The sequence below is a fragment of the Mastigoproctus giganteus genome, chromosome 10, assembly GCF_048544385.1.
Source record: "Mastigoproctus giganteus isolate SK-2022 chromosome 10, ASM4854438v1, whole genome shotgun sequence".
NCBI classification, from domain to species: Eukaryota; Metazoa; Arthropoda; class Arachnida; order Uropygi; family Thelyphonidae; genus Mastigoproctus; species Mastigoproctus giganteus.
In genome coordinates, this window is record NC_143584.1 from 181,371,461 (window position 1) to 181,837,035 (window position 465,575).

Genomic DNA, 465,575 nt, shown 5'->3' on the forward strand with positions numbered 1-465,575 from the left:
TTTTGGAAATACCACGTATCATGCAGGCACGACATTAGGGGTTTTTGGCACTCTAAGCAGAGATGTATTTGGCGCCTTTGAGATACTTTTATTTAATATTATAATAAAAAATTTTAATTTCGGCAGCCCCAGACTTTTTCGCCCCTATGCTCTGCTTACCATGTTCCGCCGGCTCTGGTATCATGAATAATACTCGTACATGAGAAAGGCAGTACATAAGATCAGGTAGTGTCCCATGTTTTTCTAAAGGAGAAGGCTAAATCGCTTTCTCGGGATTCAAGTTTTCTATAGAGGAGAGGAGGGACTAAAGCAATATTCGAGGGAACATTAAGATTTAATAATCATGTTGCAGTAAAAAATCCACATTATTTTTATTATAAGAGGGAAAGCTTTAGCCCCTACCAGGGACTGTCACTGCGTAAGGTGACTCTCACAAAGTAGTAACAAACGTATAGTATTTTACTACTCTGTGGTGACACTGTAACAGGACTTTAGTAGAAATTTCATAAGCAGTGGCACGTTATCCTATAGGCAAAAAGACATCTTCCTAGGGCCCCATCAGAGAGGGCCACAAAATCACTATTTCAAAAACTCATTGGTGTTTTTTATTAATATTTTTAAGTGATTTTTTATCGGAACTGAACTTTCTATCTGCCAAGGTCAATGAAAAATTTAACCCCAGGGGTTCACATCTGGTGAGTATGGGCTTGGCGCACCCAGGGGTCCTGAGCTGGATATCATCATTCTTCTCTTTCTTAGTGATTTCCTTCTACTTATGTCTCTCTCTCTCTCTCTCTCTCTCTCTCTCTCTGGGTAACTCGGGAATTTTTTGTGGCTGGTGCAGCATAAGCCACAGGCTTCCTTGCACCATATAGCTAATAATAATAATAATAATAATAATAATAATAATAATAATAATAATAATAATAATAATAATAACTTTAGTGTAGATTAATTTGAAAATTACGTTTTTTTCAAAAATGGTTTTACCAATTTTGATTAAATTTTATATTTAGTTCTTATGTCATAAATTTGTTTGTTTTGTTGTCACAATAAAATGAAATTGAAAATGTTCTTTATTAGTTTTTCTTTAGATGGGAACCCCAAAATGGAGGTAATTAAACAGTCAGACATGAAATTCTAACGGAGTAGACATTCTGCCAGTCAAGCTCATAGGGTTTTGTCAATGATACACTGAAACTTTGCTAACAGAGAAAGGTTATCCCTTTGTATACAGCCATGGTTAGGTCGCATTTTGAGTACTGTATGCAGATCAGGAGGCCACGCTTTAGAAATTATTTAGATCTGCTGGAATAGGTGAAGAGGAGGGCAACCAGACAGGTGAAAGGATCAAAAGGGTGCTTTTAACTATAAAGAGTTCAGTTCTGAAAATTGCAGCATCTGGAAAATAGGCACCTGCAAGAACATCTGATTGAGTTGTTTAAATCCTTGAAAGGATTGAGTAAGCTGAATGTTAATGGTATTCTTCTACTTGCTGAGACTACACACATGAGTGGAGAGAAATTCAAGTTGAAGAGGAACAGTTGCAGGTAGATATGCGGAAGTTTGCTTTCAGCAAGCTGGTGGTTGATTATTAGAACAGGTTTCCATCTGTTGTTGTGGAAGTAGATGGGTTGAGCAAATTCAAAGGAGAAATAGTCATATTCTTGGAGGATACGGATAGGTGAACTATGTATATACACTGGTGTTCAAAGAAAGCGAATCACCTCTTAAAATTGTAATTATCCTCCGAATAATGCAAGTACATGGCAATATTTCTTACAGATTGCATCATATAAGATTGCCACGCGTAGATGATGATGTATTATTGCATCAGCTGTTACATTCAGTAATAAAAGCACGCTCTGCAAGAGTTGCAGAGCGTGCTTTTATAGCTGTTGCGCATTATAGCCTTAGTTGCTAATGCGCCAATAAAAATCAACCAACCAGCAAGAGTTGCAGTCATTCCTTGTTTGTGTCAGGATGGATAGTTACTTGCAGTTGATGCCACGAAGAAAGAGTGCTATTGTTGCTTTACGTAAAAAAGGATTTTCATCCCGCCATATCGCTTATAGAGTGCCTTGTAATCAGTCGATAGTGAGTAGATTTCGTTCCAAACTCAAGAATTACAGGTTCTGCTGATAAGAAAATAGGAACCGGACGCAAGCGAGACTCTACGCCAAAACAGGACCGCGTTTTGAAGCGCTTTTGCCTTAAAAACCATAAAGATTCTTCGTCTCAGCTGAAAAGAGAATGGGAAGAACATACAGGAGTGGTAGCAAATGCAGTAACAGTCAGGAAGACGACTCTTCAAAAATGGACTTGTAGCCCGTCGTCCTAAGATAAAGCCCGTCCTCACACAAAAATTGAAAAAGGCCGATTAATTTGGTGTAAGGAGCGTGTCAAATGGACCCTCGAGCAGTGGGAGTCAGTTATTTTCTCGAATGAGAATAAATTCAACCTGCATGGCTCTGATGGGAGACAAACGATTCGCCGTAGACGTTGTGAAGAATGCCATCCAGACTGTATAGTGCTACAGTGAAATTCCCTACCAGCCAAATGATATAGGGGTGCATTTCGTATCGCGGAGGTGGGTCACCTGCAGTTTATAAAAGATTCCGTCTGGCTTCCAATGGATACCTGGCTATATTGGAAGGCAAATTGCTACCGACCATTAGAAATCATTTCAACCTCCCAAGAAAACTGCATCTTTCAAGACGACTCTACTTCTAGTCAACGGGCAAAAAGTATAAGTATGCACTTCCGTAGTTACTTTAGCTTCATTTCTGCATTAGAGGTTCGACATTAATGTGTTTACGTGTGTTACAGCTGAAAAAAATGGTCGGAAGATTGGTCCATTACAACTGTTAGCTGGCCAGGAAACAGCGAGGATCTGAATCCTGTAGAGAACTGTTGGCATCGTGTGGAATCTGCATTTACCAGAAATAAACCAAAGACCCTTCGTGAACTTCAGGAAGCCATAATTCGTGTGGGAACCACGAACAATCAGTTGATTATCTTCAGAAATTGATCTTGTTAATGCCTCGACGGTGTGCTGCTGTCATCAGGGCCAGAGCCGGTTCAACTAAATATTAGTTTCCATCTGGTGAAATTCGAAATTTGTTTTCCATTTAAAATGATAAACTGAAGCAAACTAAGGGCTTCGGATAACATTTCAGCCATAATTGTCGTGTTACGAAAAAGGTTGTATAAAGGTTGCAAATGCTCATTTTGGAATATTTTGAGAGCACCTGTCAAATATTTCTTAGCTTTAAAAATTAATAAATATCTTTCGTTTATACAGGAACTTCCAGACGTACGGAAAGTCGACTTTACGTAAGTTTCTGCAGGCCGGTGCAAACGTATTTTGTATCCTGTAGGAAAAAATGGAGGTATCGTGATGTGATAACCCAATAACACATTGCATTTTTTCTTTTTTTTTCTTTTTTTTGTAATTCGTTCCAAGTCCTTGAAGTTGAAAATTTCGCTATATTACTAAGCTATTTATCTCTCTAAAGATCATATTTATAATGGAAATTGCAGTTCCCTTTCACCGTTATCATATGTTCCCGTTATAAGAATATATTTTGAACGTCTTTGTGATATTTTTCTAAAGCATAGAGATAATGACAAAAAACAATAAGAACAATCTGCACTTTCAGTTTATTGGGCTTTTCTGTTACTGCATCTAATTATAAACCGGTAGTAAAATCGATCGTATTGCATTTGCGATAATACTGATAACTGAAATTGTGTGGGTTTTAAGTTATTATGGTTAAATGAGTTCTCCTTCACTGAAATCTTCAATCATATAAAAAACAAAATTTTCAGAAACTTCTCTTCGTTCCTATTTGCGTATTAGAATGATGAAGGGAAAGCAACAAGCAACTAACAAAAAGTGCAAGTGGTGGTAGTGGCAGGAAACGAAACAAAATTGATTTAGAAATGAAGATGAAAATGATTAAGAAGTACGAAGAAGGACAAAGTTTGTCATCAATTTCACGAGAATTAGGTCTCGCTGATTCAACAGTGAATGTTATTTTAAAGGACAATGCGTGTATAAAAGAACATCTCAAAGGATCAATCCGCTTAAGATCATCTAGACAAGACTGCAGCAATAATTCAAACACAGCATGGGTTTGTTAAGGGAAAGTCTTGTCTGACAAATTTGATTGGTTATTATGATGTGGTCACAAAGGAACTGGATGCAAAAAATAATTTTGATACCATATACTTGGATTTCAGGAAAGCTTTTGACACTGTTGCGCATGGAAGACTACTGTACAAATTGGAGCAGAATGGTATTAAGGGAAAGTTGCTACAATGGATAAAAGGATGGTTAAGTGGGAGAAGACAGAGGGTGGTAATCAATGGGTGCTGCTCTTCGTGGACTAATGTTATTAGTGGAGTCCCACAGGGTTCGGTGTTGGGTCCACTGTTGTTTTGTGTATTTATCAATGATATTGATGAAGGTATATCAGGCTTAATGTCGAAGTTTGCAGATGACACAAAGGTTGGCAGGGTTGTTAATGACAGTAATGGCAGTGTGCTACTGCAAAAGGATCTAGATAATTTGGGCAGATGGGCTAAGAAGTGGCAACTGAAGTTCAACCTTGACAAATGCAAAGTACTACATATGGGTAGAAGTAACCCCAGAGAAACGTACCAACTGTGTGGTACTACACTTAAGGTGGTAGAAAATGGAAAAGACCTGGGAGTAATTGTGCAGTCAGATATGAACTTTTCTGAGCAATGCAGACAGGCTGCTAGGGCAGGTCAAGGGGTTTTGTCAATGATATATAGGAATTTTGCTAGCAGGGAAAAGGAGGTGATTGTCCCTCTGTATAAGGCAATGGTCAGGCCACGCCTTGAGTACTGCGTACAGGTCTGGAGGCCTCATTTTAGGAAGGATGTAGATTTACTTGAGCGTGTACAGAGAAGAGCAACACGATTGGTGAGGGGAATGAAGGGATTCTCTTACCAAGAGAGGCTTAAGTTCTGCAAATTGCAGTGGCTGGAGACTAGGCACCTGCGCGGTGATCTGATTGAGGTCTATAAGGCCTTGAATGGGTTGAGCACGCTGAATTCTGATGGGATCCTTCCACTTGTTCAGATTACGAACCTACGGGGACATAAGTTCAAATTAAGAAAGGACAGATGTAGAATAGATGTGCGGAAATTTGCCTTTAGCCAGTGGGTGGTTAATTGCTGGAACAAACTTCCATCTGTCGTTGTGGAAGTTGATAGGTTGAATAAATTTAAGGAGGAACTGGACAGGCATTTGGAGGGAATGGTGTGATTTTTTTTTTTTTTTTTTGGCTGATGCTGCATAAGCTCCTACACTTGCTTTCTTGCATCATGTGCCACTACTACTACTACTACTACTATATCAACAGTAATCACAAAACAGCGTTCAGATGCTATATCGAAGATGGAACAGCAGTTAATAATCTGGATGAAATATCAGATTCAGAAGCGAGTCTAATGACATTTCAAACAAAAGCAACATGTATTCATAAAGATATTAAGGATAAGTACGGCGAACCCCAAGCGAAGTTCGTGACAAGCAAATGGTGGTTTAATAGGTTCAACCATCGCGCTGGTTTCCATAACGTTAAAGTATGCGGTGAAGTCGCCAGTGCCGATTCTGCAGCTGCAGAGAAATTTTACGATGTGTTGGAAAAAATTATTGATGAAAGCGGCTATTTAACGCAGCAGATTTTTAATGGTGACGAGGCTGCTCTGTATTGAAAAAAAAGGCCGGATCGAATAAGTATTGCCAAAGAGGAAAAGACAATGCCAGGTTCCACGGCTTCAAAAGATAGGGCCACACTTTTGCTTAGAACTAATGCAGCAGGAGACTACAGATTAAAACCACTGCCTGTGTAAAATTCTGAAAATCCTCGTGCATTTAAGGCCATCAATAAAGCCACACTACCCGTCATTTCCGATCGAACCAGTGAGCATGGATAAAAATATCTCTCAGTTTGAGGATTGGATTAAATGGTGTTTCATTCCCGAAGTTGAAAATTACAGTATTGTAAAGAAAACGACGTTCCTTTCAAGATTTTGCTTCTATTAGATAATGCTCGTGGACATCCTACGTATCTAGATGATTTCAATTCGAAAGTGAGAGTCATATTTCTACCGCGAAACACGACTTCACTTATCCAACATATGGATCAGGGTGTTATTTAGAATTTAAAAGCATACTATTTACTTACAACATTTGCTCAGGCATTGTCTGCAATAGACGATGAGAAAATGTTTACGTAAAGAGACTTTTGGAAATCTTACAATATTTACCACGCCATCATAAAGATTAATAAGGCCTGGTAGAAATTAATAAAAGTTGTTTAAATGGCACATGGAAGAAAATATGCCCACCGCATGTAAAAGGCTTCGAAGGATTTGAAAAAGACGAATTATATGAAGACGTTACAGATAAGACTGTAAAGGTTGTAGAGCTACTTCAGTTGGAGGTTGTTGCAAAAGACGTGGAGGAGTTAAAAGAGAAAGTAGAAAAGGAATTATCTAAGGAAGAACTTATTGACTTGCAGGCAGCGATACTGAAAGAAGAAAATGCTGATGAAGCTCAAGATGAACCAAATGAGCAGCCGAGACGTATCATCACCAGTCGGCAATGGCACGGTTTGAGAAGATGGATCCTCACATCGAACGATTTTTAAAAGTTAACAGAGAGGCCAATGATATGCTTGTTTGCTACAAAGAAATCTACGATAAAAAGAAAAAAGCCCCCGTCCAGTCATCCATTAATATGTTCATAAGGTTGCGAGGCCGACCCCTTCTAAATCTCCACAGCCCTCAACCTCTGCAGAGGCATACTGATCAGCTGAAGACGTCGATTCTGGCAACGATTCTCGAGAGGTAAAACTTACTGACGTTATGCCTGTCTCCTCTCTGTTTTGTAATTTTATAATTTTGAAATTTTTTAAATTGTAAGCATTTCTAATTTTTCTTGCACATGAAATAAAAAAAATTTAATAAATACAATAAATGATTCTATTTGTGTTCGTCGAACATTTATTTATTCATTCAATCACTTCAGCGACCTCAGTTGCGAGTGCTGCACCAGAATGGAGGAAATTCCGATTTACGTAGAGTTCCGCGGAACTCAACCCTTTGGTAAGTGGTGAAGTTCCTGTATTTCTATTTGTGTCGTTAATGTAACATACCGTTTGATTGGATATTATGATGTGGTTACAAAGGAACTGGATGTAAAAAATAATTTTGATATCATATACTTGGATTTCAGGAAAACTTTTGACACTGTTGCGCATGGAAGACTACTGCACAAATTGGAGAAGAATTGTATTAAGGGTAAGTTGCTACAATGGATAAAAGGATGGTTGAGTGGGAGAAGACAGAGGGTGGTAATCAATGGGTGCTCTTCGTGGATTAATGTTATTAGTGGAGTCCCACAGGGTTCGGTGTTGGGTCCACTGTTGTTTTGTATTGGTGAAGGTATATCACGCTTAGTGTCGAAGTTTGCAGATGATACAAAGGTTGGCAGGGTTGTTAATGACAGTAATGGTAGTGTGCTACTGCAACAGGATCTAGAAAATTTAGTAGATGGGCTAAGAAGTGGCAACTGAAGTTTAACATTGACAAATGCAAAGTACTGCACATGGGCCGCCGTAGCCTAGTGATCAGGCGTGCGGGTGCATAAGTACACGTGCCTTGAGTGAGCGGGGTTCAAGCCCATGATTGCTGAATACGGTGCTGTTTCTTGTATTCTGTCTACTTTGTGAACTCCTCTGACCCTTTGGTCGTCCGGAATATAAACAGAAAATTTTATTTTATTTATTCAACCACAGAGAAACGTACCAAGTGTGTGGTACTACACTTAAGGTGGTAGAAAATGAAAAAGACCTGGGAGTAATTCTGCAGTGACATATAAATTTTCTGAACAATGCTGCCAGGGCAGGTCATGGGATTTTGTCAATAATATACAGGAATTTTGCTAGCAGGGAAAAAGAGATGATTATCCCTCTGTATAAGGCAATAATGGTCAGGCCACACCATGAGGCCTCATTTTAGGAAGGATGTAGATTTGCTTGAGCGTGTACAGAGAAGGGCAACAAGATTGATGAGGGGAATGAAGGGATTCTTTTACCAAGAATGGCTTAAATTCTACAAATTGCAGCGGCTGGAGACTAGGCACCTGCGAGGTGATCTGATTGAGGTGTATAAGGCTTACTTGGGTTAATGGGCTGAACACGATGAATTCTGATGGGATTCTTCCACGTCCAGATTATGAACGTAAGGGGCATAAATTTAAATTGAGGAAAGACATTTCTAGCATAGATTGTGCGGAAATTTGCCTTTAGCCAGCGGGTGGTTAATTGCTGGAACAAACTTCCATCTGTCGTTGTTGAAGTTGATAGGTTAAATAAATTTAAGGAGGAACTGGACAAACATTTAGAGGAAATTGTTTTGTAAATTTTTTTTTTGGCTGGTGCTGCATAAGCTCATCACATGCCACTACTACTATTACTGCCATCGCGAAAAAGTGTTAGAAATGTGAAATTCCTAGGTGATGCTCTATTTTTGAACACTAGTGTATATATGTATATATATACACACCCTAGTGTTGAAATATATATATATATTTTATTTATTTATTTATTTTTTTTATTTTGCTATTAGAGCCCATTAAAGTTCCTCGCGTAATCCACGGGCTTTTCGATTCCGGGCCTTTTCCACCCGGTGTGGAGAGGACTGTGTCGATACCACTGTGCTACTTCTAATTATGCTGTGTAAGCTTGATTTCTTGCATCCTTTGTCATTACTATCTACCATCACTACTGCTAAACTAAAAAAAAAAAAAAAAAAAAACTATTTTGTTAGTGTCACCTATAAATTTAATTTCAACTATCCATGCGTATTGTGTGTAAAAATTTCATGTGTTCTGTGGGCGATTTGTCTGCTTTTCTGTTCGAAAATCGCTAGCTTTTCCGGGGGTTGGGAACCTTGCTCTCTACAGCTGAGGGTTTTAGACTACTACTACTACAACTACATCAAGAGCCCTTTACCAGCTATAAGCTTCAGAGATACGCTGTGGAAAAGGCAGAGTGGAATGTGTTTGAGAAAGCGATCATTACAAACCCACAGAGACTGTCGACTGAGTACTACCAGACCCAAACCCCTGGCCTCCAACAGCGTGCAGTCACCAATGCAATTGTAGACGCAGCAAACTAGGCCATCAAAAGAAAATCCCCACGACCAGGGGCCGTTCCCTGGTGGTCTAGGGAACTGGATGCCCTGTGCAGAGAACTCAATCAAAAGGGACGAGCATTCCAAACAGCCAGGCGTTCGTGCCCCCCCCCTTGTGGAGTCCGTCAGGGAACAATACCGGGAAATCAGAAATGACTATACTGCAATGATCAGTCAGCGGAAAAAGCTGCCCTCGGAGCACCTGGTCTCCAGGGTGGGAAACTCGGACCCCTTCGGCATAGTCTATAAAATCACAATGAACGAACTGCCCAGAGGCGAGGTGACACCCTATACCAGGACGCCCCATGGAAGCATGACGAAAAATTGGAATGAATCGGTTAACTATATCCTAACACCATATTCAAAACTCTGGACAGCCAAAACTCCCATGAGCAAGAGAAAATCTGCCAGGAGAATGACACATGTCACACCATCCTCACAGAAGCATCCTTCACGCAGCTTGACCTAATATCCGCAGTCGGCAAACTAAGAAACAAGAAATCTCCACGAATGGATATGATAGAACCTGAAATAGTCAAAACGGTGGCAGAGTTTGCCCCAAATCTTCTCCTGGTCCTATACAACCATTGTCTCCAAAGCGGCCACTTTCCCACAGACTGGAAAACTGCCAACATTAAACTGATTCTGAAAAGCCCAACCAAGCCACAACACATGCCTGATTCAATCAGCCCAATCGCTCTTCTCTCTATACTAAGCAATGTCTTTGAGCAACTCCTTCATCAAAGGATAGAAACCTACTACAACTGAGCACAGATTCCTGCACAGATCCAATTTGGATTTAGGAGAGACCGATCCATCACTGATGCACTTGAAAGAATCATCACTGCAGCTGAAAACTGCCAAAGAAAATACCTCCTCGTCATCTCAGTCGATTTTGCATGGGCGTTGCACACCCTCTGGTGGCCGAGCGTCCTTGCGCGACTGAGGTGCTCAAATCTTCCCATGAACGTGTACAACCGCAGCTTTCTGCACAGACCCAATTTTGATTTAGGAGAGACCGATCCACCACTGACGCACTTGAAAGAATCATCACTACAGCTGAAAACTGCCAAAGAAAATGCCTCCTCGTCATCTCAGTCGATTTTGCGTGGGCCTTCCACAACCTCTGGTGGCCGAGCATCCTTGCGCGACTGAAGTGCTCAAACCTTCCCATAAACTGTACAACTGCCTGCAGAGCTATATCACCGAGAGAAGAGTGGTGATCCAGGCACCTTACCATAGTGTTGAAATACAGACTTACGGAGGATGTCTGCAGGGCTCTTTGCTTGGACCGCTCCTTTGGAACTATGTATTGGATGAATTCCTCTCCATGGACCTTGTAGACACTCGGACGCTGGCCTTTGCGGACGATCTAACTCTGATCTTGGAAGCTGACTCAAGGGCTCAGAGGGAAACAATAGCAAATGGAGCCCTATCCATCTTTCAGAAATGGACCAGAAAGCACAACTTGCAAATATCTCCAACCCAAGACTCAATCCATTCTCCTCAAAGTAGACCTAACACCCACAAGGCCTACAAAAATTAAAATTAACAAAACCATAAAACTGGTCATGGAACTAAAACACCTGGGAATCATTCTCGACAGTAAACTATCTTTCCTACCACATCTGAACTACATCCAAACAAAGATGAAGAAACATGCAGCAATGGTGGCAAGGATCGTCCGCCGGGAATGGGGCTTAAACTGGTGCACACTCGCCCTCCTCTACAAAACAGTCTTCTTTCCAGCAGCTACATAAGCCTCAGGTGTGTGGTTTAACAAGGCTACAAAAGCGGCAAATAGCAGGAAACTCAATATTATTCACCGACCAGTTCTTCTTACCATGACGCGTGCCTGTAACACCGTCTCCACCCTCGCCCTACAGTTATCACGGGGGCAATGTGATCAACTTCCCCCGTGATCAACTTGCCTCTTGACCTGGAGGTGATACGCTCAGGCATGCTATACCAGCTTGGACGAGGAAAGAGCACGACATACAGGGACCACATCACGGACCCCGCTGGGAATCGATCTGCAGAAAAGAAACGAATACAAAACTATCTCCAATCCGTATGGCAGCAATGTTGGATGGAGTCCACAAAAAGGGAGATAACTCGCAAGTTCATTCCAGATGTAGAAACAAGGTATCCAAAATCGCCTTCGTGGTTCTCCCCGGGATTCTATTGCACTTACCTATTAACAGGACCGGGTGCTATACGCAGCAAGCTAACAACACTGGAAATAGCCAGCAATCCATTTTGTGCATGTGGATCACAGGAGAGCTGGGATCACCTGATGTATGACTGCCGACTCTATGAGGACCTCCCGGGTCTATTCTTCACTGAGCTACAGTTTATCCCTAAAGACAGAGAGCACCACATCCTAGAGAGTGACATCACCTGCACAGCATTCTCCAAATATGCCCAAAGTCTCTTCACAAGAAGGCCGACCCTGCCGCAACTACCAAACCCACTTGACTAGACAGCAACCCGCTACCATGAAAACTACAGTGCAACCAACCCAAGCAGCAATGACTTGTTGCCTGGACAGAAGCACTTGACCACAATAGGATAGGATGACGCTCTCACGAAAATCAGAGCAAACCAGATTAAGACACCTATTCCCGGATGTGATTCAAATTCGGAGGAGACTGACTACAGAACGCAACGAAGCCTGGAGATACCTCCACTTTCCCGACGAATCATCATGAAATGCGACTAACTGAAACGCGACTACTGAATGACCAAAAGATCCGGCCAGTAATCTCCACTTCTCTGACAAGAGTGATGAAAACGCGACAAACACTGGACTTGACTACCAATTGCAAAGACTACAATCAAGACAGAATGGGCGCGACCTGAATCTCATGAACTACAACTACCTGATCAGACCTCTGTGGAGGCTAGACGGATACCACTGTACTTGACAGTGCAGCTCTGCTGCAAAGCGCCTTATTGGCAATTTAAATCGAGCTCCCTCTCTCGATTTACTTTATACCCCCTCCTCAGCGGGGGAGTCACGGTTCTCCATCTCCTCCCTTCCCTGCAACCCCTCCTTTCCTCTGGTGGGGCCTGGGCAGGCCCTACTGACCACTGGGGTCGTCTTCTCTATCGTCCAAGTCTTCAGTCTCCCCCCCCACTCTACCCATACACCAGAGTACATCCGAAACATCAAAATTGAACCTCGCACGACTTTTGGTTACCAATTCTAGCGTTTCCCCCCCCCCTTTTTATTTTTTTTATTTTATTTTATATTTTTTTATTTTATTTTATATTTTTTTATTTTATTTTATATATTATTTTATTTTATTTTATATATTTCTTTATTTTCTTTTATTTTATTATTTTTTTTAAGGTCCTAGCCGCTGATATTTAAGGAAACTAGGTAGCAGGACCTGCCAGAGTAAATAATATCTAAACTACTGAGTACCTAGTCTGACTCCACGGGGTAGAGTGTGGACAACGTTGGGTCCCATTAGGGACCCAGCGGCTAAATGACCAGAGGAACAACTGTACACGACACTACACATATACATAATCCATACACATTTAAACCTCTGGCATTGACAGTATTCTGTTTCACACCCACAATGGAAATGGGGGAACCCCCAGGTGCCGTTTGACACTAAACACACTCTACACTTTACTACTACTATAGATTCTGCTCGGTAGCACAGTGATATCGCCACCGTCCTCCACACACCGAGTGGAAAAGGACCGGGGTCAAACTAGAAACTGGGGTTTTTCGTTCAGCAAAACTGGTAAATCGACCAGAGAGCCCACGCAATTTACAGACATAATAAATAAACGCGTATATGCAAGAAATTACAGATGGCCCTAATATAATAATTTGATATATATATATTTTACTACTATTATAGATTCCTACACACACACACACACACACACACTTCTGGCCATTAACAGAGCTCTGTATTCATCACAATGTACCAAGGATGAGTTTAACTGACGTTCAGGTGCCATGCTACATAAGATACCATACACATCTACTACTAAACCAAAACTAAATTATTATTTTACGGTCAGCCGGTAATTTCTGATATAGAGTATACCCATATATTCGGCTCTGGAAAGATTGCGCAAGGCTCAAGGGGTAGAATTTTTTTTCAGCCTGGACTGTACTTGTTAACAGGAGAGATTGCTTCTACAGGGATGGGATACACTTAAATAGAAAGGGTGCAAGAATATTTGCTGATGCTATCGAGGCAGTGTTAGGTGGGTCGGAAAACTGCTAGCTTGGGGGGAGACAAAGACGAATAGATTAACAGTAGCCACTGGCAGAGGTGAAAGAGATTCTTGCACTGCTTCTATTGGAATGAGCAGAAGCCTGAAAAACAAGATGCAGGATATTTCAGAGACTGCCGGGAGTCATTGCGGTACAAGTAAACACATGGGTTGTGTTAGGGTAGCTAAGAATAGAAATAGGTGCATGTATACTTGCGTGTACGCCAATGCTAGGAGTTTAGTAAATACATTTGATGAATTTGAGGTATTGCTCAAAACATCAAAGGCAGATATTGTTGGGATATCAGAGACATGGTGTCACACAGATATAAGGAATGCAGAACTGGAATTTGGGGAGTACAACGTCTACAGAAAGGATAGACTGGATAGGAAGGGAGGAGGGGTTATGCTATTAGTTAAGAAATACATAAAATCCACGGAAGTGAAGCCAGTGAACATCGCTGGACAGTGCAGTGCCGAGTCAGTTTGGTGTGACATAAACATTGGGAGATCAAAATTGAGAGTAGGAGTGTGCTATAGGCCTAATGAGTATAATAAGATACTGTACAGGGAAATAGAGTGGGCCAGTAAATCAGAGAGTCTTATAATGGGAGATTTTAATTTCCCAGATATTGACTGGAATTTGGGGGCTGGTCACTCACACACTAGCAAGGCTTTTGTGGATTTATTGGATGATTGTTTTCTACATCAGCATGTTCAGGAGGCAACTAGAGGGAAGAATACTTTTGATTTGATTATCAGCAGTGATTCTTCATGCATTAAGAATCTGCAGATAAATGAACCACTAGGTGGGAGTGATCACAGTGTGCTGAAGTGGGATTTACTCAAAGAGGTAACTACCATTAGGGGTAAAGGGAAGGGTTATTGCTTTCGTAAAGGCGACTACGATGGACTGAGACAGTATTTAAATTCTATACAGTGGGACCAACTGATGATGTTACCAACAGCAAATGCAAAATGGGAAGCATTCAAAGAATTAATCTTGGAAGCTACTAGGCTTTACATACCAACTAAGAAATATTGTTCAAGGTTTAGGCCAAAATGGATGTCAGATGAACTGATGAGGCATATGGCAGAGAAGAAATATGCATGGGATACATACAAATTAACACATGACACAGAAGCCTATGATAGATACAAGTTGATCTGTAACCAAATTACAAAGGAGGTTAGGCAGGCGAAGGCAGATTACTACAAATCTTTGGCAAGGGATGCAAAGAAAAACAGCAAAGAGTTCTTTACTTATGTAAACTCTAGAAGGAAGGGGATGAATCAGATTGGTCCACTTGATATCGATGGGTCAACTCTTGATGATCCTGCTCAGGTAGCTAACAAACTAAATGAATATTTTGCATCGACATTCACACATGAGGAGTTATTTAGTGAGGGGAAAGCCAGAGGTGTATTCAACTCTAGCAGTAAGCTAGAGAATCTTGTAATAACTGAGAGTAAAGTGGAGGAGAAATTTTTGAAGATAAACACAAGAAAGGCACCCGGGGTGGATGGGATCTATCCAGTTATATTAAAGGAGGCAGCAAAGGAAGTAAGCAAACCCTTAGCCATAATTATGAGAGCTTCCTTAGACTCAGGGGAGGTACCACAGACTGGAGATGTGCAAATGTCACCCCAATTCACAAAGGAGGATCAAAGGCTGATACAAGTAATTATAGACCTGTGAGTTTAACTTCTGTTCCAGGAAAATTAATGGAGGCACTAGTTAAAGAAGCACTGCAGGATCATTTAGACAAGACTTCAGCTATAGCTCGGACACAGCATGGTTTTGTTAAGGGGAAGTTTTCCCTGACCAATTTGATTGGATACTATGATGCAGTCACAAAAGAACTGGATGCAGGGAATAACTTTGATATTATATACTTGGATCTCAGAAAGGCTTTTGATACTGTTGCACATGGAAGACTGCTGCACAAATTGGAGCAGTGTGGCATTGGAGGCATATTGCTGCTGTGGATAAAGGGGTGGCTGAGGGGGAGAAGACAGGGGGTAGTAATCAATGGACACTGCTCGTCGTGGACTAATGTTATTATTGGAGTCCCTCAGGGCTCAGTGTTGGGTCCATTATTGTTTTCTGTATTCATAAACGATATTGATGAGGGTATATCAACCTTAATGTCGAAGTTTGCAGACGATACAAAGGTAGGCAGGGTTGTCAAGGACACCACTGACGCTATGCTGCTGCAACAGGATCTGGAAAGGTTGAGCAGATGGGCTGAGAGGTGGCAAATGGAGTTTAACATTGGCAAATGTAAAGTACTACACATGGGAATCAACAACCCCAGAGCAACGTATCAACTCTGTGGTACTACACTGACAGTGGTAGAGAATGAAAGGGACTTGGGGGTGGTTGTGCAGGCAAATATGAAGTTCTCTGAGCAGTGCAGACGGGCTGCAAGAGTAGCTCACGGTGTATTGTCAATGATATATAGCAATTTTTCTAGCAGGGATAAGGAGGTGATTATTCCCTTGTATAAGGCAATGGTCAGGCCACACCTAGAGTACTGTATACAGGTCTGGAGGCCTCATTTCAAGAAGGATGTAGAGCTGCTGGAACGGGCACAGAGAAGGGCAACAAGATTAGTGAATGGAACAAAGGGGTGCTCTTACGAAGAAAGGCTTACGTTTTGCAAATTACAGCGTCTGGAGACTAGGCACCAGCGAGGTGATCTGATAGATGTGTATAAAGTGTTGAATGGTTTGAGCATGCTCAATGCTGATGGGATTCTTACTCTCGCTCAGAATAATCACCTGAGAGGGCATAAATTCAAATTGAGGAAAGACAGATGTAGGGTAGACGTGCGGAAATTTGCCTTTAGCCAGCGGGTGGTTGGTTGGTGGAACAGACTTCCATCCCTTGTCGTGGAAGTTGATAGCCTAAATAAGTTTAAGGCTCAGCTGGACAGATATTTTGCACGAATAGAGGGGTGAAGTGGAAGTGGTTTTTTTTTTTTTTTTGACTGATGCTGCATAAGCTTGCTTTCTTGCATCAAATGCCTCTACTAATGCTAATGCTAATGCTAATGCTAATATGTATTATGTTTGTAAATTGCTGGATTATGCTTGTAAATTTGTAAATTCATATTATTCGTGCATATAAAACGATGGGCTTGCATCGCATCACTTCATTCCCATTTTTTGGCTTGCTAAGTGGGACAGCCACATATCCAGTACTCAGGATGGCAAGTCATCGTCGTTTAAATGATTCTATAGGGTGGCGGGCCGTTCGAAAATTTGAAGCCAGGCGGTCGCAGGCGGAAGTGGCACGTTGGTTTAAAGGTTCTATGGAAGCAGTTTCAGTAGTATGAAACTGCTTCCATACTTCGATACTATGGAAGCAGTTTCAGTATACAGGAACCATTAAAAAAAAAAGAGCTGACCAAGGCCGCTAGGGTCTAAGTCAACGAGAATAGCTCTGTGTCTGGCTCTAATAGCAGTAAGGAACCTTACGATGTCCTGTCATCCAATGTCTCTTGAGGTTGCTGCGGCCACAGGCAAAACATTCCAACCACAATGTGTCCAGAAGGCTCAATTCAAGTGGTCTCTACTCAAGGAAACCGGTTGTTTTCATCCCATTAACACCAAATCACCGTTATCTCATCAAAACTGGTACCATGAACATGTCTCTCATGAGTCACGTTTTAGTCTGCAAACAGATTCTAGATGTCATTTCATCTGAAGACAATGAGGAATGCGGTACCATCTCTTCAACATCAGAGAAAGGGACTTACGGTGGAGATGATGTTCTGGTGTGGGGCAGAATAACGATTATTGCCGCACTTCTCTTCATATTTTTGGTAGGGGCACCTGAGCAGAAGTACCCAGAACACTATGTGCGACTTTTTATGTGTGCGGGTGGCCCAGATTTTCTTTTCATGCGTGACGACACCACTGCACATAGAGTTCAGGTGTTGGATGAATTTCTTGAAACCGATGGTATCCAACGACTGCTGGTCAGCACGATCACCAGACTTAAATCCGATCGAACACGTGTGGAACGCTCTTGGGCGTCACATTGCACGCAGACATCCAACTCTTCGGTTACTTGATTAGCTCACGTCTCTGCTCGTGGAAGAATGGGATTCGTTGCCACAGACTCTGTACGATTCTGTGTAACACAAATGCATTCTTATGTGGAGCATGGTTCACCGCTGTCTGGCCTGCTTAGCCGTTGGAGGGGATCATTCGCCGTATTGATGTCATGTGATCATATTTCCGAGCATCTTGTATCGACTTCTGTAGTATAATCTTTTGGTAATTCTTATACACCCTTATAAATGTCCCTTATACCTGTCCGAAGTTTCTCCCTTTATCCTCCTTTCAGTGTTATTATATGGTACACCACCACTTCACCTAATTTTGTCTCGTTTCATCACAAGCGACACGAGTGACATCACGTTTTATACGTGTTCTGTTAATTTTATCAAGCAGTGTATCACTGAATAAATGGCAGCTAAAGTTTTATGGTACCAATTTATTTGAAACCAGTACAGAGAAGGGCAACGAGATTGGTGATGGAAACAAAGGCTTGGTGTTACCAAGAAAGGCTTATTTTTATGCAAATTGCAGCTTCTGAAGATTATGCACCTGCGAGTTGATCTAATTGAGGTGTACAAGGAATTGGATGGATTGAGCAAGCTCAATGCTAATTGAATTCTTCCTCTGTCACAGATTACTCACCTGAGGGTGCATAAATTCAAATTGAGGAAAGACAATTGTAGAATAGATGTGCGGAAATTCGCCTTTAGCCAGCCGGTAGAACAAACTTCCTTCTGTTGTAGTGGAGGTCAGCAACTTAAATAAGTTCAAGGCAGAACTAGACAAACATTTGGATTGAATGGATGGGTGAAATGGGAAGGGTGTTTTTTTTTTTTTGTTTTTTTGACTGATGCTATATAAGCTTGCTTTCTTGCATCATATGCCCTACTAATGCTAAACTTGTCATTAAAATTAAATCAATATTAAATTAATAGCACAATAAGATATACTCGACACAGATGGTCAATTTTTCTTCCATCTAGTCTTTTTCCGCTCCAGATTCTTCTCACAACCCAGTGTATTTAGTCGCTGTCCTCCCTACAAAATGACTGAAAAAAGGCCTGGTTCGGATCCCGACAATGAACCGAGGAATATTTTTGGGCGTTCTGCACAACGTGGCTGAGCTAGTCTGATTCAATCGAGGGTTGCATAGTTTTGTTTCCCGAACCTCAGGTTTTTCGTTAAGCAAGCTGGCAAATAAACCACTGAATACGCACAGTTTGCAGACACAATATACTGACGCCTCGTTGCCTTAGTTGCTTTACTGGTTCACCCATGCACATACAGTACTAAGTTTTGATCGCACAAAGGCTTCATTACATAGCCTCAAGCCGACCGGGCTAGCCGGGTGGGTAAAGCGCCTGCCTGGCAACCCAAAGGTCGCGGGTTCGAATCCCGCCTCGGGCTTGGATCAAAGTACTGCAAAAAACCTTGGGAGGTGCACTATGGCCACAGAAGCCGATGCGCCAATAACTACCAAAAAAAAAAAAAAACATAGCCTCAACTTATCTATAAAATTAATTACTAATTTTAGTAATGAGAAATTTATGCTTTAGGGGGAGCTCTCTCTTAGTCACATTGCGTACATTGATTCACATTGGAGAAGTTGTCAGTAATTTTATTGCGATATGATGTCGAATTGTTTAGGATTGTGATTCTAATTATAATGTTGTTATATTGTATGAAGTTCTTTTTGTCGTCGATTGTGGATTTCGGAGTATGAGAAATTTTAATAGTGATCAGTAAGTTTCTTTCTTTTCTTAATCAAAAAGGAACTGAAAATTTGCTGTCAAGTCCAGTTGGAGGAATGCGAAATGTCTTGAGGAGTCTTGGGGAGAAATACAGTGAAAACTTCAGTTCCATTTTTTGTTTTCTTTATTTATAAGGATTTTCACGAGGCAGAATATATATCTAAATATATTTCATTACGTTTATTACTATTGCTTTCCTCAATCCGGATTTGTAATAGCGGAATGTGTACAGAAAAAGATCTTTTTATTGTAAAATTTGACAAAAAACGCAGTCATTTCTGGACTGCAGTATGTCAAACCCTACTCTGATTATGTAGATGTATGTACGGTAATGTATAACTAAGTATGCATACCAAAAGGAAAGTTTTATCTCTTAACGAAAAACTTCATATTTTAAACATTGTTAGAAAAAACCCGAATGTGAAACGAGTGGATATAGCAAAGACTTTAAATCTTGCACCATCAACTTTAAATACTATTGTAGCAAGTAGTAAGTCAATCGAAGAAAATGCAGCAAAGTGTGGATTTAGTGCTAAAATCCGTAAAGTTGCTAAGTCATCCCCCTATGAGGAAATGGAAAGGGCATTACTGTTGTGGTTCAAGCAAGCAAAAGGCTCAAACATTCCTGTAAATGGAACAATATTGCGAGAAAAAGCTATCTTCATTGCGACTCAGCTCGGAATAAATAACTTTGTAGCATCAAATGGATGGATAAATAGATTTAAAAATCGCCATGGTGTTGTGTACAAACAAAGCTATGTAGATCCAGTAAGTGTGGAGCACTGGAAAACAGAACAGTTACCACCATTGTTGGAAGGGTATGAGCCAAAAAATATTTTCAGTGTGGATGAGACTGGGTTATTTTTTAACTTGCTACCTGACAAAGTTGTTTCATTCCGCAGTGAACCATGCCTTGGAGGTGAAAGAAGTGAGGAAAGGCTAACTATTCTGTTGGGAGCAAATTCAGATGGAAGTGAAAAATTACCACCTCTTGTTATTGGGAAGCACAAACAACCAGAGTGTTTCAGAAATGTAAACACCCTTCCATATAAATATGCTAATAACCCCCAATCGTGGATTACCCCTGAAATTTTCAAAAGCTATTTGCAGTGGTTGGATGATAAAATGAAGCAAGAAAATCGTATAGTTCTTCTGTTTGTTGATAATTGTACAGCACACCTTGCAGATATGTCTTATTTAAAAAACATCAAAGTGCATTTTTTCCCTCCCAGTTGTACCAGTGAACTTCAGCCACTTGATCTTGGTATTGTTCGTACCTTTAAGTTTATGTATCGTAAGCAGCTTCTTCAGAAAGCTCTCTCAGATATGGAAAATAGCAAATCATTAGAACTGAATGTTTTGGATGCAGTGCATTTTATATCATCAGCATGGAATGGAGTCAAACAAGAAACAATCAAACACTGCTTCAAGAAAGCTGCATTTACCACACAAATTGATGCTATCCTTGAAATTGATGGTCCTGAAAATGACACACTAAATAATTGGGAAGCCATGAATACTGACCATGAAATTTCATTTGAAGATTTTGTTGAATGTGATAGCAATCTGGCCACATGTGGTGTTCAGAGTGTTGAAGAAATTTGTGCCAAAGTTACAGGTTTACAGCCACCCAAAATTGATAACAATAAGAATAGCAAGAGCGAATTTGACATTGAGAAATTGTCAACCCCAGATTTCCATTCTGCTTTACTTGGATTTGAGGCATATAAACGTTATGTGTGCAGTTTCAGTGTTGATGAAACTATTCAGAATTGTATTGCAGCAATGGAACATGCATTATATGAAGTGCATAGTCAGGACAGTTGTCTGAAAAGAAACTGGGATAAGTTCTTTAAGAAACATTAATTCAGACTTTATTTTTTTATTTATTATATTTTTATTTTAAATGAAGATATGCTTGTTTCCTTAAATGTCCTCCATATTTTTGCATTTATTCTGTTTATTTTTAGATGATGAACTTTATTCCTCTAATGCTTATGTATGAAGTGGATATAAAACATTACATTGCATTTCAAAAAAAAATTTTTCATCTTTTTTATATCCACTTTATTAACTGTACCTGCCAATTTTGTTATACAATGAAAGGTTTAGACTTTTGAGTATTTTCATCTCTTATTTTGAAAACTAACTACCAATACAAAGTCAGCAAATGCTTTATCTGTATCGAAAATAATCATTTAAATACATTTTATGTTTAAAGAAAACTATTATTTTTTATGTGTTTCTCAGGAATTTATTGAATGTTTATGTGTATTAGATAAAGTGCAAATTATATTAGATCTGTATACCAATATTTTACATTATTTCAATGAATGTATGAAAAAGATAATTTTTACCATATTGTTATGAATATGTTATATTGTTCAGTTTCTTAAAAATAAACTTGTAAGAAACAAAAAATAAAATAGTTGAATCAAAACTTTGTGTGAACGAAATGTAATCTTTGTGGATATTTGGAAAATGTGTGTGTTGGTTGGTGGTAAGGAGGAATGGAAATAGTACTTAGTGAGAGAGTTCCTGTGACAGTAGAGTAGAACTTCACTAATTTGGACTAAACAGTTAGGAAGGGTAGGCTAAATTACTGAAAAGTTCAAATTATAGAATATAATTATATGTAAATATTTACAAGTCATAGATCATAAAAAAAAGAAAAGGAAATTTATTCACAGTCCAACAAATGTGTTAATTTAAATTGTATTAGGACACAAATATGATAAAAAAAGAAAACAGTTATGAAACTGTTTATATTTAAAACAAAATGGAATACAAAGAGATCAAATCAAGTAGAACACAATGATTTTTAGACAGTAAACTATTTATTTTTTTTAGGAAAACTCCAAACATGAAAGGTATTAGTAACTAACAATAGGCACTTAGTACCATGCATGAGTAGTACTGTGCAAGGTTGAAAAGACAGAAGATACTTGTTAACATTTAACTGGAATTTCTGTAGATCATAATGTTTTCCGAAATAAATGTGACGGAAGGCTGTTCCAGAGAATGGAGGGGTAAATCAGGAAGAGAAAGTTCTGTATGTTTGTAGTTGGATGGTGAATGGATGTTGACTGGTTGGAGCACGTGTTTAGAGTGGTTTCGAAGACTGATGGAATTACAGATGCCGATTCAGAAGAACAGTACTTATGGAAGTTTCTATAAAAAAGGCACAGCAGAAACTGAATGCCTATGAAACAAAGTGCAGAAACTTTGGAAAACATAGGCCATTTAATATTCTGACTGCCTTATTTTGAATAGAGTCTAGAATCTAGACTGTTCAAAAGAAGAGAAGAGATTGAATTCAATTTCAATCTTCTAGACTAGAAGATTAAAGAAATTTTTGGGGCAACATCCCCAGATGTGAGAACTACATTGCATTAGTGTGGATTTGGAATTTGTACATGGTTAGTAGTTGTTTAGAAGAAAAGTAATGCCTAGGGGGAAAAAAAGGAAACAGTTTTTTGGTTCTGGGTAAACAACATTTGTAATTTGCTTATGCCAAGAGTGATTAGAAGTCAGTGTTATCCCTGATAGAGATATGTGATCTTGTCTAGAAATCTCATTATCATTGAAGATGAGCATAGGGGACAGTACATTCTTTCTTGCAAGAAATGAGGTAGGACTGAGTTTAGAAGAATTGAAGTTAACTAAGTTTTCTTTGCCCCATTGGTGAATTATCTGTAGATTGTCATTTAAGAAATTGATGTTGGATATTCAAAAAGTTTAGCAGTGTGTGCCTATCACGGTTTCTCAAATTGGAAGGTGGAATGTATTGTGCTATCATCAACAAAATTATGGATAGCATTTCCGATCAGCAGAAGAGGGTCGTTAATAATATACAAGAGGAAAAGAGCAGGAGAAAGAACTGAATATTGGGGAATACCAACATAGTGGAAAAGTTAGACGACAGAAAGCCATCTATCATCCGCAGTGAGCAATCAAAGAGAAAACTGGAGAGCCAATTGCAAAACACAGTTGGTAATCCATAAGATGAGAGCTACAGTACCTCTTTAAAATTATAATTTTTTTATTGTAGAGACTTCATTCTTGTTTTGTGTTACTGATTGCAACAATGATTTCTTTTGAAATAATTATTAACTACCATGTTTGATGCAGCATTACAGTGCAGTCTCATAATAAGGTACTTTGTCATTCTGGCAAACTTTATTATACTGCTGTGATAAGTGCCATCTCATTCAATGAAAGCAACATTGCAAATCTCTCATAGTTATTGTGGAGTACTATGCATTTTGGATGACTTGCTATTCTAGTTATAACCTGAAAGCCTGAACAACAAAACCCATGAGTTCTTGAATTTAGAATAGATTATGCATTTCAATTTATCAGCAATGATTGTAATGAAGTTTTTATGGCAGGATTCCTTTCCTAATAACAAAACCTTATAGTTATCCCTGCTAATTGGAAAATAGCTGGAAAAAATTTGTCAGGGACAAATGCAGTATGGTACCCTTAACTTAAGTTGGCCATGATTCTTTGTTTTTTCACCTAATCCACTGATTGCTATATTTGTTTTTCTGTATAATTTCCCAAATAACAAAAAAGTGACTGGACTTGGCTTTTGTTTTCAGAATCTTCCTGATGTGATGATGGAATCTTTTAAACGTGGTACAAAACAGTTTCGTAACTCTCCCAAAAAAGTGCAAAATAAAGCTGTCAAAAGGATAACTCAATCGAAAAAAAAACCAAAAACAGTAAGTTAACAGTAAATTTTATTAAATCTTTACAAGAACTTATATTATCTAGTTTTTTTTTGTTGTTGTTTTTTAAATTATTAGTCTGCTTTATTGCTTAAATGAAATTATATTTTTCCCCAAATTCAGAATTTCTTATTAAATTTTATTTCTGTAATCTTTATTTATTTGTACAAAACTGGTGTTATTTCAGGTAAAATCATTTTAGAAGTTCAGCTTTATTTTTTTAGCCATAACACAAAAATCATACAGATTTAAATGATATCTTAAGTATTGCCAGAATCATATATCTGTTGGCATATTATTGAACAGTGATACTTGTTTCTGTTTAACTGGCATTATAAATATTTTATATCAAAAAAGGAAGAATCTGAAAATTTATAATTCTTTACAGATAATAGAAAATATGCAATGTGTAACACATCTGATGTTATACACTGCATAGCACATACGACACTGCTTAATTTTTCTCATATAGCATACAAGGGGAACATAAATTTAAATTGTAAAAGAATGGTTGCAGGATAGATGTGTGAAAATTTACTTTCAGCCTTATTTGTTGGAACAAACTTATGTCTGTTGTTGTGGAAGTGAGGATGTATATAAATTTAAGGAAGAAATGGACAAATTATATAGACAAATGAAGTGAAATGAACATGTCCCAACATGAATACACAACAGTTAATGAGCCTTCAGAAATTCTGGAAAGACAACAACGTCATTCAGGAAGCAGATAAAGGTGACACCAGACCTCATTAGCTATAGTAAAACTTGAATTAAAAAAGAGCCAGACCTCATTAACTATAGTAAAATATAAAACATATTTTTAATATTAATTTATTTAACATCTCATTTATTTTTGTGCTTAGTGTTTATTTCTTTAAAGAAGTCTGTACACCATACAAGGTAACAGTAAATCCAACATAGTTCCTTCCTGAATTACATTACATAAGGCACTATTTATCAAAAATTAAATGCTTAAACACGTGTTTAAACTTATTTAATTAACTTGCTAAAACATGTTTATTAACATACAAGTAATGCAAATGCATAATTTTTGTATATAGTCATAATGCAAACTGGAATTTATATTGAAAAGCATTATATATCTCGCCGACCGGGCTAGCTGGATGGGTAAAGTGCCTGCCTGGCAACCCAAAGGTCGCGGGTTTGATTCCCGCCTCGGGCTTGGATCAAAGTACTGCAAAAAACCTTGGGAGGTGCATTATGGCCACAGAAGCCTATGCACCAACAACTACCAAAAAAAAAAAAAAAATTATATATCTCATATTGTAAAGCAATCATGAACTGTCATAATTATGCCCATGCTCGACAAATTCTTCATTCCTGTTTATTTTCAGTGAGAATACCATTACCTAGATTGGCCATCAGAATTATTAATTTCCCTTCATCAGTAGATACCTAGACATAATGTTCTCAGTGAGTGTTGAATTCAGAAAGGGAACCACCCTCCCCTATGAATGAATATTTCACTATCTGCAGTGGCATTTTATGGTTCTCAGAATTATTGAATTTGTAATCTCTTGAGCGCTATAGTTTATTTATCTACAAAATTAAGGAACAGAAACCCAATGAAATTAAATTCATGACCAATTAATATATAAAAATAAATAAATAAATCTTCTGTTTATACTCCGGGATGACCAAATGGTCAGAGGAGTTCACAAGGTAGAGAAAATACAATAAACAGCACCGTATTCAGCAATCACGGGCTTGAACCCGAGTCACTCAAGGCACGTGTACTTATGCACTTGCGCGCCTGACCATTCGGCTACGGCGGCATTTATATGTTTAAGTAATGTTATGTATATGCTAGTAATATTTGTATGTAAATGGGTGACAAGTTTGGGTGAACAGATCAAGAAATGGCTAACAAAAACTCTGAATATTGCTCCAGTAACCTAATCATGGAAGATCTGAAAATTACTGATAAATTAAACATATATGCTTAATCTTTCATTTACAGTGAACTGCCTATGGACACAGGTCACAGGCATAAAAGGTTCTGCAAGCATTTAGTAACACAAATAGTTAAACTGAAAATTTAATTATCTGTCAGCATGTAACCATTATCATTCAGATAATGGCTCCATGCACATATCCTGCATCAGTTATTGGCATAGATATATGCCAATTAGTATAAATAAATAAATCAGGAGGTTTATAACTTTGATCCAGTCAATAGTTACAGCTAAAGCTGATGATCAGGAAGAATGTCATAAATGCCTATTTTCATATTATTTGAAAAAAAAAATAAAAGTCTGTTTTTTTGTTTTTTTTTTTTTGTCTTAAAGTGTTTTTCTCATCGATATGTGAGAAATAATGTATGGGTTTTTCAGTAAAACCTCAAAGCAGTAATACAAATAGAAAATTTATACACAAGATGGACAATTCCATTCATAAAATGAAAATATACATGTCTATTTTGAGTTCTTATTTTGCCTGCCTGTTTTATAGCTCTTTAGTGTCCAAACATCTGGGCTTTAGTTGTTTTAACCACCAAAGAAGTTTCACACACAGGGAATCCTGCTTTTAGATTTGTTAACAAACACATGGCTTATTGGTAATTACATGATTGCTATGATGAAGTAATATTTGACAGTATGTTGCAAACAAACCAGGTAGAGTTGTTATTATTCTGATGATTCAAGAATTGAATTACAAATGCTCGTTATCAGAATAGAAAATTTCAGATTCACATGTTTATAAAGATTATAACCAAGTGATGCTATAAGTCAAATGAAGGGAATTGATGAGAGAGAAAAAGAGAGCAAGAACAAATAGCAAAAATAGGTCATATTCAAAGCTAGAATTAAAACAGGGCTTCTACCACAAAGGAAGGAATATATGCAGTACCATATTTATCACCAAACATTTGTTGACCTGCAAACCAAACAAGTAGTGTGTGTTATGGATGTTTAGTGACACATAAGCTGCAGTGGCTATAGTGTGCTTGCCAAACAAGTATCCAGAAGGTAAATAATTTCCTAGTGTTAGATGGGGTGAAGTAGTAAAAGTTCTCAAGCATTAAGCTTCCTGTAATCTGAAAAGTTTAGCAAAATGTTTAGCAAAAAGATTTATCTCATAGATACCAAATGGGCAAGATTGCAAGAGTAGGCATTTTATATTCTTCACATTAAAAAAAAATAATAATAATTGTATCAAAGTATTAAAATAATAAGTAGCCAGATAAATTAACCAGAACTTCACTATTGAAAATATCCATAACTAAAATGTTGCTGCAACAGCACTATATTTTAATTTAAACATTTGGTTTGTAAAATTCTGTTTATAAACCAAATTTACAATACTTTGGGGGTTGGAGAGAGTGAGAGTACACCCATTATTTCATTCCGCCATCTTGAAACAAGTTTGCTTGAACTGCAGGTGCAATCTTCGAAACTTATATACAGTCTGATTGAAACAAAATTTATAGTACTTGATTTACAATACAAATTTGTCTAGTTGCACTAAAAATCATCTTTGTTGTCATCTTCTTCAGAATTGTTTTTAGCCAGTTTTTGTTATGAAAATGATTGTAATATAAAAGCAACACTATGATAATTACTCTTGGAAGAAAGGCTAAAACACACACAAAAGCAAACGTCCCAGTGCTAACCAAAGAAATCTTCACTTGTGCATTCATGTGAAAAGTAGAGCATGTGTTGATATTGAGTTTATGAAAGTAGAACTATCTAGTGTACAGTAACAAATTATGATTTTTAGAAAACACATCATTATTTCATGGGTAAATCACATAATGCTATGACAGTTTAATGACTGTGTCCATATAAAAACTGAACATTGAATCTTGTGGTGCACATGCTGTATTATGGGCAGAACAATTTTAGATTGGCACATTTGTATACTATAGCTGCTGGCTTGAAGCATTGTTTATTAAGGTAATGCCAAGAAACATTGCACAAGGCAAAATGGCTAAGGTAAAGAAAGCCAACACAAGAACTACCACAAACTTCGGGAAACTTACCCGGAGAAACTGGTTTGCCGCTACCACAATCTCAGTAAACAAACAGTGTGTGTTATGGTAGTGGAAGTAAAAGTCAATAACAGTGTATTGATTAGTTTTTTCTCGTTATTAAAAGCAGATTATTGGGGTTCATGAGTGTTTTCGTGGCTGAAATTTACTTATGGGTACACCCTCCCGACTGCCCCAGTCTTAGGATGTTTATCCTCCCCCTTCCCGCTGTTTTAAAATAGGAAAAAATGACTTTTACTGCCACTACCAATAACACGCACAGTCTGTTTGCTGAGAATGCAGGGAAAAACTGTGGGTAAGTTTCCCAAAGTTTGCCGTAGTTCTCATGTTGGCTTTCTCTACCTTTGCCTGCAAAACTAGAGAATGCACATCCATCCAGTTTTGGAGTGATGCTGCAGAGAATCCACAAGTTTGTCCCTGCAATATTCCCCCCCCCCTCCACTCCCTGATAATGATGCATTCTATTCCTGGCCTGTTGCAGCCTTATTTTATTTATTCATCTACCTTTTTTATAGAACAGGCAAAAATGACAGTCTACTATATATGTAAAATGTTGATCTCTCAAATTCTGAAGCTGTCACCAAAAAGTAACACTTTTTGGTGACAAAAAGATAAGTAACACTTTAAAGAGGGAAGTATAATGTTACTTATTAGTAATGTGGTGTCTTCCCTTGCCACAGACTGCTGTTTTGGTACTTATTGGCATCATCACTGGGTTATCAGATGCTGTATGAGGTGCCTACCTTCCTGCTGATGAGGTCCCAGTTGCTGAAATAGCTGTTTGGTGGCACCACATTACTAACAGTTGTAGTTATATATAATAATTACTGTCAAGGGCAAAGAGATAGGATTTTGCTTTCATAAAGGTTATTGCAATGCTCTTGAACATCTTAAACAAACGTTCTTTTCAATGGAGCAGCTAATGTTAACAAATGCAAGTGATAAGTTTTCTGGAAATTAGTCATAGAAGCTATTAAGCTTTTTATTCATTTGTTCAAGGTGCAGACCTAAATGGATGTCAGACAAACAGATGAGACTAGTGGTAGAGAAGAAAATGCATAGAATTATTACAAATTATCAGGGAAAACAGAAGCCTACAGTAAGTATAAACTAGTCTGCAATCAATTTACTAAGCCACATTTAAGTATGAAGTAAGCATGCCAAGGCAGATTACAAGAAGTCTTTGGTTAAGAATGGAAAAAGTAGCAAAGAATTCTTTGCTTTATGTTAATGCTATAAAGAAAGGGATGAACTACATCAGGCCACTGGTTATGAATGGAATAACTATTGATTATCCTGTTCAAGTTGTTGACAAAGAAAAAATATTTTGCCTCTACATTCACACTAAGAAGTTTCTAGGGTTTGGGATGCCAGGAGTATACCTAATCCTAACTGAGAGATAAAAGATTTTATAACTCAGAGGAAGGTGGAAGAGAAATTTTTGAAGCTAAAAATAAATAAGGCAGCCATGGCTAGCAGAATCTTGAATTATATTAAAAGAAGCAGCAAATGAAGTAAGCACACTTTAGACGTAATTATGAGAGCAGCATTCAGGGGAGATCCCTACTGACTGGAGCTGTGCAGATGTCTCTCCTATTTGCAAAGGGGGATCAGCGGGTGAAATGTATAATTACAAACCAGTAAGTTTGACTTTGTGCTAAGGAAAATAATGGAATCAGTGGTTAAAGGAATAATTCAAGATCATCGTGACAGGAATGCAATTATACAGCAATCACATCATCTGATAATTTTGACAGCATATACTTATATTTCAGTAAAGCTTTTGATACTGTTCCATGTGAACAACTGCTGTACAAACTGGAGCAGTGTTGACATTAGGTGTAAGTTACTGCTATTGATAAAGGGATGGTTGAGTGGGAGAAGACAGAGATTGGTATTAATGGACATTACTCTTTTTCATGGACATGTTATTAGTGAAATCTTTCAGGGTTAGGTGCTTGTCTTTTTACTGTTTTTAATATTTATTAAAAATATTGAGAAGGCATGTTGTGTTTAATTCCTAAATTTGCTGATGATACAAAGGTGGGCAGGCTGGTTAATGACAGTAATCAGGGTGTGCTACTCTGAGAAGACCTGGATGAATTAGGTAGATGGGCTGAGACGTGTTTAAAATTAATGAATGCAAAGTATACTTGGTAGCTGTGATACCAGATATACATATCAACTGGGTGTTACCATACTCAATATCATGAAAAGTGAAAAAAACCTGGGGTACTTTGTACAGTCAGACATGTTTTCTATGGTCTGTAAGCAGGCTGCTACAACAGCCTGTGGGATTTTGTTATTGTTAATGATAAACTGGAATTTTGCCAGCATGGATAAGAAGGTGGTTATTACTCTATAAGACAATAGGCTACATCTTGAGTACTGTATAGATCTGGAAGTCTCATTTTTGGCATGTGGATCTATTGGAATGGATGCAGAGAAGAACAAAAAGATTAGTCAAGGACACACGAGGTACTCTTACAACGTTCAGTTCTGTAATTACAGCATCTGGAAACAGATACTTAGACTTATTCTTTCTCAGATGATGCACACACACACACAAAAGAACATCAATTTAAATTGGAAAGATGTGTGAAAATTTATTTTCAACCAGAGAGTAATTGATTACAGCAAAAAACTTCCATCTGATATTGTGGAAGTGGGTAGTTTGAACCAATTTAAAGGCAGAATTGGCATATGAACTGGGGGGTAGTGTGTGTTTTTTTGGCGATGCTGTATAAGCTTGCTTCCTTGCATCTTTTTTCTACTTAATACCACTTACTACTTTTTTTTTTTTTTTTTATGTAAACTCCAAACACGAGAAGTATTAGAACCTATAGTACTTAGTACCATACTTGGGTTGAATGTTGAGAAGACGAAAGAAGATATTTGTTGACATTGGACTTGAACTTCTGTAGACTGTAATTTTCAGGAAATATGTATGAAGGAAGGTTGTTGCAGAAAACGGCAGTTGAATGAATAAACGAGGAAGATGAAAAGTTGGTTCTGTGAGTTTGAAGTTGGACAGTAAATGGATGTTGGCTGGTGGCGGCATGTGTTCGGACTGTTTTGAAAGAGAGAGAGAGCTGGAATTATAGAAGCCAATTCAGAAGAACAGTGCCCATGGAAGTATCTGTAGAAGAGGCATGCAGCAGAAACAGTACGTCTATGAGACAGCGAGTGGAGAGACTCTGTTAGAGATGAATCATTAATTAACCTAACTGCTCTCTTCTGAATGGAATCAAGCAGCCTGAGAGAGGTTTTGGGGGCACCACCCCAGATGTGGGAACAATATTCCATGGCAGGGCGGATTTGCAATTTATACGGAGTGAGCAGCTGTTTGGAAGAAAAGTAATTCCGAGAGCGAAAGAGAAAAACCAAGTTTTTTAGATGCAGAAGAAGCAATATTTGTAATGTGCTTGTGCCAAGAGAGATTAGAAGTCAGGGTAATCCCCAAAAGAGATATATCATTTTGCCTAGAAATCGGAGTGTCACCAAGATAAGCATAGGAGCAGAAGAATCCTTTTTGCGAGATATAAGACAAGACTGAGTTTTAGAAGGGTTGAAATCAACTAAGTTGACTTTGCCCCACTGGAGAATTGCCTGAAGATCGGCATTTAAGGAATTGGTAGCAGATTTTCGAGAAGTTGAAGCTGATTGAGCAGGACAAGGTTTCTCAAAATGGAAAGTGGAATGCAATGTGCTATCATCTGCAGAACTATGGATAGGATTTCCAGTCAATGGAAGCAGGTCATTAATATACAAAAGGAAAAGAGTGGGGGAAAGAACTGAACCTTGGGGGACAATGCCATTAGTGGAGAAGTTAGAAGACAGAGAGCCATCTACCATCACTCTCACTGAGCGATCAGAGAGAAAACTGGATAACCAATTACTAAAAACAGTTGGCAAACCATAAGATGGAAGCTTGTTTAGAAGACCTTTATGCCAAAAACGATCGAAAGCCCTTTGAGATGTCAAGAGCAACTACTTGTGTTTCACCAAACCTTTCCATTGAATTAGTCCATAAATGGGTAACACAAGCCAGAATATCACCAGTGGATCGACACTGATGGAACCCATACTGGCGATCGTTGATCAGATGGAAGGTTTCTAGGTAGTTTAAGAGTTGGCGGTTAATTGATTTCTCCATTGATTTAGATGTTTGTTGTTGTTATTTGGTTTTTAGGAGCATTAGCAACAATTGATTTAGAAAGAGTAGAAGTAATTACAATGGGACGATAATTGAATGGGTGGGATTTGTCACCCTTTTTAGGAACTGGCTGGATATGAGCAAATTTCCAGGTAGAAGGAAAAACACCTTTAGAATAAGAAAGTGAAAAAAGGCGGCAAAGAATAGGAGTAAGTTCAGGAGCACAGGTTTTGAGAACAAGTGGAGAAATACCATTGGGACCTGGAGCTTTCTTAGCATCAAGATTCATCAAAATCCTTCTGACATCCTTTTGATGAAGACTACAGGAGGCATTGAATGGAGCATGTTGGTAATGGTGGGAGGTGTTTTACCAAGATCATTAATATATGAGTTGGAAGAAAAATGGAATGCTAGCAGGTCAGCTTTATCCTTGGCTGAAGTGACGACAGAACCATCTGGTTTGGACAGAGGTGGGAGCAGAGATGGGCAAAAGTTGCGGCCAATAGATTTGGCAAGAGACCAGAATGCTCGGCTACCATTAGGGCAAGAAGCAAGTTTTATACTCTTAGCCTGTTCAAACTCTAGTTTGGACTGATTAATAACTGCTTTACAATTGTTGCGAGCTTTGGTGTAGGCAGAAAATGAAACTGAAGAATTAGAAACAAGCCAATTACGATATGCAACATTCTTCTCTTGAACACCCTTAGCACATTTATTGGAAAACCAAGGTTTATTTAAAGGATGAGATTTTAAAGTGGAGTGTGGGATAAAGGATTCCATTCCTGCAAGAATAATTTCACTGACAAGATCTGAGCAAACGTTGACATCAGAAGTTTTGAAACAGTAATCCGACCAAGGAAAAGAAGAAAAGAAGTCTCGCAGGTCATCCCATTTTGCATTCTTGTAATGCCAAACAACACGAGGTTGGGAATAGCCATAAGATAAAGGTTCCATTGGAGAAGAGACAGTCACGAAGTTGTGATCTAAAGGACCCCTCACTTCGACCTTGTACTTAGAAGGGTTGTTTGTGGAAAAAGATCAAGCGTATTGGCTGTATGATTAGGATTGTCCAGTATTCTTGTAGGTAAATGAACAATCTGTGCAAGGTCATTAGTAATTGCAAAAGCCTCAGCATCTCGACCAGCTGGAGTTGTGAACATTAAAATCACCAAGGAAAATTACCTCACTGTGAGGAAAGTGATTAGAGCTCAAAGTGATTAGTGGAATTGGGAGAACGGTAGAGACAACAGATGAATTTGACACAATGAGGTAGAGAGATTTTAAGCTAGAGAAGATCGAAGAGAGGAGATTCCAAATTGCCAAGTCTCTGACAGAGAATATCAGAACGGACATATGCACAAGTACCACCTTTGAGGCGAAAAGAATCATACAGTGAATAATTTGGTCATCTGAGATGAGCAGTAGTTCAATCAGCCGATAATATTGAGATTCTGTCAGAAAAAGTACATGGGGTTTGGCAGACTGCAAGTGGAAATGGACATCGTTGAGATTAGAATTGAGACCACGTATATTTGTGAAATGAATTAGGAAGTGCTTGGGAGATTTAGATCTTTTTGCAGATAAGCTTTCTCTATTAGTTTGACAATTCATGGTGTATTCAACAGTAAGAAAAAGTGGGTGGGACATGCTGTATGAAGTAATGAAATTTTTGGATACGGCATACAAACGGTAAGAATATACCCAAATCCTTGACATAAAGTGGCCTCGACAATGCTCTCCGCATACACACTACTCGGACTCCCTCCAGTCACCATCTGGCAGAGTAGAGGTAGCAATATTATACACTAGCTGATCCGGAAGCCTCCTAGAGAGTTACCAGTAGGTTTGGTCTGGTGTACTAACTAGCGGCCGGCCTGTGAACACCGTTTTAGAGCTGTACCCTCGAAATGTAAGGAATATTGTATCTCGCCACGATGTTCATCATAACCTCAAAAGTCATCAATCATACTGCATGATGGAAGAGATAGGGAAGGGTTGACCGGAACTTAGCTCTAGAGACTAAACATGGGTTCCACCACTTCAAGCCTCCAATAATGAATGTGGTGGTATTGCACCGGTTGATGAGAGTCATCTACCTAGTACTGCCTGGTGACATAGAGGGGCGGCATTCCTCCATGTGGTGTGGGTGCCACACCTCAACCCCTGCTTACGTTGGTTCACACCTGGGTGGTCACCCACCATGTACTTGTGCATGGAGGTTATACCCAGGATTACTAACAGTCCCACCATCGTGAAGGTGCAAGCAGAGGATTTGGCTGTCACAGACCGTCCGGACTTTGCCGAAATTGGATCCGCTTGACTTGAGTGTCACCTGAATATCAGTTCCATCAGCGTTTTAGACTCCCAGGCAGCAAGTACAGCTTGTCTGGCATATCTGAGAGAATGTCTGTGACAACTTCAAGGACCAATTATTACATTATAACACATTATATTTTTTTGCTGCTGTATCTGTTTATCTGTTTTTGATATTACAGGCTATTATTACAAACTTGATAATGAAGTGATGTAATAATGGTAAGCAATAAATATATTTTCTTATAATTCCTAAACTATAGCTAAATGCTGGTGGCACTTTACTCTTTCTCAGATGATATGCACAAAGGGACATAAATATAAATTGAACAAGTATGGTTACAGAATGGATGTACACAAATTTGCTTTCAGCCAAAGAGTAATTGATTGTTTGAGTAAACTTCCAACTAGTATAGTGGAAGTGGATAGTTTGAATAAATTTAAAAGTTTGGACAAATTATTGGCAGAAATGGGCAAATAAAGTGAATAAATCTTTTTGGCTGGCTGTATAAGCTTTACTTTCTTGTATCATGTTGCCAAAACTAATACTATGATAGAATGATAGGTAAGTAACTTAAAATGACAATAATATTAAAATATTTTATTGCTATGGTCTAAAACATTGTATAGTTTATTTTTTTAAAATATTTTATTGTATCAAAATTTAAATAAAATTGACATTAAAACTATTAATGTTATCAATATTGATAATCATCTAGTACTGAAACAATTCCTGTGTGGATGCAACAACACATGACGAAGTGATTTTTTTTTTTAATACAAAACTTTCAGAAAGTTCCCAAATTTTGAACAATTTTATTGTATTACTAAACCTTGAATTTTATTGCATTCTTATTCAGGCAAAAGATGTCAGAAAACTTCAGTTGATGGAAGCAAATGAAGAAGATGACAGAGCAATAAGACGATTAGAAAAAAATTTAAGATTGAACCGCAGGAAGAATAAGAAAATTTCAAAGGGCTTTGTTGATGCAGGGTTAGACTGTATCCTTAAACATTTGAAATTTGAGTAATCTCAAGGTATTATATAGGGCATCCCAGCCAAAACTGAACCTTTATCCTATGTCATGCATAGATTTAATTTGCTTGTAATTTTTATAATGAATTGCATATTTCCTTGTGAAATAGTAAATGCTGAAATTAGTTTCCTTGATTATCCAGATACTTTTGGATAATCAAGGCAATCAGTTTTGGCATTTACTGTTTTATTATCCAGAAGTGTCCAGATATTTTGGATAATTTTGGGCCTGCCTCACTTGGGTATCATGACATGTTAAGTTACACAGACTAGATATTGGTAATTCTGCTACAGGCAGCCCTTTCACTTATAAGACAGTTGAATCCTGTAAATTGCATCTTAAGTCGAAGCAGGTTTTCACATAAGAGCATTGTTTAAAACTAGTCCCTCCCAGTTAACTTTTTATGCTTCTGCAGAAGATAGTTCTGCATTACAATGGGAATTGCGGACAACTGACATGAAAAAGACAGCACAAAAGTCTGAATTTCATATACCGCATGTCCAAAACGTTTCTCCTGATTTTGGTACAAATTATTAACCAATCGGTAGAATAAAAACCAAATTATGAACTATATTTTTATCATTATTACTATTATTTTAGTACAATTGGAATGCAAAAAGAACAATAATTTAATTTTCCAAATCAATGAATTAATCAAACTGTTCAAATTGTTCTTCATGATTAGTGCACTTTTGTAATTGTCCTGCTACACTGTGACATACCTTTTGACACAGCTCATCATCAATAGTGGCAAAGTTCTTGTACTTAGGCAAAAATAAGCATAAACGTAACTTATTAAAGCCCTTCTTAATGATAATAATCAAGACAAGAAACCATTTTGTTTGAAACATAAAATTAACCATCTTTCAAAAAACATGTTTTTTTACATTCAGCTGGAACTGAAGATAGCAACACAAAACAGAAGACAAAAATAATAACATATGGTGGGACTTTATCTATCAGTGCTCTTTATGCTATAATTCCAACTGAACAATTAAAAAACACTTCACAAACTGGTCAAGTAAGACTGTGAATGTACAATATTTAGGAATGTAGAAATAGAGCCAACAATCTCAAAGGTGCAATATAGCCGAAGCTGCTCTTGCACCATTAAACCCCAAACAACAACAACCAACAATCTCAAATTGGCAATTAATATGGAGTAGGTATTTGACTAGTGGGTTAATAAGACAATGACTAAAAAGGGGTTTAGGGCTGAAAGCCTCAGACTATGGGAAGTTTACTAGATGAATAAGTTAGTGCAAAGCATCATTTTAGCTCATAGCAAACCACCAAAGTAGGTGAAATGATTTCACCAACTTGTTTGTCAAGATACTGACTTCACTGAAGTCATGTTAAATTTAATTATATCATGCATTATGTGCCATATGCATTGTGACCAGCCATGCATCATGAGTAGATCAGTTCCCTTAACTCCAGAGCATGTTCCTAAAAAGAATTAAATGATTCATTCCATTGTTATGAATAGAGCATCATAAGTTGAAGACATTGTATTTTTGCTGTTGGAGATTGTGCAGGTTGTTGGAAAAAATTATCAGTTTCAATTTTCTCCAAAGAAGTTGTAGATTATAGTCTTAAATTTATGAAAATAGTTCTACCTTCAATAAAAACTTTTGATTTCTGTTCGAAGATGTTCTGACTATGTGGGTATAACTGTGATGATAACCTCATGTTATGAATGATGTGCTATTACATGCCAGTGCCAGCAACTATGCAAATGATAATACCATCCTATTAAGGGCACACATAATTTCTCTCCTCTTTATTAAATACTCTGAAATTAAAAATGTTTTGGGTAATGTTGTCTCTGGAAAAAATAAGTCCAGTGGTGCATAATTAGGATTCCAGACATCCCAATGTATATGAAATTGCTACTTTTTTCACAGGCTTGTCCCAAGAAAGGTCTTGACTCATTCAAATCCCATATCTTAATTAACTTGAACAAAAAGAAATCTAAAATAATAAAAGAATAGCACTTAATTTCAATTTCATCAACAAAATACAGATGACTCTTTAACAAATTCAAAGGTAAATCCACAGTGTTGGAAAGGTAATTCATAACCTTTCAAACACCTTACCTTTCAGTTGAACAAATTTTGTGCAGGCCACCAATATTTTTAACACCTTTTGATTTTATTAAATAATGAAAATGATTTAATTTATTACTATGGAAGTATTATGCTTGAATTTGGACAGATATTGGCACAGGAAACATGTTTGTTTCAAAATAAATAAAATTAACCTTATTTTCTGATCTTTGATCAGTGTACATCTGTTAAGTGCTCAAAAGCAGTGGTTTTGGATCCACAGGTTTACCCAGAAGTAGTGCCACCCAGAATTGTAACACACATAATAACATGGAACCTGACAATCCCACCAATTTCTTTTTTAAAAGAGTTTTTGGTTTTTAAAATTGTGCTTGCAGCATACTGATCTTGCCATTCATCCAATTAATTGAAATACTTATTAATGTAATTATTTATTTTTTAGTGAAAACTTTAAATTTAAAAATATTGTATTTTTTACACTTATTTACAAAAAATCAAAATTTTTATCAATTCTTTTGGGATCAAGTATTTAAAAAACTTCAAGCATAAAATATAACATTTTTATAGTCATTTATTGTGAAATAATTAGCTTCAAACTAGAAATTTCTGGCCACTGGTGTCTTTAAGGAAGTTGTTAATGTTCACAGTCTTTGAATCATTTCACTAACTCAAATATTGTTAAAATAAAATTTAAATGAAAACTCAAACAACTCTCAGGAGTTGCACTAATGAACATTGGCATTTTATGCCCAGGACGCATGAATAAAAAGTTATTTCTTCCTTCATTTCTCTATACTTTCTGTGCCTAAAATGTTGAGCTTTTACACTGTTAGAGCAACCCAAGGGCTGGGAATGATTCCCAGCCTTTGAACTATTTGCCATAATGGGTACCAGTACAAGTTTTCTCTGTACGATAAAGATTTTTTATTACTTCTCTTATCCTCCCTATTTTAACCTTGTGGGAATTATATGCCATAATCATTTCATCTTTTTTCAGTTTATCTGAATCATATTGAAATATCAGTACAGTCCAGTATTATGAAAACATTAGGTCATGTTCTTCAAATACCAAATCAGAAAATGGCTTTAGCATTTAGTCATTCTCTGGAGGTAGTACAGTCATGATAAAAAGGAATGGTATGTCCTTAAGGACTAGTTCTTATTTGTTCACTTTTTCATGTTTAAGATTTTAATTTTATTACTAAGTTGAGTAATACTTCCCAGTGATGATCCACTGGTTAGTGTGCATGATTACAAGATGGGAGTTTGGGGTTCAAGCCTGCAAAAAATTGTGTGACCCATTGTGACTGTGTCACTGAAAATCTAATGTCATTAATAATTTAATACATATACAGTCATGAGGAATTTGTGACCTCTTCTGGCATTAGCTGTTCTATAGAATAAACGGATTTTTATTTATTTTTTATTCCTTATAGTTCAAGCTTTTTCTTTAATAATGATGATTATGAGTATTGCTGTGACATGGTTGAACTTTTCTGATGTATTTTTGCCAGTTATCATTAGGCAATGGACCATAACACTATCTAGCATAATGCACAAAGAACAGTATGATTATTTATCACCTATTAAGTATCACATGTTAATTATCATCTTTGGGATTCTTAGCAAAGCCTATTATCTTAGTACTACGATAATAAGTTTTGCTGAGAATCTTAATAGATAATCAACAGTACTTCAAGCTTTCAGCTGTAAAATTAGTCATTATCATCTTTGGTTAAAGTGGAATCTGTATTAGCATGAAACAGTTTTTCCAACGTTATGGAATAATGGAGAACCAATAAAGTAATGGGGTTTCACATTACTCTCAACCAGCTGTTTGCTATGAACACAACTAGATATCCAAACCAACAGAATTCCATGAGAAGGGTTTGTGATTGGGAAATCATTAAATTTGGAAATTTTTAGTTAATCATTTTGAAAATTAGCTATGACAGGAATTTTGTACCTACACATGTGGAAGTGTATGATGTTTCTCAGCAATCACTGTTAGTATTAGAATGGCCAGATAATGTAAGGAATCATTTTCTTCACTTCTATGTATATAAAGTGCTTAGCATCATAATACACAGCCATTTCTGAATAAACAGAAAATTTTTAAGGTGGCATCGTTTTAGGTTATATCTCATATTGTGAATACCTTCACAACGAGTTGCCATGATATTGCACTATTTCGAATAAGTAACGCTTCACCTAAGGAGAAGACTTATGTTACTTATTCTCAGATAGGTACCACCACGCAGACAGCACCGTTTCAGGCTATTTGGCCCTTCTTCAGTGAGAGGGTAGATACCCAAGTGATGCAATAATGGCAAAAACAGTTCACTTCTTAAAAAAATAAAAAAAAAAAACTTTCAAAACCACTCATATGTTTTCTATCATAAAAAAGTGATCATCCAATTCTGCCTCAAGCTTTACCAAACTCTCTGCCACATTCTCTTTTGGAGGTAATTTATCGGCACCTTCTAAATCATTCCTTGTAGAGACAATAATCAGTGCTCCTCACCAATCTTATTATCCTTCTTTCTTTAGGTTGATATGCTCTGCCCAAGCTTGAAGGGTGGAGATGGCCTGGTTGGCAGTTGCTTCTAGTTGGGTTCTGTTATTGGCAGAGATCTCCCCAGAGAAAACCAATTCGATCCTATTAAAAGGCACCCTTGATTTGAGAAGACCACCCCAAATCAAGGTCAATGGTGTTACAGTAAAACTAAAAACAGAGCTTAAATATCTAGGTTTGATCTTAGACAAAAACCTTTCCTTCACTCCTCATCTAGACCAACTCAGGATTAAGATCAGGAAGTATGCTGCCCAAGTCTCAAGAGTTGCCCGGAAGGACTGGGGCTTAAAGAAGAGAACGCTGTCACTCTTCTCTAAGGCAGTTTTCATCCCGGTTGTCACCTATGCTTCTGGAGTCTGGTACAAGAAGGCCAATACCGTAGTAAACAGATTGCGCCTAGGAACTATCCAGCGCTCTCTTCTCCTTCTGTCCTCGCGTGCCTGTCGCACTGTCAGCACCCATGCGCTCCAGGTCCTCACTGGATCTCTTCCACTGGACCTGGAGATTGTTCGTCATGGGTTGCTCTACCAAATAGCCAAAGGAAGAGCAGTTACTTGTGCAGGTTTCACCACTGACCCAGCAAATAATAGAAACGCTGAAAAGAAGAGACTTAATGAACATCTAAGAGACACCTGGCAAGAAAGATGGCAGGCATCAACTAAAGGCGCTGTCACCAAAAGATTCCTCCCTGATGTCAGGGCCTCCTACCCCCTCACACCTGTCTGGTTTTCACCAGGACTCTATGCTACCTACCTCCTCACTGGACATGGCTCCTTCCAGAAAAAACTACATGACTTCAGAATTTCAGACTCACCCCGCTGCCACTGTGGAGAGGATCAGACGTGGGAGCACCTTGCCCACAGCTGTGAAATCTACGAGGACTTCAGGAGGATTCTAATAACAAAACTACGCTTCAACTACCAAAATCAAGAACACCTCACCCTACGGAATGAAGAAACTTACCGAGCTCTGACTCAATTTGCAATGGACTTATTTACCAAGCAGAAAGCGCTACCACCACCTTAGTATCCGAATCAATAGGTCATAACAACCATGACTGCCAATTGTTGCTACGCATCAATGAGCCATGGATGCTAACGCCTTGGACCAACTTGCACAAGACTTGACCAGCAGTGCAATAAAAGACAGGGTCCGCACATACCTTGACAAATTCCTCATCATTGATTTCTGGACAAACTTCTCTCGACCAGATGTGACACATTTCATCAAGAAGAGGCCTAGCTTCGATCCCTGGACTTGACCATCAATCTTGGACTCCCGGTTTTGACCACCCCCACTGTTCGTTCTGATGGACTACTGGACCAGCCTTCAGTCTGGATGCAACACAGACTCACCAAATGGAGTCCCAATGACGGCACCTGAACTAGACCTTACTGAACATGACCCATCCACCATAGCAGCACTCACACTGCTGGATTTCCAGCAAGTTGTCGGCTCCAACTGACTGGCCGTGCTAGCTGTACCTACCCTGAACTTGCGGAGTATATCTCTCTCTCATTTTTTTTTTTTTTTTTTTTTTTCGGCTTCTTTCTTCTGTTTCCTGCCATCCGTTCTTTTACTCCACCCCCCCCCCCCTATTTTTCTCTTACAGAATGATTTTTTTTTTTTTTTTTTTTTGTGGGGTGGTGGTTTTCGTCCACCCGCCACTCCACTCCTCTCTCTGGTGAGGCACTGGGCATGCCACACTGTCATCAGGGGCCATCTTCCCTATTGGCCCCTTTCTTCTGTTTCCTACCCTCCAGTCTTCTGCCTTCCTCCCTTACTTTTCTCTTGCACAACGTTTTTTTATTTTATTTTTTTTTATTTAGTTTATATATATATATATATATATGTGTGTGCGTGTGTGTGTATATACATATATTTATATATACACACACACGCATTCCCCACAGGTCTAAATCTAAAAACATCAAAATTACTGCCCGACCTATTTGGCCCTAGAACAAGTTATCAGCGAACAACCCTACGCTCTGTTAAAATTACAACCGTTGCTCAAGAAACAGCGATCATCTCATTCTCAAATCTGGTCCTAGCCACTGAAATCCCAGGAAAGTAGGTGGCAGGACCCGCCAGAGTACTCTAGCTACAGTGGTACACCCGGTCAGCCTCCCCGTGGCATGGTGTGGTAACGTCGGGTCCCACTAGGGGCTCGGCGGCTAATAGACCGGAGGAACAAAGGGCACAACACAATATACAGCACATGACCCCCACACACTTCAAATCTCTGGCCCCGATACAATGTACACCCGCGGAGATGGGAGAAATCCCAGGAGCCGTTAGACACTAACATACCTTATACCTTATCCTTCTTTCTTTGAACTGTCTCTTTTTAGGTTTGGCCTTCAGTCCTGAATACAATATTCCAAGTGTGGTCATACCATTGCAATTGACAGGATGATGTGCTTCCTTGATCATCAATTTATACTGTACAGTAAACTTTATTTTTCGTTGTATTGTAGCCCCTGCTAAGTCTTTTTCATCCCAAATCCTCTTTAATCCCTAACCTCCACAGTTTGTAAGTTACTTCTGGCTTTCTGTTCCCGAGATGCAAGACTTCAGTTTAGTAGCATATTGTTATAAAAATTATTGTACTTACCTTAATTATGATTATGTTAATTTTTGCTGGCATATTAGAAGTTAAGGCTTTTTACAATTTCATAATTTTAACAGGGCTTTCAGTTAATATTAATAACATTTAAAACATTAATCATAATATTAGTATTAGTGCTCAATGAATAGCAGTTTCTTTTTTGGCAAGTTCAGACTTTTGCTGAACTTGCCAAAAAAGAAAAGAAAAAGTAAATAAGCAAATACAAATTATGCACTTCCCTCCACGTCAACCACATAGGTAACTATGTGGTTGACGTTTGAATTTCTTCAAACTGTCAGCCTCATCTACCTGCAGAGGTAACTTGTTCCAGTAATCAATGACTCACTGGCTAAAAGAAAATATCCTACAATCTGGTCTAAAGCTTTTTCCCCCTATAATTTGAATTTATGGACCCTAGTTCAGGAATTCTTTATAACAGTGAAAATACTGCCTTCATTCATTTTATTGACCCCTCTCAGAGCATTATAAGCTTCAATCAGGCCCCCCCTCTAAGTGCCCAGTTGCCAAGCTCTGTAGCCCACATAATCAGTCTTTCCTCATAGAGTTGCCCTTATACTGATTTCATCATGCAAGTTTCCTCTCTTTAGACCCTTTCAAGAAGTTCAATATCTTATTTTAGATGAGGTCATACTTGGACAGTATTCCATATATGGTAATACAATTGCCTTGTACAGTGGGATTATGACTCTATCTCTACACGATATTGTTCTATAAATCATTAATGGGACACCATGGACTTTCCTGGCTGTTTGTTTACACTGCTCAGAAAACTTCATATCTGACTATTATCTCCAAAATCGTTTTCTTCCTCTACTTATTTCAACCCCAACAAGTGTATGTTATTTTGGAGTTGCTATTCTCCAAGTGTAAAACGTTACAGTATGGGTGGTATATTTTCTACGTACCAGCCATACTATAAAATTTTATGAAGTTGCATTAACTTTCAATATGAAATCTTGAATATGTCTTTATTTATTTATACTGCTGTTTTAATACATTGACAGAAGATATAACAATTGTAAAATTTTAATAAAATTTCTATAAAATATAATAAGTTTTGCCTAGGCTTTGTTAACCTTTAATTTAAACAAAACAGATATATTAGAAGTTCTTGAAAGCGATAATGATGAAAAGGATCAAAAAATTGATGCTGATGGTGAAGAACTTGAGGAGGATAATGAAGACAATGAAGGAAATAATATTGAACAAGATAATACAGATGAATGTGCTAGTGATGAGGACATCTCAGAGAAGCCTGAATTCTGGGAAGATATCTACGGTAGACTTAGGGACAAAAAAGGAAATGTAGTCAAAATTGATCAGTCTGGTAATTCAGAAAGTGAAAAATATTTTCCTCCTGCTAAAAAGTGTCTTTTGGACACAGCAGATGTTAACAAAAGTGAAGAATTAGCAACAGTTAAAAGACATTTGAAAGGTCTTCTTAACAGGTGTGTTGCATTTTTGTAATTTATAGTAGCTTTTTTATTTTGTTGAAGAAAATCCAAGAAACACAACCACCAGCACTTAACATGAAATGTGTTTGCCTTTCTTTGATTTTGCATGCTCTAGTGAAGTAGCATGTCATTTGTAACTCATTGATTGGCTTATGATTTTCACATGCAAGATCAACAGTTAATTATGTGTATCCTTCATGACTTTTTCTGAATATTGCCATATATTTATTAAGTAAATCCTCAGATCTCCTGCACTTAATTTCATTAGTACCAATGTGTACAATACAATTATGTCACATATTCATTTTTTCTTTATACACACATATTCACTTCTTTAATGTGACTGGAAGTTGCTAACTATCAAAACTATAGCCATATAGTTTTTAATTTAAAAAATTTCCCTATTAAATATTCAATCAAGTAATATCCTTTGAATAGCAAAAAGAATACTCAAAAATGCAGTCATTTGTATATTATTGAGAATTTGATGATAAGTTCAATAAACTTTTATTTTATTTTGGGTATTAATTAATTAATTTATTTTTTTAAATTAAATATAATGCCAATGGCATGTAAATTTCCATTTACCTTTGAATATCACAAGCCATCCAGTGATAAGCAAATAAGATTGTTTGTTTAGCAACTGGCAGATGAATAAAGAACAAGAGCATCCTTCTGCAATTATATTGCAGGCTGCCTTTTTGTTTTTAAACTTTTTAACCTATAATTGAAAATGATTTTTAAATTACAGTATATTCTTAATTATCCAGACTGTTGATGAGAAAAGGAAGCACATACAAACAACAAACATAAAAACAACCTCCATAATTTATGTCCACGAATAAAGTATATATAAATAACTGTTGAGTGTTAAATTCTCAATATAAAAATTAGACATATTAGATTAGCATTCTAATGATATAAGTTAATGAAACCATGACATTCAAATGCATTGTTTCTTCTCTCCTGGAATGTGATGGGAGAATTTATAAAAAAATTTAAAAATCCATAAAAAATTTTAGTATAAGGGTCTTCATCTTTACAATTTTTAAAAAATATTACTTTTATCTTTTCCTGTATTTGTTAGGCCAGTGATTTGTTTAGCTTCGTTATGTGAGTTTCTAACTTTAATATTTTAATTTTTTTATATATACATTTTTCTTTTTAAGGTTAAGTGAATCAAATATGCAGTCCATTTCCAACCAAGTTGAAGATTTCTATCGGAAATACAGTAGAAATGGTAAGTTTAAAAGTAATAAAACAGAGCAACATATAAAATATTATTTGAATTTTTAGTTGTGTCTTTCATAAATGAGGAATCACAAACTATAGTTAATGAAGAATCAGTTGGTAGACAGAATACAGAATCTGTATATGTGGTAAACAAGGGATAAATATGACTCATCATAGTACTGTGACAGCGTGATGAACATAATTCTTAGAATGCTGGAAAGATAATGTAGAAATGTCACCAATAGTACGTTTCTTGCAAAAAAAATATTACAACAGCCTAAATGCCATCATATGTTTCTTAATTGATTTGCTTCCATCTTTGTCAATGAATAGAAGATGTAACTGTTAAGTTTGAATGACAAACTTACAGGTAAACTAAAAATTGGTTGTGATGTCATATGTTAGGGCAAGCTCTAAGTAGTAGTGAAGAGAGAGGTAGCAGTATATATCAAACAGTTGAAATAACATAAGAACAGAGAAGCTGTAGAAAGTAGTTAGAGCTGGCCACTGTGATATTATGCAGTGCCAGCTCTGAGTGATCTTGTATAGCTTCGAGTGTGGCCTTTGAACTGAATGTGGGTAGAGAAATAGGCATTTGATTGTTCTACAGAAACTAAAATAGGGATAAGAAGAAAGTGTGAACTAGTAATGAACTTGGAATCAAAATGTACTGGATTAGATTGAATGAGTCTATATTTGAATTAATTCACATGTAGCCAATGTTGATACTTGTACTTTGTTAACTTGATGTAGAAAGCTTCTTTAAAATTACATATACTTTGAGAGATGTTGTTGGACAAATGTTTCTGATCCAGATGGAAGGTTGTTTATCCTCTTCCCACCCTTGTCTAGTTGGCTCTAGTGTAGTTACTCCTTCAGGCTTTGGATTACTTTGTTGTTGTTTTTTTTTTTTTTTTTTTTTTTTTTGGATAATTGAATCTCCAAAGAAACTGGACTAGATGTCATTATGATTCCAGATTTCCCAAAACTGACAGATTCTTTTGATACTGATTTATAGAGACTGAAATGTCTGTATTCAGATTCTGGAGTCGTCCAGTTACAGTCTTAAAGGTAGTAATTTTATCTTTAACTTAAATACACTTATAAATGTATAAAAACCTTCTCATATAGGAAAATCGATAAAAATGGAATTTTGGTAATCTTTTGCTTCCAGAATAAATTTGATTATAGTAAAGGATGTTTACTTAACTTTTATATAACTGAATACAGTAAATGAAAAAAAAAAAAAAAAAGTGTTTTTATTATTTTTCATTTTCCTTTCTTCTTTTTCTTGTGTTAAATTTCTAGATATGAATAACATTCTTACATCGCTTATATTTGACTCTGTAATTGGATCATGCATTACTCCTGAAAGACTTGTAATGGAACATGCAATGCTATTGGCACTGCTGCATGGAAATATTGGTACTGAAGTAGGTAAGTTAAAAAAAAAATCATAAAATTTGCCTTATTTGTTATAAAAGGTTGTCTTTAACAAGTTGGGCACCAAAAAAATGGCCATTGTGGTCATATTTTGGCTGCCTTGTTATATATGATCTTGAGGATAACTCTGACTCATTAAAGACTAACTTGCACCTATATTTTGAAATGAATAACATTTCAAAATATAGGTGCAAATATGAATAACATGTTTTGAAACTATATGATGCAATGAAACTATACCCATGCATAATCTATTGGCAACTGACTCTCACTACTGGTGAATTCGTTCATCTCATATCACAGATAATGATATGAATGAAAGAAAAGTTAGGAGACAACTTCACAACAACTTCATCACAGGCATCTGCCACTGTTATGCAATCTCCAGTGACAGAAAAATTAAACTAAAAAATGCATGCTTAAATATGATCAGCACCCTCAAGTTCATTTCATAAATGATATTGATGAAACAATACAGGAAATGATGTCAAAATTTGCAGATGATATAATGTCAGGAGTGTAATTAATCACCACTATCAAACATTGCTTCTTCAGAACAACTTAGATTTAGACTTAGATTTAGGAATGGTCAGAAAAGTGACAGCTATGTTTTAATGCTGCAAAATGCAAAATTGTATACACTTTAGCATTAGTAGAGGCATATGATGCAAGAAAGCAAGCTTATGCAGCATCAGCCAAAAAAAAACACTCCCATATCACTCCTCTGTTTGTTCGAAATACCTGTCCAGCTGAGCCTTAAATTTATTTAGACTATCAACTTCCACAACAAGGGATGGACGTCTGTTCTACCAACCAATTACCCACTGGCTAAAGGCAAATTTCTGCACATCTATCCTACATCTGTCTTTCCTCAATTTGAATTTATGCCCTCTCAGGTGATTATTCTGAGCAAGAGGAAGAATCCCATCGGCATTGAGCATGCTCAAACCGTTCAAGACTTTATACACCTCTATCTGATCACCTCATCGGTGCCTAGTCTCCAGACACTGTAATTTGCAAAATTTAAGCCTTTCTTCGTAAGAGCAACCCTTTGTTCCATTCACTAATCTTGTTGCCCTTCTCTGTACTCGTTCCAGCAGCTCTACATCCTTCTTGAAATGAGACCTCCAGACCTGTATACAATACTCAAGGTGTGGCCTGACCATTGCCTTATACAAGGGAATAATCACCTCCTTATCCCTGCTAGAAAAATTCCTGTATATCATTGACAAGCCACCATGAGCTACTCTTGCAGCCCATCTGCACTGCTCAGAGAACTTCATATCTGCCTGCACAATTACCCCCAGGTCCTTTTCATTCTCTACCACTGTCAGTGTAGTACCACAGAGTTGATACATTGCTCTGGGGTTGCTGTTTCCCATATGTAGTACTTTACATTTGTCAATGTTAAACTTCATTTGCCACCTCTCAGCCCATCTGCTCAACCTTTCCAGATCCTGTTGCAGCAGCATAGCGTCAGTAGTGTCCTTAACAACCCTGCCAACCTTTGTATCATCTGCAAACTTGGACATTAAGCTTGATGTACCATCATCAATATCATTTATAAATACAGAAAACAATAATGGACCCAACTTGGGAAATAACAACCCCAATAATACTGGAGTCCTTTCCACAGACCACCAGTACAACAGAAGAAACTTTGTAAGGAACCGTTCTTTATAAAAATGTTTGAGGCCACTTCTGTAAACAGAAAACAAGGGGTTAAATTTAACCAACAATACTTTAATATATTTAAAAACATAATAGAGAGACCTGAAGAAACATGAAAGGAAAAAAACTAACTCCAAATACTGGAAGAAAAGCCTAACCTCAACCCCCCCCCCCAACACCACCACCTCTGGAAATAGGCAACATAACAAATCACAGTGGATTTGAGGATGGTGGAGTTTGGGTCCGTCCACTTTGAGGCTATAATTCACCAAAACTATTGAACCTGGATCCCATCTTACTGTTGGACAATTAATTAGAAACCTAATGTATAAATAAACTGTTGACAGCACTTCTTGCCAGAACATGCAGTTGGAATTGAGACATTCAGCAAGCAGGAGGCTGGCAACAGATAAGAAATTCTGATTAACTTTAATTTCAATTTATTTTATTTATCCTGGTAATTATACTACTCAAATTGAATGGAATTGGTAAAAACTAATAATATATAATGTACTATACATAAATTGTATACAGTAATTATCCACTAGAAGTTTTATATATGTAATATTAATTTTAACATAATAGTAATTTGATTTATTCTTTATTTCTTTCTGTCCTTAAAAACAGCCTATATGGTCTGAGATGGATTCTGGCACGTTCCCAAAACATTATATTAATGTATAGTGATTTAATTAAAGCTAAATAAACTATCTTAATGTTCATATGGTATAAAAATGGTCACTATAGAAATATAGAGGCGCCTCCGTAGCCAGGTGGGAAGGAGCAGCAGTGTACAGCACACGCTTCTTGATTAGACCGGGGTTCAAACCCGTCACCACCAAATGCGAAGGATGCGGAAAGGTCAGGGAATGACCACCGCATATCCCTGAGCAATATGGCCTTAGTTGCTAATGCTCCTAAATAACAAACAAACAAACAGAAATATAGATGGAAGTTTGTTCCAACAATCGACCACCCCATTGGCTGAAGGCAAACTTCCACACATCTATCTTGCAACCATCCTTCCTCAATTTGAATTTTTGCTCTCTCGTGTGTAGTCTGGGCAAAAGGAGGAATCCCGTCAGCACTTAAGTCTCAATCCATTAAAAACCTTAAACACCCCAATCAGATCACCTCAGGTGCCTAGATGCTGCAGTTTGCAGAAATGAAGTCTTTCTTGGTAAGACCACCCTTTTGTTTCCTTCACCAGTCTCAGTGCCCTTCTTTGCATTAATTCCAGCAGATCTATATCCTTCCTAAAGGAGGTGTTTTTAAATTAAAGAAATTATATGAATTAGGTAAGAACACTAGTTGCATAAATTAATTAATTGCATAAATAATTTAATTAATAAATTAATTAAAACAAATTGAGTAGCTACTATTGTAATATGATACTAATGCTAATATCATATTAGCATTAGTATTAACCATATAGTGCAAGAAAGCCTCAGACTTTTGTTGCACCAACCAAAAAATAAATAAATATAAAAAAAAATTTGCACTTCCTTCCTCACATTGTAACTATTCAGTTGACATTTGAATTTCTTCAAACTGTCAGTCTCAACTACCTGCAGAGGTAACTTGTTCCAGTAATCAACAACTCACTGGATAAAAGAAAACTTCCTACAATCTAGTCTAAACCTCTTTTTGTGTAATTTGAATTTATAGGCCCTGATTCTGGAATTCTTTATGACAGTGAAAATTCCACTTTCATTCATTTTACTAACCCCTCTCAGAGCCTTATAAATTTTATTCAGGGCTCCCCTCTAAGGTGCCTGTTTGCCAAGCTCTGTAGCCCACATAATCAAAGTCTTTCCTCGTATGGTTGCTCTTTTGTCGATCTCACCATGCAACTTTCCATTCTTTGGATTCATTCAAGAAGCTCAATGTCTTTTTTCATATGAAGTCTGCACTACTTGGACATGGTATTCCTAATGCAGTCTTACAATTGCCTTGTACAGTGAGATTATGACTTCCCTATCTCTACAGGATATTGTTTGATAAATCATCGACAGGACCATGGGCTTTCCTGGCTTCCTGTTTACACTGCTCAGAAAGCTTCATATCTGCCCATATCATAACTCCCAGATCTCTTTCTTCCTCTATCTACTATTTTTAATTTGACCCAACCAATTGTATAAGTTATTTTAGGGTTTCTATTTCCAAGTATAAGATCTTGCATTTTTCTGCATTAAAACATAGCTGCCACTTTTCTGACTAGTCTTGAAGCTTGTTCAAGTCATCCTGAAGGAGCGCTACTTGGCACTGCTTGTTAACAACTCTTCCAACCTTTACATCATCTGCCAATTTTGACATCTTTTCTTTATCGATGTTGTTTATGAAAATCAGAAACAACATTGGTCCAAGAACCAATCTTTGGGGAACCCCACTTCCCACATTACACCACTCTGAAAAATATCCATTAATTACAACCTTCTGCCTTGCAATCTTCTTACAATCTTCTGCCTTGCAGCCATCCTGCAATCCCTCTTAGAATTGCTCCAGTAATCCCAACATGTTCTAGCTTATACAGTAACCTCTCATGTTGTGTGTCCTTTAGAATGCCACATCTATCTAAATGTATCTGTAATGCAGTCTTGATCATTACCTGTAAGATTTTTCCCACCACTGAAATCAGACTAATTATGAAATTATAGATGACTGTGTTTCTAATAAATAGTCATCTGTAATTTCAAAATCACTAATTTTGTATGGCTCAGCCTCACTCACACATCCTCTCCTCAGCTTAAAGGATCTTTCATCAGTAAAGACTGATGTGAAGTACCTATTCATTTCATCAGCAACATCAGCTGGGTTATCTAAGACTTTCCCACACCCAGTGCACAAATTTCCAATACAGTTTGCTCTCTTCTTTGTATTCACATACATGAAAAACTCCATGTCCTCATTCTTTGCTTTCGTAGCTAATGCTTTCTCATACTCAGCCTTGGCCTTCCTAATCTTATCTGTGATACTATTATGGATCAATTTGTAGCTTTTGTAGGAACTTTTCATCACTCTGTAATTTTCTCACGTTCTTTTTCTTCTCAAATACTATATTAATACAACGTTAATATAATATTGTTATAATTACAATAGTAGAAACTTTTTCCCACCTAATCCATGTAATTTGTTTTAATTAATTTAAAAATAATTTAAAAATAAAAATAACAGTTTTCTTACAACTAATGTTCTTGCCTAGTTCATTTCTTTAATTCAAAATAAAAAAACAGTGTGACATTTGTTTTAACTAGTTCCCATATCAGTTTGGTTTTCTAGACTGTAATGACAACTTTGTAATTATCATATAATTAATTAAAAATAGCACATCACTTTTTCATAACTGGTGTTTTCACCTAATTGACATAATTTCTTTAATTTAAAAATAGTGAGGAATTTGATATAATCAGTTCTTACAATCTTATTCTTTCCTTCCTTTAGACTTGACAGTAATATCTACAAGGATTTTGAAATGTTTTCTGTAAAGTTTTCTTTCCAGCTGATTTCTATAAACTTGACCATTTTGGGCCTATAAAAATTTTATGTGGAGTGGAGTGGAGTGTTTAATCTGTTATTAGAATTACCATAATTATTCCTCCCAACACACACACACACACACACACACACACACACACACACACACACACACACACACACACACACACACACACACACACACACACACACACACACACACACACACACAGAGTTGCCCTTGATTTCAAATATGAATCAAACTTTTGTTGAGAGTACTGTCTGACAGCACTGTCAACATAACGTGAAAACAATGCAGTCATAATAATTCATAGCAACAAGGAGTAATAGTGAACAGTAACTGTTATGTATTACTGCTCATTTCAGAAAATTGCCATTGTACATCATTTTAAAAAAATGAAGATACTATCTGGACTTTGTGTGCTATTGTTTGGGGGCAAAGGATATTTTGATGAATTTGGCATTTGTATTATTTTTGAGTAATTCTATACGTAACTTGTAATACTATATGGAACCCGAAGCAAAAGGCCTTTTCCTAAAATTTTAATACTATTTATCTAATCCTAACAAAGAGTTCTAGAATCCAAATAAAAATATCTAAATATATATAAAATTAATTACCCATTTCAGATGATTGAGACATAGGAATTTCTACATTTTGATTCACAAATAGATTAGATAAAAGCATGTATGAATTATTAAAGCATTACTGAAATATCTTCAGTTACTCTATTTGCTTATGCTTAAGAGTTATGTGCTTAAACGTTTAGTAACTTATTTTTAATGTCACTCATATTTGAAATGTATTTGTGGCAGTAAACAAATTCTTAAAAGGCTGCCAGACTTTGTTTTTGATAACATTGTTTCAGTTTTACGAATTTATTTGAGAATATCATTCTGGTCAGATTTTGAAAACTAACTATGATTAATTAACTCACTAACTATGATTTTGAATTTAAAACTTGTCCCCTAGGAGCCCATTTTCTACAAGCAATAGCATTAAAATTCGATGCCCTGCAGAAACAAGATAATTATGGAAGTGGAAAAGAATGTGATAACCTTCTCATGCTGTTGGCATACCTGTACAGTTTCAAAGTAAGGCTATATGTAATTAAGTTATATTTATTTAAGTAGAAGTTATAATTTGATTTAAGACAAATTGTTGTTGCATGCTAAACATCTTATAACAGGAAGGGTAGGAAGCCATTTCAACAAATTCATTGAGAGAAAATGTGAAATTAGCCAAATGGCAAATTTAGCCGTTTATAAAATAGTTTTTAAAGCATTCAAATAGTTAAAATAGTTTCTGTAGAGTTCAGGACTTAAAAAGGATTGAGAGTTTTAAGAAAATTACATGGAACTAATGAATGGAAGCAATATCGGGAGAAATACAAGGGTAACTCCAAAAGTTTTTGCAATCATATAATTTTATTAAAGTTACATACTTCAAATTTTTAGTTTCTCAAAGTATTTACCCTTAGCATCTCTGCAAGTTTTCATGCTTCTAAAACAACTATCAATCCAGTTTTACCAGTCTTCTTTAGAGATCATATTTATTCCATCGATGAAGGCCTGAAAAGCTTCTTCATCCCTTTCAATTTTTTTCCCTTTGAGTAGAATTTTGACTTTTGGGAATAAAAAGAAATCACAAGGTGCTAAGTCTGGAGAATAAGGTGGATGGGTGACTAATAGTAATAGAGGTATGTGATGCAAGAAAGCAAGCATATGAGCTTATATAGCATCAACCAAAAAAAAAAATTCACACAACCATTCCCTCTAAATGTTTGTCCAGTTCCTCCTTGAATTTATTTCAGCTATCAACTTCCACAACGACAGATAAAAGTTTGTTGCAGCAATTAACCACCCACTGGCTAAAGGCAAATTTCCGCACATCTGTTCTACAACTGTCTTTCCTCGATTTGAATTTATGTCCCCTTAGGTTCATAATCTGAACAAGTGGAAGAATCCCATCAGAATTCAGCATGCTCAACCCATTCAAGTCCTTATACACCTCAATCAGATCACCTCACAGGTGCCTAGTCTCCAGCCCCTGAACAACTTGCAGAACTTAAGCCTCTCTTGGTAAGAGGATCCCTTCATTCCCCTCACCAATCTTGTTGCCCTTCTCTGTGCACACTCAAGCAAATCTACATCCTTCCTAAAATGAGGCCTCCAGACCTGTACGCAGTACTCAAGGTGTGGCCTGACCATTGCCTTACACAAAGGGATAATCACCTCCTTTTCCCTGCTAGCAAAATTCCTGTATATCATTGACAAAACTGCACTTTTGCAGCCTGTCTGAATTGCTCAGAAAACTTCATATCTGACTGCACAATTACTCCCAGGTCTTTTTCATTTTCTACCACCCTAAGTGTAGTTCTACCCAGTTGGAACGTTCCTCTGGTGTTACTTCTAGCCGTATGCAAGTACTTTACATTTGTCAATGTTAAACTTCAGTTGCCACTTCTCAGCCCATCTGCCCAAATTTTCTATATCCTGTTGCAGTAGCACACTGCCATTACTGTCATTAACAACCCTGCCAACCTTTGTATCATCTGCAAACTTCGAAACTAAGCCTGATATACCTTCATCATATCATTGATAAATATACAAAACGACAGTGGGCCCAACACCGAACCATGTGGAACTCCACTAATAACATTAGTCTACGAAGAGCAGCGTCCATTGATTACCACCCTGTCTTCTCCCACTCAACCACCCTTTTATCCATTGTAGCAACTTACCCTTAATACCATTCTGCTCCAATTTGTACAGTAGTCTTTCATGTGCAACAGTGTCAAAAGCTTTCCTGAAATCCAAGTATATGGTATCAAAATTATTTTTTGCATCCAGTTCCTTTGTAACCACATCATAGTATCCAATCAAATTTGTCAGACAAGACTTTCCCTTAACAGTTCCATGCTGTGTCTGAATTATTGCTACAATCTTGTCTAGATGATCCTGCTATCCATCTTTAACCAGTGACTCCATTATTTTACCCGGAACAGAAGTTAAACTAACTGATTTGTAATTCCTTGTGTCACCCTTCGATCCCCCTTTGTGAATTGGGGATACATTTGCACATCTCCAGTCCGTGGGATCCTCCCCTGAGTCCAAAGATGCTCTCATAATTATGGCTAAGGGTTTGCTTAGTTCCTTTGCAGCCTCCTTTAATATAACTGGATAGATCCCATCCACCCCAGGTGCCTTTCTTATGTTTAACTTCAATTTCTCCTCCACTTTTCTCTCAGTTATTACAAAATAAGCGCCCTCTTACAATTCGATAACCTTCTGGCATTTTCCTTTCTTAATAACTCCTCATGTGTGAATGTAGATGCAAAATACTCATTCAGTTTGTTTGCTATCTAAGCAGGATCATCAACAGTTGAACCATCAATATCAAGTGGACCAATCTGATTTATCCCCTTCCTTTTAGAGTTTATATAAGTAAAGAAATCCTCGCTGTTTTTCTTAGCATCCTTTGCCAAAGATTTCTTGTAATCTGCCTTTGCTTGCCTAATCTCCTTTGTGACTTGATTACAGACTAGCTTATATCTGCCATAGGCTTGTGGTGTTCTAATTGAACACCACAAGTGGCTAAAAAGAAATGTCAGGGTTGAAGTGTGAACTCTCATGTTGTCATGGTGAAGCAAGATGATCCCTTTAAGTTGTTTTTTGGATCTGTTTTGAATGAGTTTTTCAAACACTTTAGGAAGACAGTGAGTAGTCTACCACTCACTGTTGACAGTCTTTTGATCTTCTAGCTTTACAATTTCTAAAATACACTTTTTCTGGAGAAACAAGCGACCATTTTTTTTAACAACACTTCTGGCTCAGCAAACTAATGAATGGGAGCACCAAGTGGTTGATTGTTGCCTTGTTTGTGGATCAAAATTATATATCCAAGTTTCATCACCTGTAACAATATCCTAAACAGCCTTGGATTTGTCTCAAAATGTGTCATGCTTAAAAGTTCAAACTCTTTTTTAAGTATCAATGGCACCATTTGACATGTGTAACTCTTTGATCATCATTCAAACTGTGAGGCACCCATCTACTAACAAGCTTCCTGTACTTTAAACAATCACTAATGATGGTATTAATTGCTGCTGATCCAGTGGTCACATTGTTCTCTAACTGGCAATGCATAATTCACATCTCTCAATAAAAATCTTACCAGCTCAATTTTTTTAGGTATGACAGTGCTGATGGCCTCCCTGAGCAAGGTTCATCTTCAAAATTGGTTTTTCCAAATTTTAATTCATTGAACCAATTAAAAACTGTTCTAATTGATGATGCTTGATCCCCTAAAGCATTTCATGGAATTCTTTAGCAGTTAGATTTGATTTAAAATCATGGCACATAAGCTTTAATTGATCTCCATTTTGGTTTACGCAATCTTTAAAAAAAAAAAAAGCACTTTGTCAACAAAATTGCGCCCTCCAGTGGTAACTATTTGAAGGATTTTGATGAAACTTGGCATTTAGGGTAAATTTTTTTTACATAGATTTTCGTAGTGCTGTTTATTTTTATTATTTAGCATTGATTGCAAAAAGTTTTGGAGTCACCCTGTACAAGAGGAAATAAGAAAGAAAAAATATTGAGGTAACTAATTAAATGAAGCAAACTTAAAGTAGCATCATCATATAAAAGGATAGGAGAAAGAAAATTAACAAATCAAATATTCAAAGCAAAACTAAACAGTAAAAGAGGAAATTCAGACGAAGAGAAAGGTGAATTAATATCAAGCATTACAGAAAAGGAGGACTTACTCTAGCATGGCTAAAAATCTAATGAAAAAATAGGATAGCATGGAAGAAAATAATGAATAGAAGTCTGATAGCCTAGGACTGATTTATACTATTGTAGCAGTTGTTACACCCACTGGATATAACAGATTTTAATGATTATCATCATCATAATCATATTCCCTTATTTAATGGAGATTAATTTTATTTATTTATTCTTTTTTTTTTTGTGAACTAGTTAAGAAATCCATTGGCATCAGATCAGGCAATCTGGTGGTGGGCAAACCATTTTTTTTTTTTTTACTGGATTAATCCATTATCCAGTTTGTTTTTAATTCAGAAAACTGTTTACAGATTTGTGTTAGTGTGGTGAACTCCATCCTGTTGAAAAGCAACTGTGTAATTGTTCATCACTTTACTAAAATCATTCTCAGACTGAGGCATTAACCACATTTCTAATGTGTGAAATAGATAATTCTAGTTTACTTTTTTTGCAGTGAAGAAAATAGGCCTCTACATGTAAAATTTTAGGTTTGCACAGAAAATCTTTGCAAACTTATATGTTGAATAAGTTTTCAGAGATTTTCAATGTCTCATATCATAATTTTGTGATAGTTTAGATTTGTGTGGATCTTTGGAAAGTAGCCTCATCATAAAAAAAGGCATCAAATAGAATGTCTGTGATTTGAAATTTGGTCTGTGAAAGCACAACAAGATGTGAACTCTTTTCTTTTCTTTATCTTCTTTTTCTACTTCGTGGTATTTTGAAGCAGTCATAATGTGTAAGGTCTCATTTATAAGCATTTCCATAAAATTTTCCACTCTGTGTGCAGTGTTATTCACTCTTACTAGCTTTCTTTTTGATTTTTGAGAACTTTTTAGATAAGCCATATGATGTACTTACTCGAACTCTTATGCAATTAGCCAGTCTCTACAAGCAGTTTATGATGTACATAAATGCTTCTTCTGGTTTGGGGACTCTTTATGAAACTTGTGATGTGGCTGATTTGGCATCATTGAACCAGACAGCATATTACACCTTTTCCACTCGACTCTAATGAGTACAAGATGTACAATATAGTTGTTAGCATTAGCAGAGCATATGATGCAAGAAAGCAAGCTTATGCAGCATCAGCCAAAAAAAAACAAAAACACTCCCATTTCACCCCCTCCATTCGTTCCAAATACCTGTCCAGCTCAGCCTTAAATTTATTTAGGCTATCAACTTCCAAACAAAAGATAGAAGTCTGTTCCACCAACAACTACCCGCTGGCTAAAGGCAAACTTCCACACATCTATCCTACAACTGTCTTTCCTCAATTTGAATTTATGCCCTCTCAGGTGATTATTCTGAGCAAGAGGAAGAATCCCATCAACATCGAGCATGCTCAAGCCATTCAAGGCTTTATACACCTCAATCAGATCACCTTGCAGGTGCCTAGTCTCCAGACACTGCAATCTGCAAAAATTAAGGTGCCTCCGTAGCCAGGTGGGAAGGAGCAGCAGTGCGTAGCACACGCTTCTTGATTAGACCGGGGTTCGTGCCCATCACCACCAAATACGGAGGATGCGGAAAGGTCATGGAATGACCACCGCATATTCCCGGAGCAATATGGCCTTAGTTGCTAATGCTTCTAAAAACCAAATAACAAACATAACAACAAACTGCAAAAATTAAGCCTTTCTTCGTAAAGCAACCCTTTGTTCCATTCACTAATCTTGTTGCTCTTCTCTGTACTCATTTCAACAGCTCTACATCCTTCTTAAAATGAGTCCTCCAGACCTGTATACAGTACTCAAGGTGTGGCCTGACCATTGCCTTATACAAGGGGATAATCAGCTCCTTATCCCTGCTAGAAAAATTCCTGTATATCATTGACAAGACACCATGAGCTACTCTTGCAGATCGTCCGCACTGCTCAGAAAACTTCATATCTGCCTGCACAATTACCCCCCAGGTCCTTTTCATTCTCTACCACTGTCAGTGTAATACGACAGGGTTGATACATTACTCGGGTTACTGCTTCCTATATGTAGTACTTTACATTTGTCAATGTTAAACTTCATTTGCCACGTCTCAGCCCATCTGCTCAACTTTTCTAGATCCTGTTGCAGCAGTGTACTGTCATTAGTGTCCTTAACAACCCTGCCAACCTTTGTATCATCTGCAAACTTGGACATTAAGCTTGATATACCATCATCAGTATCATTTATAAATACAGAAAACAACAATGGACCCATTACTGAACCCTGAGGGACTCCACTAATAACATTAGTCCACAATGAGCAGTGTCCATTGATTATCACTCTCTGTCTTCTCCCACTCAACCATCCCTTTATCCATAGCAGCAATTTGCCTCCTATGCCACACTGCTCCAATTTGTTCAGCAGTCTTCAATGTTCAACAGTATCAAAAGCCTTTCTAAGATCCAAATATATGATATCAAAGTTATTCCCTGCATCCAGTTCTTTTGTGACCACATCATAGTATCCAATCAAATTGGTGAGGCAAGACTTTCCTTTAACAAAACCATGCTGTGTCCAAGCTATAACTGAAGTCTTGTCTAGATCAGGGGTGGCCAAAAGGTCGATCGCGGCTTTAATTTCAATTGATCACAATGAATTTTAAATATATATATAAAGATAGATTAGTCAAAATCTAAATGTTATTATTATTATGCGCCCCACTGCATACGCTTATTAAAAATCCGTTGAACCACGTGACTACTCTTGCCACCGCACAGCCACTAGGCTTGTCTAGTGAAAATTCACGCAGTTACATTGTGGAAAGCATCATGTATGTGTCAAATTCTTATTCAGCTTACTTAATATTAATAACTGGACAGTACTTATACGTTAATTTAATACCCTTTGATTTAAAATGAATTCTACAAAAAAGAGTAAAACGTATCATTTTCATCAAGAGTTGAAACTAGAATACTTTTTTGTAATGATAAAAGAAAAATGTTGTTTGATTTGCAATGTTTCCGTGGTTATACCCAAAAAAGGAAATTTAGAAAGGCACTTCAATGCAGTCTATGGTAAATACCAATTGGATTTTCCACATAATAGTGACCTTAGAAAAAATAAAATTACCACCATTTAAGCTCGTATCAGTAACAACCGATGGAGCTAAAGCAATGACGGGGCATCTTAACGGATTCATTGCATCGTGCCAGAAGGATGATGAATTCCCAGATTTTTTGAGTTACCGCTGTATCATCCACCAACAAGTGTTAGCCAGCAAAAGATTAAATACTAAAAGTGTTATGGACATATCTTTCAAAATCATGAATTCCATCAGAGGACAATCTCTTCATAGGAGACTTTTCAAAATGCAACTCGAAGAAAATGAACCAGATCTGATATCACACACAAATGTGAGATGGATGAGTCGGAGTAAGTTTCTACAGAGATTTTAAAATTTGCTGACTGAAATTAAAAAATTTGTTGATCAAAGGGTGATGATTATGAGCAACTACAAGATATGGAGTGGTTACATGATCTGGCTTTTTCGCAGATTTTACCAGTAAATTAAGTGATCTGAATTTGGAATTACAAGGAAAAAATAAAAATGTGGGTGACATGATTAGTAGTATTTCTTCATATAGATATCAATTTTTAGCAAATGACTAAGGATTTCAAAGAAGAAGAAAAAATCGATCATTTTGCAAATATGCAAGATCATTTGCAAAAATATCCCGTTTTTGAATTTAATAGTGAGAAATATGTTTCTCAAATTGAGAAAGTTGTGGATGATTTTGAAACCAGATTCAGTGATTTTAAAACAATTGAAGACATTGTTCAATATATTTAATGTCGACTTAGATATGAAACAAATTGCAGAAAATATTACTTGAAAATGAAATTATTACATTGCAAAATGATATCTTCCTAAAAGTCAGATCATCAGAAAAAGACTTTTAACAATATGTTTGCCGAGAAAAGTACCCAAATGTAAAAAAATGCAGTGAACTTTTAAATTCCTGTTTTGGTACCACATATCTATGTGAATTGGTCTTTTCGTATTTGAAACAAAGAAAGACGAAGAATTGTTCTACTCTTACGGGCTTGCATACAGAAGATTCTTTACAGTTGGCCTTATCACAGTATATCCCCGTTTTAAAAGTTTGGAAGATGACATGAAGTCACAAACTTCACATAAATTAAAAATTTAAATACATATGAATTTAAATTAAAATTCTTAATAGTATTTAATTTTAAAATTTATAAACAACATATTTCAATATGTGTTGATTAACTTTTTTAACCATGTGCAATGAAATTCTTGAGATGGTAGATCGCATTACAAATTAAGTTGGCCACCCCTGGTCTAGATGATCCTGCAGTGCTTCTTTAACCTGTGCCCCCATTAATTTTCCTGGAACAGAAGTTAAACTAACAGGTTTATAATTACTTGTGTCGCCCTTTGATCCTCCTTTGTGAATTGGGGTGACATTTGCACATCTCCAGTCCATGGGTACCTCCCCTAAGTTCAAGGAAGCTCTCTAATTATGGCTAAGGGTTTGCTTACTTCCTTTGCTGCCTCCTTTAATATAACTGGATAGATCCCATCCACCCCGGGTGCCTTTTGTATGTTTATCTTTAACAATTTCTCCTCCACTTTCCCCTCAGTTATTACAAAATCATCTAGCTCGCTGCCAGAGTTTAATTCACCTCTGGCATTCCCCTCCCTGAATAATGCCTCATGTGTGAATGTAGATGCAAAATACTCATTTAGTTTGTTAGCCACCTGAGCAGGATCATCAACAGTTGAACCATTAATATCCAGTGGACCAATCTGATTCATCCCTTTCCTTCTAGAGTTTACATAAGTAAAGAGCTCTTTGCTGTTTTTCTTTGCATCCTTTGCCAAAGATTTCTCATAATCTGCCTTTGCCTGCCTAATCTCCTTTGTGACTTGGTTACAGACCAGCTTATATCTGTCATAGGCTTTCATATCACCCATTAATTTATGTATCCCATGCATTTTTCTTCTCTGCCATATGTCTCATTAGTTCATCTGACATCCATTTAGGCCTAAACCTTAAACAATATTTCTTAGTTGGTATGTAAAGCCTAGTAGCGTCCAAGATAAATTCTTTGAATGCCTCTCATTTTGAATTTGCTGTTGGTAACATCATCAGTTGTTCCCACCATATGGAATTTAAGTACTGTCTCAGACAACCACAGTCGCCTTTACGAAAGCAAAAACCCTTCCCTTTACCCCTGATGGTAGTTACCTCTTTGAGTAAATCCCACTTCAGCACAGGCGCCTCCATTGCCAGGTGAGAAGGAGCAGCAGTGCTACGCACTGCTGCTCCTTCTCACACTTCTTAATTAGCACACACTTCTTAATTAGACCGGGGTTCGAGCCTGTCACCACCGAATGCGGAAAGGTCAGGGAATGACCATCCCATATTCCGGAGCAATATGGCCTTAGTTGCTAATGCTCCTAAAAACCAAATAACAAAAAAAAAAAAAAACAAAAAAAACCACTTCAGCACACTGTGATCACTGCCACCTAGTGGTTCCTTTATCTGCAGATTCCTAATGCATGAAGAATCACTACTGATAATCAGATCAAGAGTATTACTCCCCCTAGTTGCCTCCCAAACATGCTGCTGTAGAAAACAATCATCCAATAATCCACAAAAGCCTTGCTAGTGTGTGAGTGACCAACCCACAAATTCCAGTCAATATCTGGGAAATTAAAATCCCTCATTATAAGACTCTGATTTACTGGCCCACTCTATTTCCCTGTACAGTTTCTTATTATACTCATCAGAGTCATTAGGCCTATAACACACTCCTACTCTCAATTTTGATCTCCCAATGCTTATGTCACAACAAACTGACTCGACACTGCACTGTCCAGCAATGTCGACTGGCTGCACTTCCTTGGATTTTATGTGTTTCTTAACTAATAGCATAACCCCTCCTCCCTTCCTATCCTGTCTATCCTTCCTGTACACATTGTACTCTCCAAATTCCAGTTCTGCATTCCTTATATCTGTGTGACACCACGTCTCTGATATCCCAACAATATCTGCCTTTGATGTTTTGAGCAATGCCTTAAATTGTTGTTTACCTTGTGTTAGAATTGTTGTCATGTGACAACTTGATTAAATAATCTTTATATAAAAATAAACATAGTAAAATGCTATTTCTGCTCACATTATTATTACTTTTTATTAGATATAGTTGAGCACATATTTTTTGTATTGTATAAATAATAATTGTAAAAATTATATTAAAAATATTTGCATTTTTTTTCCCTTTCGTGTTTTCTTTTAGTTTTTGACATTCTTCAGTATTTTTCTAGAGGTTTCAGTATAATTTTGTTTGTTTTAGGTTGCAGCTTCTCTTTTAATATATGATGTACTTCAATGCTTAGTAGAAAAGTTCCAGGAAAAGGATGTAGAATTAATTCTGCTGCTATTCAGAAGTAAGATCTTGTGTGTGAATTTTCCTGTTGGGGGGGGTGAATTTTCCTGTTGGGTGTGTGTGTGTGTGTGTGTGTGTGTGTGTGTGTGTGTGTGTGTGTGTGTGTGTGTGTGTATGTGTGTGTGTGTGTGTGTGTGTGTGTGTGTGGAAAGATTTTTTTTTTTTGTTCTATTAAACTTTGGTTAAGTTTTATTTTTTTATTTTATTTTATTTTTTTTTTTGACAATATATGGACTGATTCAAAAAGTAAATATTTTGAAGTGTTCAGGAAACATTCACTGTATATATACAATAAAATTTTAAATACCAAACAACAGATGAACTCTGCTTCTTTTTTTTTTTTTTTTTTTTTTTTCTTCTTTCATGGCATAAAGTATTTTGTATCATCCAGTTTGTAATGAAAATTGAGAGCATGTAACATGTATGAAGGTCAAGTTACAAATGATATAAGCAATTTAAAAGTAAAGAATGTATCTTCAAGAGAAGTGTCTGAGTTGTCCCTGTGCCACTGACAAAATGGTGCAACATGTAAGGGAAGTCTTCTAGCAAAACCTGCAAAAGTCCACTTATGGATGTAGCATGATTTGAATATGCCTCAAATAACAGTCTGAGATTTTTTTTTTACTCAAGAGGAAAAGTCACCTGCCACAACATTCAAGAACGGGACACCGAAAATCCTTGTCAATTCATCAAGCACGAATGGAATTCCCGTAAAAATTTTTGGCTTTTCATTTTTATGCAAAAGACAATCAATGAAAACATTTACCTGAACACGTTGAATAATTGGCCAAAACTGCATGAAGGTTTACTGATTTTATCTTCCTGCAAGACAGTATGCGTCTTCACTTTCACTTTCTCAACATACTGCCTCATTGATCAACAGTACAATGTAACAAAGGTGACGTGGTTCTCCTGTCTTCCTCTCTCCCAACACATGTACAAAAGTCCCCAGACCTAATACCATACAACTTCTGTTTGTTCCACCATTGCTAACAGAGATTCTTGAACTGGAGCACAGGATCACTGAGGCAGCAACATCAATTACTGCAGACATACTGTCAGTGATCTGGGAAAAAGAAGATTAACAAGTCAGTGTCTATCATGTGACTTATGAGTCTCATATTGAGCACCTGTAGGGTCCATATAGAAAACTTTCACTGATTCTTTCTCCATCTTTGTATGTTCCAACAATAATAAAAGATAATTTTTATTTCTATAATTTTTTTAACTGTTTTTTACTCTTTATAAAATTGTATAGTTATGCCCTGTACACCGATGAGCCAGAACATTATGACCACCTACCTAATATGACTTTGGTCCTCCATGTACAGCCAAAACATCTCGTACCTGGCAAGGCATGGATGCTACAAGATTTCTAAATGTCGTGGTATCTTGTACCAACACGTAACGAGCAGATCCTTTAACTCTTGTAAGTTCCGTGGTTGAGACGCTGCAGATCGGAGTTGCTGTTCCAACACAAACCACAGATGCTCGATGGGATTGATGTCTGTGGAATTTGGAGGCCAGGGCAATACCTGGAAGTCTTCCTCATGTTCCTCGAACCAGTCTTGAACAATCCGGGCAGTATGGCATGGCGCATTATCCTGCTGAAAGACGACACTGCCAGAGGGGAAGACCATTGCCATGAAAGGGTATACCTGGTCAGCAATGATGTTTAGGTAGGTAGTAGATGTCAGAGTGCCTGGCACATGGATGACTGGACCCAGGGTAGCCCAGCAGAACATCGCCCCAAGCATGACACCGCTGCCACCGGCTTGTTTTTGTCCCACGGTGCATCCAGGAGCCATCACTTCCCCAGGTAAACGACGCACACGTACCCGGCTGTCCACATGGTGCAACAGGAAACGTGATCATCGGACCAGACAACCTTCTTCCAATCACTCAAGGTCCAGTTTCTATGCTTGTGTGCCCGTTGTATGTGCTGTCGCCAGTGAACCGTTGTTAGCACGGGTACTCGGAGCATCCTGCGGCTATGCAGGCCCATTTTCAGCAAGGTTCGACGTACTGTGTGTTGTGACACATTACTCCCATCACCAGCATTCCAATTACTGGCAAGTTGCGGCACAGTCGCCCCTTCTGTTGCTACGTACCATCTGGGAGAGCGTTTGCTCACCTCAAGCATCAATGAGCCGTTGTTGTTGTTGTTGTTGTTTGGTTTTTAGGAGCATTAGCAACTAAGGCCATATTGCTCCAGGATATGCGGTGGTCATTCCTTAACCTTTCCGCATCCTCCGTATTTGGTGGTGACGGGCTCGAACCCCGGTCTAATCAAGGAGCGTGTGCTACGCACTGCTGCTCCTTCCCACCTGGCTACGGAGGCGCCATCAATGAGCCGTGGTCGTCTAACACCTCGCCAGCAGTTTGTGGGTTTTCCCTCCTCAGACCACTTTCAGTAGGTACTAACCACGGCTGACCATGAGCACCCCACCAGCCGTGCCGTTTCGGATATGCTCTGACCCAGTCATCTGGCCATTACAATTTGGCCTTTGTCAAACTCGCTTAAGTCCGCTGCCTTTCCCATCTGAAGAACAAGAGTAACACTGATTAACGGAGCTCAGTATCAGGTGTTTTTTATACCGTGTCCTGACCTGTGCAAACACTGTAGTTCACCTGCAGTTGCTTTTATTTGCATAACAACTCGCTGGTCATAATGTTTTGGCTCATCGGTGTATAGTTATGTCTTTCAGGTGCCAACATGAAAAGTCTGTTGTTGTGCTATTAATCATGATGGCATAATGTTTTCTTATTATAATAGTCTTCTGCAGTGGACCATTACTGTTGATTATGATAGTTTAAAATCAAAACTTGTAGAAAATTCACCTCTATTTCCAATTTATATGCTATTGGAAATAGAGGTGAATTTGATATTGTGATATTTTTCTAAAGCACATTTCTAGAGGTCACAACTATAAAACAATAAAAACAATTTGCAGTTTTTGGTTTATTGGGCTTTTTTGTTTGTACAATCTGTTATAAATGGGTAGTAAACTCGATCTTATTGCATTTGTGATAATACCGATAGCTGGAATTCTGTGTGTTTTTCATTATTATGGTGAAATGTGTTTCCCCTTCACTAAAGTCTTCAGTCATATAAAAAGTATAAATAAATTTTTAGAATCTGCTCTTTGTTCCTATATCTAAACTTCGTAAACTTTTTACTCTGTATCTCACTTGCGCGTGTCGCGTTAGTTCCAATGACATGTGCTTTGTTATTGATTGACACTTATTTTTTTTACTGTGTTTTAAATTTTACTACCCAAAAAAAAAAATATCAGTGAACAGAAAGAGAGAGTGAATTTGAGTTAAAAGATAAGTTACAAATTATAGAAACATATGACAAATTAAACTTAAGCAGTATGTTCTTGTTTATAATCCAGGACAACCACCAGATCAGTGGAATCTGCAATAAATCAATACAAATGTTAATCATATTTAGCAGTCACGAGCTTCAACCCTGGTTCATTCGAAGAGCGTGTGCTACTGCACTCCTGACCATGCGGCTCAAAGGGAATCAGCAGTAAAATAAGAAGTGCCTCAGTCATCTTTATCAAAATTATTAAAATCATGTCACACATTAAACACTAATGTGATTAGTGAAACCAGAAAAAGGAAACGTGAAGGGAAATGCCAAACAGTAGATGAAGCTCTGTTTGTTTGGTTCAAACCGGTCAGCTCATTTAATGCACCAATCAGTCATAACATTCTACTTCAAAGAGCTAATGATTTTGCTGAAAAACTACACGAAAAGTTTAAGGTGACGGATGGATGGCTGACAAGATGGAAGGAGAGGCATGATATTTTTTCCAAAAAACTTCATGGAAAAAACAGGATTCCTATGGTTCTGCAGCTGACAACTGGTTGAAAACCTCTTGACAAACCATGTTAAACACTTATATAATTCTGAAGACATTTTTAATATAGGTGAAACAGGGTTGTACTACAGGGCTATCCCAGACCATTGCATGATTTTTAAAACTTCCTCTGCATCTGCAGTAAAGAAGATCAAAGGCAGGATTATAGTTCTTTTAACATGCAATGTAACCGAGTCAGGAGCAAGGGTGCAGTAGCACGTGCTCTTTAAGTGGACTGAGGTTAAGCCTGTGACTGCTAAATACAATTAATGTTTGTATGGATGATTTATTGTAAACTCTACTGACCTGGTGGTTGTGCCGGAATATAAACAAGGACCTGGCAGGAACAATCAAGATGAAGCCATTATTTATAGGCAAGAATAAATCACCTAGATGTTTTAAAGGAGTAAAACAATTGCCTATTGAATATGTCAATAACGCCTAACGCTTGGATGACAGCTTCTTTATTTGAAGATTGTCTTCGTAAATGGGATTTGCATTGGTTTTGGACAACTGCCCAACTCATCCAAAGTTTGCTTTCAAAAACATTGAATTAGTTTCTCTACCTTCGAATACTGCATCACTGATCACCTGATCACCTCTCGACCAGAGAATAATAAAAACCTTTAAGACCTTTAAAACCAGAAACCAGACCTTTAAGACCAGGGAATAATAAAAACCTTTAAAACCTTTTATAGATTGGATATGAAGTGAGGAATCATCCAGTCTATAGATGATGGTTTGGGAACATCATCCAGTATCTCAAAGCAGATAACTGTTCTAGATGCATTTCATATGACAACGAGTGCCTGGAATGAAGTTTCCAAAATCTGCATTAGCAACTATTTTAAAAAAATGTGGATTAATTATTCATGGTGGTCAACTAAATCATGATTCTGATCACGTTGAAAAGCCTGTAGACATGGGTGAACAGGAGTTTAATGATTGGGTGGACATAGATGGTGAGCTACAATTTAATACAGCTTTAACAGATGAAGAAATTGCCCAGTCTGTTACTGATAATTTCGCCAAGGAGGAGGAAAATGAAGGTGAACCCAAATCAATTCCAGTTACAAAATGGCAAACTCATGAAGCTAAAGCCATCCCCTGAGGAGAGCGCTGGAAATAATTGATGCAAGTGATCGTGAATACTGTTATGCAATATTAAAAAATCTATAAATAGACTTTATAGTGATAATTTAAAGCAATCTAAAATAAATGACTACATATTTTAAATTATAATCATATTACAAAGTGTTATGTTTATTAATTAAGCTATGTATGTAAGTATATATTTATTTTTATAACCTGTGGATAATATTCTTCCAATTTTCACATATCATTTAATTGGTAATAAACTTTTGGTAATAAAGTGAAAATTTGTGCTTTGTCTTTATTTTTATAGCTAGTGAATATTATTTGTCAGTTTTCGCTTATTAGAATCAAAATTCAATTTGCAAATGCAATCACTATAACCGGCACTTACTGTAGTTGTTTTCTGTTTTGTTGTTTAAAACTTAATTGTATCAATTCTAACATAACTATAATATGCAGCTCAAAACAGTGACAAAATTTTGTTTTGTCACTGTTTTGAGCTGCATATTATAGTTATGTTAGAATTGAGTGAGCTGTTTTGAGTAAGGCTAAGTTTAAATTTAGCTTTTGAATAATATGGGGCCAATTTCTTCCACAGTATATAGCAGGAAACTATTTTTTTGATGCTGCATGCAAACTGAGGCTAGGCCCTGCTCATACAGTAATGTTTTATAGCTCCAGCATCAATTAGGTGTTTTGCTCCAAATTCATTCAGCTTTTAAAATTTTCAGATATTTTTCATCACCAAGTCATCAGGTTGTTCACTCATAGTACTTATCCTACCACCCCAAATGAGAATCCCAATAAGGTTCAAAGCTGCAGGAAATAAACAGTAGCAGTGTCCAGCGGAGCAGTGCTTTCTAAAGTATGTAGGGCAGTACAAAAGCAACTTGTAGTGAAGTTAACTGAGAAAATGCCCTACCTGTACAATAATGCTTTACAGCTTGAGAAGCACAAAGCAATTTGTCCTAAATTTGTTGAGTTCCATTACAAATAATTTTTATCTTACGATATCTGTACAGAAATGTTTTTGACAGAGATATGATGTTCTGTAATTAAAATAATCTTTAAAGAGTATTGATAGTATTAAGAGATTTTAATTGATATATGATATTAAATATTTAATTATTTATGGATGATAAATAATTAATTGCAAATTTAGGTTATGTTATTAATATACTATCACTAGAGTAGTAAAAATCAACTCTTATTTGCTTAAGTAAATTTAAATTTAAAATCATTCCTCTTTCTCCAGATGTAGGATTTATTTTAAGAAAAGATGATCCTGTAACTTTGAAAGAATTAATTCTGGAAATACAAAATAAAGCTGCTACTGCTTCAGTTTGTCAAGATCAGTAAGTTTTTGTTATTAGTTCCTGCTACTCTCATTTTAAAAATATTAGGTGTATTATAATAGCACCAGTATAAATATATAAAACGTTATCTTTATCATAATGATTTACTTTCATCCCAAATTTTTTTACTGAATATACAGAAAATTAAGTCTCCTATATGTTAAAAGTAAATATACTTGTTTTACTCCAAAGATTTTTGCTGCAATATATTGCAATTTGTTATTATATAGTTAACTGTGTATCAGTGCAGATACACCATATTTTACCCATAAATTTAAACTACATATGTAGTGTAAAAGGCATAGTTTTTATTTGTATCTCATATTGTGGCTGCCTTCACAACGAGATACCAGGTATTGCACTACTTTGAATAAGTAGCACTTCTCTAGTAGAGAAGACTACTGTTATATATTCTCACTGGATACCACCACCCAAACGGCACCATTTCAAAGCTAGGAAATGTTGGCCTATCATCGGTGGGTGTGCAGGTGCCCTGGTAATTCAGCATGCCACCAATGAGAATAAATAACAGTAGTCTTCTCTACTAGAGAAGTGTTACTTATTCAAAGTAGTGCAATTCCTGGTATCTTGTTGTGAAGGCAGCCACAATACGAGATACAAATAAAAATTATGCCTTTTACACTACATACATAGTTTAAATTTATGGGTAAACTATGGTGTATCCACACCAGTATTATATAGTTAATTACTTAAAACCCATATATAATTATGCCTTGTGCATTTCATCTTTAAATATATTATATAGTTAAGTAATATTTGTTTGCTATATTCATCAAAAATGAATGCACTTTTTTATGGATACCATCAATATGTCTTGTTATAGTGCCTTGTTCTAAGTCTAATAGGTTTTCTGTTGTAAATCGAGTTGCTTTCAAATAGCAACTTTTAATTATTAAAAGACAGATATGCATATTTAGGAACTTGCATTTCTTTATTTGTCTCTTCAAAGCCCTTGTACTACCAATTGCTGAATTTGCTTCTGTTTTTTTTTGGAATCCATCCAGTAGTCACTTGAAAAATCAACTTGATGAAGTTCAGAAACATGACTGGAAAATGTCTACTACAATTAATTTTGCTATAATTTCAGATTATAATCATCAGAAGTGTTTACTCAATCCCAGTCTGCTCCATAAAATTTTCCATGGACAGATTCTGGCATTCTCCTTCAACAGATATATATATTTTTTTATTATTTTTTTTTTTTTTCCCATATTACAGTTGATACAAGACCTTTCCATGTCACTTAACACCAATTCATGACACCCTTTTGGTGCAGGTGACTTTGCTTGCCAATATATCCAAGTTGGGTTTAACTGAAATTTACAAAGAATTTATTCAGACTGCTGACAAGCTTATAGAAGCTCAGATAATGTTCAGTTGATACATGATTATAAATAGGGGAACTTCATCTCAACTTTATTGACCTTCTGGTTTCTCAAGAGAACCATTGGACTGAATTTTCGTTTTTTCTCAAAAGCAATTTTGATGGTCTGTTTCTGTCTTCCCCTTCACAAACTAAATCTGTTTGCTGCACAGTTGGGTTTAACCATTTTAATTCATTTCCACTAGTTGTCAGTTGGCCTGTAATTTTAACTGACAAATAGTGCTTTTGAATAAGTATAGTGTAAACAAGAATATATACCTTTTCTTGTGGTATTTTACTGGTGTCATATTGTCACCTTGAACTACATTGTTATTGAGTGTTTTTTTTTTGTGTGTGTTATATATTTTGTTTTTATTTTTTTTATGTATTTTTAGATTGTTTTCTTTGCCTCATTTTGCACTATTAACCTTCCAGTTGTAACTGATGGCATTTATAACCCTTGTAAACCTTTGTAACTTTCCTGAATTTTTATTTGAAATTCGAAATGCACAAGGCATAATCCTTATAGGTTTTGGTAATTAACTATATAATATCGGTGTAGATACACCATAGTTAACCCATAAATTTGAACTACGTAAGTAGTGTAAAAGGCATCGTTTTAACTGTATCTCATATTGTGGGTGCCTTCACAACGAGATAGCTGGTATTGCACTACTTCAAATAAATAACACTTCTCTTGTAGAGAAGACTACTGTTATTTATATTCAGAGGATACCACCACCCAGACAATCGTTTCGAAGTTATTGGGCTTCATTGTTGCATTACCAGGGTACCTGCCTGCCCACTGATAATACAATTAAAACGATGCCTTTTACACTACTTGCATAGTTCAAATTTATGAGTTAACTATGGTGTATCTACACCGATATTATATAGTTAATTACCAAAACCCATAAGGATTATGCCTTGTACATTTCGTATTTCAAATACATTATTACCACACCCTTTGGCATCTCTCATATTGTGGATATAACTTCAACTGTGATGGCTTGTTGCATTAGGAGAGGCCGCCGTAGCCTAGTGGTCAGGTGTGTGGGTGCATAAGCACATGTGCCTTGAGTGACCGAGGTTCAAGCCCATGATTGCTGAATACGGTGCTGGTTCTTGTATTCTGTCTATCTTGTGAACTCCTCTGACCGTTTGGTCATCCCGGAGTATAAACAGAAAATTTATTTTTATTACCAGGGTACTTGCCTGCCCACTAATGATGAAGCCCAATAGCTTTGAAACGATCGTCTGGGTGGTGGTATCCTCTGAAAATAAATAACAGTAGTCTTCTCTACTAGAGAAGTGTTATTTATTTGAAGTAGTGCAATACCAGCTATTTCATTGTGAAGGCACCCACATTATGAGATACAATTAAAACGATGCCCTTTACACTACTTACATAGTTCAAATTTATGGGTTAACTATGGTGTATCTACACTGGTATTATATATTGAATTTTTATTTATATTTTATATTTCTTTTTATGTGCTGTACACAGTAAACATTTTTTTATTTTGTATAAAAAGAAAAAAGGTAAACTGCAGACATTATCAATCCACTGCAGGATTGAAGCCTTGTCAACGATTCATGTCGAGGGAAATGAACCATAATTCATAGACCATGATTCATGTTGAGGGAAATGGACCATAACCCGCACTGGTCCAGTGCGGGTTAGCAGATCGACTGTATTTAGCAGTTAGGGGCTTGAACTCCGGTCTACTCAAAGAGCACATGCTACTGCACTCCCGCTCCTGACCAATCGGTTATGGCGACCACTTGTATACTCTATATTTCCCTTTTTAATAAAAACAGATTTTCCATGTAGTTGAAATTGGTTTTCACCTAAATTAGTTTCCTTCTGAACTTCAACATCATATTAATTCATGATCAGAGCCAGCATGGGAAATCATAAGGCCTGCTACAAAGCAAGAGTGTGATGTTCTCTCTCTCTCTCTCATTCCCCCCCCCCTTCTGTTCCATCTGATTTTGTCACAAAAGCAGTTATGAGTAAGGAAACAATATTTGCTATCTTTTCATTTCGTCCCACTCTACCTCATAATGGATGACTAGTCCAATATGGGAAGCATATTTGCACCCAGAATTCTTCTGGCCATTGACAGGACTTGAACCCCTGACCTCTTCAAACAAGTGAGAAGTGGTGAAACAAGAATACAGTCATAGAAGACAGGAAGTCCTCTTAGAACCCAAAAATTTTTAACAGTAAATTTTGAACCATCAAGCAAGCCCTCTATACAGTATAGTTTTATGATTATGTTTATTAATAATTTAGGCATAATTTCACATGTGTAGTGATACTAGTGAGTTATGCATTTATTTATTGAATAAAACAATCTGTTCAACCAATTCATTAATATTTTCCTTTTAAAGGGCTCGAGTGAAATTTATGTTGGAAACATTAGCAGCAATTCGTAATAATAATTTTTATAAAATACCAAACTATGATCCTACCCTAGTTGAACACATGAGGAAACTCTTGAGAGGTTTCTTGCAGAAAGGTAAGCTTATTTTATTTTTTTCAGAAATTGTTATTGGTACATGTTTTAATTATTTAATATTTAAGAAGCTCCTCAGTTTAGGTGCAGTGACTGAATTTATGTAGCATGAACATTAATTGGCAATATGATTCACCCCTATTGAAAATGTATTATAAAGTTTGTTCTTTATTGTACTGAAGAAATGATAAAAAAAAAGAAAAAAGGAAATTGATATAAATATTTTCAAGTAGAGTCTTCTGTTCATCTTTCCTAATTTTATAGCCCCAAGTTTTGCAATTTTCATATTCATTTTATTATTGTAAAGTTTCATTTCTCCACTAGCATTGTTGCTGTTTTCTTCTGGACTAAACTATCAGAAATCTTGTGCAGTATATATAGATTACTTTGTATACTATAGGCAAAGTTTTGACTTAACAGTTCTTATAGAATTGAGGAATTAAACTGCTAAAACCTTAAAGAGTATTTTGACCAATATTTTCTAACGTATTGATGTTTACACATTTTTGCTGTTAACTCTACAAATTTCTTGCAGTAACATTAATGCAATTGTTCGTGTTCTCTGTGACATATAGAGAGTTCACTACTTGTCACTAATGATAAAGTCTGGGTTCAAATTCCACTAGAAATTCCTTTAAATGCCTCTTAAAAACCCACAATGATCTGTTTTGAATGTTTCAGTTTACATAATATGCAGATCAGCCCATGAGCAGCTGATCCCACCTTCCCAAACCAGTTATGTTTCTTTTATCTTATTCAGATATTTCAAAATTTAAAAAGACAATCACTATAGGGATACACAAAACGATCATATCTTCAGCATGAGACTTAGGTAATTTGTCTTTAATTAGGTAACTAAAATTAGTCCTGAAAATCAGAAACACAACTACACTGGTGTTCCAAGAAAGTGCATCACGTCTTAAAATTGTAATTGTCGTCCGAATAACGTAAGTATATGGCAATATTTCTTACAGATTGCATCAGATAATATTGACACGAGTAGGTGATGACATAATATTGCATCAGCTGTTAATGGGAAGAACATACAGGAGTGGTAGCAAGTGTAATGATAGTCAGAAGAAGCCCTCCTCACACAAAAAATGAAAAAGGCCTGATCAATTTGGTGTAAGGAGCATGTCAAATGGACCCCCTAGCAGTGGAAGTCAGTTATTTTCTTGGATGAGAAGAAATTCAACCTGCATGGCTCTGATGGCAGACAAATAATTCGCCGTAGACGTGGTGAAGAATGCTATCCAGACTGTATGGTGTCTATAGTGAAATTCCTTACCAGCCAAATGATATGGGGGTGCATTTCGTATTGTGGAATAGGTCACCTGCAATTTATAAAAGGTTCCGTAAATGTCAATGGATACCTGGCTATATTGGAAGGCAAATTGCTGCCAACCATTAGAGACCATTTCCACCTGCCAAGTAACTGCATCTTTCAGGACGACTCTACTCCTTGTCATCAGGCAAAAAGTGTAAGTAGGCACTTCCGTAGTTACTTTAGCTTCATTTCTTCAGTAGAGGTTTGACAGTAATGTGTTTACATTTGTTACAGGTGGAAGAATGGTCCATTACAACTCTTATCTGGCCAGGAAACAGACCTGAATCCTATAGAGAACTGTTGGCATCGTGTGGAATCTGCAGTTGCCAGAAAGAAACCAAAGACCCTTTGTGAACTTCAGAAGTCATAATTTGTGTTTGGAACCACGAACTATCAGTTGATTATCTTCAGAAATTGATCTTGTCAATGCCTCGACAGTGTGCTGCTGTCATCAGGGCCAGAGGCGGTTCAACTAAATATTAGTTTGCACCTGGTGAACTTTTCATTTTGTTTTCCATTTAAAATGATAAACTGAAGCAAATTAAGGGCTTCTGATAACATTTCAGCCATAATTGCCATGTTTACCAAAACTGTTATATAATGGTTGCAAATGCTCATTTTGGAATATTTTGAGAGCACCTGTCAAATATTACTTAGCTTTGCCTTAACTATTAATAAATATCTTTTGTTTATATTTCTATTTGTGATGCTAGTCATCAATGTAACATACCATCGCAAAAAAGGGTTAGAAATGTGAAATTCCTAGGTGATGCACTTTCTTTGAACACCAGTGTATTTTTCATTATATTTCATCCCTGTATTTCTTTTTATAATACTGATGGCTAATTGGCACTCTGCAAAATGAAAGCGAAATGGAACTCCTCTGCACAAAAATGAGAATCAGGACATTAAATTGATTTTTCCATTTTATGTTGTTTCAAAGCGATGCTTCCAGCAAATGTGTCAATCTTTTCTTTATAGTCTGTTTAAGCCTTTTTCTAAGGCCTTTAATAATGTTCTTGTTTATACTCTGGCGCGACCACCAGGTCAATGGAGTTTACAATAAATTAATCAATATAAATGTTAATCATATTTAGCAGCCATGGTCTTTGAACCCTGGTCCACTCAAAGAGTGTGCTACTGCACTTGCGCTGCTGATCACTCAACTACGTCAGGACTGTTAAACTTAATCTTTCCCTTGTTTTTATATAGGTATATGATGTTCTAAAAGCAGGTTTACGGCAGATTTAGCAATCTTTAGTTTCTCTTTGACAATGATTGCCAGGTGGGCAGGAGCAGCAGTGCGTAGCACACGTTTCTTGATTAGACCAGGGTTTGAGCCCATGACCACCAAATACAGAGGATGCAGAAAGGTCAGGGAATGACCACTGCATATCCCCAGAGCAATATGGCCTTAGTTGCTAATGCTCCTAAAAAAAAAAAAAAAACTAAATAACAAATAATAACAGTGATTGCCAATCTACCTTTGCTTCTACATTATTATTAATTCTTAATAGTGAAAAAATAAATATTTTCTTTTGTTTTGTATAATTTGTAATCATCTTAAAACTGCCATGGCTTTCAAGAGTTGATCTCCTTTCGTGTGTAATAAGCAAAGAACTATTGTAACTATTTTGAAGCTTTTGTTTAGAAACTGCACTTTCCTAATTTCATTTAAAACGGTATCACTGTTGTTTGTAAGTCATACAAATAACAACAATGAACACTCTCCATAACCTTGAATCAGTACACTGCTAGCATGTTATTTTTAGATTTCTGTAGAATCATTGAGCTTCCAGGAGTCTCTCATATTAATGACTCCACTTCTTCCAGTTTTAAAAATATCAAACATATTGGGCTCCTGGTTTTTCATTCAATAAAATATAATAAAAAGTCTTAGTTTCAGCTGCTTATAACACAGACAAAATATCCATAATTGAAATACATACACCTATTTAATAATATACAGACTGCCCTCCTGGACAAAACATCTTGATCTACCATGGCATGGATTTTGTGAAAATGCAACACTACCTAAGATTTGTATATTTGAGAAATTTGAGTTTTACACTGTATTCCAAATTTCTGTCTATACTGCTGGGGGACCATGTTGCCCCCTCCTGTATTGACAGAGATTGGGCTTAGGCTCTTTAGAAACAACTGTTTTATCCATGAGTTGACCTAAAGTAACTAATATAATATAACTAAAAGTAACTGAATATAGTTTTTAATTGAATAATGTCACTCAGTAGATGAACCTTTTATTCATTAAAACTTAAGAGCACTGTGTTGTGACCAGGTTTGGAATTATTTGGCTCCATCATCAGACAACAGGTAGCCTCAATTAGCGACCTTGTCCTGAGCAGTGAATAAATATATCGAATCTAAATAAGCAATCAAGTGGTATTTGGAAGAAATACTTCCAATTAAAGAAACTCTCCATAAAAAGAAGCTTATGTTTAGAAACTGCACTTTGCTAACTTTTGTATGTGATAATAAAACCCCTCTGTTGGTGGGCATTGCCCAACGCATTAATGAAATAAAGAAGCAGGGCACTATTTCAGTGCAGGTATTGAAATTGTTTGAGAAATAATATTCACACTGCATTCTGAATCTCTGTCTATACTGCCGGGGAACCATGTTGATCCTCCTGGCAGAGAAGTTAGCAAAGTGCAGTTTCTAAACGTAAGCTTCTTTTTATGGAGAGTTTCTTTAATTGGAAGTATTTCTTCCAAATACCACTTGGTTGCATATTTTGATTCGATATATTCAATGCTCAGCACAAGGTTGCTAATTGAGACTACCTGTTGTCTGATGATGGAACCAAATAATTCCAAAACTGGTCAGGCTTAGGCTTCTATTGGAAAGTTACATTTCAGCTGGAAGTTTACCTTCCAAGCATTGGCTGCTTGTTTAGATTTGATACATTAACTTATTGCCCAGCACAAAGGTTGCTAATTGAGACTAGCTGTTTTTGGATGATGGAATCAATTAGTTTGAAGGTAGCCATAACAGTGCCCTCAAGGTTTTAATGAATAATAGATTCACCTACTGGGTGCTATTATTCAATTAAAAATTATATTAGTTACTTTAGGTGGACTCATGGATAACATAGTCATTTTTAAACAGCCTAACCCAATCTGTGTTGCTGTCAAAGGAGCAACATGGCCCCTCGGCAGTATAAAGAGAAACTTGGAATTCAGTGTGAGTGTTATTTCTCAAACTATTTCAGTACCTGCATTGAAATAGCACTCTGCTTTTTTTTTTCTTTTTTTTTTACTTGATATGTATACAGTCAACTTTTCTGGAAGATATCTGGTATTCCTTTATCTTTTACAGGTTTTTTAGCAAGTTTGTTTATTCCGAATTAAAGTTTTGTTTTTCATTTATTTCTGTTACACTTTATCTATGAGTATTTGAACTTAAAAACTACCATTAGATAATTCTGCTCATATTTAACATGGAGAATATCAGTTGTGTGCTCAGTATATGCAAAGCAAGAGTGTGATACTTTGCATATATCTTTTCTCATTTTTTGGACAGTAATAATGGTGTCAACAGACTTTCTGTGATTTGCTCACTTGTAAATGGTTAATTCTGTTAGTATTGTTTTGTTTTCTCTGGATACTTCAGCTATTATACCTACTGCAGTGGGAAAAATTATAAAATTCTTCCATTTTATAGATGGAGAAAGTATTATTTAATTCAAAGCATTCTTCAACATTTGAGGTCTTGCAAATCGTTCATTATCAGGTGATATTTGTTTTTGTGCTTGTGAATAGCTATGTTAACAATATTTGACTTGTGTAAAGTATGTGATAGCCTTACTTATTCCTTCATGTGTGTGAGAGAGAGAGAGAGTGAGTGAATATCTAGTCCATTATAAAACTTAAAAATTGTGTTTCTTTAAAATCTAAAAGCATTTCGATTTGATTTTAAAAATGTGCATATACTATTAGTGTTTGGATAAGCTATGATAATATTAATCAGTTTACTAACACTGGTTTAATTTTGTCAGCCTTTAATACACGAACAAATATCAGAAATTAAATTAATTATAGTTCTGATTGTTTTTGAATTTCTCTATTAATGTAATTACACAAACTGACAGTTAAGCCTAACTTACACTAAAATGTATATTGCAATTCTTGTTAAAATGCTTTTTGCAATTCTTGTTAAAATGCTTTCTGGTTTGTCCATGCTGAAAGCCAATCTATTTTTAAAACATTCTGGTTTCCAATTTCTAAAAGTTAATAGGCGTGGGTATAACCTCCCATAATGCTTATAGAACATCTCATAACTTTGGTACAGTGCATGGTGGCAGATCCATGCCTCACATATTCCTTTTAATTTCATCCGGTAAATATTTGATGAGTTTGAGATCCTGGGAGTTGGCTTTCTAAGAAAGGAAGGAAGAAACACAGTGTTTCAAATGCTTCTCAAACCATGTCTGCACATTTCTAGCCTAGTGGACAAGGCATAGTATTGGACTAGAAAATGTGCAAAAATATCCCTATGTTTCCTAGGAAAAGTCAAGGGAGGGATTCTCTTGCGGCCATCCAGGCAAACAATATAATGCAGAAACCACATTATATTGTTTGAGTTCTCCCACTTTCATTCTCCTGTCAGTCCAATCTGCACATTCTGCTTCTCTCATTCAATGGAATAACCTTACATTCAGCACCATACCACTTCTAAATAGGATTTGTTTTATAGTTAGTTTGTCATCCTTATAGACTTGCAGAAGCTGTGCAGGAGAAACAGTCCACTTCTCATACTGTTTTAGTGACCACAGGTATATGACCTATAGTCACTATGAGAAGCTATATTGGCTGTGTTTTGTGCAAGCAGGAATCGTCTTGAAGGTGTGTTTCAAGGTTTGTTCTGAAACCTTGAATTTTTCATTGGAAGAACAACTAGCAGTCATATTTCTGTTTGCAAACAGCAGAAAAGCCTGTGACATCCATTGTAAGCTCACCACAATTTGTGGTGACGACACTTTCTGATAATATGATTCGCAAGTGGGTTCATGTTAAAGATGGAAAATGGACCATATAAAGATAAATGAATCTGACAGACATTGTTCATCACAAATGCTGAAACATTGCTTGTGTAGAAACTGATCAAAGCAGACAAGATGATACACTTGAGATCAGGGCGCCTCCGTAGCCAGGTGGGAAGGAGCAGTAGTGCGTATCACATGCTTCTTGGTTAGACCGGGGTTCGAGCCCGTCACCACCAAATACGGAAGATGTGGAAAGGTCAGGGAATGACCACCGCATATCCCGGAGCAATATGGCCTTAGTTGCTAATGCTCCTAAAAACCAAAACAACAACAACACTTGAGATAAAAGGGTGTGTGTGTGTGCACACTGAATTCTAAAGCAGTTGGACACTGAAAAAAAAAGCAGGCCTGGTTGGACTCAGGTCAAGCCCTGTTGACACATCATGTAGCAGATCCAGAGAATTCTCTTTAAAGTGTAGTCACCATAGATGAGTCCTTTGTCCTTTTGTACAATCCGAGGACAAAAGAAATCCAAAAAATGGAAGTGTGAGTCTCTGCCACTAAAAAAATTTCAGATGGCAAGGTTCTGTATGCAACTTTTGGATAAGGAAGGGCTGATCCTGGAACATGCTGTTCCAAGAGGTGTCACAATAACTGGGTGGTAAGATCTGCAAAACCACTTTTGCCTATGGTTGAGTAGACTATGCAATTTCATTTTGCACCAAGATAATGCCCTTCCTCACAATGCCAATGTTTTCATGGAATTTCTACACAAAATGGGGAAATTGAAATGTTTCCACAACTCCCATATTTCCAGATGTCTTTGTTGGACTTCTGCCTGTTTAACAAACTGAAAAATTACTTGTGTGGAATTCAGTAATCCAGAAATGCAGTGGAAACAGCATTATACCGTACAAGACTTTGTTGTTATAATAACTGGATACACAGAGGAAGACTATATAGAAAAGTAGAATGCATTAGCAAAGCATTATGCTATTGAAATAAACTGAGATTATATCTAGACTGCACGTATGTGCATGTCAGTTAATGCAATAAGTATTTTATTACATAAAAACCTGACACCTCCGTAGCCAGGTGGGCAGGAGCAGCAGTGCGTAGCACATGCTTCTTGATTAAACCGGGGTTCGAGCCCGTGACCACCAAATACGAAGGATGCGGAAAGGTCAGGGAATGACCACTGCATATCCCCGGAGCAATATGGCCTTATTTGCTAATGCTCCTAAAAACCAAATAACAACAACAACATAAAAACCAAAATTTGAAATTAAAAAATGTCAACTTTTTGTGAAATGCTGTAATTTTATAAAACTTTGCATTCTCAAATTATTAATACAGTAACATAACCTAACCAATAAATATATGCAACAGTTTGTATTAGATACACAAAGTCAATATCGTATACAGTCAATACTCTACAAGTGTGATTTTAAAAATACATTAGGCCTTTTCTTTAACAATATATTCTATTAATTCCTAACATAATTTTTAACAGGACACTCCCTTCAAGAGTTAAGAATTTCATTGAGAGACTTATTGAATGCAGATAAAAAAGGAAGATGGTGGATTGTTGGGTCAGCTTGGACATCTGATCAGCTTCAATCAGGTTTCTATTTATTTGCTATAATAGTAACAGTGTGTTTGTCACTTACTTAATGATAATATTTGATTATTCACAATGCATAAAAGTGTAATATAATGGCATTTAAGATTTTAATAACAATGCATTGTTAAAATGGGATTATATTATAATATATTAAATATTATTTAGCTCCCAGCAGTGACAACAACAATCCAAATAAAGCCATGCCGATTTCTGATATGAACGAAAAAATTCTGGAATTAGCTAGGAAACAGCGTATGAATACAGATATTAGAAAACACATCTTCTGCATCCTTATGACTGCTGAAGTAAGTATGATATTGACAGAGATCTTAATGTGATAAATTAAAATAATCTTTTTCTTTTCTTTTTTTTTTTTCAGATCTGATTTTTTGATATCTGTAAAAGTGTTACAGAATGTTCATGCCTCTGTTTGTTATTCGGTTTTTTAGGAGCATTAGCAACTAAGGCCATATTGCTCCGGGGATATGCAGTGGTCATTCCCTGACCATTCCGCATCCTCCGTATTTGGTGGTCACGGGCTCGAACCCTGGTCTAATCAAGAAGCGTGTGCTACGCACTGCTGCTCCTGCCCACCTGGCTACGGAGGCACTGTTCATGCCTCTGCCTTTCACTCCAGTAGTATAACCAGTATAACCTAAGATATTTTGCTATATCCCTGTTTTTTAAGACTGCTTTCAGGGAAGCATGATTTAGCTTTTGATCTTCCAAAATCATATGAGTTAAGCAGTTAAATGGAGCCTCAAAACATAAATGAAATTATTTACGTTTCTCCAACTTTTTAATTTCTGAATAAGAAAAGAAAATGCATCAAGAAAAATATCAACACAGAAATTCCTGTAGCTTTGCTCAATGTTTTTGAGAAAAGCAGTTCAAGGTCTTTTTTCTGTATGACATCATAAAAAAATTATCAGCATAAATGTGATTAATTATTATATCTCTTCCACATATTAGAAAGTCTGCTCTACAGAATAGTTGTTTTAAAATGAAACAGAATGCTGACATTTTGTAGCAAATGAATGTGCATCAAGATCAGTAAGCTTTGTTTTTTTATCAGAATTGTTCAAAAATGTAAAAGTAGAAAGAGAAACACTATTCCTCTCTTGTTAATTTTCCAAGTTTTAAATAGGGTTAATAAAACAGCTGTAATGCTCAGTGCATTCTAAGTTGTATGTTAATCTCTATAAAGAATTTATAGAAATTTACCTCAATGTTTTTCGCAGAACACTTCTGCGTGACACTCTTGAATTAGAGTGTTGCACTGAAGTGTTCTATGAAAAATATTTCTCTGAACTTTTTTTTTAGATTAACGTACAACTTAGAACACATTGAGCTTTACAGCTCTTTTATTAACCATATTCAATATTCTGAAAGCCCTTGTTGGCTATTTCATTAACTTCATTCCCTCTCTTAATATATCTTTTTGATTCAAGAGAGTGTTGCACTGAAGTGTTCTGCAAAAAATATTGAGGTAAATTTCTCTAAATTTTTTTATAGAATTTTAAATATATATATATATTTTTATTTTACAGTTTAGGCATCCTTTCTACTCAATTTTCTTACACTTCACCTCCTTACAAGGCTGTTCAATTGCAGGCCGTTGGACCATGCACAGCCCTTGACATGGATTTGCATAGTCCTCAAGAGTTTCTATAAACATTTTTTTCCCTTTTTTGCAATAATTTCTATGAAATGTTGAATTCAACTCACTGTTTTACTTTTAATAACATAAATTCTGTTACTGTGATATTTACAGAAATTTATATGATTTTTGTGATTAACAACATAAAAATAGAATATTTTTGGATGTTATTAAAGGTGGGAGCATATGTACATTATTATTATTATTATTATTACTCTTATATTATTTCTCCCTGATTGAGGGTTCCACCTTGTGACGGGCAGGTATTGCTACCAAATACACAGGGTGGTTGTTGTTATGTTTGGTGTTACTGTTGGTCGAGGAACTTTCTGACTATCCTACAGGTGTTCAGGATTGCGACTTTCAGGAGTTCTTTGTAGGTGTTCCTGGGAGACCAGTCCTGCTAGTCTGTTATGTAAGGTCTTTGGCACCATACCTGTGGTTGACACGATGATCGCGATGGTTGTTACTTGTTGCATATGCCATATCTCTTTGATCTCCCGTCTTAGATTCGTGTACTTCCTGATTTTTTCCCCATGGGTTTTCTGCAGGCTGCCAGTGTTGGGTACTGCTATGTCAATCAGATAGGTAGCCTTTTCCTTCTTGTCCACAAGGGTTTTGTCCGGTCTGTTGTGCGGGATTGTCCTATCTGTTATTATGGCTTGGTCCCAGTAGAGCTTGTGGGTTGGGGTCTCTAGTACTGCCTGGGGTTCGTACTTTTAGTATGGTACACTTTCTTCGATCAACTGGTATTTCCTTGCTAACTTCTGATGTATTATCCTGGCTACCTGGTCACGTCTATGAGTGTACTCAGTCTGGGTGATCACCTTGCATCCCATGGTGGTGGTGATATGTTGGATCGTTTCTAAAGCCAGTTGGCATCGTCGACATGTGTCATCGAACACTCCGGGCTCCTTGGCGATGTATTTTCTATAGTTCCTGGTGTCGATTACCTGGTCTTGGATGGCAAGCATGAATCCTTCAGTCTCGGAGAAGAGCGTCCCACCCGTGAGCCATGCATTGGAAGAAATTTTATCTATGTGATCTTGATGGAAATCATTGTAGTGTCTGCCATGGAGTGTCTTCTCTGCCCATCTTTCTAGCTTTGTTTGTACCTCCTCCTGGTTGGGGGGACTCCTCGCTTAAGTTGAGTGGGATATACCGTTTGTCTATCTTCCTTATGGCCTGTTGGAGTGCTGCTGTGTGTTTCTGGAAGTAATCCTTCAGGTTAACTATCGCTATCTTCTGTTGCTCAATGAGGTCTATCAGGCCCCTTCCTCCTTCCCGGGCAATTGTCAGTCTCTCCACAGCAGATTTCGGATGTTGGCAGCTCTTGGTCATCATTGTTCTTGTCTTTCTCATGATATCCTCCAGCTCGGTGTTAGTCCGATCTATGACCCCGAAGGAGTATGTTAGCACTGGGACTGCATAGGTGTTTATGGCTTACAACTGTGTTCCCTCCATTCAGCTTTGCTTTCAGCAGGCTTCTGAGTCTCTGATGGTATTTTTCAGTCAGGCAGGCCTTAATTTCCTTGTGCTGTAACTGCTGAGCCTACATCATCCCCAAGTATTTGTAGGCCTCTCCCTCTGCCATGGCTTTGATCTCTTTACCAGTCTGCAGCTGGTAGTTTCGGTTGGCTCATTTTCCCTGGTGCAGTCTGTGGGTCTTGCATTTGTCTTGACCAAATTCCATCCTAATATCATTGCTGAATTCTTCGGTGTGATCTGGAGTAGTTGCTGGAGGTGCTTCTCGGTTCCTGCGTAGAGCTTGATGTCATCCATGTACATCAAGTGGGTGAGGGTGTACGGGTTCTTCCTTCCTTCCTTCTTTGAGGTTATATCCGTACTTGCTACTGTTGAGAATGGTGGATAGTGGGTTAAGTGCTAGACAGAACCACAATGGACTCAGGGCATCTCCCTGAAAGATTCCTCTCCTGATGGGGATTGGCCTGGTTGTGATGTTTTTGACCTTAATGGTGGTACTCCATTTCGCCATCGTTTCTCCTAGGAAGTTTGTCACTATCAGATTGACTTTGTAGATGTTCAGTGCCTCTATCAGCTATGAGGCATGGAGTCGAAGGCCTTGCGGTAATTGATGTAGGCTGTGTACATGTTGTGGCACTTCTTGTAGGCTTGCTCCATAACTGTGGCATCTATGGTTAATTGTTCTTTGCATCCTTTCTGCTGTTCAGCCATTGTGTTCTGGCTCTCCAAGTGGTCTGATATCTTCCTGGTTATGCAGCTGGTCAGGATCGTGTACATTGTTGGGAGGCAGGTGATTGGCCTATACTTCACCGGGTTTCTTGTATCTTTGTCTTTAGGCTTCAGATATGTGATTCCTTGGGTGAGAAACTTCGTGATTGTCTCTGGGTGCCTTATCATTCATTTGAAATGCTCTGCCAGGTGCTTGTGTGTGAGCACAAGCCCCATGAGCTTCTTGTACCAGTAGTTGTGGACGTTATCTATTCCTGGAGTTCGCTAGTTGTGAGAGTTCATCGTCTATTTTACTTCTTCTTCCTGAATCTCCTACCCTCTCATTTCTTGTATGTCCTTGGTTTTCTTGCGTTCTAGTTCTATCCAGGTGGCTCGGCTATTATGTCTTACTTCCCTGCTCCATATGTTTCCCCAGAACTCCTCGATCGTCTTCTTCTCAGGTCCATTCCCTTCTTTCCTGTCTTCTCCGAGATTCCTGTAGAAGCCTCGTTGGTCCTCATCAAAGATTTGGTTGTTTATTTTCCTCTGGGAGCTCTCTTTGTATTGGCATAGTCTCTTGTTGAGTGCAAGGAGGTTCTGCTTCAATGTGTCCAAGTACTCTTCTGTTCTCCGATTTTTTCTCTCTTGTTTGCTGTGGATGCTGTCTCTCTTGAGGGTGCTCTTCACTTTTCCAATTAATTTCTTACTCCTGTTGCCCCATTGGTACTGTGTCAATTGGCCTATCTTGATTCTTGATTCTTCTATCTTCTGCTGAAGTCTTCTTTCCCAAGCTGGTGGTTCCTTCTGTTTTCGGTTCTTTTGCTGCTGGTCTCTCACTTCTCTTGCATTAATCCTCGTGGCTGCTACCGCAGCACAATACACGGCTGTGTGGATGGCCTCCAGTGTTCCACCATTGGTGTCGAGGTAATGCGGTATTATGTGCCGATTCAGGTGGTCTGTGACTCTCCACAAGGTTCTGTTTGGCCTCTGCTTCGGTATCACGTGAGTCTTTGTGGGGTCCATTCCTTCGAATTCTGTTAGGGCCTTCTTCCACTTGTCCTCTATTCTGGATATCATGACCTCGTCTGTTTCCACTTCAGCTGCTATGGGTTGTATTTCTTCTTGCTCTTCCTCCTCTGGTTCGGTTGTGGTATATTCTTCCTCCTCCGGTTCCATATTCTTCATCCTTTGTATTTGATCGCTCACGTCCTGCTTGATATTTTCCAAGATTGCAGGAGCTATCAGGTTCTTCATGACGATGGTCCTTCTCTGGTCCGCTATTCACTGTTTGGTGACCTGAATATCCGGGAATCATTCCAGCCACTTGGTATGTAGTCTCGCCTTGTAAGTTGTCATGTCGGTCTCCAGCTTCGTTATTTTGTAGTATGCTTGCATGATGTACGTATTCGTTTCAATGTTCCACTTCATGCGTTGGTATTTTCTCTCTCTTCCTGGCTGGTCACTAGCGCAGTTGTGCAAGAAGCACTTCCAGTTGGTGGGGCTGGATGGTCTTGCCCTTCTCTTGTGGTAGCCATACAGGGGACAATGCCACTTGCTCCACTGTCTTCCTCGGGAGACCATCTCTGATTTTGCAAACTGATCCCTCTGCCTAAAGCCTGAACGCAAGTGACTTTATCCTGCACCACACTCGATGCAGTATGATTAATATTTCTCTGCAACATCATAACATCATCCATTATTGGAGGTGGACCTGTTTAGCTTTGGCTTATGTCCAGTGGTAGTTCTCAGGAGTGATGCCAGATGGTGCCACAATCTGCCTTAGCCACCACTCGGACCTTGGGTAGGTAGGTCCCTTGGAGCAACTTTCACAATGTTTATTTATTTATTACTATTAATTTATTTATTATTATTATTGTAATTTATTACTATTATTATACCAGTCTCCCAACATGATGGAGCCGCGTTCACATCAGCCAAGGCAGTACTCAAACCCAGGCCCATCAGGCTGGTAGTCTGGTGTCATAACCACTGGGCCATCTGATCCCGTGATGATGATGATTATTATTATTATTAATATTAATAATAATAATAAATTAGTTTATTGTTTTTGAGAATTGCATCAGATCAGCCTGGTTGAAAAGGTAGATCATACATATACAGAGAAGTACCATTTGAGGAAATTGAGAATTTTAAATATTTTGGCAATGATAGTTTTAATTTTAAATACAGCCCAGTTTTGATATAACACATCTGTCAGAGGATAATTTGCATTATAAGGTGGTAGATGACTCTCATCAACCGGTGCAATACCACCACTTTGCTTATTTGGAAGCTTAAAGTGGTGAAACCCATGTTTAATCTCTAGAGCAAAGTTTCCGGCATCCCCCTTCCCCCATACTTCTCCCTCAATCCATGTACGGTACTAAGTACTATAGGTTTTGATACCTTTCGTGTTTGGGGATTTCATAAAAAAAAAAAAAAAAAAACCAGGTTATAGCTAAAAATAAAATTTACCTATTTTTTCCTCAATTTTTTGATATGAATACATGATGGCTGACTGGCACAAACTATATTAAGCAAACATTTTTATTGTAAGCATTTTTAAGTTTTACAAAGCTATGTAAAATTCAACCAGTGATTGCAATATATGTACACTTTTCACTGGTAAAACTACAAAGGAATGAAATCCTTTATTCTATATTCCACTCTATCCTTTATCCAAACCTTAGATTTTCAATAAATTTGCTAAAGCTGTTCAAGTTGCGAATGTAGCATGTTGCAATTGGCTTGTATCCAAAACTGTAGCATGTTGCAATTGGCTTGTATCCAAAACTAAGAATAGAAAACTTGCTTATTGTCCAAATAGTAGTCAAATTTTTGATCTCTTGCCAAAGCCATTGGCTTCAACTTCTGTTCATCTATACTCCTATTTCTGTTAAAACTTGGTGGTTCTATTGCATCCTCAGCTAGAAACAAAGCTGACTCAATACCCATCCTATTTTTCTTCTGACTCTTGTATTGATAATCTTGGTAAACCACCTCCTGTATGCCCAGCACACTTCACTCAGTGCTCCCATAGTCTTCTGACAGAAGGATGTTAGAAGAATTCTGAATAATCTTGATATGAAAAAAGCTCCAGGTATTTCTCCACTTCTTAAATCTGTCATCTTCTGCTTGGGAATGTGCTCATAACTACCCATTTCCTAAAAAAAGGGTGACAAATACCTCCCTTGCAGTTGTCATCCTATTGCACTTATCTACATATCTAAAGTAATGTAGAAATCTATCACCCACCAACTCATAAACTATTTTGAAACTTTCCACCTGATCAGTGATCAGCAATATGGATTCCATCAGTGTTGATCCACTGGTGATATATTGGTTTATGTTACTCCTCTTTGGACAAAAATCATTGGGAAAATTTGGTGAAGCTCAAACAGTTGCTTTTGACATTTCTAAGGCTTTTGATTGTACTTGGCATAAAAGTCTTAAACAAGCTCCCATTAGGGCCTGCCAACTGTTGTTGGCTTTTTTTTTTTGCCATTAATGCTTGTGTTCCGCAAGGTTCAGTTCATTCAACCACTCATTTCTTTTGTATATATTAATGATCTTCTTCCACTAACTGAAAATGCTCTCCATAGTTTTGCTGTTGGCAACACACTACATTCCACCTTCCAGTTCAAGAATCTTGCTGTACACAAACAGCTTTTACTTTTCAAATATCAATCACTAATTCCTTAAATGGTGATCTGCAGGTAATTCACCAGTGGGGCAAAGAAAATTTAATAAACTTCGGTCCTTCTAAAACTCAGTCCTGTCTCTTTTTTTTTTGCAAAAACGAGCTTATTGCTCCTGTACTGAACTTTGATGACAGATTTCTAGACAGTCATATCTTTCTATTAGAAATTACCCTGACTTCTAATGTTCCTTGGCATACACACATCACAAGTATTGCTTCCTCGACACCAAGAATCATAAAGAGAAAAACTGGGGTTTCTTTTTTGCTATTGGTGTTGCCATTCTTCTAAACAACTACTCAGTCTTTACAAATCTCAAATTCACCCTTCCTTGGAATATGGTTCCCACTCTGGGTTGGTCCTCCAAAACCTTTATCATGCTTCTAGATTCTATTCATAATGGAGCAGTATGGTTAATTAATGACCAGTCTCTTAAAAAGTCTCTCCACTTGCTATCATAGATATTTAGTTTCTGCCATATGCTTTGTCTGTAAATTCTTCCATGGGAACTATTCTTCTGAATTGACATCTGTAATTCACCAGTCTGAACACATGCTGAAACCAGTCATCATCCATTCACTGACTAAATCCAAACTCACAGAACCAACTTTCCTCCTTTATCCCTTCTACTTCTTTTTTCTGGGGTAACTTTCCTTCACATGTATTTCCTGAAAATTATAATCTACAAAAATTCAGGTTTAATGTCAACAAGTATTTTCTGTCTTCTTAGTCTTCACCCCATAGTATTTAGTACTATAGTTTTAATACCCTTTATGATTGGAATTTTCATTTTAAAAAAAACATGGTAGCACACAACCTTTAAATAGTCCTCATGTTTCTGTTTATTGCTGGTGTGGATATAAAATTGATTTTTTGATGGGGAAAGGGATTTCCTGGACATCTTATTTAATTATCTGAATATCTACTATTTTGAACTTAGAAAATTATTGTGTTGAGTTGCTGGAGCTGAAGGGCAGATTGCTGAGGCACATCATTCAGCCAACTTTTGTCTAATGCTCTAAAATGCATCATACGTCTTATTTTTAACCTTTTTAAAGAATTGAAGATGAGGGAATCTTAGATTCTCATCCAAAGTTATACTGGGATCTGTATGGGAAATAAATATGATCAGGAATCCATTAAGATTAAGCTGGCAGTCCTATATTACATGATATCACTTGTAATAAATTTATTCTTATCAACAACAGTGAGTTTTTTTGGATTCAGACATCAGGAAACATTTATTTTTATCCAGTAACTTAATTATGGGATTAAAGAAATTGTTAAATAAGATTTATATAAGTTTTTCATAATTAAAAAAAGTTGATATTTTTATGTTAAATATTTTTATGTTTTTATGTTTAACTGAAACACCCGACCTATCAAGACATGATAGGTCGGGTGTTTCAGTTAAACGTTTCAGAACTTCTAAGAGGGGTAGGGTACATCCTGACAACTCGAAATCATATAGCAATGTGGGGTCAGAAATGCTTTCCTGAAGCGGTGTTGTACACAGAAGCACCATAAAGAAAAGAGACCGTAAGTGTGAAATCGTTTTAATAATACATGAAAAGAAGCAAAAGGTACATGGATTAAAGTAAGTGTTCGAAGTTTCTTCCACGGGCTACAATGCACGCCTCACATCTCCGACGCATGGACATCCGAACATTCTGGAATACTCCAGGCGAATTTCGAATTTCTTCGGCAGCTACTGCGATTCTTGCAACCAGCTCCTCAGCATTGTCAACAGGGGTGTCATAAACTAGCGATTTCATATGACCCCAGAAATAAAAATCAAGACATGATAGGTCGGGTGACCGAGCAGGCCAACGCACGGGACCACCACGTCCGATCCACTGTTGACCAAATGTGACATCCAGGTAGTTACGAACATCTCCGCTATAATGGGCAGGGGCTCCATCGTGTTAGAACCACATTGTCTGTTGCGTTGATGCAGAAATCTGTTCATCTCTCAAAAGTTGTAGCAATACTTGCTGCAGAAAGATCAAGTAGATAGGTCCGGTTAGACGACACGGTAACAGGTAAGGTCCGATGAGGTGATCTCCCATAATACCGGCCCATACATTGACCGAAAATCGAATCTGTGCTGCACGACGTCGCACGACGACTTCTGTGTACAATACCGCTTCAGGAAAGCATTTCCGACCCCACATTGCTATATGATTTCGAGTTGTCAGGATGTACCCTACCCCTCTTAGAAGTTCTGAAACGTTTAACTGAAACACCCTGTATATATAGCGTTTATAAGTCATTTGTCATATATAGTCCCTTATTTTTTATTTATGCTATAACAAAAACCAAAATTTTTCGTTACCAACCCCTGCCTAGCATTACTTCATTAACACAGTATCATTCATGTTATGTGCCCACATGGTATTTGCTTTCATCTTTGATCATTTATATAAAACAAGTTCAGAAAGGAAGGCCTTTTACAAAAGTTCCTTATCAATTAGTATTGAAAACTGATATTTTAATAACCACTCATATTGTGATTTTAATTCACTTATGATACGCTATGATCTGTAAAATATAAAGAGTATAGTCTGTATATTTTACTATAGTTTATCATAATTTAGTCAGTATTATTAGTGTTAAAGTTTTTTTTTATATATTATTGATAGGTTTTTATTTCTGCTTAAAATTTGTTGGTACAAAAAACTTTAATGGCCAAAATTCACAACATGAGATTTTTTTTTTTTTTTTAAAATCTTTTTTGAAATTTTGAATTGCATGATATCGTCTTTGTTACTATTTATTTTTTTTTAAATAATCAGAGCTTATTAAGGCATTATCAGTCTAAGATGGGATTTTAAATTTAACCCTGTATTACCATAAGTGTCATCTTTTTTTTTTTTTTTTTTTTTGACTTTTCTGTTGTTTCTCTAAATTTAGGAGTGAGATTTTCTTTCCCCTCATACCTTTCATTACCAGTTTTCTCTAAATGATGATGCAGTATTTTTGTTTTGACTTACATAGATTACTAGAGGATAATAATTTAGTTGATACCAAGTGAGCATTTGTTCTAATTTTTTGAGTACCTCGCTCTACCTTATATTTTTTTGCCACAGTAGCATATGCTTTCCAGATATTTCTCCATTGCTACTTAGCTGATTTGTATGCTAGTCAGATCACATGACTTTATATCACTTTTTTTGTGCCTGCACACCATGTGACCTTTCTGATTTACAAATTTTTGCATAGATTGTTGCATATGGTTCTAATAGGAAGTATACTGTATATTGTCTATTAGGATCATATGTGACATATAAATTATAAAAAAGTGAAATTTAGACAATATTTGAATGGCATTAGTGAATGGTTCGATAAGAATGTACATGATCTCAGTTTTTGATTTAAGATAGAAAACAGTGGTTACCTTTAGCTTTTTTTTTGTTTGTTAAGAAAAAGGTTTTTTTAGTTTTCATCAATTGGCTAATCAGCTGGTTTTACATTTTTGAAATACTGTAAATGTTGCTTTTTTGTGTTAAAAATAAAATAATGAAAACCGATGTCTTGTTCTCTAGGACTATATGGATGCTTTTGAAAAGCTACTTCACCTGAACCTCAAGAATCGGCAAGAACAAGAAATAATTCATGTCATCCTTCACTGTTGTTTGCAAGAAAAAAGGTTTAATCCATATTATGGTTATTTATCACAAAAGTTTTGCAGTTTTGATAGAAAGTTTCAGGTAAATATTTGTTTTCTCTAGATTTACAATACAGAAATATATCTGAAAGCCTAAATATATAAAAAAAATTATAAGTACATGAGGAATACTTCGAAAGTTGTATTTTGAGTGTAAAAGATTGTATGCATCAAAATATGCCATTGATTGTTGCAGTTGAATTACTTTGTTCATGTATCAATATTCAAAGCAGCTCTTACAAACTCCATCACACTGCCTATATAAAGGAAAGCATATGGAAATCATAAAATTTGATGCACAGTCCTAAGATCTGTGTTACCTTCACATAAAATCTAAAGTGAATGTCATAATTCCTTAGTTATAAAATATAGGCATTTGTATTTTAACATGAATAGTCCTAAATATATATAACGAGTATACAGTATGAATAGTGAAACTCAAACAGTTGCTCTTGATATTTCTAAGACTTTCGATTGCATTTAGAATGAAGATCTCGTAAACACTCTCCTATATGATCTGCCAACTGTGTTTTGCAAATGGATATCCAATTTTCTTTCTGAATGCTCACTGTAGGCGATGGTAGAAAATGCACCCTGTCTTTTAACTTCTTTGCTAATGCTGGTGTTCCCTCAAAGTTCAGTTCTTTTTCCCTCTCTTTTCTTCTTGTATATTTATTGAGACTTTTTCTACTGAGTGAAAATTGTATCCATGGTTTTTGCTGATGATAGCACATTTCTTTCCACCATCTAGATTCAGGAACCACCACCAATTCCCTAAATACTGATGTCCAAGTAATTCTCCATTGGTGGGGGGTAAAGAAAACTTAGTTAACTTCAAGCCTTCTAAAATTCAGTCTTATCTTATTTCTCAAAAAAAAAGAACCTGCTGCTCCTATGCTCAGATTTCTAGACAAGGTCGCATATCTCTGTTTGGATTACACTAACATATAATCTCTCTTGGGATAAGCACATCACAAATATTGTTTACTCTGCATCAAAATAAAAACAGGTTTTATTTTTTTGCTCTCAGCATTACTTTTCTTCTAAATGACTACTCACTCTGTACAAATATCACATCTACCATAACTCATGGCAGTCAAGTTAATTGATGATCCATCTCTTACAAAGTCACTCCACTCTCTGTTTCATAGACATTCAGTTTCTGCTGCACCTTTTCTATAGGGGGCGCCTCCGTAGCCAGGTGGGAAGGAGCAGCAGTGCGTAGCACACGCTTCTTGATTAGACTGGGGTTCGAGCCCATCACCACCAAATACAGAGGATGTGGAAAGGTCAGGGAATGACCACCGCATATTCCCGGAGCAATATGGCCTTAGTTGTTAATGCTCCTAAAACCCAAAATAACTAACTAACTAACCTTTTCTATAGATACCTTCATTGGCATCTGTAATTCCTCTACTCTCTTCCAAACACAAGCTCCAAGCAGTCAGCAACCATTCACTGTACAGCTACAACCTCATGGAACTAACTTTTGTTTTCTGGAACAACCTTACTTTACCTGTATAGTATTTCCCAAAAATTACAGCCTACCAAAATTCAAGTGTAATGTGAATGAGTATCTTCTGTCTTGTCAGCTTCAACTCATGTGCAATACTAAGTACATAGGTTCTAATACCTTTCATGCTTGATGCTTTCATAAAAAAAAATAATACAATAATAACTGCATTACAGAAGCATTGACAGTACAGTAATACCCCGACTTACGCGAACTCGGAGTTACGCGGTTCTTGATTTTTTCGTTTGGCAACGCTGCCGCCCACTATCTTCAAGGTCGTTTTTCATATGTTATCGATATACGGTGCGATGGCGGAGAATGAGAGCGAAAGATGAACAAAATTCAACTTTGCTGCTTTGTTTTTTATATCAGTGAAGGGGAAACACATTTCACCATAATAACGTAAAAACCAACACAATTCCAGCTATCGGTATAATCGCAAATGCAATTAGATCGAGTTTACTACCAGTTTATAACAGATTTCACTAGCAGAAACGCAACTGGATTTTTATTGTTTTATGGTAGTAACCCCTAGAAATGTGAGGTGTTAATAGTGTATCTCTGCCTTTATGGTGTTGTTTATTCAGTTGCTACATGCGTGCAGCTTTGTTTATGCGTATCAAGCGTGCCTCGTCGTTTTGTAATTGCGCTTTATTCCCTAAAAATGAGTAAAATACTTAATTAAAAGGTGTGAAAAGGAAGCGTCCTGGTGAAGACTGCAGATTCAGAGAGAAAAAGAAAAGCAATTATCGATAAACAGAGGCGGACTGGATCAAAAATTCTTACCCGGAAAAATTTATAGTGGCCTCATACTATGGTTTATGGCCAAAATCACACTGGCTCACCGGGGTTTCCCCGGTAAGGCTTATGGCCAGTCCGCCTCTGTCGATAGAGAAAAAATATAAAATTGTGAAACGCTTTGAGCGAAATGAAAGACCATGTGATATTGCACGTGCTACAGGCCTAAACGAAGCAACGGCGAAAAGCACATGACAATTGCAAACTTGACAGGTTGAAAATTGAAAAGGGCTCAATTGTAAAGGGCTTAAAAATTTTAGAAAACATAGACTCCAACGAAGAACGCGTTATAGCTACAAAGCAAGGAATAAAAAAATTATTAGCTTGCTACGAAGAAATTCTGTGTGAAAAAAAAGAACGCGCTGTGTCGTCAGACGAATTTGTTAGATTTTATGAAGCCATCGACATCGAAATAACTTTTTAACGTAAGTCATTTGTTTTTTAATACATATTTTGTATTAATATGCATAAAGAACTGCAATTTTATTAATATTTTTCTTCTAAACTAGTGTTTTTGTTAGTCCTTGGTCCCAATTAAGCAAAATTTATATGTATTTATATGCAAAGTTGTACCCCGACTTACGCGATTTTCGTCGGACCCACCTATCGCGTAACTTCGGGGTATTACTGTATACTATGCTTGTTTAATTTATTAAATCACAGAGCCCTAAAATAACTGTTGCATTTCATGCACTGTTAATTATACAATATTTAAATGTGGAGTGAATGTGAGGTATGTGCAGTGAAGTAAAAAAAATTACTTAACTTTTATTACATATTATTAGTTAATTAATTGTAAGAAGATATTTATTTACTTTTTAATTTAAGAAATAAAATAATATTAAGAAACCATAAAACAATTAAATAACTTTTTGTGTATAGAATTCGTATTTGTAAACTTTCAGAAATATATGTTCATGCTTTTTTTAATGAATAGTAAATTATTACTATAAAATCTTGACTGTCGAAATATTTCACTGAAAATTAAATTGTCTGGTGTATTTGTACTTTTTTTTTTTAGATGGCAATGCAGTATGCATTATGGGATAAATTTAAAGAGATAAACAGTTTGAAGCCTAGGATTATGACTAACCTTGCTCATTTGTTAATCCAGCTCTTCACAGCAGGTGCTTTGCCGATCTCAGTACTTAAGGTAAATTTAACATGGTTTCTTGAAATTCAAAAAAAGTTATACTTTTAAATGGTTTAGCATAATAAACTTGACAAGCAATTTGTCTAGTACAATTTATAAAACTAGTTACAGGAACAAGGTCAATTTATACCATCTCATTTTGTTTAGTAGTAATAACTATAGACATAATTTGTGGTGTCACACAGATATAAGGGATGCGGAACTGCAATTTGGGGAGTACAACGTCTACAGAAAGGATAGACAGGATAGGAAGGGGGGAGGTGTTATGCTATTAGTTAAGAAACACATAAAAACCAAGGAAGTGAAGCCAGTCGACATCGCTGGACAGTGCAGTGTGGAGTCAGTTTGGTGTGACATAAACATTGGGAGATCAAAATTGAGAGTAGGAGTGTGCTATAGGCCTAATGACTCTGATGAGTATAATAAGGAACTGTACAGGGAAATAGAATGGGCCAGTAAATCAGAGTGTCTTATAATGGGAGATTTTAATTTCCCAGATATTGACTGGAATTTGGGGGCTGGATACTCACACACTAGCAGGGCTTTTGTGGATTTATTGGATGATTGTTTTCTACATCAGCATGTTCGGGAGGCAACTAGAGGGAGCAATACTCTTGATTTGATTATCAGCAGTGATTCTTCATGCATTAAGAATCTGCAGATAAATGAACCACTAGGTGGCAGTGATCACAGTGTGCTGAAGTGGGATTTACTCAAAGAGGTAACTACCATTAGGGGTAAAGGGAAGGGTTATTGCTTCCGTAAAGGCGACTACGATGGACTGAGACAGTATTTAAATTCTATACAGTGGGACCAACTGATGATGTTACCAACAGCAAATTCAAAATGGGAAGCATTCAAAGAACTTATCTTGGAAGCTACTAGGCTTTACATACCAACTAAGAAATATTGTTCAAGGTTTAGGCCAAAATGGATGTCAGATGAACTAATGAGGCATATGGCAGAGAAGAAAAATGCATGGGATACTTACAAATTAACACATGACACAGAAGCCTATGATAGATACAAGTTGATATGCAACCAAGTTACAAAGGAGGTTAGGCAGGCGAAGGCAGATTACGAGAAATCCTTGGCAAGGGATGCAAAGAAAAACAGCAAAGAGTTCTTTACTTATGTAAACTCTAGAAGGAGAGAGATGAATCAGATTGGTCCTCTTGATATTGATGGGTCAAGTGTTGATGATCCTGCTCAGGTAGCTAACAAACTAAATGAATATTTTGCATCGACATTCACACATGAGGAGTTATTCAGCGAGGGGAATGCCAGAGGTGTATTCAACTCTAGCAGTAAGTTACAGAATCTTGAACTGGGAGTAAAGTGGAGGAGAAACTGTTGAAGATAAACACAAGAAAGGCACCCGGGGTGGATGGGATCTATCCAGTTATATTAAAGGAGGCAGCAAAGGAAGTAAGCAAACCCTTAGCCATAATTATGAGAGCTTCCTTGGACTCAGGGGAGGTACCCATAGACTGGAAATGTGCAAATGTGACCCCAATTCACAAAGGAGGATCAAAGGCTGACACAAGTAATTATAGACCTGTGAGCTTAACTTCTGTTCCAGGAAAATTAATGGAGGCACTGGTTAAAGAAGCACTGCAGGATCATTTAGACAAGACTTCAGTTATAGCTCAGACACAGCATGGTTTTGTTAAGGGGAAGTCTTGCCTGACCAACTTGATTGGATACTATGATGCAGTCACAAAAGAACTGGATGCAGGGAATAACTTTGATATTATATACTTGGATCTTAGAAAGGCTTTTGATACTGTTGCACATGGAAGACTGCTACACAAATTGGAGCAGTGTGACATTGGAGGCAAATTGCTGCTATGGATAAAGGGGTGGTTGAGGGGGAGAAGACAGAGAGTGGTAATCAATGGACACTGCTCATCGTGGACTGATGTTATTAGTGGAGTCCCTCAGAGCTCAGTGTTGGGTCCATTATTGTTTTCTGTATTTATAAATGATATTGATGATGGTATATCGGGCTTAATGTCCAAGTTTGCAGACGATACAAAGGTTGGCAGGGTTGTCAAGGACACTACTGACACTATGCTGCTGCAACAGGATCTGGAAAGGTTGAGCAGATGGGCTGAGAGGTGGCAAATGAAGTTTAACATTGATAAATGTAAAGTACTACACATGGGAAACAGCAACCCCAGAGCAACGTATCAACTCTGTGGTACTACACTGACAGTGGTAGAGAATGAAAGGGACTTGGGGGTGGTTGTGCAGGCAGATATGAAGTTCTCTGAGCAGTGCAGACGGGCTGCAAGAGTAGCTCATGGAGTATTGTCAATGATATACAGGAATTTTTCCAGCAGGGATAAGGAGGTGATTATTCCATTGTATAAGGCGATGGTCAGGCCACACCTAGAGTACTGTATACAGGTCTGGAGACCTCATTTCAAGAAGGATGTAGAGCTGCTGGAACGAGTACAGAGAAGGGCAACAAGATTAGTGAATGGAACAAAGGGGTGCTCTTACGAAGAAAGGCTTAAGTTTTGCAAATTACAGTGTCTGGAGACTAGGCACCAGCGAGGTGATCTGATAGAGGTGTATAAAGCCTTGAATGGTTTAAGCATGCTCAATGCTGGTGGGATTCTTCCTCTAGCTCAGAAAAATCACCTGAGAGGGCATAAATTCAAATTGAGGAAAGACAGATGTAGGATAGACGTGCGGAAATTTGCCTTTAGCCAGCGGGTGGTTGGTTGGTGGAACAGACTTCCATCCCTTGTGGTGGAGGTTGATAGCCTAAATAAGTTTAAGGCTCAGCTGGACAGGTATTTTGAATGAACAGAGGGGTGAAGTGGAAGTGGTTTTTTTTTTTTTTTTTTTTGGCTGATGCTGCATAAGCTTGCTTTCTTGCATCAAATGCCTCTACTAATGCTAATGCTAATAAGATTATGGCTGTAGCAAGCATGTCACAGCTCATCACGTCTATCAGGATTGAGATTAGAATTTCCACAAAGAGTGTTCAAAACTTTCTACAGGGCTAGCAACTGTTCAAATAGAATATATAATTGATTAAAGGGAACAAATAAAAGGGCTCAGAGAGAGAGAGCACGTGACTGAAATGTGCCACATCTCTTAAATTTGTGTCCAAATTGCTGTTTAAAGCAGTCTAGGCTCAGAGACTTATGTACAGGAGCATAATGGCAGAGTTGAACATACAGTCCAGGTGCCTCCTTACCTTAGACACACATATACAATTGCATTGGCCACTTCAACTAAGTGCGAAATCATTGCCATCAAGAAATATGACAGCTGAATACTGGACAATAATTATCAGTTCCTGCTCATTCAATTACTTAAGTTGGAAAGTTTGCAACTGTTGAAAAATGAATAAAAATCAGCTGAAAGCCTTGACAACTTAATAATTTCTGTAAAATCCATAGTTAAAATTTAGAGGGGCATAGTTATGAGATTAATTCCCTGCAATGACATGGATTATTTAAATGCGAATTTTATATTTCTTGAATGACTGACTTTCTCATTAATTTGTGATTTGAGTTTAAAGGGAGTGAAAATAATTGATTAATAATTTAAATTCAAAATATTAAAACATACTCTACCAAATTACCAAAACATATTTTTCATTTGCATAAATATGTTAAGTTAATTTTGAATTCAAAAGAGAAAATATGAATGTCACTGCTAGCTTCTAACACTGGGATGCACTGCCAGACGTAACATTTTTATTATTACCTTTGGGGGAAAAAAAACACATGCTTGTAAGCCATATAAATAAATATATGATCACTGATCATTTAATTCTTGCAGCTAACTTACACTTCATTATGTGGATTCTTTGTTTCCTTTTTGAAATGATAACATGAAACTGGATACACATGTGTCATGCCATACTCAACTGACAAGTCTCTGAAAACATTTTTTTGGCACATTTGCATATATATATATATGCAAATGTGCCAAAAAATGTTTTCAGAGACTTGTCAGTTGAGTATGTGTGTGTGTGCGTATGTATATATATATATACATACACCAACATAGATAGCACTAAAAAAGCCAATTACTTGGATATCAGCATACAATTGCACAATAATAATCAGTTAAATACCTCCGTATATGACAAACGAAATACGTTTGGCTTTAACACCATCAGCCTTACTAACTGGCACTCAAACATCTCCATAAGAATCCAAAAAAATTTAATATTATCCCAGAGTATTAGATTAGTTAAAATATGCAACAACGCAGACAACATAATTAGAGCTCTTACAGTCTTTAAGCATAAGTTATCTGAGAATGGATTCCCAATACGCTTCACAAATATAAACCTACATACGGCCATGCAAATAGCCTTAAAAAAATACCATAATAACATCGACCACCATCATATTATAACTGCTGTTTTGAGGAAGTAAATCTTCCACCACGGGATTATATTATCTTGACGGTTTTACAGAGCCTGTAAATATGTATATAACTAGGCACTGCCTTAGGAGCATATTTAATACAGCTTACACTCATTGAAAAAGTTGTACCTGTATTTGCTTCTAAGGCAGTAATCAATTCTTAGCTTCTTTCTTGCCTTACTCTTCCTTCATTTTTCAGGAGAACCATCTACCACCTGCCTAGCTTACCGTTGGCTCGCAGGCCATCTTGGTTTAAGCTATAAATTATTTTCGCATCCAACTACTTGCCAGTAAGAGGGCGCTGGCATCATATACAATACCTATATATTTTAACACGCATGCCACAACGTGGTTTTTTTCCCGCGTCGTAGCTTTGTGGTAAGTCTGCTTTACTAGTTACACATTGCTGTAAGTAATCAGGAACTAGCCATTCTTTTCTTCATTCAATAATTTATATTATTATGTTATTTTATTTGATTTTATTTTATATTATTTTATGCTTTCCAAATTTTGGCTATACAACTCTACTGCAATACCAGGTTCTCTTACTACAAGAGACGGGAAGTTATGCTCCCGGTATTTTCCGAAGTAATTGCTTTACCACTCTTCCTTCACTTTAACTATACACTATCTTTTTCTACATTTCATACCTCAAGAACTATTAGAGCAATTCGAGGGGGATTGAGGTACTATCACCTTCCTATAACCTTGTTTCCGTTCTCCTTTCTTTAGCATAGCTGACTATCTTTTATCATCAAATAACAAGTTTATAAAGCATTATTGGTTCTCTACTATCACCATTATTTGGTTTTTACATTGTTTTCATGGTCTGGGCTATCGGTCGGGCTAAAGTCATCTAGCTTGTTAACCACCTTAAAATTGTTTCCCCCCCACCTTATCTAAATATCTCATACTATAATCTAGTATATCTTAACGAATTATATATCCTTATGATACCTTATGATTCATCGGGTATAACAAGCAGAGGACAACAGAAACTGATAGCTCGCTAATTGTAGGTAAACACATTGCAAGGGTTAGCCCTCGATAAAGTCCTTTGTAATGTGAATCCACCAATCTATACTGCAATTGGCTTGACATGGGAATTTAGTAATTATCCTTATTTATTTGTTTTATTTTGCCTATAACAATTATATGTTTCCCTACTAGGTTATATCATGGACCAAAGTCAGCTAGGATTGATATCACATCCCTTAGTTACCACCTACTCGTTCATACTATGTTCATCGTTATTAAGACTGATGTAATGTTTTATCTAGACATTGATGGCATTAATCAGCTCTTCTCACCTTTATTAGGTCTTTGATTTTTTAGTTTTTGCTATAGTTTTCACTGTTTGCATCACCTTCACAATTGAATATTTTACCTTTCAACTGTTAACTATTTGCCATATCTACTGTATATATATATATATATATATGGATGAGCCAAAATATTGACTACGTACCTAATATGATGTTGGTCCTCCACGTGCAGCCAAAACAACTTGTACCCGGCGAGGCATGGACGCTACAAGATATCTAAATGTGGCTTGTGGTATCTGGTACCAACACGTAACCAGCAGATCCTTTGACTCCTGTCTCTGGTTGAGATGCCACAGAACGGAATTGCTGTTCCAACACAAACCACAGATGATTGATGTCTGGAGAATTTGGAGGCCAGGGCAATACCTGGAAGTCTTCCTCATGTTCGGCGAACCAGTCTCGAACAATCCGGGCAGTGTGGCATGGCGCATTATCCTGCTGAAAGATGGCACCACCGGAGGGGAAGATCGTTGCCACGAAAGGGTGGACCTGGTCAGCAATGATGTTTAGGTAGGTGGTAGAAGTCAGAGTGCCTGGCACATGGATGACTGGACCTAGGGTATCCCAGCAGAACATTGCCCAAAGCATGACACTGCCACCAACGACTTATTTTCGTCCCGCAATGCATCCAGGCGGCATCATTTCCCCAGGTAAATGACACACACGTACCCGGCCGTCCACATGGGGCAACAGGAAACGTGATTCATCGGACCAGACAACCTTCTTCCAATCACTCAAGGTCCAGTTTTGATGCTCGCATGCCCATTGTAGGTGTTGTCGCCAGTGAAGCATGGTTAGCATGGGCACTTGGAGCGGCCTGCGGCTACGCAGCCCCATTTTCAGCAGGGTTCGACGTACTGTGTGTTGTCGCCAGCATCCCAATTACTGGCAAGTTGCACCACAGTTGCCCTTCTGTTGCCATGTGCCATCTGGAAGAGCATCAATGATCCGTGGTCAACCAACACCTCACCGGCAATTCATGGGTTCCCCCCCTCCTCAGACCACTTTCGGTAGGTACTAACCACGGCTGACCGCAAGCACCCCACCAGCCATGCCATTTTGGATATGGTCTGACCCAATCGTCTGGCCATTACAATCTGGCCTTTGTCAAACTCGCTTAAGTCCGCTGCATTTTCCCATCTGAAGAACAAGAGTAACACTGATTAACGGAGCTCAGTAGTATCAGTTTTTTATGCCGTGTCCCAACCTGCCCACACGCTGTAGTTCACCTGCAATTGCTTCGATTTGCATAACGACTCGCTGGGCATATTGTTTTGGCTCATCAATGTATAGTTGTCTTTCAGGTGCCAATATGAAAAGTCTGTTGTTGTGCTATTAATCATGATGGCATAATGTTTTCTTATTATAATAGTCTTCTGCAGTGGACCATTACTGTTGATTATGATAGTATACCGTGTCTGGACCTGCAGTTGCTTCAATTTGCATAACGACTCGCTGGTCATAACGTTTTGGCTCATCAGTGTATACACATACATATATCCATTGCCTTCACCACATCCATCTGCATGTAACAACTCAACTCTCCTTGGATGGATTTTAAAGAAATTTTATGTTCTGTCCTTTAAAAAAATTTGTAGACCATTCCAAATTTCATTAAAATTAGATAAATAGAAGTTTGCAATTATATAATTTGTATGTAAAAAAAAAGTTTCTTTTTTTTACATATGTTACGTAACAATGTGTATTGTTATGTGTAACAATTTGTATTGTTGCATAAGACTCATGATTCTTGTATCACTTGTGAAGAAATGTGTATACAGAGAAATTAACTTAAAAAAGTATATTTGAGAAGAATAATAAATATACAGGTAAACTGAATGGCTAAGATTAGAGAATGACAACTATAGTTTTAAGTGTTCTATCAAGTTATAATCTTAGTAATTAATTATGTTTACTTTTCACTTCCATTAATCACAGAAAAAGAAAACATGCATTTAATTTAAGGGAGGAAAAATAGAATGCACCTGGAATGTAATGTGTACATTAACTTGTTTGATGTACCTTTTAGTAGCATTGCAATTGTGTTGACTTGAGTTTTTCTTATCAGGAAGAAGAAAAAAAATCATGTAGGGAGAGGTTGATGGGGCAGCAGCATGTGATATGGTATTGTCAGGATCCTACAACTTTTTTTATAATTATCAAAGCTCGGATGTCTTTTGTAAATTACATGACAGTTCCTTCTGTAGATGTGTGCTTCCATTTGCAAGGTTGTATCATATGGTATGATGAGAATACTTTTGCAATTAAACAGAAATGTTTATTTCATAGCCAAAAAAAAAAAAAAAAGGTTTTTTTTTTGGGGGGGGGGGTGTTAAGTGAATCTGAATGTTTCCACTCACCCAATTTCTGGATCATATAATGGAAAATACAGTCTCTCCAAGAAATCTTTGACCTTCTCATATTCCATTGTAATGAAATCCAGCGAGCACGTTTACTATCCCAGAAAATTACAATTTCACATTGTAATTTTCTCTAGGATAGTAAAAGTCCTCCTGATCTTTAGGGTGCAAGTTATCAGTCAGATTTCATCCTTTTTTGAAATACACAGCTCTCTTTAAACATAATAGTAGCTTATATACTTTTAATCTGTAAAGCCTTTCATGATAGGGAAAAAAAAATATTTAAATGAATGACAACATTGGATTTCATTGATACTTCCAGACACCCAACAAGTCAGAGTATGCAGCAGCCTGAAGGTATTCTTAGACATACATTTCATTGAACACTTTAACCAACACTTATACTGGAGAACATTAGCACTATCTACAAATTAAATAATTACCAACAGAAAATTCTTGTTAAATAGTTTGTGAAATTAATTTTAACCTTTCATTTAACATTACCTTCTATGGCAAAAGCAGACACTATATTAGCAGATAAAATATATTAAAAAGATTCTGTTTAAAAAAACTAATGACAAGGAATATTTTCAGTTATTTTTCTTTCCATCCATAACGAACTTTTATTTTCTTACAGGTGATCCATTTTGCTGATATGAACAAACAGTTGGTCCACTTCTTAACCCAAATTCTCCTTGCCATTCTCCTTCACAATTCTGAAGTAGTTTGTAGAAATGTGTTCTTACGTATTTCAAATGGTCCTAAACTGGAACATTTAAGAGCAGGGCTAAGGTTATTTATTTATCACTTTCTCTTACCACGAAAAGAAAAGTTGTGTAATACTGAAGATGGACAGATGCTAGTGCTCAGGGTCAAAATTGCAGAAGAGGCTTTAAATTCTGGAAAAAAAACTTCTTTGCTATAACAGATTTTCAGAGTGCATTTGTAATATAAGGACTAAGGTAACCTTAATATGTTATTGAAATTAAGGTAAAGAGAGGCTAAAAGGATATTGTACATCATGCACAATAAGATTTACATTTATCAAATGATTCCTGTTATGTTCACATAGGAATTGTAAATAGTTACATACAAAAATGAAAGGTAATATAATTGAAAATACCCATAAAGTCTTATTCCCTTTGACATTAATTTTATTTCAATAATATAATTTCTGAAATTATGTAAGTGCATTGATTTGGTGATTATAAATTTCATCACTCTACACCACATTTGTATAGTGTGACAAACTTTATTTTGACCAATAGTACTTTGGCCTGACAAAGTACTATTGGTCAAGAGCAGCTGAAAGCAACCTTTCACTACTGGTAGCTCAATGGGTGCGGCCATTGATCATTAACAGAACACATAGAAAATGTGGTGTAACTCGTGCAGCTTGCAGTGGAGCAGGACAAACTTTGGTATGGTGTGCCATAAAATAACAATGAAATGAGAAGACAGCAAGAAACTTTGGACAGGTATAAGGGACATTTATAGGGATTGTATAAGAATTACCAAAAAGGTCACATTACAGAAGTTGATACAAGATGCTTGAAAACATAGTCACACAACATCAGTCAGTACAGTGTATAATCCCCCTCCAACAGCTAAACAGGCCTGACAGTGGAGAAATATGTTTGATATAAGGATGTCTATAAAACTATGGGGCAACAAATCCCATTCTTAAAAAAAAAAGCAGACCTTAGCTCACTCAGTGACCAAGGAGTTAGGTGTCAGCATGCAATGCAACACTCAAGGGCATCCCACATGTTCAATAGTGTCAAGTCTGGTGATTGTTCTGGCCACAGCAGTCATTGGCTATCTTCAATTTTAAGATATTCCTCCACCACTTGAGCTCTATGTGCAGTGGCATTGTCATGCATGAAAAGAAAATCTGAGCCAAGTACACCCCTAAAGAGTCACACAGAGGGTCTGTTCTTGGTACCTCAGTGAAATTATAGTATCCCTATCAAAAACGTGAAGGGATGCAGCCATTGATCATTATTCTGCCCCACACAAGAACACTGCCTATATTGTAACTGTCTCTGGTGTTGGAGGGATTGTATTGCATTCCTTGTCTCTTCATAAAATAACATCTAGAATCTGTTTGTAGGCTAGAAAGGGACTTGCCAGAGAACAGAACTGTGCCCCATTTGTCAGGGCTCCAAGTCACATGTTCATGGCACCAATTTTGACAAGCTTTGCAGTGATTTGGGGTTAATGGGATACAAACCACTGGCTTCTTTGCATAGAGTCCACTTGAATCAAACCTTCTTAACACAGTCTGGTTGGAAATGTTTTCACCTGTGGCCACAACAACCTCAAAAGACAGTTGATGATAGGGCATTGTAGGGTTCTGTCTTGCTGGTAGAGCCAGATAGTAGTTTGTTCTGGTTGCCATAGCCCTCAGACAACCTTGATAGCTCTTCTTTAATGATTCCTGTCTCCTAAAACTGCTTTGCTTTCATAGTGCTGAGACAACATTTCATGATACATTAAGCCAATGTGCCACCTCCAGCTGCAAGCATCAAGTCATCCAACAGCCTCAAAGAATCATCTAAACAAAGATGACTTACCATCCTGAGTGCTGGAGGTGTGGTTATCCCACTGAGTGAGCCAAAAAAATGGGAATGGAGTGATGCCAGCCCATGTTTTTATGGGCAAGAATAATTTATTCTCTGTTAAGGTGATAGATTGCTATTGGATACTCAGAATTTGCATAAAATACATTTTTTTTTTTTTTAAAGCACAGTTCACACAAAAGCTACACTAACTGCCAGAACAGCTTCTATAGTGCATTAAGGTTTTATGTGAACACTCTGCTGCAGGTGGGATTGAATACTCTCAATCATTTCCCCATTAAATTTAAAAATCCTATTTGAATTGAGAATTTTAATATATGCCTAACATTATTTTCAGTTTTCATATACATCAATTATTTTAAGTGGACAAGCATAATAAATTAGCATTGTACGGAATACACTTGAAACCACAATAAATCCAACAAATTAATGATGTTAATAGGGTTAGAGATAAATGTAAGAACCTTGCTTTACATATAGTCCTATTAACAGCATTAATTTTGTTGGATTTATTTCATGGTTAAAGTGTTCCTTATTTTCAATAGCTTTTGTTTGCACTCCATACTAAATGTTAATTTAAAATGTGTAATTTTCCTGTAGATTTTTTGGTTTCTTTAACCTCCTTCCCCTCTCCCTGCACTATTGTGCAGTGGCAGTGAAGTATTCAAGAAATAAAAAAAAAAATCTGGTGTGGCTGTGGTGGGGTTTTACATGAATAGGTCATGACAGCAGATTATATATGTGTTGGGAAGTGTAAATAAATGAAAACAAGTTTAATGATAGTCATTTACATCCATGGGTTTGTGCACCGCCGCTGCCGAAGTTCTAGTGCTGTCAGCCGCGCCACTTATTTTCACTCCTGATACGTCCTTATTCATTCCGACCCAGACATTGGGGTATTATTGGAAAGCTGACAAGCTGCTCTTTCCAGTCTTATGCATTTGATATATTTCTGGCTCGCTTTCCGGCAAGTATAGACAGACATTGTGAAATTTCTAAAATTCTTCAACTTCAATCCACATTGTCTTCACCAACACTATTGAAATTTAATTATTTCGCATTAAACCGATAGATAGACGAGAGCTATTGATTGACACTAAAATGAGCGTCGTACTGCGACCGAGTGCAAAGTTATACTGGGTGGAAGTTTCCGAAGCACTGCAGATCATACAGAAAATGGCTGTCCACCACTGCCACCCGTGTCATGCGGTGTGCTATCTGAAGGTCACTGACCAATCTTTATTCCCTCAACTTAATGATATCTGTTTGGTTTGGCTACCTTTAATACTTTAGAAATTAAGCCAAACCTTATCAAACGATTTCATTACTCACCTTTTTCGTCCCGTACCCCCCCCAGTACTGTTTTGAATTTAAAGATGCATTCACATCAAAAAATTGGATCTGTGTCTAAAGTTTTGTTCTTATTATCCAATAATGTCAGAATAAAGAATATAATTTTAAAAGTACACCATTTTAAACTTCCCCCTCCTCACTTGTAGAGTTAAGCCTATTATTTTTAACTTCGTTTACTGCCTAGAGTTTATTCACACATGCAATGTTGCAATTACAAAATTAATTGCAGAGAACAGATTATGCACACCAGTATAAGGCACAGATGCTAGTTCATGGAAATTTCCACAAAAGGAAAAATATGGAAAATTTCTATTATGATGAACCATGTTGGGGTTGATTTTTTTTATTATTGAATTAATGCTGGGGCAGCTCAGTATATACTCTAACTTGCATTCTTTCTATAGGTCTTGTTTTCCCCCTTTTATCTTCTTTTGCAGAATGAAAACCTGAATTACCCAGGTGCATGATTCCCCATCTGGGAATCGTGCAACTTGGCCCTGAGACAAACTCAGCCATGGTGTGAAGAAAAGCTGTTAAAGTTTCCTATTTTGAGAGATTATCACTTAATACCATTTTCTATTTTAAGATATTCATTAATTGAATTAAGTTGAAGGCGTGGCCATTAAATAATGAGACTGATGTCGCAAAGGTGCTTTACTGAAAAAGATTTTGAGTAGTTTCCGTGAGCAGTTACATAGCACTTCATGCATTTGAATATCTAAGTTATTTTTTGTGAGCATTTTGAGAAAAAAAAATTTTTATTTTTTTTTATTTTTTTATTTCTTCATTCTGTTGGACCTGGTTAAATTTTTCAAATTTGAGTTGGAAAAAAAATTACATGGATTAAGACCAGGTGAATACAAAGCATGTTCATGAATCAAACTGTTAAATCAATATTGCACTGAGCACAGGCAAGTCTTACTACTGACCCATATTTCACCAAAAAAAAAAATTTTTTTTTTTTTAAATCAACATCTGAGTGTAATATTGCTGATTCACCATGTGACCAGCTGGCAAAAATCATGATTATTCCTTTCACGTACAATTAAATAAGCATTGTGATCTTCAGTTTTGACATTGCTGCTTTCTTTGGTCTTGGAGAGTAAAGCATCTTTCAATATACATTGTTGTTGGCTCTTCCAATATGACCTGGAAGCCAAAGTCTCAGCACTTGACCAAAGCTTGCATCTCTGAATTTTTCAAAATGTTAGTTCATAACTGGAAGAATCCCATCAGCAAGCTCAATGCTGATGGAATTTTCTCTTGCTCAGATCATACACACGAGGACACAAATTCAAATTGAGGAAGGATGATTGCAGAGTGGATGCATGGAAGTTTGCCTTCAGCCAGTGAATGGTTAATTGCTGGAACAAGCTTTTGTCTGTTGTTGTGGAGGTTGATAGTTTGAATAAATTCAAGGAAGAACTAGACATACTATCAGGGGGATGAACAGGTGAAATGGAAGGCAGTTTTTTTATTTTTTAGACTGATGCTGTATAAGCTTGCTTTCTTGCATCATTTGCCACTGCTAACTGTATGCAGTCTTATTTAATGGCTACACCTTGTATTTCACTTTTCTAATGTACATAAGTAGTAATTTTTCCTTTGTTGTACTTGATATTGTGGTAAAAGAATATGTACTGTGAAAGTAAAAATTTCTAAAGAGGATCAATCTTAAATGTATATGTTATTTGTAATAATTGCAGTATACAGTAGAACCTCATAAACCCAGCACTTTTTATCAATATTTCTCTCAGGTTAGTCAATCAACAAGGATAGAGAGGAAACAGACTAGCCAGACAAATGAAAGTTGGTGCCTCCGTAGCCAGGTGGGAAGGAGCAGCAGTGCGTAGCACACGCTTCTTGATTAGACCAGGGTTCGAGCCCGTCACCACCAAATATGGAGGATGCAGAAAGGTCGGGGAATGACCACCGCATATCCTGGAGCAATATGGCCTTAGTTGCTAATGCTCCTAAAAAAAAAACCAAATAACAAATAAATGAAAGCACCTACATACTACCAGTACTTATTTATTAATAATTGCTAAACCAATTTCTGCTTTACATATTTCCTATACTCTGTTATTGTTACTATGCATTTGAAATTATAAGATCATTCATATTGAAAGATATTCAGTATTAGTTCACAGTACAGGTAGTTCCTAACTTTACGAGTTAATTCATTCCTAGTGCATGCTCGTAAAGCTGGAATTTATTTCCCATAGATGTAATGTTAAAAACAAGGTTACGTTCTCAATGAAATTTGACCATAGTAATGTTAAATAAAGGTTAACAAAACAATAGTTTATACTTAAACAATGATTTATTTATCAAAATAAATGAAAACAGTCTTTAAAATAAAGCAAATTATAATAATAAAAAAATTATTTATGCCATACAAATGTTAGTGTTTATTCTTCATCATCATTGTTGGAAGCACAAGGAATAGTCTTCATCAGAAATGCTTCAAGATTAGTTTGTTTTCAAGACAATCCTTTTTCTTTATAAATTTCACGATAGTATGCATAAGCATTTTTAAATCTGTAGCAAATTTTCTAGTGTGCTCGAAATTTGAATCTTGTGACTTGAAGATCAATTGGTTTTTCTGTGTGTTGAAAAGCTTCGTCAAGCCCCTTCGAAAGTGAAGGAAGGAACAGGAGTTTCAGCTGTCAATTCTTCTTCTCCCTCAGCTTCTTCACATTTTGCCATTTCAAGTTGGTCTTCATTTGTGATCTCTCCATTGTGTGCTTGAAGCAGATCAGTGATGTCAATTGTAGAAACCTCAAGCTGCAATTCATTAGCAATATTAATGATCACTGCTGTTTACTTATGACCTCATATTTTGTTTCCATTGAAATAAGACAAGACAGCAAAAATGAAGAACACAACCACTTTGTAACGTCAGCATGGTAATTGCTTTATTAATGCAAGTCAGTGAAATGCTCTCATCTGCCTGAACGCACAGTAACTATATTGTACAGCTATGCACGTGGTTTAAAATACCGTATTTATAAATGTTTAGCATTTATTTATTGCAATTAATGTTCATGTTTTTGATTTTGTTGATACTTGAAAAAAAAAAGAACTCTTAAAGCAGGAACTGCCTGTATAGTACTTAGTTTTTAAGGCAATTCAATTACTGAATCATATTTCACTATTTTTAACTCATTAAAAATATTGGATAATCACAACACGTATACTTGAGGCAGCATTAGAACCCATGACTATTATACAAGTTATTATTTTGGCTTCATGCTCGCAACTATTGCAGAGATTATAAAATAAAAATAACACCTTATCTCAAAACTCCAGCATGTGCTGGATTCTGAGTATGCCAGATTTTATGAAGTTCCACTATAGAATAAAAGTTGAATAATCCAAAAATTCAATATTTTTGGTTGTATATAAAATACAGTACAATTTTGCATTAAAAATTGTACTGATGCATTTTAAAATTTGATATTTAACACATTAATACAAAAATCCAATAGCAATGCAATCAAAGATTTAATATTTAAATTGTATTGAAATTAAATCACTAATTTTTACAAACAAGTGAACCACATATAGGAATGTTTCTAGAGAAAACAAGGCTTTATTGCAACAAAGTACCCTCTTTTTTTTTTTTTAGTGTACCTGCTTGTTTATTTTTAAAAAAATTGAATGCATTAAAAAATGCATTCATAAAAATTAAAAAATCAATTCAGGTAAGTTCATAATGCAAAACATTTTGTGGTATTAAATATTTCTCTGAATCTTTTAGCAGCACTTCTCTTCTTGTGTAAACTTAACCTTTTTATAAATACTTAGAGATCTATATTTTTTGTGTGGGTTCTGGTGGGAAGAGAGGAGCATTTACACAGATCTACATTAAGTAGATTTAAAATGTGTTCACTTTTAAATGAATCACTAATTTTTACAAACATCTTGAAATTTTTCCAGTACATGCTGCCACCTGTATTTCCAGCTTACAGTGGAACAGTTTAATAGATAATAGTGGGAAAATATCTTTAACTGGAGGAGGATATTAGGTCTGTTGGCCATTGTCCAATTTTGGCTACAAAAGCCAAATTTACCAACTTCTCTGAATTCAGACCCAAAAGTTGGTGAAATCAAATTAAGTTATAAACAGGAGTAAAGGATATTGCTTAGAGGGATTTTTTTTTTTTTTTTTTTTTACAAATTGTTTTAAGTTCTGGCTTGCAATTCTTGATTGCCCAGCATTAGAATAAAATATTTACCAAATTTTACTCTAATGCTGGGCAATCAAGTCAAAATAAGAAATTAAAATTTAACAGCATTGATGTACAAAGTTAATTTTTTAAGAACTTAAATTTCCTGAAGAAACTCACTCCATAAGGCTTAAGATATTGGAAATTGACCATGGAGAGCCATGAGAGGCTTCAACAAAAGGAGAAATGTTCAAATTATAGAAATGCAATAACACTATATGTAGTATGCTCATTATTGATTTTTCTCAAGTGCCAATACACTTTCTGCAGAATGATATAAAGGGATTTTAATTTTTACACTTAATTCCAATACCAAATTTGGTCAAACCTTTATGAAAATGCAGCAATGCCTGACTTACCACAGCTTCAAACAGCACAGGTTTCACTATAACATGGTTTTCAGTTAAGTTTAAGTAAAAAATTTACTGTATATATTAAAACTCATTCAATAGCCTAGACATACTCTACATATATGCTGTGTTGTTGTAGCCTAGGTATGTGTTCATATATGCTGCAGTGCCAACTCTGTCTCACATGCACATGTGCCAATAGCTCCCCTCAGGCAGTCAGCAGCAATGTGCAATAATGTTCAGATTCTTAATTCCATCCTGATGAGATAGCTTTCAAACTTTTCATTTCACAATTTATTTTTTACCCCTTAAAATATGATTGAAAATATATTTGCATCTCTTATCTAGAAATCACTGACAACAACATGCATTCTGTTTGGCAGCATGTTTTGCCCCATTTGGCAAATGATTTCACTGGTCTTGAATCACAAATTCAGACAACTGCCGAAGACATTGTGAAGATCGGAAAAGACTTGGGATTCGAAACTTTGGACGCTGCAAATTTACATGACTGCATTGACTCACATGCAAATTACTTAGATGATGCAACTCTATAGGCACCTCCATAGCCAGGTGGGAAGGAGCAGCAGTGCGTAGCACACTCTTCTTGATTAGACCAGGGTTCGAGCCCGTCACCACCAAATACGGAGGATGTGGAAAGGTCAGGGAATGACTACCGCATATCCCGGAGCAATATGGCCTTAGTTGCTAACGCTCCTAAAAACCAAATAACAAACAGCAACTCTATGAAATTGACAAGCAAACTGCATATGAAGAAGAGGAAAACAATTCTGAAGTGGCACCAAAAGAATTCAACAGAAAAATTGGAGAAAATTTTTTTTTGGTTGACGGCCTGCGAAGCGATTATGAATGGAAATCTGGATGTCGAACGTAGCATCAAGGTACAGCAAATTTAACAAGATGGGATTCAATGCTACAAAGACTTGTACACTGAGAAAAAGAAGAGAACTTCAGACTTTATTATTGAAATACTTAAATAAACATATCTCTCGTGATGTTACCTTTTCATTAATAAAATTTTTTGCAATATTTTTAATTTCAAATCCTTTTAATTTGCTATCAAGCACAAATTGTTTATTGATTTATTATAATTTGTTTATAGACTGTTTCTCTGGTACGCATTCAATTAAAACCCATTATAATTATACCTAAATCAACATGGCTTCACATAATACAGAACAGTTTCGGTACCAATTATCAGTGCTATGTGAGGTATTGGTGTACACTGTTTTTGACATTCCTTCTCTCTTCCTATTGCACCTCCTATACTGTGTTGAAGTATCTTTGGAAAATTTAGTGTACTGTAACCAGTATTCCATGTGTGGTTAAGTTCTTTAACCTTTTCAGCAGTACATATGGATTATTTTGACTTGATTGCCCAGCATTAGAGTAAAATTTGGTAAATTTGCATTTCATATGCGGGCTCTAGATAGTATATGTATGTTGATCTGCATTTTGAAGGTATTTCAAACAATGTATCCAATAATGAAAGAATTTTATTTTTATAGTATGTGCTACCATCTCTTATCTTTGTTTTAAACTAATTGTAGATACAGTTTATAATATACAGAAGCAAGAAAATAGCTTTAAAAATTGAAGGTTATACCTGTTGACTGTTTTCCAATTTATGCTTACAAAAGCTGAAATTAGGGAATTTCAGTGGAATTCAGATCCAGAATTTGATAAACCAAATCATGTAGATGTAAACTATTATTGCATCAAAATAGTAACCGAATTTATTTACGCAATTTTTTTATTCCAATTTGCTTTTAAATGCTTTAAAACTGTCTTCACTGCTTAACACTAGAGTAAAACTGTTAAAAATCAAAGTTTAATTTTATAAAACATTTCAAAACTCCACAAAGGAATCATCTCCAAAGAGCCCACTGCTATTGGAAATTACTGCAAGAGAGCCACCCATATGCAGCAAATTCACTGCTGAGAAGGTTAATGGAGGAAAGAATTCTCTTGTATATCTTTTTCCCCTCCTTGACATTGCATCAAGTATGACAAGTTTAGTATATCATAGACTTAAAAAGGTTTTAGAACAAACCTTTTGCCACTTTTGTCAGAATATAAATTTGGAACCCCTTCCTCTACTCCAAAAAGCAAAAACTGTTATTGTTCATTAATGAACTAAAGTATGTAGCATTTATTTGTTCAAATATTAATCTTTATCATCACTTTATTTTTGATCAGCACTAAATGTAGAAAAGTTACAAAACCTTCTCTCACCAATTGAAGTTCTTCACTGGCAAAGCATGAGATATACTTTAAGTTTCCTGGAACCATGGTACCATTGCTGTAATGAAAACCAATAAAGTGACTACTGAAAAATTTGAAAACAGTACCTTTATTTCCATTAATGTGTAGAAACAGATAATTAAAAACAACAGCTGATTTAAGGTGCCCAATGCCAGTCACTGTAGTAAGAATTAACCACAAAATGTAAAAGCATTCAAATATATGGCAATGAGCAAACATGAAATTAGGATAAATTAAAAGAAATTTAAATTTTGATCTTTTCAATTTAAAGAGAATTTTAAAATAAATGTGCCACTGTCTTCATTTCTGTGACAAAGAAAAAGCTATACATCAGCACCTCACAGCTATTCAAATCACAGAGCACAAACAAATATTCACACTGTACAACTTGTCCTAAATACAGATTTCCCCATTCAAATGGGGATTACAACTGCTGGCCAGTTGCAACTTGATGACCAGATTAAGATTTATTTTTACACATATATATACATTGTTAGCATTATTCCTTTGGATATCACCATATGAACACAAAAAAAAAAACTGTTTATATATGTTAGACTTGTACATGGTCTTCGGTTACATATTACTTTATTTGACCCTATCTACTTTAGATATACTGTCTATTCCTCTTGAATATATTAAGCAACTGAGCTTAATAGTTTTCTTAAGTAGGTGATGGCTTTTCTAAGAAACTGACTGGAAGCAGCATAACAGTACCATGAAGTATTTGAATAGGGGGGAAAAAACTGTACACGCTTTGGCTAGAGCAGAGGACTTTCCCTCAGTTTTGAGCACTGATATCTAAAGCTTCTTACAGACCCCCTCGCTCCAACAATCTATATATAGAGTTATTGAACTTAGTTTTTATTCACAAGGCACTTTTACCTCACTGTACAGAATGGATATAAATTCTACTAGATTTAGTATCCCATATAGTGATGTTGAAAGAAATAATTGCAATCTCTCCCATTGGAAAATAAATGTTTTATCCATTCATATTGTTTTAGGATGACACAGATGCTTCTTTTCCAAACACTCGCAAATGCCAATTAGCTTGGTTCACTGGTACCTGCAATGAAAGTAATCCAGATTAGTAATTCAGCAAAACAACTTTTTATTAAAAATTTTTCTTGCTTACATCATACAAGAATATAGATTATATGAATAATGTAAAAGATTATATTAACCACAAGATTCGATGCATAAAAACATTTAATGAATTTTTAAAAAGCTATTGGAAGACCTAATCCCATTTCTCATCAAGAGATGAGGCTAATGGGCCCACTGGTGGTAAATTTCCAAACTACTTAAATTGAAAAATTACAATATCTATTAAAGTGATGTCATGTAAATTTTGGTTTCACTTTCAATCTAAATTAATTGTTTGTTATTGATTAACTTTGGTCATAAAAAATATAAGATAATGCTTTCTTAAGTCTAATTAATGCAGATATTATAAAGTATGTAAAGCAAGAATTTAAAATTACCATCTCTCACAACCAATTATTCAAGTGCATTAGCTTCATGTTTTGTTGAATTCTTTATGCCACTGGTTTCACATGTTACTGCAGAATTTGGCATCCAACTGCTGAAACAGACTATTCAGTTAGCTCTCTGTGACACTAGCCATAGCAATAACAAAGATAATGTTCAAATGCAGGTAGTGATAAATGACAGTACATGTCTAAAGATCTTCAAAAGGGGTTTTATTTAAAAAAAATTTCAAAAAAGAATTTTTTTTTTGCAATTGTTTTCATAATATATTGAAAATAAAGGTAGCATCAAAAAAGCAAATGATTTAAGAATTATTTCTTACTTCTATTTAAGAATAGAAAATGGGATTACTTTTTCCAATTACACAACAGACCTTTAAAATAAAAAAAGGTTTGTCAGTAAATGTAGAACAGATGCATTTTTTTTGGGAGTGAAACTGCCTTTCCCCAATAGTGAAATGTTGCATAAATAAAAGATGTTGCATAGTGGTAATGGTTTATGTCAGTGCAATTCATTCTAAATAGTTCAACACACACACAGTACACTAGTTTATAGTTGGACAGAATGTGCATACAGTATTTTGATCATCCTGTAATAGAAGTTTTTCAGTGAAAATAATTTTAAAGATCTAATTAAAATTCATCACATTACTGATTAATAAATTATTGGTCAAACATTCTAGGTATGTTTATGAGCCAGTTCAGTTCCTGAAATCTAATCAGATTCTAGGTTGATAAAATCATTTTTCCAGATGAAGTATTTTGGGCTAATAATTCCCATTAAATTACAAAATTACTATCCTCTATAATATAAAGCAAGCATAAAAGCTACAACTGTAGAAATTCATTAAGGTTAATTCTCTGCTTTCATCCACATGTTGATCGATTCCTTTTTCCAGCAGAAATTCAATGTTATTATAGGGTGGTTTTTTTTTTTTTTTTTTTTTTGGCAATTAGCTGTTTCACTGATATCACAGAACATCAGTAACTGCATTACATTTTAGGTTAGCTTGCATCAGCTGTTCCCTAAGCATGCAGCTTTGAACTGTCATCTGCCATTTAATGCAACCATTGTCAGTTGGTTAGTATAAAACTCAATAGCAGAGATCCCTAGGGTCAGACTCAGAGCAACAACAACTATTAGCCTTGCAGTGAGGATGGACCATCACACCCCACCACAAGGAGGTTGGTCTCTACTATATATTGATGCTTCAGCACCTATTAACACATCTTACATACCAGCAAAATTGGTCATAAAACTAACAATGGGAAGGGGGGTGTACGAATTTTATCATCGTACAGAGTGAGAGTCCCTCACTCCAGCTGAAACCTTAAGTCAGTATAAATTGGATAATACAACACATTGTGGATGCCATTTTCTGGTTTGCCACACAAGCACAAGTCTGAAGGGACTAAGCCCAGCTGAAAAAGCCTGGACATCAAGCCATGTCCAGTGAGGATGCAATAGGCCCACAACCCAAACTGAAGCCTTGGTGTGTGCCTCGGGCTTACAGTCAGAACAGAGGGGAGGAAAGTATATAAGTGCCTTCCCTTCTCAGAATTAGTCCATTAGTTCTGCCATGATCTAACTCCACTCAAATGTTATCACCAGGTCATCAGTCACCACTCCAAAATCTGTATAGCAGATACATTATCTGCTACACCATCACTTTTTTTTAAGCATGAAAGTTCCAGCACGAACGGGTGGCCTAGTTCGTGTATTGCACAGAAAGCTCAAGCTTATGCAAGTTGGCCCGAACAAACAGCAGTCTTATTTTCAATATCCTTCTGGGAGTTCCCCCTCACAAGGAAAACAAGGTCATCCTCATAAGCAATAGGTGTTACATCCACATTATGCATGTTCAAGAAGTCAAGGACAATGTTCTAAAGGGCAAGTCCCAAGAGCAGCCACATTCCAGCAACCGCCACTGTTCTACGAACGTTATCCAGACAACCTGTCACAGGTGTAAATCCTCTGTCCTCTGTCTTTAGCAAGATGTTAATGGCATTCCTATGAAGAGGAGCCCTTTTTTAAATCCAAATCGTCTATCTGAGGCCAACCCCTAAGCACCATAATATTTCATCAGGCACCCAAGAATCAGCTTCTATCACTTTTCCCATAATGGGTAACAGGGGTATATGCCAATGAACTTGAGAATTTTGAAATTTGAGAGTCCTTCTCAATAGCCCGGAGAAGCCCATGAACATGGATGGACTTCTCCGGGCTCTTGAGAACTGAAAACCATCCTCATCCAAACTGAGGGGGAAACTCCATCTCACAAACAGATATTAAAGTTATACTTTTTTTTTAAGGATGACTGCCTCCAGAAAGTTGTTCCCAGGAGCCTTACCATCTTTGGTCTGCTGGAGGGCTATAACTCAGCCAGAGCAGCAAAGGGAGTCTTGCTCCATTCATCACAATAAGCTCTGTTCTGGTTTACAATCTTATCAAGCTGTTCCTCGTTGTCTGTACCATTAAGCACAACAAGGTCATCTAAAATATTTGTCACTGAACTAGATCAACTTCAGGATTCCTCCTGTTGAGATTTTGTCCCTTTTAAGACTTTCATGATGAGGGAAGAGAATCAAAAGTTAATTTATGAGGGAAGAGAATCAAAAGTTATTTAAAATTAAAAATTATATACACTTGTGGGAACAACATATTTGGCTGACATATAGACCCACTTTATAAGGTCACAATTTATTGGAGTTGTTGGAAGTGCCTGCAGTTGTGCACCAAACATGCAAATCTGACAACACATACTTTCAGTGATGCACACCTTGCAGAATGTCAGCTGTTAATTCAATGCTGCTCTTTAGTTTTTTTGGCCAAGTATAAATTGCTAATAAATGCCTGTTCTTTGAGATATCTCTGCAGAAAAAAAAAATTGGGGAGTGATAAGGTCCTAGTACCTTGGTAAGAAGTGTCCCTCAGAAGTCAGATTTCAGTATGCATTGCCACTGCAGATGTACGTGCAGTTGCACTGACTTGTTGGAAATAACCTTCCTGGACACCTTTGCTAACTCGCATATCTTTAAAATATTGTTTATATTCCTGTGTATGTTCTAGAAAGGAATTGTTTTAAATATCACTCAAAAATAAAGTATCTCTGTTGTAGGGGTTTAATGGTATGGCTTACTTAGGAAGTGAATGGCATTACTGCTCTTAGTGACTTCATGTGTTGCAAAGTTTCTGATCTGTGTGTCAACTAAATTGTATGCTGCTCCTGCAGGTATGGTCAGCAACAGTACGGGATCGGTAACTTTAAAAAAGCTGTTGATTAGTTAAATTTTATGGTATAATGCCGTGATTCTGTGAACCAGTGCTGTGACTCTGATTCATAGACCTTGATTGTAAATATTATGATTACTGATGTTTTGACTGCCAGCCTGGGGAGTGTGAGAAACTCATGAAGAGGAAGAGCAGACCAGACAAATCTCTGCTGTGGTGGTGGTGGAGGACCACTAAGCTTTTGCAGTTGAGACGTTGAATAGTGTATGTAACCATTACCAGCCTGAGAAAAGACGAACGTCTGCCATGAGTGCACATTCCCTAAAGTGTGATTACCAGATCTATGGAGACATATGAAGAACATATGTCTCCAAAAGACTGCTGGAGTTTGTGCAGTCTCAGGGGTGGCTGAGACTGCAGATGGTATACCCAAGTGATGGGTATACCATCTGCAGCATCATTGGTCCTTGCTTTTAGCAACATACATAGCCATCCTATTAATAACATTGAAGATCCAGATGACAAATAAGTAGCTTTCACAGGTATTAAAAATTAAAACAAATGAGCTCTGTCAAAACCAATAGATCAAGGAGTGCCTGACATTTAAAGCCTATTATCTCCAGCAAACCATGAAACAACTGATCACAGAGACAGATAGAGAGGACTAGCCATCAGCCAGGATTCTGGTCAGGATACAATATTAAGATGCCCATAAATAACACTGCAGCATCATTGGAAGAAATCACTTAACTTATAATACAGGCAACTCTCAGTTCACGAATGTTCGATTTACGAACATTCGCTATAACGAATGTCAGAATCATTCAAAATTTCTTAAAGTCGCCAATAGATAGAGTTCCTTATAAAACAAAATGCCAAACATATCGTGAACATAATTGTAAGATTTAAATAAATAAACTTTTAAAAAATGTATTTATTACAATAATTATCAGGAAATTGTTGAACTGGGCAATAAAATGGACCTTGATGTGAGAGAACTTTTGGACTCTCATTTTGAGGAATTAACAACCGATGAAATAATTGAAATAGACATCTAAATTCTGAAGTAACAGAAGAATCTGATATTCCACAGCCTCCCAGAACATTTACAAGACAAAAAATGGCTGCAGCTTTTAAATCAATTTCTGAGGGGTTGGCAATCATTGAAGACACAAATATGGAAAGAACTGCAAAAGTGAAAAGAGGCATTTGACTGTCTAGCATGCTACAGTGAGATTGTTGAAGGGGAAAAAATAAATAAAATAACTGTGCAATCTTCTATAAAAACATTTTAAAAAAGTGGAAACCCAGCTGTTTCTTCATTATCAGATGCCCTTTCATCTACCTCATCTGCACCCAGTGTCACTTATATGGAAAATATTGACGAATAAAAGTTGAATACATATGTATATACAGTACATATATTATGTTAGTACTCATTTTCTTTTTCTGTTTTGTAACTCTATTTTTAATTAAAATTAAAAAGTATGATATCTTGTTTTTTTATTCTTTTATTTTACATTACGTATCGTATATCATAAACCATAATGCATACGTACATTATAATAAAACATACTGTATAGACCATTTGATGTTTAGTACATGGTTTTAATGCTTTAAAATGGCTGCTAATTTATATGATACGTATCTAACAGCTCAGGAATGCAAGCTACACATACTGAACAAAATGTATAACGAACATCTTGGAACAGAACTCGTTCGTAAACCGAGAGTTGCCTATACTTAAATAAAATATAAGTGCTCAAGGCATAATCTATTATGAGTTTAAAATACAGTATAAAATATCGGTGTAAAAACACCGTAGTGAACTCATAATGAAAAACTACATTAGTATAAAGGCATCAATTTGATTGTATCTCATATTGTGACTACCTTCACGAGTTACCACATATTGCACTACCTTACGAATAAGTAACGCTTCACTAATAGAGAAGACTTTTACTTATTCTCAGATTGGCTTTGATTACATGGACATATGTAATATGGTAGAGATGCTGGAATTGTGTGATACAGAGCTGACCTAACACGGATCTTACCGAGTTAGAACACAGGGTAAGAGTACAGGAGGAACAGGAAATACAGGTAGCATCACCAAGTAAAACTTCTTGTAACAAGGATGACTTAAGCCCTCAGTTTTTTCAAGAGAGAAATGACCTTTCTCATTTAAGATGAGAACGTTGAATGGAGCAGGCAAGTTAAGGATGTAGTGATTTTTTTGTGCTGCTCTAATGAACTGTATTAAGAGAAGCAGTAGTAAAATTCTACTCTGCTCTTCTATTTTGACTTAAAATGTGAAGAATTTGATATGACTAGCATAATATGTAAAACAGTGCACATATATTTCGACTGCTTTCCTGTTTTGAACAGTTCAGTAAAGCTACCATCAGAGGCAAAGGGAAGGGTTTTTGCTTTCGTAAAGGCGACTATGATGGTCTGAGACAGTATTTAAATTCTATACAGTGGGACCAACTGATGATGTTACCAACAGCAAATTCAAAATGGGAAGCATTCAAGGAACTAATCTTGGAAGCTACCAGGCTTTACATACCAACCAAGAAATATTGTTCAAGGTTCAGGCCTAAATGGTTGTCAGATGAACTAATGAGACATATGGCAGAGAAGAAAAATGCATGGGATACATACAAATTAATGGGTGACATGGAAGCCTATGATAGATATAAGTTGGTCTGTAACCAAGTCACAAAGGAGATTAGGCAGGCAAAGGCTGATTATGAGAAATCCTTGGCAAAGGACCCAAAGAAAAACAGAAAAGAGTTCTTTACCTATTTAAACTCAAGAAGGAAAGGGATGAATCAGATTGGTCAACTTGATATCGATGGGTCAACTGTTGATGATCCTGCTCAGGTAGCTAACAATCTAAACGAGTATTTTGCATCTACATTCACACATGAGGAGTTATTCAGGAAGGGGAATGTCGTAGGTGAAGTAAACATTGGCAGTGAGCTAGATTATTTTCTAATAACTGAGAGGAAAGTGGAGGAGAAATTGCTGAGGATAAACATAAAAAAGGCACCAGGGATGGATGGGATCTATCCAGTTATATTAAAGGAGGCAGCAAAGGAAGTAAGCAAACCCCTAGCCATAATTATGAGAGCTTCTTTGAACTCAGGGGAGGTACCCATGGACTGGAGATGTGCAAATGTAACCCCAATTCACAAAGGAGGATCAAAGGCTGACACAAGTAATTATAGACCTGTTAGTTTAACTTCGGTTCCAGGAAAATTAATGGAGGCACTGGTTAAAGAAGCACTGCAGGATCATCTGGACAAGAATTCAGTTATAGCTCAGACACAGCATGGTTTTGTTAAGGGCAGGTCTTGTCTGACCAATTTGATTGGATACTATGATGTAGTCACAAAAGAACTGGATGCAGGGAATAACTTTGATATTATATATTTGGATCTTAGAAAGGCTTTTGATACTGTTGCGCATGGAAGACTGCTGCACAAATTGGAGAAGTGTGGCATTGGAGGCAAATTGCTGCTGTGGATAAAGGGATGGTTGAGTGGCAGAAGACAGAGTGGTAATCAATGGACACTGCTCAACGTGGACTAATGTTATTAGTGGAGTTCCTCAGGGTTCAGTGTTGGGTCCATTGTTGTTTTCTGTATTTATAAATGATATTGATGATGGTGTATCAGGCTTAATGTCCAAGTTTGCAGACGATACCAAGGTTGGCAGGGTTGTTAAGGACACTACTGATACTATGCTGCTGCAACAGGATCTGGAAAGGTTGAGCAGATGGGCTGAGAGGTGGCAAATGAAGTTTAACATTGACAAATGTAAAGTACTACATATGGGAAACAGTAACCCCAGATCAACGTATCAACTCTGTGGTACTACGCTGACAGTGGTAGAGAATGAAAAGGACCTGGGGGTAATTGTGCAGGCAGATTTGAAGTTCTCTGAGCAGTGCAGACGAGCTGCAAGAGTAGCTCATGGTGTCTTGTCAATGATATACAGGAATTTTTCTAGCAGGGATAAGGATGTGATTATTCCCTTGTATAAGGCATTGGTCAGGCCACACCTTGAGTACTGTATACAGGTCTGGAGGCCTCATTTCAAGAAGGATGTAGAGCTGCTCGAACGAGTACAGAGAAGGGCAACAAGATTAGTGAATGGAACAAAGGGTTGCTCTTACGAAGAAAGGCTTAAGTTTTGCAAATTACAGAGCCTGGAGACTAGGCATCGGCGAGGTGATCTGATAGAGGTGTATAAGGCTTTGAATGGCTTGAGCATGCTCAATGCCGATGGGATTCTTCCTCTTGCTCAGAATAATCACCTGAGAGGGCATAAATTCAAATTGAGGAAGGACGGATGTCGGATAGATGTGCGGAAATTTGCCTTTAGCCAGCGGGCAGTTGGTTTGTGGAATAGACTCCCATCGCTTGTTGTTGAAGTTGATAGCCTAAATAAATTTAAGGCTCAGCTGGACAGGTATTTCGAACGAACGGAGGGGTGAAATGGGAGTAGTGGTGGTTTTTTTTTTTTTTTTTTTTTTTTTTGGCTGATGCTGTATAAGCTTGCTTTCTTGCATCATATGCCTCTACTAATGCTAATGCTAATGCTTAAATTGAGTTTAAGTGCAAAAATTTTATCACAGAATCAGTTTCCTGTCATAACAGAAATGTACATTTGTAAAAAAACAATGTCCAATTTATGTTTTTTTCAATATATATTGCCATTCATAGGAACACCTCCATGACATCAATCAGACTGCCTGTGTTAACTGAAAACATTTGGGGAAAACTTGGAAAGTCTAAAATGTCAAAATCACTAATATTAATAGTAACTAATTTAATCTGAGTTACTTTACAATACATTAAAGCAATTGTCAATTCCTTGATTGCAAGCAGCACAACAAACAAAATAAAAAATATATGCAATAAATAAATTTTGGAAAATCTGGCATTCCACAATTGAGAATTCTTTAAAATTTGGGATATTTTGCAAAAATATCAAAATTTTGAAATCAAGAAATATTAAGAAAGCAATCCAGTACTATCAACAACTGCATCTGTCTTTAAGAATTTATGCAAAATCTCTCAAAGGTCTTAAGTCTCACAGCAAAACAAATTTGTCTTTGCATCAAGTTGCTCTGGTATTATACTACTTGCAAACATATAGCCTTGCCATTTTTTTAAAAGATTATACTGCTATGGATAACCTGTTTCCCTACACATCCCTCATAAGATAGGTTATTTCTAGTGACAACACAGACAAAACAGTTGTAAAGAAGTTGTTTGACATGAGTTCCATGAAGTACAGTATATGAAATCAGAGTTTACAAAGCTGTAATACAGCTAAAGCTATCTGTTTTCTGAATGTCACTAGAGACCTGAAACAGGCTGTCATAGCAATCTCATCGTTTAAACAAAAGGCCAATTAACCTTTTGGCAAGACCATCTGTTTGAAAGTTGTACAATACAATAGCTGAGAGAGATACAAAATGTCCAGTGTGGATACAGCTGGGAGGGGGGAATTATGCTTCATTGTTAATCTTTTCCATAAATAGATACTGATGTGCACAAACAGATTTAATTCCACATATCCCACTATATTTATTCCTTAAGAAGAATGGTTTTTTCCCTTCCAATGTGAAGATTTTTTTCCTCTGCAGCACATTCATCAATATACAGCCAGGCCTCGCATAACGCGAGTTCGATTAACGCTATTTGAAAGATTATACCACTTTTCACTTTACACGATGCAAATTTCCAGTTAACGCGATTTTTTTTTTTTTTTATGCGAGAGTTGAAAAAGATTTGAATCGTGCATTAAGCTTACCGTGAGTCGTACGGTCAATAAACAAACGTTTGCCTGCTTGCCCCCCCTTGGTGTGTTCCATCAACCATCAGAAGAAGACGTTACTTGTTTGTCTCCTGCTAATAAAGTCAATGCACACTTGCATAAAAATTCAAATTTTTAAATGAGCCAGATGAAAAATGTTACAGCAAAGGAGATAATGGTAAAAGAATTAGATGAAATCTTTCGTATCGCAGAGAACCTCAAACAAAAGGTTTGAGGTTTTCTGCAATATTTATTTCACCAGGGCCCAGAGAAGATTGTTGTCGGCTATAGGAAATTGATTGATGAAAAGAGAAAGTCAACACAGTTCAAATATTTCCGCAACAGTCATTTCTTCATTGTGTATTTTATGTCAGAGGTTCCCAAACTTTCTCGGTTCACGGCACCCTTAGTGTCTCAGTAATTTTTTCAAGGAGCACCCAGACCAAAAGAAATACCTAACAGTTCTGTTTAGTAGTTAGGTCCAAACAACTTAATAAGAAATGCTGAAACTGTGAACTACTTCAAGCTAGTAGTTCGCGCGGTGTCTGACAGATGTCGAGTATTGCTGTGTTTCCCTCGAAAATTTAAAATATTCCGCGGCACGCAGTTTGGGAACCGCTGTTTTATGCAATAAACATCTAATTCCATAATTATTTCATTATCTTTTACATTGTATACAGTTAAAAAGTTATTTAAAAGGTATTTTTAAAATTTTTTATGGACATTCCAGAAGGTCAAGGACCAATTATATTGACTGTTATATTAGATTAACGCATTTCCATTTTGCGTGATGCGCTCGCGGGACGAATTAATCTGCACCTCCGTAGCCAGGTGGGCAGGAGCAGCAGTGCGTAGCACAAGCTTCTTGATTAGACCAGGGTTCGAGCCTGTGCCCAACAAATACGGAGGATGCGGAAAGGTCAGGAAATGACCACTGCATATCCTGGAGCAATATGGCCTTGGTTGCTAATGCTCCTAAAAACCAAATAATAACGAATTAACCGCGTTAATCGAGGCCAGCCTGTACTATACAAGGCATAAATTTAAAACTGAAGAATTTTAAATGTGCATTACTACAGCATATGTTGTGACTGACTGTCATATTTACACGCAACAAACTGAACTATTATTTACATCTAGCACTACCTTTTAGTCATCAAATGTTTACAGATATAAGTTCAGTTGTTGGTGCTTAATATTCACTGAAATTATATTCATTAAAATCTGGCACCATTAATCCCAAAGGGTGCCAGATTTTAATAAGTTTAGTTTACTTTTATATATAGACTGCTACTTATATACCCTATGCAACATCATATCTGACAAGAGAATCTCGTTAACAAAGGAGTACTTTATTTCCCTATGTATAGATTTTAAGAATATTATTAAGTATAGTAATGTTTACTTAATTTTTCCTTGAGATTCTACCCTAAAACAAAAAAAAAAGATTTACAGTAAAAAATTAATTATAAATAGTAAGAAATTATGCGACTTAAGTCACATGCTATATTGTATTCTTCTGCATTACACACAAGTTAGCTTACCTTTCGCAGGGTCTGCCTTCCTCCAAAGCTTCTGATTTCAATCATAAGCTCTTCCCGAGGATCCAGCTGTGGTGCAACAGGATTAGCCTTTTCTCGCCTCTTTAATGGCAGACTTTGGTTAGATTTCTTCAAGTTGTTCTGCATTGAATTTGGCACAGACTGTCTTTCAGCAAACAAAAGTCCAGAGGGTGGAAGTGGGGGAGGTGGAGGAGGATTTACTTGTAATACATTTAAGTTAGTGTCTTTGGAGTTGCACTGTGTCTCACACTGTGGCAATGAGGTAGATACAGTTGACACAATAGCCACTGTGGGTTCTTCACTAGTTTGCTGTGCTGGTTTCTGGATAACTTTATCTTCTTTCTTATCCTGTGCCAAATTGATTTTATTTGCATCACTAGAGGTAAAAAATGTGTAAGCAACCAGAGGTTTAGATACTGGAAGGTGATTGCCAATACTCACTTTTGTTACATGGCGCTGGTTGGGTTGATTATCCAGATTTGCTTCATTTTTTTCTTTCTTCACTTCCTGTTCCTTTGTTATATTCTCTGTTGAGTCACTTTTCTGTGTGGCATCCTCATTCACTACTTTATCTCCTGCTGGATGCCTTGCTCGCCTCTTCATCTCTTCACGGATTTTTGATAGAAGAGCTGGACCTGTAAGTTGTTTGCTTTCTTCTGGCTGCGATGTCTGAGACCTTAAAGGCCTTTCTGTCAAACAAAAATCTGACTTCATACTAGAAATACGTACCAAAGGTTTTGATCGTGAGACAGGTTTTGGTGGTTCTGTGTCCACTGATAGCTGCTTACTTTGTTTCCCAGATGAAGCACTTCCAGCATTACTGCCCAAAATAGACATTTTTTGTTCTGGAGCTAAAGGCTTCTCTTTATCTTCTTGGGACTGAAGGCTTTCCATGCTCTGAAATTTGGATACGTTTGAAGCTACGACGGTTGATCCCACACTTTCACGATGCCTTTGATGCCATGGTTCAATGGATACACAAATAATTTGCGATTTTGGACGTGCTCGGCGATCTAATGTTGAACTCTTTCCTGCTGAAGGACGTGGGTGAGGTTTGGGTCTCGGTAGTGTCTGTGATCGGCCTTCCTCTGTATTCCTTAGTGTAGCTTTGTTTGAGTCCTGAGAACCAGCACAGCCAAGATCTGATTTCTGAAGTGACTGTCGAATGGGCTTAGGCAATACTCCTGGTTTTGATTCTGAAAGATTAGATAATTTATTAGCCTTTGGGTCTGTAAAACCATCAGACTTAGATATTGGTAACTGACTCTCACTTACTTTTCCAGTTACTGTCTGATTTTCAGAAGCAACTGATGATAAAGTCTGAAATGGAGGAACAGCCATCTGAGGAACAATTTGTTCTTTCTGCAAGAGGGCTTGGTTATGAACTAGCTGTTCCTGCCATATCAGAAATTGCTTTTGTAGTTTTAAATACTCTTGTTGTAAACGTTCCTGTTCTTGAATAAAATCTGTTTTATTACTTTCGGGCACCAACTGCATTGTTGTCATCAAGTTCTGATCTGAATGAGTACGTTTTAAAATATCAAGTTTCATAGATTCGGCTGACTGACCCTTGTCAACAATTCTTTTTTCACTCATAAGATTTACAAGAGAAGATGCTCTGTTAGGACTGAAAACAGCCTTAGAATCAAATTCCATACAACGCTGATGCACATGTCCTTTAGCATTTCCACTTTGGTGAATCCCAACCAACTGATTCTGTTGATCACTAAATGATCCTATTGTTATCTGTGGAACACTGGTTGTTGGTGTGGAAGCATTTGTAATCTGAATCACAGTTTCAGAGATTGAACTAGGCAATTCAGCATTTTGTGCACATAACTGTTTTTGCATAGTTTGGTTAGTTGAAATGAACTTTTCTTCTGAATTAGGTGAATATATATCCTCTTGTTCATTTTTGTATGAGCCAATGGTAAAGTTAATGAATTTTTGCTTTGTATTATTTTTAACTGATGTGGAAAAATTTGCTTCCTTGGACAATTTTTCTGTTTTATCTATTTTATTTTGGATTTTTGTCTCACTAATTGGACCTACATCTGATATTGTTTGTTCTGTGGGCAGATCAGGAATCGGGGATGGAGTAGCAAGTGGAGGGGAATGGTCAACAGTTTTATCACTTTCGGACTTGACAGCATGAGGTTTAAAGTTATGGTGCCTTTGGAGATCATTAGCACTCTTGGATTCTTCATTACCATTACACGTTGGAAAAGTCTCACTAGAAATGGACAGCTCAACATTATCACTTTGGGCATGAGTTTCAATAACAGTAACGTCAGATGGAATAAAATCAACTGACTCATTGTCTGTTCGAAATGGAGATGGTGGTTCAGGAATATTCACTTCCCATTCTTCGTCATCAAGTTCTGTTGATGCACACAGTTCTGTCATATTTGATGGAATATTTAATGGTTCCAGAAAGGATTCTGCTTTATTTTCTGTAGGTGTAACACTTACTGATTCTGAAAAGATTAGATGAACATGTTAAAGTTTCCATTAACATTTTGAGATGGATTAAAATCCATTTTTTACTATAATAAAATAAAAAGGATGCGACTGTACTGCATTTTATTTTCAAAATGTAACCTATTAGGAGTAGCACATTTTTTATAAAGCTATACACCAAAATTTGTATATTTTCAAATTAGAAGCTTTTAATTTAAGCAATTATCTCTCAATTTTGCTGACCATTTGCATTATAACCACTGAAAAACAAATATTCATAATAGCAACATTTTTTTTTTAAAAAGTGGTTGTGTGAACCAATTTTATACCTAGTATTTAGAGGCTTAAAATGCAGCCATGAATAGCTTTCTCTTTGAAAATTGTCATTATGATCAAATATAAACACATTGCAAAAAATATACTATAATGATACTATTTCACACTATATTCTAATATAGGATGAATTTTTAGTACTTGTACAAGGATCTATTGATTACATTATAGCATGAACATTTATGAATTTAAGTTTAGTAAGATAAGTACTGTAAAATTAGACAGAACGGTAGTAATCATACTTTAAAAACAATTTTCATAATCTAAGTTGCTATTCATGGACTTTTACACACTATATTTAGATGCTTATAAACATGAATGAGAACTTTTGGCCAAAATACACATTGACAGACTGTAATAATGCTTTCGAAAATCGATTTAAATAAAAATAACATTTTAAAAGAGACATTTTTGTCCATTGTATACAGTATAATTCAAAACCCCTTCCACACTCTGGAAAGATAAAATGGAAAAATGATAAACTCTGGAAAGCTCATTATATGCAATTCAGTTGATAATAAAATTAAAGAGCTGCTAGCTTCTCAGGTCAAATCAATTAAGAGCAACAGAAATAGAAAGACTTTCTAACAGTTGAATAACAGCTCTCCATACTTTTGTTGCCTGGTTGCTTGATAATTATATTATTTTTCAAGTTTTTAATAGAAAAATCGAAGATCAGACTTTTCTTGAAAAATAAAGGTAAGGGGCATAAAGATGAATGTGTCAGGGAAAGGGTTTGTTATTGTTATTTGGTTTTTAGGAGCATTAGCAACTAAGACCATATTGCTCCATCACAAAAAGGGGGGTCTAAACAACACTCCTTTATGTATCACCAGGTTTATGTCTGTCGGTCTAAAACAGACTACTAATGACCAAAACCAGAGATGTCCATCATGCTGAAACTTAATTCTTTTCAGAGAGAGATTAATCAAAACTATACATAGGGAAATAACATTAATACCCTATATTAGCTTACTCTTAAAAATAAAGAGCTATGGGTTTAGACATGTAAAAATGAAGAGTTTTCAGAAAAAACTTGGACAGTTGTACTTTTTTTGCAATTTTGTTCAGGTTTTCACTGACAGCTTTGTACAGATGCTCTAGTGCTCATATCCAGCCTAAATTTTTAAAATCAAAACATTACCAAAGTGATAAGATTGTTTTAATGATAAACTTAAATTTTAATTATAATCTCTGCCCAAATGAAGTCAAACAGAAATATAGTAATAAAAATTGTTTTGCAGCTTTTTCAATAAATTCTTAACACATTAAAACAATACAAATTAAATTTTAAGAAAAGAAAACTAATTGGTAAGAAATGGAAATGTTGAAGAAGCACTAATGTAACAGTTTAAAAATGGAATTCATTTGCCTTTTCACATAGAATTCTATCCGAAAAGATACAAATGAATTTGCAAATAAAAATACTCTAAATAGATGGGCAGCTCAGTAAATGAAAGGAAAGGCACAATGCTGTATATAAAAACTAGACTGTCAAAAAACAGAAGTGAAAAGTAGGACAAAAAATTTTCTACTTTATGAGAGGAATTTAGTTAAGATGCATAAAATTTCTGATGAAACAGTAACTGCACCTTGACAGGCACAGCAAAAGCCACCTGCTTGCAAATGAAAAAAAAAAGGAAATTTCTATGCTATTTAAAGCATCAACAATCTTCCTACCTTCTTGTTGAAAACAGAAATAAACGAATGGACCAATTAATAAACAGTTATCACACTAACATGAAAAAAAGCCAAAAATATATTCTTACCACTTTCTTTGGAATCATTATGTTCAGTGAAAGATGTCTGATTAGATAATGTATCTTCTTTAGCTGTAGAATTTAAAATTCCTTCAGTTTCAGTAGTGTCAGAAGTAGTGACTGCATCTGAAACATGCACAAAATTTAGTTATAGTTGAAGGTTTTAAAGAAATAGTAACTAAGTTCATTTCATTTTCAAGATTTCAATAATTTATTTGAAACCATATAAAGTATCAAAATCATGTATAAGCAAAAATTCATATCAGATATGCCTTTTTATATTATTTCACAAGTTTTAATATGCTAAAACCAAGTATATTAGTCTTCTCTATTAACTGAATCAATGAAAATCTATTTCCTAAAAATATATATTTGCTCTAAGAGAAGTATGCTGTTAATTATTAATAATGTAGTGCCCCTTCCCTCTAGAAGTAAAATTACTAAACCAAGTGTTACTCCTAATCCCATACATTAAATATTGTCAGTATTAATTTTATTTTAGACAGAATCTTAGACTTATAGCATACTCTAATTTAGAAACTGTACTCATCTGTGTTCTGTCTTGGATGGCTTCAATGACAGGCCACCATTCAAGCCTTCAAAGGCTTGGGTCTATTACAGAAGACACCTATCCATGAGTTGACCTAAATTGCTAATATTGTTTTAATATAAAAAAATTACTAAAAAAAGTTAATCTATTTATTTAAAACAAGGCATTGTTGTGGCAGCTGTTTCAAGACTTGGTCTCTTATCAGATGGTTGGTTGGCATTTAATCAAACTTATGGTGGTCGGTGAATAAGATTCAAAGCGAGCAGCCAACTAGTGTATGGAAGAAAAACTTCTAATTAAGCACATAAATGGATTAAAATAATAAAAACAAAGATACACCTCTTCTGGCAAACCTTTTTATAGTAATATACTATTAGCAGTTTAAGTCAACTCATGAAAGATATCTCTGCTGTATCTATGAAGCAGCAAATATACTGATTTATTAATAAATACCTAATGAATTTTCATAGATATATAAGTAACATGAAATGCCAACTTAATTAACTAATTAAGTAAGGTTAACTTAATGTTTGAAAGAGTATGATAATGTATTGAATCTTTCTATATTCATTATATTATCATCATTTATATAATATTTAATATGAAAGAATTTTTACTTATACTTCTTAAGTTAGTTACTTTTATAAAAACCAATTATAATATTTGAAGGGTATGGTAGTAAATAATGGCAGGATGCATTTTTACTCAGTTATTGCATGCAAAGTAGGTAGGGGACCTGCTGAGTTCATATCAGTAAAGTCAGTAAATATGAACTCAGCAGTTTGTTTGTCCAAGAGATGGTAGCTGTACAGTCTCCAGTATTTTTACTTCAGTTGTCTTTAACCCTATACTGGTCACATACCAAGCTATAACAAAAGTGGTCAAGCAGAATCTGTTGAGAGGTGTCTGACTTTATTATTTTTTTTAATTCTGCTTGTAGTACACCAATGCTTGACCTATATTACTAATGGGAATGCAATATTTATTCAATATAACTTTTTTAATGAAAAATTACAAAACATTGCATTTTCTAAGCATGATATAACTTTTATTAATGCTGCTGAAAACGAGAAGAAAACATAAGATATAAGCATGAAACTAGGGTCTGCTGACGAGGCTAGTAGGGGCCATACGTGTTCAAAGCCGCTAAGTGGATTTTTCTTATTTATTGATTTGAAATTGTTTTTCTAAAAACTTTTGATTTAAATTTAGCAGTATAGCATTATTTTGTGATTTTCTGATTAATTTGGTGTATTTATTCTTTACTCGGCCTTGCAATTGCATAAAAGTATCGGTAAGAGTATACACGTGTTACAAGTCGCAACTCCGCTGAACGAGAAGTTTTTTTTTTTAGCCATATTTAGCCGCTTATTGAATATTTTTTACATCAAATTATTTTTTGTAAGTAGCTTATAGACCTAGTAAGGATCGTTAGTTTATTCTGAATTGAGACAGCAAGATTTGAAAGTTAATTAATACTTAAGTGTCCATAGATTACCGTTTGTAACTTCCCGCCTTTGTCTTTGTCATACGATTGTCATATATCGAACCTAGATAGCGTTAGTATAGTATAGGTTATAATATTTTCAGTGATCGGTAAAATCTATTAAACTTCTTGAACTTCGTTGGCATTTAAATTGTACTTTTAACTAAATACATATACCGACTTAGATTACAAACGTAACATAATTAATTAATACATAACTGACATGGAAGTTATATAAAGGGAACTCTGAGATAATTAATACTCAACACTAAAAAATATATATCCCGTTATAACTGTGTTGGGAGATAATTTAGGGTTATAAACTGAAACTGAAATTTTATTTAAATTAAAAGAAACATGACTCAGACCAGAGCAGCAAAACAAAAGGCTCAAGCTAATGGAAGTGCTGTGGCTCAGAGGAGAACTCAGGGGGGCAGTTGCCTTCTGAATTACAGCCTTCTAAAATGCACAGCTTGCATGATGTTTATGGAGCATCAGGTACGGGACATGATATTGCCATGGGGGATGTCTTTGTGTGTGCGCGATGCAAGGAGTGTATCGAAATCAGGCAAAAACTCAGCGTTCTTATGGGCCTATATGAGAGTTTGAAGGACAGGGTGGATGCCCTCGAAGGAACTAAATTGAGGGGCCCATCAAGCTCTCAGCTGCCCACATCAACGCCAGAGCTTGCACTTGGTTGTCGCGCAACACAGCGGCAACACCCAAGGCAGAGTGCGCTGGTCCCAAAGGAACTAGTAGTTGTTGGTGACTATTGTCAGGGAAACGGGGAACATGCTTTGTAAAAAGGATAGGTGGAACAGGACCAGGGTATGTCTGCCAGGGGCAAAGGTTGATGACGTTGTAGAGCAGATATCATCTTTTAAGGGCACAAAAGGTGATATAGTTGTACACGTTGGCACTAATGATATCAAGAGTAGGAGACTGGCAGAATTGCTTAACAAGTACAGGTCACTGTTGAAAAAAAGCCGTGAAATAGGGTTGAATTTGAAAGTGTCTGCAATTCTGCCCAGACACGATAGGAGGGAGTATATGATGAAAGCCTTGTCGATCAATTCGGCCCTGGAAAGATTGTGCAAGGCTCAAGGGGTAGAATTTTTTTCAGCCTGGACTGTACTTGTTAACAGGAGAGATTGCTTCTACAGGGATGGGATACACTTAAATAGAAAGGGTGCAAGAATATTTGCTGATGCTATCGAGGCAGTGTTAGGTGGGTCGGAAAACTGCTAGCTTGGGGGAGACAAAGACAAATAGATTAACAGTAGCCACTGGCAGAGGTGAAAGAGATTCTTGCACTGCTTCTATTGGAATGAGCAGAAGCCTGAAAAACAAGATGCAGGATATTTCAGAGACTGCCGGGAGTCATTGCGGTACAAGTAAACACATGGGTTGTGTTAGGATAGCTAAGAATAGAAATAGGTGCATGTATACTTGCGTGTACACCAATGCTAGGAGTTTAGTAAATAAATTTGATGAATTTGAGGTATTGCTCAAAATATCAAAGGCAGATATTGTTGGGATATCAGAGATGTAGTGTCACACAGATATAAGGAATGCAGAACTGGAATTTGGGGAGTACAACGTCTACAGAAAGGATAGACTGGATAGGAAGGGAGGAGGGGTTATGCTATTAGTTAAGAAATACATAAAATCCAAGGAAGTGAAGCCAGTGGACATCGCTGGACAGTGCAATGTCGAGTCAGTTTGGTGTGACATAAGCATTGGGAGATCAAAACTGAGAGTAGGAGTGTGCTGTAGGCCTAATGACTCTGATGAGTATAATAAGATACTGTACAGGGAAATAGAGTGGGCCAGTAAATCAGAGAGTCTTATAATGGGAGATTTTAATTTCCCAGATATTGACTGGAATTTGGGGGCTGGTCACTCACACACTAGCAAGGCTTTTGTGGATTTATTGGATGATTGTTTTCTACATCAGCATATTCAGGAGGCAACTAGAGGGAAGAATACTCTTGATTTGATTATCAGCAGTGATTCTTCATGCATTAAGAATCTGCAGATAAATGAACCACTAGGTGGCAGTGATCACAGTGTGCTGAAGTGGGATTTACTCAAAGAGGTAACTACCATTAGGGATAAAGGGAAGGGTTAATGCTTTCGTAAAGGCGACTACGATGGACTGAGACAGTATTTAAATTCTATACAGTGGGACCAACTGATGATGTTACCAACAGCAAATGCAAAATGGGAAGCATTCAAAGAACTTATCTTGGAAGCTACTAGGCTATACATACCAACTAAGAAATATTGTTCAAGGTTTAGGCCTAAATGGATGTCAGATGAACTGATGAGGCATATGGCAGAGAAGAAACATGCATGGGATACATACAAATTAACACATGACACAGAAGCCTATGATAGATAAAAGTTGATCTGTAACCAAGTTACAAAGGAGGTTAGGCAGGCGAAGGCAGATTACGAGAAATCTTTGGCAAGGGATGCAAAGAAAAACAGCAAAGAGTTCTTTACTTATGTAAACTCTAGAAGGAAGGGGATGAATCAGATTGGTCAACTTGATATCGATGGGTCAACTGTTGATGATCCTGCTCAGGTAGCTAACAAACTAAATGAATATTTTGCATCGACATTCACACATGAGGAGTTATTTAGCGAGGGGAAAGCCAGAGGTGTATTCAACTCTAGCAGTAAGCTAGAGAATCTTGTAATAACTGAGAGTAAAGTGGAGGAGAAATTGTTGAAGATAAACACAAGAAAGGCACCCGGGGTGGATGGGATCTATCCAGTTATATTAAAGGAAGCAGCAAAGGAAGCAAGCAAACCCTTAGCCATAATTATGAGAGCTTCCTTGGACTCAGGGGAGGTACCCACAGACTGGAGATGTGCAAATGTCACCCCAATTCACAAAGGAGGATCAAAGGCTGACACAAGTAATTATAGACCTGTGAGTTTAACTTCTGTTCCAGGAAAATTAATGGAGGCACTAGTTAAAGAAGCACTGCAGGATCATTTAGACAAGACTTCAGCTATAGCTCGGACACAGCATGGTTTTGTTAAGGGGAAGTCTTGCCTGACCAATTTGATTGGATACTATGATGCAGTCACAAAGGAACTGGATGCAGGGAATAACTTTGATATTATATACTTGGACCGGCCTCCGTAGCCGAGTGGGCAGGAGCGAGAGTGCAGTAGCACACGCTCCTTGAGTAGACCGGGGTTCAAGCCCCTGACTGCTGAATACGGTCGATCTGCCAACCTGCACTGGACCAGCGTGGCAGATTATGGTCCATTTCCCTCAGCATGAATTGTTGAGGAGGCTTCCATCCTGCAGTGGGTTGATAATGGCTGCACTTTACTTTTTTACTTGGATCTTAGAAAGGCTTTTGATACTGTTGCACATGGAAGACTGCTGCACAAATTGGAGCAGTGTGGCATTGGAGGCAAATTGCTGCTGTGGATAAAGGGGTGGCTGATGGGGAGAAGACAGAGTGGTAATCAATGGACACTGCTCGTCGTGGACTAATGTTATTAGTGGAGTCCCTCAGGGTTCAGTGTTGGGTCCATTATTGTTTTCTGTATTCATAAATGATACTGATGAGGGTATATTAAGCTTAATGTCGAAGTTTGCAGACGATACAAAGGTAGGCAGGGTTGTCAAGGACACTACTGACACTATGCTGCTGCAACAGGATCTGGAAAGGTTGAGCAGATGGGCTGAGAGGTGGCAAATGAAGTTTAACATTGACAAATGTAAAGTACTACACATGGGCAACATCAACCCCAGAGCAACGTATCAACTCTGTGGTACTACACTGACAGTGGTAGAGAATGAAAGGGACTTGGGGGTGGTTGTGCAGGCAAATATGAAGTTCTCTGAGCAGTGCAGACGGGCTGCAAGAGTAGCTCATGGTGTATTGTCAATGATATATAGGAATTTTTCTAGCAGAGATAAGGAGGTGATTATTCCCTTGTATAAGGCAATGGTCAGGCCACACCTAGAGTACTGTATACAGGTCTGGAGGCCTCATTTCAAGAAGGATGTAGAGCTGCTGGAACGAGTACAGAGAAGGGCAACAAGATTAGTGAATGGAACAAAGGGGTGCTCTTATGAAGAAAGGCTTAAGTTTTGCAAATTACAGTGTCTGGAGACTAGGCACCAGCGAGGTGATTTGATAGAGGTGTATAAAGCCTTGAATGGTTTGAGCATGCTCAATGCTGATGGGATTCTTCCTCTCGCTCAGAATAATCACCTGAGAGGGCACAATTCAAATTGAGGAAAGACAGATGTAGGATAGACGTGTGGAAATTTGCCTTTAGCCAGCAAGTGGTTGGTTGGTGGAACAGACTTCCAACCCTTGTTGTGGTAGTTGATAGCCTAAATAAGTTTAAGGCTCAGCTGGATAGATATTTTGAACGAACAGAGGGGTGAAGTCGAAGTGGGTTTTTTTTTTTTTTTTTTTTTTGGCTGATGCTGCATAAGCTTGCTTTCTTGCATCAAATGCCTCTACTAATGCTATCAGTCAGTTCATTTTCCAGTTTAGAAAACCATTAAGCATGTAAAAATTTAAACTTGCACAAGCAAATTTTTAATGATTATTATATACTCAAGGAAAACCATTTTAAATCACTAATAATTGAAACAAGAAACCATTTTAAATAATAATTAGACTGTACTTAATTTCTGTAGCTAAAGCAGCAACTGCTGGATGAGAAACATGTTTATGTTAATCGAACTTGAAAGTGACAAGTTGAAGCAGGAGGCAAAAACAGTAACACAAATGTCATGGTGGACCAGATAAGTTTTCATCTATAATTCCAGGTAAAATAACTGTTCACTTCCAAAATTACAGAAGTAAGCTATCTATATTTAGGAAGGTAAAGAAGATTAGAATAACACTGAACCAATAATTAACACACAATCAAATTTTCAGAGCAGTACCTGTCAGGTCCAGCATGATCAGTGATAGGTTATGCTTGCTCTGACATGTAAATAACAATAAATGACTAAAAAAGGTGGTTGTCAGAGATGTACAGAGTTACTTTTCTAGGAAAATTTTGAATTATTAGAGCATGTCAATGAATCTGGGGAAGACTGATATGACTTTACTAAAGATCCAGAATATGTTCCTGCCTTAGAAAAGTGATAAAAAATGAAGCTTTATAAGGAGAAATAGTCAGGTAAATACCATCTTCTATCACACTTTGTATAAATAATGTTAAGTGTAGTACATTAACATTATTTACATGCTGCATTTCCACAGTGTGACGTAATATTCTTAGTATGATTTGGTGCTTGTATTTTTAAAACAGTTCAGAAACCAAATTTAAACATAAAATTGAAGGGTACAACAAGCACCCATCAATTTTATATTTATGTTGAGAGAGAGAGAGAGAGAGAGAGAGAGAAATTCTTGTTTCTTTTAAAAAAGACAGCACCATTCTGCTTAAGTTACTAATATCCACCTGAGAAAGAGGACATCACAAGTGACAATGATCAACTGTATGGAGAAATACAAATAAAAAGAAATGTGTCACAATACACAAGAAAAACATAGAAAGAAGAGAAATTAAACAGTAGACTTCAGGCAGTGTATAACACCCGGACTTCGTGTTCGGACAGTGTAGAATGGTGGCAAGGAGTACCAATGGTGTCATATCCATGATTTATCGAACATTTGCTTTGAGACAGAGATCAGAACTTACTGTTCAAGGAAATCAAGACTGCATTTGGAATACTGTGTCCAAGTATGGGACCACACATAAAAAAAAAAAATCTTGAAAGGGTCCAAATATAAGCAACCTACCTTGTTAGATTGGCAAAAGGGATGCCCATATGAAAACTTTGAATATATGGACCAGAGTGCTTGGCAACTTGGTACCTTAGAGTGGACCCTATTAAGGTCTATAATGCTCTGTGAAGGAATAGTAAGAGAAATGAAGGTGAAATTTTAACACACAATTATAGAACTATGGCAATAATTTCAAATTATAAGAAAAGTTTAGACTGGAATGTTTCTTTCAACAGCAGAGTTATTAATTACTGGAATGAGTCACTTCCATAGGTAACTGAGGCTTAATAGTCTGTTAATAGTCATGTTACCCATATGGAAATTCAAATATAAGTAAGAAAACAGATAGGTAGTTTATTATTACTTTTATTTTATTTATTTATTTATTATTTTTTTTTTGGGATGGGGTGATGCAGAAAAAGCCTGGTGCTTCCCTGCACTACAGCTAAGACTAATAGAGAAATTCCATTACAACGAATAACATTTTAGCAAAATGTTCTACTACAAAAACATTTCTAGGCCCCAGCCAACTTCCCTTATTCAGTAATTTTAAGTATCACTTTAAAAAATGTTTTCATAAAAAATTCACAATGAATTATTTTCAAGTCCACTAATGCCTAAAATGCACTAGTTTACAACAAAAGAAATATTTTACTGGAAAATTGAGTGGCATTATGTAGTCCATGTTGTAAATATTTAAATGGAAGTATTCATGTAAAGGGAAAAAAAGTTAAACATTAAAAACAACAATGATGCATTAATTTTTGAAAAGTATTTCTTATAAAAAAAGATGCTTTCAGGATGATAACAAAAAAAAATAAAAGTTTGGAGACTGCACCTAAAAAGATGTGCAACTTCTGGAGAGGGTTCAAAGTAGGGCAACCAAATTAGTGATGGGTGAAAATTTATGCACATATGAAGAATGGCTTAGGTATGGACTACAAAATTTGAAAACTAGACCTCTAGTTTTGAAACTTTGAAGAGGAGATCTGAAGGGGGGGGGAGGTTTGAGCAAGATAAATGAGGAAGGTCTGACCTTATCATAGGTGAGACAAGGACCAAGGAACACATAAAATCAAGTAATAATAGAAGGCTGGATATAATTAATTGTTATAATAACCACTTTTACCACTGAGATAATGTAGTTTGCTAAGCTTATAGCCCAAACCACTATACATTTAAAGTGACATTTCAGGCAACTTACTGCTGCCTATCATCAGACCATACATTGATGACAGGCAACAATAAGTTGCCTGAAAAGTCACCTTAAATGTATAGTGGTTTGGGCTATTAGCTTAAAACTATATTATCATCTCACATGGTAAAAGAGTGGTTATTATAGCAATTAATTCTTTTCATGAAAAACAACCATGTAACATCCTCCCCTAACTATATTAGAAGACTGGATCTCATGAAATTCACCTATGGCCAGTAGCTTAGAATAAGTCTGCCTCCCAATGAGGTAGGATGCTGTGAGTCTGGCTAAATGAAAAGCAGAACTGGATAGTTATAGGGCATTCTCACAAGGAGAACCTTGTGGGAATGAGAATTGTATAAATATTTTGTTTTATTTCATATTATTATTTTTTATTTTTTTTGGCTGATGTAGAAAAAGTCCACTTCCTTAAATCATTTGGCCTTATTAATACCAATGCTAAAAATGTTTTTACATTTTTGGTTTTACTTATCTCACCATTATATTTATTTAGTATTGATTTTAAAGTTGATATTTAAGTAAAACAAGGCATAGAAATTGCTACTTCTGTGTATTAGAAAAAGTGCAGCAGAATTTGTTTACACAAAATTGTTTTGAAATAATTTTTGTTGATACTCATTAGAACAAAATTTTGATACTGTGTCATGTAGTGCCAAAAATTTACTGTAATGAAATTTTACAACAAAGACATATTTTCAAACTGGTGGAATAAGAATTGTTACAATAACCAGAATATATATCTGCATGGTTGTTTATGATCTATACACCTGTGCAGAAAGAAAACTGAACAGTAGATATCTGTAGTCAGACATTACAGTGAAAACTTGTGTGCACTGTTGAAAAAGATGTCATCTGCAAAAAAAAAAAAAAAAAATTCTTCATATTGAAAGGAATAGAGGGCATCTGGAGAACATAGTAAATGGTTAAAAAATAGTTAATTATCACCTGTTCATGACAGCAGAGAAACATAGCTAGTCATTCAAAAAAAAAAATATTACATGAACGATGTTGACAATGTAAAGGCTTTTATTAAAAGACTCCCTCATTACAACAGCCAATACACAAGAAAAGAATGGAATATTCAATACAGATTTGCTTTAGATGTACATAAAAAAAGTGTGGTCAACAAGATACCTGTTTCTGCAGATAAATTCAAAAAAAAATTCACATTTTACATTAGTTTTTAAAAGTCTCCGAATGGACACTTGTCAATAATGTGATGCACTTACTGTGGCTTTCTGAATGTTCATAACTGTAACAATGGATATGAATTGGAATCACTGTAGAAAACAAAAATTGCACCAACAAAAAAAAAAAAAAAAGAGGCAGGGCAGAAACAATACATTAAAACAAATGCAGTAAAAACAAAATACTGCTGTTCATGTGATTGCATTTGGTTTGCAACAGATACTGTCAACACAAATTGTATCAACTGAAGACTATCAACATTTCACAAGCTGAAACCATGTTGTTACAATGTGAGTATACATTCTTGTCAAAACAACCAAAAGACTTCTTTTATGGGACAAGGCCACTGGCAAAGAGGGGTTACAAATGAAATCAAGTTTTTTGAAAGTGTATTTTTAAAGAAATTACATTAAGGGTGAAAAACTGGAGGCCTTTTCCGTAAACTGTTGTGGTCAAAACAAAAAATAGACATTAGTCAGTTTGGTTGCATCTCAAAGTTAGGTATTTTTCAAAGAAACTGTGCACATTTTTCCACAGGTTGTGCCATACCATGCTCCTTGAGTGACAGATTGCCCTGGTGGAGAAACACATCACCTCTCATTATCAGATATGCATGATCCTGAATGCTGGGGAGATCTTAAATCCCAGAAGCACCCTTTCAAAATAACAAAAAATTAAATCAGAGGTGCTTCTAACTTTATTTTGTAAAAGTTGTTTCATAAATCTCAAAGTCAACACAAGTAAAAAGAAATTCGTATGAGAAATTGTGTATTTCGTTTTCTGAGTTTACAACCAACTCTGACAATGCAGTTTTCTGAATCCTAGAGTGATGCTCTGGAAGTTGTCCTCTCAAAACATGGCAGACCAGCAAACAACTCTTCATTCCTGAATCACCTAGAGAAAAAAAAAATACCTAAAGCAATCCAGGCAGACATACTTAAGGACATTCTTTCTGGTTTTAAATGGATCCCTGCTGTTTATATCATATTACAGAACCCTTCAACCAGTGACATATTCTGTAGTGAATGAAGAATAGGTAGAGAAGGCAATTAGGTTTAAGTAACAGTATTTCTTGTTTTCTTGGAAGCAGTGTTAAGTAAACATTAAATACTGGTGTACACTTTTTTATCCCATTTAAGTGCCATAAAACAATATTAGGAATGATATATTTAAACAGCAATTTTATTGAAATTGTACTTTGTCTAAAAACATATTTTGAATGTGCTTTGAATAAAATTATGGGATTTTTCAGAAACTTAAAGAATTTCATAAAAATTGAAATTAACTTTCTGAAAAATATCTAATGATGCATGTCTGTTAATATTATTTACTGGAAAGCACTTCATTTATCCAATTATTGATTATTAATTTTTTTTATGTCCATGTCCAATTTATGTCTACTGAATAACAATTGTTCAGACAGAAGCATTACAACTCTGTGACACACTTCTTTTAACTTCTTAGATGAAGACAGTGCATTCACCAGCTTGTAGAAAGTTGAATTCAATGCCTAATTTTAATACATGTTAGTTCTATCTACTATTGTTTTTTTTATATAAAAAAGTGGCATTATATAATATTAATCCTTAAACACAACATATACTCAAAAAAAAGTAGTGATACTTTTCTCTCCTTCACATATTCTTTGTACTAAGCGAGAAGAAAGAACATTCTAATTGAAGAACGCAATAAACTTCAGTTATACTTCATCTGAAGTCAAATTCCCAACAAGCACAGCTCAAATGAAAGTCATTAAAATTTGGAAACTGAATTCTGATGTTATAGTCAATAAATGAACTGGAAATATAAAAATTCAAGCAAAAACAAAAAAAAAAAAACAGAAATTCAATTCCCAATTAATGACCTTTGATCGATTGCATTATAATCAACAGTTTCCCAAAACTAACATTTATAATGGAGAAATTAATCAAACTATAATAAGGAAAAACTAATGCAAACCTTACATAAATACAATACCAAAAAAAAATTAAGCTTAGAGTTAATTTGGGCATTTTCTTTTAATTAACCGATGTTAGTAACAAAACACCAACCAAGGTGGTATGTTAGTTGTCTTCTGACACCACTTTTCCTTTTCTGCTGAATAGTTAGTCGTGGGCGTGGAATAGGAATATCAAAGTGATTAGTTTGCCTGTTAGTAGGAAGTGGATCTGAGTTAAGAGCAACTGAATTAGAAAATTCTGGTGGTGGAAGTATGACATCTTCGACAGAACTGCCAGCACATTTATTCCCACCTGTTATCTCTTTGGTTTCTTCTTTTTCTTGAATACAGGCTTCATTTACAAGGGAAGATAAGGGAAGGGAAACAGTATTTGATGAATCAGTATCAGAGTCAGTAATAGGAGTTAAGGATTTTTCACTTTCTACTAGAACTTGATTACCTATGAAGGAGAAACAATACACATACAAAGCTTTACTGCCATAATCACATGATTAAAGCATTGTTTCATATAACAAAATTAGAGATCTTCATTCATTAAAATGAAAAATTCTATTACTTACTGAAATTTAACTTTAATAAGCAATTATTAAACTTCTAAAACCAATATCAATGCTTTAAACTGGTTTGCAAGTATGTTTTGTAGAATTTACAGCATGCTCAGATATGCTATCACCAAGTGGTCTGGCTAGTCATTATCCCAAAAATGGCTTACCATTTTTAATCAATAACACAGATTATTCAACTACTGACTAGTTTCAGCATTATTAGTTGCCTCCTCACAGGGACATTACCAGAACTTTGATGCTTCAGTGAATATCAGTGGTAGAAACACTCACACAGGCACTTCCCTTTTTATTTATTTTTATTTTGCCAGCTACTTAAATTTAAATAACACACTACTCCAGTATTTATACAGAACATGAGAGTTCCAGTTCCATTGGCTATGAGAAGAAAGGAACTGATAAGTATTAAAATACAGAAACACCACTTATAAGCTTCCAAAGTTGGGGCAGTGTCACCATCCTGTGTGCCCACTTAAGTTTATGAAATTTTTAAAAAATACAGCCATTGATTATACATGTTAGTATTTATCAAAGCAGTATTAATACAAAAAAAAATTAAGAAAAATAGTGACGTATAGCACTACACTAATTTCTAATTCTGGGACAACACAAGATGCCATCAATATTAGATACTTAAACAACAAAGAAGCAGTATTATCAGAACTAGTTTGGTAATAATATCAAAACAGCAGGTATAACAGAAACCAAAAGGATGAACATAGGGAGGCTAAGCAATTATAGACTAATTTATTCTGAAAGACAGAACAAGGAAAGCACAGTAATGGTTTTTAGAACTAGTTTGGAAAACACTATCCAGTACAAACTTAAGATGGAAAGTTAGGTGATGAAATTTGCTTATAAATACAGCAAAAAAAAAAAGTGAAAAAGAAGAGTTTATATTAGAAATGGTCAGAGATTTAAATGCAAGGCAGATAAATTACAAGTATAGAGACATTTTAGAAAATGTTTATAGAGAAAGATAAAATTAACAATAATGACAAAATATTACTAGAATTTTGAGCAAATCATGCACTCTTAATTCCAAAGTTACAGTATTTCAGTGTAAAGATAGCCATAAGTTTACATGGAGCATAGAAAAGCATTTCAAACTAGTTAACGAAACAAGAATATACAGACTTTAGATGAATAATGGCAAAATTTTAGAACTTCAATGGAAGTTGCAATAGGTATACAGGGAGAGAATTTGTAAAGACATGAAAAATTCAGAATGCCATGGTGAACTAAAGTTAAAGAGAGAATAAAATAAATAAAAATAAGAAATTGTGAAAAAAAACTAATAGGTGAAAAATCTTAGAACATGGAGAAAAACATTAAGGTAAAAAAATAAGAGCAATGTTAAATCAAAGATAAGAATATTTTAAAATGGAGTAAATAATTTGACAAACTGATAAACAAAGGAGCTAATAACTACCAAAAAAGATGAAGAGATTGAAATGGAAAAAATTTTGGATACTATCTCAGTTCTTGAGGTAGAAAAGGACATGGAAAAATAAAGTATGGCACAGCAGCAGATTAGATGAAATTAGACCAAAAATGCTAAAAGCTGGAGGGGAAAATAGCACTGCAGTGGATGCATCACATTAACCAGAGGTTGCTTCAAAAGGACAAAGTTCCAGAAGATAAGAGCAAGGCAGGTAACTACACCAAGATATAAAAAGGGAAATAAAGTTTAATATAGTAATCACAGGGGAATTTCACTCCTTAGTATACTACATAAAATCAATGTAAATCAGTTTCAGAGAAGAGGATTGGAAGTGATATAAATGATGTTAAATGTAATCCTTGCAAAGAACAGTAAGATTTTAAGGCAAAACAGGGGACCACAATCAAATATTTGCACTAAGAGAAATTATTGAAAAGTCATGGGGGAACATAAAAACAACCTGCATTTAAGACTTGTAAATCTTGAACAATAATATTATAATAAATCTTCTCAACCAAGTTTTGTAAATATGGCACCAAGGGTAATGAAGTACAATAAAGTTTGTATAAAAATGGCAAATCTGCAGTGAGGACCAAAAGAAGCATTCTAAAATAGTTTAAACTTGCAAGACAAATGTACCAACTTGCACTGTTTTTATAATCATTGTGGACAATTTAACAGAAGAATTAGTTACTGAAAAAAATTATTACACTGTTGTTATCAAATGCCAGTGGAAATGTGCTATTAAACAGTAACTTACAAAGTCAAGGATATGACTAATTTGGAAAACGGTTAAACAATTTGATATGAAAATTAATTACACAAAAACAGATTATGAAGGTTGGGAGAGACTAAATCACCAAAAATGAGAACATATTTAATTTTAGAATAAGCAATTCAGAAAGTATAGGTATAAGCAGCTAAATTCATATTGAACAAAGCCAAAATACAAAATTAACCATTTATAACACAGTTTTAATAAAATATTTTAATCTGTGGAAATGATAACTGTATATGAAAGAAATTAATCAAAAATCAGAATTTTAAGAAAAATGGAACTAACAGATGGAAGCAATGGCAAGACCATACTACAAGTGAAGAAATGAGGGGGGGAAAAATCTTTGGTTAAGTAATATCCAATCCAAGGTAAGCAAAACAAATTAAGACCATGGTTATATATGAAGAGCAAGAGAAATATTTAAAGCAAACAAATATTTAAAGCAAAAATGAATGATAATAGGCTTAGAGATAGACAAAGAAGTGGATCAAGCATTAAATGAAAGAGGACTACTCTGACCAGGATTTATCTAATAAGAAAAAAAAGGAGAGAATGGAAGAAAATGGTGAATGGAATTCTTCTAGATTTTTTTATACAAAATTAAAAAAGGCATTTTATTTTCAGTTCAAATACTTTTTTAAGGAATCAGCTAAGGTAAAATAATTAAATTATATTTAAAGTTGAATTTAAGTCAACACCAGGGGCATCCTCACATTACAAATTATAGCTAGCATTTGTGGTTGGCACAAATTGTTCCTACGTCAGTAGGCCACAGAAGTAAGGGCTAAAGGAGCTATAGTCCCTCCCCCATGATCAAAATATTATGGATTTTTTGCTGCTACATGATTAAAGCTTAATGATTCCCAGGAACACTGCTTTACTCCCTCCCTTTAGAAAATCGTGGGACTGTCCCTGAGAGCATCATCTTCTAAAAATAAAGGAATATTAATAACGCTTACAATTTGTTTAAAATTACTAGTTTAAACAGGAAATCTTGTGCCACCACCACTGTTATTCTGCTTCTGAATCTTTATCTAGCATATTACATCAAGTTGTAAATATCCATGTGGGAGTATGAAAAAAATTTCACAAGGCACATACAGTGACAATTGCTATTAGTACGATGTATGCATTATGTGTAACCATTAGTAGGAATTTGAGTGGAGCACAACTGCACTTAATAGTTCAGTTTCTCAAGATGTTTTTTCAAACTATCTAACTGAAAATCACTAGTTTTAAATGAAATTCATTTTAGTGGCTCTAAATCCGATATTTGTGTGGTGAAAACTGATCTAAAAGTTTTTCACAGAGAGATGCTATGCTTACCTTCAATTTCATCTGTATGAGAAAATGACGACACAGGAGAAGGAAGTGGCTCAGGGGAAAGAGGGGGAGAAACTTCCGTCGAGTTACCATCTATTGTTGTAGGGTTATCTGGAGTTTCAGGTACTCCAACAGTTTCTAGATTGCCTTTTGGTGGTGATGGTGCTTTCCGCTTCTTTGAAACACTAATTATTGAGACATTAGAATAAGATGGAATACTTTTTAATGAAGTTGCTTCTTTACTAGGTGTTGAAGTTTTTTTCCCTACCCTATTTTCTTGAAGACACTGGTGCACTGGACTTTCTCCACATACTCCACTATCATTTCCACTTGATGTCTCCGGTGACTTGTTCTCTGAATAATCACTAAATACAGAAGGCTCATGATAACCACTTGAATCTGAACTGTGTCTTGAATGACAAATACTACTGCCACCACCAATCCCTTCCTCAGTTCTGGCAGATAACTCTGAAGCTGGTCTGGAATCTATTCCATTAACAGGATCGTGACTTGGTATCAATGAAGGAGGAGGTGGAGGAGCTGGTCTTTTCTTAGCAGTTCCTTGCCTAGATATGGTACTTCTCTTACCGATGGAAATATCGCTTCTGGCAGGAGAAACTCCACGGCTACTGACACCATTGCTGTTGGAAATCTGTAAGAAAATAGGATATTCCCCTTTATTTTATGAAACGTTTTGCAATTCAGCAACTTAGGACATTATGAGTATTATAAAATAAAATAAAGGAAAGGAAACCAATTCCACTGAAAAATTAATTTTACTGGAACTTGATTTTTTTTTCACCCAATTCACATTTGTGAGTTTAACAGTGTAGTAATTATTAAAATGCATGGGATACTAAACTTATCCTCATGCACATACCATAACAACATACAGTAGACTTTCAGAATAACAGCACCTTTGGGGATTCAAGGTGCAGTTATTTTGATTTTTCCATTATCTAGAAAGTTTTATTTTTAATATATATTTAATGCAGAAATAATGAGGCTAAATAAGAAATAGAGAGATTAAGAATGCAATTTTATTAACTGCACATAAAAAATAAACATGCTGATGATCCAATGTTATATTCTGTCATTAATACACTCCTTATGGCCCATTCTATTTTCTTTATTATATCAAGTTTAGTCTGGGCAGATAGCACAGTGGTATTGTCACCATCCTCCCAACACCGGGTGGAAAAGGCCCAGGTTCAAATACAGTCAATGATGTGAGGAACTTATGGGCTTTTCCACTCTGTGGCTGAGTTAATCAGTCTCAGGCATAGATAGCAATGTTTTTCCCCCCCAAGAAACTGTGGTTTTTCTGTTCGAAAAACAGGCAAATCGACCAGAGAACACACAAAATTTACAGACACAATACACATGGGTATATGAATTAACTTTCTGGGTGACCCTAATGTAATAGTTTGGATTATATCAAGTTTGTCACTAAGCTTCTTTTCTTCTCTGTATGAGATTTATTAACTTTAAGAGCCATAGCGAGGGGTTTTTAATTTAAAATAAATGTAAAACAGCAGTATAATCCGTGATATCAGTGCTGAATTCACTTTCAAAATGGCAAACTGTAAACAAATACGGTAATCATGTGAATTGCCATTTTCTTAACACTACAAGACATCTGTGCTGTATGTAAACAACCGATCTCAATGTGCCATTAGCTTGAATGTTCCGTTATTTGGGGTGTCATTATTTCGACAGTCTATTGTATTTTGATGGTTAAAGATCCCTGTGAGGTCAGAAGTTGGATGCATAAAAAGTTCTTGCAGATACAGACCAATTTGAAAGAAAGTTTATTATAAAATAAAAGAATACAAAATATTTGCAATAAAACAACAATAAACAGGATACATCAAATAAAATACACTGGTTAAAAGTATTAAAAATATATCTGAAAAAGCTAAAAAAAACAACAAATCAGTATACAGTAGCATCCAGATGTAAATCACCTCTAGTCACTCATACCTTAGTTGATAAAGGCTACCACAGGTAGCCTTTATCAACTAAGGTATGAGTGACTAGAGGCGATTTAAATACAGGGTATGAGCAGTTAATCACATGAGCAAGCATGAGTCATGGAGGGAGAAGGAAGAAGCGATATGCCAGACCAAATGAAGGTCTTGGTGGGAGTGAGGTGGGGGAGAGAAGGAAACACCAAAGGTTCAAAAACAGGGTGCGCACAAGTACTTCAGTCCCCATTAATTGAAGCTTGAGTGGTACGATGTATGCAGACTCCAATCAGCAGCAGACCTTAAAGCTGCAGGCATCATTTGTTATGACCTTCCTACCAATAATGCGCAGCTACCAATGATTGGGCGAAAATTGGCATTCTTAATCGCATCAATGTCTTTTAGTTAATCCTCCAGATGATGGAATGCCTTGCCAACATAAGTCTCTGCAGCAGGAACTATGATAAATTACTCCAGTCCTCTTCATTGACAATATAGATGTCTTTAGAGGGGAATATATGGTCTCTAATTTCCTACCTGAAGTTTGTATAATTGCATGTTATAATTCTATAGGATTCTAGCTATACCTGAGATGCTCTGGGTTAGAAGGGAAATTAAAGATGGATGCCAGTAATCAATAAATAACTCCAGGTAACCATACTTGCTAAGATCTAATTTAACCCTCTCAATGAGACCATGCTCTATTTATCAGTGCTCAGACAACACTGTCATTGTACAGCCATATGAAATGAGTTATAGTTAGTGTATTGTCCTGCACATGTAGGCTTGTGATAAACTGATGTTATTAGATGCCATTCCACCCACTGACATCTAAGAACGGAAATAAGTGGACCTCCTTGATTTCAACAGTGAAATTCAAAAACTCAGATTTATTGTTAAGATAGGCCAGGAACACCATTCTGCTGCCCCAGGGAAGGATGGAAAAATACATTGTTAATATACTTTCTTCATAAGGTGATGGGAATTAAAAATGACATGGATTCAAAATCCTCCATGACAAGATTTGCCACATGAGAACTAATGGAAAAGACCATGGCTAAGCCATAGAGCATGACATGCCCATGACCTGCCACTGCAGTGGCAAGTTCAGTTCTATTATTTAAGGTATGGTCACTTTCCAGTCATTGACAGATGCTGTTAAAAGCACTGGTTGATGGAATGTAGGTATATAAGGAGGTAACATCACAGGAAACTAGATCTTGTTCATTAACTTTCTGGTTTCTCAAAAGTATAAAATCTTGACTTCAATTTACAGTAAAGTCTGTTCTTCCTACCAGAGGCTCTATGATGGTAGATATAAAGAGTAAGATTTTGTAGGTAGGAGTGCCGATGACTGATAAAATCAGATGCTTAAGGGAATATCCAGTTTATGGACTTTAGGAACCCTTAGAAGTGATCCCAATTGCAGCCAATAAGTGTGCAGACTCTGGTATTGCTTCTTATCTTTCCTTGGTTTAGCCACTTCCTAAGCAAAGAATTAATCTTCTCTTCCAGATAATTTAAAGATGACAGTCAAATAACTTTATATGTTGTGTTGTCACTGAGATGTTCTAGTGCTTCATTTCTACAGTCATCCTTGTCCTAATAATAAGTATATTTCGATTTTTAGGACTTTATCAAAAAAAATTCATTCCTAGAATTTATTGCAATACAGTCAAAGTAATATTTGGAAACACTGCATCCATTAATGTCTTTATTAACTTGCAAAAGAGAAGAATCCTCTAACCAATGAAAATTTTAAAATATGCCATGCCTAATAAATTATACTTTCAAGTTACAGTGATTTGACATCTAAAGGTTTTTTCTTTTAAAACAGTTCATATATTTTATTGAGATAAAGCACATTCAAGTCATAAGGAGGGAGATAAAATTACAAAAACTATTTGCAAATATTAAAAATATTTCAATAAATAATCAAATAAAAGTGACAAATCATGAAAAAAAGAGGACTCTCACCACTCTCAAGTCATAATGCTCACAACAGAAGAAATTCTGCTTTTGCTACACATTGTCCTAGTATTGTGCCGCTTAAAGCATGGCCAAAAGGTTAATCTCATATTGAAAAAAAACTTCTTGAAGTGACTAACTTAAATAACAGATAAAACTCCATAATATAGACAACATCAAAATGCATAAAATTAAATAGAAGATTCTCTTTAAAATTATTTTATATCTATTATTTAGTGGTGTTTTTATAGCTTCTCTATCAAACACTCAAGGTGTTTTTCTAATAAAAAGTTTATTCTGCCATTTATTTGAAAGATAAGACTATTTTAAAACTTTGAGATGATATTTAGAAAAAGCCAAATATAGCACAGCTATTTCATAATTTTGAAGTTCTAGATTCACTTGCTGCATGGCAGTTCACACTGAAACATCTTCACAACTGTTCTGTCAATGATCTTTTATTAGGACCACCTGTAATCAGATAAAATGGCCCTCAGTCCCCAATGGCTTCCACTCCTCCCCTTACAGAAGTGAGAGGATCAGAGTGGAAGCAGAGGGTGCTAAGAATCTCTGGGTGTGACCTGGCTGCCATGCCCGGAAACTGAACTTGGCCTGTTACAACGTAACATCGCTCATCGGTGAAGACAGGATATTAGAGCTGGAAAAGGATTTAGAAAATGTGAATTGGAATATCATCAGTTTGACTGAAACTTGCGAAAAGAGTTTAACAAGGAGACAATATCTCTGAAGTTGTTTAATCCCTTGAGGAAGCTTTCAGAAGATTAGACTGGTCGCAGAACGTAGTCAATATGAATGGAGAGTATCTAAACCATTTATGATTTGCAGATGACATTGTGATCATAAGCCACGATCCAAAAGAATTAGAGGAAAACCTTAATCAGTTATGCAGAGTTAGTAAGGATTTCGGACTAAAGATGAATATAGCTAAAACAAAAGTAATGATGAACAAGTATGCCACAGAAAGGGATATAATAATTGAAGGAGCAGTAATTGAAAAGGTGGATTCATATACTTATCTGGGACCACCATGACATGGAAGTGAAAATTGGGCAACTCACCAAAAGACTAGAAGAGAAGCTGAAAACTACACAGCAAAGAATGGAACGAATTATATTAGGAATCAGACTGTTAGATAAGAGAAACACGTGGATTAGGCAGAAAACACAAACAAAGGACATACTTATCAAAACTAAAGAACTAAAATGGACTTGGGCAAGACACAGCTCAAAGATATAAGAGATGGACTAAGAAAATAACAGAATGGTACCCAAGAGGAGCTAAAAGAAAACCTGGAAGACAAACTGAGATGCATAGATGAAATTCATGAGTAGTAAATGGATGGCCATTTCACAAAACAGAAGGAACTGGAAAGTTGCTGGAGAGGCCTTCATCCTGCAGTGGATTGAAAATGGCTGATGATGATAATCAGATAACAGATCAGTAGGTCCGAAACAGGCTGTCACAGCAACAGGCAATTCACAGTCTAAGTAAAGGTTTTTCTACTGTGAGTATTAATGAATCATTGCATTTACTAAGCAGTTTAACTTCTTCCCTCCCCCACACACAGAGGAAGAGAATCTTATTTTTCATAACTTTTGAAAAACCAAAACATCATCAGCTATTTTTATAATTGTCAAATGTGAAGAAATTCGGCATATGTTTCCATTAATAGGGAGAGAACAGAGCAAGACAGCAAGAGAAGGGGTGGGAGATGGAGGGGGGGGAGGGAGGGAGAGAGAGAGAGAGAGAGAGAGAGAGAGAGAGAGAGAGCTAAGCTTTTTAAAAGCTAAATTTTATAAGGTAAAATACATGACAATATAAAATGTATAAAAGTAACCCTAATGCAAGATCAGTAATTAAAAATAAAAAAATAAATAAAAACATTAAAATTAAAGAATACAATTAAACAGTACAGACGAAAGAAAATAAATAACTCTTCTCTGTTTTCTATGTAAGAATGACTATGTAAATTTTCTATGTAAAATGTCAGTATATTAAAAAAAACTGGCATCTTCCCACAGCACTCAGTAAAAAAAAATCTACCACAACTGGGTACTTAATTAGACAATGTTTCCAAGCAATTTAACAATTTTTTTTAACTTTAAAATTAATTTTTTTTTTAAATTTTCTTAAGCAATTTTAAAAATTGTGTAATTGATTTGCTTACTCTATTTACTTCCCAAACTTTTACTACCTTTCTTCTGTCTTTCAATATCAAAATATATAAAATCTTAATAAATAAAATACAATGTGCCAGAAAAGGATGAAAATACAGACAAAATCTAGATAAAGCTAAAAATAATACTACTCTGCATTTTGAAAAATATTCAGTGGTGTTTTCTCAGAAAAGGGCATTTCTGAATCATTTTCTAATGCTGATTTCAAAAATGACTCGTTTGTTGCCATCATTCAGGTGTCTTCAAAAATCAAAAAAAAAAAATTTTTTTTTTTATTAATTTTGGCAGAATTTGTACACTGAAATAACAAAATTCTACTCTTACCAGACTTTTATATTGAAATAAAAGTTTAAAACTATTAAAAAGGGCAATGCAGTAAAAAGTCCAAACAAACTACTCTCATTTTAAAAACTGATCAAATGGATAAAATTTTCGTTTTTGATTTTCTTGCAGATTCTTCTACTTTACAGTCCCTCTTCAGCATCTGGCAATAGTCAGCTATCATGACATTCCACCTCCCATAGTACCTCATCTCCATGTCTTTAATGTCCTGGTGAAACTGTTCTTCACTAACACTTCCTAGATTTTCTGGGAAGTAGTCTTATGTGGGAGTGTAAAAAATGTACCTTGACATACATGTTGAAGCCCAGCTTCTTGAAGTTGATCAAGATATTTTCAAATATATTTTTGTAGTCTGGATCATTGTTGTTCCCTAAGAAATTCTCAGCAACAGACCTGAAACTAATCCATGCCCGTTTCTCTTTTATTTATGGTGCCCTTAAAATCTGTCCCTCATCAGTTTTCAAAACTGAGGTCCAACAAAAATACCTTGTTTTAGCTTCTGTTGCATGATCGACGAGAATTCAGTACAAAGCTATTTGAAGCAGGGACCTTCCTGAGGTAAAGCTGAGAGCACTGTTTTATAAAACCCAGTTTGATGTACAAGGGTGGAAGGACAGTTTACTAGTGGTTTATGAACTATGTTGTTTGGTCCAGGCAACAACCTGCCCCTCCTCGACCAGGTCTTGGCATCCCAGTGCTTACTTCTTGCCCAACTGTCCCACTCACACGAAAAAGCAAGCCATTTTTTGTATCAGACTGCTGTCAAGTAACATGACTAACACTTTAAAGTCAGCACAGTCCAAACAATCATGTTCTTCATACTTAATATTTGTCAACGAATTCAAGTTCTCAGATGTTCCTTTCAAATGCACAGTGAGCTACTAGAATTAACTCAATTATTTCCATTGTGGAGCAACACACCTTTGGGCTTCTTTGATGAGCCAATAAAGTCTTTACTGTGTAGGATTGTAACTAATTCCTAAATAATTTATATACTGCAAAAAAAAAAAAAAAAAAAAACCATAAAATCATCTCAGAAAAGTAGGGAGCTAGTTCTCATTCTGTGTGTACCATGAGAAAAACATCCCATATGCTAGAAGATTTGACTTAAGTCTAGAACCAAGGAGTTCTGCAGATTCCTTTGGTAAATTTAAATCTCTTACCAGATCATTCAGTGAAAACAACTGAGGGCTGGAATCAATGTCTCCAGGTGTGTAGACTTCAGTTTCATCTTCAGAAGATTCACTTTCAGCACTCTGCTGCTACATTTTCAATATAAGTGGAGGACATGAAATCAGCAGGTTAACTCCATTTAGGACTGGCCTACATGCAGATAGCATACACAATGTCCTTGCTCTTTGCATTGTATCAGCACTCTATATTAATTAAGAAAAAGCAACACTCATCACTGTGGTCTGTAGGCTCCTGCCAAATCATGGGAATTGCAAATGACATAGCCTTCCTTTTACTATTTTTCCACAATCTCAATGATTCAATCCAGTTTCAACAAACTTTAGGTGGAGCCCATTGTTTATCTTGGTCACCAAGTTTCACTCCAAAATAAGCAAAATAAACTTTTTTTCAAATTCTGTAATATCTTGTCTTTGCTTGAGGACTACATAACTTCCACAAATATAACAAAAGAAACAAAATAATATAGCAAAATAAACCACCATAAAGGATTGTTCAAACTTGGGAGAAAACGTTTTTACTTGCTTTTCAGCACAAGTCTGACATAATAACCTCAAAAATAAACTGAGGTCACACTGATAAATACTGCTGCATAGAGTTCTCCAGGTCAAGAAACAAATAACTAAAAGCAGCGTTGCCATTCTCCAGGTCAAGAAACAAATAACTAAAAGCAGTGTTGCCAACGTATAAAAATTTAGATTACAAATTCCAAGAATTTACTCCTAACTTAATACATTCAATAATACAACCAACTCATGACATCAACTTATGTGATTTGTGAAAAAAAAAGGTACATGATAGAAATAAACAAATAACATTTATGAAATCAGCATAAAAAAAACTGAGTTAAAAATAGCTATTAGTTTTCAAACATCGAAAACCATGCAGGGTGGTGTAAACAAACACTAAAACATATGGAGCATTTGAAGTAATGTGCCTCCTTATCAACTTGAACAAAAATAGCATGCTATAAAGATTACAGAAATACCATACAGCAACTTATAGTAATAGCAAGGATATTCACATATATTTGTTTACCCACTTTTCTGACTAGATAGTACAAGTAGAAGCAAGTTGTGATGTCGGTTTTGTTCAGAAAGTGAATATTTGCTAAACTACTGTAGGCACTGTGCAATTTTCCCATAAACAATGTCATTTTTTCCACAATCTTAATTTGGCTACTGTAGACTAGATGGCTCTACTGTCATCAATTCACTAATATCAAAATGCATGTTACTTTTGCATGAATGCACAAGTGAAGGTTTCTTTTACCAATGTCAGGATGTTTTCTATTTTGTGTATGTAGCAATAATAAAATGATAAAACTTAAGGGTTTTAGATTATCATAGTCAAGCAAAGAGTGGTGATTGAATTTCTTACCAAGGAAGAAGTGACACTTATCGAAATCCATGCGGATCTCAAAAATGTTTATGGTGACAATACTGTAGATGTGAGTACAGTTAAACTGTTGGGTAATAAGCTTTAAGAGTGGGGAAAGTGAGATTGTTGACAAGCCCTGAACATCAGTGACAACAGACAAGAGCCGGATCAATGTGCTGATCAAAGAGGACTGCAGCATCATGACATGCAAATTGTGCGATGCAGTAAGTATAGGGAAACCTGCTGTGATAACCACCATAAAGGAACTAGGCTATCACAAGGACCCTGGGGGCTCACATCTGGTGAGATGGGCATGGCACACCCAGGGTTCTGAGCTGGATATCATCATTTTTATATCTTTCTTAGTGATTCCCTTCTACTTTTGTTTTGACTCTCTCTCTCTCTCTCTCTGTCTCAGGGTAACTCGGGAATTTTTTTTTTTCCTGGTGCAACGTATGCAAGTTGTGGCTATTAATAATGCACCATGTGGCTATTAATAATAATAATGAAACAAAACCTGGTCCACCATTATGACCTGAAACGAAGAGACAGTGGAGTGGCACCATCAAAATTCACCAATATCAAAACTGAGTGTAAAAATTGCCTTAAAAAAAAAAAAAAAAAAAAAAAACCTTTTCTTAGGCTACTTTCAAAAAAATAACTAATAATTTCTATAATAAGAAACTGATACTTTACTATTTAAACCACATTTTTTACCAGTACAGACGAGAAAGAAATATTAGCAAATTTCTATACTATATTAATATTTTGAGGACTGAATAATGCTATAATTTTGGAGTCTATAAATTATCCCATAACTAATGGTTAAAAATCATAGATTATAGCATAGTATTTCAAATGTTTTATTTTATAGTATTTCCATTTTTCAGTATTTCCTAATATATACAGTTGTTTAAAGTCTTATGTTAAATTTTTAACAGATAGCTGACTATGGTTTGAGCTCATGTGACTGCTAAATACAATAATATTATATACAGTCAGTCCTCGTATAACACGATAGTTGTGTTCCTAGAAACCCTCGTGCAATGCAAAATCGTGCAATATAAACAACAGGCCCTATGGGAAAAATAGGGTTAGGTGCCGACCACCCAAGATTGAACACACATTTGTACCAAAACATTACCAAACACAATAAATAATCGTAATAAAATACGTAAGTATTTTATTACGATTAGTTGTAATACATTACCAAACACAATAAATAATCGTAATAAAATACTTACGTATGTTATTACAACTATTACGTAATAAAATATTGCTAATGCTTTTGCTTCTATCGTAAGCAAACTTGTTTTTTATTTGATTTTCTATCGAAACAGATGACAGCCATTCCATCTCTTCCAATTCTTTTCTTAATCTAATGGATTTTAATTAACTTTGAGTTGTTCCTGCTATGAAAGTTGTTTTTATTTTCTCTGCATTCTTTGTGATTCTCGGAGTTGCCTCATTTAGATCTGTAGCACATGCAATATCGCATGGTCTTTCATTTCGCTCAAAGCGTTTCACAATTTCATATTTTTCTCTATCGACAGAGGCAGACTGGCCGTAAGCCTTACCGGGAAAACCCCGGTGGGCCGGAGGCCGGTGTGATTTTGGCCATAAGCCATAGTATGAGGCCACTACAAATTTTCTCGGGTAAGAATTTTTGACCTAGTCCGCCTCTGTTTATCGATATTGCTTTTCTTTCTCTCTCTGAATCTGCAGTGTCTTCACCAGGACGCTTTCTTTTCACACCTTTTAGTATTTTACTCATTTTTAGGGAATAAAGCACAATTACAAAACGAGGAGGCACGCTTGATACACATAAACAAAGCTGCGCGCGTGTAGCAACTGAATAAACAACACCGTAAAAGCAGAGATACACTATTAACACCTCACATTTTACTAAAGCACATTTCTAGGGGTTACTACCATAAAACAAAAACAATTTCCAGTTGCGTTTCTGCTAGTGGAATCTGTTATAAACTGGTAGTAAACTCGATCTAATTGCATTTGCGATTATACCGATAGTTGGAATTGTGTTGGTTTTTACGTTATGGTGAAATGTGTTTCTCCTTCACTAATATAAAAAACATAAATACATTTTCAGAATCTTCTCTTCATTTCTACCGTGTTGCGTTCGACTGCCATTTCTTATAAACACAAAGGCAAATCGAGCAGAAGCGAATTCGGTTCGTGTTATATAAGATATTGTTCCCTATTTATAAATCGTGTATGATCGAATTCGTGTAATGTAAACACGTGTTATACGAGGACTGACTGTATCTATAAAAATTTGTTGTAAACTTGACTTTGCGGTCACTCTAGAGTATAAACAGAACATTTGACTGCTAAATGAGGCTGACACAGCCAAGTGGTTAGGAATGAAGGTGCATAAGTAGATGTGCTTTGGGTGACTGGGGTTCAAAAGCCTGTGACTGCTAAATACGGTGCTGTTTCTTTTATTCTCTTTATCTTGTCAACTCCTCTGACCAAGTAGTCACTCCATAGTATAAATAGAAAATTTATTTATTATTTATTTCATATTTGGATTTTGCTATCTAAGATTGCTAAATGAAAAGTTTGGCCTTAGAATTTTCTTTATAGTTAAAATATATGACTGAAGTATAATAAACTAATATATGCATAAATGCATATGGGTAGCTATTGCTAGTTCCTTGGTTAGTTTGAATAACTGATATTTCAGATTATCCACATTTGAATAGCCAATATCCACTGCAGCATTCTTGTAGCTGCTTCCACATGAAAGCAACTACAAGACTAAAGTAGCTTCAAAATTAACTTTAAAAAATCTGAATAAAACAGCCAAATAAATACTTTGCTACTTCTCCTGGAAAATAAACGAAACAGTCCTTTTTTCTCCTTTTCTTCTTTTGGAAGATATGATATTCTATCTGCAGATATACTGCGCCTGTTCTCTTGATAGCCTGAAAGCAAGAAACAATATTTGATTCAATACTCGTTGTTACTGAATAAAAATGTATGGCTGAAGTTAAATTCCAACAACAAGGACACTAAAGTTAATAATCTGATAAATATTGTTTTTAATATTATTCTGCTTTTTAAAAATGGTAGTAGCACAATTTTTTCTGGGTTTCTTTAAAAACTTTGAGGAAGGCCCCATTTAAAAATTTCTGCTTGAATTATTAAAATTATCTTGTTGTGGTTGAAATATTCTATAGAAAAAATACCTGCTAAAATACCCCTCCATTCTAAGAATGATATCCCATTATTAGAACAGAAGTTACAACTAAACATATATTTTTTAATCTGATATTTGACACATTAATACCAAGTTATTTCAATAGCATCTTCCTCTATAACCAAACAAGATAGAACAATCTACAAATCATTTGGCAAATGCCACGGTGAGAATTTAATAAAACATTGTTTTATTAAATTAAAAAAGTGGGGGTTTAATAAAACATTGTTTTATTAAATAAATAAAACATTGGTAAAACATTGTTTTATTATACCCCCACACCTTGTAGGTATGAAGCAGTTGGTGTATGCACAGGAACAAATCTGAAATATTTATTATCAAACTACAATAACTCACTTTAAATACCAATAATGTAAAAAAAGCCACAATCAGTAGACCTGATGAATCCCTCAGGTGTATCAATATTTACCAAATGAAATACCTGCAGTGTAGTAATGAACTCTGTAGAGAAATGTTTGAATTCATTTTGAAACCTTACAAATTCTCTTCCCTCAGTTTTACATTCTACTGGTTGCAATCGTGGCAAGCAGATGTGCCTGTTAGAGCTCTTCATAGTTACAGTACAGAAGTATAAATAAGAGGGGATTATGGCAGGATTACAGAAGTAGAGCAGGATTTCAGAGGTTATTTAGTATATTGTAAAGTTTATTTTAATAAGTTTTTTCTTTTCCTGTAATAGTTTGATTTTTTTAATATTATAAATATAATTATTTGAAAGTTTCTTTTATTAATAATTAGTAAATTTTATAATGGTTATTGCAAGATCCGCCTTGAACACTTCAGAGGGTACCCTGACATACGTAAATAGCTGATGGTGATTCCCGGATGAGTCATGATTCTATCCCTTGCATAACCTGTGGTATTTATTCCAAGGTCAACCTAGTAGATAATCCTAGCTCACTTGGAGATTCTTTTCTTGTCACCATTGTAAGGAGTGCACCAAAATTAAGTTACAATTTGGTGCATTGCTAGAACAATTTGAGTCACCAAAAAAACGGGTGCTTGCCCTCAAGAATAATGTAACTAGGAGGGACTCAAGACTAGCAACATACCAAGTGATGTAGTCCCGATTTGGGGCCCCAAAACAGAATAACCAGGTGCAAATTACTCTGGTTCGAAATATTTTTTGTAATAAGAATAGGTGGAGTAGAACCAGGGTATGTCTGCCAGGAGCAACTATTAATGATGTCACCAACAGATTGTCAGATTTTAAGGGGGGTAAAGAGAATATTATTATTCATGTGGGAACTAATGACAATAAGCCTACACGACCTGACGATTTTTTAGACAAATATAGGACCGTTCATGCTGAAGAAATGCTGCGAGTTAGGTCACAATTGCGACCTAATTAGGACGTGTCTGCCTAATTGTGACGCAATTAGGACGTGTCTGCAATTCTGCTCAGACGTGATAGGAAGGATTATATGCTGAAAGCCTTGTGGATTAGCTCAAGACCTGAAGGACTCTGCAAGGCTTTTGGGAGAAATTTCTATCAGCCTGGCCCACACTTGTAGGTAGAAGGAATGTGTTTTGTAGAGAGACGGGATACATTTAAACAAAAGTGGTGCAAGAGTTTTTGCTAGTATTATTGAGGATACATTAAAGGTTCGGGGAAACTGCTAGTTTGGGGGGAACAAGGGTAATATAGATATGCATTTATCTGATAATATTGGTCAAATTAACGCTTGCACATACCTCAAGAGTTATTGTTTGTTACCACAACAGAACATATTAGCAAGTTCTGAGGGCAAAAATGTTTCAAATGAGCAGGCACCTAATACCATGGAAGAGAGCTTAAATAACTTTAAGGGGTATATCAGGGTAGTTAACTATACAAAAACACCAAGTCTTAATTGTTTGTACAGTAATGTCAGAAGTGTCGTCAATAAAATGAGTGAATTCGAACTGCTCGTTAGGACAAGTAATGCTGACATAATAGGACTTACGGAAACGTGGTGCCACCCGGAAATAGGGGATGACAAGTTTCAGTATGGTACATATAATGAATTTAGGAAGGATAGGGAAGATAGGAGTGGTGAAGTCGTGCTTCTTATCAAAAGTAGCCTGAGCGCAACAAAAGCGTTCTCGGATTCAGACACTTTGCATGCTAATATAGAATCTGTATGGCATGCAAATGGAATGGGCAAGTAAGCATGAATATCTTATTATTGGCGATTTTAATTTGCCTCTAATTGATTAGAGCAAATGGGAGGGAAACTCCACATGGGGGACAATTTTTAAATCAACTAGATGATTACTATTTGTATCAACATGTCAGGGAAAGTACTAGGAAAAACAATACTCTAGACATCATCATCATCATCATCACCCATGAACCAGATGACATAATAGGGCTGACAGTACAGGAACCAGTAGCAAGATGTGATCATGGAGTTCTACAGTGGACAAAGAAGAGGTAGCAATAGTTAAAGGCAAAGGAATGGGTTTTAACTTCAGGAAAGGAAATTATGACAGCTTAAGGTGCTACATGGCCTCTAACTGGATAGATATCTCACAGAGAGTGAATACAATTGAACTATGGTATACCTTTAAAATATTAATCACAGAAGCCTTGAATGCATATGTACCATTTAAAAAAAAAAAAAACTCCACGAGGAGGATTCCAAGTTGGATAAATAATGAAATTGCCAGATCACTTGAGCAGAAAAAGACAGCATGGAAAGTTACAGAGAAATAAAAAGTACAGAAGCATATAACAGCTATAAATTGATCTGTAATAGTGCCACAGGAAAGGTTAGGCTGGCAAAGGCAGATTAAGAGAAATCGCTGGCAAAGAGGGGGATAAAGAATTCTTCGCATATATAAATGCAAAGAGGAAAAACAAACCAGATTGCACCCTTATGTAATGGACGTGGGATAGTATTAGATACCCCAGCTGAAGTTGCAAATGAACTCAACAGTTACTTTGCATCGATATTTACAGAAGAAAAACCCTTTACGTCAATGAAAAATTATGGGAGTGAAGTTGAAAAAGATGTAATTAATGATACTGAAATTTCGTGTTTATTTAATAAAAAAAAAAAAAAAAAAAACTTGAGCCTACAAGGCCAGTAAGGCTCATGGGGTTGATGGCATATACCCTATAATCTTAAGGGAGGTGGCAAGTGAGTGCATTTAACCATTGAGGCTAATTATGCAAGCATCACTGGACTCTGGAGTGATTCTGTTATATTGGAAAAGTGCCAATGTATATCCAATACATAAGGGTGGTTCTAAGAGTGAAGTGGGAAATTACTGCCCGGTTAGTCTAACTTCAGTAGTAGGGAAAATCATGGAGACAATGATCAAAGTTGGAATTCAGGATCATTTAGATAGAAATGGAATTCTGAAGGATACTCAAGCATAGTTTTGTAAAGGGAAAGTCATGTTTAACTAAACTGGTTAGCTATTTTGACAGGGTCACTCAAGGAACTGGACTTTGGGAATAATTTCGACATTGTCTATTTGGATTTCAGCAAGGCATTTGACCCAGTCACACATAAGCAGTTACATGTTGGAATCACATCGAAAATCCTTAGATAGATAGCTAGCTTCTGGGCAGGAGGCAGAGGGTTGTGATAAATGGTTATTTCTCAGATTGGGTTGATGTATGAAGTGGGGTTCCCCAAGGATCAGTAATAGGACCACTGTTGTATTTTTGATTTTCTTAAATGACATCGATGAAGGGATAGAGGGTGTGATGTATAAATTTGCAGATGTAAAGATTGGTAGAATAGTTAGTGATCGCAGCCGAGCAGAGCTTCTTCAGAATGACCTAGATAGACTTCAGGGATGGTCAGAAAAATGGCAGCTATGCTTTAATCCAGCAAAGTATAAGGTATTGCACCTGGGGAACAGTAACCCCAAAATAACTTATACACTTGGCAGAGTTGAACTAAAGCCGATAGTGGAGGAAAGGGACTTGGGTGTTACGATACGGTCAGATATGAAGTTCTCCAAGCATTGTAGACTGGTTGCAAGGAAGGCCCATGGTGTCCTTTCGATGATTTATCGAACAATTGCTAGTAGAGATAAGGACGTCATAATCCCATTATATAAGGCTATTGTTCAACCACACTTGGAATACTGTGTTCAAGTATGGAGACTGCACCTAAAGAAAGATATTGTTCTTCTTGAAAGGATCCAGAGACAGGTCCACTCGCCTGGTGAGATCGGCAAAAGGGCATCCATATGAGGAAAGACTTCGAATATGTGGGTTGCAGGAGCTTGGAAACTAGGCACCTTATAGGAGACTTGAATGAGATGTTTAAGGCTCTGAGAGGCATAAGCAAAATGTATGTGACAAAATTTTCATGGTTATAAACGATTCTAGAACTAGGAGACATAATTTCAAGTTACAGGGAGGAGATGTTTAGACTGGATTGCAGGAAGTTTTATTTTAGCCAGACAATTATAAATTACTGGAATAAGTTATCTACATGGGTGGTAGAGGCTGACAGTTTGGGGAAATTCAAAGATCAGCTGGATAATTACCTATGGGAGGAGGGAAATGCTTAGGTTGTCCATTTCCTTTTCTCGTATTTTTTTTTCTTATTTTATTCTTATAATTTTATTTTATTTATTTCGTTATTTATTATTATTTGGGGTTTTTTTTTTTTTTTTGGCTGGTGCAGCATAAGCCATAGGCTTCCTTGCACCATGTGGCCATTGCTAACACCAATATAAGTAAGAAAAATACAAATAAGTTGTAGCTAATTTTATAGTAGCTAGTTATTTTAAATTTTATAATAAACATTGTTAGTAAATATTTATAATTTCATGTCCAAGCTTTGATGTTATACAAATTGGACTAATTCCAATTATTTTAGAATTTGAAATGTATTATAAATATCCTGTAATAGGTGTATTAACATGCTTGCAATATTTATGAATCGTAAGTCTTATAATTACAATAAATCATGCTTTGCATTATATTTCAAGTATTTATACTAGCTCAATTTCTCTTTATCATGGTGAGTAAGCATTGTGGCATTAATTTAAGAATTACGTTTAATGCAATAGGCAAAAGTTACTTATGAACTCAAAATTATAAATTAAATTTAAATGAAACTACAACTATTGTCTGCTCTATTGTCAAATTTATTGCACAATCAACACTGGTAAAGAAAATTGAACAAAAATGCATTCAAGCATATATATAAATATTCTGGATATAATATGTGCACACGCACATATTTTAATTACCTGAGTTGGACATGAGACTTATTTCTGTATAACCATAATCTCCAAGTGCCAAATTCAAATCCAGAACAGTGTCTTGATGGTGTGGATGAACAAGATGGTGATTATTGGGATCCAATTCTCTTTCTTGGCAAACCTGTTTCTTTATATCAAATAATGTAGTCCGTGGACTAACACGAATTACCATTAACTGGTTTCTAGGAAGATATACTTGAAGCCTGAATGTCTGCTATAGATGAAAAAAAATTTCTATTACTTCCAATTAAAGCAAGAATCTTCAATAATGAATTAAAATTTGTGATAATAAAACAAATTTTTAACCTTTATATAGCATTCTTTATTAGAAAGAAATTATCTGTAAAATATTTAACTGTAAAGCTATTTACATCAATATTAATAAAGGATCTGAGTGCCATTTTGTATATCATTCACAATAAATATGAATTCATTAAAATAGGAACTCAGAATTTTAAATAATGTTAAACTAGGGAAAAATACCACAAAATTATCACCCTGCTTCTAAAATAGGATGATAATTCACCCTAATTTAGAAGTAGGTTCCAACAATCAACTACCTTGCTGGCCTTTAGCCAGCAGGTAGTTGATTGTTGGAACAAACTTCCATCTGTTGTGAATATTTGTATTTTGAATAAATTCAAGGAAGAACTAGACAAACCATTGAAGGGAATGTATAAGTGATGATGATGGAGAAGGGGTTTTTTGGCTGTATAAGCTTGCTTTATACATCATTTGCCATTACTAATACTAATGGATAGCATATATTTATTAATGCCTCAGATTTAGTTTAATACCCAGGATCCTGAACCGGATATCATCATTCTTCTCTTTCTTGGCAATCCCCCCCCCCTCCCTCTCTCTCTCTCTCTCTCTCTCTCTCTCTGTAACTTGGAAAAAAATTTTTTTTTTTTTGGCTGGTACAGCATAAGCCTCAGGCTTCCTTGCACTATATGGCTGCTGATAATAATAATAAAGCAGCTTTGTTGCACAATGGAAATTCATTCCCATCAGTTCCTCCACTTCATGTGTTTCCTCCACATATTTTCCCCAATCCTGGCTTACGCGGCTGGGGCTTGGGGAGGGTCAATTGAACACTCATCTCCGTAGAATTTTATTCTCAGTGCAGAATTTTGCTCTCCTCGGGATCACCAGGGCTTGTAGGACTGTGGCAATGGATACCTTATGTCCCCTTGCTGGTAAGATGCCTGCAGAGTTGGTCGTAGTGCAGTATGCTCTTAAGCGAGGACTTGCTAGACAGATTTTTTGGCGTCAGGTCATGCCCAGTGGAGCAGGTCGCTGCTTTGCTCGATTTACCAGCGGAGCGACAGTGAGTCAATGATGAATTGGGTGCCATCTGTCAATTGCAGTGAACCAATTCTGAGAAAGGTAGACATTTATACGCCTTTATGCTGTCGGTCCAGATAGTGAGCAGGGAACGACGTTACTGGCTCCAATTTGGGTATGCGGCTGGTGCTGTTCTCACTGGACATGGCCTGAGGTCAAGGTTGTTCTGGTTGGGGTTATCCTCCTCTGAGGCATGTGAGTGTGGAGAACCTGAGACAGGCCTCCACATTCTACTCTATTGTCCCCTTTATGTGGACTTAAGAGCGAGACTGGAGCAAGAGACACTCACTCTCAATGAAGATAACTTAGTTGAGTTATTTAATAACTATGAAAATTATTTCATTGAGTTTGTCAAAAACGCTTATTTAAGATGTAGGGCGATGCCTGGCTGGTAGTAGTCAACCTACCTCCTCATGGTGGGTGTGGTGACTCAAGGGGGGGGGGGATTGCCTGTCCCCTTCGAGAGGCCAAATGGTCAAAATAATTATCATTACTGTGATTTGAGTTGACCAGTTGGTCTACTATTTGTTTTGTTTGTTTGCCTTAAAAACCTACTGAATTGTAGAATAAACAAATAGGAATGAGAACCAAGTCGCATATGGGTGAGAACCCATGTGGCGACTTTGGTATGGAAGCTTGCTCAAATGACAAATGACTTCATGTGTTAGCTTTAAAGAAATATGAAAGTGCATCCAAGATCCTAAGTGCAATAAAGTACCAAGACTTTGGTTGGAGTGTTTGTGGTGATTTCTTAGATAATTGTATTACTTCACTGGTCTACAAGGTTTCACTCTATACTGTTGTTTTCTATGTTTGTGGAATAGCCATGCAACAAAAGAAAAACTATATTATATAGTAGTGAGAAAAGAGGGAGGAAATTTATGAGGGAGAAGTAATATAAAATATATTCCACTGGATGAACCAAAAATTGAAAGCAGGAATTTTCACTGGGCCTCAAATAAAGAAACAGTACTACTTGTACATATTTTTTTTTTTTTTTTTTTTTTTTTTAAATAGCAGTCCCAATTATAAATTTGCAGACATAAGAGTTATGTTCCAAGCAAAACTAAGTGTTAGAAGAAGAAAAACAGAACTTGATTAAATTGGATCAGAACCTCTGAAGGTTAATTTTTAGGGATATGTGAAGAAAAATTGCTTTGTAAAATGGAGGTAATCAGTACAGATAAGAATTTTAAAAAAAATTAGCTTAGCAAGATTTTATTTAAACATTAAAAGGAATGCTACCTAGCTGTTTTATGTTCTGTGAATTTAAAATAAAGTGGAGAAATTATGCAGTTCAGAAGAAATATCAATGAACAACAAGATGTTCAGCAGCATCATGTTATTTCTGCAACTTTTGAAAGGTATTAACTGCTGCACAGGTACAGTCCACCAAGACAGCTTATTCAGCAAGCTGCATCACTGTGTGCCACTTGTTTGGGAGGTCTGGATTCAATTCCCATCAATTTGGCTGGTGCTATATAAGCTTGCTCCAATGCATCATTTGCCACTACAATACTATTAAGGCTACCAAATGGTTCTACAGGGGGAACCATTTACTTGAAACCATAGGGTAATGTGGATTTCTTTATGTTGCAGGTTTAACACGAACCAAAGGTGCATTTGACAAACGGAAAGAGAGAGAGACAAGATCAGTGAGGGAGACTGCAAAGAAACTTAATGTTAGATATCATGATTTTTAACCCATAACCAACACACATTGTAAAGTTGATACAGAAATTCAAAGAGACAGGATCTGTGTTAGAGAAAACACATGAGAAAGTGCACTGCAACAAAGAGACAAACATCTTCATTTTTGGAAAGATTCTGGTGGGTCCCAATAAGTCACTGCACCACATGTCAAGTGAGAATAGGGTTGACAGCAAGCATCAGCAGAATTCGGCACAAAAACAAGTGGCATCTGTATAAGATGCAGTTGCTGCAGAAATTAAATGAAGATGATCCTGATAGAAGGGTTGAGTTCTGCGACTGCGCCATTGAGGAGGAATACAAAGACCCAGAATTTCCGTCAAAGATTGTTTCTGATAAGGCTAATTTTTATGTCCCCAGAAGTAAACAAACAAAATGTCCATTACTGGTGACCAGATAATCCCAATGAATTGACCCCTGCAAAGAACAAGGATGTTCTTAAGTAATGATGTGGTGTGGAATATGGAACAATTCAATCGTGGGACTTAACTTCTTTGAAGAGAGGGTTAAGGGCAAAAATTTTCTGGAAATGCTGTAGAAAATCATGTTCATCATTTTGAATGAGCAGGATACATTTCTAGAATGGTTCAAGCAAGCACCTGCCCACTATACCATGACTGTTCATGAATGGTCACATCAACAATTCCCAGGTTACTGGATAAGTCAAAGGGGATCACAGGAATGGCCACCAAGATCCCCAGACTTGTCTCCCCACTGGACTTTTTCTGTGGGCCATTTAAAATGGCTAGGTAAAATTGGAGAAACTATGCAACCTGGACCACCTGAAACTCCAGATCACAGACATCTGGATATGGCAAGTTACATGTCCTTGAGAGTGAAGCTGCCGTGGGTCAAATGCTTACGAAAGGGTATCCAAAGAAATGGTCGACATATGGAACATACCTTATGAAATTATATATTTCCCTTATGGTTCCAAGTAAATGGTACACCCTGTAGAATAGCTGTCAGTCATAATGCCTTTGTTGTTATTGTTATCAGGAAGAGAATTGATTCAGGTCCTTATTTTAGCCAATGCACCTATTAACAATTGATGCTAATTCATACATAGTTGTGAATATACATACAAGTGTGTGCATGCATGTGTTTGTGTCTTCACAGGATAATTTCCATGACATTCAGGCCGAAAAACCTGCATAACACATGGAGAACTCTGACTGATAGATTTACCAAAGTGCAGTGGTGCAACTGCTCCATAACACCAAGGGGCACAGACAAATTCAATTACTATTAGTGCAGAGGCACTCAGTGACCTTATTTTTAGCCTAAAAAATGTATGCCATTATGGGGATTTCATAATCGCTTATAACAACAAAGCTGATGCAATAGAACAAATTTTTAAAGTGATCCAACAGAAGTTTCAAAAATGACTGAACACAGAATGAGATCTTTATAATGACCAAATGATTGGTTGATTAGATCAAATGATATTGGAAACATTTAGTTTTAAACAATTAATTAGAAAATTACAAATAACATGGCAAAGATTACAGAGATATATGCCTGATAGTGATACAGAGAGCATTTTCTCTATCCTCTGTCCTGAAAATTGGAATTATAAAATTCTATAATAAAGCAACAAAAGTCATATTTTTATTTTCTTACTTTATCTTACTCTCTTGCTTTATAGAGTCATTCAGTTACTGATGAAATGGACTGTAGGTGAAGGGATTCCAAATGAATATAAAAGTAAAATCAGAATAGAAAAGTAACAAATAAAAAAAAATAAAATAACTAAAAAAAGTGTAAAAGGATAAAACTTTATATTAGAATACTTACTTCAAAGGGTTGATTTGGCAATTTTGGCATTTTTTTTAATGGAAGTTCCACAATATTCTTTGGAACAACATGTATAGTTTTGAAATCCAAAGATCCAATAGGGGTATTTGGCTTATAAGTGATTTCACAACCTGTGTCTGTACAAACATTAATAACATGTCCTGCAGGGGATATTTTATTACTTGTAGCCACATGAACAAGGAGATCCATCATAGGAGTCCTAAACAGATTTAAAAATAAGAGTCAAAGAATAAATTTCCAGAGTTCAACTTATTAGTATGACTTGACACAGAATAGTTCACAATACTGATGACTAAGACTAACAACTTTTAAGAGTACTACATCTTTAAAATTCTGCTTTCAGAAAAATATTTTACCAATTAACCACTGAGCTGGGACTACTGTTGTTAGTTATGTAACTAAATCATGGAGTTTCAGTAAATCTGAAGTTCCCAAGTGATAAAAACAAAACTTTTGCCAAGTCTAAGTTGTACCCAAAAATTATTTAAATTAATATTCACATGAATATTCTGAAATGACACTACAGTCTGTTATTAAATTAAGTCTATATACATGTTTTACTTTTTGAAGTAGCAATATAACAGGCTAAAAAATATTACTGGCTAGGCAAAACAAATCTGCAAATCACAAACTGAACAATAAACTATTCACATAAATTATGTAAATTTAAAGATCCAAAGGACCTTAAAAATCAATTCTTTAAAATTGCATATATGGTACTTTAATGCTTTTTGTTACTGTTCCCATGATCAATCCTATGAAGTGCCATTAATGTTTTAATGGCTACAGAGCTCCTATTTAAAGCCTTTCCCCTAAAAACTAATATTGCTTTTAAAGTCCTAAGAAAGAATAAACCTGGATATAACCCCCCCCCCTTTTCTCTTAATTTTTGACTTTGGGAAAGGGATAAACTAAATACAACTCTTTAAATAGACATTCTCATAGACCAATATTCTCCACTCAGGATAGTGAGAATAAAACAAACTGGGGGGGGGGGGAGAATAACTGTACAGTCAGATATGAAGTTTTCCGAGCAGTGTGAAGATGTTTGTTTATGGGCTTTACAGTGCAAGAGCATAATGCACCTAACTATGGTGATGTTAAATACACAATTTATGTATATAAATGTTGAAGTTCACACTGCATTGTACCTGTTTAAGGAATAAAAAAATTGATCACATGTGGGGTATCTGCCAGGAGGTCAGCAATACTGAAAGAGATGTTCGTCCTGGAAAAAGAGGTAAACAAAGTTTGTCGGTCACTATTGTATTTGGGGTAATCAATGAGTACATGTTGAACAGTGAGCTGAGTGTTGCAATTTGTACACAGTGGTGGATCAGTACCTGCAAGAAGATAAAGATGTGTTAGATGTGTATAGCTATTCGTAGTCGGGCTAATACGACTTCTTCATGCCTGTTTTCACATAAAGATTTCCAAGGTTGCAGATGTTTCTTTATACGGAGTGGTTTGTTCCCAACTTGACTTTGCCAGATGTGTTGCCATTTTTCAAGACACTGCTTCTTTATAATTGACTTGTAGTCTGTGATCGGTATACTAAAGGGTTCATCTATAGGATCTGTAGCAGTTTTTGCAGCTAGGTCAGCACATGAATTTCTGGAAATTCCCACACGACCAGGGGATCCAACAAAAGATGACTTTGTTTCTTCCTATTTAGTTTAGTTGTGGTATTCCAAATCTGTATGAGTAAGGGGTTATCATAATTTTTATTTTACTGTATAGCTTGGATAGCACTAATGGAGTCTGTATAGATCACACTGTTCAATATATTTGTTGATAAAGTGAAATTTAACGCTATGAAGATAGCACAGAGTTCTGCAGTGTAGCTGCTGCATTCAATGCAGAGTTTCTTGGCTATGGTAAGGTTGGGAAAAACTGCTGCTGCACCAACATGGGTATCGGTGCAGCAGCAGTTTTAGATCCGTTTGTGTAGATTGGCATGTACTCTGCATGCTGGGTTATCAATGTGGCATGAGTTTGCAGTATGTTCTGTTGGGATAAGGTGTTTCCCCAATGATGCGAGTGATAGGTCGCACGACAGTATGTGATACATCCAAGGCGGAACTGTCCGAGGAGAAGTAGTCTGTATCATGCTAAGGTCAATTTGCCAGTCACTGAGCAGGGAACGCAGGCGTATCCCTGTTGATGGGTTTTTAGATGGATAGGCTCTGCAAAGGTTCTCCCATTTGGGCGAGAAAAGTCCATTCCAAGTAGGGTTTTACAGTTGCCCTTTAACCTTTGCTGCGTAGTTTAACGGAAGCATTTCTCTGCATAGATGTAAAGAGGTTTCATCTGCTTCAGCACATATAAGCTCTGAACTGGCGATGTATGGAATGCCCCTAGTGCAAGTTGGAGAGAACTGTGGTGTACAGCAGTGCAGACAGGCTGTAAGAGTAGGTCATGGAGTCTTGTCAATGATATACAGGAATTTTGCTAGCAGGGATAAGGTGATTATCCCCTTGTATAAGGGTCAGGCCACACCTTGGGTAATGCATACAGGTCATTTTAGGAAGGATGTCCAGTTGCTGGAATGAGTACAGAGAAGGGCAACAAGACTGGTGAGGGAAACAAAGGGGGTGCTCTTATGAAGAAAGGCTTAAGTTCCGTGAAGTGCAGCATTTGGAGACTAGGCACCTACGAGGTGATCTGATTGAGGTGTATAAGGCCTTGAATGGATTAAGCAGGCTCAATGCTGATGGGATTCTTCCTCTTGCTCAGATTACACACCTGAGGGGACAAACTGAAACCGAGGAAAGGCAATTGTCAAAGATGTGTGGAAATTTGCCTTTAGCCAGCGGGTACTTGATTGCTGGAACAAACTTCCAGCTGTCATTGTGGAAGTTGATAGCTTAAATAAATTCAAGGAAGTGGACAAACTTTTAGAGCAAATGAATGGGTGAAATAGGAAGGGTTTTTTTTTTTTTTGGCTGATGCTGTATAAGCTTGCTTCCTTGCATCACATGCCTCTACTAATACTAAATACAATTCATTACAACCTGGTGACTACCTATTCATCATAGCATTTAGATGTCCTCAGTTTTTTTTTTAAATACAACATAATTCATCCACTTTCCATGCTGATTAGGGGGTAGGGGTGTAACATGCCATAAATAAATATCATTAATGACAAGATTATTATTACTACTACATTATAATGTTTATATAGTAACACTCAAGGTACAGGAATTTAATAAAATATTTTAAATTTATTCTTTTTAAGAATTAAAAAAGTTTAAGGTGCCAAAAAAAGCAAGCATAATACATGAAGTAAGTTTTTCAACTTACATATAACCCATTACTTCATCAACACTAAAAAAGGCTTTTAAAAAAAATGTTACCGATAAAAATTAACCTCAAAATGGAGGATATCACTTATTGTGCTGTTTGGGACCAGTTCTTTTGAAAGTAAAGTAGTTTTCATCTTTACTGATATGTAAAGATGAAGTTCATAATGTAAATAATTATTTGCAAATTATTCATTAATGTGACTTCAATAAAACTACACTTCTTCAACATTGAAATGATAATGTAACTTGATATGAAAGGATAAATTGATTATCCTTATGGATTGTCAATGTAATTAGAAAATATCAGGTCAAAAGTAATATTTAATCTTTGTAAAATGGCAGCTGTTTTAAATAATTAGAATCAATAATTGTCTAAGCTGAGTTTCTCAACCATTTTTAACATTAAAATGTACTCACCTGCTATTGAATTAACTATTTCAGCTCTTTATATTTCTTTCTTGCTTTTAAATGTTACCAAATACTGTATGTGAAAAACAGCAGTGGCACCCAAATTCTCAGACTGTGAATGACAAAATTCACAAATAGGAGCCCAAAAGAGAAACCCTAGTTATACGGCACTACATATAGAGAATGATGTAGTTAACATAACATGATTCAAAATTTTATAATACAAGAATGCAACAGCTTCAGAACAATGATAGCATATGCAGTAATCACATTATGTGCAGATGACATAATGAAATAGTAACTGCATTATATACAGATGACAGGAAATACAGCAAAAAAAGCAATGACAAAGTGATAACAGTATACCGCACTGATAATAGTGCAACTAGGTTTGATGGCATCCAGGGCAAATAAAAAAAAAAAAAAAAAAAATGGCACCCCTGAAAACTGTTCTTTTTGGAATTTTTGCATTTTTTAACCATACATCCCCGAAATTTGGCACCCAGGGCATGTGCCCTACCTGTCTCACCCTTGGAGTGATGTCATACTAGTGGCTTATATGTGTAGCTGAGTTTTTAGCTCCATGGATTATATCTATTTTTAGCATTTCTTGGATCCTGTTCAAGAATATGTATATCAGAAATTTAAAGTTCAGGTGAGTGGAATGGTGCTTTTTTGAAAGCTGACAATTAAGGGGTTGAGTTGAAATAACTGTTTCAATTCTTGTGATATCTACTTGTAATATTAATGTTAATTCCTGCATAGTGGCTGCCATAAAAAGTTGTTTGTAATTATCAGCTTAAACTATTTAGATAAAACTTTTGTTTTCCACAAAATCTAGGGTGTACAAGTGATTTGAGCCTTGTTCTGGGCTGCAGGGTGGCTGGGGACATTTTTCTCTTGCCATTTGCCCACCTTTAGAAAGTCTGACTATTTTTAATTAACATAGGCTCTTGCTATCCACAATTTATTTGTTCTACTGTGTCTGCCACCTTGTCTTCCATCATGATGATAGCCTTTTGGCAGTTTTGGAGGGAAACTTATGGAAGCTGCCATTTTGTTCTGATGACATCACAGATTACATAATATTAAGTATCAGGGAAATAAGATACATAATGTCATTAACTGTGTATATTATTATCACATGTGGCAGCTTTGTTAGATAACGGCAGATACTGGTATTGGGGGCTACCATTTTGATTTTCTCTATTGGTGTTTTGTATATATATATATGTGTGTGTGTATGTGTGTTTGCCAAAGTATTAGTGGCTATTTCTGAAACTGCATATTTATGAGTTTAACTGAGTTAAAATGCTTCTGTTATTTTGTTAAGTGGTCTATTTGTCCTTAGTGACGGCTGGGGCCCCACCGATTATGTAAACGTGAACTTGGACAAAATTTCCATTGAAATACATGTTTCTAATTTATGGTTATATGTAATGGCCAAATAATGCTTTGTAGTTCCAGATGACTAACCTGTTACTGGATCGCTAATTTTCATTCAATTGGAATTGCTATTTGAGTTAAGTCATAGGATTGTATTGGTTTTCATCCAGGAACTGACTGGGGTGAATCAACTAGTGGAACTTGACAACTGGTGTATAAAAACTGACATGCACTGCATTACTGAGATTTTCATCCAGGACTTTAAGGTGATTTAGATCTTAGAACTGATATATCCAGTATTGTGACTGAAAAATACTGGAAAAATAGGAATTTTAGTTATCTGAATTGATAACTGGTTCTACTTCAACTATGTCTGATGAAAGTTTTTCATCCTCAGACATGCTTGGGAATTTGACTGTTGCCCCTGAAATTTTGGATACTTGTTTGACAGAACCTTCTGTTGTTTTGGAGGATATTCTTTGTGAAGAGTCTCCTCCTATGAGTCTAGCTCGAGGTGGGCCAGAGGCCCAAGGTATAAATAGTGTAAATATTTTAGACCAATCAAACAGTTCTGTAAATATAGACTTTCTATTTGCTTTAAAGAATAATCTTACGGATTTGTTTAAGGTTAATACTAAGGTTTCTCCACTTATGATGGTGGAAGTTTGCAAGATCTGGAACAATGTAGAAAGGTTAATTATAGACCTTACTTTAAAAAATGACAGACTTAAGTGCAAGTTTGATACAATTTCTATGCCTGCTGCTTCTTCTGCTGGTGTGGCAGCAACAAGTGCAGGAAAACAAACTGCAGAGGGGTTAGTTCCTACATACAGGGACACAAAATATGTGGCACCAATACGTGCAAATGACGAATGTAAATTAAAAACTAGTGAAGTAATCAAATTAGCTGTATCAAACGAAGATGGAACTGAAGCACATTAAGATCAAATCCATTAGAAAAGTAAGAGAGAAAAGAATAATTATTGAAACTGCCTCTAGCAGCGATCTAAATAAATTAAAGAACTGCTCCAAGTTCAAAGAGCATAATTTAAATGTGGATTCGCTGCATAATTCGCTACAGACTTTCTTGATGACTTGTATGTAAAAAATTTCAGTGAATTTAATATTAGAGGAAGACTTTAAGGAAGAGGTTAAGGTTAGATTCAAAATAAAATCCAGAAATAAAAATTACTCCCATTGGATTTTTGAAGTCCCTGCTCAATTCAGAAATATTCTTTTTAACTCTGGTTCCCAAATTTACTTGGACTGGTCTGTACACAATGTGAAAGACTTCATGATTGCCTCATTGTTTTAAATGCCTGGGTTATGGGCATTCTGCCAAGGACTGCAGGCAAACAGATTTCACTTATGAACATTGTGGCCAGTTAGGTCACCAGATAGACTTGTTCCAATAAGGACTCTCCCTTAGCATGTCCAAACTGCAGGTTAAGAAAAAAAGAAAAGAAAACTGATCATTCCTTTTGAGATTCAAAGTGTCCCAGTACATACATGCTCAGGAACTGACTAAATCAAGAACCAACTACACCTAATACAGTCAATCCTTCCAATATGGATAATTTAAGTTCAGGATTCAAAGTTGTGCAATTAAATTGCCAACAATCAGCTTCTGTAATGAGTGACATATCTAAATTAATTGAACAAAAAATCTGTGCTAGGATTATAGGAATTATATTCCTACAAGTGAAAGGTTAAGGGGCTTCCTTTACAATGCAAAATTGTGCAGTCCAACACTCAAATTTCTGGTGAGGGTGGAAATGCAGTGGCCAGGGTTTGGAGGCCTTGGTTGTTACAGATCCACAAATTACTGTTATAAGGATAAACGGACTTTGCTCTGATCATTCATCATGTGCCTGTCTGGAGGGTTTCTTTGGACAGTTGTATTTTATCTCACTCTCTAGGCAGTGTTCGCAGGCTAACCAACAGATCGAACCATTCCTGAATTACCTTGAAGATGCTTTAATTAAACTTTCTGGTAAGAGAATTATCATTTTAACCAACACAAATGCATCTTCTACCATATGGGGTAGTCCCTCAACTGATCCCAAGGAAGTGCTTTTGGAGGAATTAAGTCTTGTCAAAAGGGCTGTCTCTCTGAAACACTCCAGGCCAAATTCCAACATTCGTTTCTGCCTCCAGGCAATCTTTTATAGACATTACTTTATCAAATAGAGCGTTTAGTCATTGCCTGGCAGATTGGAAGGTCCATTCTTCTTGTTCTTGCAGTGATCACAATGTTATCTCGTTTAATATCATCTCTTTATCTCCTGACAGTCAGACTTAATCATGATTTTCCAAGATATAAAACTGCTCAAGCTGACTGGAATCTCTGATCAATATTAAAGAAGCTTTTTGCTTGGAAAATATCCATCATATCAGTTGTTTGGCTCTTAAGCTGCAGCTTGATGAAATAATGCATACTATTGCAGTTATTTGGATAGTTCTCTAGGAAGGAAAAAGAGGATGCATAACTCAGTCCCTTGGGGTAACAATCTCTAACTGATCTTCATAAAAACCTTAAAAAAAAAAAAAAAAAAAACACTAGGAAGAATTTACAACAAGCTAGAAGAAACAAAGACCTTTGGAACAAATTATTAGGCTAAATGAATTATACAGGGATGCCCGTAAAACATAATTCAATTCCATTTACAGAGAGAAATGCTCTGCGTGGGAAAGCTTTGTAAAGTCCTCTTTGGATAAGGATCCATGGTGTTTGCCATATAAACTCTTAGTTGACAAATTACATCCAGGGGAGATTTTCTCCTCTGTTTTGATGGAAAATAATACCAAATCACTTACATGGGAAGAATCCATGAATTCCATCTTGGATGAATTGATCAAGCAAGATTATACTGTTCCAGAGCATTCTGAACACAAACAGGGCTCAGAATGGAACACTTAACTTATGAGGGCCTTGCCCAGGAGCAGGAATTTACACAGGATGAAATTGGTTATGCTGTCTCCTCCATGAAAGATGGAAAGTGTCCAGGATTGGACCTTATGGAAGTTGCTGTAATGAAGAGAATCTGAACTTGTCTACTGTTACTTATAAACCTCTTTAATACTTGTTTGAATTAAGGGTGTTTCCTGGTTCCCTGGAAGTGTGCCAACCTTAAAATTCTTCTCAAAAATCCTGGAAAACCTGCAAATTTAACTTCGTCTTATAGTCCATTGCACTGCTTCCAGTTTTCAGAAAGGTTCTAGAAAAGCTTATTGTTATGAGATTCTTGGAAAATTATCATAGTAAAAATATGTCATATCAATTTCAGTTTGGCTTTTTGAAAGGCAAGTCAACTGTGGATGCTATTAGATTGGTTTTGGACTCTTTCTTCTGAGAGTAAATGTCCTCACTCTCCTTGTGGACTTTGACACCGTTTGGTGGCGAGGTTCCGGGAGGCCAAGGTTTCAATTCCCATTTACCGTTTGATCCGACTATTTTCAGGACCAGTGTCTTGTTGTCTCCTCTGGATTCAGTTCTGTGGCGAGGCCAGTCACTCGGGGCTGCCCTCAGGGATCCGTTCTTGGACCTGTATGTTGGAACATTGTCCTTGATGGGTGGCTTACTATCAACCAGGAAAACATCCAGAAAATTCCATATGCTGATGACTTAGTCGTCATTGTTTACGAAAATCAAGGTTTCAAATTGAAATTAGAGCAAATGAAGTGCTTGCTGATTTGAACGACTGGTTTCATATGCACAAATTAGAAATTTCCACTGCTGAAACAAAGCAAATGCTCTTTAAAGGGTGATTAGATTAAAACAGTCCTATCAGATTTATTAGACCAACCTATTAAATTAGGTAGTGTTTATAAATATCTTGGGATAATGTTGGATTCTAGATTAAATTTCATCTCCCATGCAAAAAATAAAAGTGCTAACAGGAAAACTAATAAATGTAACAAAATGCTCTTGGGGTATTAAACCCTTCACTTTGCGGCAGTATTATAAATGTATTTTTATACCCGTGGTGTGTGCTATGCAGCAGATGCATGGGGCCCCTACATTAGTAAATATATTGTTAATAAGTACATAACCCAGGCCCAAAGGTTTTTCTTCCTAGCCACCTCGAGATCTTGCCTTACAATTTCAACTGTGGCTCAAAGTTATTTCGCGTAAAATACCTATAAAATATGGAGTTATTTTTAATTATCTTCAACATTTCAGAAGGCAGGGTGTGCCTAAAACCCTTGGACAGTACTCCATTAATCTTGATGTACCTACTAAGGATGATATAACAAGACTAAGAAATCAATTCATTAGTGATTGGCAAAATGAATGGGTAAATGCCATTATTGGCCAGATAACATTTGGATTTTTGCCTAGGGCAGCTGAATTTGATAAAACATTCCCTTTGGTTTAATCTAGGGCTATGTTTAACCTTTTTGCTTTCTGGACACATCAGCCTAAATTCAAAGTTGCATACTCTGGGTTTGGCTGCCTCTCCGATGTGTAAAATGTGGTTCTCCGGAGACTGTCCAACATTTAATATTTGAGTAATTACTACGTTGATTTTAGGTATGAATTACAGATGTTAACTAATGGTTATGATGAATGTGATCTCCCTAAACTTGTTGAAAATAAAGAAAATCTTGGGGCCCCCAGCAAATTTTGCTGATAAGGTATTCCATAGAATGTGGAGAACAATAAATGTTATCTGATTGCTATTTCTAGATTAAATAATTGGTTGAATAATTTTCTCATTTCAGTTGAATACCTTGGTGTTTATTGCCTACTTTGGTTTTCTCACTTGGCAACATTATTAAATTTCTGTTTGTACTTTGTTTAATAGTTGTTTTGATCTGAAGATTTTTCAGATCTTATCTTAACTGTAAATATTGTTAACAGGTTGAACTTGCCTTTTGAGGTAAACTATTTAAAGCTGTAAACACTTTACTGTAAATATTGTGTATAGGTTGAACTTTCCTTTTGGGGTGCATAAAAATTCTGTGTTGCTACTTGTTCTGGGTCTGGGGAAAAAAAAAATGTTAAAGTACTAATTTAATACTCCAACTTGTTCTGATTGATTTTTTCCTGTCCTAAAGTACTTTAGGCAGGAGTATTTTATTATGCTAACATAGATTGGAATGTTAATAGCACTCTTTTGTTTGTCTTCTTGTGTTAGACGCTCTTTGGGATTTGTATACTTAGTATTCTGCACTGAAGACTGTAGCATCACAGTTATGTTATGCATGAGGTTGAATAGTAAATGGGTATTTCTCTTACAGGTTCTGGACTGTTTTAGTTTGGGAACAGACTATTTGGCAGTTTAGTTATATGTAAGGGCCATGAGTATGAACCACTCTTAGGACTTGTTTACTTGATACTCTGTTGTTGAGTATTGTAAGGTACATATGAGATTGAATCTTTAGTTGACATCTCTCTCACCGGTTTTGGACTGTATTAGTTTGGAACTGATACTGCTGTCTTGCCTAAAATATTGGCATTGTTCTCCCTTCACAGCTGTGTTGATGTTTCAGCTTGATATATATCTTTATAATTGCTGTATATTATAAGTTTTACAGTGTTGTTTAATGGCTTACTTTACGAGAGTTTCTAGTTACAGGGGATAATTCTCCCATACAGCTGTTAAATTGTTTTTACCACGGCTTTGGTACAGACAACCACTGTATACAGTAAACCCCCGCTATTCGGGGGGGGGGGGGTTACGTTCCTGAGAAATGTCGCGAATACCGAAAACGCGAATACTGAGTTATGGCTCCCACAGTAATAAAGGGGTTCCGTTCCAAAGTATGAAATTTATAAGAAAAACTAGTCTAAAATTTTGTCTATGTATGTATTATATGTACCTTCATAATATGACTATGTACATAGACAGTACGTAGTTAAATGCAAGCATATGGCATTAAAATGAAAATAAGAAACAATTTAATATTAAATGTAATATTTATTAGAAATTTCAAACAAATCTTTGAACTTAACGGAATTTTATTTTGAGTTCAGTCTTCTATCCACAGATTTAAAGCCTTTTCCATTTTTTCTAATTTAACATCACGAGTTACAGAGCAAATTTTTGAAGCAATTAGCACGTTTTCACGGACACTACGGTGGATTTTTTCTTCCGATTTTTTGATTGATCATACCGTTGACTCATTGATTTTATAATGTTTTGCCACTGGGACACTTTCACCATTAAAAATTTTATCTAATAACTCAATTTTATTCGCTAATGTCATCACCTTCTTTGATATTTTCACATTTCTCTTGTTATTCGTAGCCATATTTTTGTAGGGGTTAGAAAGAACTTGTCCACAATAAAGTCACTTTCTTCAGTTAACACACTCGAAAAAGTCTGTTTTACACTGCAAAACGGTAGATTTATCATTTTTGTAAGCATATCAATTTATAAATTGGTAAATTTATTCAATTTATAAGCATATAAATTAAAAGCAAACGACGAAACCTTCCATGACAAGCGCATAACACATACTGAACAGGGATTAGCGAGAAACATCCACGCTCGCGATTTTGTCACCCTCTCCTCCCCACCCACTGAGTGCTGTTTTGACTGGGAAAGATAATTTTAGCCACACCCATGTTTTTTTATGGCGGAAAATATTCACAGCGCTTTAAAATTCACATTTTTTTAGGTTTCATTTTATATTAAGTCAGCGATCGCGAATACGTGAAACCGCGAATACAGATACCGCGAATAGCGGGGGTTTACTGTATTTGTAATTTAAGTTTTAATTTAGTAATGATAATAACACATGGAAACTTTTGTATAATTGTATTATAAGTTTAGATTATGTTAACGGCTTTAAACTTTGCACTTAAAAACTTTCCTTTTTAACTTCATTTTCGGGGATGTCTTCTTTCTGCTTTCCCTCTCCTCCCATATCCCTAACTAAACCTATTTCCTATCTTCCTTTCAGTTAAAAACTCTGGGTTCCCAGGCTTGCCTGATAGCCCCAATAAGTGTTTATGGTTGAAAGTGGACCCTGGCACACCTCCTCGTGCCCAAGGTTGGGAGTCGGGGGAAGAGGACCTGTTGTCCCCTGCCTGCAAAGTTGCTAGGTGCCGGTACTCAACACACACACACACACACACACACACACACACACACACACACACACACACACACACACACACACACACACACACACACACACACACTTGTTGGCCTTGGCCTTTTGCCATTTCAGAAGCTACAGTGGTAGCTAAGGGAGACACTGGAGACTGCAATTAAACAAATACACCTTGACCATGTCTCACCCTAGTTACACCACTAAGTATTGATGAAGTAAACAATAAGTTAGATAAACTGTATTTGTAAAAAAGGTAAAAGAAACCAAGTATTTAACTGAAATACTTGACTGGAAAGCAGAAAGAACATGTAAAGAAGAAAACATTACATGATATAACTGCTATGTTAGTGATAATGATGAGACTGGTTGAAACAAGTGAAATCTGGATCACAGAGGTTTGCATTCTGGATAATCCTGGTCATGTATCTTCCATGATCAGTTCTAAAGAATGTTAGATCCTTTCAGATGAAAATGATTTGTACCAAGAATCTGAACGTTGATTAGGTTCAGAAAATCCATACACTGTAAATTAGTATATAGTGTAGTACTTTGTACAGGAATATTGACTGGAATATTCTCTCTGTATCAAAAGGGAAAAGGATGAAGAGTAGGAGAACTCAGGATAAATTTTATTATGGAAGAATCATATTGTTGTAGCATACAAAGTACATTCAAAAAGTTCTGAAATTTTACTGTAAAAGCTGCATGAACAGTTGGGCTTACTAACCTAGTCACCTTCAAAGTACCTTCCTTCCACACACTCACACTCAGCTTTGAAATATTCTTTAAAATCATGTTTTCTTAGCATGATTTATTTGCTGAAGCAGCCATATGTCTTAGCATACATATGGCCACTTCAGCATTTTCTTTTTTGTCATCCACTGTAGCAAACTGACAATCCTAAAGCCCCATTTTCGGTTAAGATTTCCCAGTTTTTGTCAGAAAAACTTTCCAATTTTTTTTTTACTCTTTTGCTAAAAGAATTTCCACACATCTATTCTGCAACCATCCTTTTCCAAATGAAATTTGTCTTTTTTTTCCATCGAGCAACAGTAAAGATACCATCAACATTTAATTTACTTAATGTCTTATATACACTTCAATTAGATCACCATGCAGATACCTAGTTTCCAGAGACTGCAAATTATAAAACATCCAGATGTGGCCTAACCACTGCCTCATAAATGGGATAATCACTTGTTTGTCTGTATATCACTGACAGGACTCCATGTGATGTTCTATCAGCTTGTCAGAATTTCACGTCGCATTATACAATTACCCTTACATTCTTTTCATATTCAACCAATTTGATTTTGGTATCATCCAAATGGTATGTTATTCTGGGATTACTTCTACCAAAATGTAGTACTTTGCATTTATCCCTGTTAAACCTCAACTGAATTTTTCAGCACACCTGCTTAATTTATCTCTATCCTCTTTAAGCAGCACACCCCTCATCAACCATTGTATCCACCACTGCATCAGCAGCAAACTTAAGTATAAAAGTTGAAATATCTGCATCAGAAACATCAAACACAGCAAAAGACCCAACACCAACCTCAGTGAAACCCAACTAACAGTAGTACATTAGGCGCATTGGCCATTTATAACCACTGTGTCTACCACTTATTCGTTTCCTTATTCATAGTAGTAACTTGTCCCTAATGCAGCACCACTCCAATTTATACAATTGTATATATGGTATAATAATAGAGGCTCTACTGAAATATAAGCATATAATGTCAAAATTATTTTTGGCATCCAGTTCCTTTGAAACAACATCATAGTAGCTAATAAGATTGGTGAAGCATTATCTCCCTTTAACAAACCCCTGCTGTGATTGCCCATCAATCCACTCCTATCAAGATAATCATACTATTGATTCAATTATTTTTCCTGGCACAGGTTAAACTTACAGGTCTGTAGTCACCCACTTCACATTTTAAGAGATACATATCCACATTCTGATCTACAGGCTGCTCTGGAATTTAAGGATGTTCTCATTATTATGGCTAAAGGTTTAAACTGTTTTCCAGCTTCTTTTAATGCAATCAGATAGATTCCATCAGCACCAGATACTTTGTTCACTTTTAGCTGCAACAATTTCTCTGCCACCTTGTTGTCTGTTACTACAATCACTTAATTCCCAATTAGTATTAGATATGCTTCTGCTAACTCCATTTCTAAAAACGTCATCTGTGAATGTAAATATTTATTCAGCTAATCACAATTTGTACAGGATCATCAACAGTTATGCCATTCATATCTAGAAGACCAATACAATTCATCCCTTTCCTTCTAGTGTTATCTATCTCTCCTCCACCTCCTGTCATTATAATCATATATTCAAATTCAATATCCTCAATATTAGAGTGATGTATTATACCTATGTTAACCTTTGATGACTTAACCAATACTTTAAACAAATTTACTAACTATACTCCTAGTATAATCAATTAAATGTGTGCCTACATGTTTTTAGTAACCCTGACAGAATGTACGTAATTGCTAGTCCCATATGATCCCTAGCAGACCTTGTAAGGCTTCACCTCCTGCTTTTCAGGTTACTGCATATTAAAATAAAATTAAATTAAATTAAATTAAAATAAAAGCAATTCAAGTATCAATTCTACCTATGCTTATGGCTGCCATTAAATTATTAGCCTGTGTATCCCTAAAACTAACAATTTTCCCAATCCACCTACCACTGCCACAATAGCATCAGCAAATATTTTTAATCCCTTTCCCTTTAAGTGTATCCCATTCCTGTAAAAACAATCCCATCTATTAACATGTACTGACTATGTTAAGGAAAAAATATCCCATGAGCCTTGCACAATTTCTCTAGGGCCAAACTGGATTGGCATGGCTCTGATAAAACTCCCTCTTATAGTGTCATTAGGAAGCCCTTAGAAGTGACCCCAATTGCAGCCAATAAGTATGCAGACTCCAATATCGCTTCTTATTGATCTTTCCTTGATTTAGCCACTTCCTAAGCAAAGAATTAATCTTCTCTTCCAGATAATTTAAAGATGACAGTCAAATAACTTTATATGTTGTGTTGTCACTGATGTTCTAGTGCTTCATTTCTATAGTCATCCTTGTCCTAATAAGGATATTTTGATTTTTAGGACTTTATCAAAAAAAATTCATTCCTAGAATTTATTGCAATACAGTCAAAGTAACATTTGGAAAAACTGCATCCATTAATGTCTTTATTAACTTGCAAAAGAGAAGAACCCTCTAACCAATGAAAATTTTAATATGCCATGCCTAATAAATTACATACTTTCAAGTTACTGTGATTTGACACCTAAAGGTTTTTCTTTTAAAACAGTTCATATATGTTAACTATTGAGATAAAGCACATTCAAATCATAAGGAGGGAGGTAAAATTACAAAATTTTTTGCAAATATTAAATATATTAAAAATTATATTGAAATATTAAATATTTCAATAAATAATCAAATAAAAGTGACAAATCATGAAAAAAAGAGGACTCTCGCCACTCTCGAGTCATAATGCGCTCGCAATAGAACAAATTCTGCTTTTGCTACACGTTGTCCTAGTATTGTGCCGCTTAACAAAGCATGGCCAAAAGGTTAATCTCTTATTGTAAAAATTCTTGAAGTGACTAACTTAAATAACATAAAACTCCATAATATAGACATCAAAATGCATAAAATTAAACAGAAAATTCTCTTTAAAATTATTTTATCTATTATTTAGCACGTAACCACTGGTGTAAAAAAAAAAAAAAAAATTCAACCCTAATCCACGATTTTTCTCAATATCACTTTACACTTGTTAAGTACAGCCCCAGAATGCCTATGCTTTACATTATTAGTATCAACAATATCACCTTTTGTGATATTGTTGGTAGGAAGCTAACAAATGGTAGCTGTATGAACATACTCAGAGCTCACTCACAATAACAGGTGAGAGTGTGTACAGTATATGTGCATATACCCGAAATTGGAGACTTCCTCCTTCCCCGCTATGTATGATAACTCACTCTCTCATGTCAAGCATTCAAAGTAGTTGTCTACTTCAAACAATCACGAAAGGCATGGGGATATTTACTATAAACCAAGTTAAAGTAGGGACTACCTTGTCCATACTTTGTAAGAGATACTTTTCCGTTTTTTTTTTTACATTTATTTATATATTTTCATTGATAAATTTTCTCTTGCATAACTATGGGCAAGTATGGAAACGCAGTCCGTTGATGCTATGTCAGGTGTAGTCTCCTGATGAAATACCTGATTTAGCATCAATATTTACTTTGCTGACATCAGATTTTATTATTTATTAATTTCATATTCTTTTCTTCCCCGTTTTGGAGTACTGTATTTAGCAAATTTTTCCCGCCTTTATCTGATGTAGGCTATCGTAACTTTCTTTTGACATTTTGATGTAATTTTTTTAAGCTTTCCGGATGTTTCGAACTGCCATCTTTACTTTTATTTATCATATTAATTATAATATACATATATTTACATTTGCATCCGTTGCTGCTGCTTTGCGTGCTTCGGTGCATTTGCTATATCCAGTTTATTTAACTCTGATGTTTTCACTCTTTAATACAATCTTTTATTTATTTATATATATATATATATATATATAAAAAGAGTGAGTGTGTGTGTGTGTATATATATATATATATATATATATATATATAAAATCTTTTATATATATCATCCAGCCTGTTAACCACCTCAAGTTTCGTCTAACTACCACAAAATTCGTCTAACTTTAACTTAGTTACTATTATTATAGCTATTCTTCTTTTTGATGTCTTTTATCACCATTCGGCATGGATTAACAGGCAGATGATATCAGAAACTGATAGCTCGCTAATTGTAGGAGGACACATTGAAGGGGTTAGCCCTTGATAAAGTTTCTTTCAATGTGTCATCTTCTTCCTATAATTGACTTGACATATATTTAGTTACTATTTTCTACGCTATTTTCTCTACTTTTATGCTTTATTAATTATTTTGTTCTTTCAATATTTGTCATTTCCATTATTCATGTGTATCCCTACCAAGCTAGAACCATGGACTAGGTATAACTATTATAGCGATTAGTTGCCACCAGCCTATATATACTCGCCTTTAATATACTGCACGTTTAATAACTGCTCAAACTATGCTCAAACATAATAAGACTGATGTAATGTTCTATCTAGTATTCATTGATGGCATTAATCAGTTCTTCTCCTCCTTTCAGTTTTTAGTCTTTTATTGTATAATTTGCTATAATAATTGTTAATTTATTTGCCTTATTCATTATATATATATCTCCACACGCGCCTATTACATTATATTATTTATATATATTTATTTATTAAAGAGCAGCTTTCTGTTTATGGACGGAACCACGAAAGTCAGGAGTTAACTAGACAAAGATACAAGAACATTACCGCGTTTAACAGTGCGTCTGTGCTTCTCTAGCCTCGACTGACCACTCAGCTACGGTAGTGGCAAAGTCTAGCGAGAAGTTTATTTGATCATACTGAAGCTGAAAATAGCAGCACAAAGCGGAATGCAAAAATAGTAATACAGATGGCAGTGTTTCATTTGGAAATTTCATTTAGTAAATCTGTATAACTCGAATTGGCAATTAAGGCGCTATGAATATTTACAGGTGGGTCTGTTTAAACTCCACACCACTTTTCACCTATTTTTTATTGTCCGAGGTGATCAAAGGTTATTTTCAGAATGACTGTGTTCAGGAGCAAGATCAGGGGCAGAACTATCGGCCCCCGGTGTTAATTTAGAAAAATACCCTCACCGAGCCATAAATTATCACCGACTGTAAAATAATGTAGGAATCTTTTTTTATTAACTATGCATACATCACATCACTGTATGCATAACGACTAATTCAGTGATGCATACGTTATCATTTTGTGAAAATATTTTCATAATTAAGTATTCTCATTAGCTCATTTTTTTTTTCAAAGCTAAATGCTGTGTTTTTATATTTAGTTTCTGTCAACGTCAAAACAGATAAACGTAAACTTTCAATCTCCAATTTGTAACCAAAATGTACACTTTACAATATTTACACTTCAGGGTACCGCAGTCCTGAGAGAAATGTTTATTAGGTGAGATTTAATTATTATTATTAGCCATGTGGTGCAAGGAATGCACCACATGGCTAACAATATCACTAGTTGGTGATATTATTATGGCTAATCACCAGCTAAGGGGGAAAAAAAAAAAAATTTCTAAATTACCCCGAGAGAGAGAGAGAGAGAGAGAGAGAAGTAGAAGGGAATCACCAAAAAAGAGAAGAATGATGATATCCAGCTGAGGACCCTGGTATGCCAAGCCCATACTCACCAGATATGAGCCCCCCCTCTTGAAATTTTATTAAAAAGGATGCGTTGCACAGCAGCAATAGGAAAACCACTATATTAAGGGAAACCAGATTACGAAAGTTTACCAATAATTACTGCTTTGGTTTTATAACTCTAGTCTTCCACAAATTGTGGAAATTGAGAGGAATGAATACCCCCCCCCCCCCACACACACACACATTTCATAGTTTATGTCCACTAAAGACCATCTGGACGAACCATGATTACAATCTGCGACACCAAAAAAAAAAAATAATAATAATAACTACTGCAAACAGAAAAACGACCATCACTTTTCTGCGACTACCGATTGAAAAATCTTTAGGATAGCATATGTGATATTTAAAGATATCGCTTTAATGATAGGTCAATACGCCCCCTTTGATTACTGATATCTGACAAAAGCCCGGAAAAACTACTTAAGACTAGTGACAGCGAATCACCAGTCTAATACACGAAAACGTAGTTAAAATCTTAGGACCTACAGCATTAAGTACCATTTATATATTTTCATTTAATTTTATTTAATCTGTTTTTATTTTTCAGGCACTTTTTAATTTTTTCCATTGTAGCTACACCTGACAAGTCAGCACCACTACCTATACGCTAATCTAAGCTATTTGTGTCTCTCTCTCTCTCTCTCTTTATATATATATATATATATATATATATATATATATATATATATATATCTCCAATAATTTAAATTAAATAAAACAAAACATAAGCCAGTAGTATGGCAAAAACTGTAGAGCGAAAATTAACATAAAAATAACCCAAATAAACAAACGAACGAAAAAAGAATAGACATAATAGTAGCCCGATAACCCTTGTATAATTTCGAGTTTTAAATCCGATTAATAAAAACTATACAAATCGCTGCATTTCAATCGCTATACAAATCGGCGCCATGATGTAAAGATCGAAGTACCAATTCAACCTCCCTCCTCCGATCTCGGGGGGGGGGGGGTGTACAGCTAAATTATTATATAATTGGCATTATCCTAAAATTTGTATAGTTTTTATTAATCGGATTTAAAACTCGAAATTATACAAGGGTTATCGGGCTACTATTATGTCTATTCTTTTTTCGTTCGTTTGTTTATTTGGGTTATTTTTATGTTAATTTTCGCTCTACAGTTTTTGCCATACTACTGGCTTATGTTTTATTTTATTTAATTTAAAATATTGGATGTATTTCAGCTTCATATGGAGGAATTGCATGTCGCTGCCTCTAATGAATGCCTAATTATTTATTTATTTATTTATTCACTTTATTATAATTTAATGCATGTTAATATTTAATATAATTCAATGATAGTGTGTATATATATATATATATATATATATATATATTTTTTTTTTTTTTTTAATTTGTTTAGTATTGTGATACCAATTCATTTTTTTATTCCCCCACAAAACATTAGAACAGTAATTTCTAAATATCCGCGCGTTTAAATTAGTTTACTAAAATTGTTAGCGATTAACTTTCAATGATTCACAACAATAATTCGTTCACTTTTTTCATATTTTCAAACAAGGGAATAGGTTAGAATATACCTATTCCCCCATAGGCATTGGAGATATTATAAAACTATAATATCTTCAATTTTAATATTATAATTTTTATTATATCCGCGTCACTAAACAATATACTATATACAAAAAAAATTATACAAAGTCCCCACCATCATCTAACATTAAAAAATAAATAAATAAAAAGATTATAAAGTACATTGTATATATCGTACATCGCCACTAAGAACAGATATTCGCCGCTGATGCGGACATGAAAAAATGTACTCTCAGAAAGCAGGCTAGTAGTTACAATGTACTTACTATAGGAATATGAGGGAATTTACAAGCTTGGACCGCCTGCATAATGAACACTATACAAGAATCTTAAAATAACCGCGAAATTCCAATATTTATCTTTCTTAGAACTGAAAGTTAAAAGAAAAGTAGTGAAGATGCAAAATATCAAATACAAAAATACTGCTGTTGTCCATGAAACGTAAATGAACAAAACCCAAAGGCTGCTTAAAAAATCCTAAGTTAAAAGAAAAATCATTTCTCTTAGCCTTGAAATAGAAATTAGCCTGAGTAGCAAAACGAATAACTTATTACAAAATATCATACATTCGATAATTCAGTCATTTCTATAAAGTTGAAGTACGTTTGTTAAAAACATTGTGCTTCGTTTTCGTCTAAGAGAATGATACAGAATCATTCATATCGGCACGAATTTGGGGTTTAAAAAAGAAGCAATGCTACGCGACAATGGTTTGGAGTTGCACTCTGCCAAATAAATTATAAAAACACAAGATACCTGTGAATGGTACACTTGTTCCCCGAAGTACAACGACATGATTTCAGTTAGCCTTGCGGCAACTGACGATTTCGGCAAGGTCACGGATCAATGGTTGAAAGAGTCCTGTGTTCTCACGGCTGAGGATCAAAACGCAAACACTAACCAGGTGTAAGTTACAAACTCTAATGTGCGCGCGCTAGTGATGAGGGAGTGGATATCACGTGACAGCCGCTTATGAGAAGCAAAGGGCACGTGCTTCTACTGGTCAGGAATGTAACTACATCTGCTGAAACCTGCTGGTGACGTGTGCCGCCAACGGGCACGCATGCCTAGAAATCCGGTGAAGCCAGTAGCTGAACGATTGCACATAGCTGGCTTCACGTGTCTGGAGTGGTAGTTTGAAGGAAGGGTGGGGGAGGGGGGGTTGATAGCAGAAAATGTGGGCGGACGAAGATAACCGAGCCAGGGGAACGCTGATAAACACCAACTATACTGATCGGAATATTAATATCACCCAAACCTGTAGAAAATGTACACAGCACGAAAACCATGCATCTCTATGCTACAGTCCTATTTTTCATGCACTGCAATAATCCGAAGTTCCATGTGTGTTTATAGTAAAGGTCAAGAGACGGCTCGCGTACTTTGTACGACTGCTGTAACACAAGGCGTGCACTGCCAATATGTGCAACTATTTGTCATTTATGACCTTCGTGAAAAATCTAAAGGCACGTAAAATTCCCAGAAATCCCTAGTATAAGGCTATAACCAACCAAAAATATCTATCAACAAGGGGAAGTTTCTGGTGACAAGCGCTATCGAGCAAGATATTATTCTTTATAACAAAAGGCTACTATCAACGAATCACTGTTATCAAAATATAAGCGGGGGAGTGGGAAAACAAGTCAAATGGTATTTATCAGCAGCCAAATTATCAGATTGTTAGTAAACACATACGTTTGACTTGCATCAATGAGGCTCAATCTTTGTCATCTCCTGAATTGCAAAGTTGAGTCCCATTTCAAATTCATAATTCTGCTCAATGGATGAAACCATTTTCAACTCTGATTTTATCTACATTTAACTCATACTACATTTAACTCAATTTAACATATATAAAGACTGCGCTATTTCATTAATAATATTATTATTGAAGTAAATAAATACAGAGGCAATTTTCACTGTTTTGGGAATTTTTGGTGCATTGACAACTGAGTACAGTTTAAGTGATCTTTATAGTACTGTAAAGTGTATATGAGCTTCCGTAGCCGAGTGGTCAGGAGCGGGAGTACAGTAGCACACGCTCCTTGAGTAGACCGGGGTTCAAGCCCCTGACTGCTGAATACGGTCGATCTGCCAACCCGCACTGGACCAGCGTGGCAGATTATGGTCCATTTCCCTCAGCATGAATTGTTGAGGAGGCTTCCATCCTGCAGTGGGTTGATAATGGCTGCACTTTTTTACAGTGTATATAACATCCGTACAAGAGGGTGTTCACGAGACGATTTACACGTTGTGCGAGTTGAAAATACAGGAATAATTCAAATCACATTGGGTTTCGAAAATTGTACAACCTATCATGGACGTGACTGCGAATATCGCTCTCTCTCGAGAGTCCCATTTTAGACCTCCACTCCACATTCTAGAATATAATTATGGTACCTTTTTGTTTACAAGGCTATCTTATTCAGGCGCGCGGGTGCATAAGTACACGTGCCTTGAGTGACCGGGGTTCAAGCCCGTGACTGCTGAATACGGTGCTGTCTCTTGTATTCTGTCTATCTTGTGAACTACTCTGACCGTTTTGGTCGTCCTGAAGTATAAACAGAAAATTTATTTATTTTATTTATAACAGATTTAACATTACTTATTGAAATTATTTCATAGTACTGAGACCGAAAATCATCCCTAATTTCTTCCGAGGCGTAGCTAAGTTACATAGCGTCCGGTAGCAGTGCAATATTTACATCGTGTAAATTATTTAAAAACAAAAATCATTACTGTTTTACCTCTGCGAATAAAACAATGTCACACGAGAGATTAAAAGAATAATCAATGTATTCACCTTTACTAAAAGAAACATTGACAGATTCTATAAACTACAAAAAACTAAAGATTCATTTTTCCTGGCCTTTGATGACGCAGTTTGGTCAATAACGTCACTAAAATCAATATTCTGTATAAGTTTTTTCTACACTTAGTAGGGTCAGTCACAAAGTCGATCTTTCCTTACCGAGGCTCTTAGAGAGGAAAGAATTAACTTTTAACTCATGGCGCCCCGCAGACCGGCGTCCGGTTACAAACACCCCCTACCCAATTGCTATAGCACTATTCAAAGCAAACTATTTAGCTAGGGACGCTAAAAAACACCATATTTATTTCACTCTTAACATTTAAGTTACTGTGTATTTATTATAATATCATCGACATGCTTCTTGACACCTCAGTATTAAGTTCCAACTATCCCACAGATAGTTTGAAATTTAATTTTTAAGTAAATAAATAGCAAAAGCCACAGTACAGCTATCACTACACAATAGTAAACAGCACTTCTCCGGTGGCAGCTGTACATGAAATATGCAAATAACAGAAAACAGTTCTGCAATATGGCAAATTCATTCATACTTTACACTTTCATAGGCTGATCCAAGTTAGTCTCCTTTATACTTTTCTTATCGAGATAGGGAAGTGTTCTTTATTTGTAGTGCAAATTAGACAAGTTGTGGAAGTGAAGAGGGCTCCGTATTTGTCATTCCAAAATTCATTAAGTGGTCCGGCCACTAGGCACGGTTCCCTCTAAGCTGCGCGCGTGCGCGGCCGCGCACTGATTTCTATGAAGTTTCACAGGTGCTTTTACTTCCCGCACACACAGCCGATATACATGGCGACAGGAGTATTACTGGAAGAATGGATATAGGAAGGGGTGATAGTTCATGCCATAAGATTCGCTATTGCAACTCACATGTTACTTATCTATCAGAAAAGGTGAGGAGACGCCTCCGTAGCCAGGTGGAAAGGAGCAGCAGTGCGTAGCACGCTTCTTGATTAGACCGGGGTTCGAGCCCGTGACCACCAAATACGGAGGATGCGGAAAGGTCAAGGGAATGACCACCGCATATTCCTGGAGCAATATGGCCTTAGTTGCTAATGCTCCTGAAAACCAAATAACAAACAGAAGGTGAGGAAATTTATTGGGATGATTACTCGAATCACTAGGGTTGGCTGGGGAATAAAAGGTAAGGCGCTGAACTAGCTATATGAATGTGTATTTATCCCCATGGTAACGTATGGTGCACCAATTTGGTTTGAACGTGTAAGAGTATTTACTAGAAAGCTCAGTTCCATTCAAAGAGTAATGCTCCTTAGGATGTGCATGGCATGAAGAACTGTGTCGACCCCACCTTTGCAGATTGTGACTGGAAAATTGCCTATTGATCTGCATTTATTGTATTGTGCATTGGCTTACTTCATCCGCCGTGGCATTCCCTGTTTTTTTCTGAATATACAGGTGGACATTTTGGCAGATCCCAGGAAGGAAAGGACAAGAATCTGGGTTGCTTTGGTAAAAGTCTGACAAGAGCGTTGGAGTGTTTGTGATAAAGGGCAGATTACACAAAAAAATTTTCCCAGATTTAAGAAATGCAGCCTCGATAAAATTCAAATGGTTTGCCCCAAACTTACAAGCTATGTTCTTATTAACTGGTCATGGTTCAATTAATTCAACTAAAGCATGATTTAGGAATTAATGAAAGATCTAGTTGCCATTGTGGCGAAAGAGAATCATGGGAACATTATGTACAACTATGAGAAGTACTGCGATCTACGAATTGAATTGGTATCTTGGGTTAGTAATCTCAATCTTATGGCAGAAGGCTGCGAGACAATTATAGTTGATAAACAGGAGAACTTCTTGGCTTTCCAACTGCAATATTTCTTAGGCGGAAGACTCTTCTGCATCTGGAAGCCTTGGATTTGTAATACGGTATAGTGTATGCCGAATTACCTAGAATTCTGTAAAATCGTGGAGGCTTGAGTCTGCTATATCCACTGCAACTCCAGCTCCTTGTGCTGCTGGCTTTCCAACAGACTGTGAACAGATGCAGGGCTTTCCAACAGACTGTGAACAGATGCAGATCTTTCCAATGAAGTTTGGACTTTGTCTGAAATTTAATTATATGTATATTTTATTTTTTATGTAATTTGATTATTTTTAAATTTGTTCATATCAATCTTTTTTGGTCATGGCAGGTTTTTTCCCTCCCTGTACTTGGGAAAACAGGAGAGGGAGTATATAAGAGTACTGCTAAATTATGTGTAACTGACAGCGGGGTTGCCATTGGTTGGCTGGGACCGCTGTCAGTTCCACATAATTTAGCAGTGCATATTTACTAATGCATAGTGAAAAGTTACTAGTGTTGGTTTTTATTTATACGAAAAAAATTATTACATTGCCAATATATAAAGGACTGTGGCGGTTGTAGTTTATATTGTATGTTTTTAAATATTTAAGGATTGGCTTTTAAAACAAATTGATGCTGAAATTCCATCAAACAAAAAGCAAAGCCTAAAACTAAGAGATATTTTTCAATACAATGAAGAAAATGGTGTCGTCTTGAGTACTTTTTGTGCAGAAGCAAATGTCGCAGGAGAATTTAGTACAGGAAGAAAATGGGAAGAATGGAAACTAGATTATTTAAAACGGCATCTAAGTCAGAAGATACAAAATAGACGCAGTTACCAAGTTACGTAATCTGAAAAAAGGTGGAATTAAGTATTTTGACGGAAACTGTAGAAGTACGTAACATAAAAGAGGAAAGAAGTGAACGATTGAAATCAAATTTTGATACGGTTAAGGTTTTAATTAATGATGCGATATTAGCCATAAAAATTAATGCACCAATGAACTCTGTACAAGGCATTCATGAACACATGGAAAATTGTAGATATACCTAAAAACTGGAGAAGCAAAAATTATTTGAATTTGTTGATATTCATAAAAAAGGGTCCAGGATATTCATAAAAAATATCCTGAACGAAGTAAGAGAATCTACTTTCCACACGTTAATTGTAGACGAAAGTACTGATATTTCAGTACAGAAAGTATTAATTTTTTATTTTAAATTTAGAGTGAAAAATGAAACTTATTACAAAACAGTATTTGAAGGTATTTTGAAGCTTACAAACTGTGACAGTATGTCCATTTTAGAAAAAATAATTTTGTACAACGAATATAATCTTGATATTTAAAAGATGGTAAGGTTCACGTCAGATGGAGCAAGTGTTATGCCTGGAAGGAAAAAACGGAGTAGCAGCAATTCACAAAATGGAAATATTACATCTATCTGAACAACGCTGTGGTGGACACCGAGAAGATTTAGGATTGGACGACGCATGGAAAAATGTATCTATTATGCAAGATAGAGACGTTGCTTAGAACTGTATACACAATGTTTAGCAGATCTAGCATAAAAAAAGGAAAATTAGAACTAGCCCAGGTTACAGAACACGATGTTGTATCTTTTAGACCATTAAATGAAGTCAGATGGTTATACAGATATTTTGCAGTTGATGCTTTAGTAAAAAATTATGAAATATTAATCGAATATTGCAATGAGCAGATTAACGAATGTATGATCCTATTAGTAAATACTGTTTACAAAATTTGACAAATTCACAATATCATGTGGCATTAATTGCGCTCAATGATTTATTACGAGAGCTTGATTGGCTTTGCAAATACTGATCTATAAAAGTTGTTTAAACATTATTGATGCACATTAATAAGCTAAAATAAACAAATTAATAAGTCAATATCTTGGAAAAAATATTTTCTGGAGTGAAAATGTGAAAGAAGTATCAAAAATTCAAAGTGATGTTGACACTGCAGCTATAATTCACTTTATCAAACGAGTATGTGATCACTTAGATAATAGATTTCCTGATGATGAATTAAACGATTGGAAAGTATTTCATATTATTATTAGCTATATGGTGCAAGGAAGCCTGAGGCTTATGCTGCACCAGCCATAAAAAAATTCCCGAGTTACCCTGAGAGAGAGAGAGAGAGAGAGAGAGAGAGAGAAATGTAAAAAGGAATCACCAAGAAAGAGAAGAATGCTGATATCAGGACCCTGGGTGTGCCAAGTATTAATGCTATCACAAATGAAAGAAATAATTTTGACTTTGGGAAAGTTAATGTGATACGCCTTGCAAAAAAATATTCACGATTACAAATAACGAAAGTGATGTTATTTCTAAAATATCAGAAGAATATTCGGAATTAATTTATAATTGAGAAAAAACTAAAACATTAAAACTTTCAGTGACACTTTAAATTTCGTACTTACAAATTTAGAGTTTTGTAACATATCCATTCTCTATGATGATAGAGAATGGATATGTTACATTTCAAGCATCAAGTGCAGACTGCGAGCGAGGATTTAGCACTATGAATTCAATTAAAACAAAAATCGAAATAGAATACATGAAGATCATTTAAGTGACCTTAGGAGAATCAAATTGCATTTAACTAATGGCGCAACAATAAACGTGGATGATTTCTAAAAAGTATAGACTTCTACAAAGAACAGAAGAGAAAAATTCAAAGAAAAATAAACTGTAAAGTGTAAATTTATTGTTAACATTTTTTTTATTATTATGTATGTCCCTACTTATAATTAAAACAATTTGTAAAAATATTGCACATATTTAATCTTGTCTGAAAATGTTTTACTCAGGTGCATTTCTGCACCGCGCAGCTATAAGAAAAATTAGAGGGAACATTGCCACTAGGCTGTCGGTTTCGCGAATTAGTGCTGTAAAGATTTGGGCCAATTTAGTAGCTAAACTGCCACCTCTGAGGGGAAAATGGGCCAGGATGATCAAAAACTAGTTGGTAACTTAGGTGCAAGCAATGTGACATTTGCAAAAATCCTTTTATCATAGCAAAGTTTTAGCATACGATGTTTGTAGCCTGTATGTCACTCCTGGTAACTAAAACTAGCCTTTTTTCATGCGCACCCCCACGCAAGAGAACTGGTCATTCGCGACCCTACAAAAATGAGGAGCGGGGAATTCCATAATAGATGCACGATTTTATTCATTATATATAAATTCCTATAACACCTACATATTTAAAAAATAAAAACATCACATAACAAAAATATAATACAAGATACAAAGGGCAAACTTTACCTGAATGCTGAAGTATGAGAGTCTACTCAAGTCAGTTAATGTACTCAGTGCGTTATATTTCAGGCGGGTTAGCAAATACTGTATTAATATTCCATGATTAATAACAAAAAAAGCAACAGTTTTTATGCACAAACTAAGAACATTTCGATTTTGCGCATCCTTCACATTGCGGATGCGCAAAAAAACATCGGTGAACGACAATAAACATTATCCAGTATATATTATTTTGCCTTGTGATATGTATGAAAAATTAAAAAAAATAAAAAAATAATTGCAGAATTTCTGTTAATTCGAATTTAATGAAATATGTCAAGTCTAGACAAATCGTTCTAAAAAGAGCCAAATACATAAATTTAATGAAAATCAATCCACTCACAGTTGAGTTATTAAATGTGAACGGACAGTGTGAAGACAATAGCCGCTTTGCCCACAACTGCTAACGCTCTTGAAAAACAAACAAGTTTGTTCCCCAATTACATTTGTCATTTTGGCTGATTTCCAATGTAATGAACTATGTCACACCCAAAGTTCTACAGCAAAAACAAATTAGAAACCTAAACTTAGAAATATATTAGTCGATGATTATCAAACTTTATTTTAGATGACGATTTTCCATATTAAAAAAATAATTACAACCGCAGTTTTCGTTTTTAACCGTATTTTTATGTACACTATTTTTCATGTCCCTTATCAGCAGAGAAAGCCTATAAAACAAACTTCTCACTCAAGGCGAGGCGAAAAACAATTCAGAACCTTGAACTAAACAGCATAACTGTTACTGAACCGGTAACTGGAATAGTTATTATTTCAATGGCGCGATGAAAAATCATTAGAAACATAAATCGAGAATATCCAGTTTTTTTTAAACTAGGCTTGGCAATAATTTGAATATTGCATAATGCCTTCCCACATAATGCTACAAAATTGAAAATTATAAATATACAACCCTTGACTACCGCCTGCATGATAAATGAGTCAACTTCTTTCTCTTCATTAGGTATACTGTACATAAATATTGTAAATTATGTTCCAAATAAGTACAGCATACTAATCGCTGATAAGCTTTAGAACAGTGAAGTTTTACACTACCGTCTGTATGGACCAGCTGGATTATTTTATTATTTATATTTAATAAATACTGGAGGGCTGCGTTCGCTTCTTTTGATAAAATAAAATAAAAAGAAATGATTGCAGAATTTCTGTTAAGTCGAATTTAATGAAATATGTCAAGTCTAGACAAATCGTTCTAAAAGAGCCAAATACATAAATTTAATGAAAATCCATCCACTCACAGTTGAGTCATTAAATGTGAACGGACAGTGTGAAAACAATAGCCCACAACTGCGATACTGTGTGCCTCTTCCTCAGCTATGAACACATAAATACGTTACGATATCTATATAATATCGGTGTAGATACATCATAGAAAACTTTTATTTAAAGAAAAACTATGATCGTAGATTGAAAGGCATCATTTCATCTGTATCTCATATTGCGCTCATCCTTCACAACGAGTTACCAAGTATTGCACTACCCCGAATAAGTAACGCTTCACTAATGGAGAAAACTATTGTTATTTATTCTCGGTGGGTGCCACCACCCAGACGGACCGTTTCAAAGCTAGTTGGCTTTTCCTCGGTGGGCGCCTTTCACACTACGATCGTAGTTTTTCTTTAAGAGTTGTCTATGGTGCATTACATAGAATCTTAAAATGTTATGCCTTGTTGCATTTAGTTTATTTAAATAATAACGTTACATATTATAAAAATCAAGAATGGTACAGCGTGGTCGTGTTAGATAAACATAGCGCGTGACCACGCTTAAAGAGAAGCTTGTTTTACCACAGTAAAACAAGCTTCTGTTACGTATTACACATTACCCGCATCCCTCTTCTCCCATTGGCTGAATAAATATCATTAGGAGGAAAATTATTTTAATGTATAGAAAGAAATAAAAAAGGGGACTAAGCAACAAATATTCCAACGAGTGGCAGGAGGTCTAACCGCGATCTGCTAACAGAGAGACAAAATTAATGTTGGATTTTGATTTTAACTTAAAAATCGAAATCTTAATTTATTTTATTTTCCATGAAACCCCAAGCACGAGAGCTGTTAGAACCTATAGTACTTGGTGCATGGGTTGAAGATTGAGAAGATGAATGAAGATACGCGTTGACATAAGACTTGAATTTCTGTAGACTTATTTCCGGGAAATACATATAATGGGAAGTTGTTCAGAAAACGGAAGTTGAAGATATGAGGAAAAAGGTGATGAAGTTGGTTCTGTTGAGTCGGGAAGTAAAATGATTTTGACTGGTTGCGGCACGTATTGGACTGGCTTGAAAGAGGGAGCGGGAATTATAGAAGCCAATTCAGAAGAGCAGTGCCCATGGAAGTATCTATGGGCACTGCTCTTCCATGGGCAGTGCCCATGGAAGTATCTACAGGGTGTTTCAGTTAAACGTTTCAGAACTTCTAAGAGTGGTAGGGTACATCCTGACAACTCGAAATCATATAGCAATGTGGGGTCGGAAATGCTTTCCTGAAGCGGTGTTGTACACAGAAGCACCATAAAAAGAAAAGAAACCGTAAGTGAGAAATCGTTTTAATAATACATGAAAAGAAGCAAAAGGTACATGGATTAAAGTAAGTGTTCGAAGTTTCTTCCACGGGCTACAATACACGCCTCACATCTCCGACGCATGGACATCCGAACATTCTGGAATACTCCAGGCGAATTTCGAATTTCTTCGGCAGCTACTGCGATTCTTGCAACCAGCTCCTCAGCATTGTCAACAGGGGTGTCATAAACTAGCGATTTCATATGACCCCAGAAATAAAAATCAAGACATGATAGGTCGGGTGACCGAGCAGGCCAACGCACGGGACCACCATGTCCGATCCACTGTTGACCAAATGTGACATCCAGGTAGTTACGAACATCTCCGCTATAATGGGCAGGGGCTCCATCGTGTTGGAACCACATTGTCTGTTGCGTCGATGCAGAAATCTGTTCATCTCTCAAAAGTTGTGGCAATACTTGCTGCAGAAAGATCAAGTAGATAGGTCCGGTTAGACGACACGGTAACAGGTAAGGTCCGATGAGGTGATCTCCCATACTACCGGCCCATACATTGACCGAAAATCGAATCTGTGCTGCACGACGTCGTATTGCATGCGAGTTCTCTACCGCCCAGATATGGTCGTTATGCGTGTTGAAAATTCCTTCCCTTGTGAAGGATGCCTCATCGGAAAACAACACTTCAGCAGGAAAAAGGGGATTTGTAGCACATTTTCCAAGGTACCACTGTGCGAAAGCAATACGAGGTTGAAGAAACTTCGAACACTTACTTTAATCCATGTACCTTTTGCTTCTTTTCATGTATTATTAAAACGATTTCTCACTTACGGTCTCTTTTCTTTTTATGGTGCTTCTGTGTACAACACCGCTTCAGGAAAGCATTTCCGATCCCACATTGCTATATGATTTCGAGTTGTCAGGATGTACCCTACCCCTCTTAGAAGTTCTGAAACGTTTAACTGAAACACCCTGTATAGAAAAGGCATGTAGCAGAAACAGAACATCTATGAGACGGAGGATGGAGAGAATTTGTTAGAGATGAGTCATTAATTAACTAACTGCCCCCATTTTAATGGAATCCGAGAAAAAGGTTTTAGGAGCACCACCCGAGATGTGGGAACAATATTCCATGATAGGGAGGATTTGAGATTTGTACAGGGTGAATAGCTGTTTGAAAGAAAAGTAACGATGAAAACGAAAGAGAAAACCCAGTTTTTTAGTTGTAGAAGAAGCAACATTTGTGACGTGCTTATGATAAGGATAATCCCTAATAGAGATGTGATCTTGTCTAGAAATCTGATTATCATCGAATAAAAGCGTAGGAGCAGAAGAATCCTTTTTTTGCGAGATATAAGACAAAAGTTAAAGCAGCAGGCCAGATGAAGTTAAAAGTAATAGGTGAAAACCTCAGCGAATATCGCGAAATATGCAAAATAAATTAGTTGAGTTTTCCGACGTTGTAATTAGTGATATAAATTGGATTTCGGAAATCCGTGTACCTAACAACCGCATGATCTAGTATCTATTGAAACTGGCGCGCTGAGGTGGTTCATGTACCGAACTCTGCCCACAATCAGCCCAGATTTAAGCATTAACTACACAAGTATGTTCACCCATTTACAGGTTGGTTGTGCGGATTCAAATATTTGGAATAACTCAGAGAGAATCCCTACTCCCTCTGATGGAGATCGGCTAACTACAACCACAATTAAAGAGGTCCTTAGGTACTACTTCAGTGTTCGACAGAAACTCCTCTCCAAACAGTGAGAAATGGCAAACCAACCGTACTGTCATGGCAGACATGGTGCAAATGACAAACCATTCGTGTCACCCAAACACGCACAACACGTACAAAATGCAAGCAGATATCAGTGAAGCGCGTAGGTTGGGTGATTATTATTTCAACTGTCTTAAATTTTAATTTTCTCACGTGCTTAAACTGCGATTGTATTATTCTTAGACCAAACGAAAAACTAAAGTGAATTACTATATTTTTGTTATTTACAGTTTTTCAGCTGACTCAACACATTTATATACTATACAAAACAGGCAGAATAATACCAAAATTCGTACATGGCGAACAATGTGAGAGATGTGATAAAAACGCTATAGACCAATTACGAGACAGATGGTAAAGAAAGGGGAAGAGAAAACATGTGTAAGAAAAAAAAGGAGAGGATTTTAGGTGTAACATATACTCAAACTTATTTTTCTACTTTCATTAACAGAACTAATATTAAAAAAGAAATGCATGAAATATGTCTGAAGCAGGGAATCTTTGTTCGGTAAAATTTATAATGGAATTAAATAAGATCTTTTTTCCCACTTTATTCTACTATATATTGCAGAAATTATGTCCGGTGCTGACATACTTCTCATTTCCATCCTGATTTAATGTTTCAGATTTCAGTAATAGTAAGAGATTAAATAAGTTTAGTTTGCCACACGAAGTAAAAAAAAATCTTATCAGATGAAAAGCTTATAGCCAAATAATTTTAAAAATGCTTTGAATAAAACTGAAATTAGTGGATACTGAATAGTTTTGCTAGTTAAAATAAAACTAAGTGTTCCTAAACTTGTTATTAAGAAATATTATTTCTGGTAATTTTAACTTTCGGGGTGAAATCGAATAATATTTTCGAACTACAAGTATATTCCCATTTTTTTTTATATATAAATTTTTTTCGATAAACTGGTTTAGTGTTATTATCAGGACATTTCGTTAACGGGGTAAGACAGATTTTAATAGTGACAAATGGGCCTGGAGTACTGGGGTCCATAGTTTAACAGATATTTATTTAAAGTATACCCAGTAAAATAAAATAAAATAAAATATTTCCAGAAGCTTTCGGAACTCGTGTCCCTTTCTCAACTGACAGAATTTTTAAATACATTACAAGCAAACTGTGGCACGTTACTCATTCGTCATTGTTGTAGCACGGACGTGTGCTGCCTTGCGCCAGTGATCATCCATCAATAAAACGGTTGTCTCCAGGATTGGATGTATACGCATGCCTTTCTGGCGATTTAATGCCTTAGGGTTGTTCATTATGTTTAGTGACTCTAGCCATAGGCGGTGGCGAAAGTGTCGCGCGTGGTCCACTATCTCAAAGTCGCGCTTGGGGTCAAGATCGTGGTTGGTAGCCCAAAAATGTTCTGCAAGCGCGGACTGGTCAGTTTCGGCAAGCCGGATTGCTCTGTCGTGTTCCGTGAGGCGATCCTGGAGACGTCTCGATGTCTCACCTACGTAGCAACTGTTACAGGCCCTACAGGTGATACGGTACACTACATTGCTGCGTAAGACAGGTGTGACAGGGGTCTTCACACTGGAGACAAGTGAACGTAGGTTCCTACCTGGTAATTGTACACATTTTATGTTGTAACTTCTCAGGATCTTCGAGATACGTCCTGACACTCCTGGATAGTACGGAATGTAGGCGGATGATATGCCGACTTGCTTCGGAGGTCTTGGGTTGGAAGTAAGCTCTTGTGCCTGTAACAAGCATCTGTTTAGTACATGGGATGGATAACCGCATCTGGTTAAGTCCGCCTTCACACGGGAGATCTCGTTACGTCTAATTGTGTCGTCTAATTGTTACGTCTAATTGACCGCACCACCCATGTGGTGCGGTCAATTCACCAACTACGGGTCCGGCCACGCTCCAAGCCATCTCAATAGCACTGCCCGCACCCTGTTCTCCAGGGCCTGGAGCCATTCCAGCACCGACACAATTAGACGTAACGAGATCTCCCGTGTGAAGGCGGACTTAACCAGATGCGGTTATCCATCCCATGTACTAAACAGATGCTTGTTACAGGCACAAGAGCTTACTTCCAACCCAAGACCTCCGAAGCAAGTCGGCATATCATCCGCCTACATTCCGTACTATCCAGGAGTGTCAGGACGTATCTCGAAGATCCTGAGAAGTTACAACATAAAATGTGTACAATTACCAGGTAGGAACCTACGTTCACTTGTCTCCAGTGTGAAGACCCCTGTCACACCTGTCTTACGCAGCAATGTAGTGTACCGTATCACCTGTAGGGCCTGTAACAGTTGCTACGTAGGTGAGACATCGAGACGTCTCCAGGATCGCCTCACGGAACACGACAGAGCAATCCGGCTTGCCGAAACTGACCAGTCCGCGCTTGCAGAACATTTTTGGGCTACCAACCACGATCTTGACCCCAAGCGCGACTTTGAGATAGTGGACCACGCGCGACACTTTCGCCACCGCCTATGGCTAGAGTCACTAAACATAATGAACAACCCTAAGGCATTAAATCGCCAGAAAGGCATGCGTATACATCCAATCCTGGAGACAACCGTTTTATTGATGGATGATCACTGGCGCAAGGCAGCACACGTCCGTGCTACAACAATGACGAATGAGTAACGTGCCACAGTTTGCTTGTAATGTATTTAAAAATTCTGTCAGTTGAGAAAGGGACACGAGTTCCGAAAGCTTCTGGAAATATTTTATTTTATTTTATTTTACTGGGTATACTTTAAATAAATATCTGTTAAACAGATTTTAATATTAACCTGGAATGAGTTTGTTTCTACTACCCAGTATGCACTTAAAGCTATTCTCATTGAAATGAAATGTACATTATTCAGGATATGTACATGTTCATCAAGGTTGATTGCATCAATACAATACAGATGTCTTGTATTTATTATCATAAAAGTACTGGTACATAAGAGTACTGATATTTCAGAATTTTAAATCATTGGACCGAAAAGCGAAAAAATATGATGAATCAGAATGAAGAGGTTGTGGGGGGGGGAAACATAGAGGTAACCGAAAACAGCATTAAAAAGTTGACCTCGAATCCTTGTCCCTAGTACCGGACAATTAAATTTGTCCTAATCTACTAACAATTGTATAATTTTTTTTTTTTTTTTTTTAAACAGTATACGAAAATGTGACGAAACTACCTAATTGTTTAGGTAGTTTCGCCTACGCCGAAATTGTTTGCTTTATCTCCCTTCGTGTTTTTTTTTTTTTTTTTTTTTTTCCCTCAAACGTAAAGCGCTTAATTAGGCCTGAACTTTGTATCTTATTCAGTAAAACTACTGTATGCATGTGGGTTCTTTTATAAAACTTTTTTCCGTCACCTGATTATACAAAGTAATTTATGATGCAGAAAAGTTGGTATGCCGACTTCTATCTCAAAGTCATGATAAGATTCTTCACACCTCAGTAGTTTTCTGGTATTCATAATAAATGTTATCGCCAAGTCCCGGGAATGAACTTTGTCCCAAAAATCCAACAAAATTCAAAGGGCAGAAGCATTTCAGGGAAGCGATTCAGAAAGATCATGTTAGTTAATCACTTGGCAGATAACGGTTGCAAACAACCGCGAAATTGTTAGATGCAATTCCAGGCAGAAGTAAATTAGCGACTCTTATAGTTCAATTTTGGTTACAAGGTATGACTATGGAAACTGTCCCTTTATTGACTAAGGGTTTTCACACAAGGATTTACATGGCTTAAGGTACAGTACAAGTTATTCCTACTGCAATATTAAGTTAACTAATTGATTCTAAGCCGGTGGACAGCGAGCCATCAAGGGAACTCGAAAGGGGGAAAAGTCACACATGCCATAATAAATTAACATTGGAGGCAATATTTGGGGGGGGGGGGGCCCGTGCACAATCACACACGCAAAGCGGAGATTTCCACAAATCGATAGTTCAATCAATGTAAGCTCAAGAAACTAATGAACTGTGACCCGGTGAGTAAAACAAACATATGTTACTATTAGAATCTCTAAATGAATTGCAGCATATGAAATTATGTTCAAGCACATTTGAGCAAAATTAAAAAGAACAGAAATTACTAGTGGCGCCATCTGGTACTAAAATTTGCGATACCATTCGAACACAAAGGAGATAGAAATCGGAGTAGCTAGAATTGTACGGCAGCAAAGGTCTTTCATTACGTTGAATAAAAGGGTACGATGAAGGAAAAGATCAGGTAAAATAAAGCATTCATCACGACACCAAATAATTGGGTAGGGCAGCGATACGATAACAATGAATGCGCCTATAAGACGATTTCAATCAACTACAATGGCCCATAAGTACTTAAGTGGCGAACTGCAAGAGAACTAGTTTTGCAGCGATCGTAAAAACGTGTTCAATAGCTATTCAAATTAGGCTTTAAGTTTTCGAACTTGCTAATTTAATTGCTAGCAGAGCATTTAAAAAGTACTATAATTCACCAGTAATCTTGTCTTTGCGATTTTGGCAGTGATTTGCATGTACTGAAAAAATTAATTGAAAAATAAATATTGATAAGTTGACTGCCACACAAACGCAGCTGTGTAGCGATGGGTGGGGAAGCAATTCAACTTCCTTTCGTAGTCGTCTCCCACTTCAAGCCCTCCGTTATTGGTGACATCCTAATACAGGTCACGTGTCTTTTAGCTATACGACACGTAATCAATAAGCTAAAATATTCCAACACTTTTTGAAACACTTAGTACATAGCAGAGCGAAATTTTCCATATTTGGCCTGCAAAATATTTAGACTTACTATATGGATCTGATATTTGGACTATAAAGGAAAGGCAAAGGAAGAAATTGCTAGCTGTCGAGATCGATTTTTGGAGATCAGCCCGAAGATCTAAATTAGAAAGAGTTAGGAATGAAGACATAAGTAAATGGACAGAGGGAGTGAGAGAGGCTATGGAAAAGAGGAAACTGAAGAATGGAGACCAGAAAAAAAGTGGAGGAACAAAATTAAAATATAAAAAAAAAAAAATAATAAATAATAATAAATAAAAGTTAGATCGAGGATAACCGTTGATACAATGGAGAAATTCAAGGACTGCAAAAATATCTGCAAGAGTCTCCATAAGAATACAGGTTATTAGTAAATTAATAAGAGGTTATATAGTTATGTAATTGGATATTTTGGGTCTCTTTCAGCAACAGGAAGGCCCCCGCTTCGCTGAATTTTGGTACGATAGTTAAGCTTGTATATAGACTATTTTGTCAACGTAATCTGTATGTCAGCTTACGGACTCATTAATCACCGATTCATTTTGTAACTAAGTCAGCATTGCATGAAGTTATATTTATGTAAATATCTTTATGTAATTATCTTTGGTGTGTAAATCGTTCTGTACACTTTTTCTTGTTTGAAAAACCTTGGGGTGTATATTCGCAACGCTGGGTCTCTTATTGTTACTAATTCGCTGATCACGTGAGAGACAGATCATTTTATAATAAAAAAAAAAAAAATGAAGCAAAGAAAGCATGTCCAAGCTAGCGATTCAAAACTGACAAGCGGCTCTGAACTGTAATGCTAAATAGTTCCAATTTTCGATAGAAACTGAGGGAAAAAAAAAAGTTCTGTGGGATGAATCTGAACGATGTTTCACTTTCATCTTACCAACAAACCACGTACAAACAGCAAAGGAAAACAGAAATGCTCGTTATACTAAACAATAGAATCAAACGACAAAAGCAAACCTTGAATCTTGCTATCCGTTTACCCGCGCACAATTGTGACTTGACGTGCTTTCGATCGCAGGCACTGATAATTATACTTCCAACGAAGTCGAACTGATTACGAGGAAAAGGTACTGAACCACGTCACAGTTTATTCATGCCTAATTACGTGTCTGATGGAATTCTAAAACAGGTGGCTAATAGATGGATAGTTATGTAGGTGTGTACTGACTTCAGTTTCATTATCCAGTCCTTTTTTTTTTTTTTATTCGTTTTAATTCTTATGTTATTAATAAGCATTTCACGTGCACTGTTTGAATACGTGCCTGCCTTTCACATTCCTAATTCTTGTTTCACCATAACTTTGGTCGGCTTTAATAATGAATCCTACCGAGTTCTTCAAAAAGTACTGAAGTATGAAAAATGACGAAAACAAAAATTTGAAAGCCAAAGCGAAAAGTTGATTCAAGAATAATCTTTTAGCAGGTGAAGGCCAAATCAATTTTAGTCTCCGATATAACTTTTTATTCCAATCTAAGTTTCTTGGGTATCACGATTACCATCAGTCCATTGTTTTGGTCTCAGGACCAAAACATACTGGGCTACCTAATATTATAATTAGGTAAGCCAGCTACACTTCGGTATCCTCAATACCTCTATCGTCGCCCTAGAAGGATGCCCATATTCCAGTTAACACCGATTCATGTTCTGTGCACGTGCCGCTTCCTTTCAAGCCGAACCCGCAGCTTGATTGATTTTACTGGCTCAAAAACGACTATGGTTATACTGCGCCAGGAAAAAGTTAATACAGAACCGAACCCTCAGCAGCTACTACGCCCATCTACCTACTCCTAAGTCGCGGGCTCTTAGCCCTCTCCATTCATGTGGCTTTCAATTAATATTTAAGTCCAAATATCTGCCTACCTTAGCGTTTTAACTCAGAATTGGGCAAGTGTATAGCATGATTTGCTTCCATTTTTGTCGAATTCCGAGGTCCACTCATTGTTTGAATTTTTCTGTTCAATTTTATGATTTTGCCGATCATGTCTTTTCCACTCCTGATTTTAAATGTTTTTTGGTCCATAGTTTTCAAAGGAAATTGGTCATTAGTGGATGTCCAATTTCCTTTGTGTATATTCAAATCTTACGTCCGTCCATGGACAACTGTTTTTGTTGTTGTTCATTCAACTGATTTTTAATTAACTGTTGGTTATATTGCCTGCCACAAATATTTTGTCTACAGGTATTTATTTTTCTCTTCAAGCACACAAAACTAAACTCGAAAGTAACTTGCTGATATAGTATTTCATACTTCCATTACAAATTATGCCTGGCTAGCAGTTTCATAACGCAGAAAATAAATTTACGACTTTAAAATTCAATTATCGGATATTTCCTACAAAACCACGCTCATCGATTCCTGCCTCAGTCGCTATTTTGTGATAGAGCACTTAATGTTAAAAATGGACCTTATGAAAATTGCATAGTACTGTATTCTATACAGAACCAAAAAAAAAAAGTACAAAAGCTCGATAAATATTTTCCCTTCAGTTAATTAGCAATGGAACATTTCTGGAAGTATGAGGTCCGCACTTATCTAGTTACACTATCATATATTTAACAAACTAGGTTTTACTGCAAACCGAAATATGCACTTCCTGAAAAGTTGCAATTGTAGAACGAACAGCTATCTAGCAATGACCTTGCACGCCAACGGTGATAGCTTTAATATCAAAGCAAACACAGAGACCACAATTCAGAACACGAACAATGGACAAGGTGCAGCAATTAAAACACTTTTTTTTTTTTTACCTACCCAATAAGTAAATAGCTTCGTGACATTTTGAATGGCTAACGAGATCGAGCCCTACCGTTTTCACTTGCCAGTTTTATTTTCCTCTTTTTTTTAAATGTATTATTCATAACATTTAGTCCATGTGTTTAACATCCGTACCCAACGGATCAAAATTGAAAAGAGGGTAGCAATAAGAATACTACTGTACTGGATAAAAAGAGAAAAATAAATTCCACAACTACTACTTTTCACATCTGCTAAACATACAAAGGGTACTAGGAAAGTTTTGCAATACAGCTTTGTTTATTTAATTTTTTCAAAGTAATTTCCTCTACATTCAATACACCTCTCCATCCTCCGAAACCAATCTTTAAACCAGTTCTGCCAAGTTTCACTAGGGAGTAAAGCACACTCGTTGTCCCAAGCCCGTAGAAGGTCCTCATCACTGGAAAACCGCCTCCCTTTTAGCTTCATTTTCACATGCGGGAACAGTGCAAAGTCGCAGGGAGCAAGGTCTGAACTGTAGGGAGGGTGCTCGAGAAGTTTCAGTCCTGTCGTGGTCAAATATTCGGTGCAGGCTTTGGCGCGGTGAGCTGCAGCATTATCGTGATGGAGGTACCAGGTGTCCATTCTTGACTTTGGCCGCAGGTTCTTCATAGATCCAATGACTTTAGGCAGGCATTGTTCAGTGTACCACTTAGCTGTGACTGTCTTCTGCGTGTCCAAAACGACACGTTCCACAATTCCACTCGATTTGAAAAATACAGCTATCATTTTCTTCTTTACAGATCGGGATTTTCTGACAATTACGGGTGTGTCGTCATCATCAAAGACCCAAACTTTGTTTTGAGCCTTGGTCGGCAGATCGTAATAGTACAGCCAAGTCTCGTCACCTGTCACGATGTTGTTCACATACCGAGATTGTCCCTTATCAAACTTTTTTAACATCTCCCGGCACCAAGTCACACGTCGTGTCATCTGCTCTTCAGTCAGTTGATGCGACACCCAGAGAGAACAAAGTTTCTTCACGTGCAAATGATCTTGCAGAATCGAACGAATTGCTGGTGCATTTAGGCCCAAAGTATCCTCTATCTGTTGGTAGGTCACTCGCCTGTTTTCGTCAAGCATTTTCCTCACAGCAGTAACGTTTTCCTCCGTAACTGACGTTCGTGGCCTTCCCGGCCTCTCAGAATCCTCCAGAGTGAAATTTCCCCTTTGGAATTCTCTATACCACCTGAATATCGTTGTACGATGTGGACAATCATCATCTAGTGCAAGAGTCATTTCTTCTAAGCACTGGTCTATGGTTAAACCACGCACGAAATTATACCGCAAAACTGTCCTTATCTCATTTCGTGACCACGATGCCATCGCAAGCACTTTACACTCTCACTACTAATGAATAACTGAGCCCATCGACTTGGCGCGGCGGCTACTATGCACGTATGAACATGTCTCAACATGCAGCAACAAGCAGCTTCCTGTGATTCATTGTTGCGTCATATTGCAAAACTTTCCTAGTACCCTTTGTACTACTCTCCAATAATAAATACTGGAGAACTTCAGATAACTGTAGAAAAAAATTTTACTCCTCAGTAATATGATAGTGTATGTTCAGAAAACAGTCAATAGTGGAATTATTTAATTTTCACATTTTTTGTATGCAGGGTGTCTCAAAAATATTGGTACAAACGTTTAGGGAAGGTAGGTAACATCTAAAGGAATGTGAATCCAATAGGAACCCATAACCATAGTAGCAGAGGCACGAGAAGCAGAAATGACAAGACAGTAATTAGTGGCAAACATTTATTTGACATAATATTAACAATGGAGTACGAGATGGATGCATTTCATGATGTTACAACAGATGCTCGAAGGTTCCACCATGAGATGCGATGCATGCGTGACACCGACGCAGCATGGATTTGCGGATACGGTCGAACACACCTGGAGTTTCTTTGACAGTAGCAGCAGCGCAGACGAGTCTCGCCACGAGATCCATTTCCATAACCACAGGCGATTCATACACGATAGATTTGAGGGGACCCCCACAGAAAGAAATCAAGGCTCGATACATCAGGTGAGCGTGGGGGGCCAGGCAACGGGTCCACCACGGCCAATCCATCGACGCCCGAAACGCCTGTTCAAATGGTCACGAACACACCTTCCATAATGGGCAGGCGCCCCGTCATGTTGAAACCAAATGTTGCGTCTCACATTTGCTGGAACATCGTCAAGTAACCCTGGTAGAACTTGTTCAAGAAAGATACGATATTTAGCGGAGTTCATGCGGGATGGTAACAGGTATGGGCCCACTAAGCAGTCACCGACCATACCTGGCCACACATTTATTGCGAAGCGATGTTGTGCCGCATGGGGGCGCAAACCGTGTGGGTTGTCGTGAGCCCACACATGAGCATTGTGCTGATTGAGTAAGCCTTCCCGAGTGAAATAAGCTTCATCCATGAACAAAACATAGGCTGGAAAATTCAAGTTTTGTTGAACGCTTTCTTGGAGAAACCACTGCGCAAAAGCCACACGTGCAGGATGATCTTGGGGGAGTAGCAACTGAACCCTTTGGAGATGAAAGGGGTGTAAGCAATCGTCCTGCCAGACATGCTGTACACTGCAATGAGACACTCCTAAGGCAGAGGCAACGGTACGTGTGCTGGTAGTAGGATTATTCTGGACGGCATTTAACACATTTTCCTCCATGGTGGGAGTTCGCGTCGAACGTGGTCTGCCTCCACTACTCCTGTTAGCTCTAATTTTGATGCACACGCGCAAACAAACGGTGGTCCGGTACATGTCTGTCTGGAAAGCGTTCTCCATAAATTCGTTGAGTGGCTCGTTCATTACCCTCTGCTAATCCATATACTAGGTGGATGTCTGCCAGCTCACAGTTCGTATATCGATGCATGCTCTTCGTGCGGCGACTACTGCTCGAATGAGTAAACCAGAAATTTTCCCTCTCGCGAACTGATGAACAGCGCCGTCTACCGACTTCCGGTGACGTCTCCGGTTATGGGTTCCTATGCGATTCACATTCCTTTAGATGTTACCTACCTCCCCTAAACGTTTGTACCAATATTTTTGAGACACCCTGTATAAAAATGAAATGATGGTATGGGCAGGGGCGACTCGTTGGTGGGCACTGCAGAACTTTTAAATATACAGTTAACAGAGTTGTATGAAATTTTGTGAAGAACAATGCAACACAATGAATAATTTTATTAACAGGTCCCGCATATAGTATACGTATTCTCTATTTCCAATAATAAAATTAATAATAAAATAAGTGCTTTATTTAATACAAGTATTAAACAGAGCCCAGGCCCAACCATAGCCTAAGGCCTTTGGTTCATGGGAAAACAACTATTTCCAATAATCATTTCAATAACAAACGAATAAAAACACGAAATAGTTTTAAACTTCCAAGTTACTGAAGGCGGAACTGTTCGCTAGACAGTTCCACATTTTGCTCCTAGTAGTTGAGTCAATGCCTGGTCGGTAAGTGTCCAGTTAATGTTTTGTAGTAGTTTTTAACTTAAAATTTAATTTTTTAACATACTATCTATGTTTCCATATCTTATAACAAAGGCAATTTAATATAACTTTAAGAAGCAGCACCCCATACATTAGTCACGAGCCGCCACTGGGTACGGGAAGGCGTAGATTTCCTAATAATCTAAATTTAGTCCCTCGAGATGAAGTAAAAGAACTTAGTAATGTCCTATAAGGAATGGACATTTCAGAGGTACTGAAATTGCCATTCATTCTCATGTCCCTGTGGGAAACCATATACAATTTCATTAAACATCGGTAAACGTTTTAGGAAAAATACTATTTCTTTATTGTATTGCAGTTTAATGGCACACAGACACAAACAGTGGGTAAGGTGATATCTTACAACGCTACACGATTGATTTTTTTTTTTTTTTTTAATTATTCCTGAACTAAGACAATTAAGAATTGAAGCCAATACGGTTTTTCAGCAAGATGAAGTACCTTGCCAATTCACTTGAAGTGTTCGACAATTTTTAAATGAAATCATACCAAACAGATGGACTGGCAGAAGTGGGCCAATTGCTTGGCCAGCTCGCTCATCCGATTTGTTCCCATTGGACTTTTTTCCCCCTATAGGGGCATGTTAAAATGTGCTCTTCAAAAACCCTTCTCTTTAAACATTCATTACCGGAAAACAAATGCAATTATGCAAATAGAGAAAGTGTTTATGGAATTGCAAAATTGTACTACACTTTGTATCAGTAATGGAGTTTATGTTGAATCTTAATCTTATAATTACGTATCCTAAAAACCAGAATAAATTACCTTTACAGTACATTTTACAGATTTTTTTTTATCTCATACAGGACCTAAGTTATTGCAGTTTTAAAGTGCACTAGGATTTCACAAGCACCCTGCATAACAACTGCCGAAAAATATTACTATAGATTTTTCAATATAATAGAAAACAATGACGTAATTAAGGTTAACAAATAACAATTAATGGGAACATAAATTCATGAGAAATCCAGATTACAATGGAGATAGCTTTGCACTGCCAAATGGTCGAGACGCTTCGGTTTGATACAGAAAAATCGGTCTTATCTTCGAATAAGGCAGCACAAAAAGCAGAGGCCCGTCTCCTTGTGGCTAGGACGGGTACAGGGAAGCAGTTTTCTTGATAGTAAAGTGGCCAGAAACAACACTCGGCATAATAAACAAATATATTTTATACATATTCAGCGAACGTTCAAAAGTCGCCCTACAAAAGATACATATTCCTTACACATAGCAGACCTAATTGAGGTTCATTCCAGTTCAGAAAGAAAGGATAGCCCACGTTGAGAAATCCGAATAATAGAATATATTTAAGTCGTAGTTTATTAAAACAAGGAAATTTATTTGTAAGCGAGTGGCACATTTAGATAGCATTTGGACACAAATTGACGAAAACAAAACGAAAATTTTATGAAAATGTTTATATTTAAAACAAAATGGAATGCAAATGGTTCGAATCAAATTTAATGCAAATGATTTCTGAAACAGTAACATCAGTAATACACATTAATAAAAACAAGGAAATTTATTTGCACTCCAGCGGCACAGTTTTCTTTGTGTCCTCAACGTTCTGAAATCTCGTTCCTTTAACAGCAGTTATTCTAGTTTAAAGCGAAGTTTGATATTCGTTCGATGCTATATGGCAAAATCTTGACACGTAAAGTTAACGCTACTAACGAAAGGTTTTTTTTTTGCAACCTGTCCACCCTACTGGACAATCTGTATCACCATCTGTTGGAAGTTTGAAGTATACACTCAGTTTATTTTCAAACACATCGTACACGATTGTAACAGCACAAGTCCGGAAACTTCATTGCCATACCTTATAAATATATAGAGAAACAAAGACAAAATAATACATGGGAAAGACTAATAAATATTATAAAGTTGAAATTAAAGTGAACTTAAAACCATACAGTTTTATTAACGTTCTATAAAGTTAATTTTAATAGTTATTTGAGAACTGCACAACTACTACATTTAATTTTCATCTCTCTTAATCACAGAAAAAGAGATTCATTTTAAGAGAAAAAAAAAAATGATATAATTCGCCTGAAACGCACTGCTTACATTACCTAACTTGTAATGGAAGTATATTATCGGCAGGACTGTACTTACACTTCTCGGGGCTAGAGGCGCCAAGCTCTTGCGGGACCCCTTTAAAGATACCAGAGTCAAAAAAATTGCATATATAAATATAAATCAGAAAAAGAAAAAAAAATATTTTCACCAATCTGTTTACACATAAACGTTGCAATAGTGCGAAATATAAAGAACAGTACTGAACTTTTTTTCGAATTTTATCTTTTTCTCGTTGCCTTTGTTTAGGGGCTCCAGATTTATATTTTCGCTGCATTATTAACTGCTAAAGTAAACTAAATTTCACACTTTTTTGGACCTCAGCTTATATAGATTCTGAAATCTACGGGTGGTACAATTAAAATAGTTTCCGTAAAACGAAGAAAATTGCCATATAAACGAACGGATTTCGAGAAAACTGACTGGGTACGCTTTGTTCGCACCTTTGGCCTTTAGGCAATACAGCTACTGCTACAGGCCGCCGTAGCCTAGTGGTCAGGCGCGCGGGTGCATAAGTACACGTGCCTTGAGTGACCGGGGTTCAAGCCCGTGACTACTGAATACGGTGCTGTTTCTTGTATTCTGTCAACTCCTCTGACCGTTTGGTCGTCCCGGAGTATAAACAGAAAATTTATTTATTTTATTTATAGAATGCACAAATTAAAAACTAAAGGGACATTCCACAATTTAGTGGTGTCCGTTACACATTTACAACCGACTCCCGCATACTGTACCGAGAAGTCGCGCTGGTCAACTGCTTTCTTGTGGTCATAGTCATTGGAAACGATTAAGGCATATTCCCGACAGGGATAATACGCCGTGGTCAACCTGAGTTCTACTATTACACGGTGTACTTATACCCTGTTAGAGAATTAGGACAGTGATTTTCCTTTATTCTGGAAATTAATCTGTTCTTTCAGAGAAATAAGTCATCCACACTTTTCAGTAAATTTCACCTCTCTGTTAACATGGTAGGTAAAAGTGGAGCCCTAGTTTAGATCAGGGCGTCAAAATAAAAATAAATAAATCGCTTCAGAAATTTGAGATTACAGAGGCCATGCGAGACCCCCTCCTCTATGGGGAGGCCTGAGGCTAGAGCCTCATACGCCTGTTCATAAGTATAGCTCCGATTATCGGATGCTTAGGCATCGTGGAAAAGTTCAATTGATATCACGTTTTCAGCATGTGTATCGTTGGTCCCCGGAAAGCTTTTAAGATCAATAGCCTTCCCTGCCTCTGTTAGGTAGTCGGAATTAGTAGGGTTTTACCATAACGCTCATTCTGAGGGTACATATTCATCATATCACACTAGAATGTGAATAAATTCGAATAGAAAAATAATTTGATGAAACCCAAGCAGTTGCTCTCGACATTTCAAAGGCTTCTGATCGAATTTGGCATAAAGGTCTTCTAAATAGAAAGGCTGCCGTAGCCTAGTGGTCAGGCGCGCGGGTGCATAAGTACACGTGCCTTGAGTGACCGGGGTTCAAGCCCGTGACTGCTGAATACAGTGCTGTTTCTTGTATTCTGTGTATCTTGTAAACTCCTCTGACCGTTTGGTCGTCCCGGAGTATAAACAGAATATTTATTTATTTATTTAAATAAGCTCCCATCTTATTATGGCTTGCCGACTGTTTTCTGTAACTGGGTATTCAATTTCCCTCAAACAGCTCACTGCAGGAGATGGTAGACTGCTTTTTGTCTTCTAACTTCCCTATTAATGCTGGTGTTCCCAACGTTCAGTTCTTTCTACCACTGTTTTTCTCTTAGATATTAATGACTTTCCATTGACCAGAAAGCCTATTCATAGTTTTGCCGATGATAGCACATTGCATTCCACCTAGTTTGAGAAACCTTTCCCTGCGCAAACAGCTTTAACTTCTCTAATATCCACTACCAATTCTGAAAAGGTGATCTCCAGGTAATTCTCCAACAGGAGAAAGATAACTTAGTTAATTTCAATCCTAATAAAACTCAGCCCTGTCTTATATCTTGCAAAAACGATTCTTTTGCTCCTATGCTTATCTTCGATGCCACTCAGATTTCTAGACAGGACAAAGGAATTAAAGTAATATATACCCTGACTTTTAATCTCTCTTGACGTAAGCACTTCGCAGATATCGTTTACTCTGCATCAAGAAACTTTTCCATGTTCTTTACTCTGAAGAATCCTCCTTGACACCGATCACACGGTTTCGACCAGTATAAAGCAGCATGTTCTTGTTTAATTCTGGGTTTTTGACCTTGGTTACTCGTTATGAATCAAATAAAAATCTCCAATGCCAATAAAAATCATATTTACGGAATTATTGTACACACATCGTAAGGATTAACTTTATTTTCTTAAGAGTGACTATCTACATCATTGATACTTCCCCTTGAGGGACTGCTTTTCAAGTTATTAAAATAGACGTAGCGATAACTGTTATCGAAAATTAACTTTACAAAGTACAACGTTGTCAATACCAGTCAAGGTTCTGCACCAATTATACGACTGGGTTGATTATTACTTCTAAAGCAAATTTCTCCTTTCCTATTTACAATTGCAAGATCCCAAATGAATGACGTCCCTTATTTTAAGTGCAATATTTGTCTCAGTATCCTGGCCCAGCTATACAGGAACGATTCACCTCACCTCATCCACTTTTTGTAATCCATTAATTTCGAAGAACAGAACGTCCGTCTAAGAAGCAGTTTTGCTACGTATTAAACCACACACACAACTTCAGAACGCCTAATGAACTGACACAGAGCAGCAATTAAAATATGAAGCTGCATGATGTAACAAATGTGACTAGTTGGGAGTGAAAAGAAGTTCACGTCAGTGCCAATCACAACTTCTACGCCAGGATAACAACAACGAATATAGGGGGTCCTTAAATGATCCTTAATTGTAATATTTTATTTCTCTCAGCACATTTAAAAAGCGCCGGTTGAAATATTGTATATTTCAACCGGTTGGAAACCAATTCGGCACTTAGGTACATTCATTAAGATAAGTAGAGTTACATTTCTCAGTGTTGTTAAATGGCAAATGCATTGTACTGCATTTGGGCAGAAGCAATCCCAAATTAACGTACCAACTGTGGTACTACACTCAGGTAGTGAAAATGAAAGACCTGTGAGTAATTGTGCAGTCAGATATGAAGTTCTCTGAGCAGTGTAGACCGTCATGACAGCTGATAGTGTTTTTTTTTTTTTTTTTTTTAAATACAGGAATTATGCTAGCAGGTATAAGGAGGTGATTATCCCATTGTATATAAGGGCAAATGTCAGGCCGCATCTTGATTACTGCAGACAGGTCTGGAGGCCTCATTTTAGGAAGGATACAGATCTGCTAGAAAAGGTGCACAGAAGGGCAAAAGAGTGGTGAAGGGAACGAAAGGGTGGTCTTGCCAAGAAAAGCTTCAGTTGTGAAAATTGCAGCGTCTGGGGACTAGGCCCGCGAGGTGATCTGATTGAGGTGTTTAAGCTCTGAATGGATTGAGCAAGCTGGTGGCATTATTCCTCTTGCTCAGACTATGCACATGCGCAAGAGGCTTAAATTCATGGATGGTTGCAGAATAGATGTGCGGAGGTTTGCCTTCTGCCAGCGAGTGGCTGATTGTTGGAACAAACTTCCATCTGTTGTTGTGAAATGTTGTCTCTGCAGCAAGAAGCTGTAACTTCCTGCAGCTGCAGAAAGATATTCCAAAACTGATTTACCAGTGCGACAGGGATTTTTTTTTTTTTTTTTTTCTGGTAGTTATTGGCGCATCGGCTTCTGTGGCCATAATGCACCTCCCAAGGTTTTTGCAGTACTTTGATCCAAGCCCGAGGCGGGATTTGAACCCGCGACCTTTGGGTTGCCAGGCAGGCACTTTACCCACTCGGCTAGCCAGGTCGGCGTGCGACGGGGACCCCACCACAAAATCATAATGAAGTGATTTTACCTGGAAGAAGTTCTGTTAGAGATATCTACGTCCTTCGGCTGCCAATTTTTCTTTTAATTAATTTTTTTTTTTTTTTATTTATTTTTATTTATTTTATTTATTTTTTTTTAATTAATTAATTATTATTATTTTTTCTTTTAATTAATTTTATTTTATTTTTTTTTTTATTTATTTATTTATTTTTATTTTTTTATTTTTTTTTTTTTTAACTTGGTCTCCGCTCAGGAAGCTGAGGCGACCCTGACGGAGACTTGCCAGAGAACTATGGGCAGCCTGGCTACCTCCTAGTGGTGTGTGCGGGCAACGTGGGGTTCCATCAGGGGCCCTGCGGCCAAATGCCAGGACATACAACAGAACCCAACACAAAACCACACATTCAACACACAACACTTTTTCTGGCATTTACAGTGTTCTGTATTTCTTCACAGTGTACATATGGCGCAGATGTGGGAAACCACAGGTGGCGCCCGACCCTAACACTATGCACACTATATGCCAACGATACTATATAAGCTCGAGACATAGATCACTGAGGCCAGTGCGAAAACTGACAGCGTTTTCTCAAAAGAAAAGAAAAGAAAAGAAAAAAAAAAAAGTGCAGGGGATTGAATATCAGTTAGACATTTTTCGCGTCCCAGTGCGCTCACGCTTTTGAAATACTTTTGTATTTCTTAGCTGTATTTTAAACGTACGCCGAGGAATAACCATTAAGCTTGTAAATATTATTTACAGATACCCTATAGTACATTATTCAACACTGATAGAATCTTCGAACATAAATATAAATGGGCTCTGATATTAGGGGAATTTCAGAAGTTCACTGTATGCTAACGCGCGATTATTTTCGCAAGTGAACCTCCGTTAGGTGTGCGGCCTGTATTGACCGTTTACATGAAAATCTGCCTGGAAAAGTTCATTCAAGATCCCAGTAGCATCGTATTCACTTTTCCGATATATAACAAAAGTCCCACTGATATAATTCCTTCTTCCATTACCGAGAGCTGGCGTCTAGATGCGGCCGCTTCTAGGCTTTCATCTTAACAAGGTCCTAGACAGGGAATCCAGTAATATCCTCGTAATAAAAAATTGGAAGTAGAGTTGTGTGAAAAATGTCAAATGCCACATCAGAAGTATCAGAAGAGTGCCTTAACAGTGACGGTACTGATATGATGAGTGTAGAATCCATGTTGAACCGGGGGCGGGGGGGAATATGGACGCCCAGCTCCTTGAGAGCAATGGTTTTCAGAACGGGGGGGGAGAGTCTAAATCAAAATCAGTTCGCTCTTTCCTTCTGTGTATTTAATCGATGTATGCGCCCAACCATTCTGTGGTCATTCATCCCTTTCTATTTTTAGATGGTATTATATTTTTAATGGTATTCATTAAAATCTGTTTTACTGTAGAGCGATTTTTTTTTTTTTTTCCTTACTTCATTTGGACAGAAATCCATTTTCTTCCTTTTTTTATATCTGAAGAAAATTTGTTGTTAAACAGTCATTTTTCATCTACTTTTTTATTCAAATAAAGAGGAAAGTTACACATATGCCAGGCTGGCAGAAAAATAACCAGCAATACACTTGGAGGAAACAGGGATAAAATAACACTAACTTCGTCCGTTTTACACCAACTTGTTCACTGAAATTTGCACTAACACGGGAATTTATATGAAAATTGAAACTTAAGGTTGCTACGCCGATTTCGAAATTATAATATTAGTTTTATATATAAAAATAAGCATCTTCCACTAATTAGGAAAAAGGAAAATACGTTTTTAACTTAAGAATATTTTAATTTACTCAAAGTTTAATAATTAATTAGCGGAATTCACTCACGGACTGCTTACCACTGTCTTCTATTACAAATTTAGACCAAATCTGCTCATACATATCACCTTATTTATGAACTTAATAGCAAGCAGTTAATGTGTTAAAAGACCGTCAAATGAATTATTTTTCAGTTGGTTAACTTAAAAAATTAAATTATCAATAACGTTAATCACCATCAACCACTCTTCGAAGTGATTTTTAAAAAACTTACCTCCTCTCTACGGTCATTCTTACTGTACGTTTGTCTGGAAGAATCACATCTAACTCCATGCAACCTTCCAGGAGTTCGTTAATGGCGCTTTCGTCTCCAGTCGTTTGAGAAGCGGGCATCACTGCAGCTCCTTCATGTACAACACTCCCATTTGTGGAGGATGGAGCCATTTTAACAGGAGGTGGAGGTGCCGTCTTCTTCATCTTAGTACTAGAATAGAGAAAAACTATAATGAAATATATAACCAGTAATGATGACCTTAAAACAGTGTATGGAGACTAAGTAAACTGGCATTTCTCGCAGAAGCCTAGATTAAGTTTCAAGCCACACAATAGGAACGACTGTTCCTATTACGTGGCATAGAAGTATGTAGAGAAAGTGATGATTATGTAAACTCGAACAATGTAACAGATTACAAGAGCTGAATGAATAATCAAAATTGAACAGTACAGGAGGATACGAAAATTCGGCACAAGCAACGATACTCTTTTTCTCAAGATTCTGAATAGAAGTATCCACACAAGCTGAAAGTGGTTCAGAGAAACTCCATTCTAATAGGGCACTATCTCTGGGCAGTAGCGGGTTTGGTTCTCTGTCACACAGGAACCTCGCGGTAGCACAGTAGATAGCACTGCTGATTTGGATTGGAATCCCCAGGAGCCCTTAGGTTTTCCTCCAGAAGACCATAGGGGCTGTTTTGAGCGGCGCTTCAGCATGTCCCCCCCCATCACGGAAGCTAGTTTCTCATCCCACAACACAAGCGAGCTGGCAATATAATACAAGCACTATATACCAACGCCTCATAATTTCAGCTGCCAAAGCACATATTCTAATCCTTCACTTGCCAATAGTCTGATCAAGACTAATCTCATCAACGGAATTTATAAACCGCCACGGAGAAGAGATGCTTTTTTTTTTTCTTTCGTCTTTTTTTGGCCGATGCTGCATAAGCTCATACACTTGCTTTCTTGCATCACATACCACTACTACTACTTCTTGATATGCTGAAGATTTGAATACGTTAATCGCAAAAGCACAACATGATTTGAATTATAAACTAACACTCAGCTAAAATGAAGTCTGCAATGAACACTTGCGCCAAGTGACGAAATGGAAATGACTTGATATAGCTCAGATTCATCTCAGGAGACTATTCGAATTAATCTGAACAGGCGTGATCCAACCTTAATAACCTTGGTACGCTTTAAAGATTCCTTTGATCTTGAATCCAGAGAGCTATACAATAACATTTGTGATTAACGTCTTACTAAGGACCTGGGTCTACATTCCACTCTAATAGGAAATAAATCAGTCCTCTGGGACTCAGATGTTTATTTCCAATCTTTTTGCCTTCAGGGAGATTACTACAAAGTGATTACCTGACCAGCTGTATATTCAGTCTACCGTTAGTTTGGTTCAGCTTTATTTAGGCTTCTGACTTATTAGAAAAACAAGTATTAGTTTTCTCCGTTATATTTCTAAAAATAAGGTAATAAATCAAATACATCTATTGGTTATGGTTGGAAACTTTTGGTAGTTTTGAGACATTCATCAATTTGTACAAAAAACACAATTTATGGAATGTCTTATGCTATTTATAAGTCTTCAAGATTACTTCAGTAGTCTTGAACATAACATACATACAAATTACTTGTTTATAATTATGATTTTTAGGTGGTATAACTGTAAATTAAGCTACTTTAGGTAGTCAGATCCTCATGTCTAGCTAAGCCATTACAAATTATTTATTATTTTCGGTAAAGTATGGGTTTACGTTCTGACAAGCAGTCGAAGAGCCGCAAATAGAATACCTAATAAGTTACCACCCACCTCAGATAGAAAGATCTATCTTTATTACCTTATCTTTCTTCCTGCTATCCTCCTTGCAGCTTTACAAATATAGTTATGCTTTACATCGAAGTCAACGTGATGGAAAAATCCCCCTCCTCCAAATATTATTCGTGATATGTGTGTGTTATGGAGGTTTATCGGCGCATAAGCTGCTGTGGCTATAATGCGCCTCATATTCGTGATATGTTCTCAGACACGTGATATCTCATGAAGTAGATGCAATGTAAAATTCACGCTTTAAATCAAACTTGAGTTAGAATCTCCTGTCATCAACAACGGTCATGCTACCACTAATACCCTTTTGGAACTAATTGTCAAGAACTATAAAACTTATGGCACGCGAAAATATTTTTGTTTCAGCTCATTTTTGGCGTGCAGGCCAAAAAAAAGTTAGCCATCACTGTCCTAAACCATAAATAAATTACAGTATAACAGCAACGCCACATACGACTTATTTCATAGTGTTTCAAAATCATTAGTTTTAATGTATGTGCAGCACACGGAGGTGGCGCTGTCTGACAGTTCCTTGAGTTGAAATAAGCGACTATTGAGATGATCCACTGAATATAATATTGAGGGCAACGCAGAATTTCATCACTCCCCGGGGAACGTTGCAAAACGACTTCTGCGAATTTCCTCATCTGAAAATATGTACCAAACATCCTATCCACGCGACCAAGATTAATCATGGTTGAATTACGACTTGGTCGTTTACTAATTATGCTTTTCTGTTCGTTTAAGTCGTTTTACTTGACATTGAGAAATAACCATCTGCAGTGTTAGGAAAACAGCAAAGCATAAAAAAAAGAAAGAAAAAAGCCCCGTCAAGGTTAGAATGTTCGCTACGAAAATACCAAATCACGTAGCAAGAGATACGACTTCACGGTTCAGTGCTGGAATTCCATTTCTCAGTTATGTACCGAAATCGAGTCTACAATTTTATGCCAGAAATTACATGGCTTAAGTGGGTGGGCGGGTCCCGTACAGATCCAGGGAAGGTCAAAGAGGCACCCAGGGAATTTAGACTCCGGGTTTGTGACATCGAAGATAGGATGAGATGCTAGAGTTCAAGAGGGCTACCAATTTTAAACCTAAAATAACTGTTTATAAGAAACTTACTGCACGTTTGAAAATACGCTACCAAACTGTCAAGCCCAAAGCGCATTCTTCGTTCATTGCAAGAAAGTTCAACAAACGGGGCATTCTTCGTTCATTGCAAGAAAGTTCAACAAACGGGGCATTCTTCGTTCATTGCAAGAAAGTTCAACAAACGGGGCATTCTTACTTTTGATACTATCAATTCTTGTGCACTACCCACGCTAATCTGAATGAATTAGGCCTAGCGCTTTGACCTACTTTCATTAAAGCAACCATTTAGATATTTTCTTTCATTTGTAAAAAAAAAAATAATAATAAATAAATATAACAAAATAAGGTAATGAAATTCAGAGACAATAGCTGCTCTGAGATAATGGAAAAACTTTTATTTATGTTAACCTTAATTACGAGACATTGTGGTTAGCAGCGCTTAGCTATTTCATTAAACAAATGATTGCGAAGTCTTAAGAACTCTGGCAAATGAAATTAATTTTGGATAATCATGACATTATCTACGAAATTACAAAAGTTAAAATATTCCGTTTTTTCTTAGTTTCTTGATTGAGAGTCACGCTTTTCGTTAATAAAAATTCCATGTTTTCTTTTTTAATAACATTACTAGAACAACGGATGTAGTTAGTTTCAGTAATTTTATTCCAAGTGAAAAACACGTATATGCATAGCCATGAAGTGGATTAAAATACTGATGTCAGTCTTAATATTACATTTCACAAGAGAATTTAAAAAGTCAGAATAATAAATTAAGTTCAATTATTTTGACTTTTTCGATGAAAAAAATTCATTAAAGCTGCAATGGAATTTTTTAAAACCCATGTAATTCTTAAGTTTCAGATTAAACGTGAACGCAAAATCTGTCAACAACGGCAAATTTTTTCTGCTTATAGGAGAAAGTCAACTCACCATTCCAGTCTCTCCCTCTCTCCCCTTCAACGATACCCTTAAGTGTCCGACCATAAACTGTGTTTCCCTCCTCACTTGCTTTTTTTTTTTTTCCGTCAATGACTTAGTATCCAATAGCACCTCAGAAACGCACACCAGCGAAACGTACACATTACGAACCCGGTCAATACAAAAACGCGAACTCGATTAGCGAGCTGAATTCACATCACCGTGACTTCACCTCAACAAGGGATGATCATCGTTTCCTACTATCGTCCCACCTCGCTGTAGAAAAAAGGAAAATGTGACCTTGACCTTCGACAGTTGCGTTGTGTGTATCGCGAGGTGGAGAGGGGAATAAGGCCACAGTAAAACCTGTTTCTGGAAGGATGACAGGTGTAGCCGGCTCTCACTGGTTGATAGGAATCTGGAGTATCCGCACAGGATGGGATGGGGTTTGAAATAAACCGTAGTATCCATTAACAAACGGACCGCTATACATATTTCGGGGGGGGGATAGATAATTTCAGGTCATTAAAGCCATTACGATGTTGATATGACCACCAAGAACAAGCATTTTGTTACAAAGGTTTTTAAGCTGGTAGTGCACGTTTGCTTATCACTGAATTAGATGTTTTCTCTACTCAACCTATCTCGCCTCAGTCTCAACTTCAAGTTAATGAATAATGTTTCCTTGATATCAGCTGTTTGCCACCATCATAAGCACTTAATTTATAGGATCTCATTAAATTTAGCCGAACTCTCAAAAGTAACTGCGTTAAATTTTGTATATTTCTTCAGACATCGTAATAAGTCACTTGAACCAGAGGATTCTGAACGTTTCACTTTGAGCACTGTTAGTACAAATGGTTTCACCTATCTTTCCCCTCTACTTTTAGTTTTCAACTGAAACATTTTACAAGGACGTAGCTTTCATCTGGCCTACATTACTCACTGGTTCATCCTCCAATTTGGTTTGACAACTTACTGATAAAGTTCTGAAAGTAGGTTACAATCAGATATTGTCGGTGTTGTTTTGCTGAATCCTTGGCCACAGTCGACTGACTTCTTAAGTCATTCATTTGCCCCAAATTCCATAATCATATCATAAAATAATGGCTGTTGGATACGCACCTGGTTTAAACAATATATTATTGTGCTTCGGAGTTACCAAATAATTAATATAGAGATGCTCGTAGTAGAGTTATAAATACAGTGCATTATACAGAAAAAAAAAATAATTTAACAGAATTTCTTTTTGATACGAGAACCCCAACTGCCACCTTTTCAAATTCTGACCCGGTGATGATGGAAGGGGGTGGAACAATCCTGAATGAAAAAAAGAAATTACTTGAACAGATTTGATTTCCATTTTAGGACCTTATCAGCACCATAGTTCAAAATATTGTGGTATATCACTGGTTTTCTTTCAACTGGGGTGCCGCAACAACATTCCAGGGATGCCACGTAATTTGGGTTTAAGTTACTTAAACTTATTTTTAAAAAAAAAAAATTGTTTATTTCATTATAAGAGGGTGTACGGTATCTTTTTAATTTTGTGGTAATCTATAATTGATGTTACTTAGTACCTCTATATATTTTTTAATATTATATATATATATATATATACACAGAGAGAGAGAGAGAGAGAGAGAGAGAATTTAACAAACTGTATTACTAATCTCACGTGGTATAAGAGTGGTTATTAAATATAGTAATAATCTTAATAGAATTGCCATGTTGTTTTAAAACTCCTCTACTTAGCATACACCTTTTTTTCTTGTAAACATTTGAATGCATGCATAAAAACTTCTTTTAGTAGTATGTGCTTCACTCTTCTATAGATTTCTGAAATTCATACAGGATCGCTTAAAAAAAACATTTCTGAGAGCCGCTGGATCTCATGCATACAGTCTTATAAGGAAGGAGTTCTCTATAAATAAACTACTCTCGTCATATGTGGATAACTTTAAAATCGAATACAAAGCATTCTCTTTTCATACCAGATACTCTATTAAAATTAAAAAAATAAATACATAACATTTTAAGGTAATAAATAAGAACATTTCTTTGAGAGAACATGGCCAAAAGAGAACAGCGATAACCCTAGCAATAGCTGAACTCCAAATTACTGAGTAAGTTCAATGGGTTCGGATTACCTGTATTTTTGTGGATACATGACTACGCATTTCCATCAGGTACTCACGTTGACTGTTAATATCTTGTCAGCAAAATTAACGCTTATAAAGGCGGGATAAAAATAACTTCAAACACAGTGATTTTGTGAAAAATTCGTAAAATCAACATTTTACGTAGGTGTGTTTCAAGGCCTTTAAAATTTACTTAGGTAGACCGTTCAGTCTTGTATGCATTAGTACAATTTAACACCGAAGAAATTTATTCAGGAGCGGGGGAGGTTGATATCAACATCATAAATGTGTAGGGGTGTTACAACGACAATACACTGGGAAAAATATCTCGAAATACAAGTTATTAATATATAATTACAAATTTCTTTTTCGAACAATAACATTTTCCTCCCACCAGAGCATTGTGTCACATTTCCTTGGCGATCTTCCAAATATCTCAATACCAAAGAAAATGTCTACCTTTGCTTATTAAATATGCTATACACGTTAAACACACTGCTGCACGCAAGATAAGCTGGTGCACATTCAGTATTCGTGAATGTTTAGATAAGATTTTCAGTTGTCCTCTCTACTAGGAGTAATTCATTTAAAATGCAAGTATGACGTCACTGGGAACATACCACTGCAATGGCTGTAGCCTCTGACTCCGAAGTCCCTTTTGGAAGCGAATTTATTACATAAATGTAAAATAACGCAGTACTTTAGTTTTTGCAATTTCGAAATGCAAATAAAAAGCAGTAGATAATTATCATTAATTCAATGGACAATTTGTGAAAAAACATGGCTGCCATACATTGAATTCAACCAATAATAAAATACGACGTTTCTAACTATTGTGCTTCGTTCCATTGCGCAAATATTTCCATTATGGCAACTACTGAATATAAACCAGGTGCGAAGTTAAAAACGTACGAACAATGACAAACCAAAGGGAACACACAAAAATATTATCATAATGACTGAACATAGATTAGGATGACACAGTTGCCTGTCTGAACTATTATGATCAACCAAGGCTAACCTAAAAATTCTGATTACGAAAATGGGCAATTGTAAAGCTCTCAGAACTGATATGCAACACATGACACATTAATAACAAAAAATGTCTGGTAGATATGACCTTATTTTCCATTACGCAAGTGAACTGACTGAAAAAGGAGACAGCTGCTAAAGTTTATGTCGCCTTCGGGACGGTGAGAAAGTTGACTATCAGCATGTAACAGTCTAACAGAACCTGACCTCGAGAATTAAGAGCCAATAATCAAAATATGGATTAGCTGAAAGGTCATTACGAGCCTATGTATCGTTTTCACAGACCGAGTGTGTTCTAAGGCTGGCTTGTTTGCAGAATGGAAAAAGACTATTCTCCTACTTGGACTGACTAACACATTACTGCTTGAACGTCATGAAGGATTCGAATCCGGTATACTCAGTCAGTTTAATATTAATCCACACGGATTAATATTATTTTAAAAAAAAAACCTTCCATGTTTAGTGTATGGACATGTGTTTTTGCAAAGGGCGGCTCCTAGAACGTGAGTTCAACTCCGCCTCGTATCTCTGTGAAGAACAGTATCACTACAAATGGGCCAGATGTGTGTGACGTCGGTTTGTGTGTATTATGTGTGTGTTCTGTTCTGGCCGCTTGGCTACCCAGAAGCATCAGTCACCTGGACAGATGATTCTGGGTACTCGTCCACACCACGGGAAGGTGGGCCAGTCCCAATGGAGCATGTACTGTCTCGATACGAGACTCTGAACCACCTGATGTTGCCAAAAGGTGGGCCAGATTTCTCTGGGGGGCCCACTCCAGAGAGGGAAAAAAATAATAAATAAATAAAATAAAAATTAAACTAAAAACAGAAACAAAATGTATTTCCCGTGGTGCAAAAAAAAAAAAAAAAATAAATAAATAAAAAATTTTAAAAAAATAATAAATAAAAAAATAAAATAATTAAATAAAATAAGAAAAATAAAATAAATTCCCTGTGATGAAAAAAAAAAAAAAGGGAGAGCTGTCTGGCACCAATGATAGTCCACATCCCAGTTGTCAGAACAGAGCACGAGTAAAAAAAAAAAAAAAAAAAATGAAGCTAAGTAAATGAAAAAAAAATAATAATAAATAATAATACTAACAGAATAATTAAATAATTTTAATCCCACAGTGAAGAGGAAGATGCAAGGCGGGGTGCCAGCAGAGAGAGAGTAAGAGAAAAAAAAAAAAAAAAAAAAAAAATGTGAGAGTGGTTATCTATCCTGCACAGAGGGAGAAAGAAGAAAAGGTGAGCCAAGGCTGCTCCTAGTTCCAGGGCAGGACCCGGAAACAGTGCAGAATGCAGGTTTGAGGAAAAATAAAAAAGAATAAATAAAAATAATAATAAAATTAAAATAAATTAAAAAATAAATAAATAATTTTAATCCCACACCCTGGCTACAGTGAAGAGAAAGATGTAAATCGGGTGCCAGCAGAGAGAGAATGAAAAAAAAAAAAAAAATGGGAGAGTGGTTATCTATCCTGCACAGAGTGGGAAAGAAGAAAAGGTGAGCCAAAGCTGCTCCTAGTTCCAGGGCAGGACCCGGAAACAATGCAGAACGGAGGTTAGGAAAAAAAAAAAAAAAAAAAAAGTCAGTAGAAGGGGTGACTTTCAGTTGGCAGTGGAATTGTTAATGATCGGCATTTCCACGTCGGTGATTGACGATCAGTGTCCTCCTCCAGGCAAATACCTCAGCTGCAAAGGTCTGGAAGGCTTCGAGGTTGTTTTGGGTACATATCAGTTGATGCAGATCTGCTGGTGGGAAGTCCTGGATCTTATTCTGGAGACGGTTTCTGATATCGTTGTAATGTACGCACTCCAGAAGCAAGTGTTTCCAACTTTCACTTTGTCCGCAAAAGCAGTAGGGAGTGTCGATGAGTCCCAGTGTATGCAGTTTCTCATTTAGAGAACCGTGTCCGGTAATGAGAAAGGATGATTCGAGGCTGAGGGAGAACCATCGGGCGTTATTTTTAGTGGTTGCGAAGGTTACCTCCGGAAGAAAACTCCGAGTTACAACCCCTACAGTAGAAGAATCCCATCTGGTCTGCCATACATTGAAGAGTTTATTGAGACATCGAGATTTCTCCTGCTTTATATCTGTAGTTAGTGAGAGTTCTATATCCAGGATCGTTGCCGGAATACCTTTTTTAATTCGATAGCAGAGCCCCTTGTAGATTGTGTAAAGGTCGAGAGGGAGGGTGCCTGCTATAACTTGGAGAGCTGCTGTAGAGACTGTACGGCAGATTCGATGGGTCGCCAGTAACATAACTCTTTGTATAGAGTTTAGCTTTTCTTTCATCTTAATGATGGGAACTCTGTGAAACCAGACCCCGGCAGCATAGGTTACTATTGGGAGAAAGACAGCTTCATAATAAAGAAGAAGGGTTCGTTTTGATAGTCCCCACTCACTTCTTGAGATCCCTATAATTGCGGCGGAGAACTTGTTGGTCTTGGAACTCAGATGCTGTAGATGGGGGAAGAAAGACAGACGGTTGTCTATTACTACTCATGTTTAGTGTATACACTCATTTTGGGAAAAATCTGTAAATACGTGATGAAGTTCTTTATATTTATTCCAATAGCTATAAAGCATTGCCTTTCGTCACTGGCAGAATGAATTAAATTTGCTTTCTAAGCAGTTTCCAATAACAGCCACTGTTTCTGCTTTTGTTAATTTTACAAATAAATAATTGATTGAATTAATTTCTTCAGATGGCCAACTAGACCTTGGATGATCCTTAGCAGATCCCCTTCTGAACTTAGCCAATCACCTTGCAGCAGCATAACTAGTGATACTTGCCCAGAAAGCTGCAATTCTTTAGGTTAATTATGAAAAAATATATATTTTATTAGGTTTACTTTTTCTTTTCTTCATAGGTTTGACAATAGTTGCTAAAGGCCAGAAATATAACCCTTCTATTTCAGCTTAGGGAACAAGGGTTACGTTAACTGACGGTGGAGATGCATAACCATCATTAAAACAAGCAACTTTAAATTTTCATAAGCGCCTTTTGCAGTCCAATGCATGACTACAGGCCTACACGGGGAAACTAGTCAAAGTCCCCACGTTAATCACACGGGTTTGAGTGGTCAAACACTGTCTATAAAAGTCTCTCCTCAGTCCATTTCCTTATTGTACGAATCTGAAAAAAATAAGATAAAATAAAATAACCGAAATAACTCAGGAGAGAAAACGCTACTAAGATGGGTGGACCCAAACTGAAAGAAGCACTTTGGAAATTCGTCCAGTCAATGAAGGGATTCGAACCAAGACCTCTCTACACATGGCGAGAAGCGGAGAAACTATCATAATATAAGGCGCATTATTTTATACAATGATTTTGTGCTTATGTATAGGGCTGTCTTCACACTACCGGAGACCTAACTCCTGTGCACAGTGGGCTCCCCTTCGGAAAAAATAGGCTATGGTATTTCTATTCGGGACCCTCTATTAACCTGAGGCCAAGGGAAAATGCTGCGTGCCTACGCGTAAATCCATTCCGGCCTACGGAAGTCTGTACGTTTGCGTGTACAAGAAAGGGGTAGCATTACTATAGGTTTTCAGCACATCGAAAATCCATTCCAAGCATTGAAGCGCTGCAAGTAATAGTAGGCAATTTACCTATCGATTTAATACCGTAGTTTCAAAGGGAACGTTGGAATATCATACAAAGAGAAATCTGAGAAAAGAGATATTAGGGATTATTGCTTGTTTTGATTCAAGTATTAAATATGGCCAACATTTTTTAGCCATAGAAAAGAGGATAACGGCAGAACATGAGATAAAGTGGCAAAACAGGCAGAATAAAGCAATGAGAGGAGGGCCAATTTATGGATATATTACCGATATATTAACGTGTTAAGCGTAGAGTAAGACTTGGGTTGAGTTTTAGTACGGTAGCATTACACCTCTAGCCTGTTGTGGCTCTTTCAGGAAGAAAATAATTGGAAATTTCTGAGACTGGATTTTGTTGTGTGTGCACAGAGAGAGAGGATTCTTTCCACTTTATTTGGTGATATCTTTTGTATAAGATATTGGCAAATTTTATGATTGAAGTTTATTTTGAGCGAGAAAGTGAGATACTGTTAGGGCCAGTAAATTTTCAGCACTTTGAATAAAAATGCAGTCCATAATAAAAGAAAAAAATTTGGTGAGGGTTAGAAGAGATATCCACCTCCCAGTGGTGGGAAAAACGGCGACTTAACATTGAACTACATGGGGTAAATGACATTGTATTTTTTCGAATTCAAGCTGCTGCTATGATTTTTACTAAATGGTTAGTTTCTTGTTTCATCAAGAACTACAAGAGCGTGTTATCCTCTGAAGAGGGTAACAACAGATCTCAGATTAATGTTATTTTCCTAGTCATTAAATCGGCATATGACAGAATATACCTGCCAGCTCTTTTTGCCATATTCAAACACTACTTCAGCTTGCCAGAAACTATAATGCAAAATTGAGTTAATCTTATTTCAAAGAGACATTGCTTACTTTCTTAAAAAACTTCCATGAAACCTTCGACGTCACAAGAGGCATTCCGTAGGGAATGCGTGCTTTCAGCGATCCTTTCTGCAGCAGTTTTGGAGCTTTAGCATATAATTCAAATTTTGTTACCAATGCCGACGACCTAAAGTTCTGTAACAAATTTTGTTACCAATGCCGACGACCTAAAGTTCCCCCCCATCTCAGGTTGTATTCTTTGTAAGTGACGCAGAGCTCTGTGGAGGCCAGAGATTTAAAGTGTGTGGAGAGTGGCTTGTTGTGTAGTGTGTTATGTTCTGCTTCTCTGACCATTTAGCCGTTGGGCCCCACCATTGCCCACACTTTGCCACGAGGAGGCAGGTTAAGGCAACCAGTAGATTATTTAAGTAGGCTCCACCACCTAATTTCTAAGGATTTCAGTGGAAAGACCTATATAAAAAAAAAAAAAAAGTGCAATGAACACTAGAATTTGGAAAGGCCGAAAGAGGTTTACGAGAAAGCAGGTGAATTTTTTGACGCCGATTTGAATTTGGCGGCATAGTTAGGGTCGGTCGGTTTAGTTAGAGTGGGGGAAAGACTGGAGAAAACAGGTAGAAGGATGGGGGCAATAGAGTTCTATGTGAACTCAAATAATCCACATCAGAACCATGTTATAAGGCTTCTAGGCAGATACTGAGACTAGAAAAGTACCTTAACCATCTGAACCCTTTAAAATCATCTCGAATAACGATTACCAAAAAAAAAAAAAAGTTACAAACGATATCCAAATCTTTGTAAGCGGTGAACGAGTACAAAGGATGATGTCTGCCTCCTTCCTAAGCAAATACCTAGGACTGGACTACTGGTTGCTAAGATGGTGAACAGGGTAGTACGCAACCCACTGTTTCCAGAACCATCCTCCAAGCAAATTTGGGCACCCCCTCCCTGGAGACGGCTGCAAGAAATACTCACCTTAGCACGACTCAAAGGAGCGAACAGATGACTGAACTGTCGCGATAAGGAAAAAATGCGATAACAGAAACCACTGCGCTGATTACAATAAACGTCGTTTTTCTATGTACTGCATTAGTATACGTGTGATCGGGATGCCATAAAAGTGATAACATTAAATGAATGAATTTCTGCGTAATGTTATCGCTTTTATGAAGCGATCACCATAAACGGCGTGCACTTTATAAAAGTTTCACGCAAATAATTTAAGTTTCGTGTAGATAAGGCAGTTTTTTGGAAACAACTTCAATGAATAAAATGAAATGAGAATATCTCCAAACCACCTTCAGCCTCTGAAATCATCTAACATATTCCAATTCTCTCCTCCCCTTCAAGTCTCTTGCCCATTATGATCCCTTCAACTGCATCTCAAACTCTCCGCTCAGTGCATGTCCAACCCAATTTTACTTTATTTTCCTTATAGCTTTTATCGCATTTTGATGTTTTCTTATAATCCTCAATATGTCTTCATTTCTAATCCTACCTGTCCATTTTTTCTCTTTCAAGCCTCGCTCAGATCTCAAAATCAAATTTTAATATCCTACTCCTTTAGTGCCAGTGTCCGATAAGCATAATGCTCCGTAAAAAAATATTTAGCTAATCTTTTTCTTAACTTAATATCAATTAGGAACAAGAAAAAAAGGAACCAAGTCTAAAAAGAGAAGAAAGGCTTGGTGTCTGCTGGGAACACCGAGTGTGCCAGATCCTTACTCACCAAGAAGAACCCTCAGGGACGAAGGCATGCATGCTCAATCCCAATAAGCGAAGCTCTGAAGTTAATTTAAGCGTATGGTCAAAACGTAATAACAGTTTCTTTTTATTTCTAGAAAAGAAATTAAAATTTAGTTTATTTTTAATTTTGAGATTTCACTTTTTCTATTTTTGAAAACAAATATACTTTGATTTATCTTAACATTTAGAAAAAAAAATAATTTTGTTTATACTATGGGATGATCACATAAGGTCAGAACAAGTATTCAAGTATTTGTGTTTGTTAGGCGGGATCCAGGGTTTCCCCTATACACCGCAGTGTACTCTAAAAGCATATCGCTGAGCCGGCAGAAAAAAAAAAAAAAAAAAACTTTTCAAGGAAAGAACAACTAATAAAATGTTTGAACCCGTTACTGTGTGTAAGTGTGTGTTCTGTTGTATGTTGTGTGCCGGCTCCTGGCATTTCGCAGTCTGGGGGCAGAAGCAATTTCCTTCTACCCCCAGACTCCCGTCCCTAGCCACGTGGAGGCAGCCAGGAACAACTATACTTCATACTGATGCAAAACATCAAGAATAAATGGGAAGGACTTAGTAGGAAAATAGTTAGAAGAAAGAAACGGAAGAAATAGGTTAGAAAAGGAAACAGAAGAGGAAAAAAGAATTTCCTCAACACTAGTGGCAAATAATTAAAAACATTTCAACAAATATTGCTTTAAAACTCTTACTATTACAAAATATTATTTATATTTTGTTATATAAAATCTTCCAATTGAAAGCAAAAATAAGTAAGTATATTCAACTACAGTTAAGTTAAATTTGATTCAATAACACCAATTAACTTATTACAACAAAATTCAGCAACTATTGGAACAACACTTAAGTAAATAATTACATTTACCATTTAACTTAATGAATCAACCACCAGCCCGAATGGGGCTGAAATTTACAAAATCTCAATTTCTGAGAAGAGATATACATATATACAAAACTAGAAAACAAACACAGAACAGACTCAAAAACCCAAAAACAAAACCAGGTAATAACTGTAAGTTACAATATAATACAAAAGTTCTAGAAGAGTTAAAACTTTGTTACATATTTACATTTAACTACGAGCTAAGACATCTCATTTACAACAGAAGTACAAGAAGAAAGACTCCACCCTAACCAGGGCAAAACAAAAACTGTGCATTATTATACCTAAAACACAAGAGTTAGATTCCTAATGGTGTCGATGTTATCTAAGAACTATCTGACATTAAGATTTTCCGACGTTTGAAAACCTTATCCGCAAAAGTTGAAAAAGCCCCAAACAATTCCAAAGAGGAAACCAAAAGAGGAAACTCAGAAACATCAAACACGTTTGTTATTAATTGAAAAGGAAGCCGTAAATCAACATATAAAGGACAGTCTAATATTATGTGTGGAACTGTTTCCAATTCACCACACAAACAGTTTGGAGAGTTAGCAAGACCGAAATGAAAAAGCTTAAAATTAATGCTACCGTGCCCAGAAAGAAGAAAGGTGAGATATAGACCTGGCGTAAACCAGGGAAAGTTATCCCTAGTAAAAATTTCTACTGTAGGTTTAAAACTATAAGTTACTCTTCCTTTTGTATTAAGATTCCAATCCTGTTGCCAGGAATCTTTAAAGAGTGCTGTCAACCTTTTACATTCCTCCTTATAGGTAAGATCCAAATTGTTAGAATACTGGTTCAATTGGACAAGAATACCTCGACTTTTATGGAACATAAGAAAATTTTGAATAACCTCATATTGAATTGGTAATTTCCCAGTTAAAACTAACAGGGCTGGGGTAGAAATGGTTCTGCAAGCACGTGATGTTGCTAAAAGGAAAAAACGTTGCGCTTGTATAAGATACTTTGCAACCATAGTTGTAGTACATTTACGGCCCCAAGCACCAGCAGCATAGACAATAATCGGGATAAAGATGCATCTGTAATATGTTCGAAGCACACTGGATTTTAAACCAGAAGTACATCTTGCTATATGAAGTATTTTGCCAGTGAGGATTTTAATTTTCTTTAGCAAGTATTTCGCATGCTGGACGAAATTTAGCTTATTATCCAGCATGACTCCTAAATATTTGAAAGAAGTTACAAGGCCAATAGAATTATCATTAAGTTTTACGGTTGGTGGTCTGTTAACAGCTAGCCGCCCCTTCAACAGCATCTGCTTTGTCTTTGAGACTGAGACCTCGAGCTTATGCAGTTGGCACCAGCAGTCAAGATCAAGGAGTGCCTCATTGGCACGTTCCTCCAATTCCAACCTGGAATTACCAAGGATGAGAACGACCAAATCATCGGCGTAAGCAACTTTATGTGTATATGGTAGATTTTGAGTGAGCCACCCATCCAGAACAACGGACCAACAAATTGGTCCCAGAACAGAGCCCTGGGGGCAGCCACGAGTAACCTGTCTCTTTACAACTTCAAAGCCAGAGGAGACAACAATGTTACGGTTTGAGAAATAACTTGATATTAACCTGTATAAAGGAATGGAAACCTCGGCCTCCCGAAACCTCGCGAGGACACTTTGCCACCATAAGGTGTCAAAGGCCCCCTTGAAGTCTACAAAGAGACCAAGGACATATTTGCTATTAGAGGCAGCTGTCAAATCAAGGGTGGCATTAATGGCATCCACCGTTGAGTACCCTTTCCGAAAGCCAAATTGATTACGTGCCGAAAGAGAATGATTGTTATAATAAATCTGAAAACGAAGTGAGATTAATTTTTCTAGTACTTTGCTTAAAGCAGGAAGTAAAGCAATAGGCCTATATGAAGTAACCATATTTGCCGGTTTGTCTTGATGTTTTAATAATATTTTCAAATTTGCTACCTTCCAAGAATCAGGAAAACAACCACCAGCCAAACAAGAATTCAATAAGTCACTAATGCAAGTCGGGCAAAGCTTCCAGATTCGCTTCAGTATGGACACCTCCATCAAGTCCAGACCGGGACATTTGCCCGAATTAAGTGAACTGATGGAGTTGTCGATTTCAAAAATGGAAAAAGGTTCCTCAACACTTGAAGCAGAGTAACAAAGATGATTCAATCTTAAGGAAGTCTGCAAAGGACTCTCAGGAACGGTGATATCATCCTTTATTATTTCTTGTAAAATGAGAGTGATGGATTCCTTCCAAGAAAGAGTTTCCGTGAGATCTGGTTTTAGGATTGAAGAATGGATCAGACCAGGGTGAATCTTCTCAGTAACCAGTTTGAACACAAAACCCCAAGGGTCAGAATTTAAGTTTTTTGAAATTAGATCATCCCAAGCTTTTCTCTTACATTTATATATAGTATTGAAATAAGTTCTCCTTGATGTTTTATACTGTTCGTAAAAAGTCTGTATTTCCGCCTGGGGTCTGTGTGAACGCTTAGCCCTTTGAAATTTTCGCCTTGCAGAGCTAAAAGCTTTTCTCAGGTTCGAGAGCTCAGACGTCCACCAAGGGACGGAAGAAGGGGAACGAGAACATTTCTGCAATGTAGAGTCACAAACAAAAGAGAATAACTTCATAAATTCTTCAAGATGGGAATTAGTGTCCAGAGAATTCAGAAAAGCAATACAGGTAGGAGTAAAAGTATCCAAAAATTTTGCATCAAAAAGTGACCAATCTATATTAACTGTTCTATATCTGGGAAAATCAGCTGTGTCTGGAAGGGCCCAAGGAAACGTTAAATTTAATGTGGAATACAATGGCATTATGGTCACTACCGGACCACGTGGGCTGAACCGACCAAGAATGAATGTTACTGCCAAAGGCTCTGTTGGTAAGAGTTACATCAACACTGGACTGTCCGGAAGCAGAAACAAAAGTTGGAGGTGAATACGGAATGTTCCAAACCGTTAAACCTTTAGAAAAAATTAACTCCTCAAACAACTCACCCTTAAGATTTGGAGGAAAAGAAGACCAGAGCGACGAAGAAGAATTAGAATCTGTCATAATTAGTAGTTTTTCACCAGCTAAATGCGATAATACGTGGTCCAGATAGATTAAAAAAGGCTCAATTGGCTGTACACCTTGTGAACAACGCATGTACAATGATATAGCATAAAACTTTTCAAACGGACCCTCTATGCAGGCGCAGGCAGCAAAATTAGAACACAAGGTATTAATTTTAGTAACAACCAATGAGGGGTCAGCCACCACCAGGGCTGCCCAAACCATAGCCCTGGCATTCCCCCCAGTACCAATATGCTGTATATAAGAAGAGACTATTCGAAACGAAAAAGGAAAGCCTTTAACCAAACCCTTTACTGAATATAATTCTTGTAAACCCATAAACGAAATCTTTTTATCAATTGCAATTTTTGCTAAGTCATTAGTAACCGAAGCTGACCTCTGACAATTGAGTTGTATAACTTTTAGCGAAGGACTAAAAGAAGAATGGAGGATTCTATTGAAAATTAGTTTTTGAGCGAATCAGCTCCTGTGCTCGAATAAATTCCGGGCAGCTAAGATCCCTATAAGAGTGTTTACTATCCTTTCTCCTCACCTTACAGTTAACGCAGCAAGGGGGGGAGTCTTTCTTAGTACAATTGTCAAATTGGTGACCTTGATCACCGCAGTGACCACATACATTAGCAGTTTGTTGACAAGTTTTTGCGGAATGACCATATCCTAAACAACGAAAACAGCGCGAAACAATGGTAAAGTCCTTTACACTGTGGGCTGTCCAGCCCAAGAAAACTCTACAATCCGAACTCAATAAGCAGTGTCTCATTTTCGGGGAAACCTCGAAAACTAAATGACAAGTATTTTTATTTTTCGAGCCAAACCTGAATCTTACTTTAGTATTTGTTTCAAAATCCTTTTTATCAATTTTATTACAGAGATTTTTCTCAAACAAGTCATCCAAAAAGTCCTCATCTGAGGAATCCCCAGGGATGTCAAAAACTACCAAGGTTGGGTTTAACTTCTTAGGATGTTCTATGTGAAGATCGCAGTCCGCAAATTTACCACAATTCTCCAAAGTACGGAGATCATTCTCAGTAGCAGTCTCTATTACTATCCCTTTCTCCCTTAGCTTTCGCACTGATTTAATCTTAACCTTCTTTAACTCTTGCTTAAAATCCGAAGAAAGGAGTTGTTTTACATCTTCGCTTGACGTTACCGTACTGTTTACGCCAGCTTTGACGAAGAGAACGTGTTTCGATTGAGCACCCGAAGGTGGAGGGGCTAGAGCTGGACCAGTTTGAGGTCTTAAATTAGTAGTAGTTACTGTAGCAAACGTGGATGCTGTCGAGGGGTCTGAGGAAACAGACAAGGGTTTGGAGATTTCATCCAATTGCTGCGTCAGCGTATCCAATTTTATTTGGATATCCTTCAATTGGTTATCTTTAGCCAGCAAGCTGGCAGAAACATCCTCAAATTTAGTCAAGAAGTCTTCCACAGTTGCAAGTTTTGTACGAAGTTCTGTGATTTGGAAATCCTTTGATGTTAATAGTTCCTTCAAATAAATATTATCTGTAGCTGCAACCTGCAAAGAAGCAATCTCCTCCTTAAGCTTTGAAGTCGTCTCAACGTCTTTGGCAGCGAAGTCGTTGAAAAATTTCTTCTGTTCCTCCAAAGCAAAGGCCAACTTCTGAATTATCTCCTCCACACCATTCCAAAGTTGCCAAGATGATGTAATAAACTTAGATGGAATGCCCTTATACGAATGTGAAACTTCAGAAAACTGATTCTTATAAAAGTTAAAGGCTGAAATCAATTCAGAAGGATTACTAATGTCCACAATCAAGTTCTTGAGACTCTTAGACTGAGACTCATTCAAAGCCAGAGGGCCTTCAACTTTGGAAGGAGTACTGGTAAGAATCGAACCAATGGGTCCAAACTTCTGTGTAAGAGAACTGTCCAACACTGAAATGTTCAATAGTTGGGGACACTTACCTGTATTATCATCACGAGAAGTACTTGAGCTGGTGGAGCTATCCATTTGGAATGTAATTGTACCTAAAGTTTGATAATGAATAGTTCTGTTTCTACTCACCAGGGGCGTTCAAAAAATTCACAAAAATAAGTATTTTTAATCTGAATTACCACACCAAAAATGAGCAGGATCCGCCCAATAGGTATCGAGAAAAGGGCGATTTAAGTTTAAAAAATAACAGCCCAAACCAGCCCAAAAATAATATTGAAGGCAGGTTTGAGCAAACAAGACAATTATGCTTATATCTGAGTCCCTAATAAGCCAAAACCCCCAAAACTTTATGGAGGGGGTCTATAGGGCATGAGAAGAAAGTATACTAAAGGGCAAAATATTAGGAGCACCCAAACAAAAGTTACAAAATTTAAAAGACAGTGATAAAAATGGCAATTCAAGTATACACAATATTTTCAAGGTAACTATTGGTTACCAAAACAAATATATTATAGTCAATGATAATGTTTATATAACAGTGCAGCCAATAATCTGCACCAAAGATAGTATAACAAGCTAAAATGGTATTACCAACAGTCTGTAATAACTCAATATACAAAAACGCTATAGGTTATAGCTACACCACAAAATGGCGACTCCCATATGGAGGCAGCCATGCAAACACAAAATGGTGACTTAACAAAAGTCCACCAAAACTCAATGACCTTTAAGCCTATTGGTCAAAGAGAATGGGGAAGACAGTATGGCTGCCAGTATTATTCCAATTTATTTGGTAGGCAAGAGCTGAAAAAATATAAATCATGGTAATGGCTGGCTATTTGCACAAAACAAATTAATCTTCAGTACCCCAGTGCAACAATCAGCCACCCTAGAGTTCCAGAATGGTGTCAAGACCTTTAACAACCCCAAGCTTGAGGGTCAAAGGCCAAAGCAGAAAAAATTTCTGTAAGTGAAGGGAAACAACAACGTTAAGTGTCAGCCATTGTTCAATGTTATCAATAGCGATAATTTCAATAAAAAATGCAAACTAAGGATGAGGAGCAGAGCGCTATCCCTTCACTCACAGAGCCAAGAAAGTTATGAGTACACTCACCATAATTTCTTTGTTATGGGGACATACTTTTACAAAGGTGGGGTGGCCTAGAAAACACTGAAAAAGATAAATCCTGGGAGACTAAGAAAAACACGTCTGAGCGTATATAGAGACCTCAAAAGTCCGTCCATATATATATATAGGGACATTCAAAAAGTACATACAAGTCTCCACACCACCACAGTCAAATTTATAATTCCAAGAGCAAGCGTGGGAGCTGCTAGAGAACAACAGCCCATGATAAGGATGGAAACTGGATTAGGGACTTCTCTTACGACAGTAGTCTGCAAAAGGCCACATAAGGTCAGAACAGTTTTTATTTAAGGAAATGTTCTGTTTATACTTCGGAACGATCACCAGATCAGGAATTTACAATAAATCATGCCGACCGGGCTAGCCAGATGGGTAAAGTGCCTGCCTGGCAACACAAAGGTCGCGGGTTCGAATCCCGCCTCGGGCTTGGATCAAAGTACTGCAAAAAACCTTGGGAGGTGCGCTATGGCTACAGAAGCCGATGCACCAACAACTACCAAAAAAAAAAAAAAAAAACAATAAATCATGAACACAATCGTTAACCATATTTAGAAGTCACACGAGCTTGAACCACGGTACACTCAAAAAGCGTGTGCGCTGCTGCATTCAGGCTCATGACTACTAGGCTTCGTCGGCCTTTCCATAACTAATTCCCTAATCCAGTTCAATATTTCCGTAAATAAATTTAAAGCGTCCCGGAATAACACTTTCTGTTCTATTGGAGAAAATCAACTGAGGAAAACGCAACTGCCATTTTAAGTGCAAAACAGCTCCTAGCTATATTTCAGCTTTCAAAACCTACACACACACACACACACACCATCTGTTAAAACATCTTAATAAATGTGACCTTCGGATAAAGATGCGCATGATAATCATTGCCAAACATCATGGTGTTATCACCAAGCTCAAACAGCACACGACTACCTTAAAAGCTTTTCTTTCTATATTTCTTTCTCTTTCGTTTGTGACCTTGTATGAGAAATTTATTGAATGCACTTGTCGGCTATTCCTAGTATAACTTCTTTTTTTTTTTTTTTTTTTTAAAGATGGCTTAAAATTCTGCTTATTTTCTTTCGTAATACTCTTTCATATATCATCATTAACTGACAAGTCAATTATCACTGGTTCAACATTTCTCGACAAATTGGCATCTTCCTGAAGATGTGGTGTTGCAAAATCGTAAAACGCTGCATTTAAAAACTCGTTTCGAAAAATGCATCAAGATTAGAACTACTTAATTTTCTAAAAGAAACGATATTATATTGGTCACGTGTCTGCTTGTCTACTGAAAATCAAGAGCCTTCAAAAAACCCTGTTACTTCCTGAAGAACGTCTACACAACTAACACATGACGTCAGTAACATAAGTGTTGCATCAACTACTTCTATATTAAGAAACCAAAAACCAAAATAATTTTTCCATACATTTAAAATTCCAGAATAGTGATTTAGAAGTGTAATGTTTATATAAAATAAACAATTATGGCCATTCTCGCGAGCAGACTGACCTAACGCGACACCTATTAAATTTCTTTGTTCACTCAACCACATAAATATCCTATTTAATTAGACAATTAAGAAAATTTTAAGTGTGAAATGGAAGGTACATTGCCACAGTTCTGTTACCTAAGGGACTGAAAAAAATAAAATAAAAAGTTACAAGTATTTCTCATTTGATCAACGAAGAGTGCAAATAAATTTCAATTCATTAATCTGTACACGGTCGACCTACAGCAGCTCAGAGGGAGACTTTAGTTTCTCCTTGAACGATAGCTATTTGAATGCACCTGTTTCTAGGCCCGAAGCCGGTTTTTTGATGACGACAGATGGAAAACAACGAGGTCACTAACACTGCATTTATCTGACAACTATCAGTCACATTCGGTGAGAATGAAGTCTAAGTGGGAGGGGTGGGGGAAGTTGCGACCTCCACAATGAACCAGAGAATAGGTTAGCGTGTAAACTAGGATCAACCTTAACTAAATAATGCAACTAACAGGTCGACATATGCAATGAGGTCAATATACACGGATTCATGCCATACTCTCCAAACCAAGAACTTAAATTGGTTACAGATAATGCATCACATTTAAAGAAAATATAAATCAATACCTGCAGTTTTAGTTCCAATTCGTGTCAGTTTATTTCTGTAGGTATTCAGAGTTCGCATCAAAAGATTCTGACCTGTTTCTCAGCCAAATGCAATGAATCAAGATTATACTTCCTACTGAAACACGGATTCAGATTCAGTATATGCATATTTTTCTTTCATTACTAATTATCATACTATCAACAGACCGTATCTACCTCTCCACCCAACGTTTATAACAATAACGCCTTAAGCAATAGCTGGCTCAGCGTAAAAGTGGCACTATTGGCACCAACTCATACAACAGCGTTCTGCATCAGTAACGTGGAAAATTACTGTGTGCACAGGATGGCGAAAATAAATGAACAATCCGGACAATTCGAACTATTTAAACCAGTATTAGCTGTTTATAGATTGTGCTGACCGAGCATGACAAAAAATTACAAATTAATAAGGAAGGAGGAAGTTGTAAATTAAGGAACGTACCTTCTAAATAAAGCTGCATATAACTGTCGATTCTGTGACGAAATTCTTGAAGCCTTGCTTATATATGTCTTCATAGTTAACAAGAAAATTATTAGCAGTTCTATTCTCTCTTCTCCACCTGAATATATTAATTAGTTCGAATGGGGCAGCATACGGAAGACTGCTTGGATTAGCGAAAAAGAAATTCAAGCCATGAGTGTGTTGCCTGTAAGTCGAATATGTTCTAAGGCTGGCTTGTCTTTGCTGGATAAAATCAACTGAAGGATGGGGGGAATACACCACTGCCCTAGACAGGTTAGTAAGTGTGATGATGTAATTACAGCCTTTCCCATCGCATTTGTTAGCAAAACACTGTTCCAATATTGTCTCGCCTCACTTTCACAAGGTAAACATTAATGCTTGCTCAACTCCTCATTACGTTCAGTGGAGGCAATACCATGATATGCTGATTTTGCACTGCGGGTTCAGCACGATTGAAGTCGATGACCTGATTATAATATATCAATCAAGAGTTAGTTATAACTCACCTGTCCTACATTGCCTTGTATTAACCACTATTACTTCACTCCAGGAATCTAACATATCTAAACCAACCTGGTGAACTATCCATCTCGTATCTAAGCGGTCAAACGAGAGGTTGCGTATTACCACTCGGATAGTCCAAATCATACGACGGCGCTCTGAATCAGTAACATGGAAAATTACTGTGTACACAAAGTGGCGAAAATAAATTAACAATCCTCACAATTCGAATTATTTAAACAAGTATTAGCTATTTATAGGTTGTGCCGATAGAGTAAGAGGGAAAAAATGACTTAAATGAATGCAAGTTAATAAGAAAGGAGGAAGTTATATAAGAAGGAATGTACCTTCCAACAGAGTGCGCCAGGGTTGGTAGCTGGTGCACTTAAATTTTAAGCTTGTGATTTTTCTTTTCTTTAGCTCCCGAAAATCGTACATCTCCTCATCCATCTTTTCCACCCGAACATCGTACATCTCTTGGATTTTGATGAGCTGAATCTCGAGATTTGAGAGAAATGCCGATTAGGCTCCTTGAAAATTTAACAAGTTTAATTAACAGCGTAAAAAGTACTTTCTTTCCATTTGACATTTCTTTTGTAATTATCAGTAGCCTCTCTGATCAATGTGCAGCCTTAGTCTGCCAACATAATTGGCTGGTTCCTTTCACATCATGGGAACAGCGAATAGTAACGATTTTGTTTTTACCAGCCTCAGACGCTGAGCACAATTAGTGCCACATATGAGTCCATTTCTTGTCCTGATCACTTAATTTGCAACCAAAATAAAGTCGGTATAAATTTTTAATACGGGCGTTATAGATTGAGATTTAATAGTTTAAACACTGCACACACATAAAAGATATCTGGTGAATTAATGTGCTGATGTGACATTTTAAAAGCATGTTCGATTAGGGCTTTTCCCAGCACGAGTTCACTAATATGCAACATTACCTCGTACACTTAACTCCAACTGACTGATCTGTCTGGGGAATTTTCTTTATATCTCCACGTAACATGCAGGGAACAGGTGGAATTCGACAGTCTAGAAACTGACCACCACAAGCAAGATCTAGGGAAAAAACTCTTCACTCTAGAACTTCTCAATAAGCAGTCCAACTAATTTGAACAGGGAAGCCAAAAATTTAAATACAGTATGTAAAAACAAAAATATGACATCTTGCGCACTGAGAAAATCCGGACTACACATTCGAAATCAGCGCTAAAAAAATCAAGTCCACCCTATTTCCATCGAAAAAAATTTCACTGTTGTTCCAGCTCTCCAATGGTATTTCTTTATCAATTTCGTAAGAACACCAATTGCGATTTCATTTTTAAATGGCAAGTTATCATCATCGTTTAGAACAGGGATTCCCAAACTAGTTTAGCTAAGGAGCATTTGCCATATGCTCATTACTGGTAGTGGTCTAGTTGGAAATTTCACTTAAAACGATCAACTTCCAAACAGATTTCCCCGCTAGTAATAATTAAGACCCACTAGCATCTAACTGTCTAGGAATGAGAGGATGACCTCATATTAAATAATTATTTTGGCTTTCTCGCTATATTCTTATGTACAACTACTAAGTGAAGAAGCTAATTAGCAACCAATAGCCTCTGCCAGTAATTAAAGGAGGAGAAATATGCATAAGCATATTTTAAACATCTTGCTGTCAATATCATGAACCAACCAATCGAGATGCAGATGATACTGTTTTATTGGCAGCCTTTCAAGCCAGTGAAAGACAAGTAGGGAGGGGTGATCAGAACCTTTAATACTTTTCTTTTCCTGGTTTAGAACAATTTTTTGTTTCAGTAATGCAATTAACAAACTTAATACCTGTTTAAGAGTCTTATTTATCGGTAATAAGTAGTCAACAGATGAACTCTCTCAACTAATTTTCATTTAATAGTCCAGAAAAAATAGAATAACCACAGAGAATATTTGTACCGGCCTGGTATGATTCTATTTAACTGTTCAATTTTGGCCGCCAGTCTTTGCTAACGAAGGCGAACCATTTACATTTAACATTCACTTAATACAAATTCAGGGTTAAAAGCCTCAGACTACGGAAAAAAATTACATATAAGTTACTGCAAATGCATTATGTCTATCTATACGTAGTAAGTTAATCTAAGTTAATTATAATGGCATCGTTTCATTACAGCTCATATTGTGAATGCTTTCATAACGAGTTGCCTATATACTTCGAATAAGTAACGCTTCCCCAATAGAAAACACTATTGTTACTTATTTTCAGTGGATACCACCACCAGACGGCCGTTTCAGGGCTATTTGGCCCTTCATCGGTAGGTGGAGGCATTTGCACTAAATTATGTCTTAAGTTTTTCCGTAGTCCGGCACTTTTAGCTCTGAATTTTTATTAAGTCAAACTACTACACATCATTTGGCGTCTCTTATATTGTAGTGACATTTTCACAACTGTGTTGACAGCCATTATACCACCGGGTACTTACCCACCCACCAATGAAGGGCCAAATAGCCTTGAAACGGGCCTCTGAGTTTTCCCAGACATAACGGGCAGCCAGAACTGGCCTGGTACTAATAAGTTAGAATGAGTACGAGTAAGGAAAGTGGTTCCTTTTCCTTTATTTCGGGGTAAACTTTGGTCTCCTACTACTATCCTCCTCCTTTCCTCTGACTTTTAAGCTTTTTGCTCCAACTTTTAGGCGCTTGTAGGTTAAAGAGCATTACATCCCTACATATACAGTATCCTGAAACGGCCGGCTGGGTCGTAGTATCCACTGAGAATAAGAAAGAATAGTGATTGTTATTATGGGGGTTTAATGGCTATAATGCGCCTATTCATTTTTAATATAAGAGAAAGAATAGTCTTTTCTATTAGGGAAGCGTTACTTTATCGAAGTATAACCCGAGAGGCAACTCATGAAGGCAATCACAATGAGATGTAATGAAAGGATGCCATTATAATTAACTTCGGTTAACTTGCAACGTACAGACACGAGGCATTTGCACTAACTTATATTTAACATTCAATCAAACTCTTTGCTTAGCAATATTATTTGCATGCACGGGTCCTTTGAAAATTGTCCCAAAAATTATACTATTAGTTTGAGAGATGAATCGCTCAAATTCGCCACCTCCTTTCTGGTCAGTGCGGTTTCCTTAATTTCCACAACTCCTGTTTTAATCTCCGATAACAACAAAAAAAGAACTATAAACTTTTAGCTTTGCACTATTATACAATCGACAAGTCAACTCCAACAGCTTAAGACTGGTTTCGTTTTCTAGTCTAAACAGCTGAGAATTTTTGGTTATGGAATAAATTTATGTTGCTAATTTAGTGCGGAAACTTGCAACATTCGAGTATAAAGCCCCCTCCAGTCTGCTTTATATTATTTGAAGAACGTTGAGTTCTTCAAACTCAACAGAAGGTTGAGTTTGCTTCTACTCAAACTTCTGTTTCATGGTTTGCACCAAGCATGTTTACGACGTATTTATTAACAGGCCATGGATCTTTGAGGACCAAACTTTTCGACAGAGGTTCGGAGCCGGATCCTCTTTGCACCTGTGGTCAAATGGAGGACTGGATCCATGTTTTACTATTTTGTCCGCAATATACAGACCATCGAGTATTGCTACTTAATCAGGTTACAGATCTAGCTGAGGACAATGTAAAAATACTAGTTGAGAACAAAACAAACTTTGAGACTTTCCAGACCTTTGCAGAATCGGTCTTTAAGAAAAGACTTGAACTAAGAACTCAAATCCAAAATCAAATATAAATCTGACAGCTGAGAAGTTAATATATATGTTTGTATCCCATTAAATATAAATAGAATGACTTGTTTTAAGATATGTAAATTTAATTGAATTGCTAGGATTTAGAGTTAAAATTCTATTATCTTATACAAATGTAAATATTTATTTCGCTAAAGTTTATTGGAATTTTTCAAATCTGCTTCGGCTTGGATTTTTTTTTTTTTTTTTTGCTGGTTTCCAGGTTGGGGGAAACCTGGGGACGGGATTGCTGGCACCCACCGGTATTGCACTATCTCCGGTGGGTCCGGGATTCGTGCACAAGGCACTAAAGGTGATAGTAGACCCAGGCTTGGCTGCTTGTGCCTGGGGGCGGGCAGCGGCTGCCTAGGTGTTGGCTGCTCCTTGGTGGCAAGGTGGACGTACACAAGCTATACACCAATACAAAAAGCTTTGCAGAGTTTCTGCACCAACACAGACGTGCAAGGTGGAGATGGGCTAAGGCCCAGGAGCCACCCTTGATACAGGTAAAACACACACAAGTTCAGATATAATATAATATGTATAATGAGAATGCTAATGTGTGTATATATATATATATATATATATATATAATCTTCTTTGTAAGTTTTGTATATAATTTTGTAAACAATTGTGTGTACAAATAAATGGAAAAAAAATAAATGGAATGCTTTATATTATTTAATATCCATGAACTAATGTGTCAGGGCATCTTTGTATCACGGTGCTTAATGATTGACTCCACTAAAAAATTTTTTTTTTTTTTTTTTTCTGTTTATACTCCGGCACGACAACCAAGTCAGTAGAGTTTACAATAAATCGTCAATACAATGCCAATACACTATGCTGCTGCAACAGGATCTGGAAAGGTTGAGCAGATGGGCTGAGAGGTTGCAAATGAAGTTTAACATTGACAAATGTAAAGTACTATACATGGGAAACAGCAACCCCAGAGCAACGTATCAACTCTGTGGTACTACACTGACAGTGGTAAAGAATGAAAGGGACTTGGGGGTGGTTGTGCAGGCAGATATGAAGTTCTCTGAGCAGTGCAGACGGGCTGCAAGAGTAGCTCATGGAGTATTGTCAATGATATACAGGAATTTTTCCAGCAGGGATAAGGAAGTGATTATTCCCTTGTATAAGGCAATGGTCAGGCCACACCTAGAGTACTGTATACAGGTCTCGAGGCCTCATTTCAAGAAGGATGTAGAGCTGCTGGAACGAGTACAGAGAAGGGCAACAAGATTAGTGAATGGAACAAAGGGGTGCTCTTACGAAGAAAGGCTTAAGTTTTGCAAATTACAGTGTCTGGAGACTAGGCACCAGCGAGATGATCTGATAGAGGTGTATAAAGCCTTGAATGGTTTGAGCATGCTCAATGCTGATGGGATTCTTCCTCTAGCTCAGAATAATCACCTGAGAGGGCATAAATTCAAATTGAGGAAAGACGATGTAGGATAGACGTGCGGAAATTTGCCTTTAGCCAGCGGGTGGTTGGTTGGTGGAACAGACTTCCATCCCTTGTGGTGGAGGTTGATAGCCTAAATAAGTTTAAGGCTCAGCTGGACAGGTACTTTGAACGAACAGAGGGGTGAAGTGGATTATTATTATTATTTTTTTTTTTTTTGGCTGATGCTGCATAAGCTTGCTTACTTGCATCAAATGCCTCTACTAATGCTAATGCTAAAATACAAATATTTATCGTATTTAGTGGTCACGGGCTTGAACCCCGGTACACTCAAGGAACGCGTGCTTTGCACTCTCGCTCCTGACCACTGGGCTACGTCAGGCCTCAATTCATTAGAAAAATGGGCATAATAATTCAAAATGCGCTCAAACTCAAGGAATCTGACTTTATCACATACAAAACACTATTACAACATTCTTAATGAACAGAAGCAAATAACTTTTCATTTGTTACACATAATAACAAGTACTTTCTTAAAATTTTCACAATTTGATCTCTCACGCGCACAACGTTTCATTGGAGAATGTTCTTGAAAATTCAATGGATTTTTTTTTTACATTGCATTACATTACTTTATTTAAATATTCCATTGTCAGAGGGATTTTTTGCATGTTAGTTGAAGAAAAAAACCCTAGTAAGCGTAGAAAATGACCGATTAAACTTTGCCTAATAACGATCTCAATCCTATTGGATTGAGATGTTATTAGGCAAAAGGTCAAAGTGGCGATACCTGGTAGGAACCATTCCATGCTTTTCCTAAACCTCTTACATAGTTTGTTTGCCTTTGTATCTAACCATTTCCCTCGTAATACTAACTAGGCTGAATCTGGGAACTAAATTCACGGAATTACTTTATTGGGGAACTCCAACACCTTGAAACAGATGCACACCAAGAACAATTTACTTATACCGAACACGTCCTATGAGCAGATCTTCCGAAGATTCCAATGCTTTCCGTAAACATCCGGAACCTGTTCTTTAAGGAGTACATCTACAGGTCACGTGCACTTAGAGGTATGAATGTCACACTATTGAAAAGAGCGACCGTACAAGTAACCACCAGGCCAAAGAACAAGATTTACTGGACCTTCGCCAAAATAGTAAAACCTGTTCATGGTTATGTACTTTGAGACAAAAATAAACTTCACGAAAGCTTCGGAAAATTTTTATTGCCAATTTACTTTTTATATGCAATCGTAGAAGATAACCAATGTTGTTTTGAAAATGACACCTTTAATAAGACTAAAAGAAGCCTTTACCTGCAATGGTGCTCAATGCTTATTATCTATGTTCGATTACCACAAAATGCGAATTCACCGAATTCGGAACGTACTGAATATTTCTAAATACCAAAGCATAACTAGTAATTTTTGAAAAGTATTACCAGCACCAGACAGTGCAAGGGTAATTCCTGAAAATTTTTCGTACAATTCTGTACATATTCACAATTTCGACTAATTAATACCATATTCAAAACTAATCGTTAACGGTGTGTGCGAAGGTCACGAAGTTGCTATTCGACATTTTATTAATGCTCGGGAATGAATAAAAACTTGGTTTCTACATTACACTCAGGAGTCTTTCTGGGTCAGTGGTCATAAACGACCAACACACACAAGTGTGACAACTACTTTGGTTCAACTCTTATGTATGACACCACACATTCCTTGGAACAATTTTGTAGAACGCTCCGCTAAGTGTCAAAGAACTGAATATCGTTAAGCTAATTAAATGTGGATAAATTTTGTTTGCTTTAAATATTACATTCCGAATACGTTAATAACAGCAGCCTATGCCACCCAGTTGAAGTAGCAGTCAGAGACTGAAGTGTGGAGTCCACAGTCTGAAAAAAAAAAAAAAAAAATGAAATCCGAACAGTAATTTTGGTGACAGCACTAAGTTTCGTTGTCATTCAGGCCATTTCTGAAGATAAAACAGCCGTATGATTCTTCTCAATTTCCATATTTTTGTCTTAAATACTAAATTTTTTGGTTTTATTTCGTATTAGTTTATATGTTTGTCTTTATCACAATTGTTTCCACTGTATTCAGATGACCGACTCATTCAGTATTTGGGACTAACAACAGTCGGTTGCTCCTGAAGGTTGCGCTTTTGTTTCCTGCACGTATTCAGAAGAGGAAAAAAAAAATTTTCATTTTGTTACTCTTTAATTCGTCGAAGAACCCTGCCAGAAATGTGGCATCATTTATCTTCAAAACCATACGCAACCCATCGATATCGGATTCAGCAACTGCTTGACTTGAGTAAGGGCGGATTCTGTTCCTGCTTTAGCTGTAAACAGGACCTGCTTCCCCATCGAAAACATGACTGAATCTGTTCCTGGATCTGGGGGGGTTCGGATCCATTGGCACACTTATTCTTTAGATCCATCAAAACGACTGCTTTTCTTCGCGCGGATGAAGAAAATACTTCAGGAAAAGCGGCTTCTTCAATCCAAGTTAAATAGGTTTAGAATACATAATTATTACTCTTTACTCAGTAAAATATTAAAAGGAAATATTCAGTGTATTTCATTTTTAATATTTCACGACTAAAATAGTTTAGCCAATTAAATTCATTCTGAAAATTAGTCAAAACAAAAAAATCCCTACCTTCCTTGACAGACCGGCAAAGTTACAAAAACTGTTCTCCCCCTAACCATAAATATATGGATTCCCACATGTAAATACGACCATTGGGGTATTAGGCCTGACGTAGCCAAGTGGTCATGAGCGAGACTGCAGTAGCACACGCTCTTTGGGTGGACCGGGGTTCAAGCCCGTGACTGCTAAATACGATGAACATTTGCATTGTTTGATTTATTGTAAACTCCACTGACCTGGTGGTCATGCCGAAGTATAAACATGAACATTTAATTCTGGTATAGATGTCTCTCATTCAACAGTACAGCTCCTGAACATGTGTACGTTCAGTTTCTTTATTCCAGTAAAAGAAATTAAATCGAATTCTTACCTTCAAAAAGAACTTCCGCATTTGAAAATCAGCTGTGCAACACATTTACTGTCATTGGCTTCATCACCACTAACACAGCTAACGATACCTTAAAAACAAAAAATTAACCCAACTGCATTAAAATGAAGGCTTCTCCACCTTTCAAGTACAATCCTTTCAGTAATCAACTGTCCTTCGCCAAAGGTCTTCCGTTATCCACACATCTAATTATTCTTTTCATATTCATACTCGTAAATGGAAGTCAACATGCATACTTAAAGTGTTCTTTGTTCAGCATCGAAGCCTAAAACGGTGCGCCGTAATTCTGGAGACAAAAACGTGACTGCCAACAACATTCTTCTCAACTATTTCTACTCTTTCTATGCCTTGCTTATAACCTCGAGGACAAAGGTGAGGTTGGCGGAAATTCAGCGCGTGGGGGAAATAAACATTTACAGGCACGCAGGTATTTTGTACCCGTACATCAGATACACGGTGTGTCTGATATCTCTGTAAACAAGACTGTTTTCTTGCATTTTCTTCAGAAAAAGGAATATGCGACAGATAGAAAATCCACTGGGCACAATATTGAAATGAGCTATTTATACCAAGTCCTTTCCCTCGAAATTTGAAGGAGGGTGGAAGCTAAATGAAATAAAATACAGTATTGCGATTACTCTGACAGTACGATACGATGGTTCTGCTTACTTCCTACTCAACCAATGCTGTCCATGTGCAAGTTTAGCAATCCGGATGTCACGTGTTTACCAGGCCGCCAGTTTTTCTACAAATCAAATATGTAGAAACGATCCAACAGAAAACTAACAATAACACGAGAGTAAAATACAAAAAAACTAATCGTATATTATGCGAGTATGGAGTTAAAGTACTGTATTTAATCACGGGGAACTTGATCGTAACAGATTGTCTTAAAATTATATGAAAAAGAAATGTGCACCCAAAGCCAGCTACTCTTTCTCATCAGACTTGAAAATAGAATACAGTTAGTCCAGAACCGTCATCATGAACTGAAAATTTAATGAACGGAAATATGCTTGGTGTATAGAAATTTGTGTATTATAGTGACAAATAATACTAATTATTTTGTAAATGTCACGTGGATAAAGGATTGTATTAGGAGTATCGGCGACTAAGACCATATTGCTCTGTATACTGTCTGTAAATTACGTGTATTCTGATGTCGGTTTTCTGGACGAAAAACCATGCTACCCTCGCCTGAGTCCGACTAACTCAGCCACCATGTGAAAAAAGGCCCATACAAATCCCTCACGTCATCGACGGGACTCCAACTCAGATCTTTTCTACCTGGTGTGGGGAGGACGGCGATGCTACCAACTTTGCAACCCACGAGGACACGGAGTTATAGGGTTTTTTATTAAATTTAAGAATTTGACAAACTATGTTCTTCACTAGCAAGATTTATCTCCCTCCCCATCTCACAAGAAAGGCAAAATCTTGACTCCACGAAACTCTCGAGATTCTCAAGCAGGAAGAATATCCTCCAAGAATTGTAGGATGCACAACTCCTAGACTAAGCGGTTTGTAGCTATCTACTAGTAATGACATCTCAACACAGTTGCGAAATTGTCACGCTGCTGCTCAATTCGAAATGCTCTATTATGATAATCTGTCTACTTGTACACAGATGTTGGATAATCCATAGGAATCAAATCCAAATTTATTACCAAATCCTCAAATAACAAAGCTTTCTAAGTCACTGCAGTGAGTGAGACATTATGTATGGTATCTAATATCGTATAATTTGGAAAATGTTCTGCGATCTTCTGGGACCCCACTTGAAATGATGAAACCAGCTCTGCACGACAACATCTCATCGTCATCTCTTTCATCTATAAGATCAATGTTATATCCAAAATCCTGATATCTTAGGTGCCAAAATGCTAGGTAGCGAACTAGCAATTCTTTTGATAAAATTGGCATCAAAAACGTTTCAAAACAAACTTTTTACCAAGAACCACCTTTTTTAAATCCAAAACAATTATGAATTATTCAAAGTACTCAATCAAAATGTCTCTGAACCATTAAGATATTGAATTTTATCATCCCTTTCCAAAGAATACTGCTAAAATTAGAAATGTACAACTACTTTTTTTTAAAAATCTTATACCGCATAAAGAATACGTTATCAAAACTTCTTAAATATGTTTGTCCACGATATCGCTCTTAGTTTTCTTTTCCATCTACAATATAAAGATAAATAAAGCACAATCAAACCAACTTTGGTCATTAAAATATTCATGGCAGCCAGCTTTCAACGCAGAAACTGCTCAGACACGTGTGTAGGCATTTTGTTGAAGTTTGTCATGAGTGAATATCATGCCTAGGCAGAACTTTTCACTCTTATCTTTCGCACTGGCTGTCAATTTATTACTAGTTTTCAAAGAACAAGTAATAAAAGCTGATGGCAATGTGGTCAGTGGTGTTTCCTCAACCTTGGTAATGACTTTTACAGCCCGCGCCTCCAAACCGGGATTCTGCCAATCTGAAGAAGTCACCTGATACTGAATTCTGCAGTGTTTGATATATTAAGATGTGTATGCATGTATACCTGCTGCTATGATCACAAATATGCGCCGAGGTGTACAACGGGGTGTGCTTCTGACGGGGCAAAACATTCTTGACCGGCCGACTGACAAGGTCACTTAATTGTTTCAAGCATCATAACTAGCATGAAAGAGTTAATTGCAATCTTGACTCTTGGTTTCAGCATGTGTGGCAGCAATTAGTCCTGTTATTTTTTTAATTATCGTAACAGTTTGTCGGACTGCCTGCAGATATATGGTCAGGTGTCTTGATGTAGATTAATGAGATCTAAAATGCTAATGCTAGTGCTAATGAGATCTAAAACCTTGACATATACGCCATCTTATGTTATTACTGTGCACCTCTATACCCCTATTTCGGAAGACTACAATAAACTCATGCAACAAGGTAACCTAACTGGGCATACCTCTGGGTGATTTATGATTTAGGGTTGCCAACTATTTCGGAGATAATTCCGGGACAGGTGCCCATGAGCAGGCTTTATTATCCTAGACGGGGGACCGTCTCAGCTAATCCTGAGATACATACCATCACGCATTTTCCTCTGGAAAGAATTGACCTTCATAACCTTTCTATCCTGGATTGAGATACATTAATTCAATGCAAAAATAAAGTTTATACAGTAATGCTTGATTGTTAAAACATTTAACATTACATAATATATTCACTTGTATTATAGAAATATTTTAAAACATGTAAAGGTATGTGGGAGCAGCAGAGATATCAGCGTTTTTCCAATAATATTTTTCCATATTAAGAAAATTGGCGAAATTGGCACAAGATTGCAACCTAAATTGTAATTCTACTTCCGCCAAGTCGACAGCCATTCTGTTTCGGTCCTTGCTCCATATACTATTCAAATGACTCTTTCTAGATAGGCATTGCTCACTGGAATAGATAGACATCACGGAAGAAACGGTTTTCTGTAGCTCACCCGAAGTTTTGTTTCTTTCAGAAATACTCAGCCCTATTTTATCATCGGTTTGGTCTTTCTTTGAGGTAGGGAACCACAATCGAAGCCGCGAATTTCATTACATAAAGCGGAAACATCAATTCCAATTGTAATATTTTCTGAATGCGGCATAACTGCTCCAATATCATGTCCAATTCTTCTTTTAACTTCTTTGAAAATGTTGTCATCACTAATTAGTTTGTTTTTTTTCTTTTTCCAAGCATATCATGCATCTTGTAAGAAAACAATTGGCTTCAAATATGAATTTTTCCCTCTCTTCTTCAGGCAATTTCTTTAGAATACTTCGCACGTTACTGCCAAAGAATTGATCTACCACTCGGGTTTCTACCTGATTCAATAGGTCTCACATAATGCCGTTAACATTTAAGGATAGGCATAAATCAGTCTTAATGTAGGAACAGCATTATAAAACAAAGGTAGGTCGTTGTGCAGGAAAAAAACAGGTAACATTCCGGTGAAGTAGTAATCTTTTTCATTATCTTGCCAAAGTATAGACTCAGAACTTAGTTTTCTTTGTTATGGCCGAAAAACTTCCAAATGGTCTCAATATCTTTTCCTTTGGATTTAAAGTAAGCTTTCAGAGCTGGCCAGTTATATGCAATACGCTCAACACTGATAGAAGAAACACCCATCTTGTTGACGCGTGACGTAATATACCTTCAATATCGACAAACTCACAAAAGTGAGTCAGTTGATCGTTCGTTTTGCAGATGAACCAAAGTCGCTGAATACTTTGAGGACAGGATACTCGATATCGTAACTTAATGGCGTTGTTGTCCTTAAGAATAATGTGGCATCAACAGTTTACTGTAACCACATGTTTCACTTCTTTCAGCAACCGAAGCATTGTTGGCACTGTAAGCACTTATGTCCTGCACGGAAAATTCGTTATTCGCCAATATTTTTGATACAATCAAAAATATCAAGTGATATTTCATTAAGATCTTCGTAAATATCTAATATCTTCTATCATACGCCATTTTTCTGTACTAAAGTACCGGACTGTACACGATTTTGCGTTACAGAGAATGCAGTTTCTCAAGTTTTTATATTCCCCATATTAGAGGCATCAGAAGAAACGGAAAAATAGCCAGACTCCTTCATACCATCTATAGTGCGTTGATGAGCAAATGGACCTAGCACATTTAGTGTAATAATCGCAGCTTTAGTACGCCCGCAAGAAAGCTTCTTAGTTATATTACTGTTTTCGAAAATCTTATGGACGAGCTTAGGATGACAGTCAAAGCTATTGTGGCTCAAACCATGCTTTTTGATCCAAATGGATAGCAGAATGACGTGGAGGTTGGTTGGTTGCAGAGGCCAAAAATAAGACATTCGTTTAAGGTTCAGTGGTTAGTTTATCAATAAATTCCCTTCCTGGTAACAGGAATTTTTATTTATCTCTCATATCACTTCGTTCAATTTTTATGTCAAAAGAAAAGACACAAAAATCGCCTACTTCTGGATTTGATCACTCGCAGTAATAAAAACACATGAAACTCTTATCCGTTACACTACTGATTAACTGTTATCATTGTTTTTACAATATCTTAGGACTGAAATACGTTAACTTGTATGTTGTCTAAATCTCTCGCAGGCTCAGGCTGCGAGAGATTTAGACAACATACAAGTTAGTGCAAACGCATCATATTAGTACGCAGCTAAACTCTGAATTAGCAAAAATATGCAAAGGCGGCATCGTTTAAGTTATATCTCATATTGTGAATACCTTCACAACGAGTTGCCATGATATTGCACTACTTCGAATAAGTAACGCTTCACCAAGGAGAAGACTGTTGTTACTTATTCTCAGCGGATACCACCACCCAAGACGGCACCGTTTCAGGGCTATTTGGCCCTTCTTCGGTGGGTGGGTAGGTATCCAAGTGATGCAATGATGACAAAACAGTTATGAAGTGTTAGCGTTACTTGAAGTGGTGAAGCGTTACTTATTCGAAGTTTGTTTATTTGGTTTTTAGGAGCATTAGCAACTAAGGCCATATTGCTCCGGGAATATGCGGTGGTCATTCCCTGACCTTTCCGCATCCTCGTATTTGGTGGTGACGGGCTCGAACCCCGGTCTAATCAAGAAGCGTGTGCTACGCACTGCTGCTCCTTCCCACCTGGCTACGGAGGCGCCCTTATTCGAAGTAGTGCAATATCATGGCAATTCGTTGAAGGTATTCACAATATGATATATAATTTAAACGATGCCGCTTTGCATATTTTTGCTAATTCAGAGTTTGGCTGCGTACCAATATAATGTGTTTGCACCAACTTGTACGTTGTATATCTTAGTTAACGATGTCGCTCAATCATTTTCACAGAAGTGGATATTAATTTATTATTTAAAAATTGGTTCCTAAAATTATGGTTAATATCATACTATTCTTGATTGCTACTTTGTGAATGATGCAGTGGTTAATCTTTAGAATAGACGCAATCCCATGAATCTTTGTCACTACAAGCGGTAAGCAGGTCTAGCTCCGCTCACTGGTTGCTTGCGTAACTGCTAATTTCACACGACTACAGCTAGGCCTCGCATAACGCGATTTTCAGTTAACGCTATTTGAAAAATTATATCACTTTTCACGTTACACGATGTAAATTTCCAGTTAACGCGATTTTTTTTTTTTTTTTTTATGCGATAGTTGAAAAATATTTGAATCGCGCGTTTAAGCATACCGCGAGTCGTACGGCAATAAACAAACGTTTGCCTGCTGCCCGCCTCGGTATGTTCCATCAACCATCGGAAGACGACGTGTTACTTGTTTGTCTCCTGATAATAAAGTCAATGTACACTTGCATAAAAATTCAAATTTTTAAATGAGCCAGATGAAAATGTTACCGCGAAGGAGATAACGGTAAAAGAATTAGATGAAATCTTTCGTATCGCATAGAACCTTAAACAAAAGTTTTGAGGTCCTCTGCGGTATTTATTTCGCCAGGGCCCAGAGAAGATTGTTGTCGGCTATCGGAAATTGATTGATGAAAAGAGAAAGTAAACACTGTTCAAATATTTCCGCAACAGTCATTTCTTCATTGTGTATTTTATGTCAGAGGTTCCCAAACTTTCTCGGTTCACGGCGTTCTTAGTGTCTCAGTAATTTTTTCAAGGCGCATCCAGACCAAAAGAAATACCAAATACCTAACAGTTCCGTTTAGTAGTTAGGTCCAAACAACTTAATAAGAAATGCTGAAACTGAACTACCTTGAGCTAGTGGTCCGCGCAGTGTCCGACAGATGTCGAGTATCGCTGTGTTTCCCTCGAAAATTTAAAATATTCCGCGGCGCACAGTTTGGGAACGCTTTTTTATGCAATAAACATTTAATTCCATAATTATTTTCATTATCTTTTACATTGTATACAGTTAAAAAGTTATTTAAAAGGTATTTTTAAAATTCTTTATGGACACATTCCAGAAGGTCGAGGACCAATTATAATTTTTCCTATTGATTATTATATTCGATTAACGCGTTTCCGTTTTGCGCGATGCGCTCGCGGGACGAATTAATTGCGTTAATCGAGGCCAGCCTGTACAGCCGACAGGAATACCATGTACAAGTCGGTAAAGGTGATCTGTGTTTTTAGTACACTAACAATTTCGTCACTTTCCCCTCTCTTATGGCTTTCATATTCGGTTCGTCAAAGAAAGTTAGGTTAGTTACGCCACTAATTCGGAACGGATTCAAACGAAGAATGGTGTCCGTAATCTTTAGTGTACAAGTCACACTAAAAAAAAAAAAAAAAGCGGTGCCATAGACACTACCACTAGTGTCTATGGCACCGCTTTTTTTTTTTTTTTTTTGCTTGAATCCGTCCCGAATTAGTGGCGTAACATAACTTAAACTTTGACTAAACGAAAGTGGAATCTATTAAAAACCACACTTCTGTAACCTTCAGTACACAGCCTTACATGCATTCAACGAAAAAAATGCAAAAATGAGTAATTTTCCGCTTTTTTCGATCTTCCAATCACAGCAAACGGAGTTAGACCTGTCCACCATTTGTAGTGGCAAAGATCCATGGGATTGTGCCTCAATCTAAAGATTAACTTATAGCAGATTAGTTTTTTCTTGCAGGTAAAATTACGATATTAGGCCTACTGTCTGCATGTAACAGAGTGTGTTCAAATGTTTTAGATTCTTTCAACATAAAAATTTTAAATCTTACGGAAACAATATCCATTTTCCCCTCCTTCACAAAATGGATATTAAGTCGTGCTACTGTCAATCGTTTCCTCTCTCCCCCGCAAAGAACCAGATTAAATAATTCTTAAAAATAAGTTTTAAAAACCATATGAAAAGCAAAAAAAAAAAAAAAAAAAAAAAGAATTACTAGAAATATCTTCAAGCGGAGACTACTGGTCTGATCGAATCCCCCCCCCACCTCCATATGAATAAAAGCGGAAATACCGCAGCCTCTGGAGCAGCGATCTAGACGATAAAAAATATACAGGAAGTGAAAATTCAAAACTGCCTAACATTAACTAGCCAGTTTTTCAGAAAATAAACTTATCAAAGTTGAATTTTACAAGTGACAGAGTATTGCTTAACGAAAATCATGCAGATGAGAACTGGCACACAACGTCTAGCTTTATGTGAACGTGTTCAAGTCACGTGGTACTAGTGTTTAGTTTTTTTTTTTTTTTTTGTTTTGTTTTTTTTATCGCGTTGCATTTATTATAAAGAATACCGTTGTAGGCATCAAGTCAAGTATTTATACCTCCATTATAAAAATGACTGTGTAGCAGCCAAGACACCGTTATTGAGATTAGTTTTTAGCAACCGGCAAAGTAAAGATGCACTAACAGAGGATGGTTCGGGGAGGGGGATGCGAATCAATGCCAAAAATCACAGGTGAAACTCCACAATTTCAACAAATTATCCAAGAGAACAAACATCACTTTCAAAAGTCACACTGCACTGCAGAAGTAACAGCAAATCTGTAGTGCGTCTCTGCACCCACAAAGAACATTCAGTAACTGCACGAGTTTATTTCTGGGGTACTCAATTTGCGATACCGCGACCCACTAAATTAATGTCAGAGTTTGGCAAGAAATAAATATACCACTTAATTTTAATCTATATATCAAATAAATAATGATAGAAACTCACAAAACTTTATAAAAAAAACGTTGCATTGGAAATAAATAATTGCATTTAAACCTACGGCAAAATTCTAAAATTTTACAACCCCCCCCCCCCCCCAGGTTGCTCACGATTCAGTTTGAAAACCCCCTTATTTATTCATTGGTAGATCTGTAGGTACTTGATCATGCTCACTAGTATGGGCAAACCCAGCTTTCATTTTTGGAGAAAAGGAAGATCCGAACTTAGAGGGAAAAACAAAAATTGCAGTTTAAGATAATCCAGAAGCTTAACGTGTTTTGGAAAATAATCTTCGGGAAATAAACAGTGACTTCAAAGATCTCGAATCTGCCCTTTCTCGCAAGTAACGCTCTTTAGCGACTCCTAGAATCATGAATTTCGCAGATAAAAGCAGACTAATAAAAAGGTGTTCGGGGAGCGTATGTAGAGAAAATAATCACTTCGTTGAATCTTGAGTTAGGTTTAAAGACACAAGGGCAACTGAGTCTTGAGTTAGGGTTAGTTGCCTAAAATTATTTGCAAAATAACATCGGATTAGGTTTCGTTTAAGGTAAAAAAATAAGTAAAAATATGGGGATGGGGGATTATATTTGGTAAATGCGAATGAGTCTCTGAAATGATATTTTAATGCTAATCATTCAATCAAAGTAGAGACGTGAAAAATACAGGGAGGAAGATGCACTGGATACGAACTACCTGGCCTGAAATACATGAAGCTAAAACCACTTGTTAAATGAACATAGCATACAAGAATCATTATGAATAAAACTTTCAATTTTAACATATCCATTACATGTCTTACATGAACTCAGCTAATGAGCAATGGCCGAAACAGATCCTTACATCCCCTTGTCCCCACCGTTTCCAATAGTTGTTTGGCTAGCTTAGAGGGTAGGCAGGCATCCCAGTGAGGGAAAAAATCAAGCAGCAGTTTAAGGTGAACACGCATGATGGAAACAAAGTCTGGGAATAAAGATGTATACGGTTACCTCTCATAGTTCCAGGATGTTCACTCTTTTGACACTCAGATTCCATATACATTCAAGGGGCGAATTACTCTCTCGTGAATTGATAGAAATCATTAAAAAAAAGGAGCATGAATAGCAAATAACTGTTCGTATGAAGAGCGATTTATGTCGGAGGGGAATTTATATTTAGAATTAAAATATAAATGAGCCAGTATTTCATATTGCTCCTGCTGTGCTGTATTGTACTGAAAATAACTAATTCCACCGTATGCAGTAAGTTTCCTTTCCTCTTATTCTAATGTAAGCATCTAACTGAATACTAATTCACTCAAATTGACTTCAACATCCCACCTTTATAAATTATAATGCGGTTAGGATTACGCTGATCTCAAGTTACTTGGCATAATAAAAAATAGTTCTTGCTTTATAAAATTTTTAACCTGCAACATTATTCATATTATATATAAAATTATATGAGCATTGAGAATTTAAAGATACCACATAATGCAAAGTATAATTTAAAATTACCAAAGAAAGATTTATTCTTACGTGGCGTGGGGGTTATAATTGCAAAGTATATTATATGATCATAGCACAGGCTGAAATTAAGCCAGAGTTTTCATCAAGAATTCTGGAATACTTCAAATATAAATTTAAAAATTTCCCGGATAGACAAACGGTTTTAATACATAACACTAAACCTACCTGCTAAAATCACACGAAATAAAGAAAACAAAAAATTAACCACAGCCAGACTGAGTTAAGACGTAAACGTGCCACAGACCCGAGCGCCACCTAATTTTTAATACTCCATACATGCCAGCAAAATAAAGAAACGGAATTCGTGATTGGAGATTATTCCATCTGCCAGAAGATGGAGCAGACATGACACGGATTCAAATACGAAAATGGTCACGTTCTTGTAAGCCACCCATTAGCCGATTACGATAAACAGACCGTTTCTCACATACCTGTCGAGGCTGGATTTACGTTTGTAAACATGAGGTCACTAAATAGAGTAGGTTAACTAAGTAGAAGACAAAGATTGCTCAATGTTTTCGTAATAAGGCAAGCATGTCCATTAACTTTCACATCTTAATTGTACATAGTCTAGAAGCCACATTTTAAACCCTTGTTTTTTTCTAGAATAAACAAGAACTTTATTTTTGAAGAAAAAAGACATATCTTGACATAATACTTGTAGAGTGGGTCTCCAGTTAGACGAGCAACTTTAATTTGCGCCGCCGAATGGGTTTTAAATTGTACAACTTTACTTTTGCCTAGTGTTCGTGGGCAGAACAGTTGGTATGATCACCGTCCTCCACACGCAGGATGGAAAAGATCTGAATTCGAATCTTTTCAATTACGCGAGGAATTTTTATGGGTATTTTTCACAATGTGGCTGAGTCAGTTGGTCTCAAGCGAGGGCAGCATGGTTTTTCTTTCCGGAAACTCAGATTTTTCTTCTAGCAAACCAACACGAACACATACAATTTACAGAAATATTATATTGTAAATTCTGTAATAATTACACGTGTAATAGATGCAAAATAGATTGTATAACAGATGTGCAAATTTCCGCACATCTATTCTACAATTGTCTTTCCCCAATTTGAATTTATGTTCCCTCAGGTAAGTGATCTGAGCAAGAGGAAGAATCCCATTAGTATTGAGCTTGCTCAAACCATTCAAGGCCTTATACACCTCAATTAGATCACGTCTCAGATGCCTAGTCCCAAACGCTGCAATTTGCAGAACTTAAGCCTTTCTTGGTAACAGCAACCCTTTGTTCCACTCACCAATCTCGTCCCTCTGCTCAGAAAACTTCATATCTGACTGCACAATTATCCGAGATCCTTTTCATTCTCAACTACCCTGGGTGTAGTGCCACCCAGTTGGTACGTTGTGGAGTTACTGCTACCCACATGCAGTACTTTAAATTTGTCAATGTTAAACTTCAGTTGCCACCTCTCAGCCCATCTGCTCAACTTTTCCAGATCCTGTTGTAGTAGAATACTGTCATTAACAACCCTGTCAACTTTCGTATCGTCTGCAAACTTAGACATTAACCCTGATATACCTCCATCAATATCATTGATAAATACAGAAAACAATAACGCTGCCCAACATGGATCCCTGGCGGACTCCACTAATAACATCAGTTAAGGAAGATCACTGTACATTGATTACACTCTCTGTCTTCTCCCACGCAATCATCCTTTTATCCATTAGCAACTTGCTCTTAATGCCATACTGCTCCAATTTGTACAGTAGTGTTCCATGTGCAACAGTATCAAAAGCTTTCCTAAAATCCAAGTATATAATATAAAAATTAATTTTTGCATCCAGGTCCTTGGTGACCATATCATAGTATCCAATGAAATTGGTCAGCCAAGACTTCCCCTTAACAAATTCATGCTGTGTCTGAACTATAACTGCAGTTGGCTAGATGATCCTGCAGTGCTTCTTTAACCAGTGACTCCATTATTTTCCCTGGAACGGAAGTTAAACTAATAGGTCTGTAATTACTCGTGTCACCCTTTGATCCCCCTTGGTGAATTGGGGACACATTTTCACATTTCCAGTCCATAGCGACCTCCCCTGAGTCCAAGGAAACTTTCATAATTGTGGCTAAGGTTTGCTTACTTCTTTTTCTGCTTCCTTTAATATAACTGGTTAGATCCTATCCATCCCAGGTGCCTTTCTTATGATCAATTTCAATAATTTCTCCTCCACTTTGCTCTCAGTTATTACAAAATAGTTCAGCTCCCTGCCAGAGTTTGATAAGCTTCTGGTCTCGATAAAAATTATTAATATTGATATTAATTTGTATTATTCAAGAGACTACATAGTAAAATTAAACATTTTAGTTTCTCTATGTACAAAAGACTAAAAGAGCTATTTAACTGAATATGACCGGAGTAGTATTGCAAAAAGAGGTTTTGACAAACGAACAGTTCTGGGAAGAAGTCAACGTATTCCAATGCATCTTCCTAAAGCATACCGGACATGTTCAATCGGATTCAGGTCCGGAGATTGGCTGACACTCCATACCAACAATATTCTAATTTGAAGGAATTGTCGACCATTGAGCCTTGTATGGAAAGCATTATCCATTAAAATAAATTTAGAATCTATTTCCTCTAATTTTCAGAAAATACGTATGAAGGAAGCTTGTTCCAGAAAACGGCAGGTGAATGAATAAACGAGGAAGGTGAAAAGTTGGTTCTGTGAGTTTGAAGTTGGACAGTAAATGGATGTTGGCTGGGGGCGGCACGTGTTTGGACTGTTTTGAAAGAGAGAGCGGGAATTATAGAAGCCAATTCAGAAGACCAGTGCCCATGGAAGTATCTGTAGAAAAAACATGCAGCAGAAACAGTACATCTATGAGACAGCGAGTAGAGAGACTGTTAGAGAGGAGTCATTAATTAACCTAACTGCCCTCTTCTGAATGGAATCTAGAAGCCAGAGAAAAGTTTTGGGGGCACCACCCCAGATGTTGGAACAATATTCCATGGTAGGGCGGATTTGCGATTTGTACAGAGTGAACAGCTGTTTGGAAGAAAAGTAACGCCCAGAGCGAAAGAGAAAACCAAGTTTTTTAGATGCAGAGGAAGCAATATTTGTAATGTGCTTGTGCCAAGAGAGATTAGAAGTCAGGGTAATCCCCAAAAGAGATATATCATTATGCCTAGAAATCGTAGTGTCACCAAAGATAAGCAGAGGAGTAGAAGAATCCTTTTTGAGAGATACAAGACTGAGCATTAGAAGGATTGAAATCAACAAAGTTGTCTTTGCCCAACGGGATAATTACCTGGAGATCGGCATTTAAGGAATTGGTAGCGGATATTCGACAAATTGAAGCTGATTGAGCATGGTGAGGTGTCTCAAACTGGAATGCAATGTGCTATCATCAGCAAAACTATGCATAGGATTTCCGGTCAATCAAAGAAGGTCATTAATATACGAGAGGAAAAGAGTGGGGAAGGAACTGAACCTTGAGGGACGCCAGCATTAGTGGAAAAGTTAGTAGAGAGAGAGAGCCATCTACCATCACCTTCAGTGAGCGGCCAGAGAAAAAACTGGATAACCAATTACAAAAAACAGTTGGCAAACTATAATATGGCAGCTTGTTTACAAGACATTTATGCCAAACACGATCGAAAGCCATTGAAATGTCAAGAGCAACTGCTTGAGTTTCACCGAACTTTTCCATTGAATTTGTCCATAGATGGGTAACATAAGCCAGAATATCACCAGTGGATCGACACTGACGGAATCCATACTGGCGATCGTTGATCAGACGGAAGGTTTCTAGGTAGTTTAAGAATAGGCGATTAATTGATTTCTCCATTACTTTAGAAATAGAAGTAATTGAAATGGGAGGATAATTGGATGGGAATAATTTGTCACCCTTTTTGAGAACTGGTTGGACATGAACAAATTTCTAAACAGAAGGAAAAACACCTTTGGAATAAGAAAGTGAAAAAAGGCAGCAAAGAATAGGAGTAAGTTCAGGCGCACAGGTTTTGAGAACAAGTGGAGAAATAACGTCAGGAGCTTTCTTAGCATCAAGATTCATCAAAATCCTTCTAACATCCTTTTGACAGAAGACCACAGCAGGCATTGAATGGAACGTGTTGGAAATGGTGGGAGATGTTTTACCAAGATCATTAATATATGAGTTAGAAGAAAAATAGGATGCTAGCAGGTCGGCTTTATCCTTGGCTGAAGTGACAGTAGAACCATCTGGTTTTGACAGAGGTGGGAGCAGAGATGGCAAAAGTTGCAGCCAATAGCTTTGGCGAGAGACGACAATGCTCGGCTACCACTAGGGCAAGAAGCAAAGTTTTCTACTCTTAGCTTGTTCAAAATCTAGTTTGGACTGATTAATTACTGCTTTGCAATTGTTGCGAGCTTTGGTGTAGGCAGAAAATGAAACGAAGAATTGGAAGCAAGCCAATTACGATATATTACGATATGCAACATTCTTCTCTCGAACAGCCTTAGCACATTTATTGCAAAACCAAGGTTTTGCAATAAAGGACGAAATTTTAAAGTGGAGTGTGGAATAAAGGATTCCATTCCTACAAGAATAATTTCACTGACACAATCTGAGCAAACGTTGACATCGGAAGCTTTGAAATAGTAATCCGACCAAGGAAAAGAAGAAAAGAAATCTCGTAGGTCATCCGATTTTGCATTCTTGTAATGCCAAACAACGCGAGGTTGGGAATAGCCATAAGATAAAGGCTCCATTGGAGAAGAGGCAATCACCAAGTTGTGATCTAAGGTGCCTAAAAGACCACTCACTGCGACCGTGTACTTAGAAGGGTTGTTTGTGGGAAAAAGATCAAGCGGGTTGGCTGTATGGTTAGGATTGTCCGGTATTCTGGCAGGTAAATGAACAATCGGTGCGAGGTCATTAGTAATTGCAAAAGCCTCAGCATCTCGACCAGCTGGGTCGGTGTGACTAGAAAACGGAAGCCAGCTGGAGTTATGAAGATTAAAATCACCAAATAAAATTACCTCACTGTTAGGAAAGTTGGACTGGAGAATGTTAAGTTCCAAAGAGAGGAAGTGATTAGTGGAGTTGGGAGAACGGTAGAGACAACAGATGAATTTTACAGAATGAGGTAGAGAGATTTTAAACCAGTAAGATCGAAAAGAGGAGATTCCAAATTACCAAGTCTCTGACAGGGAATATCGGAACGGCCATATGCACAAGTACCACCTTCGAGGCGAAAGGAATCATACAGCGAATAATTTGAGCAACTGAGATGAGCAGTGGTGGAATCAACTGATAACTGAGATTCTGTCAGAAAAAGTACATGGGGTTTGGCAGACTGTAAGTAGATATGGACATCATTCAAATCAGAACTCAGACCACGTATATTTGTGAAATGAACTAGGGAGTATTTGGGAGGTTTAGATCTTTTCGCAAATAAGTTTGCTCTGTTAGTGTGACAATTCGTGGTGTATTCCATAGTAAGAAAAAGTGGGGGGGAGGACATGCTGTATGAAGTAATCAAATTTGTGGATATGGCATCCAGATGGTAAGAATATACCCAGATCCTTGACATAACGTGGCCTCGTCAATGTCTCCCGCATACACACTGCCCGGAATCCCTCCAGTCACTATCTGGCAGAGCAGAGGTAGCAAGATTATACACTAGCTGATTCGGAAGCCTCCTAGAGAGTTACTAATAGGTGTAAAGTGTATTGATGTTAAACGGCAGCAGGGGTTTCCCCCATCTCCGCGTTGCTTTCATTGTAGGTGTACCAGTTCGCTGGGAAGGCCAAAGATTTAAAAGTGTGTGGATTTTGTAAATGTATAATGTTGTGCCGTTTAGCCGCTGGACCCCTACTGAGGCCCAACGTTGCCCACACTTGGCCTCGTAGAGGCACACCCGGTACACAGTAGTTTGAAATTTTTACTCTGGCAGGCCCTGCCACGATTTCAGTGACTAGTGAAGACTAAAAAAAAAAAAAAAGCCTCAGTAAGGATGAGTGCTGGAATTAGAAAAGCCAAATGAGGTTTATGTGGTTTAATTTTGGACGAAATTAAGTTTTTGCAGTTTGTGCGGCGTATTAGGCAGAATAGGAAAGAGACTGAAGGCTGGGGGGAAAGACAGAAATATGGGGACAATAGAGAAGGCGACCCCAGGATGTTCAGTGAGGCAGGCCAATGCACCACCAGGAGAAGAATATGGGTTGACAGGATGTTCAGTGAGGCAGGCTAATGCCTCACCAGGAGAAGAATAAGGGTTGGCAGAGGAGGGTACGAGACAAGACTGCCTCCACCTCCTCGCCAGGGGAAAGAGAGTAAAGGTACCACGCAAGTGAGCCCGGTACAGATCGCCGTCAGGCATTGGCAGTAGAGAGCACATGAACAATCCAAGTGATCTGAACCGGATCTTCGTTGATGATCATGTTAAATGTAGATGTCAAATCCAGTCGTAAGGTCATACATGGGGCAAGTTTCGTCCTATGGTTGGTCATGTAACTTGTTCAGATCGCCCAGTGTGCAAGTTATGAGGATGCTGCCCTGGGTCCTGGTGATATAATTTTTCTCTGCACTTAGTTCGTGCGTTGGCCATTTGGTTTAGCCATCCAACTAGTGGTTCAGTGCAAATAATTTTTATCCAGTTCATGTCAAGTCCTGTGTCAGTTTGTCTGGTTCAGATGTAGGCCTTCCTCGTTGTCAGTTCCCTCGTGAACAAGGCTAGATGATGGTCATTGTTCGTGGTTGTAGGTTATTTTGATACATATGCTCACCACTGCTTTTTTTGAGTATTGAAGTTTTCTTCAGTCCTAGTTTCGTGATTCATCAACAGCTTCCAGGTGCTGTGCAAGGTGGTTTGCTATAAGTGCTCTCCTTCTAGCGAAGAGTTTCTATGCAAAGATGGTAAGGGCTTTGTATTCATGTTCCGAATCGAGAAGATGCTGTCCCATGTTCTGCGGGATGTAGGTGATAGCAGTGGTGAGCATACATCGCAGGTCCTCATAGTGGTCGCAGTCATACGTGAGACGTTGCCATGTCTCCTCGCGGCCACAGAGGCAACGGGGATCCTCAGTGATTGTGAGGCTATACAATTTTCGCTTAAATGGCCCGTGCCCGGTGAGCAGAAAGGTGACGTGGAGCCCCGGTTGGAACTAACTCGGGGGTTTTGGAAAGACTCTGTTTACGCTCGAGAGGGACTTCTTGATGATTTCCCCTTTAGTGGACTCTGTCCGCCGATCCTGCCATTCCTGTCGGAGGTGGTTGAGCAGTCTGGTTTTTTTCGAGCTTCCTGTTGTTGACGATATCCAACATATAGTTCAGGATAGTACACGGTATTTCTTTTGCCATATTATGTCAGGGTGCATCTAATGATTTCCAAGTCCAGAGGGAGGACTCCCTCCAGAGTCTGGAGTGCGTGCTGAATGTCGAGACAGCTCTTGTGATTGTTAGAATTATTGAACGCTAGATACTGTCCAAGGTTCTTCTATTTACCACTGTGGTTACCTTTTTGTACCAATCTGGTGAAGTATATGCGATGACCGGGATAAAGGTAGATTTGTAGTAGAGGGACAGGGTCCGCTTATAGCTTACAAATTTTGTATTTACCAATTGCTACAACCTTGAAACTACCATTCCTGACATATTTAAGGTTCTATGCACCTCAGCTGTCAATATACCATCGCTCCTTGCTCAGAAATTCCAAATGTCAACGTCCCATTCTACAGAATAAAAAACCTAATCTGATTCTTCAGATACGTTTAGATTATTCTGCAAACCTTCGTTTGCTTTGTTTCTGAACTAGTGCCAATCTTAGATAACAGATCGTGAACACCTTGTTTAGACAAAATGGCCAGCATTCAGGTTCAAATATTATACGTTGCGTAGGAATGACTTTTCAATTCTGTTAAATAACGTCTAGCCACAAAAGAAAAACGGCCAAAAATTCACAGAGGAAAATTAATTCTAAACATCTTATCAAATTTCCTTAAAAGTATTCATTTGTTTTGTCAAAAATTTCATTAAAGAATAAATTTAAGTTTCATTAAAGAGGATTCCGTTAAATTTAAGTTTCATCAAAGAGGATTCCAGTTCCGTTAAATCAAATTAGCACCATTTCAATCGTTTCTACATAATCAAAATAAATTCCAACTATCATGACTTTGTCCTTTTCTTTGTGTTTTTGTTTTCACTAACGATCTACCGTGTTTGAAAATTAGCAGATAACCCTACAATTTAACGGTATATTTAGTTTTACTAGTAAGAAGATTAAACAGCAATTTGCAACTAGGTATTGAATTTTCTACTTGGTTATTGGTTTTTTTTTTTTTTTTTTTTTTTATGGGGCATTAGCAACTAAGGCCATATTGCTCCGGGATATGCGATGGTCATTTCCTGACCTTTCCGCATCTGGTGGTCACGGGCTCGAACGCCAGTCTAATCAAGAAGCGTGTGCTATGCACTGCTGCTCCTGCCCACCCGGCTACGGAGGCGCCTGAATTTTCTACGCCATTTGGTAATCTATCATACCATGATTTATATTACATTGGATTGGGTGCTAAAACGATGGTGTGCCTATCTGCCAGTCGATAAGATGACAACAGCCATCGAAACGAACCACTGGGTAGCGTCCCAGCATCAGAAAAAATAGAATTCTAATTTTCTTTTAAGAAAGGCTTATTTAGTACAACTCAGAGATGATATCACAATCTGGAGATCAATGCCCACTTACCGAATGTACCTTTTCAATCTGTTTTCCAGAAGGAAGCAAACTTATGGGACTCATATTTATCCCTCCTAAATAACTTTCATGTTTAGATACATATAACAGAAATCTCAAGGAAGCCCAAAGGAGAGTTCCACAATCTTAAAGCAAAATGACCACCCACTTTCATACTTTACATTATAGTATCACTGTACAAGATGTTCATGGACTGATTTGCATTGGTATGCATGGAATCGGAATAATTCAAAGGGGAACCCTACTTCCTCTGCCAATTACAGCTTCGAGACTGAAGGAGCTCAGAGTGAAAAAAAAAAAAAAAAAAAAAAAAACATTTATGGAGAATTAATTCCTTAAGTGAAGCGAATCAAATATGTTTTACCAAAGGGTACAGCGTTTACCACCATCGAGCGGAACATCAAGCCTTCGTAGATAGCACAGTTGGTAGGATCGCCGTCCTCCCTCACACCGGGTGGAAAAGACTTAAGTTCGAATAACGAGAGGAATTTTTATGGACGCTTTTTCACAAAGCGGCCCAGGCGAAAATAGCATAGTTTTTATTCCCGAAAACTCATATTTTTCGTCCAGCAAATTGACTACACAACACACACAATTTACAGACATATTATATAAGGTGCAATATGACCTAAGTTGCTGAGGCGCCTAAAAAATACTACAACAGACAGCAAATCGGAGAAAACTGTTGCAGTTTATAAGTAACAGCAAATTTAGAAATACAAGAAAATATTATAGCTTTCCCTTCTTCACTTCCTAATTTTAAATTCGGATAGAAACGTTTCCTGGAATCCTCCTAATCTGTGCAGTGATAGCATATTAACTTCTGATGATACTGCGATACTCTCGAAACAGAAAACTTTACTCGTGAAATGTGAGAATATTCAATCAAGGACCGAATTAGCTTGCATTTAAACAAAATAGCAATTTATATTGTTGTTTACCAGAATTAATGAGTAAAAATTTTAAATTTTGTGCTGAATGTCTAAGCACTTGCTCATTCATTACCATCGGTAAAGGGAAAAGAAAGGTCACAATTTCGAAGAAACAAAAAGCAGTGTACCGATGCAAGGAATGCTTATCTAGTACCACAGCTACATAGCGTGATCAGACTATCATATTTAAAGTGAACTACCTTGGACACAGATCACTCAGAATGCCGTTTAATAAAGTGCACGAATTATAAGTCTCACGCAAATCTTTTGTTCTTTCGCCACCAGGGAAAGTTCACATTTAGGGCCCGGACTTAGTAGCACGAGGACTGACAGTAACTGGTTTTCGAGAACTTTCAAAACACATACAGTGTTAAAGACAAACGTCGCTTATCTCGTTACAGTAAAAAGCACCCCACTATTATGAACGGGGGCGTAACCAAGACGTAGGGCAACTTATATTTGCATGTGCCGTCTAGGGGCAAAGTATTACCTAACTTCCTGAATTAGCGCGGATGGTATGCAAGAAAGGTTGGTCTTCTCTAATTCATGAATAGCAGTAGGTATACTGAGGTTTCCAAACACATTCATTATGAATGATGTAATGATCAAAAGATGGAAGTGCGTCTCTCTTTGAATGCCATAACACCAACACGGACATCATATGCTGTATTGCCTGAACTGAAAGATAAATACAGGTACTTATCCAGGTTTAAAGACAGAGTACAGGAGGCAAATAACATTATTATACCCCAGGTATCACGACTTCCACTCCCTAAAGTTTTTAAATTATTATAATATATACTAATCGACAAAAAGTTATGGTGCTAGTAACAAACGTTCAACAATTTGCGAAATAATTGATATACCAATGAAATTTATTACTGAAATACATTATGTTATAATACTATACACCATGGTTGAACTTATCGTACAGCTACATATATATATATATATATATATTGTACAGCTTAACACGGGTATAACTACCCCAGGCAACAAAACAACACTCGCAACAAACTCGCGTGCTGCTTGTGAGAATGTTCAAGAGTCCTACTGGGATTCAGGGAGATGGTTGAAGATTCTAAATTCGTCCCCCTAGAGCATCCCATACACCTTCAATCAGATTTAGGTCTGTAAGCCACGAGCAGAGCCTTACTATCCAGTTGGCACTGTGCTTAGGGCCTATGAAAACGGACCATATTCAACAGCTGTAAAAAAAGATCTTTACTAGAATAAATTCATAAATATCAAGAATAGGCAGTGAATAGCATAAAGGCGGAGTCATGTCAATGTCATTTTTTTTAACTAACGTGAAAGAAATTAACGCAAGAGATGAACTTTTCAACATTTTACTTCATTGCAAAATCATCAATAACATCTTCAAATGATTTTTTTTCGCACAATCTAACTCTCAATTGAATTAGATTGTGCGAATTTGTGCGAATTAGAGTGTACCGCAATAATGAAAAGCAAGCGTTGCCTTCACATTGAAGCTTTGGCTTCGAAAAAGGACCGTTCTTAATAACTACTCTTAAAGCGATGTAAATGATTAGCATAAACCATGCACATGTAAAGATATTAAACTGACACGACTATTTTAAACATTTTTAATTTGCAAGGACAAAAGATAAGAAATTACAATCAGCATAGTGATCAAAAACCAGCGGTTAAGGCCTACTGTTTTGCTACCCGGAAAAAAAATATTCAAGATAATTGATCGCTCATCTACCGGCAGAAATCGATGCACCCATAAAAATAAATCTACCAAAGGGCCTGCGAAACAGAAGTGTCTAGGGCCAACATGGACCTTAATCTGGCCCTGTCCACGAAGACCAGTGAATTTGGGACATATGAACCATGAAGGTACAGAGGGGGGGACAAAATAATGGAAATACCTGAGATAAGATTCGATGTTGGGCCGTCTGTTTTTAAAGCAGCTTGTTCTTAAGCAGTTCACGATTTATTCAAATAAATCGTGAACTCAAGATGAACATATCAAAAGCACCTTGAGTGATGGAGGTGAAGAAACTGTGCTTCTCACTCTCTTCCCCAAATATGCCCACGGTGGCTCAGTGACGTTTAAGTCTGGTGATTGTGCAGGCCATGGGAGATGCTTAGCCAAGGTTCTACTACTCAAACTACTCAAACTACAACTTCATTCTACTCAAACAAAGATTTGACACATCTGGTGTCCAATCTTTGTGTATCGGAGCATTATCACCTTGAAACATGGCATCGTTCGTGGGAAACAATGTTTGCTCCATGGGATGAACCTGGCCACTCAGAATATCAAGGAAATCAGTGGCAGTAATTCGCCCGTTTAGGGTATTGACAGAACCTAAAGAACAACAATATATTACTGCGCAAACCATTGTTGATCCTCCTCCATGTTTGACACAAGACGGTCGAGATGATGAGCTTCCTTTGGAATTTACCAAAGGAAGCTAAGCTCATCATCCCGACATCTTTATTCAACTTCGTCTTTTATAATTTGCATATATTTTCATTTTGAAATTTAATACTTTTTTTTTGGCCCATTCTATGGATAATTTGCTGATCGCCAAAATCTCTTATCCATAATTAAACCAAAAGTACAGTACAATGTTTCAGTTTCATGTTTAATATTAATATTTATTCGACATTTTCAAAGAATGCACGCTAAGAATTTCTTAGTATTAACCAGTATGCTACAAAATCTAAGTTAGAATTACATCCAGAGGATATTCTTAGAAAATTAAACTATAGGGTTAGCAGCACCTGATTGTGAAATAGCCTGCAGATTCAAATACGTGTGTGGTTTTAACAACCGACTGCGAGGATAGATTAGCCGGAAAACTGCTATTTAATCACGCCATTGAATAATCATCCCATTATTCAGGGTGGTGATATGTCTAATAAGGGGAAACTGGTTGTTAAAAAACTGGAAACATGGGCAAATGAGGATGATCTCGTCACTAAAGCAACGTTCATTCTTGGCCTTGGCAGGAACCGTGGGTGGAAAATGCTCCAAACTTACGTAACACATACACATATATTATCCAACGTTACACCCGACTTCACTCAAATTAGTAGCATTCAAACCAGCTTTGTCCGAAACCATACAATCTGAAAGATTACTTTGCAGTTGCGGAAACAAACATTGAGGAAAATATAAACACCTACCTACCCACATGCCCACTACAGAAATTGTCATTAGAGTAATTTTCACATACCAACACACCTTAATTTCCTTCAGAATGAAAGGTCTTACCTGGACCAAGTTACCGGTAACGCATGCGCATTATGATCAAAATCAAGAGTGAAATGTTGACCTCCAGTGTGAACGTCAGAAGAAAACTTCACGGCTATTAACAGTGGCAGATGCAATACTAGCATCTGAAGATACTCTTTTTCTTTTTTTTCTTTTTTTTGTCATAATTATTACAAGGACCTCTAATCTTTACAGATTCAACAACCATAATTAGTGTCGGTTGATATGCTTACCAGGCACTAAAAATAACTACAATCGGTTGTAGCCGCCAGACAAGAGTAATTTATTTCCAGCAGAAACGTTTGAAGTGTTCATCATATTAATGGGAGAGTTACTCTCAGGTGAAGATGTATGGTTATATCCCGCTACGGAATATACCAAGGTCAATCTCAAGGTAACACACCTTGTGCTGTTTCAAAGAAAAATATGAAAGAGCCGTTCTTTGTTTCATGTGCTGCCAAAGGCAAATGTAACATAGAACCATCCAAAGGGATGATGATTAACCTTCTTATGATGGATAAGTGATTTATGCCGCAGATAAATTTCTTGAGAAACAATGTTGTTACAGCAAACTGAAATTCATCACACCATTAGAAAAATTAATAGTACATCTCAGATCACAGGCAAATAAAAGATTAACTGAAGAGGTGGTCTCAAAGTATGGATTCATCCCTGCTCCTTTAGTCTCCTGATTTCACTCCTTAGAGGTTGTGAAATTATTAAAGGAAGTGCACGATTCCAATAACGTCCATTATGTCTGCTGACGATGCAAGGCATGGCAAAAATTCAGAATATCGCGAATATTTGTCGAATACCCAAAGACGCCTCATTAAACAATTGAGATAGCAAAAAGAACAAGTTAGTTAATGTACGTAGTGGGTTTATATTTCAGGTGTTAGCAAATAATAATAATTCATGATTTATAAAAAAAAAAGAAAAAAAGAAAACAAGCAAAAAAAACAAACAAACCCTTTACATACGAACTGAAAGCATTTCATTTCTGTGCATCTGCCATATTGCTTATTCAATCATCCAATCAGCTCACAGCAAAAAACATAATATCCAGTACTTCAGTTACAATATACGATATATGAATAGTCTATGCGTTCTGTATGAAAAAAATAAATAATAATCGCTGAATTTCTATTAGTCCGATTTTAATAAAATTTGGAAGGCTCAACAAATCGCTTCACACAAGTCAAATACAGGTAACCCTCGTTTTGCGCTGGTGCGATTTGCGCCGATTCGCAATAGCGCCATCACTAACCATAACACCATTTTTATTTTTATTTATTTATTTTTGCAAATTTTTTATAAATTGAAAGTTTAAAATCGTCAGACAAAATTTATCGGTATCATACTGTGCTATCCACTGTTCACGTGATTTAGTACAATTTGAGGCAATCAGCACATCCGTATCAGAGACGAGAAAGATTCCCGCCCTCAAAGTAACCACTCGTGGCTGCGGGTAGTAACGATCCATGCGGTGAAGCATTCAGTTGGTTGTTGTTTAAGCTATTTACACGTGTTGAAAATTTATTTAGCTAGCATTTTTTATTAATTTGCTATTAATAAATTAAATAAAAATAATAGTGATATCCGTGTGCAGTGTTTGCCAATCGTGTTATAAAGTTTTTAATTTAATAGAATAAAGAAACGCCATGTCTGGTAAAAGAAGTTCATTGAATCCTAGTGCAATATTCGGAGAATGGAATCTTGTGGAACCGCCCTAATGTGTGTAGGGCTATGAATATGCCTCCATCGACTATTACTACAACTATGAAGAATGCTAATAAAATAAAACAATCGATGCAAAGTGGTAGGTAAAATAGTCTTTTACATTTTTTTTTTTTTTTTTTTTTTTGCCCATTACATATTCTTGTTTATACTCCGGCACGACCACCAGGTCAGTGGAGTTTACAATAAATCAATCAATACAAACGTTAATCGTATTTAGCAGTCACGGGCTTGAAAGCTGGGCTATTCAAAGAGCGTCTGCTACTGCACTCGCGCTCCTGACAACTCGGCTACGTCATTTCATATGCTAAGGCTATTTCCCTAAAGCTATTACAGATTATCTTAATCAGCTATTATTTATTTTCTTAATTCACTTTATTTCATCTTCTAATTAATTAATTAATTTATTTATTTCCTTAATTCACTTTATTTCATCTTCTAATTAATTAATTTATTTATTTATTTCCTTAATTCACTTTATTTCATCTTCTAATTTTCGGACATTAGGGCTAGTCACGTTGATAGAGTAACAGTTTTGGATCCAGAATATTTTAGAACATTCCGGTTTATGTATCTTTAGTATTTCCTTTCTAAGGTATGTAAATATGACCCAGTAAAAGATGTTATATAAGTAAACACTCATGAAAAAAAAAAAAAAAAACATAAAGTGGGTCATTTTTTAAAAGAGTATTTACCTGTTATCATTACATGGAGTTGCTTTACCAAACTTAGCGTGAGTTTGTTATGAAATAATCCAACTGTATTTGCTCACATCGACGCACTCGGTATAACATATGAAAATGTTATATTCTAACACTGTATCAAGTAGAGCATCGAAAAGAACTGAAATTTCCTGTGCAGGGCGGCCATTTTAAATTAGAATCAATGACATTTATAAATAACATTTTTTATTCTGTGCACGATGCCATCTGTCTACATCTAAAACCACGAGTGTGTATGCGCAGTGAAAGCAGTAAATGAATACTTTCAGCATAAAATGTACGATAAGGAAGCTTGTGACAAGACAATGTTTACTGAGACAGAAGTAAATATTGGCAGTCACATTCGCTCTCCTTAACCTGTGTTATGCATGATGTGCCGAGTGGGTAAGCACGTTTGACTTGATCGTTAAATACGGTAATGTTCTTGCGTTCTCCATGTCGTAAACTCCTCTGATCAAAACTAAAATTACTGTAACACAGAGCGAAAACGGATACAAAAATAGATTGTGACAAGTTTAATAATAGGAAATATACATATATTAGATTAGATACATACAAACAAAAATCTTTTCACCGAAAGCTTTTTGTTTTTAGGCCTCTTTAATCATATCCTCTGATCATATGAGGTCGTCGCGGAGTATAAGCAGAAATTTGTTATTTATTGAATATTTGACTTTTTTTTTTTTTTTCAGTATCGTAAACCTTTTAAATGGTTTTGGTACCATAAAAAGATAATATTCATAGCATTAGAATTTTATTAATATCAAGGATCTTCAACTTCTTAAATATTTGATCAGGTTAAATTACCTGTGATTTATTATCCAGGCTGTTTGAAGCAGTTCAGAAAAGATTACATATTTTTGTTTCCTCAATGTGTGTCATTGTTTCATAATCCTTTAAAGACGCCAAGGACTCATAATATGAATTATCAGCTGTACCTGGGGAAGTCCAAAAAAAGATTCGTTTCGTAATCTTTCTGCTAATACGGAATACCTCTTCTGAACATGAATTTTTAAGGGTCTCTCATTAAAAAGTAATCAAAACTACACTTGTCCTAAGGTTTTCTCAAGGTTTAAGTACTTGAAATTCGGGTGCCCTGATGCGTCAGTGGGAGTGTCAGTGAACACCACGCATACCGACAATAAATGCCGCGCTGTTGGTACAGTTCCGTGTCACTGGGAGGGTCAAGTGGGAGAGGCCACACAAAGACATTAAGACTCGTCTTAAGAGGAAGATAAGAGTATCCAGTGGAAGATGCCACAGAGATTACCGCCGCCTACTTGGATTTACAAGCGAGTTTTTGGAAACCGTACGACTGCAATCATGAACAAAGACCAACACTATGGAAGCACTGGAGAAACGTTACGTCCCACCAGAAAACTTAAAAGTTTCATTAGAGATAACATTGTTGAAAAAAGTAAGTTGGCTGTTACTGGAGGACAACTAACGGGAAAAGAAATTGCAACGATAATTAACAATTCTTAGATTTTAACACGAAAAAGCATAGGTAAGAAGAAAATTTCTTATATTTTATGTGTATAAGCGTTACGTAACAATTATTAGATTTTCGTATTTAATTATTAAATTTAAAAAAAAAATTAAACTGCAAATATAAACGTTGATAGCAAAAATTAAATTCTGTTAAGAAAAATGCACAAGTAGTGGTAAGGAATTGTCCTAGCGGCTAGCGACTTTCAGCACTTAATCTGTTTTAAACCCTAGCTGAAAAGGTGTAGGTCTCTTCTTTACAGGATCATAATAATAAAAAAAAAAAAAAAAGTGATGCAAAATATGTAACGAATTTCGAGAAAGATGAAGAAAAATTTAATGGATTGAAATAATTATACTTAAAAATGCAAATGTGTGTATTAGAACACACATTATGGCTTTAATCGAGTCTCTCTTTAAAGCATCATACCAATGGTAATCAGCATCGGTCCGTGACTTCGTTCGTGCCAAAATGGCATAGGTACATCCAGTAATGAAGGTGCAGCCAGCACTCACCTCTTATTACATGTAACCCAAGTGCAATGCACACATGGATGGATCAGTGTTGTAGAAGCTAAATTCGTCGTCCAATCAATTTCCATGTCATTAAGTCCAACTAGGTCAATACCCATTCTATGAAGAAGTGGAGACAGAGAGAAATTAATTTAATAAAAAAAAAAAAGCACTTGCTGGGCTACACTGGCTATTTCAAAACAGTAGAAAAAATCCTGGGACGTACGTATTCTAGAGTCCAAATAAGGACAAACAAAAAAAGGAAAATCTTTCAGAGATTCTGAATTATGAAGCTATGGCTGTTTGAATTTTAAGAAGTAGCTAACGATTTCTGAAGTAAAAAATAATAAATAAAAATAAGCAGATACGTACCTAGTAAAATGTTTATATATACTATATACAAGGGGGTACAAAAAGGGTTTTCCCCTGACCTTCTGTTTATTCTATGAACAATATATGTTTTATTGACTGTATTGCTTGTTTATCTAGTAACATATGCCAGAAGTTTCATTGCTCTAACACAGTTGTTTTCGACCTTTTTTTTTTTTAATAACGGCACCCCTAAGTAATTTATTTTATTTTGTGGCACCCCTACTCAATTTTCTACCTGTTAGATCCGATTCTATCTCTGTATATATATATATATATATATATATATATATATATATATATATAATTATTGATAAAAAATAAAGAAAGAAAGTTAAAACGACAATAACTGTAACTAATATGTAAATAATATTTATGAGTCAATGCAGTTGCAAGCAATCATGCAATACACCCATAATGTCTATAATAATAATAATAAGGTTTGCGATCGCGGGCATACCCGAGCCACAACTTATATCTTGTAATGTCTTTAAACTGTTCTACACTCTTTACTTTTATTTCTCCGAAATTATTAGGGCAATCCGAGGACGTAGGAGAAACTATTTCTTATCTATACCACTATTTTTCGCCTTTATGGAGTTCAGGTTCTATTATTCCTACTCCTTTAGTTTTTCTTCTTACTATCTGCATGTTTCTCTATGCGTTAATTTAATTATTTATTTTTACCGTATCCATCACATAGGGAGCACCACATATTATTTTGACGACTATTACATTATGTCCTAGATACGGTCAATATGTAGTATGTATTATATATTTAATCTTATTGTAATCATTAAATTACGTTCTCTGTCGGGTCAACGATGATTAATATATGCTTACATTTATATTTTACTTATATTTCTTACCTTTGATTCTAATATTTCTAAATTTTTTTTAACTTTTATTATCTTCTTTCGATTTATTTATACAGTATTCGATTTACATCCGGCCTATACTGGTTTATATTTGGTTAGATTTAAATTACTTAGCATATATTGATCATCACAGAAACAGAGAACTTCTTGTCGTTTTTTGCCTTCATTCTGTTGAAGTCATCTAGATTGTCGGTAAAAAGCGATAATATATATATATATATATATTTTTTTTTTTTTTTTGCGTTTTCTTAGATCCCTGATGGTATTATTATTGGATTGATTTACTTATTTCAATGGTTCTTTATATTATCCTTAATATTATATATATATATATATATATATATATATATACAAAAAAAAAAAATATATATATATATAATATATATACAAAAAAAATATATATATATATATATACAAAAAAAAAAAAAAAAAAATATATATATATATATATATATATATATACGGGTCGCATACAAAAAGCGTTGATTTCTAATATGTATGCTGTGTATATAATATCAGAGATATCACAGCATAAAACCGATATACGCCCACCCACAATATCTATCAGGCGCCTCTGTAGCCAGGTGGGAAGGAGCAGCAGTGCATAGCACACGCTTCTTGATTAGATGATTAGACCGGGGTTCGAGCCTGTCACCACCAAATACGGAGGATGCGGAAAGGTCAGGGAATGACCATCGCATTTCTCGGAGCAATATGGCCTTAGTTGCTAATGCTCCTAAAAACCAAACAAACAATATCTATCGTCGTATTTTGATCACTATTGGCCCGCTAACGAAAAAGTATGAGAACTGCTGCATGTACTCAATAAAACAGTACAGTATTTTATATTTTTAACTTACTTTGTCTCAATCTGTTTTTGATCATTCCTCTTAACAAAAAAAAGTGCAATAAATAGATACCACCAACCTTAGTATTTGTTTTGATGACTTTTTGAAATATCTTATCATAATGAAAAAATAAAAAATAAATAAAAACTGAACACGTTTTTTTTTTTTTTTTTTTAGGGTGAATATGGATAAGGTAACTTTTTCTTAAAGCAAAATGCGTTGAAAATGTGGTAAATGACAAATTTGGGATAATGTAGTGCGCATGCGATGTAGTTACTGAGCTTGATTTATTCAACTAGCCTCAATTCAGCATAAGCAAATACCACCGCCTATGATTGTCGCGATGATAGATACACATCATTCTCTAAATATTGTATTGTTTTCTTTCACCGACGAATTTCAGTCCACCTTGAACTTGTGTACGATTATTTTTCAAAAGGTGAGTGAGATATGCCGAGATTTACAGGAAGTGACGATAGTGAAAGCAAAGAGAAGGCACAGTGACCTACTGGTGTCCACACGACGAGGGAGGTCAGTCGAACGTAACCATGCGTAAAAAAGTCAACACAAAGCTGCTTCACGTGACTTCGGTACATCCACCTGTCTTCCTCTGCAGTACTAAAGAGGTCGAATAATTACTAAGGCATTTGTTTTGCTTGAAAGACAAAAAATAAAATATTCGTCAACAGTAAGCTTCCTTAAAGTAGGCGAGCCGGATGCTTGATTCATGGTCTATTACGTAGTTAACTGAACATTCAAAAAGGTGAAAGATCGGTCATGAGAAAATTTCAAGGAATTCCTTATATTTCCTCACACATGAGGGAAGCCCATCTCTCTAAAGTCATAACAAGCAGGCTATCTTAAATAACCAAAATAGGTAAAATCTGTTAAATATCTTATATATATTCCCAAGTATTATTTAAATGCTTGGGAATATTTAAATCTTAGCACTAAAATTATTTTGTATTAAAATATTCGTATTAAATATTTAATGTCTTAAATTCTACTTCTTAATTTAAGAAAGTAAAATTTACTCACAAAGAATTACTGCGTTCACAAATCCTTGTAAATAAGAGTTGAGAAATATTACAATTAATTAAGGTGTTAAGCCACGATATCTCCATAATAACAACTAATTATACCATTAGAACTGCAATAATCGTCTGCTGCTTCGTAACTTATGCATGTGATATGCAGCGCCACAGCCGGTGTCAAAACCAATTACAAAATACATGCCAAAATTACTATACAAAATTATAATAATTACAAAATTAATACAATATAATTTATAAATAATATAATACAATAATTACTGGACAGATTTACTGCGAATGGTAAATAAGGTATAAGGATATACAAATCGAACACAAAATAAGTTTTAAAACTTGTGGCATATCACATTTTAAAATATATTAAAATTAAAATTTTAAATTATATTTATGGATTTTGTTGATAAATAATATTGAATGCTCAGATAATTTTCAAAACCTTCCGTCGGAGAGAAAAATAAAATCTATATAACTTTCTAGATCATTTTTTACTCTTCGCTTCATTTTATACATATTTATTTATAAAAAATCCCAACATGAAAGAGATTACTTCACAACTTCGTTTGCTGGTAGGTTTCTCATTGCAATCCGCACCTTGCTACCCTTGATCTACACTGGTCTGTGTAAATCATTTGGATTCCTGTCTAGTTGTGCATTCTACTCACGTCTGATTCTGGACCAGCATTCCAATAATTATTCTTTATACTTTTTAGCGTCAGCTAAAAAGTATAAAGCGTGCGTTTATTTAGCGTGCGTTACATTAAACATTTGACTACAGCTTCCAGTATCAAATGAGTTATAACTTTAATATATTCAAATTATAGTTTTAAAACAATGTGAATTTATCTGATAGGTCAAGGAAAACATACAAGTCTCAATCTTTTTTTATTGAGACATAAAAAAGACAGCAAAGCATTGCTTTGTCAGACATAATTTTATATCATAACTATTGTAGTTGAAAATTGAAATGTTTTATTATTTTTTAACAATATAAAATACGTAAACTTCTGGACAAAAAATATAGACGCATAGAATATCACTGCTTAAAACAAGAAAAGGTAGGTATGATCGTTGTACGGTGATCAGCGTAAAAATAACGCATTTACCAATACCGTGTTCGAATCCAATACCACAAATACAGTACCATTCTTTAAGTCTAATTGGCAAACTTCTCTCTCTTAGGTGGTAGTCTGCAGAATAAATAGGGTTTCCCTTCCCTCATGCACTCTGCTTTTTGTAGCAGAACAAAGAAAAAAATAATTTGATCGGATCGTATTAAATTAAATTCCAAGGCACCTAAGGCAATGAGGCATCAGTATATATTGCGTATATATGTATGGTAAATTTTCTATTTGTGAGATGAAAACGTCTAATCTTTGGGAGAATAATAAAACCATGCAACACTCGCTCACAGGAAAAGAAAAAGAAAGTAATAAATTTTAAAAAGTCAAACGAAGACATTTTCCTGACTGCGTTAAAAAACATCACGCACAACCCAGAATATTTGTAAACGAAAAAAAAAAAAAAAAATCAAAAGCATAATTGGGTGTAACGCACAGACAACATAATTCTAGCATGGTATGAAGGATCTCTTATAACCACTTGACAACTATTATACCTCCATGGCACTGAGCCGATCGGTTCGTTACACCGAGTTTGAACCTAATCGACTCACATCTCTGACATTGAACCGATCAGTATACAGACATCGTCCTCTTAGGCAATGACCATTTCTTGTATTCTGAGTTGGTACATGTCTTGTAATCAAAGAACGAAGTGCAGTTAGCGTATTTCAAAGGCCAGTTAAAACTAAATTAAACTCTCTTTCCTCTCGTCTTGACGAGAGTAACTTTTGACTTTGTTCACAACATGGCCGAGTTAGTCGGTCTCGGACGAGGGTAACATAAATGTCTCCTGAAAGTTTGGGTTTTTCATCCAGCAAACAGGCAAATCAATCAAAGAATACGCACTATTATAGACAGTAGTTGGTTTAGCTTACAACACACATACGCCTCTTGCCAGTTAGATGATTCCCTTGGCTTTGCCTTCTTCATAATGTTTATAGTTTTGTAATCGATCCCAGGATTTACTTAGGACACTGCTGTTGCTTTCTGGCATTCTGATTAGTTTGATCAACCTCAAGTCTACCACTCTTGGATTCTAAAAATTATATAGAGGGGTAGTGTTCGACAAACTGATCATTTCCCCACTTAATTTGGGAGAATGACATTTACAGTAAGGATTTCTTAATTTAACAGTAGTGCTCAAATTCGAAAATACTAACAATTGGAACACTAATTTTAACCAAAATAAATACGAACATTCTACGCTATTTTTTATTCGTTCTGAAATTCATGGTACAGTATTGCTATGATCAATACTGTGCTGGAATTTGCAATCAGCAATGAACAACTTAGATTTCTAGAAAGTTTAACAAGGGGAATACTTTGAGCTTTCCCGTCGTACTTAATTTTAACGAAAATTTATAGAACAACAGTAACTGATCGAGCCACAGTTTGATCCCTCCCAATATCAAACTGTTTTAATATTGGGTCGGTTTGCCTGTTTGCTTGGCGAATTTCAGGAAGATTATACCATGCAACCCTCTCTCGAGACCGACTAAACTCTGCCACATTGTGAATAAAGCTCGTAAAAATTTCTAGCATTATTGACGGAATTCGAACTAAGACCTTTTGTGTGGAAGGACGGCGATTATAACTACCGTCCTACCAGCATGAACGTACGTTGAATATTATCACTACTTTCATAGACATTGTTTGATACATCCAATTTTAATCCTTTTTAAGAAAATTTGAAAATTAAGAAATCTATTCCAAACAGTCATAAATTGCCTCAGTTTGAAAGCACAAAAAGTTCATTGATTAGTGACTTTCGCTTTAATATCCAATAATGGAGGATCTAGTCTTTTATAATTGCGATGATATTCCACTGGCTGGAATATCATCACAATCAATCCACTTGATCCTCTCATGATAATCAGAAGTTGTTAAGTGGACCTAAATTTGTTGTGAATATATGCTGACTAGTCTAACAAACACCACCCTCTTAGGAACATAATTTTTTTTATCCCAACTGATTACCGTTGTTAACTACCTCATTGTCTTAGTTATTTCGCCAAGGTAACTAAGACTATGAGGCGTAAGTGTATTGTGTCTGTAAATTGTACGTATTCTATCGTCAGTTTCCTTGTTTTTGTGGATGAAAACCTCAATTTCCGGAGTTGGGGGGGAGAATGCAAGGAAAATCAGTCAGTTAATGGAGCCAATTTCGATCCTGATATCAAACTGCAAAGCTGTTATTTCCGATTGAAAGAAATTTTGTAACGCTGCCTCAATGGGAAAAGGAATAAAGTTCGGTCTCAGGCGAGAGTAGCATGGTATTTTCTCCCGGAATACGGTGCAATTAGGTCTAAGTTACTGATGCACCTAAACCCTATAACAACAAGCCCAGGGTGGATCGGCAACCTTTCGTAAGGTGGCGCACCTGGTTCGCTCTGATGCGTGTGTGGTAAGGGGATGGAGGCACTGCTTTGATGGTGGTGGTGGAATTTTGAAATATATGTAGGAGACTCCAGTTCGAAATTAAATTGAAACCAAAGCACCATGTTGACTGAAAATATCTAGTTATTATTAAATTAAATCTCGCATACTCTTTGGGGTCATCTCTGATACAGTAGGTTGCCAACACCTACTATAGTTCTTTTCCTCTCAATATTTTCCTTCTGACATTCCTTTTTATTACCCAATGCTTGTCTGAATTCCTGCTGAGTCTCCCCTGAAAGGACCGGGCAAGTGAAGAATTTGGGGAAATTAAATACTGCTAAGAGCTCAGTAATCTCAAAGTGACTAAGAATGAGGAAAGAAGGTGAAAAGCCTTGACTTCCAATCGAGTTATGACTCCGAAGTTTTAATGCATGATATAATATATGCTTCAGTGTTTTTCTGGCCCCATCTAAAAAAGCCTTACAGAACGCATCCAATAATGTCTACTTCAGTGTGGCGTCATCATCAAATCAAAGCAAGAAACTGGAAGATTTACTATCCACATATCAATTTATTTTGTAATAGTGAAAATAATTATAAAATAAAGTAAATTTAACTTACATTACCTCAATTGCAGCTTCTGCTGTTATAGGCTCATTTATTTACTGGGGGAAAAGTGTTAGAGCAGGGCGAAAACAACAGGCGACTCAAGGTCGGTAGGCCTCTTCCTTAGCGTTAGTACTGAGTGGAAAGCCAGTGCGTAGCCTTGAACCGCCTCTTGTTTTCCTCAGAACCCTAATTGATGTTCAGAATTCTATTGTGCGCCGGATGGGAATTTTGCTCTTTTCGGAAACTGACGAAATATATTCATTATTCTGAGCTAAATTTACAAAGGATGACTAAATAATTAAAAACACAATGAAAAGCTTAAGCATTAATGTGAAAGTAGACTTATAATCATGTTTCCTCTTGAATAGTTTTATATATTTAATATATAATGATTTTGCCATTCACTGTTTATTCTCACGCAATTATTTTTAAAATTCTTCAAAATATATTGTATGCGAATCACGTTAAGTTATCCAGAGTTAGAGTTCTAAAAGACTATACAACAGGTAAATAATATCTGTAACTTGATACATGTAGTTTTGCATTTTTCCTCATCAGCTTTGTAATTACATATCTGTATGCTACCCGAGGCGTTTACGACTTTTAGCGTTCCAATTTCACTAAATAATTTTCAGATTCCAAGTATTTCCTGCACGTATATGAAAAAAATATACATCGAAAGGACCTCCATTAATTTGTTTTTCATCACTACGTTGCACATGAAAGATAAAATTGTAATGAAAATTGCCTGGTAGTAAGTTACCGTTTAAACTTTGCTATAATATTGATCGTCATAATCCTTTTATTACTGTTATTTAAAAATAAAATAAAATAAAAATGTACATACCAACTGACTGTTGACTCCATTGAATCTGTTTTGTTTATTACATCTACAGGTAGACTTTCCGTATGAAACTTCATGTCGTCAGCTAAATTAGGCCACTTTTAAAACACCCCATCAGAGTTAGCCATTAAGCCTAAGATGGCATTCTTCCCTTACTACACTAGCAACTGTTGTAGTCATAATTCGAGCATTTACGATGATGAAAACATTACATCAACCGTGATATGAAAATAATACATATATTAAAAACATGCAACCAGTGCAACGAACTTTACTAGCAGCTTTTACTGTCAAACTCTGCCACATACGCTCGTCTGGTTGCGGTATGCGAACTGCCCTACTTCACCTAATTCTCCTTTGAAACGAAAGGTAAGTATATATTAATTGGAATTCATTGCAATAGCGCTACTCCTTGCTTCAAACAACACTAAAAGTCTGCAAGTTAGTAAGGCTGGCCGGCAGACGTCTGTTTGAACGAGGGCTTCATTGTACCAAATGTTTAGCAGACGATCTTTTCCACCAATAACGTTGCAGATATTCTAGCCAATTAGAACAAATCATTCTCCTCAAGGTGAACATGCGTCGCTGTCTGCCTTCAGGGACGACTGTAGCTGTTTCACCGAAGGGTATAAGGAAGGTTAGATTCTTAAATTTCTCCCAAACTCCCTCTATAATAAAATTTTACTTCAGAGTTTTAATTTTTTTTTTAATTAGAATTCTTGCAAACGAACTTTTAAATGTCTTTTGGAAATTTGGAACATGAAGAAAATTATATAAAAATAGATTATCATTAACTGTCGTTTAATTATGTTTGATTAGGCCATGAGAAATTATTTCTCATGACCTAATTATAATGCTTAATAGTATAATACGCAAATTTGTAAAATTTGTTTCAAGTCAATAAAAAGAAATAATTTTTCAAAAAAAAAAAAAGGTAAATGCAAAATATTACGCTATTCGTATAATGAAATTTATTTAATTCAAATTTCCCATTCTCCCCACCACCAAAATGACAAAACAACATTCCTTCTTTCAGTAATTATTTACTGGTAATTTAATTTATTTTAGTTTATTTATTTTTATTTGTTATTCCAGTAAAATTCATGTATTCATTTTAATAAACCAGCAAAATTCCGGTTCTCTGGAAACTGATAGAAAATCGTGAAGGCCACGTTGCCAGCGACCTCCATATTATTATCATAATGAGAAAGAGAAAAAAATAGTAAATAAATTTATTTATTTGTTTTCATTACTAGATAATTTGATTATCCAGTAATAGGCAACATAACCCCGCCCCCATTTACACTATAACTCACACGAATGACTTCAAAGCACAAACGAGCATACTTCATCCAAGTGCGTAAAAAAGCGGACATTTAATATCTAAATTTAGAAAAAAAATGCAACTTAATTTTATTTTTAATTTTAATTTTAATTTTATAAAATGCTACAATTTTATAAAATTGCAGCTTGAACTTTAAATTGCAGTAACTATTATCTAAATATATAATTAGGTCGGCATTAAGACAAACCTGTTTTCTTTAACAAGCCAGAATAGTGCGTCGCCATGGAAAAGGAAATTTTTGTTATGAGGAAATTGTTCGCGGAAAAATACAAAACGAATTTTCATTGCTGGTGTTGTGTAACAAAAAAAAAAAGTATCACAGAGGGAGCCCATGGTTACAAACGTAACGTAAAATCTCATGCTTGTCGTGAAATTTTACGGTGGACTTCCTTCTTCTAGTAAATTGGGCCTCCTTCTGTCTTTCCTCCCTCACTATGATGGTTGCAAGGGGAAAACATTACAACAAAACTAGTTTAACAGCCCCCACAGGGTTCGTATGTGAAGTTTTAAAGTCAAAGTGAAACGTATTTTAATTAATCACGCTATACATAAAATGTGTATAACATATGCAAACAGTTTACATAAATGTTCAGTTTAAATTCCAACACGATTACATATAGAAAAGCTTACAGTTAATCATTTCAACAGGAATACGATCATTAACCCGTATTTACTAGTCACTTGAGCTAGAACCATAGGCAATTCAACCGGATATGCTATTGAATTCCCGCTTTGACTTCCTCTGCATCATATGTGGTGCGGAAATGCTTTCAGAGGAATTCTTAGCTTTTCTTAACTCCACTCACTGGCCAAAAAATTAGAAAGCTTTATTCAGTATGTAGTAAGGCACCCGAATTACAGCATATACAAGTGGCACAGATTTCACTATGTCTGACGGAGTGTAGCTCCAGATTTCACCATTCTCTACCAGGATATATTGTCAGTTATGGTCGGTAGAGAACTGCGAAGCCCAACTGCCCTTTTCAACGCATCCCAGACATTCTGAATTGGACTCAGAGCTGGAGAATTTGGCGTGGAGAATTAGGTAGCTTTTGGAAATCTTGGGAATGTTTCCCGAACCATTTAGATACAATTAATTTTTGCACGGTGGTAAGTTGCATTATTGTCTTGAAAGAATCCATCGCAATTTGGATAAAATTGAAGTGTGGTGTGTGAGGTTGGACCGATAGGACAGAAAGATATTCATTGGAGGTAACACGATCTTCTAACAGTATGAACCAGACCCAATCCGTACTAACAGAACATACTCCATATCATGATACGACCTCCAGTCGCTTGAGTGGTTAACACGAGACATTCTGGATGCATGGCCTCCTGAGGTTCATGCCGCACATTCACCACTGAGCAAAAAATAAAAAATAAAGTGTAAATGGAGTCACATCAGACCACGTGATCTTTTTCTACTGTTCCTTAGTATAGTCTTGCCGTTGGTGACACTACTCCAGTCTAATCTTTCCATTTTTTACAAAAATAAGTCGCTTTCGTATAAGCACACAATTACCAACCCTGGATTCTTCAACTCCCGTCACATGCTTCAAATCATTATATTAGGGACACCCGTAATTTCTTACATATACCCGTTTATGTAATATGTCTGTAAAAATTGCGTGTATTCTCTGGTCGATTTGCCTGTTTTGTTGGACGAAAAACCCCCAGTTTCTGGGGGAAAAAACTTACTATCTACGCCTGAGACCGACTAACTCAGCCATGGAGTGAAAAAAGCCCATTAAAGTTCGTTGCATCATCGACGGGATTCGAACCCGGGACATTTCCATCTGGTGTGCGGAGGACGGTGACGATACCACTATGCTACCCGCGCAGAGCCGTCACATGGTTTGGTTGGAAATGGTCTTTCTTTGACTACATTGAATTTTTCAGTCATTTGCTACTGCACACTGGACATACTATTCTGACGCACAATTTGCTTTAAATTCCTAAGGTCTCGTTCTTGGACTACCGACTTTCTGACGCATTATTTCATTTTAAATTTGCATTCTTCTTTTTCGTCTTCTACTCATTGTATACTTTTGAGATGGTTGCTCTTGAGATACCAATGATTTTGTTTGTTTTCTCAATTGTGGCACCTGCTAAACGTGCTCCAACAATAACGCCTTTCTGAAATTCGAAAAGATCACTTGTCTTCCCCATGACTTGATCAACTAAGCATCCACAGGAAAGTATACAGTGCTTATCTGATACCAAGGAACTTGTTGTCGTAATATGTGACAACTTACCTTTGCATACCGTACGCTTAATTATCTATTGATGCCAAAATGTTTCTACTTTTTTGGCAAGTGAAAGTATAAGGGCGAAATGACTTAAGTACAACTGAAATAGTTTAATATATAAATTATATTTATAAAAGCGAAACTGATAGGTAACATTTGTCAGTGTGCCATTTGAACACAGTTTACTCAGAATATTTCAGAATTGACAAGTTACGAGAAAACTCTTCACAGAAAAATATAAAACGTTTTGTCAGTCAATTTGATAAATTTTTCGGTTTCGCAAATGTAGTTATTGTTGAAAATGTCTGGTAAGAGAGAATACAAGAAACGCCACCGTATTCAGCAGTGAGGGGCTTGAACCCGGGTCACTCAAGGCACGTGTACTTATGCACATGCGCGCCTGACCACTTGGCTACGGCGGCCTATGATGGGACGGTAACTTAGATCCATGCTTCAATCGTCTCAAACCACAGCAGTTTAAAGGAAACCGTTTACTTAGACATGGAGGGACATTCTTTAGGAGGCTATCAGACGAATTTATGACTCAATCAAGACAGATAACGGCTTACATCGTTGCCAAGAAGGATCGTTACTTTGTACTGATGTGTGGATGTGTGTTGATTTTCTACATTAAATAAAGATTTTTGCTAGATGGTTTTCTTCACCTTTCGCCTCTGTCTTTTTGCCTTTATAACTTTGTCTTATGAAACCGCGCTAAAGCAATCTACAATTTTTGAGCTGGGCAATTTTTCTGGCCTTCGTGGTAACACAGTTGGTAGGATCGTCTTCCTCCCCAAACCGAGTTTGAGTCCCGTCGATGATATGAGGAATTTTTATGGGCCTTTTTCACAATGTGGATTAGTTAGTCGGTCGGTCTCAGGTGAGCGTAGCATGGTTTTTTCTCCCAGAAACTCGGATTTTTCGTCCAGAAAACAGAAAATTGGCAACAGAACATACGCAACTTACAGAGAGTATATACAGAGCAATATGGCCTTAGTCGCTGATGCTCCTAAACCCTACAACAACAACAATTTTTCTACTATTAGCAGATTTAGCATTTTCGCACAGCCTCCTTCATATAATAGAGACATACAATGATACACAGTTGTTTCTGTGGTGACCACAGGGTCCGAACGTAACCCAGTTGGTGTTGTCAACCTCTGTCTTCATGTCACCAGTCGAATGCATCTTAAATATCTTCAAGATTATGGCCCCGGGATTATCTCCACTAATTCGTCTTATACCAATTCCTAACTCTTGGAACCTCGAAAGGACAACCTGTGCGATCAATTAACACTGATGTCTGATATTGAGCATGACTTGTCTCAAACCTTGCAGTGGATCCAGTAAAAATAAAAACAGGTAGTTAGTTCCTTTTAAACATTCTTACATTGGCCGTCCCTGACATGACTGGCTGGTTCATCGAAGAATAAATAAGCTAGCCTTCCCACTCCCTTTAAAGTGCAATTGTTGAATAGGTCATGTCAGTGTTTCTCCAATTTTTCTTTTTTTATTTATTATTTATTTTACCATTTCCCTAAGTTGTTTACACTTTAAGCAATTGATGTGTATTTGGATAGATGAAAAAAATTGTCGTATACGTCCATATTCTTAGACAAAGTTATTAAATGAACATAAGTCCATTTTTTTCATCATACATACGTATGGATATATTTTTACTTAAACACCAATGAACAGAAATCAATAAAACTAGAAGAAAAATTATATAATTAATTTTATGTGAATTATTGGATATATTGGATTTATTTTCGATATGTTATTGGATATTAATTTTTGGATATGTAATTGTATTTATTTTTTCCATTATTGAGTTAATTACGGAGTAAAACCAATAGAATTGATCTATCTAAGAAAAAGCATCTCAGATTTAGGAAAGCTTACAAAAATAAAATAAAATAAAAAAGGGAATTTTAGAAAATAATTTGAAGCGTATTATGAACACAACAATAAGATACCTTCAGAATTTGACCTCCAAATTGCATATTGATGACAGTATTTTCAAATCCAATCGCCATTGTTTTTTAACACATCCTTAAAGGTACGTCGCCATCATTCCATGAAAGATAGAAGGAAGAATAGTCAGAATTCTTAAATAACCTGTCTCGTTATTATACATTGTGTTCTTACAGACAAAAAGTAGGGGATCGGATGTTTTTGACAATGGCCTTGGCAAGTAAGAAGATTCACTTCACACACCCAGATATCATTGTCTTCTGTTCTTAGTATAGAATAGCATTAAAGAAAGGCTATTTTGCGACGAACATAAACACGAAGACGACGGAGAAGCTGATATGCCACCTCTACTGAGCACACGTGCAAAGATTTACAAGCAGTGCTGTTACTAGCTATGAACACTTGAGATGTGCCGCCAATCTACAAGTAGGTCACGAGTATTAAATCAACCAGTCACGAAGTTTTCATGTACTTTTTTCTGTGGGATACTAACTTATTATCGAAAGAATTAAGGGATAAAAAACAGGGGGAAAGAGAAATATGGTACGTACTTCTTTTCACAATTGTTATCTTTAAGTGTATATTGACATTTTTTTTTAAAAGACTGGTGTTTTCGATGTGGAAGCCGTATGCAGTGTACGTGTATGGGATTTATCTCAGTAACTCAGGTGAAACAGCATCAGCTAACTCCATGCACCACAGTCACTCTTGAAAAAAGAATAAAAAATGCCTATGAAATAAAAAGAATTCATTTTTTAAAATTTTAATAGTTAATACCCGGAACTTAGTTATTACCACAGAAATTTCTGATCTACAATTGATGTTTATTAGATACTTAACATTACTGGCCATTTAAAAGGATTTTCAAAATGTGAGCCAAAAACAGTGCGAATTTTGTTTTCTGTGAATCAAAAATATTTCATAAATATGATTCTAACAGGACTAATTTACTTTTTTAAAATCTTTGTAGGATTTCAATCAGTGGCTATAATGGGAAGAGATCAGCAACCAAAGGAAGAATATTGTTGGAAGATGATGCTCAAGACCGTGAATGCAGATTTTGGATTGCACAATCACTGAAACCTTCAAACACCGGACTTCAGGAACACATTTCCACCAAAAGAGAACACAGAGAGCTCACTCAACTGGCACTCAAGGTACCACGGAGCATATAAGCACTGTACTCCCCACACCAGGTGGAAAAAGCACAGGTTCGAATCTAGTCAATGACATAAGGAATTTTTATGGTTTTTTTTGTTTTTTTTCACAACACAGTTGAGTTAGTTTGTCTCTGAAAACGAGAATGTAATGCTGTTTTTCTGCCAGAAACTCTAGTTTTTAGTTCTTCCAAACACGCAAATCGATCACAGAATATAATCGATTTACGGACAATATATACAGCACAATATGGACTAAGTTGCTGATGCACCTAAAACCTAACAACAACATCTAATTTTTGCGCGGAAAGGACAAACCCATTTCGTAAAAATCACTATGGCCACTAATGTTTTTGACTAGTTCTCCTTTAAAGATAGGTTATTGGGTCAAATCCAATTCAGCAATTTCATTAGCGGTGATTCTGTCATCCTAACGCATGGGAACTTTGCGTTAGGATGACAGATGACTGAACAGGGTATCCTTCCAACGTACTGGGTCATTTTCAAAGTCATTAAAAGGGAAAAATAAGGCTGAATCCTTGCCAGTTCACAACCGTTGACAAGGATTCAGTAGTTCGACTGCGACCTCCGCATATTGCTACGAATGCCAAATAGAAGAAGACTATCCTCAACGAAGACTCACAGTCAGCTGAACAAAGTGTTCATCTTCTTCTAGAAACCTTATAAATCTCCAGCCAAAACACTATCACGTCTAATCTCTTACCTGATGATCACAGGAACAGCATCTTGCCTGAGTTTCTCTAACTATTCGTAGGAAGTCTCGAAGGAGCGCGATTGTACAGTACATTGACTTTCATCATAGCTATGATGCAAGTGCCAACCACTTAAGTGAGTACTGCTAGTTATACGCAGTGATATCCAAATATATTCCAAATGATATTCCTTGAAAGAATCGTGACGGCCACTCCTCTAAACTATGAAGGAATTACCCATAGATGCATCATTAACCAGAGATGAACTGCCCTTAATGTTGATCATTAATCTTGTAACTGCACGTACCGTAACCACACAATCATATAAATTTAATATTACTAATTAACCTTAAGCGTTATCTATCGTGTATAATTCTTGTTCTTTATGTCTTGATATGAACACAGAGTAGCCACTTTCTTAGGTACACCTACCAAAAGCCAGTATATCTCCTATGTCCCTCAGAACAGGCTGGATTCGTCGTTGTATAGACTCGACGAATCTAGCCTGTATAGACCCGTGCCACAGGGATGTTAGTTCATGTTGATTCAACTGCTTCCTACAGTTATTGCAAATCGGATGTTTGCGTATCACTACTCCGAAGAGCTGATTCCACTTCATTGCACAGCTGATCAATTGGATTGAGATCTAGTGCCTATGTAGGCTACCATTCAATAGGCTGAATTCATTCTCATGTTCTTGGAACAGTCTGTATAAGCCTTGTACATGGCTCATTATCCTGTTGGAAGAATGAACTTTCGCAGGCCGATACACTGCAGCCGTGAAGGAATACGTCTGGTCGGCAACAATTTCCAGTTAATCTGCACTGTCCAAATGCTGTTCCCCTGGTATATCAAGGTGCCAATGTGCACCACGAAAAACAATTCCAGCACTATACGTCGCCACCAACAGTCTGAATTGTTAACACCTGGCAGGATGGGTTAGCAAAATAGCATGAGCCACCTGGCAGGTGGCTCATGCTATTTTTTGCATAATATGAGTCATCCGTCTAAAACAGGAACTGGTATTTGTCAGATTAGGCATCTTCCATTCTTCAGTGGTGATTTTAAATTCACTGTAACCGTACCATTTTGTTTTTTGCTGATAGCAATGAATTCGGTTCATCGTCAACTACAATGACCCATCTGTAACAAGGTATGACTTGCTGTATGTTCTGAAATGTTTATTTGGCTAATACTATTATACTGGTTTGTTATTTGACTGACTATAGCCTTTCTGTCACCCTGCACAAATCTTTTCAGTCTCCAGTTATCCATTGGCCACTAGCTATTGTCGATCACAGATTGCCGTGGTTGAATGTCATTTGGTAATTGGACTAATCTTGATACACCCGGGACACAGTAGCCTTTGAAAACTCTAGCAAGGCTACTTTCCGAGATATAACAATTAAAACCGATTAATATGTCACATTCAAGTTCACTTATATCTTTCGTTTTGGCATTCCTAGCCTCTGTTGTTGTAGGATTCATGCGCATTATCGACTAGATCATATTGAGCTGTATGTATTATGTATATAAATTGCATGGGTTTTTTGATCGCTTTGCCTGTTTGCTGGCAAAAAACCGGATTTCTGAGGAGAAAAACCATGCGACCTTCTGATAACTATTTTGTGAGATCGACTAACTCAGCCACGTTGTGAAAAAAAAAAAAAAAAAACCATAAAAATTTCTCACGTCATTGACGGAATTAAAACTTGGGCCTTTTCCATCTAGTGTGGGAAGCACGATGCTTATATGCATTGTGTGCATACACATATATGGTACATTGATAGCCTACGAGATACGTATGAAAAATATACAGGCGGGGCCTCGATTAACGCGATTAATCCGTCCCGCGAGCGCATCGCGCAAAACGGGAAGGCGTTAATCGAATATAATGACCAATAGGAAAAATTATAATTGGTCCTTGACCGTCTGGAATGTCCATAAAGAATTTTAAAAATACCTTTTAAATAACTTTTTAACTGTATATAATGTAAAAGATAATGAAAATAATTATGGAATTAAATGTTTATTGCATAAAACAGCGGTTCTTAAACTGTGCGCCGCGGAATATTTTAAATTTTCGAGGAAAACACAGCGATACTCGACATCTGTCGGACACCGCGCGAACTACTGGTTCGAGGTAGTTCACAGTTTCAGCATTTCTTATTAAGTTGTTTGGACCTAACTACTAAACGAAACTGTTAGGTATTTCTTTTGGTCTGGGTGCGCCTTGAAAAAATTACTGAGACATTAAAGGCACCGTGAACCGAGAAACTTTGGGAATCTCTGACATAAAATACACAATGAAGAAATTACTGTTGCGGAAATATTTGAACAGTGTTGACTTTCTCTTTTCATCAATCAATTTCCGATAGCCGACAACAATCTTCTCTGGGCCCTGGCGAAATAAATATCGCAGAGAACATCAAACCTTTTGTTTGAGGTTCTATGCGATACGAAATACTTCATCTAATTCTTTTACCGTTATCTCCTTCGCGGTAACATTTTCATCTGGCTCATTTAAAAATTTGAATTTTTAAATGCAAGTCTGCATTGACTTTATTAGCAGGAGACAAACACGTCTTCTTCCGATGGTTGATGGAACACACCGAGGCGGGCAGCAGGCAAACGTTTGTTTATTGACCGTACGACTCGCGGTAAGCTTAACGCACGATTCAAATCTTTTTCAACTATCGCATAAAAAAAAAAAAAAAAAAATCGCGTTAACTGAAAATTTCCATCGTGTAAAGTGAAAAGTGGTATCATTTTTCAAATAGCGTTAACTGAATATCGCGTTAATCGAACACGCGTTATGCGAGGCCTAGCTGTAATTGCAGAATTTCTGGTTTGAAGGCTTAATAAATCGTTCCAGATCAGCCAAATATAAAATTTCATGAAAATCCATCCACTGAGAGTCGAGTTATTACTTGCAGACGGACGGACAAAGAAGGGCCGCCGTAGCCCAGTGGTCAGGCGCGCGAGTGCATAAGTGCATGTGCCTTGAGTGACCCGGGTTCAAGCCGGTGAACACGGTGCTGCTGAACACGGTGCTGTTTCTTGTATTCTCTCTACCTTGTGAACTCCTCTGACCGTGTGGTCGTCCTGGAGTATAAACAGAAAATTTATTTATTTAAATAATAACTGACGGATTTTTATTGGTCTAATTTCAATGAAATTTGAGATTACTGCACAAATCTCTCTCTCTCTCTCTCTAAGAGAATTAAGTATAAATTTTATGAAAATCCATTCACTGGGAGTCGAGTTATTACATGCGGATGAACAGAGAAATAATAATTGCCAGATTGGTCCGATTTTAATGAAATACAGAGAGACTTGGTAAATTTTTCTAAAAAAGCCAAATATAAAATTTTATAAAAATCCATTCATTAGGAGTCGAGTTATTACATGCGGATGGACGTGGTGAAGACCATAGGTGCATTACGAATATATGCTAACGAGCCTGACAACACAGAGGAGATAACTATTTTCACATTTCTTTTATTGTGTTTATATAAATTTAACTTTCTTTTTCTTTTTATTTATTAAAGTTCTTTGTATTCCAATTTTCCAATAAGCAGAAAATTATTTCAGTTTATACACTAAATAATAAAGTAAATAATAATTTCAGGATTTCTACTGGTTTGAAGGCTCAATAAATCGCTCCAGATTAGCCAAATATAAAATTTCATGAAAATCCAGCCACTGAGAGGCGAGTTATTACTTGCAGACGGATGGACAAAAAAATAATAACTGATGGACCCATACTTTATAATTTTAAATAATAAAATTATAAAGAAAGGGTGGACTCCATCCTCCTCTATGTTTCTAAAACAGTATATTTTTCTCAAGAATTTACAGTTACAGCAGATGGCTTGTATTTCTCGCGTGTAAAGGATCGAAATCACAGATCAGTTAGCAGCCCTAATTATGACTTTTGCGACTCCATTTAGAATCACAATCCCTGGAAGTCAGAGAGAAAAAAAAAAAAAAAAACCTTTTGTACAAAATTAACTAGTCTCCAGATTTCAAATGACTATTTTGAAATCTGGGTTAAATCAGTTACTTCAAACTCCGTTTGTTTGCTTGAACGTCCAAGAAATGCACCGAAGGACAATTGAGTTACCATACTGGAAAATGAGTAAGAAATGGAACAAGCTGCTATTTAATATGAATGACTTGGCGTGACATGAAATTTTACCATTTCTCAGTTCATGCTAGAAGGCCACACAACTAAAATATGATGTCACTTACCCCAAACAGCTTATTTATTCTAATACGTGGTCATTACAAATGATTCGTGCACCATAAGGTCCGTTCCTAACAAATCACATACAAATTGAAAATACAGTAAATCATCGAAGGTGTAAACAGTTTATGATAAGTTTAATAAATACTTAGTCCTATAATTGTGATCAATAAATATTTTTACTAATATAATTTAAAGAAACCAAGAATTACGTAAGCTACCTGATTTATTCAAATCCATAATAACACAAAATATGTAAATACTTTTGTCTTTATCTTGCAAACTACAAATCCTACAACTTAAATCCTGCATGACTGTCCTGTAGTAAATATTTTTATTTAATTATATTTAGTTTAATATCTGGGAAGCAGACTTTCATCGAAGTGGCCACAAAATTCAATTTTTATTTTTATTTGTTTATTTAAATATTTTTACATAATAAAGCTTGAGATAAAAATCGCAAACGAATATTTCTGTGAACTTCACTTAATGTGACCCTTCCTAGCCCTTATAACTGTATCAGGATAGATAATATATAAACTGTGCGAACATGTATAAACTGAATAAATACCACAATAAACGGGATGATGTCAAAAACGGCAGTCTTGAAAATTCATATATTCACTCAGTCGAATCGTTAAAAACAAATCGGGATGGTATGGGAAAGATTACTAGGGCCATGCGAACGCAAACATGCATATATGTGTTCACCCATGCGTTCATGTATGTAGTACGTTATCTGAGGACATCTATAGCAATTTTATTTATTTATTTATTTATTTTTTTTTTTTCTGGCTGGCGTTCGTTTAACAACACTATCGCTGAAGTCATCGGGACACTGCTTGTTTGCAGTTGTACCATCTTCTAATATTCGTACTTGACTGGGGGCTAAACCCCCAATTTTGTCCGATTTGCCACTCCATTATGTTCTTATTAATATGAACCGAGCATTCGGCATGGTCTTTTATAAAACAACTACGATTTCGGCAATCATCACAATTTTTAACAGCATATAAAGCTGAAGTTATAATGGTGAATTTTTCACTGCTGCATAACAGTGAAAAATTCATTATTATAACTTATTCATTACAATCACTATAAAATCATTTTCGTAATACAAGTGTAAGGCCTATGTGGGTAGCACATTGCATATAAACATCACTCTCCTCACAGGGATGGAAAATGCCTAGGTTCGAATCCCATCAATGACGTAATTATGGGCTTCAGAACGATGCTGAATTAGTTATGTTTTTTCTCCCGGAACTCCCATTTTTCATCAGAACACAGTTTACAGATATAATATATACATACGTAATGTGGTCTAAGTCACTGATGCACCTGAATTCCCACAATAATAAGTCTTTTTTTTTTTTTTTTTTCATAATCCATGGTAGTGTAGGTTGATTTTCAGAGATAGGGTATAAATTTCTTATTCTCCCTTTTTTTTAAATAAATTTTTACAAAGCGGCATTTATTGTACAACACAGATTCCCAAAATGTGGGCCTTGGCCCCCCCTCTCCACAATAGGGTGCATTTGGAGGGGGGGTTGTTTTTATGAAGCATTTTGATATCGGCAAGCTATCCCACTAATCCAAGTGAAACTTATTTATGAAACTTATTTCAGCCTGAAATTAAATGTGAAATCCTTTACTTGCACTTGTTTTGGAATTGGGCGTGGAATTTATAAAATATATTAAGGGGCCGCAAGGTATAAAAGTTTGGGAACACTCTAGGAACATTCTAGAGCATTCAGAATTGTTTGGGAACATTCTGGAGTTGAGACTTGTGCCCTGTATAGGTACATTCTTCCTATCTCCTATTATGTTGACATCCTCTTCTATCTCACATGGCGGCCATGAGGACAGTCGCAGAATTAACCGCGATAGTCTCACATACAAAGAATTAAATAACAGCAAGCTGCTGTGCTTCTGACGTACATTCATGGTGGCAATTCTGTTTAACGACTGCTACAGCAACGCCACCTGTCAGATAATTATGTAATTAACATAAAAAGAAGCAGGAAGGATGTCCCTACGAATACAGATTTGAAAAAAAAAAAAAAAGTGAGTTTCGTACTATATGATTTTAAAAAGTAAAATCTCTTCTTCACAATTAAAAGGCTAACAACAAAAATCGTAACCCGAAGTAAAATAATTGCACAGGCTGATTTTCATTCCCCGACATTTAAAAGCTTATCACAGACCGTGTTGAATATTTTTCTCTGAAAATTTTTTTTCTAGTTCATTAGTAAATAATATTTGTGCCGTAGGATTAAATATATTTGTAATGGCAATACATTTTTGTTACAAACATCCGAGAATTTCAAAGAAAACATTTAATCTTCTTAATCTAAGGGAGTCGCATTTTAGTAATCATGATGTCTCATCTTTAGAAGCATGTAACGCAGTGTTTCCCAACGTGGGTCCCACGCCCCACATGGGGGCAATTTGATTGTTCAGGGGGGCAATTCAAAAATTGCTCGTCTAGAGTTTAAAACAACCGCCTACTATGATTTAACTTGTACAAAAGAAGAATTGTTGGTATCTCAATTTTAAATAAGCATTCGTTAAATGTTGTACTTTCTATAGAGCTGCACTTGAAAGTTTGGAGTAATATCAACTACAGTTTGCTCGGAGAGTATTGCTTACTATGCCTAGTGAAGGAATAGTACATACTGTATTGGACGATTGCTTATGGCATATGCAATGTGCAAGCAAAGTGGTTGTCTACTGTAGCCTACCGCAAACTGAGCATGTTATATGAAATAGGTAATTCCTTTCATACAAACGCTCGTTTGGGCATCGTGACTGTACATTTGGATAGGTTTGACGATCTCAGATTAAAATAAAAATTACTTTGTCCACGCACAGAATTATTATTAATGAAGAACCGTGATATACAATGGTATGTATTTGTCATATATGTATTTCTGTGGTCTCAGTAAATAAGCAAATAAGTCCAAAAACTCGAATTTGCAGGAGAGGAAAAATAAACTTCACACTCTCATATAAACACGCATATATTCGAATATACAAATATTTATTACTCACGCTAAAACTACAATAACGAAGATAGCTGCGTGTCACATAATAGTAAATAATAAATACTTTATTATAGTGCACTTATCTCATTTTTGACAAATTAGACTTATCTGCTTGTTCACAGAGACCACAGATTTAATAGCCCGAATTCAGTAATTCGTGTGATTTATTCATTCAAAAAGCGTACTAATAATTAATTTTGATATATTAAAATAAAATTAAATTAACTTTAATGCATAGTTTATTTTTAGTTTTTGATTTATCTTATATTTATTTCTTTCAGTTGCGCAGTAAAATGAGTAGTGCAAGTAAAAAAAAAGTTCGTCAGTATTCAGAGGAATACTTAAAATTTGGTTTCATACCCGCTATCCACGATCAAAGGTCACCTTTTTGTCTTTTATGCCAACAATGCTTGACCAACGAATCAATGAAGCGAGGTCGTCTTGAGGCGCATTTGAAGGCGAAACATAATGCTCATGTAAATTCAGATTTAGATTACTTTCAAACTTTAAAGAAGAATTTTGAAAAAAGAGCAACATTAAAGTCTCTGTTTATTGCTCATACTGCAACTGTCAATCGTACTCTTGAGGCTAGTTATGAAATTTCTTTACTCATTGCTAAATCTGGGAAAAATCATACTATAGGAGAGAATTTAATCAAACCATCAATATCAGCATTTCTTAAAACAGTTCTGGAAAAAGATGACAAAGACGTGAAAGCTATGCCACTCAATAACAATACTGTTAGCAGAAGAATAGATGAAATGAGTGAAGATATTGAAATACAACTTGTTGGAAAGCTGAAAACAAGAAAATTCTCAGTGCAAATGGATGAATCAACTTTGAGAGACAGTGAAGCCGTACTGATAACTTATGTGAGATATATTGATAAAGGTAATTTTGCTGAAGAAATGTTATTCTGTAAATCATTAGAGAGCACCACTACCTCCAAAGATATATATAATAAGCTAAAAAATTACTTAGATGACAATAATATACCAATGAAAAATATAACATCTTGCGCTTCAGATGGTGCTCCTAATATGATGGGCAAGAAAAATGGCTGCTTAAAATTGATGAAAGATGAGAATCCAGAAATGCTTCTTGTGCATTGTGTTATTCATAGGGAAAACTTGGTAGCTAAAAATATTTCGCCTGTTCTTCATGAAGTACTAAAATCAGTTATAAAATGTGTCAATGCTATTAAAGCTAATGCCAAATGTGAGCGTCTCTTCAAGCTTTTTTGTGAAGAACAAAATGGAGACCATGTGAGACTTTTACTTCACACTGAAGTAAGGTGGCTCTCGAAAGGGAACTGCTTGAAAAGATTCATGGAACTATTTGATACTATTAGTGACTTTTTAAGTGACAAACCTGAAATGAAGCATCTGTTAACGGTCGATGGTAAAGCATTTGTGAGTTATTTAGCCGATATCTTTGAAAAACTAAATATATTAAATAAACAACTTCAAGGAACAAATAAAACTCTCGTCGATGCAAAAGCGAAGATATTTGGTTTCATTACATTTATCGAATTATGTCAAAAATATATTTGTAACAAAAATTTTGAACAGTTTCGTTGGCTGCAAAAATGTGAAGTGACTGATACCGCTGTACTTGTTATTGTCGATCATCTGAAAATTCTGTCCGCTGATTTAAAAGAAAGGTTTTCTGATTTAAAACAAATTGATTTTCCAACCTGGATGATGCAACCAATGTTAGTGGATTTGTCTGATGTATCAATGCAGTACCAAGAAGAACTCTCAGAAATGCAAAATGATGAGTCAGTTAAAACTTTATTCAATATAAAAGGAGCGATGGCATGGCTTTGTGATGAAACAGAAATTAAATACCCAAATTCAACCAACTTTGCAAGAGAGCTATTGTTACCGTTTCCATCTTCATATTTAGCTGAATGTGGATTTAGTGCCATAAATGATTTGTTCCTAAAGAAAAGAAATCGACTGGATATCACAAAACGGGGAGACTTGAGACTGAAGCTGACTAAATTGGAGCCCAATATAAAATCTCTCTGCGGCAAGCATCAAGCACAAGGGTCTCACTAAATTTAGTGCACTCATCTAGAAGTGACTTCACATGGAATGTTGAAATTATTAAACAATTAAATAATAATTACTAAAAATTAAAATATTATAAAAAAATCTTTCATATAAATTATTTTGTACTTGAATTTTAGTTGTCCATTATATGTTTTGAAAATTTACTTACTGTTTTTTTCTTAATAATTTCCTAATGATTTCTTCCTAAAACCTAAGTTTTGTGTCCTGAACAAGTTGTAATTAGGCTTCATTTAGGAAATAATTCAATTTTTGAATATAAAAAATATGTATATCGGTGTTTCCCAACGTTACATAGGGGGCATCAGAATTTTAGAAAGACTTAGGTGGGGCATGGTAAAAAAAAGGTTGGGAAACACTGATGTAACGCATCCATGGAAGAAAATACTTCGATAATGATTTTATCGTAGTTACTAAACTAACATTGTATGTATAACAGAAATAAACTCATAAAGCTAGTATCTGAATTCATTAAATTACGCACTGCAAACACAATGCTGTACGCTGAATAAAAGGGAAAAGTGTAAAATATACATACAAAAATTGACTTAATGTATCAAATAAATCTTTAAACATTATCAAATAGTAAGATGTTTAATCAAATGAATAGCTTGTAGAGAAAGGGTTAATAAATAACGGAGAGCGCAATTAATAATTATATTAGTCAAATTAATCCGTGATGGGTTTCTATCGAACCTATCTTATGTTAAAGAATACAAAAGTCAAAACATTTACTCAATCAGTCAATATCCGTTTGTTAAATCAAGCCAATACAGAGTGCTGAAGTCAATAGATTGGTGTTTCAAAAGCTAAAAGAACTCTAAAAGACCCTGCTTGCTCTGTACAATATTTTAAATTAGCTAGGAACATACAGCATAAAATGATATGTAGAGGGTAGACGAAGGATACAATCAATTTGGCAGATATTTACACCTTTGTAAAAGAAAAGAAATCTCAGCAAACTCAGCCAGGATTTAATTTTGATTAATAATTGGCTTGATTAAACCAATGGTAAGAATATTTACATCTTTAATAATTTTGAAAGGGAAAGTGGTGCTTCACTGTCCAAAGTCTGTTGTTGATGGCGATTAGGGGATTTAATTCTAATTTACTTCCAGGGAATTTACCATCCTATGAAGGTCCACAGCTCCGGGTAATCTACGTCCGAATTTATAGAATCTGGCATAAAGACAATTTTTCATTATAATGGAGATTCCATACATTTGTATAATCAAGTTCATTTCCGCAATGAACATTCTGGATCTCCAGCATATTCATTAATATTCAAGATCGCAAATATTTTTGAAGATAGTGAAGGTGTATAAAATGTCGGAATATAAAATGTCTTCAGTATGAAGTATCTAGTAATTAAAATTATAGGAGTGAACGTATTGCAGCTCTTGTTTTGGAGAATTTATTCGCCAAATAGTTGCGATAATGCGAAAATTTAAAATTAGAGTAATAAAACGTTTCTAAATCATTATGAAAAGGAGTTAAAAGAGACCTTCGAATCCGAAGAGGTCGAAATTCAAAAAAAAGGACAGTTTATAGGTGATTTGCAGATGATGAGCATTAGATGAGTTAATGGAGAAATTAAACGATTTAAGACAGAATGAGCACTGTTCTGCGTGTCAAAAAGAACACACACACACACACACACACACACACACACACACACACACACACACACACACACACACACACACACACACACACACACACAATGGTGCCTCCGTAGCCAGGTGGGAAGTAGCAGTAGTGCGTATCACATGCTTCTTTATTAGACCGGGGTTCGAGCCCGTCACCACCAAATACGGAAGATGCGGAAAGGTCAGGGAATGACCACCGCATATCCCGGAGCAATATGACCTTAGTTGCTAATGCTCCTAAAAACCAAAACAACAACAACACACACACACACACACACACACTTCTCTCTCTCTTCTGGCCTTTTACAGAGTTCTGTATTCATCATAGTGTACCAAGGCGGAGTTAAACCACTGTGATGAATATACTGAGATGACGTTCATGTGCCGCCCTGCATAAGATACTATACATGTCTACATATACTATTAAAGCTACAAAATTCTAAATACTATTATTATTTCATTACGACTACTTTAGTATTTATTACAAATAAGACAAATAAGTTTTTTTAATATTTCTTTGCTCTCCGCCCATTTTCATTTGATTCTGTCGGAGGTGTAGATTTTTAAATCCCCCCCACTGAGTTATTTCCAGTTTTTCATTGGACAAACCTCAAACCGGACCCATGATCACACGTTTCTACATACAGACCTGTATTCCAGGACTTATATCTGTTTGGCAGTAACGTAATAATAATAATAAACTGCTCTTTCAAGTATTTACTGTCACTTAATATCATTTATGGAACTAAAATTATGGTTCCTAAGTGCAACTGCCAGGTGACATAGCAGTCCTACATTACCCTGACCTAAAGGTTCTTTTTGTTGTTGTTAAATTCTATTTATGCCTCTAATTAGTTTGGTTACAACTGCCTGATCTACGTATCCTCTTAGAAACGCATTTCTTTCTACCAACGGAGCAGAACATTGACTGACAAGGATGACACAATTCACTTGAGTGAAGAAACCTATAGGTTGTAATCCACGTATGACGAGAATTTTGCCATCAGATGAAAAATTAGTCACAGAAATACCACGTTCAAATTTAACTGCCAGTCTCAGAACATCAAACTACATAATCTCATTACTTACGATCGGTTAGGGTTACGGTTAACTTAAAATCACAACCAACTTCTCACGGTCACCAACAGGATCTCAAATTTTTATTAATAAAAAATCTCTTTGTAGTTCAGGTCACAATTGTACTGTGACTACTGTCACGAATAAAAAAAAAAAAAAAAAACAGTTACAGTACTCCATTAAAACAAGCTGTTATTCAAGTCGTGAACTGAACAGAAAACACTAAGCACACAGCGCCACTCTACGGAAGTAACTTGTATTTTAACTATAAACAAAATACAGTATCACGTAAAAGCTTTTCTCAAATATAAAAAATAAATTCCTTACCGTATAACTGACATATTTATTCCTATATATCATTTAAGTATATAAAAATAAAGTTGGCACAAACGAATTAGATTTATATAAAATCACAAAAAAATATGTAAAAATAAAACATTAATATGAATATTTAAAACCTAAAGGATCAACTTAATTGTAAACGGCTCCAGTTGTGAAATTTGAAATAAGTCAAGTTGGGAAGGAGTAAGTTGACTGCAACGTCTAAATAGAGTTTTAAAACTAATTAAATATTCTTGCGAATACTAGATCATTTCAATTGAAAGTATAACTGATTTTAAATATAGATGATTACAAGTGATTGTTTCAATTAAAAAATATATATATATGAAAAATAACACTTGAAATGATCTAGTGAAAAATAACCTATACCAAATAAAGAAATACTGAATATGTTATTTTTTACCTATTGAAGTTTAATATGTAGTTTTTTGTGACTGCAAACATCAAAGTGGTGTTCTGTTTTCTATCACGCATATCGTGCCGTATCATGTTGAACTTTTCCAACAACATCACGTATACTTAACTTCGTATTATCCAAAGTTGTGAACTGGCGCGATTTCATTTTTGATACAAAGGGAAAATTCGGAGTAAAGGATTATCCAAGATTTTTATTTTGGGGAGTTATCAGAAATTTCGCAGCTTGGGCCAACGAACCGACAAAGGAATAAGTCTTTATCTACGATTCGACCAGTTGAGTCCTGAATGTCGAGTCGCCAAATTTGGTGGCTCACATCCAGGAACTAATTTACGTCTAGACAAGTAAGATAACTGTTGAGGGCACGAAATTTCTTAGGCCCGTAAATTGTCCTCACGTATAGCACAGTAGTTATAATTACCGTCCTTCCCATACCGGATGGAAAAGGCCGGAATTCGAATCCGGTCACTGACGAGAGGAACTTTTATGGGCTTTTTTCACTCCGTAGCTGAATTAGTTAGTCTTAGGCGAGGATAGCAAGGTTTTTTTTTTTTTTTTTTAATCCCAAAAACTGTGGTTTACGTCCAGAAAAACAGACAAACCGACTAGAAACACAAACAATTTATGGACATCATGCACAAAAATTAGCGTTTCTGGCATCTTTGTTTGAACCCCCCCCCCCTCTTCTGTAGGGAAGATGTATAAATATCTTAACGAGATTACCGCCCCAAATTTATAATTCTAATGCCATATCATGTTGAATCAAAGTACCTGTTTCCTTCTAGCAAATGGGCACTGACCACAATTCTAGCATATTGGACATTGTTGAGTATTGATTTAGCAAAAAGAATACACTATACTTTTTCTCAGTGATATCAGTTAGCTCGTTAACTTTAAGGCTATCTCTGACATGTTCAAAGTAGAAATTGGGATTTTTATTTTTACATATACTAACATTTTACTCATAAACTTCTCCATTGAGATGAATCGTTGCATTATCATCGAAACTAATATTTAATTGTTATTTTATTTCCATTTATAAGCTCCATCCTATCCTCTGGAGCAATATACAGTAAGATAAGAATCAAAGATATGTTAAGATGGAAATGTGGAAACATTCGCTTTCTGGGGCCTGCTCTCAGGACGGAAAAATTTAACACAGAATTTTCCATGTTTTAGAGGAAGAGATGATATTGTTTTGTTTGCATCCAGACACGCACAGATCAAAGTTGACAAATCTCTCCCGGTTTGGCTTAGAGTCTTTGGATATAAGGATGACATGCTCTGGTTTCCGAGTTATATTGTCATTTCTCTTGGTCACAGAATGGCATAGAAATTTCCATTCCAGTTTTAGACGAATGCAATAATACTGTACATAATTATATAATTTTTCGAATGTAACTTAAAAACTATTTAATAAGTCTAAAAAGTCTGCAGTAATTTTTTCCTAATAAATAACATTTATCAAATTAATGTTTTAGTTGCAAAATAATCTAAAATATGCAGTTTGCGTAGATTAATTTCAGGATCGTTTTATCTCCTTTAGAGATTTTGTATTGGTGGCAACTTTACACGGCTCTGATGAAACTGCAATGTCGTCATCAGCAAGCAATTCCATTGTCCAACAGCAAAATTTATATTTCGCTTTTTTTTTTTTTTTTGTTCCTTGTTTTGTTGCAACATTTGCAGTTTTTAAGTTTGTTTCTCGGATCTTTTCGCACTGTTAGCCAAGGTAAATTAGGTTTGCAACTGACACAACGTGTAGATTTTCTTGGACTATGAAGAAAGGAAATCGGAAGACGCTCAACTGTGACTACGTAGTAGCAGGCTGTCCTAGGTTTTTCCTTTTGCAGATGCATCCGGTCTTAGTAAATTTTCATTTGTAACGTCTTTTTCGTACTTTATACGAAATTCTCATAACAGTAAAAAAAAATGTCATATTAGGTTTTCCAGAAAATAATCTCATTCACCCATGTATATTACGTCCGTAAATTTCATGTGTTTCTAGTCGGTTTGCCTATTTTGCTGAGCAAAAAACCAAAATTTCCGGGAGAAAAAACTTTGCTATTTTTGCTTGAGACTGACTAATTCAGTCAGGAGTGAAAAAAAAAAAAAAAAAAAAAAAAAGTAAAAGAAAAAAAACGGCCATAAACGTTTCTCGCGTCATTTACTGGTTCGGACCCGGTCCTCTTCCACCCGATGTGAGAAGGGCGGTGATTAAAACCACTGTGCTATCCCGAGGAATACCAGTAACAGAAGATTTTGTTCTCTAATACTTGGGTGCACAAAATGCTTTCTCGGGTCGAGAAGCTATTTTTCAAGACTGGATAATCAGTACTCCATGCGGAAGAAAGTAGCTATCACTGTATTAACAGCTGGAACCAAACTTTTTGGCGTTTCTTTATTAGTAGGAGAGAATGAGGTCAGTTGTAACACGTCAAAGACGTCTTAAAGAATTCTCTAACCAGGGTCATGTAACTGGTAATCTGAAGCGAAGGTAACAGTGTTTTTCTTCATACCTATTAGGTTTTTTATATATTCACTTGTATATTCGTGATACAAAATAAAGACCATATGAACAGGCGCATTTGACTAAAGCATTCAATGCCCTAAGGAACTTCCCCCCCAAACAACCAACCAGCTTCTTCTGTTTAACCGAGTTACATCGCTGCTATGTAACTGTAACTTATAGAACACACGTGCGGAACAAGCAGGAAAGTTTTTAAATAATAAATAAATAAATATTCTGTTTATACTCCAGGACGACATTTTGTTATGGTTCAAGCGGACTTGAACCATAGTCAGTGGCGGATTAAGGATAGTTAGGGCCCCTAGGCAAATTATATTTGCCCCCCCCCCAAAAAAAATAATAATAATAAAAAAAGAATAAAAAATAAATAAGTTAGGTGGAAAATAAATGAAATTTTGTACTTTTGAATTTTTTGCTTAAATTTTCGCTTAAATTAACCAAGATTTTAATGATGTTTACTGAAAACATTAATCTATTTTAGAACACTATAGGAAAATGTGTTGGCTTGGGGGCCCCTAGGCACGTGCCTCATTGCCTTAATGGGTAATCTGCCACTGACCACAGTCACTTAAAACGCATGGACTTTTACACCCTTATACTTGACCGCTCGGTACGGTGGCCCTAATATCGCAATATAGCATTTTATTTAGATTACTGCAATAAGCTACAATATAATGCTATTTATTCTGAGCTATAATGTTAAGGGAGCTTTAGACAAATTAGCAACCCTAATTGGTTTGTGTGACCAATGTAGGCCAATTAGGGTTGAATTTTAATCAGTGTTTTATCACATATTTGATCCGAATCGCTCACGCACAGCGCACCGGTTATATGGTTAAGAACCCATTGCTTAGGAACCCTAAAAAGGAAAGTATAATTTACTAGAAGAATGAATTTAATAAGTGTTAAAGTATTAAGGAAGCTAACAGTTATGTATTCATATTTTAAAGGTAAATTTATAGCACGAGACTAAGTTTTGCATAGTTGTAAATGTTATTTTCCAATCCATCGATGGCGAATATAAAATTATTTGCTATTTTGAATTTCTGAAATCTTTCTGTGTTTTAAAAACCATCCATATTTTGATAGGCAATAACATTCTAATTGATTATGAAATCAGCTTGAAATTTCTGCTAAGAAGAAAAACAACTTTCTGAGTTATTCTGCATCCAAAAGCACCTCCACACAGATAGAGTTTGTCATATACAGAGTATTACTTGAACACTGCTTACCAGAGTAAGCACCATTCACCTAGGTCAGTGGTTCTCAAACTTTAGTAGCATAGGACTCCCTTTTTTAGCTTGAAAAAACTTTTCAAGCTAAAAAAGTATCTTGAAGAACGACTAGGAGTCCGCGGACAAGTCTGAGAAACGCCGACCCAAGTTACTTCAACATAGCGCGTGCATACGATACTGAATATTGATAATAAAATGCATGGAAGACGTTGGCACACATTTGATGGTTACTTAAGTCAATAGCACGGGCGACTGATTCCTTTAGCTAACCTAGGAACATAATCGGTGAGGTGTACACCCTGTCCTTTATGTAACTTCCCAGAAAGAAGGCCGTAGGCGTTATATTAGGTGAGCGTGGAGGGTATGCACTAGGACAACCTTTCCCTATTCAGCTGCCAGAAAGCATTCGGTTTACAACTTTTTGGACACATATCCTAATCTGTCATTGCCACCATCTTGAAAAATAGTCTTTGGCTACATACAACGGGTATCCTGTTTGGATGATAATAGAACTTATAATTTTGATTACCCGCATATCACACTGCTGATCACAGTCCCCAAACATGCCACACGACTAACTTACATCATAATCTACCCTGCTGACGGATATACGGATTGAGATGAACAACGCAGTCCAAATGGGTTTTTACTAAGCCTAATTTTCAGAAATAGATTCCATTCAAAAATATGATCATAAAATTGTGATTATAATCATTCATAAACATGTAATCATAAAAATTAAGAATAATATGGTTATATATATAATGTTTTATGGCAATAATAAAATCACGTAGTAAGAAAGCAACATATTTTATATACTGTATATTGTAAAAGTTAAATATATTACAAGAGTTATGTTTTCACTGTAAAATACAAATATCATGTTATTGGCTATTTTAATAAGTATATTTTCGTATATTTAGCACACCCATTATAGCTGCTTTTTCTTTCTAAGATTTAGAGGAAATTTACTCGTAGGTACAGTACCGTTTTATTCTCCCTGTATACCGGATATAGGGAACTGCACAGCAGCGCCATCAATATGCTGTGGTACATTAGTATTTTTACAAATTAAGAGATTATTTTGTATCTGTTAACCTTTTGCGGGTTACAGTAATTTCATCGAAACTCATTATCTAAATATATGAGAAAGTGAAGGTGAGGTTAATATTTAAATAATACTCTAAAAGAGATAAAACTTAAAAATGTGGCTAGAAGCCAAAATAACAAAGTTGGCAGTCATTCAAGTACTTCAAAGAAAAAGCTCAATATACATGATATAGTAATTTCCTGACACAGACTGGTGAAAGTCGTTTCATTGAGGCTATTCGCAAAGTTTTATGGGTTACTTGTAGAAAGGAGAAGTCACTAACAATACCTTCAGCAGTTATATGTGATTTATACAGTTGTAAAATTCTGCTGGCAAAAGTGCTAAGAATGCTAGTTTAACTAGAGATGTTAGAGATAGTTTAACTAGAGGTGTTGATTAACTAGGTGTTGGAAAGACATCGCTCCTGTTTAAAGTTCCAGCTTCAACGGAGTTTTGAATTTTTAATGGCCGTAATGTCGTTTAAAGCTAGATTTTTCAAAGAGCAAAAAACAGAAAATGTTCTCAAACGTGGTTGTCAGTGTACGAAAATATTTATTTGAGAATGAATTCCTCCACTCTTCCCTACGTACAATCTAGAATTATACTGATATTTTGCCTTCAATTCACAGTGACTGCAAGGACTGCATGCTTGTAAAGCGTTCCTATGAGATCGCCAATCATTGTGCTTTCCCCCAAATAACCCTTGTGTTTAAAGTCCGATGAAGACCATATTTTTGGTACAGGCACAATGGGATACTCTTATGGAATACTTTTTTTAAATTCTAATCCGCCATTTTGAGACAAGATTGAAGTAGACTTCACTATGCCAAACTCCTTTTCTGCATTTTAGAAATAAAGTAAAAGTGAAACTTCCCTTTAACGGACAGCCATGGGGAACGAAAATGTGTCCGTTAGAGAGAAGTGTCCACTAACAAGAAGTCTGAGGGAGAAAAAAAAAAAAAAGAAAGAAAGAAAAGAAAAATCGTTAAATGTTTAAGGTAAAATTAAATTAAAATATATACAGATTTTGAACAATATTTTTGTAAATAATATACAATTACATACACAAGAGATAAAGAAAAATCGTTAAACGTTTAATGTAAAATTAAATTAAATTATATACAGATTTTGCACAATATTTTTGTAAATAATATACATACAATTGTGCTATGCATATTATGACTTTATCTTAAACAAAATACATACAGTAATCACTTATTTTCTTCTGCACCTTCTTCCGGCTGATAATTATGTTTTCAACATTTGTTTGGAGTAAAGAAACCATCGAAAGTCCTTCAGTATCTTCTTCAGCGGCGAAAAACATTTTTAAACGATTGATCTGTACGAGCGCTTCTTCTATTTTCATCGGTGGTTCGTCGTTAATATGTTCTTCGACAGAATGACCTCCTTCCATTTCTTCATCCTCATGAGGAACTTCTTGAAAAATATCGATGATAATGTCGTTGATATCTAGAGCACCATCTTCTGTAGTGAGGTTTGAGTCTATATCTTTGTAGCCAGGGTCACTTGCAGCTGAAGTATCGTACATTATCAATAGATGGTGAAGTTCTTGTTCTTCTTGGTGCTCCACATTGCTGTTCATAACTTCAATTTTTGCTTTTGAGAAGCCAGACTTTACAAAACAGTTCACGACAGTTTGTTTTCTAATTGCGTTTACTGAAGAGGAAATCCATTGAATCGCATCTAGGATGCTGATTTTCTTTGCAAGGTCAGTCGCACATGTTACATCGTTCATGTTTGCAATGAGATGTCTTAAAACACGTTTTCTGTAGTGAAGTTTAAAATTTTTTATTATCCCTTGATCCAAGGGCTGATACTCTGCAGATGTGTTTGGTGGCAGAAAAACGATTTGAATGTTGGACAATTCAATGTGCGAGTGAGATGCAGCATTATCCATGAAAAGAATAATTTTTCTGTTTTGACGAATCATGTTTTGGTTAAAGTGACTTATCCATTCGCTCATGATATCTCGTGTCATCCACGCTTTTTTATCAGACTTCCAGTCAACATCCAAAAGATTCAACTTTATGCCCTTGAAACAACGAGGATTTTGTGGGTTTCCTATAACAAGAGGTTGTTCAAAGTCTCCCAGCATATTTGTACACAATAGTACAGTCAAGCGTTCCTTAGAAATTTTTCCGCCCTGACACTATTTTTTTGTCCATCATACGCATTAATGAGTTCGATTTTATCTTTTAAAGTTAAATGTTTACGAGAAGACATTGTGCACTTCACACGACACTGAACAAAACTGAAAACTGAAACTGAAAAGACAAAAGGCCGACCATATTCTCCCCCCCCTGCACACACCGAATTCATCAGAAGTTTTACACGTGCCTTAAAATTCTTGAAAGAGGTTTAGAACCGCGACGTAAACCTTGATAAAATTCAGAGAATCGGAAATAGAAAATAAACACACGATTGAGGCAATACGTGGAAGAAACGTTCCTAGAAAAAGGGCTGTGAGCTCGCCCGCTGTCCGTTATGGGGAGATCAAATCTAAACGAAACAGTGCAGATTGCCTGTCCGCGTCCGTTACAGAGAATGTCCGCTAGACAGAAGCTGCAAACACGTTAAAACCAATGGAGGTGAGTTGGAGAATTTGAAAATGTCCGTTGTAGAGAGATGTCCGTTAACGAGAGGTGTCCGTTAGGAGAAGTTTCACTGTATTTAAGAGCAAATATTAATCACAAGTAAAAGATAACCTGCAGTCATTATCAATCCACTGCGGGATGGAAGCCTCCTCAACAATTCATGTTGAGGGAAGTAACTTGAAGATGTGGCTCTATTCCAGAACCCAAATAAGTTCTGGAATAGAATCAACATCTTTTTTTCATTTTAATGCGTTAATTAAAGGGATTCGAATTCGAATCTGTCCAAACATCTGTTTTGTCAGTTTTAACGCAAGGTAAGGAAATTTGCCGAATTCATTCACAATTTAACGCCGAACACAGGTCACATTGCTTTAGCAATATCATGTCCGAAAAAAATGTGGGCAGCATCCATTGAGACTGTTCAGCTGAGTCAGCTGAACAGTCTCAATGGATGCTGCTCAGCTGAGTCTTGTCTCTAGAATCACCCGTGTGATTCTAGAGACAAGAAAATGAGTAGAGCAACCACAGAGAACAAAATCACTCATCAAAGAAGGCCTGCGAATGTTCAAAGTGAGTAGTGAGTCACCATCGGAAGAACAGTTTGCCTACAGACCCGAAGAAACGTTCAATTAGTAATTAATTAGTAATCAACCAGTAATCTTTAATTTTAACACAGAACGAAAAGCTCTATTATTGAATTTTTTTCTGCAATTATATGGACTTTAAGAATTACCAGTATTTAATACATTCATAAAAGTTGCATATAATGCTGTAAATAATGAAATTCTGTTTACTCCATCTCGTTTAGAATTACTTCATCCAAACTAGATAATGTAAATAAGATGACGTCTAAAGGGAGGAGTTTGACAGCTTATTTGTAATTGTACAGCTGTTTATATACTGCAGCTAGCATTAAACGATGAATCATCAACATATAAAGTAAAAAAAAAAAAAAAGTCAATAAAATAACTGAGAAACAGTACATTGGTATGATAACATCGCAGTTAAATAATTTCCTTCATAAACAAACGTTGTGAAACGTGTATAGAAATGTATAATAAAATACATACTTTAAGAGCCTCTTTATGTTAGAATAAATAATGAGGCTCATGAAGTTTTGTTATAGTGATTTAAATTATATAAGCGCTGTATTGTATTTCTTGAAATGACCCATAGATGGCAGGAATAGCTCAAAAAAAAAAAAAAAACTACACTGGAATGACCGCTCCTTCCAGTATTAACGTATGACATGGATTTATTCTTACGGGGAACTTCACTCATGCGAGTATCTTCCTGTTGCTCTAGGCGCGGGACTGGTAGGTCCTACCAGTCTCGCGCCTAGTACAATATTATCGAGTTCAAAGTTTACCATCCTAATTTCTCATATAAATTATTAATTTACTTCTGGAAAAGTAAATTTTTGACATAATCTTTGTAACGATCTTAATAAATGAATAAATAAAACTATAAATATAAAGACTGATAACAAAAATTAAATTGTATTTCGAAAAATAATTATTGCAGGGAGTAAAACGACTGTCGGTTCAAGGTCACTGACTAGGCTTCCCATTCTGTAATGAATGGGAAAACAGATCAAAGGAAATATAAACAATACGAGCTCTTCAAAAACAAGTATCCACCACTATACATATAAAACAGGGTAAATAAATAAATTTCTGTTTATACTTTGAGTCTAATTTAAGAGTATAATTAATTAATCTATTTATAATTTAATCCATCTATTCATAAATTAAAAACCAAATCAACATTTCATTAGCAGTTTGAAAACAATTTTCAAAATCCGTATTATCATTACTTATCCACTGTAAAATTACCCAAAAGAAAGCAATGCTTATGTAAAATATGAACATGTTTTTTTTTTTTTTTTCAATAATATATTTGATTCTGTACTGTTTAAATATCTAATAAGGGTAGTTAGTACATATACAATGTGGTATTATTTGAATTAGCCTATAATTTACTAGTATAATTTATTCGTGAAAGATTAGGGAAAAAACAGTCAATAATTATTTTTTTCCTTTACTTATCTCAGCCGTTTTTCAAAAAAATAAATAGTGACAGTAATCTTACGCGATATATACACTGAGTGGACAGAAATCATGGGATACCTTCCTAGTAACAGATAGGCCAACTTTACTCCCAGATAAGGACAGTCACACTGCGAGGCATCGAGTCCACTAGTTCACAAAAGCGTTCCACAGGTATTTCCATCCATGCTTTCTGCACCGCTGTCCATAATTCCGTCGCATTCCTAGGTGGAGGATCCAAAGCTCGAACGGACCTTTCCACAGCATCCCAAGGATGCTCCACAGCATTCACGTCCGGTGAACGGGGAGGTCATTCCATGGTGGTGAAATCTGCGGAATGCTCTTCGAACCATGTTCTAGTCATCACGGCTCTGTGGGGAGGTGCATTTTCCTGCTGGAAGAGTCCATTGTCTCGTGGGTGCACGATGGCCATGAAGGGATGCTGATGGTCTGCAAGGATGGACATGTAACCAGAGATGCGTTAGACCAGAGGTCCCAACGTGTGCCAGTTGAACACGCCTCAGATCATTACCGACCGTCCACTTGCCTGAACAGTTCCTTGTTGACACGATGGGTGCATAGCTTCGTGCGGTTTCCGCCAGATACGCACCCGCCTATCCGCTGTAAATAACTGTAAACGGGGCTCATCGGACCAGGAGACCCGTCTCCAATCATCCAAGGTCCAGTGCTGATCTTCTTACGTCCAGTTGAGGCGTAGAGTCCTATGTTGTGGTGTTAGCAATGGGACTCTGGTGGGTCGGCGGTTCCCATAACCTATTGCGGCTAATGATCGCCTGATCATTAGCCGCAATAGGCTAATGGTCTTGGTGGAGAAGTTTCTGGCACTTCCCTCGTTGAAGTTGGCGGTGGTTGTGCCACCGTCGCTCTCCGGTTGGCTGAAACAATGTGATACAGACGGCGACGGCCACGTTCATCCACCAGCTTTCCCCCTTCCCCACAGCGCTGTCCACGATGAGAGGTTATTAAGGAAATGGCGTATTCCCGATGCTCTCTTGATAAGGTCCTAGTCACTGAAATCTCAGGAAATTAGGTCCCAGAGTAAACTTAAACTGCTAGGTATCTGGTCTGCCTCCACGGGGCGAAAGTGGGGCAACGTTGGCCTCAGCAGGGGTCTGCCGGCTAAAGGACCAGAAGAACAACGGTACATGATTTTACACATATACAGAGCCCATACACTTTTAAATCTCTGGCATTTCCAGTCAACTGGTACACCCACAATGTGAACTACGCGGAGATGGGGGGAAACCCCTGTTGCCGTTTGACCCTAAACACACTTTACACTCTTGATACTGTCGAACGGGGATAGTGCAATTTCTGTACCATTCCGCGATAGAATAACCCGTGCGTCGGGCACCCACTATCATCTTTCTTTCAAAGTTGGTTAACTCAAGACGTTTATCCGTACTGACATTAGAAGAGAGCAGTACTGTAAGCACCTTTATTAGTCTGACTGATTTGTATGTTTCGGATTTATCATATTACGTTTAAGAAACAAAAAAAAAAAAGAAAGAAAATAGTGCCAACTTAACTTTTGGATACAGGTATATATTTCTTGAATAATATAAGACAGAACAACAAAACAAATTTTACTGGCGTGGAGATCAACAGCAGGTAGCTTTCTTGTTTTTAGATAAATATTTATCCTACAAAATATGTTTACGTAACGTATTCACATGACTAACAAAACGCTTGCTACACTCTACAAATGTGAAAGAGGACAGTACTGTCTTCTATGTACACTCAACGTAATTCTGCATTGTCATTAGAATTTGCAAACTTCTACAACCCCATACAGCATAAAACAGAATCTACGAGTATCTGTTTATATCTTGCATGTTTATAACTTTTTAGATAAGTTATTAACTTATAATTTTTTGTTATACGTTCGGAAGTAGAAAATGATAACTGGTAAAAATTTAAAAAATTTAAACGCAGGGAATAACTAATAATAACACCGATATCTCGTTGGCTATGTAGATACTACGTTTCAGGTATTTGTGCACTGTAGCGACACCTCACTTCAAATATGTGAAAAAAGCAACCTAAATAAAATACAATATAAATTTGGATATTTCAGATGCATACATAAAATATTCATTTATTTAAAAGAAATTACTTTCAATAAACATCGATTTAGGTTATTTTTATTTAAAATTAACATTTCTTTTTAAATATATTTATAATTTTAATTAAGATTTTCTAATAAAGTTTAACTGTGTGGTATTTCAATGTGTTTGTTTCTTGAATGCATACGAAAGGGTTTGCAGGATTATTCAGGATGGTTCTTGACTTTCAATTTCCCAAGTGCAATTAAGATATGGTACTCTGTTATTTGTAGCCTGCCAGCATGAGCAAAATATAGCCTATTTGTAGAAGGCTCCTATAAGTGGGCGACATGGGCTGATTTGCATATTGTGCGGGCTGAAAAATCTGGAACACGCCTGTGACCAATGCATCTACTGCACTCACTGACGAACTACCTATAAAAACGGTCTGTGTGTCACAGTGGTATCGTCAGCATCCTCCCCACACCGGGTGGAAAAGTCCCGGGTTCGAATCCCATCGATGGCGAAAGGAACTTTGAACAATTAACTTTGAACTTTGAAACAATTAACAACATCTGCGACAAGAGGATTACAGTGCTTGGATTTAATTTATTACAACGCGCAAGATGTTAACTTAATAGACAACTCCTTACAGTTTTCCTCCGACCACTCTGCGCTTTCAATGGAAGTTGCTCTTCGAAGACAGATTGCCGATCAGAACTGCGACACTCATCAGAGTAATGAATCAAATTTGATATTTTCCACAAAATATATCAAATGCGAGGTCATATTGCAATGCTTAGCGCGATACAACTTTCAAAGTCTACATAAGATGTCCACTGAAGAAGCCATAGAGGAGATTTCGAGGTTACTCTTGCAGATCGCCCGTCTAGGAGCAGCAAAAGTATTAAAGATCTCCGACAGAGCGAACTCTTGGTTCACTCCACAAGTAAAAGTTATGTTTAAAAAGAAGCAAAAGCTCTACCGAAAGTGGAAAAGAACTGGGCACCCGACTGATCGGACTATGTACAAACGCGAAAGGGCACAGTTCATTCGACTGAAAAGACAAGCATACTTTGAGGTTATGAAGGAAAAATTAAAAAAGGGAAAGAGAATAGTTAGCGAGAAAAACAACAAAAAAGAAATGACGGACCAGCTGTTTAGAGAGTGGACAGAAGTCACATTCGGAAAGCCTTTGAATGAGAAGCAGAAAAATTGTGAGGAAAACATCCGCGAGATGCAGAAAATGATTGAAAAACTGACGGATCCCACTGGCACAAACCAAACTAGAGCTAGAAACGTATTACGTGAAATTAATATCAGCAGGGAAAACTTAAAGGAAGCTATTAACTCGCTCCCCAATAAAGCAACGATCGGGCCGGACCAGTTCCCGCTATTCATGATAAAAATATGTAGCGCTTACATAATCGACCCGCTCCACCACCTCTTCCAGCGAATACTAAGTGAGGGGGTTATCCCGGAAAAATGGAAGAGATATTACGTAAAACCAGTTCCAAAAATAAGCAATCCTAAAACCAGTAAAGATTTCAGGCCCATCGCAATCGGATGCTCTCTGCAAAAAATATTTGAAAAAGCAATCCTGACCACCATCAATCAGCACTGCTTTGGGGACAGGCCAGAATACTTACATTCTGTGCTTCCTCGAAGGTCGACTATTACTAATTTAATGGAGACTCTACTCCGAATACAGCTAGCTTTAAACAATAAACAACAGTTGGACATCGTTTTTCTGGATGTTGCAGCAGCCTTCGACAACGTCTCAATCCCAGCTATAACAGTAATCCTCAAGGAGTATTTCCTCATTTCAGGAAGCACTTTAAGCATTCTCACTAACACCCTTCAAGAAAGACAAATTATCGCAATAAACGGGAAACAAACAGCATCTTACTGTATCTCCAGGGGTGTACCTCAAGGGGGCGTATTGTCCGCCACTTTCTTTGCAATAGCACTAGCCCCATTTTTAGCTCAAAACTGTGAACAATTTATTACATATGCTGACGATTTGAAATTTTTTGTAACATCTAAAGAACAAGAAACTGCACCCCATCTATCAGAGGAAGCAAACGAGGCAATCAAGAAGCTAGAAGAATATCTGCACTACATTGGCCTGAAACTTAATGAAAAGAAAACTGCCCAAATGACCTTCACCAACAAAAAGAAGAAAAATGAAATTACGATTTTTGTGAACAATACCAGAATCCAAAATTCCCCCGCACATGTTGACCTTGGCCTTAAGTGGGATGAAGGATTAAACTTCATACCTCACTTCGAACACATTAGGAAAAAGACATACGCAGCACTGTGGAGCACTAGACAAGAACTCACCGGTCTCCGAAGCCCTCATCTTATAATTCAATACATCCTTAAATGCGTTACACCGATTCCGTTGTACGCATCGACTATCTGGTCATCAGCCCCTGAGAGCAACATCAAGGCCTTCTTAGGAGTAGAATACTGGCTCCTGAGATGGCTAAACAAGATTGCCGGGAAACCGTTTACCATCTCAAGAGCGGTCTTGTCTGCCAATCTGGACATCACACCCTGGAAGTATATCATCACAACCAGAAACATCTTAACTCTGGCAAAGCTACTAACGGAGAGAATAGATTCGCCGAAAGTGGGAAACGTGATCACTCGCCCTCGGATGATACGACCGAGAATAAAGAGGGAAGAACCAAGTCTCAAGTGCCAACTGACTCGATTGGACTCTCTGGGGAGATTTTTCCCAGCAAATACTGTGAATTATTTTAATAATTTAAATATAGATCCAGAGAAACTATGTACAGACAAAATGTATAGGACAGAAATCTTTGGTAATGTGTATCGGCAAGTATAAATATAATAAGAAGACTAATTTAATAATTTATATAATAATATTTAGCATTTAACAACCATTTGCAATTAATTAAACCAATTTAACAATTAATTCATTAACCACATATTCTGTGTTTTTACATCTCCAATTTTGTAAATAAGTTCATGTAAACATGCTTGTAAATACTATAATGTAACCACACCCTCTAGCCACGTGCTGTCTATGGGTGTCTCGAAAGAGAAATAAACAGATAATAATAATAATAATAATAACTTTTATGGGATTATTTTCACTCCGTGACTGAGTTAGTCGGTCTCGGACGTAGATAGCAAGGTTTCCCCCCCGAATCGGGGTTTTTCGTCCAACAAAGCAGGCAAATCGACCAGAGAACACACATAATTTACAGACACAATACACATGGGTAGTTGAATTAACATTCCATGGAACCCTAATATAATAGTTTATCCATAAAAACGAAATTCGCTGCCCCATATATATAATGGGAAAAGGCGAGGGGGAAAAAAACCCATAAAAACGAAATTAACACGTGGAACTGATACTTTTAACAACGACTGTTCTGGAAAATTACTTACAATTGCAAGATTAAGAAATATTGTGAGTGTTCTTCGTTGCATATAATCTTAAAATAGGTCTCCCGTTTTATTTCTTTCTTATGAATAAGATTCCTGGAATGAGGTTCTAGGGTGATGAATGATAGAAACTTGAAAAGGAAGTACGTTATGAAAGTTTCGTCTTGGGTCTTGACTCTTGCAAGAATGAAAAACAATTAAGCAAAACATTTAAATATTTGAGAAAACTGGAAGTCCAAAGTGTAAAGGCGTGTTCCTACAAAATACACAGAGTTAGCTTTTCAATTTAACAAAGAAAGAAAGAAATCAAGCGCTCATGAGAACGGCCACACTGTCTTACTTAAAACAGGAAACGCCCTGGAAGCATCGCATGTTTCGTATCCTATAAGACGAAACTTAATATGAAAAAGAAATACTTCAAAGAGGGTCAAAGAGATATAAATCATTACAAAAATCGTTGGCCGTATGACTAGAATGGCAGGCCAGAGTTCAAGGCACAAGAAAAGAATAATGTCTTTAAAAAGAAAAATAAAACAACAAAAAAAGGAAATCTAAGACCGAAATAGGACACTGTCGTTTATCTCATCTAAAACGACAGACACATACATAGAAGATAGTAGAAAGAAATGGGTACAGTTCTAATAGTTTAATCAAGTGAACGTTAATATAGATCTAAAAATTATTCAAGTGTGCTCTTGAATTTTATTAAAAACGCCTGAATAGACTCATTTCATATAAGTTTAGATGGTATTATCTTCCATAATTCAGCATGAGGAAGCTCGTTATTCTATATCGCATCCTGGTCCGCCATTTTATAGAAATCCTGTTACTATCAGCGCTTTATATTATTTTAGTATTGGACAGGACCAATCCTTCATACTGAGAAGCTCTTGTGGTAGCACAGTGGCTAAGATCGCTCTTCTTCCACATCGTATGGCAAAAACTTGGGTTCGATTCTGGTCCAAACGAAAAGGGCATTCATGAACTTTCTTCACACTCTCTTCTTGGGATGGGATTTTGCCAGAGCTGGCAGGTCACTCCCAGAACTTCTGGATGTGTTGCTAGTGCGGGGATTTCTTTCGGTTGCCTTCTTCTTCTCGATGGTTTAAGGGTGGCAAATCGACAACAGAACAGGAAAATCTGACATAAAGAGTGACCAACTTGTTTATCCCGAACGTGACTTTTCTCAAAGATAAAAAAAATTCGCAATTGGTTACACCTAGTTTACAGTCGTCATTTTTGTTAACAGGGCACGGGTCAATGAATGAGAAATTATATGCATTAGGACTAAGTAACACGGACCATTGTTTTTGCGGGGCCACGGAAGGCTGGCAGCACATACTATATTGTCGAATATATGACAATGCCAGGACAGCGATACGTGACATTCTTGGGAGTATAGCTCCAGGGGAAGAAGCTATATTTTTAAGAGACAGTAGTAAATTTCAGATGTTCCAGGTATTTGTTAAAGAAGTGTTTGAACTAAGGAAAAGTATGATTCCAGTGATACGAGGTTGATAAAATTCATCTGGCTGGAGGCATCGATGTGTATTGATGCTGCCGTTCTGAATGGTTGTACAACTGGAAAGTCTACTCTTCTTTTCTTTATCCCCCTTTTTTTTTTCTTCCTTTGGGTTTTTATTTTTATTTATTTTATTTTATTTTTTTCTTCTTTCTCTTCCTTTCGGTTTTTTCCCCCCAGAGAAGGAATTTTTATTTTTTATTTTGTTTATTTATTTATATTTATTTTATTTATTATTTTTTTTCATACTCTGAGACCATGGGTGTCCCACCCACCTCCCCGTGGTGTGGACGAGTACCCAAAATCATCTGTCCAGTTGACTGATGCATGCTTCTGGGTAGCCAAGCGGCCAGAAAATTATAACAAAACACACACAAATCTACGTCATTCGCATATCTGGCCCATTTGTAGTGGTACTGTTCTTCACAGAGATACGAGGCGGAGTTGAACTGACCTTCTAGGAGCCGCCCCTTACATAAATACATGTCCACATTATTGGCTTTGCAGAATTCTGCTCACAGCAGAGAGTATTACAGAAGAGATGAAGTTATCTTCAGATGCTATACTACATTAGATCTCACGGGTATCAGTAGATAGCCGTCCTTCTCACGGCGGGTGGAAAAAGACCTGAGTTCGAATCTCGTCAATGGCGCCAGGAATTTTTAAGGGCTTTTTCACAATGGCCGAGTTAGTCGGTCCCTTTCGCAGAGATGGGAGAAATCCCGGGAGCTGTCTGACCCTCAACATACCTACGCGAGTGTAGCACGGTTTTTCTCCCGGAAACTCGGGTTTTTCATCCAGAAATACAGCAAGTCGACAAAAAACACATGCAATTGACAGACATATTATATAAGGCGCAATATGGATTAAGTCGCTGATTTGCCTGAAATCCTACAAAAACCAAAGACCTACATCAGATACCAAACTATGACAGATTCTGTTGAGTAACGGGTTGAAAGTGCTTTTTTTTTTTTTTTTCCCGAAAATAGAGGCTTTTCGTTCCGCAGAACAAACACTGCCATTCGTGGCCTTCGCTCCTTAGGTGCAGTTCAGAATAAGAACATCTGTCTCACAGACATTGTTTCTGTTTCTGCTGCATGACTTTTCTATAGATACTTCCATGGTCACTGTTCTATATGAACTGACTTGCAGATTATTTGAGCTGATTGTATTGGTCATCGACATTTTTTAGATTTTGCCAGTACTGTACTCATAAGATATGACATTGTTCTCACGAAAAGTGATTATTAAGACAGATTCCAAGTATGTTGGCTATTTTTAAGCCGATAATGCATCTGCATATTTTCCTTGATAAACAAATTTTAAGAAAAGAATCCATCTCAAGTATGGAGTAAAATTTTAATTCTTCTTTATTATTGTGTTGTTTCGCAATATTTACTGCAAAATAACTATACGTGCCGTATAAAATCTGATGATTGCCCTACAATCAGCAAGGACGATTTCATAAGGAACATTTTGCATTAACAGAAACCAAAACAAATTAAAATTTATAGTTTGCAATTCGAACCATACCTTACAAGGCAGTCATTAAGCAATTCAGGCCGATATTAGCAAAGTTCCGGATAGTGTTTTACTTACGACTGTTCATTGAGTGTTTTTTGTTTGTCTTAGAACTTTCAGATCTTATTTTGTAGATATACACCACCTACAATTCTCCTACAAAATGTGCAAGTTGAAAGACGTGAATTTCAACCTGACCTTAATCGGTTATTAGTCAACTCATTTTCACACAGTTCAAGTATTTCGCAAACACACTAAATCAAAGAGGAGTTTGTATGAAATTCAACAGGTATAAATTACTCTTCATATTTCACAGGTAAGAGCCGCTGATGTATTGGTGCATTTCCTTGAAAAGTTTCCTTATTAGACAAGTCTGAAGGAAAGAAAACGCGAAATGCAGATCAGAATTGAAGTGCCATCCAACTTTTCCTTATTGTATTGCTTAACGATCTTTACCTAACCCAACAGATTAAAACCGGTTGCGAACTATCATGTATTCTAATCTAAGGGCATTTCTGGGAATTATGAATTTCTTAAAATTTTTGGTCTTATAAATCTTAGAACAGGGATAAAAAGAGGAGATATTTCTTTATTGGATTTTATAAATTATTTTTTTTATATATATTATGTACTTTTGTAATTTTGTACTTTTTTTTTTTTTTTTTTTTTTTTTTCGTGCTGTGGCCAAGTTAGCCGGTCTCATGCGATTTCTATATAGTTTTGTACTTATAATCTTTTGTGGTATAATCGTGGCTTTTCATCGCACAAAACTGACACACCCATTGTAGAATACACGCAATTTACTGGCGCTGTATATCGAACCTCATCGGTTTATTGATTTCGAGCAAATTCGAAAGAACAAACCAAAATCTGGTTTTCTTCCTTCTCTCCACAAATGTTTTTCCTTCTTTATCAAATTTCTTAGAGTAAATAATGATATACACTGTGACACGAATATTTAAAGTGTGCGCAATAGGTTATATTATACACTGAGTGATCACTGAATTATGACCACCCTTATGAAAAGTGAATGCAACTCGTTGACCACGTGAGGTACACTCTCGTACCTCACGAGAGTGCGCAGTTAGTCGACCTAAGTAGCATAGATAAGGTGTCAGTGGCTCAGTAGGTAGTAAAATTCCGGGCGTCATGGGTAAAAGGAAGGATTTATCGGACTTTGACAAAAGACAGATTGTGGGAGCTCGACGAGCTGGTACCTCGATTTTCCAAACGGCTGAATTAATTTTTGTTATTACGAGGGTTATCTGGACTGTACTCTCTCGTCATAGACCTAATCCCTTTAGGCTTAGCATTCTGCTAACGCTTTGCTGTAGTCAAACACGTATTGTTGACAGTTAGGCCTAGTGGATATTGCTGAGAATACGATATGTACATAGTTTTGATTTGGAGCAAATTCGTGCGCGTATAGTGTGTGGCAGCCTACGAATGAGCTCCGATTAAAATTAATAATTTGTGCGGTTATACTGTTTTGATTTTCGAGAAAGATGTTCTAAAGATGATCTGTCCGGTAATAATGCCAAATCGCCTGCATCTTCCTCAGGTAATGTTTTATTTATTTCTTGGCTGATTTTATCAATACAGTACTTCCAATTCCCGACTATAGAACAAAAGCAGTTGGCTACGCCGTCGGTTCCTCTCTCTAGGGCCACGCTCACCGCTGGCTACTTCTTCCCCCCACTTGTGTTCTGGGGATAACTCGGGGATTTTCGAGGCGTTGATGTGCGGCTTCAGATCATCACACGGGCCTGACGCTTTCGTTCGGCGGCTTTTTCAGTCCTCTTGAGGCGTAAAAAATTTCAACCCCGTTAAACCTCCGGTAGACCTTTCAGAAGAAATCAAATTACTCAGGAGCAACCCCTTACAATTGCTTTATTATAGCTTTATTGGTCTTTGACCCAAACCATACAACCCTTAGACATGAGCTCAAGAGAAACATCCTCATCGTCGGCTGACGAGAATGCTGTAGCAGACGATTCAGACCAAGTTGGCCTCCAGCCTCCCAAAGTGAACAAGTCCAAGAAAAAGAAACAGAAAAGTAAGAGGAGAGCAAAAACCAGAACACCCCGGTCTCCTCAAACCATACTAGAATTTCTCAACAAAGTGCCTCTTGATGAATCTGACCCTGTGATCTCATCTAAGTTTCAATTTAACACTTCAACGCCAGTAGTAGTTCGCCTAGCCCCTGTCCCTCCTACTCTGCAACCTTCACAGGCAAGCTCTCCTTACACTGGGAAATTACAGACCACTCTCTCTCCAACAGCTATAAGTGCTCCTGCATCCCAGGCAGCTCTAGGGCCCTCCCCTAATCTAGCAGAGAGTCCTGGAACATTATCTGCAGCCAAACTATCAACCAATATTCCTACCCCATCAGGGACTCCTAAGACCTCCTCTGCCAAACAACCAGAGAGACCACGCAGAGCATTGGATCAGACTGAGGCAGAAGGCCTCCCCCAATCTAGAAAACTAACCGTCACAGTAACTACACCTTCTTCATACCCTACAACTCACAAACCTATAGATGAAGACTCTCCAACCCATCAAATAATATCTGCTTTACATAGGAATCTTGTGACCTTTCTTAATCAAGATAATAGTCGATTCAACAGACAAGCGGCAAGTTATGTTCAAGAACTCTGGGCCACCCTTGAATCTATTACCACTGCCCTCCTTATCGACAGCGAGAAACTAAAAACCACTAACGAGGAACTTAAGACAAGAACCTCCATCCTTGAGAAGGTGCTGGACACTCTACCGAATCTTCCTACACCACGGCTACAAGCATATAAAGAATGCGGGGCAAAACAAACGCCACAGCGCGTCCCGACATACTCGGAAGCGCTGAGGATCCCAATAGCAACGGAAACCCAACCAACCGCAGAGACGCACCAGAAGAGGAAAACACTGTTGCCAACACCAAACCTGGTGATACTCCGACCAAAGGAGACTGGCAAGATCCCCTCTAGTGAGGAATTAAAAACAAAAGTAATTAGTAATATGAGGGAGGACCTTAAAAATACAAGAATAAAAGGAATACGGAAAATGAGAGACGTAGGACTAGTAATTGAAACCGAAACTAGACAAGAAATACAAAGTATCATAGAAAACCCCAAAATAGACGCTCTCGGATTAACGGCCCAGCCGCCCAAAAGGAAGGGACCGTCAATATTAATCTATGACGTCAATCCAGAAGTCACAGCAGCCCAGCTGGCCGAAGAGCTCTACCTCAGGAATCTGCAAAAGGAAATACCAGACAAAGAAACACACGAAGTAATAACCACAAAGTTTCATATAAAGGCGAGAGGAGGAATAAACAACAACTGGAGTGTGGAGCTTATACCGGAAGCATGGCAAGTCTTAAAGGACAGAACAAGGGTATATATTGAGTGGGGCAGCTACCGATTCCGGGAGCGAGTGGTGGTTCCGAAATGCTTTAGATGCTGCAAGTTCGGACACACTACGCATGTCTGCACCCAGACAGTTCCAACTTGTGGACACTGCACAGAGAAGGGACACGCCTTTAAAGACTGTCCACACAAAGACAAGGAAGCCACCTGCGCAAACTGTAAGGCAATGAAAATAGAACACGCGCATTCAATCAAGGACCCGAAGTGCCCAGTCTACCTTAAAGCCAAAAGCATATACCAAAATAGAATCGATTATGGGGACAAGAAATAAAAAGTATAATATAGCAATGATTAAGATAATCCAGACTAACGCGCAACGAGCCAAAACAGTGGCAGACCAAATCCGGGTCAGGGCCGATGAGGAAGACACCGACATAATCATATTGCAGGAGCCATACGTTCACGCAAAGCGGGTGGTGGGGTATCCACTGCAATATAAGGCCGTCCACACGGAGGAGGACACCCCATGGGCAGCGGTCCTAGTCAGGAACACCAAAATCACTGCAACAAAAGTAACTCAACTGTGCACGACCTGGGCTGCCTGTGCCCAGCTCATTACAGCACTAGGCTCCCTATATGTAGTGGCCCTTTACAGCAGGCCAGGACAGGAAATTGAGACCACAATCAACTACCTGCGCCGTCTCCAAAACACTCTGCCGAATGAAAAAATAATTATAGGAGCGGATGTAAACTGTCGCTCTCCACTATGGCACAGCGTTACTGCCGACAGAAGAGGAACAACAAATGGGCAGCAACTCGAAAACTATCTGATAGGATCACAATTTGTTGTACTGAACAAACCGCACCATCTGCCAACATTCTGCAACACCCTCTGGGAGGCCACCATCGATATCACTCTAGCAACTAGGAACCTGGCGAACCACGTGACCGACTGGAGGGTGGAAGACGCTTGGACCACCTCGGACCATCGAGTCATCACCTGCAAAGTAACAAGAACGCTGCCAAGAACAACAACAAATATACAAACACCCCACAGATACGCAGTTGCCAAGGCAGATTGGCCCCAATACAAAGAGCTACTAACTACAGCGGTTAACAACAAACCTCCGTCCCTAGATCCACAGAATAATCCGAACGAACTGCAGAAGGCAATTACTAAATTGATGATAGATATCAGCAACCAAACTATCAGGAAGAAACAACCCCGACTGGGCGCAGTCCCCTGGTGGACCCGGGACATTGCCATGCTCCGGCGACAAATGAACAAGAGTAGGAAGGACTTCCAGAGGGCCCGAAGAACATGGCCAGCAAATGAGGTTGAAGCCCTGAGGCAAATATATAGACAAATAAGAAACCGGTACACTGACGCCATAAAGACAAGTAAAAGACGCTCTTGGGAGTCCTTGGTCTCCACAGCAGGGAACAATGACCCCTGGGGCATTGTCTACAAAGTAACAACCAATAGACTGCCTAGGGGGGAGGTGATTTCTACCACTAGGACTCGGCAGGGAGATCTCACCACAACCTGGGAGCAGTCGATGAATAACATACTCGACAGAATATATCAAAAACCAAATATGTTAACTATGCCAGGTCAGAAACAGACATGCTACAGAAACGATAACTACAGAAATCAGGCGATTGAGCCTCCCTTCACCCTGGATGAACTCAGCGTGGCCGCTAGTAGGGTCAGAAATAGAAAATGCCCGGGCCTCGATCTTATTGAGCCTGAAATACTGAAGAAAACCGTGGAATACAATCCGCACCTACTCCTAACACTATACAATAGATGCTTGGAAACAGGACATTTCCCAACTGCATGGAAAACAGCAAATTTAAAACTAATACTGAAAAATCCTACCAAAAATCCAGAATTTCCGGATTCATATCGACCCATCGCACTGCTCCCAGTGGCAAGCAAATTGTTTGAAAGATTACTCCATGTGAGAGTTATAAAACACTATGAAGCGGCAGGCCTACATGCCAGAAATCAGTATGGCTTCAGACCAGGATCCTCAACCGTGGACGCACTGGGAAACTTGCTAAGGATTTTCCAGGATTGTAGACGAAAGTATCTGCTGCTCATCTCTGTTGACTTTGCTGGGGCGTTTGATTCACTTTGGTGGCCAAGCGTCCTGGCAAGGTTGAGGGAGGCTGAGGTGCCTCTTAACCTCTACAAAGTAATCGAAAGCTATTTAACACAAAGAAGAGTGGAAATCAATGTACACTATCAAAAAATAACAAGAGAGGTGCACAGAGGATGTCCGCAGGGATCGGTGCTTGGGCCGCTTCTGTGGACAATGGTCCTCGATGAATTCCTGACTACGGACCTGGGTTCTGTGGCAGTACACGCCTTCGCGGACGACTTGACATTGACGGTAGAGGCGGACTCCAGGGCCCAATTGGAGACGCTGGCAAATCAGGCACTGCAGCGGCTGCAGCAATGGGCATCAAAGAACCAGCTGAAAATATCGTCAGACAAGACCTCATCGATCCTGCTAAAGGGGACTCTGCAACTACGACGACCCCCGCAAATTAAAATCAACAATGTAACAATCAAATTTGTGAGCCAACTGAAGTATCTGGGCGTTATCCTAGATAAAAACATGACGTTCCAGCCGCATCTGAAATACATCAGAAGAAAAATCAGAGGATACTCTGGACTGGTAACCAGAATCACAAGGAAAGATTGGGGACTCAAGAAAAAAGCACTGATGCTTTACTATAAAACAACCTTCCTGCCTGCAATCACCTATGCAGCAGCGGTTTGGTATCCAAAAACGACACTGGTAGTCAACAAAAGAACACTAGAAATGACCCAAAGGACCATACTGCTATCAACAACGCGCGCCTGCAGCACGGTAAGTACCCCAGCATTGCAGGTACTTGCTGGAGCGCTCCCTCTGGACCTGGAGGCAGTTCAGGCCGGGCTACTGTTTTTGCTGGCCAGGGGAGTGGCCGCTACCCACCAAGGATACACGACTGACCCGGCGGGCAACCTAAAACACGAAAAAAATAGGCTACAGACCCACCTCCTAGATCTTTGGCAGAGAAGATGGACAGAGACTACAAAAGGCGAAGTAACAAAAAGATTTCTACCAGACCTCCAGAAAATATACCCAAAGCAGCCACCGTGGTACTTCCCAGGGTACCATATGACAACACTATTAACCGGACACGGACCCTACAAGGAGAAGCTGTTTGGCTTCCGACTCGTTGAGGACCCCAACTGCATATGTGGAGAAAGTGAAAGCTGGAGCCACATAGTCTATGATTGTCAACACTATGAAGACCTCAGAGGGCTACTAATAACAAGGTTAAGATACTTCCCAAAAGGACTGGAGCACCACTTCCTGGACACTGAGGATGAATATAGGGCACTCTCCCAGTATGCGCAAGACTTATTCACCAGGAGAAAAACACTAATAGCTATCTACAGCAACGTACACAGAGATTGACAAAAATCGGCGCCAAATGTGACAAAAAAACTGAAACCTTGCAGAGGACCAGTACTTGGAAAAGAAGAGTGCTGATCACACGGAAGAGAAAAGCAAGGACGGGGGAATGCAGCACAGACAGTAGAGAACAGACTAAACGCAGCACAGTTGCAAACAGCTTGATGGCGATCTGAAGAGGACACCCTCGCCCTCTTCACCTATTATTCCCACTTCCTTGGGGGGAGGGGACATTTTTTGTTCCTTCTCCTCCACCCCCAAACTTCTACTCTGGTGGGGCATGGGCATGCCCCACTGAAAACTGGGGCTATCTACTCTATTGGCCCCATATTTCTGTCTTTTCCCCCCAATCTTCGGTCTCCCTCCCCTCTCTACCTTCATCATAGCGAAAGCCCCACACGTCAAAAACTAAATATGATAAAATTACCTTACGCCCAAAACTCGGCCTAGCAAACCAAAGCGACATTACCCCAGCGCAGATTTTTTATTTACTTATATATTTATTATTTTTTTTTTTTTTTATTTATTTTTATTATTTTTTTTTTATTTTATTTATTTATTTTTTTTTTTTTTTTAAGGTCCTAGCCGCCGAAATCCCAGGAAATTAAGCGGCAGGACCTGCCAGAGTGAATCTACAGCTACTGGGTTCCTGGTCTGCCTCCACGGGGCGTAAGTGGGACAACGTTGGGCCTCAATAGGGGTCCAACGGCTAAATGACCAGATGAACAACGGTACAGAACACAACACATGAACAATTCCCACACACTTTTAAATCTCTGGCATTTCCCAGTGAACTGGTTCACCACAATGAAAGCAACGCGGAGATGGGGGAAACCCCTGGTGCCGTAAGACAACAACACACACTTACACTTACACTTACACGGCTGAATTGGTGTTCGAGAGCCGGCATAGTTAAAGTGTACCAGGACTGGCGTCAAAATGGTCAAACAACGACCCGACGGCAAAACTGCAAAGGTCAGCGAAAGGTTGAAGTTAGAGGTGAGCGCCGGGGGTCGACACTCGTACAGGCGAAGACATCGCAGCAACGTGATAACCCTCTACTAAATGAACCCAAGGATGGTACTGGAACAAGGCAGCAAAACTTGACCAGCATTACCATCATTGGCGTGAACTACCATACATTCTCCAAAGATGTCACCCACCAAAGATAACTACCAAGTGAAGAACCTTTGAACAGAGACAACCCACAAATTAAGACAATCTAAGAAAAACAAAAGGTTCGTATACTACTGGACTTGAATCTCACGGATGTGACCAATAACACAATCTCCTAGATGAAGACTGACAACGCCACCGGCGTGCCATTAGATGTCAACTGCTTTTCTTGGCCAACTAGCATTCTGAACCGGGTACCCTAACTTGGTTCACTCTAACCCCCCCTCCCCTGGTAGGGATAGGGAGTGGACGGGTTTCTGTCTCCTCCCCCTCCCTGCCACCTCCTTTTTCTCCTGGTGGGGCCAGTCCCTACTGACCTTTCTGGGGTTGCCTTCCCTATCATTCCCATATTTCTATCTGTCCCCCCCCTCTTCAGTCTTCACCCCTACTCTTAACTGAATATGCATTTTATTTCTTTTTTTTTTTTTTTTTTTTTTAAGGCCCTTGCCACTGAAATCTTAGGAAATTAGGTGGCAGGGCTTGCCAGAGTACTTACTTCTAATGCTATCCTTCTATGCCTGACCTGCCTCCTCGGGGCTAAGTGTGGGCAACGGGGGTCCCACTAGGGGCCCAACGGCTAAAAGGTCAGAGGAACAACACAACATGACACTACACAACATAAACATATACCTTACACTTTTTAAAATCTCTGGCCTTTACAGTGTTTCACTAACAGAGTACACAACACGGAGATGGAGGAAACCCCCTGGGACCGTTAGACAATGAACACTTTACACTTTACACACTTGTACAGGCACTGTTCAAGAGTTGACTACCCAATAAAACATGGGCCAACCCGAAACAATATCTGCCATGACCACGGGTCGCACGCCCGCACGTATGGGCTATACCAGCAGACGACCCCTACGGCATCCTCTCCTAACCAAGATTCATTGGCGTAAAAGACTCGCCTGGTGCAAAGAGCATGCACGTTAGGCGTTAGAAGACTGGAAGAAGGTGTGCTGGTCGGATGAGTCACGTTATTTACTCCACACCGTGGATGGTCGTGTACGGATTTGGCGTCAACAACATGAGGCTCTTGATCCATCATGCATGGTTTCAAAAGTGCAGGCCGGTGGAGGTGGTTGTACGGTGTGGGGCATGTTTCACTGGCAGGAACTTGGACCCGTAGCGCATGTGGAACAACGTATCAGTGGTCTCCGCTATCGTCAACTGCTTGCTGACTGTGTACACCCCGCTATGTTATACTTTTTCCCGAATGGGAATGGTGTCTTCAAAGATGACAATGCGCCGAGCCATCGGGCACTTGTTGTGCAGGAATGGTTTGAGGAACACAGTTTTGACTTCCAGCATATCAGATGGCCTCCGAACTCCCCCGATATCAATTCCATAGACAAGTGGTCGCAAACTGGCGGCCCGCAGGCCGCATCCAGCCCCTCGAAGCAATTTTACACGGCCAGCAAATACATTTCAATTATGTATTTGTTGTAAATACGGTGCTTATATTCACTCTCACTTTGTTAAAAAAACAATTCTGGCCCATCAGCTGCTTTCAGATCGTGCATTCGGCCCGCATGCAATTTGAGTTTGAGACCACTGCCATAGAGCATTTGTGGGACACTATGGAAAGGCATATCAGGCTTATATGCTATTAGTATTTCACATATATAAATTCATATATATATATATATACAAATCACCTCTATGCCTGTATTGCTGGCCGCATTACACACAGCTTGGTTGGCCATACCTCCCGAACGCTTCCGACATCTTGTTGAATCAATGCCACGTCGGATAGCTGCTGTACGGAGGACAAAAGAAGGACCTACGAAGTATTAGGTAGGTGGTCATAATTCAGTGATCACTCAGTGTATGTTTTGTAGAAACAAAAATTAGGAATAGCTCATGAGGGGAACTCTCCACGACGGTATTAGAATCCGGACCTTCCTAAACAACAGAAGCTCTGTGCAGTGGAGGCTCAAGCAATGCCATAAATACATACAATTCAAAAGTCGTTGTATGAGAATTGTTCAAAGGGTTATAAACACTGCCATTGCAAAGAAGACAATAGAGTTGCAGTTTCGTAAGTTTCTGGACGCCAATTTTCCCTTGTAATTCTGTAACCCAAGCAGCGACATATCTCATCACGCAACGAAAATATCATGATAATGCAAAACCCGTTTATTACCTTTTTTAAAGGGGGAGGAGCTGGAGTCTTGAAGTTATTTGTATGTCTACTCTGTTCAGTTTGCTCATTTGTTGGATGGATTAAAAATTCCAGTAAAAAAATTATAATCTGACGAAACCAACTAAGTTGGCCACACGTTCGAAAGGCACGCGTTCGTATCGATTCTTCGCAGATTTGAAACTAGGCGTTTACCCCTATGTGGAAGAATAGAATAGAAGTGCTATTAAGGCGCTTATATGCTATTAGTATTTCACATATATATATACAAAATATTTTATATTAATATACAGAACACGAAATGTTTCATTTGATGGTGTAAAACTGTTCCAAGTCCTATCGATTATTCATCGAACGTTTTCCGATAGAGATAGGGAGGTCATAATCCTATGTATAAGACAATTGTAAGGCCACATTGGAATACTGTGTTCAAGTATAGAGACCTTATCTGAAAAAAGAAATTGAGCTTCTTGAATGGGTCCAAAGATAGACAACTCGAATGGTGAGAGATCGGCAGAAAGACGACCCATTAGGAAAGACTCCGATTATGTAGGCTACAGAAGTGGGCAACCAGGCATCTCAGAGATGATCTGATTGAGGTTTATAAGGCACTGAGAGGGATTAGTAAAATGAATGAAGGTAGCATTCTCACTGTTATAAAGAATTTCAGAACTAGGGGAATAAATTCAAATTACAGGGGTTGGTTGAGGTTTAAATTAGATTGTAGGAAGTTTTCTTGTAGCCAGCGAGTCGTTGATTACTGTAACAAGTTGCCCTCGCAGATAGTTGAGGCTGACAGTTTGAATAAATTCTAAGATCAACTGGATAGTTGAACTTAGAATTTATTTTTATATTTTTTCTTATCTACTTGGGTTTTTTTTTTTTTTTTTTTCAGTTCAGCATATAGGGCAAGGAAGCCACAGGCTTCCTTGCCCTATATTTCGAATACTATTATTATTACTAAGTCTGCGGCACTGTTTTCTAATCAGCAAAAATAAAAAAAAAAAATAAAGAAAAAACTATTACATTAGGGTCATCCGAGAAGTTATTTCATCTACCCATGCGTATTTTATCTGTAAACTGTGTGTGTTCTCTCTCTGGTCGGTTTTGCTGGACGAAAAACTCGAGTTTCACTTAAACCTTGCTATCTACGCCTGAGGCCAACTAACTCAGCCATGGAGTGAAAATAGCCCATAAAAGTTACTCGCCTTATTGACGGGACTCCAATCCCGGCCTTTTCCAACAGGTGTGGGGAGGACGGTGACGATGGCACTGTGCAACTGTGGGCTACCTTTTTTTTTTCCAAATAACAGCAAGTGTTCGACGCAGCATGAATTCTATAAGGTGTTTTACTGCGTTTTGGTGTAATTGTAACCATTCTTCCAGCAACGCATCTGCGACAAAGTTGAAGGTTATTCGGCGACTTCGTTGCCAAATAACTCTCTCCTGCATATCCCTCACATTCTCAATAGGACTGAGACCAGATTAATCCGAGGGCCAGGGAAGACGTTGGGAATCCGTGTCATGTTCTCCGAACCATTCTTTGCACGAGTCTAGCACGATGTGCTGTTGTATTGTTATTCATAAAGTAACCATCACCTCCAGGATAAAGTTTAACGTTGCAGATGCAGTAGATCTGACACAAAATTCATTCAGGAACTCTCTGGATGATATTCAACTTTCCACCGGTATCAACATACCCAGTCCGTGCCAACAAAACATTGGGTTGTCTTAATAAGGCAAGCAGGATCCATCGCTTCGTGAGGTTCTTGCCACGCTCCCTGTCTACAATCAGTGCTAAACGTAGTGTAGCGTGATTCGTCCCAACACATGACTTTTTTCATTGTCCACTGTCCAATCACGACGTCCTCATCACCACTGCAAGCGGATTTTTCTGTTTTTCTCTTAAAACTAATGGCTTTCGAACAAGCAAACGACTGCCAATTTCCAATTTCTTTAATTCCCCGCGCATGGAACGGTTGAAATAGAACAGTTCTCGACTTTGTTCCTATTTTACAGTCCTGCTTAGAATATGACGGCTTCGCGCTTGAAGTATTGTTTTTCTACCACATTTACGCCTTTGGGATGTGGAAGAACCGCTTGAATCGTGACTCCTGCTGAATATGCACCCACGATAAGACCACGTTCGACTGCAGTAGAACAGCCTATGCAGTGTTTATACACAACGAGGCAACACATCATCCTGTCTGTGACTATCTTAATACAATGTTTCGTACTTTTTTGGCTAGTATGTATATAATAATAAACTGGATAAATTTTTATCGCTATCATTCATTAACTCTTAGTACTTAAATTTCGGGCTAGTAATAGCTCCTTTAGTTACCACATTTGCAACTTATTTTCCATTATGACTGAAGTAATGCATATTAGCTCTCCGAATATAGTTGAATATTTTACCGAGTCAACTTTGTGAAGATAATATATATTCCCCCTATGCCCCTGCTTAAACATCGGAAAAGTGAATGAACAATTAATGCAGAACATTTTTGATACTGTGGCTTGATATTTCACACTTTTACCAAGTCGCTTGGATAAAAATACGAATTCAGACTTTTACAGTAACATACATAAAAATTTATTTATTTTCAAATAAACAGCTAATATCCAATTAAAACGGAATGCAGTATTGCCTTCTATGGCAGATGGAAAAGAAAAATCACAAAAAAATATAAATACAATTAAATAATTAGTAATTAATTTAATCTGATTAGATTAATAAATCTAATTAAATGGACAGTTATTTTCCTATGAATATGCTAAGAAAAAAAGGGATGAACTGTTATCAGAAATGAATTTCATTTCCTCATAGCGAAAAAAGTGAGTCATAAAATATTGCCCAATACCGTAACAGCTTTAATAATAACAAACTTGACCTTCCTGATTTATTTATTTATTTATTTTTTATTTTTTTATTTTGGTTCAGTAGTAACTTGCTCTACCCTAAGTTGTCATCAAACCGGAAGCTTGCAGAGTACCTATTTCACTGTCTCCACACGTGGAATGCTATTCAAGCAAGGAACAGGTTACCTCGAAGCCTACAGGTATACCCTATGCAGGGAGGCACGCGGAAAACGTGACACCTCTCGTCCCTTGAGCACGACCGGCGGGAAGAACCATGAGTGACGGAGGTAGCCGACCGACATGGAATGACTTTTGTGGAACAGCCCCTCAGTCGAGGCCGACAGGTGAAATGAAACACTTCAGAGAATAGGTGCGATACTTTTCCAGAATATCCAAATAATTTTCTTGATAAATTGCCGACCCCCAAAATCCCTGTAGTTAAAATAAAACAGGAAGTGTTTAATTCCGCGACTCTGTGGTTTACGAAACACCGTTAGGTGCCACCACTGATGCACTACATACGATTTTAGTTTTCATATATTATATTTTCCACAATATCTAAATAATTATCTTGATAAATTTCCAAAGCCCAAAAATACGTATAGTTAAAATAGATCAGAAAGTAATGTACAGTATTTAATTTCGCAACTCTGTGGTTTAACAAATACCGTTAGGTGCCGCCACTGATGTACTATATATGATTTTATTTTTTATATATTATACTTTACCAAAATATCTAAATAATAATCTTGACAAATTTCCGAAGCCCAAAAATACGTATAGTTAAAATAGAACAGAAGGTAATGTATTTCATTTCGCAACTCTATGGTTTAACAAATACCGTTAGGTGCTATATAGTATTATACTTTACCAGAACATTTAAATAATTATCTTGATAAATTTCCAAAGCCCAAAAATACGTATAGTTAAAATAGAACAGAAAGTAATGTATTTCATTTCGCGACTCTGTGTTTTAACAAATACCGTTAGGTGCCGCCACTGATGCATTATTTTTTATATTATAATTATAAACGACAAAAAAAAAAAAAAAAAAAATTAAAACGTGATAATTTAAAGCTTTGCAATCGTAAATGTTGTTTACTTCCTTATAAAATGTTTCAGTGTTTAGATTAATCTCTTAGATTAATCAAATTCTCGAATAAGTTAAATCGTTTTGCTTGTACAGATAATTCAGATAGCAAAATGAATGAATAAATAAATATAATTTAAAATGATAGTTTGTTCGCCATAAATCCAAGAAATTGTACTCATATACAGAATTATTATGGAATTGAGAAGACATTTTACTGATTGATTCGTTAATTTAAATTTTTTTACTATATTAAATATTGTTAATTGTTGATTAATTATTCATTTTAATGTTTAATTAATTAATCGGGTTTTTTTTAATTTAATGTTCCAAATTCATTAAACCAAACGGAATTCAGAGGTGAGTTTTGATCAAAAAATATTGCCAATTTACAGTATCTAGTTATTAATTAATCTAAACTTGAATGCTCTGTTTTGGATTTATTACGGACATTTTCTGAGATTATTTTTCCAAGATATGGGAAGAATATTCCATGGTAGATAGGCTGAGTTTGCTGCTCAAAAGTAAAATAACGCTGGAAGCAAAAGAAAAAACTTATTTTTTTGATAAAAATACAAAAGTACTCTTTGCTATTATACTAACTTACCAAAAGTATATACGAATCTCTCGTTAAAGTGCCTTTCAACTTAAGTTATTACACTGAACTTTTCTCAAAGAAGGGATGCTCCTCGAATCCTTCAAACTAACACTCAAAGAATGTTGAGCTGTGTGGATAGTTTTAAGGGAGAGCGAGTTCCATTAATCGCGTGTTCGAATCCACACGACGCCACAAAAATATACGGTTCATTGTTAATTAACAGCGTGAACTACATTTCTGTGGGGGGGGGCTAAACTAGCTTATGGCTGTCCTGAACGTGAATAGAACATTTATTAATTTCTCCGCTTTAATTCTGATACAAAAAAATTGTTATTTCACTATCAAAAGGGGAAATATGGTTCAGTAGGGGTAAAGTGTTTGCTTAAGTTAAAGTTTAATCCTTCCTAAATGTATCTGCTAAAGCCGTTACTCTGTATTATTATCATTACCAATCCATACAGAAATACTCGTAGTTCTTTCTAATTCTGCCATGTAGTTTGAGACGCAAATAATTGAATAACTTTAATAAAACCCGAGAAAAGTGGATTCCAACACTTACCTTTTCATGTCTTATCCTTATTAAAGAAAGTCTTTGGTCAATTTGTTCCTAGGGCAGTTACTTTCCAAACTAAGAAATTGAAAATAAGAAGAAGAAGTTCTCTTCGGGTCTCCTTAGAAAACCAAAACAGAATATTCCATGGTAGGCCAAGTGACAAAAATGACTTTTACCGAGATGTAGGTAGCAAACATAAATTCTAAATGGAGAAACTATGCTCGTCTGTACGTTTGTTTTCTTAGCTAATTTTCTAGATTAGGATCACTGCAAGTAGTTCATGAAGTAAAATAAGCATCGGCATTGGTAGGGTAACACACACCACGCCCCCTTGGAAATAAATGATACTCAAGTATTTCCGTGTAGATCATTTTCCACGTTCTTATTTCACCCAGTGAGAAAAGTTAATTTTTCATATGGTAAATTAAGCAATCTAGCTGGGGACCGTACTCGGTTCGTATAGTGGGCCGTTTTTGCTCAACTGATGGATGATTAAGCGACTAGTGATCAATCAAACATTCTTCGAACAGCATGAGGAAGCTAAGCTTACTCATGCTTGTTCGATTAATCAGGATTAAAGTATAAACAAATACACTACCCGTCAAAAAATATTCGGACATGCTTCTAATGATAGAAAACGATAGGATATGGTGTATGCACATAAGTAACAAGTATAAAAATGTGCAAGAAACACCAGAAATACCAGCCAGTACAAGTTGTGGTAAGAGGCTAACGGTGTTTAGAGATGGTGGGATGAAATGCCAGTAACTTATCGGTGTATGTTAAGCAGATCTATCGAGGCTGATATAAGGAAATGGAGGACAGTTAAAAATCACGATCTGACATACCAAGAAAACTGACAGATACGGATTGACGAATCTTGAAGAAGTTGGTTACATAATTCCCGAAGATATCCTTAGAAAACCAGACAAGGAGGGTCCATATGTCAGTTTTCACTGACCACAATAAGTAGTACAGCTTCGTTTTTATAGAAGAGTAACAGTTCAACTTCCGTTTTCTGGAACAACCTTCCTTCATACGTATTTCCTGAAAATTACAATCTACAGAAGTTCAGGTCCAATGTCAACAAATATCTTCTTTTATCTTCTCAACCTTCAGCCCATGCCCGGTACTAAATACCATAGGTTCTAATACCTCTCGTATTTGGGTTTCTCATAAAAAAAAAAAAAAAAAAAAAAAGTTAACAACATCTGAATATAGGGCCGGCCCAAAATACTGGTGACCATTGGGCACTTTATTCTTAAGGAAACAGCGAACTTTAAAAATAAAGTAGCTTAAGTTTTTTTTATTTATTATTTATTTTAATTTATTAACTTTATATTAAGTATATTATGTTATTTTTATATTAGTTTAGTTATTTTTTATTTTGAAAATTTAAAAAAATATTTTTTTCCCCACTACTACATATATTTATAGCCAGTACATGTTCCTTCCTTGTACCTATGTTGATTTGTGCATGCTGGAAGAGTTCTTTTTTTTTCTTTTTCCTTTCTTTTTTTTTTCAGAAAGACTTTTTTTGTTGGTGATAATTTTCAGAGATTTATGGACTTTATCACATTCCTTTGGTTAACGACAGATAAAAAGGTAATTGTGTTGCAACTAAGATTTCTGGAGCGCGTATAATGTGATGCAAACAGAGATTAACGCTGTCCTCACAGATATCCTACTTTTATTACCAGCTACTTAATTTACGAACATCAAAAAATAATTCGCTATGTTTACTTAAGAGAGATTAAGTCGCCATTTTCATTACGTCACCAGAAAGACATGACAGATATATTTTGATGATACTATTGTCATCAGAATGTGCAGAATTACACTATTCAGGTATTTGGAAGTACTTTTATCTGACATGCGATAGCTTGCATTCCTTTGGATTTGTTTTGACATTAGAGGATCTTAGAAAAATTACAGCTAAAACACATTCTAAATCTGTATTTTAAATATATAGCCAGTAAGTACTATTCATGCTTATTTTTCTTGACAACACTCATTCATCTAAATATCCAGACTTGAGTATTTTAAGTAATTAAATTTAAGCAAATTTAATTACTTAAAATTAAAATGACTTCTAATTTTTAAGTAATTAAAATTAGAAATAATTTTTACTGTGTTTTCTTGTAAAAATACAGTTCGAAAATACAGTAAAAATTATTTTTAAGCTAACTTGTAGGAATATTAGCATTTTCGAACACGCATGCGCAACCTGCGAGGGTAACCATAGCAAACATGTCTGTTGCTAAGTGCTGAATGATAACTTATACATTTAGTCGCTTTTAAATAGCTGATAATTTTCCTTTGCGATTTTTTTATTTCATTTATTTATTTTTAACGAAACAAGACTATAAACAAAACGAACGAGGATGAATTCTCAATAATTAGAATTTAATTGCTTAAAATGTTATTCATGATTTATATATTATATATACAGCAGTGGGCAAAAAAATCGGAACAGCCAACAAACTTTGGATACATTTTTAAAAATAAATAATAAATAAATATTTTGTGCCAACTCTGACGGACGTGCCAACTACTCCACGTTCTTGAACCTGTACTAGCTCGCAAATACATAACCATCTTCCTCTATGCTGGAATCCTGTACAGAGCTGAAATCTAGGCATCGGGTGCCCACGCCAACTTTAATTGTGCATTCCAACAGGCCTTCCTTATCGGATATTCCTGCCGGATCAGATGCTTGACAGAATCCAAGAACTCGATGATGTCCTCCATCTTTTTGCCACCAACGCAGCTTATAGGCACCATGTGTTCCTCACTGCAAGCTCAATTGACTCGTCATCATAAGTGTGTGGACTGATCCATTCAACACCTCCCCTGCTTTGAATCTAGCTTCAGCATCTCCAGCTATGGATGGACAACCCATCATATTCTCAAGTTGGACTACTGCAGCTATAGCGCTCCATAGGTTTTTTAAGTCTTCCTCCCTCCCCACGTACACAAATTCGTTGTTGTACCTCCCGCTCATTACAGATATGCAATTTTGTTCTTATTTTCCCCTTCTTTTTTTCTTATATGCTATATTTTTCCGTGTACCATTTTTTCTATGTAATATCTATTTAATGTGTATGCCTCTGGCAACTTGCCCTGATGGGAATAAAGAGTATTTATTTATTTATTTTAGAAGGGATGGTTTTTTTTTTTTTTTTTTTTTTTTTTGACATCATTAGAGCGATAAAAATTACACTTCGATCCATCTGGGGAAATATTACTAAATCCAGGGCCGATGTTGCCTTATAGGCAATCTAGGAAAGGCCTAATGTCACAAATTCTATATAAAAAAAAAGAGATAAAATAACCTAATTTGAAAAATATAGGAATAATTATCGGTAACTCAATGAAGGAAGGAATGTCTAGGAATGATAACAGTTATACCAAAAATTGTTGGATCAAAGGTTTTATTAAAATAACATTTCCCTCCTACGTCAGTTTATAAAAGTCTAGAGACGCACATTTAAGGGTTCACCTAGGGTGCCGAATACCCTTGTGTCGAACCTGTATCCTTCAAGATTATTCAGTCATCTTTTTTAGGCCCATATCAACCGACGTTTACTGCAGAAAGCACTTTTCCCTAGGATGATAAGCTCCCCCATTCTAACATTTCATTTTCATTCATTGGCAACTCTTTCCATTTATTATTATTTTTTTTTACATGGTGTTAACTATTTCCAGCCTTTTGGGATAGGGTTGTTGTGCCTTTGGCGTTAGCTACCAGGGACTGTGGGCACTCATAGGTACGCATAATGTGGCCCGCCTCCTCGTGCCTTGGACGGGTACTGGGAAGCAGCCTGGTGATCATGGCTTCCAAATAGTGAAGTGGCCAGAAACAACAACAACAACAACAACATACAAACGGCACAAACATAGCACCACATTCATTTCTGGCTATTTTTTCAGAGTTATGTATCATCATAGTGTACCAAGGCGATGTTTAACTAACGTTTAGAGGGTGCCCTACATAAGACATAACACATGTTCACATGGTGTTAACTGAAAGTGTCCATTCAGCGATACCAGAAAACAAATTTACTTATTTATTGTGGATTTGGGGAAATAATGAAGAGCCACCTGAGAAACCAGAATGGAAAACGCACACCACACGCATTTTACAAACTTGTTATTCAAATATATCACCTTTGGAACCAAACACGCTTTCAAAAACTGATTTGAATACCTCGACTTATTGATAACGGAAAAAAATAAAACACGAAATCGAGTACTTCCTAAGTCGAGTTTCAATGAATGTATTCACACTCTATGACTTCAGAATCTATTCGTTCTCATGTTTGATGTAGGATTGCTGTCAAACGGGATCGTTTTCGAGATTAGGTCAAGACGATAATCACGTTAAAGCCGGTAGTTGATACCCTAGTGGATAATAATAGTTTTTTTGAGCGTTTTAATTAATTCAGGTCATCCGTGTCATTGGCATTACAAGTGGCATCTGGTGGTTTGCCTTCACTTCATTATGAGGACATTCACATCAGAAACGAATACCATTAAGTGTCTTCTCTAATGTTCAACTCAACTACTCGGTAAATGCAGTCCAAAACTACAACATTTTTAAGTACAATCTTTAGAGAATTATTACCAGCATCTGTGTTACGCTCGTCATTATTCAGAGTTGAGCAAATTTACTATAAACAACTAACAAACAAAAATTGATGCTCAGTAAAGAACAACCTAATTTCTTGATACTTATTACATTACATGGTATTCAATATTATTTGTATAGATAGAGCTATTTGATATGAAAGCCTGGAAGAGACCTGCTAACTCTAAAAAGGGGGGACGAATAAGCCTCGATAATCTGAATTCCGATTATCAGAGTGTTAGTAAATTCATTTTGTCGTCATCCTATCAAAAAAGGAAGTTATACAATAACTTGATGGATTCTTTAATTTTATGTACAGAAATTTTATGTAGCATTCATATTATGAATACTGTATATGCTAACTTGCTTAAGAAGTGTTGAATTTTATTAATTGAAAAAAAAAAAAAAATATATATATATATATAAGAAAAGAAATCGGTAAAAGATTTATGGAAGAAATCAATGTCGAAGCAATGTGTTCATTGAGAATTATTTAGCCTTCTACTTTGTGTGCATCTCCTAAAGAAGGTCGGCGACCACCACGGCAAATGTCTTTCTGTCTCTGGTAGCTTTGAACAGCTGCTCGGTGTTCAGTCCTGTCCAATTCTTAATGTTATCAAGCCACGATGTACGTCTTCTCCCAGGCTTTCTTCTTCCTTCCATTCTCACCTCAATAATTAGCTGTGCAATTGCGTATTTTTTGTTCCTCATCAGATGTCCAAGGTACGACGTTTTTCTTTTCTTTATGTCCTTCAGCAATTCCCGGGTTTTTCCAATTCTCTGCAAGATCTCATTGGTCACTCTTGCTGTCCATAGTATCTTTAGCATTCTTCTGTATGCCAACATTTGAAATGCTTCTAGTTTTTTCGAGCTGTTAGTTTTCAGTGTCCATGTCTCGGTACCATATAACAAAACTGACCAACCGTAACATCTCATCATATAGATTCTAAGATGGAGATCCAGGTTTCCATTGCACAATGTAGGTCTCATTGTGCAATATGGCCTAAGTAGCCATTGCACTTAAAACCCCATCATCAACAACAACAACAACAATAGGTCTCATTTTAAGAAAATACTGCTTGGTCATTTCAATCCTTGCTTTTATTTCCATATCCAGTTCGTTTTTGTCATTGATAGCATATTTAGCATTAGCAGTGGCAAACGATGCAAGAAAGAAAGCTTAAACATCATCAGCCAAAAAAAAAAAAAACACGACACCTCCCATTTCACCTATTCACTCCCTCCAGTAGTTTCAATAGTTTGGCTAGTTCTTGAATTTATTTAAACTATCAACTTCCACAACAACAGATGGAAGTTTGTTCCAACAATCAGCCACCCCTTGGCTAAAGGCGAACTTCCGCTCATCTATTCTTCAACCGTTCTTCCTCAGTTTGAATTTGTGCCCTCTCATGTGTATGGTCTGAACAAGAGGGAGAATCCCATCAACATTGAGCTTGTTAAATCCATTCAAAGCCTTAAACACTTCAATCTGATCACTTCTCAGGTGCCTAGTCTCCAGATGCTGCAATTTAAAGAACTTAATTTCTTAGTTGGCATGAAAAGCGTACTACCTTCTATGATTAATTCCTTGAACTCTTCCCATTTAGAATTTGCTGATGGTGACATTATCAGTTGGTCCACTGTATAGAATTTAAAAACTGTCTGAGCCCACTATAGTCACCCTTACAAAAGCAAAAACCCCTCCCTTTACCGAATTTAAAATTGCGCATTGTACTGCGCAAATTAAGAATGCCGAACGCCCCTTCCCCCCGACAAGTATTCGTGTTGGAAGGAGGAAGGAGAGAAACACTTGTCCCTTGCAATTTAGACAAGTTTTTACATTGTACTGTACTTGTATTTTATATATGAACTTTGCTCCTTTCCACATAAGCAGCGTAATTTCTGTGGTTTTATGAGGAGCCTTGTAATTTTTTTAAGAATATTTTCCTTACTGGAATTTTTATTATTATTTTAAGTTTATAGAATATTCATTATTATAATTAAAATATTTTATTTTAATAATAAATACAGTATTAGTGACAAAATAAAATAATCGAGGAAAATAGTGACGAAAGTAGGATGAAATAATTGATGATACTGTGGCTCTTTGCATTTTCCATTTGCATTTGCAAGTTGTTTACAGATGCTGAAAAACTGGACGAAAGTAAGTCCAGTTTTTTTTGTTCATACCTTTTTGAACAGTATGCAGTGTTACTCCTTTACTGTAAGATGATTTTTACTGTTGCATCGCTATGGAACTGTGCCTTTTATGGGATCGCTCAAATGGAGAGGGAAGTGCAAAGGGCTTACCGCAGCAAAAGTTTCGAAAGGTTTAATAATATGCAGAACTGTACCAGTCCGTGAAGTGAAACTGCTGCTGCTACACTTCCTTATTTCCTTTCCGCTGTTAAGGCGCGATAGAGATGCCATGCAGAAAGATAGCATCGAGAGAGAGAAAGAAAAGGAAAAATAGATAGATAGAGAGAGAGAGAAAGAGCGAAAAGAGAAAAGATAGAGAGAGAAATAAGAAGAAATAGACAAATAGAAAGATTGAGAGAAAGAGAGAGCTTCTTTAAGCAGAAACTGGATGCTCCAGTTTCTACTTAAAAGTTTTATGGGAGAAGAAGTCCGCAATCTATTAAAATTATTACTATATTTAATACCATTCTTATATCACGTGAAATTAATAATATAGTATTCGCCTAAACTATTATACATTAAGGTGACGTTTCAGGTATCTTACCGATACCCATTATCAGACCATGCTGTTGTGGAACAAAAAATAGAAATGATTACAAATTTGAATATTTGTAACCCTTTCTATTTCCTCCAAATATTCAAAAGGTTATTCAAAGGGGTACAAATATTCAAATTTGTAATCATTTCTATTTTTTGTTCCCCCAACAGTATAGTCTGATGATGGGTATCGGTAAGATACCTGAAACGTCACCTTAATGTTAGTAATTTAGGCGAACAGCTTAATAAACTATATTATTAATTTCACGCGGTATAAGAGTGGTATTAAATATAGTAATAATCTTAATGGAAAAACAACCACGTAACGTCCATCCCCAGTTATACTAAATCCGCAATCTGTTATTGTTACCCAGCTATACAGGCATGTGCGTTATCATAATTTAAAGCAAGCAGTTCATAACGCGGACTTCGTAAAGATATTAAATATGGCTAACTGTTAGCATAATCACCCACAGCCGATCACGGATCACTTTTTGTAATGATGCGCACATCGTTACCTGGAAATGGATGAAATTTTGCGATTATCTTGTTTACCCGATAAGCTTTATATTTGCTAAATTACCTAAAAAACAAGGAATTTCTCGTTGCGAGGATATTTCACAATTTCCACTTCAAATTAACTCACATTTTGAACGATCACTCGCTTTTGTTATAATTTTTAATGGCAGACCCCATTCGTCCCACCAAACAAATCAGCTTTAGAACACACAAAATGTAATTCAGACGACATCGGCTACAGTACTTTTTCAGGAAATAAACAAACACCGGTTAATTTATTGGTTGAACTCCTGTGCCATACTTAGCTTTGTGCCTTCGTAAACAGTGACGTCATAAAGGCACTGTTGTGATGCCGGGTACTTCGAAACGGCAGTTAGCCTCATTAGGGGCCCTTACGGAGCTGATGGAAACTGCTCTGATGTACGAGAATGCCAAGCGTGAGCGCAAAATGCGGAACACAATTGACAGGTAGCAGTTATCGCATCAAACTGCGCATGAAATATTCAGACGGAAAGAAAGAAGGAAACGACAGAAAAAAGGGTCAGGTGAGATTTGATTGGAACGCGCTGACCATTCGTACTTACTTATTCAGCGTGTCACACTCACAAGAGCTTCTTTGTCAGTTTTCTAACAACGATTCCTAATTCCTACATTTATCGCGTCAAAAGAGAGAGAGAAAAGAAAAATTCAGCGAACGAGTAGTCACGTGTTCTTGTTCGAAGAGACATCGCAGTTTCCAACAACTTGCCTATTGCATCATCACGATACTGTAACTATAGCAACCACATATGGATCTGTACTTTGGGGATTTGTAGATGCTATTTCCATAGATATTTCACACTTTATGGAAAAATCAATATCTATAAGTACTGACACAGCAAAAGAGAAAGAGAGGGATTCTTTCATGCAGAGAAAACTTTTAACAACGTCATGATTTTGCAAAATGGTTATTAATATCATCTCCCTATAATTATTTCATCCTTCATATAAATCGATGCATTTAGGTTATAGATTTGTCAAGTTAAAAGCTTGTTGACTGATGGAAATAGGCCAAGTTAATAAGACTGAAAAACACACGAATTCCTAACAAATGGCGCATATAACGTTCGAATATATTTTTCCTCTAAAAGGGGTGGGCAACCTTCGTTCCACGAACGTGCATAATTATAATTATTATTATTAATATCAATTTATTTCCTAAGAAATGTCCCTTTACAACTATGCAGCTAGAGGACGGGAGTTACATAAAGAAATTGAATAAATAATGACAGACAAATGTATTGTGTACAGAGTCCAGATACAAACATGGCCTTAAACAGCCTTTGGTAAAGATAACATAAACATATAAAGATACAACAAAGCGTGGATAGAACGACATCTCCAATAGATTCGACGAGGGCATATATATCTATCTGCAATGTAGAAGATCTGTAGGTTTTGTCTTTGCACAGCTTCTCAACGTCTATGGATAACCTATTAAATATTCCGATGAAGTTAAGTGGAAACATATTGTCCATGGAGGACACGCTACGCAGCTTAGATCTGTATGGGGTGCGTTGGTCTGGCATCTATTTCGATCTGATGGTCTGGTGATGATATCCCAGATATCAGGTGAGTTCAGTTTTCCGGATAGAAGCAGAGAGAGGATAAGGTTGGGATGATGTGATACCTCCAAGGAAGCATATTAAGATTAATGACTAGGAGAGATTTTGAGATTGTAGGTTTTAGACCGGCGATTCTTATTCAGCCATTTTAATAACCAGTATTCCAGGGATAAGAACCTGATTTGGTAAGATGAAGGCGCAGAGGACCATATCATTGAGGCATATAAAGGAATTGGGATTATGCATCTTCGATGCATAATCCCAATTCCTTTATATGTCTCAATGATATCGATCCAGATATCGATTCACTGATAAAAAAAAAACAAAAAAAAAAAAAACATGTAGTATCAAATCTCTCATTAAATATAATAAAAATAAAATATTGCAATTTTTGTTACTAGTAATTTTGTCTTGAATTTGTATTTCGTCATAAAACAGTTTATGACAATTTTTCCATTATACGCTATTTTAATAGCTCAAAAAATAATCCAAAAATCGTGGAAAGCTAAAAAAAAAAAATTTGGCCCTCGTGTACCTCACAGACATTTTATTTGGCCCGCCATTTAAAATCGTTGCCCACCTCTGCCGAAAACAGAAAGTGTTTCCCTTTTGGAAAGTAATCAGTTTGTGATTGTCTAGCGTTAATCTCGAGACCATAAGCGACTCATCTCTCTCTCTCTTTCTCTCTCTCTCTCTCTCTCTGTGGCGCAGAATCGTTTGCAATCAAATAAGTAGATCATAATTCGCATGGGAACCACCACGGAAGAATATATGCATGGGTGCCGTTTATGGTATGGTTAATTAATAATTATCGTACACTTCCCTGTTTTATTTTACACTAGAGTACACATAATTAATGTTTTAATTTATTTATAAATTTACGCATCCTAGACAAATTTTCTGACTGATCATTCTAGTGAAGCATTCTTAGTAAGAAACGAAAATTTAAAATTATATATCACTTTTTAATAATAAAATAAAGTAGATAACCGTGATATGCATTTTCAAAATCTCTATTTGTCCAATTTAAATATAATTTGGAATGGCTCAATAACAGGTCCTAAAAGAGTCAAATTAAAAAATTTAATGAAAGTCCGTTCATCGGGCACTCGTGGTAGCACAGTGGTTATAATCACCGTCCTCCCCAAAGAGGAGGACTGAAAGAGTCCCGGATTCGAATCCCATCGATGAGGCCAGGAAGTTTTATAGGGTTTTTTTGCTCTGTGGCTGAGTTAGTCAGTGTCAGACGAGAATAGCAAGATCCCCTCACCCCGGAAACTGGATTTTTCATCCAGAAAAACAAGCAAACCGACCAGAAAACAGACTTAATTCATCTCGGGTGGCTATTCTATTTATGCGATTATCTTATTGTATTCCAATACTTTTGATAGCATAGTATACATTTAAAAATATTCTATATATGAACTTATTCTACATATAAAATATTTTACTTAAAAAATTCTATATATTTATGTGTTTCCGGAAAAGTATCAGGAAAAATAAAAGGTTATAAATGTTATTGGAAAACCTCAAGTCCAGTACATCTTCACACCTAATCCTTTCAGCTATAAACAATGCATAGATATCTTAAACAACAAACAGGTTGTAAAGCACCAGCAACACACCTCAGACTTTTATGCACGATTTAAAAGCAATTTCCACCCATTCATACCAGTCATAAAGGTAGGATAATGATGCACCACCCTTTAGTGCCAATTGAAGGGAGACTATTCTATAAACAATAATAACACTTCCTGGTTTAGTAGATAAACATACTGGGATTGCCACTTGCGAATGACCAAAAACAGAATTAGTACTGTTGAATAAGGAGTAAAAAATATTTGTTTTTTGAACAAATTCCGGTTGAAAAAACCGTATTGAACATAATTTTAAAAAAGAGCTTAATAAACGAAGTGTTGTAATTAAATTTGGTAGAGAATTATCCAAACGCGGTGTTCATTATGCAACTTGACTGAAGGAATCGGCCCACTGAAGATGTGCTCATACACCAGCGAGTATCAATAAAAACCTGTTTACACACAAGCAGAAATGAAAGAACAGTGGTAGCGACAGCCGTTACAAAGTGACCTAGAGATCTTTGTCTCTCCTACACACATTCTTTGTGGTGTTTAATGGGGAAAGTAAGAAGGTGAAAGTAGCCTTGATGTGGAGGCCAACTTATTTTTGTACCTGTCATCACACGTGCCGCGAGTGGACACACGACACAAAATACTGTTGAGTCAGTCGTTATCAGCAGTGGCGTCATTTTCGACTCTCAATTATCGTGTCACATCTGACTGCATTCATCCGGTTGTGTGGTCGTACCTGGTACAAGCCATCCTCCTTGTTGGGGTATCTCACAATCAGAGTCGGTCCTATAAGAAGAAGATGTGTTTACAACGGAATATTGTAAACAGACGTCAGAAGTCAGGTGTGTCGCAACGTAACACGGCAATGTAAATGACATGGCATGTCCATATTGCTCAGACAATGTGACACGCAGGTGCAAGACCCAAGGGGTTGTATCGTTAATTTTGTATCTGACAGTTAGATTCGCCTGCTATTTTTATCCATTCAATGTCAAATCGATTCATGTGACAGATTACATCAAATAAAAACGTCTGTTAGATTTTAAAATAATATGAATAAACTCGCACTGATATCTTCTTCCTTTAAAGCGAAACTCGTTTATAATGATCACGTCTAGACATGTCCGCGTCTCGACTTTTTTATGGCTAAATGTGAAAATCGTAATACATGACACTGGAAGGGATAAAAGCAAATATGAGTAACTTCAGGTAATATATCACCGCTAATCACAACACTAATGGAATTCAAATTTGACGGTCATCGATCAGACGTAAGGATTCGAGATAGCTTAAATGGTGACAGTTGATAGAATTCCTCCCATTTGCTTTGGAAAGCGTAGAGGTAAGGCCCTCGTGGGCACTTGGAACAATCATCGTCCTCTGCACACCGGATGGAAGAGACCTGAGTTGGAAACCCGCCAATGACGCATAGAATTTTCATGGGTCATTTTTCACAATGTGGCGAAGTTAGTCGGTCTCAGGCGAGGGCAGCATGGTTTTTCGTCCACAGGCAAATCGACCACAGAACACACGCAATTTATAGACATAATATATATAGGGCGCAACATGGCCTAAGTTGCTAATGTGCCTAAAACCATACAACAACCAACAAAGTAGAGGTAAGTTCGATGGAATAATAAATAAAAGGGATGTCGCACCATTTGGGAACTGTCTGTGTATGAACAAATTTACACGAATAAAAAAAAAAAAAAAAAAAAAAAGCACAACTGGAATAAGAAAGTGTAAAAGGCCAACACCGAAGAAGAGAATGCTCTGGAACACAAGCTTTGAGAACAAGTTAAGAAATGACATCAGGACCTAGTGCTTTTTTGGCATCAAGATTGTTCAGAATTCTTCTAACGCTTTTTTGTCGAAAGACCAGGAGGCAGTGAGTGGAGCGCATCGGTTATGGTAGAAGGTGATTTGACAAGATTACTAATACAGGAGTTAGAAGAAAAACATGATGCTAATAAGTTAGCTTTATTTTTTCTGAGGATGTAATAAACTCATCAGGTTGTAACAAAAATGGAAGTATATATGGGCAGAAGTCGTGGCCAACCGCTTTGATCATCAAACGGGTATCGGGACCAGACGTCTCAACAACCATTTGGACAAGAAGCAAGTTTTCTACTATTAGTCTGTTCAGAATCGAATTTGGATTGATCAATTTTACAATGTTAAAGGCTTCAGTATAGGCAGAAAAAGAAGCCGAATGTTTGAAAACAAGCCAATCGCGATGTGTTACATTTTTATCTTGAACAGTTATATCATATTTATTTGGAAAACCGAGGTTTAGATAAACGATAAGATTTCGGGTGGGGGGTGGATACCAAATAAAGAATTTCATGCCAACAAGAATAATTCCATCTGAGCAAATGTTTTGGATTATTTGAAAAGCCAAATAAGTAAATGAGGAAAAGCAGTCATCTTCCATTCCTCATTTTGTGGATCCGATTTGCATTCTTGTAATACCAAACGATACAAAGCTCAGAATGTCAATGAGAGAATCAAAATGTTCTTGATAGTCATTACAGCTAATGGAGATCAACTCACTACTAACTACATTTTTAAATACTCCGTCAGGAAGGGAATTTTTTGGCTTAAGTCAGGTTGCATTTTTTTTTTTTTTTATCTCCAGGACCCACAGGCTTTTTTCTTCACTCAAAACAGGCAAACTGACTATAGAATAACAATTTATAGATACGATATACTGATGTCTCACGACTTCAGTTGCCTTTACCAAAATTCTAAACAGTTCAACGCAGCCATATTCTCCAATATTTTGGTAGGGCAGTGTATTTTCATTTTTTGTTAGTTGATTATTATCTTCACTTATGAAGCTTTCCGAAAACATTTACATTTGGGGCAAAGTTTCTAATGATTTCGCTACTATGTGTATAAAAAATTAAGATAAATGCATAACTATATTTAATTCGTTCTTCCAATTACTGGATTAGTTATGCAAATAGAGATAGAGTTTTAATTTCAATTTTTAAATCCTTTACTCAGCAAAAATAAATCCTAAAACATATGGTAAGTGGTAGTAGGGTTTTAGGCATATCAGCAACTTAGGCCTTATTTTGACTTATATAATATGTTCGTAAGTTGCGTGTGTTCTGTGGTCTATTTGATGTTTATTGGACGAAAAATTCGAGTAAAAACTACCCTACCCTTCCTGAGACCAACTAACTCAGCCAAACCACCTTGTGAAAAAGACTCATAAAAATTTCTTGCATCACTGACGGATTCGAACTCTGGTTTTTTTCACCCGGTGTGGGTGGGATGATTATACCAACTGTGCTAGCCACGAGGGCAACATATGGTAGATTCAAAAACAGAAAATACGGTGTAGGCGGTTTGAACAGCAGTTATAAATGCATAAATAGTTAATGCAAAACACCAGCTGGAAACTTGGTTCACTAACCCTATTTCTCCGCTTACCCTTAACACGTCCGCTTTTGTGGATATCCCACTGCCACACCCCAATTATTTTCGTCTGCTGTAACTCACTGATCCACTTGCTCTTTCGATAAACTTTCTCTTAATCAACCATCTTGCATATGCAACAATCCTCCGCATTTATAATGAACAGAATTGACTGCTGGATGCTTTCGTCCTATGGTTACCCATCCAAACAACTAATTCGTGTGGTAATTTGTCTAGCGAAAAAAGATCGTGTTATGACGGAGAAGCTCCCCTCGATGTTCACAGGAAATGAGTAATCTTTCTCTCCACCTGCGGACAGTAGCACCAGGAACAGCATAGATAACCAACTTAAGTCAACGTCCTGCACCCCATCACGTAGTTAATACCACAGCAGGAGGGAACTCAGGGACAACCTCAGCTATATTTCATGTGAACTTACGGGCAACTGGTGTACCTAACTACCTCGTGGGAGAACAAGAGGCCATCGTCCGTGCTACGCATAATCTAAATGCTAAGTCTGCTCCTCCTTTTTCCCTGGCTGTGGTTTCCAAGTACTGTACAGATAAGAGAAAGAGAAGAGAAGGAGAAGAAACCAGAGACACGCATGCCCACTTTCTGCAAAATACGGAAGACTCCGCGTTGGCCGAAGATTTTACTTAGTAGGAAGAGCGCGCGGTTCGGGGTCATGGAATGCCTAAGGGTAATGTCCTCCGAACATGGAGTTTAAGAAACACGTTAAAACTGAAGATCTTTAAAACGGGCCGTTTATCACTCTGGTAAGTATTTCACCAAGTGTGTGGAAATGTGTGAAATGCCATCAAGATAAGTTAATCCAGCTCTTTAAATATTTAACTAATGCTGCGTCTTCTTCCATGAACAAGCAGTAGAGTGTAGAGTGTGTTTAGTGTCAAACGGCACCAGGGGTTTCTCCCATCTCCGCGTAGTATACATTGTAGGTGTGAAAGAGAACACTGTCAATGACAGGTTTAAAAGTGTATGGATCTTGTATATGTGTAGTGTCGTGTACCGTGGTTCCTCTGGTCATTTGGCCGCTGGGCCCCTAATGGGACCCAACGTAGCCCACACTCCGCCCCGTGGAGGCAGACCAGGTACACGAATATTATAGTTATTTACTCTGGCAGGTCCTGCCACCTAATTCAGTGGCAGATTTCAGTGGCAAGGACCTTAAAAAAAAAAAAAAAAAACATGAACGAGCATTAGCATGGACAACCATGTTATGTTGACTTTTATCAGTCAACATAGTGTTTTGCTTTACATTCAGAAGTGATTTTAAATAGTTGAGCCAACTGCTTCGATTTGCAATAACTTTCTTTCACTCACAAATTTTCATCCAAACTAACAGACCACAGAATACACCCAAATTACAGATATATACACCGACGCCTCACAGTTTTAGTTACTTTAGTGCTAACACACAGACACACACACATTCTGGTAGATTTTCCTGTTTTGTTGTGTTTATAACCACGGTGCTCCACGTGAGAACTAGGGATGGGTGAAAAAATCAGTTAATTTCAGTCCTAAAACTTAACCTGTCTTATCGAGAACAAAACAGGCATTTGTTTTCACTAGTGCTTGAATTGAGCCGTTCCAGTTGTTAAATTTACTTCTTTAAATTAAAGTCAAACCATTCCGGTTGTTAAATTCAGCAACGTCCCAAATTTTTAAGATGATCACAGATTCGAGCAGATTCGTAATTAATCGTTATGTAGGAATATTAGAATCAATATGTCCAAAGTTTGCAAACGTTGGATAAACTTCTGACAAAAAATATACATTTGCTATTGATCCAAAATATTGCATTTTCCAATATTTTGTTAATCTTTTACAGTTCGAGTGCTCTCGTGGGTAGCACAGTTGGTATAACCACTGTCTTCCCCACATCGGACGGAAAAGACCTCATTTCTAATCCCGTCAGTGACTCGGGGAATTTTTATTGTTCTTTTTCATAACGTGATTGAGTTATCGGTCTCAGGCGAGGGTAGTGTGGTATTTTCTCCCGGAAACTCGGAAGATAAAACAAAAGTTGCTGATGCGCCTAAACCCTACAACAACCAACAGTCTGAGAACTGGCGTGAATTACTGTATATTTATTCTCATCTTGTTGAAGAAGACATTTCTTTATTTGGAGTAAATGGAGTAAATTGGTAAGCGTCTTCATAAAATCTTCTTTTAAAACCCTTCGAGTCTGTCCAGAAAGAATCAATGAAGCAATTCTTTTCTCACAGATTCCATCCACTGTGTATAAAAAAAAAGAACAGCAATCTCAAAATCTTCCCCCTCAAAATTTTTCAGTATTCCTTACCTATTTGGGAAGGAATATGAAAACTAAGAACCACAGAGTTTGCTAACAGAAATTATTATAATTATTCGTCACAGCATATCTGCGATAAAATATGGAGCATATGCTTTTTTTTAATTTTTTTAAAGTAACTACATAAACTTGTGTATAAAATTTAACGTCCTGGTGTAATTTCTCATGATAAATCCAAATATGGAAATATTAGAATACGATTTTAAACTCCGAAAATGCAAAGCAAGAGAGCTATAAAAGTACACATTGCAACAGCAACACTCATTTCTAATCAGTCGCGTCCTGTGCTGCATTAGATTCAAATTTAATCAAATCCAAGTCTTTGCCACCTGGTCTGTGAGACGACAATCGTAACCACTGTTCTAGTCTCTAGATCTCCAATGTAGTTTAAGGAAATCTGTAATATAACTATCGAAATGTTCAGACTAAAAAAAAAAAAAAATTTTAAATTGAAAATAATTATTCAAAAAGTTGTATAAAACTATTATTTTTCAAATTTTAATTATCGTAATCTTAAGGGCAACGGGGAAAAAAAATTGAGAGCATTAGCTGATAGTTGTTGTAGGGTTTTAGGCGCATCAACAACTTAGGCCATATTTCTCCGTATATATAATATGTCTGCAAATTGAGGGTATTCTGTGCTGTGGTCGATTGCTGTTTACTGGGCGAAAAACCGAGTTTTCGGGAGAAAAAACATACCACCCTTGCCTAAGATCGACAAACTCATCCACGTTCTGAAAAAGATCCATAGAAATTTCTCGCGTCATTGAAGGGATTCGAACTCGGGCCTTTTCCACCCAGTTTGGGGAGGGGAAACTGTGATTATGTCAACTGTGCTACCACGAGGGCCGAGCACTAGCTCTCAAGTTTTTTTTTTTTTTTGCCTTAAAACTTACTTCAAGCAGCAACTCATTTTTGTATAAAATGAAAGCTGTGGAAAAACAAAAGTTGCAGTGGAAAAGACGAAATCTTTCCATAAAGACATTGGCCTGACGTATTATGAGGTTATAGCTAGGAGTTAAATCAGTAATTGGTTGTCGAGTACTTCACTGATTAGTTGTCTAGCCACCTACTGACGAAAGAGTCGTCTGGCTGGCGACATTGCATTTCGAATAAGTAAACATTATATTTTTTTATTTGAAAAGTTCTGTTTTGTTACACTGGGAAAATATTTAACGATAATTTCATTATAGGACAGCTCAAAGACATTATAAAATGGCTTGTTTTTTTTAGTGAGAACAGTTTTCAATTGCTTTAAAAAGAAAAAAAGGACCTAAGTATTTTTTATCAGGATAAATATGTACATGCAAATAAGTATGCAAATTACAGCACTTTCCTCGTGTGTGGGACTATGTTGGTAAATCTTAATTATGTGTAAAGTTGTAATATCATCAAGAGCTCGTCTTTTATTGCAGGAAGAGTTAATTCTTCACCAGTTATTCGGGGCGCTCATATTTTAAAGCTGCAGAGCGTATAATCTTCACGATCCAACATATAAATCAAAATACTTTTGGGAACAAACCCAACATTCTAGAGGTTTCTCGAAGTCATTAATTCAGAACGTTTTATATACTCCTACACACAATTTCACTTCTTGAACAACCTATTAACCAGAGAGTATACTGGTATACAAATATTATAAAAAAATTAATGTGAACCCAGGAAATATTATCGCACGTACCATATATAATTAGTACATAAACACTGCTAATGTTTAACTACTTTGTTTTTGCTGCTTCTAAATGCTGTCATGGTAGAACTCTTTACACAATTTTCGGTGTAAATTAGGAAGTCTGTAATGGATAAAGGAAGTTATTTCTTTCTCTTTCGTCTGAGTCTGGAATAGAGTTAATGACAGCACGAATGCTCAAGGTGAATGTTCACAATATAGGGGAGTGCGCAGAGACACGCGCCACAAGATTCCGCCAAGTTATTTGTGATCGCCACAAGGACGACTATTATCCAGCCGTTGTCATATTGCTGGACAGTTTAAGTGCAACATGAATATTCAGGGTCAAGGTACGTGAATGACGTCATCATTTCCTATTTGCTTTGGGACCAGTCTTGAGACTGCGTCTACACACTTTCGTGTTCCTTTCTACATTTCTATGCAAAAAAATTCTTAAGTCCATCATGTTCCAAAGATTAGAGGGGGCTATTGAATACATATTACTGACCTTAATTTTCGTATCATATGTAGTTTTTAATATAAATTAAATTATTGCAAATGCACTTCTGGATTCAGGATTTTGCGATACCTTATATTTGGAAATTATAATCAAAACAATCAACCAATTTTCCTCATTGTCAGATTCATTTTACGGGGTTTGGTCTAGTTAACTGTCAGCAGGGTTGGAACAAACCATTGTGGAAAACTATGTAAAGCCTGTTGGCCTTGGAAACCCGGATTTTGCCACACAGACAGGCTTCAGGGGGAACAGATTTTTTTTTTCTTTCATTTTTAGATGCCAAGGGCTATTAGTTTTGCTTATGTCTCTATGAGTTCGTGGTTTCTCCCTTTTTGGAAGCTTACATCAAAGAGATCTACAGAACAATTACTGTGGTCAATAATAAATACATGTATAATTTTCTACACAAGTTGCGTACAAGAAGTCAGTTTGAATGTAGTGTGCTAGATGGTGTAAAATATTAACTGTGAAAAACTCTTTTCACAGTTAATATCTACGCAATTCGTGTTTACAGAAGGCATTCCAAAACATGTAGAGATGTTGAACAGTTACATTGATAACCGCAAAATAATTCATTTTCTATAATTGTAAATTTTCAATTCTTTATAAACCTAAAGTTTTAAAAAGTCCTCATCACCCTCAGTTTTTCAAATATCGTAGGTATTAATCTATGATATTTGAAAACCAAGACCTGTCATTAAAGTTTCATTTCCTACATTCCCATTTAGACTTTTTCCTGAAAACTTGGGAACGGTCTCCGATGAACACACTGAGTGAAAGGTTTCACTAAGATATTTTCAAACGGAAAAAAGGTACCAGGGAAAATAGAGTCCAAATATGTTGGCAGACTACTGTTGGGATCTCGTACTGGAGACACCAATGGACGATTATAAAAGGCAAAACACGACAAGATTATCATTTTCAGATTTTCAGATTTCAGTTTTGTTATCAGATAAACATTTTTGTAAATAGAATAAGGTAAATAGACCCACTGTTCAATATTTAGTAATGTATGTAACATTTTCTCAAAATATATGAAACCATTTTTACTAGAATCTTTTTGACTTTAATCCCTACTCCCTTAAAATTCGTGGGTGTTACAGCAATATGGTTGCCATATTTGAATCCAGCGACGTCAATCTACAAGAATCACCCTGAATTTTAACAGAGAGAATTTTTTTTTCTTTTTTGCAGACCAGTAATCGAGGTTTCATGCTTTGTGCAAATATCGAATACTAATTGTACACTTTGCAAATAGAGTTGATTAATTGGGCAATTCATGCGTACAAAGTTAAACGTATCGTGAACATCACTAACAGACGTCAAAATTTGCTTTCATTCAGAGAGTAATTGATTGTTAGAACTGGGGTTTTAGAAGTGGGTAGTTGGAATAAATTTAAGAGGTAGACATATTATTAGAGATGGATAGATGAGGTGGGAGTTATTATTATTTTTTTTATTGATGCTGTATAAGTTTGCTTTCTTGCATCATTTGCCATTACTATTACGAATACAGTACTAAAAATTGCAGTCGAAATCCAAAAATTAACTGGATTCTAAAAGAATCTATTAAAATTAAAGGAAAATTGAAGCATTAATGAAACCGATATAGAAATTACAACAGCTAATTTGAACCAGTAAAATAACAGCCTATATAAATTGGTTCCCAACCGAGGTTTACTTTATGTGGTTCTAAAAGTTTGGGAAACATTGGGTCTAAAACGCAAAAAATATTCACCTGAACATTATGAATTCCGGGTAATATTTGAAACACTCAGTACCTAGTGGATGAGAAGTCTTCTTCACATAATCATTTTGCATCGTGACCGCCCACAGACTATAGCAAGCCACTATTCAAGTTAGTTATAGAAGCAGCTTGAATCTAAGATGGAAGATTTTACCTTCTAAGAGAGTGAGTAATTACTTCAATTGAGTTCGAAGTGTTATAGATTATTGTACAAATTTCAAGTGCATACAGTTAATTAGCGCCAAATATACTCCAAAGCTGTTGGTCGCTATAAATAATAGAGGATACTTCAAAATAGGAAAGCGCAGAAATTTTTCATTTAAATTACTATATTTTTACGCTTTTGAAATTTTCCGAACATTTAAGCCACAAACACAAAATCCGCAATTTACAGTGTAGGAAGTCCCACTTAATGAAAAAAAAAAAAAAAAAAGCGGGTTCTGTTGGACTAGATTACCTAGGTTGGAATAGGTTACCAAGCTGCCCATATGTGAATCTTTCGTTTCCAATCTGATAATATACATACCGGTACATTCATCTGTAGAGTTCCTACAACGTGGAATCTATTTGACAGCATTTGTAAAAGGAATCGAAGTAGAGGTAAGCAAGTATCACTCCCCACTTTTAACTTTATTCATTATTTTTCTTTTCATTCTGTGGAACAATCCTCTTTTATATGTATTAATTAATATTAATTTTATAACCCAGAAAAATACAAGCTGAATATTAACATTTTTTCTTACTTACGCTTCCATGGTTGAGAACTGGAACGGTCTTCAGTGCATATAAATACACCATAAAAATTCTGAGACTGCGAATCTTTGGATAATAATTTTTAAAGAATTAACGAAATCATTTATTTTTCGATGCTTTTGCTTTTTTGATGGTTTTTATTTAATATAAAATCATTCTTGTATGTTTGTGAATATTATTTATAAAAAGCAGACATTTTATTGATATTTTCAGGTTTAATATTTAACATGCACTGAACTTGCAATGCAAATTAGCGCCCCCTTTATTATCATAATAATATTCACTATTTGCAAGAATTATTGTTGCATGTTTTGCTGTCAAATTTTGTTTCCAGCTGCATGCTCATCTGTCGTGTCGGAGAGATTTCAAAGTCAAATCGTTGTTTTGACCTTGGCTTTCGTTTGTCTTGAGTATTTCGCCGACATGTTGTACATGTGGCGTCACTTCTCATATTTTATTGTCATTATAAGGGCATTTATCCATGACAACGTAGACGTACATACAGTACTAGCAATTACGCACAAAACTCTATGCTCTTTGTAACAGCATTTAGGCTTAGTGCATAAACATTAGCATAAATAGAGTATATCATTTAAATCTGATATTTAAATCAAAATAAATGCAAACGAACCTATATAAACATATTGTAATTCATATTTATTATTATTATTAGCCATATAGTGCAAGGAAGCCTGAGGCTTATGCTGCACCAGCTAAAAAAATTTTTTCCGAGTTACTCTGAGAAAGAGAGAGAGAGAGAGAGAGAGAGAGAAGTAGAAAGGAATCACCAAGAAAAAGAAGAATGATGATATCCAGCTCAGGACCCTGGGTGTGCGAAGCCCATAAGCCCATGTAGATTATTTTACAAATTTCCCAACACCTTCTAAAGGTGTTGGGAAAATAAGATTTTATATTTATAATTTATTTATAATCACTAATATTAGCAAAACAAAGTTTGTATTTAAATAACAAAATAAAAAGTAAAAATAACAAAAAATAAAAACGTAAACAGCAAAAAATAAAAATAAAATTAACCAAATTAAATAAAATTTTAAAAATTGTGTTGTTTAATTTTTGTTATTTAATTTTGTCTTAATGTTTTAAAATTTAAAAATTTCGAAACATTAAGACAAAATTATAAAATTTAAAAATAAATAAAAAATAAATAAATAAAAAATAAATAAATTAATTAAAACGAACAAAATTTAAAAAATTAAAATAAAAAAACAAAATAAAAAAAAATTAGTTTAAGCTCTGTTTAAAAATATTTAAATTTTCAAAGAATGAAATTTATATTTAAAATTTTAAATAATTAAATTTTAAAAAAATAAATAAATAATTTAATTTTGTTATTTAAATTTTAATTTAAATTAAAAGTGAAAAATATAAGCTTCACTCAAGTCTCTTAATCCTGGATGTGTCAGACCTTATCCTAAAACTTGTTAATTTTAAAGAAAAAGTACAACTCATTTTGTCTACTTTGCAGTGATAAAAATCTGAACTCACTCTTTCTTTTATGCATTTGGCCGATTTTGGCCACTTTTACTAAAGTAATAGCATTCCTTATTGCTAACGTTGTCTACAGATAATATCTTGAACTCTTGTGGAAGATAAGTAAATTAATAGAATAGAGTATTCCCCTTCCTCGCTTGGATAACTTTAGGTGGGACTTAGGATTCAGTAGAGTTATTCGATAAGGATCTGCTGTATTTATCACAATAACCTTAACTTGTTGGTGGCAGGCTCCATTAGAGTGGAACATACAACAATTAAATTATTTGTAAAACTCTTCTTAAAATGGCAGGCATAATCAGTAAATCTCTTTTGTTTGCTTTGGGTCATGGTCCTGAAGCTGATAGACTAAGTTAAGGTTGTTTACCACCGAATATCTTTGTACTGAGTGTTAAAAAAAAAAAAGATTAGGTGCACCGTACTTTCCACTAATGTTCTGAAAATAATAAAGAAGCCAAGGTACATTATTTTTCATGGTATTACTTCCGTTTTTCACTTGAATGCTTATTACTATTTTTTAGAGAAAGAAGATAGACTTGATTCACCTAGTGTCATTTGTATTCATGCTGGCACATTCTGTGCACATTCACAGTACAAAACTTAAAAATAAATAAAATAAAAGTAGAAAGTTATTGCGTAATTTGTTCTTGAAGCGAAAAGCAACTCGTGAACCATATTGAAAAATAGTATCAAGATATTTTGTAAAATATCTTGATATTGTAAGATATTTTGAATATTAGTACAGTAATGCAGATACTTGTACGATAACTATTTTACGAAATGCAGACAGTTTGTAGAAAAGATCTGAAAACTGAAAATGGATTGAATAATCTTTCTATGGGTCAGAATTATCAATATTCTTGATAATCCTTGAGTTGCGTTGTCGTTTTGTTGAATAAGTGCCAAGGCTGTTGTTGTTGTTGTTGTGTAGGGTTTTAGGAACATCAGCGACCAAGGCCATATTGCTCAGGTCTTTTCCACCCGGTGTGGGGAGGACGGCGATTCTACCAACTGTGCTACACACTAGGGAAAATGCCAAGGCAACTAAGGCCATCTGACATTACTGGTATTTCTACGATCGGTTTGCCTATTTTTGCGAAAAATGATATTCTCTGGAGATAGGAACTAAGCAACACTCGTCCGAGACTGAATAACTCGCAGAAGAAATATTAATAGTAATAAAATAAAAGCACAAAAAACTTATTCTACTTTAAACGGAAATCGGACACTGATATTTTTAAGACGGTGTGGACGAACATGCGAATGTAGTTACTGTGATAGGTCGAGCAGTTTCCTACTCATGGTATGTATGTCACTTGTGGTAAGCACTCGTTACAAAGTGGTATTCAAAAAATGTCAATACCATGTACCTCCTCGCAAAAAAAAAAAAAAAAAGAAATTTACATTAAACTTGTTTTTTTGTCGATCTTTTGATAGCCCTTGCGGTGGCGTTGATTCGAATTCCTTAATTTATTTATTTATTTTTTTTTTTTGTAATGTGATTAATCCGGGTTTTTCATCCAGCAAAAGAGATAAACCAGACAAAAAAAAAAATAAATAAATAAATAAAAAACTGACGAAATTCGTATTAACTAACAGTTGTTTTTCCTTGGTGTAAGTGAATTTCTTTTCATTATTTGAAAAAAAAAAAAAAAAAAAAAACAATGTTTTAAATCTTTCGCCCACTTGATCTAAACAGTATCTAAATAGCTAACTTCTGTTTCCTTTGCATATTTGACTGTATTATGCCAAATGAAAATAATCATCTACGCTTCATTACCAGCGAACAGAAATAAATCAAACACTCCACAGTTTCTTTATAAAAAATATTTCCTATTTATTGTTCCTGCGAAGATTTGACACACCTACAGCGAGAAAGCGAGGATACAACTTCTGAAGCCTCTTTGCCGGAGCAAAACTAAGAGAAAGAACGCGGAAGAAACGCGTGCATATATTTCGCTCATCATGTTAAACAGCCAGAGTTAACAGCATTGAATCAACAAAGCCCAATTAACAAATGGGGCTTGTATAGGGGAAACAGACGTCACAGTGGAGCCTGGAGTTCGTGGTAGATGATATCATTCCGAGAAACACTGGCGGTAATGTTCTCTACAAAGGACTAATCAATCATTATCCCAGTTCTGCTTTTCACTTTATACAGCAGTAAGAAACCTCTCATTTTTCAACCATCCACAACGATAAAGAAAATAAAACAAATAATTATAAATTTATATAACATCGTGACATGTATATGCATAGTTAACTTTAAATATATGTATTTCTAGCATAAATACGGCTACACAATTAAATTCATACTGAATCTGGAAATTCAACAAGCAGAAATCTATCAGGGATACAAGTCCTGATAGTGAGACTAAGCGGGTAGTCAGTTGAGCTTTTGGCGTTGAACATTGAATAGATCCCTAGCGGTAGCATAGTGTTTTTGATTGCTGTCTTTCCAAACCGTTGGGAAAAGACCTGGGTTAGAATCCTATTAAGGGAGGAGGAATTTTTATGGGATTGTTGTCACACAGTGGCCTAGTTATTAGGTATCAGGATACAGTTTAAAGGTTTCCGCTCAGGAATTCGAGTTTCTCAACAAAATAATCTGACCTTAGTTTATTTAGTACAAAAAAGCGAACCTAGAATGGAGGAACAAAGATAATCATATCGTCAATGCTTTGCATGAAGTCTGTATGACACTGCACATCTGTGAGTTGCAACCGTTGCGCATCAGTTGTCAGTTTATTTATAGGACCATTAACCATTACAAGGATATCCAAGGAATAAGATCGTGCAACAACTGGCTGTCGGCGTACCGTCTAGATTCCAAAGGCTGTTAATAATAATGCCAATAAAATATTTTCATTTGTCATTCTTGTGAAAGACCTCAAACACATTTTCACAGTGTTCAGTTGGCGCAGACAGAACAGTGGTTATAATGGCCGTCCTGCCCACACCAAACGGCAAAGGCCGCGGTTGGAATCTCGTAAATACGAGAAATTTTCTTGATTTTTTTTTTTTTTTTTTTTTTTTTTTCACTCAACGACAAACGTGGTTGAGTTTGTCGGTCTCAGGCGTGGACAGTAAGGTTTTTTTTTTTTTTTTTTTTTTCCAATAAAACACTCAGCTCAATCTGAGAACACATTCAATTTACGAACATAATAAACATGTGCAGAAATTAGTTTTCGGGTGACCTAATATGATTTTTTTTATACAGTACAGTACAGTATTTAGTTTTTGAGATAGCATAGTGGTTATAATCACTATCCTCCTCACACAGGGTTGAAAAGGCTGCGTGATTGACGGAATTCGTCAGTGATGCGAAGAACTTTTATGGACGTTTTATTCACTCCGTGGCTGAGTTAGTTGGTTTCAGGTGAGGACAGCAAGGTTTCCCTTCCAAAATTTGGCTTTTTATCCAGCAAAAAAAAACAACAAAAAAAAACAAAAAAACAGGCAAACCGACCAAAGAACACGCCCAATTTTTGGATATAATACACATAGGTGGATGAGGTTGTCTTGGGTAACCCTATACAGTATAATAATTTCTTTTTAACTCAGTAGTCATAGAAAAATTTGGTACAAGAAGTAATGCTGAGAGGTAAGACATAGAGCTTCAATTTTAAAAATCATAACTTGCCTGATCTTTTTGATTACGTAGGTCATCGTAAAACATTGAAGAGGGAGGGAAAATGCAAGACCCACTCAAAGTTGCAATATCACCCTGGCGTCCTGGCTGCCTGTTGCAATGCATACAGGCAGCCAGGATGATATTAGCTGTTTTTAATATTTGGTAGCAGCTAAAACTTCATCTTGCAAACACGAAAATGAAATCGAATGGCAAAAGATAAAAGGTAGAAATCTCGGTAAAGGATAAAGGTAAAAAAAAAGGTATCGGTAAGGATAGACAAAATAAATGTAAGATATATAAAAATGTTCATTCCAAGATCTGGTAGAAATACCATAAAGCACAAAAATATCTGCTTTACGGATCGCACGATGTAGTCATTCATTGCAAAATTATTATTATAATCAAACAAACGTTTAGAGCAGTGGTTTTCAACCGGGGTGCCGCAACAGAATTCCAAGGGTGCCACGTAATTTGGGTTTAAGTTACTTAAACTTATTATTATTTTTTTTAATTTATATGTTTATTTCATTATAAATTATATACCTCATTATATACCTCTATATAAAGAATAAAATTATATACTGTATATATATAATTTGTATTATGATATGTAATTTTTATAATTGTATTATTGTAATAAATATCATATAACATATATATTTTTTAATATTTTATATACATATACATATATATATATATATATATATATATATATATATATATAGGTAAATGAATTAGGTGGTAGTATAATAATATAATATAAATAATATATTGGCTTGTCAGTTAAACCAATAACCAAGATAGGTACATTAATTGGTTATGGGAATAAAACAAAATAAAACAAAATAATTTAATTTTACAATTTATATTTATTATAATATTTATATTTCACTTTCACATACTAGGATATATATATATATATATATATATATATATATATATATAGAGAGAGAGAGAGAGAGAGAGAGAGAGAGAAAGAATCGGATCTAACAGGCAGAAAATTCAGTAGGGGTGCTGCAAAATAAAATAAATTACTTAGGGGTGCCGTTATTAAAAAAAGTTTGAAAACCATGGTGGGCGAACTGATAAATAGTTCTGCTCAAGTGGAGACATTTTCATTGGGCAAGGCAAAAGGGAACTGAAAAAAAGAATTCGACAACCTTGGGACCATTCTTGGTGGATCTTGGAATTTTCTGAATTTCAGTGGTCATGCAATATGACCTTTGTGTGGGTTTTTTTATGACCACCGAATTTTGGTCATAAAAAAGCAAACAAGATATTACATTTCTATACTGGAACTTCTATATTTGTACGTAGTAGCACAAAAAAGTGTGTCCTTTTTTCGAGAGGAAGGTAAAGAACAGTAGATGGAAAAATATAGTAAATAAACAGCACATATTGTAAAGTACAATAAAAATTAAATTAATTACTTCCTCTTTCAAAAAACACCACGCTGTGTATAGTATATTTTGCTACACTTGTACTCTTCCTAGTACTGCGCAAGTGCATAAGGCTACACCTTTGCAATACTGTATACAAAAGTTGACGTGTAAGTTTTCTTAATTACATATCGTACTGTATATAGTATATTTTGGAAGGAAAAGTTACACACAATCATTTAACTGAAGTTGCAAAGTCAGGTGTCTTTGATCATATGTTTTCCACAATAGATAATTTCCGAATGAGTTTGGAAGCACCATAATCCTCTGGAATTCGTAATGTTCTCCATAATCCTTTGGCCTTCTTAATTTTCTTTTGAGCGGCCTATGGATAAATACAAATGATGAAAGTCGCTGTTTCAACGTTGTTTGCAAATGACAGTCTAAAATTCTGAAAACGCTCATAGTACGTGTAATTACTGATTGTTTAGCTCGGTCTTATCCTTCATGCGCGATTTGTGAAACTCAGAAATTAAAGAATACATAAATTTGGACAATTGATAACTAAATCCCTGGATGCTGACTTATTTAAAATCATAGATGATAAAAAGTATAGACGGATCATCCTAGATCTGCACGTGGTCTCCAGAACTACCAACTGATCTCAGATCGTTATGGCGGGGCAAGAGACTCTCAGAAAACTGGACTTGAGGAAAAGCTTTTGTTATCACAATTTGTTATTTTTGTTATTTTGTATTAGTTTTCCTTTCAAGTCAATGTTATCTGCTATGAGTACTTTTTTTTTTTTTTATTATATAATTTGCTTAATCTTTACAATTCCTTTATTATCTCTGCTGTTTGTTAACACCTGGCATGGTGCCGTGAAGGGTATTGTATGGTCGTGGTACCTGCGTGTACCGGTGAACTGTACAATAAAGACTTATATATAAATTTATCGATTCTCGGAAGATTTTGAGAATTCGTTCATTATCCTTAACGTAGGCTGAAAATAGATAGCGCCGGATAATTGATTGCCTGTGCGAGCCTCTAGGCTGTCGCTCACTTTGTCCACGCCCTTCGCTACCAGAGCATTTCTTAGTCGTAAAAATTTTATTTCTGTTTCTGGGCAAACTCAGCCACTACAGAAAGTACCACTACGGAAAGTACTTTCCGGAATCGTTCATACTGAAAAAGAAAAAAAAAAAAAAACCAGAAAAAATCCGTTTAATATCTGAGACAGGACCACATAAATAACTTTTATTGCCCACTCCTGGAGAGACATTAGCTGCTAAAATTTTAATCCACATGTGATTTTCAACGGCGGGATCTACTTGAGAGGAAGGCACAGATGGTTGCAGGTCCCAATATTTTGAACAGAGGTTGCTTAAAGACACGCAATACCTAAACTAGACATACCATGGTAATAATTTAAATGTTGTATTATTAAAATACAAATATGATTGTATTATTAAAATACAAATATGAATATAGATGACCATGACAACGAAATTTGATAGAAAGAGATAGTAAAACACAATTGAGTCTCAGAGGAAGAGAAAGAAATGTATATAAGATATTAAGTATATAATTTTAAATTACAGTTTTGTAACTTCTAATAAATAGGCACTATTACACACACACCTAGTGTAGTGGTTATGCCACTTAGAGCAGTTTCAGAATGTTAAAAGAAGTATAGTACTTTTCGTCGGAACTGTAGAAACTTACACCGATGAGCCAAAACATTATGACTACCTACCTAATATGATGTTGGTCCTCCATGTGCAGCTAAAACAGCTGGTACCCAGGGAAACATGGACGCTACAAGATTTCTAAATGTGTCTTGTGGTATCTGGTACCAACACGTAACCAGCAGATCCTTTAACTCCTGTAAGGTCCGTGGCTGAGACGCCGCAGATCGGAGTTGCTGTTCCAACACAAACCACAGATGCTCGATGGGATTAATGTCTGGGGAATTTGGAGGCCAGGGCAATACCTGGAAGTCTTCCTCATGTTCCACGAACCAGTCTCGAACAATCCGGGCGGTGTGGCATGGCGCATTATCCTGCTGAAAGACGGCACCGCCAGAGGTGAAGACTCTTGCCATGAAAGGGTATACCTGGTCAGCAATGATGTTTAGGTGTAAAGTGTTTTCACTGTCTAGATGGTAGACGTCAGAGTTCCCGGCACATGGATGACTGGACCCGGGGTATCCCAGCAGAACATCACCCAAAGCATGACACCGCCGCCACCAGCTTGTTTTCGTCCCATGGTGCATCAGGCGCCATCACTTCCCCAGGTAAACGATGCACACGTATCCGGCCGTCCACATGGTGCAACAGGTAACGTGATTCATCGGACCAGACGACTTTCTTCCAATCATTCAAGGTCCAGTATCGATGCTCGCGTGCCCATTGTAGGCGCTGTCGCCGGTGAACCGTGGTTAGCATGGGCACTCGGAGCGGCCAGCGGCTATGCAGCCCCATTTTCATCAGGGTTTGATGTATTGTGTGTTGTGACACATTACTCCCGTCACCAGAATTCCAATTACCGGCGAGTTGCGACACAGTCGCCCTTCCGTTGCCACGTACAATGTGGGAGAGCCTTCGCTCACCTCAAGCATCGATGAGCCATGGTCATCCAACACCTCGTCGGCGGTTCGTGGGTTATTCGTGGGTCCCCCTCTTCGGACCACTTTCGGTAGATACTAACCACGGCTGCCGTGAGCATCCCACCAGCCGTGCCGTTTCGGATATGCTCTGACCCAGTTGTCTGGCCATTACAATTTGGCCTTTATCAAACTCACTTAAGTCCGCTGCCTTTCTCACCAAGAACAAGAGTAACACAAGAGTATCGGAGCTCAGTATCAGGTGTTTTTTATACCGTTTCCCAACCGCGCACGCGCCGTAGTTCACCTGCAGTTGCTTCGATTTGCATAACGACTCGCTGGTCATAATGTTTTGGCTCATCGGTGTATAAGGCGTTTTCATACAACAGCCGATTTAATTAGTCCAGGCATATATCATACAAACTGGCTTGGGGACGCACTAGTTTACAGACAAAATGCACTTCCTTTTCTGAGATGCACATAAAGGTGCCTTGCCTTCCACGTTAACATGAGAAATGGAACTCGACCCGGTTAAGAATTATTGGATGGGAGATATATTTATTATTTTCACTTAATCCCCTATGGGACCTTAATTTTGCCAACTGTGATGCTTTTCAGGAACGTATCCCGCGGTTCACGAGGGATTCCTTTATATTCTGATTTGCTTCATAGATAGGGCCGGCTCGAAGAGATATCGACTATTATAAGCGGCGCCGCAGCGACTGCTTATTATAATCCTTTACCGCCGACACCTACATGGGGTGCGCTTCAAATAGCGGCTAAAATTGCTTAGGGATACTGTAGATCCAGTGATGTAAGGAAATGAATTATCTTGAATTGATATTTTGTTAGGCATAATCCATCCTAACATTTCTTACTTAGCAAATGGTTCATAGCTGGTGTTCTTCTGTGACACAAGATTTAGGCTTATTTTAATATTGGTACATAAGTATGACTTTTAATTCAGGGTATTAATATTAATCTTCCGGCCTAATCGTACTACTGAATGCCAATTTTTAGGACATTTAGGGACATTTACAAATTACGTATTATTATTTTTCCGACTTTACCAAAACCTCCCTCCCCTCTGTAAACCTCGTAACAATAGTTCAATACCTCTGTACTTTATGTAATGAAATACTCCAATTCAAGCATATTATTTTTAAAATTAAAAATCTATTGCGTGACATTTGTGCAACTACTTTTTTTTTATACTCCGTGCCATATGCTAAGAAATATATGCGCATCGTTATGCAAACGAAAGTCCAAATGATTCAACCATTAACAAATTCTGGAAGTTTCTAAACTAATTCATATGAAGCATTGTTAATTATTATTTTTAAAATATCATATTAAACACGATAATAATATTTGTTATTTTTTCTTTAGTAAATACTTATTTTCTTTAATTAAATTATAATAATTCCTACCTTGCTCGTTGTAAGCGACGAGTACTATTTCTGCTTAATTTTTTCGATTCCATTGTAATATTGGTGGCGTTCCAGTTCCAAATTACCTGCAGAGCTGTAAAGTCAATTATGTTGACATTGGGAGAACGCTGTCATAGTTGGATTTTCGAAAATAGTTCGGCTTCAGCTGAGAAACATTTAATTGCGATAAGTGAATAATTTTTTCCTTGTTACCGAGGTATGTAACACTTAGATATTCTCTCATTTATAATGCATTCAAGTTCCGGTAGTTTGAATAGTTGGAGAGTAGACTTGCTTTGAAAGCGTCAGATGTCGTCTGCGCCTTCGCCGGTATTTTCAAGTGGTTTTATTCTATTATGGAGTGTGGCGTGTGTGCGACAGCTAATAGTAGCTGAATTACTTAATATCCACTTAGCCAAGGAAGACCGGGACTTACTAAGAAGGACGACCTTGCCATCAGCTGATGACGACGAAGATGTAGCTCATTACAAAAGTAACAACAATTTAGGCTTAACTCTGCAACAGTTATTCGGTGTGAACTTTCGGACTGTTGAGTGAAGCATATTAGAAAAATAAAATTGTGTTATTTTGTTTCCTTTCCAAAATTCAGGTATTGGAATTTTTATAATTTCAGCTTAGCGTATATAAGAAAGAAAGAAATAAAAAATGTACTGCTCTTACTGGAAATAAGTAAATATTAGCTTGTTAAGCAAATGTGTTCTTCCGTCGTACAATTTGTGGAAGAGTGGTATTAAGTGTGACTGATGGCCAATTGCGAACTGGGACAGGATTTATTCAGGAAAATAAGTGTCATAGGGAAATGAAGACAAGCGGCCAGCTCAAGCTATTATTTTATTTTATTTTTTCTCTCATTTTCGATAGAGTATCTGACCGAGGATTGACTTAGGTAGCGGTGGAGGATAATACCTCGATATAAGAAATAGGAAGGTCTCCATGTAAGTATTTGAATTTCTGTGCGCTTTTACAGTTTGTTTGTACCCAGTATTTTTAATATATAAAATTTATAATTCTGTAGTTTTTAATTCCTTAACAAGTACAAATGAAGGAAGTTAAATAGAATATCATAATAAAATTTATAAAATTGCAATAACAACTAATAACAGACGTTTTCGTTAGTTTCAAATTATTGAAAGAGTTTTCTGTACCTTGAAATTTACGTACTTAGGTTTGAATGAATTTAAAAGTAGTTGAGTGGCATCTAGTTTTAAAATTACGTAATCTACCTATTGAACAGTTACGGGTGTCAAACGGATTCCAGAAAAAATTAAAAGTTAAATATAAGTGTGTCTTCACACACAATTAAATGAGTTAGTGAATGCTGTAACTGTCAGTTGTAAATTTGTATTTGGTATCATTTTATGTTTTTTTTTTTTTTTTTTTTTTTAATATTAATTGTATTTGCTTGTGTATATGTGTGTATATATATAAGTATGTAAGAATTGATAAGTCTGATAAAGTTTTCACAGATGTAAATGAAAAATACAAAATAAGATACTAGTCAATATATATATATATATCGGCTATTATCTTATTTATATACACATGAGCCAAAACATTATGACCACCTATCTAATAGTGCGTGTTGGTCCACCTTTTGCCTTGATAATCGTTTAAATCCAGAATGGCGTCGATTCCACCAGACCGCGAAAGGTGTGCTCTGGTATCCTGGACCAGCTAGACAGAAGGATCCAGGAGTTCAACAACGGATCAAGGCACTGGCGAATGCTGCTTTCTACCGCGTCCCATAAATGTTCGATGGGATTGATGCCGGTGAAAAATGGTAGCCAGGGCAGTACACGAAACGCGTGGATATGAAGCTGAAACACAATGCGGGCCTTATGACATGTGTCACTGGACAATTTCTTGTAACAATAGTCTAGTGCAGGTGGCGAACCTATGACACGCGTGCCCAAAGTGGCACGCATACAATTTTTTTGACCACGCGGAATTCAGAACGTCTTAAAAACATTTCAACCTTCGAAACATTACTTGTGACCTGCGCATGCCCGCTCTCTCTGCCAGGCAAGTAGTGACGTCATAACCATTCAGAAAATAGCTGTATTCATGTAGTGATTTGTTTGAAGTCGGAGTGGGATGAAATTGTGTGATTAACTGTCTTGAATATCGCCTTTCGAGGGGCACGCTAGGGTAGTTTTTTTTTTTTTTAAGATTTAGCCAATTTTGGCACGCACCCTTAAAAAGGTTCGCCACCACTGTCTAGTGACACATGGACTGTTGTTACAAGGATATACGGCCATCATTAAGGATAAAATATGGTCCGAAACAATGCTGAGGTAGGATTTCGCAGTGAGGGTGTGTTTAATGGAGATGAGAGGGATCCAGTGATGTCCATGAAAACATCCCCCAAATCTGATACCACTGTTGCCGGCCTCTGTTCGTCCAACGTGGTTGCAGCTGCTCGCCATCGAATGAGCACCCAGCCATCGCATGATGGAGCTGGAACCTTGATTCATCGGACGAGGCTACTCGTCTGGTGTCCAGGAACGTTGCTCCTGTGCCCAATGTTGTCAGAGGTGTCGATGATAGTTGGTCAACATAGTCGCATGACCAGGTCGTCTACTTCTAAAAAGATATTTCTTGGCTAAATGCCTAAGAGTATGAAGGAGTTTGTTTATGCATGGGTAATACACACGCATCATTTCTACTACCAAGGTAGTTTTAATGCATCGTTTGATTATATCTCATTTGTGAATACCTTCTCAACGAGTTGCCATGGTATTGCACTACCTCGAATAAGTAACGCTTCACCTATGGGGAAGACTAATGTTACTTATTCTTGGCGGATACCACCACCCAGACGGCACCGTTTCATTACCCATGCATAAACCAACTCCTTCGTACTATTAGGCATTTAGCCAAGAAATATATTTTAGATTACACCATGCACACCATCAGGCATCGCTCATATTGTGGAGTTATACTTCATAACTGGGTTGTCATTATTGCAACGTCAGGATATCTACTCACCTACCGATGAGAAACCAAAAAGCTTCGAAACGGTGCCGTCTGGGTGGTGGTATCCGCCGAGAATAAGTAACAAGTCTTCTCCATACGTGAAGCGCTACTTATTCGAGGTAGTGCAATACCATGCAACTCGTTATGAAGGTATTCACAATATGAGATATAATTGAAACTACCTTGGTAGTAGAAATGATGTGTGTATGCATTACCCATGCATAAACAAACTCCTTCAGGTCGTCTGCTTACTCCTTGGGCATAACCGCAAGAGCATCTGTTAGATGCATGCTCGGAAACTTTTCTCTGTGTGCGTCCTGGTCGTAGTCAGCTCGTAATTTACAGACACACTATACTGACGCATCATAACCTTAGTTGCATTGGTGCTTAAAATACAAACACTTTAGGCAAGTTTTCTGGCGATCAGAAGTAACGTCTGCCGTGAACAATTGTGGGCCTAGGACTACTCGATATTGTATTGGTTTCGTGACTTGTTTAGAGAAGTTTGGATTTGATTCCCATCGGGGTCTTGAAGGAATTCTTAAAGGCCTCTTCAGTCTGGGCCGCGGTTAACCGATCTCAGGCGGAGGGTGTAGGGTTTCTTGTGAATTATGCCGAGTTTTTCAGCCTGAATAACATGCAAATCGATCCGTAAACATACTCTTATGTGGGCATGACACACAGGGCAATGTGGCCTTAGATTAATGCGTTATATAAATAATAACAAGAACTAAATAAAGAATTTTTTGAAAGTGGAATCCAAACCATTTGGACTACCACCAGAACAAATATCAGTTCTTTAATACTGCCTTACAGACTTATAATAATACTGCCATGGATCCATTACATTGTTCCAACTTTCTGCGCCTGCTCGGATGACTCCAGAACTGTAATTTTTTCCCCTCCAATTTGTAATCTTTTTATCCAAATCCTACACTTGTATAATTAGTAATATATTGTTGTTTTGTTTTATTTTCTCTCTCTCTCTCATCCTTGTTTATTACATTGTATTAGCCTTTACTGTGAGCCGACCGGGCTAGCCGAGTGGGTAAAGTACCTGCCCGGCAACCCAAAGGTCGCGGGTTCGATTCCCGCCTCGGGCTTGGATCAAAGTACTGAAAAAAAAAAAAACCTTGGGAGGTGCAATATGGCCACAGAAGCCGATGCGCCAACAACTACCCAAATCAAAGCCTTTACTGTGTGGTATTGTGTACGGCGTTTGCCTTTTGTGTTCAATAAAGAGTTCTTCTAATAATAATAAAAAATAAAATAAAAAAATATAATTTTTTTAAAACTACCCTCTTAATTGAACACATTGCTCTCCTGTGAATGTCTACGTAATAATCATCGCACTTCGTTCTATTCTTAAAATCATATTATATCGTAATAGACAGTGGTCTTAGGAAATGGAAATACGCATTTACGCGAATTTTGTCCTGGTAAATCCAATAGAATTCAGTCCATGCAAAGTTTCAACCTCGTGGCCTTAATTATTTCGGCACGAATGCTAACATAATTAAGGTCAGGAGGAGTAAATATGGCATGTGTGAACTGAGCACACGTAGTTGTTGGTTTAAGTACATTTCAGAATAAAAATAATTATTCCTGAAAAAAAAAAAAAAAAAAGCTGAATAACTCTTCCACCATATTTGCAGTACGTACTGTAGTTGGAGATATGAAACCATAAACCCAGAAAGAAAACTTTATCGCCTGGTACGGAAGACTCAGGGCCGCTTTTATAAATTTTCGGGTTTTTGACAAAATATTCGTATATTTTGTTAAAGAACCGAAAACAGGCTCCTTCAGAAGTAATCCAGTCAAATATTTCAAATAATGATTCTGAAAACACTAAATTTAGCTTGGTGTGATGTACTGGATTCTAAAACAGTCTCACTAATACAATAAAATCTGGCTCTACCAAATTACGAGCCATAGATATTGTCTAACCCTTTTAAACATCATTTCGGCAGTGGTAAGAAGTCCAGGTAGAGGAGATCCATACTCAAGATTAATCTGAGCGTAAGTATGCACAATCGTATTAAAAGTCATGGTACACTTCTGGTTATGACCAAACGGTTATTTATTCAAAGAAATTAATAGTGGTGACCCACCTTTTAGCTGTGTAACTGTTAAAGGGCGTCGTGAAGACTTTCTATTGTCTGATAGAAAGTTAGTGGTATCGTGCTATTCTTCTTTAAAGAACACCATTACGATGAGGGTCATCTTGTCCCTGCCCTAAGTCTGCATTCTAATTTATTCCGATGTTCAATTGGGTATTTGTTGGTGCTTTGCGCTGGCCACTGCAGTGTTCTGTTATTACTTTTTTCAAACTACGCGCTCACGAATCTACCTTTGTGAAATTGAACACAGTTCGTGTCGGAAGGTGGAAGGGCTGTTCCCATAAAATTGCCATAGTGCAGAGGCTTCTCAAACTTTGCAATACCGCGATCCCCTAAAATAATAAATGAATTCGGGCATCTCCCTCCCACAAATAAAACGAATTATTCATTTGAGTTAAGTTGGACAAGAAATAAACATACTACTGAATTTTAATAATCAAATTTTCATCTATACTCACTGACCAAAAAATTAGAAGCCTTTATTCAGTACCTAGTTAGGAGTGCCAATTTGTCCAAATTACGACTCGTACGATTCCGCTAGCTGTCTGAAGGAGTCTAGCTCCAGATTTGACCATTCTTCCATCAGATACTGTATTTGTCATTTACTGTATTCTGGTTGGTTGAGCACTGCGAGGGTATCTTAGACATTCTGAATTGGATTCAAATCTGGCGAATTAGGCAGCCAAGATAGATGTTGTAAATCTTGGGAATATTCCTCGAACCATTCAGATACAATTTTGCACGGTGGATAGTTGCATTGTCGTCTTGAAAGAATCCATCGCAATCCGTGTAAAAATAAAGCATTGCAAAGTGAAGTTGGTCTGATACGACAAAAAGATATTCATTGGAAGTAATATCACCTTCCAACTGTGGTACATGACTTCTAAGGGTGTGTTTAGCTGTTGTGCGGGATGAAAAACTATGAATAATTCACATGGAAAACTGTGCTCCCTCCGCCTGTGATCGGCCAACTACAATCCCGATCGCAGAAGCCTTTACAAATTCCTCCAGTCAGTGATGGGACTCGAATTCACACTCGTTCCAGAGTGACAAGTGGCAAAACCACTTTACTGTCATGGAAGACAGTACATATATGTATAAAAAGGAATAGAAACTAATTACCCCATTTCTATTTGTCCGATTTAAAAAAAAAAATTGGGCTGGCTCGATAAATCTTTCTAAAAGAGCGAAATATAAAATTTCACGAAAATTTGTTCACTGCGAATCGAGTTATTACATGCGGACGAACGGAACACATGGTGAAGGTAATAGGCGCTTCGTGTATATGCGAACGCACCTAATAGAACGAATCATATGACTAATTTCCATCCATTTAAAACAAGGCTATAAACACAGTACAACAGTAGTAACTTATTAAAAACCGATTTATTATTCAGTTTAGTAGTGACATAAGTATTAAAACTTGATTACTGCCAAAATTGGGTACAGCGTATCGGAAAAATAACCGTTATAATTCAAAAATTAATCAGTTAATTAATTTTTGAATTATAACGGTCCAGTTCCTGGACTGAATCGAATCCTCTCTCCCTAGTTAGGAGAAATCACCGAAATTCCTTTTTAATAACGGAATTCGAATCCAAACTTCTCCAGTCGAGAGTGATAAGGGTCGCAATCAGCGAAACGATGGTTGAAGAGTATTACTGCATATAACTGATACGAAGTGTGGCGATAAAGTTCCCGAACTGATGCTGTATCCGAGTTTGAAAATAAACGGAAGTGGTATGTTGCAGTTCAAACTCCTTACAACAGATGGTGGTATAGACATTATCCAGTAGGTTGACAGGCTGCGAGTAACAACCAGTTTGGTTAGTAGCGTTAACGTTCCGTATCACGATTTTGCAATGAAGCAACAAACGAATATCAAATTTTGTTTTGAACTGGGAAAGTCTGCAATAGAAACGTATGAAATGTTAAAAACTGTCTATGATGTGAAACGTTAAGTGGTGGCAGTGTGCTTGAATGGTATTAGCGGTTCAAAGAGGGACGTGAGGATGTTCGCGATTACCCAAGAAGTGGACGTACGTCAACCTCTCGAAATAAGGACAGAGTAGTAAAAGTTCAGAAAATTGTGACAAGAGATCATCGTTTTGCCCTCAGAATAATGGCCGATGAGTTGGATATAAATAAGGCGACGTTTTGTCAAATTCTGCTTGAAGATTTAGTGAAAATGGTATCTTCAAAAATTGTGCCGTGCAGCCTCACGGATGAGCAGAAGCAATGAAGAGTGTCATCATACGAAGACTTCATCCATAATTATCAAGACAGTCCTAATTTTCTTGACTATATTGCCATTGGTTGGGCGTTTTTTTGTGAGTGTTGTGTGTTTTAGTTCCGACCCAGAGATTCGTCTGAGTCGTACTAAAACACCCGTGTGTTTTAGTTCGACTCAGTTTCGTTTACAGAAGCCCAGGATCAGGATGATGCATGTTGATCATGTTTTTAGACAGACGGTGTGATTCATACGGAATTTGTATGATGCGTTCTACGGACAGGTGCTTCAAAGACTATTGAAGCGCATTTCCCGGGTGAGTCCACAAATTCGAGAGAAAGCCAGCTGCACCCATTCTGCACTTGCTGTGAAGACATTTCTGACGAAACATGGAATTCTACAGATCAATCATCCACCCTGCTCTCCTGATTTAGCACCAGCATTCCATTCCATTTTCCATTTATTTGTACACACAATTATTTACAAATTATATACAAAATTTACAAAGAAGATATATATACAATTTTATATACATCAGCATTCTCATTATACATATATAAAATACTATATTATATATGAACACGTGTGTGTGTTTTACCTGTATCAAGGGTGGCTCCTAGGCCTTAGCCCATCTCCACCTTGCACGTATGTGTTGGTTCAGAAACTCTGCAAAGCTTTTCATCGCTTGTATACGTCCACCTTGCCACCAGGGAGCAGCCAACACCTAGGCAGCCGCTGCCCCGCCCCCAGGCACAAGCAACCGAGCCTGGGTCTACTATCACCTTTAGTGCCTTGTGCAAAAATCCCGCACCCACCGGAGATAGTGCAATACCGGTGGGTGCATTTAGCACCAGCAGACTTCTTCCTCTTTCCCAAGGTGAAAACTTCCCTCATAGCAAAGAGATTTCAGGATGTTGAGGACATAAATGAAAACGTAACCGCCGGACTGAACATCATCTCTTTGGACCCTTTTACTGACTTTTTTCAGAAACCTTTAGAATGGCGTAATAAGTGCATTCAATCAGGTGGTGATTGCTTTTAATAAAAATATTTTTGAGCTCCTTCACTTCGTGTTCTTTTAATTGAAATCCGGCAACTTTATTGCCACACCTCGTATAATCAGTTTAAACTTCATATCTTTAAACAACATTATATATATTTTTTTATCTGTTTACCTATGGAAAATATGGCAACATAGATGACTCAAGTCTGAAAGTTAAAGCTAATTACGTATGTGGCTTATGCAGTCGTTTATTTGTCGAGTTATTCTGTCCAACTTATGCCAGGAATTATGCAATCCGGTCCGTTGTGCAATTAAGCCCAATATACAAGGTCAAGGTTTTGATTCAGTAACCTTCAAAAGCCAAAGAACAATTAGCTCGCCCTTGTGTAAGAAGCCCAAATGTCGTTCTTATTTATGCGTCGTTCTGCATTTCTAGCTCTCAGCCCATCACCTGACACTTAATGTAAATATATACAATTAATGATCATAAGAGGAAGTCATTTTGCGTGCTGAGAAACAGAAAGGTTATGACCTATTTATCTGGAAGATAAATCGACTCGTGAGAACAGATGCTCGCTTAACAAGCATCGAAGACACACACGTATTTCTTCAAAGATCTGCAAAATCATCTCAGAACAATCCTCCTCGATATCTTATATTAATAACTACTTTATTATAATAAAAAAATTAAATTAATGAATATCCGGTTTTATATTTACGTCAAGCAGCTTAGAAACAGGTGTGTGACAATAAATATTTTCTGATGGCATGCGCAGACTCCGTAAAGATGCATCTTCGTGTACTAAGCCGATGTTTCTTAACATTTGACGTCAGAATCAAGGTTCTGTTCTTCTTTTCGCAATAACTTCCAGCTTCCTGGGGGTCTTCTGATGGTGACTGAAGCTTTACTGCGTGTTATTTCCTTAGATGCCCTTGCCTACCCTATATGTGTAACTGTCTGAATACATTGCGTGCATACAAACATTGATTGGATTTTACGTCTGTGGGAGATAAATCGAAGTTGTTCGCTTTCCCATTTGAGTTGGGCGATTAAACTAGAAAATACCCGAGAAATTTGTCTGTTAGGGCACAGGTGGGAACCCAGCACCCAACTCGTCGATGAGAACGACAGGTATGTGATGCATTACCAAGTCAGTCACCCGTGTTATGTATATAAATAGCAGCATGCTATTTATATACAAAGTATACAGTTATATACTACATAGTACTGTTCTACATAGAAGCAGATTGTTGGATACTTGTATATTGCCAAATTGGTCTTCCTTCAGAGATAAATTTAAAACCTGAAGCAAAATTTAAGAAATTTTGCCTCAAATTTTAAATTTGATTTTTCTCTTTTTTTTACTTCTAATGAAACCGTTTTATTTTATAAAGTTGTGAGGTTCTGTCGCTGTTTTATTTGATATATACACTCAGTGGCGAAAAAAATTAGAAACCTTTTGAAATTGATAACGGATAAATAAGCTTAACGTTATGCAAATGTAAGTTGTCACATGGTATGATCACAAGTACCTTGTTGGGGCACGTTTAGCAGGAGCCACAATTGAGAATGCAAAGGAAATCCCTGGTGTGTCGAAAGCAACAGTCTGAAAAGTATGCAATGAGAGGAAGACGAAAGAAGAATGCAGCTCTAAAAGGAAGAAATGCGGCAGAAAATCGGTAATCCAAGAACGAGACCGCAGGAATTTATAAAGTGAATTGTGGGTCAGAATAGGCCCAGTATGCAGCAAATGACTGAAAATTTCAATTTAGGCAAAGAAAGATCCCTTTTACAACTGAACTATGCGGCGGGAGTTGAAGATTGTGGGATTTAGTGGTCTTGTCCTGTACGAAAGACTGGACTGAGGATCATATGGTCTGAGGAGTCTTGATTTTACACTTTTTTTATGCGAATGGTAGGATGAAAGTGTGGCGCGAACCCCATGAAGCCATAAATGCATCTTGTCCTGTGGCCATCAATCAGTGGGCACCAGTCCAAGTCGCTGATACACCTAAAACGCAACAATAACGTGTACCGCAAGTTGTAGCTGAAACACTGGGTATTATGCTTGTTGCTGTGCACTGTTGGAGGAATGAATGGACAATATGGCAGATGCGCAGAAAAGAAATGTCCAGATATTAATAGTAGGGCAGTGTATATAAATTTCCATAGTAAGGAGATCATAAGGTGGTAGGTACATGAATGTGTGCAAGGAACGTATTAACGTCCAATAAGATGTCAAGGCATAAACGTTTTGTATATTCGAAGTTATTTTTGGCAAGGTCCAGTTTTGTCGTGTGTGTGTGTGTGTGTGTGTGTGTGTGTGAAAATATTAGTTTTTGCTTGGTAGATGCTTTAGGAATATAGAAGGAAAGTTGCTTCAGTAATAGTAGGGCAGAATTTTTCTTAGGTTATCGTGTGAAACAGTTTGAAACTATGAATGTTTCTCTTACTTTCTAGAAGATAGTTTGAATTATTAGCAGAGCTGGATGAAATATTCTCTATAATAAAACAGGACCCCTGCTGGTAAGATGGCTCATGAATCCTTTTTGTTGCATCTTTTAAAGTTGACTATTGAGCTCAAAGGTTCCATATTTGGGAGGAAATTTTAACCTTTGAAAGTACTGATGGTATTTCTGAAAGTTAAATTTTAAAAAGAATTAGTGCATTTACTGTACTTCTTAAACGAACTAGGGTTTCCAGATGATCTCATCAGAAAAATCGGACAATTATCGGTTGCAAATATCTGCAACTCCAAGTTTCGTTGCAGCTGTTATAATTTTTTGATGTTATAATAAAGAAAAAGCTTATTCCGTACAGGTTCAAGTCAGAAGTGTTATATTAATCTGTCTATAGAAATTGAAATTTCATTTAAACAGCTGAATCTTTTTATTATTTGAGCTATGTGAGAATAATAAAGATTACAATTCTACTTAAAACACCAACAAGGGTTACAGAATTTGTGCAAACACACTGAGCAAATACATCATTTACATGTTCGGTATTGGCTCAGTTTGTGTATTGGACAGTAAGCTCAAATACTGGACGGTCAGGTTAAAAACCAGACATCTGGAAACTCTAATACGAACACCTCTTGATGATGATGATGTGGTAATCTTGCGCAACATTAAAATTGTACCCTGTCAGTATACGCGGTTGACAAAATGATAACCTAACTGGAGAAAAATAAAGAAATAATAAGGGAGAGAAAAAAGGGAAGGACAAGTGAAAGGAAAGGAGATAAATAGGGAAAGGAGAAGATAGAAGAAAGGGCAGGTAAAAAAATTATATAATACTTATAAAACATATAAATTTAATTAAGAAAGGACTTTGCTGTACAATTCATACCCCGGCGTCTTCTTCAAGTGTCAACCACTGCAATTGCAAGAGATAGCAACAAAATAGTGTCTTATTTCTGATGTAAAATTATAAGTATAAATTTTAGATTAAAATCAATAGAAAACCAAAATAAAAATGAAGAGAAACCAAACTAAGGGCAGAAAAAAGGTAAGGAAATAACTTGTATATACGAAGGAGTTTTGATGTTTCCGGCCTGACGAGGAAAAAATTTGAATAGATGAAAATCCTTTTAGTATGTTGTTACCCAATGTCTCATAATATGTGCAAAATTTCATTCATTTCCTGATAGTAGTAATTTTTTTTTACAGGTCTGAAGTGACCATGGCGACTCAAAGTGTGAGTTTTTCTAAAGTTGAGAAAAGAGCCGTCATCAAGTACCTCTTCTCCAAGAAAATGGGAGCCAAAGAAATTTATGACGAATTGAAACAAACAATGGCCAAGGAGTGCCCTTCATACAGCACAGTGAAATCGTGGGTGGCGGATTTCAGGAGGGGGAGAACAAGCACAGAAGATGAGGAAAGACCAGGAAGACGCAGGACCTTAGTCACTGTGGAAATTGTCGATAGTGTCCACGACCTGATCCTTGCAAACAGGATGATGGGTCTGCAACGTGTAGCAGACACCCTAGGCATCAGTTTGGAGCGGGTGCATTACATCGTGCATGAAGAATTGTGTATGAGAAAACTGTCTGCCAAGTGGGTTCCCAAACTCTTGACAGCTGATGACAGGAGGAAAAGAAGGGACTGTGCGAAGGCACTTTTGGGCCGTTTTTCAAGTAGTGCAAGCAATGTTATTCAACGAATAGTGACAGTTGATGAAACACATTGTACGTGTGTGATTCTGAGACCAAAAATCAACCCATGCAGTGGTGTCATGATGGATCACCACGACCCAAAAAAAGTCGCAGATAGAATATATCTGTCTTGTATTTTGATAGTATTAATTTTACTTCAGAATTTTATTATTTTTTTGCAATTCCGGCGGTTAACACCTGTTGAAGACGGTGGGGTTATGATTTGTACAGCAATATCCTTTCTTAATTACATCTATGTTTTATATGTACTGTACAATTTTTTTACCTATCCTTTCTTCCCCCATCCCCTTTTTATCTCCTTTCTTCCATTTTTTTCTTTTCTTTTACTTGTCCTTCCTTTTTTCTCTCCTCTTTCCCTCCCTTATCATTATTATTTCTTTATTTTATTCTCCGTGCATTATTCAAGTTTAGCATTGGCTGCCTTGGACTGCATTAGCTTACTTTCCTAGTTCCTTTTCCTATTTCATTCATTGTCACTTATACATAATAAACAAATAAATATGCTTCCATCTGTTGTTGTAGGGTTTTAGGCGCATTGGCCATATTGCGCCATAATATATCTATAAATTGCGTGTATTCTGTGCTCGATTTGCTGTTAACTGGACGAAACCCGAGTTTTGGGGAGAAAAAACCATGTACCCCTCGCATGAGACCAACTAACGTGGGTTATACAGCACTTTGTTAAATGCAGTATTTCAAACTTTGCATCGCAACGTGAGATTCCCCTTAATATTTAATTAATTCCGCCTATTACATCGGTGTACCTTTTACATCACGGCGCAAGGATTCTTCTAAAAGACAAGAGAGAAAGTAGTTATGCCGTACAAAAATTGTATACTTTGTTATATTTCAAGGTTTAAGTGCCAAGCATTCTCCATGTTTTCTATTTTCCCCTTTCCAATAAAGATAAGGCACATTCCAGCGACACGCAACACTGATTTATACTGTGCAGTGTGTATCATAACGAAACAGGATTTCACCGAGTGGCGAGAACATTTATCTTATCCGCGTGCAGTTATCTAGAACGATCACCGGTGTCCGTTTATTATACGGGGCGACTAATTAGTCCACGCTTGCAACGGTTTTCAAAGCGCAGACAGAACAGGTGAAATGATTACATGTGTGTGCATTTGGAAGGCAAAATTATTACTGTAGTAATCTGTGAACCGTTTTTTTTTTTTTTTTTTTAACTCGATTCGTTGTCCATTAAGTTGGCGGAGAATTTCAAACTTTCCGGATACGCTATGGGCATGATGCATCGTCCGTTACTTGTCTATTTACATTATTAGGAACTTAACCGATGGGTGGTACCCAGCCTTTAAGATTTCAAAATTGGTGGCAAAGGGAAAAAAAAAAAAAAATTTCCTCTTTATTTAGCGTGTTGAGTTTTCACTGGATTGTAAACAGTTCAATTTTTTTTTTTTTTTTTTTTTTTCTTGGATTAGAAGGAAATTTCTTACCGTATTTCCCCATATATAAGATGTACTACCGAAGAAAAGGAGATTTTCAGGTTAATTAAAAAATATCGTATACAGTGCCCTCTTTATAAAAGATACTTGTTTACGGTTTATAATTTATTTGTTTTAATTAAAACAGTGCATCTTCTTGTTTTATGTTTTATTAGTAAATTCATTATATCATGATGTTTAAGCGCATTTTAAAAAAATTGCATATATATGTTAATTTAAATCCTTGTAGAAAAAAAAATAATCTCGGTTTATATTATGCAAGTATATAGGAAAACATGTTTCACTTAGCTTAGTATTTTTCAAAAAAAAAAAAAAAAAAAAAAAAACGTTATTTGTGCGTGGACGTGTCGCTGCTTTCATGTAGATTTTCGTGTTTTTGACTGATTTATTTTTTCCCGGTCTGGTTTTGGTCTTGTATTTTAGTAAAGTAAATATTAGAATATATTCTAAAAGTAAGGAACTACACATTTTCTTGTTTTTGAATCTTCGATGTGTATAACGCAGTATAACTTTAGAATGTTTTAAGTGAGTCGTATACACTGAAAATACGGTAAATGCAGGATCACAATTTACTTTAACGACACTTTCAAAGAACAGGGTCGTATTATCAAGGAAGTAACCGCTTATTTGTAGCTCAGGAGCTACAAATTGAATACAGTACACGGTTAATGGGATCTTTTATGTAGTGGGTGGAAGGGGTGATGGATTTTCTTGTTTGCATCTAATCGCTTAAAAATCTTGACATGCTCTGTAAAAGAAGTTTACAGTAACAGGACGTTTATTCATTACAGAACAGTCTGAATAAACTGAATTTATCTAAGCATTAATGGAGGGAAATAAAAGCCAGGCAGTTTGATATCATTTTACTCAAAATGATTAAATTTACAAATATAAGTCATCGTTGTAATTTTAAGATTAAAATAAAGTTAACATTCTACGTACGCACACTAATTAAGGATTTTTTCGAATTGGTCGAGTTTACATATATAAACCTACAAAAATATTATGTGCTACATACACTCAGTAGACAGTTTATTAAGAACACTACCATAGTATTCTCTAGACTTCTTCTTTTTTTTTTTTTTTTTGTTAGTTGTTGGCGCATTGGCTTCTGTGGCCATAATGCACCTCCCAAAGCCCGAGGCGGGATTCGAACCCGCAACCTTTGGGTTGCTAGGGTGGTACTTTACCCACCTGGCTCAAAATCAACGGAACCCAGCTAACCTTCGTAGAACAGACAAAAGTCCTGGGAGTAGTAATAGACAACCGCCTGTCTTTCTTCCCCCATCTACAGCATCTGAGTTCCAAGACCAAAAAGTTCTCCGCCGCAATTATACGGATCTCAAGAAGTGAGTGGGGACTATCAAAACGAACCCTTCTTCTTTATTATAAAGCTGTCTTTCTCCCAATAGTAACCTATGCTGCCGGGGTCTGGTTTCACAGAGTTCCCATCATTAAGATGAAAGAAAAGCTAAACTCTATACAAAGAGCTATGTTACTGGCGACCCATCGAATCTGCCGTACAGTCTCTACAGCAGCTCTCCAAGTTATAGCAGGCACCCTCCCTCTCGACCTTTACACAATCTACAAGGGGCTCTGCTATCGAATTAAAAAAGGTATTCCGGCAACGATCCTGGATATAGAACTCTCACTAACTACGGATATAAAGCAGGAGAAATCTTGATGTCTCAATAAACTCTTCAATGTATGGCAGACCAGATGGGATTCTTCTACTGTAGGGGTTGTAACTCGGAGTTTTCTTCCGGAGGTAACCTTTGCAACCACTAAAAATAACGCCCGATGGTTCTCCCTCAGCCTCGAATCATCCTTTCTCATTACCGGACACGGTTCTCTAAATGAGAAACTGCATACACTGGGACTCATCGACACTCCCTACTGCTTTTGTGGACAAAGTGAAAGTTGGAAACACTTGCTTCTAGAGTGTGTACATTACAACGATATCAGAAACCGTCTCCAGAATAAGATCCAGGACTTCCCACCAGCAGATATGCATCAACTGATATGTACCCAAAACAACCTCGAAGCCTTCCAGACCTTTGCAGCTGAGGTATTTGCCTGGAGGAGGACACTGATCGTCAGTCACCGACGTGGAAATGCCGATCATTAACAATTCCACTGCCAACTGAAAGTCACCCCTTCTACTGACTATTTTTTTTTTTTCCTAACCTCCGTTCTGCATTGTTTCTGGGTCCTTCCCTGGAACTAGGAGCAGCTTTGGCTCACCTTTTCTTCTTTCCCACTATGTGCAGGATAGATAACCATTCTCCCATTTTTTTTTTTTTTTTTTTTTCATTCTCTCTCTGCTGGCACCCGATTTACATCTTTCTCTTCACTGTAGCCAGGGTGTGGGATTAAAATTATTTATTTATTCCTTAATTATTTTTATTTTTTATTTATTTTTATTTTATTATTATTTTTATTTATTCTTTTTTATTTTTCCTCAAACCTGCGTTCTGCACTGTTTCCGGGTCCTGCCCTGGAACTAGGAGCAGCCTTGGCTCACCTTTTCTTCTTTCTCCCTCTGTGCAGGATAGATAACCACTCGCACATTTTTTTTTTTTTTTTCCCTCTTACTCTCTCTCTCTCTGCTGGCACCCCTACTTACATCTTCCTCTTCACTGTGGGATTAAAATTAATTATTCTGTAATTATTATTATTTATTTATTTATTTTTATTTTTTTTTATTTATTTTATTATTATTTTATTATTATTTTTTTTTTCATTTACTTAGCTTCATATTTTTTTTTTTTTTTTACTCGTGTTCTGTTCTGACAACTGGGATGTGAACTATCATTGGTGCCAGACAGCTCTCCCTTTTTTTTTTTTTTTTTTTTTTCTTCACAGGGAATTTATTTTATTTATTTATTTATTTATTTTTATTTTTTATTATTATTATTTATTTATTTTATTATTATTATTTTTTTTTTTTATTTTTATTTATTTATTTATTTTTATTTATTTATTTATTTTTTTTATTATTATTATTTTTTTTATTTATTTTTTTTATTTATTTATTATTATTATTATTATTTTTTTTTTTTTTTTTTGCACCACGGGAAATACATTTTGTTTCTGTTTTTAGTTTATTTAATTTTTATTTTATTTATTTATTTTTTTCTCCTCTCTGGAGTGGGCCCCCAGAGAAATCTGGCCCACCTTTTGGCAACATCAGGTGGTTCAGAGTCTCGTATCGAGACAGTACGTGCTCCATTGGGACTGGCCCACCTTCCCGTGGTGTGGACGAGTACCCAGAATCATCTATCCAGGTGATTGATGCTTCTGGGTAGCCAAGAGGTCAGAACAGAACAACAGAACACACACACAATACACACAAACCGACGTCACACATATCTGGCCCATTTGTAGTGATACTGTTCTTCACAGAGATACGAGGCTGAGTTGAACTCGCGTTCTAGGAGCCGCCCTTTACAAAAACACATGTCCACATGTCCACATGTTACCCACCTGGCTAGCCCGGTCGGCTCTAGACTTCTATTCGCGTACAGGCAGACAGCGATTCGCATCATCATGCATTCTGAAATGTCTGATCTCTTTCGTAGGAGCCCGGCTCTGTCATTTTTCGTTTCGAAAAGTTTAGGTTCTCATCCCGCTCGAATCTGAACGACTCCATATAGTTACAAACCTGACACACCCTAGCGGTCTGCAACGTCTTCACTAAGCGTGTTGGTTTCTTCATATCTGCTCCCGTCATCCCTATGATGCAACTGAATCACGTGGACCAATCTTATTTCCCTGTTCTATGCGTAAGGCCTCAGCTATACATGAGATGCTTCAGAGCTAGAAGAGAGCCTTAAATCTAATGTCCCTGCCAAAGCCTGTTTTGTCGTGTAAAAGAGGCAACCACCTCAAACGCAACTTTGGGGTGGGGAGGCGTTACTGTTTTAAATTTCGAAATTTTCTAGTGATTTTGTAATGAAGCTCAAAAATAAATTTTGAAACTCATATTTGTTTTTTGAAAAAAACAGCATCCGTAGTTTTATTTAATAACACAAGTACAGTTTATTGCTTCATTTTAACAGTCCATCTTCTCTTGCGTTAGAAGAGAAATGTCATAATCACTATACGTAACTGCAACCTCACTGTGCTATTATACTATTAGTACAGCCATAATTAGGGTTGAAGTTGCTTAATCATCCTTCCTTTTACGAGGCAAAAATGCTCAGTAGAACTTGTTTTATTCTTAACAAGTAATGCCTGAAGTTCTAATTAGGGATTTCATTAGAGCTTATTGGTAAGGTTATTCAAATATAGGACTATTCCCGTGAAAAGTGAGGGGGTGCATTCGTAATTTAACATCGGGTCAACTACCTGTACGAAAGTAATGCCTCCTAATTTTTTGCTTTCAAATGTGGCGCCATAGACAATTTCGAGTGTCACTGAGTGGTCACTAGAGGTCTCTAGTTTCACCATACTCAGTGGCGCTGTGATCGGTCACGTGAATTCAGCACACGGATAGTTCAAAATGGTGGATGTTACAGATTACGTATCAAGCCAAGAGTGGAGCGCTACGAGAGTGAAGGAGAGGTTTTTCTTTCACGCATAGTCACAGGTGACGAAACCTGGATCCACCATTATGAGTCTGAACCGAAGAGATAGTCGATGGAGTGGTACCATCAAAATTCACCGAGCAAGAAGCTTAAAAGACGGCTTTCTGTCGGTAAATTCATGGCGACAGTTTTGGGACAAAGATGCGCCTTGCTTGAGGGCTTGGAGCGTGGTACCACAATCAAATCAAATCGATCTGTGGAAACGTTGAAAAAGAAAAAGTAGACAAGACTTCAGTTATAGCTCGGACACAGCATGGTTTTGTTAAGGGAAAGTCTTGCCTGACCAGTTTTATTGGATACTATGATGCAGTCACAAAAGAGCTGTATGCAGGGAATAACTTTGATATTATATATTTGGATCTTAGAAAGGCTTTTGATACTGTTGCACACGGCAGACTGCTGCACAAATTGGAGCAGTGTGGCATTGGAGGCAAATTGCTGCTATGGATAAAGGGGTGGTTGAGTGGGAGAAGACAGAGAGTGGTAATCAGTGGACACTGCTCATCGTGGACTAATGTTATTAGTGGAGTCCCTCAGGGCTCAGTGTTGGGTCCATTATTGTTTTCTGTATTTATAAATGATATTGATGATGGTATATCAAGCTTAATGTCCAAGTTTGCAGATGATACCAAGGTTGGCAGGGTTGTTAAGGACACTACTGATACTATGCTGCTGCAACAGGATCTGGAAAGGTTGAGCAGATGGGCTGAGAGGTAGTAGTAGTGGCATGTGATGCAAGAAAGCAAGTGTATGAGCTTATGCAGCATCAGCCAAAAAAAAAAAAAAAAAAAAAATCACACCATTCCCTCCAAATGCCATATCATATTTTACTCCTGGCCTCGAAAAATGGATCATTATAGATATAATAATATCTGGTACAATTTCATGTTTGCCATTTCGACATATCCCTAAATATTTCAAATCTAATTATATTTTTTTTTATTCTAAGAAAAAAAAAAAAACACCTAGCATTTTTAAGCTAATTCTTTTCTTATAACTTTACTAAAATTTTACTGGATACGGCTGTTAATCGGCAGTTATTGTTTATTTTTTTAAATCAATGCCCAGGCTCCTGGACAGCTTTTCGTCTTCGCAGTTCAACCACTTATAGCTTGCTGACCTCCTGGCGGTTTATGCCTACATCTTTGGATAACAGTAATGCTCGGTTGATGTAATTTGCACTGTTTTCTTAGCTTTTGAATCTATTATTCACGATCTTCCAATCAAAAATACTTTTTTGGTGGGGTGGGGGTTATTAGGATCTCTTATTGTTTTGTCTTTGTTCGTATTTGAAGGATCGCAATTTTAAAGTAATTTTAAATAATAAAATATCTCAATTTTTTGTATTAATACAAGAGTTTCGCTAGGTCTTGGATCTCTCTTATTTACAATTTATACAAATGATCTTACAAACTAAATAAAAACTAATCGATATTAGTTCGTTTATTTGAATATTCAAATATTCGTTCTTTTACATATTCATTTGAAGTGAGTACGAACGAACATTTATGCTGTCTGTTTATGCGGGCGACATTGAATTTTTAATGTACTTTAAACTAATGAAAATATTGCTCCTTAAACTATTTAAACATCTTTCTGACATCAAGAGATCAAAACTTATAAATGTATCTGAATGTCACAGATATAACATTTTTAGACCCTCATAAACACATTGATGTCTTTGAAATTATGGATTTGGACATTACTTTTAAGTAACGTAAGATTTAACTGTCATATCAACTGAATGTGACAAGAAAACCTATGACAGATTGGAAAGACATTTAACGATATGTATTGATTTGTTTAAAACGTTTTTTTTTTTTTTCTAAATACAAGTGGATGAAAAACTTGCTTGTTCTATATGTTTTTCTGATTTCCGAATGTGCATATCCATTTATATTTACAATTAATTCATTAGAGAACATTAAAAAAATTTATGAAATATTTCATGAGGTTAGAAAATTTTTCCAGGTGCAACTATCAGTAATATTTCAGATATGAATTTATAACCTTTTGAAAAACGTAGAGAATGATCAGGAACGATTTGTTTACACGAAATTTTAATTAATAAAATATTAAATGAAGTACTATTTATATCTCCTTTCATGCCTCTGTAAAATATTTTACTTAAGAAATTATTTATAATAATTTTAAACTGAATTTGGATGGTTGAGTTCCCTCGTTAGCACAGTTGGTAGGATCGCCGTCCTCCTCACACCGAGTGGAAAAGACCTGAGTTCGAATCCCGTCGATGATGAGAGGAATTTTTATGTGTATTTTTCACAACGTGGCTGAGTTAGTCGGTCTCAGGCGAGAGTGCATGGTTTTTTCGTCCAATAAACAAAAAATCGGCCTCAGAACACAGGCAATTTACAGACAACATACACGGAGCAACATGGCCTTAGTTGCCGACGTTTCTAAAATCCAATAACAACAACAACAATTGTATGATGAAGTCCTCTAAACATTTTTAATATATATAATGTACATCCGTTTGTTGATTTTCTACTTTTAAATTAATAATTAATTACTGGTCAGTTATTTTAGATTTTCTAAACTTGTGCACATAAACTGTTAAATTATAATTGCTGTTGTTGTAATATGTTGTAATAATGTTTTTAGGAGCATCCGCTGCTGTATTGTCAGTAAATTGCGTGTGTTCTGTGGTCGATTTTCTGTTTTCTGGACGAAAACAGAAATGTTTCCGGGAGAAAAAACCTTGCTATCTATGCCTGAGACCGAATAACTCAGCCATGTTGTGAAAAAGGCCTATAAAAATTCCTCCCGTGATCGACGAGATCCGAACTCGGGTCTTTTCCACCCGGTGTGAGGACAACGATTCTACCAACTGCTCTACACACGAGGACTTATAATTTGCAATATATTAATTCTTGGTATTTTGTGTATTGAAATAGCATGTATAAAACTTCGTAAATATATATATATACAGTATTTAATTGCCGTACATGATTTTATTGATATAATGTGTAACTTTTTACATATAGTTTTCCTGTAGTCAAACCAGCCTTTAAAACACGTGCAGTTATAGTTACGTAACTAGCGTGGTGTTAATATAAACAGTCCAACTTTTTGGAAACAACTGGTCTTATTATTCAAATATAAACGGAATTGGTCCCAACCCTTCAGTAGATTATACAAAATAAACGAGACAGAATTTATTTATCAAAGATTACAACTTAAAAGGATTTGATTGCGTGCATTATCCGCCGTTGACGCTAAATCTAAGGGGTTCCTAAAATGCCCTCGTGGGTAGCACAGTTGGTAGAATCGCCGTTCTCCCCACACCGGGTGGAAAAGGCTTTAGTTCGAGTCCCGTCGATGACGTAAGGAACTTTTATGGGCCTTTTTCATAACATGGCTGAGTTAGTCAGCCTCAGGTGAGGGTAGTATGGTTTTTCCTCTTGGAAACTCGTTTTTTTTTTTTTTACCAGAAAACAGAAAATCGATTACAGAACGTACAGGCATTTACATTTACAGGCAGTATACACGAAGCAATATGGCTTTAGTCGTTGATGCTCCTAAAATATCATTTTTCTTCCTCCCTCTCTGTTTCGGATAATTTTTATTATCTATACATCTACTCGAGTATTGTTGTGCTTGTGGCCTCAATTTGCAGTTTTGTAACTTTTCTCTCTATCACTAAATAACGTGTTAATGTATTATCTTTGAAATGTTGAAACTAGATGGCGAAATATGTTTCTTCAAAAGACCTTTACAATGAGATACTGTAGACTTCCGATTACATTGGCAAATAAAATTTCCCGGAAAATCCGCATAATGAAAAAAAAAAAAATTCCAAATGCGACAAAAACGTTAATTTGTTTTCATATTTATAATTTCGAATTCATATTTATGAAGTACAGAGTCAAAAGATTTGAAGTAAAATTTAATGCGTACATATTATTTTTTGAAGTATCATCTTGCTAGTGAGCGCGGCATATTCATACTGTAGTCGAAGAGACTTTTTGAAGGTGACACACTGAAGTGTCGAAATAGATTAAACTTTATTGAAATGAAGTGAATTTAGTAATTCAAATCATTAAAATTATTAAGTAAATTAACCAAATGCATAATGTTGTAAATGCATTTACATTTTCGATGAAAGTGTATCTAAGAAGGAAGAGATTATGACATTTATGTCCTTCCTAAATATATTTTGCTTAAATTATGTTTAGATTGTCAAGACTTTTTAAAGAAGCAAGCCGCTCATTTTTCTTGGCGATGTAAATTTACTGCCATTATATTTTTATAGAATGGTTTTTAGTAAATACTATCTGCGATTATAGATGCAGTATGATGCTGGAGGCAAACCAGAGTAAACAACGTTTATAAATTCACACGAACTCAAACATCTGCTTTTATCTATTTCTATAAGAAATTAAATCCCGTCACTTACCTGCCTGTTAAATATGCAGCAGGGGCATACGTGCGATTTTTGAAGCATGTATTTCCCATCTTCGCTCACCTCACTCAACAATTTCACCACACAAGTATACGAAACGGTACTGGATGCTGGTTTTTTCTGCAACAACACATTCTAATTTGCAGGTGAAGCAGAAGCAACAGGTGACGCATTCGTTATCGACACTGCCAAATGACGACTGGCTGACGTACACCTACACAGGGACCAGATGGTGGGGCGTGGTCACGTGTCTGATTGTCGGAACATCACCTCCGATAGTACACGTGGTCTTGGGCTTGCTGTCTGTTGAACGTGTTTTCGCGAGCTAAAATTCACGCATGCAGACGACACACACAAACTGTACGGCACAGCACGCTCCGGAGTGAAGCAAAACTCGCACGCGCGTCTTATTCCACCGCGTGTTTCTAATGCCCGCCACGCTGGCAGTGTGCCCCTGAGGCTTCTCGGTGGTATTGGCCTCTCCCAAAAGTCATGTTGATGCTGGAAAAATTTGGAGATTTGGATTGCAGTAGCACGCTGCTGGACGCTGGAGAGATTCACCATCCGATCAACCTAAATGTTTTTATTTTTCTTCCTCAGCCCTAACTTGTTTATAAATATTTTAATATTTCTTAATATGAATTAAAAGCGTAGCAAAGTGTGGCATTCATTTCTCATTTACGGGAAGAAAAGATAAACAGACTAAGTGAAACCGACCGAAATCGCCCTCTAATTACGAAAGAATTCAAAATTTTCGCATCAAATCAACCAACTCTTGCCACCCACTGTGCCAAACACAACGCTTCCGTAGACCCAAGTGACGGTGAACTTTCTTCGTAAGGCCGCCGACACCTGTCTAACAAGTGGTCGTGGCCCTTCCCTCTCACGCCATACTTCCCTCCTCCGGTACTAAACATTGCAGGGGAGAATCTTCTCCCTCCCCTCTTCCCCCATTCGCAAGGATGCAGAGGGGAAGGTTGGAAAGGTATTTTCCGTAGCACGTTGACTGCTTCACGCACCAGTTCTTCCTGTCTTAAGGTCATCTAAGCAGAACGGGTTTACGCTTCACTAAGTATTTCTTCTACCGCTCGATAGAGGGTGTTGTTGTGGAATGCGTGCACGTGTTTATTAATTAGAGCAGATTATGCGAAGATTTTCATAAAGATTGAAAAAAAAAATGGTCATTTAATTATTAAAGATCGCGATAGAGGATAAAATGGATGTTCGAGGCTACTAACCTTAACTCCATTAACTGTTGCTTAAATTCTGCATGGCCTGATTGATTTTGATCTCAATGACTCCACTGGACCATGAAAATAATAAACACAGTACATGAATATACGATGGGCTTTGGTCACCGCTTCTGCATTACAAACATTTGCTGTGATCGTTTCGGATGTATGAATGGAAAACAATAAGGGTGATGGAACTAAAATGGTGCCCCTTCGACAGTGCAGTAGTCTCAGCTGGAAAACGTATTTTGAAACTGCGACTTAGATCAGTTTACATTTTCGCATTCTGCTACATACTGCAATTCTTACCTCTTTTGCTACTTAAAATACAGGGTCGGCTTTATGCTGCACTAACATTGCAACCACAGCGAGCCACGTAATTTCAGTGTCTAATGCTCTCTCTAAAAGTATTTCTGGTAGTTTTATGTTTTAAAAATAATTTCAAAATTGTTGAAGTACTGTTATAGCGAAAGAAATATGTGCATTTTATTAATCTAAGATATACATATAAAGTTGTGTCCTGCTGCCTATTGAGCGCCTTCATTGGATGAAACCGCTGACCTCAATGATTTAACTTGCCTAGAAGATGGAAGTTGGAGGGAGCAGGTGTTGGCGAACCTTCCAATTCTAGATTTTCAGGAGATTCTAAGTTTAGCCTTTATTATCGTGGAGCAGTATGATACGCGTTAAAAGAGACCTGGCCGTTTCTGTCAAATTTGCTGCCTTCAGTTTCGACAGCGACGGTTGAAATCCAATGAGGACGATCAACGGGCATTGAACACCATGACCAGTGCTTAAATAAATTGGGAGATTATATAGAAAAGTAGTTGATATTATTATCCATATGATGTAAGCTAGCCCGGGTTCATCTTTAGTTTTGCGGGCCCTACCTTTTGTTATAACTGTTATAATAGTTAAAAGAAAAACATGTAAAAGTCCCATTCTAAGATCTGGGTGCTTCTCATCGACCGCATTCCCTTTTGTACAGCTTTGTGTTTGTTTTTTTTTTCACAAATTTCTGTTAAGAAAAGTCATGGATTTTACTGCAATGTTATATGCGAATATAGTTATAATGGAGTACTTATGGGAAAATAGCTATCATAGCCATGCACTGTATACGAGGACAAGGAACCTGGAAGCAAATACTCGATTCTTTGCTCAGCAAGTGAATAAGTTACTTTCTGGGTTATGTGAAACCCCTAAGTAAGATATACACGTTACTGAAATTTCCTTAACCATTTATTTTACCATATTTTCTGTTTAATTTCCTTATCAACAGTTTCTTAGAATAGGGTATTTTTAAACAAATACGGGAAACGAAATGCTCCAAATGATTGTTTATAGGTACAGTATCTGCAATTTTTGATAAATTTGGCTAGGGGAAAGTTAATCCTAAAAGCAATTAGATTCTCGCTGTTTGCACCCATATAAAATTTATTTTTACTCTAGCTATCTTTTCCTTGTATATCAAGACCTGTTATGAACAAATAAGCTAGTCATATAGCATATGGTGGAAACCGTCCGTCCTGGTTTTTTTCCAAAACACATTGCTTACCAATCTCTCCATTTTTCATTAATATTTCGAAAAATAAAACATCAACATCACAGTCGCTCATCCGATTATTGTTAAATATAATCACGCATGCGTAAATCACTTAGTGTCACAGAGAGTGAGCCTCAGTGTTCCGAAGATGCTCCAAACTATGAAAAGGTAATCATGGGTAAAGTACAGGATGTATTAATGGTAGTTACTTTAACTGCGTTGCCAGAGCAAGGAGGAGGATTACAAGTATTAATCACGTTGGTTCGCTAACCACCGTACAGTGTCGTCTATTAGAAAATGAGTTTTGCGTCACTAATGTAGTTCCTATTGAGAGGTTAGTCAATGGGTGGTGTGAAGAGGAAGAGGAAATGGAGTTAGAAAGATGGAAAGCAAGGAAATAAATTGGAGAGGAAGCGTTGATGAGGGGAAGATGTTCTGCAATGTTGATAATTCATTAGTGGAGTAGTTTGGCATATGGGGGATTTTTTAGATTGCATTCGTTACGCTGCATGAATTTAATTATTCTTCTAATTTGCATTCTGCAACTAAAAAATAGGCCTCTATAAGTTAATAAGCGACAGGACCGGATGAGAATTGCCTCTAAAAAAACAGAAACATATGGTATTTTCTTAAATAGTTGAACTTATTTTATGTTAAAGTGGCTGTTCGATCAGGTTAATTTTCATATACATGATATTAGTTTCATTCCCTGAATCACTAGGAAAATGGTTGTCTTTTAAGACAACATTTTCTTAGTGGTAGTGGCACATGGTCCAGCTTTGTTTTAATGGGATAATACTCAATGCCTTACCGCCAGTGGCGTTCAAGTTGATAGACACGAATTTACGAAAGTTGGAATGGCCGGCGCACAGTACCGATTTGAACCTTATGAATTGCCTATGGGATGACGTCATGTGAAACAGACTTGTGTTTGGATACTTTTCGGAGGGTAGTGTATGTTACCTTTCAGTCACAAACCAATAGCGTTTCATTTAAAACGAAGGCGGCACGTCATTTTCCCAAGTACATTTTTTTAAATTATTATTTTTTTTATATGCTGGGTTTGCGGCCATTGCGCATGTTCATAATTGAACATCCACGATCCACAGATTTTTATCTTTCGATACTGCATACATTAACAGCCTCCACATATTGGAAGAATTAAAAGTCAATATGGAGTCAGAAATTTCAACAGTAACAAACACTGCCAAGTCTGATCAAATATGCTAAGAAGTGTTTGTACTTACATTTGGGAAAGAGGATGCTTTCAACGTTTATTGCAATCTTTATTATAATTATGTTTATAACAATATGAAAGCTAAAACTTATTGTAACCTCTGTTATAATGCATGGCATAATGCAGTAAAAATCTACAGGGCGACTCAGAATTTTTCCTGGCAAATTGATGGGATTTGATTCCGACTGCAACTTTCCATACGGTAACTTTCCATACAGACCTAGGCCTCACCTGGGATGTTGGACTCTCCTTCCAGCCTCACTTTGTCAGGATGAGACAGAAGACGTACGTGACACTTTGGGCAGTGCGTCAGGAGCTCGTCGGTGTGCATCAGCCAGCGCTGCTTGTTCGGCACATCCCGAGGTGCATTACCCCTATCCCTCTCTACGCATCTGAAATTTGGTCATCTGCTCCTGCTTCCCACCTAAAAAAAAGTACCTCAATCTGGAATATTGATTGCTCAGATGGATGAACAGGGTGGTGGGCCACCCTTTTACTATCTCCAACCATCCTCCAAGCTAATCTAGGCACCACTCGCTGGAGACTTCTCATCACGAAAAGAAATGTGCCCACGCTAGCTCGGCTTATCACAGATCGAATTGATGCTCCGTCTATATCTCCATTAATCTCTGGACCAAAGAAGACAAGAAGAGAACAACCCGACTCCTAATATAAATACAGCATTGTCATGCTGATGAAGAAGTGCAAATGTCTTCGAAACGTAAATGTGTCCTACTAATCAAGTGTTAAGGTGAATGTTTTATTCTCCATTACAACATAAACTAAGGTATTCTTTCATCACCTATAAAACTTAGTTGCTATTTTTTTAGTGAATATGTTCGGTTTATACTCTGGCACGATTACTATTGTCAGAGGAGTTTACACTTAATCATTTGTACAATGAATACAATTAATGGAACTTAGCAGTCACGTGGGCTTGAACGTTTGGGTACGTTGGGGTTCGCCTCTGATTTATTTATTTTTTAATTAGAGAAAATGGCCATCTCGCATTAACTAAGGAGCTTAACTTAAGATCTGAGCAAAAATTTTTTTATTGGCAACTTTGTTGCTTTATTTTGCCTTCGTGGCAACATTCCTTTTCTCTGAAATATATATTGTTGTAATTGCATCCCAGTGAGATCGCGAATTTTTGACAGCTTCTGATTTGTGTTTGGACGGACACGTCTGACCACTCGGCAGTTGCACACACACATTTAAGTTGACCGTGTTTTTACCTCACGTGACTGCTAAATATGGTGATGTGCTTTTATTATTCTCTCTATCGTGTTAACTCCTCTGGCCGTATGTGTCCGTCTCGGAGTATAAACAGAAAATTTGTTTTATTTAATATGATTGCGCGCATGCGCAATGAGGCTGGAAACATCAGAGTTGATACAGTACTTTATTAGTTGGGTTGTTTGCCATATCACGACTGTATATGGATATTTTCCTCGAATTTGTTCGTATAATAGTATTTATGGCATGACTAGATACATGCTCCTCTATTATTTTTTCATATGAAAACATTTATTCTAAAATTTATGAGAATGACACGTTGACTTCATTCCTCGTGACAGTTGGCACATGCGTTGATGTTGGTCAAGTAAATAAAACTACTAGCTTTGGTGTGTGGTAAAGTACTGTGTCACTGTCTGCGCGAAGTCTTATGAAAACATGTTACAACAACTGTTCTTGCTAGAATGTCATCTCTGAAGAATAAGCATTAATAAGAAAACCTATTTATGGCAGAATTAGAAATTTGCGTTAAATGGGATGTTTCCCAAGAAGACACAAATAGCATATTGCCCCGGATTATCGAAAAAAAAAAAAAAAAAATGGGACAATCTTCTCTAACACGAAAAGGAGTGCATTGTACTTGAAGACAGCATAGAGATTTGTTGACGCTTCATGGCTCACGTAACCAAACCCGAAATAATATATATATAATTGCTGTAGTAAGAATACAATTGGTACTATATAGGTATTCAACGTGTATTGAAACATAGGCATAAAAGTACTCTGCGGGCCATAAGGCCAAAAGAACCTATAAAGAATAAGATAGCCTGTGCTGGTCTACACTGCTGTACTCCAGAAATAAACATATAATTATGTTTACTTCTAATTAGCTACATAATCAATATCAATAATTAACTACATAATCATTATTTTATTTTATTCTATTTTATATAATATTGCTAAGTATATGATATCCTTTCAATCTCACAATAACATCTCTTGGAAGCACAGTTTTTACGATAACAATTTTTATTTACTGATTGTTTTGGATCATACAGTATATTTGCTTTTCCATGACTAACTTTGCTCCTGAAAGATAAAAAGAAAAATACCTATCTTTTGTGAACCTTAACGTTTGCATTCGCAAAAAAACATGACAGGTGTTCAATTTTGTGCCAATGTTATATCATAAGTGCATTTTCTTTTGTTGGTGATTCGTCATTACTACAATATTCACAAGTCATACCGTGTGTAGAAACTATCTTTAGGACTTGAGCGGTTCTAATTTGCATTACTCTATTTGTATTTAGATAATTATACATTTTTAGTTTTATTATGTTTAAATTTTATAAAAATCATATCATAATTTAATTGGCCACATGTCGTTCTACTGGGCCTCCCATAAAGAGATGGTGGCTAAAAGCGCAACCATGGATGCATTTTTATTTCATATTTAGTTTTCTTCACGTGGGTGTTTATTATTTAATATTGTTATTGAATTGCATTAACTATACTATAACAAGCTTATAATTACCTGTAGTAATGTAACTAGGACTGTCGTAAGGGACGAGCAAGAGGGAAAGTGGCTTGGGACGTTAACATTTTTGTGCGTGGTGTTTCAAAAGAATGTAAAAAAAATTCTAGGGTCCAAAATAAGAAATCATATAAATGTCCAATTCTGAACGGTAATGGAGCTCTGCTAGGAGTTCTTAGCACTTTTATTCGAAAACGGTGTAGTTTTAAAGAAAAACTTTGCTAAAGTTTTGATATCACTTCTGGTATCGGAGAAATAGATGCAAAACGACATGATTACACAGGAATACAGTTATGTGAAACATCTAACATCACATAGGTGACCTGAATGAAATAGAGAAAATAAAATTTATGTTAATAAATAAATAAAATTCCTAAATTACTTTAAAAATAAATTAAATTCTTATTGATTTACAGGATACAGCTTATGCTACATTTAATCCGTAGAAAGATGGTGCAGGTCGCTTCAAAAATTCATGCTGTGTGGTGATGAAATAATTATTCATAACAGAATTTAGTCCTGGAAGCATTCATGAAAGGTTCTGAAAATTAGAAATATAATTACGATTTTTCAGTAGTTGCCCTCTTCCCGTTATGTGAACGCAATTTGTGCAGTGGAGTCGTTCTGCGTAATCAAAAATTTGCTGTTATTGAAATGTATGACAGTTCCCACATCGCTCTTCTTTCAGACTAAATGTGAGAAAAGCACCCTGTAAATTAACAGGGATTTCATGTTTTTAAAATAAATTTTTCTTTTCTGAATTGTGTTCATGTCGATTGCGTTCTGCGTATTTTACGTTGTATTCCAGTGCAGCCATGTGATTTTGCATCCATTTCTCTGATTTCAAAGAAACTTTAACATAGTTTTTCTTAAAAAATTCGCCATTTTAAAAGAAAAAAAAAGAAAGAAGCCTTCTAAGAACATTTTCGATTCCTTTCGTTGTGTCAGGGTCCTATTAAAAAATTTATGATATGTAGTTCTCAACGCCATTCCCACATGCAGTGTTTTTCAACTTTGATTAACAGAACACTTTGGAACGGATAAAAATTGATGGAACATCGTACATGTGCTGCGTGGAATTATTTTAATAAAATATTAGGGAACTTCGCCCCCTGCTCGCTTTGCTCGCTAACCCCCCGCGTACACTTTCCTACATAAAATGTAGAGGTATGGCGGAGTAAGTCAAATCTTTTCTACGCAAAAGACACACCTGTCAAAACGCACTGATGGTCTTTCTCCCCCTTTTTACTTCCATCCTTCAGCTATCTCCCTCACTCATGCTTTTTTTTTCTTTTGTTCTCCATCAGAAGCTCAGGCGACCCCTGATGGAGAGCAGCCAGAGTACTCACCTCCCAGTGGTGGCGGCGGGCAACGTGGAATCCCACTAGGAGCCCTGCAGCCAAGAACCCAACACTAAACTACACATGCAACACACAAGACTTTTCTGGCTTTTACAGAAGTTCTGTATTCATCACAAGAGTACTGATGGTGCATATGTAGGAAACCACAGGTGGAGTCTTACCCAAACACTATGCCACTATGATCGATAATCAGGAAATGACCTATGTAATTATTTACTTGTGCATTTGTAGTGACGTAATTGCCCCGCCCACTTGTTCTAATGTGACCCACATCCCTCTTCTCCCATTGGCTACCCCCCCAACCATGCGGAATTCTCAAGGTGAAATAAATATCACTATGTAATTCTTTACCTGCTTTTACATAGGTCACTTAGGAAAAGGCCTTTTGCTTCGGGTTCCATAATGCATGACGAATATTGTTGCATCCGAAAGAGCAGAGCTAAAATATTTAACTATATTATTTACAAACTATACAAATATTTAAAATATTTATAAAATAATAAACTATTTACAAATATACAAACTATATCTGGTCCCTTTATCAGCTGACATTACAATGGAACATCAAATGATGCCGTGCGTGGTCATGTACGTGCACGTGCTTCACACTGTAAGAGTGAAGCACGTGCACGAGGTTGGTGAACGTTATGAAGGCCGTTGTCTTTCTGTGGAAGAAAACAATGTAATTATTTACTTGCGCATTTGTAGTGACGTAATTGTCACGCCCTCTTCGCCCATTGGCTTGAATTAATATCACTAGGAGGAGAATTTTTTAATATAGAGACATAAACTTTGTTGTTCATTCATCTTCACTGCGGGAAAAAAAATAGTTTGTTTTCGTAACTAGGAACAAAATAATTCAAATTAGTTACTGCAGAAATTCCTGTTCAATTTGGATTTATCGAGTATATTTTCTTTTTTTATTTAAAATTGTGTCAGAATATCGAAATATAATTAAATGTTAATTTTTGGTGAAACAGTCAAAGAATCATTGGGTAATATTTGTTCAACACAAGTTGAAAAAAATTATACATGTATACAGAATGAGTCGTGAGGAATGTGCGTAACTTCAGGATGCAACTTTTGAGGCCATCCCGGGTGAAAAATGTTAGATCAACATGGGTCCGATTCTAAACGGTTATAGAACTGTGGCTGCTCAAAGTTGTTGGAGTTCAGACTGCTACAAAATAAGAATAAGGTAACGCGCATCTAGCAAAGTGTTTATTCTTTAAGTTTTTTTCCCCCCTCAAGATATGGAATAACGTGGACTCCAAGTTTACAGGTTCTCAAACTGACCACTCTCGACCCCAATACACAACACGATTCGTTTGTGAATCGCTCTTGTAGCTCGCTGTTGTTCGGTTTGTTTGTCTTTTGTGAGTGCTACAGCATCCAAATTGCGAATGACCCCACTTCGCCCACGCCCTTTGCTGCCAGTGTTGAGGGCATAATAAAGACAACACATAAGACGTGAAGTGCACGTTGTGAGAGACACAACAGTTAACTGCAATGGCTGATGACGCTTCGTAGTCTCCCTAAAGGTCGCGGAGGTCTACAAAATCTTGTATAGAAAACATAAAGAATAAACACTTTTCCACACTTTCTCTTTGACAGTCTTACTCATTTAGACCTTAGAAGAGAATTTCAATTATTGACTAATGTATATGACAGTGAAAATGTAACTTTATTTCTTAGTAATAGAGAGAATTTTTTAGCTTTGTCAGAATACTCTGACAGACTTTTTAAAAGAAGGAAGCGTCTGGTTGCTTCTGATCTGGTGGATCATGGATGAAGTTCTTCTATTGTAAATAAATGTGCTTTAACTTAGATAATTACTAGATGCAGGTTCTTGGGAACTGACAATGGCGAGGGTGCTTGGATGTTTAAACTACTTTTTCATGAAGTGATTTACTTGGTGTTAATGGAGTGTTTGCTGGAAAACGGAGAACTTGTCACCGTGAGTGTTTTGCTTAGGTTCTTGAACTTGCTTGGTTAAATTATGTTGTGAATTTCAGTGAATCATTATGTTCTGAATTATCATAGAAATGTGATGATTTTTCTCAATGACGACTTCATTGAGATTGGGTTCTTGAGTGCTACATTCTGCTATAGTTCCTGCGGGATGCTGTTTTGAAGGTTTAAGGATGACCTAATTTGCTTTTGGATTCTAGTCTTGGTATTCCTGCCTGGTGGGGCAGGTTAAGCATTTTTTTTTTCCAAAGTAACAAGTTTGTTGGTGATAAGGTGGCTTGTGGTTGCTCCAGGCCAAGGTGTTTTTGGCTTGGGATATTTTGTAAAATTTGTATGTATAATTGCTTACTTCTCCACATAATTGGAGCTCATTTAAGAGATTGTATAATATTGCAATAACTGCGGTAAATGATTGAGTTGTTTACTGATCTGGTTGGCTGAATAATTCCCTATTATTGAGACATTGTAAAATTTATGTAAATATCTTGGATTTTATGTTGTCTAATTCTGGGGTATATTGTTCATTTATTGTAAATAATTATTTTTGGGGTTAAAAATTAGCCTTAACTATAAATTGGTGGGTTGCTTTACTCCTAAGTCTTGGGATATGTCGAAGGTGTTGATGGTTAGCGATTTAAAGCTTAGCTCATTGTTTAGTTCTGGGGTCTGATGAGCTTACAGAGCTGTTTTTGTTTAGTTCTTACGCTGTAATATATGTAACTGGATAGGCACATCTCTGTCCACTAGTTCTCTTCTTTTAGCTTACCTTTGATCTTCTCTCTTCATATTCCAGGGGATGCCTCTTTCTCTATCCTCTTTTTATTTCTTTCCTTCCCTCCCGACTTCCTATAATTCTCAAGCTATCTTCCTGCTTCTATTGTTATTGGGATTTTTCAGAATTTTCTGAAGCCCCTCCTACGTGTCATCACCTGGATAGTAGTCCCCAGCACGCCTCTTCGTGGTCAAGGTTGAGCCAGGGGACCAGGTGTCCCCTGGCTGCAAAGTCGCCAGGTGCCGGAACTCAACATAACACATACTTACACACACATACATACATACATACACTTGCGGGTCTTGGCTTTTTGCTTTTGCAGATGCTACAGCAGCATATAGGAGAAACCCTGGAGACTGCAAATAAAACAAATACACCTTGACGCCTTGTGTTGCTTATTATGATTTTGTAGCCTTCTAAGCTCCTATTGTTAAATTTGAACAGCCGTAGCTCCAGAACCGTTTAGAATCGGACCCGTGTTGATACATTTTTTACTGGGAATCCAGAAATCATATCCCGAAGTTATGAACATTGGAGTTCTAATTCTTCTCAAGTAAGGACTCGTGCACGCGTAGAAGTCTCAAAAAGGTACCTGAATATTAGATAACATTGCAGATGGGCTCATGTTTTAATTAACTACTGTTTATACTATTAGTAATTTACATTAGGTATCAGTGAACTCAGCACTTCATAGTCGGCAATAACGACATGTTCTGTTTATACTCCGGGCACCACCACATACACTCATGAACGAAAACATTGTGACCACCACTGTCTCCACGCCCTCGTGGGTAGCACAGTTGGTAGAATCGCCGTCCTCCCCACACCGGGTGGAAAAGACCTAAGTTCGATGACATGAGGAATTTTTATGGGGCTTTTTCACAACGTGGCTGTGTTAATCACTCTCAGGCGAGGGTAGCATGGTTTTTCTTCCACCAAACAGAAAATCGACCACAGAACACGCAATTTACAGACAGTATATACGGAGCAATATGGCCTTAGTTGCTGATGTTCCTAAAACCCTATTATAACCACTGTCTCCACGATTCCAAAGCACCTAGGAGCGATGTCACTGACTGGCGCAGCATATATAGTGACAGCACCGGGAGTGCTTGTTAGTTCGTCAGCACGAAGCCCATGCAATGTGGGAAGGGGAACGACCTGACGGAGTTTGAATGATTTGCGCCGCTAGGAAGGCAGAGGCCACATCTCAGCAACCGTAGCCATTGTCCGCTGTCTGAGGGCCACCGTCATGAAGGTGTGTCTGGAATGGTCCGAGGAGACACACACACACACACTGGAATGCCGAGGTTACTGGTTGACAGTCGAGGTGAACGGTGATTGGCACGTGCTGTCTAGGACAACAGACGGCTCACGATCCCTCAGTTAAATGCAGCCTACAACCAGGGCACACAGAGAAACGTTTCCAAGCACACAATACAGCGGACGCTCCTGCAGAAGGCGAAGGAATCGATTTCATTTCTGAAATCCACATACACGCAAACATAGTACTACACTCATTTCTGGCCATTGTACAGAATTTTGTATATCACCACAGAGAACCATGGCGGAGTTGAACTAACGTTTAGGGGCCGCCTTACATAAGATACAACACATACATATTCCCATTGAACACGCCCTCACCGCCAGATCTTATCTCGGCATGGTTTCGGACGAAGTTTTGCTCTACATGGTGACCGTGTATTCAGATGGCACTGGACTCTTTCAACACAATGCTCCGTGTCAGAAGGTCCGTATTGTGCAGGAATAGTTCGAGGATCATGTCCAATCATTTCGTGTGTTCTCCTGGACGCCAGATTCCCTCGACGTAAATCCCCTCGAACATTTGTGGGATGCGGGGAAACGGAGCATTCAATAGTCCAAGCCAGTGCCTTACTCCGTTGCCAACTCCGGAAACGGAGTCCTTCTATCCATCTAATCCAAGATACATGACCACACCGAGAAATTTACAGGCGGTTGAAGGTCATTCATTAACTGCCATTCTTCTCTCTCATTCCGTATACCTTTCATTCGCATAATTCTTGGCAGGATGCTTACCTAAAAGCAGTACGTTTGTAGTCTGTTTTTCGATGGAAAGGGGCTGTGTAGCGTAAATGCGTCTTGGAATAGCTAGTGAATGACCTTATCCTGTCTATAGAAATTGTCTGTACTATAGACATTTTGACAAGGATACGGTCGTTACTGTATTTGCTAGTAATGTGGGCTCGAACCGGTTAACTGAAACGTGTGTTAGTGCCCCTTCGCTCCGACCACTCGGCCATGTTAGATCATATCATTTTCAATCTAGAGAAAAATCAGCTTTTGGATGTGGACGTTGGTTATTAGTTTGCAAAGATTTTAATTAGAAAATCAACTTTTAATGTGCTCCGAGTTAACAAGTGTGTGTGTGTGTGTGTGTGTGTGATGATATCTATTCGGTATAAATCTGATGTGGAACACGTGTATTGCAACAACAAATTAAGAACTAGGCAAGCTAATTAATATGAGTTTCTAATACTTCCGGAAGAGCCTAGCATTATGATTCTTATGACACATCCATTGCTGTAGCCTGAAATTATAACCACGTTTTCAAGATCAAAGCGTTCTAATTTCTCACTTTTTGCAACCTCGCAAACAATGGTTGTGTTTTGTCATCTCAGAAGTTTAATTAATCGTACCACACACATTTGTAACAAAATACACTGCCCTCTCAAAAGTATTCGGACACTAGTAATATTTCGTATTAAATGCCTACAGGCGTGTACTCATAACCGTAAGTATTTATATTATGTCTATTCCGGGTTATTTCCACTTCTTCTCAGACGTTGAAAACGACTCATTTTGAGGCAAGATAAAATACAGTGTTATTATATCGTGCGGTCTACTGGATGCTAAAAATATGATAAATATCAATGAGTTAAAAACAAAATTATGTGCTAAATGATTTTTAATAAAGACTAAATATTAGCTTAAATGATATGCTTTATGAATTATACGAAAACCCGTTAAATAGACATTTAAATAAATGATTTGCACTTTACTTTTTAACGATATACACTTCGAATATCATTTAAAAATGTCACAAATAAATCATCTGCATCTTTTCTTAGCGCTTTCCAGCAAAAGCGATCAAGATGAGATTGAAAAAAACTGTTCAGGCTTCTAATTTTTTTTTTATTTTTTTGATGCCTAATCTCCACAGGGTGATAGCTACCTGAATCAAGCCAAAATGTGAACTCGTATTATCTGATTAGTCCTCTGGATACCGTGTTTGCCTCAGAAATAATGGGCGCGGTTAGACTCCTGCCTCTGGTATGGATGTTGCGATTGTCTATTTTTATTTAAATATGATGTATAAGTATATATCATTGTGTAACGATATACAACTAGGCTCGTAATTTGGGTGTGTATGAACGCATCAGAGATTTTAAAAGTTTTCAGTCCCCATTTCCATATTGATTTTCCTAATCAGCAGGCATTTCATTGTGCCATACAATATTTTCCAGCAATAATAAGATTATTATTATCGAACAAGTGTGTAATCGATAATAGTCATGCTATAAACTCTAAAAGAACTTCAGCTCATATGGAGATTTGGGCCCTCGTGGGTGTAGCACAGTTGGTAGAACCCTGTCCCCCCCACACCGGGTGGAAAAGAAGGGAGTTCGAGCCGTGTCGATGACGGGAGGAATTTTTATCGACCTTTTTCACAACGTGACTGAGTTAGTCAGTCTCAGGCGAGGTAGCACGGTTTTTTCTCCCTCAAACTAGGGTTTTTCGTCCAGAAAACAGGAAATCGACCACAACACACGCAATTTATAGACAGTATACACGGAGCAATATGGCCTTAGTCGTTCAATATGGCCTTAGTCGTTGATAGCCCTACTACCACAACAACATGGAGATTTGGTGTATGAGTATTTTCATCGGAAGAGGGGATCTATGATTGTTCATCATTGCTAGATAATTAACTGAGACTACACTGTTATATCACATGGTAGATTTAAGTAATTTATTATTGAAATGCTACAATTGAATGCCAAATTGAAATTTATTATCTAAATGCTACTTAATGCCAAACCCTTGCTTAGACAATTCTAGCTACGTTTCGGGAACTCACTGTTTCCGTCTTCAGGCCTATATATGCGCTTCTGGAGTGGAGTTTTCTGGGAAGTACTACTTCTTCTAGGAAGTGGCCTGAAGACGGGAAACAGTGAGTTCCCGAAACGTAGCCAGAATTGTTTAAGTGTTTGGCGTTGAGATGTTTTAATCGTTCAAATTGTATAATTTCAATAATAAATTACTTAAAATTTACCACGTGATATAAGTGTAGTCTCAATTAATTATCTCACAGTACGAATATTTGTCGTCATTTGTAAACTCTATGAATTTCCATTACAATGCAGTACTTTTACTACTACAACCATCCCACTATTAAATTTTGTTAAGCCTGCTTCCACACTACTGGAAAGATTTATTTTCCAGCCTTGCTAAGGTTTAAAACAGTGTTCCAGCTCAAGTTTCGTTTGCTTCTTCAAAATTTAGCTATGTTTAAAGTGATCTTTCTGCTATGTTAACATTTGACTGGAGGATGGGGAGACTACCACAAAAAAGTGCTTGTGTGACAAGATAATAAAGACGCAAAGAAATGTGGGAGTTAAGTTCCATGAACCTAGGATCAGTGAACAGCGCATCATGTGATTTGATGCTACCTACGTATCATTCACATCTCTCTACCACGAAAGAAAGGTGGAAGAATAGTCGTAGTCAACTTGCTGAACGCATTCGCTGCTTCTCTTACCGGCTTTTTCTTTAGCCTTAGTCGAGTAAGTTTCTTTATTATTATTATCATTATTAATGTCCAAGGCGTCATAATTTGATCGATCATGATCGAATATCATTGTAGTGGACTGAAAAGAATTTGTAGGAGTTTAATCGAAACTCTTATACTGATATTCCGACATCGCAGCCGTCAGTTGTGCGTTTGCGCATGTAAGATTAAACATTGCACTCGGTCCTTCGATATCTTAACACCTACAATAGTATCCAAAAGTTTACCAACAAAAAAAAAAATCGAATATCTTAAAATGCATTCATCGTACTTGTTTGGGCAGCTATATAATTTGATAAGAAACGAATGTTCGGAAATTTATCAAGTTTGTCCAATCATTTATTAGCCAATGGCTATGTACAACACGAACCAAAAGCCGGGACATTTTAACCAATGTTGATCATATTCTGTTGAACAGTTTCTTTAACGACTTCCTATTTCTTTAATGGTACGCGTTAGAACACAGCAACCAGTTTAGTTTTTGTTCCTTATATGTTTGTACATATACAATATCACATGAATGTAAATAAACTGGGTTTTGTTAGCATTTTGGGTGCGTTCGCAAATGTTTGAAGTTCATGTTAACTTGGCATGTCTGTCCGTCTTTCCACAATGCAACTTGGCATCCATAGAATGGATTTTTATAAATTTTATATTTGGCTCTTCTAGAACATATTTGCTGAGCCATTCCAAATTTCATCAAAATGACACAAATAGAAATAAGACCTTTTTTCTTTTACAACATACGCTACCCTGCCAAAAGTATTAGTGTACCCCTTCCAACGGAGTGAGGCGCCTCTGTAGCCGGGTGGGCATAGCACACGCTTCTTGATTAGACTGGGGTTCGAGCCCGTGACCACCAAATACGAAAGATGCGGAAAGGTCAGGGAATGACCACCTCATATACCCAGAGCAATATGGCCTTAGTTGCTAATGCTCCTAAAAACCAAACAACAAAAACAACCAACGGAGTGAACGTGTGCACGAAATGTACGAGACAGGTTTAAAAGCATGCGGGAAATTTTTGATAAATATTTTTATACAGTTTCATTTGTGTTGTCTCATTGCTAAATTTTTACAAAAAAATTTTGAAGTGGTCTGATCCGTTCAAACGGAATTGCAGCAAGTGCAGTACGAATGTTGTCTAGGCAGAGGATTAAATTGACAAGAGAGCGCGAATAGAGTTCTTTACACTTTTCTATCTGTTTCAGTTGTTTTATTAAATTGGCTAGGTATGATTTCATGTCCGTTCATTGTAGAGTGCAGTAAAATGATTGTGATCATTCCGTGTCAAACAAGCAATTTTCACGACTTTGGTTGAATTTTCCATCCGGTCCTATTGCCAGAACTTTTGAGGGGGTGGCCCTCTTTTGTCGGGATTTGGGGAGGTCCTTTGTAATCGGGGATATGGGGATGTTGGACTGTTATTTCCTAGTCATTTTTGACTAGTAATAGTTATCAGTTATGTCCGTTGATAGGCCCACCGTCTTTCCTAGCAGCTTAGAATGCGTTCTCACGGATAACAGCCACTATTCACCTAGGCATTGACTCCATTAGATTTCTGCAGACATCCGTAGGGATCTGCAGCATTCTGCTTGCAAGACTTCCACAGTGTCGAGATATACGACGGGTTGCAGATCCATACACCTTACTTCCGTTCCAAAATATCCTACAGAGGTTCAATTGGATTGAGGGCAGGTGAATTTGGAGGCCAATCAAGATGGGCGATATCGTCACTGGATATGGGCGATATGTTCCTTGAACCGCTCGTGCACCGTGCGGATCCAACGACATGGCGCATTATGTTTTTGGAAGATCCCGTTTCTGTCGGAGAAAAAAATGCAGCATGGCAGAGGGCACATGGTCTCCAAAGGGCTGCCAGTAGACCTCATAGATAGAAAAAAAAAAAAAAAAGACCTGACTAGTGAAACGATGGTCCATACGGGGTACTAGTTACCTTTCCAGCAGAGCATGCCGCATATTAAGCAACCACCGCCATCTGCCCGGATAGTGGGCACCATGCATGATGGCTTCATGGATTCGTGTTGCTTGCGCCATACGCGAAGGCGTCCGACAGCCTGTTATCTCCCACCATTGTTTGGCGCATAATGGCCTTTTAGCTGCCGTTGCGCCGTAAAACCTCCAATAACAACAACGTCCGTGAGCGTGTTGCACCAAGTGTTTTTGGACTCATCCGACCAGCACCTTGTTTCTGCCCTCGTGGTTAGCACAGTTGATAGGATCGTTGTCTTCCCCCACACCGGGTGAGAAAGACTGAGTTTCAGTCCCGTCGATGACGTGAGGAATTTTTATGGGCCCTTTTCCACAACGTGGCTGAGTTAGTCGATCTCAGCCGAGGGTAGTATGTTTTTTTTTCTCCTGGAAACTCGGGTTTTTCGTCCAGAAAACAGAAAATCGACCACAGAACACACGCAATTTACAGACACTATATACGGAGCAGTATGGCCTTAGTCGCTGATTCTCTGAAAATTCTATGACAACAACACCAACCTCATTTACAGCCCTCCAGTGTCCAACCAGCATGTTATTGACACCACCGCATTCGCCGTCGACGATGATCAGCTATGAGAAGAGGATGTCTCTTGGGTCGTCTGCTGTAGAATCCAATACATCTGAGTGTGCGGAGTATCGTCATATGGGATATTGTTCTCTGTTCTCCATATTGTATTCAGATGTCAACTGTCGTACAGTGATTCTGCCGTTGAGCCCGTACAATGCGCTGCACCCTTCACTCAGTAGGAACAACCACCTTGTGTAATCCTTACAGTTCTGGCTCTGGGAGGTGGTTTGACCCATTCGACACTATTCTTTGTACACCTTAATTACAGCGGGCCGTGAGCAACCGACAAGACAATGCCGTTTCTGACATGGAAGCACCCGACACACGGTCGCCTATAATCATGTTCTTTTGAAACTTTATCATTACTTCGTTCCATAACTGCTGCTTTTATCACTGACTTACGCGATCAGATGCAAATTAACACTGCTCTAGCGTACGAAGCTCTACGGCTTCTTAATCTACAAGCTATGCAGCATAGTCCATTATGTATGGGGGTGGTCATAACTCGGTGATTACTGAGTGTATATAGCCGTCTGTCACTCGTATGGAGAGGTCTGGATTCGAATCCCCTCACAGACGTAGTTGGTCGATTTCAGGCAGAGGGAATACTCTGCCTGAAATCGACTCTGCCTTCACCTCTCGTGAGTTATTCCAAATTTTTCAGCCCGTACAACGTGCAGATCGGCTCGTGAACGTACTCTTTTGTAGACAAGATGCACTCATACGGGGATGACCAACATGCTCCGGTTTCATTAAATAGTTAGAGTTTTTTGTTGACAAAACCATCCACAAGGATAGCAGCACACCAGATAACATTATGCAACACATCTGATAGTGGCCAGTGCTGAAGAAAATGTTCACAAAACATGTATTCCCTATTTTCAGTGGTTGGTTCTTTGGAGATTTTTTCGGCTCCTCAACTAGTTTTATCATACGTTGTGCATCAATTCATGTCGTTTTTATATTTGTCTGTACAAGTATGTGTTTGCATATTGTTCGGTTGAAATCTTGAGACAACTGAAGGCCGGTCATATGGTTCAGGAGAATTGGCTGCAAGAATTGAAGTTTATAAAGTTTGTCCCATCCGGTCCTATGTGCACGGACGGAGGGAGGACCTTTTCAATCGAAGGTTCGAGTGCTTCCCCCCCTCCCTCCCAATGACCGGCTCTGGATGAACATAATGAGATTTGTACAGTTTCTCTTTTATATTCTCCTTCAAAATGAAGTGTCCGATGAATTATTCCACTTATGTTCCTCACCACTTGTCTTATCGACGTCTTTGGCCTAACTGCGAGCCTTGTATCCGGTTAATGTTTTCTGGTGATCTCGCTGTGGTATGTCTTCCTCATCTTCTTACGTCCTTAATTGAACCAATTATGATCTTTTCATGTCTTTTAATCGCCTTCACATTTATTGCCACTTTGAACTGCATATACTGATTGCCAATCTTTATAGTACAGTAGTTTGTGCCCTTTGGGATAGCGAGGTGGATAGAGTTGCTTCTCTTAGTTTTTTTTTTTTTTTTTTTTTTTTGGTTGGGCTGTATTAATTTGCGCATGGAAAATTACACAGATAAATGGTACAAAGGCTATTATACTCTATTTGCATATTTTGTGGAATGAAAAACCCGAGTTTCAGGGATATAAAATCATGCAATTCTCGGCTGAAACAGACTAACTGAACTACGATGTTACAGAAAAAAATATATATAATGTTTTTTGTTTGTTTGTTGTTTTTTTTTCTGTCCTGGTCGATCACATTTCGACTGCATGATAATAATGAGTTCTTACATGAACGAATCTGCTTGCAAGATCAATCACCATTACTGTTTTCTAAAAACCAGATCAGAGCATGGGTTATTCGGTAAAGATCAATCAACGAAAGGACCTAAAAACAGGTGTGACATTTTGAATTGATTGGTTACGCATCACACACGACATTACTGTAAACTGACTGATTACAAAGCTGCATCCCATAATATCCACCGAACTGGTAGATGTGTCCCATTCCGCGTTTGTCTACATAAACGTCCTGGTTAAGTGTAAATATTGTTGTCAGAGGTTTTAAATGTTTCCTGCTGTTATTTTTAATGTTTGTAGCTTGCATTTCCGTGGGATAGGTCTTAAACATTACAGATATGGTCACTGTGATAGAACATTATATGAATTTGCTGAATTCCCATGACTAAATAAGCAGTTTTTATTATTTTTCCTATGCAATCAAGTCAACGTAGGTTTTGTATACAAACCTCAGTTTTCCTCCCATGGAATATTTCTGTAAGTCTGCGTTGATACGCCTTTCCAACATCATAGTTATTCGCATTCTTTTTGTTTTCGTTATCTGAACAGGTTTTATGCCTTCTAACACACGTATTCCTATAATCCAGTTCAAGTCAGAAAGATTTAAATTAGAGTACAGCTCACACTAATGAACATTCCGTGATCACCCATTCTGCAGACTTGGTAAAACAGCATTGTTATGGTGGTGTCATCTAGTGGTTAAAAATGAATTTATTTTTAAAATTATTTTAAACATGTTTGGTGTCTATTTGCGAAACTTATTCCTTCCAGAGGTGCCCACCTTTTTTTTTTTTTTTTTTTTTCGCTTTTTATTTCATTTATTAATTATATTGATTTTATTTAATGAAACAGTAATAGATATATATTATTTTTTATATGTTTATGGGATATTTAAACAACGGTTGGGCAATCATACAGTTGAAATATGAAATTCTCCCTAAACTGCAAAGACCTGCAAACCATATGCAGGTCTTTTGTTCAAAAAGATGGAGTTTCATATTTACCTTGAAAATGAGCTGTGATTCATTTTATTCTTTTTTTCCGAGTATGAAATTAATCTCATTTAGTGGTTGTCGATACTTATACTTAGTACACGATGACCTTAATAATACGAGTAGTGTAATAACTAATTACGGAAATTTGAATTTCTTATTTTCAGTAAACTGTAATAACTGTAATGTGACCTTTATGCTGTTTTAAGTCTTGGACTCCTTTACGTTAACGAGTGGAACTTTGGAATATAGAGGAATTCTGTATGCAAATATGGAGGGGACACATTGAAAGTTTATTGTTATCAGAACAAATATTCATATCCTGGTCAAGTTGCTGACTGATAGATATGATGCGCCAGTGCTATCAGGCATCATTTCGCACCCACGAAGTCTGAGGCAATCAAGCAGTCTGCAAATCAAACTATTCCGGTTCCACCTAATCTCCTTGAAAAGCTTTAACAGGATGTTCGCTCTTTATACAATGGAAATCCTAAACCAAGAACCATGCTGTACTGTACAAGTAAAAATTTGAGTTGGGAAGCCTGCCCGCCGTTGAAGGCGGTCCTAATGTTCAGCTCTCTAAAAATCTTTGCCGTTGTTTCGGATGTCGTTTTGGAGGTTGACTGCCCAGCAACACAATCTTTTTGCTTCTCAGTGTTATGCTGCCATCAAGCAGTTCGTGCGCGAAGCTTGGTAAGCTTTATATGTTGTGGATACTCCTCTTTGAAACATCCAGCACGAAGGACCTTTTTATTTTTAAACTGTCAATTTTTTGTAAATTTATACCCTGAGTTGTAATTTTTATCCACTCTTAGCTTGTACGCTGTTCAAGGGGGTGATTGTAACTAGCAATCAATCGAATAAATAATAATAACTTTCATTAGAAGTATTCCAACATTTGTTTGTCCTTTCAACCTTAACTGTTAGAAATATTCTATTTTCTTTCTTTTTTTTTAACGACTGCTGTCATAAGGTCAAATGCATATTTGATGCATACATCTAAAAAGATTCTGCACATTCCAAAATACCGGAAACGAATTACCAGACATCCACAAAGTTGAAGTTCTTGTTTTTAAGGTAGTCAGTCTATAACGACCACATTACACAGTGTACTTCCTTGTTAGCAATGAATACTCTGACAGCAGGAGTAAGATGGTTGGGTGGGACATTAATTTCAGGTGTCGACCTGATCTGTCAAGTATATTAGCAATCTACGAAATCTGATATTTTCTCTAACCAACGTGAAATGTGTTGTCAGAGGATTCTGATATGCTGTGGCCTTCACAGTGACGTTTGCCAGGTGTGGTTACCTTGTTTTGTTGAAAAATGATGAAGCTCTGTCAGAATAGTTTCTTTAGTTTGTTTGTTTATTTATTTATTCGACCTAGTACGTAATAGGAAAGAGGTACCTCACATGCAGTGTACCAACAATCCTTAGCAATTTAAGTTGATTCTGGTGTGCAAAGTAAAAACGAATTAGTTAATATACGCAGTGCGTTACATTATATTTGGTTATAAATTTATGAGTTTAAACTACCCCCCCCCCCCCCACCAAAAAAAAAACTTAATGTGCGAACCGAAAAAGTTTCATTTCTGCGCATCCATCACACTGCCTGTTCATTTCTCCAACCAGCACATCCAACAAACATAATATCCAGTGCTTCAGCTGTTATAATGGAGAGAATAGATAGGTGAAATGGGAATTTTGTTTTTGGCAGATGCTAAAGCTAATGAAATCGATTCTAATTTGGTTATAGGGATGTCCGTTGACGTTTTGTCGGATAGCAGTCAACGACTGAAATACGATCCTCTTTGGAATTCTCAAGTGGTTATATTAATCTTGCTTGAGAACGACTAACTCTGCTACGGTGTTAAAAAGTCCATTAAAATTCCTCCCATGTTTTTTCTCAGGATTCAAACTCAGGCCATTTCAGTACTATGTAGAAGACGATTGACCTTTCCATTGTAATATCCGTAATATTAAAGCGACTATTTACAGGGAAAACAAAGACATTTCTGTTTTTAATAAGCCCTGATACATAATTTTTGAGATTATTAATTGGAATTGGAATCGAGATCTTTGATTCATAACAATATCGATAGTCCATTCGTTATATAACGAATGGACCATTCGAAAGTCAGCTGAGTATGGATGATTGTTGTTCACGTCTAATAAAACATGGCTTCCGTAGAAAGGAAGTTGAACCTGTTTTAGTGTATTGTAACTGGATTTTTTTTTTTTTTACATCAGTAACCATGGCCCTTAAAAATTTGCAGATCTATAGAAGATAATCCGAAAAGATATATAAAAACAACTCTACAGAAACTGTAATTTTCAGTAAAAATTAAAAAAACGGTAATTTCGTAATTTCAAGTTTTAATGAAATGTCGTTAAGTGAACTATCTTTAAGCGAGGTATACCTGTATTTTTTAATTGTAACTTTTTTTTTCTTTTTTTCATTTTCAAAAAAAAAAAAAAAATTTTTTCTTTGAAAATCACCTGACAAAAAACGCAATTTTAAAATTTTCAAAATTTTCATTAACAAATTACAACTGTTGGAATGATACGAAGAAATATTCCCAGCCTAACTTCCGAGGCCCCTCCTTTGCCGATGAAAACGGAAAAAGAAAGAAATGTGGCTAAAACGCAGACGTTCACAAGTTGTAATAAAATAATTTTTAATTACTAATGCACTTCCTACATTGGAAAATGAAAACCCACAGACTGGTTCTGTAGTGATCCAAACTGGTTCACTCTAAAATTAATTGGAAAGAAGATTACGCGCATAAAGAGTAAATTAACGTTATTTGTGTCTTCTTTGATGCATGATTACACAGCTTCTTGCTACCATTGAAACGTGGTATCTGTGGGGTTTCGTCTGCACGTTCAAAAACATGTGCGCAAGTGATTCTTAATGAAGAAGCCATGAAAATTCATACAGCCGTAGTTGAGCGCATGGCCTTTAATGGATACAGCTCACTATCTTTCATGGAGATAAAAGCAAACTTCGGTAATGGCATCTTGATGCTCATATCTAACTTGGTATCTGTGAGCACTAATTAACGAATGGGCAGTCAGGTGAACACCCTCACGGCCCTTAATTAGGACACAAATGTGATGCTGATACATAACAATCCTATGGGGATAAAATTATGCGAGGTACTCATTTATTATTATAGTTACATAATATAAAATCCACACTGCTGTCTCAAATATTTTAAACTGAACCTGGGTATTTTGTATGACCTCATTTTGCCTGATTACATCTTGAATTTGACGTTGTATGGATTCATCTAAACCGAAGAACTAATGTAATTTTCAGCCATTGTTATGGCAGTAATTCTTATGAACTGGGAGGTGGAAGTGACTATTAATTTCATATATATGCAAAGGTATACATCGCTTAACGACAGGATTTGTTTTCTCTAAACTAGTCGTTAAACGAAATGTCGTTAACTGAATGGCTAATGTCCATATATATTTCCACGTTGTAATGATAGATGTGTTCCTTGAAAAGAATTAAGTAGAAAATTATCAATATAAATTATTAGAACGTAATACAATAACAAGAAAAGAAGTAGACCTGCTTATTTTGCATAAATGGTGTAATAACAATTGCCAATTGTAGCCGAGTGGTTAAAGGCAAGAGTTCCGGTTTCACACGCGCTTTGAGTGGACCGTGCTTCAAGCCCGCGTCTGCCAAATACGATTAACGATCGTATTCATGATTTATTGTAAACTCCTCTGACCTGGTGGTCGTGCTGGAGTATAAACAAGAACATAACGTAATAATAGAAGATCGAAATTAGAAAAAAAGGAAAATTATAGAATAAAATAAATTAACATCTTTGGTTTGTCTCCACCTTATCAGAAAAGATGACCAGTGAAACTTCTAGATGGGTGAAGGCGCTAATATATCCTTGGTTATTAATTTTTTGGACTGCGCTTTAACCTTGTTTTTCATTCTTTTATTTTTAAGCTCAAGAAGTTCTTCGCTAGCCAAATTTTCACCTTGTGATTCGAGCACATCGACCACGTGTCTCCAACATTATCCAAGCCAGTCTGTTTTTTTTTTTTTTTTTTTTTTTTTTGCAGTCTCCATTCTATTTCTTTGTATATCAGATGTTTATTCTCCAAATCCAGGATAAGTTTGAATACAACCAGACCATAGTGTTCGCTATACGTGCTCCAGTCGTATTTTGATGTTTAGCTTCCATGCTGCGTTGTCCTTACATGTAGGTGCTCATGTGCCATAAAAACCAAAATCAAATGAAATCGAAAACTTTACATGTAGGATACCTTCTACTTACTAAAGGACACTTATGTTTGCCAAGAAACGTCGCAATAGTGATTTATTTTTAATCGGCTTAGAAAGCTGTCATTTGGTAGCGTGTCTAAATATTTATAGAAATTGTTTACATTTCATTATATCTCTATTTTATAATTAACTTTTTAAAATTTTTCAGAACTAATAAGTGTCTTTTGTTTTAGAATGCAAAAAAAAAAACCAAAAAAAAATACAGAATTCAACTTTTTCCAGAAATCATCATCATCAGCTATTCATTTTCAATCCACTGCAGGATAAAGGTCTCTCCACCAACTTTCCAGTTCCATCTGTTTTGTGCAATGGCCATCCACTTACGAACTCGTGAATTTCATCTGTCCATCTCCGTCATTGTCTTCCAGGTCTTCTTCTAGCTTCTCTTGGGTACCATTCTGTTATTTTTTCAGTCCAGCTGTCATCATGTCTTCGAGCTATGTGTCCTGCCCAAGACCATTTTAATTCTTTAGTTTTGATAAGGATGTCCTTTACTTGAGTTTGCTTCATAATCCATGTGTTTCTCTTCTTATCTAACAGTCAGATTCTTAATATAATTCGTTCCATTCTTCTCTGTGTAGTTCTCATCTTCTCTTCCATTCTTCGCTCTGTAGTTCGCATCTTCTCTTCCATTCTTTTGGTGAGTGCCCAAGTTTCACTTCCATAAGTCATGGTGGGGGGTATACATTGGTTCATTATTTTACGTTTCAGACAAATTGGATATTGCTTCTCAGTATGTGACTATATTTCCTGAATGCTATCTATCCAAAATTTATTCTTCTCTTGACTTTCGGCCATTTATCATTATTACAGTTAATGACTTGTCCCAGATAAGTATATGAATCCACCTTTTTAATTAACTGCTCCTTCACTGGTTATATCCCTATCTGTGGCATTCTGGTTCATCATTATTTTTGTTTTAGCCATATTGCTAAATCCTTACGAAATCCGTTAGTCCGAAATACTTACCAACTCTGCATAACTGATTAAGATTTTCCTCTAATTCTTTGGGATCATGGCTTATGATCACAATGTCATCTCCAAATCGTAAATGGTTAAGGTACTCTCCATTCACATTGACTCATTTCTGCGACCAGTCTAATCTTCTGAAAGCTTCCTCAAGAGCAGCAGTAAACAACTTCAGAGATATTGTGTCTTCAAACCTTAGCATTGAAGTCCCCCATAATGATAGTATAGTGAGTTTTCTGCTCATCTAGAAGACTATTTCGGTGTACATTTGTTCAACCTCTTCACCATCATGGCTCAACGTTGGTGCATAAATCATAAGCTTTAGTTTGTACGTCTTAGAAATCCTGAGAAGCAGTCTTGACATTGCCACCCTTGGTGATGTATTTTTTAATTCCAAAATGTTGCTTTTTATATCTTTGTGGACCAAAAAGCCAACTCCACCTTCGCTCCTTTCACTGTTTCCACTTGATAAACTTATAAGTGATTCATTTCTTCTTCTTCTTGTTTCAGCCAAACGGATTCCAATTCACATTTTCTAATTCCTTTTCCAGCTCTATACTATCTTCACCGATGAGCGATTTTACCGAAATAAAATAAAAGAAGTAAATAAAATAATTCCAGAAATAAAATTAAAAAAAACTAAAAAAAACTTGGGCACCTGTTAGGTGCCTCGCGACCGTGTTTGTTACAATTAAGGTTGGGCAAGGGTGGATGAAGCAGGCCTCCCAAAAATACACTAAAAATTTGAAGGCAACGAGTCTCTTCCATGTTTGTTCCTGCTATTTTTTTAAAAAAAGCGCGATTTTAACACCATTTTTTTTCACCTGTTCCTTTTCAAGTTGTAATGGACAGAATGTGTCTTTAAACAGTTGAATTTTCTGCCCATGTACTGTGTTTCATTTACACAATTTTTTGAAATTGTAATAAGTGAGGTGACATCATCTTCATGTACTGTGTGTTTAAGGTAAGACGGGCGTAGCACCTGCTTATGGATTAAGTGGAAGTTGTAATTGTATTTTGCTACTGACCGAAAAGTCTACATTTTTGTTTTGTATGTACAGTATGCAGGAAAAGAGAGGAGTAGGGAGAAGGAAACTTTCATGGCTGGAAAACATCTGCAACTGAATTGGCAGATCAGCTGAGAATCTTTTTCATCTCCCGCCCAAGACAGAGAGAGGTACAGCGTGGTGGTCACCAACCTCCAACAAGGAGACGGCATCAAAAGAAGAAGATATGCAGGGAGTGGACAAAATAATGGAAACACCTGATGTGAAAGTAGTAGTTTTTGTAATGGCCATATGACGTATTTATGAACATTTAGTGATATATGTATATTTTTGTTTCTTGCAAGTAGTGTGAAGGAAAGACAATAAAAGCTGATATTTATTTAGAGGTGACATAAAAAGGTACGTGAAGAAAATGCCCGACTGGTCTGAATTCCAAAGAGGTCAAATTGTTGGTGCACGATTAGCAGGGTCATCGGAGACTAGAACTGCTGATTTGCTTAATGTATCCATAACAACTGTATTAAAAAAATAACTATCATACTAGGGTCACCCGGAACATTAGTTCATCTACCCAGATGTACTGTGTTCATGAATTACGTGTGTTCTCTGGTCATTTGTCTTTTTTTGCTGGACAAAAAAATGAGTTTCCGGGAGGGGAGAACATTGCTATCTACGCTTGAGACCGACTAACTCAGTCAATGAGTGAAAAATGCCTATAAAAGTTCCTCGCGTCATCGGCGGGATTTGAACCCGGGCCTTTTCCACCCGGTGTGGGGAGGATTTTGATTTGATTTGATTTGATAGTTGTTGGCGCATCGGCTTCTGTGGCCATATTGCACCTCCCAAGGTTTTTTGCAGTACTTTGATCCAAGCCCGAGGCGGGAATCGAACCCGCGACCTTTTTAGTGGGGAGGATAGTGATGATACCACTGTGTTACCTGCGCAGACTAAAATGTTGAAAGAGTGTGCATAGTGTGACCCTAACACTATGCACACTATTTCGAATTACCTTGATATTCTGAATGACCAGGTTCATCCCATTGTTTCCCACAAACGATGCCATGTTTCAGGACGATAATGCCCCAGTACACAGCCAGATATATCTAATCTTGGTTTGGGGAGCATGAAATTGAGGCTAAGCATCTCCCATGGCCTGCATAATCACCAGACTTAAACGTTATTGAGCCACTGTGAGCATATATGGAGAGGAGAGTGATAAGCAGATTTCTTTCACCTTCGGCATCGCTCAAGGAGTTTGAAACATTCCTCCACGAAGAATGATACAGTATTCCTCTTCAAGGACTACTAGACTATACAGCTTTTAATACACACTGTATTAAAAGCTGAGGCTAACCCGCCCAACACCATATTAGCTCATATCTGTAACTTTTACCACAGCTATTTCCATTATTTTTTCCACTCTTGTATATATATATTTATTTAAACTGTATTTATTTTATTTTATTTTTTTCACTCACTGCTGTACAAGTTGAGGCATGTTAGCGTAGTATCTCAAACTCATCTGCAAAGCATTCTAAACTATTGTCATATGCTGTGATTCTAAACTTATATTTATTTGTTTTTTAGGAGCATCGGCGACTAATCCCACGTGGCTCCGTGTATAAATTACGTATGTTCTGAGGTCGATTTTCTGTTTTCTGGACGAAAAACCTGAGTTTCCATGGAGTAAAAACCATGCTACCCTCGTCTGAGACCTACAACCTCAGCCACGTTGTGACAAAAACCCATAAAAATTCCTCCCGTCATCGACGGGATTCGAACTCAGGTCTTTTCCACCCGGTGTGGAGAGGACGGCGATCCTATCAGCTGTGCTACCCACGAGGGCATCTGTAAAGGAAGTTTATAACCGTTTCGTCGTAAATATAAAGCCAGTGTCCTATTTATTCTTAGTGTCAATGGATATAAAATGAAATTATATTTTCTGAAATTATAAAATGGGTTATAATTTCAGAAAAGGAAATTACGATGCCTTAAGGTGCTACATAGCCTCTATTAACTGGGTTGATATCGCACAGAGAACGAATACAATTGAACTGTGGTATGCTTTTAAAACATTAATCACATACGCCTTGAATGCCTATTTACCAGTAAAAAATACTTCACGAGGAGGGTTCCAAGTTGGATGAATAGTGAAGTTGCCACATTACTTGAGCAGAAAAAGGTGGCATGGAAATGTTACAGAGCAATAAAAAGTACTGAAGCCTATAACAGCTACAAGATGATCTGTAATAGAGCGACAGAAAAGGTTCGACAGGCAAAGGCAGTTTATGAGAAATCGCTAGCAAACAGAGCAAAGAGGGGGGGGGGATAAGGAATTCTTCACATATATAAATGCCAAGAAGAGCAGGACAAACCAGATCGGACCTTTATGTAAGGGAAAGAGGATAGTATTAAATACACCAGCCGCCGTTGCAGATGAACTCAACAGTTATTTTGCATCGATATTTACAAATGAAAAGCCTTTTGTGGCAATGGGAAATTGTTGGAGCGAAGTTAAAAAATATGTAATTAATGATATTGAAATTTCGCAAGATTATTTAATGAAAAAACTTTCGAGCCTACAGGCCAGTAAGGCTCCTGGAGTTGATTGAATATACCCTATAATCTTAAGGGAGGCGGCAAGTGAGTACATTGAACCATTGAGACTAATTATGCGAGCATCACTAGACTCTGGGGAGATTCCGTTGGATTGGAAAAGTGCCAACGTATCTCCCATACATAAGGATGGTTCTAAGAGTGAAGTGGGAAATTATCGACCTGTCAGTCTGACTTCAGTGGTAGGGAAAATCATGGAGGCAATGATCAAGGGTGGAAGTCAGGATCATTTGGATAGAATTGAAATTCTCAAGGATACTCAGCATGGTTTTGTAAAGGGAAAATCATGTTTAACAAATCTGTATTTAAATCAGTTGAAAAAGAGACTCGTTAGTCTTGAAAGTTACTGCTACTTATTATATATTTTATTATATTATATTAAACTGGGTTATCATTGTATGTATATATTTTCTTAAATCTGGTTGGCTATTTTGAAAGGGTCACTCACGAGTTGTATTTAGGGAATAATTTCGACATTGTTTATTTAGATTTCAGCAAAGCTTTTGACAGTCCCACTTGAGCGATTGCTTTATAAGCTGGAACAGGTTGGACTCACTGGGAAAATCCTTAAATGGATAGCAGGATGGCTTCAGGGCAGGAGGCGGAAGGTTGTGATAAATTGCTATTCCTCAGATTGGGTTGATGTAAGAAGTGGGGTTCCCCAAGGATCAGTATTAGGACCACTGTTGTTTTTAATTTTCATAAACGACATTGATGAAGGGATAGAGGGCGTGATGTCTAAATTTGCAGATGATGTTAAAATTGGTAGAGTGGTTAATGATCACTGTCAAGCTGAGCTTCTTCAGAAAGACCTAGATAGACTTCAGGAATGGTCAGAATAATGGCAGCTATGCTTTAATCCAACAAAGTGTAAGGTGTTACACCTGGTAAACAGTAATCCCAAAATAACTGATTCACTTGGTGGAGTTCAACTAACCCCAGCACCTGAGACTTGGGTGTTACGATACGGTCAGACATGAAATTCTCTGAGCATATAAACATGTTGCAAGGAAGGCCCATGGTGTCCTATCGATGATCTATCGAACTTTTGCAAGTAGAGATAGGGACGTGATAATCCCATTATATAAGGCGTTTGTTAGACCACACTTGGAATACTGTATTCAAGTATGGAGACCGCACCTAAAGAAAGACATCAAGCTTCTTTAAAGGGTTCAAAGACGGGTAACTCGCCTGGTGAGATCGGCAAAAGGGCGTCCTTATGAAGAAACACTTCGAATATTTGGGTTGTAGAGTTTGGAAACTAGACACCTTAGAGGAGATTTGATTGAGGTGTTAAGGCTCTGAGAGGCATCAGTAAAATGAATGAGGACGAAATTTTCAAGATTATAAATGATGCTAGAACTAGGGGACATAAATTAAAGTTAAGGGGGAGATGTTTAGATTGGACTGCAAGAAGTTTTATTTTTGCCAACGGGTTATAAATTGCTGGAATAAGTTGCCTACATGGGTGGTAGAGGCTGACAGTTTGGGGAAATTCAAAGGTCATCTGGCTAGTACCTTCGGATGAGAGAAACGCATAGTATGATAGGTTTAATTTCATTTTCTTTTATTAATTATTAGTTGTTTTTTTTTAATCATTGTTTTATTCGGTTTTTTTTTTTTTTTTTTTAGCTGACGCAGCATAAGCCATAGGCTTTCTTGCGCCATGCGGCCATCACTAATACTAATACTAAAATATTTTCTCAGACGGAGAAATTCCTCAAGGTTTGGATATATCTATCCCATCAACATAAGCAAGATTTGAATGAACCGACGTTCATTGCATAACACAGTGAGTTTTACATTTGTTTGAGATTTAGGGTAATGGTGGTGCTTTTAATGAATGCGTAGATTAAATGTGACAGTGAAGGTGGTAATTGCAATGGGTCACAACTTTCTTCTCTGTAGATAGCAAAGCTAAGTATTGTTATCAAGAATTCTTAAGTGCCCAACGCAAACCAATCAAGGCAAACTCCTTCCCTCTCTCTCCGCAATAAAAAAAAAAAAGAAAAGACGATGATAAACCTCAATGTCTAAAACAGCATTCTATATGGGCGTAACAATATCCTCATAACCCTTGACACAAGCTGGAGACAATCTAACAAAGGGAAAGTCGACTGCTTACCTGTTGCTTGTCTATCTATCCACACTACAAATTACACCCATACTTCCCGCACGTGCACTATAAGTGCGTGCACATAACCAAGACGAATGTAAACTCTTTCGTTTTAGTGGCGGACAGGGCGACATAAGCAGGACATCGCTATATGCAAACTGTGACGAGGAAATACCGTTAGCGTCCGTTTAGCTAGGACCTAGGCAGCGGTCGTTCACCTTGATTGAAAGCTTCTGCTTCTGTTGGAATCTAACATTGGTCAAACGAAATCGTGTATCTAGGACTACTGGAGAATTGGTGGTGGGGGGAGGGGTGGATGGCTACGATGATTAATGTCGCATATTTTAAACGCTGGCTAGAAAGAAGGAAATGATCTCATCTCCAACCTATATATCCAACGATGTCTAAGAAGGCGGCCATTGCAAATTGACATCATTTCAGTGGTCTTCAGACATAAAAAAAAAAAAAAGATAGATTCGCAGGACTGATTTTTCACGATACGGTGTGATCGTTAATAACTATTTTCATTTTTCTCAGTGCGAAATTATAGTTCAAGGGATCCCAAAAACGAATTCTTGTTTGTTTTTACTATAATGTAGGTCGACCTCCTCTCCAGCAACCCACTCCACCGTGGGCGAAGACTGCATAGGGGAGTTTCCGATCAAATAATGAACAGAAGAATAATATATCTGTTAGGTCCAATACCATTGTTAGGCTATATGAAGGATTGGCAACTTAGGATTGTTCCCCTCCTCTCCAAAAAGGATCACGATATTATTTTTACTAGCCTGAAGAAATATATTTATAAATTAATAATAATTCCTCGTATAATTCTTCGTATTATCACTTCTAAAAATAAATAACTAATCAAGGAAAAGATTAAAGGAAAATTTACAATTAATATTTAGTAGCATACGTGGTCGTGTGCTACTATTCTGTATTTTAAGGTTTTTTGTATTTTTTTTTTTTTTTTTGGATACTTCGTAATAGCATAGTGGTTATAATCACCAGAGCCGGCCCGAGGTGTATTTGCTCCCCGAGCGAGGAGACATTCCTGCACCCCCTTCCAGATAGAAAAAATTTAGGAAGGTGTTTTTATTGAGTTAATATTTTTATTAGAGAAAAGTTAAAAAGACAAATGTAAACACAAAAAAAAAAGACAACCAGAATATTTATGTTTTAATTGTCATATTAAAATATTAACAATAAAAATTTTACAAATGATCAGTTTTTTATAAGGATATTTATCAAAACTCTAGCAGCGGGTTGCAGTTACGCTTGCCTTTGATTTATATAATAATAATAATAATAATAGTTTCTATAATTAAATTTCAGCCGCTCGTGTGAAAGAAATGGATGCACATAGGATTGTAGTCAATCACCTATATTTATACCAAATTTCAAATCGGTATCCCATCTGGAAGCGGAAGGATTTGGAGACAGACTGACACTTGACAATACTTAATAATAGATGCTTACAGAATAAATATAGATTTTACATTACATTACAACAAGTTACATCAAAGCTATTTAAAAATACAAAACAAAAATTTAAGAAGAGTTTTTTGTTATTAACACCAAATGTCATATTTTTATCGAGTGCCAAACGAAATTCCTTTAATACATTCCTTTGCTTGATTTTATATCAGAAAATTTATTAATGACATCGGTAAAATCCAGATTTGTAGCCACATCATTTTCAGTTGATAGTATTGCTAATGAATTTAATCTAGCTTTAATTTGTTGAAACGAAGAAAAAGGGCCTCAACGTCTTTCCCCAAATCTTTCGTTTTGCCTCCTTCCGCGAAGCATATGCGCCCTCTCAAATCTTCGACACCGCCAATGTCATGCGCCCCCAAAACGTCAGCGCCCAGCTCTGGCTGGCCCCGATAATCACCGTCCTTCCTGCATCGGGTATGAAAGGGCCGGGTTCGAATCCGGTCATGACGTGAGGAATTTTTATGGGCTTATTTAGAAGACTTTTATGACAAACACGATCGAAAGCCTTTGAGATGTCAAGAGCAACTGCTTGTTTCACCGAACTTTTCCACTGAATTTGTCGACAAATGGACAACAAGGCCAGAATATCACCAGTGGATCGACACTGACGGAATCCATACTGGCAATCGTTGATCAGACGGAAGGTTTCTAGATAGTTTAAAAGTTCGCGGTTAATTTATTTCTCCATTACTTTAGAAAGAGTAGAAGTAATCGCAATGGGACGATAATTGGATGGGAGAGATTTGTCACTCTTTTCAGGAACTGGCTGGATATGAGCAAATTTCCAAGCAGAAGGTAAAACACCTTTGGAATAAAAAAAAAGTGAAAAAGGGCGGCAAAGAACAAATAAGTTCAGGAGCTCAGGTTTTGAGAACAAGTGGAGAAATACCATCAGGACCTGCAGCTTTCTTATTATCAGATTCATGAAAATCCTGACATCCTTTTGAAAAAAGAGACATTGAATGGAGTATACTGGGAATGGTTTGAGGTGATTTACCAAGATCATCGATACATGAGTTGGAAGAAAAATAGGATGCCAGCAGGTCAGCTTTATCTTTGACTGATGTGGCAACAGAACCATCTGGTTTTGACAGAAGTGGGAACAGATATGGGCAAAAATTGCAGCCAATGGTTTTGGCAAGAGATCAGAATGGTCAGCTACTATTAGACAAGAAGCAAGTTTTCTACTCTTAGCCTGTTCGAAATCTAGTTTGGACTGATTAATAACTGCTTTACAAAGTATAAATTATACCTAATAATAAAAATTATTATTATGCTATGTCGCTTATAAAAACGTAGTACTGGAAATATTTTGTAATAAAAATTCAGAAATATTATACGATTTCAGAGAATATAGGCTTAGTGGTTCGCGTTAAAAATATGTTGAAAGGGGTTCGCGAGTCCAAAAAGGTTGGGAACCGCTGATCTACAGTGTAACCGTGTTTTTGGTTCCGAAAAGATGTCCAAGGTTTAATGTATATTTTACCTCTTTCAAACTATTTTGCCTAATAATGCCATTTTTATCGTTACATAAGGTTTCTAAGTTGTTATTTGGTTTTTAGGAGCATTAGCAACTAAGGCCATATTGCTCCGGGAATATGCAGTGGTCATTCCCTGACCTTTCCGCATCCTCCATATTTGGTGGCTCACGGGCTCGAACCCTGGTCTAATCAAGAAGCGTGCGCTACGCACTGCTGCTCCTGTCCACCTGGCTACGGAGGCGCCAAGGTTCCTAAGATTATGTAACACGTAACGTGTTGTTACATAGCTGCGTACATTTTAAGCACGTAATGCTTTTACAGGTCCTGATATCGATCACTATCACATGTGCGCCGAGACCGGCTACCACATTGTCTGATGTGGAATGATTAATTCACTATACATACCTTGCCTTCCTATGAATGATACTGGATGCACGTCCTCTCCTAATCAAAATTAAAAAAAAGAAAGAAAACAAGTGTTTGCTACAATTGCAGAGGAAACACCTCTTGCTTTCGATATTGTACAGCATTAAAGAAACAGCAAATAAGAGGATTACGGATAAATCTACACCACCACAACGAGAAGTCTTGGTGTTGCACTATTTTACGCAGCATTTCCCTTTTGAGAAACGGAGCGCTTTTTAAAGTAATGTAGTACTGAGACAACTTTTTTGGTTTTGTCCTGAGTTAAAAAAAAACCAAAAAAAAAAAAAAAAACCCTCTATTCTCTGATACAAGCCTTGTAAGCATAAAATGGAAAAGTATATGTGACCAGCTCTCATTCATATGTTTCAATTCATGTAACATTTTAACCTGTTATTTTCACATTTAAGTTGGATTCATACTTGCCATTCATTATGTAGCACGTCGTTGACTAATGGTTAATTCTCTTTGCTATGTATGCTATTCGAGCCAAATATGAACTTAATGACATCATCATGGATAACATCTGAGGATGTACATCAATGATAGAAGCTGTGAAATAGCCCGAAAGAAAAGTGAACACAAGTACTCGTATACCATCTTATAGTATCCCCTCAAAGAGATTATGCTTAATGATTATGTACCTTGAACCTTGTTTTAAAATTGTCTGTTGGATTAGTCTGAATTCAGACTATATTACACTGTCCAGTCAAAATGTGTTGATCTACTCCTATTTAACCAGCTGGTAAATGGTACCATAAATTTCCCTCACCTCGTCTCACGAATTAACTTCAGCGCACCAAAAAGAGCTTTCAGAAACCATCCACTGCTTAAACCATCCTATGCAAGAACTAATTATGAATATTACAACTACAGTAGGACTGCAAGATCAGTTAACAAAGCAAACTTGGAGATATTTGATACCCCTGTACACTTCAAGAGGCAACTGAAATCTCCAACCGCACCGTTTACCTGAGCCTTTAAATTGTTTTTTTTTTTTTTTTTTTTTTTTTTTACTTCATTCATGTACTTTTTCCGTTTTTTTACCTGATGAAATTTGTATTCTAAGTCTCTGCTTTGGAGCTGTGTAACTTTATTTTTGTTGCTGCACACTAAGCCATATTTGTTTGCTGTTTTCTGGCTGTTTAAATAAATAAATAAATAAATTTAAAGGGACAAGATCCGATGGACTTCGATGAAGGACTGATTGTCGGGTATCGGTTTGAGGGCGGTGGTGTTATTAAAATCTTCGAATCTTATGGGCTGTTCGCGGAGTACTGTAGTTAAGGTATTCCAAGAGTAGACGGATAGTGAACAGAGCCGCAGGCGCCTACGCTTCCATAGATGGTCGTGGTGAACATTGGCTGTCTCACCTTGTGCCAGCCGATATGCAGAAAACGGTGGAACTACTGACCATGGACTCTAACCAGGAGACGACCAGCGGTGTTTCCAAGACTGTGATTTAATGGATGGACTCTCCTCCGACTGGGCCTCAGAGGAGGTACCCTGTCAAGATACCCGTGCTTACGACCGCCCATCGCCAACGATGCCTAAAGTTTGCATCTGAATGGCGTCATTCGATCATGGGATCATTGACGATTAGAAAAAAGTTGTCTTTTCCAATGAATTGCGTTTCTTGCTTTGCGGTAGATGGAAACTGCGGAGAGGAATCACTCTGATGTCCTGGTCCAACAGAAACAAGTACTTGGCTGCAGTGTTTTGATATGGAGGATTTTTTTGGGAAACTCCTGGAGCCCTCATACTCCCAGACCTCAATCTGGCTGAGCACGTTACCCCCTTGATGGTGACTGTCTTCCCGAATGGCGCAGATGTTTTCCAACAAGATAATACGCTCTGCCACGTTGCCAAATTCATTACACATGAATTTTGTAGAATATCATTGGATTATGTGGATTCTCCACAGTAATCAAATCGCAGGTCTACGAGAAGCAATCCTGGTGACATGGTACATACCTCCTGCAACATTCAGAGACCATTAGAGTCCATGCCTAGCCGTGTGGCGGCGGTTGGTTGATTGATGTTGGTTTTTAGGAGCATCGGCGACTAAGGCCATGTTATTCCGTGTGTATTGTCTGTAAATTGCGTACGTTCTGAGGCCGATTTTCTGTCTCTGGACGAAAAACCCGAGTTTTTGGGGAGAAAAAACCATGTTACTCTCGCCTGAGACTGACTAACTCAGCGACGTTGTGAAAAAGACCCATAAAAATTCCTCACGTCATTGACGGGACTCGAACTCAGGTCTTTTCCACCCAGTGGGGAGGAAGGCGATCCTACCAACTGTGCCACCCACAAGGGTGGCGGCGGTACTGGTGGCAAAAGGAGTACGTGCCCACTATTAGGTAGATAGCCATAATGCTTTGACTGAACAATGTATTTTTCGTTTAGAACAATGTTTTTCTAAGGTGGTTGGTTGGCCGAAATTCTTCATCTAAAATGGTGTGCAGCTATTAAACATTCTTTTTTTTTTTCTTTTTTTTAAACACATTCCTGTACTGAAAAGCTCTCTGTTTAATGTTATTCTGTATCAGTGATTGTCATGTGGAGAAACCCATACCACTGGATTAGTTAAATAGGACATAGGGGTGTAAATAAATTAATAAATTTTCAGTTTATACTCCGGGACGATCAAACGGTCAGAGGAGTTCACAAGATAGAGAGAATACAATAAACAGCACCATATTCAGCAGTCACGGGCTTCAACCCCGGTCACTCAAGGCACGTGTACTTACGCACCCTCGTGCCTGACCACTAGGCTACGGCGGCACATGTAGAATGAATGACAAAAATTACTCTTTTAAAATTAGCTTCATTGTATTTAATTTTATATAATTATGTACATTAACAGTTTTGTTATAATGTTTAAATTATAGCCATAGCTGGTAATGCGCCAAAAAAACCCAAACAAACAAACAAACAAACAAACAAACGTTATAATGTTTAAACGTTATTAGTGGAATTGGATTCAAAGGATGAGACGGTGTGAATTTTAAATAAATAAATAAACAGTAGCCTATATGAAGGGATAAATTAACTGAAATTTTGAAACAAGACGTGGGTATACTTCACCCAGAAAGTAAATATACGAATTTCCAACAGTGCGTGTTAACTTCTGAAAAAGGAACACGAAACTTAGATTTAGGTTAACGTGTTTAACTCTGCGTCTCAGACTTCCTGTGTTTGTGGAGTGTATAATAGACAGTCGAATAAAAAGTGCTTTATTCAATAAAGCACTTTTTCGAGAGAGAGCTGAAATTTCTGAAACAATAAAATAGAAACGTGTGTGGAGCACGTGGATCATAGGTTTTGGGTCATAATCTTTGAATGATTACAACGAGCCGCACTTAAATTGTCTTTATATTTTGTCTTTCGCTTGGTTTCATATTATTTCCGCCATGCTTTAAAATAAAATAGTTTAAAAATTTTTATATTTAAATATAAAAAGTGAAAAAAAAAATTTAGTCCTGAAAGCAAAGTGTATCTATCAAAAGGGCGTATGCCTTATTAGTATATTTATAGACATGCTATTGATCCAGATTAATCTATAATTAATTTTCTAGACGTTGAACGAGGACAACTGTTATCTGTATTCTTCATGCTGGGGTTTCAGCCAGTTACGAAATCATTAACATGTTGCCACACCAGGTGTCAAGCTTAACTTGGTGTAGCAGCATGTCTAGTGCATATGTTTTTGGAGCAATCTCCATAGGTCAGTGTTATTACCCTTTAAAAGACAGACACAAAGAGGATAAGGGCGAAATTTGCCTTGGAAGAATTTACCAGACCGGAGTAACTTCATATTATCATTGCTGTAAACGCGATCATATTTTTAGCTAAAGTAGCCATTTTTTAAAAGAGGAACTGCTATCTGAAGCTATAAGAATAAAGACCCGGAAAAGAAAGTAAAGTTTATTAAACTTTATATGAATTGACGGCTTCCAGGAAAGCATTCGTGGAAGCATTCGGATCTATCAAAGCTTCACTCGAGTTCCCATAAACCATAAGATAATTGTTCCTGGCTAGTCGCTGATGAAGTTACACTGGTTGTCATTGAAGTGGACTATTATACTACTACACTGCTCTACAAAATTAACAGAACACGTAGAAAACGTGGTATAACTCGTGCAACTTGCGATGAAACGGGACAAAATTTGGTATGGTGGTGTTCTGTAGGATAACGATGAAATGAGGAGACAGCAAGAAACTTCGGACAGGTATAAAGGCCATTTATAGGGGTTGTATAAGAATTACCAAAAAAATGTCACATTACAGAAGTCGATACAAGATGCTCGAAAATATGGTCACATGACATTAGACAGCGTATGATCCCGTCCAACGGCTAAACAGGCCGGACAGCGGTGAACCATGCTCCATATAAGGGTGTCTATAAGATTCTGTGGCAACAAATCCCATTCTTCCACCACCGCAAACCTTAGCTCACCAAGTGACCGAAGAGTTGGCTGTCGGTGTGCAACGCGACGCCCGATGGCGTGCCACACATGTTCGATCGGATTTAAGTCTGTTATCGTGCTGGCCACTGCAGTCGTTGGATACCGTCGGTTTCAAGATATTCCTCCACCACTTGAGAAATTATGTGTAACTGACAGCGGGGTTGCCAATGGTTGGCTGGGACCGCTTTATGTAATAAATATCAATCAATCAATCCACCACTTGATATTCACTCCATGGCCGAGTTAGTCGGTTTCAGCCGTAGGTAGCAAGATTTTTTCCCCAGAAACGGGTTTTTTCGTCCAGCAAAACAGACAAAACAGAGAACACACGCAATTTACAGGCATATTACATAAACGGGTTTATGTAAGAAATTACGGGTGGCCTTAATATAATAACTAGACTAATAACTTTAACTCCACCACTTGAGCTTTATGTGCAGTGGCCTTGTCGTGCATGAAAAGAAAATCTTGGCCGATCGCACCCCTAAAAAGTCGTACATAGGGTTCTGGGATCTGTTCTCGGTACCTTTGAGCAGTTACAGTACCCTTATCAGAAACATGAAGAGGGACGCGGCTGTTGATTATTATTCCGACACATACGAGAACACCGCCTCCACCATAAGTGTCCTTTCGCTGATGCTGAAGGGATGGTAACGCATTCCTAGTTATCTCCAGATGAAATAACGTCTACAGTCTATTTGTAGGCTAAAACGGGACTCATCAAAGAACAGAACTGTACCTCATTTGTCAGGGATCCAAGTCACATGTTCATGGCACCAGTTTCGATAACCTCTGCTGTGGTTTGGGAATAATGGGATAGAAACCACTGGCTTCCTTGTGGGGAATCCGCTTGAACTGAGCCTTCTTAACACAATCTGGTTGGAATGTTTTCACCTGTGGCCACAGCAAACTCAAAAGACAGTTGATGTCAGGACATCGTAGGGTTTCGTCTTGCTGTTAGAACCAGATAGCAGTCTGTTCTGGTTGACGTAGCCCTCGGGTAACCTAAGTCAGCTCTTGTTTTAATGGTTCCTGTCTCTGAAAACCAGGCAGGCAGGTAAACTGCCTGCCTGGCAACCCAACGGTCGCGGGTTCGAATCCCGCCTCGGGCTTGGATCAGAGCAAAATGCAAAACCTTGGGAGGTGCAATGTGGCCACAGAAGCCGATGCGCCAACAACTAACAGAAAAAAAAAAAAAATAAAGCCAACTTGCCGCCTGCAACTGCGCCGCTTCAAGTCGTCTAACGGCCCGCCATTTATTTAAAAGAATCATCTAAAGTCTAAACGACGATGGCTTGCCATCCTGAGTACTGGAGATGTGGCTATCCCACTGAACAACCAAAAAACGGGAATGAAGTGATGGTTGCAACCTGTGTTTTTATAGGCATGAATAATTTGCGTAATGTGCTGCTCTGTAAGGTGGTAGAATCGATTTTTATTGGATACTCGGAACTTTCATGGCAGGATGCCTATTATATCAATCATTCGCCTTCGGTGACACTGTTTGCAATAAAATATACCCGAAAAACATGTTGTTCTGTTATGGAACAGTTTGTTATTTATTTATTTTCTATAAAAGCTAAGTTAACATTTGCAATGAACTCATCTGCCATTGATTAGATTGTTGAGAGAAATGCTTGAATATTAGAAAAGATCAAGGAAAACACGTAAAACTTGCTATTTTATGATGCTTAGTTACGGCCACTGAGATAATAAAGTTATTTCTTTTATTATTTATTTTTCTGCATTAAGAATAATAGCGTAGAATGTATTATTATTTCATGGAACGTAGGATAGAGGCAGCCATTCTCCTCCCTCTGGTACTATCTTCATGCAACATTAGGGGCTAAACAGCTAATGTTTTTAGGCCGTTGTGCATAATGTGCCTATTGTCTTCCACATATATGTCCGTCCGCCTCTATGTTCGATTCGCAGCGGTTGGATTTTCATGAAATTTTACATTTGGCTCTTGTAGAACGATTTATCGATCTTTCCCAAATTTTATTACAATCGGAAAAATAGAAATCCGGCAATTATTATTTATTTATTATTATTTTTTTTTTTTCATACTATACCATAAAGCTATCTATATACCGTATATTAGCTCTGGTTAGAGCAGTGGTTCCCAACCTGTCTGCTCCGGTACATTGATGTGCCGCGAGATTAGGAAAAACACCATCGAGTTCAGCGGCAATTACTATTTAAGTGTGCTGTGAATATGCGTCTTTTAACTTCAGATGTGACTTCAGTGACAAAAGATAGGGAACCACTAGGTTAGAGGAATGAATGGGCAATGTGGCGAATGCGCAGAAACGAAAATTTCCCAGTTCGTGCATAAAAGTCGTTGTGTTTTGCTCGTTTTTTGCTATAAATCATGAATTATGACTATTTGCTTAACGCACTGCATACATTAACTAACTTGTTTTGTACTCTATTACGATCTTAGTGACTAGGATAGTTAACAATTTCATTGTAATCATTTAGTAATACATAGTAGCAATAGCGAAATTACAAATTTGAGCTCTCCTTCCAGATTCACGAATGGACCCCACATGCTTTTTAAAGCCATGTCAAATCAACCGTCCACCCCCTTTTCCCCGGTTGGCGGACCAAGAGGTAGTAGTTTCACTACTGTATGGCAACGTTAACAGTTAATGGACCATGCATTTTTTGTGGCACTCCACGAATTAGATCCATTAATGTACAAGGCGCAGATGTGGGAAATCACAGGTGGCGTCTAACCCTAAATACTATGCCACTATCCATTAATGTGCATATTAATGACCACGTATCTAGGATCACGGTCAGTTCGCCCTGCAAATTCAGGTTTTTTCCTTTACTTAATTTGGAATTACTGATCAAAAGGTAAGCAGTCAGCGATATAGACCACCTATCAAATAAGGTAGCTGCTCGTTGTAGTCTGAACAGCAGGACTAATTTCCGGGCTTGTTACTGTACACGACGCCACCAACACCGATCACGTATTACAGCTGATTTAAAACTGGCGAAGCTGCTTACCTGCATTTGTCAAGAAAGCACGGCCAAATTTATTTTGTTTATGCATTCCAATTGTTCTTTCCACTGAGATTGGCAGAATTTTATTATTGTCCTTAATGCCAGCCTCCTACGGCACTGGACGTTTATCCTTGGCATATTTAAGAAGTGATGATTTATTAGCCTTGGCGATAGCGATGTTTCATCTCTTTGGCGTGTGTCTGTTTTTATTTTTAACATGTAAATCACATTTTAAACGAAACGGAACGTGAGAATTAGCCTTGCAAGACTTCCGTGGGGGTGGGGGAAGAGCGAACTTTGACTTCGAATGTTACTTCATTAACCTAATCGCACTTAAAACAACTGGTTAGTTCATAACCGATTGATGACGACCATAGAGGTGGAAGAAGGTCATCTGGGACAGATGAACTCTCCCTCCTTCAGACTATAGTAATATTGTTGCTGATTAAAAGTTAACGAGATGAACAGGTAATTGGTTTGTTTGTTTTTTTAATGAACAAATCAATTATTTGAATTCAAACTTCGTTGTGAGAAATGACTGAATATTTCATTGTTCACAGATCAAACTGAAGATCTTAATGTTTGCCCACCATCGGTAGGAGTATTGTGTATATTTATTATTATTAAATCCGTTTATTATTATAGCAAGTGATTGCTTTCACCCCTTTTACACTGCCGACCGGCTAGAAGGGCGTACAAAAATGCAAGAATGGCAATTTTTACAATACAATATTTACAAAAGTGCAATTATTTACGATATTTACAGAATATAATTATCGACAACATTAGAAGAGGTAATTATTCACAGTATCATATAAAAGTAGATGTCCAACAGTTATGTTATTTTATTTTATATTTTGGTCATTCCATCCTATTTATAAAATTCAAGTTCCTAGCTTCTGCTCTTCACTCTGCACTGCTTGCTTTCACAGGGTCTATTGCCAATGAATTAAAAAGGGTGACTGCGTTGTTCGGAAAGAAGTTCTTCAGCACAGGTTGGACAGTGTGGAATGCAACGGTAAGTAGGGGTTATCATTACTGCGTCCAGCACGTGGAGTAGTGATAACTCCATGAAGACGGGGGGGGGGGTCAATCACACCGGTAAGCATCTGAGACAGAAGAAGAATATTCCTGGATACAATGTGAACTCTCCAGGGAGTGATATTTAGGTTAGTATATAAAACAGCCCTGGAGATGGTGAATGCGTTGCCCGTGACCCTGTTCATCCATCGCATTATCCAGTACTCGACTGCGAGGAATCTGTTTAAGTACGACGTTGGGGCAGAAGACCAGATTGGTGATGCATATAGTGCGATAGGTTGTAGGCACCGCTGAATGTATCTTCCGACTACATCGACGTTGAGTAACCTATCATTCTTACATTTTATCATTCACCGCCTTCGCGTTTGAACAATATTTTTTTGTTTATATGGCGGAAGGGTCCATCGTTGTTTTTGTAAGGTTTTAGGCTCATCAGCAACTTAAACTGTATTGCGACATATATATTTTCTGTACATTTTGTCTGTGGTCTATTTGTTGGATAAAAAAACCTGAGTTTCCAGGAGAAAAAAAAAAAACCATGTTAACTTCGCATTACACCGACTAGCTCCGCCACGTTGTGAAGAAGGCCCATAAAAATTCCTCCCGTCATTGACGGGATTCGAACTTAGGTCTTTTGCACCCGGTGTGGGGAGGACGGTGATTAAACTAAGTATGTCATCCACGAGGGCCTGAGATATACACACCGGCATGTCTGATGTCAACTACCGTGCCACCTTCGAAGACACTTAAATCTTTTATCTTGTTCATTCTCCCACTGAATTGCACATAGAGAATCTCTACGTATCTGCCAGCCTGTTTTGTGTGGAACCTAACACGCGATGCTGTTACGGAAGGAGTGCTCAATTTTATGAAAAGGATAGGTGTAGCTAATAAAGCGGGCCACTCAGTGTATACCAATCGATCATGATGTCAACAAGAAGTTCCATGTTTTCCTATGAGAACGTGGAATTTCTTTGGGGGAGAGAGAGAGAGAGAGAGAGAGAGAGAATGTTTGGAAACAACTATTATCTAGCTGTTTGAAAGAAAACATCAAAATGCACATCGTTTACATTCCCCGTGATGTTTCGGGTAACAGTTGACCGTGCCATACGGTACTTCTAATCTATAGTGGACACAAATGGTCACTATACTGAACATTTTCACTCTTCATATCTATCTGTTCAAAATAGTACTCTACCTGTTGTACACAGCGCCAATTCCCCTCAGTGGCAGTCTTTGGAACTGCTTTTCTTCTTTTTTTTTTTTTCAGTTTCAACTTACGCATGCGTTGGACAGTCTTCATTTCAAATTTAATCTTTCTACCATTGACGATTTTCCATCCATAGCCAGCTGAACTGACTCACTTTAATTATAACCACCCTATACAAAGGGTACTAGGAAAGTTTTGCAATATGACGCAACAATGAATCACAGGAAGCTGCTTGTTGCTGCATGTTGAGACATGTTCATACGTGCATAGTAGCCGCCGCGCCAAGTCGATGGGCTCAGTTATTCATTAGTAGTGAGAGTGTAAAGTGCTTGCGATGGCATCGTGGTCACGAAATGAGATAAGGACAGTTTTGCGGTATAATTTCGTGCGTGGTTTAACCATAGACCAGTGCTTAGAAGAAATGACTCTTGCACTAGATGATGATTGTCCACATCGTACAACGATATTCAGGTGGTATAGAGAATTCCAAAGGGGAAATTTCACTCTGGAGGATTCTGAGAGGCCGGGAAGGCCACGAACGTCAGTTACGGAGGAAAACGTTACTGCTGTGAGGAAAATGCTTGACGAAAACAGGCGAGTGACCTACCAACAGATAGAGGATACTTTGGGCCTAAATGCACCAGCAATTCGTTCGATTCTGCAAGATCATTTGCACGTGAAGAAACTTTGTTCTCTCTGGGTGCCGCATCAACTGACTGAAGAGCAGATCACACGACGTGTGACTTGGTGCTGGGAGATGTTAAAAAAGTTTGATAAGGGACAATCTCGGTATGTGAACAACATCGTGACAGGTGACGAGACTTGGCTGTACTATTACGATCTGCCGACCAAGGCTCAAAACAAATTTTGGGTCTTTGATGATGACGACACACCCATAATTGTCAGAAAATCCCGATCTGTAAAGAAGAAAATGATAGCTGTATTTTTCAAATCGAGTGGAATTGTCAGAAAATCCCGATCTTTTAAGAAGAAAATGATAGCTGTATTTTTCAAATCGAGTGGAATTGTGGAACGTGTCGTTTTGGACACGCAGAAGACAGTCACAGCTAAGTGGTATACTGAACAATGCCTGCCTAAAGTCATTGGATCTATGAAGAACCTGCGGCCAAAGTCAAGAATGGACACCTGGTACCTCCATCACGATAATGCTGCAGCTCACCGTGCCAAAGCCTGCACCGAATATTTGACCACGACAGGACTGAAACTTCTCGAGCACCCTCCCTACAGTTCAGACCTTGCTCCCTGCGACTTTGCACTGTTCCCGCATGTGAAAATGAAGCTAAAAGGGAGGCGGTTTTCCAGTGATGAGGACCTTCTACGGGCTTGGGACAACGAGTCTGCTTTACTCCCTAGTGAAACTTGGCAGAACTGCTTTAAAGATTGGTTTCGGAGGATGGAGAGGTGTATTGAATGTAGAGGAAATTACTTTGAAAAAATTAAATAAACAAAGCTGTATTGCAAAACTTTCCTAGTACCCTTTGTATATAATCAGTAACAAAGGTTACTGACTAAAGATTATTAACTAAAAGAAGACAATGATCACCGCTTTGTGATGACGTCGACAATATAGCTTTGTCCATTTGGTAAACTTTGTTATTCAGAGGGTGGTGATCTAGGCGCGAGCTTTCAGGGACGACATTTTCCTCCTTGTAGTTGTAGTAGGTTTTTAGGAGCATGAGCGACTAAGGCCGTATTGTTCCGTATATACTGCCCGTAAATTGCGTGATCTATTGCTTGTTTACTGGACAAAAAATCCAAGTTTCTGGAGAAAAACCATTCTACCGTCGCCTGGGACCGACTAACTCAGCTACGTTGTGAAAAAATGCCCATAAAAATTCCTCACGTTATTGACGGGACTCGAACTCGCGTCTTTTCCACGCGTTGTGGGGAGGACAGTGATTATACCAACTGAAATACCCACTAGGGCGCCTTTGTAGTTCATAGGTCAAAAAACTTCTGTTGTTTGTTGTAGAATACGTAGAACGGCCGTTTGATTTTCTCGTCTAACGAAATAGATTGATCTGTATCCAACCTATGATTGGCGTCTGAATCCATTGAAAATAATATAAAATATCCCTTCAATAGAAATTTATTTTCTATTCTTATGAAATGATTAATTGATTTAAAATGTGAACTGATTAATCAGTTAAATCTGAGCTGTGAAGAAAAGTTATGTCCCACTTCCCAATTAGGAATACAAAAAGCATAGATATTTTTCATATGACTAATACTTTGCTGATCGTGACTATTATGATGTCATAAGTAGATTAATGACAGAATCAAAACAAAATGAACTACTTATGGCAGTTTTATGCCACGGTAAGTTGTTTTATTTTTCTGTAAATGGCATTGCTATCTAGTTTACAGCACCCTCTACTGGCGTACGCCATTTTATTTCTACAATTCATGGATTTCACATTGATTTTCATTTGTTGCATCTTGTGCGGTATATAATCTAATGTTTTGATTTAAAAGTTTAGTTATGTAAATATTTTAGTTTATTTTATTTGGTCTTGGAAAAATACTGTAGTCAACGCCTTTTTCTTCTTTGCGCTTCCTTAGAAAATGGGGAAAAAAAAGAAGAAAAAAAAAATTCATTACTAATAATATTAAATATTTTTATTTAATATTATTAGTAATGAAATTAAAGCGAAATGAGTGATTTCGCTTTAATTGTTAATAAATAAAAAGGAGGGACTTTTTACAATTTGTATTTAAATTAAAAGAAAAGTTCAGGTATGTTGTATGCATGGTTTTGTGCCGATAGGCCTTAAATTATTGGCGCACGATTTCTCGTCTCTAACGTATACTAATTGTCATTATTCCTGTAAAAGTTTTATTAACTCCAGGGGCTCACATCTGGTGAGGTATGTGCTTGGCATACCCAGGGTCCTGAGCTGGATATCATCATTCTTCTCTTTCTTGGTGATTCCCTTTTACTTCTCTCTCTCTCAGGGTAATTCAAAAAATTTTTTTTTCTCTTGTGCAGCATAAGCCTCAGGCTTCCTTGCACCATAATAATAATAATAATAATTCCTGTAACTGTTACTGTAATAGACTAATCCGCGCAGCCGAAGAATCCAAAATTGTACACTTACTGACCAAAAAATTAGAAAGCTTTTGCTTTTGGCGTCAACGGATAATTAAACGTACGGCATGCAAATTGTAAGTTTTCATGGTATCATTGGTATGATTACATGTTCTTTAATATCAGATCAATACTGTATGCTTTTCTGAGGATTTTTAGTCGATCTGGTCATGGAGTTAAATGGCAGGCGATCATTCCGATTTTCAGAAATGTGTTATTGTTGGGTCACGATTAGCAGGAGCCACAACTGAAAAAAAACCAAAGGAAATCACTGGTGTATCGAAAACAACCATCTGATCGGTTGGTTAGTTTTTTGGGTTTTAATGGTGCATCAGCAACTAGGGCTATAATGCGCCAAACAACACTCATCTGAAAAGTATACAGTGAGTTGAAGACGAAAACAAATGCAGCGCTAAAAGGAAGAAATCCGGCAGAAAGTGTACTCCAAGAAAATGAGACCGCAGGAATTTAAAGAGAATTGTGCTTCCGAATAAAAGGTCCAATGGGTCCAATATGCAGCAAACGACTGAAGTATTCAGTTTAGGCAAAGAAAGATTCATTTCTAACAGAACCATTTGGCGGGAGTTTAAGAATCTGGGATTTGGTAGTCGTGTGCCTATACGAAAGCCACTTTCTGTAAAATATCGAAAGTTTGACTGGAGTGGGGCCACCAACCCCAAGGCTGGATAGTGGAACAGTAGAAAAAAAAATGTGGTCTGACGAGTCTCTATGTACACATTTTTTTTTTTTTTTTTTTTTTTTTTTTTTGTCCAGTGGTAGGGTGAAAGTGTGGCATGAACCTTATGAAGCCGTACATCCACCAGACTGTTTCGTGTCAACCACTCAAGGGCTAGAGGTGGGGTATGTTTTGTTGATACGAGCTGAGTCTGCTCATACCGTTAGAAGGCCGTGTTACCTCCAATGAATATCTTTCTGTCGTATCGGACCAACTTCACCTTGAAATACTTCATTTTTACCCGGATTGCGATGGATTCTTTCAAGACAACAACGCAACTATCCACCATGCAGAAATAGGATCTGAATGGTTCGAGGAACATTCCCAAGATTTCCAACATCTATCCTGCCGCCTATTTCTCCAGATCTGAATCCGGTTTAGAATGTGTGGAACATGCCGGAAAGGACAGTTCGGCTTTGCAGTTCTCTACCGATCACAGTGCAGCAACTGATAAATATCCTGATGGCAGAATGGTCACATCTGTAGCCACACCGTCTCACATACCTAGCGGAATCCATGTGACGACGTGTGCGTGCTGTAATTCGGACAAAAAGCTGTTCCTAATGGACTTCCCCAGGGGCCCTTATCTGGTAAGTATGAGCCTGGCTCACCCAGGGTCCTGAGCTGGATATCATCATACTACTCTCTCTCTCTCTCACTCTCTCTTTCCTGGTACAGCATAAGCCTCAGGCTTCCTTGCACCATATGGCTAATAATAATAATATTGAATAAAGGTTTCTAATTTTTTTGCCATTGAGTGTATCTGCCCACTTCTGCGCACTCTTCTCTCCAGTTAGAAAACCATGATTGTTCTTTACTGAAATGTGTAAAGAAGTTTCTCATTGTGCACCATCATTCAAAATATTATTTCACTGCTTTGTTATTTGCTGCCTCATTGTGTACTGTTGAAAGAAACTGGGTCGTGAAAAAAGTATGGCGTCACAGCATTCATTATCGGCCCCCATGGCCAATGTTAGAATATAACAAAGAAGAGTAGCCATCTACAGTTATAAGAGAAGCGTTAATAACAGCTGTAATTATACGAGTAGTTCAATTATAAGAAAGCTTACGTTTAGCGAAATTTGTGAAATTCTCTCATAACGAGAGACAAGAATATTAATATAGATAAATCACTGGTAAAAAAAAAAAAAAAACAGGATCACTTCATTTGCCCGGAATCCAATAGGTTTTTCAAACGTTCTTTTAATTTATTCATACTACCAACGTTAGGTGGAAGTTTATTCCTGCAATCGATTACTCCTTGGCTGAATAAAATGTGCAACTTTCGGTGATCTGTCTGGCAACCATCCTTTTTCAATTTAAATTTGTTTTCTCCTGGATTATATCGGATGGTCCTGACCCCGGAAAGGCAAAAAAGCAACCAAGGCTATGAGAAGTCAGTATGTTATGTGTGTAATTGCCTATGTTCTTCTGTTTAGTCTGGTTGTTAATATTTATTAGTTCCAGCTTTGCTTGTGAGAGAGACAGGACTCGACGTATACACTGTAGCATAAACAATTGCGAGGACAGTGGCTATGATTTCGCATTCTCGGTTTTTACGGTAGCATCTTTTATATCCCCTCTCTTTTTCTCTCTCTCTATTTTTTATATATATTTTTTTGCTTTGACTCTCGATTCGCTTAATGAAGTTCTAATAATTGAGGTCCCGCTATACGGTTGATGTGCAGCTGTTCAAATACACAGGAATTTTGGCAGTCGCACCAAAATCGATTCAACATCGGAATTTCTTCTTCACTAGAGAATTGTCATGGAGAATAGCATCTCTAATTTTATCTTTATTCTCAAGGATAGTGGAGAGGGAGAAAGATTTTAACATATATCTCCTAACTTCACTATTGCTTACACTTCTCTTTTTTGTGAGCATTTAATCTTTTAAATTTTAATTATACGTCTACACATATTTATTCTCTCTCCATCCCAATATTAATCTTAAAATAGCCTTGCCTTTGCGGCTAACAGCTTGGTTATGATCACCGTCTTTCCACACCGTGTGAAAACCCTTTGTTTGATTCCCATGTACACAGCAGGAACCTTCTTCACACCACGTGGCCGAGTTAGTTGATCACCAGCAAGAGGTACATGGTTTTTTTTTATCCAACACACCAGCCATATAATGGTACACCTACATTGATGTTTCTCGGTCTTAGTTGTCTTGGTGCAAAGACCTAACAATCTTACACGATTTTCAGGGAAAGTAACTGACAGAACTAACAATTATCACGCCTTTCCAAGTGTATAATTTACTTCAAAACAAACATGTCCACAGTTAAAACTAAATGTTGGCTCATAACTAGCATAAGTGGAAAAAGACATCACGTTTCAAGTTTTAGTCATGTTCTTCAATTACACAAATTTTTTAAATAACTTATTTTTAAAAACGCAAAGATGATAACGAGAATTTTACCGTATCATCAACACCGATTAAACTTAAACAAGAGACGGACATTTGCAAAAACAAGGGAAATATTTTGCATAGACATAACTAGTGCTTTAGTGCAGGTTAAAGCACTCGTTATAGAGAGCTTTCATATCTACATATTTTTCACTAATTCTTACCTTAAAATTTCCTTGTAGCCTGTGTATCTTCATTAAAACCAAGGTATACAGTAATACTGGTTATAGGCCCTACTCATAATAACAGACTTTATGGAAAACTTGTACACCGAGTGGTCAGTTTATTAGGTACACAACTCCCCCAACATCAAGGAATTGACTTTTCATTGGCCTAAATTCCAGCGCACTGCATTCAAATGTCTTTTCTTCCGCACACCATGTGGGAAAGGCGTAGATTCGAATCTCTCCTCAATGGGGAAAATCCTTTATTGGCTTTTATCATACCCTAATCGAGCTAATCAGTCTCGGACAACTAACTTTGTCTAGTCACGCATGAGCAAGTTCAATCTAATACATTCTCCTCAGTAGGTTAGTTTAACGAACTTGTAATTCTTGTCTTTACAAAACTTGGTCTTGTAATAATTCATTCACAAGATGCATCGTATAATATATTCTGACACGTACTGTACACTTTTAATAGATTATCTTAAAACTACATCACAGAGCGTCTTATGCTACCGTAAGTCAACTAACACCGTACTTGGGTTATTTGTGAAAAAAAAAAACATGACCTGTTAATTGTGTAAAACTAGTTTCTCTGATATAAAGATAGGAAATAAATGTTTTTACTAACTGTGAAGCCCGTTCAGACAGAGTTATAAGCATCACTGCTGCCATCTAAGAACATTCATTTGTGCTGCTAATTGTCATTACTACTGTTTGTTATTCAGATGCTAACAGCAATTACTCTACGGATATTCTTTATGCAGGTTTGTAATGTTTCACGTGTGTGGAATTTCTGTTATCCACCTGACCTATTATAGCCTCAGTAGAAGGCGCCATCTTACATTAATCTCCTGAATTAATGGTATGCAAATAACTGCTTTAAATTGCGATACTTCAGTATACTAATTTCTTCCAGCTGTAGTATGTTGATGTTATGCGCAAACAGTGATCTTAGTGTGTCACCTGATGATTTAATAAGATGAGATTCTATCAAGATTAGTGACCTGTTACTGATATCATGTACAGTGGCTAGGACAGTTCGTAGGGTGTTCGCGATCATAGGTGCTAATTTCTTTTCATGCAGTGTAAACAGGTAACTAGGAAGTCACATGGATCCTGTCCATGGTTTATATGACTTTTGCTGGTAGGGAGAAGGACGTCATTGTCCATTTATGCAAAACGATGATCTTGTATAGAGGAACAATGACGTTGGAACATGGTTAGACCATGTTGTTTCGAATATTGTATTCAGGTCTGGGGATCTCTCCTAAAAAAAGACAGAAGTTCTGTTCTCCTCAGATCTGAATCTTTGGTGAGACACAAAGCAGGGGGAGTACACAGATGACTGAATCTCATCAAGTTCACTTATGGGTGGCGGGTTGTCGAACACTGGAACTAATTAGCTCCAAATATGGCACAGGCAGTGAGTCTGGCTAAATTCAAACGCGGAGTGAGTGAGTGAGTGTGTGTTAAGTGCCAAAGCAACTAAGGCTACGAGGCTATAGTTTTTTGTGTCTGTAAATTGCGTGTCCTGTGTTCGATTTGTCTGTTTCTGCTGAACGAAAAACTCAAGTTTGCGGAAGAAAGCCCCTCTTCTGAGACAGCCACGTTGTGAAAAAAATCTCTTAAAAATTTATCATGTCATTGACGGGATTCGAACCCTGGAATTTACCACCAGGTGTAGGGAGGATGATGATGAGGATATCCATTGTGCTATCCGCGAGGGCGACTGAATTCAAAGCAGAATTGGAAAGTTACCTTGTGGTGATGGGAACAATATGAATATTATATTTTATTTGATTATTTTTATTACTTTATTTTATATTATTATTATTGTTTATTTCATTGAATAATATCGGCGATCTGTGGCGGAGATTAAGGAATTTCATTTATTAGGAATTTCATTTAAATTAGAGGATTTCAGAGTACAAAAGCTGTAAAATCCTCTTCTGAGACTGACTAACTTGACTACAATGTAAAAATTGTAGTGACTAATTAACTCAACCAAGATGTGAAAAGGTCCATAAAAATTCTTCACGTCATTGACGGGATTAGAACTCGGGTCTTATCATACCCGGTGTAAATAACAGATGACTGGTTAATAACTTCCGTTATTATAACTAGTGCCCTGGCGGGCACTAATTATAATAACGGAAGTGAAACCTCGATTCTGTGGAATTAAAGCTATTGTTAAATCAATAAATTAAATCTTTTGTGCGTCATTTATTCTCTGCTTATGGAAGAGATTAACTGTATATTTTTCCAGGTATATCCATACTGGGCATTTTCAATCTCGCTTTGCTCTCACTTATTCTAAAGTGACGTCAACGTCACTGGTACACGCGAGCGGTGTATGACCAGTCACATAGTTGTAATTTGCAAAGCCGTTTAGTTCGTGCTAAGTTATGGAGTTCATTGAATAAGAAATAGTACTAAAAACAGAAACTCGAAGTTATGGCTAAAGCTAGATGGCCTCAGAGAAATTATAACATGTTTGCAGGTCTACCTCGTCCTTTTATCTGCTTTTGCTGACAGCAGGATTTAAATTGCATTGATAACGTAATAGCCTTAATTCTTAGAGCAGAACAAACTTGCCTTTTTAACGAATTTGCCTGGTATTGCACTTTCAAACAGATGTCATTGTCAAAAGTTTAATTGTTTTAAAAATGAGGCTGCTATGACAGTTTATTGCAGAACTAACTGCTCCCTCAACAGATAGCAGATGGGCTCTAGTGAAAATATTCAGACAAAATACAGTAGATAGTTTTAGCTATATTGCAACTTTGAAAACTCCGATTTCGTACCCCGCGTTGCAGTGCACATCGAATCACTCCTTTATAAGTTTATCCCCAGGGGCTCACATCGGGTGAGTATGGGCTTGGCACACCCAGGGTCCTGAGCTGGTTATCATCATTCTTCTCTTTCTTGGTGATTCCCTTCTACTTTTGATTCTCTCTCTCCCTCAGGGTAACTCGGGAATTTTGTTTTGGCTGGTGCAGCATAAGCCTTAGGCTTCCTTGCACCATATATAGCTAATAATAATAATAATAATAACTGTTTTTTTTTTCTGCGTGTTATCATTAGAGACCACCTACTATCTGATGAGGGACAAGACAAGTTGGTCTTGAAACTGGCTGTCATAGTAGTCTCATCTTTATTATTATTATTATTATTATTATTATTATTATTATTAGCCATATAGTGCAAGGAAGCCTGAGGCTTATGCTACACCAACCAAAAAAGAAAAAGAAAAAAAAAATTCTGAATTACCCCGAGAGAAAGAGAGAGTGTGTCAGAAGTAGAAGGGAGACCCTGGGTGTGCCAAACCCATACTCACCAGATGTGAGCCCCTGGGGTTATTTTAAACAACTAAACACCATACGCCAAAATAGCCGATTTTGGCGAGGCATTCTGTTTGAAAGTAGTGCATACCAGGGAACTCCTCATTGCAAAGTCAGTTTTGTTATGTTGTGAGAATTAAAACAATTGCATTATCTATCAAACATGATCGTTGATACAAGCGCTGCATTGCTATATTCGGATTTTGTTGATTCTGTTTTGTAAAATGTGCTGGATTCACAGAGTTTACCGTATATAGAATGATGGATGTATATCTGTGACGTTATTGAGTCCAAGTGGTACTCACAGAATATATAAAAAAAACAACAAAAAAAAAACAGTGGAGTGGGGTATAATAATCTTAAAAAAAGTGGCGATTAGTTACCCTATGTAGTATATTGCACTAAAGATCACCTAGCTTATTTTTAGTTTTCATTTAAAATAATAGATGGCGCTTTCCACTGCATTCCAGCGGTCGTTTTTTTACTAGGATTTGCAAGAATGTACGTGGTGGGCTAACTTGCTGAAGTAGCGTAGGAACTTGGGAAATTCCTCTTCATCTGCGCATTTCGTTTAGGCAAGTGTATATCATTATTAAATCGAGAGTTACTTCTAGAAACCTTTGAGTCATCTATAAATGTTTATGTATTAAATCAACATGCAGGTCCATAAAGGGTGACATTGACCAGCCAAATAAGAATGATGTTACCAATTTTATTCCTTTTATTTTCAGACTTTTCATTTGGTTTATAAAATATACATTCCAGTAGAAGTATGCGTAGTGTTACTAGTTCTTTTTCTAGCATAAGCAACATCAGCACAGCTGTATTTATTTATATCTAGGAAATAAACTCATAATATCCTGAAAGAGGCCTCTGAGGTCGGGAAATTTTTGTTTTTTTTGTACATTTTTATTTTAAAATGTACAAAAAAAAAAAAAAAAAAAATCGGCACGGAGATAATACGCGAGTTTTTGCAATGAATTTTGGAGTGTTTGGCTTTCCTAAATAATGAGCCTAAACCAGTGGTTTTTTTAACGGGGGGGTGCAGGGGTACTACGTAATTTTGGTTTAAGTTATTTATTTATTTTTTAATATAATTATTTATTTCATTATAAAAAAGTACATCCTTATAATTATATTATTATAATAACTATCATATAACATTTAAAATATATATATTTATATATATAAATATATATATATTATATATATAAATATATACACACACTCACACAGAAAGAGGATCAGATCTAACAGGCAGAAAATTGAGTAGGGGGTGCCACAAAATAAAGTAAATTACTTAATTAAGGGGTGCCTCCGTGGGAGCAGCAGTGCGTAGCACACGCTTCCTGATTAGACCCGTGACCACCAAATACGGAGGATGCGGAAAGGTCAGGGAATGACCCTGATCCTTATCCCTGGAGCAATATGGCCTTAGTTACTAATGCTCCTAAAAACCAAATAACAACAACTTAATTAAGGGTGCTATTATTAAAAAAAAAAAAAAATGTCAAACCAATTGCCTAAACAAAGAATAATAATATAGTTAGGGAAGGACGTTACATGGTTGTTATCTATTAAGAATTATTTATATGTATAATTAACCACTCTTATACCACGTGGAGTTATTAATATATATTTTATTTAAGTATAGCCTAAACATTACCTAGCCTGAGGGCAGTCAGCAACATGGTCTGATGATGGGTATCGGCAAGATACCTGAAACGTTACCCAATTGTATATATTAGTTTAGGCTATGCTTAAATAAAAAATATATTAAAAACTCCACGTAATATAAGAGTGATTAATTATACATGTTAATAATTCTTAAAGAAAGATGAATTATCTAAGCAATGATAGTCCGTTGATCTTCCGAGAACAGTAAATACATGTTTGAATTAAAGGTATCACGGTAGCCGCATGGTATTAGTTATTGCTAGTGGTAAAACTATCCTTGTGCTGAAGTGGAGAACCCAGCAGTTGTGGTATGGTTGTTAACCAGATTCAGGTCCATTGATTCAGGTCAGAGCATGGAGGAGGGGCATTTGCAAATCATCTTATGATGTTGTTGGTGGGGGAGGTAGCAGAATTCCAGTAGTTTAAAAAATTGCTTGAATAACTCAGAAATATTGTAGGGCTACACTGGAAAAACAAAATACAGAAAGGTTAAGAATGAATCATAAACTTTATTATGTTTAATTTGTAATACTCTACCATTATAACAAATAATAGTATAATGAAGTATAAAATATATTTTCAAGTTATATTTTATACCTCATATTTTGTTGTATATAGAATATTTATGGTCAAAGTTGAAATGAAGCATTCTAAGAATCTCTCCCTTCCCACTAGGGGAGGGGAGGAAAGGGATTCAAAATCTTCTTCTTCCCATGTTCATATGGGGTCGGCATTCACTCTTCTTCTTTGCATCAAATCCACAATCTCTCTGCTCTTTCCATTCATCGTCCCAATGTTCAATGTTCCTATTCTAACACTTTTCAACTCCTTCATCTCTAGCTGAACTAACTTCTTTAACCGGACCTGTCCTTTGTTTGGTAGCCCTGACACATCTACTTTCCATCAATCACCTTTTGTTTTGGCATAGTTTTTACGACCGGATGCCCTTCCTGACGTCAACCCTCACCATTTATCCGGGCTAGGGATTTAAGCTGCTGATCTGCCAAGCCTTACGCAGCTATATAGAAGTGGTAGCTCTTATACAATGGTGATGTCACAATTTTACGCAATTTATGCCGAATTTCTAATCCCACTGAACAAGCAGGCGGCACTGCTGTAGTTCTTTTATCTCATGAAAATGGCTGACTCGGTAGAATGACTGTGACCTTGAAAATAACAGTAATAAATAACTCAGCAACACAATAATTGAGAAAGGGATTCAAAATACTGTATGAGGTATAAAGTATATTTTCAAGTTATATTTTATATCTCATATTTTGTTGTATATAGAATATTTATGGTCAAAGTTGAAATGAAGCATTCTAAGAATCCCTCCCTTCCCACTAGAGGGAGGGAGGAAAGGGATTCAAGAAATAAAAAAAAACAAGGTTAAATAATTTGTAAATGGCCTTAACATTAAAAATAGGAAAAAAACTTAATGATACAGGCATGGGTGCAGGCAGCATGGTGCAAGTGCACCACCTTTGGATTTTGACGTAATACACAATTTTTAATATTTTCATTAATTTATTGAAACATTAAGCAATACAAATGCTACAAAAAAAAACAAAAAAACTAAAATATTATTTCAAGTATTTTCTCCCACTGATCATGAAATGTTAGCTCGGCTGTACGTATAAATCAGTCAAACTTGACTTAATTAAGATATTGCATGTATTTGAAAATTTGGTGAACAAAAAATTTATTCCCACATGCACCACCTTGCAATACATCTTGCTGGTGCATATGGATATAGGAGGTGGTGAAGCTTAATACATTATCTCCTTAGATATTCCCTACACTATTAAAATCCAAACCAAGATAGAAGGGCAGTGGTAATTTCAGGATTTTCTAAAGGGGAGGCTAAAATAGTTAAAGAGAGGAGCTAAGGCATTGTTTGGGGAATCATTAAGCTTTAATAATCTTGCAGCATTAAAAAATTCTACATTGTGATCATAAGGGGTCTGTACCCCTTTAGTTCCCATCTGGGGACTGGCACTTTAGAAGAGGGATACACTTGTTCCTAAAAAAAAAAATGAAAATGGCATATTTCTTAACATTGGATTTTCAAAATACTTACAGAGATTTCACAGAAAGCACATTTCATAGTGAGAAAACTCTTTTTACTGAAAAAGTTTTATTGTAATTGTTTAATACCCCCCCGGGGGGGGGGGCGCTCACATCTGGTGAGTATGGGCTTGGCACACCCAGGGTCCTGAGCTGGATATCATCATTCTTCTCTTTCTTGATGATTCCTTTCTCTCTCTCTCTCAGAGTAATAGGGAAATTTTTTTTTTTTGGCCGGTGCAGCATAAGCCTCAGGCTTCCTTGCACCATATGGCTAATAAAAATAATAATATTTAAGCAGTTATAACACTTCAATTCAAAGTTTAAATTTTAAACACTATTGACATGATTTGGTGATGCCTGGACCTAGATGATATGTATACTAGTGAAACTTGTCTCAGCTTACATGTTCACTGGTATGTTGAGAATCTGTGGTTTTTTACTGAGAAATTATGCCCCCCCCTCCTCCAAATACCAAGTGAAACATGGAGGAAGGCCTTTTTGGACATAGAACTTTAGTATTTTTTTCACCAGTGCCATACTGTTGAAATGCCTGATTCTACTCCAGAATCAGAGCCAGTCCTCGGAGTCATTCACTTTCCTAAGTGTTAATTAGGAGAAAGATATTTCGATTTGAAAAATGATAGACTAATTTACTAATATATTACCTCATTAAAAATTATTATATATATTTTTTTTAGAATAAAGTTACTTGAAAGTTATGGACAAGTTTTTGTATTCCATTGCATATGTATGTGGAACCTAAGGTTATGTGATACTAACTGCATTTTTGAGTCATTTAAAAGATCATATTGCTGGACGGTGTAAAGTATGAACTTATTCCAGAGTTTATTGTTTTAGTAACTTTGCTACTTGCTTAGGGCACAAAACTGGGAAAGGATGCAAGAATTAAAGGATTTAGGATTTAGTGGTGTAAGTTAATAGGGTATAATTATTCGGGTGCATTTGTAAATTGCTGCTTTGTGTGCAGTGCACAAATAAATTTTCTGTTTGTACTCTGGGACAGTTGCATAGGGTTAGAGGAATTTTACAAGGTAGAATGTAAGAACATCAGCATTTTAGCAGTGATGTAGGCTAGAATCATGGTCAACTAAAATATGTGTACCACCATACCCTACCATTTGATCACTTGGCTGTGTGACCCCCAATTGCTATAACTAACTAAGTGGTCAAGTTATTTCTGCACTGAGGCAACTTGGGTGCAGAAATACCTCATTCTTTCTCTAGGTTATTCTGCTCATTGTCTAGACTGAAATCTGGAACTCATTTAGTGTTCATATAATTATATCCAAGTTATATATGTTATTACAAAACAAATAATTAGAATTTAGTATTTGTCAGGATTTATAAGGGAGGAGGGGGCATTCTTTTAGACAACCTTTCATTAAAATGATACAAGGATCTCATTGTATTGATTGAATTTTTTTTTTTTTTTGGCTTGCTGATATTTTAAAAAAAAAACTGCACACATTTTAGGGATGTTATCTCCTCCAGCTGTGTCACTACTGAAATTAATTTATTACCATTGGTGATAATAACTAACCAGATGTTAATAGAGTAGTAAAATAATAAAAATACAATTTTTAGCATAAGTATTAACAAAACGATGCATTGCTAGGAAGCAATGCATCGTTTATAATTTATAAATTATGAAGCAATTCATAATTTATATAATATTTAAAATATATTTTTTTGTGATTATAGCTGTATTCAAATGAAAGAGTAAATTGAAAATAGTTTTTTTAAATAATAAAATATAAAATACTTAAATTCTTATATTTTGTATAAGTATCATAACTTTTGGCCAAGAAAAGTGATGTTAATAAAAATTTTGCTTATATGTCCACATTTGTGCATATTTTCAGAATAATAAAATAAAATTTTCAAAATAATAAAATATAAAATACTTAAATTTTTCTTATATTTCGTATAAGTATCATAACTTTTGACCAAGGAAAGTGATGTTAATAAAAAATTTGTTTATAAATATGCCCATATTTGTGCATATTTTCAGATTCTTTCTTAGAAAGAAACTGGGACAGAAATCTTTAACCATTCAGTAGTGGCTAAAGATATTAGCTAAGTTTCTCATTGAATTTCCATTTGCAAAGGTATAACTAATGCAAAATTTCATTAGAAATATAAAATTTTAAATCTAAACTGTAGTCTTTGTTGTCGCCACCTGCATAATTAATTATTAATAGTTATTAATAATTAATTTTTTGGCCTAATTTTTATGCAAGGCTCATTCTGTGTAAAAATGATTTAAGTAGAATAAGTTTATATTAATGAAATAATTTTAATGCATTTTTTTTGCCTTTCTGTTTATAGGTAGCATAAATTTTTCAGATGAATTTCAGTGCAAATCTGTATTGTGAGATGCATGGAGATTACTATAGAATCTTGAAATATTACTAAACAAAGTACAAGATATGTTGGCTTCTACTTTTCCGAGTCTGGTAGACAGCGATCATAAGTAAGTATTGCTCACTCTGACTTTTTAAGGAATTTTGACTCACTTCTGACTAGAAGGAAAATGTGTTATTTACTGATCATTAATGTTATTCAACATTAACAAACTAGGTGGGTGCTTTATTTACATGGTCCCAGGAAAATAGACCCAATTTCCAGTAATATCTGCAGAGTTGGACATAACAGCTCTGGAACTAGGGGGATGGCATCCACTTGCATCCTCTCCCATTTCCAGTCCTGGTTGAATATTTTGTATAGTCTTTATTTTGTTCACATAATATTAATTTTAATAGGGCCTATTTTTTAAATTAACCAGTCAGCAGGCATGAAAAGGATTGTTCTTCCTCCAATTGCCTTGGGTCATTTAGTCCCCACTTGCCTACATTTGAAAAATCAGCAAAAAAAAAAAAAAAAAAAATCAAAATTGTTCAAATTTTTTTTTTGATGACATCTATATTTTCAATGTTTCCTGAACACATCTGTGAAAAATCCATTTTTTATGTTAAAAACAAATATATTAAAATAATTTTTGAAGTTAAAACTCCTTTTAGACTTGTCACAAATTGAATGTAAATTTGAAAACCACTTACTTCAACCAACACCTGGATACCAGTCTGTCACTAACAGGAGTGCTTGCTGCATGAAACATGAAGCACAATGTGTCAGTGGTTTGATTCCTTTACTGATTGGAGGAAAAGATGCTTGGTATCAGTAACTGTAAGTGACAGATGCCACTTAACACATGCGTTTGATTAGGTTTAACTTAATTCATGAATCTTTCCTAATTGTGTGATAATTAACAGATTTATGGAATTTTTATTAATGGAGAAACCAAAGAAAACATTTTAAAAAACAGCTATTAGGAGTTTCAGTCATGTGGTAGGAGTTGATGAAGAACACAAATTTCTGAAATATTATCTGGGGTTAAATTGACTTGTGTTCCTGACTTGGGGTTAATATTTTATGAATTACAGCCACTCCCCCACTTACATAATATCCAACTTAACGCATTGTTTTCTTTTTTTTTTTTTTGGTAATTCGTTCCAAGACATTGGTAGTTCAAATTTTCACTATATAACTAAGCTATTTATCTCTCTAACAGGTCATTTTTATAATGGAAATTGTGCGGTGGTTGTGGTTTTTTTTTTTAGGAGCATTAGCAACTAAGGCCATATTGCTCCGGGATATGCGGTGGTCATTCCCTGACCTTTCCGCATCCTCCGAATTTGGTGGTGACGGGCTCGAACCCCGGTCTAATCAAGAAGCGTGTGCTACGCACTGCTGCTCCTTCCCACCTGGCTACGGAGGTGCACGGAAATTGTGCTACACTTTCATCGTTATCATATGTTCTGTTATAAGAATCAATTTTGAATGCCTTTGTGATATTTTTCTAAAACATTTCTGGAGGTCACTATCATAAAACAATATAAATAATTTGCACTTTCCAGTTTATTGAGCTTTTTCTGTTGGTGCATCTAATTATAAATGCATAGTAAACTCGATTTTATTGCATTTGCAATAATCCCGATAACTTGAATTGTGTGGATTTTTATGTTATTATGGTGAAATGTGTTCCCCTTCACTGAAATCTTTAATCATATAAGAAACATAAATAAATTTTAGTAACGAATGGGCCTGGTGTACTGGGGTCCATGGTTGAGAGAACAAATATAGATATGTATAATTATAACCCAGTTTAATGTAAAATATACTAATAAGTAACAGGCAGTAGCTTTCGAGACTAACGAGTCTCTTTATCAACTGAAATTCAAAATACAAATACAACGGATAAGTGCAATGAGCTGAGTGAGGCATATTATTCATGTGCTATTGTTGCACGGACGTGCGCTGTTTTTTTTTAGAGGCTAGAGTCACTTAACATATTAAACAATCCAAAGGCAATAAACCGCCACAAAGGCATACGTCTACACCCCATCCTAGAGACAACTGTTTTAATGCTAGATGATCAGTGGAGTAAAAAAAAAAACAAAAAAAAAACAGCGCACGTCCGTGCAGCAATAGCACATGAATAACGTGCCTCACTCAGCTCAGTGCACTTATCCGTTGTATTTGTATTTTGAATTTCAGTTGATAAAGAGACTCGTTAGTCTCGAAAGCTACTGTCTGTTACTTATTAGTATATTTTACATTAAACTGGGTTATAATTATACGTATCTATATTTGTTCTCATAAATAAAATTTCAGAATCTTCTCTTCATTCCTAATTATTTATTACAATGGTGAAGGGAAAGGGACCAACGGAAAGTGCAAGTGGTGGCAGTGGAAATGAAACAAAATTGATTTAGAAATGAAGATGAAAATGATTAAGAAGAATGAACCAGGACAAAATTTGTTGTCTATTGCAAGGGAATTAGGTTTTGCTGCTTCAAAAGTGAATACTATTTTAAAGGACAATGTGTATAAAAGAACATGTTAAAGGATCAGCACATTTATGAGCAACAGTGATCATAAAACAGCATTCAGGTGCTATATCGAAGATGGAAAAGCTATTAATAATATGGATGGAAAATCAGATTCAGAAGCAAGTGCCCCTGAGTCCAATGACCACCATTCAAGCAAAAGCAAGAAGTATTTATGAAGATATTAAGGATAAGTACAGCAAACCCCAAGCTAAGCAACGGGTGGTTTAATAGGTTCAAGCATCGTGCTGGTTTCCATAACATTAAAGTATGCAGTGAAGTTGCCAGTGCCGATTCTGCAGCCGCAGAGAAATTTTGTGATGTGTTGGGAAAAACCCCTTCTAAATCTCCACAGCCCCCAACTTCCATAGCGGCGTGCTTATCAACTGGGGAGTTAATTCTGGCAACAATGCTCGAAAGGTAAAACTTGCTGACGTTATCTTGCTGGCCTATCTCCTCTCTCTTTTTGTAATTTTATAATTTGGAAATTTTTGTAATTTTGTACACTTTTGTAAATTTTCCTGCACATGAGATAAAAAATTGAATAATTCTATTTACATGTTCATCGAACATTTCTTTTTTGCTTCTATCAAATTCAGCGTGCATAGTTGCAAGTGCAGAATTTCCCTAAATGCTTATTTAGGGAAATTCCAACTTACATAGTGTTCAATGGAATGCAACCCTTACATTAATCGGGGAGCTACTTTAAAAATAAATTTTTTTGGATCGTGCGTTTCAATACCTCAATTATTTGGTAATTTTGGATTCTTTTTAAAAATGATATTCCTGAACATGAAATCTATTGTACTTTAGTCCAATGGCTGGAGGGTTGGGAAGTTGGAAGAAATTTTGTGTGTAGCTTATAATTTTTTAGAATATTGTTGTATATAGAAAGTACTGTATTTATAAATATATTCCAGAGAATGAAAGTAAAGGAATTAATGATGAAGAATAAAAGTTAGTTTACTAAGTTTAGAGTGCAATAATGAATGGATAGGGATTGGTTGCCAGATGTATTCTTCAAGTTTAGAAAAGCTTTAAGAATATGCCGTTTCATAAAAACAGCTATCAAGATATACTGTTGGGGATGGAATGGATGCATTATGTAAAAGGATGTAGTATTTCTTGGGTCATGCATTTCAGGTTTGGAGAAGCTGGACAAATATAGTGTTAATCTGTTTTTTTAGCATTTCATAACATTATTTTTGTTTTTATTGAAATAATGATTTTAAATGGATATTACTAGTGATGAAACACAATAATTGACAGATTATATTGTTATTACTTGTTTAATTGGTAGTATGTGAAAGTGTGTATAATTAATAATGTTGATTCTTTTATATAGCTGTACAGATGAAGGAAGAAAATTACTTGAACTTCTGCATTCTGCAAATACCACTGTCTGTAATAATCAGGTAGGTCAACAGTTTAAAAGATTTAAAAATTATTTTCACAAACAAGGAAAACTTTTTATGATAACCATTTTTTTCCCTATCAGATATTTTAAAATGTAGATTTACATTGAGGTCAATTTGAGTTCTACATTTTGTAACTGTACTTTTAACCAGTGGTGGCTCGTGACTCTGATGTATGGGGGTGCTGCTTCTTAAAGTTACATTAAATTGCCTTGGTTATAAGACATGTAGACATAGATTAATAATAATAATAATAATAAGCAAGTTAAACATACTACAAAACATTAACTGGACACACCATTAACAGACTTGGAATTGCCTGTTATCTTGAAATTGTATTTAAAAATAAAATCCATTCTTCAGTTTTTATTTGTTGAAAATAAATTTAACTTTTTCATTCAAGTTTGGTGCACTGTTCAAATCAGCAATGCTCACTGCACAGTTCCTTTGACTCGTTTGCCACTTCTAAAAAATACATATTGGCAACCTGCCAACTAGGCATTGACTCAACCACCGAGAGCAAAATGTGGGACTGTCTAGAGCACAGTTCCGTGTACAGTTAAACTTCAAAGTTTAAAACGATTTCGTTGTTTTTTTTGTTGATTATTGAAAAAAGTTGTTTTCCCACGAACCAAAGGCCTTAGGCTATGGTTGGGCCTGGATGGCCCGAGCTCTGTTTAATACTTGTATTAAATAAAGCATTTATTTATTTTGATTATTGGAAATATACTGAGTATACTCCGTTGACTGTATATTTGGATGTAAATAGCTGGGGGTGCTACAGTTCCGCAGTGCCTACTAACGAGCTGCCCCCGCATTTGACCACATATTACTGAAAGTTCAAAATGCTTGATAAAGTTATTTATGATGTGATTATCATTAACCATGAAATTTCTGTTTGTGTTCTAGTAATTTTCAAGATGTAATTACGGGAACAGTAATGAAATAACTATAAAATAATGAAACCAGAATGAAATAACAGTTTACAGCTGTATTTCTATATAATTATAGTTACCATATATTTAAAAATCATATGTAAATTTTCTTTTTATATCTTACTTTACTAAGGGTGTATTTATAAGAAATGAACAGTATGCTGGACCATTTTCTTAGAAGAGGAGAAATAGAATGAGTTAGACAGACATATATCTTTCCTCAAAAATTTTGAAGCTAAGCTTGAAAGAATGTTTGAATATTATGAATGTACCTTATTTACTATCATAATTTTTAGATATATTTCTTCTGTGAATTACTGAATCCAGAAATGTGGATATGAGAAATTTTTAATGAACTGTGCACCTATCAACTAATTTCAGAAAACTGCTAGAATTAAAGAACTTTGTTTAATGACTTTGTATTAAATAGTGACCATGTTTATTCATGTTAGAGTTGCTCTGCCCCACCCTTAAATAACATATATTGGATGTAAGTATTTTATATTAGTAATATCACTTGTTAGGGTTGAAAATAGAATTTAAAAAGTGCAGATTTCACATTGAATCATAAAAATTAATGTAAATACCAAATTAAAAATGTAAACCTAGGGCATAAATACTAAATAAAAGATTGACCTATCAGCTTACACCACTGAAAATAAACCTGAACATGTTTTTGTTAAAGACCAAAATGCACCGATAGATATACCAGACTTTTAAGAATATTGACAGTAGTGTTCATAGTAAAAGTTTATTTGCTGTTTGTTTTTCTGTTGATTTTTAAAATTTTCATTGATACTCTTTGCTATATGCATAAAGACGAGATGTTCTGATTTTAATATCTCACCACACCAAAGTAATTTCATTACTTTGATTTGTTCCTTTGCCTTTTTTCCTTTGTTTTGTTCCTTTGCCTTTGTCCTAAAGGAATAACATTTTTAATAATTCACTTAAAAAAAAATATATGAGTCTATGATTAGTATTCATGTTGACCATACAGCACAGGGAAGTCAGAGACTTTTGCTGGCCTGGAAACGAAAACAACAAAAAACACTACTTATGTATTCCTTTTCTTCCAGTAGTACCAATCAATCTGACCTTCGAGTTTCCTCCAAACCTCAGTTGCTTGTGGAGGCTGTGTATTGAAACTTATAATAAGTTGCAGAATAATGATGAAAGAATTGTTGAAATTCAAAATCATTGTTTTATAATAAAACAATTCTTTTCAATTTTTTTTAAATTGCACTCCCACTCAAACAGTACTGCTAATTGGGGTTATGGTAATCTGGACCTCACCTGAAATAAAATATTTTCTTGTCCCACAGTAAACTGAACATCAGAAAGCATTGTAAAGATATGTAATTTTTTAAACATTTACTTAATAAATTTCAAGTAATGCTGACTTTTTTTTTTTGTTTTGTAAAATACATTGATAATTTTATTGTAAAATACAGTGATTAATTTAATTTTATCACATAGTCTGCACAAACTGTCTGAACCACACTATTGCTTTTACAAATGATTTAAACAAACTGAACCAAACTGGCACATGTTAGTGACAGTTTGGTTCATTTTGTTTTTACTCATCTTATCTTTTTTTTTTTTTTATTAGGTCACAGCATGTTCAGATAATACATCTTCCACCTTATGTAGTGAAACTCACATCAGCAGTGATTTTGCAGGACCAAGTGCTGTTCTGTTGAATAGAAACTTAGAGAAATTCAGGTAGGAATGGAATTAATTTCAGATTGAGCTATTTATCTGTTTAAAAATAAGAATATCA

The 465,575-nt window shown here is 36.7% G+C and overlaps 3 protein-coding genes across 8 annotated transcripts in view; 2 read left to right on the top strand and 1 right to left on the bottom strand.

The window, feature by feature from the left end:
- Nucleotides 1–19,164: 19,164 nt before the first annotated feature.
- On the top strand, nt 19,165–105,280 carry LOC150079592 (nucleolar MIF4G domain-containing protein 1-like). The gene is made up of 15 exons (XM_090382350.1): nt 19,165–19,295; nt 23,909–24,031; nt 35,379–35,520; nt 43,928–44,279; nt 45,455–45,525; nt 46,827–46,955; nt 53,101–53,222; nt 63,230–63,323; nt 69,545–69,644; nt 73,426–73,553; nt 81,396–81,506; nt 81,672–81,811; nt 92,603–92,767; nt 96,057–96,188; nt 104,911–105,280. Exons 2-15 carry the CDS (start codon nt 23,924–23,926, stop codon nt 105,196–105,198), a joined length of 2,082 nt encoding a protein of 693 aa, XP_090238476.1. The 5' UTR covers nt 19,165–19,295; nt 23,909–23,923; the 3' UTR covers nt 105,199–105,280.
- Nucleotides 105,281–115,364: 10,084 nt separating this feature from the next.
- Nucleotides 115,365–398,134, bottom strand: LOC150079593 (uncharacterized). Of its 6 annotated transcripts, none has more exons than XM_090382783.1 (10): nt 397,759–398,134; nt 221,914–222,123; nt 170,404–170,623; nt 165,538–165,763; nt 159,927–160,036; nt 148,046–148,694; nt 144,026–144,373; nt 131,758–131,874; nt 127,178–129,672; nt 115,365–116,145 (listed from the first exon to the last, which is right to left on the bottom strand). In XM_090382783.1, exons 1-10 carry the CDS (start codon nt 397,815–397,817, stop codon nt 116,080–116,082), a joined length of 4,500 nt encoding a protein of 1,499 aa, XP_090238909.1. In that variant the 5' UTR covers nt 397,818–398,134; the 3' UTR covers nt 115,365–116,079. The 6 variants fall into 6 exon arrangements, with proteins under 6 accessions (XP_090238909.1, XP_090238910.1, XP_090238911.1 ...); XM_090382784.1 differs by lacking the exon at nt 397,759–398,134 and adding an exon at nt 374,759–375,061; XM_090382785.1 differs by lacking the exon at nt 397,759–398,134 and adding an exon at nt 289,066–289,510 and having other exon boundaries at nt 144,227–144,373.
- A 60,794-nt stretch (nt 398,135–458,928) lies between these two features.
- LOC150079594 (uncharacterized) overlaps nt 458,929–465,575 on the top strand; it is a 10,947-nt gene continuing 4,300 nt past the window's right edge. Inside the window, exons 1-3 of the mRNA XM_090383133.1 lie at nt 458,929–459,026; nt 462,788–462,857; nt 465,405–465,517. Coding sequence (XP_090239259.1) covers nt 458,983–459,026; nt 462,788–462,857; nt 465,405–465,517 — 227 coding nt within the window. The 5' untranslated portion in view covers nt 458,929–458,982. The remainder of the gene's footprint in view (nt 459,027–462,787; nt 462,858–465,404; nt 465,518–465,575) is intronic.

Excerpts from the sequence above, each read along its gene's own strand:
- LOC150079592 (XM_090382350.1), top strand. The coding sequence starts at position 23,924 with ATGATGGAATCTTTTAAACGTGGTACAAAACAGTTTCGTAACTCTCCC. Across the intron at positions 45,526-46,826 it reads TCGGAAATACAGTAGAAATG|ATATGAATAACATTCTTACA; the intron begins GTAAGTTTAAAA and ends TTAAATTTCTAG. Across the intron at positions 81,507-81,671 it reads ATCTGATCAGCTTCAATCAG|CTCCCAGCAGTGACAACAAC; the intron begins GTTTCTATTTAT and ends AATATTATTTAG.
- LOC150079593 (XM_090382782.1), bottom strand. The coding sequence starts at position 289,139 with ATGAAGTTTCATACGGAAAGTCTACCTGTAGATGTAATAAACAAAACA. Across the intron at positions 165,764-170,403 it reads TGCCAAATCAACCCTTTGAA|CAGACATTCAGGCTTCAAGT; the intron begins GTAAGTATTCTA and ends TTTCATCTATAG. Across the intron at positions 148,695-159,926 it reads TTTCCAGGAGAAGTAGCAAA|ATTTCCAACAGCAATGGTGT; the intron begins GTATTTATTTGG and ends ATTTTCTTACAG.